Consider the following 545,884-nt stretch of genomic DNA (forward strand, 5'->3'; position numbering starts at 1 on the left):
TGTTGGAAGTTTTTGTTACTCTTACTTACCAAGTATTTGTTGTTACTTGGCATATAAATATATATTGTTGTAAAATAGATAGAATACGCGAATACCACTGAATATTAAAGTGAAATTGTATTTGCTCTTGTGGTATTACACCGATGGAACTTTTTCTTCAAAAATGAAGAAGTTAATGTTTGCGGAAGAAATAGAGATGACCCACAAAATTACTATTACACTTACATCTAAAATATTTTAAAATAAACAAAGGACCTAGTAGTATAGTGGTTTGTGCTAAAATATGAAATCTAATATGAGAATATTTGTTTGTGGGAATTTTATGTGTATTATTCTTCTTGTAGTATGTCATATTTATAATACAACGAAACCTAAATGGACAAATAAATAATAAATTCCTAAATATATTTACAGTAGGAAATTAAGAATTAAAGTAAATCAAATATAATTATAATGGGAATCTTTGGTATGTAAGGAAAGAAAGTCAATGATCCACAAGTCATGCCAATAATTTGGAGTATTTACTCCATCAGGCAAGGTTCTGGTTCGAGTCCTAGCATCTGTGTAGTGTGTGAGTTTAGTAAACTATCGCCTATCTCAATAGAAAATATCCTAAAAATATAAATAAATAAAACTTTAAAATAAGAGATGTTATTGGAATTCTATGAAAGAGTCTCCGACCCAAGAGAAGCAATACATGTATGCTTGACTCATATATATGTATTTGTTATAAATATGTGGATATCCCACAACTTAGGATGAAGACTTTCTCACTGGTTTTTTTTTTGGACGAATGACTTTCTCACTGGTTGGTCTGGCTCGTGATGTTGAAGCCTGCTTCTTCTGTGCCCGGGCTCCAGACACATCAAATTGACCCAGCTGGTCATTGCTGGTTCACTGGTTCTAGACTTCATGGGATTAATTTTTCTTTTCAGAAATTTTTTAAAGACTAATTGTAAAGTGTCGACATAATTAAAGAGATATAAAATGTCACGCCCTTGGAGGCTGGAGTTGAATCCAAGGGTTTTGGGGTGGTCTGAAAACTCCGACATTTCGATCTGGTTACAGAGAAAGTTCGGGCATATAATTATGAATCAAGATCAAGATGTGTGCGGTTTAATGTAAAAAGGTCCAGCCGATATGACAAAAACTAGTCAATTTTAAATGGTTGTTTTGTTCATACCTTGTTTTTTCCTTTTCTGGTCAATGGTTCATACTTTAATTAATGCTCGAACAATTAGTCTAATCAATCTAGCATTAGACTAATTGAATCGATTGACTATGCAAGGTTAGCATTTGTCCTCTGAAAAGGAAAGGGCGACTTCAGGAGTTGTTGGCTTTGTAATACAATTAAAGACCAACAACTCTCGACTTTGACTGACACCGAATCATCTATTTCTTATCCGAAGATGTCCATATTATAAAGTCATAAAAGCTAATGTCCTAAACGCGAGACGCGTTATGTTGCAAAAGCTCCAATGTGATCTTTCTTCCTATATTTCTTTGACCATAAGATGTTTTTTTTCCATCTCTCCGAAAACTTTTACTCGTTACTTGAGACATTCGAACTTCAAATTGTTGTCATTTTTAAGGCCTCTTTCCTCTGCCCTTGAAGTTTGATTAGTTTGGGCTTTTAATCTGCCTAGTCCAATCAGCAAAACACATCCGGCCCTGTAAAAAGAGATGGGCTTAATTAGCATCTTATTCACAATTGTCAACCTATATCTCTGCATAATATTATATTATAGAGTCATTCTATAGTGCAGGTCTTATATACGGCCTTTAATGGAGGTCGTATCTCTTAATAGTTGGATTAAGATTCTTGAATGACTTCTCAACATTTTCTTTTAGAATTATTCCTTTTTATGCTGGCTATACCTATCCAGTCTCCTCAACCGGATACTACATTCATGTCAATGACAGTATAACATATGTGCAGAAGTTTTTCTTTTTGTTATACTAAATTAAATTATAACTATTGCTTTTCTCCTTTTTCAGTTAAGGGCTGGGCAGGTAAACTGATGAAGACGATGGTGACTGCTTGCAGTGCTCTGGTTTCTTTCTTGTATTGTATCAATGGGGACCATAATAAATTAAGGTTCATTGAAACCAAACCACCATGGCATGGGGATGGGGTTCGTTTTACGTCAGTTGGACTTGATGTGATCGTGCGCCCACATCTAATTAAACATAAATGGGGAGTTAAGATGAATATCGTAACCATTGATGCCTTCCCTGCAGATGTAGGAATTTATATGAAAGCCAGTTTACGAAAAAGAGAAAAAGGAAGATGCAAAACCCTAGCTGTATATTAATTTCATTGCATTAGAAAAGAAAGATTTTATATGCCAACGAGTTATTTAATATTTGATCATAATGGCAACATTCAAAATATTTAGCGAAAGAGAAAAGGAGCATCATTCAAGCTTTCAAATCTACCAATCACTTCAGCTAGCTTTTTCTCAAACCTCCTTATTATTATGTAATTATATCTGTATACAGTAAATTATATAAAGAAATTTTCGGAAATATATAAATATATATACTAAATCGCTTTTGCACGTTGTCTATCTGTTAATTTGATTAGTGTTACTTCTCTTTTCAATGTTATTTCAAATTTGATTATTTTTAAAAAATTGATTTAAAAAATATTAATATTTTATATTATCACATTATAAGCTCTTACATGAATCAACAAATTGTAAGATGCATAACATATTGTACAAGCACCGTTTTCTATCTACATATTGGGTATAATTGAAAAAATTAAGATTTCAAAACATAAAAATAAGGTCAAAAAATTGTACTCAAACTATAATGAAGCTAAATATAATATGAAAGGTAAGAGTTATTAATGAAAGTTGTCCCATGAGATTTTGTACACATACGACAAAAGAGAAGGACACAGTTACTTATTTGGAGCTGGAAATTCTCTTAGCTATAATTTTTATCGATGACGACAAAAATGACAGCTCTCGACTATAGTGAGACTAAATCTAATGAAATTCTTTCTGTAAGATTTTATGCATACATGCGACAAAAGAGAGTTGGTACAAATCGAAAGCTATTTTCACCCTAATTTTTACTAATGGCAACAAAATGACATTTTGTCAAATATAGTGGGGCTAAACCTACTATAAAAGATAAGATCTATTGAAATTTGTATTAACCATAGGATTCCATATATACATATGATAAAAAGAGAATCGACATAATTTTTAGAGTTGAAAATTTGTCTTTATTGTCGTTTTTGTCGTTATCGATACAAAAAATTACAGGATAACAATAAAATTACAATTTCCCAACATTAGTATGGTCAAATCTAATACAAAAGGTAAGACTTATTGAAAATCGTTTCTATGATTCATATTCCACACTTGTGGAATGTATGATACATTAATGAGGCAATACATCTTCCTGTGTGTTTGGAAGGGAAGGAAGTGAAAAAGTTTAGAATGGGATGAGTTTATAGATTTTAGCGAAGTAATAATAGGAAGAAAAAGAAAATCAAATCAAATCATGCTAACTTGATTGTATAATGTGACAATTAATGCGTCAATAACCATTAGGTAACCTAGCTAGAGTCCATAAGTCTAGTCAGTAGTAGTTGTAATGGATTAACATGGGTATGATCATAATTAATACCCAAGTGACCTAAACTAAGCAAGCCCTCAAATGTCATTCGGGCGATGGCAGGGCAGTAGAGGAGGCATGTCAAGATGAGAAATAACCAGAGCCACCTGTTCCCCTGTGGCGCCGGCTTTATTATAAAGAATCTACGTACGGCCTTCTGCAATTTTTTGTTTGTTTTGTATTTTGTATTGGAGAGACACTAAACTGACCGCACAATGGAGCAAGCCCCCACTATCCTTACACGTCATCATCCTCCCAGTACCAACACCTGGAAAAAGCAGGCCTCCTCCTCCCTCCTTTAATCTTTTCTTTGCTTTGCTAGCTGAGCTCCACAATGCAAAGCATTAACCTTCTCTCTCTCTCTCTCTCTCATCAGCTATATAGCTATGTACGTACAAGATATGATGACCTATCTCTTCATCTCTATCTCTATCTTTTTTTTTCTTTCTTGTAATTTAATTCCATGGTTGATCCACTTTGTGTGTGTTTAAAAAAGGCCAAAGTCGCTAACTGCATCAAACCATCTGTTCGTTTATCTCTTCGAGGCTTTTCTTTTAGTAAGCAAACTATCCCTACCATTTTAGAACTGATATAATACGATCCTTTCTTCCCTTGCTTCAAGACCACCCAGCTGGGTTTAACCAGTCTTTACAGTATAATAATAAATACTTACACCCCCCACACCCACACCCCAACCCCCCTTAGAGCTTTCAAAAGTTACCATCCCCTCCTCCATCCATATCTAATTACGTGGTTACTTACCAATGTTCTGAATCTGATATGGTTTATTAAACAAATGGGGTATAATTATTAGATCTTATCTTCTATTTGATCTGATAGTAACATGAGTTTATGTGTAAACAATTGGACTTCCGCATTTGAAAATAATATCTTCATCTGATCACTTTTCTAAATGTACCATCAAATCAAATGTGTTTGATTTACATCTTTTTTCCTATTCTCATCTTATTTTATATCTTATTTTACATGCATAACGGGTGTGATTTCGTTCTCACCTATAATTGGACTAGGCCTTAAAGATTTAAGATTAAGTTACTTGATTCATTATTCTTGATAAGCATGAAAGCAAAAGCAATTAAAGGGTGTTTAACTATCCTAATTCATATGTGTTATATTTTTCTTGTACGTAATTCTTTCCCTTGGTCAAAATTTGCAAAAATGAAAAGTAAAAATAATATCTTGCTAGGTCATAGGATTAATTAACCATCAAAGGCTTGCGAAGGATTTGATAGGGGGTTGGGCCTTATTGCATTTAAGAATATATTTGGTACATCGTATTAGACTTTGGATAAGAGTAAATAGTCCATGTAGAGTGTTTGGTGTCAACTTATATTATTTAATTACCTGGCTATTTTAAATGAATTAAGCTTTTAATACTCTTCTTACCTGACTAACTAATACAACTCATACACGTTCACTTGAAAAATCAGACAATGATGTTTTCATCTTCTTCTCCTTAGGGTTCTTCTCTACTATCTTTTCATCTTCTTCTCCCTAAGGTACTATCTTCTCCACATGTTATTATCTTCACTCTTCTCTAGGTATCCGGAAACAACATCAAATACGGTATAACTTAGTCAGACTATTTATCCAGAACAACACCAAATGCTTTATAATATATGGATAAACAATCAGTATTCTTTGGAATAGATTAATACTATCCAACAAAAATTAGTCAGTATAGTCTGATGTACCAAACGAGCTCTAATCCTCCAATTAAGAGAAACGTGTCTTCCTTTTGGCTTGTAAATATACATGGTAAATAATAATTCCTTGGTACAATTGTAATTATACCTGAGATTAGAGTAAAATAAAATAAACAATTAATAGCTCTAAGTCTAAGATATATATATATGTATATATATAAAATAGGGATAGGTATGCTGAGAAGGCTGCAATATAATGAATATAAAAGGTTGCTAGCAAACTCAATCCTCTCCATCTTTGCAATAATTTATATGTCACGCCCCAGACTCGGGGTCAGTGGAAATCTCGAGCCCGGTGCTTGAGAAAAAAAATAAAAAAGAAATATAAAGAAAAAGAAAGAAACCGTTTAAAATAAACTTCTCTTATAAAAATAGCTCCAAAATCTTACAACTTTACAATAAATAAATAAAGCTTTATCACTCTTATCTAATTCAGTCTCAACTGGTTTAGTCCTTATCTTACCCTCTAATTCATCTGAAAAATTAAATAGAGTTAGAGATGAGCAACTATCGCTTAGTAGGGACATGAGACCTTACCACAGTAGATTGATAAAAATAAATTAAGTGACATACAATCACATAACCAAATATCACATTAATAATATTAATGCATGAATGTTCTTCATCTATTCCTGTTAATTCATATAACTGGACAAGCAAACCACTTAGTCCCAAATGCCAATTTGTATGAACTAACACTCATGTCAACCATCCCATAATTCTCCTTTTGTTAGTCATCCTGTGTAGTTCCATGTCACCAGTCCCGCATCACCCAATAAAAATCATGTGCACTGTGTGATCCCTGAGATCTAATACCTACCAAGAGTTCGACTCAACTACACAAAAGATCATTCCCATTACCCTCTTTTCTATCATTATTTTCTCAACCCAAGAACTCCAAATAATTTCCATGACATGATATAGTTCTTCTTTTCACATATCTCATAAAAGAATAATACTAGTCTTACCACATTTTTATATCACAATTTCATACCATATGATGTGGCAGCTGATGTGTACATATCACATCATGTAAACTAATAGTTTCTGTTTTTCTATTTTTTTTAATTAAAATGCACTTCATTCATTTAATTGATGTGTCATATGATATGAATACCCACATCATGTGGTATAGAAATGTGGGATAAAAATGTGGTAAGTGTAGCATTAATCCTCATAAAAACAATGTAATCATTTAAATATCAACAATGTACATATAATCATGCCAACATTAATTAAATAATTAACAATACGTAAACACCCAATATCAAGAACATTACTATATCATGCATAATATATAGTGCTCACGAAATTTAATTAAATCAATCCCCTCAAGAAACCCCTACCTTGATTCCAAACTATAGCTCCTAAAACACACGCAAAGCCCTCTATCTCCTCTAATATCATCTTTCCTTGCATCTCTCTATTACCTTGCATTTGCCGCATGCAATCTCTAAGTTGTTGTATTGAATTAGTAGTGAAGTAGGCTCCTATTTATAGTACAAATAAGAGTCGGCTAAAGACGAGATAGAAAGGGAATGTCGGCATATCAAGTAGGTGGTGTGAATTGGCATGTGCATATGAATGTAATGCTACTAGCTATAAGAAATTATGGCAGGGGTAAAGCTAAGCAAATTCAAGATATACAGATGACAACTCACAAGGTGATAGTACTCCTAGCTTGGCTGTAATAAAATGTACATGTCTATCACTATGAATCAAAGTTGATCACTACAATCCTTTAAACTTAGCCACCAAGTACTAATAACATGCATGAGGTGCAATGATGTAAGATTTTATTAATGATAAAATTTATGAAAGTATAACATGTACTAAGACAATTATATATATATATATATAAGTTTTAAACTAAATACATAACAAAATATTTAATTTCTGGAAATATAATATATATATATATTTAAAAATATGGGGTTTCACATGATATATATATATATATTTATATATTTCAAGATAGATTTGGAATGCTATGCAGATCAACATAAACAAAGGCAGTCATTCACTTAGAATTACAGCTGCTCCATCCAGGAGTGCTCATCCTCCTCTTTTTTTCCTTTATTTTATGTTGTTGGGGTGGGGATGGAAGCCATAAGTTATCAACCACATCTCTACCATAGGAGAAGCACTTGAGTGCAAATGGGGTATTACTGTCTTCGCTATATATTTTTGGCCAATCACGCTACGCGTGATAATTTTTCCTCTTGATATAATTTGATTGGCTGGGATTAACAAAATAATGTTATTCCCATTTCATATAAGTTTTTCTGCTACCAGAGGCCTCTGTCTAGTAGTTCATTCAAAAACTTCTGAATTATTGGGAAAATGATCTAAATTGTCTTGCCAAATTTCAAAGGAACAAGTGCTATATATCTTTATTCATCTACTAAATCACCATAAATATTGTAGGCTATCAAGGGACATAACGGGATTACAATTGCAAATATCCATCGTAGAACCATCTAGTTATTCATCTTATGATATTTCTCTTCTTAATATTGAAAAACATCTAAACTTGAAATGCTTATCCGAATGATTTTTTTTTTATGTTTAAAAACATTGATTGTGCATAAAACAAAAGCAATGAATGTCCTGTTTATATATTTTAAAGTTGGATTAGGAAGCATTTAGATAGTCTATATAACACTATTGAAGACCTTTTAGGAAAGCAATTAGTAAACCCCACCCTATCTGTTAGTGGGTTCGGATTGGGTTAGAAATTTGTACTTCCATTGGTCAAGAAAAAGGAAAATAAATTGAAAAAAACCCAGGGTGGGTTGAGATAGAACTTTCAAAAGAATGTCCAATCATCCTCACCAACAATGTTTACCATAATCTATTAGGGCATTAATATAGATTAATGAATTAAGTAAACAATAATCTTCCTTTCGTTATGAAAAAAGACAGAAGAAACCAAGAAAGAATTTGTAGAATATAGCACACAAAATTATTAGAAGGTGTGTAATAAACTCAAAGGTTTGTTGTTAGTGTGTTTTGGCAATTAGGCATATAGACAAAAGCAAAGCATGCTTTTCTGTCAGTCTTCAGTTCATGTATAAATCATACAACCCATGCAACCCTCCACAGAATAGAGCAACTGATCACATGACCCATTTCTGGCTTTTGTTCGAATGCGACTGGGTTTTTTTGTTTTTTCGTTTTCACTTCTGACCATAATAATAATAATTATGAGACGAGTTTTATGCAAGCAATCACATTTAAAACGTAAACATAAGCAGACAAAACAAAAACAAAAATAGCCCAAGAGAAAAGAAAAAAAAACCACCAAAAAAAGAATGGACAAAAAAAAAAAAAAGAATTGGGAACTAGAGAAGGGGGTATGTGGCAGTTAACCAGCACAAGGAGTCAAATCAATGGCTACGCTAATCGTCCTTGTTACTGCTCCATAGCTGTTAGGGGACCCACCAATCTCTTGTCTTTCTGCTCTATTTATTTTCCTCAAATTTTTCATCCTCCAGAAGCCTCTCTCCCTTTCTCCCATCACCAAATTTACAGAGAAAGAGGTTCAAAGAGTGTTTTTGTGTGTGTGTGTTGAAGCAGGCACACATAGAGAATGAGATATGGTAGGACTTAGCATAGTATTGGAAGGTCAAAAGGGAAGTGGTGGTGTGGGCAAAAATATCCCACAAGTGATTAACAAAACCACCATGGTTGTCACCAACAAGCCTTCATCTTCTTCTTCTTTTTTGCCTTCTCCTTCAAACCCTTCACAAAGCCACAAAAATCTTCTCTTTTCTCCACAGACACCCTTCTTGGCCCCAACTTTTCTTGACCAATGTTTTTTGTGCAGACAGAAACTCTTGCCTGGCAAAGACATCTACATGTACAAGTAAGTCTGCCCACAACCAAAAATAAATAAATAAATACAAAAAACCACACTTTTTTTGTTAAAATAAGCACAATCCACCTCCGATTTTACCGTTTCTTAAAAAACCCAGATGTTGTTTTTGGTTTTGCATCATTGCATGGCGGTATTGGAGAAAAAAGTGAAGATCTTGATTTGGGTTTTTTTCATTTGGTTTTGAAAATGCAGGGGTGATAGGGGCTTCTGCAGCGTGGAGTGCAGGTACAGACAGATTTTCATGGACGAGGAAGAGAGTCTTCGCCAAGAGAAGCAGTGTTCAATGGCTGCCATGAAACCTACTTCCGCTTCCTCATCATCTTCTTCTTCATCTGCTGCCTCCAATCAAAGGAAAGGAACCAGAAACCGAGGCAGTGGTTTTGCCTACTGAGACTGAGAGAGAACCAGTTGGAAACCAAGAATTGGTTTCTTTGAGTTGTATTTTCAGTTTTACCCTTTGGTTTACTTCGAAATGACTATGATGTTCTTTGTCCTGTCTTTTTGGGTGCTTCCTGCCAAGAGGCCAAAAGGATCCAACCTGTTTTGCCCCCAAACATTTTATCTGTAATAGCCCACGGTTTTGGTTGCTCCGCCATTGTTTAGAGCAGAAACCATTGAGGACAGTGGAGGGATTTTGTGACAGTTAAGAGGGCATTAATGGCATTTTGTTATTGTGCATTGATGATTTTATAAATTTTTTGAGTGTGGTAATACTGCTCATGAGATGGAGCATGAAGGTTAACTTTTTACTTGTGTTCTTTTCTTTGACACGATGACAACAATGGAAAATCTCTGTTGTTTCTTTTTCTGATCCGATGCGCATTTTTAGTGGAATCGTAGAGGGAATGTCTAAATTGCGCACTGAGTGAGGGGACAATAGTATATATTGGTGGACAGCATAGTGCAGAATTAGTACTTGGAGAACAATGTCATGGTCCCAATAAGAAAAAAAGATTACTGCCACCAAGGAAGGAACAATGAGATTGAATATATTTCTTTCAACCCCTTGCAATTATCTGGTTTAATTTATAGGCCCTCCCTTTTTATGCATCTTAAATCTAAGCCCCTCTTGATTTGATTGCAATTTGCAACATTGAATACAATACATTTAGTGCTTGAAATGAGTCTGATTTTGATCCTTTAGCTACCGTTTTAATTTCATGGGTTCCCATTCTTACATTTGACAAAGATAGGCTGTCCAATAATTTGCCAAGGACGGTGGATGGTCTTGGGTTCTTTGATCATTAAAAGAAATGGGGAAGGAAAAGCCAAACAAAGAGAAGGTAAAATGTTTCATCAAGTAGAAAACATCCAAGGATAAATATCACAGCGGTTGCAAATTTTTTGCCAAGGAATGCTGACTGTCACCGTTGATCCATGTCGCATTACGGGAACTGTTTTGAACGCACCGGTTAGACGTAATTTTTCTCTGACGATGCAGAATAAAAAATATATTGTTTTCTTAGTGTCGCATTCGAGAAAAATTTTGTTTGCATCGAATATTAGTAATTTTTCTCTGACAATGTAGAAGAAAATTTTATCATTTATTTATGTCGCATTAGAGGAAGGGTTTGCATGTGTCAATTATAAGTAACTTATCTCCGACGATGTATAAAAAAAGTGGATTGTTGTCGGTATTGTATTAGGGGAAGATTATGTATGTTTCGATTATATGTAACTCTTCTCTGACAATTTAGAAAAAAAGTTGATTGTTACCATTTATCGGTGTTGCATTAAGGAAAAGTTTATTGTAATCAGTTGGCTTAGGTAAAGTTTCGTATGCACTGATTATATGTAACTTTCCTCTAACGACGTAAATGGACAATATTTTATTAGCATTTATCAGTGTCGTATTAAGGAAAATATTTTGTCTTTTATATGTATCAATTATATGTAACTTTCATCGAACAATACACGTGGTACCTACCATACCAAGGCAGATCAGGTCGCATAATAATGAACTTTACGTGCATATTATGGGAGAAAGGATACAATAATTTTTCCTGCACAATCCAATGATATATAGTGCTGCCATGGCTTCATCTGCAAGCACTCGAGTAATTTTTGTATGGTGGTTTAGGTGAGGCAAGCTAGATGCATGCATGATGGGAAGTTGAAACATCATGTCTACACAAATTGACATTGGGAAACAGTTCCATAAAGAAAGATACAAAACAAGGAAAAGGGTTTCTGGTACGAATCAATCATTTGGGTAAAATAGTGGGTGTGAATCTCTTTTTATATTTCTTTTACTTTTCTTCTGTGAATGAACATGGATTAAAAAAAACAAGCACAGGAATTAGGACCTCGGAATGGAATCTGTATGCTTTTTTATCTGCTCATGCAGTCTTGAAAGTAGGAACTTGGAACCCTAGAAAGAGCACTACAAGAAGGAAAGAGAGATTGGAATTTGGGAAATGCTAATTGGAATAAATAGGATTTGCCACTTATTTGTCTTTATGCCCTCCCTCCCTCCTATATATTTTCAATAAGCCCTCCCTGCAAAACGACACTGCAATTTTAGGTCTTTAACCTTGCTGCTGCCAGAGGAAAACCATTTTCAATAGCTTCAAGACCACTGTGAATTCTGATTTTCGCAGACTTGACATTGACAGAGAGAAAATGAAAGGCTTCTGTAGAAGTTTATATAAAATATGACAGAGTAGCCAAACTCAATATATAGAATTCTACAAACTTTTTGTAAAAGAGATTAAATATAATAATCTTCTTGATTCTGTTCCCAAATAAACATTAGACTTGCATCATTCGAGCCGATCAACTTGCCGGCGGCTAGACATGATAAAAATTCTTGGATTAGAATTGCCAAAAAATTATAAAGATTCTTGGGCAGACAGATATAGCCGATTGAAGAGTGAGCTAGCTCTGAGTGGAGTTGCCATGCAAGATTCGTTTCCTTCATTAAAAAAGAATAATTATCAATAGTTGCCCCCCCAAAAGCCTATTGAATTGAAAGTGCTAGTTTATCTATTAGTTGTTTAAAAGAGATTTCAATCTAATCATATTACTCAAAGAAGAGATTCTTAATTTAATCTAATCTAAACTAGATGGAGGGAGATTTAAACTCAGGTGCAAGCGGAGAGCATATCCGCTCTAACCAACTTGACTAAGTCCATGCGTCCGAAAAAAGAGAGGAGATTCTTATGTTGGCTGGGAGTGACTTTATTTAAAGGCAACTGAAATTTTAAACCTATTTGAAACTATTGGACTTTAGCTTAGCCATGGGCTTCATGGCAAAGGTTTGTTGCTTGACTTCAAAGGAATATATGCTATTAACTAGCTAATAAACTATGTGTAATTTACCACCACTAATTCAATCATTCTTAAACCAGTAAGAGTATCTCCCCTTGATTTTGTACGTTCATTGAAATAGTATAGCTTTCCTTGTTCCTTGTTTGTTCAGTAGGAAAATAATCAGTTCACAGCATGAAATTGAATCAATAATTAGAGTTAGATAAACCATTAGGTTTTAAATTCATGTCTACATCCAATCAAGGAAAAGAAAAAGTAGCAACTTTTCTGATGTTTGGTGAGTTCGTAGTAAAAACCATTCTTCTAAACCAGAAGAGAATGGTACAAATTAAGTTACTGTGATGTGAAGTTCAGAAGTCCCCATACAAGTTCCATATTTTCACTTCACCCAACAAAGAAAAATGAGAGCTTTCTGATAAAGAGCCAAGTTTAGAGAAACAATTCATTTGAAAGACTGAAATTCATATCCAAGGTTCACAGCCCGTAGAAGTGATATTAGATATACAAGTTAAGCACACGAAAATGTTAAGCAAGCGGTTTGCAAGCTAGCAGATTTCAACTAATACATACAGGTGCAACTTATGGCATCACAATTTCAGGCTCGTCATTCTTTTCATCTCCATCTTTGCCAACATGACAACCGTGTTCAACCGGATTTAAATAGCAAAACTGCTTTCTGATCCAAGTAGAAGTAAACAAAGTGGTTTGTTTCATGAGTCACATATGAACCTGCACAAAGAAACACGAAATCATAATTGTGAACGATTCTTATTCTATGTTACAAATTTTTTGTAATTTGGTATACAAAGAACAATCTAAAGATTACTACTAAGGAAGAAAGATAAAAACAACTCTATGTTAAATGATATAATCTCTGGATTCAAATTAAGCAAGGAAAACAAAAGGGATTCCGAAAATCCCAAATTACAGACAATTTCTATATATTGCATTCTGAATGGAGCACGAAAAATTAGCAGCAATTGCCCTTGGTAGTCCTTGTTTCAACAGAAGCTGGATGCCATATCAAAGATCATCGAAGGCATTATACACAAGCCTTTGCCTGCTACACAGGCTATTCCATGCATATGTCAGGAATACGTTGAAAAGAAAAGGTCGCAGCTACGTTAGACCCAACAACCAAATGTAAGTGTGAACACTCTGAACTCTGAAGCAGCAATGTCAATGCTTGTGAGATTCATAATTAACCAAAAGGGTACTTGTGGAAGAAAATAGGAGATTCACATGACAATGACGAACCATTCAACCTAGGTGGTGCCTCGTGTTTTTATTACAACTACATGAAGCTGACAACTTGGTTGAATAGAAACTAAACAAAATGACACTCTGGTTCTCCATGGGAATCCCAGAAACTGTTTCCTCTCAATAGAATTGGTACAAACTAATACTACTAAACAGGAAATACGGACACTTTGTTAAAACCGAGGACTGATTTTGAATTCTACACCAATCTCAAACCATTGCATGTGCAAATGTAAACAGAGGAAAACACATAGAATTTACATGAATCAAATATCATGCCATATGCAGAAGTAGAGCAAAACAATATGGCATACACGTACATTCACTGTAAGCAAATCGACGCCTCGATGGGCTGCCTCTTGCCTCGTAATACATCACAAGCACAAACTTTTTTGATGGATGGGCTATGAATAAATTTTTCTCAACCCAAGCTGTGTTAAGTGAACTACTCAAACATCTCTCCTAAACCTTTTTCCAGATAACCACCTACAAAGTACAGAAGCCAAACCCCAAGCACATTTAGTTATGTGCCTCCTCCTAAGGCATCAATAAGACATTGATCTAGCCATAGCATATTAGGCTCAACCTAGAACATCAAGTACACAACCAATGAGCAAGCCAAACCGACAACTTAATTTCAATCATTGACAAACATGATTTAGATTGCATAGAGATTATATACAAGACTGAATCCCCAATTTTCTATTACTTACAAAACCCTTTCAACCATTCAACCGCAGCTGAATATCTAATTTTCTAAAGGTTGAAGAAAGAATAATAACAAAGATCCCTCCAAAATCAGGATCCATTGAAGAATAAACATTGGTCATCAGGTTTTCCACTCTCGAGTTTAAGTACCCTTCCATATCAACAAAAAAAGTAACACATATTATCAAAGTTTTTCAGCCATTCTACTGAGAATTTCTTAATCTGAGAGAGCTACAATGTTTTAAATCTATTTCATTTCAAACAGCACAACCAATCCTGATCAAACTAGAAAAAACCCAATAGCAACTAAAAGCACAAAACCATGCATTAGATTTGTTCATTATCACCCAAAATTCTGAAATGTTAAAACAAAACACCCTAATAAGAATAAAGCAAAAGAATACCCAGAAAAGGGAAGAGAGAAATTGAACGGGTTACCAAAATTACGACCGACGATGCAATGCCAAGTGGGTCCATGCCTCTTATCGAACTCCTTCTTAATATACTCCGCAACGTCCTTCTCGACGCTGTGCTTCTCAAATGCCTGAATAAAACCCAGAAATTCAATACTTTCGTTTTCCCAAAAAAACCCATTTGTAAATTAAACCCAAAGATTCTTAATGAGAAATTTAAAAAATAATAATAATAAAAAAAAAACAAGATATAGAGAGAAAGAGAGGAGCTAACGCCGATGGCGATGTCGACAGCCTCCTTCTGCATATCCTGGAACATGTCGGCGCTCTTGATGATGACACGCTTGCCGGTGGCTGTGGTGACCGCCGGCGAGGGTTTCCGGTCATCGGAATTAGGCTTTGCCGACAGAGCTCCGGGGACACTTCTCTTGGCGTCTTCACTCATTTTGTGCTCTTTTTCTTCTGCGCTTTGCTTTGCTTTCAAAAGTGAGAGAAAGTCTGACTGTGTCTGGTTCTGATTTGGTAATAAATCAGAGGTTTGCTTGCAAAAGCAGGACGAGACTTGTTCTTTTCAGCAGAGAGAAGAAGAACACCCTCCACATCCACCCTTTCTCTGCTCTCTCTCTCTCTCTCTCTCTCTGCGAGCCTGTGACTGACTCTGACTGTAATGAGTGGAATGAAAGTGTGAAATTATGGAGATGCCTTCTTTTACTTTGTTGGGTTAGGGGCTCTTTCTTTTCTTTTTCTTTTTTACTGCGTTTTGAGTTTGGTGGGTTTTTACCGCGTACGGAAACAGGAAAATCGTTCCCCGATCCATGATATGCCTGAAGATCAACGAGTTTTACGGCTAGGTAAGTTGTGTGAATGGGACGTGACGGTGTCGTTTTGCCCCTTTCTGGAATTTAAATCCTTTTGGACGTCCAACCAAATTTAATAATTTCATTTTTTGTGTAATGATGGCTGTGTTTCTACCCTTTTGTACTTTCAGCTCCAACTCATCATTCAAATGGTACATACCATTAGGCCTCTTTTGAGTGAATACATGGATTAGGCGAGTTAGTCATACCAGGAGTCCACTTCTTTGCACTCAAATTCGAATTCTAATTAGACTAATTTAAAGTCACTATTCTTTATACATTTATGAACAGTATGAGAAATTAAAATGAGAGCATAAAGATCACTAATTTGTAACAAGCAAATCACTACTTTTGCTTAAAATTCTATCAAAGTAGTAGGCAAAATATCAAAACTGAGTTGGCCGAAAACATAAGTATCAAAATTGAAAGATGGCCAACTGACAACTATGAATTTCCTGTATAACATAATTACTAATAGTGTATATACCATTTATCAGCTCCATCCATTTTGTTTTAGGCTTCATCATCAGAGTCCTGCACAACTCTGTTGCTTCTCTTCAACCTCTTGGCACTAGGAAGGCCATCTCCATCTTCATTATCAGAGCCAGAGTCCCCTGCAACCAGAGGACTATTGTCTTCTGGTGATAAAATATGCTCTGACCCATCATCATCTCTTTCATTGTCACCAAGATCCTCACCTGACTCATTTTCAACTGCATTGGAATTGTCCTGGTTTGGTTCTTGACCTGGAGGATCTTCTTCCCTGTTAATGTTGTTTGGGATTATTCTGAAATCCCGCGCAGTACTACGCTTCGCGTGCCTTAATAAATTTACTTTGCACACTTTGCTAAGCTGGATGAGATACTTTTCATAATCTTCTATTTGAAATATCAGTTCCGGGATGCATCTGTTCTCCCTCTTTATTTTGTTGATCATTCCCTTTGTATTAGCATTTTCTTGATGTTTCTGCAACACAAGTATGATGAAATGGAACACCATCATCAGGTAAACCTTTACAATTGAGCAAACATTTGATAGTGCAATGAGATAATGGGAAAAAAAGGCCCTGGGAACTATTATCATACCCCTTGCATAATTGCCACAAAGTCATATAGAGGATTCGTGAGCTGCTTGCAGGTTACCTCCACAAGCTTCTGAAACTTAAGGCTAGGAAAAATCTGTTTGCAACCTTTAGGAGCAATCCTAAGCTTTGACATTTGAGCTAAATGCTTGTAAAACCTTGCACAAAATCGCAGCAAAAACTCAGCTTGAGTATCTGCACAATTTCAAAGCAAAAATGCATAAACAGGAGTGACCTACTTTAATTTCATTTCTTAGTACAAACTGCACACGTACCGTTGAGGCTCATTGAAGCAAAGGATGATAGTACTTTCACCACTGCTTCTGCCCTAGTGTAAAGATTTTCCTCAAGTGCCAACACCGGAGATTGCTCGATGTTCTGACTAAGATGAATGCTTTTTTGAGAGACTAAAGAGAATGTCTTCAACTTTTTGATGGCCCAATCCATATCAACTATAACTGCTTCAATTATGTGCAGGATACAAGAATTTATTGTGGGACTTGTCAGATGGTTTACGAGGGGGTACACTTCAGACACCTTCACTGGGACATTTCCCTCTGATCCAATAACCTTTAACAGCGCTCCAGCCATATCTTGACATATTATTAAATCATTTGGAGGTGAGCATAAGCATAAAGCCAGTGTCACAACACTTTTAGCAAACTTTGAGTTTAATATTTCATTGCTCTTGCAAACGCTAATAGCCCAAGCTCCATGGGAGTTACTTAATTTGCTTGGCAATTTGCCCCCAATGATCAATATCATGTCACAAATAGTCTGAAAGAAAAAGTAGTTCTTTTGAGAAATCGAAAAATCTCTTTTAGAAGGAAAATTAAAAAAAAAGGAAGACATAAATCAGCAAGGTCATAGATGCTGGTTACCTCAACTTCACTAAAAAATGAAAGCGCACGAAGCTCAGAAAATAGAGGCTTCAATGTTTTTACAATGAACAGTTCTTTGCTTCTTGTATGTTGATCTTCGATTATGGAGATTGTTTCACTTTCATTATCCGAACCAGCATGCTGAAAAGTGGAGATTGAAACCATATCTTCAAGCAAACCAGTCAAGTGTGAAGTCCGTGAGCAAATCATTATCAATTCCTTCAAGCAAATCAAGGCTAGATGAAGATGTTCCTTTTGTTCTTGAACATCTTTCTTTCCCTTAGCTTCTGTTTTGTTTTGATTTGACACCATCTTTGGCCCTGATGTAAGCAAAAATATCAATTTCAACAAGGGGGGGCCTAACACTTTAATTTCTCCATAGATCAAAGTTCTCAATGGATCGTCATTTTGCAGAACAGAGGAAGATTTTATATGACTAAGGGACGCATTCAAGACAAAACAAATCATCTTAGAGCAGCATTTTGATGTCTTGGAAGTAAGCTGGCTATGGTTTTGGGAAGCTGCAACGTGATTAGGATTATCAGTGTTGAGTAGTTTCAATACTGTTTGCAATATCTGATATATACTCGAAGTTGCAAAGAAAGAAATTCGTCCTTGTGTCACTTTTGAGTGGCCTGACTCCATGTTGTTTGGTACATCATGAGCGGAAGTGCGAGGATTTCCTCTTCTGATAACTGTACTCTGCCTGGAGAAACCTGTATCCTTATCCAATGAATCATGAAGGTCAACAAACTCAATAAGCTCCTTTTCCAGATCCAATTTCTTTCTGTCTGTTGCTTTTTCCAACTCAGTAGCAATAGAATTCAAGACTACTTCAATAATTCCTGATAAAACCAAAGCGCAGCATTTTCTTTTGTCCTCTTCAACAGATGCAGATCCTGGATCCTGAGTTTGACCAAAGATGCCTGATCTGACACAAAAATAAACTAACTGTTAAGGAGGATCTGCCCCTTAAATAGGAATGATCAATTAATGCTTAGTTCACCCCTTCTTAAGGGACTTAAGTAGTTTCCACTCTGACTCAAAATATTATTATTTTTAATTAAAAAAAAAATCAGCCTGGGTGTTGAAGAGAGACCTTATTCTTTCTCCAATACCACATAATCAAATAGAGGTAAACTAATGCTTCAGTTAATCTCCTTTTAATTTTCACTTCAAAACCATCCGGATAAATAAGAGAAAATTTAAAGAACTCAGCTAGGATACAGAATATGTGTCTAACAAAGCACAATAAACTTTTCGTTTCTTTTTGCTTAATGTTTCACCAAGCGCAAATTCCCCAAAAACCAGTCTTTTGAAACATTACAAAGTATGCATACCCCCAAATTTGAAAAAGATAGACTAATGATACTTCACACAACCTCAAGAGAAAACAAGGGAGGGAAGATATGGCATAGGTTAATAAAGTATTTCTGCAAACCTTCCAATTTCTGATTTCTCAGAGACTTCCGTATCTTCAAAAAAGCAGTATGGAAGGAGTCAACAGACGAATTTCTTCCTGCCTGTCAGTGGTTTCATATTGAGATTGTAAGAAAAAATATATAAATTATCTTATTTTTTTACATCAAAACAAGAAATCATATTGTATCAAATAAATAAATAAGAACAAGAAAGAAACCAGAAACCATATGTTATCTATAGCGTCATGAGTTTTGTTCATTACTACGAGCAATCAGATACCTCGTTTTCTTGTGAAAGGGAGAAACCTAAACATGCCCATGACGATTCCAAGGCTTGCTCAGTTTTACCATGAGGTTGTAGAAGTAGCATCCAAGAGATACAAGATAGAAGACAATGTAAAGGCTCTTCAATATAAGCCTTGCCACTCTCTGATTTGACGCAGCAGTTAATTTGTAGTTGAATGTCTTCATCCTGCCAACATAGTGCTTCGATGTTAACCGTGGAATTTAGATTAAGCAAGGTTTCAGTTTCTTCTCATGAAATTTGACATGATAAGCTATGTTGATTCCTAAAAATGGATCAAAACTTGGAATTCAGAAACAACATAAAGCTTCTTAAAACAAGCAATCACAAGCATCTGCATTTACCTCCTTAAAGAACTGGAGGAAGTGAGGCAACAGAAAATCAAAGACAGCCCTCCCACTTGACGGGTCCACCAGCACAAGCTTCACAAGTCCATGATACAGGACTTCCTTGACATTTGCCTAAAACCATGACCCAATTATATTCATAGGCATTCTTCAAACTAAAAGAGAATAACATTATCAAGATGAACACAAAACCTGCTGATAAAGACATCTCTGTAGCAAACCACTAAGCTCTTGAAAGAGGCCTCCCCCCATGCTGTAGCGTATCTCAGATTGCTGGCTGCTACTAGCTTGGCTAGATGACTCTTGAAAAGATAATGGGTCATCTCTCTTGGATTGTTTTTCTGCAACAATCAGATCAATAACAGCAGAAGTTGCTGCCAGACGAACTGCATCTTCTCGTCTAAACATTGCCTTACGCATTACCAAAATTGTGTAATCCTGCATTGAATTAAACAAGAAAATAAATATACTTTGTTTATTAACAACTTCAACAAAAAATTTCACTCCTATAATAACATACTTTGTGCGCAAAACATGACTGTATCAGAGTGATTCGGTACTTCATACCCCAAAATTCAAATTTCCTTTCCTGGCTGTCATACATCATCTCACTTAAAATCCAATGGACACCCATGAATATACATATTGTTTCTAGAACTTTTCAATGTTAAAAAAACTGTGGATTATGTGCACATTCCAGGTAATTATAAATAAATTATAAATAGAAAAAACAGAAGCTTTTCACTAGAGCTTAAGAACATTGTATCACAATTCACAAGTATAAATGTATAATTTTGACATAATAGGCAATGGAACATTGACTACCTGAAGATCACGGCTGAACTTGATGAGAGGCAATAAAACAGAAACAACTTCCGCAGCAACTTTGCCATGCATGAAAGTGAAATAATCTAACAATTCCTTCATACGGGAAACATGTTCTAACATGGGATACGGATAACTCTGAACAAGATTACCAAGCAGTCTGCACATAAACAATAATTAAACCTTAACACAAAACATAGTATAATCATCATTGTTAAGCAGGTCACTTCGATTACCTTATGATTGCCATGCTCTGCTCTGGCTTTAAAGAAAGGATGCGAAATTTGCACCGCTCGATAATCTATAAAACATTGAAATCAATCAACTAATGTTGTAAATTGTGGATGGTTAGAGGACGACGTGAACTGGTTAAACATAATTTGCCCTGCTTTCCAATTACATGGGTTTTTATTGAAATTGATTTTTTTATATGAGAAAAGACACTTGTCAGATACTTTTTCAGACCCACTTTCATACACTGATATGTTTAAAATCATTAAAAATCCTATAACTAAACATGTGTGGCTGTTGCACAACTCTACAACAAAGAAAGGCCAAGTCAACAGATGAAGATATGTCATTGTAAATAACATTCATACACGTATATTATTATTTCCCCCTCTCCAACTACAAAATCATAACTGAGCACTTTCCAAAAGTTAGTAATGTGATTCCATATTCAAACGGCTGTACTGACCTCATTCCTTGCCATATCATGGGCTTCGAATAGAGCTTTCAGCATCTGAATAGCAAGCTCCTCAATGCCTAACAAACCACTTGAAGTGCAGGGCTCTTTATGATTTCCCCCTTCCACTGACTCTAGCAATGAAAAAGAAAACTCCAAAATGCTGGGCACCATATGTTCCTTTCCATAGTTGCTCTCATTAACCTAAATTTCAATGAAAGAGTGAATTGCATAACTAAACTTGAAAGAACAGATGAATTGCATAACTAAACTTGAAAGAACAGATGTCTACATATAAAAGGTAACAGACAAAAGGCAATTACAGCTCTTAACATGGCCTTCTCCACTACTTTGACATTCTGCAGGTATTCTTCCCTCATGTCATCAGGTATCCACTTACAATCTCTGCAAGATAAGAACGACTTTGCAAATTCAGTCCCCAAAGAAGGAAAGAAAAGTTTCCAAATAATTACCTAACTAAGGAGAACAACATTTAAAAATAAAAAAAAATTATATTTATGTTTTCTGTAAGAAGAGAAGGGGACCTATATACATATTGTGCTGAACATGAACGAATGTGACACTTCCTGAGACAATTTATCCATATTACTTATTCATAGTAAGCATTCACAACCACAACTTCAAAGAAAACTAAACAAATAACAAAACTGACAAGGCATCAACTCACTTGACAAACTTGTAATCCCGGTACGTGGTAAGCAGAGCTATTTTCAAAGCCCCCATCGAGCTGTCGCCGAACTTCCGAACCCTGGAAACCGACAACAAAACAGCAACGGTAAAATGATTGAAAGCTCTGAGATCGGATCTCACAAGCCCCATCACCTCTTGTCCCAGTGAAGGGTCCTGCTTCACTGCAAAGTTCACGTGAAGCAACACAGTCCCTTCAACTTGCCTAACTATGGAGCTCGCCTTGGATCCCATTTTCGACCCAAAAAACGTCACAATCCCTTCAATCACCTCCCTCTTAACAAACCCTTTGGACCCCAAAACCAGCAACTGGTACACTAGCGACGGCAAGTCCTGCAAGTCTAAGCTAGACATTCCCATGAACACCTTTTCGACAAACTCTCGAGCCCTCGTTTTATCGAGAACCGGAAAGTCCCGGACAATTGAAACCATCTTGATCACCAACCATTTGGACCAATTGATCCCCAGAATCTTATCAATCACCGAATTGACAAAATGCCCACCACCTTCAATCCCCTCGGCATTGCGAATCAAGTTGAAGCAGCGGGGAAGGAGATCGAGGATCTGGGCATTCTCGGAGTCGACGATTTGGGGCAAAAATGACACAATGGGTTCGAGTATTTGGGGAAGTTCGGTGGTGGGTACGTAGGGTAAGAGGGTGTGGAAGAACTGGATGGTCTTGAGGGAGTTTGGGTCGTGTGGGATTCTGAAGGAGGTGAAGAGGTGGGTGTAGGAGAGGAGGACGGAGGAGAGAAGGGTAGAGAGAGAGTGGGTTTGGGGAGATAGAGAGATGAGGGAGAGGAGAGAGAGAGTGTAATCGGAGACTGGCTTCGACGGCGAAGAGGATTGAGAGCGAGAAGTGAGGTAGGAGAGGAGGGTTTGGTGGGACGAGGTGGTGAGGAGGAAGGAGGGGATTGGTGAGCAGGATTGGGCCAATCGTATGATATCGGCGTCTGATAGAGGTTGCGGCGGTTCCCTTGGGGCTGTGGTTGTAGTTGGGCTCATGGTTGCTCGGGTTTTCTCTGAAATTCTCAGTCTGTTTAATTTCTCAGTCGCCGCAAATTTGATGGTGGTGGTGGCGAGCGGTTGAGGGAAGCTTGCTGTGGACACTACAGTAGGGTCATGTTTCTCTGTTGCGCGGGAAGAGTTTCGTGCGGAATTTTGGCAGGGGTTTTTTAAATTTATTAAGCGCTTATTAACACTCGGTTATCGTACCTTTTTTCTCAAGCGTTTTTAAATTGATATATATATATATATATATTTTTGGTTAGATAATTTATTTATTTATTTATTTTGGTTGGGGAGAATTTAAAAGTTTTAGAAATCATTTTTTTTTACGCTTGGATTCACAAAGTTTTTTGAATACATTGCGAACCAAAGTGAACTCTTGGTGACATGCATTGAAAATAAAATCATAGGGAGTTTCACTAAAACACCCAAAATGAAGGTTGAAATTATAAAAAAACCCAACACCCAAAACACTTTATAAACACACCCAAAACCCATCATTACACACACTCAAAACTCATTTATAAACACACCCAAAAAGTTGACTTTGGGGTTGATTTTGGGTGTGTTTCTATGTTTAAATAGTCTTGGATTTTTTTATAAATACATGTCTAGGATTGGGTTTATTTATAAATTTGTATTTGATCAATTCAATTTTCTTTCTAAGTTTTTAAGTTTACCCTAAAAACATTCAATTTTGCGAACATTAATGATAATTTTGAGCACTGAAAGTATACTAGTATAGAAAGAAAACGACGACACCCAAACACAGTTTTGATTTATTCAGTTGATTGTCGCAAAATTCTTTTACATGCAAAATAGTTATAATTACCAATTCATGACATTATATTCTCTACTTAGACAGTAGTGACATGTAGACTAGCTCAAATGTCATCAATGAAGTATTTCAATTCAGATCAAAAATGCAAGATTAAAATTGAAAATAAAAAAGCCCAAATAACTTTGAGCACGTGTGAGTCACTTGGCCATCTTCACCCTCCTTTTGCTTCTGTATACGACGCGTGTCCCAAACTGGAGTGCAGCTAGCACGAAGGTTGCCGAATTTGATTTGGGCACGCTGTCTTTCTTCTATCTACAAAGTATGAAAACGACGACGACATCGTAATTCGTGAAACTTGGTATGAGTGATCTGATCCGTTTATCTTCCAGGGAATATTACTCCACGCTCCCCCGCGAATGGGTCACCGAAGTAGCAGCCAATCAGGAGACGCCAGCACAATAATCGCGTAATTACGATAATATATGGATTGGGCTTTTAGACGTCTGACGTGGCCTTCTGATACTGAAACCTTCAAGAAAAAGTGTGTACAGACCCCGCCACCACTGCAAGAAATATGCGTGTCACGCAACGACCCGTTCCGGTTGATTACCAACCTTTTTATTATTATTATTTTTTCTATTCATAAACGCGAGTAAAAGTAGAGCGTGGTCACTCCCTCCCCAGAAGTGCGAGTAAAAGTAGAGCGTCGCTTGCTCATCCGTTACACTGCAGATCTTGCCAAATTCAGTTTCCTTACAAACCTTTCCAACGTCACTCTGAAACAATCGGTCACTCACAACAATTAAAACGCCAACCAAACGAACCCATCAAACTTCCATTAAAGAAGGAACAGCGCCTGTTCAAATTGAGAACCAGAGAGAAACAAGCAGAGCAGAGCAAACTAGCAAATGGGTAGCAGAGGAAAGGGTCGTACCGTTTTGGAAGTAGGAGCAGATGGCGTGGCTCTCATCACGATCATCAACCCTCCTGTCAATTCCCTCTCTTTTGATGGTATTTTTCTTTTCTTTTCTTTTTTTTTCTCCAATTTTACCCATCACACCCTTTCAATTATTTGGTGCGTTTTAGACTGATATTTTGTATATGTTTGAATTCTTACTGGGTTTTTTTAGCTGAAATAATTGCTCGTTGATCCATGATTTGATTCAGTTAACTCTATTGGCAATTTGGCAATAACCCAAAACGGCCTCTCTCTCTTTCAGTATTATACAGCTTGAAGGACAATTTTGAAGAGGCTTTGCGCAGAAATGAGGTGAAGGCAATTGTTATTACGGGTAAGTGTGCAATTGGTTCTTAGTTTTTAACAGCTGGGTTGGTTGAGAAATGAAGCTAATTGATGTCTTGTGTTATTGGGGAACAGGTGCAAAAGGCAAATTTTCTGGTGGCTTTGATATTACTGCTTTTGGTGGACTCCAAGGGGGACAGAAGGGTATGTTTGCTTTTCCATGCTTTTCATATTCTAGTAAAAATAATGCATTACTACATATTCAGTGAAGTTGTTCTTATTATTTTTTTACAGACGAGTCAAAGCCTGGTTTTATGTCTGTGGAAGTCATCACTGACATTTTTGAAGGTATATATCTGTTTTGTTTTCTTCTTTTTTTTCTTTCTAATCAAGAGTACGTTGAATTGACCTGTGATGGATTGCTTAATTTCCCAGGTACTAGTAAACCTTCAGTTGCTGCCATTGATGGCCTTGCACTTGGGGGAGGATTGGAGGTTGCAATGGTATGTGTTGATATTGTTTTTGACTGAAGTTTTAATACTGGATTTTGTTTGATGAAATTTTGATGTTCTCGTGTTAGGTGTGCAATTCCCGAATATCAACTCCTAATGCACAATTAGGCCTGCCCGAACTACAGCTTGGACTTATTCCTGGATTCGGAGGTATGGCTAAATTGATTAAGAAATATTATTTATAGTTGGTAGTGGCTGTTATGGTTGAGAAAATGAGGAACTAAAATGCTTAACACTCTTGAGTCTTGAGTAATATTTAACTTTTCGGTTGATGTTCATGCCTACCACATCTTTACTTGACCTAGCTTACCATTTTCTACTCTTAATATCTCCCTAAAATTCTAACATTATGTTTTCACTGCAAATTTGAGTTGAAAATGGCGCTATCAAAATGTGTTGAGATATTATCTTGAAATTCCATCATATTGAAGGCTTCAACTCAAGAACTGTTTAATTTTCAATAAACTTTACTAAGACCTAGTATCAAATACTTCCTTCACCTGGTTTGGCAGTCGAGGCCATCCCCTCTTCTGTAGCTCATCTATTAGCCACGAAAAGAGAAAAAATAGTCCCATGATCATATCAGAATGTATATGGCATATTGGCATTGTTGACTTGATGTTCCTTGCATTTTTTAGATTGCAATCACATGATCCTGAATTTTCTCAGGGACTCAACGGCTTCCACGTCTTGTGGGAATCGCAAAGGCACTTGAGATGATGCTGGTCTGTTGTTTATTTGGTCATTTCTCAACATCTTAATAACTTATATAGTTTTGACATGCTAACTTGATTAATACTGATCACATTACCTCCCCGATTCCCCTTTGTGCATGCCTTATAGACATCAAAACCAGTAAAAGGGCAAGAGGCTTGTGATTTAGGCCTTGTCGATGCTATTGTTTCACCTGATCAGTTGGTTAGCACTGCACGCCAGTGGGCCTTGGATATCTTGGAGCGTAGAAGACCATGGGTTGTTACTCTTCACAAGACTGACAAGTTAGAGCCCCTTGGAGAAGCTAGGGAAATGCTTAAATTTGCAAGAGCTCAAGTCAGGAAGCAGGCTCCAAATCTCAAACACCCATTGGTTTGCATTGATGTTGTTGAAGAGGGTATAGCCTCTGGTGGCCGGTCTGGACTTTGGAAGGTTTTTATCTGTTTCAATATTCTCTTTGGCCTTGCCAAAATTATTGACGTGCAATTATGAGACATTGTTTCTGAATTTTGCAGGAGGCTGAGGCTTTTCAAGTACTTCTGCATTCTGACATTTCCAAAAGCTTGATCCATATCTTCTTTGCTCAACGTGGAACATCAAAGGTTTCACGCATAACTTTTATTTATTCATCTCTAAAATTTAACACGTCTTGCAATAGCATTTTTAAATTAGATCACTGACATTAATTATATTATACTGTTAGTTTAAAATGACATATACTTTATCAATTCAACCAGATTTGATTCCTATTGAAGCAGAATGATTGCATGATACTGAACTGGAGGAACTTTTGTCTATACGTTATCATTTAGTTGCTTTTCAATGGAAGTTTAAAGAAGTTTTGAGCTGTTCTTGTTAAACTGCCATACCCTGGTGACTGAAATTTAACTGGCGTGGGTTGAAAATTCACAAGCATAGGCATGCCTTTAAAATCTGAACTGAGCTTTGGAATCACATTGTTAATAGAACGAACATATTCTGTTTGCACAAAAATCTATTATAATGTATATAAGCTTTTCAGTCCTGTAATTAATCTAAAAATCTTGGTATATTAATAATATAAAAATGGATACTGCTCCATTGCTACAACCGATTATTCTTGGATAAGAGTAACACTATTACACTCTCTAAGTTGCGAACTTAAATTCAGCCTTACCAATATTAACCACCTTTTCTTTAATATTACTTCTTAATACTTGTCCTCTCATAATCATATATAGGTACCTGGGGTGACTGATCGTGGTTTGGTGCCTAGACGAGTAACTAAGGTTGCTGTCATTGGTGGAGGATTAATGGGGTCTGGAATAGCTACAGCATTGATTCTTAGTAGTTATCCAGTGATCCTGAAAGAAGTAAATGATAAGTTCTTGCAGGCTGGGATTGGTAGAGTCAGAGGTGAGGCTTGAAGTCCTTTTTAAGATTAGAGCTTCTACTTTAGTATTTTATGTTCAGTTCATATTTTCTTCTAAAAGCTTTATCCTTCTAATATTTTATAATAAATTATATATACTAGTTGTCTTAGTTCCTGTGTTATAAATTATAATGACGGCTCTTTGTTAAGTTTTTGTAATGCAAGTCTACTATAAGTTGTCAATGTTGTGGTCCAGCCAATCTACAGAGCCGTGTCAAAAAGGAAAAATGACTCAAGAAAAGTTTGAAAAGACCATCTCTCTTCTCAAGGGTGTCCTGGATTATGAAAGCTTTAAAGATGTGGACATTGTCATAGAGGTAGTTCGCAAAGCATGTTGTTTTTGGTTCACCCTTATGTTGCTTGAAAACCAGGGGAAAAGGTCTGAAATATTCATCTTCTATGCTTGGAGCAGGCGGTTATTGAGAAGGTTTCTCTAAAGCAACAAATTTTTGCGGATCTTGAAAAATATTGCCCACAACACTGCATACTTGCAAGTAATACTTCCACAATCGATTTGAACCTCATTGGAGAGAAGACGAAGTCTCATGATCGGATTATTGGCGCCCATTTCTTTAGGTAATATTATAAAGTGTACGTTTTCCCTTGTTTATCTTCCTCAAATTGGTAACTTGATAACTAATTTGTGCTCTCCATGCAGTCCCGCGCATGTCATGCCACTTTTGGAAATTGTTCGTACTAATCAGACGTCTCCCCAAGTTGTTGTTGATTTGCTAGAAGTTGGGAAAAAGATAAAGAAAACCCCAGTTGTTGTCGGAAACTGCACAGGATTTGCTGTAAACAGAATGTTCTTTCCTTATACACAAGCTGGTCTTTTGCTTGTTGAACATGGTGCTGACGTCTATCAGATTGATAGAGTAATCACCAAGTTTGGAATGCCTATGGGCCCATTCAGGTCAATAGTACTTTTATGAAAAATTATGACTTGGTGGTTCCTTTGTTTTTCCCCACCTTTAAACACTGTTGTTTTCCACTGAACTGACTTTTATATTTTATTTATTCATGCAGATTGGCTGATCTGGTTGGCTTTGGTGTCGCTATTGCAACTGGCATGCAATTTATTGAGAATTTTCCTGAGAGGACATATAAATCAATGATTATCCCTCTGATGCAGGAGGATGGAAGAGCAGGTAATAATTTGTCGTTGAAGCATACTTGGCTAGTAAAAATATTTATTTACCAACTTCTGTTAAACTTCAGCACAGATGAGTATGTATTTCTCATTTTCTCTCTTAACAAAAAATAAAAAATAAAGATAAAAAATAATCTCATGATATGGTTTTATACTGTTTTAGGTGAAAGTACTCGAAAAGGGTTCTATACTTATGGTGATAAACGCAAAGCTAGCCCAGATCCTGAATTGAAAAAATATATTGAGAAGTCAAGGAGCATTTCTGGTGTTTCAATAGATTCTAAGGTTCTCTCTCTCTCTCTCTCTCTCTCTCCCTCCCTCTTGTGCTACTTCAAGTTGGATGACAGTATCTGAAGTATAAAAACTATGAATCTGACTCATGTTTGTGCCATCTGAACAATAGCTATTGAAGCTATCAGAAAAGGACATTGTGGAGATGATATTTTTCCCTGTTGTGAATGAGGCCTGTCGAGTGCTTGCTGAAGGTATTGCTGTAAAAGCTGCTGACCTTGACATTGCTGCAGTCATGGGCATGGGTTTCCCACCTTACAGGTTTGTATTTATATATTTTGTTGGGAATTCCTTCATAAACGCCATAAAATGCACCAATAACTTGTTTGGGCATTTCTGATCAGGGGAGGAATCTTGTTCTGGGCTGATTTACTTGGATCCAAATACATATATTCAAGATTGGAGGAATGGTCAAATATTTATGGTGAATTTTTCAAGCCTTGTGCCTATTTGGCTGAAAGAGCTGCAAAGGGGGCTTCTCTGGTGAGAAATTTGAAACTGTGTTATGTTTATCTTGCAGTGTATATCTGAAACTTGGTGTTTCATCATGAAAATTGTTTTAGTATTTCTTGGCTGTTAGTTTCGTCGATTTCCTGTTGAACAATGTTACAAATCTGAAGTTTGTCGCAACTTACAGGCCAGTGAAGGGCTTAGCTCACTCAAAAAGCAAGAGGCTTATATTCCTATACATTTCCTTTTTCCTGTAAACATTCTTGGAATATCATTTCTGCAAAAAGCCTCTTAACACGTGAAAAATTGTACAATTAAATGTTATCTCATGCTTCATGAACTCAGTAACAATCGTGGGTTGTGGGCTAGTATAAATTAAGAGTACCGGTTATTGTATATTTGGTATCTGTTTCTTGTCTAACAGTGCCTTCCACTGCTTCCTTGCAGAGTGCTCCGTCGAAGCAAGCAAATTCTCGGTTATAAGAAAGTTTTCCCATTGCTTTGGAGTTCTTGGTTCTAATTTTCATTAGCCCAAAATACTATTTTCTTTTCCATGTTGAAGATGGCTCAGCAACAAATAAGGTTTAGGTATAAATAAAAATGTACACGAGGAGATAAGAACATATGGGAATGTGAGGATATGTAACAAGTGATAACTTGGATAATAATAATTTTTTTTATAAGAGAAGTTTGGATGATAATACTTCACATTTTCATATATAGTTCATATGGGATTTTTCCTAGAAAGGGTAATTTTCCCTCTGTATGTGTAACAACTGATGGATATATAAATAAATAAATAAATATATATATTTATATACCTCGTTGTTTTAAATTAATTTTAATAATATATTTGCCAGCTGAAGATTATATGGCAGATATACTCTCTTTCTTTTCGTCATCCTACTGTAAAGAGTATATGGCTACAGGTTCCTTGTAATCCATCGGCCTGCTGATTTATGATTTTAGAGCTGTGTCACAGCCCATGCACGTACCCGAATGCTACGGTCAGTCGGCAGTCATTCGAGGCGCGCACGCGAATGTTAGTCAGTTGACAGTCAATCGAGACAATTACCTTATTTGTTTGTGAATGACTTACTGACTATATTTTCGTGTGCGCGGACTAATCATAACGTTGTTCTTATGGTTGACCCCTTAACTTGTTAAACCATAATCGTTAAAATTCTATTGGTCGGATAGTATGATCATCTTCAGACCTTCCAGTAAGCACCTGAACCCTCACATCGTGATGTCCCTATCTTTCTTGTAGGGACATGGGAAATCAGTAACAGGTGATATAATATAAATTGTAAACCCTTTTTTCCGTAAACTTTGGGGAATTAATTAACTTTAATTGATTATCAAAATGCGACACGACATGAGGGTTCATCTACCAGTCAAGACTCAAGAGCCACGTGATTCACAACCTCACCGTTTCATATGCAAGATGCGTCCGCACTTCTATCTTTATTTATTCTGTGGTGAACATTAAATCTCAACCATTCTAAATTTAAGCGAAACTGCACATATCATCATTTGCGCGTTTATATACGGTACTCTACAGTATGATAGAAAAGTAAGATGATTATTGTGGGGCATCTTTTGAGCTTCCTCACACATTCTAAATATCTTGTTTCCCATTTTATTTTATTTTCTACTTTATTTTCTTTTTTAGTACAAGTGATAGTTTAAACTATGAGGAGAATTTCTCACAAACATACACAACTATAATCTATGGAGGTTGGCTCAGACCTCTGCAAGTCAATACGTTTTTTTACTGGACTATACCATGTTGACATCTTCTACTTTTCTTAAAAGACAACCAAAAACCAATTTTTGATGGATAAATTTCTATATTATTAGATAATAATCATCTTGAATGTCTTACTTTAGCAAATGTCATCCAATAAAAGAAAACAAAATTTTATTTTGACAAAAATAATAAATATTTTTTTCCTCTCTCTTTTCGTTTGACAAATTGATACATTGGGATGGGATTGAAATCCCAACCCTTTTGTCTTTCCTTCACTATCTGGGTTAAAACGCTTGCAAACCATGTTCTTTGTATTTTTCCTTCCTTCTGCTTACAGAGAAAGAAGGAAAAAAAAAAAAAAACCCTAGCATGAAGCTTTAGAAACTTGTATATTTCATAATTTATAATTGATAAAATGATGACGTTGATAAAGAAGAAGAATGAAGTGATGAGTGTACGCATGTTAGTACAATATTAAAACACGAAAGTCTTCATAATATATAGTTTGCTCTTTATACTAGTCATTTGTGTTGTCGCTGCTATATTATACTACGAAAATATCAGATCTCCAAATCTTTTGCTTTCGAAGATGTTCCTGTCCATTTTTGTCCGCATTACACCAAACTATTCCCACAATTTGAGGTTCGATAAATTAATTTAAATCAAAATAAATTGCTCATCTAGTATAGGTTTTGAGTTCGAGTCCTAGCATCGGATAGTGTGTTTGAATTTAATATGTTATTTTCTCTCTCAATAAAAAGGTTCTAAAACAATATTCCACCAAAACAACAAAACAACAAAAGAGAAATAAAAAAATGAATTCATAAAGCAATAATGCATGGGAAGGATATGCCCCCATATAATTATTTAAAGGAATCTATCCACCTTCCTTTGTTTTGTTTTCAATGGAAAATAAAGGGCAGTCATTCAGCACGTTGCACACGTTTGAGAAATTGGCCAACTAAAAGGCAAAATCAATTTTATATGTGTGATAAATATTAATAAATTAAAGGCTCCAATATCTGGTTATGTGATGATCTGTTTTTGTAGATTGTAGATTGTAATGAATGAATGGTTGAGTTGGTGAGACGTGGATGGCACATCAAATGCACAGCACACTAGTAACAACCAACTACCAAATACACCACAATATTTCAAATAGAAGAAATTAGTTTTTTTTTTAATATTTATTTATGAGTAATAAGAAATAAGTTAATTACTTGATTTGTGATTTATTTTTAAGTTCTAGACGGGCTTTCTGTAATTGGTCATAGCTAGATTGGCCTAATTGAGTACTTATATATCATTGCTAATTAAAAAATTTGATCAAGCTAAATTGGTTAGGAATTGAGTATTTAATTAGCTCTTGATATAGTGATACGACTTTTTTACAATTGAAATAAAAAATATGAAATATAAATATCACTTTCACTCTTCATGTGAATGTGGTGAGGAGGGTTCCTTTTTCCCTCCCTATTGTCCAAAATCTAATGTATACAATCTCCACCGTACCCTAACAAATATCTGTTCTACCAACAAAAAAAAAAAAAAAAAAAAATTGTCATCCCAGTCAAGTACAAGGCCCCGCCAGTACCAATTATTTGGTCTATCAACAACACTACAGCAATAAATAAGTTATAATTTGGACCATCGAATTAAAGGGAAAGAAAAAAAAAAAAAAAGAGGAGTGAGTAACATCTAAAATAATCACAAACCCTGTAATTAAATATTTGTACTATTAATGAAGCTTTAACTAGGCCCACCATGCACCTTTCTACTTTTTTTTAGAAGATTCATAATATCAACAACGTGAATATAACACGAAATAGTGGTCTCATTAAAATCTTCTTATGAAAATTCAAACAAGAAAAGAGTACCACATATGTTGGGATTAACAAGAGAGTCCAATTCAGGTCACACTGGACAGCTTACAAGAGAAAAAACATAGAGACCAACAGAGAAACAACTCAAAAACACGAGCAGGCTAGAGAAAATAAAAACCCCAGAGAACACACCCAAACTTCTTCCCATTGTCAAAAGAAACCTCCGATGGAAAACATAGTCCATAAGGCAGTCAAAGTCGGCATTGGTATGCTAGGAAAGAAGAATACAAAGGGAGAGCATGCATCAGGAAGACAAAACTGGCCTGGGCCACTTAACTTGAGACAAAAATCAAGCTTCAATGCAATCGTAGGATGCCAGGCCTACAAACGCGGGAAGGCGAAGTCGAGGGCACTGCTGCAGAGAGAATGAGCGAAAGGAAGTGACGAGGGCGATAGGAACGACGACGCTAGAAGGCGTGTGGGTAGAGAGAACGACTGAGGAAGGTAGAAGAAACTGAAAAAAGGTTGTATTAATCAAACCTCAGCGTAAAAGAAGATGATTTCACTTTCTTTATATTAAATCTTAATTTTTGAACCAATTATATAACCAACAACTCTTAATCTAGTTATATTTCTATTTTTTAATGTTAAAAAAATATCTCAAGCACAAACATTAAAGAAAAAAACCAATTATATGAATAAATGGGGAACATGATTATGATGATAAGGATATTGCTTGTTTCCTTTCGTGTAAGGAAGTACTTATCCTTTTTGGGATCACAGTTTGACATATGTAAGAATAATTCATAAAAACACAAAAAGAAAAACTTATGTATACATTTACATTTTACTGACAAGAATATAAGAGCTCTTATTTCCCGGTGGTAATATATTTATTAAATCCCAAATGATCTGGGTTTATTTCTTCCCTGAAGCTTAAAGTTACGTCCAGCTAGCACGTGACTTCACTCAAGTCTTCTTTCTTTAGTTTAATTAATACAGTAAACTAATCAGACATAAGACTTTTTCCCAAACAAGAAAAGAAATAATTCTCACTTGAGTAGACCCACAACTTTTGGGCCAAAGAAAAATATAATTTAAATTCTCAAAAAACATGCGCAAGTATATTACCGTAAATTATTGAACCATGTTGATATTGTTAGATGCTTCAAGTTTTTTTTTTTTTTTGGTCAAATAAATGCTTCAAGTTCAAACCATGTATATGTTAAAATGAAGAAACAAGCTCTCTTTCTCTCTCTCTCTCTCTCTCTCTCTCTCTCTCTCAACCTCCTAGCTAGCTAGCTCTCTCCTGGCGCCCGATCCAAATTGAAGAGGAAAAAGTTTTCTAAACATGGAAGGCTTGATTTTATTTATTGGGGTCATAGGTAAGAAAACCACTAATTAAGTTTTAATTTGCATTAATTATTTAATTAGTATGTAATGTTTTTAGCATAATATTCTTTTCTGATGGCAATTTTCTATAATTTGCAGGCAACATCATCTCAGTGCTAATGTTCCTTGCTCCTGTGTAAGATCTTAATCTCATGCTAATAGTTTCACTAAGCTTCCAAACCCCTCGAAAGAGAAAGAGCTAAGAGTTTTTGAATTATATATAAATGCAGCGGAACGTTCTGGAGAATTGTAAAGCACCGATCGACGGAGGACTTCGAGAGTCTGCCTTATGTTTGCACATTCCTCAACTCCTTCTTGTGGACTTACTATGGAATTATAAGGCCCAACGGAGGATTTCTTGTGGCCACTGTCAATGGTTTTGGTGTCGTTGTTGAGATTATCTACCTTATTTTGTTTCTAGTATATGCCCCAGCAAAGATGAGGGTAATGTTTAACTTTCTTCACTCCTTTCGTTACAGACTGTGAGTTTAGACGATTGATTTTATAGATCTTTTTCTTGAATGTGCGGTCCAGATTCACAGTCTTTTTTGTTTCGTTTGTGGTATATCTCAATTGACGATCTATTTGGTGTCTGCAACAACATTTCAGGCAAAGACGGCCATCTTGATTGGAACCTTGGATGTGGGTTTCCTAGCAGCGGCCATTTTAGCTACCTGGCTGGCATTGCAGGGAAAGACACGTATTGCTGCACTAGGGTTCATTTGTGCAGGCTTAAACATCTTGATGTACGGCTCGCCGCTAGTTGCCATGGTAAGGACACCTAAATTTTGCTCACTACACCCATATTTTGTTTTTCTCATCGAACCCTTGGTTGGTCCAATAATTAAAATCTAGGTCAACTTCTTTTTTATTTTATTTTATTAATTGGTGAGGAGGGATTCAAATCAAGACGTTTTGCAAGAAAAACCCTCCGACCTAATTGCTAGTCGGTAGGCATATGCCAGAGTTTTTTGTTGTTTTTATATGGAAGGGAAAAAAAATGCCTTCTTTAATTTCTGTTTGATCCCAGCCAAAATAAAGACCTTTTGTTTGATCCTTTTCTTTCCGTCCACACCATTCATTTTGTTGAAATCTAGAAACTCAGGTCCCATACCATACGGTAGTTGGAGATAGCTGTTCGAAAAGCTGCGTTCGTAGGGTCCACAGCCCATACAACACAAATGCTCTTGCGAGTTTAGAACTCAATCTTGCATAAAACTGTTATCCATATTTACCACGTACATAAGCATTTGTTTTCACATCAAAAGTTTAGTAAGAGAGTAATTTATTTACGCACATAAGAAAAATGGTTAAATGCTTTTTAGGTCATTGAATTTGACACGAAAATTCAATTTGGTCATGAATTGAAAGATTAAAAAAATTTAAAAAAACTAAATTGGTCATTGTGTTTCCCATAGTTTACAACTAATATAGGCATTATGTTATCTTTTGTTAAGTGTAGTTTTTATTGTTATTTTTTTTAGTCTTCTTTCTCTAACTCAACGAGTTAAGGTATATTAGATATTAGAGTTTAACAAATTGGGAAAATTTTAGGTTGAAATCGAAATTGTGAGATATAAAGAAATCAAAATGTCAAACCAAATTAAAATGAAATCAACAATGTACCAACATATTTTGGTGCTCTATCACTTTGATTGTCATACGAAGTCACAATGTGAGTCTAACTGAATCAATTCATCTTCAATATAGCATCCAATATGTGATCTTATACATCATAATTTTGATTTGAACCCAAAATTTCCCCCAATTTGTTAAACCCTAAATAGCACAATATATCCAAACTGGTTGAGTTAATTAGAGGAAGAAGATTGAATGTGCTTCCTAAAAAAATTTGCGTTTAACGGAAGATGATGGTTTAGGAAACATAGTGACCAATTTGGCTAAATTTTGTTTTGAGTGACCAAATTGAATTTTCGTGTAAAACCCAGTGACCAAAAAAGTATTTAACCCTAAGAAAAATAATAAGTATATGCTTATTTCAAACATAAATAAGCCTTTTTAAAAACGAAAAAAATGTTACATGTAACATCAATGGCGGAACCAGAAATTTTTCATTTGGTGGCTAGCTAAAGTTATTAGCTTAAAAACCAAATAAATCTTTTTTTTTTTTTTTTTTTTTTGTACTTACAAATTTTATAGCTTTTTATTAGAAATAAAAGTATACAATTAAATCATATAAATCACGTTTGTTCATAATTCCATGACTAATTTCCAATAAGTGTTTTTGTGTGTGCTTTATTCTAGGGCCTCGAGTGTATGGCTAAATGCTAATTTTCATTAAGTTTTAGCATAAAATAAATACATATTGCAGACATGGGCTTAGTCAAGTTGGCTAGAGCGAATGTGTTCCACTCTGCACCTGAGTTCAAATCTCCCTCCCCGTATTTTAGATTAGATTAAAGTAGAATAGTGCACTCGTATTATAAAAAAATATATATTAAATGCAACCAAAAAACACATATTATCAAAATGAACATATGTGTACATATTTTAATGTGTATTTTTATTGAGGCCCTGTAACTAAATTAATTTAAATAAATAAATAAACTTTTTTGGACTTTAATAAGTTAATATATACTCAGCTATATTCAAAACAAGTCAAATATATAAGTTTTTAAAAATAAAATAAAAATCCCTAAAACCCTTCCTGGGCTATAACCCACTGTAGCCATTAACGTAGTTCCGCCCTTGTGTTACATATAGATTTTCATTAACTCTCGTGTTTAAGTGGAATCTATTATCTGAATAAGAAGGTATATGGACCAAATTATAACATTTTAAAAACCACCTTTGCTTTGTCCTTATTATTGCTTTATGCACATTTGGAATCTATTATATGAATTATATATGACATATCATCATACATTTTATGTTATTTTCAGAAAACAGTGATAACAACTAAGAGTGTGGAGTACATGCCATTCTTCCTCTCATTTTTCTTTTTCCTCAACGGAGGGGTATGGACTCTCTATGCTTGGCTCATACGAGATGTTTTCCTCGGGGTAATAATTCCTATCCCCCTTTTTTTTAATAGGAAATTCTAAGCTTATTAATGCAAACATTTTTCTTTTTGGAAAAAATAAAATATATATTTCTTTTTATGCATGGTTTAGGTACCAAACGGGATTGGGTTTCTTCTTGGAACAACGCAGCTAGTGCTGTATGCGATTTACAGAAATGCCAAACCAGCCGATAATATTTCAAGTGGGCTGCTGGAAGAAGGAAGGCAACATGAACCTCTTATCTCACCTTCTTCTGCTACTCTATCACACCAAAAAAATGGAGAAATATTGGAGACCACTTAATTAGCTAGCTACACCAACACCTCTAGTGTTCTTAAATCGTCTGTTTTTATGGCTCTTTTTTTTTTTCCTTCTTCTTTTTTCCTTCCTGTGCAAGTGTGTTTGGGGAGTCAATGCATTAGGTGTATAGGTTAGGTGCATGTGATAAAACAGAAAAGAAAAAAGAAAATGAGGGAGAGAGAGCGAGCAGTATTTTGTAAGGCCTGTATACGTACTGGTATGGTATGCATAAATGTTTGTTCATCTTCTTAGGGGGAGGCCCCTTGCTTGCCAATGCCATGATCTAATGAGTAGGCTACGTACTGGGCTCACTTACGGCCTGCTCTTATTCCCATCTCTTTAGTATTGGGTTTATACTAAGAACTCCACCCAATTTCCCCTTATTTATTTAATTTTATTTTTGGTATGTGATATTAGAGGACGGAGAATTGAATATGAACTGAATTCAAAGGTAAACATTATAGAGTGACACAAAAGTGGATTACAATGATTGCATCTATAGTCGTGTTGGATGGAAAAAATGGCTGTAATCTTTAAAATTAGTATTGCTTCGGAATGCTTATCCATAAAACTTAGGCAATAATTGAATTTTTTATAGGACTTTTCTATTGAGAGGGGCGATATTATATTAAATTCACATATATTACGGCACCTCCAGCGCACAAGGCTGGCCGAACAAAAGGCTACCCCAAGCCGAAATCAACCTCCAACATGCAGAATCCAGATCGGGCAAGGCATGAGACCCACCAGCCCGTGCAAGCCCACAGACAAATCTGGACTAGGCTCTTGCCCGAAGCGCTGACATCACTGTTGATACCAGCGACAACCACCAATGGGAAGAAGCCACATGGCGCTTCTGGACGCTTTGATTGAATTTTTAGACATCGACGGCTGTGATTTTTTTGGCTAAAAAATTGTAAAAAAATCAAAAAAATTATTAAAAAAAATACCACAAAATTCTATATTTTTCCCCTATAAGTACTTAACAATTTTATTTACTTTCCACACCAAATCTTCATATAAACTCTTCTCATTCCAATATTTTTTACTTTCCACTCACATTTTTCTTCTACTTTCCATTTGTATCAAAAAATAAATGGCATCTTTCATCAAAGCTAGAGGGTTGGGGAAAAATTTTCAAAGAGGTCAAAATCTTGGATACAAGGTAGAAAAAAATTAATTGTCGTTTTTATTCAATTTAATATATTTTTTAAAAAAAATATATTTCTTTGCATTTTCAATTTAATTTTTTTAATAGAATATTCAAGGTAAAAGAAAAACGAGGAAAACCATTACACATGGCTCCTCAAGTGAACAATGCCCGCAATTGGTTCCAGTGGTCCGTTTCGTGTTGGAAATAATAGCACTATTACGTCCTCAGAAGGAAAGTACTCCCCCACGTCGTGATATGGTGGAACCACCTCTACAATGATTGAGTCGTCCTTATACTCGATTGTGTTAGACTATGAGGACCAGGAGTATTTTAATTGTATGATGAGTGAGATGTGAATTTTATAATAAATATGGACACGTGACAACTGAAAATCTTATAAATATGGATACGTGGCAACCGAAAATCTTATTCGAAAATTTAATTCAAAAATTTTATCCGAAACTGTTATTTGAAATTTTAGGTGAGAATTTTATAATAAATAATGACACATGGTAACCAAAAATGTTATCCGAAAAGCTTATCAAAAAATAATGGTTTAAGTATAAAAAAGTAGAAAATAAATTAAAATGAATAGTAATTGCCCATTGCCTTTGCCTTTTTGGGTGGAACCAAAAAAGGCAAGACTGCCACTATTCACATGAATAGTGACAAACTTTGTCTTGCCTTTTGGGATGGAGGTGCTGCTCTTATACTAAGCTATGACTCAAACTTAGGACTTTTCCTGCATGAACAATTGCTCCAAAATACTATACTAGTGGGACTTTTACATGCGATGATTGATTTAATTATAGGGGAGTTTCACTAAAACACCCAAAATGGGGGTTGAAATTATAAAAAAACCTAAGACTATTTAAACATATAAACACACCCAAAACCCATCATTACACACACTCAAAACCCATTTATAAACACACCCAAAAAGTCCTATCCTCTAAATTTCCTACAATTCGTACATTCAAACCTTTTTTTTTTTTTCCACTCACTTGTTTAGAAGAAGTAAAACCAGGGCCGCTATTGTTTAAGAAAGCAACCCCAGCCCAATTCTACCATTCGTAGGACCTTGAGAGATAGGCCATAATATATGATATTAGGCTTCTTATGGCAAGTACGTTGAAAACCCATTCCGACCAATAAAAAGGAAAAAAAAAATATTCAGCGTCTGAAACTGAAATAGTGGAATAAATTATATCATACATGTCGAAGAAGTTCTCCAAATCAGGACAAGGCCCATGAAAGCAAGCAGCAACAAATTCTTGATGGAATTTTGGGTTATTTATTCAAATAATCCTCAAATTTATAATTGAGTTACATTTTAGTTTCTCAACTCAATTATTGGTTCAAATGATAAACCAATTATATATTAATTATTGGTTCAAATAATTAGCCAACTCTATATTAATAATTAGCCATACTGTTATATTTTCTGTGAATTTTAGTCAAGTCAATGCTACCGATAGAGTATAGGTTGGGTATATGTGTCTTTTTCATACCTCAAAAGGCTTTGACAAAGTTGTCGTCTTTTTCATAACTCAAGAGGGTGATGGATGTGGACATGCTCGCCTGAACGACATCCCAAACCATTGCACCAGACCATCAATGGAATCAAGAAACAAAGCCTCACTTGCATCGTAGCCCTCCAAGTTCTCACTATACCAGAACCCATCCTTTTTCGTTGTCCTGACCACCAATAGCCTCTGGCCTTAGAAGCATCTACTCCTCTGCATCTTCTTTCTCTCATTCGCCTCCATCATCACCTTCATTGCCATGTTCTCCAGGTACCCAATTGCTCGCAAGGGTGTTGGTGTTAAAAGGGTTTCAACGAATATTTTAATTTTTGGTTTTTTGGTTTGTTTTATTTAGTAATTTAGCTCTGTTTGATTGTTGAAAAAAGGAAGGAAGAAAGATTGGTGGGGTGGGGTGGGTTGCAGGGATGGAGGTGGGGGTAGGGTCATGGTGGGCTTTTATTTTTTTATTTTTACTATTGGGCATTTTAGTTTTTAGTTTTCATATAAAATTAATTTTTATAGTATTTTATATAGATTTTAATTAATAAATTAATATAAATTGACGATTTTAACTCTAAAATTAACGGTAATATTGATGGAATGTAATGGTAAAATCAATTAATATAGAGTTGGTAGACTATTTGAACAAATCAATTTAATTGAGAGACTAAAATACAACTCGAGTATAAATTTAAAGGAACCGTTTAAATAAATAACTCATTTAATATTATATAATTGTACACATCCAGTTTGATGCACAAGCAAGCAGTAGCTAATTGAAATTGACGAGACTCAAATGCCAAAGGTAAAATTAAGTTAACCAACTGACATTATGATCCCCAATCAAAGCCTCAAAACGCAAATAGTACCCCGCGATTATTATGCATCGCATAATTGACAATAATTTTGGGTGGACCTTCTTGCGCATCTAATCCAAGTTATTATTAACGAATCTTCAAGTACATATGTCGTAATTAAAATCATTCATTTTTTGAATTGCTATTTGAATATTTAACTCTTAATTTAACGAATCCTTCATATATGTTAAATAAATGAACGGTTTATCGTGAAGATCTTAATTGTTATCAAAACTGTCAATTTGTTTAATAATACGCATTATTAGGAATCTCAATTTTGGTTGATTTTTAGTATGGAGTGTGACATGGGTAAACTAGAATCAATAATAATTGGACTTTTTTGTCCGTCTGAGGCCCTTTCCGGTTACCATCTTATCCAACTTTTTTGCTGTTATAGCAGTCTATTCAGACACAATTTACAAGACCAAAAACCTGGAAATAAAATTATTTCTAAATCCTCCTTCAATAATCAAGCAAAAGCAACGGCCCAGAAGACGACTGCCGAGTGTGGAGTTGCTGCATATGCCGAGCTGAACCACTGCAAAGTAAACAAACCAATTATTCAATAAATAAATAAATAAATAAATGCATTTATTTATATTTTGTAGCATGGCTGGGGTATTAGGCTACTGTCCTTGTCCCCATAGAGTCATTTTAGAACGACAAATATTTTGTCTTATTTGTCACCAAAATATTACTACTTTATAACCACTTTGTCTATAGTTTTTAGTGCTTTTTTAATGAGAGAGATTTTCACGAAATCAACGCGTGTAATTGTATTATTGGTCAGAGTATTATTGGTCAGAGTAGCAAAATAATATTATCTTCGTTACAAATTTTTTCTTTTGTTTTGCAGACTCCCAAAAAAGAAGCAGCAAAATATCACAGAACTAAACAAAATGAAAGGTTATTATTATATCTGATAATAGTTTTATTTTAGTACCGTGGGATTAGGGTGAGCACTACAGAAAGAAAGATTTGGATGTCACTGAGTTGACAGTTGAAGACGCAGTGATGATGGACGGCTGTGATGATTTGGACTGAATGAGTGGGGCAGATCATCTTGATACTGATATAGACTTACTGATAGATGAAGGGTCTTGAGAAATCCAGGTGGATGGGGACGGTTCAGCTGGAGAGAGCCTTCTCTAATCTAATCATGTCACATATTCATTGTCATGTCTCAAAATGCAATCTGTTTGCATTGTAATGTATGGTCTTATCTTATGGTAATCACCGTGGCCTCTCTGTGTGTGTGAGTTTTTGTGTGGACGGTGAGTTGGTTATCAATCAATTAATTAACCAAGAAAAATTCGACCAAATTGAACTTGCACCAGACAATCACAGCAAAGAAGGAACCCTATGCCAGGTTTTGCTGATTGGTTTGTTCTCCATGTCGGTAATAGAAAAAGCTCAATCCAGAATGATCATTTGATCTAGATGTACTCATTTTCAGTTTATCGAATTCGATTTTAACAAAACTCTCGGATCACTATCGTAAAAAATAAATATCAATTTTGTACAAAATCTCAGTTTTGATTACACATAACCGATCTTTTTAACCATACTCGAAATTATAAATTGCTCGAATACATAAAGTGTTATGAATTCATTTTATGAAAAAATATCATATGGGATCATAAGGGTAACATTACACATTAATTAATCTCCATAAATTTGATGTCAACTCAAAACACAAGGGCCTAGTGATTTAGTACGGTAAAATTGTACCTAAGGAACACATTAGAGACCACATCTAGTAAAAGCTCGGAAGCTCATTGTCCGGTGGCCAACATTAATATACACAGTGTATATAGGCATGCATGCACAACCACGTGTGAAGTGTAGTACTGTAGCTGATCCCAACTGCGGAAATTAATTTATATCGATGTGGGATCCATATATTTCGTGGACGACTGACTGTCTTCAGGCCGACTAACATATTTGATAAACTGTCCATGCTCCATCGTTTGATTTGTCTACTTCACAACCCTTGTAGCCATGTACACATTGGGCCCTAAGCATTATGAATCTTCCCCCGGGTAGATGAACACAACAAATCCCATGTTTAATTTAGTCGACAGGTGTTCTTAATTACAACATTATGTTCTAAAGTTTTCCTTTTTAACTGAAAATGAAACAGTACGCTAATTCTGTAAGCCTAATTTATTTCGCATAATGAATTTGTAGCTTAAATGGTTAAAAACAGTTATTCCTGCACTCGAGGTCATGTATTCGAACACTCACTAAACTGGTCTTGTCTTCTATATGGAATTCCCCATTAATTTTGTACAGAACAATGATGCAAATTGAATTTGATACACCCTTTTTCTTTTGCAGACAGAAGAGTTAAAGTGATTCTTTGATTACTTTCTTTAATTTAAGCTGCTGTAAATTAAAGTTAATACTCAACAAATTTAGTTATAGGAGTTGTAAATAGTGAGATATAATAATAGAAAATATTGAATATAGCAACAAGTAGAAGTAAAAGCGCCGCGTGAGGCAGCGGAGGCTAGAGAGGTGGAGAGGGGACATGCAGGACACGTAGTGGCAGCAGCATAGCCTGCGACGCCATAGCATTGGAGGTGGAATCTATATATTTGCAGAAGCTTTTGTTCTTGGAATTAAAATTGTTAAATAAATATAAGAAGGAAAATAAATAGATTAATATAATAGCAGAAAAAGAGAAATGAATCCTTGCGAAGTGCAAACGTAGAGTAGAGAGGGGTTGAGTTTAGTGTACATAGTCTTTTACAGATTCTTCTGCTTGGGCTGTCTGCAAAAATATTTAAGTGTTATGGTTGTCTTTTTACACACTTTTTTAAGCTTATAGGGGGAAGTCAGTCTTCCACGTGCTCCTGGGGACTCTCTCCCTCCCTCTCTCTCTCTGCCTCTCTCTCTCTCCACAAGCTTAGCCCTACTTCAATGCCATCATATAATTATTTTCTTCCACTCAATTACACCCTCTGACCATCTCTGCTTACTCCTTTTCTCTGTTTTGTTTGCTTCCCCCTCTCAAATCCCCTCTCTCCCAAGCACAGAAAACCAGAGGACAAAAAAGAACAAGTACCCATTATTCTCCGGCCAAAATAATGCAAAAATATCAAACACCCCATCTCTATTGAGCTCAAAGATTTGGTTTTGGTTACAAGTTTGATGATGATGATGATGGAAGGCATCAAGGGAGGAGGAGGAGGAGGTAGGGTGAATGGCGTGGTGGGCCATCATGATCAAGTTCAAGTTCAAGTTCAAGATCAAGACATGGGAGATGGGATGCAGTGCAGTGACCATCCATACAGAAATAACCCAGGAGGGATCTGTGCTTTCTGCCTCCAAGAGAAGCTTGGGAAGCTTGTGTCTTCCTCTTTCCCTCTCCCCATTCATGCTTCAGCCTCCTCTTCTTCCTCCCCTTCTTTTAGATCTGACACTCTCAATGTTGGTGTTGTTCATAATGGCAATGGTGTTGCTGCTGGTCCTTCTTCCTCTGCCTCCTCTCTCTCACTCTCCCTCTCAGCCCACCCAGCCTCAGCTTCTGCAAAACCTAGAAGCAATATTGGTAACAATTATCGTCATGAAGATGACTTCTACAACACAAGGAGAGCCAGGATTTCGTTTCTCTTGGCGAAGAAGAAGAAGAAAGTGAGCACTGCTACTTCTAATGCTGCGTCTTCCGATCGAGCGGCGGCTGATGTCGTGTTCAAGAGAAGCAAATCGACCACAACCCCAAGAAGAGCCCACCATTTCCTGGATGGTTCTGAGGACTTTAGCCCCAGAAAGAGAGGTGGGTTTTGGTCGTTTCTCTATCACTCGTCTGCCAAATCATCCTCATCAAACAGTTTGAACAAGAAAACAGTCGACAAGTCCAAGATCTCGTCCTCTTCTTCCTTCTCTTCGTCAGCCGCGCAGAAGGACTCCAAATGCTTGGGGTCGTCCTCTCTGAGGAATAAAAGCGAACACCTTGCGGTTGAGGCAGCAGCTGCAGCAGACGATGACAGCGCTAGCCCCAACAGCAGCCAAGCCACTGCTGCCTCGGCCTCCTCGTTCGAGCGCAAGGTATCGAGATCCAGATCCGTCGGGTGCGGCAGCAGAAGCTTCTCCGGTGATTTCTTCGAGCGGATCTCAACTGGGTTCGGCGACTGCACCTCAGAAGGGTCGAGTCTCAGAGAGAAGGCAAGCCCAAGGCCAGCGTCCACCGTCACGGAGAGCACAACAACAGCCACTGCATGAAAGAGCGAGTGAAATGTGGTGGGATTTTCAGTGGGTTCATGATGACATCATCATCTTCATCTTCATCGTCTTCCTCTTATTGGGTTTCGTCTTCTGCAGAAGGACAGCTCGTCCATGGCCGCAGCAGGAGCTGGGGCTGGGCTTTTGCTAGTCCCATGAGAGCCTTCACCAAGCCTTCTTCGAAAGATGGGAAGAGAGATATAGTTAGGCAAGCTTCAGATAAGAACACCACCCCCAACCTGAATGCCATTCCTTCCTTGCTATCAGTCAGAGGTTGATCTTCATCATCTTCATCACCATTTTCATCATACACATTATTAAACTCTGTTAATTAATTAAATTACTTAAATTACCCACCTGTTTATTATTAATTACTCTACTAGTCCCTGTGTTTATTTATCTTAATTTGCTGGTCTGCAATTCCATTAGTAATGTAACACATTGGGTTTCATCTTAAATCTTAATTAGTCTCTTGGTTTCATGGCTAAAATTTCTTGTGTTCGCACAGTGAGGACTGTTTTTTTAATTTTTTTTTTAAAATTATAGTGAAGTGCACATGTTGACCATCTTTATCTGTTCTTCTGTTGTTTTTGGGATTTGGTGTATTTTTTTAGTCTTTTGATTTTGATTTTGATTTTTGGTAATTTGGACCTTGATGTTAATGTTACGGCAAATAAATATGAGTATTAATTTCTTTCTTCTTAATAAGTATAAATTGCATGTGTGGCTTCTTGTGAGCTTTCAGTTGTCACATGCATACACATGTTTGGTTGGTGTTGGACAAACTGTAAGCTCCAAAATCACAGTGGCCCATGTTAGAGAATCCCCACCACTATTTGGTTTTGGACTACACTGGACTAAGAAAATTTTCTTATGATGATCCCTTTGACAAAATATACTTTAATTAATTCTAGGGGTTCCCCCTTCCACCCTGGTTGTTTAAATGTCCTCAAGATTCAGAGATTGATATGCATTATCAAAGCAATTTGGGAGGGATTTTTGGGAACCTATGGGGAGATGCCAAGTGTTCTTTGACTGGATGGGTACATGGGTTAACTCTTGCTTGATTGGGTGCGGTGGAATTTGTTGGTTTGGTTGGGTAGAATGGGTCATTTGGATGGCATCTAAGTAAATATGGGGTTTTAGGGGGAATTTGAATATGATCTTGGTGTAGCGACGGGTTATAATGATGAGGTACTTATTAGTCGTTCGATCAGGTGTCGAGTTATTATTGAACTGTTGGATTAAATTCTTTTGTTTTAACTCATCAACATAGCACCTCATTTTAAAGCTCCCTAAGTAGACTCGAGAATTGAGTTTTGTGTCTTTCATCAATTTATATTCCTTTGTATGTTACATATAAACCTTGCGTCTCCAAAATGGGTTTAAGCCTCCTCCATGCACACAAGCAATTTGGTCCTTTTTTTTACCACTTCTCTTTGTGCATTGACCTATCACGCCCTATTATAATGAGCTTTGGTAGTGAGATTTGAGTAGAAGTATCATTTTTGGTGTGACGGTTACATAGTCACACGATATTATTACTCTACATATGTTATAATCTGTCTTTATTTATTAAAGTTATATTCTAAATTCAAGACATATCAACCCGGACATCTATTCATATTATAACACGTAAATTATCGTGACACTCAAAAATTTCTCTTTAGAATGTTGTGTTTTACTCGAATTTGGATATTGGCATGATTTTATTTCTGGAGCTTGAAAAGTCTCTTCTCAATCTCAGATCTTTAATAATTATTACATACTTTAACATACAATATGGATATGGAACTCACTTTTTAATCCAAACAATTTTTGAGCAAACATGGACTGTGGGATGTGGAAACCAACAAAGATGTTATTGTTTTTTCCCCCTTTATAGTGAAAAGAATATTGTTTGGAAGTAGGAAAAAAATGTGAAAAAATCATGAGACGGGCAAGAGTTCCAAAATTACAAAAGGACAGCTTTCATGTGGGTCATTGTTTATTGACTCAGAAGTCAGAACGCAGAAAAGAGTAATAATTTGTGGACCCGGGCCATGTACTTGTACTTTTAACCCATGGGTGGGCTTTAGATTTCCTTCTTCTTTTTTACACAGTCCCCGCAAGCCATATATATATGGACATGGATGTGAAATTGTGGACCCGACCCAAGTGCTTGGACTTTTACCCCCCACAGCTGGTGGTGCAATGCATAATTAGGTTACATTTTCACTAGTTTTGCATTGACATTCAATAATGCACAAAACAAATTGTGAAAACAATTATGAATGCTACCAAAAAGAGAAAAAAAAAACTCCAAAGGAAAAAATGCTGGATTAGATTCAAAGGAATAGGTAAAAGGCTACGAATGAATTTATGTCCAAATCAATCACAAATGATTCTTCTAGTTTGTCATGCAAGTCAATATAGGTATCTTTTGAGAGCCATATATGTAATTTTTGTCAATTTTGTGCTGGAGGACATTCGTGTCAAGGTGTAATGCAAGGAGGATATTCAAATACAAGATCTCATATGCAAGAGTAATCGCTCTTAACCACTCGAACACATAACCGCTTAAGAAAATTGAAATCACAGGGCACCATATGTGATATTAAACCATGAAATAATGTTGGCATTTCGGATATGAAATTGAGCTCCATATCAAAGTGGGAAAAAGAATCGGAATTGAAGGCTACTCTACTCCACCTTTATTTTGCGATCAGGATCAAAGCTTTTTCCAGGTTCCAAAGCCTAGTGCTTGTAAATTTCCTCCTCAATTAGCACACTAATTAAATTCATTGTCGGTGTTTGTTTTGTTTTTAGTTGCTGCTTTAGCTACACACAAAGTTCCTCTTTCTTATCCATTCCTATTATTTTATGTAAACACAGATTAGTGTGGTTAAACCAACATGAAGAGGAAGAGTAGAGACAAAACAATATTATTAATTATTATCTTTATTATAATAGGCTAATATTAACCCACAACCGTAACTCTCGGCTTTTTTCCTGAATAGAAGTAGAACTTTATTAGTTCTGAACTATTGTCAGTGACCACATGAAAGTCGGGACACAAGCACATCAATTCATAAGGACTGAAAAAAATAATAATAAAAAACTAGACACGGGTGATACAATTGTAACCTCATTAAAACCTTCCCTTAAAAAACCTCGGGGAAGGAAAATCCGGCAAGGAAAAAGGGTACCACTGCATCACAACCGGCCAAAAAACAACTCCTAAACTACAAGGATTGGTGCTCTGAGCCCACATAATCAGGATTAATAATTAATTAAAAACCCTTAATGCCAAGGACACCACAATGATCTCATAATGATGCATCCAAGTCCTACACATATCTCTTGTTTTGCTAGTTACTGTTGTAGGCTTGGGCTCACTTTGTTCTGTGTTTCAATAGCATTTCTCGGAGCTCCACCGGGTCAATCTCGTCCGAACAATTGGAGGGCCTGTAATATCCAGTTAGGGGATCTGGGGCCCACGCAGATGAAGAGCCAAGCCCAGATTCTTCTTTCACAGCATTCACGACCCGCTCTTCTACCATGGAGCTCCTGGACCCTCCCTCACCCAATGCAGCTGGCAGCGGCCCATGTGACGCAGCTGCGTAACAACGCCTGTTTCACCACAATTAAGAACAGTTATCCCTGCACCCGAGGTCATGTATTTAAATAACTAGTATAAAAAAAGAACAAAACTGATAACGAAAATTGTTATTTAGTTCTAAAGAAAAAGAAAACAAAAACACAAAAACTTGACAGAGTCAAACGCACCGCTGGATAAGGAACTTAGTTTTGGGGAGATAGGAAGCCAGTGGATTTGATTTGGCGTATAACAGAGAAGCCATGAGAACGAAGGAGAAAGGGAAAGTGAGGTGATGTTCCTCTCCCTTCTTCTGTTCGTGGGCTCTCTTTGGGGTGGTGGCGTAGAGAAGGGTTAGGGTTTGTGTTTGCCTTCTTTATATATAGACAGGGTAAATGGGTGAAGGCTGTAAAGTAATTGACACGTGGATGCAACGCTGTTACGTTTCACTGATTTATTTTTTATATATTTTAATGTCTATGGTTAGGAATAAAATCCTCCCTAAAATCTAACCTAAATTTCTCATTTTGGTTCCAGAAGGACATTACGGTGAATGGGTTGGTGGAGGACACTTGTCTTGTGTGTATATCCAAGTTCCAACGCATCTTTTCCTGGGAAAATCTTTTTGAGATGGAATATTTCAAAATAATAGGGCCACCAATGGATATACTATGGTAGGGATAATCAAGAAATTAGGTTATGGGATTTGCCTAAAAATACAAGAAAAAAATTTATTGGCTAAGCCCAACTAACCTGAATATCTTTGGGTCATCTGGTTAGCCTGCTTTTTATATGGGCAGGGTAGGACAGAGTTTTTGTGAGCCCAATCTAGTTTAAGTTTATTATATTAAAGGTTGACCGAGTGCAGGCGCGAGTCAGGCAAGTTAGTTAAGTAATTTAAAATATTTCTTTGCAAAAAAAGAAAAATCGACCAAGACCAGGCTCATTTCATTTGTATGATTTGGAGGAAAATAAACACTATACATGTTTGTTTATTTCCTTGTCTTTAGATGTGACAAAGAGAAATGATTGGAAGTGCTAGAACCACTTTTAGGTAATTAAAAGTTAGCAGTATTTTTAAGTTATAAAGACTTGAATTTTTAATAAAACGTTTATGAGCATAAGTTTTTTTAGAGAAGTATTTCAAAATATGTCGTAGGTATAATTGAAAACAAGTTTTCAAACATCATCTTTATTAATTATTGTTGGAGTCTTTTTGTTGAGAGCTACAATGGGCTTGTTAGACTATTGAAAGTGGATCGAGCTCTCTTGCGCTCTATGTCTGAGTTTTTTTTGGCACCATGCCCCAATTACACCCGTTCCTGCCCTATTTGCCTACTCTTCTTTCTCTTTATTGAAGTATTGTTCGACTCCTGTAGGGGAGTCTCACTTTCTTGCCCCCTATTTGCCTTCATTGTCCTTATGAAATATCGTTCAACTCTTGTAAAGGGAGTCACTTTCTTGCAGGTTATTCTTCAACACACTGAAAGATTTGAAGCCTTAGGGAGTGCCTTGGTCTTCTTCAATTGTTGTAAAGACATTGTTTAACATTGATAGAGTTTGAGCAGACGCTGAAAGAGCTTTGCTTGAGACACAATGGGACAGGTGTTCCAACAGCTACTACTTGTTTGGATGGGCTTTCAGCGACTATGGAAAGAGTTGGAGATTGTGCATTGATGTTGTACAAGCTTGGCATGAGAGGCTTGTGGCTAAGAGCCCATAAATTTAGCAAAAGAGAAAGCAAATTGGAAAGGGAAAAGCTTGGAATTGTAGTCTTCCAGCAGCTCTGGAATTGCTTGCACTAGCTTGAATGAATTTCTTGAAACAGAGAAAGTTAATTATGATGCTTGAATCTTAAGATGGTGATTTGTAGAAATGCTTGGGTGATGTTTAGGGCTTGGCATGGTATTCTAAGACAAAAGGAGTAAAATGGAGGGATTAAAGCTTGCGATTCTGGGTGTTTTTGACAGCTAGAGGATGGGCTTACAATGTTTGCATTTTCTCACCAAGAAGGTGATAACCATGATTTCAGTTTGGCTTGAAAGGATGGGTTGTTTTAGATTTAGAATATTCATTTTTTGAGAGAGAGAGAGAGAGAGAGAGAGAGAGTGAAGATGGAAGAACTATAGCTTGAATCTGGTGCTTCCAGTAATTAGAGAGTATGCATGCTCCTGCTTGGGTTTTTTTAGGATAGAGAAGAAGGAGATGGAAGGGAAGGTGCTTGGGATTGATGTTTCGAGTAGTTGGAGAATAAGCACGCTTGACTACTCTGGTTTAGTTTAGTCCCCTTTCCTGGGTAGGCTATAACCCTTTTTTATATGTGTTAGAACTCCTCTTTACCCCAAAAAACCTAAATGGTTCCTTCTCAATTGGCCAAGTCTTCTCCATTCTTTCCTTTCACTTTCTCCAATATGGCCTTAATAAGTGAAATCTCCTAAAATAAGTTGAATCCATGGCTATTGAGACAAAACATTTTAGGGCCCAAAAACCTTATTGCAGCTGGACCTTGCAGAGGCTTATTTTCCACGCAATGCTCCAACTTGGCTTTCCTTTCTCTTTTCATGCGTGAGCTCATAAGGGTAAAGATGGGTAAAGTGATAGTCAAACAGAAAGGTTGAGGCTTATCTTTTTCATTAGCCTAGATATTTATGTAAACTGGATTTTAAGGGTTTCAGTTTGAAATGGGCAAGATTGGTCCGATGTCAAGGGAAAGGGTGTTGGAACTTCTCTCTTACTTACCTATGCCTTGGGCTCAAGAAAGTGGACTTAGGTTTTCTTGCTCCCAAGCAGCCCAAAACCTCCATCTTTTGAACCTCAATGGGCCTTATGGACCCTTATACTCATCCATACCACAACTCGCTCAGTAGGTATGCATGTGGCTTGGGCTTACTTAAGCTTGTCAGGCAGTTTGACACTAAAGGGAGTCGCTTGGCATGACATGTTATTTGTGTGCTTATGCTTGGACTGTGTTGTATTGCAGTGGCTAGGGGCTGTGCTAGATAATGCTTGACGAAGTAGTGGGCTAGGTGAGCTCGAGCATGTGACATTGTTCAACTTTACAGGTTTGCATGTGAAATTAGTAAACCCGTATGATGACCTCCCCACGTGCCAAATTATAGTCTTGCTTGATACATCGCGAATATCAAAACTTGTTTAGGCACTTAGTAGTCGTATTTGAAGGGCCTCCGCGTCTCTTTTATAGCACGATAATGAATTGAGCTTAAAAATATGCACGGATCTTCCTTGAGATTTTTTGGGCCTCAACAATTACTTAGAATATATATTTACCATCGCTAGGGAAGGGAGATTTGATTGAAAATAATAAAACATATATAATTTGAAAATAATAGGGCCACCAATGGAAATACAATTCGAATCCCAAAATCTGCGTTATTTCATAACAGATTTACTTCGAAGACAAATTAATAACCCGAAATAACCAACTAGCTATAGGTATAGTCAAAAGGAATTACATCCTGAATTGACCTTATTGATATCAAATACATACAAATAAAGAAGCTATATTATTCTTTTAATTATCCTGAATGACCTTATCGCTGCATGCAGTTGCTATATTATTCTTTTAATTATTACTCTATACGCTATTTAATTGATGAGGTTGAAGCCGCCTGGGATGATGTTGACGATGTTGAGGAGACCGGAAATGGTGATTCCGATAAACTGCAAGGGGGATGCCAGAAGCCCGGTCAATGAAGAGTTGCAGGCGGAGAGCGGTGTCCTCACCATCAGCTTGCAATCCGCCAGTAGTGAAGAGAGGAGAAATTGTAGAGGATCCAACAAGATTGAAAAGATTCCTTGGCTATTGGTTGTTGCAGTTGAAATCACATTACCCACAGTTCCACACAGCAGTTGTAGAGTAGCATCTACAACAAACAAACATAACATATATATGGTGAAATTAGAAAATATTCTCTTGCGAGGCTTATGTGTACATGTCATCACATTATGAATATGAACCACACATTTTGGTAAGAATTATTCTCATAAGTAATTCATATTCATGGGCATTAACAATAAAACATTACTTTGATTGAAATTAAATTGATATCAGAAAAATTAAACATATATATGGTTGATTAATTAGGGTTTGGGGTAGCCAGCTAATCTAATTAGGGTTTGGGGTAGTTAGCTAATTAGTTTACTTGCAAATACGGGGGTAGCGGTAGCACCACCGGTGCCCACATTTCTGGTGGGAGAGCAAAACAGAGTTCCTTGTATGCGGATCAGACCAAGGAGGCCGCTGATGAGCCCAAGATGAGCTTCAGCCATTGGAACTACTATTGCCACTGTGGCAACCAAGAGGCACACAAGGAGAATTGTTTTGGAGGCCATTGGTCCTAAGTGCAACAGTTCAAGTACTCTCTTCTTTGCTAAGTTGCTAATTAACTGGACTTGCAGAATTGCTGTGCAGGAATGACCAATTTATAGGCTAAGCTAAGCAAAGCAAGCCACAAGAGGGACAAGTTGCTGCAGATTTTTCTGACTAAATGAAAAGTTTTCTGTGCTGCAGTTTGTTTAAAAACGACAGTATACATTTTGGATGATCCGGACAATTATGCCAAGGAAAATTATAACATTCTTGTCTTACGTGATTCCATCAAAATCTAAGGTTGTCATGAAGCTCATACACCGTGCACGAGGCCTCAGTGGGTGGGCTTCACCCTAGAAGCCAACTGTTATACCTTCCATAGCTAGCTCTCTGTCTTAGCATGCCCATATGAGAACTTGTCATCAGTTGTTTTCTCTCACTAGAATTAATTGGCGACTGTTTTATTGCTAGCTAGCTACAGATTACCTTGCCAAGATGTAAGTTTGGTTTGACACAAAATAAGTGGTCGGACGTTTACTTCAAAAAGTCCTAAGTAGCTATTGCTAGCTAGCTAGCTCCCCCATGATCCAGCTACTAGTTAAATCAAGTTGCGTCTGGCTGCGGGCACTACGTATATGGAATGTATACATTGGACAATGACACGGGCTGTAAATTATAATTTACATGTATTTCTCCCAAATTTTCCATGGCCTTAGATAATGGAATGTAGGGTAAAACCTATGTGGTCATAGCAAAGTGTCATCATGCAATTCAAATGAAGGAGGAAAAAGTACATTTTATGAATAACTTTGCTCTTCATTTATGCAATTTATCTATTTATTTTGGGAGGTGATTTTCCCACTCTCTTTTTCTCCACTTACACTTCATAACATTGCCTTACATACACATGGGGGTGCGAGCGCGCACGCACATATATTATAAGAAAGAGACTGCAAAAGAAATCTTGGGATGGCTGGTGAAAGGTCGATCCCAACCTCCATTGACATCCCAATCTGAAAGAGTTTATAAGGTTGAGATGTCCAACTCTTGACGCAGATAATTCTCTGTGAGGTAAAAGAATAAATACAATTCTGGGGAAGGTATGCATGATCCAGAAAATTGTGAAGCATATAAGCTCATATATACCATGCATACACATTATCAATTCTATAATATGCTATGTACAATGATTTCAATAAAAGCACGAACGAATCGTCATTGATAAAAGTGAAGTTTCTTACTACAAGTCCAGCGCTTTCCAGTTTCAATGAAGGATTTCTTTTGGTCAACACATCCAGGATGATAAACTTTTGCAGAGTCCCTAAAATGAGTAATCGTGTTAAAATATAGAAGTATAAAACTGTCCAAAGTCTAGGAACAGGAATAATTCATGGCACATGTGTAAATGCTAGAAGAGACCAGAAAGTACAGGTTGAGGATCAACAGAAGATGCAATGCTCTCTTCTGGTATCCGAAATTACAGCCACACACACAGAGTAATGCTATCTTCTTTCTCGATATCTTAACTCAAGTAAAGTAATACATAATTGACTAAATAAACATAATCTAATTGACTAAGTCAAACTGAAAAGTATAAGACTAGTAAGAGTTCTTAAATAATAAAAAACAGTATAGCCGCGGCTATACTTATTTTGACATGTGGTGCCTAATTGCTAAGAAGTTTTTTTAATTAAAAAATAGTACAGCCAGGCAGCTATACTTATTTTGACACATGGCGCCTACTTGTTGGACGGATCCTATTTAATATTAAATAGTATACCCGGGCGGCTATACTCGGTTTTATTAATGTTTCTTAAAAAATCGTATAGCCGAACGGCTATACATTTTTGACACGTGTAGGCGATGTGCGGTTGCTTTGTTCTTTTAAAATAAACAATATACCTTGGCAGCTATACTCGATTTTTAAATTTTTTTTTAAAAATACGTATAGCCGCGACATTACTTTTTTTTTTTGGTTAATAAATAGTATAGCCACGTAGCTATTCTCTTATATATATATTGGGATTTTTTTCTTTTAAATTTTTTCTCTGATTTTTGTTTATCGATAAGAGTAGTTTATAGCATTATCCATTAGTATTAGGCCATTAACCGAGTCTCTATTGTCTCCTTTTAATTTTTTACTTTTCCAAAGTTATTACCCGTATAAAGAATTTAGCACTTTCACGTTTAATACTCTATTATATACTTGCGTACGTATTTTTTAATAATACATCTGTGTTTTGTACACGTCTTAAAGACTCGGTAAAATTCACATTAAAAAAAAAAAAGCAAATATACAGTACTCGTATTGTATATGTACATATGTATTTCTCATGTTTAGGGTTAAAGTATTTCTCATGAAGAAGCGTAAGTTGCTTTCACTATAAGGGCTGGAGATTGCCAAAACACGTCCACTCATCTTATTTCAAAAGTTTTAAAAATAGGTCCACGGCTCAAAGCCCAATCAACCTGGAGTTCCTGAAGACATGGGATTAGCCAATGCTTTGTCTGGGCAAAATCTCTGAGCCTAAAACCCAGCCCATGTTTATGTGTAAGATTTACACCTGCTAAATATGAGAGAATATAACCCTTTTTGAGGGAATTCTTTTCAGCTAAAACACCCCTATAAAGAGATCCGTGATAAAATTAGGCTAATTCATTGTATGATTGGCTGGAGTGGTTAAGTAAACTAGTCCATATATTATAATATAGGTGTAAGATAGGTTTATATTTTAGGCTTAAATGTTAAAATGATCCTTGTGTTTTACACATTTGGCAAATTTAATCATTGTGTTTTTAATTTGGTCAATTTAGTCCCTGTGTTTTACATCGTTAGCTAATGTTGTCCATTATGTTAAATTACCTTTAAAAAAATTCATGAAAAATTAAAAATTAATATAAAAAATTTGTTAAGTTAAGTTTATAATATTAATACAAATAACAAAATAACACAAAAAAAAGAAATTCTGGAAAACCAACAGACTGTGTCCTTCTCTCATCTTGCCACCGAACCCAACACCACAACCATCAGTTGCCTGCCAATACTGATGTTGAATCTTTATTTCACTCATATTTTGTGGGGGTGGGTGGGATGGAAAAAGGAAGAGAGAAAGAGAGATGGAGGAGTTGTGGGGAGGAAGGGAGGGCTCGGGCCAGGTTTCTTTATCCCTCCAAGGGTTTGTTGGTTCGTAAATTGTGCCCCTCACCTAGGCTAGGGCCCGATTCTTTGATGGCTCCAAGAGATAACGCATCAAGGAAACCTCCAATTGTTGTACTCATGATATTGAAAGGTGAGGCACTTTACTACAATGAATGTGGAGCAGAGCAAAAGAATCAGTGAAAAGAAACTGAAGAACTTGGTTGCCATGTTGGGATTCGACAATTGAAAAACAGAGAGAGAGAGAGAGAGAGAGAGAGAATAGGGTGGTGGCTGGGACTCCTCATGGTGGTTGTGGTGGCATGAGAACATAGAGGCTGTCGGGTTTCCAGATTATTTTTTTAACATTTTGTTATTTTAATTCATATTTGTTTGCTTTGTGAATAGAACTTAATAATTTTTAAAATTTTAAATGAATTTTTTAACAGCAATTTAACGAAATGGACAACATTGGCTAACGGAGTAAAACACATGGACTAAATTGGTCAAATTAAAAACACAAGGACTAAATTTGCCAATTAACTAAAACACAAGGACCATTTTAACATTTAAGCTTATATTTTATGGTATGTGATAGTTTTAGTAAATAAAATAATATGGCCCCTTTTGGTTCACGGGAAAGGAGATTTGGGGATGAGAAATCAATTGCTTTCTCATGTTTGGTAAGTCCAGACATGGAAAATCGTTGCTTGCCTATGGGAAAGTAGGGGCAAAAGTGAAGCCTTCCTCCCAACTTGAGGTTTTGTTTTTTCTCATGATGAGAAAGTTTGGGAAAATGAGCCAATATTAAATAAACATTTTTCATGACCATTTTGTCCCCCATTAACAATTTAGAATTACAATATATCATTAAATGCATTCTTTTTTTATTTGATTTAATACAAATTTCGTTTTCCATTCCTACTCAAAACAAACATGGGAAATGAAATAAAGTGATATCTCTCGATTACTTTCCCTGCATTACCAAACGTGGGAAATGACATGAAATGATTTCCCCTCAAATTCGTTTCGTGAACCAAACGGGCCTATGAGTTGATAGTAACACCAACGTGACGATTACAGTTCATACTATCTTTCTTTGTTTTTATTTAATAAAAATATTCTTTTCTAAAGTTCAAAACTAGAGTTGGGCACATGTCGGTTTAACCCAACCAAGCATTCCGACCAACAACTAAATCACCGTTGAAAATCAGTTTGGATCAGATCAGTTGTTGAAAAATCTCACGCTAGAGTCGAACTAAATCAAGATGATCAGTGATGGTTATGTTTCTTCGGTTTGCTCGGTTTTGACATTGGAGCTCCTACCCAAGTAAAGTAAGATTTGACTATATATGGAGTTGTGGAGTGATAAGATCTTATCGGTGATCGAGAACAATGGGAAAAAAAACCAACCGAGTCTAAACCAGCCAGTTCAGTTCGGGTGGCTGGTTTTCTTACCTAGTCTGTCATGACTCATATCCAAAATATCCTCTTCATCAAAGACAAATGATGAATTATAGTTAAGGACACGTAGTACATGACCTTTATATTACTTGGCAGAGAGAAAACTACTGCTTGTGACAATCGCTATGCAATTTGAATCCCTATAACCTTCTGGTTGTGTTACATGGACTTGAAACATAACACAAAAATATAAATCAAATTATCAGAGTAGTTATTCGATATCGTGATTTATTTGTTTCAACAATTATCAGATTCATATAGAAATATGTGTATTCAATCTCTAGAAGAAACAGAGTCATGTCTTCCTGTCTCTGTTGCGTGATAATTAGTGAGTTTAGCAAAACTATTTAAACTGATGTAGACAATGACGGACTCAGAAATTTTTCTAGAGTCAAGCTAAATTATTTATTTTTTTGGAGATCTTTTATAACCAAAATTTTTTGGACTAATTAATATTATATGGTAGGATTATATGTTTTTATATATATAGAAAATATGGTAAGATTTCAGTGGGTAGAAGAAAAAAAATCTGATGTGGGTGGCTAGGATAGACTGAATTATAAAAGATAAGTGAGTTAATATTTAATTGTAATAAATTTTGTTGTACAATTAAGACTAAACTACAAAACTAGCACTGGACTAAAGCCCAAACGAGCCCTTTCGTAGATCCGGCATTTGGATGCAGATCATATGAACCAATATGAGTTTGGCATTTTTTGATGTCCAAATTGGTGCAACGAGATGAAGACAGAGTCACAACAATCAACCAAGGACAAGAATGATTTAACGCATTTTCTTACCAAAATTGACACTGCGTAACTCCCACTAGCCCTCACCACCTCACCTTGATCTCTGCCACAACACCACTCCCTGCTGATCATCGATCTGTCATCACTGCGTAACATCACCCCTGCTTGTTTTATGTTTTTGGTTTTTAAAATTTTATGTTTGACTTGGGTGAGATATTGTGTGGTCCATCCATATGATACGAGAGAGAAAACGAATTAAATCTGAGATAAAACTTTTTTTTGTTCTCTGTTGGTCATGCTGTTATAGGGCAGCAATGGAAATATGAAAATGAATAATGTGAGCAAGCATAGTCATCGGTCGAGGAAATGGAAAATGTGGGCTACGTGGACAATATTGTTTCATTGAGATACAAACATTAATTTGTAAATTTAGAAATTTATATGGAAAAGAAAGAAGTTATTATCTGTATTTTTATTGGCTAATCTGTTATTGTGATCAATTTGTATGCAATACAGAGTTACTCATAAAGTGATTTGCATGGTGTCATTGCAAAAATCGTGGATATGCCTCACCACTATATGTAATGCCATTTTGCTGATGTGACATGTACACTACTGTTTTTATTTCGAACCAAAATGAATGGCATTGGGAAAACCATCGCTAGCTACCACAAGTCAAGTTGAGGAAAGTCACTTGAGAAATGCCTTAAAATTCCAAAACCGGCTCGACTTCTAAGGAGAAAAAGTCCAGGCTCAGAATCATCCGGTGTCGATCTACTTCTCTTTGCTACTTATTTTTGCTACTTTTACTTTTGCAATTACTACTTTTGCAGTACTTACTGTCTGCCGTCTTATTTTTATTTTATTTTTATTTGGTCTGACCTTTCTTATGTACGCTCAGCACTTACAGTCTCTTTTCTTTATGCCACTTTATACTTACAAATTACATACTCCAAGTTTTCTTTTTCCTTTGATCACTGGGAAAAAGCAAAAGGAGGGAGGTTTGTTTCTCTGTTCAGAATACCAAAAGTTTATGCCAGTTTACAATTACAAATTACATACTCGAAGTTTTCTTTTTCCTACGATCTCTGGGAAAAAGCAAAAGGAGGGAGGTTTGTTTCTCTCTTCAGAATACCAATAGGACCAAAGCAGAGATCCACCTAGTTAACTCTATATATTGAGCTTCCCTTCCTCTGCATCTCTCGACTCCATTCCCACCATTAGGATAAAAGCAGATATCCCACCTAGTTAATCCTATTGTTCCAAATATTTTTCTTCCTCAATTATCTCATGGGTTGGGTACAACGGTGTGTTCAACTGGCACTGCAGTTCCGCCATGCAGACATGGGACCAAACTCAGACATTGTGGAAAAAAGAAATATCTTACTCGTGGTCGTGACCTTGGTCTCCGCCACTCTATATTCGGCGGGGATCAATCCTCCCGGGCTCCAACACTGTAAGTGCATTATCAAATATTGCGGTTGTTCGGCCCTGACTCTTTTGTCGGTATTATTTATTTCACTGGCGCTGATGTTATCTGGTATCATGCTTATTATTCTGGTGGGTCGCAACCCTTTTGCACCCTCGGTTTATCTTCTCCTAATGGGTGCTGCCATTCCATACTGGTTTACCCTTGCAACATTCCTCCACCCACTGCTATGGTTTGCTTTCATGGTTGTGAGCTGGCTGCCTTCCTGCTATGCTCTCTTTCTGTTCCGGCGATATGTTAAGGGTGCTGATGCTGCTGTTCCTGCTGCTCCTGCTCCTGCTGGTGGTGGAGGAGAGACAGTGGCCGATGGAGGAGAGATCGTGTGAAGACAGACAGAAGGTCAAATAATGACTTTAAAAAAATGTTTATATATTGTCTAAGGTTGTCATTTCGATTAAATTTCTAGTTTTACTATATTTAAATATAATTATGTACACTTGAGAATTTGGTACTTTGTCAATTCTGTGCGAGCCTCTTTCTCGTCTTTGCATTGTGGGAATCAGAAGAATCAAAATGAAATAAAATATCCATGGGATGGGACCCTTTTAGCTCATATTCCTTAGAAAAATAACCATAACAACTTTGTATCTCAATGAATGGGTTCATTCATTAACCCATAAATCAGTAATTTTAGTGATTGCATTGCATGGCAGTCACCAATTGTAATTGCAATTATATGAAATTCCTTTATAGCTTCTAAATCTTAAGCTATGATACGACGTTTTTTTAACCCCTCTCCCTGGAGTAATTAACCATGCACAGTAAACTCAAGTATTATCGTGGCAATTCTTCTCAATCTTAAGACATGACATATTTTAAGTAAATAATTAAGATTATAAGAATTTTTTTTTAATGCCTATATAGTATATATGATTTAAATATAGGAATCCACTAGCAAAAGCCCGCGCGATGCTGCGGGTTTTAAAATTGTGTGAGATGTATATAAAGAGAAGAAAATAGGCGGGGAACATTGTTCTGTTTATATATACATGAAAAATGTAAATAGTGCCATCACGATTAGTTTCCACAAGTTTTAGTTACAAAAGATAAAATAATAACATGTTTTATATGATGTTTGATATCTTAAAATATTGGGCATATTTTAATAGATTATGTAGCTATAAAAACATCAAAATATGAGAAGTTTTGAGCTGTGCATTGTTCAAAATAGCTTGTATAACTGTTTATCTATATGCTATTGGGTCGTGGAATGAGATTTTTCTTTTTTGATGTATGTTCAAAGGGGATCTAACTGTTGCTAGCTTTGTTGTAGAGCCAACTTATGCACCTTTTCCTCAGCATAGGTTTTAACTCTGTTCTCATAAAGTTAGAAAATGCCACTTGTTAATGTTGATGAATGAAAAAAAATTTAGAGTGAGGACAATAACTAATATGATAGAATTAAGTTAAAAAATCAAACATGACAAAAAATAACGTAGATATATCAAGCATTGTATTAAATCGACGGACAAAAGTAAGTACAATATGTCAAATCAATTGAAAACAAACTAAGTACAATCTGTCAAATCAATTAAAAACAAACTAAAGACAATTGTGACAATTTATTAAAGATCTATAAGAGATTTAAGCGAAAACACTTGAGCTTTAATAGCATTGATGATTAATAAGGGAGAAAGACATTGCAAATTAATTGAGTTGTTTAAGTTTGGATATACATTCAATTGAAAGCAATTAACTTTTTAAATGTAAATTGTAGGCCAAAATTATAAAAATTTGTTAGGGCTTATATTGTACAATTAGCAATGAAAGTTGATCAATAAGACTTATCGATGTTCAAAATATATAAAAGGTCTTCTATTCATGGCCATGAAGAAAATAATGGTTCTTTTTTTGTTTGTGGCATACACATAATTTCAGATGCATTTTATATATTAAATTGTAGGGGTTATGATTCATGACCATACGTGTAGATATCCAACAAATTGACTACATAGTATATGCTTGTTTTTAATCACTTGTAAAAGCCATGTTTTACCTATTGACTACAATCCAAAATAATATCACAGATATTACAAATTCCAATCAATTTTAATCGAAAATCATATAAAGAAATGATTAATCTGATAAACTAAAATGACACAATTAATGAAGCGAAAAAAAAAATCAAATGAATTGTGCTTTTTAAACCATAAATATACATTTAATTGAATGCGTTAATAGCCAAAAATATGATTGCATAATCAAAATGAATCAAAAGGCCAAAAATATGACAAATGGTAGGGGTAAGCCACCTCTATAGCAAAGTCATCAAGAGAAAGATTCCCTTCCAACAGACATAAGGCAGAAAATCCCCTTCCAACACCCAGTAGCATATATATAAAGAACTGTCCAAACTCTTTTGAACATTGAACATCTCAAAACTGCTGATATTTTGATTGCTGCTTGGTTTATTAAAATATGGTCAATATTTTAACATGACAAACAATATATAAAACATGTTGTTAGTCTATTTTTTTGTAATTTGCTAAACAAAGTATGATGCCACTATTTAGATCTCCATGTCTATATAAATAGTACCATCTTTTCATACATATTTTCAGGTTTTTGTATACATTTCACACGGTTTTAAAACATGCAGCATCACGCGGGCACCTTTGCTAGTTACATATAAAACTGTACCGGTAATGTTATTTGTCATCTCCAGCAAAAAAAGATAAATGTTATTTCCTATCACAAACACAAAGTATCATTATTTTTACATATATTATTAATACACAAACAATGGTTTCATTGAATCACACTCTTTTTTCAGTTTGGTCTGAAAATCACACTCTTTTGTTAGTTTCATTCAATCACCGGATGCTTTGGTTAATATCTGGAATGTAAGTAATCACCGGATGCTTTGGTTAATATCTGGAATGTAAGTTCACAAACTTCTCTCTCTCTCTCTCTCTCTCTCTCATAACTACTACATATCACACTATTGACGTGATGAAGTGATTGTAAGATGGAGGCATATATATACCCTACCTCAGAATTTCTAGTATCCTCGTCCAAAGCATCAATTCTTTATAGTCAACAGTGACATGTACCGTTAATTTTTCCGTTTTCTATTTTTATTTTTTGTTTCTCCAGGTGGTGATAGAGGATTTATAAAATCCCATGTTACAGTTCAATAAATTACAGATCAATAGTTGAATTGTAGGGTGAAGATGAGCTTCATGGCAACCTTAGGCTGCGAAAGGAATAACTGACGACCACAAAATTGCTTTTTGGTTTTTTGATCTTTAACTGAGAGCATTCCATTTTGATCAGGATTAAACTTATGCAGGAACTTTGCAAGTCAGTCTGCAATTTGGCAACAAGAACTAATATTACTTGAATAAGTTGAGCTAGTACACTCGTTGCTATATCCAATTTAGCACCAATGGCCTTCAAAATAGTTCTCTTTGTGCCTCTATTGGTTGCTGCCATGGCACTTCCACTAGCCGATGCCCAACTTGGGAATCTCCTGCCCCCTCTTCTCGGTCTGTTTCGGATACAAGGCACTGTATTTTGCACTGCCAATGGCACTGTGAGTGTCGGTGGCATTGCTGCTACCCCAGTATTCCCAAGTAAGTTAAATCAATTGGCCCAAGTTTCACTCGCTTCATGTGCAAGTCATCACTCTCACTCTGATCAGTATTTTTTATTAGCCTTTTTTAGCCTTATGACCATGGTTTTAATTTGTTATTATTCTTGTTTATTTTGTTTGTAGATGCCACTGTCCAACTGCAGTGTGGAGCTGGAAATGGGGTCTCTACTGTCACAGCCAATGCGTCAGGAGTGTTTTCAATCTTGTTGGATCCTCTACACTTTCTTCTCTCTTCACTTTTGACTGGTTGCAGGCTTGTTGTCACCACACCACTCGCCACCTGCAACGCTAGTTTGCCACCTTCAGGAGTTCTCATATCTGCCTTGCAGTTCTTTGGAACCACCCTCGTCGGTGCCCTCAGCGTCATCAATGTCACCCCAGTCGGGTTCACCCTCCAAGTCTAAACTTAATAACACAGCCTTAAAAAGAATAAAATGGTCACCACTACTGCCTCTCACTTTATACACTAGTGTTGCCATTTGTATCATGTCAACTGACCATAATGTTCTACCATCTCTATAGTAGAGGTATTGCAATAAATTGCTCCACTGAAACGCAGAACAATCTTATTGTTGACAGCATATCGAATCGAACGAGTACTCTTTCAATATCGGGATTTCAATGTTTTACAAATATCAGGTTCTTAATCAATCTCTAAATGAAACAGAGGCATGTGTCAGTGTTGTTTCATCCCCTAGAACAGAGCCATGGTGTTTGTTTCTCAAGGGCAAGTTTGCAGATAAATGAGTTTAGCAATCTCCATCACAAATGTGTAAAATTTACTAGCAAATGTTAATTATATTAAACTTATACCAGCCCAGAATAGAAATTTTTGATGTGTTAGCCAAGAACAGCCGTCACTTTTTCTTTGGAAAACAGGATTGGGATGATTTCAAGTTTGTTAAGATACACTTCAGTTATCGTCAAATAGCTAAAGAACGCGACAATGCAAAGAAAACCTATGCGTATAAAATAGGTTCAAAGACCTGCATATATCTCCACGTTTCCACCTTCCTATTACTTCTTCCACAAGCTTTTCCATCTGCTTAAATATATGTGCCATATATGAATGAAGACATATCATAAAAATCCACCCAAGACAAAATCAAAGAGACCTGTTCCAGTTTTCTCCCTTCATTCATGGCTAGGATCCAAGAATACATTCTCTTTTACGCTGAGCTCATCATCTCCACCGCTATATGTTCTACTATGGCTGCGGCAATTGCAGTCCTTATTCTCATGTATCTGATCCACAAGAGAAAACCCAAAGTTTATTTATTGGACTTCAGCTGCTACCGGCCACCAAACTCTTGTAGGTTGCCCATGTCAATGTTCCTGGAGAATGTCCTTCTGGATGGCACAGACCCTGACAGCATAGCTTTTCAAGTCAAGATCCTAGAGAAATCTGGGTTCAGTGAGGAGACTTGTATTCCTCCATCTCTCACTTGCTTACCTATAAGAAAGTCACTCTCATTTGCTTTGGAAGAGGTCACAACAATAATGTTTTCTGCAGTTTCGGATTTGTTTGAGAAACACAACATCAACCCGAGAGCGGTCGATGTACTGATTTCTAACAGCAGCTTGTTTTGTCCCACACCATCTCTCAGCACTCTGATAATTAACAAGTTCAGAATGAGGAGCAACATAAAGAATTTCAACTTATCTGGTATGGGATGCAGTGCTGGACTTATAGCAGTTAGTCTAGCTAAGGACTTACTGAGAGTTCACAGCAACTCATTGGCTTTAATTGTCAGCACAGAGGCCTTGGTTTTAAATTGGTACAAAGGAAAAGTACCATCCATGTTGCTGACCAATTGTTTGTTCCGAATGGGAGGAGCGGCTGTGTTAATGTCAAGTCGAAAACAAGACAAGGGCAGGGCAAAGTATGAGCTGCAACACCTTGTTAGAACAAACAAAGCACAAGATGATCAGTCTCATGCCTGTGTGTTTCAAGAGATGGACCCTGAGAACAAACAGGGGATTTCAATATCCAAAGACATACTACATGTTGCTGGAGATGCATTGAAGGCAAACATTGGTGCTCTGGGGCCGATGGTTTTGCCAATTTCAGAGCAGATTCGATATGGGATTTCGATACTCATCCGAAAGATATGGAGCCAAAGGAGGAGGAAGACTCGCATACCGAATTTCAAGAAAGCTTTTGAGCATTTCTGCATACATGCTGGAGGGAGGGCAGTAATACAAGGAATTGAGAGAAACCTGGAGTTAAGAAAAGAAGATGTTGAGGCCTCAAAGATGACTCTGTACAGATTCGGAAATACGTCTTCTTCTTCGTTATGGTACGAGCTGAGTTATATAGAAGCAAAAGGAAAGATGAAGAAGGGAGATAGGGTCTGGCAAATTGCATTTGGGAGCGGCTTCAAGTGTAACAGTGCGGTTTGGAAGTGTGTTGCCAATGTGGGTGCTGAGAAAGAAAATGTGTGGAGAGACATAATCCATTCATATCCTGTAGAGATTCCAAACTAGAGAGACTATTTGATGTAACTTGTTATGGCATGATTTAGATTTAATACTTTTATGCAGCAGAGTTGATGTTTGTCAACGAGAGTATTTCTGAATCTGAGATATTTATGTGTTATATTCGTATTTGTATTGGTCGTATTGTTGATCAGTTGGGATTGGAATTGTGGTCCAATTGCATTTTGCAGTTTACAAATGTTGATTAGGTGGGGAAGTTTTAAAATTAGGATAAATGTTGTTTTCAATCACTTTGGATTTGAATCTTGTTTCTTGAAAAATTAAGGGCTCGTCTAGTAACGTTTTTAGAGAATGTTTTCAGAAAATTAAATTTTGTTGAGCATCTGTCTTGCATATCTATAATAAGGCCAGCTCCATTGATAAACTGTCTGATTACCATACTCAACTGATTATAAACTCTTGAAAACTCTATATTTTTGTGAGTGAGAAACCTTGAACTTTGTTGGTCATATCAAGGGAAAATATGTATTTTTTGGTCAATTGAACTTTGTTGGTTGTATTAAGGGAAAACTGTCCTAGCTAATCCTTGTGATTTGTCCTGTCTTAGCCAGTCCCTGTAACAAACAAGGCCCTAAGGTCCAAATCAAACTCAAACTTCATAGAATTAAGAACGCAATATTTTCTGGAATAGATAACATAACCATTTATCGTTATCTCATCTGTTGGGATGAGTCGGATCTAAAACTCGAAGAATAAGAATGCAGATGAAAGTATGATTTTATAAAAAACCGAAGAAACAAAACAGAATGGATAATTATCCCAACAATGTTATCTCCTCCATCTGACAAAAATGGTTCCCAATAATTGTCAGCCTTCCCACATCTTCCCTGCTCTCTAGCTATCTCAGTGGTTTTCTTGCTTTCTGTCTTACTAATTTGTGGAGTGGACTCAGATTGGGCAGGGTGGGATATCAAGGGTAGTTCCTGTTAAAGTTGGCTCACCATAGATGCAAAAGGAGGAAGAAGAAACGGCAGAAAAAAGTGTTGAGTTCATAACTTGAGTATCCATGGACATGAGTAGGACTGTTTAGGGTGGATTCCGAAAACCCTAGTGGTTGTCACATATTAATTTCACACTTTGATAATCACGTTGTCTAAACTTATTAAATTAGCATTTGGTTACATTTAAGCTTTAGAATTAGGTCACTTCACTTGAATCAAAACCCCACGTTTTGTGTGTGTGTGTGTGTTGTTTGAAATATTGAATGTTCTTCCCACTGCATTCTTCTCACTTTTCTATCTGTTTTTACATTTGGTTTCCGTTGGGTTCTTCATTTTTTCATGCTGAATCCAACCATATAAAGAACATAAAATTTGGATTAACAGTTTGAAAGTTACAAATTAAAAACGGAACAGAGGTCGAAGCTGGAAAACAGAGAATATTTGTTTATCTCTTATGTGCCAAAAAGCGATTGATCGTTTAGTTTGTTATCCGGAGAATTTCCTTTTTGTCCAAAAGCAAAAGCGATAAAATGGTGATAAAGCAGTGATAAAGTGGTGATATTTTACCTTTGTATTGTGTTAAATAAATATTCTTTATGTACTTAATATCAAGAAAATCCTGGCATGCTACATACATTCATAACGCATATAAGTTTCATTTTATTCCCTCTAAAAAAAAAAAAAAAAAAGGTTTCATTTTAATCATAAATAAATGAAACCCCTCCCTTTTAGTTTAGATTGCTTGTATTATTATTATTATTTTTTAAAGTCCTTACCCGTGAGTGTGTATTGGTAGCCAAAAACCAGCATCGACCTTGACCTTTGAGTGGTCTAGGATTGAATCGGTTTCTCCCTAACATTGCGGCCGGACCAATTACAATATAACTATTTAATTCGGTTTAATTAGTTTGGGCCTAAGTCCAATTTTATTTCCTTTCAAGTTTTTCAACATTCGTTAGCCCAATTACAACTAAAAAATTCACAACTTGCTACATACTTTTTTCAATTTCTAATGTAACAAACCATACTAAAACTCAATATGTCATAAAACTTCAAATTTTAGTAACTAATATAGCTATAATTCAAATATATATAACTTCAATGGTCCATCAAATTTCAAATTCAACATCCATATATAGTTATTATCTAATTAGAGGACTACATGAGTAAAATAAAATATAAATAAATAAATAAGCCAGTTTATAAAAAACTCAAAATCGAACCAAACCAAACTAAACTATAGACGGTCTAATTTGGTTTTTAAACTATTTAACTTTTTAAAAATCTAAATCAAACCACACCGATAATTACAGTTTGAATCAGCCAGATTAATGCCCACCCCTACCCATGAGTGGAAACACATGCTTGCCTGATTTTCCAATGTCCACGCATAAAAAAAAAAAAAATTAAAGAAGGAAAAACCGCAAGCAGCATGAAATGCAAGATGGAATAATCACCTGAACACCAGATATTGCTTTTACAGTTGTTGACTTTCCATGACCCATACGACCTATAGTACCTGAGAGGTAAATAATTGCAAAATTAGACATGCACAAACTAACCGACAAGAAATTTTACCTACTATTTTATTTCTCTACAGAACGTCTCCTCTTTTCCTAGTATTTTGCTCTTCTTTTTTTTCCAATTGTTTTTGCTACCATCTACTTCAATTCTCATCTTTAATTTGTAAATATAAATTTGACTATTTTGATTGTATCATAAACATTATTATATTTGTTTATAGATTGAGAATGAATAATTCAATTGATGCAACGATTATTGGTGAAGATGATTTAGATTATAACCCAAGACTTGGTATGGAAACAAACATCTAACAAAAGCCAGACTCCGGTGGACAAGGTGCATATTTTTGGATCATTCTGCAAGATGTTTGATCCAGAACACGAATGGCTGCAGAGATGTTTAAAACAAGGGAAGAGAGTATTTGATGTAATTTGTCAAGGCATTCTTTAGATTTAATATTTTTATTCAGTAGAGATTTCTACCTAGAGACTATGATTTAACTTCACCGGATCGAGTCCAGTTTCATGTTGGTCAAAAGAGAGAATTTCTGAATCTGAGATATTACAAGAGCTAAAACACTCTAGGGAGAAGCCTAATGTTGAACGGCACTCAAATCAAATCAACCAGCATGAACAGTAATGCCTAATTACCCTCCTAAAGATGCTGGCGATCACTAATTTCTAATAAGGTCCAAATCAAACTCAAAACTTCATCGAATTAAGAACACAATATTTTCTGGAAGAGACAACATAACCATCAATCATTCCCTCACCTGTTGGAATGAGTAGGGTCCAAAACTCGAAGAATACGAATGCAGATGAAAGTATGATTTTATCAAAAGTCAAAGAAACAAAACAGAAAACACAATTATCCAAACAATGTTTTCTCCTCCATCTGACAAAAATGGTTCCCAGTAATTGCCTGCCTTCCCACATCTTCCCTACTCTTTAGCTGTCTTAGTGGTTTTCTTGCTTTCTGTCTTACCAATTTGCGGGGTCTAATCAAATTGGGGAGGGTGGGACATCAAGGGTTGTTCCAGCTTGAATCGTGCCCCACCCAATAAGACGCCAATGCTTCTCAACTCGCCGACTGAGTGCAATTTTCTCTCCTCTGCTGGTGCACACTGGAGAGGTGAGTTGCAGCTTTGCCAAATCATTCCTTACGGCAATAACCTTAGCCCCTGTAGACATGGATCCTATATTCAACATCAGGATCTCACCCTTGGCCAGCTTTGAGACCTTTCCTTGCTTCTCCGATCCCTTTGTCCTGACCCCTAGAAGCCTTCTCAACAGGAAGAAGTTCACCTGCAAAATCATAGAGCACAATCTTCAGAACCAACAACTTCGGCAGCTCATGAAGTTGAAAGTATACCAAATATTTGTTAACATCCATTTCTGATCAACAAGACTTGCCTAGTTTGGGATGCCGAAACATAAAAGAAAAAAGATTCAAAATAATAAATACAATACAAAAACGAAATATTATTTCAAAAGAAGACAACAGTGCCACATCCTGAAAACTAAACCAAAAAGCAGTCAATGAGCTCATGACTGAGGATGCATATAAACACACATTTGCTCAATTTGCTTAGAAACATCATCTACTTAAGTTTCATCAGCTTTCAGAAACTAAGAAATAAAGAGATCATGACTGAGGACGCATATAAACACACATTTGCTCAATTTTCTTAGAAACATCATCCACTGAAGTTTCATCAGCTTTAAGAAACTATGAAAATAAAGAGCCTTGCAGCTGCAGTCATTTACCTCAAGCTCAACAAATACTTCAGGGAGAGATCCAACTTCACCAAGAACTTGACCCACTAGCCTATCAGCACGTGTCAAAGTAGGATCCATGGTCGTTCCAACGCCAATGAGACCTCCTGGAACCGCAAATTGCAACTCATTTTGCTCAGCATACAATGAAACTATTCTAGAATATATTGGCGTGCATTTTATGTTTCCACTCTCGTCCTTAACAACAATCCCAGGACGAACCTCAATATATTGGTTCACTTTCAAGACACCCTGCAAAGACACAATGTCAATTATGGTATTTGAGAACTATAGCATTTATGGACTATGAATCTTTCGAAAAACCCCAAATTATTAGGTCCAAATCAAGAGCAGGTGTGCACATTTCACAACCCAAAACTCCACCAAGAAAGTAGAATGGTATTGGGCAAGCAAAGCAGGTTTCAAAACAAAAACATAAAACAAAGACTCAAATACTGGAACATGATATAGTTTAAGCATTGTTGACACTTTTGAAAAAACTCAACAATAAAAACATACCCTGAGGATGCTTCCACCAGCCACTCCACCTCTTATCTCATCGACCTCAAACCCAGGTTTATTGACATCAAAAGAACGGATAACAATCATATTGGGAGGTGAGATAAAATTCCTTTCTGGAATGGGGATCTTTTTGACGATGTACTCGCAAACAACATCAATATTATACTTCAACTGAGCAGAAATTGGGACCACTGGTGCATTATCAGCTACAGTTCCCTGGTACACAAAATGTTGAATGATATAATTAGCAGACAGAAACTAAAAACCCGAGAAAAAAGGATTCATGGAAACTTACCTGAATAAACTTCCGGATTGCCTCATGCTGATTGATGGCCACATTCTCCTGAATCAGGTCAACTTTATTTTGAAGAATAATAATATGTTGCAGACGCATAATTTCAACAGCAGCCAGATGCTCAGAAGTTTGTGGTTGGGGACAGCTTTCGTTAGCAGCTATGAGAAGTAAGGCTCCATCCATAATGGCGGCACCATTAAGCATAGTAGCCATAAGAATATCGTGACCCTATGAAACATAACAAAATCAAATCTAGATAAACAACCAAAAACCAATTCCGTCACTTGTATGCAACCATCACATTGACAGTCAGCCTAACCAATTTTTTCAGACCAATAGACACAAAACATGAAATTACCACCAAATATGCTTCGTCTACCCCCTCCCCAAAGGAATTCAGATAATTTGGACAGTAGAATCAGAAGGTTGACAATGGTTAATACAGAACATCCCATGCAGCTAATTAATGTTGCAAGAACTCATGGGAAGATTTGATGCACTGCTAACCATAATGTCAAACACGGACAATGGGTACAACAACAAAAAAATGATAAGCTAAGACAATGTATAAATTATCTTGACCAAGATTCAATGTATCAGGCTCAGAACCTCCTGTGACGCAAGTATGACCAGGGATACAAGAACAGTCCTAGTGCAGTTATAAAGATATGTATCTTACCGGGCAATCTACAAAAGATACGTGTCTCAACAGTTTCATCCTGCAGTTCTCAAATCCAGGAACATCACAGAGAGGAGTGTCTTCCTTTCCACTTCCATATGCCCTAATTAGAAAATGAATACATGTTAATAAAATGGCAAAACATAATCTAACACAATTACATTATACAAATTTATAAATAAACCCAATCCTAGACATGTATTTATAAAAAAACCCAAGCACTATTTAAACATAGAAACACACCCAAAATCAACCCCAAAATCAACAATTATATATTTTTTGGGTGTGTTTATAAATGGGTTTTGAGTGTGTAATGATGGGTTTTGGCTGTGTTTATAAAGTGTTTTGGGTGTTGGGTTTTTTTATAATTTCAGCCCCAATTTTGGGTGTTTTAGTGAAACTCCCTACATTAAATGTGTACCCACTTGTAGCTCATAGGTCGAGGGCACCGCTCATCTTCACACATGTATATTTTTGCATTGGCATATCCAAGCTTGATAGTAATGTTGCGCTCCAGCTCATTTTTAAAACGAACAGTCTGCATAACATCAGGATTGTTTGCAATTTAAACAAGACAATACTTAATATCAAGAAAATCCTGGCAAGCTACAGTCATGATGCATATAACTTCATTTTATTGTAATTAGCATGCGAAATGTTGGATTCAATCTGGTTCACTATATTGGGCCCATATCCAATCAGCTTATGCTTTTAGGATATAAAGTAACTTAAGAACAGTGAAATGAAAGAATTTTGAAGCACAATGTGCACTCTAAAGGGAAGTAGAACAGAATCAGGCTAAAACACCTAAGGTCATTAAAGGAACTCCAGCAAAACATACTAAAGCATATCATATCTCCATAATTTAAAATAACCAGATACACTATGCACTTTGTATTAATAGCAGCCAAAATGTAAAACCTATATCGTCAAGATTACAATTATCCCCTTCTTTTGGGTTACAAAATATCAATCCTAAAGAACACTCCATAATACAAGATGGAAACTACTAATCACCTGAACACCAGATATTGCTTTTACAACTGTTGACTTTCCATGAGCCACATGACCTATAGTACCTGAGAGGTAACTCGGATAACCCAAATAATTGCAAAATTAGGCATGTACAAAATAGCCAACAAGAACCTTTACTCAAAATAATTGATGGTTAAATCAATATAATAATGACCTAAATAATCTTTAACGATTTTGAGCATTGGATTTGAGATTACCAATATTGATAGTCGCCTGGCGAGATATAACTTCAGGCGACAGTGGATGTAACTTTGTTACATCCAGTTTACTCAGGTCTTGCTCCATCAAACCCTTCCTCGACATTTTGACAGCTTTTACTGGATCCTCCGGCTCAAATAAGTAATCAGCTAACAACTGGATGGTACCAAGAGTGACAAACTGCACAAATTTATCAGACTGTTAATAAACAGAGCGGCACTTAGTTGAAAACAGACACTCCAAATGGACTAACGAACAATTCTTCCTAAAACTGCAAATCAAGAAACACATAATAGTATTTGCTACAAAAACCTAAAAGCATTTATAGTGCAAAACCACATCAAACTTACGGTGAACAAGAATATGAATCAAATCCAATCAATGGAAACAAAGAAAAATATATGTCAACAGCCAAAAAATACGATAAACATTTTTGTCCGAAGAAATAAGAATGCCATGCCAAAAGCTAAAATATATGAAATAAGAATTTAGGCTATTTTTGGAAATAGCATTTCCAAAAAAATTTGACAACTAAAATAACAAAGAGGAATAGGAAAACCCTAAAGTCCACCAAGATCCATTAACGATAGAAAACTGTGAAAACCACAGTACAGACCGAGATGCGAAAACCCTAAAAGCTTTAAAAGAAATCTGTTAAATGCTCCTTTTTAACAACTAAAAAGAACAACTAATTGAGGTCAACATCATCGGAAAAAATTAATTTCTAAAAAATTTGAACAATAACACACTCGAATCAAACAGACAGAAAATCTAAACAAAAAATTTCAGAAAAAAGAAAAAGAAAAAGTGAAATATCACTAGCAGTAGGCGAGAGAGAGAGAGAGATGGAGAAGTAGGGACCTGGGCAAGATGATGAGAGTGAGCGAGGGTTTTGTCGGGCGATAGAGAAAACGCAGCCGCACAGGTTTAAGAGAAATTCGCTGGTTGATAGTTCTGTCTGTCTGGGCAAAAGGATGAGAGCGCTTTTCTTTAATTTCTTACTCAATCGGGTCACGGGTCCTTTCTTTGGGTGGATCGGGCCCAATATTATATAGGTTATCCAAGCCCGATGAGAAGTATACAAGTAAAATTTAAAACTTCACTTCTTTTTTACCTTCTTTTACCTTGCAGAAAAAAAAAAAAAAAAAAAAGGTTACTTGCAAGCAAAGCAACTTGATTGGCAAGGAAAAAAAAAATATCAGAAAAGTAGGTTGCTTGCGAACAAAGAAAAAGGAGTGACTTGCAAGAAAAAGAAAACCTTAGCTCATTCTCATTGAGTGCCTATAAAAAAGAGCATATGTGACAAGAGAAACCACCAAGAATCGGAGGAGAACTTAGGGAGAGAAAAATTTCAAGGCAAAGGAGAGAACTCGCAGCATTGAAACAAATTTCAAGTCACACACTCAAAAACCTAAGTGGTACAAAATCACTAAAAAAACCTAAGTGGTACAAAAGCACCACCCAATCAAAGGAACTAGGTCGCTTTGATCCTACCCAAGCATAATCTATGGTTTACCCTAACCAAATTCGCCTCCAAATACTTTTCCATATCAAAATGATCCTCAAACACCACATTCCATATCGAAATCTCCACCACCAAAAGTACCAAATCAAATTCAATGAACTATGAGTTGGCTTGATTACCTCAAAAGGATGGGTAGGCAACTTGGTTTTCGTTCTAAGTGCAACTACAAAACCAAACAAACACATTTTTTCGCATTATGTTCCTTTGTAATTTTAACCAAAGGGTGTTCCCTTTTAATTCATTACAAGAGTTGTAATTAAGAGATTATGAGTCGGACTTAAAATAATAAAACTCTATTATTTGAATACGGGTGAAATTGTGTGGGAGATTTTTTTTTTACATTTTCCCTCAACACAAGGAATGTGCATACATGATGCTAGAAGCTTAATATTTTTTTTAATAACAAAAAATCTATAGTATATGGAAAATTTGAAGAAGTACAAAATAAATTATCACTATAATATTCTGAGAATAATCTTCCATTGGCAAATCCCACATGCCAAATTTTATTCCTATAAGGAGTAACCAAGAAACATCACAGATATAAAGCTAACAATCAGAATTTCAATTTTTATTCTAACTTTATTTTTCTCATCTATTTCTCTTTCTTCTTATTTTTTCCTACTTCTCCTCATCAACAGTACGTGAAAATCAAGCGAAGGTTGTAGAGCCTCCTCCATTGTCTTTTGGGTCACCAAATATACGGTGTCTAAAGTCGGCGACCATAAGAGGAAGGCCCTTGCGGAGGGACACATTAGGCTCCCACCCGAGAAGCTCCTTAGCCTTTGAAATGTCTGGCTTCCTTTTATGTGGGTCGTCTTCTGTGTTGGGCCTGAACTCTATCTTTGCATTCGGATCTATAGTGTCTTGTACAACCTGCAGAAACCGGGGTCCAAATACATCACTGCACTTCCACTTGATACCTATTGTAATAATAAACGACTCGTCTTGTCGTGACTTTCTCTTGAATGTTCACAGTTACGTAGCTTCATTCATTTGTGCCTTTTGTATTGTGAAATAGAAGCAAAAAATAGAGGAAAAGGCAAGAATTTGAACAGAAATATGTACCATTTTGAGCATTGTTTGTTTGCAATTTGCACAGTAAATGAGTTTAGTTAATTTACCTGAGCAAGTTCTAGCATGGTGAATTCACCAGGGTTGCCAAGATTGAAGGGGCCCACATGATTTCCTTCCATCAGCCGCATTAGACCCTCAACCTAACACATATGCAATAATGCACAACACAAATTGTTCAAACTCTAAATTTCATGAAAATTGTTTGAACCAATACAAATCATACACTATTATAAGCATTTTGAATGGTTTTGGCCAAATATGCAGAAAGCATCTTCTTTTTTCAGAATGATTTACAATTTAATGCAGAAGAAACTGTTTCACCATAACTTTACTTTGACCATGATCACGACAAAAAGAGGAGAAATGTACCAAGTCAGAAACGTATTGGAAACTTCTGGTTTGCTTGCCATCACCGTAAACTGTCAATGGCTCCTTCCTTAGTGCCTGTGTAGTTCATAGACGCATAAAATTTTGTAGGAAAATCAAAATGAATTCATGTTTCTTTTTTTTTTTGGTTTGACAAAAAGGCACACCTGAGCTACGAAATTGCTAACAACACGACCATCATCGATGCACATACGTGGTCCATAAGTATTGAAAATCCGAGCAATTCTCACCTGCAAGACGTTATGTACATTAGACCCATGAAACCAAGGCAATAAGACACAGAAAAATCAAAACGTTACCTCAATGCCAAGGCCTCTATGGTAATCCATGGTGAGAGTCTCTGCTGTGCGTTTTCCCTCATCGTAACAGCTCCTTACACCTGCCAAATGCCAACAGAACCATGTCAAAAGGGAATTGCAAATTTAAAATCATAGCCTAAAACACTTGTTTTGAAATAATCAAGTTTTGAACCATGTAGAGAGAACATATTTTTCACTAGGCCGCATTGCATTGCTGATTATATGTAAGTCTCCTTTTCACGATGAGAAATGTGATAAAATATTACTCGTCTCACCGTTACGAGACACACAAATTAACAATATAATTAATAAATATGGTGAAATTGATTCTAACTAGAACTGTTATTATAGAAAATTATCTAATTATATTCATATCATTTCGATATGTTGTCGATAGTGTCTATACTTTTACACTATCTCAATTTGCTACTGTAATAGTGTTATTTGAGAACATTGCTACAATAAATAATGAGGAGAGAGAGATAGAGGTTTGGGAGTAACTCACCGATGGGGTTGACATTGCCCCAGTAGGACTCAACCTGAGGGTGCTGCAAGGGGTCACCATACACCTCACTGGTGCTTGTGAGCAAGAAGCGTGCACCCACTCTTTTTGCCAGTCCCAGCATGTTCAATGTGCCCACCACATTGGTCTTGTGAACCCCAAGCTCACACAACAAATCAAGGACCCCAACCCAAAACAAAAATATCACTTTAACCACAACATATATATATATCAAACACGAATTTAACTATTTTGTCTGAGTTTTGTGGAACCTCTCTCTCTCTCTCTCTCTCTCTCTCTCTCTCTCTCTCTCTAACATCCTATCATTCAATATTCAACTGAAAATTTTGATAAATTACGATTTTTCTTATTACATACTTTTGTATGAAATAAATCTTATCTTTACTTGGTAATGAAATTAAATATTTTTTTAATTTTAAACTGAACTTTTTCCTTGTATTTGCGCAAACTAATAAATTTATAATTTGAAGAGTTTCATGCTTGCACATAAAATAATGAGTTATTTTAATTTTGATCTTCATTAAGCCAAAAAAATAAACGAAAATTATAAATACAAATAATTTACTAGAGAATAATAAAAAGGATATGATGGTCTTGACCGGATTGAACTTGTAATGAACAGGAGAGGCAGGGCAAGCGAGGTGGTAGATCTGGTCAACCTCCAACAGAATCGGCTCAACGACGTCGTGTCGAATGAGTTCGAACTTCGGGTTCCCAAAGTGGTGCACCAGGTTCTCTTTCCTCCCCGTGAAGAAATTATCCAGTACGATCACGCTGTCCCCTCTAGCGATCAGACGGTCCACGAGGTGGCTCCCCACGAACCCGGCCCCACCGGTCACCACAATCCTCTGGTTCTTCTTCTTCAGACCTAGCGGCACCTTCCCGCCCGCGCTCATCACAGACCCAAACCCAACACCCCGGGCCTCGTAGAGCACCCGCCGGGTCGGGTTGGCGGGGAGGTCGAGACCCGACTCGGATTCGAAACGCGGGTCGTTTGTCGTCGCCAGTTCCGGGTTTGATAAGGGGAAGCTGCTGAAGAAGAGGGTGGCTATGGCGATGCCAATGAGGACGAAGAGGAGGCGCTGCTCGCGAAGCAAATAGCGAATTGGGTTTGTATGGGGAGGCCTGCAATTGCTTTGAGGATCAAAATCAATGGTGGGTTGTGATGATTGGTCGGGTTGTTCATCTTGCTGATGAGATTGGGTTGTGTGGGTTCTGTGAACTAAAGACTGGTTATCGGAGCTGATCATAATTTCAAGTTGGGTTTTGTGAGTGGTTCAGATTTTGTTGGGAAAGTTTTGGTTTTGATCGAAATGGAGGTAGCTAGCTTGGATTGAAACAGATGGAAAATGGAAAAAGGTGGGCAGCATGGGATGGGGGAGAGAGAGAGAGAGAGAGATAGAGAGGGAGAGATGGAGGTTGGGTGTGTGTTGAGTGATATGTGGGTGGGGGGATCAGTTTTTTGGGTCGAAGTGGTCGGTACATGGGGACTTTCATGCATGAAATTTTGCCATATAATCGTTCTAAGGCGCGTGCATCTCTCTGGGTTTTGGGTTGCTTTTTAGGCAATATGCCGATGAGAGAGAGAGAGAGAGGGAGTTACTTGCCTACTTTTGGCACCAGACTTAAGATGATTACAGTTTTATGGCAAGGTAACTAAAACGTAAATATTGTTTGGTAAGCGCTTAAATTTAATTTGACTGGTTTTTTTGGTTTCCTCCCAAATCCCTATGCTATAGCATTCATGCTCCTACAGACAGACAGCTGTCTTGATTTCTTTTAACTTGGTCAAAATTCACGCAAAATATATAGATGCATCATCATTCATCAAACGACATTCACAGAGCACCACGTGGCAGATGAATGAAGTGCCAACAGTGGCCCTCGGGACTAAATAGTGCGTGTGTATGTCTAACCTCACATCAAGGAAAGAATGTAGCGTTGCCACATGATGTAGGGTTTTTTTTTTTTTTTTTTTTTTTTTTTTGGTTTTAAAAAATGTTATAATAAATTATTATTTTATTTTTTAAATTATATATTTTTTAATAAGGATCTTTTCTATTGATATGGACAATAATATATTAAACTCACATATGCTTATACGGATGTTAGAACTCGAACTCAAAAGCTTGCTTGATGAGTTCCTTGCGTCTATTTAAAGGAAGGAAAGAATGTAAAAGACGAATGTGAAATTGAAACAAGAGCAAAAATGGTAGAAGTTGAGGTTTTAGGCTTTGTGTAGAAAGAAAAAGAACAGATTTGCAAATGAGCTTCTTAAGGCAGATGCCATTTGCTGATTGAACTCTTCCCCAAGATTTATGTAATACAGAGTGCATTGGCTATGGAAACAGAGTTAAACAACACTGCATCGCAAGCGAAGGCAAATCCTGTGTTGGCTGTCACTTAACACGCGGGCAGTCTACAAATTAAAGATTTAATCCCCTCCCTGTTAGTCAAAAAAGCTGAGGATGGACGCAAAAGGGATATTGAATCTTTTTCCCTTGAAAATAAGAAGAAATTTTACTATTTAAATAAATAAATTAAAAAAAATTTCTAGTGCTTGACAAAAATTCTTTCCGAATCAAATCTAATTCAGGCACATGTTCGAAATATATTTAACAAGGAGTAGTAAATAATACATCAAAATTTGTATAGTTCCTATCTCATAGCAATAAGCGGCACGACAACAGTAGAAAGCCTTCACCAAAACAGTAGATAGTGAATCACTTGTGAAATAATATTACACATTTTGATATTACACGTCACAAGAGAGCAACAGCAAAGGAGGATTGACACTAGAACCGTCGTATATCTTTAGGCGGCCTGAAGTTGAGGGGATGAGTTTCTGGAGTGGCATTTTCGTCTTGTTTCCACATTTTGATCGTCTTATCAGCTTCGCAACTAACCAGCCTTGTACCAGTGACATCGTAGGAAAGAGCATATATAGCAGCTTCACTATCCAGTGAGCCTGTAATAAAGCATCTCTAGGTGTTAGCCCCCCTCCATGCTTCAGTAAACCGTAAAAGTAGGGAAGAAAACATAAAATGGTAAAAAGGCACAACACAGGGGACATACCAGGCTGTACAATTGTTTGGGATTGCTGAAAATTATGACCGCTCTTCCAATCCCAAAACCAGACACTCCCATTGTCACCTTCAATAAAACAAATGGGGGAAAGGTTTGAGTTACCAAGTTTTATGAAACAAAAAAAAGGAATCAAAAAGTGTCCTAGCTGATATGTTAAAAATCCATACCTCCAGTGGCCATAACTCCATCCTCATTGACAGCCATTGCGTTAATTATGGTTTTCTGCTGAGAGCTGCTCAAAGACAACAAATAATTTAGGAACATTGTTATTAATGAAACTCACTAGAGAACTAATATAATTTATATGAAAAAACTATACTCAACCTAAATACTGTTGATTTATCAGAAAATTGAAAAAATTAATTTTATTAAAATACTCACAGCATGTTGTGTAAAAATTCGCCTTTTGGAAGGTTGAACTTCTTAATGTTGTCAGCTGACGCAGACGCAAAACAATTTCTGGACAACCAAACACAATTAGAAACGACATCAAATCATACAATTTAAGGGTGTGTAATAATCTACACTAGCAAGATAATTCACTGCACATGAAGTCACAAGTACATGTACTGGTACATACTCTTTAGGATGTTGTGCCATTGCACGCACAGATTTCTTATGGTGTGTGAGGGTTGACATTGTTTTCCCTGCAAGGAATATAAATTGATACTTAAAAATTACTTTTAAAGAGGGATTACCGAATCTGAGTTGCAATTAGTTAAAGAACATAAATTACCATATCGTAGGTCCCAGAACTTGATGGTTGAGTCATGAGAGCCAGTAATAACCTGTGGATCCTGGAAATATGAGGCAACAAAATATAAGAACTATTGCCTATTTTAACCATATAAAGAGCACTGGATGAAAATAAAATAAAAAAACATAAAGATGGCATCCAAAAATAGATATCTAACTTTTGAAAAAAAAACAACAAAAAGATAAATAAAAATTCAGAGCTGTACTTGTAGTTTTAGCATAAAAGTATAAATTCAAAGTACCAGTAAATTCAATTCTCTGCAACTTGTTTATTAGCTGTGCTTTAGGGAAGAAATGAGAGCCAAGGATTACAGGATTCAAAACTTTTATAAAGAATGATGTAACAGTGAAGGCTACCTAACACAACATAATACATTTCTCAGGGCATGGCAAGAAATTGTTAACACTTGCATTTGATGCCAGATGAGGAGAGCAAAAATTCAGCCCAACATTAAATAAGAAAAAACTCTGAATCCCAATCATCTATAGATAACAGCAGCAAAAATATAAGTTACTATTACGATGATGACACCAGCAAGAATAAAGTAATTATTCTGAACTGTATGAATTTATGTATGCATGGATACTCTGCAATACAATCAGAAAACCACAAGGAAAATTGAATGAATAAGGGTTTTTCATACTGTTGGTCGAGTAAAAACTGAGCAAACTGTGTTATCATGTCCCGACAATGCATGAACTTGCATCTTGCTTCGAATATCCCAAACCTGAAATTTTATTGCACCATAACATAGGTATCATTACCACAATGCCACTCTGATACAAATTACAATAATGACTTTGCTCAATCCCTAAGTACTTCATCCTTAAAATATGCAGGAAATGAACTTTACTAATAAGACAAAGTACATACTCTGCATACAGAATCACGTCCCCCAGTAAGTAAAACATCAAGAGTGGGATGAAGAGCCAAGCAGTAAACACCACTTAGATGACCATGATATGAACGGATAACCTACACAAAAAATTATGTTGTAACAATCAGTATTCCTTAGAGAACAGCTAGAATGAAGCTCTGAGAAAAAAGCAGTTGATCTAATAGAAGTTCCAACCTTGTTCTGTTCAAGGTCCCAGCATTTAACTAGTTTGTCATCACCAGCAGAAAACATATAGGTATGCCTGCTGCTAACAGCAAGTCCTGCAAAAAACCAATTATTGTTACCAACACGGTCATTAACCACAGCATGGATAACCAAAAGCAAGCAATCCCACCAGCAATAATTCAAGAGAAACGAACCTCGTATTTGTTCAATATGTCCAGTCAGTGAAAGCTGTAATGTTCCAGTTCCTACATCCCATATCTGACCAACCAAAATCAGAACAAACACAACCCAACATAAATTTACAATAAAAACCCAAAAAATGCTCCTTCAGAAATTTTCGTTTAAGTATCAGAAAAGAAGACCAAAAAAAAAAACCAAATGGCAATTGATTTTAACTTCTAGAAAGGAGAAAACATTGTAGGAAAGGGGGAATAGAAAACTTGAGTTTCTCTGACAGCATAACAATAACACATGAACCAACTCAGATAGGCCAACTTGGACAAATGATGCATAAAGTTCAATACCTTGATTGTACGATCTGCTGAGCCAGTGCAAAACCATTTATTACTTGGATCAAAGGCAATAGATCGTACCCATCCCAAGTGGCCACTAATGACCTACATAATCAAATGGAACAATGGCTTATAAGCAACAGTATGCATAATCTTTTTCTTTCTCCTCATATGCAACATTAGCATAATAGTACGTGAAAACAACTCAAAGAGATGCAGGCCAATCTTATCAACTCGTTAGACACGAAAATGCAGAACCAAGGGCAACAAAAATATAAACTAGCACTCATATAACATGAAGTACTGCATTCCTAATAACATTCATTTAATAAGAATCTCCAAGTTACTCAGACAATAAAAGCCTTAGCACTTTTCTTGCTGCACCTAACTGTGTAAGATTAAGAACACATTGTTCGTACCCTGTAGATCTTCCAAGGAGCATGCCAAACAGGTCGTGGCCATCTGCTAGGAATTCTTTCCATTAAAGCAGATGTTGAATACCTAGAGAAGAGAAAAGTGACAGTTAAAGAAAAAATGGGCTGCATTTTCCATAACAGTATTATCAAGATTAGAGAAAATGAAATGAAAGATGGTATAGAGCATCGGCCAGCTTGTAAGTTTAGGATCTTCAGTTTTCATAAAATATCCCATTAAAAAAAACCCTAATAAAAACTTCAATCTAAAAGACTTTGAAAGCACATAATATGATGCCAACTAATACAATCCTAACCCTGCATAATGCATGCAGATGCTGAAAAATGGCCACGACATGCCTAAATTTCAGGTAGTAGAATAAAAGTAAATTGATGAAAAAAGTATTCAACTGTATCAAAGGGATTCAAACCAATCTAATGCAGATCTACGTTGAAACATCAAAATTACCATAACCATATCTAACTCTTTGAACATTTTGACTGGTATTCTATATTGCCAAGAACATCCCTAGGGTGATTTTTATCTAACATTGCAGATATTTCTCCCTTCACCAACTCCAAGCAGCCCAAGAATTGCATAATACACTGCTTAGGCAAGTACTGAGCTATTAAACATGTACTGCAGTCTGGAATGAAAACAAAAACTGATGGCAAATCACTTGTTTAAGTCATGCGTTCTAACTGCATAAAACAACTCAGAGAAGAACAAAGCTCAAACCTTTCAGATGACCCTGGAGCAGAAACAGCTAGAGTGCCTCTACCCGAAATGCCAACATCATTCCTGGAAATAAACAAGGACATGATTATCACAGTTCACTCCACAATCAAAAGTGTCCTCATTAGAATAAATCATCAAAACCTATTTACATTCCAGCAACATTAGAAACATAGAAACTTTCAAATTCCACAAATCACTCATATAATTCTCATATATGATTTAGATATTTAGCCCAATCACTTTGAACAAGAGAAGTAGAAAACTACAGTACATGAATATGCAAATATCTTGTGAAGGGGGACAAGTCAAAATATCTGAAACATTGAGAGATTAAATAAAGGCATAAGAAACCATTAATACACCAACAAGACTACTTACGGTGCCCTTGGTGCAGATGGACCGACAACCAACGCATTTTGAGCTCCTTCCGTACTTGAGTCCCTAGAATCTTCACGACACACATGATATCAAGCAACTATTTTAGCAAGTTACAATGTCAATATAGAATAGCCAAATAAATGCAATTTCCCCAAAACAATAAGCTGAATAATCCCTACTTGTAGTTACAACTTACAAGCAACTGTTTACAAATAACATTTTGAAATTTTAATCAGAACAAAGAATACCTGGAAGGGCAAGAGCACTGGAAGGCCCATGAGGACCGCGACCCGGTGCACTGGACTCAGGCCGGCGGGGCGGTTTTTGACTAGCCGTGGGTTCAATTCCTCCATACTCCACGCTTATCTAATAATTCAACCAAAAGTTTTGTTCTAATGCAATATTCTTCAACTCAATAATTTCACAGCTTCTAAATCAGAAACGAATTAACAAAATTAAGACACTAACCTTGTGGCTCGTACGAATTCTTTTACTGAAAAAAATAATAAAAAAAGTATGCAAGAATTAACATTACAAATTTGTCAAGAGGCAAATAAGAAGAGATAGAAATCAAAGCAAATGGCGGTACCTTTCGGGGTCAGGAGGGGCGAGTTCACCATGGGCAGGAGAGAAGAGATCGCGAGCTCGCTTGAGGGATTTGAAACTGAGCTTTTTCAGCGACTGTGGCTCCACTGGCTCCATCTCTAAGGTCGGCCCAGGCATCGTCTTCTATATTCAGGCAATGCGTTCTAGGGTTTAAGGCCAGTCGCTTCTCACTCCAAGCCCTAGTTGGAGGAGGGGGAAGCAAGTGAGAGAGAGGAGAAAGTCCTAGTCGAGAGGCTAAGGGCCTGCCTATTTTAGGAGACGGCGCGTTTTGTATATTTGGTCATCCGGCCGGGCTGCCCCGCGAAAGACAAGACGATGTGAGTCGGTTCAATATGCTAGCTTTAGTAGGAATTTTCAATAAATTTTTTTGTTGAAAATAAATTAACATGTAATATATATATATAAAGTAAAAGGTAGATAATGACGAAACATTCAAAATACAAGAAAATTCTCTTAGTTAATTAAAACATTAGGAATTTTTCATATTAAAAAAAATTAAAATTAAAAAACAAAATCAGATAATAAGTCATCTTTTTATGGAACATAACTACCTATGTTATCTTTTCTTAATACTAAAAATAAAAGAAAAAAAAAAAAACCAATTGGCCCAAGGGGCTAGTTTATATATAAAGCGCAAAAGCGGAGAATAGTGAAATATTTAAAATATCAAAAAATACATTTGGATAATTAAAATATTAAGAATTAAAATTATTAATTAAATAAGGATAATATAGTAAATTAATTTTTTTCATATTAAAAAATTCTACAATTAAAAACAAAAGGGATTTCTCCTTTTCTGTTTTTATTAACTTGTTTTTAATTTTATAGATAGATGCTTGGTTTTTTTTTTTTTTTGGGGTGGGTGTGGTGTGGGGTGGTTATAACTTATAAGAAAGGGAAATAAAGCTTCTATTCTAAAGCCCAAAGAGAGTAAAGAAGTAGAAAAGCAAGAAACCAAGAGAACATGAGGAAATCAAAACTTTTAAGGTTTTTTAGGTTTTAGACATAAAAAAAATTTCACTTTTGGAAAAAACCAAAGCTTTTTCAAAAAAGAAACCAAAATCTCAACTTTCAAATCAAAGACAAAATGTATTGGATTCACTTAGGAAATCTAAAAATAAATAAGGGCATTTTTGTCCATTTTTGCTTCTTTTAAAATTTTTCTCTCTCCTTTTGCTTTTTCTAAAATGTCCCAAACTTTTACATTGCATGACTTACCTAGGCAAATAGACGAAGGTAAAAATATAATGAGTTTCAAAAAGGCGAACATGCCATTTTTCTCCTTTTCCGTGGACAATTCTAGAAACCAAAATCTCTAAAAGGCAAATCACAATAAAATGTACCAGTCTTGAAAACACACAAAATATGAACAAATAGATTATACTAGTTTTATATACCTTGAAATATTGCATGATATGTTGCGATAAATAAAAATAGTTCATGCTTGTTGAATATGTAGGAGTTCAACAGAACTTTGAATGCTACCTTTTATTTATTTATTTATTTGGTGATAGGTTCTTGATTTACATATTTGGAACTTACTGGATTGTAAATCAAGTGGTTAAGAACATTTATCCATCTATCCGAGATCTTAAGTTTGATTCTCCTCCCTCAATATCACTTACTAAAAAAAAATGGAATAAAAGATATTGGTAATTTAGGTGAGATAAAGTGTAATAACTATTTATGGAGGTAGTTTTGTTATGAAATACTTTAGAGGAATTCTTTACCAACCGACACATCTAGTGCTAACGTGAGAAGGTAAAATGTCACTTTTTTTCTTCAAAATAGAAACCAAAAGTCAAGTGGGATTTTAATTGATTGTTTTGAAGCTTAAAAGTCAACTAGTATTCAATTAGGATATTTAAGTAATCAATCCAAGTCAAGTGGTATTCAATTAGGATTTTTAAGTAATCAATACAAGTCCAGTGGTATTCAATTAAAAAATTTGAAAGATAAGAAAAAGTACAGTGAGTATTAAAAAAACTTACCAATTTTGAGGTATTTCATTAAATTATGTATTGTATAGACTTCTAAGTGGGTGATATAAATACCAAACCCCATTAAAAAAAGGGAGTTTCACTAAAACACCCAAAATGGGAGCTGAAATTATAAAAAAATCCAACACTCAAAACACTTTATAAACACACCCAAAACCCATCATTACACACACTCAAAACTCATTTATAAACACACCCAAAAAATATACAATTGTTGACTTTGGGGTTGATTTTGGATGTGTTTCTATGTTTAAATAGTATTTGGGTTTTTTTTTATAAATACATGTCTATAATTGGGTTTATTTATAAATTTGTATTAAAAAAAATCTTCACCCTCATGTGCATGATTCTAATGTTTGTTCTATTTCTCTTTTGTGAGAAGATGAAAATTACGGCTCTTCTTCTTCACAAGGGGATTAGGGGTGGGCATCTTAAATTGAAATACCGAAATCGTACCATAACCGCACCGTACCATACCGATTTATTTGGTATGAGAAGATATTCGGTACCATACCGTACCGTACTAATAGAATATGGTATGGTAGCGGTATCAAGATTTTGGTACCGGTCAATACCGTACCATACCGAATAGTATAACTTTATGTTTTTGTCATTTATGTTTGGATTGTGTTTGTATTTTTGTAAGTCATAAGGCATAATATTAACTATTTTGGTTTGTAAGTCATAAGGCATGAGTTTTAACCATTTGAATTTGATGAATCTGTTGATGGATAAATATTGATTTGGTTGATTTGGATATTGAATATGTTGATGGATATTGAATATATTGAATATAGGGATTTGGATATTGAATATGTTGAATATTTGAATTTGTAACTTAGGCATCACTTATTTTGGTGTTGAATATTGAATTGATTCATTTTTTAGTTGTATCATTTTGGTATTGAAATGGTACCGATACTGTACCGATACCGATTTGGCAAACCATAATCTCATACCGTACCATACCGATTTAAACTTCCGGTATCGGTAGCGGTACGGGCTCAATACCATACCATACCGTACTGTGCCCACCCCTAAAGGGGATTGATTGTTGGGTGTGGCAGTTGTCTAGGCTTCTGTGTGTTCTTGTTCAAGATATGACAGAGGAAGAAGAGATAATAGCAACACACCTGTTTGAAATGATGGACAAAGTATGTGTTGAGAAAAAATTCCACAGTGGAGGTGCACTGCCGGATGAGTCAATTGATCTCATCTCCAATATCTATAATTAGGTTATTTCGTTTCTTTTCTATCCTTTGTATCAAAATAAACAAAACCAATATTATATTCGGGATATAGGAAACTATGTGCAATTGCATAGCAAAACAAAATATAATTGCACAAAAGAGAGTCAAACAGCCTATCCTATATAAACATCGGAGGCAGACTCGTTACTAATTTGGGTCATTTTGAGCATTGTGTTTATACTGATTTGTACATTTTATCAATGCTTGTGTTTCATAGTAGCCTAGCTGGTGATTCATTCTTATAGAACCCATGTTTACATGATTTTGTTTCATATGAAATCCTATAGCAAATCTTTTGATTCTTTTAGAGAATACAAAAAAGTCTTAAGTGATTAAAATCCTATTGAAATCCATTACATTAAAATCATGTAATTACAATCTATTAAAATCATTTTACATCTTTGTCAAGAACTACTTTCTTATACTCTCCATCCAATTCCATCATGAATTTTCCACAGAACTCACATGTTTATATTTCAACAATCCAATAGAATCATGTTTGAGTACTAGCAGTCAAATTTTTTTTTTTTTTTCAAGGAGAATGTTGTGGTTGTGGTTGTTCGGTGTTATAAACAAGTGTCAACCCAAATTTCAATTGTCAAAATTTCATTGAAATTGAAAGCCCAAATCAATCCTCAATCATTTTCAAATTTCACAAAACCTACTTCCGTCCTAAGTTCCAACTCAGCACCAGCACTGGAACAACTCCAACAATGGCAAGCTCATTTATCAAGCCTAGAACTCACATCACTCAGTTAGATGTTAAAAATCCGGGTTCATACTTTCATATCCATAAGAAAAATATTATTTTTGTTGACAAAATACAAAGCCTTGTATAGGTTTAATAATTGCAGTCTTGTGTTTGGCTTGAAATACCAACAGTTTGATTTGATTCAAGGTAATAATAATGGCCCCGTTTACCCTTTTGATTTACACATAGAGATGATGAGTTATCTTATTTATCACTATTTATGGGTAAATCAAGCAACATCTTTTATACACAGATTATGAATATAAAATGCAGTGCACAAACAATCACATATTACATGCTTATAGCAACCAATGACACAACTTAGCTCTTTGCATGCTGTACTTGAAAATAAAGCATAAACATGAAGCATCATCCTTCTTTGTTGTCACAGACGTGCCTGCTGGTCGATGAATTTCAAGCTATAGGGGGATCCAACCCTGTTTTAGTTTGAAATTATAGCATAATTAGTATGAAACCCCTTTTAATCCCTATAAAAAAAAAACTTGTTCAATTCTTAACGTGCACACCTTGATCAGACCCATCTCGGTGCCACATAAGATAATGTCATTGGCCGTGAGGAGGCGGGTAATTCTGCTTCCTGCTGAAATTCTGCCCACTTTCAGCTGAGCCCGTGAAGAACTTTTGGAGAACTGATTTCAGCCAAGTGCATGTTATTTGTGCAACGGTCGAAATGCAGTTACTAGAACTTCAATAATCATCAGGGATGCTGTCAGAGGTGTTGGCAGAGATTCTGACCTACCCTTGTAACTGTTTGAATTGCACATGACCCCCGTCAATATCGGTAAAATTTCTAAACTCTTAATTTCTGCAGGAGATGGATTCATCAAGTAAAACAGTATTGCTGCCTCATGCACATCTCTTTTTAGAGCACTTGCCAAATCAGACAGCTGTAGACCTTTCTTCTTGGTGTCTTCTATAGCTGACTTATTTGCTGCAACAATACTGGTTAGTATGGTCACTGATGCCCTTATAACCATTTCCTCCTTTGAAGTTGAAATACCTGCTAGCAGTTGATCCAATATCATGTCTTTCAAGATAGCACATTTTTCTCCATTCTTTTTGCCTAATAGTTCATATATTGTTGTAACTTCTAAAGCACAATCTTCATCCCATTTTCCTAATCCTTCCAAGTACAATAGTTTTGAAATTGCCTTTTCAGTGATACCTAGTAGTTCACTTTTGGAATCTTTTGCAGAATATAAACTTACTAATTGCAAGAAAGCTTTTTGGGGTATGCAAATTCTGTTTTCTCCTTGAATTACTTCTTTGGTGATCCATCTGGTTGATCTTATAGTTCTTCTGAGATGCACTCTCATTCTCTACGTAGCAACTCCGAAGGATGTTTGGCTTTTCATCTCTATGTTCTGAAATAGTTAAAGTTAAATTGATTGGGCATCTGCTGCCAAGTAACATAGAATGATTTACTTCAGGGGCCTCTTTAGGCACTGAATCCTGCAGCTTCCTTTACAGGGTGCTTGGAGATTAGGAAAACATATTAAGCTCTGGCATTGAGTTTTCTATAACGAGGTTTGGGTCTCCAAAAGAGAAAACAGATCAATAAAGGTATAATTGTGAGTATCTATCCATCCATCCGAGACCTTAAGTTTGATTCTCCTCCCTCAATATCACTTATTAAAAAAATGGAATCAAAGATATTGGTAATTTAGGTATTGAAGCGATCTAAATATGTTTTCTATGTGACAACAATGTCAGAAATAAGATTCAGTTCAAATACCAACAGAAATAATGACAACAATGTCAATCAAAAATGTCCCTCAAAATCTCCAAGCAGTTCTGGAATTTGAATTCAGCTTCTTTGAGCAACATGGCTGGTCTCCGAATGGCTAGTTTGAAAGTTAGTATCTTGCTTTCCAAACTCTTGACTACTTTGTCTTGAGTTTCAGCTTGACCCAGATGTTCATTTATTTCTTTGGCCAACTGGGTCCTCCTTTTCTTAGCATGTTGGAGAGCAGTTTCCAACCCCTTGATCTCTGCATCGACCTTTTGAATCTCAGTGGCCTTGCTTTCCCATCCGCAATTGCTTCATCTCTATCAGTGTAGCTTTGTTGGAACCTTAAGACCGTGTACTCTGCATTGGAAGCCAAGTCTAGACTGTCATGATACTGGCTCAAGGCATCTCTCAGTTGCTCTAGCTGGTCCATGGCAAAACACAAGATCTCATAGAGCTTGTGATCAGACTGAGCTAGCACATTGAGGGCCTGATGGACTTCTGACATAACTCCAGAACTTCGGACATCATCAAAAGATCTGGTCATCCATTCCATCATGAATGTTTTCGCCTGGATTACACTACATTGAGTATTCGATGATGAGGACTCAATAGATTGCTTTAATTTAGACAGCCTGGTCAGATTGTTTTGAGCTTGTGAATCAGGATTGAGATCATCATAATCCTTGATCACGTAAGTGACAGGATGGTTAGCTGGTCCATTAGTAGTGGCATTAATGGGAGGAACATCCAAGGCAGGAGCAGACTGCAGCAGTAGAGAAAGTTTAAAGTCACGTTATCAAAAGATTAAAATAAATAAATAAAAATTAAAAGAACCAGAAGAGGGGTGAAATGACTTACTGAAGCACTTCCACAGGTCTCCTGAATGGGAGCAGAGGCGACACAAGGCTCATTTTCTGTGGCTTGTTCATCAGAACCTTCAACATGACTTGGAGAGGGTTGAGTATCAATCGGACCAATCTGCCCAACAGTGCCTTCAGGGACCTTCAGGTTAAGATGAGAAGCATTAGCCATCCATACCATCTCGATGATGGGGTCAAAAGCTTTGGAAGGTTGGACGACAGAGAGTCTGGGTTTGATCAAGTGCTCCACTGCTTCCATCTCTATGTTCTCAGCTTGAAGGGGCAGATTTTCAACACTTGGGAGCTGCAAAGAAAAAAATCAGGCATATCACTTTCTGCTAAGGTAAAAACAGGAAAGTTATCAAGGTTAAGCTTCACCTCTTGCTCGGAGTTGCCCAACTCTTCTTCAGTTCTGACACTTGTCTTTTCTGATATGACTATTTGTTGGGTCATGGTGGAAGAAGAAACCTCCTCCTAGAAAGCAGAACAAGGAGTTAATACAAGTTTAGGGCTAACATAAGGGAATGAATTGAGAAAGGCTGATTGAGTTACCTCTTTTGGGGGGACAGAACCCGTGTCTTCACTCTGATCAGCCATTTCTTCTTCCCTTACCCCCAATTCATCAATGTTGGTTTTCTGGGAGGGATGCATCAGTTGGTTTATACGTTTGAAAAAGATTGATTAGAGTGATTCTCCAATAAGTATTTTATGTTAAGGATTGGTCACATATTTCTAATCTCGACTGTTGGATTGCATGTATGCATTTAAATATACCAAAACATCTAATGAATGCAATCCAACAGCCGATATTAGAATTATCTAACCAATCAGAAAGGCATTATATAGCAAGTTATGGTTAGCATGGAAATAAAACTACAAATACCTCTGAAGTAGAGGCAACTTGTGTCTCAAGAACCTCTGATTGAGGAGTTGTATCTATAACTGTATGAGACTGCAAGCAAGGGATGAGTTTTTAGAAACAAGAAAAGGGCCAATCAATGGTTCAGCAAAAGAGCGAGTTTTGTTACCTCTTTGTCAATCGGACTGGTTGAAATAGTCTCATCGATCACTAGTTTTTGAGAGGAAGATTTGGGGGAGATTGCAACTTGATTTGATGCCTAAAATATGGTAATAAGATCAAGTCAGAAGAGAATCAAGAGACCATTCAGAGAAGTCAAGGTTGAGAGCCAATACCTCAGTGCCTTGAACAGAACTAGCACTTGCATCTGCCTTCTCTGCATTAGGATCTGGTACAGTCTCTTTGGGCTAGAAAATTACAGAAATGCAAGGATTATATATAATTAAGGAAGATGCCAAATAATGGTTTGACAATGAACAATTCCAACTACCTCTGGATTAGAGGGAATTTGAGTATCGGAAGCCTTTGGTTGAGAGGCTGAGCTTAAAATTGGTTGAGGCTGAAAAAGATAATCAAATGGATCAACCAACTAGTGAATTAGCAAGCAAAATAAAGATCTAAAATGACCAAAAGATAGTCATACCTTAGAAGTAGCAGTTGAAGGCATATCTGTGCAATGTTTCTCACCTATAGAGTGACTGGCCACGCCCCCAGCATCACTAGGCTTATCAGATGCATCACCAGTCTCTAATGGTTCCACCACATCTGAGTTCGATGGCAGGATCTTAGAACTATTGGCTCCTGATTCAACAGATGTATCTTGGGAAGCTTGTAGTACATGTGGTTTAGGAAACAATTTCCTCAGTATGTCATCCCTGGAACGGTTGGCCTTCATGTCAACAAATATGGCATCTGAACATAAGAACCTTGAACAATCGGACCCGAAACTTGCAATTACCAAAGTATTACCGATCTTCTGAAAAGCTGCAGCAAGCACACTCACATTTATACTAAAAGATTTGTGTATCCTCCTCCTCTTAAGGGCGTCATAAAATTCCCATGGTAGCTGCTCAGTGATATAGTCCCTCCCCAGCAAATCATAGAGTATATCTTGACCCGTACCAAAATTCACATAAACCAAGCATAACACAACAACAAATCTCAATATGAGCTGCGAATAATAGTTCTTCCAATTTTCATTGGTCTTTTTAATCCAATCAACCATATCCCTCTTATTAAAAACACACTCCCGAACTACATAAAGGATTGCAACCAAAGATGGTTGCACATCAGCAACTATGGAACTTACGTCTGCATCTTCTTCTTGGTATATCAGCCACTCAATAAAGCAAGAACTTGTAGTGATAGCATAACCCTTGAAGCAAGTTGCCCAAATCACAAGGCGCTCCACAAGGTACAAAAAGCAACCAGGTGATATGTAATCATTAAAAACCCTCCAGTTCAGATTATAAGTATCAACCAAAGCATCACAAAACTTCAACATTACAGACACCTCTCTCGGTTCTTGACTGCTGTTTCCAGGGCCAATATTCCCACAGAGATTCTCAATGAACTCCTCCCATGGCTGGTGGCAGTCCAGTTTTTCCACAAGCTTCTCGTATAGTTCACTATTCAGCTTACCGGACCCGAGAATAACCATTACAAGCCTTCCAATTTGCCCAAAAGACAGCTCCGTCTCGGAGCTAGTGTACTCAACTATTACTTGTTCCAGCGCATTCTTTAGAGCATCAGTTCTTCTGAGAGAAATCATATTCTCCTTCAATGAACTCCTCCAATCCATAGGAAATATGTTCGTAACAACACTCTCAGTTGAAAACTTTACAAGTCTCTGTAATCTCTCGGTATCTTGATCCCTTAGCTTCAAACATTTGGATTGCAAAAGATATACTGAGACCTCACAAATATGGGTAAGGCACCTGCTTTGGCAAAACACTGGATCAGCATTCTCCTTTGGAAACTTGTAGTAAAGATTTTCAAGCTTGTCCAAAACTTTCATGCCAACAGAGAGCATTTCTGAACTCCAATATTTACGAGCAGCTGAGACAAGCTGGTGAACATCAACGGAGACCAAATTTCCATGTTTTTTAAAACATCTTTTGTCCAGACCTCGAATCCAATAAGCATCGGATATGAGTAAAACATAGACTGGACTAAGATTATGATACAACCTCCACACTCCTAAGTAATCAAAACAAAGATCCCCGTAGCTTTTGTATTCATTAACATCTTGGGTTTCAAGGCATCCTAGATATTCAATTATTAAAGCAATTTTATCCTTCCAAAAATTCCAGAAGTAAATCAGTGAATCTATAGATACCTGATTTTCAGAGCACTTCATCAGATCATCATCATCAACCAACTTCGTTTCCCACACATACTTATTGGAGCTTGAAGAAATATGAGCATCCAATATTTTTCGAGCCGATAATAATTCACCTCTAATACTCTTATGCCTCTGACAAACACTCATATGATTTTTTATCAAAGCCAAGTCACTCTGCTCATTTAACAAAATGTCAACCTCAGTGCAAACAAGTTCAAAAAAGCTTTCTGTTTTATTCTTAGCAAATGACTTGGCTTTTGATAAAAGCTCCTCCTTTTGTGAAATATGTTGTATGGGCCAGCCCTTTCTGCCATTTGACCAAAGAGAGTTGGCAAGCACATAGAATAGAATATGTAATGACGCTTCTCTGGACTTGCCTGCCTTTTCAAGAAAATCAGCTTCGATTAGAATATCGCCTTTTAGCTTTGCGATTTCGGCTGCTTCAAGATAGTTTCCATGTTCTTCTTCCAACAAAAGAAGCTCATCAAGGATATCTAACTTCTTCAAAAAGTTCCGCATCAAAATTATAGAATCAAAAGCATTAACAAATTTCATCATGGATCTGTTATCTTTCAACTCATAATAGTGAAGTGCGCAGCTCTCCAGAAATTCTTGTTCAATTTTATCTATTCCTTCATCTCGTCTAGCCACAACACAGTCCTCTGTTGCATGCTGTTTCCAATAATTGATGTATTGCAAACCCATTTCAAACAGTTTTCCTTTGGCACAAACAGTGAGACACTCAGAGAAAAAATTGCCCTTAGCATACGCATCTGCAGCATCTTTGTAGCATCCTGCTAGTGAAAAACATTCTGCAGCTCTTTCCAGATCAGACATGCCACCTTTATCCAAATAAATCCGAGCTACACCAATACAAGTTATAAAATGAGAACAAATTTATTACAACCAAAATTTTGCAGGCTTCGTAGCATTATGGAAGATTTTAAATGATGGTGAAATAAAATCTTGTACTTGAGACAAGCAATATAACTGCATTTTATATGTTTCAAATCTATTTAGGCTAAAGATAATAGATGTCAAATAGTTATACCTGCTCTTTCATAATCGCCCAAATCAGAGAAACATCTGGCAGCAGAATCTGCCTTGCCTAAAGCATCAAATATTTCAGCAGCTTCCCTAAGAATGGAATTGGCCTTGTCAGGATTTGAAGTTCGCATACTGTCAGCCATAACTATAAGATTGGCAGCTTTGGAACTTCTTTCCCAATACGTATCACCAGCTCTTTGAAAGCATATTATGGCCATTTCATAGTTATGTTCATGATAAAGCTGCGAGGAACAATATGATGCTTGTAATACAAGGAATACAATGATCATGACAATAAGAATAATATAAATTAACTAATAATCCTACAACAAATGCTTTATAAGGAGAAAATTATGCAAACCTTTATGCCCTGTGATTTCCACTCCTCTGGACTGCTTGCAACTTGCATTGCCTGTGCAAGTGAATCATCCAGTTGCCTAACCTGTACAAGACATTTCTTCTTCCAATAGTCAAACATAGGTTTGGAGAGCTCTTCTACATTCTCACAAATCCACAATCTCTGTCTCGTACGAGTAACAGCTACATATAATTGCTTCAGTTCAGAGCATAAGATGTTGTGCTTGGCTTCATTGAAACTTGGAAACCGCTGAGGTAATGTTGGGTCAAGCAAATCTTCTTCCTTCATGTAATCATATATTACCCTCCATTGATTTTTCAATGGTGATGAGCCAAAAAAGTTATACAAGAGTACGTCCTATAGAAGGCACATGGATGTCATGAATGAACAAAAATAAAAACCTAAAAAACATAGTAAAGATCTAAAGGACTGAATGCATCACAATTCAATAAATATAATCACCATGAACTCGAGGCCCTTGCACTCCACAATGGTCAGGACAAGAGCATGCTTCCCAACAAACATGGAAACTTCTTTCCTAGCAGCATCATCTCGCACCAAAATAACCTGCTCTGCACCGAAGCCAACTATATTTCCACTACCAGTTGCACTATTTCCAAATAATTTTATGATTGCATTTTCATTTTCTCCATATTCAAGCAAAACTGGAGCTTCCCCATATATAAGACTGGTTTCAGGTTTTAAAACATCAATATAGTGGGGGAAAAAACGATAAATTACTTCAACAATGCTCTGTGATAACTTCAGTACACCAGTATGGGTACGAAAATTTTGAGTCAAATGGAACATTTTTGAAATTTGTCCTTTTTCTTTTCTTTCTTCAAGCTTATTGCTTCTTGATTCCAACACAAACTTGTTGTGGAATAGATGTCGTATGTCTTGGAACCTAAAATCAATACCCCTTGCAATTGTCTGTGCTGTATCACCAGAAAAAATGAAACCCTCTTCAACATTACTGCACATATGTTTGAAAAGAGCAATTTGACTGATTGTAAGATCTTGAACCTCGTCTATATAAACAAAGTCCATTTGATCACCCCCATACTTTTCATGCCTCAGACGGCGGTGAAGATCAATTACAAAATCAGCCAGATCAAAATCACCATTTTCCATCTTCATTTTTTCATAAGCCTGAAATATATCATATATTTCTTCTCTCTTTTGTTTGCTTAAATTGGACGTTCGACCCTCTGACAATTGAACATAGTCCTCGCGTTTGAGTTTACCATCACCTGCTTCTATGGATCCCAAACCACCTTTGATATGAGATATTATCTCTGTAAAGACTCTTGAAGCATCCAGCTTCTTTGTTAACTGGATATTAAAATGGGGCCAGTAAGATGAACTGAATCTCTCATACGTAACCTCCTTTGTCCTTATAAAGGTCTCCAATGCAACTGATCTTGAACTTTGCAATTGACCGTGAGTAAGTTTTGTAGCATCAAGGAATCTTTCGAAATATGAGTTTGTTTCCCTCATTTCGGCACTCGGTGTTCCATCAAGCATCATCAAGAACTTATGGAATGTTATGACAAGAGGATAAGAGTTGGGAGGAATATCATGAAAGGAATCCTTAATATCCTTGAATTGGGCTTCATCCTCATCAAAATCAGCCATATCAATCAAACTCCTTTCGGTTGAATCACTGCCACCACCACATGCAAAACTGTCAACGTGCAAAAGTTAGCAACTTAAAATTATGCTCTTCAGGTGGCTGATGCGATGTTGATATTTATTTATACAACAATTCAAGTCAAGACCAAGAAAGAAAATTTTGCTTGAGCAACAGAAATCAACGTTCCTAATAATAAAAATTATGGTACATACGCGCCCTTAAAAGAATAATATTATTGTATCACGATTCACAATATAATAACTTACAATCAAACAAAATAAAATAAAATGCAGTATCTTTTTGTTGAATGATCCACGCACCTTTTTAAGTGTAAAACATGTTTCTTGATGGCAAAACACAGTTTTGGACTCACGGTCACAAAAAGCTGGCGTAGTAGAGTTCTCTCCATAGTAGCTGAAGAACTCTGGTTAATGCTATTTTGACTACTATGGCATCCTTGCACTGCCAATTGGTGACATTGTTCATTCTGAAATAATTTCATTGTTAAAACTGTGGTCTTTCCTGTTCCTGACCGTCCAACTATAAAGCTACTTCTATGATAACGCATAATCTCCATTTCCTGGTCTGTAACTTCAAATGGCAAATCCAACTCTCTACCCTGACGGTCGGACAGCAAGTGGTTTACTACACCAGATGACAAGGAGTAAAATTTCATGAGCAACAAACTCTCGCTGACCTGTGAATTCTCAACATAATTTCTACCATCAGAATCATCATCACCGACTAAATCACTCTGGTTTTCAGTGATGCTAAGATCCTTGAACCGGGGAACATCCAAAGAGAGTGGCCAGCTCTTAGGAACTTCCAAATCACTGGTCTCAAATGACAAAGAGAAACAAAAAATTACTTTAGAATTTCAAAATATGACCAAGTATTTGTATCTTTTTATGATTCCAAAACGGAAGCATTCATTATTATATATTCAAATATGTTCAAAAGAAAAAGCTAGAATGCAAAACAACATACCCCTCAAGGCATTTCTCGTTGCACCGATTGATAAAATCATCTGTATATCTTTTCAAAATACTCTCTAGACGATTTACCAATTTTGGAATATCCTGTAGAGGCAATATGTCCCAGATCTTTAATATTTGAACGTATTTCACATCCTTTTCAATGTCAGTTGTGCAAACAATATATAGACCTTCAAATTTATATTGTCTCAAGATTGGTGGAGAGCTTCCATGAATTATCCCGACATTTTGGTTCTTGGGTCTCCAACCACTAGAAAGCTTCAGTAGAAGATTTAATACAGACTTCTTCAGACGGATTGACTTTAGCATTTTGAATGACTCCAGAAAATTATCACTGAAAAGTACCTAAAGATAATGGATTGGGGGAAGAAAAAAAACTGAGTATGGATGTACTAGATATTCCAATTTCAGAACAAATATTGAGAAGTTGTATACAATCATAAATTACTACCTACATCTTACCTTCCATCTAGAACTTCTAAAAAGTATGCTGTCAGCATTAAGCAGCTCATCAAATTGTTCAAACTCTTTCTTCACCTCTAATATGGCCTTGGCCAAGTTTTTGTCTTCATCAGCATTAAAGAAGCATTGACGACTTTTAGCATCAAGGACCAAGGCCTTCCAAACAGATTCGCTATCGAGTAGAGTTCTTTCATGTCCTAGAATCCAAAGACAATGCCTGAATTCATGAGGCAAGAAGACTAGTTATTTATTTTTAACAAAAAAACATTAATAATGATGCAAAACATACAAGTTTACATAAAAACATACCTAGCCCTTGTAAGAGCGACATTAACTCTTTGTGGTTGTGATATAAAATCAAGGGATTGAACACTATTAGATCGGACAGTGGACATTATAATTACATCCTCTTCCCCACCCTGGAACCCTTCAACCGTCCTCACATTCACTGTAAAGCCATAAATCTTTTCATACTTCTGTCGAAGTTTGTCCTGAACTGCAACTACTTGAGCAGCATAGGGTGATACCACCCCAATACTGAGTTTCTTTTTTGAAACCATCCATTCTGTATTCAAAGAGAAATGTTCAGTGTTATCCAAACCAAAAATATTGAATTGAGAACATGACCATGACTCCCCAGCTAGACATACCTTTGTACAGATTCTGCAGTAGTTCAAGAATAATAGAAACCTCCACCAAATTTTTTGGACTATGTCCATCCTCATTCTTCTCTTCCATTCCACCAATTACATTTATAAAAGAAAAAGGACCAAACATTGACCCTGGAAGATAGTGTTTCTCATGGCTTCTGTTTTTAACGACTGGAGCGTCTAGGATCTGGTGATTATAGAAATTTGAATTTGGGAAGAAACTTATGGAGGGATGCATTCTGTATTGCATATTCAGAAGGTGTTTTGAGTGACCCATTATGCTCAACCTCTCAAACAAGCTTCTAGAAAACCCAGCCTCATTAGAAACCTATGGAAGAAAAGAAGTTAGATATAAACACAAATGAATAAAAAGTTATATATAAACACAAATGAATTAGAAGTGGAATGAAAAATTGCAATAAGAGAAACAAAGGATATATATATATGTATGACCAAGTAGCATTGACGTACATTGCTTTTCACCGTAGCTGGTAACTGACATTCATCACCAACAAGAACAGCATGCTTCACGCCTGGAAGTTGCAGGGTTATTGTTGATTCACATTCTTTCAATTGTGCAGCATCATCAATAACAGCAATTGTCAGTGGCTCCATTTCCACTCTATGCAGCTTATAGGAACTTGACACGGTGCAAAATATTAAGGAAGCTCTTTGAAAACAGAATTCCATTAGAGATTCTTCATTCCTAACATTTGGAAGGTGAAGTCTACTAAGAGAATCCTGTAGAGTACGTAACACTGAAAGGCATTCTCTTATCTTGATGCCCAGCAGAAATGTGTTATCTACAAATGATGACTCAGCCACATTTTCAAATTTTGAACGAGAGCAAAGGAGTTCCAATGCTTCAGAAACAACATTATCTTGGACCAATAAAAATTCAATGGATTCCACTAAGCATATGAGTGAAATCATGTTTTGGAAATTATGTTCCGAAATGTAATTTTTGGCTATATGGGTACATAAAGTAGAAATGCAATATCTTAGTGGTAATGCAGTAGAAACAAATCTGTCTCTGAAAAATTCAAGAAATGATTTGCACTTCCCCTTGATAAGTTCAGTGTCACTTCTGCATTCTTTCTCTTTCAGTTCAGTAACACCATTATGTTCTTTCTCTTCAGTTAACTCATTTTTCAGGAAAACGTGGTAATGAGAAACACAATCTTCAAGAAAATCTATCATGGAAGCAAAGCAACTCCTCCAACCAGTCACTGGCCCCAAGCACTCACCAAGCTTTTTGACACGGTAATTCAAATATATATCTTTAATGTGTGCACCAACTTTAAGTCGCTCCTTATTCCCAAATAGAAGAACTTCTCCCAAAGAACAGAACAAGGACTTGGACTCTGCTTTAGTTACTATCTCTAGAAAACGAGAAGCAACTTCAGTTATTGCAACATTCGTTGGGGCGCAAATAACAGTCCTACATTTCATCTGTAACAGAGTAAAAAGCAAAGTAGCGGTGGTTTTAGTTTTTCCTGTCCCTGGTGGACCCCATATAAGTTGCACAGTAGACTTGGAATCACAATGCAGCATTTCAAGACATGCCAAAACAGCCCCAGTTTGGGACTCATTCAATCCCGATGATGAACTCTCAACAAACCACTTATCCAGGATGCCATCAACTGTTTCGGAACAGAGATAATTGTTTTTCTGAGCCTGTTTACCAAACAAAAGATTTTCAGTCAATTGCAGCAACAAACGCCATTTTTCTTGTTACACTTTAAAGAGGATGATAATGTGTCAAAATTACTAGAGCAGCATTATATTTAGTTATGAAAAAAGTAACACTGATAATTTAGTATGCTGTGTGGTGGTGAGTATTACTATTAAATTACATCTTGGATCATGTACATTTTGGTGAAGTTGGTGAAGGCAATCTTGAAGGTCTTACCATGGAATTGGTGCACAAAACTACTTTGATAATCTTCTGGTTTCCGGACATGCGCAACGCTTTCCATATTCTGCCATTAGGGATTAAATTTACCAGGAAAACCAAAAATAGTGATTTATGGGTGCCATCCTTGACTTCAAACTCTCTGGATGCCTTGACTTTAAAATAAAGAGAAGTAGTATCATCCTCGTTCTCATTTTCTGAGACATTAGTGACTGAAACAAAAGCCCAGGACCTCCCTACCCTTTGTAAATCAGAAACAGTTTTGGGTTTGGCATCTGCTAAGACAAAAAGATCCCCAGGCAAAGTTTTGTATGGTTCCTTGCCGCGATCACTGAACCTGTTTCTCCAGCAATCAACCTTGATATCATATACATTTTTCCTGTAAGCCCCAACCCCATGAGGATTGCATTCTTCAAAACCAACCACTTTAGCAAATGGTGCTCTGTCAATAGTTTCCATACTTGAATGCACCTGTGCTCGAGTTTCTTCCAATAAAGGATGTATATAAGACCCAAAATATTGCCAAACCGAATGAAATGATTCAGGAATCTTTTCCACCTGAGACAGTAATAAAAAAAGGTTCAGAATAAGATGACAAACGATTCAGGAAACTTTACGTGAACGAAGTGCAAGAAAATACCTGGTTCTTGTAAAGATTTTCATTGAAAATGTCTTCAAGCGACCAAGAAAACACGATATCACTGAAACGTTCTGTTTTAGCTTCCTCCATCTCCTCTCACTCACTCAGTCACTCTCTCTCTCTCCCACACTTGGCTTTTTCTTTTCTTATATGCATTCAGTGTAAGTAAAGCATATGATTTTCAACCCAGTTCACAAAAACCCACTTCAATAGAGAGATAAAAGGATATATTGGATCTTTTCTTAGTCACAAAGCTAGGCAGAGAGAGAAAAGATATGCACATGATCAGTGTCAATCAAAAGAGAAAAAGAGAAGTCTAGGAATCTTGATAGTACGAGGAGCACTGTCATGCATTACAAGAAAGATACATACAAAAACATTAGCATTTAGCAATCCTTTCACCCAAAAGAGAAGGCAGCTTCCATTCATCAATAAAAGAAACGCCGAAAGAGAAGTGGTACTACTCGGGGTTTCTACTTAGCGGGGAAGTTCTTTTGAACAATTGGTTGGTCTGTACACCCTCTTGACCATTTGATCTTAAAGGTTTCTCTTTACTTCGACCCAAAAAAAGGTCCTCTCTTTACACTTCGATTATTAAAAAAAAGGCAAAAGTATTCGGACAGTCTTCTGCTTTTCAAAGAAAACTATGAGGACGCTTGGGGGACGTCAAATACAAAATGTTAAATTTGAATTTGATGGTTTATGTGCCAATTTGGCTTATATTTTTAAATCAAATAGGGTCATATAATACATAAAGTTTTAAATGATATTAAATGATAGTAGGGTCCATAACTGAAAAAATATTAAATGACATCAAGCTTTTTGATATGTTATTTTGACATATCTTCTCTGTTGGAGCAACTTTAACATTTAATTTTTGTCATTTTATGTCCACATAGCAATTTGATATATTAGTTGGAGATGCTCTCGAATGCAAAATATTAAATTTGAATTTGATGGCTTATGTGGCAATTTAACCCTTTGAAAAAAAAAATTAACTCCACCTGAAATGTCAAATATCATATTATTTTATTATATTTTTAAAAGCAAATTGGGCTTATATGATGCATAAAGTTTTAAAAGAAAGTAAATGAAAGTAGGATCTATGCCTAAAAAAATATTTAAAAAATTTTGACAACAAGCTTTTTGATATGTTATTTTTGACATATCTCTTCGAACCTTTAAATCTATGTAGGATTTGACTACTCAGTTATAGCAACCTTAACCTTCAATTTTTGCCATTTCATGTCCACGTGACAATTTGACATATCGGTTGGAGACGCTCTAAGCCTCTATCTATTGTATTATTTACAAAATTTCCATCCAAAGTACTATCGTGTATTTTGACACTACAAGTCGGTCTAGGTATTATGACATCTCATTCTCCAACAGTGACATTGACCATGGGTGCATGTCTTTTGTTACAATCATTGATCTCTAATGGAGTTTTTTTTTATTCAAACATAAAATAAAATGAAGTCATGAAACATGGAAAGCCTGCCCAAGAGTGACATGCCACGGATATTATGTTTAAAATCATTTTCTCTTTTTGTTTTTCTTTTTTTAAAAGTGGTTTCATAAACATTAAATAAATAATAACAATAAGGAAGCTCTATCTTCGATAAAGAATGAGAATGTTTCAAGAGGTGATTCAGTAAATCTTTGGCAAAAGTATTTGAGCTTGCTTTAGAATATTGTTTTTAATCATGTCCTTAAAATTACATGTGGTTATAAATCATATTAAGGTTTGACATAGTCAATTTGTACCATAATATTATGGTTTGCAATCAGTGGCAAATCCATGAATTTTTCAAAGCATGTGCATTTTAAAAGTAAAAATTCAAAAGAACAAGCAAGGTCCAAGGTTCAAGTCTAATATCCATGTATTGTTAAAAAAAAAGGCTAAAAATTAATTTAGACAAATCCAGAATTTAAACAATACTAATGATTCATAATTAAAACAAATAAGATTTTATGTATATTACTTTGATTATAGTCTATATGGAATATCAATATTGAACAAAATCCATGTCAACACAATGAGTTTACCAAAATTCATATCAAATATGAATAAAATTCATGTCAATTACATAATTAATCTAACAAAAGTCAACCTTAATCTAACCAAAATTAATATCAATTAATCTAACTAAAAGATATATCACAAGATACTATTATAAGATGTGAATTTTTTGACACACATATGAACTTGGCTCGTCACGAGTCTTTCTTCTTCCTTGAAGAGCCTCTGCTAACTTTAATTCTATAAAAAATTCAAAAATTCATAACTTTGATTGATAGTTTTCTCCTACATGCTCGTGATCAATCTAACATATTCAAATAGGAAGAATAAAAAAAGGGTTTTAATTTCATTTTATTAGAAAGAGTTCTAACGTTTTCCCATTGCCTTGCTAATTAGAACCTAATGGACCATATAAAGGAAGAATAAAAAAAGGGTTTTAATTTCACTTTAAATGATTAACTTTGAGTAATACAAATGAGAATGAAGAAATCAATTTTGATTGAAATTGATGTGATTGATTTACCTTCAAAATAGACTGTTGCGGTGTCAAACAGGTCGTGTTGGGTCGACCCAACTCATTTAATAAACAGACCGAATCGGGCCATGCTCATGTCGGGCCACTAAACGAACTAAAATGGGGGATCGCCAAATTTGATTTATGTATTGCAATTTTTTTTTTTTGTAATTTTTTTTAAAACTTCATTTAAATATTTTTTACAATTATGTATATACAAACAAGATTTATTATTTGTTGAAAAAAGATGCCAATAACTTTATTTAAAGTACATTTAAATAGAAAATGACTAGATTATTGTTTGGATTTTAAAATTGAAAATTGAAAAACAAAATCATTATTATATATATATATATTACAATTTAATATATATTATTAGAGAAAAGAAATAGACTTGAATTTAAGATATAAATATAATAATATTATGTATTATTTTTCTCTAAAATAAATATAATTTAATTTAAAAGGGCTTGCCCGTTGAGTTTCAGGCCTGTACAACCCGCCCAAAGATACGTGACATGCCGAGCCATATTAGGGCCGGGTCGGTCTATTTGACACCTCTACTTATGAGGTGGTTCTTTTTTTCTTTTTCTTTTTTTGGCTTGTGGTAAGTGCTTTGCTAATGTGCATCAATGCATGGCGCGTGTCGAAAGGAGTCTCGGCAGCAAGCCTCAAGCTATCAACACACGTGGGAAGGTATCGTTGATAGACGTCGATGATTTCGTTGGTGGATTGCAAAGCTATCGCTATCGACGGTTCTTTGCTTGTAAAAATTTGCTAATTTCAATTGACCATATCCAAAATTTCCATATATATATATATAATTCTTTAAGTAATTTTAATTTAATTTTACCTTTTAGAGAATTTAATACTGTTAATTTAATTTTATCTTTTAGAGAATTTAACTATTGTTCGTTTTTTTTATAGAGAAAAGTGATAATTATATTCATAAATTAGACACAAAGATCATCAGCCACAAAGACAAATACAAATGGCCACAAAGTGGTAATACAAATATGGAAGCATAGAAATCACATAGGGTTAATCCAGATACAGGCTATAAAAGGCCATAGAAATTTAAGCATAAAAGCCGCATGTTTGAACAAACCAAACATGAATCACACCACCCAAATCTACCAATACAACTACAACTTTTAACTCTCACAAGTACAAAATACAAGTAGAGACTAGAAAACAATCAAACACCCAACTCACAAGGAGTTGATGCAATTATTACAACAACAACAAAAAACAAAAAAAATTAAAAAACTGCAAACAAACAACCAAATACCAACAGAGCCACTACCACCGTTGTCACCTCCTTGAGACAGAGAACACCACCGAGATTACAGCCAGTCACCTTACAACTAAATCACCAACCAACAAAACCACAAATCCAAAGCAGATCTAGACACAAGTAGACCCCCCACAATTAAAACACCAAATCCAGTAGAACACAGGAAAAGAGATTTGAGAGAGAGAAGGGAGGCTAGGGTTTTTTGCTTTCTCTTTCGATGGGTTTTACATTCTTAGCACATCAAATTTGATGACTATTGTTCATCTTATTTATCACTATTTATGGGTAAATCAACCACCATTTTCGGTACACATGTTGAATACAAAATACGATGCACAAACAATGATATCGCATATTACATACTTAGCAACCAATGGCGCAACATAGCTCTTTACATGCAACTGTATTTGAAAAAAAGGCATAAATATGAAGCATCATCCTTCTTTGCTGTCACAGACGTGCTGGCTGATGTACATGCTATAGGGGGATCCAACCCTGTTTTAGTTTGAAATTATAGCAGAATTAGTGTGAAACCCCTTGTAACCCTTATAATTATATTTTTAAAAAAAATTAAAAAAAAAACTGTTCAATGTGTAAATATGATTAATGCAGAAACTTTAGGTCATAGATGCGTTTAATGTTTTGACCAAAAAAAAAAACAAGATGGGTTTAATGTACACACCTTGATCAGACCCGTCTCGGTACCACATAGGATAATGTCATTGGCAGTGAGGAGGCTGGTAATTCTGCTTCCTGCTGAAATTCTGCCCACTTTCTGCTGAGTCCCTCTTAACCATATCTGTTTTCACAAAATGTGTATGCTGAAAATCGCATTTAAAAGAAGGTGTTGTTGTTGTGTGCCCCAACAGTGTCATTTACCTGAATGATGTTTGTTGCTGAGCTGCAGTTGAGGTATATGAAGTCTTCAACTATTCCCATTGCCATTATACATTCTCTTTTGCCAGTTTTTAGCGACATTTGGGGTTTGCTGTGTCTTCTCCATTCCTGCATATATACCCTTTTTAATCAGTGGAAGGCTCTCTCTCTCTCTCACAATGCGAGCTTCTAATTGTGATCCATACCTTCAAATTTGAACCTTCCACAACTGAACTTGCACTGTAAAGCCAATCTTTATATGTGACAATTGCATTAATGGGCTTCTTTTGCAGCTTCCAAAATTTTGTCGCTGCTTTGATCTCTTGGGCCCGGTTGTTCGTAATTGAAAACTCCTAAAAACAGTGAGATGTCACCCAGTGTTGTTGCAATCAAAGCATGATTTCTTTAAACAATACGTTTAAACCAACCTGTATGCTTGAATCCTTGCACCCTGCATAAATCTTCCCCTGAACCACTGCCAGACACTTCACCTTTTTATTCTTGCAATTATCCGTGACCTTTCTTGATGCATCAAACACCTGGAAAAAAGATTAGTCATTTCTAGCTGGACACCTTAGTACTAGGTTGCCATGGATTTTATAGTCATTACCTTAATCCCATGGCCATTAGTAGTTGCAAATATTGTTTGGCCGTAAGTATTTAGGTGCTGAATTGGTCCCTTTGTTGCAATAACTTCAATGCACTCCAATTTCCTGTGAACCACTTGCCATACCTGTAGAAGGAAGTTGCATGTTGCCGTTTAGTTTAGTGTCTGTTAATGTATTACTATTGCAGATCTTCATGATGAAAAGAAAGTGTTTCTTCGGTAAAATTTGACCATACCCTGATGGTTTTGTCCAGTGATCCACTTATAAGGCTGTCTCCTGGTTCGAAAAGTGAAAAGCATGTAACCGCCTTTTTGTGCTCCTTCATGTCCCATACAAGGGTGGCTGATTGCCCCTTGATGTTCCAGACCTATTGAATGCACACACATACATTGATTTAGACTCTTGAGCCACTCAAAAACTAAGCATTTTGGCTGTGCAACAGTTTGTGGCAGAGGTCTCAGAAGATCCTATTAAGTGACCCCACCTCACCCTAATATATGCTTGGCTATAGAATGTTTTATCCAAGTAGATTCTTTACCAAGAAACAAGAATATGCATACATTATTAAAGTGAAATAACCAAATATGGTTACTCTGTGTAGGAATCAGCTGATAGTTAATTCCTCACCTTGATAGAACCATCTGAGTGTCCACTGTAAAGAAATCCCTTGTAATAGATGAGGGCACACACAGCTCCACTGCAAGTGATAAAAACCTCAAGGATTTGTGTGTGAACACACGAGATACGCTGCTTTACCATTATAATGATTCCAACAAAACATTACATAAATCTGTTACTGATGGTAGATATTAAACACATGAATAGACTGATGGCATAATCTACAAGCTCTTGAGTAAATTCTTCAAAGTGAATGTTGAGTACTCACTGATAAGGTTGGTAGAACATAGTCAGCTACTTTATGTAACTCCTCTGCCATCCATGTTACATTTGACAATCGTCTTAGTGATTCTCGCACTCCTTCCGAGAAATGAATTAATTTTTTCATCCCTACATAATGAAACCATTTACATTTGCATGGAATAAATTGAGTCTTTACTGTTGTTTATCAGTCTGAAATTCTGACATAAGTTGCTGAATTTTTCCCTGACTATCTCATGGCTTTTTATAAGCAGTTTGCTATGCTAATGTAGATATTCTAAAAGCTAACTGATGTTCTAAATTTTATTTTATTTTTGCAATTTTTTGTTACAACAAGGGAACTACCTTTGCCAGAAGCATAGTTATATATGCAGAGACATGCGAGAACTCTTTCTTCTAGCTCCATTCCAGGATGCAAAAATTGCTCGACTCCACTAAGTAAGATCTCACAGGCAGAAAATTTAATGCTTTCTGGACTCTTTGCCATTTCAAATCCAAGCCATGCAATGGCTGTTAGACAGTCCCTAGAAACCCTTCTTACCTTGCTCTTTAGACCCTTCTCTAAAGAATGGAAGACAGGATTCCCAATATTAATGAGGCTTCTGGCAATTTTGCTGCACCATGATTCTGTTCCAGCATCCTGCAAATTCATGCAATATTCTCTATTGGTACATTTTCTACTGATAGATTGTAGTTTATATTTCACCACATTTTGATTGAAAGCTCACCTCTAAGCAATCATCCAACCAATAAATGTTTTTGATCATATTACGTTGATATGAGGAAGTCAAACATGCTTTTTTAACCAACCATGCTATTGTGTATGGCTCCCCTGTCCAAGAATATGTTCCACCAAGATTCGATATAATGAATGCGGATAAAAGCTGTGTATCAGAACCTTCTTCAGATGCCACTGACTTGAGGATAACCTGCATTGCTTCGTCTCTGAATACACTCTTACAAGTGGTGTTATCCTGCAGATATTCATTTGATGTCAATCAGAGTGTGTGGTGAGTTGAGTTAGATTCATATGTAATGATTAGATTTGATGGAATCTCCCCTACAAAGAAATATGCATTGCTTGATGATATTCGTTCTATTGCCTAGGCCTCAGAAATTGGGACGTGTATGTAATTACTAGCACATTTGCTGCCAAAAGTTGGCATTGAGGTTGCACATTTGCTTGATGATATTCATTCTACTTACCAGTGTATCTAAATGGAGCAGCAAATTTGCTGCCAAAAGTTGGTATTGAGGTTGCATTTGTTGGACACACAGCATGAGTGAGTTCATAATGTTGGTGCTTCCTTCCTGGTGTAGCCTCTTCAAAAAGATAATAGCCGATGACCTGACAAAAATGAGAATATGATGTTTGAAAGCCTCATAGGACTAGAATTACTGTGTAAGAAAACTAGGTTACTTAACTGTACCATCTAATATTCTCAAACATAAAATAGATGCACCTTAACTTTCTGAAAAAAGAGAACGCAAGATTGTTGCTCAGTCATTAATAAGCTTATAGTTACATGCATTGGTTTGAACGGTTGAACTATGTGTATGTTATACTCTTGTCTTGTGATATATTTTATTGACAATGAAACCTGTGACATTTAAAATTCTCAAGAAAGTATTCAAAATATTATATGAAAATGATACATTTCTTAACTCTCATTTCAACATTTTAAATGACTTGAATTGTTGTAATAAAAAACTATTCAAAATATTGGAATTTGAAGCATTTTTCATACCTTGGCATGCAAAGAACCTCATGGAAAAATTCCAGTGCTATGAACTTGGCATGCTTCTGGTTACTCTCTAGGAGATGGACAAATGGAGCGACAGGAGCTAGTTTTGATATGTATCTTCTGCAATGTCCATCATATTGTATGCATTTTACAAGAACAGTAGCCCAAGAGATCGATTCTTCAATGTTACTAACTCTTGCAACATCTATGAGCCCGTGAAGAACTTTTGGAGAACTGATTTCAGCCAAGTGCATGTTATTTGTGCAACGGTCAAATGCAGTTACTAGAACTTCAATAATCATCAGGGATGCTGTCAGAGGTGTTGGCAGAGATTCTGACCTACCCTTGTAACTGTTTGAATTGCACATGACCCCCGTCAATATCGGTAAAATTTCTAAACTCTTAATTTCTGCAGGAGATGGATTCATCAAGTAAAACAGTATTGCTGCCTCATGCACATCTCTTTTTAGAGCACTTGCCAAATCAGACAGCTGTAGACCTTTCTTCTTGATGTCTTCTATAGCTGACTTATTTGCTGCAACAATACTGGTTAGTATGGACACTGATGCCCTTATAACCATTTCCTCCTTTGAAGTTGAAATACCTGCTAGCAGTTGATCCAATATCATGTCTTTCAAGATAGCACATTTTTCTCCCTTCTTTTTGCCTAATAGTTCATATATTGTTGTAACTTCTAAAGCACAATCTTCATCCCATTTTCCTAATCCTTCCAAGTACAATAGTTTTGAAATTGCCTTTTCAGTGATACCTAGTAGTTCACTTTTGGAATCTTTTGCAGAATATAAACTTACTTCAAGAAAGCTTTTTGGGGTATGCAAATTCTGTTTTCTCCTTGAATTACTTCTTTGGTGATCCATCTGGTTGATCTTATAGTTCTTCTGAGATGCACTCTCATTCTCTACGTAGCAACTCCGAAGGATGTTTGGCTTTTCATCTCTATGTTCTGAAATAGTTAAAGTTAAATTGATTGGGCATCTGCTGCCAAGTAACATAGAATGATTTACTTCAGGGGCCTCTTTAGGCACTGAATCCTGCAGCTTCCTGTAGAGGGTGCTTGGAAATTAGGAAAACATATTAAGCTCTGACATTAAGTTTTCTATAATGAGGTTTGGGTCTCCAAAAGAGAAAACAGATAAATAAAGGTATAATTGTGAGTATGAACCAACCAATCACAAATTTCTGACTTGGGGAGATCTGCACTTATTCTTGTGGTTGCCATTGAACATTCCCCACCATCCATAACCTGATTTACAAAGACATTTGTGAAAATAATGCAACTATAGTTCTTAAAACAATAATTAACTGGTTTTGTTAGAAGATATAATTTCATTCATCAATCAAGTCTGTTTCTACTGAATTACAAAGGATGCATTTATATTTTCAACAGCTAAATCTTTGTTAAAGATAGTAATGTCTTTTGAAAAAAAAATTAAAAAACCTCTGACTCAATGTCATATGCAGAAAATTCAGAGCACGAATCCACTGAAGTTCGCATATCCGATTGGGAGTCATCCAGCATATCTTGGAGTCTTTTGATACTTGAACTGCTTAGGAAATTGTTAACATCAAAATGTGTTGCTTGATCCAAATCTTTTGTGGTTTTCTCATATTCTTCAAATTCTGGGATGTAGATGGAAGTCTTGAGTTCTTCTTCCATGCCACCACCAGTATCTTGTTGAGGATCAAAAGGGTGCACCTTTTGATGCTGCATTGAGTATCATACCAAAAAAATTAAAAGAAATATATGGAAAAGGATTTTGTTGAAACTAATTATTATACCAGTGGATGTAGGAAGACAAGTGATTTTGAAACTCATACAGAAGTGCATGGGAGAAAATCTTCTTTCAAACTTATATCACATGCTGAAATTGCTCACTGATATTGGAGGAGGATATGCATATATAGGCCAAGGCTTACATTCCAGTGAGGGTGCAAGCTATATTGATGCTCCGTTGTATTCGAAGAGCCTGAGCTGCTGGATTTCCCATGCCTGTGCACAAAGAGTGAGATTTTCTGATATTAAATTCAAATCACTCTGCTTCAAAAACTAAATTTTATCTGTGGTTTGTCAATGTAGTGATTAAAGAGTACAGTATGATTGAATAACATGTACAGTATGATTGAATAACATGTCTTTAGAGAAACACTACCCTATGAATATTATGATAGGCAGAACCTGAGAAAAGCTTACATCGAATATTGTGACTCATTATCAGGGGAAAACATTTCTCTGTATCCACAGTGCAACTGAGTTGTCTCTCCATATAACATGACCTGAAAATACATCAGCCAATCCCTATACACCCTTGCCATCTGCCTTATTGCTTCATCTTTGTCAACCTCTATGTAAGCCGCCGAAAAAATTGATCCCAAGCTTCTACTTTCTCTTATTTCTGGTTTTCCAGAGTTGGTGGTGCATGACGCGAAAAGCCTTTCGCAAAGTTCAGGTGCAAATTCTGTTTGTACAAGCCTTGGGAACACCAGAACTGCCTGCAGGAAATGCAGTGCAACCTGCCACTCATCCTCTTGGAGCTTCCTAACCACTGAGAGGTAAAAGTATGAGCAGCACACCAAAGAGCAGTTCTTAAATCCTGCTGTGACTCCATGCTCATCGAGCAGCGCGGGAACCTGCAACATTTGCTCTGCCTTCTTGAGCAGAGAGGCTTTTTGTTCTGGACATTTTGCTCGAATCGCAGCTTCAATGCTGTCAATCCCCCAGCAAAGATTTGATATGACAGATTGCTCCGAAAATTCGAAGAATTCCCCTTTTTGAGCGCTAAACTTGAAGGTGCATCTGAGATGTATAGAATTTCTAGCTTTGGCATTTGATATGAGTTTGTGAATGCAACTATTGACTGAAATGACAACTGCCCAAATGGATTTCAAGTCCAGTCTCTCTTGTTCATGGAATGAGGAAGCCATTGGAGCAAAAGAGGAGGTAGCTTCCATTTCCACCATGACTGGTTATTGATGTTCATATAAGAAGAAAAAGAACTATCTTCAGAGGAGATAAGTATTAATAGTAGTGTCAGGAGAGTCTTTTGGAGGGGGTTTGGATCAAATCCCGTGACTTTCTGCACCAGCCAATTTCCGGGCTTCAATGGACCCCTCTATGTGTTTGTTGCTGCTACAGACAAAAAATTGACCGTTGCACCATCGAGGGAGGGAAAGATGAGAAAGAAAACAACATCCCCAAGTGGTCACCTTCACATGTCCTAATATTATAACACTTGGGTTCTTTCTTACGTTAAGAAATTTCTCACCCTTAACTCAGTCCTTTCCTTCGTCCAGGGCCCCAGCATACCATCATCCTGCACAATAAACATACAGTTTGGTTGTAAATAAATTGGTAACGTTCCTTTGTCAGACCGTAAATCTGAGCCACGCATTAATTCAAAGAAAAAATTCAACATTTATATAATCTAAATTTGCACTTTAACAATATAAACATTTGTTAGACAATAATTTGTCGTTCTTATTAATAACACTATTGTTAATAGTTTTTGGGAGATGCAATGTATTTAGTGCAGACAAATTCTAGTTATTCGTACTTAGGATGACTTGATAATCGCGCAAGCAAACCTGCACTACAGATAGCATGTTGACCTGTCAGAGCAGGGCACGTCGTATGAGCTGGACCCCCATTCTGATTAACAACTTCATCTTTCATTCTTCTTTACCCTAATATCATTTACCAGCACTGTATACATTCTGTAGAATTATTATTTTACGTACTTAGGTTATATTATAAGATTCTTTCTGGAAATTATAGAGCTAAAGAAGGGCCAGAGAAGAATGGAAGACCCACAGAACTTTGTTGAGTTGTTGGATTAACGTGCAGCTGCGTGGTAATCATATTCCAATGTCGCCTCATATCTGGGTGATCAATTTCACCTTCTTTTGTTTGGTGTGATGAAGGCCAGAGATGCTGAGCATTCGTGACGCTGTCACGAAAGTGACATTACTCTAAGCAACTGCAGAAACCCCATTCTATTATTGAGGGAATGTTACATGTATCATATTATAATAACGCATTTTCCACAAAGTTGAAAACATTGCTCGGTTCGGTCTATTCTATGTAAATCTTATAAAGATCTTACGTCTCATACTCGAGATATAATCAACAATATGATAAACAAATTCTTCTGTAGATATATAATTTGTCAAAGTCTTTGCAAAATACTAAGATTGCATATTAAGCCCGTGAATTTTTCTGTAGATAATCCTGATTAATATTAAAATTGCTATCAAGGAGAGGTCCCTATAGTACAGATTGATTGGACTATTGTCTGTCACGGGCACAGAATTTGAGCTTCTAAAAAAGTGTGGTGTTTTCAACGTTGAATTTACATCCCTTCACATGCATATGCCAACTGATAATTTATTTACGGGCTTGGGAAGGAAGGAAAGGAAGGATTGATGTGATTATTGTTAGTTTTCTTTTCTTTTCTTTTGTTTCTCTTTTAGTAATATTTGCTTAAATACACCATGCGCTTCTTCCATCTCTTCATTTAACTTCTGAGAAAGAAAAAAAAAACATGAATAATTGACCCAGAAAAAGTATAAAAGGAGATAACTTTTGCCAAATTTGTGATAATGATAGGCTGGAATGGGCTCTGCCTTCCACTGGACTAAAATGGTATCAGAAGCTTTGATTGTTTAGCCTGGCCCACATGAAAAAGTTGGGTTGGGGCCATTGCCACCCTTATTCTTTTTCTCTCTTTTTTTTTTTTTTTTTTCACGAAAGTTAGGAAGGGGGTTTGAAAATGAGAGAGCACTCTAGTCTATAAGTCAATACATGTTTTCATTAGGCTATTAAACTCCGTTGTTTTAGTTGACAAAATGATATTCTAAACTACTCTTAATATACAGGAAGAGAAATCGAACTTCTCAAAAGAAGATATGCAAACGACTTCAGCTAATTAACCTAACTCACGTATGCTTTCACACCCATAAGGATTCTATTTTCACTTTTTCAATCCCAAATGAAAAGCTACGAGCGAAGGAGCTAAACCAAGGTCATATCAATGGGTCCCGATTGAAAGGGAAACGAATGGGATCTCTCGCTTGAATCCCACTTTCTATAATTGCATTATCTTATTTTTGCTCAATAATGGGTCATAATTAATCAATTTCAGCTAAGAACCGAAATTCATAATGGTTTTTTAATCCAATTTGCTTATGTGATGTAACATGGGCGCATTTGATTTTCCTTCCATTAATGATAATCTTGTCACCAAAATGTGCTTGGGTCGTGAAAAAGAATCCATGTAAGGCGTGGTAGCACATGATGCTCTTCTTAACAGTGCTTTTGTTAATTGTGCAATTAAGGGTTCCATGCACTAAATGATAGGAAGCACTGTGGGGTATGTGATCAGAGAGGGCATGTGATTGTGGGCTTGTCAAGTGTGTACATTCAAAATTATTGGGTGTTTCATTTTTAAAAGTTCCCTGCAAAAAATATTGTTTATCCTAAATCTCTCTAGTTTGAGAAATAGACCAAAAAATTAAATACGCGGGCGTCCCACTATTATCCTCAGAAAATATTTTTTTTACCAAATCTCCCTCTGAATTTCTGATGTTAGAGCATTTTTATCCATGGAAAAAATCTCTCCACTAATGTATTCTAGCCCGGGTAGGACGTGGGCTCCATTAAGATTGGACAAGTCTGAAGGCAAGATCAACCCAAGCTGCTGCCTAAGAGCGTTCAAGTTAGTGAAGAACAAAAAATTAAAAAAATTCTGAAAACTACCAAAAAATTCAGAACTTGTTTTTTTTTAAATTTTTATAAATGCCTAGCAATTTTTTATTTATTAATCTCATACATATAAATAAAATTAATCTCATGTGAATAGTAATTGTCCTAGGATTACCATGAAAATGAGTGAAAAAGCACAAAAAATTTGCTATGACAAACACTATTCATGTGAATATCAACTATCTTTGCCTCCTCTTGCCTTTAACCATGAACAAATGGGTATAAGTGCTCTTACTATAGCTGGTTTGGGACCATTATAGTTAAGGTCAATTAAGTTGAATCCATTACATTTTTCTTGCTGCTTGTATAAGTGTGAAGTCTAACTTAACTTCACACGCATAAGATCCTCACTATCTATTTTGACTGGACTGAGCAAACCCTCTATAGAAAGGTCATAGTAAGTGTAAGGGCCCAATTTTGTGTTTGACAATGGCCATTTCTGGTTTGTTCTCGGGCTTTTTCTTATCTGGGCCTGAAGATCTAGACCTTAAAAAAATTCGAAGTCACACACAGAAACTAGAAAGATTGACTGGCGAAAAAACGAAAACAAGAAGAAAATTGCAATATACTCAAAGTTTTGATGCTTTTCCCACCCATTCACAGCTGCTTCGTCTCAATGTGACTCTCCAAAGAGAAAGTCGTGTGTAAAATGAAACTTCAATTTCCATGCCTCAAAGTCATGGCCCTGACAACAAAGCATCAACTTCGTGTATTAGGTGTGTCTGCATGAGCCAGCCTTCTGGGTAAGTTCACCATTTCCACACACGGACACGGCGCCTTTGGCCATACAAAAACCGCATTTTCAAAATCTCTCTCTCTTATGCTCACTATACGCGTAATAAGTTAACTGGACCCAAAGTCCTGCCCACCATACAGAAAATAGAAGAACATCCAAGAAAAGCTATCATTACTTTAATATCAACTCTCTCTCTCTCTCTCTCTCTCTCTCTCTCTTCAAATAAATGACAAAAAGAAAGTCTCATCCATCATCCCATCAACACAAATATAAAACCCTTTTCTTTTGAATCCTTGAGTCACCCAAGTAGCAAACATTATAATATAAACACCATCCACATCAACTTTTGGCTTCTCCAATCACACACCTTGAAAAAAACACTTCACCCAACCAAACGCGTCCAAAGCAAAACCCTATATATTTTCACCCCCACTATGTCTCTCCAAGTCTCCATCCACCTCCCATTTTTAACCAAAACAAAAGTCATACAAAAAAAAAAACACAGAAACACAAAAATGATAAATCAAGAGAGACAAGCTGGAACTGCGCCCCATGGGATTCTACTGGCAGTTGTGGTTGTGGCAGTGATCGTGGTGCCGTTTTTTCTTGGTGACCAAGGCGAGGCCATAACCGAAGGCATTTCTGAGCTCTTGAGCCCTGTGGGTCTTCTTCTCTTGCCCATTATTCTTCTCCTCACCATCCAGTTTCTGTCTTCGGATCGCGGCTCCTTCGTCTCCTCCATGTTCTCAAACGGGGAGCCTGACACCATTCACAGGGTCAGCGGCTCCCCTGTTGGCGTTGCATTGTTTCTCGTGCTCATCCTCTTCCTTCTTTACAACCGGATATCGATCTTCGGCGGCGGCGACGATGAAGAGTGATGACTAGCAACATGTCAACATGGTAATTAGCATGGATCTGGCTTTGGAGGATTTTATTTATAAATTAATTATACCGTCTAGAAAGGGATACGAGTATTGGGGTACGTACTTGAGCTTTTTTTTCTTATATGAAATGAACATGGGTGGGGATGGTTTGTAATTAGAGCGAATACCAAGCTGAGGAGTGGAATTTCACGGTGATAGTTTGAGGGTATTTTGGTCATTCTGAATAGTTGAGGAGGGCTTTTGACATGTCGGTGCGCGGAGGCGCGGTGTTTTGCCCTCTACTACTTTGCTTTTTGTCGTTTTGTGAGCTTCGTTCCCTTTGCGACTTGCCTGCCTGCCTCCTTCACGCTTGCACGTGGACGCTCCTTTTTATTTCATCTCTTTTACTTTTTAATGCATTCTATTTCGTTTACCAAAATTGATGATGTTATTTTATTTATAATGCACATAATTAACAATTTTCATTAGACTTTAATTATATATTTTTTTTTAAAATACAAGCGATTGGAGGAGAGGATTTTACACAAATATTTATTGGGTGTCTAGATATTTCAAATCTCTGTCTACACGGATGGAGGTAGAACTCAACCAACTGAGATATATTTATTGACTAATTATATTTAATTTAAGTACTGATGAAATGGGTAATGCAAATCTTGTGAATCTCAGATTCTGAAGAAAGTGAACTGCAACGTAACGTTTTGCTTTTTCTTCCTTTTGGAAAAAAGAAACAACTTTTGAAGACAAGGTTGGTTTGTTGAACTGAAATCTGGAATATAGTTTTTCTTTTGGGTAAATACTGAATAGGAAAAGGCGAATATGCATCTAATATATTGGCAGTGGCAGATGCAGTGGACCGACATAACATGTGGAGGAGGGTCTGCTGAAGGGAGATATTTTTGTAATTCTCCATTTTATAAGCACCACTCGTGAACGTGGGTGGGTTCAGAAATCTAAATCTGCTATTGTGAATATATTGGGGATTGTGGTGATGTGAGGAGCTTATAAAAATAAGGAAGCAATTTCATACCAACAAAGAAGATTCACAAACAGATATGAGTGAGATGCATAAATCTGTGAATTTTTTTTGAGAAAAACAATGTTTATCTTCAGATTGTATGAAGTCTAGTTTTGATCAATCAAGTAAAAGTGCTTTCAAGGAAAGTAGGCTGCCCAGGCTCATAAAACTCACGTAGGGAGGTAACTTAAAGATCTGATCAAGTTCAATGAATATGAACAATCCATGTTGTTTCCTTCAGAACTATAAATCAGTGCAGATAAGAGATTCGATATGTTCTTACTCATCACATGACAGTAGTGCCCATTTGCGTTGATGCTGTGAATGCGTCCATGGCGAGCATACGCTTGCAATATACATGTCACATGTATCCTTGGAGGACTCATCTCTCCCGACAACCGGCGTTGCTGCACGGTGAGGATTAAACTGTTCTCTAACAAGTCGCTTGAAAATCAAGATAGCACATAAATGACCAATAATGCCAACCAAGAAAAACAAAGTCTTTCCTCAGATGCTAACAACGTGCATGATTGCTCAGAGATTGGTCAAGGGCAAAGAAATACACTAAACAGTCATTAAGAAACAAAATAACAACTAATGATATCGGCTTGATGTTTAAGTTGCACATAAATATGCTTACTTTCTGAAATAAATACAACCAAATGGTAAACAGAAACTGCATGGTCTGATAAAAAGAATATAAAGAAATTTTAGTGTTTCTTCAGTGAAAAAACTCATTATCACAAACCTATTGCTCAAGTTTCATAATATTTCGTAACTAGTATTGACCTCCCAGGTAATTGCAGAAGCTGTGTACACTATTATTTCTAACCAAATAAATGCCAAACCCTCGCTACCAGCATCCTGAACAACATCTGCACACAGCTGTATGGCCAACAAGTCATGTTGAGGAAAGGCAATCCTTGGTCACTTCCAAAGAACTCGTCCCCAGCATTTGCAATATTAACCAGCTGTACTCTCAAGTCCATGCTCAACATCATAGTGGCACTAAAGCTACATCAACATCAGCCGTATAGCCTCTGCTTGATAAAAACAAAAACAAAAATAAAATACACAATATCTTCAAAATGATTAACAGCAAGACATGCAAGATCAACCAACAAAGAAACGGGCCACATGAATTCAAAACATTTTTTCTTTTTACACACTAAAACAAGAGCTCTCAAAGAGTATACCCAAACACAGAAAATAAATGGTTTAGAGGATGCATAACACATGCCAAGTAAGGATTGGTAAAGGGCCTTCACCTTTTCTTCATAATATATGACAGTTAGCAACATGAAGATGGGTAATGGTATCAGTTTTCCAGTTAAAGTAGAATCTTAATTGACTAAACTAGATAAATTCAAGATTTGAACAACAGAGAGATGCTTAGGAATAAATGTGTTTGAACGGCGGCTTGAATTGATACAGAAATGGAGACAAGTAGGAGACAAATATAACTTCCCACACTATCTTATTTGGTACACTATGGTTAAAAGGAAAACTGATTTAGGGTTTGGAACTGCGATTTAGGTCTACTCGATGAATTATGTTTCAAAGGGCTTAAATTTAGTTGCTGAAAAACATGTAGGGTGCAGTAATTTCTGGACAGCAACTCAGCTTAGGAACCGGGGATTGAATGAAGATGAAGGTGCAACCAAAAAAAAAAAAAAAGATGTTAAACTCCTGTAGAGGATCATGTGATTCACACAAGAGGTCCACATGGTAAAGGTGCTTTAAATAAGACAATCTGTTTAAGTTGATAATTCAACAAGGAGAGCAACTTATTAATTTCTTTTTTTCTTTTTTTGGGTAAAAGCCAAGATTAGGACAGTGGAAGATGATTTATAATCAAGCACACAATGAGCAGGTAAAAACCATAGATTTCTTTCTTTTCGTAACATGAAATATCATATCTTACCTTCACGCTATTCCAAGGTTATTCAACTTATCACAGTGAGGAGTAGGCAGATTCTTACTCCAGTGACGCCTTTGCAGTTCAACCCGACAGTAGTGTAGAAGCACATTCTTGTAATCCTTGATAACATGGTTCTCTATGTTAGATCGAGCAACACTTCCAAGGGGATAATTTTCATCAAATGTTTCTGATTTAACATAAAATTCCACTCCATGTTTCTCTGTTGTCTTGGGAATCTGGTAGTTGTAAGTCTTCTGCAAAGAGTAGTTAGGCTCTGAAAAGGGAAGATATGCCAGCAATACAATTACCAAGAACGGTAATAGTTGAATAAGAACCATGATATTAGGTCCCCCTTCCCTGAACCTCCTCCCTCTGATGGCCAGCAGTTCTACTAGTCCTATAAACATGACTTGTCCGAAACATGTCTGATTGACCAAAGAACGCCCTAAATATCTCATCAGGGTCGAAATCATCATCAAACAAATCATGCCCAGCTCTCCTCCTCCTCCTCCTCACATTGTGTTGCTGGTTGTACTCAAATTCATCAACCAAACCAGTCTGATCATACTGCCTCCTTGAATCTCCATCACTCAAACACTTGAAAGCCTTGCTTACTATCTTAAATGCCTCTTCCGAACCGGGAGCCTTGTTCTTATCAGGATGAACTTTCAATGACAATTTCCTATAAGCCTTCCTAATGTCCTCAACTGAGCAAGTCTTTTCCACGCCAAGAATGGCATAATAGTCTTTGTTTCTCTTAATCTTCCTAATCAACTGAACATGCTCTTCGGTATAACTAACTTCCCCATTCAAACCTTGGCCCAATTTCCCCACACCAGGCTCATTCTTAATCACAGTAGCACCCTTTTCACCAATGGAAGATGCAGGAGACCCGGAATCGATCTTCTCACACGCAGCCAAAAGTTCATTAACTTGCAAACTCTGATTAAGGCGTTGCGCTATTTTGATAAATTTGAGCGCACGCCCTTTGTTACCGGAAGCAATTGCTTCTTCAGCAATGCGAACGCATCTCAAAGCTTCATCCTTGTTACCATCCATAATCAAAGACCTACCTAATAATTCAAACCCAATTCTCAAATTTCGATTACGACAAGAAATGCTAGCATGGACAAACCAATGTTCAAATTGGGCAAGTACCAAACTCAATTCCAAGCTCCAAATGGAGGTTTCAGATTTCAATTATCCCATCCGTGAATTCAATATATGCCCTAATTCAAAGGAAATGCCGATTAGATTTTGATGAATCAGTTCATGTTCATGCATGTATACATATTGTGGAAACAATCACAGAGAAGCATACCTTTTGAAATCGATAGACCTCGAAACAACGCTAGCATGTATATGTGAGAGGAGAGAGAGAGAAGGGTTTGGAAATTGGACTCGGACAGAAAGCACCGGACCAACAGCAGAGGAGTGTGGTGCGTCAAAGGGTTCAAAGCACCCAGCCTAATTTTGATCACCACCATGAATGGTCATCTTCCCAATTAGATCATGCCACGTCGTTCATGGAGCAAAGACTAAAAATGGGTCTTTTTTATTTTATTTTTTAATTTCCAATTTGTTTTAGTTTTTATTTTATCTTTTTGGATCCATGACAAAAAATACCCGGACCAAACTGCCCATGACATTGGTTGTGAACAAAGAACATAGGAAAGTAACAATGAAGTGGAAGCAATTTACAAGAGGGATCAGAGAATGTTTGTTTTCATTAATTTACAATGATTAAGCGTTAAATTACTGATTAGTTGATCTACTCTTTTTTTTTTTTATATTTACATCGAAGTACAAAGGAAAGACCAAACAAGTATACAAAACCAAACTTGCAGGCTTTCATTTCTTGGGTTGGTGTCTTTACTTCTCTTCATCAAAGTCAAAGTTCTGTCTTTTCCTCACAGATTCTAAGACATCAAAGGGAAGATCACTGCGACCGCTGCGTCCTCCTTGGCTTGTCTTGAGTTTAGGCATGCTTAGAGCGCTAAGGGGCGGTGACTGTAACCCTTTGTTCACTTCCTTGAGCACTGACCTTGCTGTGGCTTCAGCAGCTGCATCAGCCATTGCTGAGGCCAATTGTGTGTCACCTTGGAGTTTGCTACCAAACTTGTTTTGGGCATGTCTTACACTCTCAATCTTAGATACAACGGGCGAGTTGAAGCTAATTGTTTTCTTGCTGTTGGCAACAGCCTCAGCAGCTGTTGATTTGGCCTTTGCTGCTTCATACTTCTGCATGTCATATATGAGCTCTTTCTGGAGCTGCTTATCGGCAACCAATATATCTTCAATCTCATTCTTGTAATCCTTGAGGATGATACGGAGGCATTCCATGAGGGAGCCAATGAGGGGGCTGTTTTTGCTTTCCAATAGCCTTTTCAGCTCTATAAAGATGGGTACTGTGTTTTGGATGAGGCCCTTTTTTACTGCTTGAGTTATCCTTCCCTTAGCAGATGCTCCACCATTATCACCACCTTCTTCATCAATGTCTCCAGTGTCAGCTGATGATCCTCGGTTGGATGGAATTCGGATCTCTTTGCAGGCGAGAATTTGGAAAGCATCCTGGTCCAGAAATTAAGAAAGCATATTTCAAATAAAACAGGCAGGTAGCAAATACAAACACATTAATATTAGTCAGGATTAAAAGGAAACTAAATTAGAAAATCTAGAAATATAGCTGCTCTTCAACTCATTAAAAGGACTGAACTGGAAGGCACACATATGTTAAAATAAGTTCTGTTGGGTATGCAAACATGTCAATACATTGAATTGCAATTATGCATATTCCACAGAAATCAGCTACCATATGCAGTAACATGCAACAAGTTTTTGAACACCATGAGGCAAATACCTTGAGAACAGACTGCCCAGTAATATCATCTATATTGAGCATACCATCAGATGCTGCAGCAAGAATCTCTGCACATAACTTTGCAAAGGTAGCCAATAAGTGCTCTGGAGCCATTTGTTTTAGCAAAGTAACATAGATCTGCATTCTTTTAGACCTTGAATTTTCATCATTGCCCCTGAGAACAACAACATAAACTATATATAAAATCTAATCCCATCTGTAAAGCTGCTTTCCTTTCAGTTCATTATAGACACACCTACCTGATGGAAAAAAGCCGGCTCTCTGCGCGTGATCCCTGAGCATTACTGTGTCCATTGTGGACATGGCAGTCATTCAGAACAAAAATTGCTTCTACAAAACTGTTATATCCTAGAAGTGGTGCCTTGACTGAAATAAAAATTAAAATTAAAATTTCATGCAGAACGGTCAAATCTCAATGACAAACATATACATTAATTTTCACAACTGCAAAACAAGAGAAAACCTTGAACCTTTCAGAATATTGTTAAAGAGAAAATTAGCAAGCTGCCTTATCTTCGCTGACTCATCAACAAGGGACAAAAGAAATCTAAGGAACATAACTCCTCTCCACTTCACATAGTCCCTCTGAATTTGACAATATAGTATGAAACATAGAATTAGTAATCTAACCAAATCATCAAAATGGAAATGTTAAGCCATAGGACTAACATATACCTGCAACAATCTCGAGAGAAGTATAAATGTCTGCCTTCTTACAAGTTCGCATGGATCACGGAGACATTTTGTGATCTTTGGTATATAACTGTTGACTTCAAGAAAAACTATTGAGAAACTTATGAAGCAAAACAATAATTCACCTTTAATTCTTCATAGGTAGTTTAAATGCAAAGATATTAGTCGACTCTAGTTCATTTAAGTTACAGTTTTACAGGCTTACCTATCAACTAAAGCAGTGTAGCGAACACAAAAATCTGCCATCATCACTACCAAATTGTTGCGAAGTGCTGCACTATCACTCTTTTCAAGTTCCTACAGAATCTTGTGAGATTTGAAACTCAATTACGTCTTTGGACAAAAGAAAAGGATTTAGTTAAAAGACACAGATAGTTTTGAAACTGCTGAAGCACACACACATATGATAAATATATAATTATCTAATTATATATACGTCACAATCAGTTGATAAGGGTGTAAACCTGACAGGCTACAGAAGAACAAGATTGTTAGCAAAACATTTTCTAGGTTATAGGTTCCATAGAAATCTGGAGCATCTTTGTCAAGGACACAAGTCAATAAGCTGTTTACAAAAAGCATTTAAAGCTGTATAACATAAATGATGCAAAGTCAATGACCAAACCTTCACAAACAGAGGGATATATCTCTTTGCAATTTTTCCATCTGCAAGGCAAATCTTCCCCAAAGTCAGCCATGCTTGGATGTACAAAGAAGGGGCTGTCCGATTTACAGAGCTTTTGGGCCTTGTTAATTTATCAGCTTTTGGATCAGAATTCCCAGAAGTGATGATGGTGTATAGTAGTGGAATAGCAGTGGTCATATCAGCAGATGGACAGATGATAACCAAAGACCCAATGGTGTAAGCTGCTGTGACTGCTTCTGACAATGACCTCGACATGGCCATAGCTCTCTTGCCTTTTCTAGTCCCACTTCTAGGTGGCGTAAAGAAGTCTCCTTTTCTTTTTGCATCTGAATCATCCAAAATAAACTTCTCTAAAATCTGAGAAGCTTTTGAGATAAGCTGGTGTGCCCATTTCATAACAAGGGTATCAGCCTCCTCTGAGTTTGAAGCCTTCCGCTTGCACAATGTTCTGAGTGCTTTTACATGAGCATTAACCTGTCATCAAATAAAGCAAAGCAACTAATTTAAAAAGCACATGTTAAATAATAGAGAAAATGTGGAAATAAAAACCATATGTATTAGCAAGTTGGTGCTGACTATGCATAGGTCTCTACACGTAGCTATTTTTATTGTCATATCCTCACGGCTAATTGCACATCTCCCCACACTCGTACCAAGTAAGCTCATAAAAGCAGCACTCAGTCTAAGCATAGGAAAATTCAATTATCTCAATTATTTGTTCAACATTTCCACCATATTCTTTCACTAGTGACTCCTCTGATACAAATGTAAACATAAGTAGTAGTTTACAATTCAAAAAGTGAAATGAAACTCTGATTAGAGATTATCTAATGGAAGCAATCTACTTGTTATTCACTCTTCAGATTAGTCATGCAAACAGCATGAACAGGACCAACTTTGCCTAGAGTGAAAAACGTTGTTTCTAGCTTCATAAAGAATTCAGTTCATTTAGCCGGAAATCATTCAAAAATATATATGAAACATCATGAGCATGTTCAATCTCTCTATCCAGATAAGTTGAGCTTAACACTGAGTGAGTGCTTGTGTACTTCAACCCGCAAGGCAAGCAGGCAAACTAATGTACTAACCAACGAAGTATTGAACAAATATACTGATACCAACAGATGAGTACCTCTGTTGAATGCATGTTGAAATCTTCAATTCTTTTAAGCATATTATGAGCTAAATCTGCTGCAAGTTCAGGGGGCAGCTCAACAGAAACATTAGAGATTGTCTGTAAGAGAAAAACACGATCCCCAGCCCAAGCAACAGAAGTGGAATCTATACCATCTTCCCCTTCACATGCATATCCTTGTGCAAATGGGCTTTGAATCTCCCGTCCCATGCCATACTTGTCAAAGAGCTCCCAATGATGATGGAGAAACTCCCAGTCAACTGCTTTTGCAAGGTACGCTGACACCTCTGATAGAAGAAACCAAGAGCCAGGTGGGGCTGTCCATTTCTCTATTGGCATGGATTTACTGAGCCACAGAGACTCAGATGTCCTTATGATATTCTGAAGAGAAATAGCAAATTTGTGCTTCATCAATTTCTTCTTTCCCAGGTTTGTGCAAATTTTCTTCACCCAAGGTGTCACCTCTCCATTGCAAATCTCTTTCAAAAGACTCAAAACACCTTCAGGAAACACCGAGTCAACATCCATTTCCAAACCTTTTGCTTTATTTGAATTACGAAACCTGGATTCATCATGAAGAGAACTACCAGACCCTGTAGATACCCGTTCCAATACCAGTTCTAGAAACAAGTTCTCACATTCTTCTTGAATGCTAGACTCGTTATCAGCAATTAAGCGTGGAACAGAGTGTAGCCACTCAGTAGCCACCCTTTCATCCAGGAATGTTCTGAAGGCCTACAAAGTCAATGCAGAGTTCTAACATATAAGATCAGGTATTCCACAAAAAATAAATTCATAACAGGCACAATAAGATCAGGAGAATACATACTTACTCTGACGCAGGCATTAAAATAAAGTAATTTCCACTAAGAGAAGCTTAATGAAGTGTATTTCTGATTATGTATCTCGTTAATTCTCTTTTTCTTTCAGAAATTATGTATCTTGTCGAAACCATTAAAATCCCAAAGTTTAACCTACCCACTAAGAATATTACAACACTTTGATCCAAATTGTCAGCAAATGCAGATGTGCCTCTACAAAGTGTGGTTGACAGAAACGTAATTGAGAATTTTCAATGAAACATAATCAGATTTCTGAAAGTGTCTCATACAAAACAACCATAGTGAGCTAGAATTTGTGTTCCAGGTGGCCGGAAAGAAGTTAACAGGGCAACCCTTTTAGGATCAAAACCAAGATAAGTGCCCAAAAGTATACGTTGTTCAAAAATATAAATGGAATACATGGAACTTTGGAGGCTATACAAAGTATACGACCAATTAGATGCCAATGCCATACTTCCTAACATTAACTACACAAAGTATACAAACCAATCAGAAACAAAAATTATTATCTTTAACTAAAACATCAGCTCAATGAAGAAAGGTTAGATGAAGCACAACATAAAATTTACCGCTGAAAGAGCTGAAATTGCCGTTTTACGTATGCTAACAAGTGGATCAGAACAAGCCATGCCCATTGTCTTGAGCAAGCCTCCATCAAAGTCACTACCTAGAATGGCTATCAACTTGGTAATTAAAAGAAGTGCAGCCTTCCTTACACCTGCCTTCTCATCCATGCACCTTTTCATTAAAATTTCATTCATCCAACCCTTCGGCCTTTGGTCACTTGCATTGCCAAGCCCCATAACTTCTTCCAGCACAGCCTGACCCCTATCATCACCTGACAATAAGCCCACCAGCTGTGACAAGTTTGACAAAGCACGGCCTCGAACTCCAGCAACTACATCTGAACAACGTTGAATCAAAGCCTCTAAGCATTTCAGACCCAATGAATCGTTCACTTCACTTTCTGAATTCAACCCCAATGTATCTCTCAACGATGTCACTAGCACCAGAATAAGGTCAACAGCCAAGAGCCTCAAGCTAGCTTTCCCTTGAGTCATCTTCACTACATAACCCACAAACCCCATTTGGTCCTCAAATTCCAAAAATCTAACAATCTCCATGATAGACTCTACAGCCAAAGCCCGAGGCTCAGACTTCTCCGGTGCCTTTTGAACCAAGTACCTCGGAAAATTCACCACTGCTTTCCTGACACCATCAAGCGTCTTGGCCGCACTCATCATTCGATTCGTCACGAACCCCAATGCAAATGCCCGCACTTGAGATTTATGCTGAAGAATCATCGGAGACAATGACTTCAACACCTCGGCTGCAATGTTAGCTTGGTCCTCATGCTCAGGTATGAATACTTTAAGCAAAATCTGCGAGCACAGATCTGTTAGTCTGCTATAACTGCCTGAATTACCGCATACTTCAAGCGCCATCACTGGAATTTCAGCCACAGTTTGAACCAAAGACTTCAAACTATCCGGAAAGCGGTCCAAATGAATCAACCCCATTACAAGTTCCAACCTTTCAAGAACAGTAAACAAGACCCTCACATCAAAGTCACTCTCTTCCCCATCACAATCTTCATCGTGAGAACTCTGGGCACAATTCTTCAAACCCCGATTTCTGATGCGGCCCTTTCTCTTCTTATTAGATGCAACGTGGGACCCATGGCTGGATTCACCTGAAGGACGATGCTTGAGGGACCGGCGAATGGACTGGAGGAGAGAGAGAAAGTCCATGGGGTTGAAGAGAGTGCAGACAGGGGAATTGGGTGAGAGGAGAAGAGAGAGGTAGACTTTGGAGGCTGAAAGGGCGAGATGGGTACGGCCCAAATCCATGGCGGAGGCGATCGGACGGACGAGATTGGACAAAGAGAGGGACTTGGAGGAGAGCTCGTCGTGGAGGTGGTCCATGAGTTCAGGGTCATCGTCGGCGAGGGCGCTGTCTAAGAGGGTTTGAAGGTCTGAGAGGGTGGAATCGGAGATGGGTAGGGTTTGGCGGTCTGATGGGTTTTCAGAGTGGCGGAGTTCTTCGAGCTCTATGACTATTCGGGTTATGGCTTCCTCCATGGCTATTTGGTTTGAGGTCACTCCCACTGGGAAAATGGATGGCTGCAGGAGGTCCCTTCTCTCTCTGGTTGCCCCTGATTTTCAAATTTTGGGTTTCCCGCTTCTTTTTTCTTCTGTTTTTTTTTTTTTTTGTGTGGAAGAAAATGCAGAGTTTTCAGACGAAAAAAAAATAAAACAAAAATAAAAGTAACGCTATTATGTATTTTAATTTCTGATTTATTTGTCAATTAATTACCAAAACTTGAATTATTAATAAAGTTGAGTAGAAAATGAGATGACTTGTGAAATAAGTATAGCCAAATTAAGTGCGAAGGGAGATGACGAATATGGTGGCAGGGATCCCAATCCTTAGCATTTAGTTTAGCATTTAGTTTCTGCATTTATTTGCATTTTGGTAAATCTAAACCGCTCAACCAATCTAACGACTTAACACACGATATATCATTAAACTTTTAAAACATTTTTTTTTATTTTCAAAAGTGATGTTAACCCTACCTTAACAGCGTTAGAGCATCTACAATGATGTTCTCTATTTCTTAGCTACAAATTTTGGATAAGAATATAATAAAGCTATTTTAGGAGCTCTCTAAAAAAATTTAACTCTAATCCATACTCCCTAATTTGGAGAGTCATAAATGTTATAACTCTTTTTTGAATTGGTCCATCTCTGCTAAAAAATAAAATAAAAAATAGTTAACATTAAATACATGGTTTGAAATACTCATTAAATAAAGCAGCATTAAATTATAGAGAGCCACTATGAGTCATTTCTCTCTCCTTAGAGCATCCACAATGATGCTCTCTATTTCTTGGCTAAAATTTGACTAAGAATATAAGAAAGCTATTTTAGAAGCTCTCTAAAAAAATTTAACTTCAACCATACTCCCTAATTTGGAGAGTCATAAATGTTATAACTCTTTTTTGATTGGTCCATCTATATTAAAAAATAAAATAAAAAAAAGTTAACATTAAATACAGGTTTGAAATGCTCATTAAATAAAACAGCATTAAATTATAGGGAGCCACTAAGAGTCCTTTCTCTCTCCTTAGATTTAGGAGCTCCTAGAGGACTCCCTATTTTAGGAGGTGAATAGAGAGCGTGATTGGAGTTGCATTTTTACGATTTCTCCCTAAAATTTATCTAAAGAGGTGGTTTAGGGAGCCCATTGTGGATGCTCTTAGATTTAGGAGCTTCTAGATGACTCCTTATTTTAGGAGGTGAATAGGGAGCGTGGTTGGAGTTGCATTTTTACGATTCCTCCCTAAAATTTGTTTAAGGAGGTGGTTTAGAGAGCTCCATTGTGGATGCTCTTAATGTTAGACTAAACCTTTCTTCTTCTTTTTTCCTCTCAATCGCGAGCGTCCTTGTTCCTGGATTTTTTTCTCTCTTGAAAGCAAGCATATATTTTTTTCTTCTTCAACTTCTGTCTTCATGGGTTGGGAGTTTTGTACGTCTGATGAACATAGGGTTAACATAAAGACAAAAGTTGAAGAAGAAAAAAATATATATGGTTGCTTGTGAGAGAGAAGAAAACCAGGAACAAAGACGCTTCCGCTCCCGATTCCAAGGGAAAAGAAAAGAAAAAACGCTCGCGTTAGTTTAGGGTTAACAAGTTTAATGACATATTGTATGTTAAGTAGTTAGATTGGTTGAGATGTTTAAATTTACCGAAACGCAAGTAAATGCATAGGCTTAGGATCCGGTTGGCAGTGTGTCTCATAAGAAAAATGTAATTGAAGCTTTGGGGTTCAAGATTTTGAAAGATGTAATGTCTAAAACACACACTATTTGGAACTCTAAAATTGAGTTAAAATAGTTTATGGTGGAGGATGCTCCTAATAAAGTAGCCATATTGAGTTGCACTTGAAAAGTTGTTATTGATTCAAGATCTAGATCCCTTTATCCATGTGGTTTTAATTCTGACAACTTAACCCATGTAGTTTGATATCATTGCAATTTGCAATTCAAGGAGACGTTCAAATTTCATTCGAAGCTTTATCCGGTTCTACCCCCAGACTGATTATGTTGAGTCAACATGCTCGGTATCCTTAAGTGAGTTGGGTAAAGCAAACTCCCTGCTTGGATGAGCACCAGGGAACAGGAGAATTATCACTACCGCTGGCAGTCCAGAATCCAGTCCAGATGTTGATTGACCTAGCCGTGCATTTCCAAGTGTCATTGAATTGCAAGAGATTTAAAACTACATAGACGAAATTGAAACTAACGGGACCAAGTGGTAAACAAACAAACTACATAGACCAAAAATGACTTTACACCTGAAAACAAAACTAAAAAACCCCAAATTCAATAACACATATTAGTTATTGGATTTTCAATGACTTACCCATCTAATCAGCTCCAATGCCAACACCGACTTGTATAGAATCAAAGTCGAACTTGACTTTGGTCGTTTGGATGTGGCAGTAAGTGCTCCACAGTACATCACATTGGCAAGGATGTGAAAGTTAAAAAAAATAGTTTGCACAAAGCAAATTTTTTTTCTTTCGTTCGTTGCATAAATTACAAATTTAGTCCATACCATATGACATCAACTAACCAGCCATACATTTCTAGGCCTGAAACTATCACTTTCATAGCCTCAAGTTTTGCAGTTATGGTTTCTCATCCTTGAAGTTTATGCTTTTCATAGGAAGAACATTTTGCACCTGCGGTAATAATTATTCAAGGCTAGCAACTTAGCTTTTTTTTGCCTCTCACGGACATTTCAGTTCAGCCTGCTATCAAGCTTACTCATTAATGTCCGGGAGCAGTGAACCCGTGTCTTTAGGAAATAGTTGGAGAGGTTCGACCGCATTTCTTTCCTGGACATGGTGATGACCGTGAGTTGCTGCTTCTGACATGTTAGAGTTGAGGTTCACTGACCATGAAAAGGAGTTCCCACTGCTCAACTAGCGAAGGTGCTGTGTACTCTGCTGGAAACCAGCCCCTCAATCCATTTGATATTCTCATGTAAGCGTCCGCAGCAGATGAAGAGGAATTGGTTGGTGTCTGCTGCATCCTTCGTAAGTTGGAATAAACTGGATCATTGCTTCCTTGATAACCCAAACCAAATGGAGATTCAGTAGCAGTTTGAACACACATCCTATAAGGAAAAGGTGCATGTAAGATATTTAAGTCACAGTGTAAAATAGGCAAGGCTAAGAAAAATGAGGGACAATGAACACAATGCAGGTTCAGAGTGACTTGGGATATTTCAATAATATGATGTATCCCTCATGAGCCATGACATTATTCCAACATAACCAAGTCTGGCCCATCGGTTTTTCTCAGGTTTATTTCAAGTAATAAATGTTATCTATGAAGCTAAAAGCATATGCCATTACTCTCATATTTATAAAAGCGTTCATATTAGATGTGATTAGGTGACCTTGGTCGAAATCCGCATTGTTAGTTCAATTAACTCAAGTACGGATAATGAGCGTTGAGTTTATCAAAAGCTTACCCACGCTCAACGATTCGAGGAACAAATGGTTCATTTGGCATAGCATGAAAATCAAGCCCAGCACTCAAGGTTGCATATCTCACTGAAGCCCAATTAGCACCACTGGTATGGTCACCCCTTGAAAACGAATTGATACAGGTATCACATATGAAAGGATCACATCTCCAGTTAACCCGGGAAGCAAATACCCCACTGTGTATAGGAGGGCCATTCAATTGATGACTGGTATTAGGATTACCAGCAAAGACGGCATAGGGGTCAACAAAATTCTCATATGCATCTTCAATATGTGGTTCTAAGTCTGTTGTTAAACAAGTTTTCTATTAACTGGTTATTTAAATTTAAGGTGGGAGCCGAAGAAAATGAACTTACAGCCAGGTGACGATAACCTTGTTTCCCTGCAAGTTTCAAAACATCCATAGGTAAAACAAAGACCCAAAAAAGCACAAACCATAACATCTTTAGTAATTATTATCTCCAATCTCAATAAACTGTCGGGAAATAGAGGTGAATTTCATGATTCTTGAAAACCTAGGACAATTAAACTTTCTGCATACACTATAGGTTTCCTTTCAATTTTTTTATTTTATTTTTTCATTCAAAGATGAACACAGAAATCATCTCTCTTTACGGTCCTAAACCTTGGACCCAAACCTCTAGAATACAATCAGAATCTAAGCAATCTGATTATTTCTATTTTCAGATAACAGCTACTAAATAATCTGCACTAAAAAGCAACAAATATGGTATTTCGGCCAGATGTTAAAAATCACTTAAAAAAACATTACATTTACATTGAATTTGTTTATCTGGGTTATTCATTTTTTCGTAAGTTTGGGATATATGTTTCTGCATGAAAGACTCAACAACTAAACACACGAGAGGAGAAATTTGGCCTCTTGACTAGAAATAATCAAGGACATTAGATAGAGGTATCCTTAAGCTTCAAACTTACTTTTGGTATGGGTATTTAGAAGACTCATAAACAATATCAATTGGCAAAATAAAAACGAGGACTCATGCAGCAAGCAATGGCCAATATGGGATTGGGGGACCAAAGGAAGATGGAACTGAGAATAATTTGGATGAAGGAAGCCTCTTCAATAATTCCAATAATCCCATTCTTTAGAGATGGCCCTTCTCAAGTTCTAACATAGAATCCCCTTGTTTACAATAGACTCGCTTCTAGACATTTCAATGCAACTGCTACCTAGGCAAACTTGTAATTCCATTATAGTAGTTCATCAATAGCATACCCCCACCAAGTAAACAGCATTACCATAGCATAAGGATAACCACACAAGCAACACAAAAATTCATTTTAAATGGGATATATCAGCATCTCAAAAGGAAACAACCTATTAGATGAATACATAAACAACACGCATTAACATAGTACAATTTAACATCTAGAGTTGAAGTTTTTATAGTTAACTAAAAACACAACTTTCACATGCCACTGATTGCCCAAAACTATTCTAGGCTTAACAATTCCCAGTAATTAATGTTTAAGATCAATAAATATTCAAGTGATATTGAAGATAGTATAATGGAAAATTTAACACAAAAATGAAGCAGAAGGAAAGTAAAGACCTTGCACAGGAGAAAAATGCTTACCAAATATAGTGACGTACAAAAGTTCCATTTCCCTGAAACATCCACAAATGTATTTACAAATTAAGACGAACGACTTAGAGAAACTGATGATCATGTCAAGTGATGTACTTATACATGTATATTTATATATAATATGACAATGAATCATGGAAAAAAAAAACATTGAACATCTAGGTATGGCTATAAACCATGAAAACATGTTGCAAAGATTTTATTCCATGTGTGTGTTATGATGAAAAATACAAATTGCTTAGTGAAGTAAAAGAACAAAGTAAGCTAAAATTCTGTATATGAGGCAGAACCAGTCACACATTTGTTGATATTTCGATGCCGAATCAAAAATTGATAGCATAAAATGACATTTTAAGTGTCCTCAATTGGTTTTACAACTAATTTCCTTAACCAGTTCTGCTAACTCAATGCACCCACTAAAGCAAGTCAAAATGAGCGAGAAAAATGAGTGTTCGCAACCTTGAGGAAATTATAAATTGGTACAAAAGTACTTAAATTTATAAGTAGTCTTTGCTTTTACCATGTCAATGAAATCCACAAGCTCCTCATCCATCCCCTCATATAAGTCAGGCTCAGGGCTACCATTCTCAAAACACCTCCATACACCATTCTCAATCTCACGGCAATTCGGGCATTCCATGACACCTTTTACATTGAATGCAAAACCGATGCAATCTAAAGAAAAAGGAAAGCACATGACATCAAAAAAAATAACAAAATTCCACGAACAAACAAAATTAAGTAAATATTTCATGATTTAGGAGGTTAATTTTTTTTCAGCAGCCAAAAGGTGTAAGGTGAAAATCTACCAAACCTAGGAAATGTGACCCTCTACTATCATTCATAAATGCCTTTCTTTTTGTGACTTTATATGATACCGTAATTCTCGCAAGGCGTGTATTAAGCATAATCCAAGACACAAGTCAATGTTTAGACCAAAAGTCATTTTGAACTTCATTAGGATTTAGGAGTTTCCATAGCTCACCCATAAAAGCTAATATGCCTTCGTAAATGTACATGTATACACACACACACACACACACACCATGTTAAACATGTCTACAAATGATAAATCCAATAAATCCTACTTTCAAAACAGCCAATTCGTCGAACAGCTTAGGCACATAGAGTCACAAAACAAATTTTACACAACCCAATTCGTTTTCCTGATCCAAAGTCAAATAGTACAGAGTTTTTTTTTTTTTCTTTCATGAATTACAGGACACTGACTATTGAGCTCATAGTTCCAATACACACACCAGCATACCTTCATCAAATACCCGAAAAAGAAAATCGTAACAGCAATTAAAACACTAATGACATCAACAACAATAATAACAGTGACAGTCATTTCTATGGTACCCTGTAATAATCATTAACAATAATTTTGACAAAAAAATTATACACATATATCATTAAGTAAAGAAAGAACAGAAAATAAAAGAAAAAGATCTAAAAGTTGGCGAAGTCTATGTGATTTACTCATCGAGATTAAACGAGTAAGAGCAGCTAAGCTCGACGACAAGACGATCGAGACGTCGTCCATGCAGATGGAGCACTTGATCGAGGAAGACAAAGCGGGCGACGTCGCGTTGTCCATTTGCGCCCGAGCAAAGAAAACCCCCATAGAGACTGAAAGTGTGTGAGAAGAATAGCAGAGCAGAGGATGAAAAAGAAGAAGCAAAGAAATGGGCGCAGTGGCACAGACATTTATACAGCCAGAGAATCATTGCTCCTCAGGAAGAACCAAACGGGTTGTCACCCGCGTCTATATATGGTAACTTGTCAATGGGAGTAGCAAGTATATCTATTTCAAATCCGGAGATTGGGTTCACCTGCGGTCAAGTCCATGGGAAGTGATCGCATTGGCTACTGTGTGGCAAACGCGTGATGCTGTTTGATGATTGGGTTGTCTATGCTTGGTTTTATTTATTGAAAAGAGAACAAATAATAAACAAAATACACATGGCAAAGTTCATTAATTGACATGGTATGACACATCAATTGTTACATAAAGTAATCAGCTACGATGGTCAAGGTTGTGTCTAAATAGCATTACTCTTAAATTATTAATAAGTATTCTTTGTTATGACAGCTGATGTCAGTGTGTCGTTACTTGAACATTCTACAAGCTTTATCCATATCCTCGTGAAATTGGTGTGAAGGCTAGGGCTATTTGATGTAATTTCCTTGTTTGTCTAGGGCATTTCGTTAGCCAAAAAGAAAATGAAATTGGTTGTGAGGAAACATTTTCTCACTTGAGCTTTCGTGTGGTGGGTCAATAGTTCTTATTAAATGAGGAACTTTCAAATACACAAAAGTGTAATTTAGCATGGCACAACTCAGTATGTTGGAACCAATCTCACAGTGTAATTTCATGAAGTTAAGAGATCCATTGTTCTTTTGTTGTTTCTCATTTAAGATTGGGTTTCAAGTGGTTATGAAAAAAGCCTATAAAAAAAAAATTCAAATATATTCAAGCATACACCAACCCAAAATCAAACCAAATCAATTATTGTAATTGGTTTAGTTTTGGGTTGGTACCAAATCGAATTGTGCCTACTCCAAACGTCTACATGATTTCTCAAGTTTGTACCAATGGAAATCTTGGGTTGGACATAATTTCAGGTCATATTTTGCCCAAATTTAGGTTTAGCACTCTTGGCTGGAGATGGTTTAACGGAGTTAACCAGCCTATGCTACCAAATTAACGAGGCCTAGTTGGCAAGCCCAAATAAGGGTCCATTTGGAAGTGCTTCTGGAACAATTAAAAACGTTTTCTGACAATCAAAAGTGTTTATGATAACATTTGACATAAATGTTTAGAAGCGCTTTCTGAAGAAGCACTTGTCATGTGCTTCTTCAGGAAGCACTCTCAAGTGCTTTTCCAAAAAGTACTTCGGTTTTTTATGAAAATTTTAACGTCTTTATAATAAAAGCATTTTTGATAGCTTATAAATAGAGCTTCCTAGATAAGCAAGCCCAATCGAGCCCTAATTTCTAAACCCAATTAAGAAAATTAGAACTGGACCGACCAGACTACCCAATAAACCTGGTTTTACTATTTTACTAGGACTTGGAACCAAAAACTTGATTTTACAGTTTTATTAGAAAGGGCATAACAGGAATTCAAGAGAAAAGACAAGTCCTTTCCCGTAATTTTCGAGTTGCGTAGCATATTCGTGTTCTCGGCCAAACCCTCGCCTATAAATTCCAGTTGACGAAGGCTCTTGAAACCCTCTCTTGCTCTCTAGTTGCTGCGTCGCTCTCTCCTCTCAAATCCCTAGTATATCTTGTTGGGGCGATCCGAGAGAAAGACTCTGCTGCAAACATGTTGGTTTACCAAGACCTCCTTACCGGTAATTTCCCCCTCTCTGTCTTAAATTAGGGTTTTAGTTGTGTTCAGTATTAGTTTTCAGGGATGATACGAAATTAGATCTCTGTTAAATCTCCAAATTTTAGGTTAGGCTAGGGATCTGATTTTGTTCACTGGCGCCCAATTTTCACTACTGCCGTATTTGTCTTCTTGTTTCACAAATTTCTTGATCTATAGCTGCTGTATTTATTTTGTGTTGATTATGTGCAAGTTTTTTTTATGTAATCAGCTACTGGGCTGCATGTTGTGTATATTTTGTCAAGCCACTGAATTGTTCTGTTCAACTGATTAAAAAAAAACCTAATTTGTTGTTTTAATCAGTATTTCAATGGTTTTCGAACTATTTTTTGTATTTTTGTTGCCATATGCATGTGGTTGGTGGAAGATGTTTGGATTGAATATGGCTTTGTCATCGTGACGCAACTCTAAAACTTTGATGGGTTAACTAAGTACTTTAACTTAGATACTTTTATAAGTTTGTTTGTGATGTTCTTCTTGTTCGATCAGATTTTTTTTATTGACCTCATATATATATATATATATATATCGAAGCTCTCGTTTCAAGTTGTTGACCAATTTTAGTGTATTCATACTAGGTGATGAGCTTCTCTCGGACTCGTTTCCATACAAGGAAGTCCATAATGGAGTGTTGTGGGAAGTTGATGGAAAGGTAGGTTCATCAATTTTGAACTTAACAAGTTTAACAGATGGTTCTCGCAATGATTTTAATTTATTTGCATAACTCAAATTTTCAAGTAGAAAATAAAGTCGGATGATGTATTTAATGTGTGGGTATCAAGGTGGTTGTATTGAGCTCTGCTGTTTTATGTTAACTTCTACTGTTGCACAGTTGATTAAATGTAAGTTTGTATGATTTTTGTCGCCAGTGGGTTGTGCAAGGAGCAGTTGATGTAGACATCGGTGCAAATCCCTCTGCTGAAGGTGGTGGGGAAGATGAGGGTGTTGATGATCAAACCGTGAAGGTGGTTGACATCGTTGACACATTTAGGCTTCAGGTATGTAGTGCCCACTGTTCTGTTGGCCTCCAAACTTTGTCTCGGGTAGAAATTGATTGTTATTGCCTGATGCTTGCAGGAGCAACCTCCTTTCGACAAGAAGCAGTTTGTCACATGGGTGAAGAGGTACATCAAACTGTTGACACCCAAGCTGGAGGGGGAGAAACAAGAGGAATTCAAGAAGAACATTGAGGGAGCAACCAAGTTTCTGCTTTCGAAGCTCAGTGACCTCCAATTGTAAGTTTTGTTGGCCCCTTTAGTGATTTACCATGTTAGTCATCCCGTCGGTAGAATACTTTGGCACTTACTATCATTGTGGAAATTTTACTCGAAAAAAGATACAAGCATTGAATCGCATGTTCTTTTGCAGCTTTGTTGGGGAGAGCATGCATGATGATGGCGGTTTGGTGTTTGCCTACTACAAGGAGGGTGCCACTGACCCAACATTTATCTACTTTGCTCATGGTTTGAGGGAGGTCAAGTGCTAAGTTTGGCACAGCTGGCTTCAAGCAGAATGCTTGTTGTAATCCTAGTCTATATTGTTGCTCTTTTTTTCCTTCTCTAAATTGGGGAATCAGGAGTTGTTTTCTTTAGAATGTTTTGCGTTTGGTGACTCGAGGCTTTATGCCTCCTATCTCGGTTTTTAATGGTATTTTCGAATTTCGACTTGGATTTCTAATTTATTTGGCTCTATGTTTTGATTGAGAAATAAGAATAATATTGTATTCTAGATTTTAGCAGCTCCAAATCTTCGTTCTCATCTATGCACACATCTGTATGTTATATCATCTATATGTTATATATAATTCATAAATCTACCAAGCCGTTAAAAAAAATCATGGTTCATTCATTACCGGGACAAACGCAAATGGAGTGGAATTGTAGAAGCTTGTGCACCTCTACAGAGCTTTGGTACTTGACCTTGGCTAGTTGAATTATCAGTTTAACAACTTCGTAACACTCTCTCTCTTGTAGTTTAAGTGATTAAGAAATAAGTTTGTGTTCAACCGAAAGAAAGAAATGGGTTTGCGACTTAAGCGGTTAAGAGGGGATACTGATCAATTTTTCAGAATTGTGACATAATTATTGTGAAGTTAAAGGAGGTATGATGTCGTTATTTTTGCCAAGAGTAAGATGATTGGGGAAGAAAATCACATTATACAATCCACTAGATGGCTACGAAGTGCAATTCATTCATTCCATTACCCTGAAAATTTATTTTTTGTTTTGTTGTCAAATAAATAATAACTTGCTCAAACCAAGAAAAAAAATTCCCAAATGATATTGGCCCTCCTATTCATAGACCCACAATGCATAATTTTTCTTGAAACGCTTGATGGAAGGCTCAGGGCTTTGTGGGTTTCTTCACAATCATGACGGAGCATTTAACATGATGAGCACAGTAGTCGCTTACACTTCCAAGAACTGCCCTGCAAGAGAATCGAATTTTGTGTCACATATTAGAAGAGCCTGGAGGAAGAATAAATAAATAAAAAGAACTTTGGATTTGCAAAGTTCAAACATGTACCTCTTTACAAGTCCATAACCATGACTGCCAACAACCAAAAGGGAGGCGTGGTGTTTATCAACAGCGTCACACATAACATTTCTGGGATCACCTTCCATTACTTCCACTTCTACATCTTCCACCTGCACTGTCGCTAATTAACCGTATTCGCTTGATAAATCGCATTAATTAGCTGACCACATAATATGCAGAATGATGCGTGAATTACAAAAAAAAAAAAGGCGGAATTTGGAAAAATAGCCTAGTGAGTGTTCATAATAACGTTGCAGACATCACGTATAGGATTTTGTACTTGCCTTTTTGCTGGTGCAAACATCCTTAGCTTTCTGCACGGTCTTACAAGTGGATTTCTTCATATCCGCCTCCAAAGAAGTCATAAAGTCCACAGAACCTGCATTTTACAATAAAATGAATTAACCATGCAATTAATGAAGCAGATAATGAGATTGGTTTAGTTAATTACCAAATCCGGCGACGCCGAGGGCAGAAGAGGCAGAATTCCTAGCATGAATGACGATGAGCTTGAAAGGGTGGTTGGTGCCGTGAGCAAAGAAATGGTCCAACGTCCACTCCAATGCATAAAAGCTATGCTCACTGTCGTCCACTGCAACTAGCATCAGCGGCTTCCCCTTGTTCTCACTACCTTCCGCCATTATCTTAATTAATCGCTAATTAATCCAAGTTAATCACTAATTATCAACAAAAACAACAAGAAGATCCAAATTAATTAGTTCAGTGTGGGATTAATTTAGTTGGAAAGTGTGCTTGTGGGTGGTGACGACTGTATAGGATAGGATAGTAGCTTGCTGTTGCTGAATATGGCGATGCTATGTGTATACATATATATATGCCTAAATTGTTGGTAACTGCATCGAGGTCGTTACGCCCCTCGACTCGGTTTCTAACTGTCCGTGAATCAATGGCCTTGAGATGGCGGGAGTTTCTGTGAGGTCCAATTCATGGCTCATATCAAAGCGGAGTGTTGGGCCAAGTATGATCCCCCTTTATGGGCCTCCAAAACTAAGACATCTCATATTCTGTTTCAAATAGGTCGGAATCGAACCGAATCAAACGAAATAAATTAGTTACAATTTGGTCTGATTTGGCATAGTATTACACTTTTGAGTGTACAAATTGGATTAACACACTCAGAGTAGTTTTAATTTGACCGATTTGAAATCTTCTGAACGCTTAATTTAACTAGAGTTAAATGTAGTGGAATTATGAATCCCGCTAAAAGGTTGAGATTATGGCAAGGGTCTACAGGAGCCCTTCATTACCAAAAGAAAGGATGGTGGTGGGGAGCCAAATTGGGTCTATAAACGTTTAAAAACTTTAATTCAAATTAGAATCCTGGGCTAAGCATCGGTCTCAACCCTCACATGCTTTAAGTTAAAGCAAGGCTTTTCCAAAATAAGTGTACCACACGGATGATAGGGTAGGGAACCGAGCAGAAAAGTGGGGTTTTTATTTATTTATTTTGAAAAAAAAATTTAAAGTTGGGGTCCACTTGGAGATCCACCAGCATTTATCAATGTCGACCCAATTACCAGAACAACAAACAAACCTTATTAAAAAAACCCTTGAAGCAAAATAAAATAAAATATTGACCTTAAGTAAAATTAGAATAAGATTATTAAATGATTTTATGATAAAGTATATTTATGCAACCAAAAGTATGTTTAATGATGCATCCGTCCGTTTCCGTGGCCGTTTTCTCAAGTTTCGATTATGTTATGTTTTTTCAGAATTACATTGCGTACAAATTAATTTTATGTCGATATGAATTATTAATTCTATCTTACTAATATAATTTATATAATAAAAATTTACTCGAAATATCCATAATTATTTAGTAGACAATTTATCAATACTTTTCCTCACCAAAATTTACGTTGAATTGATATATTGTTTGCGTCTCTGTAATAATTGTCACCTTCGGAAAATAGCAAAGGAAACATATAAAAATAAAAGCACAAAGTTAGAAAAGCGAGGTCTTTTAGGAATTTACAAAAATAAAGTCCACCTAGAAAGGTACAGCAGCGCATAAATAATCTTGCTGTCATCAGTCATCATTCTATCACACTGTGTACGTTCCATCACCAAATGGCTGAATCGAGTTTGGGAGGGTATTATTGACAATAACAAAAAGCTTGAGGCAAGGGTATATCCATGTATATATATATATATATATATATATGAGTGGTGATTTCCCCACTCTTTTTTCTCCTATTTATCCACTTACACTCTTTTTTAAAAAAGGAGTAAAAAAATAGGAGTGGGGAAATCATTGTATATATATATATATGCTTATTTGAACTTGAGACCGTAAAGTTTGACTTTTCAGCATTAAAAAAAAAGTTTGAAATCCCCTTTCAATTTAATATTATAGCTTATCTCAATTATTATATGATTTTATAACCTTCTTAGAGCATCTCCAACTGATGTGTCAAAAGTGCCACATAGACATTTAACTGCTAGAAAAAATATCTCACATCACTCCAATCGATGTGTCAAAGCTGATATGGAATGAAGGCTGGAAGTTGAGATGTTATTTTTGACATCCAAAAGCAAGATGTCAAATGAATATTTTATTATTTTCAAAAGATAGTTGGCTATTACTTTCATTTATTTATTTTTTTCTTCTTTATCTTAAATGATTTGACTATTACAATAATTATTTATTTGACATATCGGGTGGAGTGTAAAACTGTGTAAATGTCAAATTGCCACATCAGCCATTAAATTTAAATTTGATGTTTGGTATTTGACAGCTCCCTTGGAGATGCTCTTAGAAGCTTATCTTGAGAGTAATTGGAATATTGTAACATAGCATATCGACACACACAAGTCGGCTAAAAAAATTCATGTAATCAGAGTCACAGATGCATGAAGCTTTCTTGATTAGGGGAAAAAAAAAAGGCTTTCTTAAGTGAGGATAACATCAATAGAATGTTGGACAATTCAAGAGATGGTAAGTAGGGGCAATTGCTTTCATTCATCATAACGTAGATCCACCATTTGATTCAAGAGTGGACGTCTACAATGCAGACACCTGAAAAAATGCATTAGACTTTCGAACATGATGAGCATTCCACGTGTTCGAATGACTAATGCATTTGTTGCATATAAGTTTAAATATATAAAATACAATTGTTTTTTGTTAGAAAAATATATGATAATCTACAAAATAATGAGTAATGCAAACATGTGATGAAAAGTTACAGAGAGCAATGATAATGATGAATATATATATATATATATATTTTTGTTGTTGTTGTTGTTGAAGAACGTATACATGTAATGTAAAATTGTAAATGAAATAAACAACAAGGTACAAACTTTCATGTCTCATTTCGACTGGAAGTGCAAATTTCTAGTTAAACCGACCCGCACTACGACTTATTCTGTTGCCTGCTGCTTAGCCAGCAATTGTATAAAACTGCCGCACGAGCTCAATATATATTAGTAATTTTATTTAGCGCATCTGTACATATTTTTCAGAGCCAGAAGTCGCAGTCCCACCGTCCCTATCCAAGTCTCAAGTTAAGAAAAGATTCCAGCAATATATAAACACACTTACACCTATATAAATTGCATGTATATACTGTTGGAATTTTAAAAGGTTAAAAATTTAACCGTTTTATTTATTTAATTATTTTGGATTTTTTATTTTATTTATTGTGGGGGTTATAAATATGAGAGTTTCACTAAAACACCTAAAATGAGGGTTGAAATTATAAAAAAACCAAAGCACTATTTAAACATATAAACACACCCAAAACCTATCATTACACACACTCAAAACTCATTTATAAACACACCCAAAAAGTTGACTTTGAGTTAATTTTGGGTGTGTTTCTATGTTTAAATAGTGCTTGGGTTTTTTTATAAATACATGTCTAGGATTGAGTTTATTTATAAATTTGTATATAAGTATTTAATATTCAGGCTTATAAATTTTTTGGTTGGTGAAGGTTACATATTTTGGATGCCTATAAAAGGCCACTCCTCCTTCACATTTGATATACACACAAGAAACACAATACACTATTAGAATATCACATACCACAATCACCACCATAAACTAATTCTTTCCTTTTCTACTTTTACATATATTCTTTACTTTATATTATTATTATTTTGGGCAATGGTTATGTGACTTGGATACCTATATCTGTTTATGAACGTGCTCATAGCGGATCTTAAGTTTGTGTATAACGGGTCGTATCTTGGAGTCTTGTAGACCATCAGTACATGCACGTAGGGAGGCTACAAAGGCTTTAGGACAGCGTCTTTGACGTGCTTCACCATACCAAACTCACCTTCTTACCTATTATTTATTTTCCTTTTATTTCCCTATTATTTTGTTTTCTTCAATTTCATTATACCTTCAAAGCTTTTCAATTTGTTTATATGTTATTTATAATATAAATATTTTGTATTTGGCTTTACGGAAAGAGGGAAACTATTATTTTTCACAACAATCTAAAGCCTTTGTATGTTAAAGTTGTTTTCTTCCCGTATTGCTAGCTTTAATATCTTTTAACTCTTTGACTGAAGCTTTTGCATTCGTATTGGATTTTCAAAATGAAAATTACGATTTATTTTGGGTAGATTCAGTTTGAAGCTTTCATGTTGTCTATACAATTTCAACTGCTTTAAATATTGTTGGTACTTTTATATGTTTATAATTTGTTGCTAACGTTTGGGAAATTACTGCTAGTGTTTGAAAATAAAAACCTAGAGACTAATTTATTTGGTATTATTGTTATAGTTCAACGTATTATTATTTTATGTGGTCAGGTGTGTCCGTTTTTAAAATACATTTCAGAATGTTAATAATGTTAATAGCATTCAAAAGCTCATTAATGACCATTGAAATATTTTTTATATATTTAAAATATTGAAGTTCTAAGTTACTGTTTGTTTTAAATAGCTTGTATTGTTTAATTTCTGATTACTTAATTATTACTCATTAATCAATTTACGATGAAACATCCAATGTTGAAGTGTTTGATTTTATTGTGTTGGGCCTTTTTAACATTTGCCTTCATTCATTTTGGTTGCCATCAATCTTCCTTTACTTTTGGAAATCCTTCATATCAACGTGAGAAGCAATTATAATATATTCTTGGCCGTAAAGTTTATTGTTTGCAATTATATTTTTTAATGTTGGGTTTCTATACATTATCTTTATAGTCAGTTAGTTCTGACTATCTGTGTTTCAATTTTATATATAGATATCAATTTTTGCGAAACGTGCAGAGAGTTTATGTGATATTATTGCAACTTTTATTGAGCTTAATTATTCTTTATTTTGCTGGCTGTCATTGCTTTAAATTTGGAAGAAAAACGAAGCATTTTTTTTTATAGTATAAATGCCATTAGCTAGTTGGTTGATACATCAATGTTGAGAATTAGAATTTTTACATTTATGGAGAAATTAATTTTGACTATTCTATTTTGTGCATATGCATATACATATAATGTCATTAACTTTAATTAGAAGCTTTGCGACGGCCATTTCGTTGACATAATTGTTTTGTACCTTGGTATTACTTTCAATCAATATTTTGGTTGCCGTTAATTTCTTTTTATGACTTCATTTCAATTGGTCTTTCAAATAAGGCAATTTCTTATTGTGATGGTTATTTTTAAGGGAGTTTCACTAAAACACCCAAAATAGGGGCTGAAATTATAAAAAAATCCAACACCCAAAACACTTTATAAACACACCCAAAACTCATCATTACACACACTCAAAACCCATTTATAAACACACCCAAAAAATATACAATTATTGATTTTGGGGTTGATTTTGGGTGTGTTTCTATGTTTAAATAGTGTTTGGGTTTTTTTATAAATAAATGTCTAGAATTGGGTTTATTTATAAATTTGTATATTTTAATTGCTGAAGGTTTTATTACAAAATCTTTTTGCTGAAGCAATCAAAGTATTCATTAATATTTTTTTCAAACCGTGTAATCAAATTACATAAAACTATTAGTATCAAACCGTGTTATTACTATTATATTTATTATGCTTATTAAGATGACATTGAATTGGCATTAGAGTACCAGCCGTTAGACTAGCTTTATGTGATATCAAATTTGAAATGGTAAGCATGCAGTTATTATTTTATTTTGACTAATTCGTTTTGTTTGTAATGGAAAATATAATTTGAATTTAGTGGTTTTGGACGTTAGCTCCTTTTGGTTCCGAAATTGGTAAATTGATATTAATTAGAAACTGTTGCATTGCACATTCAATTACGAGATTTTATTTATTTATTATTTTAATTTATGCAGCTTTAGTTTCAAAACTTTAATGTCAATTTCATGACATTTAGAGCTTTTATTTTGGCAGTAAAATTGTTGATTATTGCCTTTAATGTTCTGAACATTTATGCAATTTAATTACATCTTTGTTTTAATGCCTTGGATTCTTTTTAAAGTTGCCAACGCCTATATATTCGATTGTGCAATCCTTCGTATTAGTTACTTGAGTTAATCTTGATACAAATATATTGAGTGAATTAATGTTCTTTTGATTATGTTGGAAAACGGTAGACCCATTTATGTAGTCTAATTGCATTGCTTTAGTATCGTAGGCTTTTCCTCTCACTTATCTTCCCACAATTTGTGTGTGTTTTTAATTTCTTTATGTTCCAATGGGAAAGATTTATTATATTCATTTAGTGACATAATAATTTTTATATTCCCTTGACAAACATGTTGAGTCCGTGTGAAATTTGTTTTCATTATGAAATTTTATTATGAGACTAACTTGTCTTCAATTTTGATATGAAAGTGTGTGCAACTAATGATGATTTTGGCATAAAATTTTGGTAGAGAATTCTTATTGTCTTATAGGTTCATATTGAGAATCGACAAGATACAATTTCAACTTGGATATGTGATCATGATTTCAGCCATTATAGTTAAAATTTATTAAATGAATTAATTGTTATATTGTTGTTCATAAGTGGTAGCAGGTGTACTCAAAGTTTCATGGATTTGAGAGGTACTCTTAATCATAAGATTTAATGTATGATGCTTTTCTATTATACTTAAATGTATACCAATGTGTATTTAATTTCCAATTATACTGAGGTGAAATCCACTAATCATTTGTGTGCAAAGATTGTGTAGGAAATATTTCCAATAATATGCAGGTTTAGAGTGCGCTAAAGTGAAGAACAAAGACATGACCTACATTATATATGCCTTGTGAAGGCTAGTCTTGATATGCATGCCTCGTGGAGGAGGCTATTAATGCAAAATGTCGAGGGGGATGTGCTTAAGCCCATAAGGGAGTCACCTAGGGAGGTAACCCAACTTCTGTGATTGGAGATCCCATGAAGGAAGTTCAATGTGGTAGAAACAATCCATATTGCGTGACTCATATAGCACTCATAAAACTATGGAGATATCCTTGAGATATTCTTCTGCTCATCTTTAAGGCAAAAGTGCTATTTTATGTGACGTCAGGAAGGGATTTATCCCTGAATGAGTTTCGAGGCGGGCAAACTCCCGCATGGTGCAGGTCACATGTACTCTTGGAGAACTCACCTAAGTGAGAGACGTCGTGAGACCATGACTATGAGAATTGGGCTATTCTCTAGTAACTCTCATGAGAATCAAGATTAGCGCATGGCCATAAATAGCGCTACCCCGCATCCAAGTCTCAACTAATACTATGTGTGGGATATGTTGAAGTTTGGTCAAAGGTGCCGAGTTCAATACTGTGTACACTCAGGTTCCTCAAATGGAGACTATCATCACTAAGTGTAGGTTCAAGCCCGGAAGGCACCTACACCTATTACATAGTATTATATTGCCTGTATATATTATATATATTTTTCACTGTTTTTTTGTCACGGGAAAATTTTGAAAACCTTGTGGGGGATTGTTGGAATTTTAAAAGGTTTTAAAAATTTAACCGTTTTATTTATTTAATTATTTTGGCTTTTTTATTTTATTTATTGTGGGGGTTATAAATATTTAATATTCATGCTTATAAATTTTTTGGTTGGTGAACTTTTATGGTTGGTGAAGGTTACATGTTTTGGATGCCTATAAAAGGCCACTCCTCCTTCACATTTGATATACACACAAGAAACACAATACACTATTAGAATATCACATACCACAATCACCACCATAAACTAATTCTTTCCTTTTCTACTTTTACATATATTCTTTACTTTATATTATTATTATTTTGGGCAATGATTATGTGACTTGAATACCTATATCTGTTTATGAACGTGCTCATAGCGGATCTTAAGTTTGTGTACAAGGGGTCGTATCTTGGAGTCTTGTAGACCATCAGTACCTGTATGTAGGGAGGCTACAAAGGCTTTAGGACAGCGTCTTTGACGTGCTTCACCATGCCAAACTCACCTTCTTACCTATTATTTATTTTCCTTTTATTTCCCTATTATTTTGTTTTCTTCAATTTCATTATACCTTTAAAGCTTTTCAATTTGTTTATATGTTATTTATAATATAAATATTTTGTATTTGGCTTTACGGAAAGAGGGAAACTATTATTTTTCACAACATATACTAATCAAATTATTTTAATTTAATCTAAATTATGATGAGAGGGATTCGAATTTGGGTTTGTTGAAAGTATTTTATCATACATTGAAAAGTTAAGGGACTTAGCCTGAGTTTATAAGGAGTTGGGCTACTCCCCCCATTGCCAATTAGTTTTTGAGTGGAATTTCAACTTTGCTTGAAAGTTTGCCACATGCTCTGCCTTTTGCCTATATATAGATAAAAGATTAGCACATTGCCTTTTATTTTATCCGATTCGTTTTCATATTCTATTAAGGGTTTGCTTTGACATTTGATTTGAGGTGGTTGAGTGTATTTCAATAATTTCTTAACTTGAAACATACTATTCTCCTATTAGGATTGTTGTATTAGTTTTTGTTAGTTGAAGGATTTCTATTTTTAATTTTCGGACAAGATCTTATGAATCTCAGTTTGCTTAATTTACAAATAGGCCAAACACGCCCTAAACAATAAAATAATTACATCAAAAAATGAGGGAGGACAAGCCACCTCAATAATGTCCTCAAACACCATTTTCATTCCATAATAGTAATTTTGCAACACCCAAAAATAATTAAAAAAAAGGCAAAATAATGAGAAAAATGAGAAATGAATTGTGTTTTTTTTCCTTGTTTTAGAAATGAGGGCTGAAATTATAAAAAAACCCAACACCCAAAACACTTTATAAACACACTCAAAACCCATTATTACACACACTCAAACTCCATTGATAAACACACCCAAAAAATATACAATTGTTGATTTTGGGTGTGTTTCTATGTTTAAATAGTGTTTGAGTTTTTTTATAAATACATGTCTAGAATTGGGTTTATTTATAAATTTGTAAACTTTTATTGACTTATTTTATTTTTTCCTCTTAATATTCCACTTTTATCCCCATAAATAAATAAAAAAAAGAAGGAGAAAAATACCCATCAACCCTCAATGAGAGAAAAAAGAAAAAAAAAAAAAATTTCATTATTGTTGGTGGTGATGGGAGGGAGTGGACGTTTTGAGTTTCCGCGGCAAGCAAATAAAAAAAAATCCAAGGGTATTTGCGTCAGCTCACATTAAATTTATTCCAGTCTGTCGTCCGAAGGCTCTGAACCGTCCATCCGAGCTCCGAACCGAAAATTAGCAACAACCTGGAGGGGGTATCAGTCTTTTTAAATTAATTCAATTGTGCGAATAGCCGTTTTAATAATTTTGAAAATTATAATCTACCAAATGACAATTATAACGACATCGCTCTCTGAGTCTCTCTCCTGTTGTCGCAGAAAGATTATTTTATAATCTAAGCAAGGCGTACACTTTCTCTCTCTTCTGTGGAGCCCCTTACCATCATCAATTCAACCCCCATTTCTCTGAAACCAAATTCCAACACACCCTTCACTCTTTACAATCGAATTAGGGTTTTGCTTTTCCCAATTCGTTTGCAGATCTGATCCCAATATTGCATTCTTTTGAGATTATTAAGAAGCCACAGATCCTGGTCGCGTAATTGTTTTGGTTCCTTCTGTTCCGGTACGTTTAATCGTAAATGTGAGAAACTGATTGATTTTCTACGTTGCTCGGCGTGGGATTCTGAGATCAGATTCGGTTGAATTGCAGATTCTGAGGACTTGAATCGCATTTCCGTTGGAATTTTACTTTCATGTCCTGCTTTGAATTCAACTTCTCCCAACCTCGTGAGTATATATGATCCCATGCAAATCAATATGCTATAATTTCGTTGAAATTCTTATGCCTTTTGGATTGCACGTATATATAAATGCATTTGTGCGGTTTGTTTTTGTGCAGCGGTTGTTGGAATATAGATCTTGAAAATTGGCTCCTCAAAGACGGTCGCAGCGCCACATGGGTGGCCAGATGCAGCAGAGCAATGCCGCCGCGGCTACTGCTCTGTACGACCACGCCACCGGCGCCCCTGCCGGGCCTCTGCACAATGCGGGGCCTGCCGGCGATGCTGGTGATGCAGTCATGGCCCGGTGGCTCCAGTCCGCTGGGTTACAGCATCTGGCCTCACCATTGGCTTCCACGGGAATCGACAACCGTATGCTCCCCAATCTCCTCATGCAGGTATTATATTCATAGCCATTGCCTATGAGATTGTGCTATCTTATCCGCTTTTTTCATGTAGAATTACATGATGACTAAGCGTTTGATATTGTAATAGGGTTATGGCGCTCAATCTGCTGAAGAGAAACAGAGGCTTTTAAAATTAATGCGAAACCTCAATTTTAATGGGGAGTCTGGTTCTGAGCCATATACACCTACAGCACAAACTTCAGGCGGGGCTGCATCGGATGGTTTGTATTCTCCGGAGTTCAGGGGGGATTTTGGAGCTGGGCTGTTGGACCTTCATGCTATGGATGATACAGAGCTTCTGTCTGAGGTATAGTCATTTAAAAAATTCATAATGTTCTGTGTTTAACTTAGCTGGGAAGTTCTGCATGGATTGGTTTTAAAACATCAATAATGACGAAGTACGAGATTGGCTACTGGGTGCTGTCAAAGGACGAGATTGGTTACTAATCTCTGACATTGAGTCGTTTTGTTTGAAGTTCCTTTACAACATTCCATGTTGTTATTCGGTGATATGTGCTGGAATTCAGACCCGTTATGCACTTGGGAATATCAAGTTGTGACATCAGTATTTTATAATGATAATTTGGTCTGAATTTGTGGCCAAATTTTTATGAGCTGAAGATTTTAATTAAATTGTGAATTCAGGATGGGTTGATGGGGATTCCCTGGAAATTCACTCACTTGTTAGGGTAATTTCTCTTGGATTGCTGGTTTTGTTTCTATATGAATTTTACTTGTGAATAGGTTCTTAAATTTAAATTTGCTTTGTAAAACTTGTAACATCTCTGATTCTAGCCAGTACATTATCATTTTTGTTCCCTTTACCTTTTTGTTATTGGTCCTTGTTTATTTGTGATATATATTTATAGCTGCATAGTGAAAAGAGTTAAATCCTCACCTACTTCTGAAATATTGTGCTTACTTTCTTGGGGTCTGTTCTTTACCTTTTTCTTGAGTTATGATCAATGAGACTGCTTTGTGTCTGCCTAGGATATTTTTTTACTTCCTACTCTGTTGCTTTATTTGTTAATAAAATGCAATATTGTTTTCATGTTCAGCATGTCATCCCTGAACCCTTTGAGCCATCACCATTTATGCCTGGTGGTAAAGCATTTGATGATGAATTCAATTTGACAAGTGGTAGGCAGCAAAGAGTACTACCTGATCCAGATGCATCAGTTCCAGTAGCCCAGAGTGACAAGGAGAGCACAAAGGAAACTAATGTGGCTAAGATTAAAGTTGTGGTATGTGTTTCATTTCGCAGCTGAGTGCTGTGCTTGTGTATTGTTGGATATGTGTGGTTAATATCATGTTGTTGATGACTTGGTATCTAATTTCTATATGAATGCTTTGGGTCTTAACATATATCAATCTTGGCATCTGATCCTGTTGTGTGATTTGAAGGCATATGATGGAATATCATGTGTATTATTTTGTGTGAAACTTTTAAATTTTTTGTGTTCTAATGGGTGTATTAGGTACGCAAAAGACCTTTAAATAAGAAGGAGCTTTCGCGGAAGGAGGAGGATATTGTTTCTGTATATGACAATGCTTATTTGACAGTCCACGAACCCAAACTAAAGGTTTGTTCTCAGCAACCAGATGCCACTTCAAATTTCTGGCCGAATTTTGTTTTGGAAATTGAAGTCTCTTTCTTGCACATATTCTGTTTTGGGTTTTACATTTTTGGTCGTGTAATAGGTGGACTTGACTGCATACGTGGAGAAGCATGAATTTTGTTTTGATGCTGTTCTGAATGAGTATGTTTCAAATGATGAGGTAATACATATCTTTTTGTACGTGGAAGCGTGTAAATCTTGACTTAATATTTCCTTTGATGTTCCTCTATGATTGTTTCTCGGTTGGATAAAAAAGGTTTAACCAGTTGAAATGCTTTATGAAACAGGTATACCGGGCTACTGTAGAACCAATTATTCCCATTATTTTTGAGCGAACAAAGGCTACATGTTTTGCTTATGGTCAAACAGGTAGGTGGTGTATATAATCTGTCCATGTCATACACTACTTGATTATCAGTTTATCCTTGTTGAAACTTTATTCTTTTCATCGTGTAATGACAGTCATCAAAATGCAGTATCATTGGTTGAGTAATGACCTTGTGATATATATTTAAGAGAAATGCTAGCAACGTTCTCTCTAACCTTCTCCATTTTTTGCTTGACATGTGTCATTCTCCTTACACTTAAAACAATGTCATTAATATATTGTACAAGCTAACTTTTGCTTTCCAAGTTTACCCTTATTAAATGTATTCAATTTATCAAAAAAATTTGACAACTTTCTTACCATCTTATTAATTTTTTTTTAATGTCAATTACTTTTTTTAAAGAAAATATTTGCTTTAAAAAAAAAGGAAATGTCCTTTTTTTAATTAAAAAAAGTCTAAACTTGATGTTAAAAAAAGGGGACATTTCCTCTCTTTTTTAAAAGCAGAAATTTTCTTAAATAAAAAAAATTGACGTTAAAAAAAAAAAAAAAGATGGTAAGAAAGTTGTGATTTTTTTTGGGATAAATTGAATACATTTAATAAGGGTAAAATTGGAAAGCAAAAGTTAGCTTGTATAATATATTAATGACATTGTTTTAAGTGTAAGGAGAATGACACATGTCAAGCAAAAAAGGGAGAAGGTCCAAAAGAGAAGGTTAGAGAGAAGGTTGCTAGCATTCCCCTATATTTAAATAATTATAATTCCAAATCATATTCTAGTCTTCCCTAGTTGGAGTTTGACTGCTAAGTTTGTCCTTCCTTTAGCTTTATATACTTTTAGAAAGTTACCAATAGACAAAATTCAGGTTTTCACGCTTGTCAGATCTATTCACTTTGTTTGGTGGGTTCTGAGACTTATGTTTGTGGTTTATTTCTGGTGCCACTTAGTGGTTTTACTTGTTGCTATGTGATCCTTTTCAATCATGCTAAGTGTCTTCTGGACTGAAAATACTAACAAGATTTGAATTATAGGTAGTGGCAAGACATTCACAATGCAACCGTTACCTATCAGGGCTGCAGAAGACCTGGTTAGATTGTTACATCAGCCAGTTTACCGTAACCAGAGATTCAAATTGTGGCTTAGCTACTTTGAGATTTATGGAGGAAAGCTCTTTGATCTTCTCAGTGAGAGGAAGTATATCTCTGTGTTTGACTAGTTCTTTTATTTTAATGTTATGATGATATTTGAAAATTAGTTTCTTTTTTGCCAAAAATACTGTTCTATTTGTTTGTTTCTAATTTTTAACTTTAAATTGCTACGACATTGGAATGGGATATGGACTCATGACATCCTCCTTTAAGGAAAGGTATAGGCTTGTAGATACCCTCAGGGGATGGCTATGTTCTAGAATGATATTTTGGATTGCAGAGGGTAGCTATGTGTGTTAGTGCATAATAATGGTCTAGCTGAGTATAGGACAGGCATAAGACACATAGTTTTGTGTGTGAAGGATTCATTTGTGTAACTACCAATGGTGTTGCAATGGTTTGAAGCATGTCATGTTTCAGTTACTAAGGCATCAGTTGTCCATTTTCACCAAGTATTAAATTTCATGTGAATTTTTTGGGCAATGTTTGTGGAAAGCATCTAATTATTACTAGTTGGGTTATGTGGTATAATTTTAGAATTGGTGTTCTGATTGCGTGCAAGCATTTGTTTCTATTTGCATTATGGATCATCTTATTTTATATGACAGCACATTTATTTGCATTTTTTTAGAGATGCATAATAATGCACATATGCATCTGCGTATGTGAATTTTGGTTCACTTGGTGGTCTACTGCTGTAGTTATGTTATGACATAAATGACTTTATTTCTTTGCAATAGGAAACTTTGTATGAGAGAAGATGGACGGCAACAAGTTTGCATTGTTGGACTGCAAGAATTTGAGGTTTCAGATGTACAAATTGTTAAAGAATTTATTGAGAGAGGGAATGCTGCTAGAAGTACAGGGTCAACTGGTGCTAATGAAGAGTCTTCTAGGTCTCATGCTATTTTACAACTCGTTGTGAAAAAGCACAGTGAGGTAAAAGATTCTAGGCGGAACAATGATGGAAATGAATCTAGAAGTGGGAAGGTTGTGGGGAAGATCTCTTTCATTGATCTTGCTGGTAGTGAAAGGGGTGCTGACACCACTGATAATGACCGACAAACAAGGTAATCTTCCAACTTTTTTAGGCGATCGGCCTTTTTTTATTCTTGTTCCTCTATGATTTTGGCGTTTGGTGATATAATTGTACTTGCAAATCCGTCATTGGGCTAAGTGTGACGCCTGGGCAGGTTTTAAGAAGGCCCATGTTGTCAATTGTACTAAAGAAAATCAGAAATTGTTTTTGGCTGTACCTATTCCATCAGGATAATGCTTCTTTGGCTACCGTTGTTCTTTCTCACATTCATTGTAATGTCAGTACTGTTATGATGATTTACTGACTACTGAATTTGTTGAACCAAAATGGGTCATTGCAGAATTGAGGGAGCAGAAATTAACAAGAGCCTTTTGGCTCTAAAGGAGTGTATTCGTGCTCTGGACAATGACCAGATCCATATACCTTTCCGTGGAAGCAAACTCACAGAAGTGCTCCGTGATTCCTTTGTTGGCAATTCAAGGACTGTTATGATATCTTGCATTTCTCCAAATGCAGGGTCATGCGAGCATACACTTAACACTTTGAGATATGCGGATCGGTATGCTTTATGCTATTGTGAACTTAAACAACTCAAATTACTGTACTAGTGCTTAATGATTAAACTTATATTTCAGACTAAAAGATTAACTTTAAACGAACAGGGTTAAAAGTCTTTCAAAAGGTGGCAATGCTAGAAAGGATCAAGCAGTAAATTCATTACCACCAACTATTAAGGATGTTTCATCGACATCATCTACGCTGGTTTCTGCTGAGGTAGAGGATGTCCGTGAGCAACGTCAAGAAGTTAAAGTAGCTGATACAGGCAGAAGAGCTGTGGAGAAAGAAAGTTTCACATATATTCCGACTGTTGAGTTTGACAAGCAGCCTGCAAAGTTGTCATCAAGTAACCCCATTAGTATTCGGGAAGAAAGCGGGGTGGCTTCTGGTGTAATGGATAGGGAGAGATTTGAAATTAATAATTCTTATGGCGATTCTTACAGCCAGAAGATGCTCTATTATTCCCAAAACTCGGGTGATACAGAAGAGAAAGTACAAAAAGTGTCACCACCTCATAGGAAAGTAACCAAGGATGAAAAATCAGAAAAGTTGGGTAATTGGCTGAAAAAAGGTGGATCTGATCTCTCCACCACAAGTTCTAAGCAGCAAAATACAGGAAATTATAACTCAAGCAATGTTGGATCCAAACAATCTGAGCCTCAACTTCCTGATGGGCATATCAATGCCATTCTCGAGGTTGGTACTCTGGCTTTGGTCATTATATTTGTAGTTTTACGAGTAATCCTGCGCCCCCTGCTAATTTTTTGAGCTCTTTGGACTGTATTAGGAAGAAGAGGCCCTAATTGCTGCCCATAGAAAAGAAATTGAGGATACGATGGAAATTGTTCGTGAAGTAAGTGAAACTTTCTTCTTTTGTTTTTTTTGCAAGATATTTTGATCTCCTCTCCAACAGATCTTGTTAACTGATGGAGTGAGAAACTGGCATTTTTAACTTCTGTCATGTCAACCTGCTATATAGTGTGCATCCTGTATTTTTTGGTAAATAGGTGCTTATCCCATGTTGTTTTGGTTACCAGGAAATGAAACTGTTGGCAGAAGTGGACCAACCAGGGAGCCTAATAGACAACTATGTGACCCAGTTGAGCTTTGTGCTTTCTCGCAAGGCAGCTGGTCTGGTTAGCCTTCAAGCCCGTCTTGCAAGATTCCAGCATAGACTAAAAGAGCAGGAAATACTGAGTCGCAAAAGAGGACCTCGTTAAGGCAGGCACTTTGTTTCGTTGCGCTGTTGGCGGCACTGTTACTTGTATTAATCTGAACTCTCTTGTATATATTTTTCATTTTCATCTCATCTGGTGGAAAACATTGATACTAAACATCCCTTTTAAGTTCTGCTTATTCTGTCTTGTTATGGTCCCAGCAGTTACAAAGCAGGATCTGCGGGAGGGGGATTTGAGGCATTGCAGACTCTGGGCAGTTCACATCCAGACTTCTGGCTAAGGGCGGCAATGAGGATTCAATTCACGTCTTTTGCTGGTGATTGCGTTCTCATTTGTAATTCTTAAGATCAGTTGATGTGTTCTTGCCGAGTCTTTTATGGGTTGTGGACTTTGGCTGTTGTGTAAGTGGTGACTGGAAATTTGATTTGACAATGTATTTTCTAGTAAAGAAAAAAGAAAAAGAAATAGAATGTTTATTACTCTGTCATCCGGACTATTATCTTATTTCATTCCTTTCTTTTGCACTGCCCCTTGAGTACCATACAATTCCAATATTGATCACAGAATTATTCCGAGGATTTGGCTACTTTTCAGGTTAAACAAAACCAAATAATCATGAACCAAAATATTATTTTATCGGATAGAGTAAATGCTGGCAAGTAACCATCACTTAATTCAGGGGCACAAATGAATCTTCAACGAACTGGCCAAAACAAATGTAACTTTCTTTTATAGAACAGAATTCACCAGAAATCTTGTGTTACAATTGTTGGATCAACTCAATTACTAATATATAGGCAAATGGCCAAAAAGATACAAGGACCAAAAAGAAACTAGCAAGAAGGACTCAGTTAGCGCATAACCTGAAAGCTTATGGAACTTTTTGAACATATATGTGACAAATCAAAGGTTCGCACTTGTATAGTATATACAAGTTACTATTTCTGCCTTGTGCTCTGCTAACCTTTCCTCACAGGACTCACCTCACCAAGACAAATCTTAAATTATTTCAAAATTTTTGAAGCTGGCATGCGACTCACACCTGCAAGCACACCCAATTCATCGTCTGTTACTCTAATTCCTAATTCTTGATTGGTACTACCGCATGCCAAAGCTATATTGCTCAATCAGTCTGCTCTCAATTTTAGGATCTCCTTGGCTGTTCTCAATCGAAAATATGGCATGTGTTCCTGCAAGGACAACAAACACAGAGTTGAATCATACTAATTAACAGTTGAGTTAACCGAGAGCAGGATATACAAGAACATTTCATTCTATAGCATACTACTACCCAATAAATTGTTAGAAGTAAAAGCAAGAAACAGAAGAAACCAGTGCCAAGTATTTTCCCCCTAGAATTACGTTGTTGGGAAGTGGACAACAAATAACTTTCCATTATTAATGGTTTGAATGCAGGTCCGAGAAAATAAAAATGAAAACAACCAAAAGATACTTTAGCTTGGGAGACAAAATATACACTTCCGTGTGGCAAAGCAACAGAAGCATCTCCAAGCGCCTTACCTGTTTGAAACAGAGATCCAAGCCCCTGCTATAAAAGTCAGCATATTTGATCATGAACACACCACAGTCAAACCTGTTAAGAAAAATTAATTCAAAAATACATTTCAATTAGCAGAAGTCTCTTTGCTTACTGTAAAGAGTTTGGGAAAAAGATAAAAGAAAACATATAACATTAGACATGTAATGCCTACCCATTCTCCTGCTCAGGAAGGTCTTCAACGTATTCTAATTTCCAAGAACTCAAATTGATGTCTTTTCCACACTTATCCTTCACTTCATCAACATAGTATTTCGCCTGTCAAACATAAACAGTCAAAGTTAGCTGCAACTTAATCGGTTTAATGAATTTATTCATTTTCCCACCATTTTGAAAAACATCCGTACCAAGGTATTGCCATAAGTATCCAAAAAGAAAAAGAAACACAAAGATGAAGAGTTAATTGATGGCTGATGATCGATGAAATATTTGTCCACACAGCAAACTTTTTACGTGCCTATGCGCATATTTCATACCACATCAAGAATGGAGGAAGGGCAATTGTTATCAAGTTCTGCAGGCAAGACTGATAAGATGATTTTCTTCATTTTAAAATTCATTAACCCAGTCAATTCCAGACCAAACAAACAAAGAACCCAATCAATTCAAACAGATGTTGTAGTCCGAGTAACAGGAAATTACACGAACCGCTAATGGCAAGATTTTATTTTTTCTAAGCATCACTGCCCGCCACCCCCTTCCCACAAGAAAAAGTGAAAGGGTATTTGTCAAGGACCGACATTTTGTGTAACAGACTTTTTGACTTTATTGCATGCATCATCAATAAATTATATCAACAGCCGAACAGAATATGACTACAAAGCATACCAATCTGTTCATCACTTGGGTATCTCTTCCTTTGAGTGAATCAAGATACTGTAACTTCTCCTCTGCCTTGTTAATAACTGCCAAACACCAATGTATTTCTTTGTGGATGGGAACAAATATCTGAGAAGAAAACAACTTATGAAATAAATGTAATTTCACTTAAACTGTGTATATGTACAATGAAGAAGGTTTGAATGAAGTTACTTTGTCACAATCGATGAGGCTGTATCCCAGCTTCTTTTGGGTAGTCCACCTTCTGACGGATTTATAATCATAGTTACTTTTCCCACCTATCAACTGCACATACAATTTCAGTAAAATAAGAGTAGCTAATATAGAAATCAATATCCTAAATCCAACAGCAAAGATGGTTACCCAATCTAGGCAAATAATTACTAGGAGTGTGAATTGCACGGGCTGAGCTGACAGACTTTGCCTGAGGTTAGCCCAATAAGCACATGGCTGAGCTCTCAGCCCAGCCCAATCTTCGGGCCTAATGAAATGTAATATATGTATACAAATGAGAAAGAAACAAATGGGTACAATTTGGGTTGGTGTTATATCATGCTGATTCATCCTGAACTTCAAATCAGGTCTAAAAACTCAGCCAAAACTCAAATGAGACTCATCCTAATAAAAAATTCAGGCCAAATTGATCAAAGCTTTTGACAAATCCAACTCAACAAACAGTCCTAATAATTAAATGATGAAATAGAAGTATGAGACTATTTGACAATGAACATGCATTAGAGCTTTATAGTTTTTTCAGTGACAAGAACTCACGTATTCATACCAGTGCACTTATCTAGACAACAAATTAATGAAATCAATAAATATTCTTCTGACAGTAAAAACAAAAAGGAAAACTAAACAGCTTATGCATATACAACCACTGCCCGGAACAAAGTGTAAAAGAATGAACAAGAAAGAAAGCAAATTACAAACCTTTTTGTAGAAAAATGTGTTGAAGAAATGACATTTTAAGAACTTCTGTGGCTCTCTCTTTTCCCTCTCTTTCAGCAACTCAAAGTAGACATTTATGACCTGGACGGAAAAGAATGCACATGTATCAATCACATTACCAGCTAGGCTAGCCTGGAAAAACCCACATGAACCATACAAAAACAAAATGCAATGAAAACTTTTTTTTTGTTATTGCAATTTAACAAAAAAGTACAAATGTAACCTAGAAAATACCTCGTCATTCAACCATGCACGTGGTCTAAGGCACTGCAGCATTTCACCTGTGATCTCTATGTTTGAGTTCTCATGAGTTACCAAGACTCTCCTCCTGTATGAACCCCAACACTGTTATACTTTCAAGTTTCAACTAAACCAATTCAAAGATGAAACAGAATACGTATCAAACCATACCGATTGGCAGAGGAAAATGCTTGCTCAACCTCAGCCATTTCCTCCTTTCGAAGAGCAACAAAGGGTTCATCGGGTACAACCTAAAAAGAAAAGGATTTAACTATTAAGAGAAGACTGTTGATAAATTCATCATCAATTTTTACTTACCACAGGCTGTAAACTTTAGTATACTAACACTGCAAATGATACTTCAAAACAGGTGGCAAGTTAACGAAAAGAAATTCACCTTCACTGGTTTCTTTTGTGGACGCAGCGATTCAAACAGAGACAGTTTGCTCACATTGAACTCAATTTGGGAATGCAAATGTTCAAGTTTCGGAGTCCGCCTCTCTACACTCTCAAGCAACTGCTTGTACACTACCACACTCGGCACCTCCACCTCTCGATTTAGCGATAATGAGTCCAACATCTTTCCTGCACTGTCCACTTTGAAAGGGCCATTCGTCAGTGTGGTCAAGTCTGAAACCACCGAAGAAGCCGATGGCTGAGTACCCTGAGGTCCACAGCCCAGCATCTTCGTATCCAATTCCTGCACATAATCCACCACAGAAGGCCTTTCTCGGTCATCTTCCTCTATAGCCAGAACTTCTTCTATGCTCGAATCCTCAGAAACTCGGTCAGTTTCAACCTCTTCATCCAATTCAATCACCTCCTTGCCCTTGTTCAAATAACGGAATGTATCTAACGCCCTGCTCTTCGCCTTTTCCAAATGGAAAGACAATACACTGCCCATTATGACACCCGACCGCTCCTTCTCATGAACCCCTCTGGTTTTTGGGCTCGAATCTTCTCTGTTCGAGAAGAACCCGAATTTGCCTGTTCTACAAGGGGCGTGAACTCTCGTCAGTGGCGGCTTTATATCTGGGTACCGAGAGACCCTCGAAGCGACGCTATTGGAAGATAATATGGGCCGGTCCGGGATTTGCTTCATATAAGAGAATCTGGGTCGCTTTGAAATTTGAAAATTCTGCGAATACGGAGATGGGTGTGCAGAATTCAAGCTCAAACACTCGTCCCCTCGCTTACGATTGCTGGTTAGTGCTCCCATTGATAAACCCAGAGCACAAAAAGACCTAGAAATTCACATCTCATCCAAAGAGTGCCATCTTAGAGCAAACACAACCAATTTGAAATTTTTGGTGGGCGGATTGAATGAGTAATCAGATGGCGACACTTAAACCCTAAATGCGAGGCAATTGGAACCAAAAGTTAGGGTTTTGCTTAAGGTCCAAAGAAAAGGTACAAAAATTAGAGGAAGAGAATGGTTCGATTTCAAAATCACAGAGATTTGAAGGGAGGGAACAAAACCCTATAAACGCTTAGGAAGAGGGGGTCGATTTCAAATAAGCACGCACCAGAAAATCTGTCTAGACAAATATCAAGTGTTCCCGCTACAAAATAAAAAAAGGGGGCTGAGGAGAGAGAGAGAGAGAGCGGAGGAGGAGCTTGTTTTCCTTAAATATTTGTTATTAACGTTGAAGAGGATTTTCAATTTTGATGCACCAGAGCTTGAGTTGGGATCTGTAACCCGATTTGCTGTAGGAGGCGTTTCGGCTTTCCCGGTTCTGTGTAGGAAACTATATGGTATTTTCTATTATTATTTTTTAAATAGTTGCACGTAACACTTGTATGAATCAGGAAATTAACCCCAACAAAACAAAAAAAAGAATCAGGAAATTAACCCAACACAAAAAAAAAAGAATCAGGAAATTAACCCCAACCCAAAAAAAAAAAAAAATCAGGAAATTAAGAATATGGGAAAGAATTAATGAATATCATATCAAATCATTTCAAATTAATCTGTTTCCTAAGTCTTGTAGGGTTTAATTACTTATATGTTAAACGTATGAAAATCAAGAATTGAAATATTTTAATAGCCGTATGTTAGTAAATTTAAGAGAAGTGAGACATACCAATTCTAAATAAGCCAGTATGCCACAAGGAAAAAATTGTCCACGTAGGCATGGTTACTTCTCAATGCACACACTTCTTGGTCAAGCAGGAAAAATTGTGCGTGACTATCACATTAAAATATTATGTTATAAATTGGGAAATGACCCTCAGTGCCACCCCTTTAATAATTTTAATTAAAAATGCCATTTTTTCCCAATTTTTTTATAACTATCAACTATAAATAGAAAATTATTGTACCCTTATTGCTCTCCTAACACATTTTCTGAAATTGACTTCCCGCCCATCAGCTCTCCGTCGCTCAATCTCTTCATCTTCACTCTCTGGTCACTCTGCTCTCACTCTCTCGTCTCTCACTCTAACTCTCTCATCTCTCGTCCGCTCACCGTCACTCGCTCGCCTTCCTGTCCCAAATAAATCTGCATCGAAGAACAACGCCATCATTCACAAAGCAAATGTGCATCGTTCATCGGAATTCTTTTACGGCTTAGGGTTTATGGGTTTGTTTGAAATTGGTTGACGGGGTTGTTTGAAATTGGTTTAGGGTTTGGGGGTTTCTCTGAAATTGGTTTAGTGGGTTTTCTGAAATGGGTATAGGGTTTAGGGGTTTCACTAAAATTGGTTTTGCTTTAACTCTGTTTGCTAACTTAAGGGCTTGCATATTGGATATGGATAAGTTCTCTATGTTTTTCATATTCTCTTGTGATTATTTGGAATTTCAGTTTGGGGATGAATATTCAATGTCTAAACAAAGGGCAAGGAACCATATGTGGTGTAATATGAGTTCTTTAAAAGTTTGCTGTTTTGTGCTTGATCATTGTATGCTTAAAACAAAGCGGGAAATGAGTGAAGATGGGAACATGCCACCAGCAGGTGTGGTTTAGAGAAATGGGGCCATGGATTTTGCTATAAGCTAACTCTTTAAGCTTTTGCTTGTCTTTTTTGTCTATGGATAGTTAGACAACTCTGTTTATGAGGTGAACTTTTAATTTTTTAATTGTACATGTGTAAGAAACATTTTTTACAGTTTTGATGGTTTATTTATTCATTTATCTTTCATATTGATAACACATACAATACATACAAACCTCTGATTTTGTTAACGAAAAAATGAAGGGATGGTGCCAATGTCATTAATTTCCTTACATTTGAAAGGAGGGCATATTGGAGTCATGATTGTGGTTGCCACTAATTGATAGGATGTTCTATGACATTATACGTTGAAGTCAATAAATTGTTTCCTGCTGTCTTCTTGTTGAATTGTTCAATTAGGCTTCACACTGCACATTCCTATTGTAGCTTAAGCTGTCATGATTATCTGGTGTTTGGAGATGTGTCTGTAGATATTTAGTTAATTGTCAATGATCATGGAAGGTAAAGACTTAAATCCTTGTGAGACAGAAATTGGAGTGAGTGACCAGTAATTTGAAGGACACATGAAAAACAGAGTGAGAGACAAGTAGTTTAATGGCATTTTGTTAGGAAGCCTTGTGAAGAGAAAATATAAAAGAAGGAAGTGGGAAAATATAATGGCACTCTCTCTTTCTCTCTTTGCAGTCAATGTTAGGGTTTGTTGAGGGGGTTCTTGAAGGTGAAAGAGAGGGTTGCTTCGTTAAATGCTCTCTCCCTTCAACAATCTCTCGCCGTCTCTTTTCATGTTTTCAATGGACGTCTTTCTCTTCTTCTCTGCTCTTTCAGGGCCTCAAAAAACCCAAATTCTTGGTTTCGGTTCCGACTTTTTTCACATACTTCCTCCTCATTCTCAATCCTCGCACAGACAGAATTCGAGCTTTTGTTTAGGTGTTTCTGCGATTTCCAATTCGGGTCTGTCTGCAAAACGAGTGATTCTAAGGTAGGTTTTGTATTTGTTATTGACTAGTTTGTCTTTTTGTACGGTTTTCATTTGAAAAGGATCATTTCACTAACCTATGACTGATTTTGTGAAGTTTAGTAATTAGAGAGATTGCAAATTTCTGTATTTTAACTGTGAATGACTTCATGCTTGGATGAAACTTCTATTGGTCTGATTGATTTTCATGCTATGGAGGGGGTCAGGGGTAGAAGGGAATTCAAGAATAGAAAATGGACAGAAGGTTTTATTTTATTTAATTAGTAATATTATTCTGTTTTTGCTGAATATTATATCATTAATATTGATGATGAGCCCCGTGTTTTTCTATCAACAACCCTAAGTTAACACTAATTACCTCATTATAGAAATAAGTTGTCAGAAAAACAAGTTTACATTTTCACTCCTTTATGTAAGTGGGGGATATTGGATATTAGGAAATAATCTTTTTTCCTGATTTGTGTTGAATGCTCTTAGTGTTGAAATATAATCCTGCTGATTTCTGAAATATAATCCTGCTGATTTATTGAAATATAATCCTGCTGCCTGATTTCTTAGAGCAGAAGTCATTTTCTATTTTCTGTTCTGTCTATTTTAAATGATGTAATGAGAACCATTAGATCATAGTCTAGGTGGATTTTAGGTTAGATTTGGTATGACACGTGTAAGCACCTAATAGGGTGACAGTTGTAATTCTGTTAGAAGAGAATCACATTTCTCTCTCTGTCAGACACACTATGTAAGCTGCAGATTGTAAGAATTCAATAGAACAGTGCCTTCCTCATTTCTCTTCACTCTCTCTAGCTAAAATCTCCAGAAAATACATCTCTTCCTAATCTGAAAATACATATACAAACTGAGAATTATGGTATTCAAGGAATCAGAAGAAATGGCCAAGTTGAAGCAACAAGAAGTGGAAAGCGGATTCGAACTATTTCGTAAGTTTGCAAAAATAGTGGATCCGGCAGGAAACTGGGACAACATGACTGTGGCCGGGGTCATGAATTTCATGGGTCGTGGTCGCCGCAGTTGAAGAGTATGCAACTTCGAATTTGTCAATAGCAGGGAAATGGAACTATGAGGTCGCCTCTTTTTGTATTATGTAACGATGGGGTGGCCTGTTGTTGTATTATGTTTTTTTTTGGTCGAATGTTGTTGTATTATGTAAGTTTGGAAATAGGATTTTATGGAATGATGATGCCTCTTTTTGTTTTTGTGCGTATACAGTTTATCGGTGTCCAGTTGAGTGGCGATATAGCAGCAATAACTATACAATAAACATGCGTATAATGGCAATATTATGTCAATAAGAGTGCAATAGAGTAGTGATAGGGTTACAATATGATCATATTACAGTACGTAGTCATCAGAATGTATTTAAAATTATTTGGTCCAAAAAAATACAAAAATACAAAAAATAAAAGTAATTACAACCTGGAAAAAGGATGAATTATACATCCCTTAAAAGATATATGACCTACATTACAGACCTTCAAAATGAACTCTATATATATAATGCATGCCTTGTAGCACCATCACATCCCCTAAATTACAGAAACATGACACCCCAAAACCTCATGCTCCTTCCTCTTTCAACCCCTAAATTATCCATTGGACATGAGCAATGTATTGGGGTTAACATTCGTAATGCTCCTTCAACAACGATATGTAGTCAAACACATAGGACATTTCACCTTGTATTTGGCCCACATGTGGCCTATGCATTGGCCGAATTTGTAATCACAACAGAAGGTATAGTCGGAGTATCACGGTAACTGTGTCATAAAGGAATTAAAACAACTTGAATGTTTTGGATCCATTTGGAATTACATTCCAGGCCTTTTAATTTCGCACTCAAATTATAATAGCAATATGGAAGCAATACCAGTGCAATATATGTACAATAGAATGGCAATCTGACGCAATACAAGATGTCAGAGTAATGCAACCCACATTATGCAAATGTAAAAGAATTCCCATTGAACATAACACGAAACCCACCACAAATAAAAGTAAAGTTGACATGACCTACCAAAGCAACAGAAATCATATTGTCTAAGATACATTGCGCACTGGAATAGTGTTTTTACAGGTGCTTTTATTGTGGCCTGCGGAACCACACCTTGAGCACTTTCTTCTAATGGTGCCCTCTCCTTGCGAGGGAATTCTTATCTTCTTTCGTCTGCCTGGCATGACCCTTGCAATGGGAGGCAACACAACTCGACTTCGAACATCTTCAGGAATATCCCACATTCCGTGAGGTGTATCGGGTAGATGCTATCCGAATAAGCATCCATCCAGGTTTTCCGAGTGTAATACCGAGAAGCCTTTGAGTATACATTTACTTTCAAGAAGCGGCAAACTACAACTACATGCTTGCAAGCTACAGCATGCTGTATTTGCACATCTTCTTCGAGGTGACCCATTTTCCATTGTAGCACACGAGAATAACAATTGTCTCCATGTCTGACCATGACAAAACAACAGTTCATTAACACAATATAACCACAATAACCATGCAATATAACAGCAATATAACCACAATAACCATACAATATAACAGCAATATAACCACAATAACCATACAATATAACAGCAATATAACAGCAATAGAACAGCAATACGACAGTAAAATAAGAGGAACACTGGTGTAACACATCAGAATCACACTATACAGATCTACTACATCAAATGGAAAATCCCAAGTTTCAAGATTCACATATCCACACCAATCTAAGTGCAATTGGTACAAACCCAGATGAATGAGCATGGATATTCAACAAAACCTAACCCAAAGCAATTAAAGCCAAAACCAATTTCACACAGACCCAAACAATCAAAATGTAACCCATTTCACATAATCCCACTGATATTAAAAGAAAATAACCATCAACCCTACCTTTTCGAGGTCGGCAATCCACTACTGCTTCACGGTTGCAACCAGCTATTCAGAAGACATACCTAAAGGGAGGGGTTCGCGATTCCAAACAGAGAGCAAGACCGAATATGGGGAGAAAGAGACATAACGAAGCTAGAGAGAGAAAGAGCTGCGGTATGAGAAAGAGAGCAAAGACAAAGACAGAGAGTTGTGCTACAGAGAGAGAGAGCCAAGAGAGAGAGAGCTGCGATAGACCTATAGCAAAGAGAAACAGAGCTGTGCCACAGAGAGAGAGAGAGAGCGAGAGAGAGAGAGAGAGAGAGACAGAGCTGAGAGAGACCAAAAGTTATGAACTTGTGATAAATCAGCAATAAGTGGCCAATAATGTTATATTTATAGGTGATAGTTTTACAAAAATTGGGAATGAGTGGTATTTTTAGTTAATATTAACAAAGGGGTGGTAGTGAAGGTCATTTCCCTTATAAATTTACATGTTATAATATGGATGTATCATCGATGTATATTTCATAATAATATTAATAAATAAAATATATATTATAATATAAGTGAATTTATAACACCACGTAAATGTTGACCTGTCACATTCAAAAATTCCTCGTCAAGGAGCTATTGCTACCCTTCTGACCATCCCGCCTCTTTTACTAACTCCCAATCTATATAAAACTACATTCGGAGACAATATTCCAAAAGTATAAAATAAAAGTTATGCATGTCATGGTAAATCTTGGACATGACATGCCATGCTCTAAGGTCCCTATATGGGCACTGCTATTCTATGACTTTAAATATGTTTTTTTAAAATATAAGCGATATTCTACTTTAATATGATTTAAACTACTATAATGGAGATTCAAACTGCAGAATAATATGATTTAAACTACTAGAATGAAGATTCAAACTGCAAAATGGGAAACACATTCACTCTAGCCAACTTACTTATGACTTTAATCACTGAACAAAGAAAGAGCTTGAGTTTGTTGGATTGGGAGTAATTTAAATAAGAATAATGATGGGGTCAATTTTTATTTCAAGTATTTATGAATTTGGGGAAAGTAGGTGGGTAAGAAATTGGAGACGATTAGGTAAATCTTTGAGTTTTTAAGCAAGAAGCATACAATTAGGGGAGGAAGCTTAACCAAATCCAGTACATCCATTGTTTACTCAAAGACTTGAAAAATAATACATTTCCCTAAATACATGTTACTTTGCAAATTGCAAGACCTAAAGGGCACTGGAGTAAATAACAGTTATTTGACGGTCGCTAATATGTACATATAACAGGTTATGGATACAAGGTCCTCCGTATATCGAAGCCAAATTATTCAGCTGGGTTAAATATCTGAAACATAAGAAAATATTTGTATCAGAAAATTGAATTTGCAGGGACGATAGTTATTATCACATTAATCCAGAAAAATTTACAACTTACCTTGTTCAATTCATACAAGCTGCACAACAGCAGCCACTCTTAAGGCCCCATTTTGGAGAAGATCAGCAAGCTCATCAAATAACAGAGCTGTTCGCCAGCCCCAGCCCTTTGGAGCTTTCGGTAAAAGTGTTCCTGTTTGCTTGAAACTTCCAAACACCATGACTTCCCTCTTTGATGGACAGATTAACTACATCATAAACGTACATGAACTACAAAATCAATATGCCAGATTCTGGTGTAACAAACACTGATTACACGAGAATTGGTGAAACTGAGAACATTTTGTTCACTTTGGATCTTACCTGATACCGGGCAGTAACCTTTTCACGAGAATCGACATACATCTGCACCTGTGTCGGGCACACCGTAATGTATCAACTAACAACTTCTACTAGGGATTATAAATGCAAATAAACATACTAGACAGAAACAAGGTGAAACTGAAAGGGTGATCATTGAAATGTGAAGATAAGAAGAAACATTATTCTCCACAACTAAAATAACCCATCTCATGCTCAAACAATCAAGAGCAGGCTAACCTTTCTAAATGAATCAGTAATCTCTGCCTTACGCCGGTGAAGAAATAATCCTGAAATAATAAACATATGATATACGTTCAGCTTAAGGAAACATATTTCAAATAAAACTTGGGAAAGCAAAATAACATGTTTCCGAGGTATATCATTGAACAGCTAAGAACAGTACCAAGTGTTCGACGTCCTTGAGGGTCTTCATCATTAAAAGCCTGAACGCTAACCTATAAATTTGAACAACAAAATCCAATCTGTATGAGAGCATGGAAAATGGAGATCAAAAAGCATCGTCACAAATCTAAATCTTATATTGAAAAGAACAATAAGTTTATACTGAAACACCTTCCATAAAGAACCAGCATAAAAGACTTCTGGAGAGTGCTTCACTTGGCCATCACTGAGCCTGTGCACATCCTCAAATTGCACCCTGTAGAACCAGGATCGAGAACTTAAGAGAAAAGGTAAACTAGAGACCAAAAAAAAAACCTTGACTTGTAAATAGTAGGATGGAGAATTGAACAAAATGACCAATCATTAGATCCATGACACTCGGACAAATTATCCAGTCCCACGAAAAAAGGCTTAGTATAAATAGATTTTCAAAGGCACTTGTAAGCAACTTGTAAAGGAGACTTCTGAGCTAGGATATCATAGGACAGCATCCTAAAAAAATTTATGGATTCTTATTTTTCAAAAGAGAGCTCAAAATCTGAAGCAAAGCTGTAAAGGATTAATGGAAAGAGCTCACGTACCCAAAGCGGAAAGGAGGGAAGTGGCTTAAAGGTGTTTTCAAATCCAATGATATGGAAGAACTGTTTGGATTATCCCACTCAATCCCAATTGCACGGTCTGACGACTCTACCATCTGCACAGGTATGCCACTCGTACTTGGCACTGCCATGGAAGTTCCAGGCATTCGGCTTTGCACATCCATCTCATAGGCTCTCTCTGTTTGCTCCCCATGAGCATTAGCTACATTGTTCCCTCCTTGGCTTAGCCCAACCAAAGCAGTCAATCCATCTCCAGACAGGTCCCCACTATGGTCAGCTCTAGCCTCTGAATCATCATTTGCAAGAGACTGCTGGCAATTTCTGTTGCCCATGCCAAATGGCACACGGGAAAAGACAAACCGAGTTGGAGGCCAGGCAGTTGCTGGGACAAATGTAGTTCCGCGTCCAATACCAGCAAGCCCATCAATAGGACCCCTAACATGCACACGTACAGGCCTAAAGAGGCCATTTCCTTCACCTGGAGCAGACTCAGCAACATACACGCCAGGAGAATTATTCTGATTGTGCTCTTGCATGTAATATCCAGTGGTAACTCCATGTGAGAATGAAAATTGCTGTCTGCAAGTACATGCTAAACTTGTAAGACAGCAACTTTTGCATGTATCAGCACCAGTTTCTTGAACTCTCTGGCTTAACAGCATCTATATGATCACATTCCAAACAAACAAGTTATTGAATAAACAGATAGATTTTTCTTTGGTAAGTAATAAATAAATGAAAATTAAAAATACAACAATCTCTTCAAAAGCATAACCGCAAGGCAACACTTTGTGTATGAATGTGGTAGAAAGAGCTTTCCAAATTTCTCATGGTGGGAGTGGGCGGAGAGCCCTTGCAGTCAGTCTGCAAGGGCCTATAATTGATTTATCAGCAGTATGGTTTATAAGAGATAGAATAGTAAAAGCAAGAAAAACTTAAAAAGAAAACAGTAAACAGAAAGAGACCTGCAACCAAAGACCATCATTTACAGCTTTGCAGGGGAATCCCAATTCCTCGAGTTGCTTTCTTACACTAAGAAGTGCCTCAAAAGACATGTTGCAGTATAAAAGAGAACCCCCTTCAAATATATTAACAAATGCATCATATTCCTCACCACCAACCCCAAAGTTCCCTTTAGCATAACCTTTAAGCTGTCTTCTGCCTACAGTTCTGCCACCCCATGAAAGAGGAGGCATGCCACATCTTCCCCAATCATTTGGCATTAGCTCACTAGTGGAAGAGTTCATTGAAGAGCATTGCCTTGACTGATCCCTGGCAAGCCAACTATTGTTGTTTAAGTGATAGCATGATCCTTCATCAGATGGCCCTTCCATAGCAACTCCATTTGCCCCCAATCTACTTGCTCCAACACCAACTGGCATTTCAGTATAACATGAAGTTCTAATTACATCCATTTCTGAAAATGAATTACTCAATGATGAAGGACCACCCATGCTGCAGTTGCATCCTGGCTCCAAATTGGACTGAGGGTATGCAACTTGTTGTACTTGCTGTTTGGAATTTGAAACTCCTGTTTGGAAGTCAACCACACAGTCTGCAAGCTCTATCAGAAGATTACGAGCGGTATTATGGCCCTCTAAATCATCTTTTAGAGTTAAGCGCCCCAGTTCAGACTCCAACCGTTTATTAGTGAAACTACCCATCAGATTCTTTCCCTTTGCATTAGATGAATCAGATTGAGTATCTGTTCCTGCCTCAGAACTGGAACTTCCATGATCATAATCTTCTTGTTTGCATTGAGCACCTTTTGCAAGGAATGTATACAATGCCAGTTCAAACCTTTTCATAGAAGAAGAAAAAAAAAATTAATAGGAACTAAGCTCTGGACAATAAAACCTAGTCAGAGGCTGTCGATACTCCTTACCGTTTCTCTTCACTGGGTACCCAGAGCTCATCAGAGGTCAGCAATGCAAGCAAGGTTTGGGCAGAAAGTTTTGGAAGCACCTGTCCATGACCAGGAAATTAAAAAAAATGTAGACAGTAGGTTTGCACGAACAAAATTGAAAAACTAAAAGTATACTTAATCCTCATAAAAATCAAATATACTGACAACACAGATGCCAAGAGAAAAAAAAAATTGAACTACACAGTCGTTATTAAATTTAAAGATTGAGCTTAAACCATGTTTTTTTCAAAGGCTGTGGGCAAGGATAAATATGTCTATATTAAAAAGTGCGAAAAATAGGTATGTATCCTCGGTCCACTGCTCTGTCCTTCCCTCTAATATTTTCTTATGTTATCATATTATGTGTCCCAAAGGAACAGAGAATATGTGAGAAACCGACAAAACCCACAAGGCATAACTATGAAGTAAGCTCACCATCCATTACCTCTTTCAACTCCATGGAACCACTTTGACAAAGGTAGCCCCAGCAAGCATTTCTTACTCGTTCTCCATGTATGCCATAATCTTGGCTCTCTGCAAACACCTGAAAGCACAGGTAGACACCGTCAATAACATAAGAAATCGGTAGCATGTCAACCAAACACAAAGAGGCAGCACAAGAATTTCGAACCTGATAGGCTAAGAAGTTTGAAGTCCATAATTCAGATATAATGAAGTCTGTGCATATTGCACATAAATCCTGCATTAAAAGAATAGCAAGATGTAATCCAAATGCACACATGGGGAATGCATTCCAAGAGCAGAAAAATTAAGGTCCCATAAAATTAAAAAAGCACAAGAAACATAAAAATATGAACTTCAGGTCTACAATGAGAATATGATACCTGAAGGTCAAGAAAAGAAGCGGCAGCCAAAACACGAAATGCATTGTTATCATTAAGCTTGGGGTGGTGGCCGTATAGATATGCCAAAGCCATTGCAATTGCTTCTCCGTTAACATTCTTATCGTCAATATGTAAGGTTAAAACCGGCTCATTGGCTTCTTTCCAAGGTCCATGAAGCATGTTCCTGCCAGGCACACAGAGGGTAGCACATGAAAACCCACGATTTTACTCGTAAGCACCCAATCAATACATAATAACGCGTGTATTATTAAAAAAACTAAAATTAATTCCCCAGAAATAGCATCAACAAATATACTTAAACTATTTTTATCAACAAATAAACCCCAAATTTTCTGCTTTCAGCGTCATCAAACAACGCCCAAGCAAAGCTGAGAGCGTGAATTCAAGGGTATTTTGGTAAATTGACAAGGAAACGGACCTGAAGTAGGGGCTGCGTGAGAGAATGAGGCGGTGGAGGTGGTAGGTGGAGCCCATGGCGTGGACGACCATATCGGAGAAGGCGCCGGAGTTGAAGCCCTCCAATTGAATGTGGTCGCAGAGCGCCGTGAGGTTGCAATCCAGTGCGCGCAGCTCGCCGCTGCTCCGGTCGTTGTCGGAGTGCTGAGAGGGCTGGATCGTCATCTTCATTTGCGGCCCGTACGACCTGGCGGGATTGCTAGGATACTGAGGGTCCATATGAACAACACCCGCACTTGCACTTGGTTGGTTTTTCGATTATCAAGTGCACGAGAGTGGCGATGTTGATTTGATTTGCTGTTGTTACTTGCTGAACAGCTTGGGAAATGCGAAGGGGATGGGCGCGGGTCGAACCCGACTGACTTGACCCGTTTGGCCCGCCCAGCCCATTAGTTATATGTTTTTCTCTATGCGTCGAGACGACGTCGTATTAAGTACCAGTTTAGTATCAGTTTCAGTGTCATCGTCTTTGTTGGTGTTAAGCTCAACTCTCTCTTGACCAAAAAAAAAAAAAAAAACTCAACTCTCTCTCTCTTTCTGGCGATTGGTTTAAACTTTAAACCCTAAACCCTGCGCTTCAAGATTTTCCGGTATGTGAATTTACAAGCGCATAAATTTTGTCAAGCGTTTCTTCTTTTTGTTTCTAGGGTACAGTTTAGGAGTCGAAATGCGTAGCAATTCGTGTCCCTGCAATCGAAGCTCAGTCCTCAACCATGAACTGTTTCCCATTTTCTCTCACTTTCTCATCATATATGAAAAATGCTTGCAAAAGCTTCAGTTTTGCACCACAAACTTAGGCCAAATTCTTATGAGTTTGTGCGTAAAAATTGAATGAAGTGTTAAAGTTTTTCCTTAATTAAACATTGTGCTGCGCCCCTCTTGATATGCATTGTTTGTATTTGCTTAATGATTCCCGCCCCTCTGCCTCTTCTTCTTCTGTTTGTTTTAGTGTTTTACTTTTCATGTCTAATTTTCTAAATGTTTAGCTTACTGAGTGTGATTAGAGTACCTTTTGTCCTGAAATGACTTGTGTGTTGAACTTCTCTATATATTTGGAAGGTGAAGGGCAGACACAGTGTTAGATTGGGCATGCTTTTGTGAAGATGCTCCTAAGAAAACAAGGTAATTTTGGCATGTATACAGATTCTTTCCTCTCTATTGAGTAAAGTATGTTGGTAAACACGGATCAGAAAAATAAAATGTTAACAAATGTCTTTGGCTTCCATGATGTTTGTCATTTAATACTTCTGATGGCATGTACAGGAATCACTTCTTACCATCTGCTTTATTTTTCCTTTCTGCAGGAATACGCCGTTTTCATTTGAACTGCTGTAACATTTACACTTTTTCAAAAAGGTTTTCATCCTTGCCAAACGGGCCTTCTTCTGAACATGATAGGAAAGTTGTTTCCTCCATGGATGGGGTTAGTTGCGATAATTCGAGAAAAGTTGAGGGTGTGAGACAAGTGGTTGATGATGTGTGCCAAGTCTTGGAGGGTCGTCCTTGGGGACTTACCCTTGAGAATGCTCTATCAATGCTTGACAACAAACCTCAATCAGAATCAGTTATTGGAGTCTTAAGGAGACTGAAAGATGTAGGTCTAGCAATTAATTATTTTCGGTGGTGTGAGAGACAAACTGACCAAGCACATTGTCCTGAAGCATACAATTCACTTCTCATGGTCATGGCTAGGAGTAGAAATTTTAAGTTCTTGGAACAGGTCCTGGAAGAAATGAGTATTGCAGGAATTGGCCCGTTTAATAACGTATGTATTGAGTTAGTTGTGAGCTGTATCAAGTCACAGAAGCTGAGAGAAGCTTTCAATCTATTGCAAACCATGAGGAAGTTCAAATTCCGCCCAGCATTTTCAGCCTATACAACTCTAATTGGAGCTTTGTCTACAGTTCCTGAATCTGATCTCATGCTGACTCTCTTTCATCAAATGCAGGAGATAGGTTATGAAGTTACTGTGCATTTATTTACAACTATTATTCGTGTATTTGCCAAGGAAGGCCGAGTTGATGCTGCTCTCTCCTTGTTGGATGAGATGAAGAGCAACTCTTTTAATGCGGATGTTGTTCTTTATAACGTCTGTATAGACTGCTTTGGTAAAGTCGGTAAGGTGGATATGGCCTGGAAATTCTTTCATGAAATGAGAATGCATGGCATGGTGCCTGATGATGTGACATATACTAGCATGATAGGAGTTCTCTGCAAAGCTGAGAGACTAGGTGAAGCGGTGGAGTTATTTGAGGAGATGGATGTGAATAGGAAAGTACCTTGTGTGTATGCGTATAACACCATGATCATGGGCTATGGTTCTGCTGGAAGGTTTGAGGAAGCATACAGCTTATTTGAGAGGCAAAAAAGAAAGGGATGCATTCCGAGTGTGATTGCATATAATTGTGTTCTCACTTGCCTAGGGAAGAAGGGAAGAATAGAAGAAGCGTTAAGGATTTTTGATGAGATGAAGAAAGATGCAGCTCCCAATCTTCCAACTTATAACATTCTAATAGACATGCTTTGCAAGGCAGGTAACCTCGAGGCTGCTCTGCGTGTTCGGGATGCCATGAAAGAAGCTGGTTTATATCCTAATGTTATGACTGTAAACATAATGATTGATCGACTCTGTAAAGCTCAGAAACTTGATGATGCTTGTTCTATCTTTGAAGGAATGGATCACAAAGTTTGCACACCAGATGCAGTTACGTTTTGTTCTCTTATAGATGGCTTGGGTAAACAAGGAAAGGTAGATAATGCCTACAGGCTTTATGAGAAGATGCTGGATTCTGATCAGATTCCAAATGCTATTGTATATACATCCCTCATCAGGAACTTCTTCAGGTGTGGCAGAAAGGAGGACGGTCACAAAGTATACAAAGAAATGGTGCGTAGGGGCTGTTCTCCTGATCTGATGCTTCTTAACACCTATATGGATTGTGTTTTCAAGGCTGGTGAAATTGACAAAGGTAGATTTTTGTTTGAGGAGATAAAGGCTCAAGGATTCATCCCGGACGTGCGGAGCTATTCAATCTTAATTCATGGCCTTGTAAAAGCAGGTTTGGCACATGAAACCTATGAATTATTTCATGCGATGAAGGATCAAGGCTGTGTCTTGGACACCCGTGCTTTCAATGCCATCATTGATGGATTCTGCAAATGTGGAAAGGTGAATAAAGCATACCAGCTGCTGGAGGAAATGAAAACTAAGGGTCACCAGCCCACAGTTGTTACTTATGGTTCTGTCATTGACGGGCTTGCCAAGATTGACAGACTTGATGAAGCATACATGCTTTTTGAAGAAGCAAAGTCAAAAGGAGTAGAATTGAATGTAATTATTTATAGTAGTCTTGTTGATGGGTTTGGGAAGGTGGGTAGAATTGATGAAGCATATCTAATCATGGAAGAGCTAATGCAGAAAGGTTTGGCACCTAATGTTTACACATATAATTGCTTGCTTGATGCACTTGTGAAAGCCGGTGAAATTGATGAAGCCATTGTCTGCTTTCAATCCATGAAAGACTTGCAATGTATACCCAACCATGTAACTTATAGCATTCTCATAAATGGTCTTTGTAGAGTTAGAAAATTCAATAAGGCTTTTGTGTACTGGCAAGAGATGAAGAAACAAGGGTTACAGCCCAACACAATCACCTACACCACCATGATATCCGGACTTGCAAAGGCTGGGAACATAAGAGATGCTAGTGGGCTTTTTGAGAGGTTTAAAGCCAGTGGTGGCATTCTCGATTCTGCTAGTTATAATGCTATGATAGAAGGATTAAGTAGTGGAAATAGGGCAATGGAAGCATATGCACTTTTTGAGGAAACTCGGCAGAAAGGTTGTCATATTCATACCAAGACATGTGTTGTTCTGTTGGATGCCTTGCACAAGGCTGAATGCCTTGAGCAGGCAGCAATTGTCGGTGCTGTGCTTAGGGAAACTGCAAAGTCTCAACATGCTTCAAGATCATGGTAAAATTGCATATCGTGCAATTTACTGGAGGGATTAGTAGATGTGTTTTGCTCAGTGAGTGGTGATGACACAAGGTGCCTTCTCGTGCATTCATGCTGATGGAGCAAATATTGGGGGATGGGAGATCTTTTTTTTTCTTTTCCTGAAAAGTCTTCGTTCCATCAATTCCTTAACATGATTGAAGTCGCTCACTATAGAGGTAACTCCTTTACGATTACAATTGTAGTTACTGAAATTGGATGCATGTATCTGGAATAGAAATCCTGAGTCTCATGACTTTTGGGACTATGCCAACATGTTATTCCTCCTGATTCACATTTGAATAAAATGTTCTGATGAATTGAATATTCAGGGTTGTAACTTTTAAAATCTAGAATTCTATGGTGTTTTAGTGCATGTGCGCTCAATATTGTCTTTTGCTTTTTGGCGCATGCATAATATACAAAATACAGAGTTTGGTAGAGGAAAGCTGTGTGAATGATGTGTAATTCTTCTGGCAGCTGTTGGCCTTTTCTCTCTCCCTTTTCCTTTTGTGCTGATGTGGTTCTGGCAGATTTTCAAATTTCCATGATTCTAAATTCTCAAAACAAATGATTCAGTTTTCGACCATTTTTATGTATTGATGTTGTGGCAAGAGTTCTATTGATGCAACCCTTGCATTGACTAAATACTTATGGTTGCAGGTATAGAGTGTTTCGAATTTGTCTCGGTTGTGGGATGTCAAGGAAACTGAGTTTGAAGAGAATGAACCTTCCTTCCAAGATGTATTTCGTCTGGCCCAACCTCGGACTCTTTCTTCCCGACCTATTTTACTCTTTGCAACGCTAACTTCAGTCGCAGTTATTCAGTGGCATGAGTTTGTTTTGAGAACCAATGGTTCTTGATTGAATACGGTGCCTTGCCAATTATTCCGGATACTCGGTTCAATTGAGTTAATGGGCCTCTTGGAGCAGCCCCCCCCCCCCCTACAAAGAGGGCAAAATTTTGGGTTGTATGGCAGATGGCCTATGTTGGATACAGTCGTTGGGCAGGTCATCTTTTTCTGTAAATTTTTCTCTTTCCTCCTAAGCATAGGTAAATTTTATATGTGACACCCAATAGCTAGTTCTATAATGTTATACCCAACTACTTTATGTTTTTGGAGAAATTAAATATATATATTTATATATAGCAAAAGGCAGAGAATGGTAAAATATTTAAAATACCAGAAAATATTCTTGATTAATACAAATATTAATAATTGAAATTATTAACTAAATGAGGATAATATGGTAAATTCATATTTTTTTATATTTAAAAAATTAAAATTAAAAGGAAATTAGATAATAGATTATATTTTTATGGAATACAACTACCCATTGGTCAACGATTATAATGGGTAATTGTTTTCTGGTATTTTATTTTAGAATTAAAAAAAATAATGGGTAATTGTTTTTCAAAAAATAAGATTTATTATCTGAATTTTCTTTTAATTTTAATTTTTTTTATATGAAAAAGTGTGAATTTACCATATTATTCTCATTTAATTAATAATTTTAATTCTTAATGTTTGCATTAATTAAGGACATTTTCTGATATTTTGAATGTTATATCATTCTTTGCCTTTTGCTTTATATATATATATACATTATTTTTTTAATTCTAAAATAAATATAAATTTTTTGAAAAAAACCCTCTGGCTGAAGCGGAAGCAAAGCCATCATATTCATGACACGTGTCTTAACGGTATGGAAATTTGAAATATAGCCACGGTGCACCAGAGTGTAGCGTATGATGCGCTTCGTTAATGCAACCGTTAACACAGGAGGGTCCAACGGATCTTTTTACAGCTTTTCAAATTTCAAATTTTTCAAAAGAAAGGTAAACAATATTTTACTTTCTTTATCTGTATCATCAAACCCCTCCACCAAACCTTCATTCTCCTCGTTCTCAAAACCCCAAAGATTTCCAGTCCCATCTCTCTCTATCTCTTCCTCTTCTTTGTTCCTTCTCTGCGTTTTTCTGCGATTTCAATGGCTATGGCTCTCAGGCCCATCGATAATGCTCTTCCAACCACACCAGAAAGGCCCAAAAAGCAAACAAAAGTCCCTGTTTCAATCCAAAAGCAACCCGAGTTTGGGGTCAATGATGAAAACCAGGCTCCACTTCCTGCAGCAACCATTGATGCCACCATTGATTATATCTCTTCTGAGAATCTCAAACCCATCTCAGACCCTGATTTCAAGATTCTGGTAATTTTCCAAATTTCTTTTATTTCTTTCTGTAATTTAGAACAAACCCAACTGGAATTTGGCACTAAATTCTTCAATTTTTGGAATTTCAGAGCTTGAATGAGGGATTAGATTCAAAGGATTGGGTGAAGGTGTGCGAGTCTCTGAACAATGTTAGGCGTTTTGCACACTATCACTCTGCTCTTTTGGTTCCTACTCTGTAAGTGCCTTTTCTTCTCTTTAATCTATTGTTTGCTGTAATTAGTGAACAAATCAACGTCTTTTTGTCAGTGATGGCTTTGTTAACATGTATATTGTGGTATGAACAGAGAGAAAGTTATGGTGGTGATGGTTAAGGCAATGAAGAATCCCAGAAGTGCTTTATGCAAGACATCCATTATGGCGTCGTTTGATATCTTTAAGGCCTTTGGTGACAGTTTATTTGACTCTGCCACCTCTGCTGCATTTGATCAATTGGTGTGCACCCAATACTATTTTTGATTTTCTTAATTTCCTTTTCCATGATCATATTTTGATCATCATTTTGTTATATTCTGATGAACGGCTTGGATTGTTTGATTGGTTCACAGCTGCTGCAACTGCTGCTGAAAGCGTCTCAAGACAAACGGTTTGTGTGCGAAGAAGCAGATAGGACCCTGAACACGATGGTGCAGTCTTTGACTCCTCTGCCTTTGCTTCAAAAGCTTCGAGCCTATGCTTCCCATGCCAACCCCAGAGTCAGAGCCAAAGCTGCCGTTTCCGTCTCAGCTTGTGTCTCTAAGATGGTAAATACTTTAAAAAAAATGAAGTGTTCTCTTGTCTTCTAAGCATACCATTTTTTCTTAAGCAAAATGGGGGTTTTCTACCAATTTCAGGGGCTTGAAGGAATGAAGGATTATGGGCTGGTCTCTTTGGTTAAAATGGCTGCAGATTTGTTGAATGATAGGCTGCCAGAAGCAAGGGAAGCGGCACGGGGTATTGTGCTTTCGGTGTACAATGCCTATACAGAGAATGAAGAAGAGAAGCAGGAGATATGGCTAAACTTTTGCCAGTCTAATTTGACACCAATTCAAGCTCAGTCCATGGTCAAAATTACTTCTTCTCAGTAGAGCTTAGAAGATAGTGATTAGTGATTTTGCTGGTAGAAGCAGCTATAGTCTGAGTGCTACTTTGGCCAGTGATTCTGCTGGTAGAAGCAGCCTGGTAGCAGCTACTATATTAGGAGTGTTACTGGTCAAATGAAAGGGAAGATGAGTTTACATACATCTTCCAGTTTCATATAAATTTCTTCTTAATGAAATTTCATTGTTAATTACAAGCCAACCAAGAGACCAAAAAAGTGATGACAGCGATCTATAATCTCTTTGTGCATAAATTATCAGTAATTTATTTGTCTACAATATTTTTAGTGCACCTAGTCTTCTACAGCCAGCAACAAATTATGAGTAATTTCTGGTGTGTGCAACTACAACATGCCACAATTGCAAGCCAGCCATTCATTTCACAAACAGATTGAAATCATCTGCTCAATATCTCAAAAACAGATTAAATTCATTTCACAAACAGATTAAAATCATCTGCTCAATATCCCAAAAACAGATTAAATTCATTTCACCAGCAGATTAAAATCAGCTGCTCAATATATGTACAAGTGAGAAAGTCAAACATAACTCATCTAAGCTATATGAATCCTACGTTTGAAAGATTTTCCATTGAAATCATTTGATTGAAAAGAAAGAAATAAAAAGACATCCCTATGAGTAAAAACTGCACCCTTCGCTATATTTTGTGACAACTGGGTCATTCATATCTGCTCTTGCATATTCCACAACCACAAACATATTCACAGTTTACCCTAACAAACCTTCAGTTGAGATTAGGGAGACCCAAGCCATCTTAACATCAGAAATTATAGAACCCTAAAACCAAAAGCCACCCTGATTGGAGGCAGCACTTGAAACAGGAAAAAAACCAAAATTTCAATCATGTTCAACCAAAGAGCGCAAAGCCATCTCAACTTCTTCAAAAGGTTGCCCGGCATACAGCAGAAGCTGCCCCTTTTTCACAAATATTACCTTCATGTTATCTGATTTTATTGCTTCACGAAGTTCCTATGAAAAATAAAGCCCCTTTCTCAGCTTAGCACAGATGACAAGAATGAAAGAAAAAAGGCATGTCCAATGGGAAGCTGTCTTTGAGACAATTTTAAAAGGTGTCACAGTATGTTGGACAATACAATAGCGACTCAAACATAAAGATTTGATATGGGTAAGTTTAAACTTTTCTAAAATCAAATTATAATTCTTACTTTGTTTGGCAAAGGAGCAATATCAGCACTGAAATCACCCAGATCTTCAAAAAGAGATTCCAATAGGAAACAGAAGTTATTGGCATCAGCACGGTCCTCGAAAGCAACAGTATATGAAGAATCTCTCTGGTTTTGGGGCTGAGAACTGAACTTTAAGGTATAAAGTCCACCTTGCCCCTCACTACCAGAACCTCTCCGCATCAGAATAACCTGGCATGGGATAAATACTATTTCGATTGTCGGTTGGAGACAAAAATGCTTACCCGAACACAAAAATAAGATACCAAAACACAGAGTTTATTGGTTTGATGAGTAAAACTTGTAAATGAAATTCATAACGGGGCATAAAAGGGAAAAGAAATACAGCTAAAATGGCACTATAGAATGACTAACAAAATCATAAAGCATAAGCTAGAATTGTAAGCATCCATGAAAATTTTATGGTAGCACCAATGAGTAAGTAATGTTAAATGGTTACCTAAGATGGCTTGGTCAAATGCAACAAAGTCCAATTGCTAAACAGGCAGCACAATTTTAAAAATATATAGTAAATATAGAAAAGTTTCACGACGTACCAAAACATAAGGAAGATCCAACCACCATGGATCAATCTCATTCTTCGAACTATTGCCACTGACTTTGTTAGGCACTGGTTCCTTTCCAGCTTCTTTGTGTCTTGAACTGCCATTTACATGATCACCAGATTTTATGGTAAGTTTCTTGGACTTCTCTCTTCAAGCGAGACTTTTTCTTCCCCAACTCTCTTGATTTTTTTGACTTTAGTCCTTCAGATGACCTCCCTCGTCTTGTCCTCTGGACGGTACCTAAAATTTAGCAAATCAATAAAACAGCCAGACTAACAACAAACCGGTCTTTGTGCAATTTAAAAACTTTACCATTCTTTGGTTCAATAGTTCCAACTCCTATGTCCTTTCCACTATCCATTTTTCCAGTTCCTTTGTCCAAATGGTTCCCATCATCTTGCAACAATTTGGGTTCTTCCTCCAAAGTCTCAGAAACACTTTGTTCGAAATCCGTCTCTCGCCGGTTTTCATCTTGCTCTTCCAAACCTCCAAATCCCTTGGGACTTCTTTTCGCCTCAGCCTTAAATTTAAGCTTTTTCTTAAACATCAATCCCCCTTCCCCCTCTTTCAAATTCTCATCTTCACTATTCTCATGCTTCCCAAAGTCTTTCACATATGGACCCTGTAACTTCTCCCTTTTAGAATTCAACCTATTCTGCAACTTAAGCAACCGCTCCTCGACTTCTTTTTCAATGCCGATTCTATTCCTTGGCATCGAACTTTCATCAATAACATCATCTTCGTCACCAACACTTCCCTTCCCTTCCTTTTTCTCTTGCTTTCGTGCTTCTCTTGCCATTGCTCTAATTTCTTCTATTTTCTCATCCAACTGGAGCTCATCCAAATAAACCACATTGCTCAATCCAGACCCAACATTTGTATTTAAAACTTTCCCTTTGGATAAACTTAAACCTGAACTCTTGGATTTCCTATTTTCCTCATCAGGATTGTCATTTCCCAGTAGCCAAACAGTAAAAAACGCCTGAAACAAATAAGCCCCAACCAAATACGCCCCAAATTTAAGGACAGACTTCGCAGATAATTTACCAACAATGCCATTATACTCTGGGGTCGTCTCAGATACGCTGAATTCCTCGACCATATTGCCTTCTCCGGCAACGACGTCGCCTTGGTCGGAGCTACGCTCGAGATTAGAGTCGTTTTCATATTGGGTCACGGGGGACTCAATGGGAATTACGGGGCTTGTTAGGGGTTGTTCGGGAAGGAGAGGGGTTCTGGGTGGCGGGTCGGGTTCAGCTAGGGTTTTGAGGATTTTCGGGCGCAGATAGTTTTTCCGTCGTGTGGGCTTTGATGGTACGGCAATAGAGGCTGATAGGATGGGTTTGGTTGGTTTGGCGGCGGAGCAGATTGGAGGCGTGAGGAAAGGGAAGGTGGCGCAATGGGCACCCGCCATTGCTGGTTAAGGAAAGGAAGGTGCTTCGGTTTGAATTTTCAGCTAGATTGTATTTGAAGGACTGGCCCGAGCTAAATGTGAATGTAGCGAAATTGGTTACAAGCCCGTTGAGTTGAGGCCCTTCTTTTGTAGCCCATTTTAGAACAACAAAAAAAGAATAAATTTAATTTGAAGAAAGAAGAAATTTTAAAAAAATGTAAAGAAAAATTCATGGATAAACCACAGTAAACCCCTCAACCTATAGGGTCATTTACGAGTTCATACCTGATTTTGGGGACATTTATGAGTACATACTCAACATCGCAGACAGATTGCCTCCTCTGTTAACGAATTTGTCGGAAATCTATTATTTACCTACGTGGCATCTAGCTGGACGATTTTTTAAGGGCATTTTCGGCAGCTCAAGTCCCTGGGTTTCGCGCCCAAAATAACACGTGGTTAATTCACAAAAGAAAAAAAAAAAACCCCCAAATCAAGTTCCATATCTAAGCCCCCACTCAAACCTAGCCCCCAAATCGATAGAAATGGATGCCCAGGTTCCAATTCGAAGAAGACAACGACGACGATGTCGACGAGGTCGATGATGTCTGCAAATCAAAGATGCTAAGTGGGCCAGCCCATTTGTCATTGCAGCAATCAATGTCGTATGACGACGTCGTGGACTGACAACAACCAGGGAGAAGATTTTGGGGCTGCGCCGATTATGGGGTAAGAAGAGGTTGTGCATTCTTTGAATGGTATGATCCACAGGTATGCGAAAGGTCTAAGATTGTGATATCTGGACTATTGAAACGATTGTGTAAGGAAGAAGAGGAAAATCGAAAATTGAAAAAAGAGGTTGGAGCTGCCTTGAAAGCACAAAGATTTCTATGAGCAAGTGTTCTGGGTTCTTGGATTTTTTTGATTGTGTTGTTGGGAATGCTAGTACTGGAATGGAGAGACTCTGGATCTTCCAAGAATGTGAAAATAGCACTTACATTTTAGGGTCTAGATCTTAGAAGAGTTGGGCGATGTTTTTTGTGGCCATTTGTGGGACATTTTGGAAAATCAAAGTGCTTTGTGTATGAAAGGTCTGTTTCTTATAATTTCCCATGCGAAGTTGTATGAAAGATGTTTATGTATGAACAATTGTGAGGCAATTTGGAAATGCAGACTGTTTATGTATGCACAATTGTTAGGGAATTTCCAATTGAACAATTGCTTGAAGGCAAATTCCATTATATTTTGAGTTCAAAATACATACATACTTTTTCAACCTTTGCAGCTCAAATTTACAAAATGAACATGAGCACCTAATCTGGAATACATAAAACAGCTACCAAAAGTAAACTTATCAGGCCACATCACAAAACCTGAAGTTGTACTAGTTCAAAATAAAATGGAATTTGCATAAACTAAGAACTAAGAGCCTATGTTCTCTATCTCTTGGATGCTCTCAATCCTATTCCAGCAGTTTCAGCTGCATTTGGCTGGGAAGCATTTAGTGCAGCCTTCTTTGCAGCAGAACAGCCTTTGCCCTTGTATATGCAAGCTTTCTCCTAACTTTTGCAGCTGCTTTTGCTTTATCCTACAAATAAAAAACACTTTCAGCTTCAAACAATAAAATAATAAAATAGCTTTTCCATTTTAAGGAAGAAACAACATAACATTTCATCAATAGCCTAGCAATAATTATAGGCACTCATAGCAGCAACTGCAGGGTCTTGGTTAGATATTTTTCTTGGTCATCCTTTACCCATTGATAGGGTTTTTCCTTTTGAGGTAGATTCCGATGGTGAGTGGTTTTGTTATAGCCAGTTGAGCCACAAATACTACACCTCATTTGCATTCCTTGTCTTCCCAACCATTTTTTCCCAGTCTTATCTATTCTCTCTTCAGCTCCTTTTATCCTCACCTTTCTAGGTCTTTCAGGTTGTCTAGTGTAGGCTGGTGGCTTTATTGTTGTCTGGTTGGTCTTCTCCCATAACTGTGATCCATTAATTGGCATAATGAGATTGTTATAGAGGGCCATGTAACAGTCCTTGTTGTAATATGAATGCACATAATCCTCCACAGTTTTACCTCCTTTATAATGTATGGCAGCAATTCCATGAGCACAAGGAATGCCTGACAAGTCCCACTTTCTGCAAGAACAAGTGTGATTATCCAAATCCACCACATATTAGTCACCTCTTCTTGCATCCACTTGATATTTAGGGTCACCAGACCACTGCACAGTACAATTACATGCTTCTAACTTTTTCTGTTGCACATGGTCAAAAATGTTTTTGCATATTTGATGAGGCTAACTGCTCATCTTGTCCCTCCTCCACTGAATCCTTCTTATCAACAAGCACCTGATCATATCTATCATTGTGATAATTGGTCTGTCCCTTGCTATCTTGATACTATTGTTGAAGCTTTCACACAAGTTATTCTACAGCATATCACACTTAATATGTGTTTTGAAATGAGACTTACTCCATTGTGTTAGTGGCTTCTCAGCAAGCCACTCTCCATGCATTGCTATCTAAGGTCTTTATTACTTCTATTTGATACTTAAAACAAGGCACATTGGTAGCTCTAGTACATGTCCATAACTGATCCCTCAATACTTTACCTTTATACATTTTGTTGAAGTTATCCCAAAGGTGCCTCACACAGAATCTTGTCTCAGCATTAGGCACAATGTCTTCAAATGCACCAGGCAGTTCTTTTTGCTTGTCAGATATAAAGGCCCATCCATGGGAATTAACAATGTCCACATCCTTGGCCAATAGATCAATGAACCATGTTATGACTCCCTTGTTTCCATCTCAACCACATCATATGCTAGCACTTAAGTCTTGTTATTGGGATCGATCCCAACTGCTGTAAGTAGCTGTCCACCATAAACCCCTTTTAAATGGCAGGCATCTAACCCAATAAAAGGCCTACAGTTCATCTTAAACCCTCTCTTTAATGGTTCTAAACAAATGTACAAACGCTTGAAAACAGTTTCACCATCAACAAACTCACACTGCATCTTTGTTGTGGAGCCAGGGTTTTTGTTTTCAGCTCATGTTAATAATCCCAAAGCATGGCATATTGCTCAGCAACTGATCCTTCAATCATTCGAAGCACCTCTGCCTTTGCCCTGTAAGCTTTCATCCTAGATATACCTACTTTAAACTCAGAAGAGGCTGTGTTCATTATAGACTGTGGAGGCATCGTGGGATTTGACTGAATCCTAAGCAGGAACTTCTCTGTCAACCATTTACTTGAGGCTTGTGTGTTTTCAAATACTTTGACACAATTGTGATTGAGATTATAGTATTCCACCTCTAAGCTTCGATTCCGTAGGGTTTTCCAAGCCACATAAATCTGCCATGGACAACTCATTGCTTTACAAACTGCCTTCAGCTCATACTTTTCATTCCTGGTGATAGTGACCTCTTTCCCACTCAACAAGCAATATTCACAAATAGTTGCTCTGAAAACCTTGCAGTCATTGAATATCATTCCAGTATCAAATATAGGGTTTTGTTTGTCTGTTTCATGGTTATAGTGTTTGAATTTTTTTCCCCCTTGCAACTGTTTCATTATCTTCATCTGAATGAACACTTTTTTAACTCATCCTCTAATGTTTGATCCCCCTCTTCCAATCTGGTGTCTTCAAGATCTGTGTGGTGAAAATCAGTAGTCTAAGAAGGCTGCTCCCTATTTTGACCAGTCTGTGAAGGTTGGTCTTCATTTTGACATTCTGGGAATGATGGTCCACACTTGGACATGTTGTGAAGGGTGGTCCTCACTTGAATCCAGCATGTAAAGGTTGGTCCCCACTTGGACCTTCACCTTCATTAAAAACACCACCTTCATTAACAGCACCATTTTCACCCTCATTTATTTCTTCATCTTCAACAGGTTGAAAAGTATCTTCAACTAGGGCATGGCCTATAATCCACTGTTGCAAAAATATGGTTTCCTCAGCTATCTCTTCAATGTTATCTCCCCCATACTCACTGTCAACAAAACTAAATGCATCTGATAAGGATGCATCGCCATCTTCCCCTTCTATTGCACTTGCCATTGCCACACCTTTACTTTTTGAAGACCTTGTAGCCCTTATAGCCCTTGCCCTCTTTGGTGCCTCAAGTTTAGCCACTTCTTTACCTTTTGAAAACCTTGTAGGCCTTACACTCTTTGGTGGCTCAGGTTCAGCCACTTCCTTATCCTTTGAAGACCTTGCAGCCTTTCCCTTCTTTGGTGCCTCAACCACTATTTTACCCTTTCCTTTCTTTGCTATCTCAGCCACTGTTTTACCCTTTGCATTCTTTGGTGCCTTAGGTTTTGAAAAATCCTCAACATCCTCCACTGGTTCTTGCTCCACTATCTTCACTGTTTTACCCTTTGGCTGCTCAACATTGCTCTTTGTCTTATAAGGAACAAGAGGAATAGAATTAGCACATCTTATATCCTCAATCACGATTGACCTCTATTTTTGTACCCCAGAACTTTCCACCCTTTGCAGCTCGATCTCTTTATGTTTGTTTAAAAAGATATAAGGGTCATCAGCCAACTGTGCCAAAAATATATCTATCTCCCTTACTCCTGGCACACATTCACACATATTCGAACATCTTCATCAGACATAAGCTTCTCTACAGAAGCAGAGTTGGGAAGCTCATAGTGATATAACACTATACCATCATAGCATAACTCCTTAACCATCAGACCAATTTCAAACATAGACATTTGGTCCTTATCGCAAAAATCAATGAAATCCAGAGTCCCATTTACATACAGGTTGTCACATAAAGAACCCCCATAGTTCATTCGAATAGTAAACTTATCATCTTCACCTACAAAGCCACAAAACAGTCAAACCTATCAATACACAATTGTTCAATATATAACTGGTGACTAAACAAAGACATAAACAAATGCAAAGGTTTTGGACCACTAAGAATTGTCTGGAATCGAAAGCAGTTTGGTTTGAAAAAAAAAGTGCTTTTTTTAAAAAATGCTTTCCAATAACACAACGACAAAAATAAACCTTTTTATGCTTTTCCAACAACACGACAGAAATGGACCATGGACCACAAATATCACTATCAAGCACACTTCAAAGCAACTAAAAGGTTCATACAAAATCAAACCGCACACATCTTAACCCTTTACGAGGAAACCAAAAAGCAAGAGAAGTTAAAACTGCTTTCAACTTACAATAACGAGGAGCACGACAACCACGAGGACGAATACCCCACGACATCTCGAATTATAGCAACCCAGCCTTCTTTGCACTTTCGATCGATGAAAAATGGGGATTAGGTTTCAATTTGTGCAATCGGTTTCCATTTGGGGGGGAAATCGATTTCGGTGAGGGGGGTTATGGACGACGAGTTTCTGGAACATGATTCGGGGGTTTTTTTTTGTTTTTTGTTTTAATTACATAAGGCCACGTGTTGTTTTGGGCATGAAACCCAGGGACATGAGATACCAAAAATGCCCTTAACAGATTTCCTGAATTACTGAAGGCTAGACGCCACGTAGGCAAATAATGATTTCCTGACGGACTCGCTAACGAAGGGGGCAATCTGTAGGTTTTCCTCGACGTTGAGTATGTGCTCATAAATGTCCCCAAAATCGGGTATGAACTCGTAAATGACCTTATAAGTTAGGGGGTTTACTGTAGTTTACCCAAAATTCATTGACACAAAAAAGCATAAAATTGTATCTCATGTTCTTCAAGAGGTTTTCGAACGTGAAAACTCATTTTGTAAAACGATAACAAATGTCGTCTTAAATTATTTTGTTACGAAGATAATGAAATTATTTACCTATTATAATCTTAACTCATTTTCTCACTCAGTTTCATTACTTGAACTAACATCAATGGCTTGGAAAGATTAAACTTGAGAATTTAGAAGAATTATATGATAGATTGATAAATAACCCACTCCTTGAAGCTTGTATCATTGTGTGATGAAAAGTGCCAATTGGGTTTTGTTGACCATTGTGCTAATGGGGTTTGTTCAAGAACACCAATAAATAAAAAAGTGTTTTAACTTGTGTTATCGTCTAATTAGAGCATGAGTGCGATTAACTTCTTCTACACAAACCACAAATAGTTAGCACAGATACCAAACTTTGGCCATACCATTTTCCCAAATCGCAAGCAGCCTTTGCTTCTCCTATATGAGAACTTGTATGTAATTGAATATCTTCGTTTTGTCGCCAACATTTTACTTTTGTTAACAGATGTATGTATGCATGTATAAACCAAATCAGTTTTGCTTTCTGTTAGTTCGAGTCACAGACTCACAGGTACAGCCCTTACCACTCAGCCTTATAACAATCCCACATCGGCTGAACCAGAGAAGCATTGATGAGAATGGGCGTATAAAAGTAGAAACAAGACATGGAAATAAGCATACCTTTCTCGGCCTTTTGGCTAAGATCAAGTGTAGTATCTGTTCTTATCAGTTTAATATCTGATACGTGGACCAATGGTCCACACGATATTAAATTAATTTCTTTAGGGGGAGGGTCTACCACAGTAGCTTGCTACTGGGGCTCTTGCGCGTCGCCCAAGCGTTGCACTACTGCAGGGGCCTGGCGCACCCCACCAAATCTAGTTCAAACTTAAAATTATCCTCTCAATTGCAAGCCAATCATTGTGTATTTTGTAATGAGAAAGAGAAAAATATATGCTGTAAATTTGCAGACCTTCAAACTCCGTTCTGGACACATGATATGTGTGGCCTTCAAAAAAATATATACCTCTTTTTGTATGTACATGCTTAAAATTCAATGTGTACATTTAATTGCTGGAATTTTTAACATTTCATCAATAGATGTATATGGAATGGAACCCAAATTATTTACGCTGGCTGAAATTCTTTTGTTATAATGAACGAGAAGTGGACCTTTCGTTTATCATAATCCTAACTTATTTTTGGACTCGCCCTCATCAATTGAACTAATGTCGGAGTTTAAGAAGATGAAATTTATGAATTTGGAAGAATAATACGATAGATTATTAAAGAAATCTTATGTATTATGTTAAGATAAGACAAATTGGTGAAGTAATTAACGTGGGTAGTGGGTGATGTTCTATAGGATAGTTTGTTCCTACTTAGTAGTTAAATGTTATTGATAGTGGATGAAGCTTTTTCTCTTGTGTAGACCAACTATCATCCATGTTTTATCTATCTATATATAAGATACACTTCTATAAAGGTGTATAATTTATGGAATAAATATGAAGAGAATTATTAACTAAATAACTTGGTTATTTAGAGGTTAAAATTCCTTTATAAACCCCGCTTAAAAGAGGTTAAGGTTCCTCCATAATGCCCAATTCCATACTTTCATTGTTTCTCCTAGTCTTTTACTTCAATCCATATCAATAAGCCACTCCTTGAAACATCATTGTGTGATGAAAAGTGCTAATTGGGTTTATACGATGAATAGTGAAAACTAAGAAAAGAGTGTAATGTTCTAAGCAATTGGGAACCGTCCATAGTAAGTACACATGCCAAACCTTTATTTTATTTTTTTGATCAAACACACACCAAACCTTGGCTATACCTTTTTCCCAAATTGCAAAGCCGCTTTTGCTTCTCTTATATGAGAAATACAGTCCTTTGTAGCCAACATTATAGCCCTTACCACTCAGCCTTATAAGCACGCTTTAGCTGTTTGTACCAATCCCACATCGGCTCGACCAAAGAAGCATGGAAGCGAATGGACCTATAAGAAGGGAAACAAGATGCGAGATGAAGCATACCTTTCTCGGCCTTTTGGCTAAGATCAAGTGTAGTATCTGTTCTTATCAGTTTAATATCTGATATGGGCCAATGGCTCACATGATATTAAATTAATTTCTTTAAGAGGAGGGTCCACCATAATAGCTTGCTATTGGGACACTCGAGTGTCGCCCAAGTGTTGCAGTAATGCATGGGCCTGGCTCACTCCACCAAATCTAGTTTAAATGTGTCCATTTATATTATTTTTATTTTGGTGTTTAAGGGAGGGGAAGCTACCCCATTCTAATTAATGACATATTAAGGCCTTTTTGAGGACTTATAGAGGGAGTCTCAAGTTTTTTTTTGGGGTTTTTACAGATTAAAGAAGAGACCGATTCTTATGAGCTCAACCAACTCTTGATGATGTCTATTTGTATTATTTGTAACCTGACAAAAATTTTGAAAAAGAAATAAACTGTCTATTTGTATTATTTGTAATTTGAAGAACATTCTGGAAAAAAAAAAAACTATCTTAAGATAACAAATCACAAATTGTATTTCCATATTTATAACACTACATGTACTTGAATAATGCCACAAACCTTATTGAGTAAGATTGTTCTTCTAAATTTGCAGACCAAGCCTTCAAACTGCATGGCTCTGGGTCAGTATGTGAGCCCAAATTTATTTTAATGGCTGAAAAGTCATTTTATAAAGCAATTAGAAGTATCAGTTTAAATTCTTTTGTTACAATGAAATAGAAGCGAACTCTTCACTTATCATAATTCTAATTAATTTTTTGCCTCGTCCTCCTCACTTGAACTAATGTTAATGGCTTGAGGATTAAATTTGTGAATTTGAAAGCTGAGTGTTTCTTAGATTAATTAAGCTTGTCAAATCGCATGCGTCTTTGGCACTTTTTTCAGCATTTTTTAGCCAGTGACTATGTCTAGCCTAAAGTACCACATCGGAAATGCACAAGAAGTTGAGAGCGAGACTAATGTATTAAAAAGGAACGAGAGGCACTTCAAAACATACTTACCTGGACGGGGTCTATGAGCGATCAAGAAGGCTCATGGCCTAGGTTGGTGACCTCCATTGCACTTAGGAGGGGTGCCCGCCTATGGTCTCCCCAACGTAGGAGAGCCAACATCATAATTTATTGTAGTGGGGGCCTGCGTTCGCGCAGCCCTTGCCTTAATTCAATATCAACTTTATGCAACTAGATAGCAAATAGGCTCATTCCTCGTTTTTCTCAAGTTTATTTTACCTTTTTGTCTAGTATAATTGTTTAATATATCCAGTTATGACATGCAAAAATAATTATTAATTTGTCCTCTGCAGTGACATGCAAAAATAATTTTTAGTAAAATTCAACTAGACCTTTTCTGTCACACCATCCATAAATTGCTTCGTCAATATCAATCCTTGCATATTATAAATTTATAAATAAGTGTAACATATTATATTTTTATTTTATTAATATTTCATAGATTTGCATGACCCTGGCACACCCCACTAAACCTAGTTCAAACTTGCAATTCTTTAATTGTAGAGAAAACCTACATGCCCATTGTTTATTGGCTTATTTATGTACATGCCCCTTGTACTTTCAAACTTGTTTCAGATTACCACATGTGTTTGCAAACGTCTCAAAGTACCCCCCCAACCTTTTAAAAACCGTCTCACGTTAACCGTTTCGTCAGTTTTTTAGCCTTTCCTTTACTAGCGTTAGGCTTTACTTCGTTTTAACCTCTTCGAATAAGGGTTTCTTAGTTCTAAGAAAGGGGAAAATTGGGTGAGAAGGGGAAATTGGAGAAGAGGGCTTAGGGTTTGTGAAAATTTGAGGTTGGCCTCCAGATTCTCTAAGCATCTTTGAGAGCATTGCATTCAAGCACATTCCTTTGCTAGGTGCACTTGTTCTTCTCTCTGGGTTTTGGTTTTCCAAACCCTCACTTTCATTTCATCTCTTTGTCCATTTCTAGAGGCTTAACAAAGATCTATGCTTGAATTCCTTGGGCAGCCAAAGACTTTTTTACCTTTTCTGGTGAGTGCTTGGGGTTTTCTGGAATTGTATGAGTTTTGATTGTGAAGTCGGTAGTGCGAGCTATTTTTTAGCTCTTTGTTTACTTCTTCATGAAGCTCCAGCTGCCTTCAATGGCTTCTAATGATAAATTAGCCGTGAATTGAGCTTAGGCTCTGTGAATTTCATGCTTGAACTTTGATTAAAATCCTGAAGCTCATGTTTTATTCTGTTAGTCAGTTTCATATGATTGTTCTTCTCCAGCTTCTCCCAAAATCGAAGCTACCCTCAGATTTTCACAAACCCTAAGCCCTCTTCTCCAATTTCCCCCTTTCTTAGAACTGAGAACCCTTATTCGAAGAGGTTAAAGGTTAAAACGAAGTGGGGCCCAACGTTCTTAACGGAACGGCTAAAAAATTGACGGAACGGGAAACGTAATAAGGTTTTTAAAAGGTTGGAGGGTACTTTGAGATGTTTGCAAATACAGGTAGTAATCTAAGACAAGTTTGAAAGCACATAGGGCATGTACATAAATAAGCCTTGTCTATTTGATGATTTCCATCGCAATTATACAATAGAAAAAAAATTACCGCCCTCAAGCAAAATGCCCCAGCAAGGTTAACGGTCGAGTGTAATTCTTAAACCTTTTGTTTATAAAAGGTTTAATTACTGTTAAAGTAAGACCGAGCGCCTATTTTAGAGGTAAAAGAAGCGAACTCTTTATCTATCGTAGGCCTAACTCATTTCCAGACTTACCCTCATCACTTGAACTAATATCGAAGGCTTAAGATGATTAAATTTGTGAATTTGAAAAAGTTATATGGTAGATTGATAATTAAGCGTTACGAATTATATTTTGTGTTTTTATTTTATTTTATTAATATTTCATAAGTTAGTTTAATAATTAGTCTGCATGATGAGATTCCCTTAATCCCTCATCCAACGTGAGTAGTGGGCGCTGTTCTGTGGGATAGTTTGTTCCTTTGTAGTTAGATGTTATAGTGGATGAAACTTGATAATTATTAACTAACTTTTAGTTAGAGGTCAGGTTCCTCCACAAACCCCACCTAAAAGACGTCAAGGGTTCCTACATGAACCCCACTTAAAAGAGGTCAAGGGTTTCTCTATAATCCCCAATTCCATACTTTCATTGTTTCTCCTAGTTTAATCCACTCCTTTAAGCATCATTGTGATTGCATGATGAAAAATGCTAATTATGGGCTGTTTGATAACCATTTTAATTTTAGTTTTTAGTTTTTCTTTTTTGTGCTAGAGTATAGAGGAAAATGAGAGTGAGTATGAGATTGAAAGAGAGGATGAGAGGGAAGGATGGAAGAGAGAAGTAACAAAAGTAAACACAATTTCAAATAGATTTCAGTTTCTAGTTTTTGTTTTCACATTTGTTACTCCTCCCTCCCATCCTCTCCTCTCATCTTCCTTCTTAATCTCATCTCACTCTCATTCTCACTTCTATTCTCCCTCTTTTTCCTTTATACTCTAGCACAAAAAATGAAAACTAAAAACTAAAATTTTAATGGTTATCAAACGGACCCTAGGTTTGTTGAACATTAATATTTTGGTGCTAATGGGGTTTGTCAAAATTGGATATTCTATGAAGATTTTGTATGATGAATAGTGAAAACTAAGAAAAGAGTGAAGTTCTAAGCAATTTGGAATCGCACATAGTAGAGTACACATACCGAACCTTGGCCATACCTTTTTCCCAAATTGCAAGCAGCCTTTTGCTTCTCTTATATGAGAAATACAATCCTTTTTTAGAACGTGTATGTAATTGAATATCTTCGTTTTGTCGCCAATATTTTAGCTTTGTGAACACATGTATGCATGTATAACCAAAATCAATTATGCTCTCAACCTTTGTAGCCCCCTTTTGCTGTTTGGAAATGTTGAACAGTCCCACATCGACTGGACCAATAACAATGGAAGTGAATGGCCCTATAAAAAGAGAAACAAGAGACATGAAAAAGCATACCTTTCTCGGCCTTTTGGCTAAGATCAAGTGTAGTATCTGTTCTTATCAGTTTAATATCTGATATGTGGGTCAATGACCCACACGATATTAAATTAATTTCTTTAGGGGGAGGGTCCACTACAATAGCTTGCTATTGGGGCTCTCAAGTGTCGCCCAAGTGTTGCACTATTGCATGGGCCTGGCGCACCCCACTAAATTAGTCTAAAATTTTCGTTTACGATTATTGATCGAAATGGTTCTTTAACTATTGCTCGAGTTTTATTTTGGTCGACTAATTAAAATTGAATAATACTAGTCTTACCACATTTTTTATACCACAATTTTATACCACATGATGTGGCGGCTGATGTGTACATACCACATCATGTAAAATACTAGTTTCTGTTTTTCTATTTTATTTATTAAAATTCACTTCATTCATTTAATTGATATGTCATATGATATGGACATGCCACATCATGTGGTATAGAAATGTGGGATAATAATGTGGTAAGTCCTTCAATTCTCTGTTCAGTATCAAAATTGTCTTACTGTTAAAGTCTGTCAAATATTTTGATTTCAATAGTCCTTTAATTCTTCTTTTAGTATCAAAATTATCTTACAACACTCATTTCACTGCTGCGTACGGATAGCCTGATCAAAAGAAGATATAGGTTGTGTCGTCAACAGAAGCCACATTTCTGGTAATGATCGATCTGTGATGAGGTTGGTGGATATGGTGGGATGAAGAAGAAGAGACGAAGGAATGGCTCGGGTAAGAGAATGGGGATTTAATGATATAGAGTGAAATGGGGTTGTTTGAACAAGAAGACTACTCTCATCGTTTGCTCCACTAACATTGTTGTTGCTTATATGTTCGTTCTCTCTACGCTTCTCTGTACATATACTCCATTAACATTGTTGTTGGATTGAATTAGTAGAGTGATTTGTTATAACTTTTATAATTTAACGGATTATGCTTAAAAGGTAAAGGCACTAGGAGCTTTCCAGAGATGCAGTGGTGGAATACCTTTGAAACTGAAGTTACCAATGAGATAGTTGAGAGGTTGAAAACCTTGAGGCCCAAAGCAAATTTTACTGAGCAGAGAGGAAGGTGGAAGACAGTGAACAAGTGTTTGTGGATACAATTGGAAGATCGAAGAAGCCTTTGGCTCTGGTAGCTGGGTCCAGCAAAACTAGGGTTCTAATTTTGGGGAGCTTCTAACATATGGACAGTTTTACCCCTCAATTTAATGGTAAAATTGACAGACTTTGACAGTAAGACCATTTTGATACTAAATGGAGAGTTGGAAGACTATTGAAATGAAAATTTTAGTTGGTGGGCCAACATGAAACTCGAGCAATAGTTAGGGGACCATTTCGGTCAATAACCCTTTCTTTTATTTGTTACTACAAGAACATTCTGAAAAAGAAATAAACTGTATCGAACATAACAAATAACAAATTGTATTTCTTTATTTTAACACTTCCTGTACTTAACAATGCCCTAGTATTGGGGATGGGGATGGAGATAGGAATGACATACCCACCCCCAATTCGACCCATTGTCATTCCTAATATTGAGGATCATTGTTCTTCCATGAATTTGCAGACTAAGCCTTCAAAGTGCATGTCTTTGGGTCAGTATGTGAACCTAAATGTCATTTTATAAAGCAATTACAAATGTCGGCTTAAATTCTTTTGTTACAATGAAAGAGAAGTGAACTCTTTACTTATCATAATTCTTACTAATTTTTTGACTAACCCTCATCACTTGAACTAATGTTAATGGCTTGAGGATTAAATTTGTGAATTTAGAAGTTAAGTGTTTATGTAGATTCATTAAGCTTGTCAAATTGTATGTGCCTTTGGCACTTTTTCCAAGTGATTTTGTTTAACTTAAAGTACCACATCAGAAATGCACAAGAAGTAGAGAGCGAGACTGATGTATTTAAAAGGAACAAGAGGCACTTCAAAAATACTTACCTGGATGGAGTCTATGAGCGATCAAGAAGGCTCATGGCCTAGGTTGGTGACCTCCATTGCACTTAGGAGGGTTGCCTGCCTATGGTCTCCTCAACGTAGGAGAGCCAATGTCATAATTTGTTGTAGTGGGGGCCTGCGTTCATGCGGCCCCTTCCTCAATTCAATATCAACCTTATGTTGTTGGCTATCAAAATAGGCTCATCCCTCGTTTTCCTCAAGTTGATTTTTTCTTTTTGTCTAATATAATTGTTTGATATATCCAGCTGTGACAGAGTTTATTCTTAGCCCAAAAACATATATCAGAATTTATTCTAAATCAACATGTTCTTCTGCTAAAAAAAATCAGCATGTTTCTAGCCATTACTTTGCTTGCTCAAGTTGATTTTACTTTTGTTGGTTTAAGGTGTAATTCTTCAACCGTTCGTTTATAAAGGTTTAATTACTGTTAATGTGAGACTGATCGCCCATTTTAAAGGTAAAATAGTAATTAAATCTTTATAAAATATATGTATGTAGTTATATACCTATTATTAACACTAGTGATATAGATAAACCATATGCTATTTAATTTCTATAAACAAACCCAAAAGAAACCCAAAAAATTACAATTGGTCCGATTGAATTTAATTTTGATTATTAAATTATTTTGATGCTCTGTTGAGTGTTTTGAGTTTTTTTTAAACGAGATTTTGGGGTTGAGCTTGTTTGAAGAAACCGATGATAGTTTTGTAAGTTATAGGAAGTTCGAAGCCTCTTTGTTATGTTGTAAATGGTGTATTTCTAAAGTCAATTTCATGTATGATTTTTTTAAAATATATATATATATAATTTGGGCCCCTATATTGAGTATAATAGTGAAACTCCCTATAAAATATCATCATATATTTGGAAATTTGCTTAAGAACAAGCTTCTATAGGGGAAGCTATCCCATTCTAACTAATGACATACTAAGGTCTTTTTCAGGACTTATAGAGAGAGTCTTAAGTCTTTTTTTGGGTTTTTACAAATTAAAGAAGAGACTGATTCTTACGAGCTCAACCAACTCTTGATGATGTCTATTTGTATTATTTGTAACATAAAGAAAATTATGAAAAAGAAATAAACTGTCAATTTGTATTATTTGTAATTTGAAGAACATTCTGATAAAAAAAAAAAACTGTCTCGAACATAACAAATCACAAATTGTATTTCTATATTTATAACACTACATGTACTTGAATAATGCCACAAACCTTATTGAGTAAGATTGTTCTTCTAAATTTGCAGACCAAGCCTTCAAATTGCATGGCTCTGGGTCAGTATGTGAACCCAAATTATTTTTTAAGGCTGAAAAGTCATTTTATAAAGCAATTAGAAGTATCGGTTTAAATTCTTTTGTTACAATGAAATAGAAGCGAACTCTTTACTTATCATAATTCTAATTAATTTTTTGACTCGTCCTCCTCACTTGAACTAATGTTAATGGCTTGAGGATTAAATTTGTGAATTTGGAAGTTGAGTGTTTCTCTAGATTAATTAAGCTTGTCAAATCGCATGCGTCTTTGGCACTTTTTTCAGCATTTTTTAGCCAGTGATTATGTCTAGCCTAAAGTACCACATCGGAAATGCACAAGAAGTTGAGAGCGAGACTAATGTATTAAAAAGGAACGAGAGGCACTTCAAAACATACTTACCTGGACGGGGTCTATGAGCGATCAAGAAGGCTCATGGCCTAGGTTGGTGACCTCCATTGCACTTAGGAGGGGTGCTCGCCTATGGTCTCCATAATGTAGGAGAGCCAACGTCATAATTTATTGTAGTGGGGGCCTGCGTTCGCGCAGCCCCTGCCTTAATTCAATATCAACTTTATGCAACTAGCTAGCAAAATAGGCTCATTCCACGTCTTTCTCAAGTTGATTTTACCTTTTTGTCTTGTATAATTGTTTAATATATCTAGTTGTAACATGCAAAAATAATTATTAATTTGTCCCTTCAATTCTGCAGTGACATGCAAAAATAATTTTTAGTAAAATTCAACTAGACCTTTTCTGTCAAACCATCCATAAATTGCTTCGTCAATATCAATCCTTGCATATTATAAATTTATAAATAAGTGTTACATATTATGTTTTTATTTTATTAATATTTCATAAGTTAGTTTAATAATTAGAAAAAGAACTAGCGTCATCGAGCAAAATGCCCTAGCAAGCTGTTAACGGGTCGAGGTGTAATTCTTAAACCGTTTGTTTATAAAAGGTTTAATTACTGTTAAAGTAAGACCGAGCGCCTATTTTAGAGGTAAAAGAAGCGAACTCTTTATCTATCGTAGGTCTGACTCATTTCTAGACTTATCCTCATCACTTGAACTAATATCAAAGGCTTAAGATGATTAATTTTGTGAATTTGAAAAAGTTATATGATAGATTGATAATTAAGCGTTACGAATTATATTTTATGTTTCTATTTTATTTTATTAATATTTCATAAATTAGTTTAATAATTAGTCTGTATGATGAGATTCCCTTAATCCCTCATCCAACGTGAGTAGTGGGCGCTGTTCTGTGGGATAGTTTGTTCCTCTGTAGTTATAGATTATAGTGGATGAAACTTGATAATTATTAACTAACTTTTAGTTAGAGGTCAGGTTCCTCCACAAACCCCACCTAAAAGACGTCAAGGGTTCCTACATAAACCCCACTTAAAAGAGGTCAAGGGTTTCTCCATAATCCCCAATTCCATACTTTCATTGTTTCTCCTAGTTTAATCCACTCCTTTAAGCATCATTGTGATTGCATGATGAAAAATGCTAATTAGGGGCTGTTTGATAACCATTTTAATTTTAGTTTTTAGTCTTTCTTTTTTGTGCTAGAGTATAGAGGAAAATGAGAGTGAGTATGAGATTGAAAGAGAGGATGAGAGGGAAGGATGGAAGAGTGAAGTTATAAAAGTGAAAACAATTTCGAATAGATTTCTGTTTCTAGTTTTTGTTTTCACTTTTGTTACTCCTCCCTCCCTTCCTCTCCTCTCATCTTTCTTCCTAATCTCATCTCCACTCTCATTCCCACTTCTATTCTCCCTCTTTTTCCTCCATACTCTAGCACAAAAAATGAAAACTAAAAACTAAAATTTGAAATGGTTATCAAACGGACCCTAGGTTTGTTCAACATTAATATTGTGGTGCTAATGGGGTTTGTTCAAAATTAGATATTCTATGAAGATTTTGTATGATGAATAGTGAAAACTAAGAAAAGAGTGAAGTTCTAAGCAATTTGGAATCGCACATAGTACAGTACACATACCAAACCTTGGCCATACCTTTTTCCCAAATTGCAAGCAGCCTTTTGCTTCTCTTATATGAGAAATACAATCCTTTTTTAGAACGTGTATGTAATTGAATATCTTCATTTTGTCGCCAATATTTTAGCTTTGTGAACACATGTATGCATGTATAACCAAAATCAATTATGCTCTCAACCTTCGTAGCCCCCTTTTGCTGTTTGTAAATGTTGAACAGTCCCACATCGACTGGACCAATAACAATGGAAGTGAATGGCCCGATAAAAAGAGAAACAAGAGGCGTGAAAAAGCATACATTTCTCGGCCTTTTGGCTAAGATTAAGTGTAGTATCTGTTCTTATCAGTTTAATATCTGATATGTGAGTCAATGACCCACATGATATTAAATTAATTTCTTTAGGGGGGAGGGTCCACTACAATAGCTTGCTATTGGGTCTCTCAATTGTTGCCCAAGCGTTGCACTATTGCATGGGCCTGGTGCACCCCACTAAATTTAGTCTAAATTTTTTTTTTACAATTATTGACCGAAATGGTTCTTCAATTATTGTTCAAGTTTTATTTTGGTCGACTAATTAACATTTTCATTTCAATAGTCCTTCAATTCTCTGTTTACTATCAAAATTGTCTTACTGTCAAAGTCTGTCAAATATTTTGATTTCAATAGTCCTTCAATTCTCCGTTTAGTGTCAAAAATAGGCCTTCAATTCTCCGTTTAGTATCAAAATTTCTTACAACACTCATTTCACTGCTGCGTACAAATAGCATGATCAAAAGAAGATACGGGTTTTGTCGTCAACAGAAGCCACATTTCTAGTAATGATCGATCTGTGAAGAGGTTGGTAGTGAAAACTAAGAAAAGAGTGTAATGTTCTAAGCAATTGGGAACCGTCCATAGCAAGTACACATGTCAGACCTTTGTTTTATTTTTTTGGTCAAACACACACCAAACCTTGGCTGTACCTTTTTCCCAAATTGCATAGCCACTTTTGCTTCTCTTATATGAGAAATACAGTCCTTTGTAGCCAACATTTTAGCCCTTACCACTCAGCCTTATAAGCACGCTTTAGCTGTTTGTACCAATCCCACATCGGCTTGACCAAAGAAGCATGGAAGCGAATGGACCTATAAGAAGGGAAACAAGACACGAGATGAAGCATACCTTTCTCGGCCTTTTGGCTAAGATCAAGTGTAGTATCTGTTCTTCTCAGTTTAATATCTGATACGTGGGCCAATGGCTCACATGATATTAAAATAATTTCTTCAGGAGGACGGTCCACCATAATAGCTTGCTATTGGGACTCTCGAGTGTTGCCCAAGCGTTGCAGTATTGCATGGGCCTGGCACACTCCACCAAATCTAGTTTAAATGTGTCCATTTATATTATTTTTATTGGCTTAAATGCTACAATGCCCCCTGGAACATTTGTCAATTCTCACTTTATCCCCTCAAAGTTGAAGTGACCCACTTTGCCCCCAATCTGAGGGTGTGATGTGTACATGTGGACTCCACCTCTAACATCTGATATAGCTCAAACGTTCCAATTGATCTGAGCTGCCTATCGAACCAAAAAACCCCAAATTGGCTTCCTCTCAAACCCTAGAAATCAGAGGTTGGGTTTCCACGAAAATTGAAGATGCAGATTGAAATAGTTGACAGAGGGGAAGAGTTGGATACGGCGGCACCGCGTTACTTTTGTGGGAAGATAGCTTGCTTACAAACTTCATGGACTGAGGCGAACCCACTTCGAAGATTCCATGTTTGTCCAAACTCATCAGGGGTAAGTTATGTTGTTGAAAGTTTGTGAATCCGGTTAAATTTTTTTTATTAATTGGTATTAATGGTTGATGCAGAGGAGGAAAAAAGGGTGTGAGTTTTTTGTTTGGGTGGATGTTGAATTTCGACTTAGAGAGAAGGCTCTGGTGAGTTGGCTACTTAGAAGATTGAAGGAACTTGAAAAGGACGTTGGGCATCGTCAAGCAAGAGAAAGAAAGTTAATGGGTTGGCTTATTCTTTCATGGGGTTTAGTAATGGTGTTGTTGTTTTGGCAATTTATGTAACAACTTGGCACAAAATGTGGCCAATGCAATGGAGGAATTAGGCAGATTGTAAAAGTCTGTATTTTGCAACTGTATGTAAAATACCATGTATTGGTAGCTATGTAATGATGGAAGAACATGGTTTGAATTTGCAACTGGATGTAACAATGTATTGGTACTTATGTAATGAATGTGGTTGTTGAACACAATGTGGGAGTTACTTATTGGATTTTGACCTTATATGTAATGGTATGAAAAGTGTTACCAAATCAACAGTACCACAAACACTTGCAACAGTTCATAACAGACAATCATGGGTTCTATAACACTGATCAAATCCTCACCTTTTATAACATTACTAATAAAGTTCTTAATAGTTGGACTTGCAAAATAATAGTTCAATCAAAAGCCCCATTTGAATAGGGTTGTCCTTAACACTTGTCCTTAACAGTTGTACATGCAAAATAAAAGTGGAATGAAAAGGTCTTCATAAGAGGCATTTTAACAAAACCGAGAACACTTGCACATGATCAGAATGTCCAAGGCTGATAACCATCCAACAAATCCTTCCGATTGGTAAATTTCTTCCTTTTAGCAGGAGATTTGAACCTCTTTTTGCTTGTACCACTAGCAAAGAAGTGTGATAAGCTTGCACTTGGTTGAGATTCTTGCACAGTTTGAGAAATTTGGGCGTTTGGGCAGGTTGAGAAACTGGACAAGCTTGCACATATTTAGTTCCTTGCACAGCTTGAGAGCCTTGCACAGTTTGAGAGCCATCCTTCTTTTTGGGAAATTTAATCCTTTTTGCAGGAGACTTAAACCTTTTTTTTTTTGGAGTATCCAAGCTTGGGCGTTTAAGCTAGGCCAGTTTGAGATGCTTGTGTAGTTTCTGAAGGTAGGGCGGTTTGAGATGCTGGGGGGGCAATTTGGGAAGCTTGGGCTGTTTCAGAACCACGTGGAGTTTGAGAACACTGGCCAGTTTCCAACCTTCTTCTCACCTAAAAATTGAAAAGGATTCCAATTTACATCAACTACATCTCATACCTCTTCCTCTTAATATCAATAAAGATAAAGTCACTTACAAGTTGCTTGGCTCTTTATTGTCTTGTAAACCTTTTGGTTGATGTCGTATCTTGGGCAGATTCCTTCACCTTTCGTTTACATGAGACTTAACATAAGAAGAGAATCACTTGAAAATAAATAAATAATAAAGATCCAAAACAAAAATGCATTGCCAATGTCTTTTTGGAAGAGACAAACCTGACTGCTGCTGCCTTCTTTTGCCTTAGGGAAACTCCTTCTATTATGGCATTCTTGTCTACAAAGTGAACACTTGGTTTCCAAGTTATACCTCTGCAACTTAGTGGCTGTATGATTAGATTTGCTTGGTTGTTCACCTGCTGACCTCATCCTCTTCTTCTTTTGTCTCCCAGGTTGTTTGTGATAAAGTGGTGGCATCAAAGGAGGCCTATGACACTTAGGCCACAAGTCTTCACTTGTCATTGGATGAACCATTGGACTATAAACTCTCATAAATGCCTTCTTCTTGTAACAAGCATCAACATAAGCAATAAGATCCCTATTTAATTGGCCAATGGCAGCACAAGCATGCTTGCATAGGATCCCAGTAATATCCCATCTCCTACATGAACAACAATGCCTCGCCAAATCAACCACAACCTGACTTCCATCATGGTTTTTGACCTCATATAAACTATCCCCAACAAGCTTTAGAATGCACCAAGCTGATTCTTTCTTCATTTTCTCCAAAATCCCAAAATCCTTGGACTAATGGCATGTTTCCATTTCTCACAAAATGCTCTTCTAGTTGCCATCAACAACATAATATAGTATCTAATTCTCTCTAGCATAGTTAAAATAGGTTTGTCTCGTACCTCTACAAGGACACCGTTAAAAAGCCTCACACATATTATTCAAAAGGATGTCACACTTGAAATGAGTTTTAAAGTGAGCTCTGCACCATTGTGATGGATCTAAGGCCGCCACCCAATCAAATGCAACTTGGTTCAGCTGTCTCATCTTTTTCATCTCAGCATCCCACCATGGGATGGTTGTGCTCCTTGCGATTTTCTCCATTTGTAATTTCAACACCAATCCTTTGTGACTAGCAAGCAAAAAATTTGCTTCTAAGTGTTTGAGGTAGTGTCTATGCTCAGCGTTTGGAAAATGATCATGTACTGCATCAATTAAGCCTTTTTGCTTGTCTGTGATAAAGACATATCCTCTGCTGTTTTCAATTCCAAGGTCCTCTGCCAACAATTGACAAAACCATGACCATGTTTCATAATTCTCCACCTCAGCCATTGCATACGCAATAGGATACATGTCATTATTAGGATCCACACCAACCACAGATAACAATTATCCAAGGTGATGACCTTTTATATGACAAGCATCAAATCCTATAACTGGCCTACATCTATGCAAAAACTCTTGTTTAACTACAGCCAAGCAAATGTAAATCCTCTAAAACCTTGACCTTTCACTTTCCAACTCACATTTGATAATGACTGTGCTACCCACATTTGTCTTTCTTAGTTCAGTAGCATAATCCCATAATAATTCATATTGTTTTTCATAAGTCCCCTCATATATGGATGTTGCCTTTTGCCTTGCCCTATATATTTGGGATTTAGAAGCTATCACAGACAAATCTTCTTATACCTACTGTTTAAAAGTTCTCATATCCCAATTATGCTTTCTAGACAGTTGAGTAGCATATCTCTGAGCTAACCATGTTTAGTTAGCATGAAAGTTGTGATTAACTGTCCCACAATCATGCTCATCAACCAATTTCTTTGCTTGAACCCATTCACTACCATTCACTGCTGAAGCAAAACAAACACAGTTACAATTTCCTGCACACACTGCTCTCACCCTATCATGATCATTGCATTTGAATTTAATCATCCTCCTGTTCACAATTGAATAGTTCCTAATTGCTTTCCTAGATAGGTTAGTGGTTGCAAACCTTAAACCCAGCTTAAACACAGGGTTGCACATGTCTGTTTTAGGCCTAAATTCTTGAAATTTAGGCAATTTCTTCTTCCTTTTCTTTTGGTTCCCATCATCTTCATCATGTGAGCTACTATCCAAGCTCTCAACATCACTTTTAGCTACATCAGTTGACTCCCGATCTTCATCTACAGGGGCATTTGGGTCTTCAACTACTTTTGGCTGGTCTACATAACTTTCAAATGCTTTATCGTCCTTTTTCAACAACTCACATTCATTTTCACTCTGCTCATAAGCACTATCAACAAAATCAGGGTCCTCTTCCTTGTCTTCTTTTTCACTGTCTTCCACATCAGTCTCACCTATATCAGCCCTACTACCCTCATTGTTCAGGGGCCCATCATCATCACTTGAAACCCAATCTTCAACTATGCAAGCAAGCCCATGATCCTCAGTAAAAGGCCGGCCCTCTTTATCATTGTTCAGTGGCCCACTGCCTTAGTAAAAGCCTCATTTTCATCACTAACAGGCCCAATATTCTCACTATCCTCATTCAATGCCACATCTACCTCTTCACAATCCTCATTCACTGCAACATCTTCCTCTTCAATGTGTTGTACATAAATCAGCACCACTCCCTCATAAGAAAGTGGTACCTTATCACTCAAACTTAACAGCTCACCATCCCTGTCTATATTCAGTAACTCATCATTTACTACTCCTTTAAGAGATATTTTCCCCATGTGCCCAAGCAGTTGCACTTGCTCCCACATCTCTAACATATTTATATACTATACAGTACAGTAATCCAAATATCCTACAGACCCACCAGTATAACACCACTTATTCTATTTTTCACAATTCTGCCACCATGATGCACATCAAAGGTGACCAATTCTTTGTCCTCTACACAGAAACAAAAAGGGTTTATTTTTAACAAAAGCAAAATAGTATTCTAAGCCACTTATTAAAAGCAAGACAACAACCATGGTTCGATTAACATATTCAAAGCCAACTAGAAGAAAATAAAAATGGACCCCATCAAAAAAGGTATACTGCTTTAGAACCCTCTCTGCCGACAACACATAACACAAAAAGACCTAAACCCTATCAATTTCTACACAATGCACACCAATATTATGTCAAGATTCTTTTCCAAGACACAGGACAAGATTCCTTTTCAGAAAACAGGTCCCTTTTCGAAGAATCACTTACCGTACAAAAGTTGCCATGTTCCTGCTTCTTGCCAAACGGGCATCGTCATCGAGTCGAGTCGCGTCGCGTCGCTTCTTCTTGCCTTCAAGTTGTCAAAACCAATTGAGAGCGCTCTCCCTCTCTCGATCCTTATTCTCAAACCCTAGCTCAAAAATCCCTGAATCTCAATTTTCCCTCCCAACCTGATTGTCTGTTTCCCTTTTTGAGTTCTCAGAGATTATCGTGGCTGTTTTGTTAGAGATGGGTCCCAAATTCCACATCAGCAAGCAATCAAGCCGTTTGAGCTATATCAGATGTTAGGGGTGGAGTCCACATGTACACGTCACACCTCAGATTGGGAGGGAAAATCCCAGCTCAGTTGAATTGACCAAACTACTCCTGCCACGTTATTAGTTTAACGGAATTTGAAAAGGCGTTGACGGAAAGTGGTTAAGTGAAACATGAAACATTGGTCAATGGGGCAAAGTAGGTCACTTTAACTTTGAGGGAGTAAAGTGAGAATTGACCAATGTTCCAGGGGGCACTGTAGCATTTAAGCCATTTTTATTTCGGTGTTTAAGGGAGGGGAAGCTACCCCATTCTAACTAATGACATACTAAGGCCTTTTGAGGACTTATAGAGGGAGTCTTAAGTCTTTTTTAGGGTTTTTACAGATTAAAGAAGAGACCGATTCTTACGAGCTCAACCAACTCTTGATGATGTTTATTTGTATTATTTGTAACCTGGAAAAAATTTTGACAAAGAAATAAACTGTCTATTTGCATTATTTGTAATTTGAAGAACATTCTGAAGAAAAAAAAAATTGTCTGGGAGATAACAAATCACAAATTGTATTTCTATATTTATAACACTACGTGTACTTGAATAATGCCACAAGCCTTATTAAGATTGTTCTTCTAAATTTGCAGACCAAGCCTTCAAACTGCATGACTCTGGCTCAGTATATAAACCCAAATTATTTTTTATGGCTGAAAAGTCATTTTATAAAGCAATTAGAAGTATCGGTTTGAAATTCTTTTTTACAATGAAATAGAAGCGAACTCTTTACTTATCATAATTCTAATTAATTTTTGACTCGTCCTCCTCACTTGAACTAATGTTAATGGCTTGAGGATTAAATTTGTGAATTTGAAAGTTGAGTGTTTCTCTAGATTAATTAAGCTTGTCAAATCACATGCATCTTTGGCACTTTTTTCAGCATTTTTTAGCCAGTGATTATGTCTAGCCTAAAGTACCACATCGGAAATGCATAAGAAGTTGAGAGCGAGACTAAGGTATTAAAAAGGAACGAGAGGCACTTCAAAACATACTTACCTGGACGGGGTCAATGAGCGATCAAGAAGGCTCATGGCCTAGGTTGGTGACCTCCATTGCACTTAGGAGGGGTGCCCGCCTATGGTCTCCTCAACGTAGGAGAGCCAACATCATAATTTATTGTAGTGGGGGCCTGCGTTCGCGCGGCCCCTGCCTTAATTCAATATCAACTTTATGCAACTAGCTAGCAAAATAGGCTCATTCCACGTCTTTCTCAAGTTGATTTTACCTTTTTGTCTTGTATAATTGTTTAATATATCCAGTTGTAACATGCAAAAATAATTATTAATTTGTCCCTTCAATTCTGCAGTGACATGCAAAAATAATTTTTAGTAAAATTCAACTGGACCTTTTCTGTCAAACCATCCATAAATTGCTTCATCAATATCAATCCTTGCATATTATAAATTTATAAATAAGTGTTACATATTATGTTTTTATTTTATTAATATTTCATAAGTTAGTTTAATAATTAGAAAAAGAACTAGCTCCGTCGAGCAAAATGCCCTAGCAAGCTGTTAACGGGTCGAGGTGTAATTCTTAAACCGTTTGTTTATAAAAGGTTTAATTATTGTTTAAGTAAGACCGAGCGCCTATTTTAGAGGTAAAAGAAGCGAACTCTTTATCTATCGTAGGCCTAACTCATTTCTAGACTTATCCTCATCACTTGAACTAATATCAAAGGCTTAAGATGATTAAATTTGTGAATTTGAAAAAGTTATATGATAGATTGATAATTAAGCCTTACGAATTATATTTTAAGTTATATGATAGATTGATAATTAAGCCTTACCAATTATATTTTATGTTTCTATTTTATTTTATTAATATTTCATAAGTTAGTTTAAAATTAGTCTGTATGATGAGATTCCCTTAATCCCTCATCCAACGTGAGTCGTGGGCCCTGTTCTGTAGGATACGTTTTTCCTTTGTAGTTAGATTATAGTGGATGAAACTTGATAATTATTAACTGACTTTTAGTTAGAGGTTAGGTTCCTCCACAAACCCCACCTAAAAGACGTCAGGGGTTCCAACATAAACCCCACTTAAAAGAGGTCAAGGGTTTCTCCATAATCCCCAATTCCATACTTTCATTGTTTCTCCTAGTTTAATCCACTCCTTTAAGCATCATTGTGATTGCATGATGAAAAATGCTAATTAGGGGCCTGTTTGATAACCATTTTAATTTTAGTTTTTAGTTTTTCTTTTTTATGCTAGAGTATAGAGGAAAATAGGCCTCATCATTTGGCCCGCGGGCTCATGGGCCGATGGAGCCCCGCCCAGCCCATAAAAAAAAAAGCCCGGCCTAGCCTGTTATTGGCTTTGAGATGGCCCGGCCCGTCTTGGGCCGGGCTAAGCTTGAGCTTGGATGTCTAAAACCCGGCCCGGCCCATAAGCCTGACCCAATTAAGCCCAAGAAAGCCCCGCCCGTTAGGCCCGCATACATATATAATTATGTATAAATAAGAGTTTAGGTTTAGGATTTTATCACTTAAATCACATATATAATTTGTTTCATTTCATTTACTTTTCTTTACTCATTCCTAGTTTATAATTGGATGATTAGCACATTAATTTGTGTCAATTATTAATTCAACAATTATATATATATAAGATGAACAACATATCACATCACCAAATATAATCATATCACGAAACATAATCGCACCACCAAATATAATCATGCTTTTTTTGAACACATCACCAAATATTTGCATATTTATGCATACCATCCTTTAAAAAAATATTTGTTTGATACTTATTATTTTTTTAAATTATTTTTAAAACGTATTACGGTCTAATTATATAATAACCTCAAAAATAATACTTGGTTTTATTATTTTTGTGAAAAATCTTATTAAGTTGTATGACTTTATTGGGTGTTTTATGAATTTGGTTTGATGTGAAAATATTGGAATTAAGTGAGTTTAATTTCAAATTTGGACTAAAATGCCCTTATGATTAAGTTTATGTTTTTTTTAATGAAGTAGGCCCGTTTAGGCCCGGCCTGGCCCGATGGGCTTTCTCAAGCCCAGCTCATGGGTTGGCTTGGGCTTTGAATTTTCTAAATAAATCGGGCCCGGCCTGGCCCGATATTTTCTTTCTCCTCTTTAAAGCCTAGCCCACTTGACCCAAGCCCATTGAATTTGGGCGGGCAGTCCGCCCGCCCACCCATTGACGAGCCCTAGAGGAAAATGAGAGTGAGTATGAGATTGAAAGAGAGGATGAGAGGGAATGATGGAAGAGTGAAGTAATAAAAGTGAAAATAATTTCAAATAGATTTCAGTTTCTAGTTTTTGTTTTCACTTTTGTTACTCCTCCCTCCCATCATCTCCTCTCCCTTCTTCTTAATCTCATCTTCACTCTCATTCTCACTTCTATTCTCCATCTTTTTCCTCTAACTCTAGCACAAAAAAATGAAAACTAAAAACTAAAATTGAAATGGCTATCAAACGGGCCCTAGATTTGTTCAACATTAATATTTTGGTGCTAATGGGGTTTGTTCAAAATTAGATATTCTATGAAGATTTTGTATGATGAATAGTGAAAACTATGAAAAGAGTGAAGTTCTAAGTAATTTGGAATCGCACATAGTACAGTACACATACCAAACCTTGGCCATACCTTTTTCCCAAATTGCAAGCAGCCTTTTGCTTCTCTTATATGAGAAATACAATCCTTTTTAAGAACGTGTATGTAATTCAATATCTTCGTTTTTTAGCCAATATTTTAGCTTAGTCAACACATGTATGCATGTATAACCAAATTCAATTATGCTCTCAACCTTCGTAGCCCCCTTTTGCTGTTTGTAAATGTTGAACAGTCCCACATCGACTGGACCAATAACAAGGGAAGTGAATGGCCCGATAAAAAGAGAAACAAGAGATGTGAAAAACCATACCTTTCTCTGCCTTTTGGCGGAAAGGCTATAATGAGAGCTTAAAGTGAGGAGGTTATTTGAGGAGGTCAAATCTCACCATCAACAAATGTAAAGAAATCATGGGACTTAAATATTTTAAATGTTTTGACGGTCAGATCGGTCTCCTCAAATAACCTCCTCACTTTAACTCCTTATTGTAGAAGCTCCCGCCTTTTGGCTAAGATCAAGTGTAGTATCTGTTCTTATCAGTTTAATATCTGATATGTGGGTCAATGATTCACACGATATTAAATTAATTTCTTTAGGGTGAGGCAATAGCTTGCTATTGGGGCTCTCAAGTGTCGCCCAAGCATTGCACTATTGCATGGGCTTGGCGCACCCCCCCTAAATTTAGTCTAAAATTTTCTTTTACAATTATTGACCGAAATGGTTTTTCAACTATTGCTCGAGTTTTATTTTGGTCGACCAATTAAAATTTTCATTTCAATAGTCCTTCAATTCTCTGTTTACTATCAAAATTGTCTTACTGTCAAAGTCTGTCAAATATTTTGAATTCAATAGTCCTTCAATTCTCCGTTTAGTATCAAAAATAGTCATTCAATTCTCTGATTAGTATCAAAATTGTCTTACAACAATCATTTCACTGCTGCGTACAAATAGCTTGATCAAAAGAAGATACGGGTTGTGTCGTCAACAGAAGCCACGTTTCTGGTAATGATCGATATGTGAAGAGGTTGGTGGATATGGTGAGATGAAGGAGAAGAGACAAAGGAATGGCTCGGGTAAGAGAATGGGGATTTAATGATAGAGCGAAATGGGGTTGTTCGAACAAGAAGACTACTCTCATCGTTTGCTCCACTAACATTGTTGTTGCTTATATGTTCGTTCTCTCTACGCTTCTCTGTACATATACTCCATCAACATTGTTGTTGGATTGAATTAGTAGAGCGATTTGCTATAACTTTTATGATTTAACGGAGAACCTTTGTTATGCTTAAAAGGTAAAGGCACTAGGAGCTTTCCAGAGATATGCAGTGATGGAATACCTTCGAAACTGAAGTTACCAATGAGATAGTTGAGAGGTTGAAAACCTTGAGGCCCAAAGCAAATTTTACTGAGCAGAGAGGAAGGTGGAAGACAGTGAACAAGTGTTTGTGGATACAATTGAAAGAGAGAAGAAGCCTTTGGCTCTGGTAGCTGGGTCCAGCAAAACTAGGGTTCTAATTTCAGGGAGCTTCTAACATATGGACGGTTTTACCCCTCAATTTAACAGTAAAATTGACAAACTTTGATGGTAGGACCATTTAGATACTAAATGAAGAGTTTGAGGACTATTGAAATGAAAATTTTAGTTTGTGGACCAACATGAAACTCGAGCAACAGTTGGGGGACTATTTCGGTCAATAACCCTTTCATTTATTTGTTACTACAAGAACATTCTGAAAAAGAAATAAACTGTATCGAACATAACAAATAACAAATTGTATTTCCTTATTTTAACACTTCATGTACTTAATAATGCCATAGTATTGGGGATGGGGATTGGGAATGACATACCCACCCCCAATTCGACCCATTGTCATTCCTAATATTGAGGATCATTGTTCTTCCATGAATTTGCAGACCAAGCCTTCAAAGTGCGTGTCTTTGGGTCAGTATGTGAACCTTAATGTCATTTTATAAAGCAATTACAAATGTCGGCTTAAATTATTTTGTTACAATGAAAGAGAAGTGAACTCTTTACTTATCATAATTCTTACTAATTTTTTGACTCACCCTCATCACTTGAACTAATGTTAATGGCTTAAGGATTAAATTTGTGAATTTGGAAGTTAAGTGTTTATGTAGATTAATTAAGCTTGTCAAATTGTATGTGCCTCTGACACTTTTTCTAAGTGATTATGTTTAGCTTAAAGTACCACATCGGAAATGTACAAGAAGTAGAGAGCAAAACTAATGTATGTAAAAGGAACAAGAGGTGCTTCAAAACATACTTACCTGGACTGAGTCTATGGGCGATCAAGAAGGCTCATGGCCTAGGTTGGTGACCTCCATTGCACTTAGGAGGGGTGCTCGCCTATGGTCTCCTCAACATAGGAGAGCCAACGTCATAATTTGTTGTAGTGGGGGCCTGCGTTCGCGCGGCCCCTTCCTCAATTCAATATCAACCTTATGCTGCTGGCTATCAAAATAGGCTCATCCATCGTTTTCCTCAAGTTGATTTTTTCTTTCTGTCTAATATAATTGTTTGGTATATCCAGCTGTAACAGAGTTTATTCTTAGCCCAAAAAGATATATAAGAATTTATTCTAAATCAACATGTTCTTCTGCTAAAAAAATCAGCATGTTTCTAGCCATTACTTTGCATCCTAAAGTTGATTTTACTTTTGTCGGTTTGAGGTGTAATTCTTCAACCGTTCGTTTATAAAAGGTTTAATTACTGTTAAAGTGAGACTGAGCACCCATTTTAAAGGTAAAATAGTAATTAAATCTTTATAAAATAGGTTTATGTAGTTATATACCTATTATTAACACTAGTGATATAGATAAACCCTATACCATTTAATTTCTATAAATAAACCTAAAAGAAACCCAAAAAAGGATAACTGGTCTTGTTGAATTTAATTTTGATTATTAAATTATTTTGATGCTCTGTTGAGTGTTTTGAGTTTTTTTTTTAATGAGGTTTTGGGGTTGGGCTTGTTTTAAGAAATTGATGGTAGTTTTGTATGTTATAGGAAGTTCGAAGCTTTTTTGTTATGTTGTAAATGGGTTTTTTAGTGTATTTCTAAAGTCCATTTCATGTATGATTTTTTATTTATTTAAAAATAATAATTTGGGGCCCTATATTGAGTATAATAGTGAAACTCCCTATAAAATATCATCATATATTTTGAAAATTTGCTTAAGAATAAGCTACTCTCTAGTTTGCTTTAAAATAAAATAAATATAAAAAAAAAAGTACGGTCCTGTTTGGTATCCTACTAAAAAAATTAACTCAAAAATCATAATTCTTTTTAAAAAGATGAGTTTTCAAATAGTAATTTTAAGATCTAAAAATTTGTTTGGTATCAAACTCCAAATTATTTTTAAGATCTAAACAAAATTGAAATTAAAATCAGAAACTCTAGATTCCGAAATTGAAATTAACAAAAGAAAAGAAAAACCTATGAGCTTTCAATTGAAACCCTAAAACCCAAAGCGTGAAAAAAGATTAATCAATTTGGGGTCAGGTAGTGGACGAAGGAGACCTTGACAAAGCTGTAAACGACGATTTCGACTTAGAACCACGAACCGAGGAGTGAGAAAGAGAGACAAATGAGAGAGGGAGGAGAGAGGGAGAGCGACGAGAGACGGAGAGAGATAGAGATAAACTGTATTGAACATAACAAATAACAAATTGTATTTCTTTATTTTAACACTTCCTATACTTAATAATGCCGCAGTATTGGGCATGGGGGAAAATTGCTTAAAGCTTAGTGCAAGTCAACCCATTGTCATCCCTAGTATTGAGGATCATTGTTCTTCCATGAATTTGCAGACCAAGCCTTCAAAGTGCGTGTCTTTGGGTCAATATGAGAACCCAAATGTCTTTTTAAAAAGCAGTTACAAATGTCGGATTAAATTCTTTTGTTACAATGAAAGAGAAGCGAACTCTTTACTTATTATAATTCTTACTAATTTTTTGACTCACCCTCATCACTTGAACTAATGTTAATGGCTTGAGGATTAAATTTGTGAATTTAGAAGTTAAGTGTTTATGTAGATTAATTAAGCTTGTCAAATTGTATGTGCCTCTGACACTTTTTCTAAGTGATTATGTTTAGCTTAAAGTACCACATCGGAAATGCACAAGAAGTAGAGAGCGAGACTGATGTATTTAAAAGGAACAAGAGGTGCTTCAAAACATACTTACCTGGACGGAGTCTATAGGCGATCAAGAAGGCTCATGGCCTAGGTTGGTGACCTCCATTGCACTTAGGAGGGGTGCTCGCTATGGTCTCCTCAACGTAGGAGAGCCAACGTCATAATTTGTTGTAGTGGGGGCCTGTGTTCGTGCGGCCCCTTCCTCAATTCAATATCAACCTTATGCTGTTGGCTATCAAAATGGGCTCATCCCTCGTTTTCCTCAAGTTGATTTTTTCTTTTTGTCTGGTATAATTGTTTGATATATCCAGTTGTGACATGGAATATTATAAATATGAAGGGAATTATTAACTAAATAGTTTGTTCCTCCATCAACCCCACTACTGCATGAAGGCATCCCACTAAACTTAGTTCAAACTTGCAATCCTTTAGTTGTAGAGAGGAGCCACATGCCCTGGAGTAAAATGGCCCAGCAAGCTGTTAACTGGTCGTGGTGTAATTCTTCAACCGTTTATAAAAGGTTTAATTACTGTTAAAGTCAGATTGAGTGCCCATTCTAGAGGTAAAACAATAATTAAATATTTATAAAATTGAGGTATTTAGTTATGTACCCATTTTGGCACTAGTGATCTTAATAAACCCTACACCATTTAAATTCTATAAACAAACCCAAAAAAGGACAACTGACCCTTTTGTATTTAATTTTGATTATTAAATTACTTTGATGCCCTGTTGAGTGTTTTGAGTTTTTTTTTTAATGAGATTTTGGGGTTTGGCTTATTTTAAGAAATCGATGGCAATTTTGTAATTTATAGGAAATTCGAAGCCTTTTTGTTATGTTGTAAATGGGCTTTGGATGTATTTCTAAAGTCCATTTCATGTATAGTTTTTTTATAATTTGGGCCCCTATATTGGGTATAATAGTGAAACTCCATATAAAATATCATCGTATATATTGGAAATTTGCTTAAGAATAAGTTTACTTCCAGTTTGCTTTTAAAATAAATAATAAAAAGAATAAAAAGTACAGCCCTATTTGGTATCCTACTAAAAAAATTAATTCATAAATTATAATTATTTTAAAAAAGATGAGTTTTCAAATAGTAATTTTAAGATCTAAAAACTTGTTTGGTATCGAACTCCAAACTATTTTTAAGATCTAAACAAAATTGAAATTAAAATCAGAAACCCTAGATTCCCAAATTGAAATTAACAAAAGAAAAGAAAAACATATGAGTTTCAATTGAAACCCTAAAACCCAAAACATGAAAAAAGATTAATCCATTGGGGGTCGGATAGTGGATGAAGGAGACCTTGACGGAAATGCAAACAACGGTTTCGACTCAGAACAATCAACCGACAAGAGAGAAAGAGACAAACAGACGAGAAAGGGAGGAAAGACAAGTGACGAGCGACGAGAGACGGAGAGAGGAAAAAAATAAAAAACTTCACTTTTTTTTTTTTTTCAATAATAGGGTTGTTTTTTAGTTTGTTTTGGGTTTGGGTTTTTAAAAATGAGCCTTCCAAAAGGGTTTTTTAAGCTTTGAACTTAAAATATGTTTTTGAGTTTATAAAATTAGATCCAAATAGGATACCAAATGAGCCCCACATATTCTGCGAAATTTTGAGACAACAACCTTCAATATTTTAAGGATAAAAGCAAAATAAGAACCAAAAAAATTGATCAAGGATAGTCATCCTCATCATAAAATAAAATAATTTAAAAATCCTACAACTAATGAAATTGCACATGTACTTCATATTAAAAAGTGGAGTAATCACTTTCTTGATGCACTACTCTTAAAGTCATTTGAGAGTGATTCTGGAGAGGCCAAAAAGTACTTCAATGGAAAATCACTTCTTCAAATAATCATTTAAGTAGTTTAAAATTTTAAATGACTTTATGAAGAAACACATGCGAAGTACTTCTGCTCAGAATCACTTAAACTCACTTATATAGAAAAGCGTTCCCAAACGACTCGTCTATTATTCAAAACGACTTATTCGTATTAGACCTTAAAACACATAGCCAATTATCAAGAAAAAAAAAAAAACAAACCAAGATACATAGAAGTCGTCGAGAAAAAGAAGAGAGAGAACAAATAATCCTACATGCCCTCTGTGCTTACAAACTTGTCTCAGATTACCACATGTGTTTGCAAACGGCTCAAAGTAACCCTCAACCTTTTAAAAACCGTCTCGCGTTACCCTTCCGTTTTTTGACGCCATAATGTTACCGTTCATCCCCCTCAAAATTCCGCAAAGAGCCCCTCCCTTTGTCACTGCTTCATCCGACCAGTTTTGGGCTGCCATCACCTCCTTCGGCCACCCTGCGATGACATGGGTATCAAAAGAACCAGCACCTTGTCCTCTACTAGTCTCACATCTCACCATCGCCAACCGCCGTCTGAATCTCGGAAAAGCAAGAAATTGGCGGTTTTACCTAAATCTCCATCGCTGCTCGAGCGATTCGAAATACCATTTGCTTCGATCCGGTATGGTTTTTCAACCTCTAGAGCTGTTCTTGCTACTAGTTGTGTTGGTTAGGAGAAATTTATGAGTTTTGAAGGGTAAATAAGCGATGAACAGTAATAAATGGGAGAGGCTGCTGTTTTGGAATTTTGGGGGATGAACAATAACGTTAGTAATGGAACGTCAAAAAGCTAACTAACGTGAGACGGTTTTTATACGCTGGGGGTACTTTGAGACGTTTGCAAATATAAGTGGTAATCTGAAATAAGTTTGGAAGCAGAGGGCATGTATATAATTAAGCCAATTTTAAGATCCAACAAGCAAAACCCTTCATTAATAAAAAAAAGTCCAAAAAAACAAAAACAAAAACAAGCAAAACCCTTTTTTTCCCTTTGGCAGCTGCAGGTTCTCGCTTTTGCTTTTAGAAGTACAGGAGCTCGAGTCTATGGATTCAAAACCTTATGCCCGTCTTTCTGCAACACAAGGGACACCAGGTAAGCTCGCTCTTTTGAGCTCATCTTCACTCGCAGGTTCTCTTCCTATCCGAGCTCCTCCTACTCCTGATTCTGATTCTGACTCTGATTCTGAATTCAACGGTCATGATTTGGGTTATAGCAGTAGTTGTAATATTAGCAGTATTGGTTGTGAGAGTGGGTCTGAATCTGAGGCCTTTGTGACTGGGGAGGAGTTTGAAACGGCGTCGGAGAGGCCATTGGTGGCAGACCCCGAGGAGGAAGCTCTTGAACAGAGTGACTCTGTTGAAAAATATGAGCTTTCTTGGCCTTCTGTGGCCTACCCAGATGAGTTTGAACCTGTTTTCGAGAAAGTTATGGTGGATGATGCAATTTCACAGAGGGTTATGCCCGTTGCACAGTTGTCATGGGAGAGTGATGATAATGATGTGGTAGGTAGTGAAGAGGTTTTGAGTGAAGTGGAAAATGGTGATTTTTTGGGTCAGGTTAAGGCTCCTGGTAATGGGTTTGTGGAGAAGCTTAGTATTGCGCCGAGAGTTAAGGTTTCTGAGGTTGAAGAAGGAGAAGAAGATGAGACAGTGAAGTGGGAAGAGCCTTTGGTAGTTGAACAATCTGAACCTGCCATAGAGGTAAAGAATGTTGAAGGTGTTGAGGGTGATTTGAGTAATATTGGCAAAGGTCAAAATGGAGATTCCGTTCAAGCTGAATGGATTGAAGATAATGGTCTTGCTATGACAGAGACAAATGAAGCAAATGCTGGGGAGTTGAACATTAATGTATTTGAAGAAGAGAAGAAAGCAAAGTATGTGGCAGAAGAATCCTTTGTGCATTGCCCAAATAGCGAAAGGAATGGCGTTGATTTAGGCATCGAGTGGAGCGAAAATCAGACTTTGTGTTTGGAAAATTGTGATTTATCTGAGCTTACTAAGGATGAGGAATTTGAAAATGCACTATGTATTGATTTGCTTAAATCAATCACGCTGAACTCACTATCTGTTACTCTCTTATGCGAAAATGTGGCAGAAAATGCTGGTGCTGTGAAATTTCAAGGCGATACAGTATATGGAGCCAAAGTGGAAGTATCTCTCAAGGAGAAGGATATCCCTGCAGAGAAAGAACAAACCAGCTTGGTTCTGCTTGGGGAAAATATTAGTATCACACCTGGAGTTATGGTAGTTGAAGAAGGAGAAGAATACAGGCCAGTGCTGCGGAAAGAGTCCTTGGTCATTAAACAGTCTGAACCTTCCATAGAGTTAAACTGTGTAGAGTGTTCAGACTTTAAAGGCCAAAATGGGGATTCTATTCAAGCTGAAATGATTGAAGATAATGATCTTGCTGCTGCAGAGATCAATGACAACTTTAATGTATGGGAAGGAGGGGAGAAAGCCGAGTATGTGGCAGAAGAATCCTTTGTGCATTGTCCAAATAACAAAAGGGATGGTGTTGATACTAGCAGAAGTTTTGAGGCACTGGAAAAAGGAATGCATTCGGGAACTGATTTTGGTGTTGAGAAGAATGAAAATCAAATTCAGGAAATCATGTATTTGGGTAATGGTGATTTGTCTGAAGCTACTGACCTTGATAGATTTGAATATGCACTGTGTTGTGATTTCCTTAAATTGATCACACCAAGTTCCAATGCGACACACAAACACATTTTTAGGGGTCAAACCGAAGTAAGAAATTTCAATATAGATGGAACAGCTGCTAGTTTAACTGTAACCCTTTCAGATGAGAATGTGGTCACCGGACTAAAGATTGCGGATCAAATGGCTATTGGGAAGCACTTGGTTTTGGCTGGAAGTGCTGGAGCTCTGCAGTTTGAAGGTGAAACAGCACATGGAGCCAAATTGGAAGTGCGTGTCAAGAATAAGGATTGCCCTAAAAGGCAGGAGCAAACTGCCTTGGGTTTGTCTCTGATGAAGTGGGGAGGTGGTCTTGTTCTAACAGCCGATATACTATCTCTGTTCTCTGTTGGAGGTTCTAAAATGGCTGTTCATGTTGTATTGAACAACAAGCAAAGGGGTCAGATTGCCATAAGGACAAGCAACTCGGACAAATTCCAAAGTGCACTTGTCGGTATTCTTTCATTTGCAGCTTCAATCTTTGGGATTTTCCGTCCTAGATTTGGTGTTCAAAACTCGACATAATAGGTGCAATTTTCCTTTTGATGTTGGTTGATAGTCAAGTTTTGATGGTGTAAAGCTTAGTGCACATAAGCCTATCCCTGTTGGTTTGTTAGTCCAGTTTTAATATGCAAGACTTTGAATCCCTCTCCCTCGTTGATTTTTATTTTTTTATTTTTAAAGAAATATTTATGAAACAGAACCTACATATTGAAGTTTCTTAATGAGTTTGTACATCGTGCCCTCATGGATCCGGATCCTCTCCTAAGCTTGTTTCCACAGTTATCTACTGTGGGCAAGAAAACTGTGTATTAAGTTTGTTGACTAATTTGTCTGACATTGTTTGTTGCAGCCTTGGCCGCCAAGTCTCGTGGAGTCTTGGCCTCCAAGTTTCAATTTGTGTTTCCTCTTTTCTTTTATTTCTGTTCTGTCTGGATGGCAACTTCATGTGTGTCACTTTCCTAATTAAAATGAACAATCTCTCTCTCTATAAATACCAACGTTTGTTGCGCTCTCACTCATTGAACAAAAACTGTATGAGCGTGCAATTGATCCAATCCCAACTCCCGACTCATCAAAAGAGCGTAAGGATTCTTGTTCTTAATTCTTGAAAATTCTCTTCTTTACTGGTTAAGGAAACAAATTTGCTTATCAAATAATGTGTTATAGAACACATATTAGTATCTTATTATCATTGCCAAAAATAAATTACGTACAAGTTCTTCAATTAGGATTCTTTTCCTTAACAGGCGGTTTTGTATTCTATAAATTTTGCTTATCAAATAATGTGTTTGCAAACTTGGGTTTGGCCAGTTAATTAGGATTGTATGCGTGCCGCTTTTGCAACCTAGTTTGAATCTCCTTATTGTAGAAAATAAAATTTGTACAAGTTGTTGAATAAGGTACATTTTTCTTTACAAATGATTTTTTTATCCTAAGAAGCAAATTATTACCATAAACTCGATTATATGGTATAGAGTAGGTTTTATTGTGCAATTTGGCTCAATTTTATACCTTTAAGAAACATGTTTACACAGATTTGGATATTGAAATCCTACTATAAAAATTTATTATAGAGCTAGGGGGAAAGGCGAAAAGTAAAAAGTAAAAAATAAAAATATAACAAAACAAAAACACCTTCGTACAGAAAATCTTTTTAAAAACGGGTTGAGCCTCTACCCGACCCGTTTCTTTGACGAGTCGGAACATGAATAAACAAACGGCTCAAAGGATTTGGTCGTTTTGGACCAAATGGTTCGTTTTATCCGCATGGAGTTTCCCTCTTTTAGCTAACAGTCCCCGTCCCCAAATGGCGAAGCTCTTCCAATGAACTTTAAATCCTTCGCCACACACTCCTTTTCGTTCAAACCCAGGGAGGCCACAATGGCTGTGATTCAAACCTCTCCTTACAGGGTATATATTTACACACACGAGACATATATTTGTATATTTGTATCTATATGCACGCACATAGACATACACACAAATGCTTAACTTTAGCTCACATTTGAGTGTTCATGCTCTGTTTGGTTCCCGAGAAAGTGTTAGGAAACACTAGAAACACTTTGACAGTTTCGACTGTGTTATAGTAGTTCCGGGTTCTGTTTGAGATTTCAAGCTTTGTCTTCTTCCTACATTTCTCCTATGGTTTCTGGGAAAACGAGCCTACTTTAAACTACTTGAACAGATTTTTGTGATTGGGATAAAATGAAGAGCGTTTTGCGACGCGTTTTAAAGTTGTGATGCTTTTTGTGATTGCAATTCTTGCTCGTTATGGAATTGTTGACCAGTTCTGGTGATGAAGTGAAAATGTTTTTGAATTCAGGTTTTTAATTAGATTTGTATAGGGAAATGCATTACAATTTGATTTGTGTGTGACTGTATGTGCATAAAATTAAAACGGTTATCAGCAAATGAGTTTATGTGGCGTTGGTAGGCTTCTGTTTTTGGTGCACCACTTGCTTGATGAAATGCCATAGAGGGACGTCGACTTCTATGGTTAGAATTTTGACTGTTTCTATTCTTTTTTTCTTGTTCAAATTGGTAGAAGATGCAGAGAGAGAAAAAAAAAATACATTTTCAAATTTTTGTGGTCTCTTGTTTATTGTAAATGGAATTCAAAAGTGCGAGCACACAGAATTGATTTTTCAAGTTCTGGAAAAAGGGAAATTTTTTTTTTTTTCTGTTTTAAAAAAATGTATTTAAATTTATTATAAAAATAAAAATTAAAAAAAAACTCTGTAAAATGACTCTGCCTTAACTTCTACTGGAATTTGATGTCCAAGCCGAATTACAATGGTGGTAATATAACCGTGGACTAAATAACTCGTTCTTGTAACTGACTATTAACATATAGATTAAGATTTCTTTCCACAAGTTTGTACATGACCTTCAGTCTTAGTTTTTTTCTTTTCTTATTCTTCTGAACTTATTTCAACAGTATTTTACTTGAAATAAATGGTTCAATTCATGATTGAGTTCAATTTTTCATTTAAAGATTGGATTTGTATCTCATTTTACTCCATCTTAAATTTAATATTTTTAATAAACAAAACTGATAGATTGTGTTGTACATGATCAGGTTCTGTCACAAAGAACTTGCTCATCCTTTAGGAGCACAGCTTCTGTCGGCCTCTTTTATTTCCAGAGATAGGTCATCAGTTAAAGTATTCTCCCTCTTTCATATGGCACACCATTCCAGTTATTCCAATGATGAGTTTGCTTCTTCCTCAAAGCGAAGATCTCGAGGACCTGTTATGGCCGCAAAGAAAGCAGCTGAAGGTGTTTTTCTGTGTTATTATTCTTTCTTGAAAGATGGTGCTTGTAGTGTTGATCCATCACATGATTTTTAGAGAGTTCCTTTTAAACTATTTGTAATTTTTGTCTGAAACCTGAACATGATAGTCCTCTTTTCTAATTGTTTGAGTTGATCCTTGTTGATAAGGGGCAAAGCAAGAAGATGGGAAATACAAGCACACAGTTGATCTGCCAAAGACATCATTTGGCATGAGAGCGAACTCTTTGATACGAGAGCCTGAAATTCAAAAAATATGGGATGACAATCAAGTGTTCAAGAGAGTTGTTGGTAAAAACACAGGGGTAAGTTTCGTACCTTGCCTTAGGTATTTGTTACCTGACTTGACTTATTGGCTGACTTTTACTTGGTCAGGAAAATTTCATTCTTCACGATGGTCCTCCGTATGCCAATGGTGATCTTCACATAGGCCATGCTTTAAATAAGATTTTAAAGGATTTTATTAATCGTTATAAGGTATATATCCTTCCCTTGCTTATCCATTCAGTATGATACTATTATATTTAAAAGAAATGTAATTATATAACAAAAAAGCTTTAGTCACACAAACCCAGCTCCTATCCTCTTCATATATGCAAACTAAGCTACATTTCATTGACTGTCAAAGCTCAATGGTCCTTTCACAAAATTAAATAAAGTTCATTCCTGTTTTTTTTTCCTCTGTGGGCAGCTTCTTCAAAATTATAAAGTTCATTATGTGCCTGGTTGGGATTGTCATGGCTTACCAATTGAGTTGAAAGGCAAGTATTGTTTCAATCATACTCATTTGTTTTATCATGAAAAACTTGTTCAGATGGAAACCAAGTTGAAGGGGCAATGTATAATCATTTGCAACCTTATATTTTGAATAAATCATATGTACACATCTGAAATCAAGAAACTGCTAGGACTTGTCGAGCGGGATTACCACAGTGGTTATGGCCCGCCCCCTTCCCCACTGCTTGGCACCCAGGATTGAAACCCCAGGGTTTCTTTCCTCCCAATGTAACCACACCCAAAAAAAAAAAAAAAAAAACTGCTAGGACTTCTGTAATATCCTTTCTGTTTGCCCTAAAGTGCCCTTAATTTGTAAAAGTCAAGTTTAGGTGCACATTATTTTCCTGGGTGAATGTGCTGATTAACTTCAGCATCATTTCATTTATTTCAGTTCTGCAATCACTTGATCAAGCTGCTCGAAAGGATCTAACACCAATAAAGTTGAGACAAAAGGCAGCTAAGTTTGCCAAGCAAACAGTTAAAACTCAGATGGAATCATTTAAGGTAAATACCCTTTTCTCCTCTCACATCAATGTTTGTTTCTTGGCTGCTCTATAAGCATGATACTTTGCAGATGCTTTTCTTGACCTTTCAGGTATAATTTGGAAATTATTTAAGTTGTTAGGATGTTGATTTTTCTATTTGAAAAAAAAAAAAAAAAAAAAAAAGAATTTAGTTTTTAACAGGTTGGAAACCTCTGCTTTGGAATATTCCTGAACATTAATTGTGTCATCTGATTGCAGCGTTATGGAGTGTGGGCAGACTGGAATAATCCCTACCTAACTCTTGATCCAGAATATGAAGCTGCTCAGGTTAGTTACAATTTTGCTCATGCTTTCTTTGTAGACAATTTGAATTGAATGTAACTTCTAGAAGATGGTCAACAATCCTATACTATGGTAAAAATATGTGTACTAAGGGTTTTCATATAGAATTCTTTTTGCCAAACAGACATTAAAAAGAGAAATGAAATCTGTGAAAAGGGACCAAACCTTCTCATCTTTCTGGTTAAGGATGTTGATCTTATATGTGGTTATATGTAATTGAGTCAGTACACATTTGTCTTATTTGCATCGTACCATTTTCTAGATAGAAGTGTTTGGCCAGATGGTCATTCAAGGTTTTATATTCAGAGGCAGGAAACCAGTTCACTGGAGTCCCTCATCACGAACGGCTCTTGCAGAGGCTGAATTAGAGGTAAATATTCTTTTCATGATGTAGATTTTTATCTGCTTAACATTAATAAAGAAAATGTCTCCGCTGTGACATGTGTAAGAATGGGACATTGAGGAGCTTCTGAATAGTTCCAAATTCTGATCAGGCTTAGACTGTGCTCTAGTTCATCTTCATATCTTCATGAAACTCTGTCGCATCCTCAAGAGTACCTTGTCTAAGTACAAATGTGTTTTATTTATCCAAAGGAAAGGGTTCAAATGTGTTTCAAGATTTTCTAGTTAGTTAGTGTTATAGATCTGTTATAGAAGCATAGATTCCTTCATGTATTCCTTCCATAAATTTCTTCCCACTAGTTTGTAGGCCAAGCTCAAACGTTCTTCTCATTTTGCTTTCTTATCTTGTATTAGTTTAGCTCCCATGCACCTGACTGAAATTTTTATTTGCAGTATCCGGAGGGGCATGTGTCGAGAAGCATATATGCCATTTTCAAATTAGTCAGTGCCTCTCCGACTTCAGGTGGCTTATTAAACGAGTATTTCCCCAATGTGTGCTTGGCCATTTGGACAACTACTCCCTGGACTATTCCAGCCAATGCTGGTGAGAGTTTCTTTGCTGATTTTTCTAAATTGCTAAAATATGGGTAGCAGCATATACTTTAGCATTTTTATACTATTTTCATTCGTTACATTAGTTCCCCTTTCATTCTGTGTATCTCATGGTGGTAACATCATAATAAAGTGTAGTAGTGGTTAAAAGTCATCAGAAAAGTACCACGACTGTGGTATATCATTGTGTGTGAATGAGGCAATTCGCTAGGTATCCATCTCTACAAGTCGGTTGTTTTCTGAAGCTGCCTTTAGTTCTTTTTCTAAAATTTCTTTGGCCTAGATTTTGTATAAGTACTTCTTAATCTTAAAATTAGCTTGATTTGGAAGATAGGACGAACTGACTTTGAAGAAAATCTATCGATCAAGAAACCATATAAAATCCTTGCCTCTTCTCCTTTATAACATCACTTGCTACACAATTAAGGATTCTCATCTTGCTGGTAATTGGTATTAGTTAATATATGTTTTCCTTCTAATTCTTCTTATTCTTTCACCGGAGCTAAAATTTTCTCATTTGAAGATATGGGCAACTTCCTTGAATGATTGAAGTAATAATTTTACTCTCTCTCATTTTCACAGCGGTTGCAGTGAATGCCAAGCTTATATATGCCATTGTTGAAGTACAGTCAGACCCAGAAGATGTTTCTTTATCTGATGGAAACAAAAAACGAAGGCCCGGAAATGTTCTAAAGGAAGAAAATAAGCCTTTCCTTATTGTTGCTTCAGATCTTGTGCCAGCATTAGAAGCAAAATGGGGAGTGAAGCTTGTTGTTAGGAAAAGGGTGTCGGGTTCAGATCTCGAAAACTGCAGGTTACAGATTTAAAAAGAAACATATGAATGAAACTGAAAACTATCTCCTTTCCATAAAAGGTGAAACTGAAAACTATTGACTAAGGTATTGTTTCTAATTTTGGTGTCAGGTATGTCCATCCGGTATTTAATAGGGAATGCCCTGTTGTCATTGGAGGAGATTATATTACAACGGAGTCAGGAACGGGGCTGGTCCATACAGCTCCTGGACATGGTCAAGAGGATTATGTCACTGGCCTGAAGTATGGACTGCCTATGCTTTCTCCTGTGGACGATGAGGGAAAGTTCACTGAAGAAGCTGGAAAGTTTTGCGGGCTTGATGTACTTGCAGATGGTAATAGTGCTGTTGTGAAATACTTGGATGAACATTTATCAATTATCATGGAAGAATCCTACCGTAAGTTTTCTCCCCTCTCCTTAAGCATATCAGGGAATATGCTGTTCCCTTTTCCTTTCAGTTATAGCAAGTTGTGTCAGTGACAAATCTCTTCCTTCTATTATGCAGAACATAAGTATCCATATGATTGGAGAACAAAAAAACCCACAATATTTAGGGCGACCGAGCAATGGTTTGCATCAGTGGAAGGGTTTCGTGAGGCTGTTATGGATGCTATTGGTCATGTAAAATGGATTCCACCTAAGGTATTGGTCTGGTCTGCATTATGGACTAGTATTGCAAGACTTGTTATTGTATGAATGATAAGGTCGTATTAGTTATCTGGCATAAATTAAATGCGCCCTGTACAAATATAATTCATATTAAAGTGTGCCCTTTGAAAGCTTATTCTTTCTATTCAACAATATTGCTTCATCGTGCTGCTATGATGACATCTTCAAATGCATTTACTCAACTTAATCTAACCTAATAATTATTTTCCTCATTTTTACGACAAGTAACCCAAGTTGTCTCCATTAAACTTAATACTCAGTCCACTTCTGCTTGCCCAGATGGAGAATATGCGCTTGGAATTGTGAAGCTTCTAGATATGTCTTCCTAGTAGTTTTGGGAAAAATATAATGATTTAAGCATTTGTAGAACTAATCATTATTTATATGTCTGGATTTACAGTAGTTTGCATTGCCATTGTTTGTGCAGGCAGAAAACAGAATATCTGCAATGACTTCTAGCCGCTCTGATTGGTGTATATCACGGCAGAGGACATGGGGTGTTCCAATTCCAGTCTTTTATCATGTGCAGTCCAAGGAACCTCTAATGAATGAAGAGACTATTGAGCATATCAAGTGTAAGATCCATTTGGTTATTTCCAAAAGCACTGTGTCTAATTAAGATTTGAATAAGTTAATCTTTTATTTAAGTCTGAGCATCAATTGGGGATATTTCTGACTGCATACAATATGAGGGTTTTCTCACTTTTGCCAGTATGCATGTCTGCCAGTCTGTATACACACGGGTCCATATTTGTGTGCTTTCAATATCCATATATGCAAAGACTGCTCAATTTATTAGCCTACTTTTAAATTCTTTGAAAGATGAATGCTTTATTTTATAGATTAAAGCTTGATTCTCCCAGTCATCTATTTTCTCAGCTATAATATCCGAGAAGGGTAGTGATGCATGGTGGTACATGAAGGTGGAGGATCTTCTCCCTGATAAATATCGCGATAAAGCATCTGAATATGAAAAGGGGACTGACACAATGGATGTATGGTTTGATTCAGGTATTAATAATATAGTATTAGAATTATTTAACCTTTGTCAACATTACCTGACACTTCTATATAATAAGTATTTTCATATCCTCTATAGCTTGATAATAACATGAATATAGTTAGATATTTTCATTAGTGATGATTGTATTTTCCCCACAAAAGGCAATCTTGAAATATCTCATATTTTATATGACTTGATTTGGATCTCCATGGTCATTTTTTATGATTTATGAAGTTGCGCCAGTTTGCTTGAAACATAATTGATTGTCTTGTTGATATGTGTTACATATATAGTGGTTACTTGTCAATTCTGTTGTATAATTGTCTTGCCAATTTCTTACATTATTGACTTTTGTCTTTGGCCGAAAGTCACTTTTGGTCCCTGTAGTTTGGCACTTCAACCACTTTTGACCCTGTAGTTTCAATTCCGTCAATTTTGACCCTGTAGTTTCATATTTGTCGCAATTTAAGGACAAATTAGTATTCTTGTCAATTTCTTTAACGATGCAAGCGGCAATTTCGTCAACCCAAAGCCCTTGAGCGTAAAAGCTTATTTGAAATTCTCCCATTTCATATTAGGGCTCGAAATTCATCCACTAATCCCAATTTTTGAAGAACCCTAAACCCAAATGACCAATTTCAAGCCCTAATATGAAATTAGGGAGATTCAGAAGAGAATTTATGCTCAAGGATTTTGGGTTGATGAAATTGCCCCTTGCATCGTCAAAGAAATTGAAAGGAATACTAACTTGTCTTTGAATTGCTACAAATATGAAACTATGGGTCAAAATTGACGAAATTGAAACTACAGGGTCAAGAGTGATTGAAGTGCCAAACTACAGGGACCAAAAGTGACTTTTAGCCTTTGTCTTTTCACTTGCCATATTATTTATTTGATCAGTAAGTGTTTTACTACTTTGGATGCATGTTCATAACTGCATCTGGCTTTTCGGTTCTATAACTGCATCTGGCTTTTCGGTTCTGTAACTGCAATTCGACTCCATGATTTTTATCTCCTGTATTTATTTACATGCATTTAAATAAATGGTTACATTATGTTTCAGGTTCTTCTTGGGCTGCTGTATTGGGAAAAAGAAATAGCCATAGTCTTCCTGCAGACTTGTACCTTGAAGGTATGGATCAGCATCGGGGGTGGTTCCAGAGTTCTTTGCTGACAAGTGTTGCTACCAAAGGTAATGACAATCCGGACATGTTCATGTATGGTATTTTGCGGAATTCTTCACTGTGCAAATTTGAATGTGGTTTTCTTTGTATAAATAGCACATTTTGGATTACTCCTAGTGTTTGCAGTGATAAATTTTAGGTAAGAGTGCTTTCCACATTTTCATTGGAGGCCCAGTGGTTTATTTATGACAGTTACACTTCCTGTGGTTCCCTTTATTACCACCCATCCCTGATGTGGTTTGTTCTGTTATGCAAAGCAGTTGGTTTTAAGCCTTTTGACAGAAAAAAGAATCACAAATGTTACGGCTGTTTTTTTCCCCCAACACGATTTATGTAGAAAAATTATGGTCAAAAGGCCATGTCGATCCTTCCATTGCATTATCTTCATATCCCTTGCACTTTGAGTTTTGACATCATAGGTGAATAAGAATGGTACTTTGGGAATACAAACCAAGGTTATATGGAAGATGGGTTGCTACGTTAGATCTTTGGAATTAAATATCTTGACTGCTGCATTGTAGTCTTTAGTCTCTTACTACAGTAGTTGAACTTGGAGGGAGTGTGATTTAAAGTTTCTGCAATGCTAGTATAATTTTGTTTCTGTGCAGGTGTTCATTCTTCTGCATGGATTCTAAGCCAATGAGGGTGATTTTATTTTACAAGAAAAATATTTGTTTAGATACATGACATGAATCTGTCACTTTTCTTTGATACAGGAAAGGCTCCATATTCCAGTGTTATAACACATGGATTTGTATTGGATGAGAAGGGTTCAAAAATGAGCAAATCTTTGGGTAACGTTGTAGATCCACGAACCGTGATTGAAGGAGGGAAGAACCAAAAGGTCAGTAATTGTTGTAAAGGGAATTTGAACCTACTCATTTAACCCCTGAAGCAATCTCCAACAGTATCTGCATACTCAAGTCTTGTTTCCCTGCTGGCAGGATGGCTATGGAGCCGATGTCCTGCGTCTCTGGGTTTCGAGTGTAGATTATACAGGCGATGTAACGATCGGCCCTCAAATTCTCCGTCAAATGTCAGATATATATAGGAAGCTGCGAGGAACACTGAGATACCTTTTGGGAAATCTGCATGATTGGCATGTATGTTCTACATATTTGCTCATCTTAAGACTTCCCATCTTTACTACCTCGTGAATATATTACATGGAAATATTATAATTGCTCTCTCTCTCTCTCTCTCTCCCGCATACACAGATTGATGAGCATGCACACAACTCGTTTAAAGCAAATTAACTTCTTCTTTGTTACACTGCAAGTGACAATGCTGTTTCATGCACTTCTCTTAGTCTGTTGTTTTTACTTATTATAACTACATCCTGTTGGCAGGCTGATACCACTATTTCATACCACGATCTACCCATGATTGACCAGCATGCACTGTTTCAGCTTGAAAATTTTGTAAAGAACAGTAGAGAATGCTATGAAAACTATCAGTTCTTTAAGATATTTCAGGTGAACTTCTTAATCTTGTTGATTTTATTTTGTTATGTTTCTGTTTATAATTTTCAATCTTGTGCTCAATGAGATGATAGCATTGTTCAAAAGGCTCTTTTTCTCCAATGGCTCCTAGATTTATATGGTCACAGATGTATCAACTTTACATTTTTTTCTTTGTCTGAAAATTGGGAGTTGAATAAGACAGGAAAATCACATAGACTCACAAAAACTGAGATTTGTAATGCAATTTAAAGGGAGGGAGGGGGTATAGAGGGTAAATATGTGCTTTGATGTGTGCCAATTTATAGAAGCAATGTACAAATGCCATTATGGCAGACGGAAGTTTGTGTATTTGGTCCATAAACCAAATAATAAATATGTTGAAGAAAAGAGTGTAAATGTATGGTGGGTTTATCCTCTTTAGAAGAAAGCATAGAAAATAAATTTTCCATTCTTGGTAAATCTGAGGCATTGGGAAAATCATTTTAAAAAGCATGGCATTAAATCTCTCAAGGGTTGTGGCTGCTGAAGCTTGTTCATGTGTCCATTTAGCCCTTAGTTTAGCTGGAAAACATTACCATGCAACTATTTGATTGGCTTCTTATTTTCAGATCATACAGCGGTTTGTCATTGTTGACCTGTCGAATTTCTATTTTGATGTCGCCAAAGATCGCCTTTACGTTGGGTAATTCTTCCCCTGCTCTATCTATCAGTTTCTAAGCAAGTGCATAACTCTTTTACTTTAATTCTATCACCCTAACAATGCGCATATGTTTTTACAATTCAAGTTTTCATTTTCTATAGACTTGCTTGTCTCCTTCAATTCTCGTTTGGGAGGGGAGTTAATTTTTGGTTGTGTGAATATATTTCCTCAATGTGGTGGAATATTAAAATGAAATGAATTTCTTTGACAAAAATGACTTTGATACAAAAATACACATGATTGGGCACATTATATTGCAAAGGTCAGCTTCATGTCCACTTTCGAGGTTGAAGTGTTCATATTGAACTTCTGTGTATTTATAATCCTTCATCAGATTCATCATTAAATTAAACTTGGCTTGTGATCTTGTATTCTTTTCCCCACAAGTAGTGATGAAGCATAGTTTATCATTTTCAGGGGCACGACAAGTTTTACTAGGAGAAGTTGTCAAACAGTTCTCGCGGAACTTCTCCTTTCTATTGTGAGAGTGATTGCTCCAATATTGCCCCATTTGGCTGAGGATGTATGGCAAAACCTTCCGTTCCAGTACACCGACGAAGATGGCTCTGCTGCTGAATTTGTTTTTGAGTCAAGATGGCCAGCTTTGAACAAAACACGGCTCTCTCTTCCAAAGGAGGAAACTGATTTCTGGGAAAAAGTTCTTGAGGTAATTACCATTTTCATCTAATGGTTACACACTAGTCCAATTTTGGGTTTGTGGTTGTTGTTTAAGGGGAATCTTCTTGGAATTTTTGAACTGTATTTGTTTTTTGTTTTCTGCCAAAAAAATAATTGATATCATAAACTTAATGCTCTTGAACTTAATTGTCTATGTTTCCCCTCTAAGCCAGAAATATACTGTGAGCATTCAGATAAAAAAGGAGACAGCTAGTTCCAATATGTCTATGTTATCTTATCACTACGTTTTGGAGAGCATAAGATGTTCTTTAGCATGTAAAAAAATTTGATGTTTTAAGTGTTTGGCATTTCCATTGCTAGAGATTGTATAGCGTGAAAATTAACTGAAATTTTGGGGTCTGATTTCGTGCATTTTTGTGTGTTTATTTCCTTTTTGGCAATACTTTATTGATGAGCATGTATTCACCTGTGAAATAATGTAGATATCTGATTGCTTATGCTAGAAGAATGCTCTTATAACATTGAAAAAGTATGTCAGGCTGACATCTGTCTCAATGTATTTCACTTGTTTCTAATACTTATGCACTTGTGACCAGTTGAGAACCGAGGTGAATAGAGTCCTGGAGGTTGCCCGTACAGAAAAGTTAATTGGCTCCAGTTTAGATGCCAAGGTCTACCTCTATACTTCTGATTCCAGTCTGGCCTCTAGGTTAGTTGAAATGTCTGCAGCCAACAACGACGCAGACACATTGCATCGTATATTCATAACATCTCAGGTAAGTTCAAATTTCTAACCTTGACACCAGAAACAAGCTATATAACTGCAATTGTTGTCTTGAACTTGGAGATTTTAACATTATATTGATGCTGTTTACATTTGTTTATATGCAGGCAGAGGTTCTTCCTTCCTTGGAGAATAAGCTGATTGAAGATATACCCTATAAAGGAGAATACGTCATCGAAGGAAATATCAGAGTCTGGATCGGAGTGTCTCGTGCCGAGGGCTTAAAGTGCGAAAGATGCTGGAATTATTCGCCTCAAGTTGGTTCCTTTCCAGAGCACAGCACCCTTTGCCGCCGCTGTTATAATGTGGTTGATATTCAACAATCTCCAGCTGTAGCTGTGGTCAGTTGAGATTAAAGTGTAAGAGCTGTAGACAGCATAACTCAGATTCAAGATTTGTTCTCCATATAGTATTCCGGTACGATTTTACTTCAAATCCATTCCCTTTTGGGTTGAGCAGACGAGTGGCTTTTGTACAGTATATTATTGCCTAGAGCATTCATTTGTACAGCATCCGTTGGAGATTTTGTCAAAAATTACAACCAATAATACAATAATCCAAGTTTTAATCTACATGGAATGTCCTCTAATGTGTCCCTACTTTTTTAGAAATAAGGCATGTGGTTAATTTCCAATTGCAGAGCGTACATTCTTCTTTTTACTGTGTTACGTAGATTTTTGGGCAATTCCATGGTCTTCAGAGTTATTTATGATTTATCAAGATCCAATCTAATCCGACCTAAATCGACCGATTCAATTCAATTATTTTACCATTTTCAATAATCTGGTTGGTTTCATACTTCTTTTTTTTCTTTTACAAGCATTTGCAATGGAATGATAAATTATGATGAACAATTTTATACTCCAGTATATTATAGAACCAAAACACCTTTTTAACGTCTCAATTTTCAGATACGTCCACACAAAAATATATATATATATATATATATATTTTTATGTCTCAATATGTATTTTTCCATTATTAAAACCGATAGTGCAATCCAATATACATTAGATCCGCTCCTAAGCTCTAATCAGATTGGATTGAACTGAAAAATCCGCAATCCAATTTTACATTATGCAAATTTGATTTCAAACCATGCACACCCCAGTTTTTTTAAATGTGTGCAACAGGTTATCATACAAACACAACAATCTGCATACTGTTTAGAAATTAGCCTTACCAATAGAGAAGATCAAGCTCATCATTTGCTTGTCCTTCAATACCGCACTCCAAGGAATAGAGCACGTCCAATCGGGAGGGTACATAGCAAAAGGACATCAAATGCCCATGACCTAACTTTGCATGGCATTACTGGTGTCTTCTCATTTCAAAATTTTCCTTTGTAAATCAGTTGGGAAGCATATTGCAGAATGCCCATGACCCCAAGCCTAGAAAATATTTTGCAACAGACCGAGTTTTATTGATAAGCTGGAGATCACGATAAAAATTGCACAAATCTGCTGCACAAGCACTCAAATGAATATCTAATTTACAGGGTTAAGCCCTAACATGTAAATGCAGGAGAGACCAATTAACTGGGGAAGTGGCGGGGACTAACGGGGAACCATAGCAGCACTTGCTAAAGCAGAGCGGTTTCTATGTTACAAACAGAGATGCCCATATCATAAAGTGTCTTTCAACGAACCAGTGGATCTAGCAAAATCTGCCAATGTCATCTTTACGCCAGAACTTGGTGATGGTTGTGGAATAAATTCTGAATCTTCGAAATCCTGAGAGTGAATTGGTATATCCTATAACAACACAAACCAAGTTAGTACACTACGATGGCCAGAAGAACGGCATGGAAATTGCAAACAAATGCAGGACACAACCTGGTACGAATACAAATTTTTTGCTCCTAGAGATCCTGGCGATTTAGTTAAATCATTATTCTTTAACTCAAAAACGTCAATTCAAATAAATCAGAACAGAGTCCAGTTTACGGTGTTAGCCTATACCTGTGCCTGTATTTGCTGATGTGGTTGCTGATCTTGGGTTATTGTATAGGCTTGTGGTTGGGACATTCTATAGTATGGCTCTTTAAGATCAAGTTTACAAGAGGATTCCTGAATTATTCCTCCCTGCTCAGCACCAGGCCCCCACATTTTAGCTGAAGAGTGAAACCGTAACTAGTTAGTAAACCAGCAAAAGAAATCCATAGCCAAAACAAGTAGATAAAAACTGACCTGCCAATGTAAGATATATTGTGTAACTTTGCGCATTGTGGGCAATCATGTGAAGTCGGCCAGTTATTTCTTGTCCTGCCATTACATAAATGGGCTGAGAGAGAACGCAGCGTAATTGGTACCAGTGAGTTGTTGGTGCACCAGGCGCAGTGGTAAGCCACCTTTGTACAGTACTGTCCATATGCGGTGTGAAAGTAGTCAGGAGGCGCACAAATTTGAATCGGAAAGAATATGCAAAAGCAATCAAGCCCACTGAAAATGCACAATACTATTCATTAAAATCAGATGATTACCTCCCGTCAAATAAGACATCAAACCAGCATGCTAACCCATGCACTCTAGTGCCTACAGCAGCAACAAACCGTAATGGTATATCGAATTCATACAAGTCCTCTTCATTTATTTTGGTAAAGTCAATCACATGAGACATTGAAGGAGCCACCAATAATCTTGGATCAAAAGCATCTACCACAGGCTGTATGAAAATAAAACAAGATTAATTCAGCACATCATCAATTCTTAGCAACCAAAACAACAGCCAAAAAAAAATTTAAGCACACAAATCTAGAACCTGGAAGCGTTTAACGATCACTCACCAAGGCAATTCAGCCAAAGAAATCTAGGGATTTGGAAAATCCTCGGCAAGACAAATATTGATGCCACATATGTCCAGGGCTCTTTTTTTATTTTTTTTATTTAAGAGATGCCTCAAACTTTTTCTACAGATATTAAACTTGTAGAACGGAACCCTAGATAAAAGGCTGGGGTAAATCAATAAAAGTAGTTTGGTATCTTACAAAACCATACGATCAACTAAAAGGGAATTGGGCTTTAAATTATGATGGCAGAGGGTATCTAGCTACCCCTTATTTCACAATACCATGAATAGTGAAGAGCATGCCATGAGTTTAACCAGATCAGGAAGAATTGGAGATGCACTAGGTGACATGTCAAGTTTTATTTGGTTTGTCCTCTAGTACATTTTGTATCTCAGAAAACAGTGAAAGCAGAATGTTCATTTCAAGTTCCTCTTTGCTTCAAACGCCTAATTCTCATGGGAATATGATTAAGAAGATACCAGGAAATACTACAAGGAATTACTCTAAATAAATAGAAGCTTTTATTACTAAAGTTCTTACTTAACCTAGGCATGGGAATCATAGTTACAAAAAGAGAACAATATCTCAAAGTTCATCGGTTGAAGACAATTAAGCTAGTTCAACAAAATAATGGATGGCACACTAAATTCCAATAAATTTTAGAGATGCGTAAGAAATAATATAGACCTGTGAAAAATATCCCTGGAATGCAGATGCATACAACGGCTGCAAATCAACACCATAATAATTTTGTTGCTGCCAGAAGAGGGCCTGTATATATAGAAAACAAAAACAATAATGTACATTTCTTCTAAAGAACAAAGGTAGGAAACTGATTACACTAAAAGTTTATAACAGCAATCTAGTAAACTGCACTAGACATGGCTGGTAGGATAGAACTTCCTGAATGGTCATCCATTATGTTATTCTATATATAAATAAACAGGACATGATGATGGCATACACACCTTATTTGCAATTTCAACAAACAAATATTCATCACTGAAAGGTGCCATGTGTATCCTGCAGAAGTAATCAATTTGAACTGATGAGAAAAAAATTAATAGACAACCTTTTTAAATAGGTAATAATACTAATTGATATGAAACTTTTACATTAAATTTGAGTGCAAATACACTACGACCACAAGCAAATGAAATGAAAGAATCTAACATTGCATCATCCAACCACTCAAGGGTAAAATAACATGACCAGGCAACATAAATTTGTTTAATAACAGTATATTTTATCAAAATTTATATATTTTATTTTCAGCTACACCAAGGTTGATATTTTAATGTAGGTGGGTGAGTCCGAATAACAGACCATGTAAATGTATATACATATAAACAACTCTAATTAAGGCAGGACCAGTCAATTTTACTGGCTCACGGTGGCATTAGAATCTAGTATATAAGTTGTTCAAAAGTACAGGTCATATATGAGAATCAAGAAGCAAAAAAATTTCAAGGAGTGTCCAGGATACAGGTAGAATAATGTCAGCAAGAGCTACTAGAAAACAAAATGCAGGAGGAAATGAAAAATCGTTTTACCTTCCTAGTGTAGGGAACATTTTTCCATTTGGCTGAAGAAATCGATCTCTTGCAATGACATAGGTCTCCAACATTCTTTCATTAATTAACAAGGTGCCTAAAGCCATACCAAAGAAAATCTTGTATTAGATTTACCTCAATAATGAAAATTTAAAAATAAAAAATAAGGATCACAGAACATGCTATTCTGATCTTCCAAATATGTTTCGAATTTCTGCCAAGGCTGATGTTGCACAAATAGAGTAATTATAGAGATGAAAAAATACGTGTTTAACATCAAGAAGAGCAAGGAAACATGCTCTTGAATTGGCTAAAGCAAATATATAAACACTTACCCATTGGCTCAGAGATAAGAATATCTGCTTTCTCAGGCAATTCAACCTCCTCAACTTTACCTTTGATTACCTATAATGTAGATGACATACAGTCCCATATGAGGACAAGAATAATGAGAGGAAAGGACAAAAAAGTTAAGAAATGACATAAAGAAGTCTCACTGTTATCCTTTGACCCAGTGAAGGGTTCCCTGCAATTAGCTTGCGAGCATATTCTGCCATTTCAGATGCTTCCACAGCATAAACATGCTTAGCACCAGCCTATATGAAGCATAAAAGAAATAAATGATCATTAGAAGAAACAAAAATAAAGAAGTATGCCAGAACCAGAAATGCAAGATTATGAAACATAAACTTAATTGATCAAAGAGCAGAGTATACCTGAGCAGCAAATAATGACAAAATACCACTACCAGCACCAACATCAACCACCACACGACCCGTAAAATCCACACGATTTTCTATTACTGCAGCATAATAGGTTCCTGAGGAAGGATAAATAGATCATCATTAACACCTGTAAGAGCTACTCATAACATTTTTTACTGGAAACTAATAAAAGCTTGGTATAAATTTATGATGCCCCTGAACCCTATAGATTGAAATAACTGCCTTGTGATCCCTAGGTTTGAATTTTGAAGCTCAAGCAAACTAAATATTTCCAAAATCAAAGAAACATAAGATGGAAAATGAGCACGGAAATTTTAGCTAGGTGGACTAACCTGTCCTAACATAATCTTGCAACATGTTCTGTTGATGTAGCAATTGTCCATAGTAGTGGAAATACATTTTAGCAGAAGATGGCTCTATTTTATCATCAAACTTGCTTTTGGAAGATGATATTTCTCCATTTGGTAGTTTCTCTCCTGAAAGGGTAAACAAAGGAGTCGTCATTGACAGGCATGTAATACTGTAAAAGAGCAATAGAAAACAACTTCTAGGAACAGGACAAAAATAACTCCGTCAAAGTACAGAATAACTAGTGAGACAAATTTAAACCAAATTACAAAAGAGTAACCACAGTTCTGCATCTGCGATGAGCATTCATCTAGTACTTCTTGGGTCAATCTATAAACAAAGAATTATGTTAAAGCACAGATAAGTAAACTTCAAAAAACAGCACCTTGAACAATAAAGTCCTTCTTCCACTGGTCAAATGCATTATGGAAGGCTCCGCTCTCCTCCTCATTTTTAAAATGGATAGTGACTCCCCTTGAAAACAATTTCTGGTTCAAAAGGAGTAACGTCAAAAGATATAAACTTCTGGCAGGACTTTAACAAATCATATGGTAATGCCGCACACAAAAATATAATCAACATGCAAAACAGAAAATTTGCTAATAATTAAGTAGATAGATGCTGGGTACAAAATGTCGAGTAAAATATTCAAAATGCAAATGCACATAGATAAAGTATTCTGTTACCTCTGTGCCCGTATCAGAACCTTCAGATATGCAAACTGACTGCACGGGGCCTAACTTGAATAGCTGAGGAGCACAAAAACGTACACCAAAATCAAATAAAAATACTTAGTTTTCTCCAGAATGAATAATTTAACCGATCATTGAAATAGATGCCTACATTGCGTTCATGGTCACTAAGAAACAAAAAAGTAAGAAAAATGAATAATTTAACCGATCATTGAAATAGATGTCTACATTGCGTTCATGGTCACTAAGAAACAAAAAAGTAAGAAAAATGAAATATCTATATCTATATATACATATATGAATCTTCGAAGGCACACACCACATACAGAGTAAACCGTTCCCTTCGATCAACTATATTGCTCCACTTACGTGATGCTCGAGATACATTTTTTTTTCCCTCTGTTTTTATTTTCCTTCACTTTCTCAGCAACCAAACGAACAAAGAAACCAAATATTTTCTAAACTTACAATGCTAAACTAAAAGGTTCACTCTCTGTTCTTTTATCAGCTTCCTTAGCAGCCAACCGAACAATAGTTAGAAAAAAAAGCATACTCGAAATAACAGAAGCAAACCTGAGCAGTTTGAAGATCGACATTGACGCGAGCATCGGACTCAGCCTCCTGCTGAAATCGAAGCTCTCCAACTCCGTCTTCCGAGCTAAACCGAGCAACCGCAGGCGTCAAAGAAGAAGAAGAAGACGACGACGCAAGCTCAGAAATGGAAGCCAAAACAAACTCCTGCTGTTTCTGCGCTTCTTCTCCTTTCGAGCCCTCCATTATCGCCTCCTCCAAACTCAATCCGAAAATTTATTTATCAATTTTATTCCAAAAAAAAAAAAGGAAAAAAAGCACTGACTTCTTATATAAAAACAGTGTTTGCGAGAGAAAATTAGGGTTTCTTAGAGCAGCTGGAGGGTGGAGAATTTAGAGAGCCGCCAAAGGTAAGAGATAAAACCCCATCGGACAATAGCTTTGGGCTTTTATAGTGTGCGCGGCTGCGAGCTTTGAGTCTTTGAGTGTGCGTTTTAAATGCTTCAGTGAGCTTTGTGAGACTTCACTCTCTTCTCTTGAATGAAGGGAGGGGAACACGTGCTGACGTGGTCGTGAGGTCTTGCTGTTGTTGTTGTTGATGTTGGTGACGTGGTGAGTTTGTGAGTGTTGGATTCGGCGGTGGGACCGGGGGAACGGGTTCCTTGCTTGTTTTGGGACTTCGAAGTGGGGTTTTGGAATTATTCGGAGTTTTGTGGCAGGCCAGAGTAGCTGCGTGCTTTACCTTTTGCTTGGCCCAAATTTAACAGACTCCCCTTTCGCTTTTTTACTAGTGGGGCTGCCCATGGACTGGACCCACCCCCCACTAACTTATACAATACGATGTGTCAGGCTGATAAATCGGAGCCCAAGCACTCATGTCGACCTCGTCTTCGTAAGACACCTGTGTTGTGCCGATTAAACTTTAGTGCAAGTGACAATTTGTTAGAATTACTGACCGAGTCAATAATGCTGGACGATTATGACAAATCTTCCTCCAAATAGTCTCTTGTACACATTATTCTAAATAGACAAATCAATTAAGAGTAGTTTTTGTTCTGTAGAATGGATTACTGGCAATGTTTTTAAAATGCTAAAAGGGCTTTTAAATATTTATGAAAATTCCAAACATTAAGACCCGTTTGATAATTATTTCAATTTTAGTTTTCAGTTTTCGTTTTTTGTGTTAAAATATAGAAGAAAATGAGAGTAAAAATGGGGGTGAGGATGAGATTGAGAGAGGATAGGAGGGAGAGGTAACAAAAGTGAAAACAAAAACTTGAAAGTCAAACAATTTCAAATAGATTTCACTTTTTAGTTTTTGTTTTCACTTTTGTCACTCTTTCCTCCCAAACGGATCCTAAGCGTTTAAATTGTGAAACAACCAAAACTTGATTTGATAAATTTTTATATTCATCAATTATTTAGTGGTCATATTAATGAATCATGTAGGAGGGAATGGAAGGCCTTATAATTTGCAAGCATTTAGTTGTATTCCACAAATGGTGTTGATTTTGATTTGAACCCTGTGGTTGGTGTTGTCACCTCAGTCAAAAACTCAAAGTAGACAAATACAATCTGCCCCAAAAGGATTCAACAAAACAAAACAAAAAATCTTCTTCACCACTCCAAAGTGTAAGGAGCTCCTCCTATACATATATATATATATATATATATATATATTTCCAATCCTCCTATACATATATGGCATATGCATTTCTTCCAAAAAGCCAAGAATTGTATCTGAAGTTTAAAGTCATTTCTAACACAAAAATACATAAAAACAACAAATCAGAATTGACATGTATTATTAAATTAAATTAAATAAATAAAAAAGAGAAGGAAAAAAAAGTGGGAAAAAAAAGCATCAAGAAGATGATGATGATGGCTTGAAATCTTTGTAAGCAGGGTGAAGCAAGCCAAGTTCATACTTCACTTAAGTAGGTTGTGTTCATCCGTTTTGTGTTTACTCCTGAGATGGAATGGCAAAGTTCCCCACTGCCCTGAAAACCATTGGTGGTCAACAAGTCGATTTCTTTGGTGTATGAGCGTCTGCTAGCAATAAAAATTCTAGCATACTTCTTCTAAAAAGATAACTTGCGCCCCAAGTTACTGATTTCTAAGCAAAGCGATTGTGAATTTGGGTGAGGAATATCTCAAGTAAGTTCTTTTCTTGCCTCAGACTTGTGAGGACTTTCACAATTTATCTCAAGATAAAACGGTTGTTCGAATAGTTGATAGAAATTAGACTGCTTTTAGGTAGAATCGCTTTTTACAAAATCGTAAATATATATATATCAACACTTAGAAAGACAAATAGACAATGGAACTCTATTTCCTTTGGATAGAAGACTCGATCCGGCCGACTGATATATGTCCGGATGGAATGGATCATTAACAACTTCAATCGCTAAGCTTCACTGCAAATCAATACCAAAGTTCAATTTTGGCGAGAACTTTAATCTATTTCAAGCTTTTTGGGAAGCTTTTGAGAGGGCATAATTGCAACTTCTTCATCTGAAGGGCGAAGTGGGTGGTCTTGGGGACTTAATGAGTTGAAACTGCACTGTAGAAATTTGTTAAAGTTTTCATATTTGTGAAAAAACTCAAACTCTGCTTGTCTTGGCTTTTGCTGAACCAAATTTGTAACGAGAGAGATGTCGTTTTGAATGATTTATTCTCTAAGTCTGAACTTTGGGAATTCTTGATCTAAAGCTGGTTTCTCTTGGAGTTCAAGTGAGCTTTTGGTTGATTTTGAGTTATTTTTTTGATTGATGAATTGATTGTCTTTTGCCCTGTTCACTCCCTCTTATATTTATAAGAAATGTTTAGGAGTAGGGTTTCTTTCTTAAAATAATGGGCGGCAAATCCTTGTAAAAAGATCTAGAAAGAAAAACAAGAGAGGAAAGGGTTCTAATTAATTCTGTCAAATAGGCTTTCATCAATCAGTTCTTTAAAATCACTTCTCTGTTTTTAACATAATCCCTTTTCTCAATTGTGAGATTTCAACCGTGATGGTTAGTTTGATTTCTTTAGTTTGAACAACTCCCTGCTTTCCTGCTTATCTCTCTCTGAGATTGAAATTTGTTTGTCTCTCAAAAAAATCACCTTCTTTGAATAGAAGAAATATCTCTGAATATATATATATGTTAAGAGGGATTTGATCTTCTGATTTTCAGAGATGTCCCTTCCCACTTGCCAGCTACCGACCCCCTCTAATCAACTCTGTGATAGTTGATTTTATTGACTTTTCAAAGTCTGAGAAGAAAGGTGTCACGTGGGTTTCACGTGGATTCTGAAAACGAGTCTCTTCCTTTTCTTTTAATCATGCTGGGCCCATTCTGTTTTGTCTGGAGCCTAAAGGCAACTGCTTTTCTATTGGGGCCCAAGTTTGCCTACCACGTTTTGATGAGTCTTGAGCTGGGCTCTCTGGTTTTTGGGTTTTGCCTTCCGTTTTATAAAAACCCAAACTGCTTGAGTCCTGTAACTTTTATTCTGGGCCCAATCCGTGTTGGTCTGGGCGAGTTTAATTTAGGCCCAAACAGGTTGCTACTCTCATTCCTAACCCTCTTCACTCTCCTACTGCCCACAGACTTATGGGTGAACCCATACATCTGCAACACCTAATTATCCCCAAAATTGTAAGCCCGATCCATCTGCTTCAGGAACCGCTCCATTGGATAATCCCCGAACTTCCCGCACGGCTTGCAACCCACTAAATGGGTCACCAGCGGCCACCGATGGTCTCTGAAACCAGGATGGTAGCTCTTGATCATCTCCTCGTATCGATCCACCAAAATGCCCCAATACCCGTGCAAATAATACACGCTCTCTAAGTACACCTTCTCCCCCCAAGTCTCTCTCCTTTTTACTAAGATGTAAACCATGGCGGACTGGTCGTCGGCTTCAAAAACGGGTTGGCCTTTGAGTTCCCGGGTCAAAACCTTACCCACCTCGTCTCAAATCTTCCCATTCGGACCCATCGGCGCCCAGATGTCGAGAATGTCAAGAGACCACTGGCAATTTCTCAGCAAGAAGCTTCCGATGTTCAACCCAATCCAATTCTTCTGATCGTACACCATCTCGTTCTAGCCATGCATAACGAAGTTGTGGTCCTTGTAGCGTTCCCATGGGACCTCAAATGCCATGTCGGTGAACATGGCGTCGATGTCCATCCACCATAGAAACTCCACTTCCGAATGGGAAAGCAGGAGCTTTCGGATCGATGGAAGCTTGGCCCAAAACCCAACCATTTCTGTGTCCATAAGCGTGAAGTTGTAGAAGATCTCAATCTCGTGGATCCTACAGTAGTCGATTTTGTTCTTGATCGATTTCAAGAGGTAGTGATCGCCGACCGGGTTTTCACAAAAGTTTGGGCGACGACCCGATTACCAGCAACACTCGGGGCTTATTGGGTCCGAGAAAGTTGGGGAAGCTCGGGTTCTTTTTCAACCAATTGGATCTCTGCTCGTCCCAATCAGATATTTTTGGCCCGAGACTGTACAAAGTGTTCGAGTCCTGCTTTTCGTCGTCGGATCTTGGTTCATCGACGAGGATTTTGGATATGTCGAATGTGGCATAGTTGTTGGACTGGGCTGGGTCGGCTTCCTTTTTTTCGGGTTGGGTGATGGCTTCTTGAAGGACCCGGTGGGGCTCCACGCGCTGGTTGTGGGAGTAGAAGTGCTCGCGATTTCGTTGTAGTCTTGTTCCGGGGTTTCGAATTTGCCAGCATCGATTGTGCCACGCAGGACGACGACGGTTAAGAATAGACAGAGAAACATCGTCGTTCCGTGGCGGAGCATCCTCTGGACTTGGCGGGCCCGGCGACCCTAAGCACCGGTCCAACATTCTAACTCGACTGAGTTGAACCAGAGAGAACTGGAGTGTGAGGTGGTGTTCAGGATGAGGCTGTGGAGCGCAATGCTTTGAATTGTATTTGGTTAGGTTAGGGTGGTAAATATGGTGAGGTTTGTGGGTGTCTATGAAGGAGATGAGGTTTAGAGAAGTGAGAATGGGAAGCGTCGATGGAGCTGAAGAAAGAAGAGATCATAAATATGTTGGGCTTCCTACAAGTTTCTTGTTTTTTTTAAATTATTTTATTAAATTAAAATTTTAAGTTCCTCTCGCACGTCATCACATTGGAGGGAAAGATCCTCTATGGTCGAATCAGTACGTAGACTCGTGGATCCCGCCTCACTTAATTGCTAGAAAGTCCGTTTTATGTCAATCCCGCCAATTTTTCATTTACAGTATCTATTTATATCATCTTCAAAAATATATTTATATATATATATATATTAAATACAAGGGTTATTTACTGTAGACGTCTCTGAACTATGGCCCCAGTTGCAATTGGGTCTGAACTTTTTTTGTAGGCAATTACATCCTTTAATTAGATAATCAGTTGCAATTAGGTCCTGCCGTAACAGAATCCGTCGAGATTGACCATGTGAGTGTCACGTGATCTTCTTGTTCGGGGTATATTCGACTTTTCGTCGTTTTGAACGAAACACAATCCAATTCAGCCTTGGAGATAGGGGGAATTAAAACCCATCAAGTTGAAGATGAAAACCCAGATGCTATTTCTACACTAGAAAAAACTCAAATTCTTCTTCTCAACCACTTGCAAAGACCCTGGTCTCTTCTGGTTCCTTTCCTTTTACAAAAGTCTTCCTCGTGTTTTTCATGTTCTTCCAAAGAAAAAAGGAACATATTCTTATTGGCTTCTAATAATGCAATCTGCACGCAAAGGTGGCTTCCCCATTCCAATCTCAAATGGTTTCTCTAAATTGTAAATCTCTGTCTCTCCTAGACCTCCACACTGTCTGAAACCAAATTTCCCTTGTTCATCTCTCTCTCTCTCCCTCTCCACAGTGGAGAGTCATCAGTACCATATATGCTTGCAATTGCAAGATTTCAAGTACGTTTGCTTCACATACAAGAAAGTTTATGTTCATTTCTAAATTCTAGTTGTGAAGACAAACATCAGGTCCAAATATAAGTCAATTTTCACTTCCTTTACATCGACAGATTGAAATTCTGAGATTGCATTCATAATTTAGCCAAAAAAGTTACTAGCCACAAATGTTAAACTTGTGTAATGCTCTTGTTGTAATTCTCTCTCTCTCTCTCTCTCTCTCTCTCTCTCTCTCTCTCTCAGAGTGAACATTCACACTCACCATTTCATATACTACACTGTGGAGAGCAGGTGCAATACACCTATGCAAAAAGATTTTAGTGTTTGCTTTTTTGGTTTTTTCTTGAGGTAGGCATCTTCCAAAGGTTTGCACAGCCATGCATATTCATTTGTTCTTGATGCGTATATGTTTTCATTGCTTTTTTTGTTGTTGGCTAATATGCATTTCGTTTTGCAAGAGAAGAGGGAACTACTTTAATTAGTTTGTGAGGACTGCAGATTTTGCTTTCAAAAGCAGAACACCCTCCCTCACTTCCTTTACATCGACTGAAGATTATCTGCACTCCCCTCCTCAATAATGGGTTTGGGAGCACTCATTCACTTTGTGAGAGAGTGCATCCATAAGTACCTCTACTTTTCCAAGGCTACAGTATGCATCCAGGGTATTTATCTCAGAGATGCTTTAAAATGAAAGTGTAATGATATATTTTAAAGAGTGTGATTCAAACTAATTTCTAATCAATTTTCTTCTTATTTCTGCATATATATATAATGCAGGTTTGGTTTTCAGCCATAGCTTCGTCAACCATGCGATAATTTCTATCTTGATAACGTACCTCCAAATCAATTGGTCTCATCCACATTTTCAAATAGCTGCCGTAGTTACCAATGTGCAAGAAGGGGTAGCAGACATATTGGTGATTTTCCTCGCTCATTTCTCACACACATTCAATGGTGGTCTCAAAATAATTGCCACCACAAATGCTGCCTATATTCTTGTAAGTACCTGTTTTAACCACAAGTCTTGTTTTAAAATATATATATATTTATTTATTTATTTACAAAGCCATATTATATTCTAAACTATTCTAACATACTGGGAGGGGGGTTGAACTCGAGTGCAAGAGGGCGAGCACAGTGCCTTAACCAACTGGCCTAACCCACTCTGCTACCCATAAGTCCTTATTGTGAAGAGAATTAACATTTAATTAATTGTTCAAGACTTGTTGACAACTATTAATAGAACATATCAATGAGTTCATATTTTGATATCTATATGCTTGTTTTGATTGCTATTCTTGTAAAATAATACAGGGGCTATCTCTGTTATGGCTTCCTAATGAATATAAGAGCGAGGACAACGCAGCAATATTGGCCAGGATATTCTATGGAGCTGTGGTACTATTAACATTAGGCGAATCTGGGCGATCCGCTGCTTTGGAAAAATTTCTTAACAAGCAATGTTTAAGCAAACACGAAGAAACAGGACGCACAGATGACAAACGACCGGAAGGATGGGAAGAAGCTAGCGAACAGAAAGAAATAACAGCAGAAAAGCATACAGAAGCTGGTGGTGATCAACAGGTGACGAAAGAAAGAGCAGAAAGGGATAAGAAGGACTTATGGGGTGTTCCATGGTTTTTAGGTGCTGTGGTACCTCTTTTCCTTTTAAAAACAACTTGGACTCAGATCTTCATGATTTCAACAATTGCAATGGCAGTTTCTTATTTATTGTTCTGGTTTGGTTTTAACGATTATTTGAAAAACAATAAAGAAGCACAAGCAGGGGAGCATCCCCAAGTCACGGAAAGAGAGAACCTTTGGACACTGAACAAAAAGGTGAGGAAGAAAAAACGTTTGCGCAAAGAAATTGTAGCTTCATGGTTAGCCTTCTTTGTATACAGTATGGTAAAGGCAGCGGGAAGCACCTTCTTTTTCGAACAAATGAGTAACTTGAAAAATCCCATCACCAATTATGACCCTGCAGTTTATTTCAATGTGCTTAGCTCCTTTTCGAGGTACATAATCTCATTTCTCTTCCCCAAACTAATTCCAAAGCGAACGCGGGTGAGAATTGGCTGTGGAATGGCTTCTACTGTGTTATGTTGCGTTGCTGCTTGGGTGGTTGAGATCCACAGGATGAGGAAAGTTACGAGGGCAGGGCTTAAAGATGACACTGTTGATATTTCTATGAGCATATTTTGGTTGGTTCCACAGTTCTTCCTGTTAGGACTTATGGAAGGGTTAGCCGTAGATGGATTGATTGATCTTTTGGCTGATAGAGTGGACGAGAAGGATAAAGAAATGGCTAAGCATTATGGATCCCACACCAGCGACTTTGTCGTGGGGATTGGAAAGTTATTAACCGCTTTTATTATCTTGGCATCCAGGCAAAGATGGTTCAATGACAGCATAAATCTGAGTCGTCTGGACAAGTATTACAAACTGCTAACGTTTCTAAGTCTCGTAAGCTTCGTCTACTACTTGTGTGTTGGCTTTTATTTTTACAGCAAGGATGACACACAAAACTCCGCCATTGAAGAACATGTACAAGGCCATAATGGAAGTGGAAATATGGAAATGGCAACTGTTTAGATCTCCTTGTTAAAAGTATAATTAAGGAATCGTCTACATTTAAATTTAGAAAATAAAATTATTAGTTGTATCTGTTCCTACAGGTTTCTTATGAAGAGTTGTATCTCTTGACTATATGAGAAGTTGTATCTTATATATCAAAAGTTGCATTTGTATCTCTTGGAATTAATTCAAGAGTTGTGTCTTATTATGTAAAGGTGCAAATGTAATTATAAATAGCCAATGTTATAGGCTGCTGTTGTATCAAAGAAGTTAATAAAATTATCAGTTTGTATAATTCATTGTTTTACAAACATCCTGTCTTATTTTATATTTCCATCCTATTCTTTAGTTTTGTGATCATTCCCCCAACAAATTTGGTATCAAAGCAATATTTGATCTTATCGCTACCGCTGTGATTAGCAATGGCATCAAGTTCAAATTCCTCTACCAATGGGAATATCCAGAATCTAATGCCTATTTTTGATGGTGAGAACTATGAGTATTGGAGCGTTCAAATGAAGACTTTGTTTATCTCCAAGGATATTTGGGATATTGTAGAAGATGGGTATGAGGAACAAGAAACTTCAAAAGCAAGAAAGGAAACACAAGAAAAACAATAGATACAAGGAAAATAAGAAAAAAGATGCCAAGGTGTTGTTCCTAATTCAACATGGAGTAAGCAAAAATCTCTTTCCAAGATTACTTTCAACAACAACATCAAAGAAGGCTTGGGAAATTCTCAAAATTGACTTCAAAGGTTCAGAAAAAGTGATCTCCATCAAACTGCAATCTTTATGGCGGGAATTTGATAATTTACTTGTGAAAGAGAATGAATCCATTCAAGCATTCTTCACAAAGGTTTATGGGATTGTGAACCAAATTAGATCTTATGGGGATACAATTTCAGACAAGAAAATCGTATGGAAAACTTTACGCAGTTTACCACCAAAATATGATCATGTCACTACAGCAATAGAAGAATCAAAAGATTTATCTACACTTTCTTTACATGAACTAATTGGTTCATTGGAAGCACATGAAAAAAGAATCAACAAATCCACAGAACAATCGGTGGAGCAAGTTTTCCAATCAAAGGTGAATTCGAAGGAGAAAGAAGATAGACAAAAAAGAGGACAATGCCAGAAATCTCAAAATGGGAGAAACAAAAATTTTGGGCTTATAAATTCCAACAAAGGAGGCAATAGTCTCAATAATCAACAAGGAAGCAGTAGTCCCAATTATCAACAAGGAAGTAGCAGTTCCAATAATCAACAAGGAAGCAGCAATTAAAATAATCAAAATGGAAGATCATCCCTTCAATGCTATGTTTGCAACAAATATGGGCATAAAAGTGCAGATTGCCGATACAAATGTACCCGATGCAAATGTGGAAGGTTTTGAGGGCCTCCTCCAATTCAACACCATTACCTTATTCATATCATTATTAACATGTTATTGACATGTTATTGACTTTGTTTTCATTCGTTTTTTAACATATACCCAAGCAAAAATTAACATGCAAGTGAAGCACAAAGAAGAAATGCCAAATCTAACAACATTCATGGTACAAATTGGGGAAAACGGGTACTCTAACCCTAAACTCAAATTCCATAAATTACTCACCAAATGCTGGTTATTGAACAATCACAAGGTGTCTGTGTTGGGTCTTTGTGCGGCTTTGCTCCACAAATGGAACCTATCACTTCCAACGAATACGGCTTCTCTCCTTCCCCTTCCACTGCTTCGTCTTTTCACTGTTTCAGAATCCACGCCTTTGCTCATTCCACTCAAAATAAATACTTTTTCACGGTTTAGATAGTGGAGTTGCGTTCAACCGTCGTTAACCTTTGCCTTCAACCATCGTTGCGTTGCCTTCAACCGTTTCTCAGAGCTTAGCGGTTTCTCTGAGCTATGAGTTTGAGATCAATGGGTTTTTTCTGTTCAAACTTCGAACTTGCCTCTTTTTTTTTTTTTTTTGTTGGGACCAACTTCATTGCTGGATATTAAATTCGGGTTTGGGTTCCTCACCTACCCGATTGTACAACTTTATCCCAATTCTCCCCAGCCCTTGGATTGATCCAATGACTATAAAATGAACCCCTTATAACTCACCCCTCATTATAGTCTGAGCCGTCGGGATGCGCTGGTGTTGGTGGGTAGGTAGGGATGGGCCATAAGTAATCAAATTGAAACCACATAAACCTTAATTGTAAAAGTAATAAATCATATGGATCAAAAGTAACATTTTGCCTTTATTTCACTCAAAATTACAAGTTATCTTTATATTTAACGAAAAATGTAATGAAATTCACAAAACTTAACCGCAAGGACTAAATTGACTATTTTAATTAATTTGAATGTTAAATTGACTGATTTTATAATTCAGAAAGTTAAGTTTGATTGGGGTTTGGGGGGTGTATGGCAAGTTACTCTTTGATCAATGGTCCTTGTAACGCCGAACGCATCAAGCAACACGCTTTTCTACAGTACATGAACAGTACATTCATTCATGTCCTGAGTACAAACAAACACTTTAAAATATATTTCCGTTGACGGGCTATATATATTCAAACGATGCAAAAATTAAAATATTCAAAAGCGAAATAAGCACCTTTTGAATATCGGACCATCTGTGTGAGATTTCAAACTTTAATTGCCGTTTTCAAACTTGAGTGATCATTTATATTTGGATGTACAAACTTAGCTGTCATCAGACAACTAAGGACGTACAAGTTGAGAAGGTGCACTCTAGTTATTAGAAAAAGGGAGTTTCACTAAAACACCCAAAATGGAGGTTGAAATTATAAAAAAACCCAACACCCAAAACACTTTATAAACACACCCAAAACCCATCATTATACACACTCAAAACCCATTTATAAACACACCCTAAAAGTTGACTTTGGGGTTGATTTTGGGTGTGTTTCTATGTTTAAATCGTGCTTGGGTTTTTTTATAAATACATGTCTAGGATTGAGTTTATTTATAAATTTGTAATAAGTCTTCGTCTTCTCTTTCGTCCAAAAAAAAAAATAAAAGTCTTCGTCTTCTAGTCATTCTCTTCTTGGTTGCTATTACAATGGTGGCTTACTATATATATAATTCTCTCTCACTTGCCTCTTCCACAATGCCTAAACAGACTTCCTTTGCATTAGTTTTTCTCACAGAGTGCACCTTCTCCTCACCTCTCTCTCTCTCTCTCTCTCTCTCTCTCAGAGTAAACATTCACGCTCACATAGTGCATCTTCCTTCGCATTATATGTTTTCATTGCTATTATTTTTGGCTAACACGCATTTCGTTTTGTAAGAGAAGAGGGAACTAATTTAATTAGTTTGTGAAGACTGCAGATTTTGCTTTCAAAAGCAGAACACCCTCCCTCACTTCCTTTACATCGACTGAAGATTATCTGCACTCCCCTCCTCAATAATGGGTTTGGGAGCACTCATTCACTTTGTGAGAGAGTGCATCCATAAGTACCTCTACTTTTCCAAGGCTACAGTATGCATCCAGGGTATTTATCTCAGAGATGCTTTAAAATGAAAGTGTAATGATATATTTTAAAGAGTGTGATTCAAACTAATTTCTAATCAATTTTCTTCTTATTTCTGCATATATATATAATGCAGGTTTGGTTTTCAGCCATAGCTTCGTCAACCATGCGATAATTTCTATCTTGATAACGTACCTCCAAATCAATTGGTCTCATCCACATTTTCAAATAGCTGCCGTAGTTACCAATGTGCAAGAAGGGGTAGCAGACATATTGGTGATTTTCCTCGCTCATTTCTCACACACATTCAATGGTGGTCTCAAAGTAATTGCCACCACAAATGCTGCCTATATTCTTGTAAGTACATGTTTTAACCACAAGTCTTGTTTTTTTTTTTCCGCTTTTTTTTTTATTTTTTTTTATTTTTACAAAGCCATATTATATTCTAAACTATTCTAATATATTGGGAGGGGGATCAAACTCAAGTGCAAGAGGGCGAGCACAGTGCCTTAACCAAATGGCCTAACCCACTCTGCTACCCATAACCAATTATGACCCTGCAGTTTATTTCAATGTGCTTAGCTCCTTTTCGAGGTACATAATCTCATTTCTCTTCCCCAAACTAATTCCAAAGCGAACGCGAGTGACAATTGGCTGTGGAATGGCTTCTACTGTGTTATGTTGCGTTGCTGCTTGGGTGGTTGAGATCCACAGGATGAGGAAAGTTACGAGGGCAGGGCTTAAAGATGACACTGTTGATATTTCTATGAGCATATTTTGGTTGGTTCCACAGTTCTTCCTGTTAGGACTTATGGAAGGGTTAGCCGTAGATGGATTGATTGATCTTTTGGCTGATAGAGTGGACGAGAAGGATAAAGAAATGGCTAAGCATTATGGATCCCACACCAGCGACTTTGTCGTGGGGATTGGAAAGTTATTAACCGCTTTTATTATCTTGGCATCCAGGCAAAGATGGTTCAATGACAGCATAAATCTGAGTCGTCTGGACAAGTATTACAAACTGCTAATGTTTCTAAGTCTCGTAAGCTTCGTCTACTACTTGTGTGTTGGCTTTTATTTTTACAGCAAGGATGACACACAAAACTCCGCCATTGAAGAACATGTACAAGGCCATAATGGAAGTGGAAATATGGAAATGGCAACTGTTTAGATCTCCTTGTTAAAAGTATAATTAAGGAATCGTCTACATTTAAATTTAGAAAATAAAATTATTAGTTGTATCTGTTCCTACAGGTTTCTTATGAAGAGTTGTATCTCTTGACTATATGCGAAGTTGTATCTTATATATCAAAAGTTGCATTTGTATCTCTTGGAATTAATTCAAGAGTTGTGTCTTATTATGTAAAGGTGTAAATGTAATTATAAATAGCCAATGTTATAGGCTGCTGTTGTATCGAAGAAGTTAATAAAATTATCAGTTTGTATAATTCATTGTTTTACAAACACCCTTTCTTATTTTATATTTCCATCCTTTTCTTTAGTTTTGTGATCATTCCCCCAACAAATTTGGTATCAAAGCAATATTTGATCTTATCGCTACCGCTGTGATTAGCAATGGCATCAAGTTCAAATTCCTCTACCAATGGGAATATCCAGAATCTAATGCCTATTTTTGATGGTGAGAACTATGAGTGTTGGAGCGTTCAAATGAAGACTTTGTTTATCTCCAAGGATATTTGGGATATTGTAGAAGATGGGTATGACGAACAAGAAACTTCAAAAGCAGGAAAGGAAACACAAGAAAAACAATAGCCTTACAAGGAAAATAAGAAAAAAGATGCCAAGGTGTTGTTCCTAATTCAACATGGAGTAAGCAAAAATCTCTTTCCAAGATTACTTTCAGCAACAACATCAAAGAAGGCTTGGGAAATTCTCAAAATTGATTTCAAAGGTTCAGAAAAAGTGATCTCCATCAAACTGCAATCTTTATGGCGGGAATTTGATAATTTACTTGTGAAAGACAATGAATCCATTCAAGCATTCTTCACAAAGGTTTATGGGATTGTGAACCTAATTAGATCTTATGGGGATACAATTTCAGACAAGAAAATCGTATGGAAAACTTTACGAAGTTTACCACCAAAATATGATCATGTCACTGCAGCAATAGAAGAATCAAAAGATTTATCTACACTTTCTTTACATGAACTAATTGGTTCATTGGAAGCACATGAAAAAAGAATCAACAAATCCACAGAACAATCGGTGGAGCAAGTTTTCCAATCAAAGGTGAATTCGAAGGAGAAGATAGACAAAAAAGAGGACAATGCCAGAAATCTCAAAATGGGAGAAACAAAAATTTTGGGCTTATAAATTCCAACAAAGGAGGCAATAGTCTCAATAATCAACAAGGAAGCAGTAGTCCCAATTATCAACAAGGAAGTAGCAGTTCCAATAATCAACAAGGAAGCAGCAATTAAAATAATCAAAATGGAAGATCATCCCTTCAATGCTATGTTTGCAACAAATATGGGCATAAAAGTGCAGATTGCCGATACAAATGTACCCGATGCAAGATACCCAACCATTCACAAAGAGACTAGAGATATCAGAAAAACAATGAGGCAAATTTTACAGAGAACAATGACGCTCAAGAACAATTATGTTATACATATGTTTCAGTTCTAATCAAGATTCATAAGATGTTTGGTACGTGGATAACGGATGCAGTAATCATATGACAAGAAATAAGCAATGCTTTGTCAAGTTAGAAGAAAAAGTGAACTCACAAGTCAAGCTTGGTGATTGAAAACTACACAATGTGGAAGGCAAGGGTATCATTTCAGTGCAAAAAAAGGGAGGTACTCCAAAACTTATCTATGATACGCTATATGTTACTGATTTGGCTCAAAATTTACTAAGTGTGGGACAACTTTTGCAAAGAGGATTCTTGGTGAAATTTGAAGATGATTGTTGTGTTATTTTGGATAAATAACACTCTGATGGCAAAGATAAAAATGACAACAAATAAAGTTTTTCCGTTGTTCATGACATAAAAAAAAAACTATACTTAAGAAGCAGAGAAAGTTGATGGTTCGATGTTATGGCATCTAAGATATGAGTACGAAGGAAAACATGCCATCCAACATGTCCACAAACTCTTCCCCGTGTTCTTCATAGTGCCAAAGATAAACGTTAATGTGATGCAGAACAACAAGAACATAAGGGAAGAAAAACGAGATCCAGACTCAGACTAGCTTTTGGCATTGCACCAAAGGTGTCCAGTAGAGAAACAAGAAAGACTCTACTAAAATTTGAAGTTTTCTCATGCATCATCATGGCAAACTATAATAAGAATATACAGAACAATATGAACATGAATATACCTTTTTTCTTTCACTAACTCTAGTTTTAAAAGCTTACAAAGTGGCCCCACTTATAGGTGTGGGGTGCGACGAAAAACCCAAATTTTGGGGTAAGGGAAATGCTTCACTGATAGATGAAATCAATCACAATTGTCGACTTAAGAATCGTTTAGGGTGCATAGGTGTATAAAATCAAACTTGAAAACTTAGAATGCCAATGTCAACCCACTAATTATTTCATGTCATTTCTTTGAGAACGCCAACATATAGAGGATCTTATCCAACTTTCCCACCTAGTGTCTCAACATTATCAACAATTTGAAGACACATTGTAAAATTCCTAGAAAACAACTAAGAAGCTAGAGAATTTCATATGTGAATTTGCAAACAAGGAGAGAGAGAGAGAGACTCTCGTGCTTTTACAAAATGATGTTTTTGAAGTGCAAATAACGAGTCTCTTTTTTCAACAAATAATATGATATTTACAAAATTATTTTTAACAACACAATGTACTTAATAATCAGTACGGAGGGGAAATTCAAATATTAAACGACTCATAATATTAGCAAAGAGAAGTGTTAGAGTCGAGTGAATAAATCAAAATCTCTATACCAAAATGAGAGGAAAACAAACAATTAAAAGGAATTGAACCATCTTTTGAGCATATGAAAGCTTTCAATCGTAGTGAGATCATGACAAGAAAAGGAAGCAAGGCAAATGCAATCCAACTCCAACTCCAAGTGAAGAAAAACCAAAGCAAGTGTAACGTGTTGGGTGGGCACTTGACGCGAGCTGCGTATGAGATAGAGATAGATTTGATGGTTTGCATTTATTCAAATCACATGCATCTGTCCGTGTTCGTGTGTGACGTTGTATATAAGTTAACAACAGCTAATATGTATCAATTTTAGCTGCTACGAGTTAACAGCTAATAATAATGTGATATTTTTCATGTGATTTGAGAAAAGAACGAGCCGCAGACGCCGATTTGGAACCAAGACAAAAGGATAGAGTTTGACCGTCCGCAGCATATAGCTACACGTGGCAAACATTAAGCGGCCCCAGTCACTTTTCTGGTATCTTCACCTTAGATTATTAAATTATAATCGAATCTTCTTATTGCTACTTAATTAACAACTTAGTGCAAGTTGGCACATAATTATTCAAATCAATCGAGTACAAATCACTATTTATTTTATTGGATTTTTTTTTAGGGCAATGATTTCTCCACTCCTATTTTATCCACTTACACTTTTTTTTTTAGTTATAAAAAAGGAGTGTAAGTGAATAAAATAGGAGAAAAATGAGTAGGGAAATCACCACTCTTTTTTTAAAGTCAAATTTAAGTAAGAGGTCCCCAAAAAAAAAAACAACATGCCATCATCTGTCAAGTAAAAAAGTCGAACATGATTCAAAACATATTTATAGAAAATTAGTTAAATACCCATTTCTAGACATAAAACTATAAAAAAAAATCCTATACTATTTAATGTATATAAACACACCCAAAATAAACCCAAAAATCAACAGCTGTATATTTTTTAATTTAATTATTAAGATGAAATACCTTTATTACCCTTTTAACATGAAATTGGATTTCCTAATAAACACCAGATCAGACTCACGACCTGCAATCTCTCATCTTCATCTTCAACCCCAATTTTCAGTTTTTGTTCTTCCACCTCAGTTTTGACGATGAAATCCTAAGCTCTGTTCTCAAGTAACTATCTCTCTTCAGCTTTTGTTCTTCCACCTCAGTTTTGACGATGAAATCCTAAGCTCTGTTATCAAGTAACTCTCTCTCTCTCTCTAAAAGAATAAGAATGATGAAGTCAAGGATTCTGATTGTGTAAGGTAACTATTTCTTCTAATTCTAATTAATTCGTCTTTTATATGTTGGGATCTGTGAAAAATTTGGAGGATTTGCAACATGAGCAAATGGACAATGACTTGGCGGATTTAGAGGATGAAATGGCTCATGGTGCATTGGTGACTTGGCTCAATATAAAATCCTATTCGATCTGTGATCTTCGATTTTGAGGTATTTGATTTTTTTTTTAATTTGAATTCATATTCGATTTTATTGTAGTCTAATTTGGGTGATTTCATATTCGATTAATTAAGTTGCTGGTTAAGTTTTCATAATTTTTGCAGTTTTGGAGTTTAAATTTGAAATGTAGATCCAATTCTTCTTGATTTTATATGTTTACTTTTGTTGTTGTCAATTTGGAGATAAGCTATTGGATTTTCTGATTTCATTCTATTTGTATTTAGATATTCGTTTGAGTTTTAAATTGTGATTTTAATTTCTTTTTGTTTATAATTTGGATTGATTTCAGATTCGGTTTGGTTGTGTTTTGGTTTGAGCTGTGGTTACAAATCTGTGATATTTGATTCAGTTATCATATTAATTGAGGTATGTTTTTTCAATTGAATCTGAGTATATTCGAGTTTTTTCTGTTTATGCACTATTGGTTTTTGAGTCGACTATAATTTGTTATTAGGTAGCAGTGTTATTACCTTATATTGGAACTTTACAGACATGCATTAGAAAGTATTATTACCTTATACTAGAACTTTACAATGGTAGGCATGCATTAGAAATAGGATTTTATATGAAACTAGCAGTGTTATTACCCTATATTGGAACTTTACAATGGGTAAACATGCATTAGAAATAGGATTTCAGAGGAATCTAGCAATGTTATTACCATATACTGAAACTTTACAAGGGGTAGACATGCATTAGAAATAGAATTTCATAGGAATCTAGCAGTGTTATTACCCTATATTGGAACTTTACAAGGGGGTAAACATGCATTAAAAATAGTATTTCAGAGGAATCTAGCAGTGTTATTACCCTATAATGGAACTTTACAAGGGGAAGACATGCATCAGAAATAGGATTTCAGAAGAATCTAGCAGTGTTATTACCCTATACTTGAACTTTACAATGAGTAGACATGCATTAGAAATAGGATTTCAGAGGAATTTAGCAGTGTTATTACCCTATACTGGAACTTTACAATAGGTAAACATGCATTAGAAATAGAATTTCAGAGGAATCTAGCAATGTTATTACCCTATACTGAAACTTTACAAGGGATAGACATGCATTAGAAATAAAATTTTAGAGGAATCTAGCAGTGTTATTACCCTATACTTGAACTTTACAAGGGGTAAACATGTATTAGAAATAGTATTTCAGAGGAATCTAGCAGTATTATTACCCTATACTGGAACTTTACAAGGGGTAGACATGCATTATAAATTGGATTTCAAAAGAATTTAGTAGTGTTATTACCCTATACTGGAACTTTACAATGGTAGATATGCATTAGAAATAGGATTTCAAAAGAATCGAGCATTTTATGTTTAGCTCTTAAGCTTGTACATCATGTTGGTATTGTTTATTTTAAAGTCTAAATTTGGTTGGATAAATGTTACTGTTAGTTAGTAATGGGGTTGTGTATCAAAATTATGCAAGAGTACTATTGGAATGTTTATTATCTTCTACGTGTATATATGAAAATAGTGGCAGTGATCTTTGCAGTAACATTTAGTGTATTTTTGTGGTTGTTTTCCAGAACAATATCGTAGTTTTCTGTCCAGGCTTAACAGGATGGCTCACTGGGAGACATGTTTTACTTTCATTCTTTCCGCAGTCTAGGTCTGATCGTTGATGTAGTGCAAGGTATGCTGCTCGTTACTTTTTCATTGCAGCTGATAATTAACTTGGGAAAATGTAATCACATGATAGCATGCCTTGGAATAGATATTAGGGCCATGAACGGCGAAGCTGTCCATGCAAATCCAAGGAAGACTGGAATGATCATTCTCGAAGGGGGCCTGCCCAAACACCACATTTGCAATGCCAACATGATGCGTAATGGTGCGGATTATGCTGTCTTCATCAATACTGCACCAAAGTTTGATGGGAGTGATTCTGGAGCTCATCCGGATGAGGCTGTATCATGGGGGAAAATACGGGGTTCTGCTAAAACTGAGGTATTACATAACCTATGTCATATCTTCACTATGCCCATTCCCTTTTAGCTCTCATTTTTGTTTGCATTATAATATATACTTCTATCCACCAAATGCTAACCCTTCCAGCGTTTTATCCATCTGTTTAATTTCCCTCCTTTTGATTGGTTGAACCAGGTACATTGCAATGCAACAATTGCTTTCCCTTTTCTGGTTGTTGAAACATTTGCTAAGAAAGCTGTCGAGACCATGACTTAATATATAGTTTCATTGTGAAGATTGATTTATGATATAGAGTTTCAAGTAGTCGTGATGAAGCTGATAACTGCTTGATGGGGCTCAGCAGACATGATAATTACCACATTGTATTCAAGGGTTTGCAAGATCCTATGTAGGATTAAGAATACATAAATTCACATTTTTCCCCTTGTGTTAGATTTTTGGTCTATCGTAGGGGTTGAGATGACATACTAGGGGAATTTACTTGTTATTTCTGATCATTTTATTCAAATTCAAGTTCGAACTCCTATATGAATGCTAAGTCCATTTACTTAAGAGGTATATATCCCTATTCTCTAGTTAGGCTAAAATTCTTGTCAAATTGTTATGTTCACCAAATTACGCCACTTTTAAGCCATTCCTGATACCTCCATGAAAATTAAAAAAATGTTTGGGCTTTTTTATAAAATTGGGCTGGGCTTGTTTTGGTGTTTTTTGAGTTTTTTTTTTGTTTTTTTTTTTCTGATGGCCATCAGTGGCAGTCCTGTAATTTATAGGAACTTCACCACCAATTTCTTATATGATAAATGGATTTTGGGTGTGTTTCTAAAGTGCATTCCATGTGGGGTTTTTTTATAATTTCAGCTCCTATTTTGGGTATATTAGTGAAGCTCCCTTTAAAAAAAGAAGAAGAAGAAAATTTCAACAAAATTGAACCGCTAATTTGGTTTGCCCGGTTCGACTATTTTTGCTCTAAATGCCAACTCTAGTTATAATGTGTTAAAAAAATATATATAAAAAGTTTGAGACATACAAGTAGATGTAACACCTAACACCTTCTAATCTTTGTCCAACATTAATCATACATTGATAATTCCATGGAAATACAAAGTTAAAAGTCTGCATACACGTTTTAACTTAAAAACCTAAATTATAATAATAATAAAAATTATATCTATTTGTTCTACACCTATTAACGGACAAAAATTCTAACATGCAACTGTTGTAGACAACTTATCTTAACATAATTTAATCCCATAACTAGTATGCAAAGAATTATAAATGTGAAAGATAAGTTGTACATAGCACGCTTATAGACAAGATTTCTTCCTCAGGGTGATTGCTAGTTCATGCCTCTCTAGTGCTAAAAGCTAACCATAAATTTAAATTGTGTGGCGTACAATCAAAATCCAAGACACAGAAGCTTACAATTTACAATGGCAAGACAAGCCGCCCATGCCAAATAAGGTTTTACAAGATCCTTGGCAAATGGATTCACACATCGAAAACACTTATAGCAGGCAAACAGAGCTCCAAAATTCATCAAACAAATGGCCAATCCAAGCCAAGCTGCCCCAGCCGCAAGCAGAACAGGACCCCACAAAATGCTCAATGAAACTTGGGCAATGTAGAGGACAAATGCATTGGATTGGGCATGAAATCCACCGTCAGCCCAAACAAGCCAAGCTGAGAGACCCATGAGGAAGGAAGAGAAGAATGTGGCAAAGTTTATGAGCCAGAGAGGAGGGAGCCAAAAGGGTTTGGTTAGGGTCCGGTACTTGGGGCCCCAGCCGAAGAAGAAAATTGTGGTTGTGGTCAAGGTGAGAGGAAGTGCAATGCCTATGGCTAGGGACCTTAGAGCTCTCTTGGCCTTTTCTTGTTTGGTCAACGTCGTGGTGCTGGGTTTGGTGGAAATGGGTTGGTCATTGTTGAGCCGGTGATGGAGGGTGTTGGAAGCCATGTCAAGAAAATTGTGGAGGGAGAGGTGGAGTTCATGACAAAAATATTAGTGGGAGATGTTATAGGACAAAAATGAACGTTATGGAGCAAATTTAGGGGTTTCTTAGAATGTGAGTGATTCAAATTTTCAAAAAAGAAAAATCAATTGACACAAGCAAATTGACCAACAAAAGCAAAATACACACAACACAATACTCTTCTTTGACGAACTATACTACTATACCAAATTTAAAAGGCCAAAATTGCAATATAATTAATAGAACACATTCAAGTTTGAATGACCCTCCTCCGAGTCCTCGTGAATTAGATTAATTTGAAATTACAAGGAAAATATTATCACAATTGACACCAAAAAGAAGTGATTTTCAAGCATATGAAAATATGGTAATAGACCCTTTAACACCAAAAAGGAAAAAGAAAAAGAAAGAAAAACTAATAATAATAGTAAAAATAGGTCCCAATAATAATTCGCCCAGCAAGCAAATAGGGACAAACCGGTAATTGTGTATCTTTGCAACGCTTTATACCATTCCCTTCCTCTTACAACCAAATACAGGAGCAACACCACCTTTCTCCGCTCTGTACTGACTGCACTGCGTGACCGATAGTCTCCAAAACCTTCCCAGCAGAGGCTTCGAACATGGTAATTTTCCTTTTTCACTCATGAAACTTTATCCCAGGCCTTTTTTAGTTTTCACTGATATTGATCATATGTAGATTGAACCCCTTAGGGTTTTGAAATTTCGCTCTCTTTCATCAGAAAATGCGTTGCATTAGCGTCCGATCTGTTATTTCAATAAGCTTATGTTGTTGTACTGCTTTGAAACTTTGACTTCTATCGCTTTTGTGAGTGATTTTCGCTTCGTGTTCAGTTTTCTGTTTGGTTGCTGAGAAAATAAGTGAACATAATATATACTAATATAGTTGCATTTTTCTGAAACTTTTAATTTGACAGTCCATGTTGTATAGCAAGTCCATTCCTAGAAGGAGGGTCTGGGAAGTGGCAGTGGTGCTATGCTTCTGATTATTTTTAGCTTGTTGATGGACTTGGGGAGTTACAATTCCTTCATTTTTTTTCCTTCCCTCTTTTGTTATGGCCCAATCCGTACATCATTTTCTCTAGTATATTTATAGCTGTATGTGATGGAATTGGAGTACTTTCAGCTTCCCTCTAACAGTTCATCAAACATAAAGTTGGCATTCGTTTGTGGTGTGCTATTTTATTGCTGTATTAGAACATTCTCGTAATGCTTAGTTTTAGGAACCCAATAGGTCTTCTGGCTGGAATATTTAGGGTTTGTGTTAATCTCATTAGCTTGTCGGATTTGCACTCAATTGTAATTGCATGAATACTTGTAAAATGGTGGAAAAAGTAAAGAGAGAAACTTGGTAGTTTCTTGAATACATTTCTTCGACTACTTTAAGAAGGAGAACCTGGTAAAGGCTGGATGAACTAGAGGGGTGTGAAATACGTGATGATCATCCTGAAAAAGTCAATACATATTTCACCAACTTATGTACAATGCATATATTTGTATGGGGAAACTAATGCACGTTTTTTATGGAAACTTGACATGTAATGTAAGGACTGGAAAACTGTGAAGCAAGTACTTGACCATGTTGTGATTAAAAACAATCATATATGTATGACAGTATTTGTGGGAGTTTCAATACACGAATGTTGTATGCTTGTTGGTTGATGGAGTTTTTTGAACATGCGTCTTTGGTACTTTTGGAATACACACTGGTGGAGTTAGGCTTATCTTCTTTTTGTTACATGAGAAGTCAAGGGCACATTCATAACTTGTCGGATGAACGATGAATAATATTACATAACATGAACTGAGTGCTTGGGACAAGACATAGGCTAGTTTCTTCTTCTTTTTTTAAAATCAATAACATAACATGCCAGTGACATGTCCGGAGATTTCCCTGGAGATGTCTTCTTAAGGTAGGTAGTGGGGCAAGGGTTGGCTACAAGCTAGAGCCCGAATTGTGCAGCCCTTTGTTGCCTTTGGGGGTCCAAAAATAAGTCAGTTAAGCTACACCCCCTTCACATTATCAACTGAGAATGGTTTCTTTCTGTTAACTTTCCTTTCATATGAACCGACTATATATTTAGCCTAATTCAGCACTGTAGCATGTACTGATAGTGATACTGTTGATGACATTTTGGTGAAGTATCTCATCATTTTTTTGGCAGGATGGACATGATGCAGATGACCCGAAACAGAGCACTGCTGATATGACAGCTTTTGTGAGTTCTAGTTCAACTATCTTTCTTTTTTTGTTCATTATAAATTAATTGTATTACTTCTACATGGGCATATGGATGAGTGTTATGCATGTAAAGATTAATGACTGTGTGGCCCTATTTGTGTCTAGTAGTCTGGAGAAAACAATTTTATATATAACCATATTGGGCAATGAAACCGTTCAAAATGAGGGTGAAAATATATTTAGAACTGAACGATGAAGAGGTTATCAATTAGTTAATGTTGATGAATTCGTTGGCTTGCCACTATTCCCAAATTGAAGGTATTTTATTGGTTAGTCAATAATTGACGTTTACTTTATTCAGGGATATACTAGGTAGTTTGATTTAAATGTGTATGTCATAATTTGTCACTCCATTTTCCTTTGCTCAATCTCTGTTTTGGTTTTTGCAGGTACAAAATCTTCTTCAACAGATGGTGAGTATGTTATGTGTTTTTAAGGTTTTGTAATTGTGATGACTGACTCTGTTCAATGGATTGTATGGCTTATGTTTTTTAATTTTGCAGCAATCCAGGTTCCAGACAATGTCTGACTCCATCATCACAAAGAATATCCTTCGTTGTTTTGCTTGCCAATTACAAATTGATATACATATTTATTTTGCATTAGTTTTAGGATTTATCTTTAGCTAGTTTTATTATAACATTAGAAAACAAATTTTTTGAATTGGTCCGTGCTAACAGTTGTTCTTTCAGTAGTGAAGCATGTTCATTTGACATGTCTTTTTTTCTTTCTTTAATCACATTTGACTTGTTCTATGTTGGAGATTTGGAATTTCTTTTCAAAGGGCTGCAATGGAGATGGATATAAAACTATTATTATTAGGTGTTGCTCAAATATAGAAACTTCATTGATCTCATTGATTTGAATTATGTTGGTACTTGTTTCCTTGACCACCATGATGCACTTGATGAGATGGGAAATAGGATCGATGAGTTGGAGCAGAGCATCAATGATCTCAGAACTGAGATGGGAGTGGAGGGCTCACCATCTCCTTCAGCCCCTTCGAAGTCGAATATCGAACCCAAGTCAGCTGATGATTCAACCAACGAGTAGCCACGGCATGCTGTGTTGCTTTAATCAAATAGTGTGTCTACTGGCCGGCTTTTGAGTGTTTATTTTTACTCTCTTTCATTTGAAATGGAAATCATACTATACGCAGTATCTTGGATCGGATCAATGCTCCTTGGATTTGTAAAACAAGGCCAAGTTTTAATTCTCATTTTGTAACAGAAATGTAGGAAGCCCTTGATGGATTATCTGTCTTCAAATATGCTGAATTCCTGGTTCATTTTCGGAGATAGAATTGCTCTCCCGCATTCATATTTTCGTAATGCATCTTTACAGGTGTGTGTGATTGCCTGACAGCTCATTTTCTACATTATAATTATTAAGGAAGTTTCTTATTTTATAGCGCATAACTAGTAAAAACCGAATAAAATAATTTGCTAGGAAAAAAATTAAAGAAAGCTTGCAAATTTGTGGCCGTCCAGAACTATTGATTGTGGTCCTGTGAATGCAAATGTTGATTTTTAAGATTCATATGGGTGGGTTTATAGATGGCTAATACGACAGAGACATATGAGGTGTTGATTAGATTCGTCTCTCACAAAAGGCCTAAAAGATGCCCATAACATAATGATGCGAGAGAGAGAGAGAGAGAGAGAGGGAGAGAGCGCTCACACACGAGAGAGAGAGAGAGAGAGAGAGAGCGCGCTCACACATTCACTCATTTCTCGACCGCCGACGAGTGCTTTACTGCATGTGGGGGGAATTTGCTTTTAATTGTGGATGGCAATATAAGATTCCATAATTTCAGTACTTCTTTTCATATTTTGAAAATGCCAATGAGAACGCGCTGGAATTGACCGTTGGCCAACATCAAGTTTCATTTTTATTTTCTTTGCGCGTGCGTGTGTGTTTGGCTATTTCCATTGCTTTCAGAGGAATGATACAACCACCATATGCATGGTTCTTTTGAAAATAACAATTTTGATTTGAAACACGCAAGCGTCAGTTGCGTGTGGGCACGTGAAACTAGCACAACCGTGTACACGGTACAAATTAATAGTATGCGAATCCGGCTGTATAAATTAACAAAATAAACGTTTACATATCAAATTGTTTGTTAAGAAACATTTATCTTGATAACTAACCACATTAAATAAATGAAGTATATTTTTTTTAGAGTAATGCTACACTTACCATTTATATCACATTTTATAGCATGTGGCGGATGAAGTGACAATCACATCAATTAAAAAGTGTCAATAAATCATAAAAGTTAAGAAAACTTTAAATTAATTCTAATTGATGTGTTGTCCACTCATCCGCCACATAAATGAGAATGTATATAAATGTGGTAAAAGATTATTCTTTTTATATGAACAAATAAAGCATTGAATTGATGCATTAATCGGCATCTAGGCCCGTTTGGTTCACGGAACAAATTTGAGGAAATTTATCATGTTATTTCCCAATAGATGGGAAATGGAAGATTTTTTTCCCACGTTTGGTCATGCTAAGAAAGTAACAGGGAGATGACACTTTATTTCCTTTCCATATTTGTTTTGAGTAGGAATGGAAAACAAAATTTGTATAAATTTTCAATTATACCCATATTAAATTAAATAAAAAAAAGAATGTATTTAATAATATATTGTAATTCTAAATTGTTAATGGAGACAAAATAATCATGAAAAATGTGTATTTAATATTGATTCATTTCCCCAAAATTTCCCATGATGAGGGAAAACAAAACTCAAGTTGAGAGGATGACTTCTTTCCCTCACTTTCCATAGGCCAGCAACGATTTCTTATGCCTAGACTTACCAAATATGGGAAAGTAATTGATTTCTCATCCCCAAATCTCCTTTTCCATAAACCAAACGGACCCTAAGGTAATATTTATTTTGGTAAGGTTTGCCTTATTTTTCATCATAACATTTTCCTGAAAATAAAAATTTGTTTAATAAATATCCAGCCAAAGGTGGCAATTTCTCATGATTTCAATCTCGTAGCCGACACCCCCCCAAAAATAGGAAAAAAAAACATAGCCAAAACAGAAATCATCCACATCTACGTGGTGTTGTCCTTGTTTGCACTATAGCAAGACAGTTGTATACTGCAAGGATACAGATGCTTCGAAATCAAATCTCCGGCATTATTGGCTCATTTCCTCAAAAGCTCACAGCTTGCAAAGCACCTTTACAACCCACTACACACGCGGTTTCTGGAATTTAGCTCAGCCCCCCATATATATTTTTTTTATTTATCAACGGCCCACAAATATTATTTTCTCTAATTTTCGTAATCACTAGTCATTTAATTACTAATTAAGTGATATTTTTCTTTTCAATGTTGAAAAAACTCGTAAATTCGAATTCCGTTAATAAAAATTAAATAACATAAAATGAAAAAGACATCATTCCCCAAACTATACATGACAATAACGCTAATATTACAAGCACATCCATCCACAATTCAACCAAACAACAAAACATAAAAAGAAAAAGAGAATGGCAAATTTGGTATTTTAACATTACAATATGACACATCAATTATTTTGTCTAACCATTATTAAAATCTCATCAAGTATATAACACACAATAACCACATAAATAATATAAACTTTTTTTCTTTTTTTTTAATAATAACAAAAAAAGGGAAGGTAAAAATTAAACAAATAAAAGAAAATAAAAACAAATTAGTGCCTGCAGCGAGTTATGGCGCTACAGCCGCGAGAGTAGGGATTTGCCTGAGCTCCAGGTCGGCAGTTGTAGTAGGACGCGCCACGTCGCGAGCAGGGGACAGTGTTCCTCCTCAGCGCACCGTAGCTGATGTACCGGTTCGTGGCTAAGATGCGCCGGCTGATCTCGGACTCCATCGGCAGCTCCAGATCCTCGTCCTCAGCTATCAGCCCTCCCGCTGATCTCGTGGAGACCCAGCTCAGCTGGCCCAGCTGGTGGCCTCCACTGAAATCGACGGCTGCAGATGAAGCATGTACTAAATGAGCGGCCAAGATTGCGCAGACGAAGATGAAGGCAAAGAGTGGCGGTGTTCTTGAGCTTGAGCTTCCCATTTTTGGGGGTTTCCAATCTGAATTTTGTTTTTGAGAGGAGGAGGTTTGTGGGTGTGGGTTTGGGATTATAAGTGACCATTGGTTTGGAAATGCCACTGGTTTGGGGAAGTATTTACGGGAACATGCCACTTGACCTTCACATGACTGATTTTGCTTCAAATTTAAGAATGTCAATGACTTTATGGACATCCACTAATCACGCTCTTTGACTTCATTTTGTAAATTTAAATTGAATTTGGGACTTTTGTCGTGATTTATTAAAATAAAAAATAAAAAGTTAAATACAAAAAACCACAAACAAGAGCATCGCAATCGTGATGGGATTCAAACAATAAAAGCCAGTTAGTGGCCAACCAATGTGACAATGAAGGAATGAGAAGGTGGCAGTTGATAATGCCATTTGGTAAGAGATAAAAGCTCCATCTTTCGTCTTCAATATGAAGTAACTTAATGCTTTTGATTTGGTTTAGTGGGAGTAGTCTCCACTTGATTGGATATACTCTCAAGTTAAACTCACGTGGTTGCGAAGATAATATGCATATTTATGTGAATTTGATATCTAATTGTGGCTAGTCTCGTTAAGATAGCGGAGTTTTATTATGCGTGGATTATTCCATCATAAAAGCATATGTATAAATATAGGAATCACATAGTTTAAAGCTTGAACTTGTAAATGCGACCTCTCTCTCTCTCTCACCCACTTGAGTTAGTGTATTAGGGTTGTTGGAGAACTTACAAATCTAAATGCTTGAGCTTGATTTGAGCAATCTAGAAGAAGGGAGAATATTTAATCCCACAACCATACAATTTTGAAACCAAACGACTCAAACTCAACAAACTAACAAACCAAAATTTATGGTTTTTTTTTTTAGTAATGGTCCCTCAATTATACTCGGAGTTACATTTTGGTCACTCAACTTCAAAAATAGTTACAGAGGTTACTCAATTAGGTGTTGTGTTGCACCATTAGTCTCTACCATGCAACACAACACATAATTGAGTGACCTTTGTAACTATTTTTTGAAGTTGAGTGACCAAAATGTAACTCCGAGTATAGTTGAGGGACCATTGCTACAAATAACCCTTATTTTTTGTTATTTCGTTTTTATAAATATTTGGAATAAATTTCCAAGTTTACCCATGGATTTAACTGAAAAATAAACAGACTTGACGAAAGGGACTAGTAATGCAACACCATACATAATTGGGGGACCTATGCAACTATTTTTGGAGTTAAGTGATCAAAATATAACTATGGATATAGTTTAAGGACCATTGCTACAAAAAAAAAAAAAAAAAAAAACCCCAAAATTTAATAGCTTGGAATCTCCAACACAATCTAAGTAAGCAACTACAACAACCGCAAACTACATGCGAAGCTTAAAAATGAGTCCTGAATTGCAACTCTTCCTAACAGGGCCTGGGCCCATGATACCTGTGCATTTGGGAGTTGGGCTGGCGCGACAAGTTCGATATCCATAACAAGTGTGGATCCTTGTTTATTAATGTTCTAAATCCCAGTATCTTGAATGTGAAAAACATAACCCTTTTTTTTTAAAAAAAAAAAAATTTCTGAAATCCAAAAAAAAAAATTACACATAAGATTCCCTAGGGATCATAGTTCCAAACATATCGATACAATATAATTAACATCTACCGGAAAATGACTAAACCAAATACAGGAGTGCTGATAATGATGTCCTTTAAAGTATCTACCACCATATTAGATTCACGAAAAATGTGAGTGAAGGAAATCTGAGAGAACTTCAGGAAAAAAAATAAAATTATATTACCGTGCTTTACTTTCAGCTTTTCAACGAAATTAAAAATAAGTTGTAATTCACTAGTTATTCTAGATGCTCGCCAAATCTGAAAAAACTCAGAAATTATTTGTATTTCTCGGAAACCCCCATCGACATCACCATTCAATATTTCTTGACACACTATTGGCTCACTATTGGCCAAACCACCTGGTCACTAGGTCCAACGTGAGTAGGATCACATAATAATAATAATGGAGCGAAAAAGTCATTTGAACCATTGGGTGCTCTAGTTGCCAACTTTGAACAAAAGCTAGATCTTTTCTGTGGGCTGTTGACCGTCTAGCTAGCTCTTTCCTATGGGCCTTTTAAAACCATCTTTTTCTGCTTGAACTTCCTCTGTAGGTCGGCTTAGCAATTGGTTGGAACTAATGATGTGTTTACTAATCAAGAATTGGAATTGAATTATAATTAGGGAGCTTCACTAATATACTCAAAATAGGGGTTGAAATTATATTTAAAAAAACCCCACATGGAATACACTTTAGAAACACACGTAAAACTCATTTACTAAGCCCAGCAAGACATATGATATTCTTTGCAAAAACCACCTCCAATTAAACATAGTTTCACAAGAAGCAATACCAAAGGCCCTCTACAAGAAGAAAAAAAAAGTATATTGTTAATACTATGTCATAGAACTATCTTCGTAGTAAAAATCACATTATGAATATCATAAACTTCAAGTGCATAGCTATATGAGCAAAATATAGAGTATGTTTTGTTACTGAAAATCTTTTAATAATATGTCATAGAAGTACACTGTTAATACTACGTCATAGAAATCAATTCAACTGCATGGTATGAACAGTATAACAACTGTTCATACCACATACTGAAAGCTAACAACTACATTTCATTTGCATAATAGGTACGATAAAAATATACAACTGCAAAACCTCATGTTCATAAACCAACAACCTTGAAAAACATAATGGAAAACACAACCCTTTGGAACAAACCTAGGAACCCAGAGCAAAAACCCCATCTTCGTAAACCAGCAACCTTGTAATACAACTGAAATTGAAAAACAAGTGTTGCAGGTGAACTGGTTTGGCAACAAGTTGCTACCAAAACTGCCATGATAGAAACAAACACTATGAGCTGCAGCAGCCAATGCCTTGATTTTCTTTTCATTTTTTGCCACGGGTAAAAAATATTAAATGTTTTCTTCCTTGCTAACTAATGGCAACAAACCTTATGCCACTAGAAGACATACTCCAAGCATGGTAGCCATATTGGGGTGGATCATCCTGGAACCTTTTGCCATTCCCTTAATTCTTATATATGTCCCTCCAACCTGAAAATTCACCAGTTTTTTTTAAGGACCAGCCTGATTTCTATTTTACTGCCTACAGGTTTCAAAAATAAAAACATGATATTGCCAAAGTTTTGTACAGCTAATCAGCAATTAACATAATCCAAAAAGTAGCAGATATTGCATTCACTACAGATATAAATACATGAAACTAGATCTTGCACACCTGAAACTGAATTGCCACACTCTTGCTAACAGGGTCGGTTGTTGTGATTGCCACTGCTGTATCATCGCCTGCAGACCAAGGCGAAATGACTTCTCATGGAGATGATTTAAAAATTTTAAGCCCAAGGTTTCACAGAAAAAGAAAAACACGAATTGAAATTCGATGCTGAAAATAAATTAAGTTCAAAACCATTAACATTTACTCCTCATTTGATGCTGATAGTGAATTAACCAGTTTTGGAAGAGATTTTAGAAGTGCTTCCTACATATGAAAATTAAAAAATGAATCGTTTGTACAACACTTAGATAAAAATCATCATGCAACATTTATAAGCCGATTTGTTAATATTTCAAGAAATCATGTGCAAATCAGTATGATTAAAATTTGAGCATAACATGGAAACATGAATATGATGGTTATATAGTACCTTTCTTATCCTTTGGCCAATCACACCAGTGGATTCAATCAGCACTTCCGCAGGCTTCATTTGAAGTAGCTGCAGTACAAAGTAACCAGGACTTGATCGTCGGCCTGGTGGTTCTTTTCGACCGCTCTCACCATCGGTGTGGCAAGCACCAAGATCGGCTTGGTTTCCACGAAGGGAGAGAGAGAGAGAGAGAGAGAGAGAGAGAGAGAGAGAGAGAGAGAGAGAGAGAGAGAGAGAGAGAGAGAGAGAGAGCCCATAATTTTTTTTTTTAAAGTAAAAAACTAATTTAATACTAAATGGGTAATAAAGGTATTTCATTTAACTAATTAAATTAAAAAATGTAACAGCTGTCAGTTTTGGGTTTATTTTTTGTGTGTTTCTATGTTTTAAATAGTGTAGGGTATATTTATAGTTTCATGTCTAGGAATGAGTGTTTCACTAATTTTGTATTATAATTATGGAAGATTTATGCGTTTATTATTTCACATCAAAGAATTAAAATGTAAGTGGGGTCCACATAAAATCAGGAATTCAATTCCTAATTTTTTAGGAATTCAATTTTTGGGTGGGAGGTCGTATTATTATTTTGGTGAACTGGGGGTGAAAACCCCAAACAAGCAAAACAAACTAACCAAACACAAATCAAGCGGGGCCTAGACACCCCTAACAAATCATCCACTAAAGAAGTCCCAATCCAACTTGGAGCCTCATAAAAAACGCAGATACCAAGATCTAAGTTATAACTCCAAGCAGCCAGACAATCTACAACACTGTTTTTTCTCAAGCTGCTGCATTAGCTGCCAACAACTAGAGACCAAAGATGCAAGAGGGTGCAAAGTAAGAGAATCATGCTGCTGAACAGTATGAATGGCAACAGCCGAATCCATCTCAACGATAAGGTTATTAAACCCTTTCGCAACAGTCATCCTTAGACCAAAGAACAAGCCCCATAATTCAGCCTCTAGAATATGCCCTTTACCCAAATTAACTGCAAACCCACTACACTCATTAGGAATTCATCATTTTTATGTATTATATCCTCACACAATTTATAAAAAAAATCTAAATTTGCCATCTACTTTAACCCAACAACGAGGATATTTTAGTAATTAGAACCACTCATATTTCAATTCTATATAGTTTAGTAAATAACTTCAATAAGAATCCATAATGTAATTCTCCTCAATTCAATTCATCCTATCAAATTAATAAACATGCCATCATAGCAGTATGGAAATTGTACCACCCAAAAAACATATAAAAGATGCATAAATGATAATTTTCATACAATTAATATTTGGGGAGAATGGAATATTGAAAATTCGACTCGGGATAAATATCCTTAACTAGTTGAACCACAAACACATACACAATTATGATGTTATAGGGATTCGAACTTGAGACATTTGTTATAGAGAATAAACATAGATTGAAAAAAAAAATCCCAAAATTTTAAGCATGTGGCCCCACAAACATCACTCTCTACCTTCACTGCTAAGTATAGAGTCTTCGATTAATTTGATGGTTTTAATTATTATTTTGATTATAATTATAATTATAAGAAACTTAATTATTTTTTATTCATAATTGTGGTTTAAGATATTTGAAGTCACGAATTCCTTAAAAAAAAAGAAAAAAAAGAAAACTATGTGCCACTAAAGCAAATAATCATGAATGACACAAATGAACTCGGATGAATGAAAAAATAACACCATCTTATAACAAGTAGATAGTATCTAAAATAGGGAAAAGCCGTGGCATTGCTAGGTCATAAGATTCATGTTTTCACATTTGTCCATCTAGTCATGGTTCGAAGTTTATGTAAAGTAGTAGTGTGTGGGAAGCACACGCCTCTCAATTGTTTATTTGCATGTTGTGACTTGTTTACTATAATTTTCAGTCTTGCTCATTGCAATTACTGCCTGGTTTAAAATATCAATCCAATGGGTTATTTTCTAAGTTTTTTTCCCTCACAGTTGCTTCTATAAATAGCACTACGCGCACGCCTCAAATGCTCAATCAGATCAAAATGGCAAGCTTATTGTTTACTTCCTTAGCTTTGTTGCTGATCATCATGGCAGAGGTTTTAGTCACACCAGCGATCTCTGTGCCTCTGAAGATTGGTTTCTACCAGACTGCATGCCCCTCGGCTGAGACCATGGTCAGAAATACAGTCACTAAGGCACTTGCCGCAGATCCTGCCATAGCTGCTGCCCTCATCAGACTCCATTTCCACGACTGCTTCGTAAGGGTATGAAATAATAATATAACTTCTGATAATTTTCTTATTATATGCAAAATATTTTATTAAATTTTCATTCGTACAAAAATGCTTTCTTTACCAGACTGATTGCCTAGATTATGACCATTGGTTCAGTTGTTATTGATATATATTTGTTTTTTGGAATGTGTAGGTTCATGTATAATACTCATATTATATATTATATATTAGCCTCTTCGCACGAGTTTCTGTGCTTGTAAAAGGTTTTTTTTTTTAAAAATTTAAATTTATTTTAGAATTAAAAAAGATAATGAGTAGTTGTGTTCCATAAAAATAAGATTAATTATCTGATTTTTCTTTTAATTTTAATTTTTTTAAATATGAAAAAGTGTGAATTTACCATATTATCCTCATTTAATTAATAATTTCAATTCTTAATGTTTACATTAACCAAAGACATTTTCTGGTATTTTGAATGTTTAACAATTCTCTGTATTTTGCTTTATATATACTAGTCTCTCAGCACGCGCTTCCGCCCCTATGAGAAGCTTTTTTTAAAAAAAAAAAAATTAGAATTAAAAAAGATAATGGATAGTTGTGTTTCATAAAAATGAGATCAATTATCTGATTTTTCTTTTAATTTTAATTTCTGTAATATGAAAAAGTGTGAATTTACTATATTATCCTCATTTAATTAATCATTTCAATTCTTAATATTTGCATTAACCAAGGGCATATTCGGAGTTTTTGAATGTTTTACCATTCTCTGCCCTTTGCTTTATATATATAGATATATATATATATATATATGCGTTTGTTTCCTGTACATTTTTAAAAAATACAGTAAAATACACTTCTTTTTTATATAGAAATCAAAAGTACAATACACGCGTGAATACACATTTTGTTACCAATTTTTGAAAAATACAGATAAAAGTCACATATTATATAAATAAAAATACTATACATAAAAATTATAAATAAATAATATTAAAACACCATATAGTGGCTGAATTTTTATCAGAGTTTTTAAAATATTAGATATTTTTATTTTTATTTTTATTTTTCTCTTTTCGTAATTTTTATTATTATTTATGACTATAGTACCAGTTTAGAGTACGTATGACAGATTTGATCGTGTATAATATTATTCAGGGTTGTGATGCTTCAATTCTGCTTGATTCTAAGCCGGGAATGCCAGCAGAGAAAGAAAGCACGATGAACAAAGGCGTCCAAGGGTTTGAGGTGATAGACGAAGCCAAGGCGGCAATAGAAGCCCAATGCCCAAACACAGTTTCCTGCGCAGACATCATCGCCTTCGCCGCCAGAGACAGCGTTTTCCGTGCCGGCGGCCTCCGCTATGCTGTCCCTGGCGGAAGGCGCGACGGCTTGGCTTCGTTGATCGATGAAGCGGCCGAAAATCTTCCCGGTGCATTTTTCAATTCGACAGAGTTGAGGGGCAACTTTGCAAGAAAAGGGCTGTCGATGGAGGAAATGGTGACGCTCTCTGGAGCTCACTCCATTGGAGATTCTCATTGCTCTGCCTTCTCCAAAAGGCTTTACTCTTTCAGTGCAAGATTTCCACAAGACCCTTCGATGGATGGGGCTTATGCTGAAACTTTGAAATCTAAATGCCCAAGGCCTCGGAATTTGACAGATTCTGTTGACCCAGTTGTGGCTTTTGATCCCTCAACGCCTGCTCTGCTTGACAACAAGTACTACAAGAACTTGGTGAGCCACAGAGGGCTTTTGGCTTCTGATCAGGAGCTTTGGAGCAGTGGGTTGACGAGGAAGATGGTGAAGTACAACAGGAACCATCCGGGTGCATGGGCCTCTAAGTTTGCTGCTGCAATGGTGAAGATGGGTTCCATTGGTGTGATGGTGGGGAGAAATGGAGAAATCAGGAACAACTGCAGGGCTGTGAATTAGGAAGCTCTTGTTGTGTGTGCCTGCCTGGCTACATAGTGCTCACTCAAAATCTTCTTTCGAACTATAATTTTATATTTTAAGAGCCATGTAATTTAATTTGAGTTTTTCCAATTTTGGGCATGTTCCCCTTGTTTTGGGAAGTTCATTTTGATTTGAGATTGTGGACGTGTACGTTATAGTTTGTTTGATATAATAGTTACATGTTTGTGAGGTTTAATCAAGAGTTCATCTTACTTGTCATATTATAATTATATATTCGTAAAGAGTGACCCTATTTGTACTGCATTTACTTACATTCTTGTGACCACCTCTCTAATATAGTTAATAAATATGGTACAAATAACATTATTGATTCGTAAATATGGGTTATACCAATTGGCTAAGGTAGTGTGTCTGCCCATTGCATCTGAGTTGAATCTCCTTCCCCATAGAAGTTAAGTCAGTTGGCCAAAACAATGTGTCCACCCCTTTGCACTTAAGTTGAATTCTCATTCGTGCGGAGTATAATATCACTTTGTCAAACAAAAACTATAATTAAATATTCTAGTTTGGGTTTCTCATTTAACAGTCCGCTAACATAAAATTGACTGATTTAAAATCAGAAATTTAAATAAATAATTTGATGTTTGAATTTTAAAAATATTTAATTTTGAATTTTTTATATTCTTAAATTCATGGTAAAGTTGGAAGCACCTCCTACACAAGCAGCCCATTCAAGATGGGCTTTTAACTGGAGAAGCCCGACCCTTTTTTTAAGTTCTCTGGTAGGCCCAGTTTATAGTTAGCGCAGCACCAGTTCTCGCTTCTCATTCATATAAAACCAAAAACCCCTTCAGAGTTAGAAAACCCTAACGAACGCAGAGCACTACAGTTCAGCAGCTGCCGCCACCACTTCTCAATCTCATATCTGTTCAAAGGTAGATTCTTCCTCTTCCTTACATTCTGAATCTTTCAAAAATATTATCAGCGATCCATCATCCTACCAATCCACCGATTTGAGAAAATTGAGATTTGTTTCTGTGTTTGTTGGATTTGGATTTTTAGGGTTTCAACTCAATCGACAATATGCAGAACGAGGAGGGACAAATCACTGAGCTTTACATTCCCAGGAAATGGTATTTAAATCTTATTTCAATTGAAATTTTTGTATCATTGTTTTGTTTGTGTGGTTATGATTTTTAGGGTTTGGGCTAAAATTTTGTGGTGTTTGGATGCAGCTCGGCCACAAACAGGCTGATCACTTCAAAGGACCACGCATCCGTTCAGATTAACATTGGGCATCTGGATGAGAATGGCATCTACACTGGCCAGTTCTCCACTTTCGCTCTCTGTGGCTATGTCCGCGCTCAGGTTCATCTTCTTTCTGTCATTTCAATACTATTATGATAAATATTTGTGTTTTTTTGGACATGTTGTAAGTGTATATGCCAATAGGAATGTAGAATGATTGTGGGTATATATCTTGTTGTCTTTTCGTTAAGATTAATCTCGTAGAATGATTGTAGACTGCACTTCTCAACCTGAATTTGAGGAAAATAACGTACAAATCATTCAAGTTTGATGCGTATATGTGCGCGCAATATCCAAAAGTTCCTATGCTAAAAAATCACCAATTTTGTTTCAGCAATCAGTTTCTTCATTACATTTTGCAATTACATCGTCAGAATTTGTTCAACCACTCTGGATTCACCTCTAATTCGAGGATGCCATTTACCAAATCGAATATCAGAAGAGCCAAGTAAACACAAACATATGCTGGGATCCCATAATCCAACCGAAAATCCCAAATAGTACACACAAGCATCTAAACTTTTGTAAACTTAGTTGTCTTAAGATTTTCCATGCTTCTATAAAGTTTAGATTACGAGGGGTCGGTTATTTAGGTTTTTGAATCATTCTTTAATGACTTATGTGATGCTCTCTTTTTTGAGTTCTTAAATTTGCACTTTGGGAGCCCATTGATTCCAGTTCTGATTCTTTGCATTCTTTCTTTTATTTTTCAGGGAGAGGCTGACAGTGGTCTGGACCGTCTCTGGCAGAAGAAGAAATCTGAAGTTAAACAACAGTAGAAAGAGATGATTTTTCTTATGTGGTTTCTTTTCTGGACGTATGTTATTGACAATGGAAGTGTTGTTTTAGTGAACTAAAATATATGTTGAGCGTTTTTCTTTTCCAAGTAGTAGTGAATGTTGCAACTAGCTCCCAACCTTTTGGTGTTCTTGAATTGGGCTGTTCTTTTGACGGCGAAGTAGTGAAACTTTTACTCCTTGGAGTATTTTAAATATATTTCCCTGCTTTACGGCACTTTTTACACTGGTAATGCATGATGATTGAAATCCAGGGCAGTGTATGTTTTGAGAGCTTGTGACTAAAGATTTGTAGTTGACCATTCATATCTATTGCTTGTGCCTGCTTAAGCTACCACCCTCTGCCTTTGCTTATTATCTCTTGTGGGCTGTTAATTGCTTGTAAAGATTCATGTGTTGACATAAAAAACTGGTTGTCACTTATACGTTAACGTTGGCTTAGGAAATCATATAGAAATTGGGAGAATCTTACAGTCAAACGTTGGTGAGTTTTAAATTGATCGAATAGCTTGCAGATGAGCTAACCGATTATCTTAAGTTTACAATATATCCCCAATAATTTAGAATGCCATGTGGGCAAATGTTGCCCTTACAAAAAACATTAGCTTGCAAAAGAGAAACTCGTGTGGATACACATCAAATGTTGCCCTTACGCATCCTATCTATACGCATCAATCCATTCAATACAGAGGGGTACAACTGTCGTTTAATATATCACGGAAAATATTTACTTCTTGATGCCACCTGCAGGTATTGCAGCTGCTGAAATTTTCATGATCAAGAGGATCCCATCCTCGCTCGACTGTGAAAATCTCCTGTCTATTTCCACAGTCGCTGCATGTTTTCACAATGGCAGTCTCATGGCGGGCTTGTACAATTTTACCCACCACCTTCCTGTCAGCCCACATGTTCCGAACAAGTCCTTTAACCCTCTCCCTGCATTCTCTTACGCTGAATCCTTTCGGTTTGTAATGATTGAGAGAATACAGAAGCTCCAGGCCTTCCTGCTTTGACTCTCCCCCGAAACACACCAATATGGCGCCGTAAACATACGTCGCTTCTACATGACCCTTCGAGGCTGCTTTCTTCAGACACGTGATTCCTTGTTGCACCCTCTTGCCTCTGAAAATATCGCGAAGCCCTTGTCGGTACAAGGCCTCCTCGTTGCCGCACTTTTTGCAGTGTTTCAGAAACTTGGAGAATTTGTCGTCAAACCTCCAAGAAACCAATGGGAATTTGCTCATGTCAACGCGTTGGAATATGTTGTCTTCTTTAGCCATTTTGTTGAAGTCCTTGCAGCTTAACTTTGCCGAGTAGAGATCGTTGAAAGAATTCGAAGCCACCTTTGCAAGAACTTCTACCAAAAGCTCATTCGGAAGAGATTGCATGATGCGACTCTTGCTGTTTGCTGCTTTCTTCTTCATTGACCTTGTGAGAGGCGCCATTGATGCCTGATGACAAGAACATTCTAGTTATCCAATAGAACAAATTAAAGCCTCCCTATGTTTGTAAAAAGGCAAAAAAAAAACCTTAATTTTGGCAAACTCAAGAATATATTAAACTAAAAAGAAAGCCAAAAACAGGGAGGTAGAGAGAAACCTCAAATTATTGCGGTGGAAATAAGCTTAAATAAGCTTCCTGAACAGAGCTGGACAGCCTGATGAGGTGCTCTGCTTCCTAACGCGACGTCGTTTTTGCTTTCCAATTCGCCTTTTGCTGGTAGTCCTTTCAAGTTGGATACTGGTTTTCTCGTAAGTTTGGAGTGTTATTTGCGCTCTGGTTTTATGAATTCCAGTTCTTCACAACCCAAAAAAAGAAAAAGAAAAACTGAAACCAGAAGACTTCCCCAAAGACTTGGAACAGCCGACACCAGCATGCAAAATAAAAGAGGAATGTACGTACGTGTGATTATATATCAGACACAAACACAAACCCTTGTAGGGTTAGGACAAGAAACACCGAAGTCATATGCAAATTGGATTTCCTAAAACAAAATTAAAGCGGTGGTTAACTTGGCTAAATTGTTTTCTTACATACTAATCATACTAGATTCTTATCTAATTAGGAATGTATACCGTGACATGTCTTCGTTGGGCAGCCTGATTACAAATAATATTAAATACTAAGTCTAAACAAAAGAAAATCTCTCTTTTTCTTTTCTCCCAAATTTTTGTGTTATTGTTTTCGATGAGAAAAGAAAATGCAATCTCAATTAATATGGAATTTCTACTGAAATTCACATTCATCAACGACTGATATTAATTTACGCCCATGCATCCATTACTTGTCAATAACCCCAGCACTTTCTGTGTCAGTGATGAATTTTGATAGAATTGTGCTAATATCGATCGCAACGCAAGTCATAGCGTGAAACATTTTCCTCTTTTAAATTTCTAGGTCAGATTAGAACTCAAAAATATGTGCGCAGCAGGTTGACAGGTCTCACCAATTGGGTTGCTTCAGCTCATTCAATCATCTGACATTATAACAATATTATATTTATGGAACACACAATTTTCTTACCATATGAATCGAAAGAAAATATTATTTTAAATATTTTTAACACAACACAAATGATATTTTATTTTAATTTAATCTAAATTAGGGCGAGAGGAATTTGAATATGAATGAAAAGTGGGGATCATCACATCAACGTTAGTCAAATTGTACAACAAACCAATTACGTAAGTAATGGTGAGAAGTTCAAACATGGCCTTCTGTCGAGAGCCATCATTGCCAGGGGCGGAGCCACACTGGGAACAGTGTGGTCCCGGCCCCCACTCAATTTTTTTTATATTTTAAAAATAATTTACTATTATATATTTCTATATGTATATTATTTCACATATTTTACATTTTAATATATATCCATATGTGTTGTGGTGGACTTATTAAGGCACAAGAAAGTACTTCAAATTACCTATTTGTTCAGCTGGTGGTAATGCACTCTAGGTGTATAAATTGCCTTATTTCTATCTTCAACATTTAAGTAAATATTAATAAATAAAAGTAAAAAAACAAAGACATTTACTGAAGTTTACAATGTAAATAAGAAAGTACCATATATTTGGATTTAAATAAAAATACTAGAAAATCAAATTCTCACGAAATCAAAATATAAAAAATTGGTTTTAGTGCAAAATTAGGCTAAAAATGATGGCTCATTAAGTCAATATATACTTCATACTAAAATCCCATAAAACCAAGTTTTCTTATTTGATTTGTAAGAAATAAAAGTCGCTAAAAATTATCTTGAGAAAATGATTATTCCGAAAAACTATTTTTCATACTTACTCAATATTTTTACATAAAATATTTTTTCATGTATGATATGAATGTATAAAGAGACGTAAGGTTTTTTTTAGTTCGTGAAATTTTGATTTTTTCTTTCTATTGGGTTTAATGGAGGAAAAAAACTTTAAAGATATTTGTTAAATCGCTACTCTTTGTCCATTCTTTTAATTTTTCTTATTTAGAATGTATTTGTTTATCCATTTGTCAAGAATAATTGTAATTGCAACTAATAATGAATATAATTCTTCACATATGTGATATATATTTTTCATATGTATTGTGAGTTTTGATTCTTTATAATTTATAAGAGCCCACACAAATGAAATCCCGAATTCGTCGCTGATCATTTCTACGCAACGATTTATGAGTTCTGAACGCGGTAGTGACTCAGTTTTGAAATCGGTGTTCTGTGAAAGCCATGGCTTCGAGCAGCTTGAGCCCCACGAAGCTCGATTATTTCGACGACATGTGGAAGCTCCAGTCCAGAGCCATATTGCTATCTTTATCCAAAGTTAGTTCCTTTTCTTCACTTCAGTCTCACATACTTCTTCTTTTTCAGCTTGACTTTCTCTCTGATAAAATCTTAGGGTTTTAATTCCGTTCTGTTTGTTTTCCGAGAAAGTTCAGAGAAAAATTAGTGCCATTCGTTAAACGAAAATCGAAAATCACTAATTGAATTGTGGTGTGTGCTTTGTGGTTTTGAAGGGTGAAGATGGACGAACAGCTTTGGTATTGGACCGTACGATTTTCCATCCACAAGGTGGTGGTCAACCTGCCGACACAGGCTTCATCGCCGTCGAAGATTCCGGTCTCAAATTCGTAGCAGAAGATGTACGGTCCAAAGACGGCATAGTAAGCAATCAACATTTTAATATTTTCTTTCTTTGATCTTCAAATTTTTGTTTAAAAAAAGAAAAAAAAAAGTTATCTTTAGATTGGTGCTTCACTCAATTTTTGTTAGGTTTACCACTACGGTTTTGTTGAAAATTCTGTTGAGGAAATGGAATCAAAATTTGAGAAAGGGAAAGAGGTGTTCTTGCGTGTTGATGAGGCTAGGCGCAAGCTAAATTCTAGGTACCCATATACACAAAGAAATAGTCTCATTTGATTAGTTAAATTTAGGATTTTTATTTTTATTTTTTTTGGTGTGGAGAAACTTGGAAGTTGCTTATGTTGTGCTGATCATAGGCCATGTTAAGTTTTTGAGCAAGTTTGATTGCTTACTTGCTGATTCATTTTTCATATTTGAATCATTATGTGCAATTGGTTTGTGCAGGCTTCACTCAGCTGGGCATTTGCTGGATGCATGTATGAGAAATGCGGGATTGGGTGATTTAGAGCCAACCAAAGGCTACCATTTCCCTCAGGGGTATGATTTTGTTCTGCTTTATTGTTTAAATCCTGTATTAAAAAGTGCGGGTATATATTCCTTCTTTAGTTCTGCTTCTGCAATAGGATTTCTTCATTTTGCTATCTAATAGGGAAGCTACCCTCTACAATTCCTCTTTATTTCCTCCTCCCACTCCAAGTTGCTTCCTTGCCTCCCCTTATACTCTCTGTGTGTTTGTATCAAATTCACTGTTGACGACGACGTTCATGAAATTCTTTTTACATTCCATAGGCGGCAGCTTTTGAGCACAGTCTATGACGGCCACAACCCTTTTAAGAAGTTATGAGCTGTTTTTTTAAGACACAATTCTTCTCAATCCAAATATGGGAAATGTGAGGTCCAAATTTTTTTCCACCTAACAGAACAATGGTCCTTCCTCTTAAGCCTAGCAACAGCCCCTAAGCCTTAAGCAGCACAATGATCCTGAATATGTGAACAACTTCTGTTATTTGAGACACAATGTTGATGTTGTTTGCAAATCCTTTGTAATTTGGTTGAAATTAGTACTTATAATGTACTTCTTGCCAGGCCATATGTGGAATACAAAGGCACTGTTCCACAAAAAGATATGGAAATTAAGCAAAAGGAGTTGGAGCTAGAAGCTAATGCATTAATATCGAGAGGAGGGAAAGTGAGTTGCAAACTTGCAATATTTATTTAAAGTTGCTTGGTTGGTTGGTAGTATGGGATTTGGCTCTAATGCTTTACTATATTTCTCTTAGGTTTCTGCTGCCTTGTTACCATATGAAGAAGCGTGTAAACTGTGTGGTGATTTCCTTCCCGATTACATTCCCAAGGTTATTCCTTATACTAGGCCTGTTTTATATACATGAACATGCAGGAGCTTTCAAATTTTAGTGCTGCAAATCGTTGAGGGCTAACTAATAACTGCAATTTTACTTTTTGGCATCTCCAATCTCTTCCAGGACAGCACTCCTCGCATTGTGAAGCTAGGGGACAGTCCTGGCTGTCCGTGTGGTGGTACCCATGTTTCTGATATTTCAGAGATCAAGAGTCTTACGGTAAGATCCATTCGCTTCAACATTTTTATAAATCGATGTTCACAATTTTTCTCAATGATGAGCATGAAATGAGTGTATAAAGTAAGAATCTGTTGGTCTGCTCGTATTTCTGTCTTTGAAGTGAGGTGTTTTGTTGCTTGTTCAGATTTCTCAAATACGAACAAAGAAAGGATCCACAAAGGTGTTCTACAATGTTGGGTCCTAATTCTTGGTATAACAATTTACACCCTCATTATTGATACAATGGTCTGGAACTTCTAAAATGAACTTTCAAGATTACATATTTTTGGATAAGCTAGCTGTTGTGTGCTGATAGGCAATTGACAATATCACTTCTGATAAGGTGAAGCAGTGCTTGTATTTTGTTTGTGTTGTCCACGTGTACTCGGTATTTGTAATGATGATAAATATACATAAAACTCATCGTTTATTTTATGTGGATATGAATGTGGAAGCCTCAAATGGATAATAAGATTTAAGGTACATGATTTGTAAAGTTGAAACCTTTGAGGCTTGGAATTGTTCGAATTGTTCGATGGTGGGGTAGGATCGACTTTTTTAAAAAGCGACGTGAAGGTCTTTGTTATAAGCAGTCGGCAGAGAGGATGATGAAATAGAAGAGGTAGGCCCAAGCAAAGCATGAGCAAAGCCATGTTAGCTGTGGGGATTTTTTATTTTATTTTGGTTGGTATTTTGGTATTTTTGGATAGTTAGAGTGCCATCGAAGACTTGTTTTTTTAATACAAATTTATAAAAAAACTCAATCCTAGGCATGTATTTATAAAAAAATTCAAACACTATTTAAATATAGAAACACACCCAAAATCAATTCCAAAGTCAACTAAAGACGACGGTTTCTTATTGAGATAGACGATAGTATATTAAATCAATATATACTACACGGATGTTAGAACACAAATTTAAGACTTTTTTTGAAAGAACAATTACTTCAAGTGTATTCCGTGGATAGCCTGTTATTCTTCAACATCAGAATAATTAATGGGGCTCTGGACCAGGTATCGACAGAGCCATAGGCAAAGACATGGAGTATACTTTGTCTCATACATTCCGAGTCCAAAAGCATCGCCATCTTAAACTTGGATTTGATAGTTTGACCTCTGGCCTCAAGTTTCGATCAACACTTGGAAATTTTATTCGGCTGCTGGAAGTTTCAAGGCACATGCTGGTCTACCAGGAGATTTACTGGTGTGGTCCACAATCCGCATCTGGAAAAAATGCATGAAAAATAAAATATTTTTATTTGAGGTCCATATTCTTTAGGTATTTTTGGTAAATTTGCATACGACGAAATCATTGGAAAGGTATAAGAAAAACAATTTGGTACACACTCGTGGTTTTGTTTTCTTTCCATTCAAACACTTTCTTTTGGCTATTTTTCTAGGGGTGGTTCAGCTTTCTTTGCGGTTGAAATCTGCTCTTCCTCAGCGGTGTTTGGCCAAGTCAAATCCACTTAAAACACAGAAAGTTTGATTGGGGAAGGTAAAGCCATTTTCTTTCATTCATATGGACCTTTGGTCGACAGTAGCGGCCACTCTGACATCTGATGAACTATTAGCAAACCCAAATAGATCATCTGATTGAGACGTTGGTTGACCTTAAACACTTAACCCGAAGTTTAAATTTACCCAAATGAGAAAATAAGGAAAAAAAATTATGCAAATGACTGCTAATAAGAAATTATCTTCAAATTAAGAGCTTTCTTTTTTATGCATAATTTTTGTTTATGAGCTCATCAGCCCAATTGAATTATTTAATTGGAAAAAATATAATAACAAAATCCAGTGGGTATAAAAACACAATTGTAGTCTGGCTGTGATCCTTAAAAGAAGGAAAAACTATAATAATTAAATATCTAAGTGCAAATTATGATGTCAATGTTAACAAACCAAAATTGACCTTATTCAAAACTAGATTTGGGGTGTAGATTTTGGGAGGGTGTGCTTGAAGGGTTTGGACATTATCTACTGAAAGATTTGAGTGGGGTTGTTAGACCCAGAAATTTGTTTATGTAGTTTTATTTCAGGGCTTCAACTCCCTTAGAACCACACAAAAAATTTAAATAAAAAAAACCTGATTTAATTTCCTGACCTTGTATGGAAATATAACTCCAAAAAATCTGTAACCATAAATCCACTAAAACTTTAATGAAACCTAGCTTCTCACGCGTTTCACATTTTTTTTTTATAAAAAAGAATTAAAAATTTATTTTAGAATGAAAAAAGATAATGAGTAGTTGTGTTCCATAAAAATAGGATCCATTATCTAATTTGTCTTTAATATGAAAAAGTGTGAATTTACCATATTATCCTCATTTAATTAATAATTTCATTTTTTAATGTTTGCATTAATCAATTGCATTTTCTGGTATTTTGAATGTTTAATCATTCTCTTTCTTTTGCTTTATATATATAGATAAAAGGAAAAAAAAAATTTGGGAAAAAATAAAAGGCAATCTTAATTACAATAATATTCGGAGGCCACACTTGTTGCATCACCGACACCCAGTTTTTTTTCACTTGTATTCTGAATTGTGTCGTTTCAATGAAATGTTTTTTTTTTTTTTCTGAAAAAAAAAAACAACAATATTATCTGGAGGAGATATTTCAGTTTATTTTCTTATTTATTTTCCTTTTTTTTTTTTGGTTTCTTTTGGGAAGGGAAAGATTGGAGAAAGAGAGTTAAGAAAGGAATAATAGCAGGAAGGAAGCAAAATATCGAAAGAGTTCAAATAGAACTGGGAAAACGGCATTACCGGTAGGAGCGAATAGACAAAAAGCCAAAACGCCAGCCAAAGAAATTCCGCTAAATTCAGCAAAGACCCTTCCTCACCATCCATTCCCTTCGTCTTTTATGTACCACCCAGATACAGATTCTCCACTACCTCTTTCTATCTCTTTCTCGGTTTCCCTCATTCTCAGATCTGCTCTTGCTTGTGCTTTTCTGCTTTTTCTTTCCAAAGTCTTAACCTTTAACACTCCCTCTTACTATTCAGCAACAACCCATCACTCTTTGTATATATAAGTTTCATAGCACAAGTCACATTCTGGGTTTGTTTCCATTGCTCCTGTGGGCGCCTCTTTGTTGAAGACAAATAAGGTGAGGTGGGTTTCGAATCATAACTTTGTTTGTTTTGATTTTGTATGATAATGCATGATTACGTTGTTTGTTTTGTCACTGTTGGATTGTTTCTCTTTTGTTTCTTTGTTTTTTGATTCATTTTTAGCTTACTGTTTTGGTTCTTAAGAGACGGTGGTTGTGTCTGGTTTAAACTATCTTTGCTCTGTTTCTGAACCTTGTATTTGATTGAATTTGCTTATTCTTTCACCCTGTTGGTTTTGTTGCGTTGGAAAGAATCACGAATCACTTTTGAACCTTACATATATAGCCAAGTATCGATCTTTTGGTGTAGTAAAAGGTGCATCCTCATACAGGATTGCCTTTTGTTTTTGAATTGTAATTATTTTCTTATCCAAGGGAGCCCAAAGGGGATTGCTCTAAGTTTAGTTCTCTTTCCCTTTGGAGGCCAAAGAGCGGGGCGTTTCAAACTCTGGCCTTGGTGTAAATGCTCTTGACCACTAGAGCTGCAAGGGCCCCCATAAGCTCCACGTTTGATCAGATAAAATTTAATTCCTTTTCTTTGTGTGTGTTATTCTTTTGGTTTTGAACACGCATCTATCGTATTCTTGTGGCTTACAGCACACAAAATTTCCCTATTCTTTTTGTTTTGATTTTGAACACGCATCTATCGTATTCTTGTGGCTTATAGCACACAAAATTTCCCTTTCAGTGTTTCACTCTCTCACACCCAACACAATGAACACACTTTTTACATCATCATCACCAATCTGTTTAGTTGATATTACTCTAAAAATGGACTTTGGAAAAAGATTGGATTCAATTACAAGTTCATGATATTTGAAGAAAATTTGGTATTTGTGTAATAAAATATGATCAGGTCAATTCCAAGTTTCTTACAAATGTTTGAGGTAATGAATAACCAAAGCGTTTGTCTTTTTCAGCTATAGACCATGCGAGGAGGAATTATGATTAAACCTGAAGGAGAACTAAAAGTAAGCTTTGGCTATCAATGCAATAGCAACAAAGACAGTTCTTGTGAGGATTCTGATGAATATGAAACCCTGCCTGAACTCCGAAGGAACAGTAGTTTCTCTTGCTTGTCTGGTGCTGCCTTAAGTGCTAATGCTACTCTAGCAAACACAAATATCTGTAATGGTTTGATAGGGGCAGAAATACTTCCCAGTTGGGACTCCCCTAATTCATTTCGTAGGGTTCCCTCTTCACCAACTCTTTCAAGGTTGGACATACTATCATCTTCTCTTCAGAGTAGTTTGTCAAACTTAAGTTGCAGTCCATCTACACCTGATTCTGATTCTTACTTATTGAAATCCATGAGTCCTCCTTCCAGAAGTGAAGGTTTTCTTAATGCCATGGAAGTGCAAGTGGCAGGCGGAGCTGCTGGTGAAGACAGGGTTCAAGCTGTCTGTTCTGAAGAAAATGGGTGGCTCTTTTGTGCAATATATGATGGATTTAATGGAAGAGACGCAGCTGATTTTCTGGCTGGGACACTGTATGAAACCATCGTATTTTACTTTAATTTATTAGACTGGGAATCAAGTCAGGAATCCATCAAAGCTTCTAGTGGTCTAGATTTAGATGGGTCCCTTCCATACATAGAAGATGACAGCAATACTATTAACGAAGAAAGATTTCTACCCCAAATTTACAGAGACAGGGATTCAAGTGTTGACAATGTCTCCAAGAATGCTCCATGTGCTAAACCAAAAATATGCAGTGATTCATTTAGGCATGGGGTGCTTGACAGCCTCCAACGTGCTCTTAGTCAGGCTGAGAATGACTTTCTATACATGGTTGAGCAGGAAATGGAGGATCGGCCAGATTTGGTTTCTGTTGGGTCTTGTGTTTTAGTTGTACTTCTACATGGGAAGGATTTGTATACACTTAATTTAGGTGACAGCCGAGCTGTTTTGGCAACATATGGTGATGGTGATTTCATGAATGGGAGTGAGAGGCTAAAAGCTATTCAGCTCACAGATAGTCATACAGTTGATGACGAAGGTGAAAGGATGCGAGTTTTGTGTGATCATCCTGATGATCCCATGACCATTGTGGCTGGAAGAGTAAAAGGGAAATTGAAGGTCACTCGAGCTTTTGGGGTTGGTTACTTGAAAAAGGTGACTACTCTTACCGTTTAACAATTATGTACCAACACCAAATTGGATAATTTTTTTAGATTAACTCAGACATTATCTGGCTAGTTACTGATTCTGTTTTCCTACAGAAAAAACTGAATGATGCATTGATGGGAATTCTTCAAGTTCGCAACCTTTTGAGCCCACCATATGTTTCCACTCAACCATCGTTGAATGTGCATAGAATATCAAAATCTGATTGTTTTGTTGTAGTTGGGAGTGATGGTTTGTTTGACTTTTTTACCAATGACGAGGCGGTAAAGCTTGTCTATTCCTATATCTTGAGCAACCCCTCTGGTGATCCAGCTAAGTTTCTGCTGGAGCAGCTTGTAGTAAGAGCAGCCAATTGTGCAGGTAGACCTTCTGACATTTCATATGAAGATTTTGTTGTCATTCCGGTCAAATTACTTATAATCAGTATAAATGTTGTTTGTTAAATTTCCGCATAATTTCTTCTTCTGAACTGTTTGAAGAGAACACTTTTGGGGATGGCTCAACAAAACTCCAGCTTTGATACAAATCTCTTCCTGACAACATTACTGATTGAAACATTTTAGACCAAATTTAACTAATATGTTATTAGACACTGATCATACAGCCCACACACCACACCGCACCACACCCTAAGGCATGCATGCACATTTGATCCCAGAATTTGGTATACCGTCTTCAAAAATGTAAATACCAGTACAGAGGTTGGTTAAAATTTATTTTAATTGAAAAACTAAGTAGTCTATGTAGCCAATAAACTAGTCTATTATTTTTCACTGCCCAGGTTTTTAAGCACTATATTTTTGTTTCAGGTTTCAGTATGGAAGAATTAATGAATATTCCAGCAGGAAGGAGGAGAAAGTATCATGATGATGTAACTGTAATTGTGATTATTCTGGGTACAAATCAGCGTACTACAAAGGCATCAACGTGCGTGTAAGATTTTTTGCGGTGTAATATTTTTTATTTTTGGCATTCTAGTTTTAGGTTTCAAATTGTATATATTGGATATCAGATATGTCCTTCCTCCTGCTCTATAATGATCTTTATCATTATCCATTTTTGTTTGACAAAACTGCTTGATTGCATTGATCTGCAAATTGCTGATCTTTATGATCCTTTGAGAGGCTTGTCAAAGAAGGGCACAGAATTGTCTGAATCTTTATTATTGTTCACAAAACTTGCAAGCATATATGTATCCCATATGAAGCAATTGCTCTTAATAAATTAAAATTAGTGTGAAATGCTTTTTAAGATTATAAAAATCTGTTCCCTCCTTGTGATTATGTCAATGTGATCGCAGTCTCTCTCTTGAAATCTGTTCTTTGGCTTATCAGCCTCTCACAATTCTGAAAGTGGAACTAGTGTTGATACATTGCTCACTCTTTATTTTTATTTTATTTCGTTGCTTTATCTGCTACCTAATTGATTTCTTCCTACAAGAAGTTTAGGTCCACAAGAAAATGATGCACTGATGATCAAGTGTCTGCTTCAGATTTCTGATACTTGTCAATGATCAATAGAACTGTGGAATTGGAGATGATCATGGATGCCTCTTTTTTATGATAGACAGGACAAGTCCTTCAGATAATTAAAAAAATTAAGTTTTAGACCTCAAATAGAAATGGGTGGCATGAACTTCTGTGCCAAAATGGGTGGCCTTCATTCAAAATGAGAATCACAAGCACGAAGTTGTCTTTCATGTGCTCTCATCAATCATATCATATTATTGTTGTTTATTAATCGTCCAGTTCATGTTTCATTTCCAGCCAAAGGCCCAAAGTCAAAGCATTTCCCTTTTCCTACTACTTCAAAAGAATATGTTAATGAACTTAGTTGTGATGCTGTTTTTTGTTTTAAAACCTAAGCTTTATTAGAATCTCAAATGGCAATCCAAGGGAATCAATATATTCTGTATTTTCCAAATTTCACAATTAGGAACCTGCAGTGAATATTCTACACTGGAAAAAGCTGAAGCAAAGAGAAAAATGTTGTCGATGTTAGAGGGGACATAAGACCCTACTACTATTCTTCACTGCTGGAATTTTTAGTGAACTGTGTAAATAAGATGGAAGATTGAACTTTCTCGAACTTACGACATCTTTCAATATTAAGAAAAAGAAAGTACTACTAGACTAAGAGCACGAGAAGCATAAAATTAACTAATCAAGGACTAGTGCTTACATGTTTTGTCAAGTCTTAACCATTCTAATTACTCCCATTACCTTACCTACTAAGTCCCTCTCTTGTGTTACATGTTACAAAATCATCTACCTTCCATTCCCCACGGCTGCTTCTATTATTAACATTGACTTGCACTAATTTTCAACAAAGCCCAAAGGCAAGCCGAAAATCACATGATAAAACACCCATTAGGATTTTCATCACTGAAAATCTGCAAAATGTCCAGACATGTTGCCTTCTTCATCACCCCATCAATCTCTTGATGACTAGTTGTTGCCCACGTGTACGGTGGTGATGGAACATGATAAAAATTAGGAGCCAAGCTCATGCTAGCAGCTGCACTGCCACTCGCAAGATACACCCGAGGAGAGTTGTAATCCATCGGATACAGGTATGCCATCTGACGTGTATGGCTGCGATCATCTGGATGATCCAGAGGCTGAGATCCTCTGCTTGCAGGTGCACCGGAGCCTACTGTAGGACCCAAATTACACCCCCTGCTGTTCTCATAATCTTTTGGCTCTAAGTTTTTCTTCTTTTTGCTGACACGTCTTTTCTCACTTTCACTGCTCTGAAGGTTCATGGCCGGAGATTCCTTGCCGCCGGTAGTCATTTCCGGCGAAATATCGCCGGACACCTTAAGTGGGTCGGCCTGAGTAGCAGTACTTGCTCTGTTTTTAGCAGAGCTAAGCTTGAGTGCTCCAACTTTCTCACATGGGTTCTGCTCATCACTGTGATTTGGGCCTTTCTGTTTGTCCTTGTTCTTGGCTTTCAAGGAGTGTTGGTCTTTCCCAGTGAGATTTGCAGGCCATAACTCTGCTTTCTTACCTGCTTTCATGATCAGCTTCTTGATGAGGGTCTGAACGTCGACGTTTCCAGTGACTGTAACTCTGTTTTGCTGTGAGTCAATAGCTGTGGTGTAAACACCTGCAGATATTATTAGTCAAAGAAATATAGTCCAAATCTTATGTTAAGTGTGTCTAGGATAAACAATTATATGTGTACTCTTTTTTTATTTGTTGATTTTGAAAAAAAAAAAAACAAACAAACAAAAAAGAAAGTTCTTTTCTTTTTCATCCAAATGTGTACCATCAATATTTTGTAGAACTTTCTTGACTTTCCTCTTGCAACCTTCACAGTGGATAGAAACTCTCAAGATCCAAGTCTGGAAAAACCAAAGATAAGTAAAAGTTAAGGACTAAAATGGTAAATATCAAGCTAGAGAAAGAAGAACAGTAAAAACTCATGCATCATTAAACAGAAAAACGGCAGAACAAGAAAGAAGGAAAGATGAAGAGGAGAAATGGGCTTGTTTTGTGCATGTAACAGAGAAATGTACCTGATATTTGAGTGATTCTGAGAGTTGTTGAGCTGAAACTAGGGAAGCCATTGGAAGAAGAGAGCTAGAGCTAGCAGTAACGTTTACCAGCGCTTAGAAGGAGAGCTAAAGACACTAAAGAAGAAGCTTTCATGCTGGAAGAGGAAATTAAAAGGTGAGTTTTGAGTGAGACAATTAGAGTGTAGTGGCAGAGAGCATGGACGATGTGGTCCGCAATGTGTACACCTATGTAACATCTAAAGCTGCAAGGAGCTCAGCTATCAAAGTTTTTTTTTTGGGGAAAAAAGGGTTTTTTGCAGTTTTGTCCCCATTTAGCCCTTTAACAAATTTTTAAGTAAATTAAGATATCCAATTCGCCAATTAAGGACCTACCGTTAATTTTTTTCAAATTCCATCTAAGGAGGGTGTATTCAATTTATATTTTGAAAGAGTTATAAAGTCGATGGAGTTTAATTGAATTCTACAAACTCCACATAGATTTTAACTGAATTCGTGTATAAATTTTAACTGAGTTCCTTATAATTTTATTATTGATTTTAATAGAGTTTATAGCCACGGCGGTGGTGGTGATAAGGATGGTAGTGGCGATGATGGTTTGTGGGGGAGGAGGTGGGGGTGGTAGTGGTGGTGGCGGTGGGAGTGAGGTGGTGGAGAAGGTGGGGGTGCTAGTGATGGTGGTGGTGGTGCCGGTGCCGATGGCAGTGATGGTGCTGATATTGGCAGTGGCTGTGGTGGTGGTGATGGTGAGGTTGATGGTGGGGGTGGTAGTGGTAGTGGAGATGGGCATAAGGGTGGTGGCGGTGGTGGTGGTGACAGGTGGGTGTGATGGTGGTGATGGTGTTGGGGGTGGTGGTGATGGCTGTGGTGGTGGTGGGGACAATGATGACTTTGGTGGTGGTGGTGGTGGTAGTGGCGGCAATGACGATGGTGATAGTCATGATAAGATGGTGGTAGTAGAAGTGGTGAAATCATATCTTGAGAATTTTCTATTTAAACCCCACACTTCTCTTAGTTCATCCCATGTTCTAAGTTCACCCCAACTTTTTAATTTAAATTTTCATAATTTCTAAGAAAACTCCACTATCTTCCCAAACTACCCATAAATACACCCCAAGCTAAAAAAAAAAAAGAAATAAAAGAGATTTTCTATATAAACTCCACAATTTTCTTTATTTACCCAAATACTTAAATCATTAAACAATATTTGTAGTATACATGAGATTTTGTTGTTTTCACAAGCTGTTTTTATCATGTGATTATATCATATGGGAAATTGTAGTTTGTTATGGAGGTCTAAATAGAGAAACATATATAAATCAAATACTGTCGAAGGGAGTGCCAAAAAAAAAAATCAAATAGCAATTGAAAAACCTGCTGAAAAATTTATCTCCATCCTAAATGCCCCAACTTATAAACGGATAAAGGTAATGTGGGGGCAATATCTTGATGAGCGTCAACAAATCTTAGCCATGGGTATTAACAGCTTCCTAGGCCAAGTTCTTCATGATTGGAAGATCCATGTCCCAAGCCAGAAGGGCAGCAGACCTTAGAAGCCTAATAGTGGTTACATTGGCATCCCAGAAGGACAAACGCTTGGAAGGCAAATTGTGTTTCTTGCATAGGTCACTCTAAAACTTAATATGAAAAGTGGTGGGGTGTGTGTATAGATGTAATAGGTATGGTTAAGTATTAGGTTGGATAACCTTTTTTGTCTTTTTACACAATAATAAAACTTACAGCTTAATGATACAAGTATTGGGGTGAACAAAGAGAAGTGCGGGGTTTAAATAAAAAATCTCTAAAAATAATATTGTAAACACGAATTTCCTGCTACAAATGAGATAAGAACACGTGTACAAAATAATCTTTGTATTTATGAAATTTAAGGTTACAATCTCTATATTGAATCCTCTTATTCGATCTTCAAAGTGTTTAAAGCAAATTTGTGTTTGATACAAGGGTCGTAGAGACTTGATCTTGATTAAACGGGTAGCACAAGGCTTGTTTGGTGTTTGGATTTTTCTAGGGTGGAGGAACCGGCACGTATTTGTTGTGCTTAGTGGTTCTTCCAAAGTGAGGTGAAGAATGTAGAAAGTTTTCTGTTTCTTCTGAATGCTATGTTTTTTCTGAACCCTTTCTTTTGTCTTGAGGCCTTCTATTATAGGCTCCTGCAGGATGCTTGACCTAAATAACTTTCGCTCTTTAAAACCTTCCTTTGTGGAATTCTGATTTGATTTCAAATCAATTCCAATAATTTGGCAATTTAACCAAATTATCTTCCCTTGATTGACTTGATTAATATTTGATTTAAATCAAAGTCAATCACAAAAGATTCCTTCCTTTAATTTTGTCTTCACTTTGAACCGTTTGATGCACTCCATCGGATGTCGCCATGTGTTACTTTTTGACAACTAATCCGATTTTGATGAGTCATACGCCACATGGGCGAATTATGGGGCCCACAATTTAATCCACCAAACCCTGATTGTTTTCTTATTTAGTGGAATCTAATTCGCCAAAATTTCTTTGTCTACAAATATATCTATCAAAATATCTGGGGGAAAGTAAAGATTTGTCATTACTTAAAATTAGTATAATATCTAGGGATGGCAAAAATCCCATGGTCCCCGACCTTAACGAGGAGATTTCGGGGCTAAACGGGTATCGGGTACGTCGATCCCCAAACTTGAAAAATCCCCTACGGGTATGGGGAGGGGATGGTATTGACGTCCCTATCCCCGAACCCGACCCAAAAATATATATGTTTATATTTAAATAAATAAATATATAATTATAATATTTTTGTTTAACCCTAAGTTAACCTCCCTCTCCTAATTTTTCCTAATCTTCTTTGGAATTTCATATTGATGTGATTTTGAATAGTTGAGTTGAACTTTATAATTAATTTGGAAGTGTTGAATAATAGTTTAATATGAAACTTAATGTTAAAATGTATGATAAATATTTTTTATGCAAAAAAAAATCGGGGATTCTGGCCGGGTATGGGGAATAGTCCCCCGATGAGAACGGGATGGGTTCGGAGGCGGGCGGGGATGGAGAGCCGGAACGGGAATGGTATTGTCATATCCGGCCCCTACCCGACCCGTTGCCATCCATACTAATATCAAACGAAATCCACTACTTTTTGTATTTCCTTTAAAATCAATGAGTTTTTTTAATTGAATACACTCATAATTGAATAGACTTATATAAAATCGTGATTGAATACACCGGAACTTTTAAACTTCCTTAAAATCTAAATTGAATACATCCAAATTTCCGTCTAAATTAAGGGTAAATTCGTAATTTAATGATTTTTGTTTTTTATAAATAAAATGAAAATCCTCACCTACCCTCGATGCGCCTCTGCGCTCCCCGCCCCTCTGTGTCTTTCTCGCCCCTCCCATCTAAATTCTAAACCCACCCACATCCACCACATCCAACCCCATCACCATTTTCAACTTAAAGCACACACAAAACACTCTTCCCCATAACCACAAGCTCTCTCTCTCTGTCTCTCTGTCTCTCTCTCTCTCTTATTTGTATATAGAAGATTGTTCAAGGTTTGAAACTATTACCATATTGTGCATATCAGGCCCATCATCATCAATTCCTACAAGAACACCACCTGTTGGTGCTCCAGTGGACACGATTTCTACCTTTCCCCCAGTATGCATATGCAATAATGCACTCTCAATTAAATTGCTCAGAGCCTGTCGCAAAGCAGGTTCTTCTATAGCAACCTGCAAATTGATAGAGGGGGAAGAGAGAGAGAGAGAGAGAGAGAGAGAAAGAGGAGGGGATGGGCGGCGACGCAAGGGTGGGGGTGGGTGGCGGTGAGGAGATGGTGGGGTGCTAGGGTTTGGGGATGAAGATGAGGGATGGGTCATAAATTTTTTTTCCTTTCCATTTTTCATATTATTTTTAAACAACTATTTAATACTATTATTTTGATAGTTTAAGAGGGTATAATTTTATTTTATTTTTGCAAAATTACAAAATTATCCTTAATTTAACGGAAAAGTGGATGGCGTCTTTAAGAATCTTATTGTAGGCTCTCAATTGGCGATTTTTAAACAATTAGAGTCTTTAATTTATTGAAAAAATTATTAAGGAGCTAAATTGGCAATATACAAATAGTTAAGAAGGAAAAACTGCAGAAAATCCTTGGGAAAATGATATAAAGATACCCCTTTGTTTTCTCGATCTTTACTTCTTGCTCTCAAGAAAAATGATGTATATTATAATTTCTAAGGGAAGCAGGGTAGTAATTTAGATGTTTTACTTATGCAAAACCAATGTCTTTGTTTATATAGAGACAAAAATGTACTCATATTAAAGGAAATATTTTTTCTCACAATTTTTAACTTAATGTGTACTTTCATCATTATTCTCAACACTTGACGCGAGTCCAGGGGCCTAACTATAGTTAATTCTTTGTTTTGTGCTTATACCCATGAATACGTGTCAAGTGTTGAGAATGATGATGATAATACACATTGAGTTAAAGTGGTGAGCAAAAATGCTCTCTATATTAAATAGTTTAATATCTTATATTATGAAATCGTTGAGATAACTCGGTACATTAAGATTGTTTAATGTGAAACTTTACGCCAAACTAATATAGCTTAGATATGTTTCCATATTTTGCCCCAAACTACAAAGCTTTGTGGATCACGTTCACACGCACTAATGTCAGGCTCCATGGTGCAAACATGACAACAGTTTGAATAAGAAAATTAACTAGCTTTTTTTTTTTCTTTTTTTCCTGCAACGCCTGTAAATGGAAAGCTAGTTTGGTCTTGGTCCTTTTTGTGACAGCACCTAATCTGTTGCTTCCCAAGGACATTGAATTCAAGTTCAGACCTATCCGCTCAGTTGTCCACCAACAACTGCAGCCTCTCAAAAAACAAAGAAAGATAATGCTAATAAGAGGAAAGTGGCTCGCAATAACTTGTAACTCAAGTGATTAAGAGAATTTATCCATGCATTTTTGATATTCTATATCCGATTCTCAAGAGGCAATACAACAAATTTAGATTAAAAAAATAACGCAACTCAAAAGCAATAAATGGACTTTGGACATAGACAATTCGTATTCAATCAACAGAAGAAAAGGAAACAAAAAAAACTACATTCAATTTAATTTCCTCCTTTGGATTTTGGATATAAATATTCCAACAACCCCAATTCTTTTTCATTATTAAGTTTCAGGGAAGCTAAAATCAAAATGCTTGAATGTACCAGTGCTGATGAATGGGGCTCATCAACCACCCTATTGAGTATTGACTAGAAAAACTGTCCGGCAACTGGGTGTATGTATCCTTCCTCTTATATCACTCGTCGCGTGATATGTAAGTTTTTCTTTCTATTGACTTGAGTATATCACTCGTCAAGTGACTACTCAGTCACGTGACTCCGGTGTATGTAAGTTTTTTTCTCTATCAATCCATCGCAAGAGTCAAAGCCACATGTGATAACTTCACAAGTTACAACCCCAATTTCATAATGGCGTCACTACTTCTCCCTATCAGCATGCAAAAAACATTAACAACCGTTGACCTAACCCAATTGCTTTTTCACAAGTTGATACAAATTTTGTGGACAAACAACTGACCAAAGATGCTACGAGGGCGAAAAAAGAAGATATATTCTTGAGGGATTACCCGTTAAGTAAACATGCTATGTTTTGCATAACACTAATTAGTTAATGCGTTCTCTATCTTTAACATTACTCAAAAGAAAAAACCGAAATCTAGTAAGGACCGAAGGAAAATTGATGCTTTGCATTTTGCACCCAATTGTAACACTGATCGCCCAACAATGCATCTATTTTTCTTGTAGAAAGCCAAATTGAAAAGGATTTGTGAACCATGAAATGGTAGCATGGATGCAAGTTCTAATGGAACCCCATGATCCCATTGATTACCGATGCACCTCTCCCGCCCTTTATCAAGAGAAATTTGGTTCGCATGGTTGGTTTTTTAAAATTTAAAATTTTATCATACAAGACATCTTGTTTAGCATATGATTATTTGCTCATACAGAAGTCATACACATCCCCTCAACAACCGGCCTACACATGAAATCCAACCAATACAATGATTTTTCTTTTAAAAAAAATAACATTGTATATTGTTCTAACTATACGTAGTGAGAACCTTTCTCTAATGTGAGATAAAGGAACCAATTTATGATTGTGTTAGTGTTTTTTGTTGTTGAAAAATTTGCTTTATTCAAAACAATATAAGCATCTTTAGAATATACAACGGATAGCAAAAGAAAAAACCCAAACGTAAGAGACAAGAACAAAACGTAATCATAAAAAAATATTCGCGGCCCTAAACCGTGATTGGGTTGAAGTTGGGCTGAAGTTGGGCTGCACATACTTCCAATATCCTCCTTACAAATGATCCAATTACTTCGAGCCTTCATGGGATTGCATAGGAAGTTGTCAAAGCCCAATGCTACTCTAAAGTTTGTTGTTGTTGTTTCGCCCCCTTTAGTTGCTAGACTTAAATCTCTATAAATAATAAACAATTACAGTCTTTTATAGACGCATAAAAACAACCATAATAATAATCGAACGGCTATAAAATTTTGAAAGGTGAGATAAAAGCAGAAAGGCGCTAGTGCATTGCACGGCTGCCCCGCTGCCGCTGCCGGCTTTTTATAATTTAGTAAATCAATTGTGTTTTCATTTTATTTATTTTCCCATAATACCCTCCTCTGGAAGCATCGATCGCCAATTGTGTTACATTCCACTTTTAGCCCAACCAGGGGCATTGTCGCGATTCCACTATAAACCAGTCAATGCCGAGACAACAACAGCACAACATAATTACAGGTCCTTTACGACTTAGGTCCACCCAAAATTAATCTCTTTATAATTTTTTTTTTCTCTAAACACCGGCGCCGAAACAAAATCCCTGTCCCTTTTTTTTATATGTTTTTTTCTGAGTCAAATAAAGTAAAACCAAAGGCTAAATTCTTACTTCATTGGAAAGAAACAAAACCAACCAGAGCCTACAATTTGTCTGCTTCCATCTTCCTCCTTTCTGATCTCCCCCTCCCGACCAGCTGAGAGCGAGCTGACTCAGTGCGGGGAAATGAGTCAGGAATCGTTCATATACAGCTTTGTGGCCAGGGGCACAATGATCCTGGCCGAGTACACTGAGTTCACCGGCAACTTCCCGGCGATTGCGACTCAGTGCCTTCAGAAACTGCCGTCCTCTAACAACAAGTTTACCTACAGCTGCGATCACCACACCTTCAATTTTCTCGTCGAGGATGGCTATGGTGCGTAATTCAATTCTCACCCTTTAGCTAGCTGATCTCTATCTCTCTGTATCATTTTCATTTTACTTTCTCTCGGTTCCCAAGAACGAAACACTCTGGAAGCTTGAATTGCATGTGGAAGTAGTTGGATCTAGTGCTAAACAGTACAATTTTAGTATGTATGATCTGGTTGTGCTTGGTTTGTTGCTGAAACTTGAAAAGCAGTGAACTTTTTTAACTGAGTTTGAGCTTCTCATAAATTTTGGTTTTTTAGCTGTTTGATCGCTGAGAAATGGAAAAAAAAAAGATTAAAAATTCGAATTTTTAGTTTACTTTTTGAGTTGTTTTGCTTTCCGACACTTCAAAAGAGTTTGTGTTTCAGCTCAGTTTAGTAGGATTAGAAATCAGTTGAGTTCTGGCATGTGGCGTTAGTTAAATTGTTGAAAAGAATGGAATTCTATGCAAGTAATTGTAGAAGTTTAAGGATGGAAGAAGTACTGATTTAAAGAACACCATCTGATTAATAAAGAATGCGAATAAGCTCGTCCTTGTTTAGATTCTGGAAATTCAACTCCTATTGTGAATTATTATTAATTCACTTTTAACAGAAGAAAAACAAATATGATATTCTCCAGGATTCGTATCACAGTCCGTTACTTTATGTTCGTTTAGTACTAGAACCTATATATCACATTACACCATGCATCCCATTAGTATGCAGCCTTGAATATAAATGAATCCTCCACAGAGTTTTGAACCCCTCACCTCTCTATAATTAAGTATCTATTAAGGCTTATGAAAATGAGTATCAGTTTGTGGGGGATAAACAGCTTAGTTGATAAGACATATTACCCCACATCTATGGTGGGAGTTCAAATCTCGACTCTAGACTTTTGGCCTCCTTCAAACGAAAAAGGAAAAGTAGTTTCAGTTCTAGCATTGTGCGGTTGTGTTAGTTGGCAATTGAGATTACCTGTGAATTCATTTAAACATAGCACAAGCACATCAGTTTTGTCATACAGGTCCTGGGGTTGAACCATTTCAATAGCGAGATGTTTGTTTTTATGATGTTTTATGCCATTACTCTTTGCATACAAATCTTTCATAGAATAAAAGCTTTATGTTATTTCTGAAGCAACCGTTAGTGCTAGTTCTTAGTTTCTAGTTGAAGTGGTATTTAACGAATCAGTACTGCAATCTGTTATTCTCTTTTGTTTTCTGTATGCGTCTATGTGTGTGTCCAAGTCAATGCACTTTCAATCAGTAAGTTTTAGTGGGCAATGTATGTGGCATCAAACCTTATATACAGTGTTTTATTGAATTTGCAGCGTACTGTGTGGTTGCCAAAGACTCTGTTGGCAAACAGATATCTATTGCATTTTTGGAACGAATGAAAGCTGACTTTAGAAAAAGATATGGGGGTGGTAAAGCAGATACGGCTATTGCCAAAAGTCTTAACAAGGAATTCGGGTATGTTCATTCAAGATAGACTTTATGTAATATATGCAAGTATCTCTATGCTTTTGAGGGCAATTTTCTGTCCAGGTGGTCAACTAAGATGGATTTGTAAATTACAGACCAATAATGAAAGAGCACATGAAGTATATTATTGATCATGCAGAAGAGATTGAAAAGCTATTGAAAGTGAAGGCGCAGGTTTCAGAAGTTAAAAGTATAATGTTAGAGAATATTGACAAGGTAAATAAACCTCGATGAGTTAAACGTGGTTTCTGTTCTCAATTATAGTGCATATTTTCATTTTTCTTTTAGTTAGTAATTTTCCATCTGCATCTACACTACACACTTTTTTTTTTATCTGCTAACATACACATAGGTCTAATTAGTGATGTTGCCACAACAAACTTTTCTTTTCTTTAGTAGAAACTTTCTTTTAGCATGCACTGGCCTCTCCCCTGTTTCTAAAATTTGGCCTCCCTCAACATTTGTACTCAGAAGACACACTGGTCCTCACTAAAATGGAGACAAACAATTAAGAGTAATGCCGTTATCAAAGAACTAAATTGTCTTTATTATCCCAAACACCTACACTTTGGAAGAGCCACCAAGCACAACAAATACGTGCCGGTTCCTCCACCCTAGAAAATCCCAAACACCAAACAAGCCTTGTGCTACCTGTTTGATCAAGATCAAGTCTCTACGACCCTTGCATCAAACACAAATTTTCTTTACACATTTTGGAAATCGAATCAGAGGATTCAATACAGAGATTGTAACCCTAAATTTCATAAATACAAATATTATTTTGTACACGTGTTCTTGTCTCATTTGTCGCAGGAAATTCGTGTTTACAATTATCTTTAATCAAGTAAGTTGAGGAATTTAGCCTTTTCAAAATCTATGAAATATTGTATAAACCAGACTTATATTAGACTTCTGAGGTCACAATGGATCAAAATCTTCCGGTTAACATTTATTTGTAAAAGAAAAGTACTTGAGAGAGATGTGACCCACTAGTTGTGGTGTCAAATGGCTTCATCATGAATGTATGTGATCTATTCATGGTGGTGGTGTGGTACTGTTGGTGTTGGGGTTTTCTGAGGCTGGTGGAAGTCATCGCAATTCGCAATAAAAAAACACGGAGTATCTTTTGTAGATTAACTTTTCCAATTATTCTTTTGGCAAGGGAGTGATCTGCGTTTCAACCCATACATGCCAAGCTTTTACTTAAAGGCAAGTTAAGAAGTCTTTTTATTTTCTGGCAAAAAACAAAAGAAGTCTTTTTATATTTAGTTCACAACCTCTTAAACAGAGGAATCTCAAACTAAGAAGGAACATAAAGATATAGTGAGACAAGGAGATCTTGCTGGTTTGTTAGTCTATTCTTTGAGTGTGGTTTTGTAGTTCACAGGTTCCATTGATTGTTGGAGAGGGGCTACTGGGGCTTCTGTGATGCTGTAAATGTTGCTGTGCTGTATGCGTTGTCATTTGATATTCAGTTAACTATTTAAAATTCACTTTGAGTATAATTCTTAGAAACAAATGGGAGGTCCCTGTATTTGTACTATATTGCAGTAGAGTTTGGAGTGATTTACTTGTTTAGACCAAACCATTTAATCCAAGGACCAGAGCATCTGGTGCTGTAACTGGAAGATGCTCTCTCTGCTTGGAGGTAAATTTGCAAACTGAGTGTTTAGTTAAAGAGGAGGGATAAACTAAGTTGCCTTATGCTACTAGCATTAAATTTTAATTCATTTTTCCTTTAACTAGGCCTGGTGATGCTGTATGCGTCTCTTCTTTTTCGGCATTCAACATCTTGCATGTATCAACCTTGTTTTATTAACTTCATTTCATCATTTTAAAAGTTCCTTTCATCTGTATCGGTTTATTTATTATATCCTACAAACTAGGCAATAGATGTTGCATTTCATGTTAATTCCTCCCGTATATGTTTTTCAGGCTATTGATAGAGGGGAAAACCTGACTGTTCTTGTTGACAAGACTGAAACCCTCCGTTCTCAGGTAAGTTGAGTCAAGAGAGCAACCCTGCCCGTTTATCTGCCATATACATCTTAGTTGAGTACTGAACACCCTTGTTTGTTGCACTTTTCAGGCCCAAGACTACAGAAGTAAGGGGACACAAATCAGAAGGAAAATGTGGTATCAAAACATGAAGATAAAGTTGGTCGTTTTCGGAATCCTGTTACTTCTGGTCTTGGTAATCTGGGTTTCTATTTGTCATGGATTTGACTGCACAAACTAGTAATAATTAGGCACAAAGCATTGCGTTCAAATTATACCATACATGGGCTTCAACAATGCACAGAGATTTCTTACATTCTGGTCTTTATCAAATTGTTCGTTATGTTTCTAGATTTTATTTTAATACAGCAACAATGCGAACGCGGTTTTGGTTTTATTTTTATTTTCAAAATTTCAGTTGACCGATTAGATCAGAAGATCCCTCGTGTGTTCCAAAAGAAATTTTTGTGTAAATGTTATACAATTCAATTCACACTTGAATTTTTCCTTCCCGATTCTTTAATATACATCGGGTGACTTTTACATAAGGGTTCTACAAAGAGTTGGGGAAAACAATCTAGTTTGGTAAACCAAATAAATGTGGTTGATGAAAAACGTTTGGTTCGTTTGGTTTGTTTGAGACATCCGTTAAAATTGGAACGATACATAGAAGTTTAGCATAGTGGAACGATACATAGAAAATTAGCGTGGCGAATGATACATAAAAGATTAGCATGGCTCATGCGCAAGAATAATCGGAAATGGTCCGAAGTTTTTTATCAGAAAAAAAGACAACAAAATGACAATCTAGTGAGAGACTAATTAAAAGCGGGCAAATATTAATTAGAGTATTCAGACAAATATTAATTAGAGTATTCAACTGAAACGGACTGATTAAAAGCGAACAAATATTAATTAGAGTATTCAACTCAACTGAAACATCCGATTCCTTTCATCATCATCATCTTGAGAAAATTTAAGCTTGAAAGAATGGCAGCACAAAACGTCCGAAGGTATAAAGACAAATAGGTAGAGCTATAGGTTATGATTTAGAAGCACCATAAGTCATGGCCTGCCAACCAAACCACTAAACTCTTTATCTAATCATTTTCTTCTGTAATGTACCGACCTTAAAGTAGTGAGTGAGAGTCCCATGAAATTAAGGCAGGCGCAGCAGAAGAATATACTGAAGCAAAAGTTTGAAAAACAGGACACTCGACCTCGAAAATTCAAACTCTGGAACACAACTTTTTTGAAACAAAAATTAAAATAAACTAAACTATAATATTAGTACGAAAGGCGTGCCGAGACTGAACTCAAGTCTACATCTCGCCCTCATACTACATCCTAATCAATTGGAAATTTGGCACAGAAAGGTGATTTTAGAGCTAGGTTTCCCTTTTGGTGAGTAGGGTTTGATTGGGGGAGAGACTTAACGAGCCCCTTAAAAAACCATGGAACTTATATATATATATATATATATATAATTATATATGTGTATATTATAAACGACTTAGTCAGATGTGGGTTATGTCAGTTGACCAATATATGTAGTGTGTTTGTCGTTTTGCATTTGAGTTCGATCGAGCTTGATAATGAGTTAATTATTTCTCTTTTTCTTTGTTCTTTATAAAAATAAAATAAAATTGGTGAGAGTAATTGTTGAGGCAAAATTCAAACTGTCGGTTTGTTGATATTAGTTAATACAAATATGTAATGCATATGCTTCCATTTTTCAACATTCCTTTTATTGCCATAAGGATAATATATCCAATGTGTGTAGTCCAGTTGGCTCTCAGATATATATATATATATATATATATATATATATATATATATATCTTCTATTGAGGATCCTCAAATAATTTTATTTGAGGGCGCCTTTAAGTACCATACAGTTTTTTTCCAATGATTCAAACCATCTATTTTTTAGGTCTTCATTCATAGATCATCCTTACAAAAAATTAGACAAATCGAAAACCGTTTGACATCTAATTGGGTCCTACAAAATCAATGAACACGGTCTTCAAGAAAGTCTAACATTTTCAATAACTCAATTGAATGGTCAAATGATATCGGATTCAAATGATTTTTTGTAGAGATGATCTTTGAATGTGTGTATATATATATATATATATCTTCTTCCAAACTGTTTGACAAGTATTGCATGGCATTGATATGACACAAGCTTTGACATTGCCGTCAAAATCGAACTCACATAAGAAGACAGAAAGGATCCCTCTCCCCATCTTTTGTGGATAGGAATCGGATGATATAAAGAAGAAAACAAAGAGCTCCCTTCCCTTGCTAGCTATCATTGATCCTTTTCTCAGTTGGCGTTCGATCAATTCATTCATTCATACTTAAACTTTGTTTTGTTGCCCTTTGGAATCAGAAGAAGACCATATCATTATTAATTTGAAGGAACTGACCACTCAATGAAAAGTCAATTCTAGCCCATTCAAACAAGGGATGGGGGATGGGGCCTTTTTGCCATACGAATGAGAAAAGAGATGAGCTCTAATTTGTCCTCTCTCATGACCCTTCATGCATCATGGGCTCTCGGCCGTACGATCTTTTTGTCACATGTTGATAAGCCTCTTATCCACACTAGTTTTTGGTGCCTCTCTCTTACTTTAGTTTTAGGGTTTGGATAGTAGAAGATCTCTCCTCCATAACGTTCTTTAAAGCAAATGTTGCTTGGAGGACATGCATGGCAAATTGGCAATGGCATGATATATGGCTCCAAAAACTCTGGATTAATTCATGCATGGCCACCATATATCTCGGAAATGTATAGGAGAATGTTAGTAGGAAGAAGTAAATTGCGTTAGAGTTTGCGAAGAACGATATTAATAGCCTATTAGGGTACGTAGGGCTCGAGGTCCTCCTCCTCAGGAGGATATATTCCACCACTTTTTGGTGTCCCCTAATATCTTTGTCCCTACTTTTTTCAGTAAGGGACCCATGTGTCGTATCGAACTATCATAAATAATGTCAGGTTTATCAAATTTGTTTATTTAATTTATCTATCAGATGATTTTATCAAATTTGTTTATTTAATTTATCTATCAGATGATTTTCCCGTATTTAATTATCGCATTATTTGGTGAGCAAAATTAATGAGTGTGTAGCAACTCTAACTGTCTTGCATCCTTAAATTCGGCTCTAACTACTTGAATTCAACTTTCTAAACTTAAAAACAGAATTTGAGTCCAAAACTCAAAAAAAAAATCTGTTTGGTAGACTTAGTTTTGAAAACCTAAACTAAAAGATAACTCAAAATCACCAAAATACTTGAATTTCTAGAATTTTTTTCTTTGAGAAACTAATTTCAAATTGCGTACCAAACAAATTTTTGAATCTTAAAACATGAATTTTATAACTCCTTATTTTTAAAGTTTTTGAGTTCCTACTTAGATTACCAAACTCCACCTAACACACTTCATGTTGGATTATATATATGCTTAGGTCAAAACGATGCTTGCTTTATAGGATGATCCAGAGCTTTCAAGAGTCGTGTTAGAGTTGGCACAGGCAAAATTATCACTCTCTTCGTTTTAACATTTTCTCCTGAAGGATCGGATGACCTATATATTCTTTGCTCCTTGAGTTGGACAAATTTCTATTCCATTTCTGGCAAAATTTTCCGTTTCGAGTAAAAGAATATTTCAATTTCCCTAAACCCCAGATAAAGTTTCGATATTTCAAGAAAATACTTATTTTTGTCTCCCCCAAATTAGCTACTTGCTGACTTGCATGTCCATGGCTTTGTATTTTTCCACTTTTGGGCTCGGAAAAACTCAATAATTGCCTCTCACTTGTTTGATTTGCGTAGGGTAATTTGGGGATTTCAATTAATTTTCTCTGGGCGGATAGAACTGGCCAGTTGTCACACACGTGGTGGCACCACGTTGGTGGTAAGCAAAGCAAATGGTTGGCCTAAACGTGATCCACTTTATCGCATTCCCATTTTTAATTTTTAATTTTTAATTTTTAATGATCTAGTTTTTCGTATATTGCCCAATTGATTTGCCTTTAATTTTATTTTTTTTCTTTCTTATATTGGTGTTGATTCAACCTACAAATTTCCTAGAAGGGATGTGCTCCGCACTAATTCTTATTTTCTTCTATGTAGTTTAGTATTGTATACTATCAAAAAACGTATAATAATATATAAACAAATTAGGCGGCATATTATTACCCCCTCATCCCCTCTCTTGTCCATGCTAATCAACATGCATTTCTCCAAGCAAAAGGTCTGGCTCCTTAAAATTGAGGAGGAATTCATTCTTATAACTAATGTGTTTTTGACATGTGTATTTTTTTTTAAAATATATATTTATAATTTTCTTTTTTCCTTTTTGTTGATGAATTTCTCAATTGTCAAAACCCCATTGGTTTTCAGGAGAAGCTCATCCTTAATTTTAAGGATCCAAGCTAGGAAAAAATTTGGCTCCTTAAAACTGAGGAGGAACTCCTCAAAACAAATGGAGTTTTGACACTTGTCAAATAATTCCTTTTTTTTTTCTTTCGAATTCCTTTAACCTTTTTTCTTTTGAAATTTAATAAATGTCAAAATCCCATATGTTGTGAGGATGTGCTCCTCCTCAATTTACATGTGATGCACATGGAACATATAAAAATTTCTCCAATTTTAAGGAGCCAAACCATCCTCCAACATAAATTCTATAGAAAGATAGAATTCGTGTATCTTACCTATTATGTTTTCAAATTGTCTATAGAAAGGAAAGAACATCACCAACATAATTTTCATTTAGTTTAAATTTCTTTCTCTTCTAGTTAAAATTTTATCATTAAGGGGCATGGAAATTGCTGGCTCTTCTGATTCTTTCCAAGGAAACAATAGGGCATTTAAAATAAATAAATAAATAAATAAATAAAACCCATCAAGAATCGAGACCCAATTTCATTTCACAATGATCCTTGATTAATTATAAAATTCAATTTGTACATAACCAGAGCACCTAGTAAGCACCCTAAACTAAACCCAATTAAATTTCACCTACAAACCAAACCGAATCAAACCAAACCAAACCAAACTAAACCAAACTGAAAACTCAAAAGTGAACCCCAAATAAAATTTTAAAAAAAAAAAAAAAAAACCATACATAAATTATATATTGACACACAATTAAGTCATCACCAAGCACATGCAGCAGGGTGGCTATATGTAACAAGTACCAAGGAAGGACTACATGTCCCTCACTTCAAACACATTGCGGTTTTTAACAACGATGTCGAACATGTGCATGGACTTGAACTTGCTGAAATCCTTGGGGAGAGAGATGAGATGGACGGTGGATCTTTTGTGGAACTGGAGAAGGTCTGGGTCGTCGTAGTACCGCTCCCAACCCAGCGACAACAGCTTGCGCTCGAGCACGGCGTAGGAGCTGATCACTTCCTCACTTGGGGTGTGGACCAGCACCTTGCGCCTGGCGTTGGAGCCCTGCATGGAATCCGCCCCGTCCACGAGTCTAACGACGCCGTTCTTGAAAACCCAAACCCCAGACATGTTTGATAATCAAGAGCTTAATTAAGTAAGAAGGCAAAAAGCTGGTAGTGAGTGAGAGAGAGAGAGAGAGAGAGCTGAGAAGGAGAGAGAGAGAGTTGTTATGAGCCATTGAGCCTGGAGATGTAGTGTATATATATAGGAGAGAGATGAGATGGAAAATGTGATGTGGTTAATTTATTATTTTTATAATTGAGGAGAAATAAAATTATGGGCATGTTTGGATGTGGTTATAGTGGGGTAAGGTGGGGCCCACTTGATTGGGGTGGTCTTAGCCAGGATACAATAGGGGTCATGGTGTTTGGGACATGCAGCCATGGACCAGTATCAATCACCTATCTAAGTGTGTGTGGGCATATCTCATATATCCGCTAGGAGAGAATCCTTGGTTTTTTTTTTCCCCTTCTTCTTTTTGTTTTTGTTTTTTTAAAGGCTTTAACCCCACATTGGGAATCTTTGTTTTGTTTGTGGAAAAAATATTAGGATGGAGACTAGTTATTCTCGAGAAAGCTGGCTAGCAGACTAATAGAAAATGATCTTGACTTTCATTTTTTTTGTGGATTAAATTGTGGGCATGAAAAAACACATATAGCTATCACTATTTGTAAGCTGCCGACGGATTATCTCTGCGGATGTTTGTACTCGGGCATCGGTTAAAGGCAGTTTGATGTTGATGGTTTTGAGTTTTGAGTGAGAGGGTCTCATATGCATGCATGATGTAATTCAATTAGCCAATGCCACATCATATACCTTGGAAGGTGGAATAGTTTGAATTGGGGATGATGAAATTTACTTTGTGACACATATATTCCATCTTCAAAAACAAAGCGAATAACGGAATTTATTATCCATTTTAAAAAAACACAGCGAATAACGGAATTTATTATTTTATGATGTAGGTCGAATTATATATGTATAGTAGGAGTAATGTTCTCTTGTATTACGTATCTTTCCGAACAAATATTGCTTCTGTTTTTCAAAAGTGGACTTAGATTACAAGTTTTGAAAACTATATATCAACTTTGAACAATGATCTAATTCCCATGCGATATAAGATCTTGTAGATGAAAGGTTTTTGCTTTACTCATTTGAAGTATCACTTTGAATAAAAGAAAAGAGGGAATTAGTGTGGATTTTAATTAATATATATATATATAGGAGAATTGGACGGTCATGGAATAAAATTTCTGTAAGAGGGAAATTTGAGATGCTCAAGGCATTGTAGAGTTATAAAAGTTTAATGTCTTTTTCCAGAGTATGTGAATGGTTGTGGCAAAGAGAGATGACTGATGAGCTGTGAAGGGTGGGACCAAAAAGAAAAGGATTCTCAACTCTAGTTGTTGGGAGGTATATTTGGGGGTTCAGTATAATTCACTTTCTGTAGAGATGACCAATGTGAATCCCCCACAGGCCCCCCAGTGCAGTTATCTGCCTAACTGTTGACTAGCTACTTGCCTCACCAGTTACACATGCGCTATAAAATAATTTTCGGGAATGTCAATGTGTCGGTATCTCAAGTTAATTATGTCTTATAATTTTTTATTATATGATAGTGTGTAATTGATTGGGATACAACTACAGTGACATTCCCGTGTATGTAAGTTTTCTCTCCCGGTCTCTTCCCCAAATTTTTGTTTTATCTATTAGATAATCAGGTAATGTCATCATCATGATCTTAATTTGTATTATATGAAGAGACCTCTATAATTTGCATTTTCTATTTTGGCTAGCTACTTAGAGCTAGGAAATTATGGTATGTGTCTGAGGGGGAGTAACCAACAACAACTAGGAGCTAGGAAACTATGGTATGTGTCTGAGGGGGAGTAACCAACAACAATTAGGAGCTAGGAAATTCAAAAAAAGCAGTTATATGGATTCCAGCAGAATCTAATCCAACCCAGCCAAACCAAACCAATGGATAGATGGTGTGATATATGCATGGAGTTTGTTGCCCTTTAGGACACACATTCTCTTTTCAACAGCGCCATGATCATTCCCTTCTTAGCTTTTGCTTCTTCCTCCTCCAGCCACCTGGCCCTGTGACACAGACCCCAGCCAGACCAAACCCAGCATTTCCCTTCTCATGACAATGAGCTCTGCTTAATTGGGTTTCCAATTTTGTCACATCTTCCTTCATATTCCTCTCAATCTCATAGTTTGGACCACCCCAATTTTTTTAAGTACTTTTTTTCCTTCAAATTCCTTACCCAAGTACTATTCAATGTCTTCTAGAAAATTTCAAAATATTAATCACCTTTATTATTTCTAGATCATTGATGTAGCAATGTCTTCTAGAAATTTCTCTTTACCATTGTCAACGTAATATGTTTATGTCGTAATTTTGTATCTACAAATCATTGATCATTTTTGCCATAATATATGTAGTTCAAATTCATTAACAAATTCATTAACAACGTAAGTCTGACAAGAGAATATTATGGATATAACTTACGAGAATGTTATTCCTACTTGTGTTTCATCAAGCCTAACCTAGAAACTTTCAATTCACCCACGAAAGAATAAACCAAAGGGAATGCATCAAGATCAGGAAATTTCCCAATTCCCACCTTATGATTCTCTCAAATCTAAGGCCTCGTTTGGTAACGTTTTAAGGGGTTGTTTTCATTTTCAAAGAACAAAAATAAGACAAAAACACGTTTGGTAGCCCAAAACAGAAAACACTGAGAATGTCAAGTTATCTGAATTGAATATTTTTTCTTCAAACTTTTTTCTGGGAATTCCAAGTTATCTGAGGGAACATCTCTATAGCCCGACCAGCTTTTTTCATCATGCATAGTTGCTTGGCTTTAACCCTCTATATATCATCACAGTATCAGTAAGTTTATATATATATATATATATATATATATATATATAGTCTCCATAAAGTATGGAAAGCTCTATTTCTTGTAACACATATACAACATATCAACATGCCCATGTGATTGTCCTCCACAAAAGCCAATTTTCCTTTTTTCCTTCTTCTTTCAGGTCCTCCATTTAACTAAGCAAGATATTTGTATATCACCTTTTAAAGAAAAGCAACGACCTCTCTTAATCACCAAATAAAGGCAGTTTGTTGGTTTTCTCCTATAAAGAGTAATCAATTTGGAGCAAGCACCATGTTTATGTGTTCTCTCCTTGTTCACGTAAGTGCATATAACTATGACTATGTATACATCATGATTCGAATTTAAGGCACAACATTTGAATAAGTGGAGATTTTAGGACATAATTCCTTTGGAATTCGATTATAGATGACCGTCTAATGAGGTCGGTGATATGTCAAGAAGATGTATATTCTTCCTTCTTCGTAATTAAGCAATTAAACGAGATTTGAGTTTTATAACGAGAAATACGCAGTACTATACGAAGAGCAACATGCCTTTGATTTCTCCTAATGAGAGGCAAGTGGATACCATGTATAGTGTAAAGGAAAATGGAGCGCCTAGTAATCTTTGTTTACACTTTTTTCCCCTTAAAGTGAGTAATTCCAAATGATTATCCCACTTAATTTAATTAGTAGTATCTTCAATATAAATTACCAATGGCTTTTCATGCTTGTGTAGTGAACCTATTCTCCATTATATTTATATAATAATACAATAAAAACTCATTGGGTATTTGGGTTTTTAAAAGGGTGAATGATTTGCGAAGATATCAATGGGAATTTGTCTTCTATTGAGATATATAGAGAGAGAACTTTGCTAGAAAGAGAATAAAATAAAGCAATTACAGAAGGATTTGCTTATCTAGTATTAGTCTATGCCTAACTTTGAATTAGAAAGATGGATTTAGGCCAATTACACTGATTTTGAGAATAAAGTAATAAACATTTGGAATGTAGGATCAATTCCCTCATAAGAACAAAAATTCAGGGGAGCTAATTCTTTTAATCATATTCCAAATTCACTAAAAATGACAAGATCGATCATTTTATTCTAATTCTACTATCATTGGAAAACTAATACTAAGTATGGAACCTGACGTTATCTTTGGTGGTATTCCCTTCTTATAATTGTAAATTATTTGGTGCACATTCAGTGGACTAATGAATTCATAAAAGTAAATTGGGCTTCATACTTCAAAAGAACATGCAATGGACACTCCTGCCTCGTTTGTTAGGGAGGATTAGACTACTGGGGGAGTCAATGCATGCCCAAGGTGGGCACTGCCCCTTCTTAAATATATATATATAAAGCAAAAAGTAGGGAATGGTGAAAACATTTAAAATACCAGAAAATTCTCTTGGTTAATTCAAACATTAAGAATTGAAATTATAAATTAAATGAGAATAATATGATAAATTCACATTTTTTTTCTTATTAATTTTTTTTTAAAATCAGATAATAAGTTCTATTTTTATGGAACATAACTACCCATGTTATCTTTTCTTAATTCTAAAAAAGAAAAAAGAAAACCACGCATGTGCCAATGGGCTAGTATTGTATAGACAATTATATGTTAGTAATATTGTAAAAATATTATAAAATTCCTCACAAATTCTTAAATGTCCACTATTTTCTTTATTTCTCTTTCATTCTCATGTCTAAATTTCTTTTGAATTGCAAGTATTTTGTTATCATAAAAGAGTGATAGGTTATTCATACAAAAAATAAAGAAAAAAAATAGAGAAAAGTGATAAAATTACGGATTTCTTAAAAACTAGGTTGATTTGTCATAAAAGAACGGTGTCCCTCTAACTTAAATTCCTAGCTCCACCATTGGATTAGACTAAACTAGATTAAATGGGAGTTTTTATAATGAGGGGTAAAAGTGATGGGTTATAATGAGGGGATTTAATCTAGTAGTCGAATAATAATTATGCACTAGATCGGATAGCTATTAAGAAACCTCTCATTATAAGCACTCAATTTTACCTCTCATTATAGCCTTATGTGGACTAGACTAGCAAAGTGGCTATATTTTATTTGCAATTAAGGTATAATATGGATATTATTGTCTAAACTTGGAGAATAAAGGATGACTATTCATAAGAGGTGATGACTAAAACTTATCCCTTATAATCCCACCATTTTCAAAGGAATTATGGAGGATAAGTTATAGTCATCAACCTCTTATAGATAGTCTCTATTCATAGGCAATATATTTATATTATGTCTTGAATGCACAAGAAATGTATGTGTTTTTCTAGTCTAGTTTAGTCCAATCTAGTCCTCCCTATTAAATAAGCTCTCAATAGTAAAAGAAGTTATTTATTCACATACGTAATACACGTGACGAGAGAGATAAAAGAAAGGAGGACGTGAAACTAAAATATACATAAATTCTTCCCTGAATTAATGAACTTATAAATTAGTAAACTGTTTTAAACATAAAATTGAGAAATGAAAAAACATGTCATTGGGCTTGCGTAAGAAGATGGACAGAGGAGTTGGAGGATCAACTCCTGTTAGACGAAATCCACAAATGTTGGAGGGATCTAGTACAATGAGAAGCAAAGGCCCAAACTCCAAAAAGGTAGCCGAGAATGCTTCTGTGCCTCATGCCCGTCTCTCCTCCCTCAAGACTGTATCTTGGATTGAAGGAGATCAGTCAGCTCTCACGTCGTTGTATTTGAAGACTTACCAAAGAGACTCAGATTTCCATCTTCTAAAGAAAACGTGGAACACATTCGCGTCTTTAACATGAGATTGGGCCATGCTACTTCTTATTTACTATAAGCAAATAATAAATAAATAAACGAAAATGAAAATAATAAAATATATAATGGACCGGTATTGGCAGACGGGAAGGATTCTGTGAAGTGAAAATACAAAGGCGCGGTTGCCCACCTGATTATCTACCTGGCCCACCAACGTATAATATCTCCCTCCCTCTTCTTTTTTACAGGTCGCCGCTGTCTATTTTCTCTCTACCCCCTCTCTCTCTCTCAAACGGTCAAATCGTCTTTGACATCTCCAAAACTTCAAAATTCAAAATTTAACTTCTCTCTCTCTCTCTGCTGTTACTCCCCCCCATCCCACTGAATCTCACACTGAAACTCCAAAACCCCAAAATTCAAACTCAAGAAATCGTTGCTGATCTCAAATGGCCGTCAACTCGTCCGATTTCTCAACCCCGCCTCTCCCTGCCGCTCCTCTTCCACTCTCATCCGTACGCTCCTCTTCCCCTCTTTCTATTCTTTCAAAATTTTCTTTATTTTGTGTTGCTTTTATGAATGCTTTAACTTGAAATTTGTGTGGTTGCAGACGAAGGAGAATCTGACCCCCACTGGCTCCAAAATTGCGGTAACTTGTTTTGCTCCATTTTTTACAACTATTTTCTAAATTATGCTGGATATATTCTGTTTGGGCGCTGAGAATGTTTACAGAGGGAATTAGAAAACTGATTTTAACTTTGGGTTCAACATTATCAAGGAACTGGAAACAGATGTTTGGTATTCATTTTAATTTTGCCCACAATGTTGTGTTTGTTGCTAGGAATTGAATGAATCGAGGTCTGAGCTGCTTGGCAGAATTCAAGGGTTGAAGCAGGTGAAACTCAGCAATACTTTCTCTCTTCATTCTTTCCTTTTTTTCATTAGTTTGTTATAAAAAAAAGGAAAAAAAAGGGGTCTGAGTTTAAATTTGTGGCTAACTGCTTACTTGTTTATCTGTTTGTTTGGGTGTAATTAGGATTTGCAAAGTTGGAGGTCAAAATTGGACACTCAAGTTAAGGTCTACCGTGATGTAAGTGTTTATATACTGTGTTTGTTCACGCTTGAAAAGCACGCATTTGGGTTTCTGGGTTCCTTTTTCTATGCCACACGGCATTGTCATTAATAGTTCATCTTGGTGGGATGATTTGTTCTTGCTTATAGGAGTGGTTAATGTAGATTTGGTTGCTTGTTCGTCGGCATTTCCAATGATCTGTGTAGTTCTTAGTTATGGGATCGTAATATGATTAGTTGTAGGGTTAATTCATCGAAGTCTTTATTGGAACATTAAATCAAATCAAAGTGTTGTTGACTGAAGGATTCTTTAAGAGATAGAATTTGAAGATAGGTTATTGATTGTCTACAGGTCCACAATGAATGTTAAGTTGTTTGGTATGGATTTGACTAATTAGCATTTCTAATCACTTTCTGCCTCCATATCTTACCTAATGATGTTGATGTTGATTGTGTGTGTGGGTGTGCGCATGAGAGTAAGAGCGAGAGGGAGAGAGAAGGGATGCTTGAACTTCTCAACTGTTAACAACACCCGTCAATAAACCAATGCCTTCTTTCCTATTTTGAAACTTGGAAAAGCCACAGCGGTTGGTTTCTCTTTCTATTAGTTTAGGGTTATATTTTGAATTATCTCTTCTGCTTGGACCTGAAAATTCCTTTTTCATAAGTATATGGCTTTCTTGTTGCAATTGTTGAAGATGTGCAACTCTTGATGCAATTTTCTCTTCCTTAATGCAGGAGCTTTTGGAACTTAAGAAATCACTCAACACTGAAGTGGATCAGCTTCGATCAGTAAGTATTGCTCCAGCAAAATTTGTCCAAGTTTAATTTTCATATGTGAATGTTGTGTTAAATTGATTTATTGAAATGAAACTAGGAATTCCAAGAACTGAGGACCACTCTTCAGCAGCAGCAAGAAGATGTTACTACTAGTCTTAGAAACTTGGGGGTATGTTTTCATACCTATTGCTGTGTCTTTGGAGTCAAAAAAACTACTACAAGAGCTGAATAACTTTTTATTAATTGCCGCAGCTGCAGGATGTCTCAGGAGATAAAAAAGAAGGCCAAGAGACCCAAGATACTGTGGTTGAAGAAAATGGTGACAACAAATCAAATGTTTCAACTAAGGAGGTTGGGACTAAAGAAGCTGAAAGCTAGATAGGCTTTACCTGGAGCACGGCTTATGTTTATTCCTGAAGGGAAAATTAATCTATGGGGTTGATATGTTGGTTTAGTTAGAACTTGCCACAACCTTGTTGTTGTCTTGCAATAGTGATGAACTCTCTTCTGAATCAAATTATGTGGAATTTTGCCCAGTATTCTCAATTTAAGCAGCTCTCTCTCTATGCAGCTTTTCTTCTACTCTCATTTCTGGATTTCCATTGTCAATACACATTGAATATGAGATGAATTACTTTTTCTTGTTTTAGGAATGCTTAATCAATTAATACTCATTATCGGTGTTATCAGTAATCAATGGGATCATGGGGTTCCATTAGAACTTGCATCCATGCTACCATTTCATGGTTCACAAATGCGTTTTAATTTGGCTTTCTATAAGAAAAATAGATGCATTGTTGGGCGATCAGTGTTACATTTGGGTGCAAAATGCAAAGCATCAACTTTCCTTCGGTCCTTGATTATGGGTTGGGTTAATGATCTAAATGGTCACCCAACTATTGCTCAAATATCATTTTGGTCCACCAACTAAAATTTTCAATTCAAACGTCCTTAAACTTTTTATTTTGTACCAAGATGGTTCATCCGTCAAAGTCTGTATTATTCCATGAAATCGAGGGACAACCGTATTTTTAGGTGAGTATCTTCCTGTAAAACGACCACTGCATGTACACTCCTCACATACCTATTCCTCCAAATTCACAGCTTGGCGGCAGCGCGTTCCGGGGCAGGTGAGGTGAAAGTCGCGCTCGCAGCCATCATAGCCAACCACTTGGTTGTGAACCTCACGCTTGCCGTAGAAGGAGCAATCGAAGCCGCGAGTTGAGTCGGGAACACCAAAATAGAGAGACCGGTTTTGCTTGGATCCGACGGCTAGGGGAGATTGCTTGGATAAGGGCATATGACGTTGTAGGAATTAGAGGGGGCTGGAGGCAATGGCGGACCCCATGGCAGCCATGGAAATGGGCTTGAAGGTCCTTGTTTGCTGGTGGTGCAACTTTGAGTTCCCACCAGCTGTTCGACGGAAGTCCAGAGGAAGAGAATGGTTTTTGTTGGGATCTAATGAACCAAAATCTTTGGAATTCAGCCTCTTTGTGAGGTCATCAAGTCATTAAGGATCTGTGCTGGGTAAGGAAAGGGGAGGGGTTGCGTTTTGGATGGTCGAGGAAGACTAGATTTGGGTGGGGTGGGTTGTTTTTCTTTTTCTTTTTAGTTTTTGTTATTTTATTTTTGTATTTATCTGATTTTATAAACTAATTTAAATAATTGAAATTTTTTATATTAATTTTTAAGTCAATCTCAACATTTATAAAAAATAAAAAAATAAAGAAGAAGAAGAAGAAGAAGAAGAAGAAGCCATGTGGCTGGTGAGTGGACTATAGTTGGTGAGATTCAAAATTTTCAATTTTCTAAGTTTTATAATAGGTTTCTAATTTTTAATTATTCAGGCAATATTTTAATTTATATAGACAATTTTACCTCTCAATTTAACAGTAATATTAATAGTGGGACTGTTTTGGTACCAAATAAAAAGTTTAAGGACGTTTGAATTGAAAATTTTAATTGGTGGACCAAAATGATATTTGAGCAATAGTTAGGGGACTATTTAGGTCATTAACCCTTATGATTTTTTCTTTTGAGTAATGTTAAAGATAGAGAACACATTAGCTAGTTAGTGTTTTGCAAAACATAGTGTGTTTACTTAACAGTTTAATCCCTCAAGGTTGTTTGTCCACAAAATTTGTATCAACTTGTGAAAAAGCAATTGGATTAGGTCAACAGTTAATGTTTTTTGCATGCAGATAGGGAGAAGTAGTGACACCATTATGAAACTAGGGTTGTAACTTGTGAAGTTACCACATGTGGATTTGACTCTAGGGTTGGGTCAATAGAGTGAAAAATTTACATATACTAGAGTTACGTGACTAAGTAGTCACTTGACAAGTGATATACTTGAGTCGATAAAAAGAAAAACTTGCATACACTAGAGTCATGTGACGAGTGATATAGAAAGAGGGATATATACACCCGACTGCAGGATAGTTTTTCTAGTCAATATGGTGGTTGGTGAGCCACATTCATCAGCACTGGTACATTCAAGCATTTTGATTTTAGCTTCCCTAAACCTTAATAATGAAAAGGAATTGGGGTCGTTGGAATATTTATATCCAAAATCCAGAGGAAATTAAATTGAATGTAGCTTTTTTTTTTTTTTTTTTTGTTTTCTGTTGGTTGAATACGAATTGTCTATGTCCTAGGTCTTTTTATTGCTTTTGAGTTGCGTTATTTTCTAGATCTAAATTTGTTGTATTGTCTCTTGGAAATCGGATATAGAACCTCAAAAATATATAAATAAATGTTTTTAATCACTTGAGTTACAACTTCCTTGCGAACTACTTTCTTCTTATTTGTATGTTTTTTGAGAGGTTGTGGTTGTTGGTAGACAACTGAGGGGGTAGGTCTGAACTTGAATTCAACGTCCTTGGGAAGCAACAGATTAGGTGCTGTCACAAAAAGGACTAAGACCAAACTAGCTTTCCATTTACAGGCGTTGCAGGGAAAAAAAAATAATAATTAATTAATTTTCTTATTCAAACTATTGTGGAGCCTGACATAAGTGCACGCGATCCACAAATTATTGTCATGTTTGAATGATTTTCTATGTTTATGGTTTTATTTATATTTTCTTAAAGAATAATACACTACTCTAATCACATTTGTATACCATTTTATGTAGGCAGATGAGTGGGCAGCTACATTAATTAAAATTATTTAAGAATAATACTAGTCTTACCACATTTTTTATGCCACAATTTTATAACACATGATGTGGCGGCTGATGTGTACATACCACATTATGTAAAATATTAGTTTCTATTTTTCTAATTTTATTTATTAAAATACACTTCATTCATTTAAGAATAATGCTACTCTTACCACATTTGTATACCACATCCCTATACCATTTTATGTGGTAGCTGAGGTGGACAGCCACGTCAATTAAAATTATTTAATATTTTCTTTTCTTTTATGATTTATTCCAATATTTGTTTTTCTAATTGTCTTAATTAAAATAAACTTTATTGATTTAATTGATGTGACATATAATATGGACATGCCACATCATATGGTACAGAAATATGAGATAAAAATGTGGTAAATATAACATTAATCTTCATTTAATTGATATATCATATAGACATGCCACATCATGTGGTATAGAAATGTGAAATAATAATGTAGTAAGTGTAGCATTACTCTTTATTTAATATTTTCTTTTCTTTTATGATTTATTCTAATATTTGTTTTTGTAATTATTTTAATTAAAATACACTTCATTGATTTAATTGATGTGGCAAATAATATGGACATGTCACATCATGTGGTATATAAATGTGAGATAAAAATGTGGTAAGTGTAACATTACTCATTTTTAAATTAGTATTAAATTACTGAAATACCCTTGGATGTAGAGAAAATATGCATGACACATGACAAATTTTAACAAAATTTCGGATGAAGTTAGTCCCATATGGCAAGTCATGAATTATTAAAAATTAAAATGATATCTCTCTTAAATTATTTGTAATAAGTATTATTAAGAATAAAGGTTGTTTAGTGTTCGAAAATTCAAAATCTAATTGGAATTATTATGACTTTAATTACTGATGAGTTGAGCGGGAGCTTCTTGCTTTTCTATCTAGGAATCAATCCTCATTAGAAGGGGCCATAAAATTGGCGGGCTTCAACTTGCATCCAAGTGTCTACAATGGGGCAACGACTTATGGCGGGGTCGCGTTAGAAATGGCATCCAAGTGTCGGCATTTTTCCTTCTAGAAAAAAGGTATTTTGCTTTTGGTTTGGTATACAAAGCTATGTGCTAAAATAATGCCAAAATTCCAAGTTGACGTTGTCTTCCATACACCTCTCCCTCAGATGAAAGCAACAAAATAATCAGCCAATTAGAGGTTGATATTCTAATAATACACCATAGTGAGGGGTTATAATGAGAGGGTTCAATCCAGCAGTCCAAAATAACTACGCACTAGATCAGACAACTATTAAGGAACCCCTCATTACCAGCCTTCACTTTTACCCCTCATTATAGCCTCCATGAATACAGAATTTCATATGTGTGGGGGCCTCTCACAAAATATAAACAATAAAAAATTTGAACTCACAAAACATACCAAGACATCAAAAGTCATATTATGTATTCATTATAATCATCATTGTTCTTGACGAGTTTTCATATTTTGAAATCATTGCATAACAATCTCGTCATCTATACTATTGAAAATGTCTCTCTCAATATATGCAACGAAGCAATCATTTATACATAAATTGAAGATCTATTAAAATCAATAAAAAGAAAAAATAATCAAAATTTTATGAACTAAAAATAAATAAAGAAAGAAAAAAATAAAAAAGAGAACTGCTAAAAAAACTTTAATTGAATAAATTAACCTAATTAAAACTTGATAGTTTAATATGGAGTTTGAGAGAAGAACTCACAGGCAGTGCATTGAGAAAGTCTGCTTTGTTGCTTGTGTATCTCCAAGAAAGGAGAAAAATGGGTTAGGATTTTATCAATTTTTTTAGAAGAGTAAATATATAATAATAAGAGCCATAAACCTTTGGAAAAAGGAAAGAAAGTGGCTTACGCTTGGTGGAAAGGAAAACAGGGTTTGGCTGCTGGCCCACGTGATAAAATAAATATATTAATTAATATAGATTATTCAATAACAGCAATACATATTACATTTTAAAAGAAAGAAAAAAAGTTGAGTGGGGGCCAGTGACTGCACTGGTCCCTACGTGCCTCCGCTCCTGCCTGTATACAAGACTAACAAAGTGGGTACATTTCATGTGCAATCATGGTATATATAATATGGATATTATTGTCTAAACTTGGAGATGAAGGAGGACTATTCATAAGAAGTGATGACTAAAACATATCCCTCATAATCCCACAATTTTCAAAGGGATTATGAGAATAAGTTTTAATCATTAACCTCTTATAGATAATCCCTATTCTTAGGCAACATATCCATATTATGCAACTTATTTATTCACATAAGTAATACACGTGACAAGAAAGATATAAGAAAGGAGGACGTGAAACTAAAATAAATAAATTCTTCCCTGAATTAATGAACTCATAAATTAGTAAACTGTTTTAAACATAAAGTTGATATATCAAAAAACATGTAATTGGGCTTGCGTAAGAACATGGACAAAGGAGTTCGAGGATCTCCTCCTGTTACACCAAGTCCATAAATCTTTGAGGGATCCTAGTGCAATGAGAAGCAAAGGCCCAAACTCCAAAAAGCTAGCCCAGAGTGCTTCTGTGCCTCATGACCGTATCTCCTCCCTCAAGACCGTATCTTGGATTGAAGAAGGTCAACTCCCATGTCGTTGTATTTGAAGGCATATGAGCCCAAATGGCTGTTGAACAACATAATTCACAATTTTCTTACTGTTGCAAACATATATTTAAGAAGCAATTAATCCCTTGGAGAATTGAGGCATTATCTGTTCACATTGTTTCTGAAGTTTTATATTACCTATTGTTTTTGAAGTACTTATTTATATTTTCTTGAGTTGTGTTACTGTCAGTCGTGCGTAGACGCATGATATAATCTGAGTCATTATAATAGCATTTATCATGCAACCATGTCGATCAATTGACGATAACACTTACAAAGACGCCTGAATAGAAAACCAGCCTAGATTAAAGAAATAAGTAACAAATAAACATATAATTAATTAAAGAGAGGGAAAGGTTATAATATTGATGGGCAAAACACAGCTCTTGCATTCAAAGATAGATAGGGCTGCTGTTTTGTTAGCACCAACAGCCACGTCATTGATTGCCACCATGAACTTTGATTGCCACACCCACAGATTGTTGAACCAGAATTTGATGGCGTCTTGGAGATTAGCTTATTATTTTATTTCTATTCAACTTCTGCCGGCCTCACATAGTTTATTCAAATTGGAACGATCTATATGGATGGATCAACTTCGAGCCAACTGAGGAATGTAGTTGTAGAGTAGATTCAAGTCACAATCTATTGACGAATATTATCAGATTCAGATTTATAAAAGTTAAAATCCAACTTTTCCCATCAAACAAACAAAAGACAACTACTCCAAGCCCTTCCCCATTTTATACTCAAGTTTGACGATGGATTTGAGTAAAGAACAAAATTTGGAGACGAGCACTGCGTATGCAAGCTTAAAATTTGACACCAAATCCTTGTAAAAAATATAATCTGATTCTCATATCTTAAAAATACCATTTAATTATGTGTTCCCTCCAAAACTCAATTCCCTTCAAAATTTAGCACAATTTGGGGATCTCCCAACATTCAACTTAATATGATAAATTATTTTAGGGATTTCTTAAATTTGAGGAAAGTATGAGGATGGATTGGAGCTATACATGTCAATGGATCGGATTTTGATCCGAATCTGGTGTAATTACTAAGAGATGGATTGAACTTCTGAATCCGATAATATGATTACAATCCGAATATGATAATCCGATTACAATAATATGATAATCCAATTATAAATGATTCATATATGGATTATAGTTTATCCGATCCGACTTAATATGAAGTATAATTTATTTAGTTTATACTTTATATTAAGATTTTATATGTGTAAATGAGTAATTTTAGTTTTATATGCACTAAGATTACACTCAAAACTAATTTTTATGATAAAATATCAAATTTTGATATGAAAAGTATGTAAATACAATATGAAAAGTAGCCCCTAAAAAACGAGGCTACTAATGAAATTTTGATATTTTGAACATCTCAAAAAAATTCGATAATGATCCGATTCGATGAATCTAGTGCGTAACGGATATGGATTGATAAGTGCAATCCGAAACCGATAGTACGATCCGAATATAATAATCCAATTATAAATTAATTCAAATTTAGATTGAAGTATATCTGATTCGAATCCAACCCGTTTACAAGTCTAATTGGAACACACCTTACGTAATTGGAGATGCTTACTAAAAAATGACATTCAAATTAAGAACTACAACTATGCCACCATAACCACCGCCACCACAACCACCACTGCAACAACAACCAATACTAGCAACACAGCCGCCACGAGTAAATAGTTTCATATTTCTGAAGTACCAATATAAACCATTTTGTGAGCACCATATCAATACAAGCTCCTTCTGTGCATATCAATACCCAATTCTCATTGATCTTTTTAGTAATTCCATTAATCTATCGGGCTCGAGATTGGGTATCCCTATTCCGGTGGTGCCGAAGGGTGTAATCATATCCATGTGGCGGCGGAGCAATCGGAGGCAGAGGAGGATCATATGGTGGTGGAGCATATGGCGGCTGAGCATATGTCCGCTGCACATACGGCGACTGAGCATACATCAGCAGAGGATGCGGCGGTGGTGCATAAAGCAGTGGAGCGTACGGGGGCGCAGCCGGTGAAACGGTGACTTTATCGCTGAACTTGTAAGAGAAGTGGAGTTCACCTTTGGGCTTTCCTGATGGTTTTCTGACAACTTGGTAAGCCGCAAACGTCATGGTGCACTTACTGGGGTCAGCCATGGCGTCGAAAAGCTCCTTAATGGGAGCAACGACTTGGCCTATGTCCTTGTCGCCGAGGAGGCGGCGCTTGCAGACGAGCCTGAAGAGGAGGGCGAGGCGGTTCTGCTGGGCCAGGTACTCGTCGATGGTGAAGTTCATGGGAAAGTTGTTCCACTTGGGATGAGTGCCGCAGTTTCTGACCGCCAAGGTTTTGGTTTTCTGCTGGCTGCGGTGGTCGCAGCCGAGGACTGAAACGACGGCGTATACGGACATCTTGGTAAAGAAATTGACATCATCTTTGAGGTCTTTGGCTGAGATGAGTTCCAGTTGTACCGTCCTCTGCTCCATCATTTTCACATAGAGAGAGAGAGAGAGAGAGAGATTAATTCAAGTATATACGTACTCAAAGCGGCTAAAATAATAATTCGAGTATTTTGGTTAAAGTTAAACATGATTCTTTCAGTAATGGCTTTTTGTGTGGCTGATTTGTTTAAAAACGGATTCATTATTAGAATCGTAATAAGAATGTAATTAGTATTCTCTTAGTAGTAATTTATTATCATACACGAGTCTATGTTGTTACAAAAATCTATAAAAAAAAAATTTGGTTGACTAGTCTTTGTTTTGAGCATAAGGAGGGTAATACAACAACAAAAAAGAAAAAAAAAAAGAAGAAGAAGAAAAGGATCATGTGCATCCAAATTATCCTTTTTATTTTTATTTTTGCTTTTGTTTTTGTTTTTATATATTGAGAAATGGCCAATCGAACACACAACTTTGGATACATGGATACATATGCTCTTAATCACTTGAGCTACAAGTTATTTTCAACCTTTTCTTGTTAGTTACTTATAATATTTATCTTTCTAAAGAATAATACAGTAATAGTAATTTCAGTATAAATTTGATTCAACTAATAAGTTAAAGAAACATGAGATTTCAATGCCGATTGTTGAGAATGAAAGTCACAAAATACTCTTGATCCATTTTTTCAATCATAGATAGAGGGGTTCAAATTTACATATAGAATTTTATGATTAACTTGTAGATATATCAAGAGATTTGTAGCTCAAGCAGTTAAGAGCATCCAATAAGAAACGTTGGATCGTAAAGTACATTTAATATGAATCGTTGTTTTCTCATCACGTTTTTGCACACAATTCAAAATCCGACATAATAGGATGTGATATCATCTTAAACCGTTGAATCATATTCTTGTATCTTCATCTCAACTCCATTATCGATATCTCAGATATCATCGATTTTTCTATAAATATCAAAGACATGTTTACCATTACACTAAAAACATTCATCTCATATGAATATCTCTCTCCTCCTCCACAATACAATGAGCCAACAAAACTTGTTTGACACCGATTCTGAAGAGGAAACGATGGAGGAGAGATGATTGTCAAATGACAGATATCACATAAAAAGAAGAATATTCGGTGAAGGCAACACACGCTGGTTAAATTTAGTGAGCTAATAAGCCCTTAAAGCCGCATTATCATCATCATCAAGACGAATAGTTTGGAAGCAGTACCACTGTTCCTTCATCAGGGTCAAGACATATGTATCAGAATTAGGACAACATATGGGCCGCAGGATTGCATTGCCGCCTTTGCATCAGCCTCTAAGAACTAAGATAGACACACATGCAGTCAAGCGAAGCTCAGCACCAAGTCTGTATATTCCTTCAAGCACAAGCATGCAGCATATGCAGCCTCTAAGTTCATGCCAATTGGAATAACTTAATTACGATAAATTCTCCTATGCGCTCAACATATTGCACTGAATGCTACCCAATATGGGGGGATAAATGAAAGTTACGAAACAAAATCGATGACTAGGAAATTTTCGATACACTAACTTGGACCTTTTTTTTGGGAGCAAACCCTTCTAGCTCTCCAAATCACATAACATTCGAAATTTGACTTCACTGGATTGGAGCACACTTCATAGGTTAAGTATAGAGAATAATTTACTAGAGAGGAACATACAATCTAAAAATTAACAACGGCCGCCGCAACCACCACAAACACCAATACTAAATACGAACAGAGTTATCCTCAGCAGCAGACCAAGACGCCGGTGGGCTCGGAGTTGCCCGCGTTGCCCCACGGCCAGGGAAGGGTATTCTGTCGCACTGTACCGGGTACTTGTAAATGTATCCCCGCGGCAGTGCAACGGTCACTTTTTCCCTGATTATAAGCTCCCCACAAATGCTAATGGAGTACAGGACCCTAGAAGTGGAACTCAACTCAGCCATTAGCCATAGAGCTGAAAGACATGAAATTCTTTACCAAGATGTCCGTATATACAGTGTCGTTTCCATCTGGGGCGGCGACTCCACGGGGAGCAGAGACTCACAAACTCCGTGGTCCGAAACTGCGGCACTCATCCCATCGTGGATTAACATGCCCATGCAGTTCACCATGGACGAATGTCTGGTCCAGGGGAGTTACCTCGTCTGCCTGCGTGATGTCGAAAAGTTTCAGGGGAGCAACCGCTTGGCCTATGTACTACGGGGCTAAATTTGTGGCTAATTTCTTTCAAACGCAAGCTATTAAAATCATGTACGAAGTAAAAATGCAAATGACTGAATGTTGTTAAAAGATTACAAATTTTAACAAAAAAGAAAAAAAAAGTTCAGGTTAACTTGTCTTTTCTGAGCATAGAGGAAGGTTGAACGCTTGATAGTATGATACACATGGCATAATTCATTGGGTTAATCGTTTTATTAGTCCTTGGTATTTGAGTACCTCAATTTCTAAAATGGTTTCCGTGGTCCTTTAACTTTAGTTTCGTTTGGACAAATAGTCTTGCCTCAATTTTGTTAACTTTTTCTGTTAAATGCATGGGCAAATGGGTATTTTTATATTAAAACAAAAAAATTGAATAAAAAATCATATCTTTAAAATAACAATAAAATCAAATCAAATAAAAAACCAACAAAAAAGGAAAAAAGAAAAATCAAGTTTTTGGGGAGTAGAAATCGGGATAGAGGGGGAGAGAGAGTTTAATTTTAATTTTTTATTCATATTTTAATCAATTTTGATACAAAAATACTATTTTGCCCCTATATTTAACAGAAAATTTATTAAAATTGATGGCAGTACCATTTGTCCTAACGAAACTGAAATTAAAGGACCACTGGAACCATTTTGGAAATTGAGGAATTCAAATGCAAATTGAATCTAAATTCAGGGACTAATAAAACGATTAACCATAATTCATTTACAGTGTTATAAATGGATGAACAGTAGGGTTTATATTTCCTACTTTTTAGAGTAAATTAACATATCCGTGAACAAGTTATGTAATTAAACTCTAGAACTATCCATACTAGCATTGAAATTATAAAATATAATTCATCGTCACCGACTCACCGTCAAGGCAACTCATGAGTCAAAATCCAAGTCAAATTGATAGATTTTGTTACTTAATTAATTGTAATTTTTACCCTTGGAAAAGAATATTGATGAAGTTAGACTTTCAAAAGGTCTCTTTGGTTGGCCCTTACATATGAGGAGAATGACTCCTTCCATATAAATCGTATTTGATATGCAAAAATAACTCGCTGAGATTGCCTTACAGAGAATGAATTCTTCGCTTTAGATTACAGTTTTTGAAAACTGAAAACAACTTTCGTCCTCTTCAAAAACTATAATGTCATTTTTCTTTTAGAAAAATAAAAAATAAAAAGGTACTTTGCCTTTGGTTTGATGTAGAAGCTATGTACTAAATAATGCCATAATCTCAAGTTAACCTTGTCTTCCATTCACTTCACCCTCAGATAAGCAACAAATCAGCCAATTAGATGTCGATCGATATTCTAATAATACTATTCTTGAGCTGATGATCGATATTCCAATTAGCATTCTCAATTATATATATATAATATTAATCACTAAGAATGTTTATTTACAAGGAATATAGGAAGTCATGAATTAGGGAGTTATGTCTACTTCAATTAGATCAACTACTTTCCCTAGTTGATCTAATTCCTAGTTTTTAGGATATTTGATTACGAATTTTACCATGAAACTCCCATAATGTTTTACTCCGTATGTGTAAGTAAACGCAGAAGGAAGTAATTGGCTCCACGCTTGACATAATGTTTGGATTGAAACTGATTTGTTGTTAGTTACTCAATTCTTTCGCTCTCCTCATTTGGTTCCTTGGTGCCTACAGGTTGATTGACAAAATTGCTTGCATTGTCTCCAGCACATGTCATTTAAGATTTCTCATATCTTTCGTGAGGGTAATCATGCAATTGTTGCTTTGGAAAATCACGATGCTTTTGGGCTCTGGTTTCACATGGTGGGACACTGCACCTTCTTTTATTTTGTCTTTTATTCATCGAGATTGGTTGGGAGTGCCCAATTACTGTTTTATTTAGTCTCTCTTTTTGTTTACTCTTTCAGAGTTTTGGTCTCTTAGGTTAGTATGTTGTTGTGCCTTTCTGTCATTGTCTTTCTTTTATGCTGGGTTTTGGTTGGTTCCCCCCTGATGTTCTTGTATTTATTTATGTTTCTTATCAACCTGCGTGGCGTCGAAAAGATCTTTCAAGGGAACAACTACTTGGCCTATGCGTTTGTCGTCTAGGCTGCGCCGGCAGACGAGGTCAAAGACAAGGTGGAGGTAGCTCTTTTGGACCAGACACTCATCCATGGTGAACTGCGCATGTATGGGCTTGCTATTCCACGTGGGATGAGTGTCGTAGTTTCGGACTACGGAGGTTTTGGTTCTTTGCTCGCTGTGGGAATCGCCACCCAGGACAGAAATGACGGTGTATACGGACATCCTAACAAAGAAGTTCACATCTTTCAGGCATTTGGCTTAGTTGAGTTCCACTTCTACTATCTTGTAGCTGTACTCCTTTTTTTTTTTTTTCACACGATAAGGGAGAGCCATAAAATAGGATTTAAGTTCACTTAGTTGAACATTATTTTTCAATAATGGCTATTTTTTTCGATGTGGTTAAATTTGGGCTAATTTATTTATAAACTCGCATGTTATTATTATTATTATTTTTAATACAACTCGTCTGTTATTAAAATCATCTGAAGTAATAACAACATAATTTTATTTTTAATACAAGTGAGACAATATTTGATGTTGGGGTATAGGAGAATCGAACCTAGTTAATAATAGAAAAATTGACCAATTGCCACAACATTTTTTTTAGTACAAGTGATAGTCTAAACTACACGGGGGATGAAGATTTCACACACACACACACACAACAATGATGCCGTGGGAATTTGAATATGAGACCTCTAGTTTGCAAGTCAAAGTCCTTTTCTACTAATGTAGACCCCATTGGCATTAGGGGTGGCATTTTAGACCGAAAAACCTAAAAATCGCAAAAATCAACCGACAATTTACCGGCAATGGAACCGCATTGCGGGAAACCGAACCGTAAAGGTATGAAGAACCGAACAGCATTTGCGGTTGCGGTATTTGATTTTCAAAACTTGCAGTTACCGCAAATCGCGACTATATTAAATTTTTTATATATTTTTTACATTTTGTAGATAGCATTGGTGCTCAAACAACACAATGGGTCCTTCAAATCCACTCACCACCACCAATACTTGAGTTTGTAATATTGGTGCATTGCATTTTCCTTTTAGTTTATAACTTTAATTAACTTTGAATTGGATTTTTCCTTTGGGTTGTAACTTTAATTCATTTTGCATTGCATTTTCCTTTTGGTTTGTAACTTTAAAGGATTTGGAATTGAATGCTTGAGAAGTTAAGGTTGTGAATGCTTGAGAAGTTTAACTTTAATTGGAATACTTGGAATTGTAACTTTAATTTTCTTTAGGCTGTGAATGCTTGAGAAGTTGAGGAGATTGTGAATTTATATATGATTGAGAAGTTGAGGTTGTGAATTTATATTTTTGGGTTAAAGTATGCTTGAACTCAAAATGCTTCAAAAGAAGAATCAAAATTAGGTCTAAAATGTGAAAGATTGAATTTTTATGACACAAAAATAACTTGCGGTTTTAAACCGCTAATTCACAGTAACTGACAGCTTTTTGCGGTTTCAAAAATCATCATACCGCAAATAGTCGGTCGGTTTACAGTTTGGGCAAAAATTCACGGTTACCAAACCGTAACCACCCCTAGTTGGCACAACTATAATCCTAGTTCCAAAACTTCTGTGCAATTGGATTCTTGTTATTTACTTATAATATTCACCTTCCAAAAAAACATTATTAAAGTAAGACTTTAAATATCCTTTTGTTTGCATAACCTGTTTTTGATACTCGTTTATATGAGAGTGAAAGATTCATATTAATGACATTAATGATATGTTTGCTTACCTAGAAAGGGAGTATTAGGCCAATGGGGTCTAGCTTGATGAAAAAGGACCATGATATTGCATACTAGTGATCTCAAGTTCGAACTCTCATGGCACCGTGGTAGTGTGTGAGAAAACCCCCTCCTTTTGTAGTTTAGACTATAACTTTTACTCAAAAAAAGAAAAGGAATATTAGAATTTGTATAATTGGGTTTTTAACTGTAGACGTCCCTGAACTTTGCCCCCATTTGCAATTTAGTCCGTGAATTATTATTATTATTATTATTTTTTATAAAGGCAATTACATCCTTTAACTTGATAGTATTTCCTGCCATGTGTTTGAGTTTGACGACACGTGCTCTTGTTGTGAGGGGTATATTGGAATTTTCACGATAGCCAGACTTTGTGTGGGGGCTGGAGGGCGGAGGACTTGGAGATTTCGTCGAGAACCCTGGCGCTTCTTGTTGAGGTTGATGATGAGATTGATAAAGAAGTCGAAGACCAACGACTCGCCGAAGAATGAAGACCGACGGCTAGCCGAAGAACTTCTCAAACTTCTCTCTCTCGCTCTTGCTCTCTGTAAGCCTCGATGCTATTAACTCCGTTTGGTGGCCGAGAAACCCAAGGAAAAGAAAAGAAAATGAAGAATTAGGGCTCGATTTTCTTTTTCTTTTCTTGTCTTTCTCTCGGACTCCAATTGGAGCTCTAGATTCACTGTCTTTCTCTCCGAATCTAATGGTAGACGTTACTGAGATATTCAATATGCTTCACAAAGAAAAGAAGATCTGGCTTTTCAAACTCTTCTATCTTGTTTTCCTCTTGTTTCTCTCGATATTTTGGTATGTGGCTCAGAAAGTTGCACTTCTTCTTTCAACTGTTCTTTTTCTGTATGTTCAATACTGCTTAGTTGCATTATCTTATTCGCAACTTGTTATTGTTAATACTAATTAATTCTTTAAAACTGGAATATTACTTTTGGTATAGTAATATTGAAGGTGCCAGTTGAGATCTTTTTTTAAATGTAAATTGGTGTGACCTCTAATTTGTGCAACTCTGAATGTGGAGGAGAAGAGGAGAAGGTGGAGGTTCACACGTGGGATTATCCAGCGAAGGAGGCTCTTGGAACTTGAAAGGACTCTTTTACCCCTCATTTTGACAGATAAATTGACAAAGTTGGATAGCATGACCAAATTGGAACTACTTGTCAAGTTAAAGGATGTAATTGCCTAAAAAAAAAGTTTACATACCCAATTGCAACTGGGGGCAAAGTACAAGGGAGCAAAATGTTATGAAATGATTAGCATTATTTTATGTTTGGAAGCAAAACTTGGGGAGTATTTTCCCCTAATGTTTGGAAAATGCTATGAAATGATTAGCATGATTTTATGTTATTTGTTGTGAAAAGATGAAACAAAACTAAGGGAAAATATTAGAAACATTACCTGAACTGATACACCATTTTAATTTTGTCACATTAACAAACAATTTAAGAGAGAGACGTCATCTCCACTTTTGAAAATCCATGATTTGGCACGTAGCACTAACTCCATGATTTGAATGATTTTATGTGTTTATGGTTTTACTTATTTATTTTAAAATTAGTATTAAATTACTGAAATACCCTCGGATGTAGAGAAAATGTGCATGGCACATGACAAATTTTAACAGAATTTCGGATGAAATTAGGCCCACATAACAAGTCATGAATTATAAAAAATAAAATGACATCTCACTTAAATTATTGGTAGTATTATTAAGAATAAAGGGTGTTTACTGTACAAAAATTCAAAATCTAATTGGAATTATTATGACTTTTTAATTCCTGATGAGTTGAGCGGGAGCTTATAGCTTTTCTATCTAGGAATCAATCCTCATCATTAGAAGCTCTATATATTAGAATGGGCTAGAGCCAAAAATTTGGCGGGTGTCAACTTGCATCCAAGCGTCTACAACGGGGCAATGACTTATGGCGGTGTCGTGTCAGAAATGGCATCCAAGAGTCGTCATTTTTCCTTCTAGAAAAAACACATTTTGCTTTTGGTTTGGTATACAAGCTATGTGCTTCTTCGACCGGAAAGAAAAAAGCTATGTGCTAAAATAATGCCAAAATTCCAAGTTGACGTTGTCTTCCATACACTTCACCCTCAGATGAAAGCAACAAAACAATCAGCCAATTAGAGGTTGATATTCTAATAATACCATTCTTGATTACTTGCTCCAATCACCATTTATAACTCTTTATTTCCGGCACAAGATATTCTTGACCATATATAGATACTTTGTGTGTGGATATTATCGTGCGAATGTCATTGTAATTCGAGAGGAAAGCAGGGAGAGGTAATAAGAAATACATTGACGTCCACATAATAATAACATCCAAACATCCGCACAAGAAAAATTATGTATATATATAATATAATAATATGGATGAGGACAAAGTCCTACTAATTTTAGAATAATAGGCCAAGATATTTGATTAATGGCTTGACCTTGAGTTGGTTCCAAAAGGAAAAGGAAAAAAATATACTTGACCTGAAAAATGCTTGTCCTTGAGTGTGCAACCATACATAATATATGTAAACTGAAAAAAAAAAACAACACACATAATATGTCATGTACATTATTTTAAAAGTCTTCATTTTCATAGTTACCAATAAGATGGGTACAAAATAATTGCTACTTGAGTGCAATTATAATGGGGCTTTCCCCAAATTAAGCATTTAAAATGGGAATTGGAATTTTAAATTGAGAGGCTAGCCGTTGTATTTGTAATTTTTTATTCAGGATGCCTTGTTGATCGGGGTCAGGTTCTTTTCCTCCCAGTTTACAGTACTACTTAAGCTTTCAATAAATTACCTTCTAAGTTTTGGGAATTATTTTTGTTTATCATTTTAACTCAAAGTATATGCTTATATTCCTTCTTAATTCTTTAAATGTATCCATAAATACATAAACATGATTAATTTTTACTTTAGTTATATAACCATAGTTATACTTATGAACACGTATTAAGTGTTGAGAATAATAGTGAGTATACGCTTTAAATTAAAGTAGTGAACAAATATGTTCATGAAGTTTCGAGGTTTATTTAAAAAAACAAAACTACAAATATATAGCATTGATGATGTCATGTCACATTATTTATTTATTTATTTCTTAAAGATAAAAGTTATTATTACATTCCCATTGACAAAAAGTCAAAATCCAATTTTACCATCAAATACAAACAAAACAATCCAAAAACAAAACTTAAACTCTAAACAAAAAGTTAAAAAACATACCACACCCGAAAATTAAAAACCGCCACCGCAGCCACCGCCACCGCAGCCACCGCCACCACATCCACCACCGCCATCAGATACTATATCTCCGATCAACATCCCACCAAGCATCCCTCCTAACAATCCAGCCCCCAGCCCCATCCCAAACTTATTCTTCTTCTTCTCTTGGACCGGGGGTTGCTGCACCGGAGGGTATCCATACCCCGGCGGCGGAGGCGGGTACCCGTACCCGGGTGGAGGCGGGTAGCCGTATCCTGGAGGCGGTGGTGGGTACCCGTATTCAGGTGCTGGCGGCGGTCCCGTTGAGCTGCCAGCTGGAGGCGGGTAAGCGCTGTATCCCGTCACTGTCGGCGCCGATGGCCCGACCATCGGATACGCCGTCACGGGCTCATAACCCTTCGGCGGCGCTGCTGTTACGGACTCATAACCCTTCAGGGGCGCCGCCATCACTGGGGCGGCGACTTTGTCGCCAAATCTGTAGGAGAAATGAAGTTCGCCTTTTGGTTTTCCGGATGGTTTTCTGACCTGGTAAGCAACGAACTTCATGGAGTTGGGGTCAGCTGCTGCCGCCGCCACGGAGTCGAAGAGCTCTTTAACGGGGACGACGACTTGGCCTATGTCTTTGTCGCCGAGGCTGCGATCGCAGACGAGCTTGAACTCGAGGCTAAGGCGGTTGAGAAGAAGCTCGTCGAGGGTGAATTTCATGGGGAAGTTCCAGGTGGGGTGGGTCCCGCAGTCTTTCGCCACCTTGGTTTTGGTTTTCTGCTTGCCGTGCGAGTCGTCTCCCTGGAGTGAAACGACGGCGTATACGTCCATCTTGGAGACGAAGTTGACGTCTTTGAGGTCCTTGGCTGAGATGAGTTCGAGTTCTAGGGTTCTCTGCTCCATCTTTGAGAGAGCGAGTTGGGCTTGGAATTTGGAGGTGAGGTTGGGATTTGGGAGAGAGAGAAGCTGGTAGAATAGAAATGTTTATATTGTGAAAGTCTGAAAGATTAGGTCAACTCTTCGGAATGGTGATTTAGGTTCGTTGGCTTAGGTCAAGGCTTCCTTTTGTATAAAGAAAGAAAAGTAGAGGCATGGCTCATTGCTGGGAACATGGGATGAGAGATACCGTAATTAACAATATGCTTAATAATAATAATAATATATGTACATGATTAATCACTATAATACTAGAAGTATTAGGGATAGAGACAGGGAAAGTGAGGTATATTTGATGAGAGGGAATAGGTTTAGTGATGCGGTTGAATCCCAAAAAAGAAAAAGAACAAAGAAGTTCAAAATATGGCAAAAAAAAGTTTGATGTTAGCTAGTAGTACTTATTAGTAGATAAAGTGGGGTTTGAGTTTGTTAAAAAGGGATTCAACTATATATTATCACAAGTTCTTTTTTAACACAACCAATTGCATATAATTATGTGTCAATTCACGTGACGAGACAGATAAATATATTGTTAGATACAACTCATATTGTTAGTAAGAAAAATGCATATGTGAATCCGCGTTGTGAAAAGTAGTGAACTACACATGAAAAATGCTTCAGGTTTGGTTGACTAGTCTTTGTTTTGAGCACCATACACACGATGCCATAAGAAGGGAGAAGGATACAGCAGGGCAGAGCACAGTAGAGACAAGAAGGGGTAGTTGCATCCAAAGTTGAACATACTTTGGGCATCGCTATCAACTACGGAGAAGTCAAAGTCCATCTCAAATTGATTCCTTCTTCTTAGTTGCTTGCTTGTAATACTTTACCTTCGGAGAGAATAGTTAGTATTAAAGTAATAAGACTTTGAAATGTAAATGCTCGGAAAAATAAAAGTTAATAGACGGATATTGCTTGTCTCTTTCTAGGTAAGGAGATACTCATCCTTTATGTGATTCACAGTTTGACACATATGCAAAAACAAATCATCAAAAACACAAAAAGATAAAATTCTGCACACATGTCACACTGCTATTGACAGGAATGTAAGCTTCTACTTATATGGAAAATATGAAAATATTTTCCATAAAGAGGGTCTTTGGAAAGCGAACGAATATCAGAGGGAGGCTAACAAGGCCCCGGGAACTTGCGGGCCCATCTTCCCGCCAATACCCAGTGGGGTTAAGGCTTCTCATGGGCTCTTTCTTATATTGGGCTTCTCTGGTCTTTATGAAATCTGGGTTTGTTGGGCCTGCTTCTGTATTGTTTTGCCTCCACTGTCTTCCATGAAACTCCTATCCTAAGCTCTAGTTTTATTTTTGTCCATATATGATTATACTCAACATGACACAAAGGCAAATTTGAAGTGGTATATGAAGGGAAACTCTTGTTTTGTCAATTATAATGTATAAAATGTTAATTATATATACGACTCATCGAACTCGTACCTAATATTGTTATTGTGACTTTTATATTCTTGATAAGTTAACTTATGAAATAACCTAATTGTGAATTTCTACTACGCAATTAGAAAGTGATTGCATTAGTAAGATATTCTTAAAAAACCAATAAATGTATCCGATACACCACGTGACATAAAATCTATCAAATTTTACTGTCATGACTCATGTTTATAGTAAGACTTTGATTCTTGCATTTCTCATCTTCGAACAGAACAAATAATTGCAAACGACCGCTCTAAAGAAAACGTGGAACACTTTCGCGTCTTTAACAATAGTGGCATAACATGAGATTGGGCCATGCTAATTATTATTTACTATAAGGAAATAAAAAAAAAATTTAAAAAACGAAAATGAAAAAAATCGAAACAAATATCTGGTCAGGAAAATAATAAAATATGGTGTGGTTGGGGGGGAGGGTGCTAAAATGGACCACTATATGTCGGACGGGAAGGATTCTGTGAAGTGAAAATAGAAAGGCAGGGCTTCCGTTGCCCACCCGACTATCTAGCTGGCCCACAAAAACACCGCCCACCAAAATATAATATCTCCCTCCCTCTTCTTTCTTACAGGTCGCCGCTGGCTATTTTCTCTCTTTGCCCCCTCTCTCTCTGCTCTCTCAATCCAATAAGGCGGCAAAAGGCAATTCAATGTTGCCCCCACTCTCTTCATTGCCGCTTGTGCCCTCTCCAGGTTACTCTCTTTCTCTCTTCAACTTTACCTTTTTTTTTTGCGTATTATTTCCTCATTGGAACCCTAATCATCTAGCAGGTTCTTGGATTTTGTTAATGTGCTCGTCGATTTTGCTTTTGGAATTGGATTTTTGGTGTTTCAACTGAATTGCATTTGAACGGTATTGATTTCTTAGGTGATTAAGCTTAGATTTTTTTACCTGAGGGAGGTTTTGTTGGCAATGGAAGAGACAGGGCAGCTCAAGCGAGCCTTCATTGATGCTACGGCGGGTTTAATCGCGGGTGGTATATCGCGAACAGTTACGTCACCGCTCGACGTTATTAAGATTAGATTCCAGGTCCGTGAAACTTAGCAGTTAGTAATTTTGCAGGTTCTGAGCTTTGCCTTGTTTTTTACTGTAGCAAATCCATATTTTTGTTTTTGTATTTGTAAGTTATGCATAAGTTGACTTGGTAAAATGAAAGTGAGAAAAAGGGGATATGTTGAGCAACATGTAGTGGATTTTGGGAATGTTTATTTATCAATTTGGAGTTTGGGGTATGCTTATTTCCGATCTATATTTTAAAGGTTGGTGGTGAATTGAAGAAATTGTTCTTTGTTTTGGTTGATAGGTTCAACTGGAGCCCACCACTTCATGGGCTTTGCTTCATAAAAATTTGTCTCAACCGTCAAAATATACTGGGATGTTGCAGGCAACAAGGGATATTTTCAGAGAGGAAGGCTTACCGGTACAGTGAATCAATTTCTAATCATGGAACTTGCAATGTAATCGTTATCCACTTGCTCCTTGGGGCATTCTATAGAAGGAGATTTCATTCAGTTTTGCAAGGAAATTTATGTTTTCTCAAAATTTTATTCTGAGAATTTCTTATGACAGGGCTTTTGGCGTGGCAATGTCCCAGCTCTACTTATGGTTATGCCGTATACGGCTATACAATTTGCTGTGTTACACCAATTGAAAACATTTGCTGCTGGTTCCTCCAAGACAGGTACTTTGAGAATAGTCAATATCTTTTCCTTCGATGTTATCTTATGTGAACTCTTCACTTCACTGGAATACTAATTTCAATAGTACATGATTCTAGCATGGGTATGGTAACTGGGACTCAAAATTTGTTTCAAACCCTTGGACTCAACTTTGGATGTGGTTATATCTGATGTTCCCCCATTTTCTTATATGTCGTGATTGTTTGTTCTGATGCAGAGGATCACATATATTTGAGTCCTTATTTGTCTTACATCAGTGGAGCATTAGCAGGTTGTGCAGCCACTGTCGGATCATATCCATTTGATCTTCTAAGAACCTTATTAGCTTCACAGGGCGAACCTAAGGTATAGAACTCCAGCTAATGCATTGAATTATTACTATGTGCATGCCTGTATGTTTGTACATTAACTTTCAAACTGGTTTTCACTATCTATGACTGTAACCGCAAATCTGAGAGCATAGGAGTTAGTGTTAGAATCTTAGATCCGTGTTATTCTTTTTAATTTCTTACAAAGTTCTGCCTCTTACTGTAAATGAGCTGTCCTTTATGCAATCACAAGCTTTGAAAAGTGCTTAATATCAAGTGTTCTAAATTGCTTTCTTGTCTACCATGGGTAATTCTACTGCTTTTCATATATTAATGGCCAAAGTTTCAAACTTGATGCTGTAGCTTATTTATGGATTGGACTTAGTTCTTGGCATGGTGGTCTTGAGAGTTTGCTGTGGGCACGCTTGGTTGGTTTGACCAAGCTTGGGTTGAGACCCTGGTGCATGATTGTATATTAATTGCAAAAAGAATTGGTTGACCGAGACATTTGACACACTTTTGGGATATAGGCAGGCCTGGTGGGCCTCTTTTTTGCAGGCCTATGATGACTTTCAGAGGATTTGGTTTGCATACAGCTTTTAGACTACACAGCCTTTAGCTGGCCATTTTTGTTTTTCACTATGAGGTTTCTTTGGGGTTTCGTGTAATTGTGAAGTAATTAAAGCTATATTACCAATAAATATTAGGTACCCTAACTCAAGCCATCTTTAAAATTGGTTTCTGCAAAAACACCAATGTGAACAGTTCTTTGGCATAATAGGACAGTACTAATATTTACCTTGATTTAGGTGTATCCAACTATGAGGACTGCATTGGTGGAAATAGTTAAAACTCGTGGATTTCGAGGATTGTATGCTGGATTGTCGCCAACACTGGTTGAGATTATTCCTTATGCAGGCTTGCAATTTGGTACATATGACACGTTTAAGCGCTGGACCATGGTAAGGTTCTGGTTCTGCTGTATCATTTTCCTTTTTGTGGGTATGAAGTAGATAACTTTATGTCCCCATTGCCTTGATGGGATGGGACTATATCTTTTAGACTAGGTAATCAGATTTGTAAATGTTTTGGTTGAAATCAGCTTTGTATGTATATGCTGTGTGCACGTGCTTTCAAACTCACCATGACTTGAAGTTCAATAGCTAGTTGTAAAACATGACAGTTTTAATACTTGAATTCAAATAGTGTCAGTAATTGGAATAAAATTGTCCATCACTTCCAATATGTATTTGTGTTGTGAGGATGGGTTCTTAGAATAAGGAACATATTTTGCAGCATGTTTCTTTCTGCTTAATGCACAACCTATTTGACAACAGTAGCCAGTCATAGTAAGATTTCACGTATTTTGTTGTGTTCATTGTAGACATGGAACCTGTATAGATCCTCCAATACAAACTTACACAGTAGAGAAGATGGTCTCTCAAGCTTTCAGCTTTTCCTCTGTGGTCTAGCAGCTGGGACATGTGCCAAACTTGTCTGTCATCCGCTTGATGTGGTCAAGAAAAGATTCCAGGTAGATATTTAGACTGAGCTCTGTCTCTACTTCTAGAACTTTCAGTTAATCGGGATTTTCATGCTGTTTAGCAATCATCCCCGAAGAATGCATCGGAAGGCAAATGTAGATCAAAATGCTTTCATGTTAATGCAATGAGGTTGGTTATATGGATCTTCTTGTTCTATCCCTGCAGATTGAAGGACTACAGAGGCACCCAAGATACGGGGCTCGGGTAGAGCATCGTGCTTACCGAAACATGTTTGATGCCTTGCGAAGAATATTGCAGAGGGAGGGCTGGGCTGGTCTTTATAAGGGAATAGTTCCATCGACGGTCAAGGCCGCTCCTGCTGGCGCTGTAACATTTGTGGCTTATGAATATACATCAGACTGGTTAGAGTCTGCATTGACTTGATCGAACTGTTCACTTGTAGTTTCAGATATTATTTTTGGATTATGCGATTCTTTTGTCCTTCGAGACCTTACAAAGCCCTCCTCAAAGGAAAGGAAGTGGGCACATTATTTTTGTCACGACCATAAGATTGTAATTAGACAGCAAAATGTTTGAAGATGAAAGTTGAGATTTGGAGCACCAAGATTTTTGCATCAGCATTTTGAGTCATGATTGAATTGTTTCTTTTTCCTTTTCTCTTAAATTAGCTGGTTACTTACTACCTCAAAATGAACTTATAAAACAACATATAACTTTCCCATAACATGAAACAGATTCTCAATTTGTGTTCAAATCAAATACCTCAACAAAAGTTATAAGTTTGGTAATTGCCTTTCTCAGAACCCAAACGCTAGTTACAAAATTTCCTACATGTTACAGATGCTGCCAAAGTATAGATTCTCTGATATTTTCAAATTTGTATGCGAGCCAGTTTTATTCAACAGAAAACCCAACCAGTAGTGCCAGTGTTGAAAGGAGAATGGTAGACACCAAAGTTATCTGCCCGTGTCTTCTTCAAGGATTGTTCTTCTGTTTGCTGCTGTCCTCTGGGGGCAGTGACACAAACTGCAAGATCCTCCGAACCTCCGCGACATCAACCCGGAACTTGTCGGCGATTTGGTCCGCCTCCATGGGGCCATTGTGATCCTCAGCCTTGCCCTGATGGAGGAGGATTATGTGGCGCAGCTGCGCCACATTCAGAGTTCCTGGAGCAGCCGGCCTCTCCTCGTACCTGCCTGAATCTGGCTTTGTATCTCTCAGCTTTGGTAGAGGCCTCTTATACTTTTCCACCACAAATGCCTGCAGCACCACAATTACATCAATTACATGGCCAAAAGATATAAAATGCACCAATCAAATAACGAAACTAAAATTCAAAGACCCAATTGGAACTACTTAGTTTGAATTTTAACTATTTACATAACTTCAAATGAGAAATTAAGAGAGAGAAACTGACCTCACCCATCTCCAGTTTTCCTCCGGGCTTTGATTTAATTCTACCCACCATTTGATTAAGCATGGCGTCGTAGCTTGGATCTCGTTCTTCAAGCACATTCTCAACGTTGGCTGCTCCTGCTCCTGCTTCTGCTTCTGTTGCTGCACTACCATCTTCAGACAAAAACCAACGAAAACGACGCCGTAAATGTAATGAAATTGAGCTGAGAAAAAATGCGCGTAAAGAGGGAAGGGACAAATTAAAGGCGACAACTTTTTATACCAAAATTAAGAGCGTCGCTGGCCTTGGAGATCTCCGCCGTTTCGGTGGGGCCCAGAGGAGGAGGCCGCTTATCGACGACGACGGTCTTTGGCTTCGCCGACGTCGTTTCAATGCTGGAAGAGGGTCGGATTCTTCCAGCAGCTCGGCGAAGTGCCTGACCCATTGCCGATTTCTCCTAAAAATCTTGATTAAATAGAAAATCCCTCTTTAGTTTTTTAATGAATAGAATATAGGGTTTGGAAAATTGGAAAAGGAGGTGGGAGAGCAGAAGACGAAGATGAAGAGCAATGGAGATGGAGCAGTCAGTAGTAAACACTGGAGTGGCGCGTGGTGGTCCCTTATGGACACACGTCTCGCTTCTGCTACTTGGCCTATTGTCCTACACAAGATACCAAAACTTGCCATGGCATGCCCCGTTTCTTTTATTTTTCGCATTTTCGCTCCCTCCTTCCTCAAAATATTTCCATCTATTTATTTAAGTGCACATCTTATTATTATTATTTTATTTTTATTGAGCACATCTTCTCATTTGGAAAACTCAATTTTGAGTTGTTTTATTTGTTCTTGTTTAAATAACGTTTAGACTATCGTTTGTATTAAATAAATAAAGTTGGGGTTCACAAAAAAGCATTATTTTTGAATTTTAAATTTATTTTCAGTTTTAATTTTCATGTTCATATGATAGAGCGTTGTGCTTCAGAAGTTTCTTAGGGTTAAATGTTGAAAGTTTGAGAATATTTAGATTAGGTTTAAAAATCAAATTCAGTTTATCAATCATTCACATTTTTATACTATTTGAAAGCTATTGTTACAAATTACAATTATCAGAACACCTCTAGTTTTGGATATTGAAATATAGTTTTTACGAATCGAAACTAAGCTTGAAGATCATGGGTTTGACATGAAAGCCCCAGTTTTTTGCAACTTGGAAACCATTGCCTCCATTGCCTCTTTGAAGGATTAGACTAATGGTGCTAAGGGAATGAAAATGCAACAAACAAACAAACAAACAAAAAAAAACACACACACACACTATGTCTATAGGGGTGAAAGCGAAAATTCTAATAAACCACATAAAACATCTGCAATTTGACCCAAGAAGAAACTATAACAAACAACAGACTAGAAAATTGATTTCTGAGGCATGTCCATTTGCTATTTGGTCCCTCCTCCTGTCAATTTTTTTACTTTTTTGTTATAATGTCAAAAAAGAAAACCAAAATTAAACTGCTAGATAGCTAAATCAAGAACATGATGATGACCCATCCAGTACATAACAATCTGCAGAATAGTTGGTTTCACACAAAACAAGCTTGATCTTAAAAATAAGGCTTATTTATGTACATGCCCCATGTGCTTTCAAACTTGTCTCGATTCACCTTATGTTTGCAAACGTCTCAAAGTATCAACATTTTAAAACCGTCTCACGCTACCCCTTCCGTCAGTTTTTGACGTTCCGTTACAAAGATGGACCCACTTCTTTTTCTCCTCTTTCCCCTCCCCATTCCGAACAGCCCCTCCCATTTGTTATTATTCATCCGACCAGTTTTTGGGTCGCCATCTCCTCCTCTGGCCACCCTAAGTGACGAAATTGGTATCAAAAGAACCAGTACGTTATCCTATACTAGCCTCACATCTCAGCCTACCAAACGCCGTCTGGATCTCTGGAAAAAGCAAGAAATTGGCGATTTTTCCCAAAATCTCCATCGCTCGTTCGGGCGATTCTGAGCACCATTTGCTTCGATCCAGGTATGGTTTTTCAACCTCTCAAACTGTTCTTGCTGCTAGTTGTGTTGGTTAGGAGAAATTTCTGAGTTTTGGAGGGTAAATAAGCGATGAACAGTAACAAAGGGAGGGGCTGTTCTAGAATGGGAGGGGGGAAGGAGGAGAAAAAAAGAAGAAAAAAGGAAGTGGGGCCCAACATTCATAACGAAACGTCAAAACAACTGCGGAAGGGGTAACGTGAGATGGTTTTTAAAATGTTGGGGGTACTTTGAAACGTTTGCAAACCTAAAAATAAAACCAAAAAAATAAAAATAGAATTGCATATACAGTTCACCATGTAACATGAGTGATTAAATGGACCAACTCTTCTATCAATTTGAAGATATGTTTTAAGGAAGAAAAAAAATAACTTCAGTTTGCATCCCAAAATGTGGGTAGAATGAATTTTCAATGAAATTGTTTAATAATGCAGAGATTCAGCCAACATTATTGATATTATTATTTGTAATTTTGATAAATCAATGAAACTGTAAATGAGGCTTTCACATGTGAACACCAGTAGCCGAGTTCGTTTCTACTAGCATTTTTCTACAAATGACAAGGACATTCATAAACTCCATGCATTCTGTCTGACACTGTAATTTGCAAGGCACTAAACTGTAATAGGGAAACTTAAACGCTCCATTTATCTTCTGCATAACACAAAACTCTACTCATTATGGACAACTTCACATGTAAAACGATACGAAACTGTTGTCATCAATCTAAATTCAACCAGAATGTTTGCTACACTACTATTATCAATTGGCAAGCATGTGTGCAGACATTTGATCAGAATGCAAGCAATGCATCAGTCACCTGACTTTCGTTGACATTATGGGTTGGTATTGCAACTAAAAAAATAAAAATAAAAAGAAGACAAACCACTTTAAAGCAAATTGTACATGAGATACAGTATTGATTTATCAAATGCTGTTGAACTAGGAGTTGAAGGGAAGGCAACTTTTAACTCTCATCTTGGCTTTCCGATTCTTGGTGCCGCTTTGTCTGATGTAATGGCTCTTGCAAAGACATTACTAATCCGACTCCCCTATGTGAAATTTGTATGTAACACCATATACAGTGCAGAAGAAAGAAGAGATTGTTAGCTTTGCTGTATATCATAACGGTTATGATAGCAGCCAAAACCAGCAGTCTCTGTTGTATCCAGAAGCTCCATGCTCAATTTGTAAGTTGGATTTTCAGCAACTTATGAAACCATGTCAACCTGGCTGAACCCATCTGCAGTACTATTATGGATAGCGGCTGTGGTTTCCTGCATATTGAAATCTGCGAGACTAGCATCAAAACTGTCAGGAACCCTCTTCCTAGTACGAGCACGACGAGATGGCTTGGAGCTGTCCCCAGGAAATGCATCAGTACTCTTCCGCTTCTGCTTTGTGTCTAAAAATCCACAAGCAAAAGCTTCCAGTACCTTAGTGGTCAGTGGTCGATTTCTTGTGCTTTGTCTCCGGGAGTTAATTGTAGGCTGCTGTTCAGAAGTACCCCTACATTCGGAGGATTTCACTGAATGGGGTTCATCCAGTTCCTGGCTTGTTTGATCATCTTGTCTTTCTATCATTGTGAAAGGTTCATCAGTTTCAGCATCTAGAGAAATGGGGATGTTCAAGTCAATCAGTGTACGGGGCTGAGGAATCTCATGAGGTTGTTCCACATGCAAATTGTTGCGGCCAGGAATGCCTTCACCACTAAAGACTGGGCTGCCACCTCTAGATGAAGTACTGGTGGATGATAACTTCTCTTCAGATGGGTCCATTTGAGACGGAGTTTTCTCACTAAGTTCAAGATGGCCTCCAGAGCTGCATGCATCTTGTTGTAATAAGCGACCTTGCAAAACGTGGTCCATGCTGCGTGTGGTCTCTGCTCGACTACAAGCAGCTAATCGACGTCGTTTTGAAACAGGGGCAACATGATTTTTATTTTGAGACACCATTTTCCGGCTCTTTTGGCACTTCATAGCTTTTCTGGGCTGCATGTCATTGCACATACCTACGTTATCATCCTTGGGAATATCTGCACCTTGGACAAAAACTTGATGCTCCCACTTTGAAGTATCATATTCAAAATATTTGTCATCTTTTCTACCCAAGCGGATCTTTATGGCCTTGGGAACATTGACTTCATCCCTATGCGAACACAAGTTATCAGCAGAAATGGATTTATCTGTTGACTCAGAAGCATCCCCATCATCATCTTCAGAATCACTACTGGAGGTGGGAGTGTTCAATTCAAATGGTAAGCTTCGCAATTCCCTCACCTTAGATGTCTTCCCATTAGACAGACTTGTATCCACAACGGTAAACTTCACAACATCTCCATTACGTTTTGGAGTACGAGGCTTCAGATAACAGTGGCGTTGCTGATTAGGGAAATCTTCTTCGTCCAGCTTTGTTTCATCTGTCCACCCATTTTCATCCTTGCTTCCGGAACCTTTATTTGCTCCCATATCAAGCTCTAGAAGCTCGGGGTCTGAAGCAACTTTACTCAGGACGTCGGTTACAGAATCAAAATAGTGGCTTCCCTTCACCAGTTTCCTTCTTGAGAACTTCTTAATCCCAGGGATTAGAAAGACCAAAGAATGCTTGGAACCAGTGGAAAAACCATGGCTAGGCTGCTCAGAGTGCCACCCTCTGGCAAGCAAGCGAGGCCAGACAGCTTCCCAAAATAGATCACTTGATCGGGCTTTGCTTAGCCGGAAGTCCCCTGTTAGAAAGTTGACTATTTCCAATGGTGTAAGTGTGGAGCATGCTTTGCCAATTGGTATTTCTGGGCGAACAGGAACAGCCTGATTGGACTTTAAAGTCTCTGTGGCAATGCCTGTGAGATCTCGCTTCCCTTTACCGATTCCCACTGCCTCTACAAGAGCATTCAATCCAAATCTAGCCTTTAAAATGAATACATACTCTTCTAGTAAAATTTTTCCTTCCCCAAATGTCTTCGATACCTGGCAATTGGTCAAACAAAATTAGAAGGAACCATACCCTGACATGAACAAATAAAGAGCAAACAGTCATATCAGCAAAATCCAGGGCATGTCCCCGCTGCCCAATATCTGATTATCTGCATTATAGGATTTCATTTTGAGCAATCAATGTTATATGTTACTGTTAGTGAATCACATGTTACTTCCACATTGGGTAATTAGAGGTATCGTGTGTCACATCAGAAAACATCTGAAGGACGCAAGTGGCAGATATGGATCCACATGCATCGCAGGCATTTGCTTCTCTTTCTTCATCAGAAAATATAAAGTTCTCTGCTACATTATGCATTTTCTTATAGAACTTTTTTATATATAACTTATGAATTTTCAAAGGTTTGCAAATACAAGCAAAACAACTAGTTTAGCATACTTCTGTTTGTTTACATATTAATGTGTATGTGCAGACAGGTTGATATAAATCAATCCACATACCATAGGTCAACCTTATTATAAAGTTCTGGTCAGATGTAATTACCTCAAGCAAAGTATTTTGGCATTCTACTGACACATCAGGAAGCAAACGAGATAACAGCTCCTGTTGCCTTGACCCTGTAAATATTCTTTGTCCAAATATACATTTTCTACTCTTTCTTTTCTGGCATTCTGACCATCTCCTGTATCTGTCAGACCTGTAAAATTTCCCATAGTAGAACGATAATATATCACCCATCTTTTTACTCCCAACAAAGTTCTTCACCAGAATGAGGTTCTTTCCAAAGATATATAAACCAAGAAGAAAGCTGGCTTCTTCTATGTCACTCCAGTTGTCACCAGCGGAACCAGGAACCGGACACCCTCTTCCAGTATCATTCTGATGCATTTCAGTTATCACTTCTTGCTTCAAAGCAAACTTTGCTGACTCGCCTGATATTACCCCATGATCGAACTTAACATCCATTGGCTCAACTTTGCATTTGATGTTGTCACTTGCTGAAACAATCAGGGTCTCTCTGACATGTTCAGATTTCAGCGACTCATTTTTATTGGATACGTAAACTGCATCATGAAAAGCAGTCTCTGGTTTATGCTTTTTGCCATCAACTCCCTCATTGATCCACATTACTGGTATGGGCAACCCCGCTATTAAACCATAGGAACCACCAGCAGCAATTTCTGCAACAGTTGGGTTCTTTAAAAGCCAGAGATAGTCTGAAACGGCTATTAGAGAGGGAACTTCAACCTGGTACTCATCTCCAACTCTAGGAGGTATCTCAGGGTCACCAAGAACACCAGATCTATCAGAAGCTTCTGGAGAAAATGAATTCTCAGCAAATTCATCCTCATTGAAATCCCCGTGGTGGTTTCCTTCAACTAAATCCATCTGCCATATGAGATTGAGGGGAAGAGGGGGGTTGAAATGGTATTGTTAAAGTGGCTTTCTGAGACAACAAGAGAATTAATTTTTTTCCTTTCTTTTCAACAAACAATATATAAGGCATGAAGTTCATAAGAATTGTGAAAATTAATTTGCCAATATATCCTGATCATATTTTGATACCATATTAAATGATGGCCAACTGGAAAATATAGAAAATAATATGAAGAACATAGCATGCTAAACCATGAAGGAACATCTCCTCTTTCATTACACAATAAAAAGAATAATATAGCTTTCTTACTAAAATCCCTCAGGATAAAAAAAACCGATGACAATATTTTACACTTTTCTGATACCTTTCAAAATTTGCCAGACTCAATTTTTCATCCTGATCAACGTGGCCAATCTAAAGGCTTCTGTTTCTAGGATAAAGAACAAGCTAGACAAGGTGGTTTGGTCATCCCTATTTTACAGTCTATCGAAAACGAAGCAGTCCAAAAGCATTTGAACTATTACTGTTGCAGGCTCGTCAAACATGCCAGGTAAAGCATTGATTCTAATCCTAGCAATACACATTGAAGTACTCATGCAACTGACAGCAATCAATCCTAATCGTAGTAAACCATTATTCACAGATAGAAAGAGATGGGGGTTTTCTACAAAAGAAACTGACAAGTACCAATGTCAAAATTTCAAGAAGACTAGATGCGAAGTACCAAAAATATAATGCTGTGTACCACCAAATAGAGGAACACACGTTCAAAATAAGCAACAGTTTTTCGTGGATAGAAAATAAACAACAAAACAAAAATTATTTTCCTGCATTTATTTTTTAATTTTAAAAGTTTATTCATACACCACGAATTATCGTAATTTTTTTGTTGGTAATAAAATGATCGTAAATTTTCAAAAGAAATAAAAATCCACTAACATGTCTTTTTAAGCATCACCCAGAAGAAATACAAGCAAATAGAGCATGACGCAGCAAACTCATAAACAAATAATCAACCCCAGATCCATTTTCGAATCCAGTCTAAAACCGACGCAACCCCACAAGGAAAAACAAAAACTTTCATACAAAAATCACAAAACCCATTAAGCACATTTATCACAAATAACAAAACTAAACATAATCACAACCAAAACCAACAAAACATCCAAAGCTTTAAACTTGAACAAAAATAAATAAAACCAACATAGAAAATAAATGACAATAAGCATAGCAAGCACACTTAGACAAACAAAAACCACTGTCCCAGTGAGAATTCCAATACGATCCCATAAAATTCCACTTATTTACTGAACAATGACCCTTAACAAACACAAAAAGAACTGCATTGAATCGTACAAATAAGAAAAAACAGCAGCCCAGAAAAGAAAAGATTTGGTTTTCATTACTATACCTCCATGGACAAAGAAACGAAATTTGAAGCTGAAACTCACGTGAAAGAGCAGGCCTGAGAAAATGGGTCTTCAAGTTTGAGCACCAATTTGCAAGTTATAGATTAAAAATAAACAAAGCGTGAAGCGCACACACGCAGAGACACACAGAGACACAGAGTCTCTGTTTAGAAAGAGAGAAAGAGAGAGAGAAGAAGACACACATACACACTTGTACATGAAAATAGAGAGAGGAGAGAGAGAGTTGTACCTGGGTTTTATAGAAGCTAAGCCTTCATGACCACGAAGGCTGATTTCGAAGAGGCCTTAAGAGAGAGAATAAATATGTATGAGAAAGCAAAGTCGTTGTGTCCTTGGAGAGAGAGAGAGAGAGAGAGGGAGAGTCTGAGTGTTTTCTCTTTTAGTGAGAGAAAGAGGGGGCTCTGGACCGTTTAAAGAGGTACGAAAGTGATCTCTCCACGCGCCCCACGGCGCGTAATAATGAGTAGCTTGGAGTATTTGACACGTGGCACTAAAGATTCCTACTGCGATCGACCGGCCCAAATTTGCTACATAATGGCCTGCGTAGCCCTGGGCCCAGGCAATAATCTTCTGCCACGTATGTGGGTGATAGGAGGTTGGGTTAAACGACAGGTCGTTGTGATTGTGATTAGAAGCTAGAATTGCAGCCATGGTGATTGTTGCATATTGTGGACCTACGCACTCTATGGCGCGTATTGATAACTAATAGTTGTTTGGATTGCATTTAATTGTAAGTTTTTTATTTTTCCAAAATAATCATTTGGAGGGATTTCTTAAATATTGTTTGCGGAATTTCTTAATAAGGAAAGGCTCAACGTTCAATTCACGTGAGGTTTGGCTATTAACTGAGTCAAGCTGTGGCTAACTCGGAGGACAGAGCCTCTTAAACATTAAACATGGAGTTAGGTAAAGGGTTAACTTGGGCTTAGCTTCGTAACTCATACCAAAATACCACACAATGTTGCCAATTAACAAAGGAGGAGGTGATTAGCAGCAAAATAATATAACATATCAGTAACGGACAGCGTGAGTAATGACTATCCGAGCAGATAACGTTACGTATGCGTCTGGTTTTATTCTCTTTAACTTTCTCTTTTTCCTTTGCATGTACTGACATTGGATAGAGAAATTTTGTCGTGTACCATTAATGGCATTTGAATACGTAATCTGGTTTGTAGATTCGGTTTTATGACACTGGATAGTGCTCACTAACGCGCATACTGCCAACAAAAGATAAACTTGTATTAGTGTGTGCGAGGTAATGCTTTCTTACCAAATGCTTTGATATATTGGGTTACAAACTACCAATTATGCATGGAGTAGTGTATGAGATATGAGGCAATGTTATGTTATGAAATTATCAATCCATATAAATGGTAAGATGGAACATATTTGAATGTATGCAATTGACATTCTTGAGATATGGTGTAATAAATTGTCTTTGTAAGAGATACTCTTTTGTTCTCCATGTTCTTTTTGCTACATTCAATTATTTTAAGTAAGTAATATCGTATATAATTTATGACAAAATCTCACAGAAGTAGCTAAAATCACTTCAATTATTTGCTGCAAATAGCATCCACCGTTAGATCAAATAAACGGCTGTGATCTACCCATTTGCAAAGATGTAGTTTTACTCAGTTTTAAAAAGAAAAATCCCTTCATGCTTGCCTGAAGGCAAAACGCCCCTCAAACCTTTCATGTCTAGTTTCATTTAAAAAAAAACCATAATTACATGCTTAGTTGCTTTGAGAGAGTTGTTTCTATTTTTGGAGATCATTTCATAATGTTGACCTATCTTCTTTGGGGAGGAAAGACAGCAGCAGCCGAGCCAACTCTCTTCTCCTTCTAATTTAAGTAATCGCCTGTGAAACTTGTTGCCTACTCAATTTATTTCATTAGACAAGAAAAATATAACAATAGAGGAATTAAACCCTAAAAAAAAAAAAAAAAACCTAATTCACAAACTATCATAACAATAGAAGAATTAATACTAGACACACCAACTTATTACACAGACTTTGGGACATTAACTGACGTGACAATAGTTTCTTTTGTTTTCATTACAGCCTCATTCTGGATTTTCCACATCAGTTGGTATCCACGATCAAAAGTTTTTTTTTTTTGGGGACGGAATCCACGATCAAAAGTTGGTGTAATAAATGTGTTGTTTTTTTGATACAAGTGATTGGAGAGGGGGTTGACTCAAATATTCGAGTGTTAAGGGGGTTTTAAACTTTTGCCCACATAAGAGCATCCGTAATAGTGAGGGTTATTTCAATTTTATTTCGATAAATTGAACTTTTGACTTGCAGTGGTAAAATTCAGTTAATTTCAGAGATTAATATTTTTCATTTCAGGGATCAGTAGTTCATTTTAGAGGTCAATAAAATGAACTCTGAAATAAAATTCATTTCAATAAGCTAACCCACCATAATAACTCTACAACCTCTTTCTTATTGACACATGGACAACATTAATTTTTAATTTATAAGCTATTTGAACTACACCACTGCAAATGAAATTACAGTTCAGTTCAATAAATTGAACTACTAAATTGAACTGAAATGAACTATTGAGTAACCATCACGAATGCTGTAAGTAGAAATGAAAGAGTTCAACCAATTGATCTACTCTTCACTGGCACATATGTGCGTGTTTAGTATTATTGAACGGATTGAATGACATGCCAAGCTTGCGACACTAATCCTCCATGTATTTGATGACGTTTGCATTACTGTCGGTCAGTTTTCATTGATCAACTGTCATTTAATTAGTGATAGTTGTAGTTGTACATGATCAATTATTATATCATAAGGATAGGATAACTCTTTTTTTTTTTTTTTTTAATATTTTTTTAAATTTGAAAAAACTTTACGTTAGTGAGGAAATAAAAAAAAAGGGCTGCAAATATCTTCCAAGAAAAGAAGAAAAAAGAAAAAGTAGGTGTGGGTGTCTAAGTGTCTTTAGTCAATGAAGCCACTCATTCACTTCTTCCATTATGCTCGTCTCCCTGCATTTTTCTTTCTCCCTCCATAGCAGGTCACACCACGTATCTGCGAAGGAACAAAAAGAACTTCGTGTAGAAAAATTATATTGAATTGTTCTTTTATTTTTATCAAGAAGGATTTCATTAAAATTGGAGAAGAAACAGTGGGATTAACAAACGAAATAAAAGAAAATTGGGACGTTAAAATATGATTTACAAACTAACACAACGATAACATGGATCCATGCATCCACGCATTACATGCATCATGTAGCCGCGCTTCTTGCCTCTACTTTGAGTTCAAGATTGCGTGGATGTGCTCCTACTCTTCTGTGCCTCTACTTTGAGTTGCTTCTACTCATCTCAACCGCTGCCCGCTCTCCCTCCCTGAGCATGATCCAGCTCTGAGCTGAACCTGGTGAACTTGGCTTTCGCCTCAACAAGATCCTTGCGTTATGGCCAGTTGTTCTTGGATGAGACGGAGCTGTGTCTTGGCTGCAGTAGCCTTGTGCCTATCCTGTCCAGCTTGGTCAAGCTCAATAACAAGGCTGGCCTCCAACTCCATCTTTGTCACTTGGTCATGTTTTTCCTTCAGGATCTTGATGGTCTCTCTTGATGAGCTTGGAAGAAGTGAACAAAGCCTAAAAAACAGCGAACATGACATATTAGCACAAGCAAGTACAAGCAGCTGAGTAGTAACAACACTTAAGGTCAGCACAGACCTGTGCACTCTGATTGAATGATTTCTTCAGCAGCTCTTTAGCTTTAAGGTCCTTGGACTTAGATTGCCCGACTTTTGGGTCCTTGACTGCCATCCCGACCCAATTCGTAAATAATTGGGCACATGACGATAATGACAAAATTACAACACCAAAAATTCAAAATCCAGGGCACATCTTCTGCCCATTACCTGATTAGCTGCATAAAATGGCTTCATCGTGAGCAACCAATTTCTATGTTGTTTCTCTTTTGCCAATAATAAGTTGCTCACATAGTGGCAAATTAAAGCTATCTCATCTGCCAACATAAAAAATCTGATGGACGCAACTGGCAGATGAAATGATGGATCCACAAGCATCACATATTTGCACATACTTCCCTTTTGTCATCAGAAAATGAAAAGTTCTATGTTGGATTAGTTCATTTTCTCATATGGTCCTTTTATACAATACAGATAAGGATTTTTGCTAGGATTTACATAACATGTACAGTACAAGCAACCAAAGATATCTATAAATTCAATTTGAGTAAGCAAGAATCGATAGCAGAAGTTATCGGTTAAAATATAAGTAATGCCCAGGCTTTGTATTGCTACTTCCATCCTTGAATATACTTAAAACTAAATCTTTGTACAGACCAATATCCAAAGTCCTGTAATGCAAAATCAGATGAAAAGAGCTTCAAGTTTTACTAGAGAAAATTCATGAGCAAAATAGTCATCACACGAATAAAACTCTCTTGCTCAAGCTAAGAAACGCATAATTCAAGACCAATCACTTACACATAATTTGACTCTACAAAAAAAAAAAAAAGACAGGCCAGCAGAAGTGTATTAAATTCAGACATTAGAACAAGAACTTTTTAAAAGGAAAGAAAACTTAGGAAAGTACTAGTACAGATATTGTCCCAATATCTGACTTACTATTCTTGGCTCAGAATTGGGTTTTAAGTTGTCAGTTATAGACAACCAGAGTTTTTCTGACATGTTCAGATTTTAGAGACTCATCTTTATTTGATACATTAACTACAACATCAAAAGCCTCTGATTCATGCTCTTTGCTCTCAACTTCCTGATTGATCCACATTACTGGTATGGGCAACCCATTAGAAAATTATAGGGACCATGGCCAGCCATTTTTGCATAACTTAGGTTGTTTATAAAGTAAGATATAGCTTCTAGTGGAGGAACTTCAACCTGGTACTCATCTCCAACTCTAGGAAGTACCACAGAATCACCAAAGAAATCACATATATCAGAAGCTTCTGGAGGAAATGAATGCTCACCAGATTCAACTTCATTGAAATCGCCATGGTGATGTTCTTCAACGGAACCCATCTGCCAAATGAGGAGAAAAAAGAAATGGTACTATTAAGTTGCTTTCTGAGACAACATAAAAAAGCTAGCTTTTCCTCTTCCCCCTTCTGTTCAATGAACAATAAATTAGGCATGAAAGTCAAAAAAATAAATGAAAATTATAGAATGACATATCCCAATTTGAAATTTATAGTGTCATCCGCACGATGTTCTAACACCACTATACCAAGACAGTAGCCAAACAAAAAGGACAAATAAAACATGAGAATGCATGCTAAAGTGAAAAAAAACCATGAACACTTTCTCTTCCATCTTACTATGAAAAGTGTTAGTTCTTCATTAATCAAGCACCAAGAAAAAATCAAAGACAATTCTACAATTTTCTGATACCTTTCCTTTCAATGGTTCAGTCACACCCACCTAGTTTCAGTCTATCGAAAATGAAGCAATCCAAATGCCTTTGAGCTACTACTATTACGGGCTCATCTAAAACATACCAGGCAAAGTATTGATTCTTATCCTAGCAAATAGTAATACACATTGAAACCCTGCAACTGACAACAATCAATCCTAGTCAACCACTAATCACAGAGAGGAAGAGGATGAAGTTTCTACAAAAGCAACTGGAAGTACCAATTAACTAAGTTTCATGCGTATTAAATGCAAAACAAAAAGTATAGCACTACGTACCCCATCTATAAAGCAAGCAACACCCCAGAAGATACATATGCAAATAGCACGAGGCAGCAAATTCATAACAAAATAATCAACCCCTGAATTTGTTTTCGAACCCAGACTAAACTCTAAGCAGCATCACTGTCAAAACCAATACTTTCAGACAAACATCTCAAAATACATTAAGCACATTGATCTCAGATAGCAAAACCAACATAATCTCAACTAATTACACCAACATCATTCCGAGTTTCAAACTTCATGATAAATGAATTAACTCAACAGAGAACAAAATAATGCAAAACAACAACTTACACACAAAAAAAACCTTCGACTTCCCTCTGAGAACTCCAACACGATCCCATCATTCTCAAGGAACAGTTCAGAACACGCAAAGAACATTGAGTGGTAGAATAAGCCGAAACAGCTTACATACATCCATGGACAAAGAAACAAAACTTGACACCAAATCCCACCTCAAAAGGAGCAAACCTGAAACTGAGAATGGGCTTCAAGTTTTAGTACGAAGAAGTGTTTAAGTTTAGACTCGTTAATAAGCTATACAGACTAGTGGTTTGGCCCAACTTTTAAAGTGCTAATTATGAAAAGGTGCGTTATAAAAATGCAGGATAAATTTCACTTTATCACCTGTAAGTTTCACGAGATTTAGATTTTGTTACATTAAGTTATTTCGTGTCAACTTTGTATCTAAAATTTTATATTCTTATCACTTTTATACCTTTGTTAGTATATCCAGCGAATCCTCCATTAATGGGCCCGTAAAGATTCACTCGTATTGCGCCATGTGGATCAATAAATATAAAAGATAAATAAATTAAATGAATTAATAAACCTCAAATGTTTTGTGGATTTCTAATTTCTTTCTTTTTAGTATTTTTTTTTTAAGATTCATATAGATGTCACCAACTCATTGGTGGTGGGGATGGTTTGACAAAATTGCAACCTAAAAGCAACGCAAAGTTTGACAGAATTAGACAACATGAACACTATTGGTGTTGGGGACAAAATAAAATATAGAAAACGACATTGATCCATTTTGAAAATAGATGACCAAAATGATGACTTTTGAAAACGTAGAGACAATTATGCCTTGAATTAATATTCCAACTAGCTTTTCACTTCAATGTGAATATTTACTATTGAACTACAAAATGTGGAGAATATTCTCAGTACATCTTCAATTCAAGGAGAAAGGACACCATCAAAGGATGTATTCTTAAGATTCTCAGTACATCTTCAATTCATCCTAGGATTTTTGTTTTTTTGTTTTTGTTGTTGTTGTTGTTCTTTCTGTTGAACATCCTATGATTAATTTAATTTAGAGTATTTGCAGTCTGTGAGGTCTTACTTTGTTTAATTAAGGTTATTTCCACCTAACACTCAAGTTGTCATCGTATAAATTGATTTAAGTGCCACTTAAAGAACATATTAATTAATAATATGAAGTGTGGCAATAGAGTTAAACATGCCTACGATAGCAAAGGACTTATTACTGTAGTAGTTTGGAGTAATTGTTTTATCAGAAAAGATTCTCGGTTCACGAATGTGTAGTATATTATCCACCTTATCAATAAAAAAACAGTCAAAGATATATTAGTACAAAAGAGGATGTAGTTTAAAAATCTCAATCAGTGGATAAAAAGGGTTTTGGGTTGGCAATGTTTATCCGCATAATCATCCTCATCACCTTAAAAACAGGACAAGTGAAAATGTCACCAAGATTAGTCGGTTTCACAAAAGGACAACCTTTTTTCTTTATTCACATTTAAATAATAATAAGAAAAACTTGTAACTTGCAGTTACCCAATAAACCGAAATTGAGTTTGAGACAAGCTTTTAGACAATAATATTTGGATATATATTGATTGCTTCTTTTCCTGTAAGGAGATACTTATTCTTTTTGCAAATCACAGTTTGATATATGCAAAAATAATTCATCAAAAACTCAAAAAGAAAAACTTGTGCACATATATCACATTGTTATTAACAGAAACGTATAAACTCGTACTTACATGATAAGGAGCCATAAAGGGAGCCATAAAACCAGGGAGCATATAAAGCTGACTGGATCTTAAGTAAAATACTTACTTCCCCACTCATCAGCCGATGAGGAATCTGAGTGTATCTTCTTTATTATGAAATGGAGCCATTGTTATAAAATACTGTAAATATATACATATGCAACTCCAATTATACCCAAAAGATTGCTTGTCGATTCGAGTGCATCTCCTTTTCATCATATTTACGAGGAAGGGAAAGCAGATGCGATTACAGATTTAAGCCATTCTAACTATTTTTTGTTTCTACGTTAAGGACAGACTGGGCAGCTTCTCTCCTCTTTATCTGCGTCTACATCTACTTCTCTTCTTCTGTTTTTCTCCGCAGTTATTTTATTCTTCTTCCTATTTTCTTGTTTTTCTCTCCCCTTGTCAACAATTTTCTTCTCATTATCTCCTTTCTACTTATCTTATGCATCTTTAATTTGAAATTGAGTATTCTAGGTTTAATTAAGAATAAATTATAATTAGGGGATTTTGTTGAAAGTAATTAGGACTTTGATTTTAGGAATTTTGTTGAGATCTCCTTTGATTTGTTGTTGGTATTGTTGAGATGTTTGGTTAAATACATTGATGATATTATCAGAATTAGTTTTTTTTTTTAGCGTGATCCATAATTACGTTGTCTAGTTTTAGTTTTTGTATTTGTTAAACTTTTATTTATAAATAGAAATGCATTTGAGAATAAAGCGCATAACGTACCATAACTAGGTGTATCTTTTTATGTTTATTAATGAAATTCACTCGTATTGTCAAGTTTAGTATGTAAGTTTTACCCAGTTGGCATTCAAGTCCTGGAACTGCCACTGTATCGATATTTTGTTGCCATTGGGACTTATAATCATTTTAGTAATTTTTATTATTATAAAAACTACCAACTAATTCTAAGTAGCTACACTGTCCATTTCTACATTACATCCCATTGCCAAGTTTGCCTTTGGCTTTGTATGCGTCTCCCATCAACATGAAAAATAAAACAAATATGAAAAGTAGTAATTAAAGCCATAAATATGCTGTCGCATGGGATGATGTAAACTTCAGTAAAACCTATGTTGCATGATCATTAATTAATTCAATTTCCGTACATAATACAACTTTTCAAAAGATTAGGTGCTTAAAGATTTGGTTTGAATATTATCCACGCAATCCACATGAATTATTATTACTATGCATTGACATTATAAATAAATAAAATTATGCATCCACATTCCGCATTCCACAAACTTATAATTATTATTTAAACGTACATGCTCCTGAGCTTATTGGTGAAGCACGTATAAAGTGCTCTAAATATTAATGCGGAGGGAGGCTGGTATATTTGCAAACATTGATCCGACGAGACGTACACCTTGTTTTAAATTAATTAACTTTTGTAACGGAGTTTAGCTCAATGAAAAATGATATTGACTTACATACTAGAGGTCTTAAGTTTGAATCTCTATGTCGTCATAGTCGTGTATGTGTGAGAAATTTCTCACCCCTCTAGTTTAGACTATCCTCTCAACATCCATTAATTGTTTGAATGTAAAGGAATCTTATTATAAGGCTTCGTTTGATTCACGGAACGGATTTGAGGGGAAATTACTTCCCATGTAATTTTCCAAGGGTTGAGAAATGAAAGATTCATTTCTCACGTTTGGTGATGTTGGAAAAGTAGCTGAGAGATATCACTTTATTTCCTTTCCCAGGTTTGTTTTGAGTAGGAATGGAAAACAAAGTTTGTATAAATTTTCAATTATATCCATATAAAATAAAATAAAATACATTTAATGATATATTGTAATTCTAAATTGTACAAAATGGTCATAAAAAATATGTATTTAATGTTGGTTCATTTTCCCAAACTTTCTCATAAGGAGGGAAAACAAAACCCACGTTGGGAGAAGGGCTTCACTTTCTTACTTTCTTATGGGCTAGACAACGAAATCCCATGCCTCTAGATAAATATGAGAAAACAATTGATTTTTCATCCCCAAGTCTTCTGTCCTATGAACCAAACGGACCTAAAATTAAAAAAAAAAAACCCCAGAGATTAATCTACATCATCAGGAAGGTATGTTGACATGGTCCATAAACACATAATTAATTTTGCAGAGAACATCAAACTATATACATGTGTTAATCATAAATTAATTATACGATCCAATTAGATTGAGCTCGATCAAGCGTGGCCCCAACACTAATGCCGACCAGGTCGGCATCAATATCACATTCACATACCCTATTAATCCAAGAAGCGATCCCACTTTGAACTTATTTCATCTACAACATTGAAACTTATTTATTGGTTGAAGGTTTAGAGCTTAAAGTTTAAGGTTTAGTCGCCACAGTCAACAAAGTCGTAGTTGACAGTAAGGTGGCCTTGGGCATTGCCTTGTCCATTTGTGTCTATCTGGTTAAACACATTCACGTCCAAATCTAACCCTCCATTGCTGCACTGATCCACAATCCTCACTGTCACTTTCGCTCCTGTGGCCGTGTTCGTCACCTGCATATAATATCAATTTTACATATATAAATATACCTCGATTAACAAATATAAATTGCAGAAATTAATGTATGTACTAATTAATTATGTTTACTGAAAGATAATTAGAAGATGATCAACAAAACTAATTAGTACTAATGATTAATTACCAGTAAGCACTTCCCACAAGAATCTTGTCCGGTAGGGCCAACGGGTCCGCAGAAGGCAGTCCATCCATATTTGCTGCGCCATGACAATGGCTTATCAGCATCCCATGTTGCGCAGTAGACACTCGCAGTACGCAAGTCCCAGTTGATATTCTGAGGATTGTACAGGTTGTACGTGGCTCTCACGTTAGAAGCACTTTGCGCAGAAGCGCTGCCCACCACACAGACGATCATCATCGTCAGAAGCACTTTGCCCACAAGCACTTTCTCCATTTTGTGATGATCTGCGATAGTTAACAATTAAAGTCGTCAATGGAGGTGTTGGAGAAGTGGTGGTGCTTGAATGTATATATATAGGGCGGAGGTTGGTGTTGGAATTACGTTTTTTTTTTTTTAAGTCATCCATTTTTTGAATCTCAAGTCTGAAGGCCATGCTCTAATTTGAAGCTTGTGTCTTCTGTCGCTCTCATCATTGAACCAAATTTCTTTTCATCAACTAGAGTTCTTATCTTTTCAATTTCCACATGTAAAAGTTTTGCTCTTTTGGTTAACCACTCGAAAGTTTGATCAATCAACTAGTTGTGGTTGTATATATGTAGAATAACTCATTTTGTTATTCTTGTTTTATAAATTTGGAGAAAATTGAATCTGGATATTGATTGGGTTTATGAGTTTGGCTCTTCACTTGCAATTTCTAAAATTGGGTTTCTTCTTTGCTATTTTCTGTATTCTTTTCTTTTCTTCTCTTTTTTGGGTTGTTTCAATTTTGAATGATTTCTTTGTCAAGATACTCATTTTGTTTTTGTTTGGACAATGATTTGTTGAGTAGGATAACGTTAGATGAGTTAAAATTTGTATGAGCATTTGTAGTTTAAGAAGCTTTCATGGGTTAGTGTGTTTATGTTCTACATTTTAGCAAATGAAAGGTATTGAGGTTACAAACGATTTGTTTACTATAGTTGTGTATTGAGGTTGCAAACGATTTGCAACAAGAAATTACGTCTATCCCTTCACTCTATGGTTCAAGATTATTTTCAAGAAGATATATCAAATGAACTAGAGGTGCAACATAACATTGATCTTGAACTCATCAAGAAGAACATTAAGGATGATGAGTCGGATTTTGCAACTCTCCCACCTTTTTTAATACAAGAAAAATAAGTATATGTTGAGGTGTCCATTCTTCTCGATGAAGATTGAATCTTTTTATAAAAAAACAATCAACTATGCCGTTCATTCCTTCCAAAAAAAAAAACTTCAAGTCCAATATGCCTACTAGAAGTAAGAGTTACACGGTCTTTAAGCATCACTTAGGCTGTAGGTTGCTAACCAAACATGATACAAGACGTTTCTCCTCTGGTACAAATTCAGATATATGTATGTCTACCCTTTTCTTTTTGTTGACCATCTATTACAAATGCTTCATTGGTAAACAAAGATATATAAAGGACTGTGAAATTTATTATATTGATACTAACCAATTTAAGAGTGAGTACGATACATATGGAGTACTTGATGACGTATGTTGCATGCTGAGCTCCATAAGGCCTAGTCTTAGGGTCATTTCCGACTTAACATGTAAGGTTATTGGTCCATTTAACTTCGCGTGCGATGATACTCCTCATGATTGTTTTACGAGTGCCCAGGAGATCCCATCTTGTCATTGTATAGTCTGTACTAATTGTAACAACTATGAGACATCATTCATCTTATTGGTTGAGAAGAATACAGTGTTTCATAAGAATGCTAAAGGCATTATGGTGTCTGACAAAGGATGTAGTGACAGAGCTACCAAGGTATTCTTGAAAAAACTTTATTATGACTTAAGACCTCCAGTATTAGCCATTGTCGATTGCAATCCATATGGGCTTCAATTAATTTTTTACTACAAATTTGGTTCGGCTCACAAATCATTTGACAATGTTAATATAGCCACCCCTGTACATTAGATGGTTGGGAGTGAGCGCGCGACCTATATCGGGTAGTCGGGGCAAGTGCCAATCCCGGATGAGTAAGAGGGCGTGGCGGTTGTTGCAAAAAATGGGGTGCTAGCCTGGGTGGAGCGGCCGTCGGTGTAGATCTTGGTGGTAGTAGCAAATATTTAAATGAGAACTTTGAAGGCCGAAGAGAGGAAAGGTTCAATGTGAACGGCACTTGCACATGGGTTAGTAGATCCTAAGAGACGAAGGAAGCCCATCTAATAGCGTGTCTCATACGAACTTCGAAAGAAAATCGGGTTAAAATTCTTAAACCGGGACATGATGGTTGACAACAACGTTAAGGAGTTCGGAGACGTCGACCGAGTACCATTCACGCTCGGTCGTATTCATAATCACATCAGGTCTCCAAGGTAAATAGCCTCTGTCGATTGAACAATGTAGGTAAGGGAAGTCGGCAAAATGGATCTGTAACCTAGGAAAAGTTTTGGCTCTGTGGGCTAGGCACGAAGGTTCTAGTCCTGAATCCATGGGCTATCGGTGGACTACTCAAGCTGCTTATGCGGGCTATCGCGTGCTTGCCAGGGGACAAACCGAGAGCATTCCTTTGGGGCCTTTCCAGGCGTTGAACAGCCGCCTCAAAACTACTACAAATGATGCTAAAACAATGTGATTTCAGTCCAGCACTCTGAATGTCAAAGTGAAGAAACTCAACCAAGCGCGGGTAAACGACATGAGTAACTATGACTCTCTTAAGGTAGCCAAATGCCTCGTCATCTAATTAGTGACACTTATGAATGGATTAACGAGATTCCTACTGTCCCTGTCTACTATCCAGCCTTTATATTTAGAAAAATACAAAATTAATGTGGAAGGTAAAGATTTGGGAAAGAATATTGTCTCTACAACAAAAAAAAAAATATTGGAATAAGATTTTGTGAAGATGGATGACAATTGGGTTAGTGATATAAAAAAGAAGTTGGAGATCAGAAAGAGCATAGATATTGATAGTTTGTGTGGCAAAAGGAGTCGGTATTTTTCAATGGAATTATTGCTAGAGAAACTAGATTCAAAGGATTGATGTAGAGGAATAATATATATGCAAAGGTGTTTAGCGAGTGTGTTGGCTCTGCTAGAATAGCTATATATTATTGTTACTTAAGAATGGTTCAAGCTGCGAACTAGCTGCTTGATATCAATATTATGGACTTATTGTTTACTATGAGCGTTGTTAATTCTAGATAGGTAGAAAAGTTAGATGTATTTGATTAGTACTATGGGGGCATAATCTAAAGTTGAGGTTAAAGTTTGCCAGTATTAGGCCGTTGGCTCGTCTATCTGAAACTTAACAAGGTATGAGAGTGGGTTGATTGACTCGGCCTAGATTATTTGGCCTTTACCTTTACTTCTTACCCAACATGTGGTGTTCGCATGCTGGCCCTTACTCAATATGTGGTGTTCATGTATTGGGGTTAAATGATTGACTCTGATGTTGACTTGGCTCCACTTGTGGCCTACTATGTAGTGGTGTCTCGTGAAGGGGCGTGTTGAAGAATATAAAGTCCCACATCGAAGCCTTGACTAAATAAATAATTAAATACCCTGAATGCATATTGTAGTCGTGGAAAAATGAAGGTAGTTTTTGCACCCCTAGCCACTTTACCAAACCACTTAGAGCCAATTCTCACATGTTTTGCTGAACATAAATCTTCCATTTCAAGTGCTTGGAAGTTTTCATTTGGAGGCTTTGTTTTTATTGGCGATAGTGATGTTGATTGAGCACCTAGAGAAAATGAGGACATTTTTATGTTTATTATGTCACCTCGACTTGGAGTATTTGTGCACTTGTGTTATATTTTATTTTTATTTTTATTTTTATTTATTTTTATTTTATGCTCTATCAAACTAAGTTTTAAGTAATCTTATCTTGATGGAAACTCGAGCTTGAGCCATTTTAATAGATTTAGGGCCCGTTTGATAACCATTTCAGTTTTAGTTTCATTTTCATTTTTTGTGCTAAAGTATAGAAAAAAAAAGAGGGAGAATGGAAGTGAGAATGAGAGTGGAGATGGGATTGAGAGAGAACATGATAGGAGAGGATGAGAGAGAGAAGTAACAAAAGTTAAAACAAAAAATTGAAATCTATTTGAAATTGTTTTCACTTTCAAGTTTTTGTTTTCACTTTTCTTACTCCTCTCTCTCATCCTCTCTCTCAATCTCATCCTCACTTCCATTCTCACTCTTATTTTCCTCTATACTCTAGCATAAAAAATGAAAACTAAAAACTAAAATTGAAATAGTTATCAAACGAGCCCTTAATTTTTGTGTTTGATTTGGGCAATTTTCTTTAGTATATTTCTTCTCTTTGAGTTTGGATACTTGGGCTAGAGTTTCGTGTGCTCCTAGTTTGGGATGGAAATAAGTTCTTCTCATTTATTTCTTATTTTAACAGAGTGATTTTTAGTTTTTACTGGTTTTATCCATTTTCTTCTTGTCGAAATTTTCACCCCAAAAAATAGATGATGAGCCACCAAACTTTATCACGATCCCCTTATCCTACTGCCACAAACAATAAGTCTGAGAGGAGCCCGAAAGAAAAAAAAAACATTTATTAAAAAAGGCAAAGAAGAACTGGCAAAACCAAAAAAAAAACAAACAAACAAAAAAAGGAAAAGAAGAAAAAGCGAATTTAAAACAAAAAAAAAAAAAAACGCGATTGCAGAAGTAGAGGCAGTGGATCCGAAACCGAAAGAGCTCCGCATCTGAGATCACTTTACACCGCTAATTACCCAAACTCTTTTGTCACCCATTTTCCCCTTTTCTCATCAATGCTCTATCGGACTTCGTCGTCTTCGTTCACCCTCCTCTTCTAGCCCTCTGCTCCCGCTCTCTGTCTCCTCCGATTAGAGTTTCTTCGCTTCCTAACTCAGGTGAATCCGTCTACATACTTGTGTATATCGTGATTCTTGATATTTATTCTGATCATGAATTCATTTATATGATTTCCTTCAACTTACTGTTAATTGTGAACTTGAGCTTGTCAGCATTGATTGGGGCTGTTTTTTTTAATTTATCAATTTTGATTTTGGAGTTCGATTCGGGAGGTTTAGAGTCTTGAGCTTTGTTTGATTGTTGAGAAATCGTGGGAAATCACTGTTTTTGAAATCTCTCCTGTGTTTTATTGGCTGCCAAACAGAGCATTTAGGGTTTATGGTTCTCCAGCTTCAAATTAGAGGGGAAGTTGATTGAACTAGTCGATTTAGGGATTATTGTATGTCTTTGATTTATGTATTGGGAAAGTTGACTTTGTCTCAGTCTCTGACAATTCGGTGATTGAGTCTTGCAGATTTTCGTATTGCGGTTGAGAATTCGAGTGTGGGAAAATGACGATGAACGAGCGTAAGACAATCGATTTAGAACAAGGATGGGAGTTTATGCAGAAGGGGATCACAAAGCTGAAGAACATTTTAGAAGGATTGCCTGAGCCGCAGTTCAGCTCAGAGGACTACATGATGCTCTACACGTAATCTTTTATCGATTTTGTTGTTTTTGTTGTGGTACTCATTGTCATTTTTGTTGGTTCTGTATGCTTCAAAGATTAATATTGCTGATTGTGTTTTTGTTGTCTTTATTTTATTTGCAGAACCATATACAATATGTGCACTCAAAAGCCACCACATGACTATTCACAACAGCTCTATGACAAGTATAAGGAGTCTTTTGAAGAGTACATTACTTCGACAGTGAGGAAGCTTTTAGCTATTTTTGTTTTGTTCAATTCCCAACTCTTCCTACTGTGTAATATAGGTTGCATTGTTTACACTGTCACGAGCTCTGTTTTCTTAGGGTTTAGGCCTCAGATTGCATTTTTGTTTTGTTCAATTCCCAACTCTTAACCCTTTTTAAGCCTCAGATTGAGATTCTGTAATCTCCTGTCCTAGAACTTTTAGAATTAAATTTATATTGATATGATATTCAATGTGATATGTGTAGTAAGGGCTAATGTCTGCCTTCCCCAACCCCTAGTGTTTGAGATATTGGACAATAGTTTTTTTCCTTCTTTTCACTTACGGATGCTCGTCGTGATGCCTATTTCTAATATAATTTAATGTTATATGCTTAGGTGTTGCCATCTTTGAGAGAGAAGCATGATGAGTTCATGTTGAGAGAGCTTGTGAAGAGGTGGACAAACCATAAAATCATGGTTAGGTGGCTCTCTCGTTTCTTTCATTATCTTGATCGCTACTTTATAGCTCGAAGGTCGCTTCCTCCCCTAAATGAAGTTGGACTTACTTGCTTCCGAGATCTGGTAAGTCATGTTGGAACCCTTACTCATCTTAAATCATGTTCTTTGTTGTATTCTTTGGATTGCCTCTTGAACCATAGCCCAAACTGACTTCCATATACCCATTTTGATACTCCCATGTTGATACTTTCTTTTCTCTACTATCTGTTCTCCTCCCTCATCCCTAACCTAATTTTAGTAAAATTTGAATGAAAGATGTCCTCCAATCTGATCCTTTCACAGCTTGATGAGGTTTTGTTGTGTATTTGATTGTAATATGATGGACATATGATTGTGGTTTTCAGGTCTACCAAGAATTAAATGCGAAAGTAAGAGATGCTGTAATATCTCTGGTACGGTTTCAGTTTTACCAGAGCTGCATGTCCTACTAGTGAAGTTGTGGAATAAATATAATTGACCATATTTTTTCAAATCAGATTGATCAAGAACGTGAAGGAGAGCAGATTGATCGAGCTCTATTGAAGAATGTTCTGGATATATTTGTTGAGATTGGAATGGGACATATGGATCACTATGAAAATGACTTCGAAGCAGACATGCTTAAAGACACTGCTGCTTATTATTCGCGGAAAGCTTCCAACTGGATCCTAGAAGATTCTTGTCCAGATTATATGCTGAAAGTAAACTTCATTATGCTTGTTTTATCAGGTTAAAATGTATATGCGTCTATATGAAATTATCACCAATGGACTTTGTTCTTTCGAAATTTCAGGCCGAAGAATGTTTAAGGCGGGAGAAAGATAGAGTTGCTCATTACTTGCATTCTAGTAGTGAGCCGAAGCTGCTTGAGGTTTGTACTTTATTATTTCTTTAAATTCACCTTGTACGTATATCTAGTCTTTTGGAAATTGTAATTCTAGGTGAGTTGGAATACAGTTATCTGTAGAATATGAATACTGGCTGTTAATATTGTTATTATTTTCTTAATGTAGAAAGTTCAACATGAGCTGTTGTCTGTGTATGCAACCCAACTACTTGAGAAAGAGCACTCTGGATGCCATGCATTGCTGCGAGATGACAAGGTACTCTCTGAGTCTGTTAATTTTACGCATTTGTTGATTAGATCGAAGAAAATCAGAAAAAACAGACAAATGTTGCTTTCTTCTTATCATTTTTCTTATGTCCGTTTTAGGTGGATGATTTGTCTAGAATGTTCAGGCTATTTTCTAAGATACCTCGAGGCTTGGATCCAGTTTCAAGTATATTTAAGCAGGTTAGCACTTTCCTTTGTTTTTTTCTGGGTTATCTGGTGTGATATATATATATATATATATATATATTTCATTTTCTAAACATTACATGGCGTGCCATGATGCAGCATGTTACTGCTGAAGGAACAGCCTTAGTCAAACAGGCGGAAGATGCAGCAAGCAACAAGAAGGTTTGTGCCCTAAGCTTCATTTGGTACAGATTATTTGCGTATGTCACGGTAATCGACAGTTAAGTGTACTTGAATGCTGACTTCTTGTTCCCCCCACAGGCGGAGAAAAAGGACGTGGTTGGTTTGCAGGAACAGGTAATTTCATGAACATTGCACATCTAGAACTTTTGATTTGCTTGAGTGAAAGCTAACATGTTTGTACTTTTCAGGTTTTCGTTAGAAAAGTGATTGAGCTTCATGACAAGTATCTAGCATATGTCAATGATTGTTTCCAAAACCATACTCTTTTCCACAAGGTTTGTATTTTAACAAGGTATTAATGTTCTTATTGTCTCTACTGACTACTTGTGCATATCTGACGGTATTTTTTTTTTTTTTTGTCAATCTGTAGGCCCTCAAGGAGGCTTTTGAGATCTTTTGCAACAAGGGTGTTGCTGGAAGCTCAAGTGCGGAACTACTTGCCACTTTTTGTGATAACATCCTTAAGAAAGGCGGGAGTGAGAAATTGAGTGATGAAGCCATTGAGGAGACACTTGAGAAGGTCTGGACTCTTGATGTGCCATTACATTTATTTATGTTACGTAGAAATATTATTTTATTATTTTATTTTGGATAAACAATATTCATTAATAAATGCCAATCAAACTACAGGTAGTGAAGCTGCTGGCGTATATTAGTGACAAAGACCTATTCGCTGAATTCTATAGGTATCACTTCTATTTTTCAAATTGCTTCATTTCAATCAAATATATTTTGGGGAGGTCTTAGATGGTTACATTAAGTTTGAAACTAGAAAACATTAGATTAACTTTAGATGTTTAATTGATGGCAGGAAAAAGCTTGCTCGGCGTCTTCTGTTTGACAAGAGTGCTAATGATGACCATGAGAGATGTATCTTGACAAAACTGAAGCAACAATGTGGCGGTCAATTTACCTCAAAGATGGAGGGGATGGTCAGTTGCATTTACTAATCCTTCGAGAAATGTTGTTTTGAATGTTCTGTTCATGTATTTCTGGGTTGCTACTGGGGATCTGACCAAAGAAAGAAAAATTGGTTGTTTTGTTTGCAGGTTACAGATTTGACATTGGCTAAGGAGAATCAAGCCAGCTTTGAGGATTATCTGAACAGTAATCCACAGGCTAATCCTGGTATTGATTTGACAGTTACTGTGTTGACCACTGGCTTCTGGCCAAGCTACAAGTCTTTTGACCTCAACCTTCCCGCAGAGATGGTACACAGATTCTACTGAGAAAATTTGAATATTTTTTCCTAATAAAATTTATATCTGCTGGGTTAAGTATCTGATGATGTTGCTACTTCTCATGGATCATCCTTGCTTTAGGTTAAGTGCGTTGAAGTTTTCAGGGAATTCTATCAAACAAAGACAAAGCACAGAAAGCTTACATGGATGTATTCACTGGGTACTTGTAACATCAGTGGAAAATTTGAACCCAAAACCATAGAGCTTATTGTGACAACTTATCAGGTGATGTGTTCAACATTTTATTCCAACTTTCCTAATCCATAGATCTATTTTTCATGTTTTTTTTTCGGGTTCTGAGATACAGTTTCTAGTAGAGATTTCTATATTTTCTAAGACTGATTTCTCTTAATCTTACTTTAGGCATCAGCCCTGCTGCTATTCAATACCTCAGATAGATTGAGTTATTCAGAGATCATGACTCAATTAAACTTGACTGATGACGATGTTGTTAGACTGCTCCATTCCTTGTCATGTGCCAAGTATAAGATCCTTAACAAGGAACCAAATACAAAAACTCTCTCTCCTACTGATTACTTTGAGTTCAACTCTAAGTTTACTGACAAAATGAGGAGGATCAAGGTACTTGGATCTTTTCACTGTCTTGTGTTCTTTTCTTGTCTTCTAATTTTGTGGTTTATGTGAGTGATGAGTTATCACTGTGTTCACCATGCAGATTCCCCTCCCACCTGTGGACGAGAAGAAGAAAGTAATTGAAGATGTTGACAAGGACAGGCGGTATGCCATTGATGCCTCAATTGTGCGTATCATGAAGAGCCGTAAAGTTTTGGGTCATCAGCAGTTGGTTATGGAGTGTGTAGAGCAGCTTGGTCGCATGTTCAAGGTTTGTGTAGTACTTATTTTTCTGCTCTTATAAGATATTGAGATCTTTTTTCTTGGTTCTAAACCAGTGGTGTTTATTTCACTCTCCCTCTCCTTCTTTCAGCCTGACTTCAAAGCAATAAAAAAGCGGATTGAAGATCTAATCACAAGAGACTACTTAGAAAGGGACAAAGATAACCCCAATTTGTTTAGGTACTTGGCATGATGTGGTCTAGTTGATTATCCTTGAAAGGAAGCGGTACCTTTTTCTGCTATAGTTTGCCCAAGAAGTGGGTCAGGCGGTGGAAGAAGTGGCACAATCACATGTAAATGCCGGTGCACCAGTGACTAATAGTGATTGCTTAAAGCAGGAGCTGAGACTGGGTGATTGCTTAAAGCAGGAGCTGAGACTGCTTTGTACATTTTGCCCTTGGAGCAAGGTATGGCTGGCTACTATAGATAGTGCACCCTTGCTGGAGAAATTTGTAATTGACTTCATAATACGGTCCAGTGTACCACAGGACTGTCTGGTATCTTTGTTTAATTACCGCGATCTTGGTCGTCCCATGACTACATTTTCCGTTAATTGTTTCTTCACCCCCACTGGAAGGAAAAGTGTACTTTCGTTCCCAGTATGTCCACTTGAGTTGTGCAATCTGACGATGGAATATAAAATTGATCAGGTGGATGCGTTCTTTGATTGCGAAACGCATGGCTGGTAAACTCTGAATTTGTCTATAATCATCAGATGCTTATGCACTTGTGCTTCACGAGTTGTTTGGTCTGAGTCCTGTATATTAGTTCAGGTGATGCTCTTTTTTCTTTTCTGAAGTTGATGAATTTGAATAAGAATTTTCTCAGGAATGTTTTCGTTTTTTATTCAGAAAAGTTAAGACTGGGAAGAGAATATTCGGTAGGGATAACCCGTTTGGACTCTTCCTCGGATAATCCCAAAATTAAAAACCACTCATAATCTCAATCTGCAATTGGTTCCTCAAGGCTTAATGCTTGTGAGAGTTGAGTTAGAAAAATATAAGCAGTGGGGTTAAAAATGATTGCTAAAGCAGTTGATGTCATAATATTTGGTATCATTTCAACCCCGACATTGGGAGAGGTGGAAGCACCTTTCTCTTAGAGATTTGCATTGTTGGTCCATAATATTTAAAACATGAGTGCTGTTTTGACCAAGTCGACACGCAATCAAATCTTAATATTATATAAGCACTGGTGGGAAGCCGAACAATTAGGTTACGCAATAAATCAATATGGAACTTTTGTAGGCTTTTTCTAGGAGGTTCAGTGAATTCCCACACCAACAACATGCCAAAGTGCAGAATGGTAATGGAAGTGGAGCTAAGCAAAATTAGCGGTTCTCTTTCACAAAGGGAAAACCAGAAGTTTTTCTCATGAATGCCAATTTGGGTCCCCATCCCTACACTAGTTCTGAGCCTCCTTTTCCTCTTCCTCTCATCCCATTGGTGCTTACTTTTTCTAAAGCGTGCTCATTCTCGGTACAAAATCACTTGTTTATTCATGTTCGGCATTTGCAACTTATTAAGTTCGCCAAACTTGGATTTTGGGACCCATTTGCTGAGATCACCCGCCTACAATTATGCCAACCAAACAAAGGGTTCCTTGAAAAGGATGCATAATTGCCTTCGGGGGAAAGAGGGGGTGAAGTTTGCACAATTGCTGATGCTAATGGCCAAGTTAGAAAGAACCAGAACAAAACTTGCGTGAGCACCTTTTTTTTTGGGTTTTGTAGAGAATGTGGTACCAACCTTCGAATCCAAGACCACTAGGAGTTAGTGCAAGCGCACTTTGGTTATTAGTACTTAGTGCTTAGTGGGTTTCATTTTGTCAAAAGTCATAAAATGTGGTTAAGCTTTGCTTTTCTTTTGCTCCTCATGCACGAGTCTAGGCATAAGGTCACAAACTCAGAGATTTTGTGTAAACTTACGGCTCTTGTCAATCTTTTTCTCTATAATTTATTTCATGGTTTTCTGATCAATGTGGAAGGGAGAATTGAACTGAAGACCTCTTCTAACACTAAAAATAGAAATATCATGAGATTAAGAGTTAGTCGGACTTTCAGGTCTCTATTTTTGAGCATTTTCTTAGGATATGAATGATATTGGGGGAGGGGGAAATCGAAACTAGGAGCTCAGATGCAGGAGTATATGCTCTGAATCACTTGAGTTACAAGCCTCTTAATGTCTTAAATAGCTTGTTACCAAATGGTACTTCCTCACTCATTGACTATTCATCGATAAGAAATGTTAATAAAAGATCTATAAAGGGTTTGATGAAACTCAGAATAAGAACACATATTGGCAGTTTTAAAAAAAAAAATCATCATGCTTTCGTCCAATATTTATTATTGTAAATAAACTACACTTAAATGACTGCATGATGACTTTTTTGAAGTGTCAATAATAGTTCGTTTCTGAATTCTCGAAAAATTACATACAACCATTAAATTGTATATAGAAGCAAATGGGAACAGATTCTTGAATGTGTACAAATTTCATTAAACCATGTCTTGGTTAGTTAATTAATTTATTCCACTAAACAAATTGCATCATCAATTTGCTTTTCTTAGTGACATTGTTCAAGTTGCATAGGTCATGCTTGATTTATTGGTCTGAATTTTCTTACGCAGGTACTTCCTTTGCCAAGTAGGTCTCCAGCTTTGTTTTCACTTTAGCATTATTTTATTAACACAAAGAACTTTGTAGTGGGCACAGAGCAATTACAAGCAGGCAGCAAACAAACATTGTTTCCTCTGTTTACCTCACCTCTCATGTCATGAATGTTTGAGCTTAGCTTTGTGCTCTACTTGTTGTTAGCACTCACTTGTCATTTCAGCTTTGAATCAACCAACAAAAAAACAAAAAAACCCATCACGCCACAACTTGCTCAGTGCTTCTTCCTTCACCCCAATAATGTGAACAGCAAAATTTTCCAGACATTTCCCACCATTGAGAAAAAGCTCACCCTCTTTTCCCTTCGACAATGGAAGACCGGATTATTGTTGTCCATTTTCTTTTGGTGTTTGGTCTTTGATTCCTCCATATGATTGCATTGCATGCTTCTTTCTTTGTATATTAAGAATCTTATATAGAAAACAGTAAAAAGTGACATTTTTTCTGTTTGATTCTTGTTTCCTTGTGCTTACAAGTACTGCTAGTTCAATGAGGCCATCAAAGACAGACAAATTGACAAGAAAAGCTTGTAAACACAAAAGACCCCACAAGGCTTCAATTGATTGGTAGGCTTGTACAAATTGTGTTGCACATGAACAGTGCAGCTCAATAATTTGCACTTGTTTGACATACATAAGCACCAACTAGCTTTTTCTTTTTGGGCCTGAAATTTACAAGATTTGGTGAACTGGGAACATATTACAATGAAACAGTGTGTACAGAGTTTAATGATCGGGTGGGGGACTAAATGGGGCCTTCTTTAACTAGTTTGAGTTTTTGGTTTTAAATCTTGGCAAACTCCAAGGTTTTCTTGCCTTGCAACTTGTTGGTTACATAGTGTTTACTGTATTCTCCATGATTGTATCTTCTGTACTTGCATGGGTTGTTTTCATCCACCAATTCTTCCATAGGTCCAAGCTCTATCTCATAGCTAGGAGCATAAAATGTCACAATTGAAAGGCGGTCTTTCTCCTTATGAGTCACTGCTCTGTGCTCCACACTCTTATATTTCCCATTTGTAAGAACCTGCATTTATTTTGATATTAGAAACTAATATATCCCAGATACGCCAACAGGGTCTAGCCCAGTGAAAAAGGTCAAACTTGCAGACCAATTGTTTCAAGTTTAAACCTCCATGACACCTTATAGTGTGTGTGTGTAACCCTTGTAGTTTAGACTATCGCTTGTATAAAAAAACAAAAATGATAGATACCAAAATTTGAAAAAGAAACTATAACAAGATCAAATTGAAGATATTTTCTCACTTCTGTGGTGTCACCAATGTTGATTATGAGTGCATTAGGGATGGGCTTAACAGGAACCCATCTGTCTTCTTTGAGAATTTGAAGTCCTACTGACGTGTCCTTCCCCTGCTGCAGCACTGTGAGGGCGCTTCCGTCTGAATGTGGGCTTAGACCTAAAACGAGGTCAGGTCTTGAACATGGAGGGTAATAGTTCATCCTTATGGCTTGCACAGTCTCCCCAAACATCTTTTCAAACACATCACCTTTCAAGCCAAGGCCTATGGCTATGTATTTCAGCAGATTCTGGCACAGTTTCCTTACTTCTTTCGAGTAAACCTCTACAGTTCCACTTTAGTGGAAGAAAAAGGTTTAGACTTTACACTTTAGACTTAATTAAGAACAAGAGACTAATAAACTTCGAAGCATAGCAAAACTTTTTACCTGAACTTTTCTGGTTCTGTTGGCCATAACATGGGGTTCCTTATAAAGTTGGGTTCAACCCCAAGAGCAAACATGTTGCACCAATCCAGCTTTTGGTCCTCTGATAGCACAAAAGCCTGCCCATATCCCTGAACAGTCCCAGGAGCCATTGCATACTTCTTTTTCTCTTCCAAAGGTAGCATGAAGAAGTCCTTAGCCACTTTCTCTATGCTCTCAAGCAGACTCAGATCAATCCCATGATTTATCACCTGTCATGTACAGTCACCACAGATCATTATCCTCCATTTGACCATGTTTTTCAAAGCCAGTAACATAAAAAACTTTAATGTAAATTTGTACCTGGAAAAATCCCCAGTTCTCACAGGCAGCTGCAAGCTGAGAAATTTCACTTTCGAGTTCATCTTTGCTTCCTTTTGAAAGCTTTGAGAAGTTGATTGTGGGAATGTCACTAGAGCATGGCATGGCAGGGGCCAGAGTTGGCCTCTCAGCCATGTCCCTTACAAATCTGTCAGGAATTATGGTGGGCTTAGTCTTTCTCAGTTCTTGGACATCATCAATGTGGCCAACCTTGATGGAGGAGATGGGTATTGGGGCCATGGAAGCACAAAATTTGGAGGCAACAAAGTTAATCAAATCCTATTGATTGCTAGTTCTACTTGGTAGCTCAAGTGCTGTGGAAGCCTGTATTTATAGGGAGAGAAAAAGCATACATGTAGGCAACTTTGTTTAAGTGGCTTCTATTTAATATTGGTATTGTTGTTGCATCAGAAATTGGTTGTGTTTTTGGGGACCTACATTATGCACTTTACAAATTAAGTCATACATGTATCCCATTAGACCAGAGGCTCAACCAAATGAGTAATGACAGGCAGGGTATTGGTTAATATCAAAGTTTAGGTATGAAGATTTGATGGACATAGTAATGGAGGTATGAAAGTTGTAAGAATATTAAATTTTAGGTATAAAGTAGACACGAAAAAAAATTCATGTAGCAAAGTTTGAATCTCGTAAACTTATGAGTAGGATAATGAAATTTATCCTATTTATTTATTTATTTATTTATCTTTGTTATGAAACATGTGATGTGATGATGTGATGCAGTAGAATTTTCTTCTGAGAGAAAGGAATCTAACAGTGGCGGTAGTACACTCAATTGTCTGTTGTGGCGGACTTATATGGGTGATATTAGTAGGGGCCTGTCTCAATTGCTATTCAGATGCCTTCATTTTTGGCAGACCAAAAAAACAGTCTTATCATCATTTCTTTCTCCACCTAAACTTATGAATCATAATTTAACGCATATATAAAAATAATTTATTAAAAACGGATAAAAAAAAGTTGTTGCAATAATTTGCGGAAAAGGAGGAATGTCTCCTTCTACATGAAGGAGACAAATACTTTCCCATTTATTTTATTTTGCTAATTTGGGTTACTTGGGGCATTGTAGTTTATAGAAGGCAGGAACATACAAGAGGTCTTTGTGTTAGTTTTCGTTTTTGATATGTTTTTTATTTATTGGTCCATGACATATGTGGTATTCTTTTCTCCTCTAGGGTTTGTCCCATGAGGTTGTCCTAGGAACCATTTGGACTCAAAAACTTAATTAGGAACTAGATTTCGGTTTTAGACATTTTCAAATTCTGAATGTGCCCAAGGTGAAGTCCAAAAACATAATGAACTAAAAATTGCCCTAACAAAATTTTAGGAAAGGATAGTGGATGAGGAATTGAGGAAAACGTATAGGGGAGAAATTCCAAAGCATACATAAATAGAGATGTAGCTATTATAAGGGTGGTTGCGGTTCGGTAACCGCGAATTTTTGCCTAAACCGCAAACCGACCGCAAAAAGTGATCGGTTACCGTGAATTAGCGGTTTAAAATCTCAAGTTCTTTTTGTGTCATAAAAATCCAATCTTCCACATTTTAAGCCTAATTTTGATGCTTCTTTTGAAGCCTTTTGATTTCAAGCACACTTTAACCCAAAAATATAAATTCACAACCTAAATAAATAAATTCACAACCTCCTCAACTTCTCAAGCATATATAAATTCACAACCTCCTCAACTTTTCAACCATTCACAACCTAAAGAAAATTAAAGTTACAATTCCAAGCATTCCAATTAAAGTTAAACTTCTCAAGCATTCACAATCTCAACTTCTCAAGCATTCCAATTCCAAATCCTTTAAAATTACAAACCAAAAGAAAAATGCAATGCAAATGAATTAAAGTTACAACCCAAAGGAAAAATCCAATTCAAAATTAATTAAAGTTACAAACTAAAAGGAAAATGCAATGCACTAATGTTACAAATTAAAGTTACTAACTCAAGTGTTGGTGGTGGTGAGTGGATTTGAAGGACCCCGTTGTGTTATTTGAGCACCAATGCTATCTACAAAATGCAATTATTTTTTTAAAATATAGTCACAGTTTGCGGTAACCGCAAGTTTTGAAAATCAAATAGTGTATCCACAACCACAAATGTTGTTCGGTTTCCCACAAGTGCGGTTCTATTGCGGTAAATTATCAGTTAATTTTTACAATTTTTCGATCTAAAATGCCACCTCTAAGCTATTATACTATGCATTGCTGACTCTAGTGGGTTGCTTTTTTTTTTGAGTTACGGACGGCAACCTACCTTTGGATGATTGTGCACTCTTCTTTTTTCTGAAAAGATAGAAGACTTGGGCACTATCAATCAACCTCCAATTAAATGATTAATCTTGTTGTTTGCGCAAGCATTGTGAGCCGGATATGTCAAAAGCTAAAGGCAAGGTAAGGTTTCACGTGCTTCCAACTCGGAATTTACTTTTTCTTTTTTGTCGTTGGAATAGATATTTTATTAAAAAATAATAAGCACTATAAAAATGTATAGAAGATGGCACAACTCGAATTTAGATGTTTATGCCTTAATTGTATTTTTTACTCGACATTTACTTGTTTACGCATTAATTGTGTTATTTAACTTTATTTAATAAAATTTCTTTAAACAATAATTGAATTACGATCCCATAAATTAAAACTTTTCTCTTTCAAAGGCAAGGACAATATAACAGCTACGACCAATCCGTCGTCGTTTAGCTGTAAGACGATAACATAACCCCGAAAGAGCTTCCATTGCGAGAGCGCGCGAGACAGATGAGAAAGCCGTTAAACCAAAATCTCATTTCTGCCCTCACCGCCTCCAACCTTTCCCGCCAAAATCAATTGTCACCTTCTCATCTCATACAACAGCTCCGGAGCTGCAAAGATTCCGATTCTGCAAAGTCGTTACATTCCAACGGTATAAAGTCTGGGTCTTTATACGACACATTCACCACCAACCATCTCATCAATTGCTATGTCAGACTCCATAGAATTGACCTTGCAAGCCAGTTGTTTGATGAAATGCCTGAACCAAACGTCGTGTCATGGACTTCGCTCATGGTCGGTTACGTCGATACGGGTCAGCCCAGAATGGCTCTGTGGCTCTTTGGGAAAATGCCCGAGTGTTCTGTTCTGCCCAATGAGTTCACTTTTGCCACTGTGATTAATGCGTGTTCGATTCTTGCTCAACTTAGAACTGGCAAAAAAATTCATGCGCTTGTTGAACTTTTGGGATTTCAATCCAACCTTGTTGTCTGCTCTTCGCTGGTTGATATGTACGGGAAGTGCAATGATGTCGACCATGCCCAGCGGGTTTTCGACTTGATGGGTTGTAGGAATGTTGTTTCTTGGACTTCAATTATTGCTGCTTATGCCCAAAATGCACAGGGTGATGAAGCGCTCCAACTTTTCAGAGAATTTAATCGTTTGATGTTGGAGCGTCCGAATCATTTTATGTTAGCTAGTGTTGTCAATGCTTGTGCAAGCTTGGGTAGGTTGGTTTCTGGGAAAGTTGCACATGGAGCGGTAATTCGTGGTGGCTATGATTCGAATGCTGTGATTGCCAGTGCACTGCTGGACATGTATGCTAAATGTGGGTGCGTTGAGTATTCTGACAAGGTTTTCAGGAGAATCCAAAATCCCTCTGTAATACCCTACACTTCAATGATTGTGGCTGCTGCAAAGTATGGACTCGGGAGAATGTCTCTTCAACTCTTTCAAGAAATGATCGATAGAAGAATAAAACCCAACGATGTCACCTTCGTTGGGGTCTTGCATGCTTGTAGCCATTCAGGGCTTGTTGATGAAGGTCTCCAGCAGTTGGAATCTATGCATGAGAAACATGGAATAACCCCAACTGCAAAGCACTACACATGCATTGTTGATATGCTTGGTAGAACAGGCCGGCTTAACGAGGCTTACGAACTAGCCAAATCTATCCAAGCAGAGGCCAACCAAGAGGCCTTGTTGTGGGGCACACTTCTTTCAGCAAGTAGGCTTCATGGAAGGGTAGATATTGCAGTTGAAGCTAGTCGACGACTAATAGATTCTAATCAACAAGTAGTAGGTGCATATGTTACATTATCAAATGCTTATGCCTTGAATGGGGAGTGGGAAACTGCTCATGATCTTCGATCAGAAATGAGGCGTACCGGGGTGCAAAAAGAACCCGGTTGCAGTTGGGTTGAGGTGAAGGATTCAAGTTATGTGTTCTATGCCGGAGATGTGTCATCGTGCGCACAGGGGAGCGAGGTTGTGACTTTGTTGAGGGAGTTGGAGGGCAAAATGAAACAAAGAGGCTATGTAGGAGGGAGTAGGGGATTGGTATTTGTTGACGTGGAGGAGGAAGCCAAGGAGGCAATCGTAGGTCTGCACAGTGAGAGATTGGCATTGGGTTTTGCGTTGGTAAGCATACCAAAAGGAGTCACCATTAGAATAATGAAGAACCTGAGAATGTGTAGGGACTGTCATGAGGCTTTCAAGCTCATTAGTGACATTGTTGAGAGGGAATTCATTGTTAGAGATGTAAACAGATTTCATCACTTTAAAAGTGGTTCTTGCACTTGTAGGGATTTTTGGTGATGAACATCCGATTTCTGTGTATATCCTTAACAATCTCAATGGAAGTAGGAATATTTACTGTTTAATTAATTCCACAAAGGACATGAAAATTTGAAAACCCATGAACAGATTTGAAAATGCAACAAAAAAGCACCATTTTTTTCTTCTCAAGTTATCATTTTTCGTAAAAGACAATGCGGGTACATAATTAAATGAACAATGATAAGAACAAATAACTCGAAGGTTAAAGAAAGCCTGATAGCTCTATTATTACTTTAATCATTATTGTTCATGAATGATACATATTGCACAGAATTCTGGCGGCAACTCAGCATATGCTTTTTATTTAGCCCGCACTGAAAAGAACATTGAATATTGGAATAAAAACAAAAAAGCAAAAGTGTACAGAAAATACGTTATGTCAATAACAAGCAAATGCTGCTGCCTGCAACGAAGCCAAAGCACCCATATCCTTCTTCCTAAACCAACCAAGATACCGCTTTCCTTGATCAAAATCATCACAATAACACCGCTTCAATACCTGTATGATCCATTGGAAAATATCCTGCTTCCCCATGATAAAAGAACAAATTTAACAACAATAATAATCTTCTTAAAAAGGATGTCTTATCATTTCAAAGCAAAACAGAAATCAACAAACTGTTTGCCTGTCTGGTAAAACCTACAGAGCAAAATAAAAATGGGCATTTTCAAATGACACGAAAGTAAACAACACCCACAACCCACCCTCCTCTCCCACAAAAAAACAACAAAAAAAACTTACTTAAAGGACTTGCTACTTTTAACATAACTTAACGAACTGGCTGTATATAATCGGACACAAAATCAGAGAGAGAGAGAGAGAGAGAGCACCACCATGGAATTACGGGCGAGTGATTAGTGAAAGCAGTGTATATGATCACCCTCCTCGAGGCAAGCTGCCTTAAAACCTAGTGTTAAATAAATCATAACCGGACTCCAAAACTGTTGTGCACTGAAATTCAATAAAGCAGCCATATGAGTTACCAACATACATAAGATCTACAACATCATGAAACATATTCGCCAGAACCTCATTCCCTCATTATAAATATAACATTGATAACTCAAACAATCAAATGGCATATGTTAGCACAATACAAGCTTCTAAAATTAACGAATGACACTGCATGAAATATAAGTGAAAACAGTAGGAAAACCGATCACTAGAGTGCCTGGAAAACAATGAGCATTTGCACTCAGTTACTGCACGTATAACTAAACTGTCCAAAATACTGCCACCCAATAAGCAAACAAGTCTGACCAACACTAGGACCAAATAAGTGAATTACAGTTATGGTTTATGAACACAGCATATAAATCTTCTTACTGAAAATTAAATAGCAAATATATACTTGAACTCACATGCAATGATGGTCCTAGAGTGCGTACTCCATGTAGGTCACAAGTCTGAACTTCTCAGCAACTGCTCAGAGCCCAAGTGAAACAACCAAAGCTCTTTAATTATCACGGTCACCTACACTAACATAAAAATTCCCACGGTAAACTCAACATACTGAAAAGTTTATTATGGGAAAGAGATTTCCTCCATTATTGCCTAATATAGTGAAGTAAAAGATTACGTACCTGAAGATTAAATTTCATATCCTTGGAAAGCTGGCACAATCTATACACGAAAGCTTAAGCTTGATGATTTTCCTACAAATATAAAGGCAACCTTGTCCAAGAATTTGGTTTCCATTCCATCAAAATTTTAATAAATAGTAACAAAACAGAAAATGCTTGATAGAGCTTTGACCAGTCACCACTATATCAGTAGTCAACCTCCTCAAAATGGTTGCCTAAGAGTATCATCCAATCTCTATAGATATTTTTTTACCCTCAAGCTCCAAATCACAGGAGCCAAAAAACAAAAATAACTTAAACTATTACATAATCTCTGAGCTGCGCTGGAGAACAATTAATTCATTTCCTCTTTTCCCAATCCATGAAAACTATGGGTGAGCATGCTGTGCCCTTATCCACGTCAAGAATAGACTAGACTTGCAAAAAAAATACATTACAAAATTTGCTAATCAATCTCACTTTGTACACATGTACAGAAGGCTAATAAACTGTCAGTGACTCGCCTCCTTGCAGATTTCAAGTGACGGTCCACGTAGGCATCCTGCCTGGTTAGGAGAGAAACCATAAAAATGCCCAATATATACAGGGTTGACTTAGTCTCTAGCACCACCAAATTTGGATCGACTTATGGCCTCCATTGCAAGCTTAACCAGACGGATGAGTTCCTCTAAATCTTGGAAGCTGAAATCAATGACCCTCTTAATAGAACAAATACAATCATTCTTATGTGCATCTTCCAGGGTTGTGCACGCAGCTGCAAAAGCAATCTGGGACTTTCTTGTGGCTTCCATTGCAAAATTTACATCCTGTGTCTGCAAAATAATACATACTAATCTTACCCTCTTGTAACACCCTGGTAAAACCATGCCATACAATCATCTGTGCGTCGGTATCTTACTGGTCCTACATGATGCCTATGACTTCATAATCCAACTAACCATGTAAAAAATGGAAGCAAAGAAATCCAGTATGAGCATCAAAAGCCAACCAACTAAAAGTCATAGACATGCATTAAATTGGCTGTCCAGAAAGAAAGTTCATATACCTGAAAATAATTTTCATGATAATTGCAAGTCACTCAAGATGCTTGTATGTTTTTTTTTTTAAAAAGAAAAAAAAAAGGGTCAACTTGGAGGCTTTCATTCATTAAAAGGTCTTTTGTCCGCTGAAACTCCAATAACAAACAATTGGCTAATCTAGGACAACATGCACTAGCCAGTAGCTGGCAATTCTCATTCAGATTTCTTGACACTGACACTTTTATCCAGTATATATCCATGATTCATAGTACTGACTCCTTAGTCCTGAATAAATGAATTTAATACCTTGAAAGAACAATTCTTTAGGAAGTAAACAATATTCATATAGAGACTGAGTGCAAGATCAAATCAACTTACAAAGTCAAGCAGCCTGGCAAAATTCGGGCGGTTTCGAGCAACAACAACATGGTTTCCAGAAACATGAGAACCAGTACCCTTGGACAATACAGCCTTTTCTGCTATCACTTGGTTGTTCAAGTTATCCACATCTGATGCAGAAGACGATGGAGACTCACCTAAACAGTAAAGGGTTTTAAAAGAGAAAAAGTGTGAGTTGCTTGGTATTCCATTCTCAGTGAAAAGCAAGAGGAACTACATGATTGTTTGGAAATATCGATGTTTAAACTAGAACAGATGATTTACAACTTCAAATCGCAAGCATCTCCTAAGGAAAGAACAGAAATGAAATTTGGAAACAAAATCAAAAGATCATCACATAAATCAGCCAGGAATCCTGAATATATTCATAACCTGCTCCATTACCTGGAGGAGCTATATTGAGAGTAGCTTGCAACTCATGCCGATCTCTGTTTGTACTAGAATGTTTACAGTAAACCACCCTCATGTATGCCACCTCCATGCATTTATAGGCCAGGGCAGCGGAAGCCACTTCGTTGAGGGTTTCATATTCATGGGCACATAATCTGTGAATTCAAAAGGTTCAGCACAGAGCCAGGCACGGGTATAGCAATGAAGAAATGAAAACTTCAAAACAGTATAGTAAGTTACATATTAAGTAAAGTTATTACATATTACACAAAGTTAAAAGTAACCATATCCAAATTAAATGATAGCTAATTGGGCTATTGACAAGTCAAATAAATAATGAAGAACTAATATGAAACTCATAAAAATAAGCCGAATGTATCTATCATATATTAGAAATACACATATCCTTATGCACATGGTGAAATTTAATAAGGGCTTGCATCTCAACTATTAGATCACATATAAGCAGCCAAGTGTAATGGCTGAGACATAAGTCCCAGTCCTCGTTAGACCGCATCCATGTATGTGTGTGCTCAATCGTTAGATCAGATATGGATAATTGAGAGGCTTGTTGCATGCAATACATCTCAAAAGTCCATTTTTGCTTTAAAAGCTAATAAGCAAGACCTCGTTTAAGAACTTTATTTAAGCACCCTAAGAGATATATATACTTCAAAGCATTTTATGGCGCTTCACCACGTTGGGGCATAAGCCTTTCATGCTTAGAAATATTATAATAAATATAAATATATATTATATAATGAAAAACAAATAATTCAACCACTAAGGTTTGTCATTTAACCAAAATTCTATACCAATCAAGCAAAAAACATATATTTCAACAAGATCCACCAAACTTAAATTTAGGGGTGATATGGAACTGGTGCAAAATTCCCTTGAATATGCCGAAATCTATAACTATATGGGTGATACAAAAATTTTAGGGGTTTTAGGGTTAATTTAAGGGGGAGAAGTCGCACACAGCAAAGAGGGGAGAGAAATTAGTCCTTGGGTCTGCAAGAGGAGAGTTTTTAAAAATTGAAAAACAGGTCAAAATGACGTGGTTTGGCCCTGGGAACCTTTTTCTAAAATAAAAAAGGGGAACAAAACCCTAAAACACAGTGCCATGCGCCTCCGGCGTGCCTCAAGTGTGCCTCCGCCACGCCTCAATTGCACCGCACCCTGGTTTGGATGCTTCGCTGCATTTTTCGAACGCCTCGGACTGAGGCACGCCTCAACACAGGCCATTTAAAACATTTTAGCTCTAGTAAGGATCTAAGGACGCAATCCTTAGCTGTTAGATCTCTTTTATAAACAAGATTAAAACACTGAAAATAGGGACAAAAATGAGCCGATGCAAGAAAAGCCATATACAAGTTGCTTGGGTTTGGCTTAGAAATTGGAGTACCAAACAAGGCCAAGCATGGATTAACAAAGGTCGCTTGAGCTCTGATCAAAAGAAAAAACTCCAACAATGGAGTAAGCATGCTTTGTGTACCTCACAGAACATTAGAAGAGGCATTTACTAGAGTCAAACTTATGAGTAAATGGACCCTCTTCAGTGTTAATATTTTCTTAAAACTCAAAACCCAAGAAGTTAGTATTAAAGTCAACTCAATCAAGGAGAAGAGTTTCAACAATCTAATTATAGTATTAGAATGAGAAACAACTATGTTTCTTAAACTTAGGGCATTTAACTTACTCGCAAAGTTTAGCTGTAGTACTGTACACTTGCAACTGAGTCATATCCCCATGTTTGCCATTCTCACTACTGCAACTTTCTAAAAGCACAGCTCCTTGGAGAAACTTCAGAGCAGCTTGGAAGTAAGCCTCACTACTTTCGAAATCAAACCCAGAGTTCTACAAAACCAAAGCATGGATTAAGAGAACAGAAAAACAACATCGTATTAATCCTGTAAAGATAAGCTAAAAGCCAAATAAGAACAAGAAGAAACCTTAAGATAATCAGCATAGTCTCTGAGCCTTTTAGCTTCTTTTAGGGAATTACTAGCAGTCTGGCCAGAGGAGCTTCTCACAGGACTTGGCGAACTGACATCCATTGCTCTCTGTTGATCAGGCATGAAGTGTACCAAATTGCTATTAATTCCATTCTTGTTAGCCGAAGTCCCAGACTGTTTTACTGACTTCGATTCATCACCATTGACAGTGGCATTGACTGGAAGCCCCTGAAACACCACTTCTCTCTCGGACCCTGCAACAGGTCGGGAGCCAAGAGATGGTGTTTCTTCTTTCCTTTCACCTTGGCAATGTGAAAACAATTGTGGTTTCCCGCTTCTTGGGTCATTTTGAATCTGACTGTCCCCATGATTCTGAATCAAGTTCTGTTGCAGGGCACAGGCACCCTTCCTATTAGGGCTCTGTGTAGCGCTAAACTTCACATCTGACACATCATATTCTTTTCGCCCCAGTTGAGTTTCCACTCCACTGTCACTTGACCCATTTCCGGCATTATCTCCCCGACTAACATGATAGTTATCATCCTTGACCTTGTCCGACTTAGTGCTACACTTTTTAGGAAGATTGTGTCTAACATTATTCCCTTTTTCAAGAACAAATGCCTGATGATTGCGTTCAATCTCAGGCTCATATCTTTGACTCTTCTTCGAGTGATCATTCACTGGATCAGAAACTTTCACCTTGTTCCTATCTAAATCAGAAGTGCAGCTTCTAACATTGTCCTTTGACTGCAAACAGGAACCCTTGCCAGATTTCTGCACACAAACTGCAACTTCAGTTTGCTTCTTGTTCTCTCTATCATCATCGTGGCAACGATCCATGCCATGCTGATTACTGAGGCACTGACCATGTGGTTCCAAACTATCATTACCACTAAGCAAATTGCTACTCCAAACTTCAGAAGAAGGTTTGGCTTTGACACTGAATTCACCATTAGCATCTATATCATGGCAGCCTACTAATGAAAATTTATGAGATTCAGGACGAGTACTGCAGGAAATCTTATTCTCCCGGGCAGTCACAAATTTATCAATATTACTAGTTTCATCCCCATCCCAAAATCTTTTGGGAATATTTGATGGAGGGAAATCACCATAAACAGCATCATCTTTCCCAAAAGCATCTCCCCTAGATGAAGTAAGCCTGTCTGAATGGGAGGTCCTCAACGGAGATGATGAAACTGATTCCACAGGGTGAGCCTTTTACTTCTTCAAAGTTAACTCTAGTTTTATGGGAACCTGAAACCTTTGAAGAGCTTGAAGTGGCAGCCAAGGAAACAAACCCCAAATCCCTTTTTAATGAATTTACACCATCCAATGTTTGTTGAGATGCATTCTGTTTACTATGTTTCCCAGGTTGCTGGTCTTTCACAATACTCCTATCCTTTTCCATAGCATCAACTGAATGAACTTTTGTGCCTGACATAACAATTTGGGTCACTCTGCTTTTTCTGTTTGATTTATCATCTCCATTACTAGTACTGGACTCTTTACCATCAGTCTTTAAAATCTTCGACTTCTTTTCCTTCCGATATCCACTTTCACTACTTTCCTCCTTGCTATATACCTTCCCTTCATGCGCAAAATTTTGAAATGTCTCCACATTATTCTGAGTATCCTGCCAGTCTCTCATTTTCCTTTTCTTCATGGAACTATCGCCTCTACTGCATTTTCTCACATCCAAAGACCCACCAGGGCATGACACCTGAGTTTGGTCTCGCAGTTTCTTTGCAGGAACTTGTGCTATGTCCTTCACTACATCCTTTGTATCTTCAGAATAACAGAGGTTATTGTATTTGACGTCTTGACCACGTGCCTGAGTCAGCAAACCAGTACTTGAACCAACACCAACCTTCCCAAGGTCAATATGAGCATTCCAATTTTTATCACCATGCCACGTCTCTTCTCTCTTGAGTTTCTTTGAAGCTCCACAAGTATATTGATCGGCCCCATTGTATTTCAATCTTACTTTCTTGGTGTCACCTGCAGATATATAACAACCCAAATAAATAAATACCGGCACAAGTTACCTAATTTTACACAGATGTGTTATGGCGTTAGGAAATGGAAACCTCATAATGAATTACATACCTCCACTTGTGCGCTTCTCCTTCTGCTTAGTTGTGCTTTTTTCCATTCCCAAGTTTTGCAGCTTGCTCATTTGTCGAGAACCAGATTTCTTCATCGGATTTGATTCTAAAGGAGGCCGGTTTATGTCCTTTGAGCTTATACTTTTCACAGCTTCTTGAAGGTGGTTCTTTGTAGCGTTCAAGAGACCACTACCACTACCTGTATTGGGTATTTCCTTTAAACCATGTTTCTTTTTCCCTTGATTAGACATGGCATGAGAACTGAGCTTCTGGTGATTCTGATCAAAATTTAAGACATCGACTGCAGGTACTGCAGATGCTGTTCCATTAGCATGAGCCTGCAGCTTATTTAGACTTTCTGAAGATGGTTGGTACAATGCATTGAGTGCTTTTGTAGTTTCCTCTTCACTGATGTCACATCGGTTCATCCCAGGCCTACAGGACAGTGTCAATACTCTCAATACCACAGTGAAAAGGCACCAATACACATGCACACGTATGTAAATGTTATTATTTGATTATTTACACATAAACCCAAAGACTTAAATGTGTGTGTGTATGTGTGTAAGAGAGAGAGAGAGAGAGAGAGAGAGAGAGAGAGATGAGATGAGAGAGAAAAGGCAAGCAATACATTATTAAATATTCAAGTTAGGGTCTGGCCGCAACCATAAATCAATAAATGCAATAGAGCAGTTGTATAATGCTCAAACCCAAGAATGAGAAGGAAGCTTACAGCCAATTTAGCATGCTACACAACCATTTCTCAGGGAGTTGCTCTGGCTTGGTACCAAAGGGTAGAAGCCGCCACTTCTGACACTTATCACAACATACCCAATTTTCTTCTATAACAATAGGAGCTGCAGCTGCAGCTGCACGTACGACCTCTGAAGCAAGTCCATTTTCCATTGGAGGTTGGCACGAATGAGGAGCATCTTTTGAAACTAACCTATTATCAATCTTTTTACCACTCAATTTTTCCTTTGGTTTATCCAAACATGCCTTCCATTTTACTTCAATATCATCAGCAGGTCTTTCTGCTAGATCCATTTTATTCCTTTGTTCCAAACTTTTGCCCCCAAATGAATCTCTTTGATTATCTATGACCTTATCCTTCTGTGACTTTAACTTACGAATTTTTCTCCCAGAAGGAGGAACACCATGACCGCCACTCAATTCATCTTTTGGTACTACACCCATTTCAAACCCCAAGCTTTCCTTTGTTGAGACAGTAGGTGGCTTTTCATTGCTTTGATTTTCCTTTGACTTAATCCTGCCCTCTAATGATAGCTTTGCCCTCTTAACAGGAACATTATTTTTTTCTTGCTCATGTGATGTACATTTCTTCCCAGCATTGTGTCTGTGCAGGTCTGGCTCTTCCTTGACTTTGGATACATCAGTATCATGTTGTGGGGCTGAAGTTTTGTAACCCTTGCACTTGCCATCATCCCTGAGATGAACTGAAACATCCTTCTGTTCCCAAACCTTTTCCACTGAACCATACCTAGAATTTTGCTTCTCATTCTTGACACATCCCTGACTAGATATCGACTCCAATGATTCTTCCTTCACTAATTCAGAGGAAGAAAATCTTCCTTTCACTTCATTCTCATTGGCTTCCCTCGAAGCTTCAGATGTCCTACCAATCCCTTTCAGAGGGTCACCAACATCACATACTAAGTTAGACAAAGGTGTTGCTCCCAAGTCATTGGGCAGAAGCTCCTTGCCTTCTAGGGTCTCAGTTTCTGATTTCTTTTTCATAAGAATTCTTGTGCTATTCTTGATACCATTCTCAAGCTTCAACTTAACCAAACTTTCACCTTTCCCTGCTACTTTAATTTTCGTCTCCTTTGACACTTTCCTATTGCCCCGTGTGGAAACTGACTCCTCCACAGACAAAGAAGAATGTTCTTGATGACCCTTAGATGAAGGCACCTTTCTCTTTCTTAAGCAAAGAAGACTGTCATGAAGTGGTGATATCAACGCATCTCCAGGAACAGGGAAAGAAGTCATAACCTGTTACAACCACCAAAAAAAAAGACAAACAAAAAAATGCCCATGAATGGAACCAGATCATAGTCCATCTACAGAAAGAGGAACTGCACTAAAACATCTGACCTTACCTGAATAATGTTAGTGGGAGACTCGTCCACAGTCACTTGAGATGGAGGTGGCATATCTCCACTTTCCTCAGGGCTGTTCTCCAAGGATGAAGATGGGGAGTTAAGCCCAAGACCACTATAAATTGCTACATTCTTCCGAGCTGTGGTATCAGAGTTCATTTTGATTCGAACCTTCAGTGTCCTTAGATCAGTTGGATTGCCAGGTTTGTTTAAAGTTTCATCTTTCAAGGAACACCTCTCAGCTACTTGAGTAGATGGCACACATGAATCCTGTTTAACTGACATGTCCCGAGGGGGGACCCTTGAATTATGTGACAACTGAGCACTGTTAGCAGTACCAAGCCTCGCAGTTGGGGGTGCACTTGATGAAGCTTTCAAATTCTGAGTAGCACCCTGTATGGTCACATAACCCACAGTGCTCAACTAAAATATAATTTTCCAATCTGACAAGATCTCAGCCGCATATATATATATCTCCTTCCTACCAAAAAACAAATACGAATAAATTTTTTTCAATGTACCTCCATTAAACTTTTAGGAGATCTTGATGTGTTGTAGCTTTTCTGCGGTGTCTTTGGATGAGACCAAACGGCAGAAGACCTTTCATAGGATGGTAAAAATGAGCCATATCCACCATATTTTGGCCCTGACAGAACAATAAAGTCAATATACCTGATGAGCTATTAACAACTAAATTTTCAAGTACAAAGATGAACTTAGCTTCACTCTGTGATCTATTACTTTCATGTATGTCACTTACCCAGACTCTCAGCAAAAGCCCCGCCCTCAAAATCCTTCTGGAAATGGCCCAGAGCATGTTGAAGTCTCTCATCCTTGCAAAAATCAGAAGGTAGTGTCATTACATACATGAGATCAGAAATATGAACAATAACCAAAATTTCTGTAATTGACAGCAACAACAGGTTTTGCTAGGCACACATAGCGTAAAAGAAGAAAATCCCATTTCAACTTTCTTTTTCTTTTCTTTTTTTTAAAGAAGCCAATGATGTGAACTTGTTTTGGGATACTAATATCAATTTCCTGCTTATCTTATCAACATAATTGGCAACCAATAAGGTTGAGTCTTGAGACTGTCCTGGAATTTTTATTTTATTTTCGTGAATGGTAAAATTGATAGCCAAGAAAACAAAAATGAGGAAATAAAAACAGAAAGTTATTAACTTTCATTGTTCAGAGACTACATTTGGCACACTGAACTCAATTCAGCTGCTCAGGATTTGGAAATTTATAGGGGGGGGGGGGGTTAAATACTTTGTTCTATCAGACACTGAACAAAACAAGTATTGAGTTCAAATTCACTTTTGTTTTCCTTGGATCAACAACCAGATAATCATCAATAATCTATGAAGTATCAAAAAAGAAAAGACAAAAAATGAACTTAAAAACTCTGAATACTAGAATTTATAGTACATAAATGATAGCTACAGAACGCCTCCAGAAGTTTACTACAACAATGTTGTTGCATAATCAATTATTCAACATTCGGCCAGGAATGTGCACTTTTCCTATACTTAGGGTAAGCCAGCAAAATATCCAGAAACTTCACTGGTAGTTTCCGAAGCTTTTTGCATATCACGCCCCATTGGAATACAGCACAAACTAAAGCAAGAGTTTTAAGAATCTTAATTATTGCGTTTCGTATTTGTTTACTTTCCAAGTGATCAAAAATTCTACTTCACCAAGCCAAACAGTTGTCTGCAAGTCTAAGATTCCTGTTTTAACTCAATTTCTTTGTTATTCTTATATGTTCTTGAAAATGAAAACAAGAAGTCACAATCCACCATTGTATTTAATTTACAGATATATCAAACAAAATAGAAACTCAGTCTTAAGAACATTGTTAAGATGACCATTGTTAATTAACTCCAAAGCTGTTAAGCAAAATTCCGACGAAAAATTCAAACTTAATTGAATCAATGACACAAAGATGCCCTTACAATGTAAGAGAGATCGTTGTCTGGGTCAACGTTTTCCTCGTCATCCTTGTAATAGCAAGAAGCCTCGCCTTCTTCAAGCTCAGTATTATTCTCCTCCATCTCCAACCCCATCAAACCCTAACCCTACCCCTCCCTAACCCTAAAACCCTAACCCTAACTCCTTCCACAACAGCCTTCCCTAAAGTCCAGCATCAGTCCAATTCCCAGAAAACGCTCGCCGACCCACCAAAGCTTTCACAAAACCCAGAAACCAAATCTCCGATAACCGACTCTTACAGTGGAAATTTCACAGGCCCTCTATGAAATAAATCCCCAAAAATATCAAATAAAAATTAACTGAATTCATTTATGTTAAAACTCTTTCCCTTGAACACGACGATCAGGTTCTGAGATCGACGGTGGGATTGGGCGGACCGATCAGTGCTGAGTATTGATTGCCTGCAACGGGTTTAGACGGCGAGTAATCGTATTGATTCGATTTTACGCACACTGCCTCTCTTCTCTTGTTGCTCTATAATTTCTTTTGTATTTTATTTCTGTGCAGCACAAGGAAGCCCAACACCAAGAGCCTTTGCTTTCCTTGTCTTTCCCCTTCTGTCTATTTTTATTTTTCTTTACCTTTTCTTTTTACCTTAAATTTATTTATCTCTAGGGCTCTGTCTATCAAGAAGAACTTACATGTACCGAGAGATGCTATCGTAGCGGTATTTTAAGCCTATTATACATTACCATGTCGGAAAATAGCGTTATCCATATCAAAAAGTTAAAACACATAACAATAAGTTATTGGCTCAGGATAATGCTACCATGTATCTAGTACAGGTAAGTTTTAGCCCAGAAATTGAAAATTGAAAATTGAAAATAAAAACTTTTTTTTTCTTTAATGATCAAGTACATAATTTTGGTGCGTGAAAAAGTGAGGGTGCGTGCCAATACATGATTGCTTAGCGACATTGTAATCAAAACTCTCGGAAGTCGGAGGGAGGAGACAGGTTTCTGAAGGAAACGGCGCCGTTTGCCACGTGTTTGCTGCGACTCTTTGCAAATACCGCCGCAAACCTGTGTGTTGTGGACCTTGGTTTGGGACCTTTGGATTGGGACATGTTATGTGTGCTACATAAGTATCATGCATCTATACAATTATAAAGTCAAAGATAACTTACCTTTTTCTTTTTCTTTTGTTGGACGCATAATTTAGCATTATATATTACGTTAAAACAAATTTCTAATTACTAGAATGCTAGCTATTTTCTCTTTGCAACTTATTTTCTTATATTTTCTATTTTTTTTCTTTATTTTGCAATGTTATATTATAATCATTCGTATTAAGGTCATTCTTCAACAAGTATTCATAAAAACGATTGACTGAATTGAACATCGTTTGGCCATTTTGATTAATAGCGTTTCATCAAAACACAAAGTTATTTGGTCTAATCATAAATGATTATATCAAATTCCATATCAACATGGATAGAATTTCAAGCGGTTAATGTCACTTTCTCCAACCTTTTCTATCTATCTTCATCAATACTAAATCTAGCGACCTTTTTTTTTTTTTTGGTTAATTATAATTACTAATTTGATGAAACATGTGTTTTTGATTTTATGTTCCTTGTTGAATAATTTGTTTGATAATCCTTTATAATATTTAAAAAATATATATTGATGAGTAGTTTTAAATCTGCTATCAATATATATGGTCCAATTCTTTTTATATATTTTTGTTCAATAATTTGTTTTAGGAGGCCTTATTACTAATTTTTTTAAAGGGCCCTTAAAATCTCATAGCTGCTCCTGGTTCAAACTTGAGACTACTATTCTGCAAGTCAAGACCCTTTTTTATTTGGCTAAACCCCATTGACTTTTCATTATTATTTTAAGTTGAAAGGAAATTTGGGATTGAATTGTTTATTGTGTTTATTCCATTATCCAAAATGAGGTATTTATAGTACAATGGTGTAAACAAACCCTAATAGAGTAAAACAAGGAAAGTAACTATTTCAAATTATAAGATATCTGTACAAAAGGGATATCAATCACCTTTTGTTGGTGCATAGATATCTCTTATGCCCAACTTGTCAAGTGAGTCATGAAACATCTGTATTGATACTGCTGCGTTAATACATATGTCAGTTGTTCTTCAAATTTCACAAACGGGATATTAATCAACTTCCCAACAAGCTTTTCCTTGATAAAGTTTCGGTCCACTTCAACATGTTTAGTTCTGTCATGTTGATTTGGGTTGTTTGCAATTTCTCTAGTTGCCTAATTATCACAGTATAGGTCCATAGTTTCTTGCGGTGGAAAGCCAATTTCAATGTGTAGACTTCTCAACCAGAGAAGTTCACACACTCCCTAGGCGACACCCTTAGATTCAGCCTCAGCTGCCGATCGTGCCACTACATTTTGTTTCTTATTACGCCATGTAACCAAGTTACCTCCTACAAAGGTGAAGTAGCTTGATGTAGATTTTGTCATTAGAATGTGTAACCTCAATTCCCAAAAAATATTTCAAGCTTCCTAAGTCTTTCATCTCAAATAGACGCCAAAAATTTCTGGAGTTTCTCAATTACATCTTAATCATCACTTATAACAACCATATCATCAACATAAATAACCAACAAAGTAACCTTACCACCCGTGCATTTGATAAATAAGGTATGATCATAGTTTCCTTGTTAAAACCCAAACTTCTTCATGGCTTCAGTGAATCTCCCAAACCATGCTCGAGGAGACTGTTTCAAACCGTGAAGAGTCTTTTACAATCTGCACACTTTTTCAATGCTATTGGTCAATCCATAACTAGATGGGAACTCCATGTAAACTTCTTTTTCTAAATCTCCATAAAGAAATGCATTATTCACATCAAATACTTCAAAGACCAATTTAGATTTGCAACTAGAGACAACAATACCCGAATATTGTTCATTTCGGTTATAGAGCAGAAGTCTCTTGATAATCAACACCATATGTCTGTGTATATCCCTTTCTCACCAACCTTGCCTTATATCGATCAATTGTCCCATCTGCCTTATGTTTAATTGTGAATATCCATTTGCATTCCACTTGGTTTCTTTCCTTTGGGCAATAAGACTATATCCCAAATCCTATTTTCCTTTAACGCTTCCATCTTCACTTTTATGGCATCAGTCCACTTGGGATCTCTAAGAGCTTCTTCTACTTTGTTTGGTATTACAACTGCTTTCATTTGATTCACAAAAGCTTGACATTATGTAAACAATCTATGTGTGGACACATAGTCAGCTATTGCATATCACACTTTGCCTTCTAGCGAATATTTGTCCAGTGGTTTTCCGATGTTTGCTTTGTGAGGCAACTAGTAAGATTATCCAACAATATCAATAGGATTATTTGAACGAGGTCATGAATTACTTACCTCAGGAACATTCAGAGGAGACTAAGCGACTACTATTGTAGTATGAAAGGGGATGCATCTGTCGGCATTAACATTGGTTGTGTATCCGACTGGGATGGGATGTTAATTTCAGTCGGCTCATCTTGGCTACTTTGTGGCTCGGCTGGGATGCTGATTTCAGATCTTGATTTGCACTGCATTGGTTGTGTATGGGGCTAGGCTGGGAAGCTGACTTCAATACCGATTTCATCATTGGTTGTTGTAGTTCCTTCTCCCATGTTGATCTCAAACCAAATGTGTTCTTCCAATTGATTACTATTCGCCTCCTCCTGAAGAACATATTGGGTAAACTCAATGGGAAAAAAAACTGTTCACTCTCTAGGAATGTAACATTCATAGTAGTACACCACTGACGAGAAGACGGATGATAACACCAATATCTTTTTTGTCATGGAGAGAAACCTATAAACACACAACAAGTAGCACATGGATCTAATTCATTCCTTTTATTTTTGTGGAGATGCACATAAGCTACACCCAAAAATATGGGGAGTAAGATTGATGGAGAAGGTGATAGAAACATGAGAAGCTAAGACTTCCAGTGACGTTTGAAAATCTAGGACTTGAGATGGCGTTCTATTCAACAAATACACAGCATAGGTGACAACATTAACCCAATAACATTATGGTACAAAGCCACCTAGAAGAAGTGCACGGGTAGTCTCAAGGATATGTCAATTTTTCCTCTCAGCTAACCCATTTTGTGCGGGAGTATGAGAAGCATGTGGTTTCATGTAGAATTCCATGATACCGGAAAAATTGTGAAAGAGTCATATTTACAAATTCACCATTATTGTCTGAATGAACCACTTCGATGCAGTGGGCGAATTGCTTTTGAATCATGTGATAAAAAAAGCTTGAAAAATGGAGCTGACGTCACTTTTAATTCCAGATGGTGTGGTAATAGGGGATGGACCCCAAACATCCGAATGAACTAAAGCAAAAGGAGTTGTTCTTTCATTCAAACTCGGTGGATAAAAAACTCAATAACTTTTGCCAAAATACAAGTCTCATACTTCAAGTCTAAGATTTTTATGCCACTAAATAACGAAGGAATTAAAGATTGCAGATAACCAAAAGATGCATGCCCCAACCATTGATGCCATAACCAAATATATTTTTACAAATTTATAAATAAACCCAATCCTAGATATGTATTTATAAAAAAACCCAAACACTATTTAAACATAGAAACACACCCAAAATCAACCCTAAAATCAACAATTGTATATTTTTTGGGTGTGTTTATAAATGGGTTTTGAGTGTGTAATGATGGATTTTGGGTGTGTTTATAAAGTGTTTTGGGTGTTGGGTTTTTTTATAATTTCAGCCCCCATTTTGGGTGTTTTAGTGAAACTCCCATATATTTTTCTACCTTGTTTTTAGTGCTAGAACCTGATGAACCCTTCTTGGTGCAACATCATCAATATAATATAATCCACCCCTTTTAGTACCATGCCAAATGATCTCCCTTGTCTGAATGTCCTGAAGCAAACAAAACAGCAGAAACATTAGTACAAGACAATCCAGTTGTTTCGTAACTTGGCTAACTGATAGCAAATTGTTAGACAAGGCAAGAACAAGCAAGATATTATGTAAGGACAAGGTCGAAGAGAGAGCAATGGAACTAGCTCATGTTACGGGGTTTGATGCACCATTTGCGGTGACCACACTTGTTTTGTTAGAATAAGTCATAAATTGAAACAAATTTTTAGGCGTTATAAGTTAACGGATGCGATAATACCAACTCAAATGCACCAGATCCCATCAGAACTCCGAAGTTAAGTAAGCTTGGGTGAGAGTAGTACTAGGATGGGTGACCTCTTGGGTAGTCATCGTGTTTCAATTATCGTGGGTGTTTATTTTCCGTCGTCTTTATATGGATTTTTTTTAATGACCTTGTGGAGCTTGTCTCTAATTAACTAGGTACTAAAAAGGAACGAAAACGAAAAAACAGTAGAAACCGACTCACTGCCAAAAATTTTGGGGTTCTTTTTGTTTTTTTGTTCAATTATCGTTGGGTAGGTTCCACATTCAATTGGAACCAGCAAATCAGCAGGCCTACACGTGGTGCAAGGTAGGGGTGGTGATGGCAAGGTCTGACAACCTATGCCATGTCACATGGGGGTATTGGATAAGCAACCCATGGTCATATGGCATAGCTCAAACAAGGCTTATATACTTTTAGGCATTATAAGCCAACGAATGCGATCATACCAACTCACATGCATCAGATCCCATCAAAACTCTGAAGTTAAGCGAGTTTGGGCGAGAGTAGGGCCTAGTTTGGGATTGTTGCCAATTTAAAAAGAAACTGCTCACATTGTGCTTTAAAAGAATCACTGTAAAGTAAAGCAGTTAAACGTTTTGTAAACTGTAATTTTAAAAGTGTTGTGAGTATGAAAAGTATTGTCAGAGCGTTTGGTAAATTTTACCGTAAAAGTGCTGTAACTATTTATAATGACTAAAATGGACATGATGCTGAAAGTACTTTTTACTAATCTGTTTGGTAAAAAATAAAACTGTAAAATGCTTTTATACTTTCTTCCCTAAAAATTATATTAATCTTTGCTTAAAGAAAAGTAAAAATTCAATTTCAAATTTCAAAAACAATATATCATTTTTTTTCTAGGACCAAATATAACCTACTTTCTTTTAGCCTCAAATACCATAATACACAATCACTTCATATTCTACTAGAACAACCTTGGGTATGTACAAATTTAAACTCTCAAGGTCTGGGATAAGCAAACATAATTATGTAGTGTTTAAAGCACAACTAGTAAAAAAAAACAGAAGCAACACGTCTACAAAAAGTTTGAGAGATTGAAGAATAAATATATCTCAGAAAATTATAATAAATAACTTTGAAAAGATTGATAATCTACCTTGTGAAAGAGATTGAGCAAATGGTTGTCTCCAAACTTGGGTGGCTATGTGAAGATGAACTTTAGTGTCTGCAGATTTGAAAAAAATACGTGAGGATAAATTTCTAACCTAATAAGGGTATTTGTGAAATTGCAAAAATTTTATTAAAGGGAGCACGCTTCAATTATGTCAAAAGACCATTGCTTTTAAAATAAGCAGGATATTTTATTTTTACCAAACACCTTAAACTGCTTAACTTTAAAGTTAAGCAGGTTTTTGGCCAAAAAAAAGTAATCCCAAACAAGGCATAGGACTAGGATGAGTGACCTCCTGAGAAGTCCTCGTATTGCATCCCCTTCTTTTTGCGTAAAGCTTGATGTTACGAGTTCATAGACATACGGTGTGCTCTATTCCAACTTAAAACGTAATACCGCGTGGCTATACTATTTAAATATTCGAATTTATTATATTGAAGGAGTATAGTCGTGTGGCGTTACTCTTTAAATATTCGAATTTATTATATTTAGAAAGTATAGCAGCGCATGTATATTATTTAAATATTTAAATATATTATATTTAAAGAGTATAGCCATTTTCTTTATATATATATATATATATATAATTCCTTCCTTAAGTATTTGAGTGTGACTATACTTCCATAGAAAATTTTCATGGAGATCTACAATACCTGATCATAACCATGTATAGCTTTGTCAAAGCGACGTCGGGATTCCATCAAAATTAAGAGAAAAGCCTGTAAGAAAAAGAAAGCAAAAGTTTTATGAACTTTATCACAATTTATGCTTAGTCATCTATCTTAATATCACAATGCCTGTATGAATTTCCATTAGCGTAATTATTCTATGAGCTAAAAAAGAAACAAAGAATTACCTTTGCATCTTGCAGATCAACTGCCATAAATTTTATCACATGTGCTCTACGTGTAATCCATAATTTTCCCACCCAAATATTTAGAAAAGAGATAAATAAAAATAAAAACACTCTTAAATCTATATTTTGTATTTCGTTTCTCTGGGAATTATTGAACTTCATATGTAAATATTCAAATTTATTATATTTAAGGAGTATTTTAATTGGGCGGATATACTCTTTAAATAATCGAATTTATTATATTTAAAGGGTATAGCCGTGGGGCTAGACTATTTAAATATTCAAATTTATTAATCGAAATTTAGCGAAAAACCCAAAGGAAACAAGCAGCTTTCAAAAATACCCAAAATATTTTCAAAATGGCACGAAAACCCTTTATCTTGGAAAACAAAGACATGCAAGCCCTAGGTCTCTCTTCTCCACAAAAGACGAGAGCAACATGTGAAGTCCTTGTCTTTTTCAGCAGAAGATATGATCAGCAGCAGCAGCAATGATAGCAGTCCATAATTTTAAACTTTGTTTGCTTGTACAATCGTCATGTGAATCCTTTGGCTTGTATAGTGTGTGCATGTGAAGTTCATATGAAACTTCAGAGAGTGAGAGATAGAAAGTTTCAGATAGAGAAGAACTCTTCTTCTCATCCTTAGCTTCTTCTTTTCTTTTCATCCTTAGCCATGGTAGAGGTCGGTGTAATTTGTGTATATAGTTTGTAACTCCGAAGAACGAAGTACAGAACACCAGAGAAGAAAAAATCTCAGACTTCCTCCTTCAATCAATAAAACTCCTTTGTTCATATACTTTCTCTTTCCATTTATTGTACTTACATACTCGACCACTTTAATACCGCTATCACTTGTCAATATCTCCGACTACTGCTTATACCCGGTGATAACAGTGAGTTCCAGCAACATAAGCAATTAAGTAAGTCATTTTTCTCTTTTATTTTTGGTTTTCTTAGTAGACTTCTTGTCCAAAATAGGGAAACGCTGTTTATAATTATGTTATTATCTTGCTAAACTGACGATCAATACTGTGTTTGAGCACTTGGTCATGTTTGATATTTGCATAAAAATAATTGGATGTGTGTCAGGGAACCTCTGAGTTCTGCTCCATAGCCCTTAAGTTGGCGTCTTTGCAGTTCCATGTTCTAGGCATGGTGTCTGGTTGTTATTTTGGCCTTTAGAAAACCTTGACCGAGCCCTTGTTCAAGAATGATATCAGAGCTTTAGTTTAGCACCTTAATAATATAGTTATACCAGTAAAGTACCTTGAGGACAGAAGTCAACCAACACAACTGATAAAAACCAACGTTTTATAACCTGTTAAAATTTTGTTAATTACCAGAATCACTAGTTAAAAACAGTAAACCGTTTGCATGTTTGGCCCTTGGTGGACACCTATTAGAATAAAAGAAAGGTTACAGGAATTAAAGAAACGTAAAGTAGAATACCAAAAAGAAATTAGGAATCTAGAAGAATTAATAAGATTACCAGAAGTAGATAATTATCCTAGAAGAAAGTTAGAAGTCCAGAACAGCATAACAAGACACCAATACCATTTAGAAGTCTGTAAAGAATCAATAGAAGCTTTTCAAGACCATTTAGGCATCTTAAAAGAAAAAGGTAGACTTAGATAAATTTTATGATAGAATACCTCAATTTAGAAATCAGTGAACAACAAAAGAAAAAATTAATTCTAGATAATAATACGTTAGTTTGTTATTTTCCACAAAAAGAACACAAACATCTTTTACATAGTAGTAGTAATCCCTTAGAAAATAGTATTATTGACCTTTTGATTAGTCAAGCAGAAAGTGTAAAATTTGAACATAACAAAAATAATAGAATAATTCAACAGTTACTAGAATATTTTCAGAAAAATTCCTTAAAAACAATTAGACAAAACTTAGACTGTATAACATCCCAGTTAGAAGATAATAATAGGAATATCCAAAGATTTCCTAGTAAGAAAGAAATAAAAGACCTCATAGATCTTATAGATAGTAAGCCAAAACAAATAGAACTCCAGTCATTAGAAATCATTGAACAGTTAAAATTAGAAGTGCAAAAAATACAGTTAGTACAAAAAACATTAACTAAACAAGTAGAAAGGTTACATAGTAAAATAGATAGACTTTTAGTTTAATGACATATTCTAAAATTAATAATAAATATATCAAAGCATTAAAAGAAGTTGGTCAACTAGATAAGGAACCAGTAGGTCTTACAGAATTTACAACATCTGTAGCAAGTAGTAATATCCCTATAAGACAAAATAATTTACTTATCCAATTAATTTTAAATTTAGCCGAAAAAGTAGATCAATTAGAAGAACAAATAACAAAAATTAATCAAGTAGTACACAATACCACTTCTATACTACCCAAAGACTTAGTTGATAAATTAGAAAATTTAACCTTAGGAAATAATCCTCATAGAAGAAAAAGTAGAATAAATCCATTTGATAATAGTAAATGGAACTCTTTAGAAGAAAAGGAAAAGAAATAGTTAGAACAGAAGATATATACCCTAGTGAACAAGAAGCACAAGAATTTCTTAGAAAAGGCTTTGAAAAATCACAGAAAAATAAATATAATTTATATCAATTAGGAAGATTTGAAAATAAGGCATCGTATTGTAAGTAGTATCAGTCAACATGAAGTTAGTTGTATAGATAAAGAAGTAACTCTTAATTTACTTAGTAACACAGCAATAGAACACCTTAAAAAATCACACTATCAACAAATCCATATAGGAACAATTATGATAGGAATAGCTGGACTCACTAGAGCACAAGTAGGAAACCAAAGCACTAGTATACATATATGATGACAGATGGGATAACCATCAACAAGCAGCTATAGCTACAGCAGAAGTAGATCTTAGCACAAACTTAGCAGTCATAGGATGTATTCCTAATTATGTCATGAATATTAGAGAATTTAGTAAACATATTAAAATTAGCATAAGGACAAAAAATTATAATATGAAAGGTGAGTACAAAAATTTAAGCATCAGTCTTATGTATGTAGGAAAATTTTCAGATACTTATAATTACAAATTTAATGTAGAATTCTAAAATTTAGTACAAACTTTTGGTAGTAAACACGTTAATATGATAGAAGCAAAACCAGTAGATAATAGTTTTTTAGAAGGAACAGAATGGATTTTACCTAATTTACAAATATCAAAAAATAAACAACCTGATAAGGCACAAATCTTTGAAAATCATATAGGTGAAGCAGTAGTAAGATTTACTAATTATAAACAAATAAATGATATAGAAGACTTAGAAAGTGAATTAGATGAAGGAATACATATGGCATTTGATAACTTAGAAATAAACATGATTGAGCATAATTTTGATAATATAGTTGATAAACTCATAGATGACATAGATAATTTAGATGAATAAGAGTATATAGAAAAATATAAAACTTATGAGTTAGGATTACATAGATTATCAGATAAAGAAATGAAAGATTTAATTTTAAATATAGGATTAGAACATATTTTAGGAGAAAAAGAATATCAAAATATGTTAATTGAAGTAGAATGCATGCCAGAGAAGACCAATATAGTTCATCTGGACCATCTGTAACCCCTGCAAGTAGAACAGATCAACAAAATCTTAGACAAACCAATGAACCATATAGAGAAAATAATGAAGAAACCGGTAGAAATGCTTTTCAACAAGAAGCATTTGGAATAAGAAAAAATAGAATCCCTTATAAAGGAATTGAACAAATTAGTTTAGCAGGAAATATATTAAATTTAGATCATGTAGACCCACAGGATTGGGAAAAAACTATAGAAAGATGGGAAAAAGGATGTGTACATGCAGCATTAATGTTAGATTTTAGTAATAATAAAAAGATATGTTAGATTACTTTGAGCATACTTTAGATGGAATGGTTTTTGATTATTTTCAAGCATGGAAAACTAAAAATCCAATAGAACATCAAGCAGCAAAAGAAATGTTTAATATAGATGCTTTTGTTAAATTAATTAAATATGAATTTTTAGACCATAATAGATTAGATGGTAGAAATGAACAAGAACAAATTAGAGCCATAAGAAATTTAGAACAATTACAAATTTGTGATTTGCAATATATTAGTGAATATACTTCAGACTTTTTCAAGTATTTAGGTAGAACAGGTAGGATTGATGACCTTAATTTATTAGATACTTATATGACAAAAATTAAAGGACCAATAGGAGAAAGAATTTGGAATGAATGGCAAAAACACCCTAGGAAATTAGATGTATCCATAGGTGCAAGAATACAACATGTATATGATATATTATGATCCGAATGTAGTCAAATAAAAGCAAAAAGACAAATTAGAAAACAGTTTTACATGAGTTGTAAAAATATAGATTTACCAAAACAATATGAATGTCATAGGAAATTTAGGCAAAAGAAGCCATATAGAAAAAGCTATAGAAAATATAAACCTTATAAACAACAAAATAAAAATTTTAGAATACAACCTTCCAAAACTTTTAGAAGAAGAAAATATATCCCTAAGCAATTTAGGAAAAGAACAAATAAACCATGGATTAGAGAGTATAAATTACCTAATAAAAGTACATGTAAATGTTATCTTTGTGGTGAAGTAGGACATATTAGACCTAAGTGTCCCAAATTAGGAAAACAACCTAAAGAAAAATTACAATTAATTGAACAATTTCAATTAGAAGACGACGAGGACTTAGAATCAATCTATAGTATAGATGACAATTTAAGTGATAATGAAAGTATTTATAGTGTTAATGCCTTATACTCAGAATCAGAACTAGATTACTCTAGTAATTCCGATAGTGAATTAGATGAACATATGTGTATGTTTGAAGAACAAACAGAGCATGAAGAATTTAAATATGTTAATTTAGGATGGCCTCAAGAATGTAATCAATGTAAGAAAGTAGTGGTAGAAAAATATTACACTAAGACAATAGTTTATTGTAAACCTTGTTTCAATAATAGATCAATAAAAATAAATACAGTTGAAATAGATAGCCAAAAGAATAATTGCCCTAGTATAGAAAAACAGAAGACTAGTTCATTAATAACAATTAATTGTGAGTTAGAATTATCAAAAGAAAATAAAATTCAAACAACAGCCATGATAGATACAGGAAGCACAAAAAATGTAATAAAAGAAGAGTTAGTGCCAGAACAATATAGGCAAAAATTAGCTAGACCAGTAAGAATCATACAGTTTGATACAAGACCTGTATACTTAACACATTGTATTAATAATATACCAATTAGGATAGAAAGACAACAGTTTAATTTACCCTTAACCTTTATATCCCCAGTAGGATCATATCCCTTTATCTTAGGATTAAATTTCTTAAAAAGTTTACAAGGAGGATTTTTATATACACCTCCAGACATTACATTTTTTAAGAAAAGTATAACCACAACTGATCAAAGTAATATATTAGAGTCTTACAATAGTATTAACATAGAAGAACAAAATTTTAAATATAATACGGAAGAATTAGAAGAAATAAGTAAAGAAAAAATAGATGAACAATATAATCTAGAATATGATGACATAATATTTGATCATGAGTATCCACTTATAGGAAACCTAGAACCTTTAGAAATTATGCAAATAGATAGACCAAAAAATTTAGAAGAATTGTTACAATTAGCTGAACAAACTAGAATTATAGGAGAAGATCCCCAATTACATTGGAATAAGAATAAGATATTAGCAAAATTAGACATTATCAATCTAGACTTAACAATTAAAATAGCAGACATGCCTTGTAACTTGTTAGATAAGCAAGAATTTGAACAACAAATAAAAGAACTTTTAAACTTAAAAGTAATTAGACCTTCAAAATCTAGACATAGATCAGCAGCCTTTGTAGTTAGAAAACATTCAGAACTTAAGAGAGGTAAAACTAGAATAGTATATAATTATAGGAGATTAAATGATAATACTTATGAAGATAGTTATAAATTACCAAATAAAGATGAGCTTATGAATAAAATTCAAGAAAGTAAATATTTTAGTAAGTTTGATTGTAAATCAGGATTTTGGCAAATTAGATTAGCAGAAGAATCAATCCATTGGACAACATTTACCTGTCCAGAAGGACATTTTGAATGGCTTGTAATGCCATTTGGATTAAAAAATGCACCATCGATCTTTCAAAGAAAGATGGATCAAATCTTTAAGAAGTATGATAATTTTTGTAGTGTATATGTAGATGATATATTAGTTCATAGTAAAAATAAAAATGAACATAGAAAACACTTAGAAATTATTTTGAAAGAATTTATTGATAATGGTATAGTTATAAGTAGAAATAAAGTAGAGCTTGAAAAACAAGATATAGAATTCTTAGGTATGTATATTAAGTCAGGAACCATACAATTATAAGAACATATAGCTAAAAAAGTGTTAGAATTTCCAGATAAGTTAGAGGATAAAAAGCAATTACAAGCATTCTTAGGTTTATTAAATTATGCTAGAAGTTTTATCCTTGATTTAGGAAGGAAAATTGCAGCTTTGCATAGCAAAACTAGTAAAACAGGACAAAAATATTTTAATAGTAAAGATATTAAGTTAGTTCAAAGCATAAAACAAGATATAACTCAACTTAAGCCGTTAGCATTACCATTAGATAATAATTACAAAATAGTTGAAACAGACGCATCATCGATAGGATGGGCAGGAATTTTATATCAAAAGAAACATAAAGAAGAACCAAAATCAGAAGAAAAAGTTTGTAGATATGCATCAGGAAAATTTAATGATATACAGGCTAGACTTCCAGCTACTGACTTAGAAATATTAGGAGTCATTAATTCTCTTGAAGCATTTTCATTATTTTTACATAATGAAATATTTACTATTCGATCAGATTGTCAAAATATTGTTTCTCACTATAACAAAATTACTACTAATAAACAAGCAGCCCGAAGATGGGTGAATTTTGTTGATTCTATTACAGGAAATGGATTTAGACCGATATTTGAGCATATTAAAGGTATGGATAATACTTTAGCAGATATCTTATCTCGTATTATTCATTAAACAGGTATGCAGTATTTTGGACCATCATCATCTGGCAGCAAAAATAATGGTATACCATCACCTGGTGGTAATCCATTAAGCATAAGTAATCAAGCACGATCAGTAGTAAATACTTATTTTTATAATGGAATATCAGTACAAGAAGTTAGAAATCCTTCTTTAAAGTATTGTACTCAAGCATCATTAGCAGAAAAACAAAAAGTTCTTTTAGATAACTTTTGGAATATTAGAATAAATACTGAAAGCATGAGAAAAGGGCATGAAAAGCTTATTAGAGCCCTTGAGCAAGAGTTTTTCGCATATAATTACGATTATAAAATAGCAAAACAACATCTTTCTTTTTTGCAGGAAAAATATACAGAGCAAAAAGGGGAATATGATACAATAGTTAGGCATTTTAGAACTATTAATTTAAGATGTCAAATTCTACAAGAAGAGGCTAATAAGCCCACCGTAATTGAGCATAATTTACAAGAAAAAGAGGCTAATAAGCCCAACTTACTTGAGCATAATAGTGAATTTTTACTTGAGCAAAAATCTAAAAATCCTTATTTTCTTCAAACTCTAGCTAGAGAAAGGTATAAGTTTTTAACCGGTAGATGTTAAGAGTCACATAATTGAATTAGAATATGAGCAAAATACATCTCTTCAACTGTACATTCAATCTTTTCTTTTCAATTTAAAAAGTAATCCACATCCTGGCATCACCATTATTACCAAAACATGTTCCCATTACACTATTTACTTAGCAAGGATTAACATGATTGAATATAGAGAATTGCATTTATAGCATAAACAAAAAAACAATCATGATTACTCCAGCATTTTTAGCAAAATTTGGTTATCTAGATCAACTTTATGTTGAAAGTAGTAAGCATTTAGATTCATTCCCCGAAAAATTTAGAGAAATTATAAGTTTTTATCTACCTCTCTGGAAAAATGTAAAATTAGATTTCACTAGTATACCCCCAGAGTGGTTTAAAGATAGCATTTACCCAGATTTAGCACAACATAGGATTATTATTTCTTTTGATGAATTACTTAATCCGGGAGAATCAGCACAAACAGGAATGCCTACTAAGCAAGACATCCAACAATACAGAGGAGCAATAATAGCCGAGCAACAGTTATTTAATGATGATCGTCTGACCCTCCTATACCAGTCTAAATTTATCAAGGTGTATTCAGAATCCACATCCAGGAGACCAGATGATATATATGAATACAAGATCAGCACTACAGGAGCAAAAGTTTTTGATGAAATCTACAATCAGATAGCAGAACAGATTACAACAGAAGATAATAACAACTCATACTGGAATAGCTTAGGAGAAGAAGAGCTACACAACATAGATAACATGATGGATGCATGAAGACCACGTGAAGAATCCATCCAGCAGAATAGTCGCCAAATTGTTTGGCTCCATATGGCCAGTACAAAGCAACATATGAAAAGAAGAAACATTTTGGTTTCATCCAGCTAGCAGAAGCAGAAGGATTCCCTAGGAAATCTAGATATGAATAAGGGCATTATTGTCCAACCACTTTAATTTTGTCCTTCTTTATAAATACTGTACCCATTTTGGGTTTATTTATAAGTCTCCCATTTATCAACTGATCTTATGAACCAATCTATGTTGGCCAAGGTAGGATGGAGATTATTGCATCACAAGGAGAGCCTCTGGTCAAATGCTCTAATTCAGAAATACCTACAAGGTAATGTTTCTAATATTTTTTGCAATGAAAGGGCAAAGCACCCGCATCCTTTTCCTGCATAGCATGCTATTGAACATGGTGCAAATATTTTGAAAAAGGGGATAAAAATTAGAGTGGGAGAGGGGCTGCACACTTCCTTTTGGATAGATAATTGGGTTGGTGATGGGCCATTGATAAGTCGGTTAGGGAGGGTGCCTCAAGATAAATTACAATTGAAAGTTTATGACTATCTGTCTCATGGCACTTGGGACCTGGAAAAGCTAAATGAAGATATACCACTTGAGATGGTAGGTCATATTACGTGTGTACCTGCTGGATTAAGTTGTAAACCGGATATTCCTATTTAGAAGCATATTACCAATAGCTCTTTCAGTGTTAAATCAGCATATATGGCTAATTGTCGGGAGTCGTTGAGTATGGATGTTAGCTGGGCTTTTATATGGAACATTAAGGCTCTCCCAAAAATTAAATATTTCCTTTGGTTGCTACACCAAGATAAACTCTTAACAAATGATCAAAGAGTTAAAAGGAAGATGACCATGACTGCCAATTGTGATATTTGTGGTGCCCCAATGGAGAATGCAACTCATATTGTACGGAATTGCCCAGTGGCAATTTCAGTTTGGCATCAGTCCCTTATGCATATGAATTTGAGTTTGCTGCAGGCTGCTGATCTTCATACTTGGGTTGCAAAAAATTTACACAACTCTACAATTTTGGCTTATGGAGTGAAGTGGTCAACCATGTTTGCTTTCACTTGCTGGTTTCTTTGGAAATGGAGGAACAAAAATATTTTTGATCATGGGTTTGTGTTCCCCAACAACCCCAGACATGTCATTCTTACGGTTGCTGCAGATTGGACACAAGCCAATATTGAAAAAACTAGAAAACCCACCTACTCTCTCATTGCGCTATCTTGGCAATATCCGAATGAAGGAGTGATTAAAATCAATATCGACGGGTGCAAAAAAGGTGAGGATGGATGCATTGCTGCTGGGGGTGTACTCAGAGATAGTTCTGGGCAGTGGATGAGAGGCTTTGCTGTCAATCTTGGTGTAGGACAAGTCTTGGAAGCCGAGTTATAGGGCATCTATCTTGGACTGAAAATTGCTTGGGATATAGGTTGCAGTGCAGTTGTGCTTGAGTCTGACTCAGCGACCGCGGTACACCTGCTTAACAAAAATGTGGAAGACTTTCATCCTCTTGCTATTATGTTGTGGGGATGCCAGGACTATATAAACAAAAAATGGGTTTGTTCTATTCATCATGTATATCGTGAGTGCAACATGGTAGCGAATAAACTAGCTGAATTGGATTCATGTCTTGAGTTGGGTCTGTCAACTTTCCAGGACCCTCCTGACAGTATTAGCACTACTACAAAAATTGAAATAGACGACGGGAAAACACCGTCGTCTTTTTGTTCTTCAAACCGTCGTTAAATCGACCGTCATCTTTTTTAATGTCAAATTACCGTCTATTATATGTAAAAACGACGATTTTTTAAAGAACCGTCGTCTATTAGATGTAAAAACGACGGTTTTTTAAAAGAACCGTCATCTATTATATGTAAAGACGACCGTTTTTTAAAGAACCGTCGTCTATTAGATGTAAAGACGACGGTTTTGAAAAGAACCGTCGTCTATTATGTCTAAAGACGACGGTTTTTACAAAAAAAAAAACCCTCGTGTATTATCTGTAAAACTGACATAGTGATTTTACATTTTTTTTTTCATAACATTGTTTCTTTCATAAATTCAAGTCCAAATCTACCATTACCCACACCATACATGTATATAACATTGTTTCTTTCATAAAACTTGAATATTCAATAGTAATTACATAGTTTACCAATCTTGATTCCTACTATATCCATACAAAATACCATATCCATAGCATTTAACCTATACTTATAAAGAGGAAGTACATGTGGTTGCTCATAAATGTTGCCCATTCGATGCGAACTTCTGCTGGACCTTCAATGTCCACACCATGGCTGCCATTATGGTACAGCTCTACCAATCCTACATTTACATGACAATAAACAATTAATTCAGGAAAAAATACAAAAACAATAACTAGAGCAGAAGTGTTGAAGTTTTTTTTTTGTCTAACTAAAGCACTCAAAGCATAATAAAGAAGGAGAAGAAAGCTGAAGGGAAAAAAAACACTGGAGCCATTTCTTGAACTCTCTGTTTTGTTCCTTCTCTCAATATAGGAGGAGACTATTATTCTCCTTAACTTCTCTTCCTACACAGTAGTGCAATTAAGGCCTCTATAGTCTTGTTCTCTTACAAACTGAAAAAGAGCTAATCTAATTAGGATAAGAACATCAAACAGAAAGCTTTATCAGATAGAAGAGCAAGCTTATTCAAAGAGCAAACAGCTAGTCAATCCTAAATTGCATAACTAACAAAAATTCTTTATGAAAAGGCTTAAACTATAAACCACCAGCGTAACAAAAGTCAGATATCAACATACACTTCACAAAAGGCAGCAAAAAAAAACAAATCCTATGAAAAGGATCACACAGAATTGCAACATCTGGAAAAGGAGACTTCAACTTATTAAACAAACATAGAAATCAGATAGTAACATAATACATAAAGCCAAACGAGAGAATACCTTCTCACTAACAACACTTCCATTTACACCAGCATTCTTGGCAACTAAGAGCTCTTTTAACTATATCTTCTCCAACCTGTAAATTACCATATGAACCGCATCAACAATCGGTTTCCATGCTTCCACTTGCTCCTTAGTCCATATACCAGGAGTATCTGGGTACCTTCGCATATGAAAGAAACAAAAGAGACATCAAACATTAAATAAAGAAAGCACCCTCAAATGAAGCTTAGTTACTTAAACTAAAACATCAAAACTAGAAAGCTGCTCTTCTTCAAATTACCCTTGAGCTGTGTCAGAAACTCCAGTGGCTTCAGCTATAAGAAGACCTCCATTAGATGTTCTCTGAGAGTAATATAAGATGGCATGTGGCTGAGGAACATTTCCGTATGATCCTTCTCTAGTCAATGGTGCTAATACAACTCTACAGAAGACAACCAAAACATAAATCATAAATACAAGCATCACAAGTTTCCTAGCAAAATAGGCAGTATATATTATCAGAAGAACTACACCTACTACATGACCTGTGAATTCTCCAAAGTTGGTCATTGTTCACTAACAACTAAACATAGGAGACAAATGCATGGTAGAAGAAGATGCTAATCCGGGATTTCGCATTGGCAAAACTACATTTGACAAACACAAAAACTGCCCAGTAAACTAAATTTGACCGAACACAAGCAGTAATTTCATTGTTCTTACAAGCAAACTGGGACTTTAACCAACCCTGTTTCCAAATTCTACAAAACCCAATAGCCCAAACCTCAACTTAAGCAGAACAAGGCCAGGCTATAGCTAATCTGTGCACCAACAAAATGACCCAACTTACAAATTTACAAAAATATACAAATACAAACCAAAATTCACAAACAAATTTACAAAAAATGAATAAATACAAACCCAAATAACACTCATGTGATGCTTCTAGAACTTATATGAATGACATGTTGATCCAATCGGTTCATGCTAAAGTTGATGCGGTTCATGCATAATCTTAAAACCAAAGCAACTTTCCAGGCCCTGCAACTCAACAACAAAGCACTAAAAGGTACAAAAAAACATATGAACTAGAATTTTTGAACAAAATAAAAGCAAAAAGGTTTTAAAAATGCAACTGCTGAACTATATATAGCTTAAATCAAGTCAGATCTAACCACAAACAAATCGTATATATGTCAATACGCACCGAAATTAAAGAACAAACAAATCGTAACCCTATATCTCAGACAAACAACCATAATAAACAAGAAAAAATAAAAATTGAAATCAAATCAGAAGAATCAAGTAGCTTCGTACCTTTCTGGTCTACGAGGAAGAAGATCTAATCTAAAGCTCGTAAAATGGAAGATGGGAATCCATTTGGGGGCTTAAAAATGGTCGCGACGAGGAAGGGAGATGGCGAACGCTGGCACGACGGAGATGGCGATCTCATTGAACTCGATGTCCACGGAGATGGAGATATGGGCTAGTTCGGTGGATGATGAGAGGGAGATGTGCTTCATCGATGTGAGAGAGAGGGTTTTGAGCGAGCGAGGGTTTTCTGAAATGGTCCGCGCTCGCGAACTTAAAATGAATTTTTGTTTAGCGCCTCCTAAAAGCACGACGGTCCTAATAAGGTATCATCGTAATTTTAAAAATAAACCCAACACATTGGTGTATTAGGTACCTTATCACGACGGTTTTATAACATTCGTCGTCTTTTAAAATACCACGACAGTTTTTATATAAAGGGTCGTCTATAGAGTGTCGTAGTTTAACAAAATTGTAGTAGTGTAGGTCCTTTTTTAGTGAAGATTTACTTGGAGTCTGTAAGCCTCGAGCCATTATTTAATTTCTTTGTTGGGCATTAGCCCCGTTTCTTCACCAAAAAAAAAATTTATTTATATATTCAAATTTATTATATTTAAATAGTATAGCCGCCCGGCTATACTCTTCAAATAATCGAATTTATTATAATTAAAAAGTATTGCAAGGCAGCTATGCTATTTAATATTTTAATTTATTATATTTAAAAAGTAATACCGCATATCTATAATATTTAAATATTCGAATTTAATAACTATAAGGAGTATAGTCAGGCGACTATACTATTTCAGTGTTCGAATTTATTATATTTAAGGAGTATAGCCGAGCAGCTATCCTATTTAATTATAATTTATTATATTCAAAGTGTATGGCCGGACGGCTATCCTATTTACATACTTGAATTTATTATATTTAAAAACTATTTAAATATTTGAATTATATTTAAATAGTATAGCCGCACGACACCCCTTCTATTTAGTGGTCCCTCAAATAACACCAGTTAGGGTCCCATAAGAAATTTAACAAATTAGAAACCATTTTGACATCCAATTGTGTCCTACAAAATTAATTAACATAGTGCTTCAAGAAAGTACTAAAATTTCAATATTTCAATTGAGTGGTCTAATTATATCGAATTCAAGTGATTTTTTGTAGAGATGATCTTTGAATGAATATCTACAAAATAGACTGTTTGGATTAGAAAAATATAGTACAAAATGGGTCCTACAAGGTTGTCCCTCAAATAAGCTTATTTGAGGATCCCTCAATGAAGCTCCTAATATATATATATATATATATATATATATATATATATATATATCTCTTATTGAGGATCCTCAAATAATTTTATTTGAGGACTCCCTAGGTACCCTACAATTTTTTTTCCAATGATCAAAACCATCTATTTTTTAGGTCTTCATTCATAGATCATCCTTACAAAAAATTAGACAAATCGAAAACCGTTTCGACATCCAATTGTGTCCTACAAAATCAATGAACACGGTGCTTCAAGAAAGTACTAAAATTTCAATAACTCAATTGAATGGTCAAATGATATCGGATTCAAGTGATTTTTTGTAGAGATGATCTTTGAATGTGTATCTACAAAATAGACGGTTTGGATTAGTGAAATACAATCCAGAGTGGGCCCTACAAGGGGTGTCCCTGAAATAAGCTTATTTGAGGGATCCCTCAATGGAAGCTCTCTGTATATATATATATATATATATATAATTGATTCCTTAAGTATTTGAGTGTGACTATACTCCCTTAGAAAATTGTCATGGAGATCTATAATACCTTGTCATAACCATGTATACCTTTGTCAAAGCGACGTGTTGATTCTTATAAAATTAACATAAAAGTTTGTAAGAAAAAGTAAGCAAAAGTTTTCTGAACTTTATCACAATTTATGCTTAGTAATCGATTTTACTACAATAATGTCTGCACGAATTTCCATTAGCGTAATTATCATATGAGCTAAAAACACGTGCGGCTATATTATTTAAATATTCGAATTTATTAAATTTAAGGAGTATAGTCATGTGGCTTTACTCTTTAAAGCCGATTGGAACTGGCAAATCGACACGCCTACACATGGCAAAAGGTAGGGGTGGCAACAGCAATGTCGACAACCCATGCCATACCACGCGGGGGGGTATTGGATAGGCAACCCATGGTCATATGGCATGAATCAAACATGGCCTATATACATTTAGGCGTTATAAGCTAACAAATGTCATCATACTAACTTACATGCACCGGATCCCATCAAAACTGCAAAGTTAAGTGAGTTTAGGCGAGAGTAGTACTAGGATGGGTGACCTCATGGGAAGTCTTCGTGTTGCATCCCTTTTTTTTGCGTTTTTGACGTTTCAATTGTCGTGGGTGTTTGCTTTTCGTTGTCTTCGTTGAATTTTTTTTTTTTTTTGTGTTTTTTTGATTTTTTTTGTTCAATTATCATTGGGTAAGCCCCATAGCTGATTGGAATCAACGGATCGGCATGCCTACACATGGCGCAAGGTGGGGGTGGCGACGACAAGTCCTGAAAGCCCATGCCATTACATGCGACGACATGCCATGTCATGCGGGGGGTGTTGGATAGGCAACCCATGGTCATGTGGCATGGCTACAACATGGCTTATATACTTTTAGTCGTTATAAGGTAACATATGAGATCATACCAACTCACATGCATCGGATCCCATCAAAACTCTTTAGTTAAGAGGGTTTGGGAGAGAGTAGTACTAGAATAGGTGACCTCTTGCGAAGTCCTAATTTTGCATCCCTTTTTTTTCTTTTTGCGTTTTTGAAGTTTCAATTGTCATGGGCGATTGCCTTCCGTCGTCTTCATATGGCTATTGTTTTTTCTTTCATGACCCCTTGAAGCTAGTCTCTAATTAACTAGGCACCAGAAAAGAACAAAACGAAAAAAACTGTGGGACCGGCCTATTGTTGAAATTTTTTGGGTTGTTTTAGTTTTTTTTGTTCAATTATCATTGGGTAAGCCCCACAACAGATTGGAACCGGCGGATCTGCATGCCTCTACGTGGCACAAGGTAGGGTTGGCGAAGGAAAGGCCTGAAATCCCATGTCGTGTCACGAGGAGGGTGGTGGATAGACAACCTATAATCATATTTCATGGCTACAACATGGCTTATATATACTTTTAGGCGTTATATAGGTCATATGCAAGGTTTTAAATATCGTTGGTATCGTAAATATCGGTAGTTCAAAAACATAGACATTTCGATGAAAATATCGGGATATTATCGATATTGATAAAAATTGAATAAAAACCACGAAAATTGTAAGAAAAACTTGGAATTTTTTTTTGAAACTTTGGAGGATGTTTATTTAATCAATTATCTATTAGTTTATCACAAAAAATTGGAAAGAAATGCATTGCATGATGGGTTTAACTGATTTAAGTTGATTATATAGCGAGCTGACAAATACTGTGAGTGTAGAAAATATGGAGTAATTAATGAAAGAAGATTAAACACACCATAATCATTTATATATATGATTTACTACAAAATTTTACACTTTATACATTGCATGGTAAGATACATTAGTGACTTAGTACCATATAAAGTTCCTATGAGGTTCAAATTTTTCACTATCTTCATCATCTCTATGTGTAGAGTAAGTGTATTGTGAAGAGTAGTCATCAAATGATAAATCCCCAAAATAATTTTGCCATATAATTGTTAACATGCCACTCATATGGATCCGAGATTGGTTGACGTTGTCCATAAGCAAAATCATTTGAAGATTGGGTCTTGAATTCTTTCCATGAGCCGCTCAATTGCATCCCAAAAGGAAAGGTCAAAGAGTCACATTCTCATGTGAAAATTTGATTCTTGCAAGGAAACAATATAAATATACATGTTTTAGCATACTATCATAAAAACATAAGCAACATGGTGGTTAAGGCGTTGGAGGAGTGAAATGGCAGGGGGTTTGAATCCCCTTTGTGTGTGTGCTTTTTGAGGGGGTTTTTTGTTTTTTTTTTTTCATTACATAGATATTTTTGATATTATAGCTATATTTTTCCCATTACATCGATATTTTCTGATATTATCGATATTTATACGATATGTGCATAGATACGTTCCGAAATATCCATGACTCAAAAAAACAATAATATCCTCGATATTTCATCGATATTATCGATATTTTAGACTGTGGTCATATGAGAATTTGGGTCCTAAGTTTTGTTTATATTACAAAAAGATTTATCCTCTCGAATTCTTTGAGCGACTGCACATCAAGGTTCTTTGTTTAAGATTTCTTTCAAATCAAGTTCATGTGCAAAAGATTAGCAAATTTCTCTCTTTAAGATTTCTCTCTTTAATAATTTTATATTGTTGACTTTGTTCTCTTTAATCAACACCACAAAACATATGCATGCATGTCATGTGGCGGGCCTTCAAGTGAAGTTCTTTTCGTTTTGAGAGAATAAAAAGCACATCTCTATTGCTTTGTTCTGATATATTCAATATCAACATGTTCATATTGATATTTTTTTATCATCTATAACTAATTCCTTCCTTGTTGTTTAATCCAATTGCATATAAATAAAATACATTGATTGTAGTAAGTTAGATCATTATATAGTTTTCGTCCAAAAACAAAAGATCATTATATAGTAAAAAACATTGTACCTTCCAATTGCTTTATCAATCTATATGTTTTTAACGTATATGTATTTTTTTTCCTAGATGGGTGACAGCAATGAAGAGACTTAAGTTCCTGAAACCCAAATTGAGGAGGATAACAATCCTACACCAACTGGAAATGATAGCAATCCTATAGTAATTGAAAATAACAACACATAAGCCACCAGTTCAACTCAAGCTGTTGTGAATAAAAGGAAAGGTAGGTCTCCTGCTTAAGAATATTTTGAAAAGAAAGAAATTCGAGGTCAAATGAAAGCTGTGTGCATTCATTGTGAGAATAGCTTAGGCGCAAATAGGAACAATGAGACTAGACATTTACTTGATCATGTAAAGTCTTGTCTTTATAAAAGACAAAGAACCATAGATCAATCAATGTTGAATCCTACAAAGTCGAGTGATGGGACTGTCAAGCTTGGTACTTATAATTTTGACTATTACCATGCTAGGAGGGCACTTGCAAATATGATTATTTTTCATAAATATCCATTATCCATGGTTGATCATATTGGATTCAAGATGTATCCCAATGCTTTGCAACCATTATTTAAAATGTGTTCTCGAATCACAATCAAGAAAGATATATTTAAGATTTTTGAAGTTGAGAGGGAGAAAACAACGGAGTTGTTAGACACCAATAGAAGTAGAATTGCCATTACAATGGATATGTGGACATCGAATAATCAAAAGAAAGGATTCATGACTATCACATCAAATTTCATTGATGATGCATGAAATTTACAAAGCCGACTAATAAGGTAAATTTATTATATTGTTCTTATTTGAACTAGTAATACTTTTTTTTTTTTTTGCTTTTTTTTATATTTATAAATAATTAGATTGTAACTTATTTGGTTTTTATTGTAGGTTTATATATGTTCCATGTCCACACACAACAGATGTACTTGGTGATGCTTTATTGGAATGCATGTTCAAATGGAATCTTGACCGTAAGTTGTCTACCTTAACTGTAGATAATTGTTTTATAAATGATTCCATGATTGCTATAGTGTTAGATAAGATTTGCTTCAATTCACTTATGTTAGATTGACATTTATTCCACATGCGGTGTTGTGCTCATATTCCAAACTTGGTGGTGAGAGATGGCTTAGAGATGATTAAAAAGAGTATTAAGAAAATTAGATACAGTGTTGCATTTTGGCTAGGAACCCAAAAAGAAAGGAGAAAATTCTTGAAGCAGCAAGACAGTTGAAAGTTCCAACCTCTAAAATGTTATAACTTGATTGTAAGACTAGATGGAACTCTACATATTCCATGCTTAAGACTGCAATGATATATAAAGAAATTTTTCCTCATTTGAAGTATCGTGAGCCGTTGTACAAAGAAGTGCCTAGTGAAAGTGATTGGGCAAAAACAAAGGAGCTTGTTGATAAGTTGGCCATGTTTTATGATGTGACTACGCTTTTTTTTTTTTAAGGACCAAGTATCCTACCACCAATCTTTATTTTAAGAATATTTGTGCTATTAGATTAGCAATTTTTGATTGGCTTAATTCTGAACAAGAAGAGGTGCAAGTAACGACATTACATATGCAAACAAAGTTTGAGAAGTATTGGGATACAATGCATGGTTTGATGAGAGTTGCAAGTATTTTGGATCCAAGGTATAATATGAAACAAATTGAATTTTTATGCCCTCTAATATATCCAAACAATGCATCTCAAGAGATTAAGAAATATAAAGATATTCTTTATGACTTGGTCCAGGAGTATCAGTCAAAATCTCAACAAAGTCAGTAGGTGCAATCTAAATCTTTGATTCCTACTTCTTCATCTAAGCCATCTATGCCTAAACTTGATTTGGTAAAGCAATTGGATGTGTTTGTTTCTCACTCCACTACCTATGGACATGTTAAATCCGAGTTGGATTGTTATCCAGAAGAGTCTTTTTTACCTTGAAATGATGATGATAATTTTGATATATTGTGTTTGTCGAAATCAAATGGGATCAAATATCCTACTTTACATGATATTGCTAGAGATATTTTGGTCATTTATTTATCCACAGTTGCTTCAGAGTCTTGCTCTAGTACTAATGAAAGATTATAAGCCCTCATCGTAGCCGGCTTCAGTAAAAAATAGTAGAGACATTGATGTGCGCTTGTGATTGGTTATAGAGTGAGATAAGAGGTATTGAAATATTTTTGTGGTTATATTTTTCATATTAAGTAAAACATTTTATTATTGTTTTCCGGTTTTTTTTGTTTTTTTAAATGATTAGCTTCAAGCTCTAATAAGAACGAAGCTAGAAGAGTCACTGTTCAAGATGAGGAAGTTGATAATAATGAGGAAGAGGCAACATTCTTATATTTAATAGCTCTCTTTATTTTTTTAAGGGGTTCTTAGATCTAGGTCCAAAATGATTAGCTGTCATTAGGTTTAGTCCACGCGTTTTTGGTTTTAAATGTAGGTCCTTTTACTTTTATTTCTCTTTTTATTGTGTTGATTATACCCTTTGAGGTAAATAAGGAAAACATTGAAAATCTAAATTTATTGAATTATTTACTTGTAATTAAATTTTAGAATTTAAATTTGGAATTCTTTCATTGATAATATTTACCTAATATATGGGTAAAATACAAATTAATCAATGAAAGTAAAGGCCCACATATTATACTAATCAATTAGGCAAGCACCTACATTAAATTATGTAACTAACATACAGGTAAATAATGTTCTTATTGGCAACGAAAAAAACTTAGTTATAAATTGTGTTACCTATAAGTCATGAACATAAATTAGAATACTACCTATAAGTTAGGAACATAAATTAGAAGACTACCTATAAGTCAGATATAAAAATAGACAAATAAAATTGTATGTTACCTATAAAACAATGTACATAAAATACTATTATTCATTGTCTAAAATATGAAATATATATATATATATATATATATATATATATATATATACCTTTGCAATAGGCAATATGACAATATACCTACACCATAGGATAATTTATGTACAAGAGTATATACTATACCTCTACCATAGGGTGAACAAAAATAAAAATAATTACCTACAACTTTTTGAAGAAAACGAAAGGGGAAAGGAATCTTGTAATATGGAATGCCATGATCTTGGGTCACATTCAAAATCATCAGCATGAGGAGGCTTTAGAATTATATGTGGCAATGTGCAGATTGTCAATTGACCGTACAAGATCAACATTCCCTACCATAAGGTATATATAAATGAAGAAAAGAAGAAGATAGAGATGAAGAACAAGAAAGAAAAGCATGCATTTGGTTAATAAGCTAAATTCAAGGAAAAAAGAAGAAGATGGTTTGACATTTACATTCAAAATGTAATTATTCCTTTAATTGTACATGATCAAATCTAATCATTAATGGCATATAAATTCTCACCTTACTCATTTTAGACAATTGGGACATAATAGGAACAAAAAATTTAAATACAAATCAATTAAATACAAAAGTTTGAATAAACATGTCAAAAATAGAATGTAATCTACGTGGCAAACTAGTCAAAAGACTTGTATCAATAAACAATAATTTGAGGACTAGACCCAACTATTTGTTGGATTTTTGGACCTCTATCAACTTTTCTATTTTTTTAAAATGGATTTTTCTTATATAATGGCCAGTTTCTCATTTTCTTTTAAATAATTGTATTGTCTTTATCTTTTTTTTTTTTTTTTTGTAGGAGTCTACCATTGAAACAGAGAACATCTCTTTGTTTTTTGATTAAAGCTATGAATGATGAAGCACAAGAGAGTTAATTGAAATTGTGAAGTTTTATTTGATGATAGAATATTGTTAATGTTTATTTGGGATTGGTTTTCTAATTTAAGACTAGATGGATTTGTTGTACTTATTGAAAAAGTTTCTAAAGATTTAGATTGAGAAATTATTTCAAGTTTTGTGTCCTCCTTTTTTGCCTTGCTGAGAAATTATTTTAACACTACATAGGATGCTTTTGATAAGAAACAAGAAATATCTTATTAAAAACCGGGGATTGGGGTGGGTATGGGACGCACCTCCGGGACGGGGATGGGGACGAGGATCCCCGAAAAGCCTAAATAGGGGATTGGGGCGGGAACAGGGATGGTATTGTCATACTCAACCCCTAACGGACCCATTGCCATCCCTACACCCATGCATTATTTTGATCTTTGGCTAAGTCTTTGTCGAATCATATGTTATTGTTGACAAGGTGATGTATATATTTATATTTTTTGTCAGAAACTGAATCCATCAGTGCATTAACATCTATGATCTTCTCATTACTATATATATATATATATATATATTGGTGTTGATTTCCTTATTTCCCTTTTGTCCACTTACACTGCTTTTTGTTTTTTAATATTTTTTACCATAACATACAAGGGAGTGTAAGTGAACAAAAGAAAAGTGGAAAAATCATCTTTTTATTTTATTTTTATACAATCGATATTGAGAAAGGGGATTTTCTCACACACATTGCCAAGATACTATCGGATTTGAACTTAAGACCACTAGTCTGCAAGTCAATGCACCTTTTTGCTAGGGTAGACCACGTTGGCTTATCATTACTATTTTATGTAATTTACAAGAAGCACAAACCATATGCATTTTGCACCAAACCTCCACTTCATAGAGTTACTATACTTTTTCTCACTAAAATCTAAAAATAGAGTTATTTAAAAAAAAAAAAAAAAGCAAAACATGAAGTTTCCAATATTATCACATATTTTTGTAGCCTAATAAAATGTGACATTTCTTGTTCGGTTGGATTCATCCCACATTATTAATAGTAAGAAATGACTACATTGTTTGCACCAAAAAAATACATACATACATACATATATATATATCTATTTATATATATAATCTATATATATAAAGCAAAATGCAGAGAATGATGAAACATTCAAAATACCAGAAAATACCTTTGGTTAATTCAAACATTAAGAATTAAAATTATTAATTAAATGAGGATAATATGATAAATTCACTTTTTTTCATATTAAAAAAATTAAAATTAAAAACAAAATCAGATAATATGTCATACTTTTATGGAACATAACTACATACATTATCTTTTCTTAATTCCAAAAATAAAATAAAAAAAGAAAAAAGAAAATCAATTGACACATGCGTGAGCATGTACTAAGGGGCTGGTATATATAAAGCAAAAGGTGGAGCATGATGAAACATTCAAAATACCAAAAAATGTCCTTAGTTAATGCAAACATTAAGAATTGAAATTATTAATTAAATGAGGATAATATGGTAAATTCACACTTTTTATATTTAAAAAATTAAAATTAAAAGAAAAATCAGATAATGGATTCTATTTTTATGGAACACAACTACCCATTATCTTTTTAAATTTTAAAATAAATTTTTTTTAAAAAAAAATCCTCTCATAGACATAAAAGTGCGTGCGGAGGAGAAATTATAGAGTGATACGGTATCACCACATAAGCGGGTGATACTCCCACTCAAAATCTAACACGTGTCAAATTTTAAAAAATAATTATATTTTTTTTCATAGTTGTACTTTGTCTTCCAACTTTACCCTGAATAAATTTTATTTAATTTTTTTATAAAAAACATGAAAAAGAAAACAAGATTGTAGCAGTGTCCCACCCAGATCCCATTGGCAATCTGCCTCCCACGCACTGCCGCCCCTTCGATGCAATTCCCCTCCATGAATACCAACATCAAACAACACCACCCAAAAAGTGGTTGATAAAATTAACAGAAAAAAGAAAAAAATAACTGATTTACTTGGTTGCCCATAACATCCATTATTACCTTTCTTTCAGCAGTGGGTTGTCAACTTATTATCATAGGAGATGCTTTTGAAAATTTCTGATTTGCACTTATATACATTCAAGATTTTTGGCTTTTTCTTAATGCATTTAACTTTTTTACTGAGATTGAGAGGGAGGGAAAGAGGGGTTGGAGATGTTGGATGAGAAGGGAGAGGAAGGCTGGGGTGGGTGGCGAGGGAAAAGAGAAGATAGCTTGGTGGTGAGGGAGAAGCGAAGCACAGGGAAGACGGTGGGAGAGGGGTTAGGTCTAATTATTGTTGAAGGGTATACTTGGAAGATAAAATCCAGGTGTAATTTTTTTTAAATTTACTTTTAAAATTGATACGTGTTAGATTTTGAGTGGGAGTATCACCAACTGACGTGGTGATACCGTATCACTCTATAATTTCTCCGTGCGGAGAGGCTAGTATATGATAATTGATTGGATAAGATGGAATTTCACAAATTTTATTTATTAAAAAAAAATGAAATGTTACAGTTTAAACTAAAATTTCATTTTGGTAAAATTTTAAAAACAATGAAAAGAAAATTGGCCTACATATTTTTCTATTACCGTAAAGCCGTGCCACGTGTTCGTAGCACAAAAAAACTTCAACGATATCTCACGCCGTCCGAAATCTTTCAACAGTTTTTACCAGTTACCTCAACAGAGTCGCGGTAAATTCCCGAGCTCTTTGCTGTCGTAATTTTTTAAAACAAAAAAGAAAAAGAAAAAGAAAAAAGAAAGAAAGAGAAAAACACATCGTTTTATGATTTTTTAACATCACTATCGGAGTTTCTGTCTTTTAGGGTTCGAAATTAGATTCGATCGTGTCGCAAGCCTTCTCGATTTTCTCACCCATTTTTAAATTTATCCTAATTATTTCCGCTAGGGTTTCGTTTTCGCTTGCCATTTTCGTCGATTTATTGAAATGGAAGGCCTTTCGCTGCTCTAATTGGTAGGTTTCTGCCCCCAATCTTAACGTCGGTAGGGCTTTTCCTGTCCAATTTTAGCTTCTGCAAGTAAAATCGCTAAAACATTTTGAAACATTTTGTTGTGTTTCTTATTAGAGTGAGTTAAATTAGCTGAAATTTTGTTTCATTTGGTCTGACTTTGGTACCATTTGCATGATTTTTAGCGTAATTTGGTTGAATTTGTTTTTACAGTAAATAAAATGAGCGGGCATGTCGTAGGGAGTTTAGATTGCTTGGAGGGTTAATTATTTTTGAGAAATATTTATATAAAATTTGGGGGCAAATGTTTGCTACCAACATGGATTCGGCGCGGGATGTAGGTGGAGCTCCAAGCACGGTGTTGATCCCAATGCGGTTTGTGTGGCCTTATGGAGGCAGAAGTGTATTTCTCAGTGGTTCATTTGCACGGTAAGACTCGGGAGTTTTTGGTCCCAAATATTATTACTATTTGGAATTTGATTTCATATGATTTGCTAGGCTGCTTTTATTTAGTTAAATTAAGTCATTTGTTTCTGAGTGTTTCTAAATGGGATGTTCTTCAGCAGGTGGTCTGAACTTATTCCTATGACGCCGGTTGAGGGTTGCCCCACTGTGTTTCAGGCTATTTACAGCGTAATGCCTGGATATCACCAGGCAAGTTTTTCCTATTTGAATTAAAGCATTTGAGTTTTTATTGTTGCATGAAATGATGTGCTTTCACCTTTGAGGCGAATATGAGTAATAGTGTTAATACTGACATTTTTAAGTCTACGAGATGTGGTAGTTGATATGAATTCTGGGCAATTGGCACACAGATGTATACATGAATAGATAGGATTAGTATATCAATATGACACAATTCAGAATGGAGCATTTCTTATTCTTTTGTAGGCATGCTTATGTTAAGTGGATCACCATTTTGGGATTCTACGGGTTGGAGTAGTGATTGAATGCGTGAAATTTTACTAAGCCTAACGGATGCCTGTCATTTGATTTTAGAATGCTAATACTAGGATGTTCTACATTCACATTGATAAGACTTTTAAACTATTTTCATCAGTCTTACTAACTTGCACATGTTTCTTTTACAACAGTACAAGTTTTTCGTTGATGGAGAATGGCGACATGATGAGCACCAACCTTATGTGAGTGGTGAATATGGGTTAGTGAACACCGTTCTCTTGGCTACGGATCCTAATTTCTTTCATCCAAATGTAACCCCAGAGATAACTTCTGGATCTAATATGGAAGAGGATACTGAGGCCTTTCGGCGTTTGGTAAGACTCATTCATTCCTTATCATTTAAGATTACAGTTACCTGGAAAAGTTTAACCTCTTTCTGTTATCCTGTATTTCCTTAAGAATATGGTGAACTCAGAGGTTCTTTAGCATTATTCCATCCATGGCTGATTGTGATTTGAGAAACTAGGATGCTCAAATATCTATGCATTGCTAAGTTTTGCACATTTTGAACCTTGCAGAGAGTCCTAGGGGCTACTTGGGCATAGTCTGAGTCACCTTTTTTTCCCCAATAAAGAAAATTATGTTTTAACCTAGGAAAAATCGTGGGTGTGGTGTTTCTTTGGTCGTTCTTGTATTTTAGCATTCATTTATGCTCCTTTAAGCTGTGTTTATTTATCTATTTATTTTCAGTTCTTTCTTCTTCCGTGAGTTATTATCAATAGTGGACTGGGATTCTGAATTATAATGCAGGTCCGGATTACAGATGGTAATTTAACTGATGTAGTACCGAGGATAACAGAGGGTGATCTGCAGGGCTCTCGTCATCGTATTTCTGTTTTCTTGTCTGCACATACCACTTATGAACTACTCCCCGAGTCAGGCAAGGTTTGGATGTCTTTTCATTGACCCTCCTTTATGCATTCTGCATTTGGTTGTCTGTATGAATTTGATTCACTATGAATTAGTTCCGCTCTTCACTTTTTTAATCACATCAATTTCACAGGTTGTCGCCTTGGATGTTGATTTGCCTGTAAAGCAAGCATTTCATATATTGCATGAGCAGGTATATACAAAGGAAAATACTTTCTCATTTTTTTATTGATCCATGCTCTGTATTTTTATTTTTGAAGAGGAAATTGATGCATTGTAGTTGATTGTCATTTTATATAATGGGCGTTGTGGTAGTTTAAAGTAACTTATATTAAGTTATAAGTTATAACTGGAGGATCCCTCAAGGTATCTTTATAGGTCCTTGGGCATTGATGCCGTAATAATGGAAAAGCTCCAAAATGTAGTAATTGGTGTTTTTTCTTTAAGGCCCTTTGTTCACATGATTCCACCCTTTATATATAATTGTTAGTGTTGATCTTTTATTTGATATTCTCATGTCATTTTTGTAAAACAATTTCAACTAGGAAATTCACCCAAGCTCTCCTAGTTTGCTGCCAGTTGCATGCTACCTTGCTTATTATTTTTGACATGCTTCCTTGATGCTGGTATAAAGCTTGCATATGCATAGTTCTGAACCAAGCCTTTTTTTTTTTTTTCCCCAGGGAATCCCTTTGGCGCCTCTTTGGGACTTCAGCAAGGGACAGTTTGTTGGAGTTCTAACTGCATCGGATTTTATATTGATATTAAGGGAGGTATGTTTGCATCTGAAATGGTGATTTTTTTCCCCTACTGGCGAGTTCTCCAAGATGCAAATTTCTCATTGTTGTTATTTTGAATTCTCATCCAATTCAGATGTATTAATATATGAGCCTGCCAGTCTCCTATACTTTCATTTTTTGTAATGTATATTCTTAGAAAATTGTGAATCAGACTGTTGTTAAACTTTGCCGAACTATTGATATCTTTATTTTATTGGCTAAATACTGGTTAAGTAGGACTTTACTATTTGATAGTTTTATGTAAAATTCATTTTTCACACATTATGTGCAGATATGCACATTTTGAGTGATGTATGATACTACTTAAAGTGGCTAACTTACCTTTTATCTTTTAGCTTGGGAACCATGGGTCTAATTTGACAGAGGAAGAGCTTGAAACACATACTATAGCTGCATGGAAAGAAGGAAAAGCATATCTAAACGGACAAATTGATGGGCATGGGAGAGCATTGCCAAGGCGTTTCATCCATGTGAGTGTTTTACGTGACATGTTTCGAATCTCTGGCTTAAAAATGCAATGTGGACCAGTAACCTTAAAGGATACTTTTATAGTGTGTGCATTTGTGCTTTGATGTAAACATTCTCATAGTCATATATATACTCTCGTTTGAGAGTTTGACTTGCTATTTTAATGTGTGGTGATGCATAGTTTGACAACAGAACATACCAGATATCTTGCAAGAGAACATTACCCTATATATAATTTATGCATTTCATATTGCACACAATATTTGTAATCTTTTATCTTAGGCATTCATGCATTAATAATGTCTATATGTGTCCGTGCATATGTGAAATTATTAGTTCAAGATCTTCTTTAAAACATACATGAAGAAAGCCTTACAGTATCGCTTCTTGAGCACAGAAGCAGTCTACCTTCATCAGTTGCACAATGGAAACTTGTGTATGACCATAACGAGAAAAACCAATGTCAATGCTAAAATTTGAAACGATATGGTAGTGCCAGAGACACATGAATGGGCTATTTTACCTTCTTAATCTATACTGACTTGTGAGCCCATATGGTAGTTAGTTCCACTTGTGTTGATAAAATTTGCTTTGATGGTTCATTTATGAATTTGTCTCTAGGTTTTTCTTACTGTTCATGTAGTTCTTTTTTTCATTGGAATAATGATCATTCTTTGTTCCTTGGCCACACTATTTATTTATTTTGCAGGCTGGGCCTTATGATAATATGAAAGATGTTGTTTTGAAACTTTTGCAAAATGAGGTTGCTACGGTTCCAATTATTCATTCATCTTCAGAAGATGGCACATTTCCACAGCTATTACATCTTGCTTCGCTGTCTGGTATTTTAAAATGTAAGCTTTCCAGAATGTTGTTATGTAAGACCATATGTTTGGTTCTTAATTGGTGCTGATGAATCTTAATTTTCAGGTATTTGCAGGTACTTTAGGCATTCTTCTAGCTCATTGCCCATACTTCAAGCACCAATATGTGAACTTCATGTGGGTACTTGGGTTCCAGAAATTGGAGAGTCAAATTGTCGGCCATTAGCAATGTTGAGACCAAGTGCTTCACTTAGTGCAGCATTAAACTTGTTAGTGCAAGGTAAGCTTTGTGTTTTGATCTATAGCTTGGATGTTTTAAAGTCATGATGCAGCAATCGCATATACATAGGCTGCCTTGTCCAATGGATAGTGCACAATATCCATGCATTGCATTGTCATGCACGGCTTGCTCTTGTCAAAGTGGAATCAAGTTATCCTAACAGGTCTTGGATTTAAGGATTTTCTGTGTTCAATTTTTTGGTCATAAATGCATAGGATGGATGACTTTATATGTAATTGGATTTGGGTGGAGGTGTGAGTTTAAGTAGCATCCAAATTTGAGAGAGAGAGAGAGAGAGAGAGAGTCATTTAGACTTATATTCCCACATCATGCTAACTCATACTTTTTTGGGTTTGCCTTGCAGCTCAAGTAAGTTCAATTCCTATTGTTGATGACAATGACTCTTTACTGGATATATATTGTCGGAGGTTAGTTGTACTCTATTTGTATTTGATTACTGATTTTTGTCTTCATTCATTGTATTTAAAAATTAGCAGGCTTTTAATGAACCATTAGTGATATTTCTCCATTCACATCTTCTTTACAGTGACATAACGGCTTTGGCTAAAGATAGAGCATATGCACATATTAATCTCAATGAAATGACTATTCATCAGGTAATTGCTGCAATTTTCTTCCCCCATCCCTGAACATATTTATTTCCTAGTGTCCATACATTCTTGTGTGCGTCATGAATGTCTTGTGGAGTGGGAGTTCTTCAGATGCGCCAGATTTCTGATCAATTATTTATTTTGGGGATGGGGAGATTTAAGATCATTATTTTGAGAATTATAAGTTGTGGTTTAGTAAGGGGGATTTTAATATTTGAGGTGGCTTTCAGTTTGAAGGATTTTTTTTTCTCTTTGGCATTTTCTCTACGTGTTTATATATTTTGGTGGAAGAGTTGGTCTGAGGTGTTTTGGCTTCAGAGCAAGCTTCAAGGGATGTCATCTTAGTTCTACTATGTTTTTCTTTTCAGGCATTGCAGTTGGGACAAGACTCTTATTCTCCCTTTGAACCAAGAAGTCAAAGATGTCAGATGTGTTTGCGCTCTGATTCGCTGCATAAAGTGATGGAGCGATTGGCCAATCCAGGTATATTCTTATTTCTTCCATTTTTATTTGGAATCATCTCCTTTTCTTTCAGGTAAAGACAGTAGTGTTGTGATGTTGAGTAAAGGTGTAGTATCCTGATCATATAGAGCACCATTTGGCCAGCTGATCTTTCCAGAATTTTTCTTTTGAACTCTTTGAGTCCAATCAGTAGCTGTGTGCTCTTGTTCAATCTTTGGGTGGCTCCCTTGATAACTTAAAAGATCTCCACCCGCTGAACTTCCCTCATAATTTGGATTTCAGGTGTCAGACGACTTGTCATTGTGGAAGCTGGCAGTAAGCGGGTTGAAGGCATTGTTTCACTAAGTGACATTTTCAAGTTCTTGCTTGGTTAGCTCCTCAAAGCTGTAGTTGAAAAAGGCAGAGGGGGTTTGTTCAGTGGTTCTCAACGCCACCCATGTCTTCCCAACTGTTCATTAGAGGATCCAGTACCTTACATGGTGACTTGGTCTGGTTTCATTCAAACATACAATTGGATTGGCCTCATTGCTTCGCCTAGTTTTTTAGAATTTTAGGCTGAAAAGAGGCCTGTAAATTGCGAGGAATTCGTTTCCTCTGAAATTTGTTGGTCATCCCCCTCCCTTTATTATTTATACATTGTGCTGCTGATGTAGATGCGATGTTACTGAATAGCAGGTTCCTGTATTAGTTTTCTGTTGAAATTAGGGGAAAAAATGCAGAAAATGATGCAGTGGGGGAGGAACGGAATGAACAATTGAAGTTATTGGGTTCTATGCTTACTTGTTGTCATGTAATTGGTTTTTAGGTTCATCCATATCTTCTTGTGGTTTGATCTTCTTCAGACGTATTGTAAGTAGCAGGCAAATGGAGAACTCAATAAAGTGAACCATATCATGCTGTGTATATGCAAGTGTAATGTTGATGAGATTGTGGTATCTGGGATTGCATCTGATCATTTATTTGTAAAATAAAAATTGGATCCCCCTAAATTCTCACAAATCTAGCTGGGATTTGATACCTTATAAAAGAAGTTTGTGTTTGTTATTGTTATTTTTGCCACTCATTGTAATATTTTCTTTGGCTGGAACTCGTGTATTGATACAAAGAAAATCTTTTAAAAAAATCAATGAGGTATGAGAGAGTAACTCTTTATTTTTATTTTTTCTGAGAACTAATTTAAAAAAAATTGCAGAACGTCCTTATATACAATTAATAATTTTCTTTTTTATCGATTGAGTAGAAAAGATTCAAATTTGGAATTTCTTAACGTTGGAAAAAGAACCTGAGCAGGTGAGTTTCTCATACACGTGAGACTTATTTATATTAGAGAGGTGATCAATAATGTGGTCGATAAAATATAGTCTAAATAACAACACCCTATGCTTAATAAAAACTAGTGTCTCTGCACGCACTTTTGCACTTGTAAGAGGCTTTTTTTCAAAAAAATTTAAATTTATTTTAGAATTAAAAATGATAATGGGTAGTTGTGTTCCATAAAAATATGATTCATTATCTGATTTTTCTTTTAATTTTTTAAAAAAATTTAATTATGAAAATGTGTGAATTTACTATATTATCCTTATTTAATTAATAATTTCAATTCTTAATATTTGCATCAACTAAGAGCATTTTCTGATATTTTGAATAATTTATCATTATCTGCCTTTTGTTTTATATATATAGATTTTCCTTTTTTTTTTTGGGTCAGAAAAATAATGGGCCTTATTTCCGCGCACAATTAGAATATGAATATCAAAAGTCATTTTTAAAAAGTTTTATTTTTCTTTATTATTTAAGAAATGGGAATTTGAAAGCTCTGATTAGGAGTGACCCAAAGGGGCCAAAAAATCAAAATTTAAAGGTTTGATTTGTGTTCTTTTTTATCTGAATCGGAGTTGTGATTAATCACCGGCCGGCACAGAGAGAGAGAGAGAGAGAGAGAGAGAGAGAGAGAGAAATGGTGAAAGAAAGAGGCGAAGAGTTAAGCGAAGAAGAAAAGAGAGCTTTAAGAGGCAGCAAATTCGCACCTCTCCCATCGTTGCCTCCTCGTTCCCAACCCCAACCCAGGTTTGTTTCCTTCATCTTCTTCATCTCTTCTGCTAGGGTTTTTATTTATTTAATTATATATTTATCTATAGGTTGGCTCATCCTGGGGGTCCATTGACGACGAATAAAGCAGCGGCCTTGGCGAAATTTCTAGAAAGAAAACTGCAGGATCCCAATGGATTGGACAACATCAACCCGCATCTTGTGGAACGAGCTGTCCAGAACGCCAAACGCACCGTTTTCGCCAGTAAACTCCACTCTCCTCTTCAATTTATCATCTTATTAACTACCTACATTTGCTTTAATCACATTTGATTAATTTAAACTTGGTTTTTTTTTTTGGGGGGGGTTAATCAGGTGGGGTATCTAATTCTGGAATAACCATACGACATGTTGACTCCTTTGGTGATTCTGATTTTGAGGTGATTTTTTTTTTCTTCTTCCCCAAGTTGTGCTTCCATTTTGATAAGAATATCAAGATTGTCTTACCTCTTTGATTGTTTTTATGAAATTTGGTGTAAAATATGCAGGACTCTCTGCAACAAGAAGAAAATGTGGAAAATTCTAAGCCCAAGAAGCTGAAGAAAAAAATTAAGAAGAAAAAGAGACGAAAGGTTAGTAACTCATCAGAGGGAAATGTGCCATTATCATTGATGTTTTTTATTTTATTTCATGATTTGTTTTGTTCTTTTGTTGCCTCTTTTGCAACTAACTTGTGTTGAGCTGCAGATAATGGAGGACTCTGGTTGTGCTGTGGTAAAAAAGCCCAAGAAGAAGAAGTTAGGATTGTGATTACATGAGATTATGGGTTTATTTAGGTTCCTGGAATTAGACACAGGCTTCAAATTCAAGGCTAGTTGGAAGATTTGAGTTGTACAATTTTGTACCAAATGTTGAGGGTCAGTGCAAAGCCATACAAAGAACGTTTGGATTTGTTGTTCTTCATTGCATTGATTGTTTGTTATTGTCAGATTGAACAATTTCAGCTTTGTACACTTTGAATTCGGGAATATGAGGGGGATCCATTTTTCTGATTCATGCATGGATTTTCCTTTCTTTTTTCTTCTCCTTTTAAATGATAATGTTCTTGTGATGTGTGTGCTTGTAGAACTTCATACTTGTTTTGAGCAATGAAATCAATTGATCTTTGAGCATTTGTATTTTGGCTAAAAGTCACTTTTGGTCCCTGTAGTTTGGCACTTCAACCACTTTTGACATTGTAGTTTCAATTCCGTCAATTTTGAGCCCTGATATGAAATGATGAGAGTTTCAAACAAGAATTTTTGCTCAAGAGTTTTGGGTTGATGAAATTGCACTTGCACCGTCAAAGAAATTGACAAGAATACAAACTTTTATTTGAACTATTACAAATACGAAACTACAATGGCAAAATTGATGGAATTAAACCTACAAAGTCAAAAATGATTGAAGTGCTTGACTACAGAGACCAAGAAGGATTTTTGGTCTTTGTATTTTCTATCTGTTCTGTCTCATCCGAAGCGGATAATTACTCACTTTCAGTTTAGCTTCATTGATCTTAATACCGTGTCTAGGAGTTGGAAAGAGAAGAGAATGGAAAGGAAGGATAATATTTTGTTGCAAACTATGCCGTTCAATTGGTAATTTGGACTACAATTTCAAATGGAAAATTTCCCCACCAAAAATAAAAAATACATTATAGCTGAAAATAGAAGAAAAAAAAAGGCATGAATATACTCCATCAGTAGTTAAGAATAAGATTGACAAATGTTAAATTATTTGGTACAAAATGCTTTTATTTTAAAGATTTTAAATGTAAAACAGATCACGTGAAATGATATGGATTACACTCATCAATTCCTTTGGATGGCAGAAAGGAAATACGAAAAATAAAATTGCAATTACCATTATTGTTTTTTTTTTTAATAACAGAAACTCTCTTTCACAACATTTATATTTTATACTATATACCACCTCGTCACAAAAAACAGCATGTGAACTTCATGTGCTGATAATGTTTATACATACAAAATGCTCAAGATACCTCTATACATGTATTGATTCTAGTGATAAACCAAACATTGAACATTACATATTTAGGCAGAGTGACTATGTAGGAACGAGCGCCATTATCTGATTCCTAATAATGCCCATGCACTTCTGTATTTCTCCGTAAACCGAAAGGTTCTGGGGACAAAATGGCTGCAAACTAGTAACGGCATGATCTAATACCTGGGCGACATCAGCTGGCGGAAACTGTCGTGCTGTACATGTCTGCAATTCATGTGGTAAACAGATATAAGCTTCCTATCAGCATAACAGCGAGGGACAAAATGACCATTGAAACAGGTAATGTCTTGATAACAACAAACAAGTCATAAAACAAGTGGAAAACACTTGCATACTTTTGTGCCAAAGAGGAATAACCATGGGAGGAGATTTACCACAGCAAAATAATGCAACATATATTTAATTACCTGAATCATCATAAAAGCTGCTACACAATTTACAATAAGGTCTGAAAGGAGTTTTTCTTCACTTTGGTTGGATAGATTATTTGACTTTGGAGGATCATGTGCACACCCAGTTGCCAATGGTTTTGATGTACAGGAAGTTAACTGATCCTGGGAAAACGGAATTGGATCTGCAGGGGTAGTGGAAGATCCCATTGCTAGCATGCCAGCATCATCTGAGAGCCGGTTACTTACAAAGTCTATAACCTCCTCAATTTTGTCAAAGTTATTTTCCTTCCTCAAGGATGAAAACGCCTGAAATAGTAATTGAGATGACATTGTTGTCAGAGTACAAAAAGTAATTAGCGTTCAAGCAGTATAGTTGTCATGATAGATTTGGTCATAGCAACAACTTCCTAGAAGGCCCCCAGGACATAGAATAACAGAGCACAAAATGCCCTTTCCATACCTGCATAGCTGCATCAACCATTTTGTGAGCTTTTGCTCTTGAACTTTCAACAATTTCACGCATATGAGATGCCGATTCTTGAACATCACAAGAATACCCATAGGAGTTTGAGTGGCTACCAGGGCCACTTAAATTGTCCACGGGCGTCACAACTGTATGCGGGGAGCTCCCTCTATACGTATTGCGTTGTCTCAAGCATAAAAGAGCAGAAGAAACCTGCACATGAAAGGAAATCAGCTTCCTTCTCTTTCCTCCCTCTCTCTCTCACTCACTCTCAAATAGTCACTTGATTGCTGCATAGTTGTAACCAAGATGCCACATGATCGAAGGAAAGGGAATGAAGCAACAGATGGGACGATGGATACCTGGTCATTGACTTGACTCAACTGTAAGAGTACTGCAGCATATTCCTTTTTAAAGGGCTCAGAATCCCTGATAGAGTTGTCTTCATCGGTTTGGTTCTCAAACACCTCATCATTCATGCGCCTCAACTCAGACACCACGGCTTCCTACAAGTTTCAACATGATCTGTCAACTCAGTTCCCAAATACCCACATCGACAGGAGTTGAATAGGTACAATCACTCGTTTCCCTTCAAATACAAGAAAATTTTCCAATCGCTAACACCTAAAATTGATATAGAATTATGTATTAAGAACTTCACCTTTTTGTCAAGTGCACGAGTCAACTCATATATAGCTTGCACATCAGCTTCTTTTGCTTGGGTCTGTGCAGGAATTGAAGGCTGATAATTTGCGACTTGTGTACTAGCAGTTTCACCAGGCCCAACTTTAGCTTGCACATTAAAACTTGATGACTTCACCTAACCAAAACATTTCCTACTTAGATAATAGCATATAATTATTCTGCATTTTAATGTTTTCTATTAAAGATACAGCAGCAATGTAAGGTCAATGGTTCAAGTAGTCAGCAAAAACAAATGACCAACAGAAACAATGAGTCCTAAAAACATGAAGTGAAAAGCATGCGGGGAATAGCAATACAGTTCAAGTAACATAAACACAATTAGAACCAAATAAATGGCAGATGTTCAGTATCAGTCTGAACCAAATCACAAATTTTAGCAGTTCTCTTTATTTCTTTCTTCTTCTTTTTTTGAGGAAAAAAGTGAACTTCTTGTTGTGTCATCAAGACATTGATATGCTTGGAAGAATGCTCCTCTTATAAATGGGGGCAGTTTCATGGTCAGATACTACAAGACGATGCTTAAACATTTAATATTGCCAAATAGAGGACAGACAGGCACCTATTATAAGATTACAAGCCATCTTGCACGTGAATATAAAAGTAACCACAATATGTTTTGGCAGCTGGAAATCACAACTAACCCCTGTCTGCTTTGATGATTTATTGATACGATGATTTGATGGCAGAATATAACCGGGAACAGCAGTGCTCACCAGCTTGTCATTAGAGGAAATCTTCATATATCCTTTAGTCGTCCCTCCTTTCAGTTGTTCATTAATCTTGAGCTCCTTAAGGTTCTCAATATATTTGTTGACAGTGACATTGTGCTTTCTGAAAGAAGCAGGTAAATTTTCTGCTGGATGTAAAGGCATGCAATCAACATCCTGTGATGAAAGTCAATACACCATGCCATTAAAAAAGAACAACAGGAACTACAAACAGATCCTATATCTGCTAAAAGCGTTCAAACAAGGGTAACAATTGTAAGCTCTCATGGAAATGAAAATAAAGAAAGAAAACACAAACAGGCTGTGAGAATTAGATTTAGTGCTAAATGAAACAAAGAAAAGGATGCAGCACGGTTTTTTTGGCCATTGATGCAACATGGTTCAAAGGCATAAAAACTTACAGTTTCTTGATTTTTTTAATAGAGAAAAAGAAAATATATCCAATATAAGAACAATTTCTAAACGTTGACAAAAGAGGGGACTATCCAAGTGGTGCCAACAGAAAATTTCATCCATAAAACTTCCAAATTATTACTTCAGTTGAATGCTTACAAATACTTATGGCAGTTATCCCAACCGCTCTTCAAAGGTATCAAATTTCAGAGATATCAGAACCTCCTTCCCTATTTCCCCTCCCGCCTCTATTGGCCACCAAAGAAAGTTCCTCCCATGAAGGTTTTAACAAAATGAAATATTCTCCTTAACAAAAATACATAATTACGTCATAAAATTCAATGAGGGAAACTAATTACCATGATATATTCAACCCCTAGTTCAGACTGGTCAAACTGCACAGAACACCTACTATGGTCCACGGTTAGTACAATTCCATTGTGGATCTCTCTTGCCCTGGGATGAAAAGCAATGACATGCTGTCCAACTGATAAGGGCCGAGCTAAGTCAGTCGGAAGTCCATCCCTTGTACCAGCATTAAGTTCAGCATAATGCGTTCTAACAGATTCCCGGTACTGATTAAGCTTCTCTTTTTCTTCCTTCAAAAACTGTTCAGAAAATCTCCGTGGTCTGCCAAGGGAGCTGCATCAACAAGTACCAACAACAAAATTTGCAGAGATTATCAATCTGAAAGGCAAGTCAAAACTGGCCAAACAAAAAGTTCCAGTCAAAGAAGCAGATCAGGGACATCTACCTCCTTATTACACCCCATTCAACACGAGTTAATCTTGGAACATGACCCAATCCAACATGATCCAAGTATTCCACAAACTCCCTTTTAGCAAACCATGGGTAATCAATTGCACTGTAAAACCATTCAAAAGCACACCATCTCCGCACTTGATACCGAGATAAGCAATTAGAAAGCTTTTCCTGTAAATGTAGATGCACACTTATAAATGAAACATAATCAAATATTCAAAAAATTCAGATGGCAATATAAATGATGACACGTTTACCTTAATATTTAGTTCTCTGTTACGAAATGAAGGAACCAGTTTATCAGGTTGGTCATCTAAAACACTCTCAGGAGACTTTGTATCCTTCTGCATTGATGATTTCTGCATGTCCATCTCCCATTTACCCCTGTTTTTCGTAGGTAAGTTGGCTAGGTTTGCAGATGGAACTTGTACAGTTGATAAACCTGAATTGTTTTCTTCCCTTTTACGATCAGTAGCAGAAGATGCATTCCATAGAGTCTTCTTCACCAATTTCCCTTGCTTTGGGTGTGTCGTATAATGTGAAGATCGTTTACCTTTACTCGCGGACTTCTTCACCTCAACTGTAGCCTGAAACCAATTATAAATACCTAAAGTCAAAAGTGATTGTAGGCACATGAAAATTATAAAGAAATCAAATTGTGATTTGTGACTACCATAAGAAATGACATGAAACTTTTGAATAATTTCGATCTAAAGACTACTGAACTTCCAAAACAGCAACATATAAAGAAAGTTTCACCATCTGCTCTGTACAAAAAACATTTTTTAAAGGATCAAAAGAATGTGCCATTACCCTCTGAAGGTAAGTATGCTAAGCCTTATTTCTTGGTAGCAAAAAAAGCAAAAAGAAAAAAGAAAAAAAGGGAACACCTTCTAGACTTATAATTTAAAACATCCAGACTTTTTTAAAACAACCACAGAGTAATCAGTAAAGTGAAAACACTGCGAAAAAGTTAGGGTGAAAGGACCCCATACCTCAATCTTTTCATTGTCACTCGCATAGCAGTCAGTTTGAGCTTCATTAAATATCTGCAAATAAATAACGTCATACATGGTCATCAATTCCTGCCATAACCAGACGGACCATATGGGGTAACGCAAGTAAAGCAAAACTAAAGGACTTTGTAGGAAAAGTGTTATCTGTCCTTGCCTTAAATGACAATGACTTTTGCTTTCCTTTTTGCAGCCCACTATTAGACTGATGAACTCCCTCTCCGAGTTTGCCCAGTTTAGATGTTTTAAAAGCAGCATGTTCAACCCCAGGAATTGGACGACTTCCTTTCAGTTTAGACTTGTTAGCAATATTGAAATTGTCTTCCTTGACATGTGCAGATGACTCTAAAAACAGAACCAACAAGAAATCAAAGGTTGAGTCAAATACATCAGTTAGCAGTTAAAGAGGATCTATTAAGTAAACCATAATACCGTTAACATCACCCCATGTTTAACTGATTTGCAATCCTCAAGAGAAAAAATACATATTGCAGGAACAAATTGACACAAAAGACCCCTAGAACTATTGATGAGCACTAAACAGTACAGCTAAAAAAAGACAAACACAGCTTTATTCAAGCATGCAAAATGTAATTCAAGTTAAAATCTTCATGACACATACAGAGGCTTTGTTTCTTATAAGAGAAAGATAAAGAAAGACTGATGAGAAATTAATTATTCAAATAAAGCCACTGTATTTGATCAGAACCCCTTGATAAGGTACCAGGTAAGCTAGCTCTAACATGACAAGAATAAGAATGTTTCTGAATTTTGAAACTGAATACTAGAGATATAAGGAAAAAAAGAAAGACATAAACTGAACATTAATGAATTATATAAACCTTAAAAGAAGGACATGACAAGAGATAAAACCCAGTGTTCCTAGCAAAACAGTGGTAGAAAATTGTACTTGTCAAAACACATGTTTTACCTGTATCAGCAGCTTCAGGCATCATCAAGGATAGATCTGCCAGAGTTTGTAGTGCATCAAAGGGAGAGCCTTCATCTGCATGGAGAGAAAAGTTAGAATGAGTAATGTCTGGACATGCTTTAACAGATAGGAAGACAGAGCAGTCAAATTTAAGATCATATCAAAAATCAAAGTGGAAAAGCATTGCAACCCGATCATCAATACTACAATTTTCAAACGTGTTGGCTTGCATACAATCTAGATAATCTTCTAAATGGTTGGATATGCACAGAAAAACAGAAGCTAAAAATAACCCAGATGATTGTCTCAAAAAGAAATACAAGAAAACAGCAACACAAAATAAAACTACCTCAACTGTATCTGTACTACAAACCAAAAGTACCAAACTGGAAATTGCGAAGGAAACAAGTTGTGCAAAAGCATATCTAAATATCAGTTATAGAGGGAAAGCAAGGTATGAAGGGGGGAGGGAGCTTGTCTTAAATATTTGAAAACATACCTCCTCCAATCGGAGCTTTTTTACTTTTCTTTCTTGTATCCTTGTAGAAGGACCTAGCACTTTTCGCAACTTTAGTATCAAGTTTTCCTTTGATAGCACCTAATTTCTGTCCTTCCTCTGTTCCACTACAAGCTTCTTTTATGTCCTCAACATGTTTGTTTTTACTTTCGTCATCTTCTTTCTTCTTTACAAAGTATCTCTTCCTTCTCTGCTGAACTTCCAGAGTACCAGTCCCTTCTCTACCCATTGCATACTTTTCATTTCTGTCATAGTAATCATTGTCAGCTTCAGTGCTACCTAAGCTTAATTCACAACCGCCCTCATCCATTTCACAACCATGGAGCCTGGCATTAATCATTTCTGATTCTGCACACTAAATGTCAGAAACAATAATGAACGATTAAATTATCATCTTGAAATAACTCTAGAAAAGCAATGAAGCTTTTTAAAAAAAATAATAATCTTACCATCCTTTCACCATTCCGAACAGGTGATGGTGTAGTGCCTTTGGCCTTTCTCTTAGGCGTCCAAGAAACTAAGGGAGAACCACCTCTATGCGAGGCCTCAGTCAATGCCAATGCTATCTCATGAGCAACATCATTATTGTTAGCATCTGCATTGAGTTTTAAACCTTGCCTGGCAGGTGAAGAATACTTTCTACCATTATCTTGATCATTAGAATATGCAACAGGGACTCGAGGAGTCCTTTTTTTAACAGCATGAGGCCTTATTCCTGAAACAAATTCAAAACATATTAATGGCAGCACCATTAAAAAAAACATATAATGTAAAATAGACCCAAGGGGTGCCGATAGAATTTTTGAAGTAGAACCAAGAAGAAAATAGAAAAGTGAAAAAACGAGAGAGAGAGAGAGAGAGAAGTGAGGAGTACAATAAGAGCAAGAAAAGTTAATCTCATTATAATAAAACTCTTGAATTCCATTACAATAGACCCTATTTATAGAGGTAATCCTGCAATATTAAAATACGTTAATAAATAACTTAATCCCTAAATTCTAATTTTTATAAATAAAAATTAATTAAAATAAACCCGTTTCCCACTTTTGCTCCTACACCAATTTCTTGCATCCACTACCAATTTCTCTTTTCCAAAGACAAGGGGCAAACATACATAAACAAGAAGAAACAATTGACATTTCCCCACCAAGTTGCACTATATTTTCCTATGAAGTATAGAAGCTTTGCTTTTAAATAATAGTGAGAAAATATGACTCGAGCAGCATAAAAAGGCAGCAGCAAAACTGCTTCGGTTCCAAGCCACAAATGAGTAAAAGATAACCACTAAGTAAAACACAAATGAAAAAAAGAAACGCAAATTATACATGTGCTGACCCAGACACACACAGATCATAAAAATTTCCCACCTGAGCGCCTATTCTTCAGCAGTGACAAGCAGTCACTAGTTGATGCCATTGGATGGGACTCTGAAAAATCTGGAATATGTCCTTCTAATCCTTTTGAGGACTCACTCCGAAGTTTTGACCTTGCATGCTTTTGGGGTATCCTAGAGGTTTCTGCATCCTCATTGTTTTCTTGTTCACTGTCACTTCCTCCCTGTAAGGCCAGAGTCCTCTATGTGAGTTCCATGTGGGTCATTTCCAATACATAGCCCAATTGATATCAACAGAAGAGTATTACTAGATCTAACACATATGCACATGCTCACCATAAATGGATATTTCTTAAAGAAGGAACTTCATTACAGTTTCCTTTAGCAATATAACCAATGCCAGGTTTTCATTTCTCCTTAGAAAAAAAGTTGTATTAACAGCCAGGAAACCCTTCAGTGAATAGAAACAATGATGAAATTCAGACCAGTGAATTTCAACTATTCCTTAGGTTGAAAAACATGTTTAACCAGCATACCAGAAAACAAAATAATATATATATATATAATCTGTATCCCTTGTCATTCCTTTCTTTTTCATTTTTAAAAGAAATGGAAGCTTTATTGCAATGAAGGATGCAATTATAAAGCAGGGGACATGAAATCCTCTCTAATAGAACAATACAAACATATCCTCATTTAGCTACAAAATTAACTAAAGAAAAGGCACTCCAATTTGAAAAGCAAACTACGGGTTGGGGAACAAGGAGTATAAGTTACAGCCTACAGGAGACAATCCAAACCTCTGGTCAAAGATATAGCAAGGGCCTGCACTATTGCCAAAGAAACCTTCTTCTTCTTTTTTGTTATAAAAGCCTCCTTTTTTCCCCCCTTCAGTCAGCTACTTTTTGTTTTCATGTTCTTAAAGATTTCATGGCAAAAGGTACAGTTTCCCTTCCCCATGCAGTGTTTGCAGAAGTACCAAAACAACTAAACATGGATTTGCACAGAACAAATGAAAACCATTTTGAAGTACCAAAATATTACCCACAAGAATAGTTCCTAGAAGGTAAGTGCACAGATTGATCTACAAAACCACAAACGTTCAATCTTACCAGTATACAGTAGTGGTCAGTCATCATTGCTATTAGGCCAACCACAGAAGCAACGCCCTCAGGAAGAGATAAATAGGCCTGAAAATATAGAACAATCCTGAGTCACCACATGGTACAAATAGGTTATGATTAAAACATAGAAAACACAGGCATTTATTAATTAAGGGAGTTTCACTAAAACACCCAAAATGGGGGTTGAAATTATAAAAAAACCCAAGCACTATTTAAACATATAAACACACCCAAAACCCATCATTACACACACTCAAAACTCATTTATAAACACACCCCAAAAGTTGACTTTGGGGTTGATTTTGGGTGTGTTTCTATGTTTAAATAGTGCTTGGGTTTTTTTATAAATACATGTCTAGGATTGGGTTTATTTATAAATTTGTATTTATTAATCTCTTGGGGAAATGTAGATAATTCAAGATTATGGCATCAACAAAATTTGACAAATTCTAAACACAACTTAATGACTTTACTGATTCTATTACAATTCAAACGTTATTTTACTTTCATATTAGCTTGGAAAAAACTCAAAGAACGAGACTTCATCCAGCATTGACTGAACTCCATTGAACTGATTATTATGTAGTTCAGATTTTCAGGGAAAATATCTAATTTACAGAGCTCAACAAACTAAAATGGTGCCCAATCTTATACATTGATGAAGATTAAGATCAGATCATTCACTTTTTCTATAAATAAAAAAAACTTAAACCCCATGCAATGGTGGACTCGCCACAACTTGGAAACAGCAGAGTTATGTGAGTGGAGGCAAAAGCATTCCACTATGCATAGAATTGCACACACTGGGGATAGAAGGAATTAACCATGACCATACCAAATTTTTTAGACATAAAGTTTTATGCATATGGACAAGATAATGTCCGGTAGTGTTACAAGATAAAATTACAGTATATCCCACACATACCTTATTCATAGAGTAAAGGGCCTCCACCATTTCCACAGACCGGTGACGAACTACAGAAGCCACCTAAAATGAAAAATTATAAGTAAATTAGTAAGCTTACGGCTGGCCCAAACATGTTAATCAAGTGAAGAGTATCATAAAATTTGTACTAACCTTCTTCCAATCTTTCCCATACTTACGATATGCTTCATAGAAATTCTCTAGCTCTTCCTTTGTCCATTGAGGTCCTAACATGTCAGACAACTTTCTCTTCTGCACATGAGAGGACAGGGGGAAAATGCATACAGAACTGGTTAACAATTACTAATTTTAAGCAGTTCTAATACTTCAGAAGAAACTCGAGGTTTTCTATTTGAGATCTGCAAATACATAACGATACGTAAACCAACACTGATCACATAGTAACTTCCTAATCCTAGAATGGCAATGCAAAGTTGTTGCTTCAGGAGAAGGAGGAAGAAAATCAAGATTTCAAATTTAGTTTTTGTTGACTAAATCTAGAACAATTCAGATGATAAACATCCTCAAAACAAAGTCAGGACTCACTTTCTGCCCAGTTTTGTTAGCATTCTCTCCATACTTGTTAGAAGCAGCCTCATTCATATAAGAAAACCGCTTATTTACACTCCTTGATTTTCTTGATGGGGCCATGGCTAACTTCCTTAGTTACCTGAAACAAAACAAGTAGAAAAGCACCAGTCCACAAAGTCATATTCAAAATGAAGAGCAAGGTCATATAGTAATTAATGCCGATAACAGCAACAGACTATGCAAATAATATGTGGGTTGCATCAGATTGTCCTACAAAAGTTTAAGATTGCCTTATCGTCCAAACTTTTCCTACCATCTTTGTGACTTTGACAAAAAATTACAGGGAAACTCGGGTGCTAGCGCAGGATGAGCAGGGAACTTTGGAGAACACAAGCCTTTTAGAAATCTACCACAAAGTTCTGATTCATAGTGGGTATAATAACTGACACTTTCCATAGCAAGATCAGTAAATGTATTTTTCACGTATCACGACCAACATTCTCATTATTGAAAAAGAAAAAGCATATCAAGGCCAACAAGGCAAAAGGAAAGAGACTAATAATCCTTCATAAGAAACAAAACGAAAATTCAGAATTCCAAGCTTTTATACTTCTGTTACTTTTTTCTTTTTCTTTTTTTTTGGAAAAAGGGAAAAAAAATTTCTTCACCGTAAATCAATTTTCCCGCCAATTTTATGTATAACCTAGTGGAAAAGGAAAATCTTAGATCTGAACCATCCAGCTTAAAACTAAGCCTACCTCAACCAGATAACTTGGCAGTAGCCTTTGGGCTTCAAGAGTTACACAGAAAATCCACTTTCGAACACAAAACTTCTCATAATCCGAGGCTCCCTTACTTAAAAAAAGTTCGAAAAGATTCTTAAACAACAAAATCGACCCCCAAAAAAATACACAGAGCCCAAATGTAACAATTTCGTCCGAGCCGAGGAAAATTTTCCACTAAAAACCAAAAATAAAAGTTAATAATGGACAAAATTGCGATTTCCGTACTGTTCACAGTTTTCTCAGCAACCAAAGATCGAACGAAACCCAAAAATGTAAAGCGTTACCAATACACGGCTTGCAATTCGAAAAGCTGATAACCCTAACATAGAGAAAATTCGAAAAGAAAAAGGGAAATTCACCTCTGGAGGAGTGTTTGCACGCCGATTAGAGCTAGTCCAGGTTCTGAGCGATGGAGTGAGAGCGCATTTGAGCAGCACTGGAACTGAAAGATAGTGGCAGTGGTTGAGAAAAAAGAAGACGACGACGAAGTTGAAGAAGAAGAATGAGAAATTGGGGGCAGATAGCCGCGAAACTTTAAAACACTGTTAATCGGAGTTGAGAATTTTGTTCTTTTGCCTGGATTTTTCAAATTTGTGCACGTGTCAAAATTGTAAATATGTAACAAAACAAAATAATTCATTATGCTAAAACTATTTTCTTTATATTTTATGCTAATAAAATTTAATTTGTAATGTATTGAAACTCATAAAATTCAATTAACGTTTTTCGAGTGGTTAGTCAAACTACTAGTTTTTTCTCTGTTCCTCGTTATCTTCCTTGTTTGTCTCCTTTTTTCGAGAAATTTTAATTGTGATTGCAATACTCTCTTTCTTATTTGCCCCCTCACTTGTGAGAAATTTTATTTGTGATTGTAACACCATGATGTGGTATTATTAATTTACGTGGTTACGTCACACATATTTTCCATGTCTGAACATTAATTGTCAACAACTTTACACAATGATTGGCCATCACAAGGTCATACAACCATGTCATACTCTTGCCGACTAGGAAAAATGATAGGGCAAGATGTATGAGGCATCCCCCTTACTAAGGACGCATTGCAATGCATGAAGAAATGATGGTTTTAAAATTGTGAAGAATAGCGGTGTTTTGAATTAAGATAGTTAAAACAATGAAAGTTGAAATATTAGTAAGGATGAAATAGAGAGAAAATTACTCAATTATGGTTTTGATAGTAAAAACACAGAATTACACTTACACCATGCATGCATCACTCACGCTATATGTGCTCTTTTATTACGCCATCTTAAACTTGAGTGCGGGAATATTTGATAGCCGATCCGCAAGAGTTTGCCTAACTTTTAGATATCGATTTGAATACTTGAATTGAAAACACATTCTAAATTGGTGGGATAAATAAAAGACATGAATCAATTTAGTATTTAACCCTTGTTTTTTTTCTTTTTCTTCTTCTAATTTTATTTAGCATCACTCGCACTACAAGCACTTCTAGCAAAAACCATTGTAGGCGCTTCAAATTGCCCCTTGCTCAACTGATTACCTTATTTTCATTTTCCATATTTAAGTAAATGTCTTTGTCCTTTTACTTTTATTTATTTGTATATTATTCTATTTACTTAAGTTTACAATGTAAATAAGGAAGTACCCCCCATTTGGATTCAAATAAAAATACTAGAAAATAAAATTTCCACCAAATCAAAATATGAAAATTCGGTTTTAGTGCAAAATACGATTTAGGCTAAAAATGATGGCTCATCAATATATACTTCATACTAAAATCCCATAAAATCAAGTTTTCTTATTTGATGTGTAAGGAATAAAAGCCGCCAAAAATTATCTTGAGAAAATTATTATTCCGAAAACCATTTTTCATACTTAGTCAATATTGTACTCGCTAAAAAATTTCTGGTCCGCCAGTGACTACAAGTTTCTAGTTTCACTCTTTTTTCCATCTAACCCCGTCTCACTCTTGCTCTCTCCCTCAGGCCTTATCAAACCAACACCGTGATATATGTTTGATTAGTTCTTATACGTATTTCGAAATTATAAAAGTTTTCGAAAGAAGATAAGAATACATTTTTTGTCGTTATCGTGACGTTGTGTTTGGCGCATGAATATTTGATATGTTTATAGACTGCAATATAGTTACAGGCATCTCTGGTAAATCATTGATTCTACAACTTTGAATTTCTTGGGCTAGCTTAATCTGCTAAGTCGAGCTGAAAAGGCACAACCAACACATCATCTTTTAGGTCCGCAATTACATACTTTTTGATACCAAAACCCTACAGACCTGCTTGAGTTGAGTTCCCTCATGCTGCTTGACGAGCTTAATACATGCCAACCCTTAATGTTCAGAGCAGACAGAAAAGAAGATGAGCCTGAAATAACAGCTACCTCAATTATCAGACCACAGTCTCAACATGCAAGTGTAGAATAATCATGCTCATCACAAAATCTTACAATACAAATAAACATATATAAGTACGGAGTCGTACCTTGTTCAATCGTTGCCGGGCAAGAGAAGTCTTTTGCTCCCTTCAACTTACATTGTCTGGTACAATCAAGGATTCGATGTAATGTCTGTGATTCATAATCTGAACCAAAACATGTTTGTGTTTGAGTCTCTTCCTATTTGAGAAGAGAAGGATGCTTTGATTTTCCTTCATTTCTCTGCAGATCACAAGACCAAACAAGAGAACGGCAGCGAAATAATCAAGCCAAGCTTTCTGAAGGACGATAGGGTTTTGCATATGACGGCCACACCTCTAGCATCACAAGCAATTTATAGTGGGTGTCTAGGTCAGGCAGATTGCCCACGTCTGAACATTTCCAACAACCACGTTACACATGGCAACCTTTGATTGGGCAATTAATGTCTCAAACACACAATGATTGGTACAGCAATGTCATACTGGCTGATTAGGGAAATGATGATATACAGGGCAAAAATTATGATTCTATATGTGTGTGTGTGTGCGAGGCCCCAAATTGGTAGTACGAGACCCCAAATTGGATGTATGAAGAAATTTGAAAGAAAAAAAAGTATGGTTAAGAAAAGAGGTGTTTCAAATTGAAGTAATGAGCAAAAAAGGGATGGAAGTTGAAATATAGTCCTAAAATGGAGAAAAAAGACATCATGTTTTGATATTTAATAAAGTTTATCATTACAATTACAGCATAAAAGACAGTTAGTAAATATCTAATTTCACGTACACGTATGGACAAAGTGCATGCATGCATCACTTTTATAGAACACACTATACGTACTTTTTCATTATCCCTATTGCACTCCAACGTGCTCTAGTGCGGGAATGAGTTTGTTATCTAGACTTCAATTTCCCCGTAAAAGACATATATATAACAATACTTTTTTTAAAAATTGTACGGAACAATACTTTAATTATTAACTTTGTTGTAGTTGTTTATCTTATGTGTATATTGAAACCCAAAAATCTCATTTAGGTAACGATAACAAGGATATACCTTTTGCATATAATGTTGATACTTCAATTCCTGATGAACTTACTCAACTCGGATCTCAAGTAGTTGAACAATGTGTTTGATTTGATATTTATTTATATTTTGTACTTCTTTGTGTTATATTTGCTCGTAATGTGGCCTTGTTTGATTTATAAAATTTTCTTTGTTTCAAGAGAAAAAAGGCATATAATATATCTCTTATAAAAATAAAAATAAAAATAAAAATATATCATAGTCCTATAAAAATTCCTGAGTCTGCCATTGGTCTCTTCCTATTTCAAAACCAAAGGATGCTATAATTATCCTTCATTTCTTTGAAGAACGATCATCACTTTGAGGTCTCTGTAGAATAAGGCCACCTCTACCATCATAACCAATTTATAGTATGTGGAAAGTGAATGATGTAAGTGGAAAGTAAAAAATATTGGAAGGAGAGAGTTTGTATAAAGATTAGCGCCTTTGGGCTTGAGCCCAGGCAGATTTATCCGTGGGCTTGCCCGGGCTGGTTTTGTCGCGCTAGAGTGGGATTTAGGTTGGCGGGGGGCCTGTTGCCCTGGCAAGGCCTAGAATTTATGGCTCCGCCACTGTTCTCAGGCACTTTTAATTTATTCCCTTGTAATATGAAATTTAAGAGAGAGAAAAGAATGTCTGGACTATGATTGAAATGATAAATTGAAGACGACAAAACTAATAACAAACGAGTGAAAAAGAGAAGCGTAACAAAGAAGACCCTATATGCTAGGTAGACCTAGCTACAATTTGATGATGAAGCAAGAATAGGACTGTAAATATAGGTCCCTCTTATAGCATTAGGCTGAATACCCTTGATACATTGGCATCGCCCAGATTCAAATACCCAAACAAATTTAGCTTATAATTTCTATACATGAGATTCAATATATATCGTAAGTGGTAAAGCCACAATCCACGAAAAATTCGTTGAAACCTGTTTGGAAAAATAGTTAGTAATTAATGTAACTACGATTAAAGAAAACATTTAAGTTCAAAAAAATTGAGCAATATTACTTCTTTGGTTTTATTAAACTCGAACTTAATTGACAAAGGAAGAAGTATTACTAGTTCAAAAAACCTTTGACCCCTCCTCCCTGCATCTCTCCTCGCCAAATCCTTTCAAATCCCGCTTCAAATTTGATGTATCAAAATACACAACGATTGGTTACTTAGGTCATATAACCCTGTCATATTTGCTGACTATAGGAAATTAGCAAGAATTATGCTTTTATTTGTGTGTGTTTGTAGGGAGGTTCAAGTGAGGCATCCCCTTTGCTAAGGATGTATGAAGACATTATCCTTTAAAATAGTTAAAAATAGCGGTGTAATTTAAAAATGGAAAAATATTGGTAAGTTTTAAAAAAATATATTATCATTTTGAAAGTTAATAAATTTGGCGATAATAATTTAAATGTATGAGAGTTAGAAAGACGGCAAATACATATCGTTTTATGTGCCATATAACTTATAAGTATAGAGAAAATATAAATTTATGCATGCATCATTTTCACAGGATTTGCTACGATTAAAGGACGATAAGGAATATAGACAGTGCTCTAGGGGCTAGGATTTTTGTGAATACCTAAGTTTGTCATAGCATAACGGCATTGTACTTATTTATTATATCGCCAACAAATTTTACCTAACACTTTCCATATTTTCAATATAAATTTAGAAGGGAACAATTATTTCCATAACTATTCACAAAATCTTCTTCTCTTATATATATGCTCATTAGAAACATAAATCTATTATATATATATATATATATATATACATATACAGTCCATTTTCATTGAGGAATCTTCTCAAACAATTTTATTTGAGGGACGCCATTTAGGGTACCTTACGAATTATTTTTCAACGTTCTAAACTATGTATTTTTTAGGTCTTCGTTCGTGTAGATTATCCTTGCAAAAAAAATTTAAACAAATCGAAAACCGTTTAGACATCTAATTGTGTCCTATAAAATAAATGAATATAGTGTTTCAAGAAAGTACTAAAATTTCAATAATTTAATTAAGTGGCCAAATGTTATCGAATTCAAGTATTTTTTGTAGAAATAATCTTTGAATGAATATCTTCAAATAATTGTCAACAAGGTCTAACCAATGGAAAAGAGTCTTGACTTGCAGATTAGTTGTTTCAGATTCTAATCGCCACAACATCTTGATAGTGTGTGTGTCTGTGTGTGTGTGTGTGACAAATCTCCCTTCCCTATTATAATTTAGACTATCACTTGTGTTAAAAAAATATAGTTAAAAATAGCGGTAGTTCCAATTAACTTGTTATAAATAAATATACGATGTGAGTTTATATATTGGTAAGTCTTAAAAAGGGGAAAAACCAAGAAAAAAGAGAAAAATTGTTTTGATAGTTAATAAAGTCGGTCTCGGTCACAATGATTCCAATAAACCAAAAAAATTGCCACAACATATCACGTATCATATAAGTATAGAGAAATATACCATGCATGCATCACTCAGCACGCTCTTGGGGAATATATTTTTCTCTCCTAGACTAAAATTTGCACTCCGCAATTTTGCTTAACATTTAGGTGCAATTTTTTTCCCTTTTATATGAAAGATAAATATGACAATACTTTAATTATTAACTTATCTTAGTTGCCTTTTTATGTTTAATAAAGTTTGTCATTATAATTACAACATAAAAGACGGTTAATAAATATCTCATTGCACGTACACGTATGGACAAAGTGCATGCATGCATCACTTTTATATAACACACTACGCGTACTTTTTCATTACCCCTCTTGCCCTCCAACGTGCTCTAGCGCGGGAATGCCTTTATCTTCTAGGCTGCAATTTCCCGTATGCAATTTTGCTTAACTTTTATGTAGTGATTTATATGAAAGATAAACATGACAATACTTTAATTATTAACTTATCTTATTTGCCTTTTTATGTTTATAATTTTTTTTTTTGTTACATTCAAAGGAATCAAAACTAAAGAAACTCAACGTTTATTTTTGAGTGGATAGTAACACAAGAAGTTTTTTCTCTAGTCCTCATTCATTTCCTCTCTTCTTCTTTTTTCTGTTTTTTTTTGGGTCTCAGCTCTTCCTCCTCCCCAGGCCATATATCAAACCAACATCATGATATACGGGGGCTTAATGATCTTATACTTAATTTTGAAAAATATATCAATTTCAAAAAACGACAACAATTTCTATCAGTTGCCGGTTTGGCAAAATCACAAAGTCAAAAAAAAACTCTGGTTATAGCGATTTTGCTTGGCACCTATATACAAAACATGTATAGTGCACTTTGGATAGACTCCTTTTGCTCTGGATTCGTAATTGATTCATGAATATTATAGTTAATAAAGAACTAATACATGTGATTCAAATAAATGCTCGCAACATGACTCAGCCTAGCGAAACAAATTGATATGTTTACAAATTACAAAAGTTATAAGCATCTGGTAAATCATTGATTCGACAACATCACATCTACAGGTTCTGATGATCTTTTAGATGGCACAACTACAGGTTTTTTGACATCGAAACCTCTAGATGTGCTTGAGTTGAAAACTTCCCTGCCGCACAACTTGACGAGCCAAACGTGACCAGCAAACTGTGGAGGGGAGACAAGAAAAGATCAATCTTAGGCCTTTATACAAGATGCAAAATTAATTGAAACAAAACAAAAAATACAAACTGGAGGCCAGCCATGGATGGATCTGCCTAACGGGTGGGCTAACTAAAGTTATTAGCTTTAAAATTTAGTGATTATTATTTTTTTTTTATACTTACAATTTCTATAGTCTTTCTAGAAATAAAAGTAAACATTAAATCATAAACCAAGCTAGTTCATAGCTCCATAGACTAATTTTCAATAAGTTTTAACATAAACCAAATAGGGTTTAACACCATAGTGGATTGAACATCTAAGATTTTTTTACCTAGATTGATCTTAGGTTCTTTCATGCATTCATATTATAGATGAAAAGTTATTTTATGTAAAAATATTGACTAAGTATGAAAAGGGTAAATAATCATTTTCTTAAGATAATTTTTGCATTCCTTACACATCAAATAAGAAAACTTGATTTTATGAGATTTTAGTATGAAGTATATATTGACAATGAGCATTATTTTTAGCCTAAATCGTATTTTGCACTGATTTTTCATATTTTGATTTAGTGAATTTGATTTTCTAGTATTTTTATTTGAATCCAAATGGGGGGTATTCTCATTGTAAACTTAAGTCAAAGACATTTACTTAATATAAAAATAAATAAAAGGACAAAGACATCTTAAATGCAAAATCTGCACACAACAGAATTATCAGACCAGTAGTCAAATCAACATGAAGACAAGATGGAAAGAGTAGGGTCGCAAAATAATTATCAGACCACAGTGCAAGTGTAGAATAATCATGCTCATCACAAAATCTTACAAATACAAATAAACATATATAAGTACGGAGTCGTACCTTGTTCAATCGTTGCCGGGCAAGAGAAGTCTTTTGCTCCCTTCAACTTACATTGTCTGGTAAATCAAGGATTTGATGTAATGTCTGTGATTCATAATCTGAACCAAAACATGTTTGTGTTTGAGTCTCTTCCTATTTGAGAAGAGAAGGATGCTTTGATTTTCCTTCATTTCTCTGCAGATCACAAGATCAAACAAGAGAACGGCAGCGAAATAATCAAGCCAAGCTTTCTGAAGGACGATAGGGTTTTGCATATGACGGCCACCTCGTTGCATCACAAGCAATTTATAGTGGGTGTCTAGGTCAGGCAGATTGCCCACGTCTGAACATTTCCAACAACCACGTTACACATGGCAACCTTTGATTGGGCACTTAATGTCTCAAACACATAATGATTGGTACAGCAATGTCATACTGGCTGATTAGGGAAATGATGATATACAGGGCAAAAATTATGCTTCTATATATGTGTGTGTGTTTTGGTAGCTAAGAAACACATTGCTAGTGCGAGGCCCCAAATTGGATGTATGAAGAAAATTGGAAAAAAAACAAAAAACAAAAAAAAACAAGTATGGTTAAGAAAAGCGGTGTTTCAAATTGAATTAGTGAGCAAAAAAAGGATGGAAGTTGAAATATAGTCCTAAAATGGAGAAAAAAGACATTGTTTCGATATTTAATAAAGTTTATCATTACAATTACAGCATAAAAGACAGTTAGTAAATATCTAATTTCACATACATGTATGGACAAAATGCATGCATGCATCACTTTTATAGAACACACTATACGTACTTTTTCATTATCCCTCTTGCACTCCAATGTGCTCTAGTGCGGGAATGAGTTTATTTTCTAGACTTCAATTTCCCGTATGCAGTTTTGCTTAACTTTTACAAAGCGATTTTTTTTTTCCCTTCCATAAAAGACATATATATATATATATATACAATACTTTTTTAAAAAATTGTACGGAACAATACTTTAATTATTAACTTTGTTTTAGTTGTTTATCTTATGTGTATATTGAAACCCAAAAATCTCATTTAGGTAACGATAACAAGGATACACCTTCTGCATATAATGTTGATACTTCAATTCCTGATGAACTTACTCAACTCGGATCTCAAGTAGTTGAACAATGTGTTTGATTTGGTATTTATTTATATTTTGTACTTCTTTGTGTTATATTTTCTCGTAATGTGGCCTTGTTTGATTTATAAAATTTTATTTACATTTTTGTTTCAAGAGAAAAAAGGCATATAATATATCTCTTATAAAAATAAAAATAAAAATACCATAGTCCTATAAAAATTCCTGGGTCCGCTATTGGTCTCTTCCTATTTCAAAACCAAAGGATGCTATAATTATCCTTCATTTCTTTGAAGAACGATCATCACTTTGAGGTCTCCATAGAATAAGGCCGCCTCTACCATCATAACCAATTTATAGTATGTGGAAAGTGAATGATGTAAATCTCTGGTGATTTCCAAACCATCAAGACCAGCCTTTCAGAGCTGCTGCTTCCACAGCTACCTCATCATCCAGCTCTTACATGAAGAGAAGATGAATCCTGATATAAAAATTGGAGGAAAATGGTTTAATTTGTTAGCGAACACAAACAATTAATACAACACAGAAGGTGTTCCTCTTTTTTCACAATGGATTCACAGCAAAAAAACAAGAAAAAACAAAGGAAAAAAAAACAGAAGAATAGAAAAGCTCATACCATCAAAAAGTTCAATCTGGGAGATGTAGTTTTTCTTCTCATTCAGTATAGGCGTGGTATAAATGTAAAATTTACTACTAAGTTCAGCATATAGTTCTTGCCCTGAAAATGCATTTGACACGGATTTAGAAGGTTTGTTCAGATGTGGAGCATAGATGGCTTCTACATTTTTCCTCATAAACTCATCTAGTTTGCAAGTGCCATATTTCCACCAGGAAGGAAATCCATCTTCAGATTGAAGAATAGATTTCCTGTCACATCTTTCTGCAGCCAAATAGCTGTTAAGAGAAAGATCCAGCCCTTGATATCCATTGTTGCACTCGTCATTGGGTTGCAAAGAGTGCAACTATTTCCACCCACCTGTGCTATTTCCTCACCCATCTTATTTTCAAAATTTTAAAGACAAATTTATCTCCTTGTAAAATGACTTATAAGGACAAATGCCCCTTCTCCCTCTCCACGCTCTCGTCCTCACTCTCTCTCTCTGAGCTTTTTCCCAGTCTCCTCCTACCTCTCAAGGTGTTCCTTCTCTCTCTCTCTCTCTCTCTCTCTCTCTCTCTCTGTATATGCTTGCCTGTTTTTGAACTTTGAAGTGGAACTTCAGTTTGCACAGTGTTCTTGTGGTTGATTTAGTTTGTGGGTTTTAATCTTTGTACAACTTGATGAAGATGGTTGGTTTGTTTTTGTTGTCTTTGTGCAGCAAATGCAATATTCCAGAATGTGGTGATAATTGTTTGTGTTTTTTCTGTTAGCTTTCTCACTGGGAGTCATAGGTTCAACTATGAATTTTCCAGTTTCAAGGGTGGCCTTCAATGGAGGATTATTTTGAGGCAAATATATCCGACGTTGATGGCCAGATGGTTTCATTTTTTGGTGTTTTTGATGGTACAGTAAAATTCAAGTTGTTCATTCGGGAATTTGTAGGACTTGAATAATTAATAATTACAGTGTATTTTAGGAATAATGATGGATAAAGAAAAAAATTGTGTTTTTTCAAATGTACATGGTGGGTGGGAAGATAAGATGGGTGAGAAAATAGGATTAGGGGTGGAAATAGTAGCACTCGGTTGCAAAAGCTGCACACAAAAATCATATCCACAATTAGACCTCAGTCCAACATCCAATAGTGTAGAATCATTTTCTCATCAAGACAGATAAACATATACGATTATAGAATCTTACCTATTACACGTCTGGTAAATCATAGAGAATTCTCTTTTCCAGCCTATTACACTGTCTGGTAAATCATCGATTCGATGTAAATTTTCTGATTCATAATTTGAACCATAAACATCTTTGTGTTCTTCCTTCATTTCTCTTCAGATCAAGGCCAAACACACGAGAACCCCAACACAATATAAGCTTTGGGAAGAACGATGCTCTCTGTGAGGGCTTGCATGACAGCCACCACTGCCATCATAACCAAATTTGTAGTGGTGTCTAGGTCAGGCCAGATTTCCCACGGCCGAACATTAAATTACACCTGGAAGCCTTTGATTGGTCACTTCAGGTCTCAAAACACACAATGGTTGGTCAGAGGTCATATAACCATGTCATACTCTTGCTGACTAGGAAAATTAGTAAGAATTATGCTTTTATTTTGTGTTGTATAGAGAGGTTCAAGTAGGGCATCCCCTTTGCTAAGGATGTAAGAAGAAATATCGCTGTAATCAAATACGAAAGTTAAATTATTCGTAAGTCTAAAATATTTTTAACAATAAGAGTTATTGTTTTGATAAAGTTGGCGAAAATAATTACAATAATTTGTACGATAGTTTGAAAAGGTCGCAAGTACATATCGCTTTATATGCCACGCAAGTATAGATAAAATATAACATTGTGCATGTGTCATTTTCATAGCAAGTACTTATCGCGAGGATGTGTTTTATTTCCTAAATTGTAATTTCGCTTAACTTTTATATACAAATTTTATTTCCTTCTATATGAAAAGTATTTATGACAATACTTTAACTAATAAATTCGTCATCTTTTTTTTTTTACAAGAAACATAAATTTTAGTAAATAAGCTACACATGGGAACTAAGTTAGGATTTTTGTGAAGGACGATGTGGACAATAGCCCTCCCTAGGTGCCTATTTATTGTATGGTGTTGGGACGAATGCCTTCGGATCGAGAAAAAAAAAAACTATATCCAGCCCTTGAACAAATTACAAAGGACCGTTTGGGAGTCCTTTCGGAAGGGTTAAAGGCGCTTCTGATAACGTTTGGCAAAAAAGTTTAGAAGTGCTTATAGTCCATAGAAGCGCTTTTTGGAGAAGCACTTGCCAAGCACTCCAAAGTGCTTTTCCAAGAAGCACTTTTATTTCTTAAGAAAATTTAAACATCTTTATAATAAAAGCACTTTTACTAAAAGTGCTTATGAGTAGAAGCGCGCCCTAAAAAAGTAGTCTCAAACGAGCACTTTGTGGTTATTGCGAGTATACTTTGGAGGAGCATATAAAATATAAGAAATTAGATTGTAATCCCTTTTTTTAAGAGAAAGATTGTAATCTTTTAGATAAACTTCTTTGTAGATTAATATATAATATCCATGAGGGAAATTGTGAACTGTAATAAATCTGTATAATATATGTACTTACACATGAGCTCAACCAATCTAATTACAACCATCTGGTAAATCATAGATTCGATCAATCTGATAAATCTAAAATTACAAAGTACACCAACACATCATCTTTTAGGCCGCCCAACTACATACTGGTGATTTCCAAACCATCAAGACCAGCCGTTCACCACGTAGTTTTTGCCCAGAAAATGCAAGAAGGTTCAGATTTGCAGCATAGATGGCTTCCACATTTTTCCTTATAAACTCATCTAGTTTGCAAGAGCCATCTTTCCACAGGGAAGGAAATCCTCTTCAGATTGAGGAATAGATTTCCTGTCACATCTTTCTGGAGTCAAATAGCTGTCAAGATAAAGATCCACTGTCTGGTAAATCATTGATTCGATGTAAAGTTTCTGATTCATAAGCAGAACCATAAACATGTTTGTGTTTGAGTCTCTTTCTGTTTGAGAAATGAAGGATGCTTCGTTTTGCCTTCATTTCTCTTCAGAACAAGGCCAAATACACGAGAACCTCAATCCAATACCAGCTTTGGAAAGAACGATGCTCTCTGTGAGGTCTTGCATGACGGCCACCTCTACTATCATAACCAATTTATAGTGGTCGCTAGGTCAGGTCAGATTTGCCACGGGTGAACATTAATTGCCACCAACTACATTACACATGGCAGCCTTTGATTGGCCAATTCATGTCTCAAAACACACAATGATTGGTTACCATAGGTCATATAACCTTGTCATACTCGCTGACTTGGAAATTGGCAAGAATTATGCTTTTATTTATGCTTTTATTTGTGTGTTTAAATTGGCAAGAATTATCCCTTTGCTAAGGATGTATGAGAAATGATCCTTTAAAATAGTTAAAAATAGCGGTGTATCTCAAAAAGGGAAGTTGAAATATTGGTAAATCTATAATTATAATAAAAATTTATCGTTTTGAGGCTCATGGAAAAGTAAAGGGGAAAGTGAAGCCATCCTCTCAACTTGATTTTGTTTTCCCTCCTCATGGGAAAGTTTGGGAAAATGAGCTAACATTAAATACATATTTTTTATTACCATTTTATCCCCATTAACAATTTAGAATTACAATATATCATTAACTACATTATTTTTTATTTGATTTAATATGGGTATAATTGAAAATTTATACAAACTTTGTTTTCCATTCCTACTCAAAATAAATATGGGAAATGAAATAAAATGATATTTCCCGGTTACTTTCCCAGCATTACCAAACTTGAGAAATGAATCTTCCATTCTCATTCTTTGGAGAATGATATGGGAAATTATTTCCCTCAATTTCATTCCATGAACCAAACAGGGCTTGATAGGTAATAGAGTTGGCGATAATAATTAAAATAACAGGGCTTGATAGGTAATAGAGTTGGCGATAATAATTAAAATAAATGTCCGATAGTTTAAAAAAAAGGACAAATACATATCATTGTCTTACTTGCTATGCAAGTATAACTAAAGTATAAAACTGTGCATGCATCATTTTTATAGGGCGTACTATGTACTCTTTCATTACCCCTTTTACACGCCACCACGCTCTAGCACGGGAATGTGTTTTATTTCCTAGATTGCAATTTACAATTCACAATTTTACTTCACTTTTAGGTGTGAATTTTATTTCCTTTTTTATGTAAGATATTTCTTACAAGATGATGCGCCCCTTAAACTCCACATGAGAGAGGGAAAGAATAATCTATTGTGGGCGTGAAACAACAGTTATTTTTGTAAATCAAGGATTAGATATGAGCTCAAAAAAAATTTAGGCACCACTAATTCTTTTAATTCTCTTTTTAGTGGAAAACCTAAGGCCCCATTCGTTTAAGTTTTGAGAGCCCATTTTCATTTTGAGAAAATAAAAATAATTTCACGTGTACTTATAGAAAACAGAAAAAAGCTGTTTTCATTCTCACAGGAAACAAACACTGAAAACACGCTGCTTCTCTCGCTCAATCTTCTCTCCCCATCTAACCAAAACCATTGTCAAACGTTGCTAGCATTGAACCACCACCATCACCCAATCAAAATCACCACCACCCCATCGAACTAGATTGACATCACCGCCACTCAATCGAACCCAACATAATCTCTATGCAATTGAATTGAACCACCATTATTGAACAACTAATTGCCGAAACAATTTTCAATCCAAAAAAAGGAAAAGGAGTTGGGAAGCTATTGGAAGGTGAGGTTGCAGTGAGAGAGAGACAGAGAGAGGGTGCATCGGCATGAAGAGAAAGTGAAATGAGGGGGTGGGTTTGGTCTGATTCTTCAATCTTTGAGAGAGAGAGAGAGAGAGAGAGAGAGAGAGAGAGAGAGAAGAGCGATATAATTGGGGTGGGTTTACAGAGAGTGAAAGAGAAGGTTGGGTTAAGGTTTCATTTTAATTTGTTTTAAAGGTAATTATAGTTTTATACTTTCGAATTTTATTCTATTTTTAAAATGATATTCTTTTACATGATTAAAAAATACTCTTGAAAAATAATATACATACTTTTTTTTTTGGAAACTCACATATTGATTACATAATGTCGTATTAAAAAAACATAATGCATTTTAATTAAAGTTATAGATTCTTTGTTTTTGTTATTATCAAATTGTTCTACCAGACACATTTCCACTATTTTTATTTTCTGAAAATGTTTTCCAATTAATCTAATATTGAAAATGCAAATTCATTTTCTTATTTTCACTCTTAGCAAATATTCTCAGAAAACATTCTTCGTAAATGTTACCGAGCAGAAATATCGATGTTTTCCTGCATTATAAATATAGCTTCTCAGGCATTGCAGAGCCAATTAAGGCCCATAAGGAAAAAAAACTGCGGTTTTAGCGATTTTGCTTGGCACCTATATACAAAACATGTATAGTGCACTTTGGATAGACTCCTTTTGCTCTTGATTCATAATTGATTCATGAATATTATAGTTAACTAGCCTCTTCGCACGCGCTTCCACGCCCGAGAGAGAATTTTTTTATAAAAAATTAAATTTATTTTAGAATTAAAAAAGATAATGGGTAATTGTGTTCCATAAAAATAAGATTCATTATCTGATTTTTCTTTTAATATTAATTTTTTTAATATGAAAAAGTGTGAATTTACTATATTATTCTCGTTTAATTAATAATTTTAATTCTTAATATTTGAACTAACCAATGGCATTTTCTGGTATTTTGAATGTTTCACCGTTCTTTGTCTTTTGCTTTATATATATATATAAAGAACTAATACGTGTGATTCAAATAAATACTCGCAACATGACCGAACAAATTGATATGTTTACAAATTACATAAGTTATAAGCATCTAGTAAATCATTGATTCGACAACATCACATCTGTATTTCGTGAGAATCATATTTAGATGGCACAACTACAGGTTCTGATGATCTTTTAGATGGCAGAACCACAGGTTTTTTGACATCAAAACCTCTAGATGTGCTTGAGTTGAATACTTCCCTGCCGCACAACTTGACGATCCAAACGTGACCAGCAAACTGTGGAGGGGAGACAAGAAAAGATCAATCTTAGGCCTTTATACAAGATGCAAAATTAATTGTAACAAAACAAAAAATACAAACTGGAGGCCAGCCATGGATGGATCTGCCTACTCATATATAAAGCAGATCCATATCCAAACAACATATGTATGTTAAAGGCAAATTAAATAAAGGTAAGGAAAGAGTAACGGCACCAGGCAAACACATACATGAAAACAGCATGATCTCTGGTCACCGGGTCGCAAAATCTGCACACAACAGAATTATCAGACCACAGTGTCAATATGCAAGTGTAGAATAATCATGCTCATCACAAAATCTTACAATACAAATAAACATATGTAAGTACGGAGTCGTACCTTGTTCAATCGTTGCCGGGCAAGAGAAGTCTTTTGCTCCCTTCAAGTTACATTGTCTGGTAAATCAAGGATTCGATGTAATGTCTGTGATTCATAATCTGAACCAAAACATGTTTGTGTTTGAGTCTCTTCCTATTTGAGAAGAGAAGGATGCTTTGATTTTCCTTCATTTCTCTGCAGATCACAAGACCAAACAAGAGAACGGCAGCGAAATAATCAAGCCAAGCTTTCTGAAGGACGATAGGGTTTTGCATATGACGGCCACACCTCTAGCATCACAAGCTATTTATAGTGGGTGTCTAGGTCAGGCAGATTGCCCACGTCTGAACATTTCCAACAACCACGTTACACATGGCAACCTTTGATTGGGCACTTCATGTCTCAAACACACAACGATTGGTACAGCAATGTCATACTGGCTGGTTAGGGAAATGATGATATACAGGGCAAAATTTATGCTTCTATATATGTGTGTGTTTTGGTAGCTAAGAAACACATTGCTAGTGCGAGGCCCCAAATTGGATGTATGAAGAAAATTGGAAAAATAAAAAATAAAAAATAAGAATGGTTAAGAAAACCGGTGTTTCAAATTGAATTAGTGAGCAAAAAAAGGATGGAAGTTGAAACATAGTCCTAAAATGGAGAAAAATGACATCGTTTCGAATATTTAATAAAGTTTGTCGTCATTACAATTACAACATAAAAGACGGTTAGTAAATATCTCATTTCACGCACACGTATAGACAAAGTGCATGCATGCATCACTTTTATAGAACACACTATACGAACTTTTTCATTACCCCTCTTGCACTCCAACGTGCTCTAGCGTGAGAATGCTTTTATTTTCCCGACTTCAATTTCCCATATGCAGTTTTGCTTAACATAGCGATTTTTTTTTCCTTCTATAAAAGACATATATAACAATACTTTAAAAAAAAAATTGTACGGGACAATACTGTAATTATTAACTTTGTTTTAGTTGTTTATCTTATGTGTATTGAAACTTAAAAATCTCATTTAAGTAACAATAACAAGGATACACCTTCTGCATATAATGTTGATACTTTAATTCCTGATGAACTTACTCAACTCGGATCTCAAGTAGTTGAACAATGTGTTTGATTTGGTATTTATTTATATTTTGTACTTCTTTGTGTTATATTTGCTCGTAATGTGGCCTTGTTTGATTTATAAAATTTTATTTATATTTTTGTTTCAAGAGAAAAAAAAAGGCTTATAATATATCTCTTGTAAAAATAAAAATAAAAATTTAGCATCGCACTATAAAAATTTCTGGGTCCGCCATTGGTCTCTTCCTATTTCAAAACCAAAGGATGCTATAATTATCCTTCATTTCTTTGAAAAACGATCATCTCTTTGAGGTCTCTGCTGAATAAGGCCGCCTCTACCATCATAACCAATTTATAGTATACAAATTTATAAATAAACTCAATCCTAGACATGTATTTATAAAATAACCCAAACACTATTTAAACATAGAAACATACCCAAAATCAACCTCAAAATCAACAATTGTATATTTTTTGGGTGTGTTTATAAATGGGTTTTGAGTGTGTGTAATGATGGGTTTTGGGTGTGTTTATAAAGTGTTTTGAGTGTTGGGTTTTTTTATAATTTCAGCCCCTATTTTAGGTGTTTTAGTGAAACTCCCTAAACCCTTTATAGTATGTGTCTAGATAGGTCAGGCAGATTTTCAACAACTACATTCACATGGGGGCCTTTGATTTGTCACTTCATGTCTCAAGCCCAAAATGATTGGTCCCGAAGTCGTACTTAGGAAAATGATAGGGCAGTAGTTACAAGCACTGCTTGAGTTGAGTACCTCCCTGCTGCTGCCTGTTCGACGAGTCTAACATCACCAGTCATAGAAAGAAAGATAAACCTGATATAAATTGGAAAAATTGACATAAGAATTAACAGCCTTACAATTAGGCCGATATACAAGATGCAAACTAATTGTAGCAAAATCCAAATACAAATTTGAGGCCAGCCATGGATGGATCTACCTCCTCGTATAACGCAGATCTATATTGAAACAACCTCCGGAAAGTTAAAGGAAAGTAAATAAGAAAATGAGAAGGTTCTTCTTTTTCACTATAGATCTAAAATTACAAAGTACACCAACACATTATCTTTTAGGCGGCCCAACTACATACTGGTGATTTCCAAACCATCAAGACCAGCCGTTCACCGTGTAGTTTTCGCCCTGAAAATGCAAGAAGGTTCAGATTTGCAGCATAGATGGCTTCCACATTTTTCCTTATAAACTCATCTAGTTTGCAAGTGCCATCTTTCCACAGGGAAGGAAATCCATCTTCAGGTTGAGGAATAGATTTCCTGTCACATCTTTCTGGAGCCAAATAGCTGTTAAGAGAAAGATCCAGCCTTTGATCTCCATTGTTGCACTCGTCGTTGGGTTGCAAAACCTGCACACAAAAGTCATATCCACAATCAGACGTCAGTCCAAACATCCAATAGTGTAGAATAATTTTCTCATCAGATAAACATATATGATTATGGAATCTTACCAGATCAATCCCTTTGTCACAAACTAGAAGGCTTTTCCTCGCTCACAGCCTAATAATACATTGTCTGGTAAATCATCGATTCGATGTAAAGTTTCTGATTCATAACCTAAACCGTAAACAAGTTTGTGTTTGAGTCTCTTTCTGTTTGAGAAATGAAGGATTCTTTTTTTTACCTTCATTTCTCTTCAGAACAAGGCCAAATACACGAGAAACCTAATACCAGCTTTGGAAAGAACGATGCTCTCTGTGAGGTTGCATGACGGCCACCTCTACCATCATAACCAATTTATAGTGGGTGTCTAGGTCAGGTCAGATTCGCCACGGGCGAACATTAATTGCCACCAACTACATTACACATGGCAGTCTTTGATTGGTCACTTCATGTCTCAAAACACACAATGATTGGTTACCATAGGTCATATAACCCTGTCATACTTGCTGACTAGGAAATTAGCAAGAATTATGGTTTTATTTGTGTGTGTTTATAGGGAGTTCAAGTGATGCATCCCCTTTGCTAAGGATGCAAGTATAGAGAAAGTATAAAACTGTTCATGCATCATTTTCACAGGACGTGCTACAAGTTATTTTTGTAAATCAAGGATACGATATGAGCTCAAAAAATTTCTAGGCACCACTAATTCTTTTGATTCTCTTTTTATTGGAAAATTTAAGAATGTCGGTGTTTTCCTGCATTATAGATATAGCTTCTCAGGCACTTTTCATTTATTCCCCTATAATATGAAATTCAGAAGAGGAAAAAGAGTGCCTTGACTATAATTGAAATTATAAATTGAAGACGACAAAACTAATAACACACATGAAAAAGAGAACCCTAAAAAAGAAGACCCTATATGCTGGGTAGACCTTGCTACAATTTGATGGTGAAGGACGAATAGGACTGTAAATATAGGTCCCTATTATAGCATTAGGCCGAATACCCTTTGATACATTGGCATCGCCCAGATTCAAATAACCAACAAATTTTAGCTTATAATTTCTATACATGAGATTCAGTATAGATGGTAAGTGGTAAAGCCACAATCCACCAAAAATTTATTGAAACTTTTTTGGAAAAATAGTTATTACGATGAAAGAAAGAAAACATTAAGTTCAAAAAAATTGAGCAATATTACAACTTTGGTTTTATTAAACTCGAACTTAATTTACAAAGGAAGAGAAGTATTACTAGTTCAAAAAACCATTGACGTCATAATTATTATTTCAAAAAACGGTTGACCGCTCCTCCCCTCATCTCTCCTCACCAAATCTTTTCAAACCACGCTTCAAATTTGTGTTTTTGCGGGAACACTTCTCCATAGGCGACCAATAGAAATAATTTAGGCGACGAATGAAAATTGTCACTCAAAGGGTTTAGCAACGGAAATTACTTTTCGTCGCCTAATACATTCAGCCACGAGCTTTCAGCAACCAACATTTTTAGTCGCCAATTACTTTTGGGCTCCCAAATTAACTTTATGGTCAAAAAAAGAATTTTTCGTTATAGTGCGTTAAACATTACTTATGTACTAGAATTGTTCGTTCAATGTTAAGTGGCTTGGGACCATAAAGTTAAAATAAGATCGATTTTCCTTTGTGTACAATAACCCCTTTTCCTTTTTTCAATGCAGGCCTTGAAGTTTTAGAAATTACACTAACAATCCTTGAGGTTTCACATTGTTTTCACAAATTGTTGTTGTCTTCAAAATAATTTCTCTAAATGACAATGTTGATGTTTGAAATTGGTATTTAGATGTGGAAGGGGTAAATCTAAAACTCTAAAGGTCAACTGGATAAATCTGTGAATGTAATGATCAATTTGAAAATCTCATTTTGGAAACCTTGACCTCACACATCTTGAAAATGCAGAGCAATAATAAGTTCTAAAAAATTCTCAATGCGTGAAGTAGATTTCAAAAACCAGAGCGTATTTCAAAAAACGATTCAAAATCTCATTTCAAAAGTCATGAACACTCACGCAGAAAAATGGCAGAGCCCCCAAAAGATGCCTCTCAATAATGCAATATTAGAAGTGTTGGCTGCCAAGATTCATCCCCAATATTTTTTTTTATAAGATTTGGCAAGTCAAGGGGACACTTGGTAGTCAAAGATTTGTGTAGGAATAGGACAAAACGTTAGGTGACATACCACAACTGGATTAGAAGATAAGCTCATGTGACTTTTAAAAATTGACAATTCTTTGATTAAAAATCTCGTGCTGGAAACATTTGGTCTATGTGACTAGTCATTTTGACAAATTATTCTGATGCAGAAATTGGTTTCCCAAATGATGCCTATTACACAATGCACATATTGCCTTGATTTTGTAGCCTCATAAACTCTTCAATATACTTCAACTTTTTAGCAAATATCCAAGTCCTAATTTCTAAAGATGAGAAGTGGAACTACGTGAACGTATACATTTGGCAAGGAAAACCAAATCTAACAATCCGAAGTCTAATGGTTGAGGTTAAATTCACCATTTGAATAAGTTTTTTTTTAATTAAATCATCAAATGTCTAACAAAAAATGAAATAAAAGGTTTTGTGAATAAATATGATTTTAGCACTGCATTTATCACTACAATCACTATTATCCACGTCATTCTCCTACAATTATTTAGAATATTCAATTTGAATATGAAAATTTTATTGTAAAATCAAATTAAATTTTTTTTATTTTAAAGATTTATGACTTTCCAAATTATGGAGTTGGTTGGAGTTTAAACTTTTTAAGAGCTCTTGAAATATTTTTTATTTTTTATTTTTTTATAGATATATTTTAGAAAAAAAAGATGAAGCATTTGTGAATGCTTTATGACTTAAACACGCTTAAAAATAGAAGGTTAGGTAGATTGGCTACTTCAGATTGGTTTTAAAGATTTCTTTCAATCATTTAATTACAATAGTCACATACATAATTTTCAATATGATTGGTAATCCTTTGGTTATACGTGTTATTGCCATCACTATTACACACGTGAGACTTAGCCAGCTATGAAGCTTTGCATATCATACACATACTCATTCTAGAATCAAAATCAGGTTTCTTTAAGAAGATGATTTCTTGAAGAATTGGTCAAGTGTTTTTTAATCTACAATATCACATTCGAAAATAATTATCTAAAGCTGCCATTTCAATTAAGACCATCTGTGAGTTCCTGCTGAGCTGAGCTTGAAGATTACATAGGGATAGAGCTGCTTCCTTAACCATATCTCAAAATTCTTGAGCTTGTTAGGGTTGTTCCTCAGTTTTTCATAGTAATGGGGTTTCTAGGTAAACATTTCCTTATATTAAATGTGCTTGATTTGTTCTTCATTCTCAGTTTACTTTGTGTTATTTGAATGGATGCACACACACCATGCTCACTATAACTGTTGTTAGCACTGTGGAGCCCTAATAAATTGACTGATCCTTCTGAGTGTCTAAGTTATCACTTAGAATTCTTCTAGGCTTGCAAGATAATTTAATTGATTATGTCCATATCTGATTATTTGTCACAATCCAATTCGAGAATAAGAAATATTCCCAAATCAAGGTGTGAGTCATACCATAGTCATAAAAATAAAATCCTACAAACCTGATATGATGAGAAATGGTGCCATAAATAATACAAAGTTACTTAATAATATAGAATCAGAGTCACAGTAGCTCGTAGTTAAATACATACTAAGATCTTTATCAAACGGTTGACTACTTACAAATATTAACTATGTAAATCAACAATAAAAGCCTAGTAGCTGGGTTGAAACCAGCCTCCTCAAACTTCGCCTTGAATCCTGCACAATTTATTAGGGTATGAGCATTCTAATGCCCAGTAGAGTACCGCCAAACCCCTCAAGGTCAGCCTCACAGTTAATCAAAGTGTCATGCATCAAACAACACAATATACATAAATTATGCAACAAGACCAGATAAATAAATTTGCATATGCGGTGATGCCATGAACCCCCTCCCTTCAAATCTCACTAATTCATACATTATGACAAAAAGCTTGCATGTCCCATATCATGCGTTTACCACTGTGGCTTTGAATACCCTAAAATATGAATTATCGCCCATCTGTCCCTTAACACCTATTTTTTATTTAAGCATTTCTCAACTTTCACTTTTCATAAAAGGCCCTGCATTCATCACCTAACTATATTCAGGCCCTTCCCCCGTCACCTGAATATATTCCACATTTTTACTCATATATATCTAAGGCATTCTCCCACCCCTTAGATATACCTCGACCCAAACACAAATCCAAAACATAACCGTATTTATGATGCATATGTAATATAACTCAAACATCATTTATCTCTGTGAAATAATAATACATATAATAACACTAATATTTCAAGTTTAATCACATGAATAATAATATTCACTCAACATCAAATAATATCTAAGGAGAAACATCAATAATAATATTCACATAACATCAAATAGTATTTCATCGATAATCAAATAATATTCACCGAGTAAATCAACAATAATATTTATAATTATAGTATTATATATAAGCACCAAGATTAAAGATTAAAAGTGACATAGCCCAATTATCGGGAAATCAGAAAATCCTACCTCATGTCCAGCTAGCTAAAGTACCAATTTACCCTTCGGAAGTTCTTGGATTCGTCGAATCTACATTTTTTATCCAATTCCTGAACAAATTCAAATCCAAATTATTATTGAGCAGTTTTTGCTCTATTTCACCTAAGACCAGTAAACCTTAACTTAACACCTCAACCTTACGCCTCAAAGATTTTGCATGAAAATGATGAAAATGCCCCTAAGACCAACCCGGGTTCCAAAGCGGTCAAATCTCATCCAAAATAATCTAAAATTATGTCCTATGCGCTGTCGATATTGAAACAAGGCAACCAACACATGCTGTCTAAAAGTCACCATTTGGGTCCCGTAGGCCCCTCAACCTATACTTCAAACAAAAATCTTTATCGACACACAACCTTGGATTGACTCAAAACATATATCATCGGACTTGGATCGAGGAATCGAGTCGAATGGACTAAAAATATAGCATTGGAGGCTATCGAAACAGCTGCCACGCGCCGCCATTCGCCGAAGATGCGAGTGGGCTTGGTTGCTGTTACTGTTCATCATCTTCTAAAAAAAATCTGAAAATTTTCCCTTGTTTTTTTTTGACTGAAACCCAAACTTTATGAGACATTTTGACTAACCAAAAGTGAACGAAATTGGGCCAACTTGTAGTGGTTTTGAAGCTTATTCCCTCTAGTTTCTAATCCAATAAACCACACTCAAAACGGAGCTAAAACGAAGGAGAAAACCAGCTCCAAAGTTAGGCTTGTGGATGGTTTTCTGCAGAAAACATATCTTGTTTCAAACTTTTGTAGCCGCGTTTAGCATAATTAACTTAACCAAATTTGACGAAACTAATTGTGTTTTGTTTCTTGCCAAGTCTAGTTTAAAACCCAATAAATGGCTTTCTCAAATACTCAAAGGATTGGGAGAAAAAGAGAGCCAAAGTGAGGCTCAAGGGTTGAAAATTTACAGAAAAATGCAATTTTCTAGATTTGGTTATAAGTATTTTCAACAATTCTATCACCCCTTAAGTTGTTTCTAAGGATTCTAAAACTCTTTTAAAGTTCATACCTATCATTGGAACTCATCGAAAACTCAAAATGGAACCAAAATCATAAACACCCATACTTGAAAAATTGTTCTATCCACCCAACCCGAAAATGAAAATTTCAAAACTCTTCTAATTCAATTCCCTATCACTCAAGTGACTCAAAAAGCTCTTCAAGGGACTAGAATCAATTTAAACAGGGTAAAAAAAATCATAACTCTGTAGCTCACTCACCTTTGAAGATTTTTTCTTTCTTCCCCTGCACCAAAGCCCAGTATATAAAGATTGAGAATCTCCAATGGCTTTCTGGTCTATCCCTATGCTTACTCACCTTATTATATTTGGTTTTCTCACCTTATTATTGGCCAGTATATAAAGATTGAGAATCTCCAATGACCAAGATAGCCCCTCTAAGGGGCTATCCCTATGCTTCCTTCTCTTCCTCACCTAGCTTCCATCTCCTTCCCCCCCTCCCCTTAAAATAATATCCTAGAGTAATCATCATTATCTTTAGCTATGACTAGGTGATTCACTCCTAATAGGTGGACAACTTACCCCTAATTGAGATCAAAATATGATTTTGAAGGGAATGTATAAAGGAAAGGGGAGGAATGAAGGGAAAAGCATGGGTTTTGCCTACACGTTGCAATTTTTTATTTTATTTTTATTTTTATAATCTCATAATTAAGGTAATATATATATATATATATATATTATTCCTAGATGTTACATTATTGTTGTAGTTGTGTTCTTGAGTCTATGACTAGTCATATTATAGCTTAGTTCATTTCATTGTATTATCTTAAATATGTCTATTTGGTCTTAGTTTATCTCTTATTCACCTAAATACCAATTTCATAGTTATCACACAGAAGGGCTTAGTGGTGAAAATTGTGTGGCAATATTTGTTATTTTTATTTTATTAAAATGCTAATTACTTATTAACCCTTATTATATTTGGTTTTCTTTTTCTTTTAATAAGGGTAATGCTGGTAAGCAAATGTGGGTTAGACCAGTTAGTCAGGACAGTGAGCCTATTCCCTTGCACCCAAGTTTAAATCAGTATCAACCCTGAGATAGGGCTGAAAGGGTGATCGCCCTAGGCCCTGCCTCAAGGAGGGCCCCAATTTCTTTTTATTTTTTTTTCTTAATTGTGGTTATATTAGTTATGTAGATAACAAGCCAACATCAAAATTTCTTAAAGTTGATCTTGCCGTTTTAGTTTGCCTTTGACTTTACTCAAACCATATCAAAATTGGAGTCCTAAAAAATTTAGCCATTCAAATCAAGGTCTAAAATATCGGGAGTTTCGGAAATATCGGTGGTCCAAAAACACGGATATATCGATGGAAATATCGATATCGATAAAAATTGAATAAAAATCACGGAAATTATGAGAAAAACTTGGAAATTTTTATTGAACCTTTAGAGGATGTTTACTTAGTCATTTGTCTATTATTTTATCACAAAAATTGGAAGGAAATGCATGGCATGGTGGGTTTGAGTGATTTAAGTTGATTATGCAACCACCTGTGACTTTAGAAAATATGTAGTAATTAGTGAAAGAAAATTAAACACACCATAATTTTTTAGTTATAATAATTTACTTCAATATATTACACTTGATACATATGATAAAATATATGAGCTTAATCGAAAAAACAAAGATAAAATGTATGAGTAACTTAGTACCACATAGAAAGAATTCCTATTAAAATTCAAACTTAGTATCACATATAATGAACAATATTAAAACTCGAAGTGAATAATAATAAAACTCCATAATATGTAACAACAACAAAATACTAATCCATTATAAAATAATAAATAACATTAAATATATGCTTAAATTTATTCTTAGGGAATTTTTTTAATATGGAAATTTATCTTAGATAATATTAGCTTGAGACATTTTTAAAGACCTTATAAATATTACAAGCTGAAGATATGAACACAAACTCTGCGGCAGCGAGTTGGATAAGGCGATGTGGTTGATTGAGAAAGGGAGGGGTTCGAATCCCTCTATGCGCAAGAGCAAGAGCGAGACTTTTCAACAATTTTCATGTTTTGGGTATGTATGTTTGTATGCTACGACTCTTCTGAGTTTTCAAGTGTCACTGCACCCTTAGACAATGAATTTCACAGTAATTTTGATAATCTCTCTCTCTCTCTCTTTCATTTCCTTCTTGTATATTTTCATTTTGATATGCAGTTTATTTTGTAGGCCTGATTAATTGGTTTATACTTCCGCAGTGAAATATATGCTAATTGAGGTGGATGGGCTCTGTGACAATTGTTGTGGTGTGTACTTTCTGAAGACTGATGAAAAATGTTCAAAACGACGTTGCATTGAACTTTGCCAAGGTTGTAATGGCGATTGGGCTATTGTCAAGAGAGTCAAGTCAAGTGCAAAAAGGAATCCGGTCAAGACGGAATGCCATACTGGTGTTGTCTCATGAACAATACTGGAAATTATGGTTTTCTTTTTCCAACTGCTTACACGGCCGGCCTGAAAGAATATTTCATAACTTTTCATTGGAATTGCGGGTTGTTTTAATTAATTAATTAATTAATTTTATAACTAAATTGATATTGTTTAATCAAATCTTAGCAATATAAAAGAAGTGTGTATTTTCATTGTAATTTTAAATTCTGTGTAATGCATTCATGTTCTAAATAGTATTTGTATGGTTCTTCCTACAAATGTAACTTACTGTCCAAGTTTTGGCAAACAAAAAAATATATTATCAGAGAATTGCAATTTGAATATGATAGTCCCTAACAAATCGTTGCGGATGCTCTTAGAATATGCTATCATCATATTATATTTCTAAAGAAGTGATCATGCCCTACTTGTTTTATCACAGTAATGTTATGTTTGTCTATACCATATTTGACCGGTCAATAATAAGACGACACATGGAATAAAGGACCCACGAGGAGGACTTGCTAAAACCGGGAATCAGTCGCACCCCATGAAGGACCATTGGTAGGATGGGAGCCTTCGGCACCATAGACTGCCGATCATAGCAAAAGACGCACTTCATTAGGAATTTCTCACAGTTACACCTGGCACCTCTTCAAGCAATGCTCACAGTCCCATATCGAAATTTTACTCAAAATGCATGTTTCCCAAAGTCTATAAATAAGGGCACAAGTCCCCAAAACGAGGTAATTGCGACATTCGGCAATTCAGACACTATTATGTCTAGAGCACTATTCACTCTGTACTTATTTACTAAGTTGAGCCCAAAAGTGTCTTATCAGTTTTTAGCATCAACAATGTTAAATAATTTAACCAAAACTACGATAATCTATAGCTTATGTGTGCATTTTTAAAATTTAAAGACCAGAGGAAAATACAATAAAAATTTCAACAAAGAAGAAAAATGAGTGTAGAATGTTGGCATTGAATAGAAAGCAACCTGCAATTTACAAGCTGAGGCAACTGCTCTTAAACATGCTTTAATTTGGGCAAACAGGCTGAAGCTATCCAGAATAGACATTGAGGTGATTCCAAGACACTTATCCAAATCATTTCCCCAAAGGCACAATTACCATGGAGTCTGAAGACTGTTGCAGAAGAGGTTAGAAATTGGATTTAGAGTAAACAGAAAATTTGACTTTGAGTCACGTTAATACGTTTTTCTTAAAGTGATATTTGTCCCCTACTCATTAATGAGTTTGCTAACAGTTCTTAGACAACCCACTTTTAGAATACAACAAAGACTGAAATTTTAGTTTAGCAATAACCGAAATTCCCTTAAAACTTCTATTGTGCAAGTTTTAAGAGAGATAACATTTAGAACAGAAGAGATATGTCAATTATTGTGCAAGTTTTCTTAAGTTTCCATTCGTCTCGTTTATAGGGAGGCAAATATAAATAGCGGATCAATTAGCGAAAAGATGACACTTTTTACACCAATTCATGCATTTGGTTTTATAATTTTCCTGTTGGTGTGTATTCGGATATGTATGGCATTAAGGGGATCTAACTTTTGATGTTTTTCTGCATCCAAAAAAGAAAAGAAAAAAGAAAGCAACCCTCACCCTGCCAAAAACCAACCAACCAGCTGTGGCAACAAAAAGAAACCCTTTTTCCATTTTTGGTCCGAAATTGAAACCTATTTATGGATGCTAGAGAATTGTGTCAGCCCAGTATCCATAAAAACAAAAACAAAAAAAGCAAATTCATGGATCAATAAAGCCCACCACAAAATCACAGAAAGCCTTGGGCCCACAAAAATATTTAGAATTTAGGGAAAAAAATATAAAATTAAAAAAAATGAAAAAAGAATATGACACAGAGCTGCTCGCCGACATTTGGTTTGATAAGATACGACTGCTACAGTCCAAATCAGAGCCATTGCACCAAATCTTAAAAAGTGCCACTTGTGGCCAACTCTTGTCCAAGTCAAAACTACCCCACTTTCCACCCTGATCACCGCCCCATCCGGTTCCTTCAGCCCCAATCATCCTTTGCGCCAACCGGGTGCAACCGGTCACAGGTTTTACCTGCTGTACTGAATAATTATGCATTTATGAACCCCGCCCCACCTACTCCGAGCATCACCACTTCAAACACACGCTGACGTCACTCGCATCCCAGCCGTCCACTTCACCGCAACAGATCTCGCCCGTCGATCTCATCCGAGTAACCGCGTCTCACTCACACACAATGCTTTTAACCCGTGTGAAGATTGCAGTGACATGCGTGTCGACTTATGATTGGATCCTACAAAACTTTTGCAATTTTGACGTGCATAATGTTTAGTTCGACAAACAATAAAGAACGATATTTACATGTGAAGATCAAATAATTTGTGGTGTAATCCAAATTATAGGGATTTTTCTTTAATACATTTTCCAAATAAAAAATTAACATGGATATGATGTCAATACGATGAAATTCGAGGAGAATGTTTTAAGTGCACTTAAAAGTTGCTTTTGCTTCTTTTGAAATGAGCGCATTTTACTTTTTTTAAAGAACATATAAACATGAATATGATGTCGATATTATGAAATTTAAGGAGAATATTGACATCGCTCTCTTAAAAAGCTTATTTCACTTCTTTTAAAGGGTGCATATTTCACTCCTTTTAAAGAGATTTTCTTCAACTTATGTTAAAGAGTGTATAAACATGGACATGATGTCAATATGGTAAAATTTAAGAAGAATGTTGTTAGCACTCTCTTAAAAGTTTCTTTGAGTTCTTTTAGAGAGTGTATAAACAAGACATACAAATAGTGTCAATGCTGCTTGTGGTCCACGCTAATGATTTAAGTGGTGTTGCGTAACGAGTTAGGGCATGTTATGTTTCACTTCTTTTGAAAAGTGTATAAACATGAATATGATGTCAATATGGTAAAATCCAAGAAGAATGTTGTCAGCACTCTCTTAAAAGCTTCTTTCATTACTTTTAAAAAAGCATATAAACAAGACAAATGGAGAGTGTCACCGTTGTAAGTGGTTCACGCTAATAATCTGAGTGGTGTTGCGTAACGAGATAAAACGTGTTAAGTTGTAGTACAACGTGCAAAGTTGGATTGTTCATTTTAGGTGGACGTCATAGCAATAAAGCAAATTTGTCGTTTTACCTCATCGTCATTTTTAAGATACCTGATTGATTTGAAATTTTGAAGACAACCACAATGAATGTCCTTAAAATATTGAATTTAGTGTATTACACGGAAATTAAAACTGATTTAAAGTTATATACCACACTAACAAGTTTTGCATAAATGTGAATTGCTATCAGACATATGACATGCCAGATTTTTAATTTGTGAAGGTTTTGTTGCCTTTTTTCTTTGAAAAAAAAAAAAGTAGAAAGAAGAAAGAATTATTGACTTAGAGGAGAGTGGTGGTGGAGGTGGGAACAAAGCCTCAGCTCCCACTCAATTGTACTAGTGTTTGGGCTTTGTAAACTTCCTTTTAGTTTTAACCAAATTTAAGGTTTGGATCCTTCTTACCAGTGCCACGTTGGCCAGACAGCATGAGCATCTGTCCTCCTAACATTAACATTCACAACCTTAATTATTATTATTTTTATTTTGTTACCTTTGCATTGTACTTTGTTTGCAGAGGATTAGTTTAATCACATCATTAACTGTCTGCAGCGTAGACTGTAATAAAATCTTATTGGCAAAAGGACAACTCTGTCTCTCTGTGTCTGCGTCATATTCCCACACTGCATGGACCTATTTTAGTCACATGCTTAAAATGAAGGGGCAATTCCGTCATTTCTCATATCATCGCCACCACCCCCTCTTCTTTCTGGCATGGCTAAACTCACACAGTTTGTTTTGTTTATTTGTTTATTTGTTTGTCTGTTTGTTTTTTTTTTTTGGATTTTTGGTTTATTATATAAGATAAAGATATTTTATTTTATATTTTAAAAAAAGGGAAAAAGAAATAATGGTGGGTAATTTTGTTTTAGGTTTGGCGCGTATATAAACCAACGAACTAAGGGAGACCCATAATAAAATAAATTAAATAATTAAATATAAATAAATAAATAAAAAAGAACCTCTCGAAGTTAAGGAAGAGGAGAAAAGTAAGAGATCAAAACCAAAAAACGCTTTCAAAACTGATAGTAGAGAGAGAAATCCAAAACCAAACCAAAACCAAAACAGAGAGAGGGACATACACAGTGTTTTGTGTGTATGTGTGAGAGAGAAGAGAGAGAGAGAGAGAGGAGCCCTGAAAATCCAAACCCTTTTCATATTTTCCTCTCTTTGATAACCCCATTTGATCACAACCTCTCTCACAATCTCATTCCTTGAAGGAGGAGAGAGAGAGAGAGAGAGAGAGAGATTGTGGAAGCATCAAGATTGTTTAGTGAAGAATCCAAGTGATTCAGTGTGACCGTACAATGGAGCGGTACGGTCGGACCACAGAAGGGTCACAGTCCGATCCGTCGCCCGAGTGGACTGTTCCGGGACCGGAAACAGGCCTGGAAGGTGAGAGCTTTCTCTGTCCAAAACCACTCTGCATTTCAATTTCATTTCAATTTCGATCGAATTTCGGGTTTTGGGGATTGCGATTTGGTGGGTTTGGAGCGAATGTGGCCGGTTTCGCAATTGGGTTTGATCTTTTCGTGTTTGCCAAAATGCAGAGACCATGTGGCAGTTGGGGCTCGGACCCGGGGAATCGTACCCTGAACGACCCAACGAGACCGATTGTAGTTACTACTTGAGGACTGGGATTTGTGGGTACGGCTCCCGGTGTCGGTACAATCATCCTCGTGATCGTAGTGCGGTAATTTTATTGAATTGCCCTTTTTTACTACTTCAATGGGTTGAATTTGGGGCTTATTTGGATGGTTTTGATTGATTGCCACTGTGATCATTTGGTTTTCTGGGTCCAATTTGGTTTGATCTTGTCTTTTAGTATTGGTATTGTGGTTTTGTATGCAGATTTGATGATGAATTTTATGATTTTTAAGCAATTTCGTTGATGGGATTGTTCTGAATTCATTGAATTTAAGTCATTGTGGAGAAAGTTGTAATTTCTCTTTTTCTGGGTATATTTGTTAAGATCTATATGGTTGGTGTTGATATTATTACCTGTTTACTAGTTAAGGTTGAAAGATGTATATCTCTCAGGTTACAGGAGCTGCGAGACCTGGAGGATTGGAGTACCCAGAGCGAGCGGGCCAGCCTGTGTGCCAGGTACTTCACTTGGTTTTTCTAATTGGTTCTGAAAATAGGGGTTTAGCTCAAAATGCTACCATGGAGTGGTATACATCTGCTTAGTTCTGGAAGATCACATATTCAGCTTCCATTCGTATCCATTCTGGACGGAGGACCGTCATCTAAAGATGATTACATGCTTTATCTGTTGGATAATCCTTGAAAGTTTGTGAATCCCCTTTGTTTGATTGTGCTGTGATTCTTTGATGGCAGTACTATATGAGGACAGGGACTTGCAAATTTGGCGCTTCTTGTAAGTACCACCATCCTAAGCAGGGTGGAAGCTCTAGTAGCCCTGTATCTCTAAATTATTATGGATACCCATTACGACAGGTCTGTATTTCTTAAATTTTAACTTCAATTCTTCAATTATTATTTTTTTTGGTCATATTGTAAATCCCATTTCATGACTGTGAGATAAAATATTGCCATCATGTTGCAAATAAAACAGGGTGAAAGAGAGTGTTCCTACTATGTGAAAACTGGACAGTGTAAGTTTGGTGCAACTTGTAAATTCCATCATCCACAGCCAGCTGGCATACCACTTCCAGTGCCATCACCAGCCCCTCAAGTTTCACCTGTACCTGCTGCACCATTGTATCAAACTGTGCAATCTCCATCTGTTTCATCGCAACAATATGGAGTAGTATTTGCAAGGCCTCCTTTGCTACCGGGTTCATATGTTCAAAGCCCCTATGGTCAAGTCCTGCTTTCCCCTGGCACAATTCCTTTTCCAGGTTGGAGTCCATATCAGGTAAGAAACATTTGCTGCTCCATTATCTTTTAAATTGCATGGATTTCCATTAAGCTGTTAGCCATATGATGCAGGCACCTGCAAGCGCATTGCCCTCTCCTACTACTCAACCTGGTGTTGGTTCTGGAACACTTTATGGGATGAGTCAACTATCTCCTTCAGCAGCTGCATATACAGGAATGTATCAGCCTATACCTTTACCTTCTTCTCTTGGTCTTCCAACCACCAGCCAGAAGGAGCACTTATTTCCTGAAAGACCTGGTCAACCAGAATGTCAGTATTACATGAGAACAGGGGATTGTAAATTTGGGTCCTCATGTAGATATCATCACCCACCAGAAGTTGTTGGACCAAAAACAACTGTTGCCCTCAACCCCAGTGGTCTTCCTTCGCGCCCGGTGAGCCGCCCTTACAAATCCCATGTAGGCTTTTACTAGGGCATGAACCATCAATGTGTTCTTACTTAAAACTGTAATTTACTAGTGAATGATCTTTCAAACTCTCTCTCTGCCTCTCTCTCTTATTCAGGAATGTTTTATTCTTCTAGCTTGTTCAGGTTTCGTCATCTTCATGTGCTTCGTGAAAATATATGTGATATATGGACTGTTAGGTTTCTTTGGAAAATTGTAGATGGTTCCAACTTGAAACTAGAGAAACTGTTGGAATTCCCCAAGGAAAACATCTAGATATATTTACCAGTGGAAGAATATTTTTTACACAGCAGCACTTAATATATGTGGGAAATATGCGCTGAAACATAATCTTTGCCGCTTGATAGATGGTTTGTTATTTTGTTGGAAAAATGTGTAAGTTAGGGCTATCTGGATGATGATGATTGTTTGGACCTAGGGTCCACTTTAGGGAGCATCACTTTCTCAGGGTTATTTTTTCCAGTCTTTTGCGTCTTCTTTACTTTTCCTTCCATTTAAGTCACTCTTTTCTTGGTTGCTTCTTGGTGATATTGGCTGTAAAATCTGCTTGTCCTCTGCATTTTTAACTCAATCTGCTGGCCGTCTTTCTTAGCATTATATTTATGTTCAATATTCTTTTTTGTGCTTTCTTGTACTGTGAATGCTTTCTTGGTCATTTATGCACTTCTCTCTCTCTCTCTCTCTGTCTCTCTTACTTGCTCGTTTTTCTGCTGTGAATTTGAAATTCTATGTGATAATCAGGGTGCACCACTTTGCACTCACTATGCACAACGAGGAGTATGCAAGTTTGGGCCTGCATGCAAATTCGACCATCCAATGGGAACACTCAGTTACAGCCCATCAGCGTCTTCTCTTGCTGATATGCCAGTTGCACCGTACCCAGTGGGATCATCAATTGGTACGCTAGCCCCATCATCCTCATCCTCATCCACAGAATTGCGGCCTGAGCTTAATTCAGGCTCTGGAAAGGACTTAGTTTCAGCCAGAATGTCTTCATCACTGAGCACTTCTAGTGGATCAGTTGGTTCAACTGTTTCTAAGGGTGGTATTACCCATTTGGGTGTTCAACAGTCTGCTCAGGGTTCTGGCCCTTCAACTAGCAGTGGCAGCAGTACAGAGTCTCATAGTCCAAGCTAAGCAATGCCAAGCAATTTTTCATTCTTCCTTTTTGATCAACTTTCTCCCAAAGCATCATTTTTTCCTTTTTTCAAGTCCTCCAATAGAGGCTTCATATCTCACTGGCTTAGCATACATCAGTCATGTTCATCTTTGTGTCTATATCATCTTTATATGGCCTCCCCTTTTATCTTGAATAAGCCATGGCCAAGCTCCAAAAGTTTAGCAAACCCCATATAGTCTTCCACTTTTCTCTTCAATAACCGTGAAAGAATTTGCAGTTCCGTTAGGCAAATCTGTGTCCAGCTCTCCAATTTTGGAGTGTGTTATGTTCATTTGCGGCCTTTTCCAGAACGAAAAGATTAGTTCCACGGTGTTCTCGCTTTTAGATTGACCGTGTGTAATTCATGTCTATCCTTTCTGAATTTTCTTTTAAATTGGGGAACAAGCTTTCACTTAAACTTTGAAATTTGAATGCTTGTTCCCCCACTTTTTGTCCAAGGTCTATTTTGAGAAAGAGAAGTAAACTAAAGACCCAAGGAGGCATATCACAATGCTTACTTTTATGTGGGATCAGATACGTAGTTATTTTGTGTCAGTCAATTGAAATGCTTGGCCATGTTATTCATATATTTATTATGAAATACAAAATATATGAAAATACCACTCTCGACTGTGTAATAATCTCTCTCTTCCTTGATATCTCTTACTTTCCTGTAGATTGCTTGTATTGTATACATGCCAAATCATTCCAGTGTGATGATATATGGCACCATGGCTTGAAGATGAACCTTTTTGGGCAATTGGAAATTTTTTTCATCCATTTTATTTATTTTTTCAAAAATATTAAAAACCATTGTATGCAAAACTTGATCCATTGAACGAGAAACACTTGTGTGAAAGCCAATCACGGCATGCCATGCGTGATAAATTTTTCACGTGACAGTCAGTGATTGGCTAAGAATAGTAAAACAATGTTTCACGTGACAGTCAGTGATTGGCTAAGAATAACAAAACAATGTTGACAAAAGTTTTTCTGCCATTGAAGGGTACAACTCCTGCCTTTTAATTTCTTTCCATCCTAAGCATGGAGTGGAATTGAAATTGATGGGATGTGCGGTAGTTTAGGAACTTTATGGCTTTGGTCATATCTTCACCCCTCCCAAAGATTTGCCCAAGTACCATATGTTGGAGAAGAAGATATTCCCAAGGAAAATATATTATAGGGTTTATGCTGGAATTTCCAATAATACCCATTATTTCCAATTTTCTTGTGATGTCTTTTCTCCCTTCCAACAAAATTCACACTATTACATTGCCCATAATAACTTTATTACCTATCAAGTTACGGAAAAGAAACTGAAGTCACAACCTCTTCCCGCCATATATGTGCTATTCAGTCACATTTTCCGTAGTCTGATTTATTTCATGGCATGACCGACAAGAAGACAAGATGAATCCAGGTTTGAAGGCAATGAACTATGTTGGCAAAATTAATGGATCTCATTGCTTTGCAAACTAGTAGTGCTCAAGGCATCCTTAAAAAGAAAGACAAAGGGACAAAAAATAACACTGAAATGAAGTGCTTATCCTACTTTAATCTTCAAGTGTAGAAGAACCTCCAACATGTTCAGAAGCCTTGTGTTCCCCTTTTACTTGCATAAATTTAGGAGCATAACTTCTTTAGTCACCCTGGTCTCCTTAATCTTCCAAAGTTCTTAAATAGTATAAAGTTTTTTTTTAAAATACAAAATGAAATTAGAGTAAAAGGGATCTCGAGTGCAGAAGTACATATTTTTAACTACTCAAACTATAAGACACTTCCTTAACTTTGGTCCTACATATTTTACCCCATCATTAATTGAACCAAAACTATGGACCAAACAGAAAGTAAATAAAGAGAAGCGTTATTGCAAAGCACTAATACTTTTGCAATTAGTGGTCCATCTGTGTTTGTGCATCTAAATTATAAGTTGCATGCATCTATTGTTTTCAGGCTACGTTGTCAGTAAAAGGTGAGGCAAATAGCCGTAAAGGTAGACACATAATGCATCTATTATATATGCCGACCCCATAAAGAGCTAAGCTATAGGCAGTATTATGAAATGGGTGCAAAAGATATATGTGACAAAGACTTCATAAAGTAGTACTAGATTTCTTTCAAACAATTTCCATTAAAACTTGTAAGAGCCATAGTAAACATTGATCTAAATCTCCTCCTCAAATGGCTCCAATGGAGGTTTTTTAGAGTAGTTACAATGAAAGAAAGAGTTGCAAGAAGGGAAAAAAAAACCCAAGACACAAAAAAGAGTGCATGCACATAAATTAAATTCACTTGATAATCCATGGATGCACCGACCAAAAGTTAATCAAAAGAGTGACTGGCCAAACTCAAAGACTACATCACCAAAAGGAGGAACTGATGGAGAGCAAGAGAATGAAGAAGAAGAAGTAGTTGCCTGAGGTATTAAGCCAAAACTAGAATTTTCGACGATCGGATACAAACCTCCTCCTCCCATGCATCCATCTTCAATCATGAATGGATTGTCCACCATGGCTGCAGACAGCTCTCTTGAATGCAACTCCCATATTGGCTGCTGGTTGTCCCAGAATCCATGGCTGAATCCATCAAAGCTAGGAAGCTGATCTCCAGGAGGGTTAGTGTTAGAAGCCATTAATGCAGCTTGCACATTCATAACATCTAGACAATGTGATTTGGTTTCAATGGAGTTAGTGTTTGCAAAGCTACAATCTTGATCAATATTAAAGTCACTGGTTTTGGAGCTTCTGTGATTAGTGGCATGATGATCAGATTCAGAAGGAGGCCTCAAGCAGTTGTCAGGAACTATGCAGGCCAAGTAGCCTGAGTTAGAATTAGAACCATTGGAGAAAAAGAAACCATCATCATCCCCATCATGTGCAGATGAACCATGAGAGGTTTCAGCTCCACATGTGTTAATGTTATTGGACCTGATATTGGGGTTTTGAGTTTGATCATTCTGAAAAATGCCAGACTGACGAGGTGGACTGTTGTGATTGGTGGGTTGTTGTTTGGCAGCTGAGAAAAACTGCGATTGTTGTGGTAAAAGGGTTTGGAGATCAAAGGGTGTTAGGAGAGAGTGAAAAGTGGTGTTGTCAGAATAAATGAAGTTGGTTCTTGCTTGTGAGCCTTTCATGGACAGAGCAGCTCTGTCATAAGCCAGAGCTGCTTCTTGAGCAGTGTCAAATGTGCCAAGCCAGTGCCTTTCTTTAGTGCTAGGGTCTCGAATTTCAGCAGCATATCTTCCCCAAGGCCTTCTCCTCACCCCAAGAAACCTCCCTGGCTCTGCTTGCTTTCTTCGGCCCCTTCTCTCACCAGACTGAGAGGGAGGTGTGCTCCTCTGAAGCACAGAAGCAAAACCCATCTGTGCCTGGCCCTGCTCATAAGCTTTAAAGGGTTTATCTGAGGTTTTGGAGGTGGACATTGGCACGGTAGAGTTACAAGTAGAAAGAAGCACTAGAGAAAATGTGCTACTTCTAGAGAAGCAAAGCCAAAAATGCGGTTGGATGAATGAGCTGGGTTTTGGTTTTGGTTTTTGAATGGTGAAGAAATGTGGAAGTTGTAGGAAGGCTTTTAAAGACTGATATATAATCATGAGAGAGAGAGAGAGAGAGAGAGCAGGCAAGAGCAAGGAAAAGGACATTGCAGATGTCATTCTGTGGAAGACCATTCTTCCCTTTTCCACCTACTATTTTAAAAATCTTTCCTTTTCTCATTTCTATTTAATCCCAGAGCTCTTCAGCTGGAAAATAATAACAGGCTAGCACTTGTACGTGAAAAATGTAGGAGATTCCCAGCAGTACTTGTCAAAACAAAAACTCCAAATGGAGATCTACTAGCTGGTCTGCAGTTTTTTCATTTTCTAGCTACAGTCACTTTCTTCCAATTTCCAACAACACCCTAATAATTTATCATCTACACTAAATTTCAACCCTTCAAAATTGCAGTTTTAAACTAATGAGGTAATTATTGCATCATGTCTATGTAACTATTGGGATTTGGTGAGAGAGAGTTTTGTTGGTTTTGAATCTTAATATGATCCACTCACGTGTGGAGCTAAGGTCTAATCTATGTGAAAAAATTTGACAAGTAGTAAACTTTATGCTTGAAAGCTCCATGAACCATTTAATATTATTAAAAATACTTAAAGTTTCAGAACAACCCAAGTTGAAATTAATGTCAAAGTTTGAGGACCAAGAAGATGACTGGTAGATAAAACCCCCATCAAAACTTGGGGATCAATTCATGTACATATAAAAACAAGAAAAATGATCAAAACAGCTGCGTGGTTTTTTGAGTACCTACTCCTCCTACAGAAAGTCTTTAAAAACAAATTTTGAATTCATGATGTACCAACAAAAATTTATCTCTAATATTCACATGTAAATCCGCATTTTCTGCAACCAAATTCTTGTAACTTCTTGTCTGCTTCACGATTTTCAAACGGAGCAGTTAAGATTTTATCAACTAAAATCAAAATTATCAAAGAGCCAGCATATTCTATTGAGCTTGTTTTTTTGGTCTGCATCACGGAAACAACCCCACATCAGAGTACAAAAACAATAGGCTCCCTCATAAGGGCCCATTGCCTCAAAGTTTTATGCTTGTTTTGTTTTGCTGGTCTATATATGCCTCATATGTAGGATTTATATATATTTTTTAGTAGCAGTAGAAATAGTAACCATATGACATATGCATAATTTAACTTCTGGCATTCTCTGAGGGTATAAGAACTATAAAAATATTCAATTTATATAAATAGAAAATAGTAACCATACGAAAAAGAGACTAAGGCCACGGTTTGCCTAGCCACGACCGGCCGTGGCTGTGTAATGGTAAGCTAGGGATATAAAGTGATGATAAACAGATGCAGACATAAAATGATGGTAAATTTGGAGACAAAGGACTAATATATATATATATATGCAGCAAACAGATAGTGAACATTCCATTTTTACTACAAGTTACTTCACAATGAACCCTCTTAATTAACATATTTTCAAGTATATAGCAAATTTTGATGGAGACATGACCCTCAAAGTAATCAGAAAAGCGACTTTTAGTCAAAAGGAAATCAAAAGCTTAAAACAAAACAAAAAACTCTTGCAAAGCAAAGGGGGGATTAAAACTGCCCAAACAAAAGCTATAAGTGGGGCATGCATAATAATAAACCCATTTGGAGGGAAGCATTATCCATTAATTAATTAGGCACTTCCAATATTGAAAAGCACTATTTAATCCCTTTGATTAAACCTCACATTGCCTAAACAGCATTGGGAATGACATAAACTAATCATAACAGCAAATGGGTCAACCTGCTTTCAAGTTCATTTAGCATTTCCAAAATGTTGCAATGCTTTGCAACTGGTCACTGTCATGGTCTATTTGTGATTGTCTAAATCTAATGGACCTAACAGATATGAACCATGAGGAAAAAAAAAAAGGTATATTTTCAAACAGTTGAACAAAACATAGAGATGGGTTACAACTTACAAGGATAAACAATGAAATGACTAAAATTTATCAAAGTTTTGTTGTTGTTTTGTTTTCCAAAAAAAAATTGTTTCTTTCCAGAATGAGATGGATTCAATTGGAATCTATGACCCTTGACTCCTCCACTAAGAAAACCCAATAAGATAGGATTGTTCCATAATTTCATTAAACCCCATCTGAATAAATTCAATAGAAAGTGAAGGGTTTTTATATTTATTTATGACTTCAACACCAGATGAGAAGAAAGGTTAGTCTTTAGTCAAGCCCCATCTGAGAAAAAGTGTTAAGCTAGTTGGAAAGGATGATGGAGCACAGCAACTTGACAAAGCACTTATTAGATTTTGCTTAAAATGGATGAGCTTGAAGTTGTAATTTTGTATTAATATTGACCAAAAACAATAATATAAGAGATGGGGTAGGGGCCTGACCTGAGGGCCTCCTCCTCTGTCTCACTGTGACAATTTGTCCAATCCCTTGTTCCCAGTTTTTTTCTTTGACATGGGTCTGGTTTTGGGTCAAATGGGAATTTTGCACACTCCCCAAAACAGGCACACACACTTTTTATTTAGTGTTAAAGGTTCGCCCGGGATTTAGGGAAAAAGATGGATGTGTCTTTCCCTTGTTATGACTTAGGACTTAGGACTTTGACACCAGAGAGAGAGAGAGAGAGAGAGAGAGAGAGAGTTTTGAAGTTTTTGGAGATTAGTGGTCTTTATATTGAAGAAAATTTGTGTGCACTTTTGATTCAAAATGTGTCCAAATCCCATGTTAGATTTTAGCCTTTTGTGGTTCAGCTACTTTCTACTTTCTAGTAAAATGCAACACGCTCGTGTCCTTCCACTAAGTAAGCTGCAAATTAATAAACCATATATTTTTCTGAGCAAATTAACATAATGTTTTTGTTTTGGCATTGCGGGATGCGGCTTGTGTGATTGCTTTCTGATATAATCCCAAGGTGGCAGACCACTGCTTTGTTGCTCTAATTGTTTGTTTATCATCAATTCATCATGCAACCAAGACTGGTCTCTCTGTCTGGCAAATCCATACTTTCATGGCCTTGGTGACAGCTGTGTCTTTGGTCCCCATAACTGGAGCTTATTTACACAATGGCATGGCAGAACAAGTATTGAAATTATGGCATGTGTTACAAATCTGTAATTGAATTGAGGAGGAGTTAGAATGAAGAGAATTAGATTTTGGATTCCTATTCAAGTTATTTACTAAACCATATGGATTGATGAGCGTTAGATTCCAAATTCTTATTGAAGTTGTTTACTAAACTATATAGAATTGGGGTAGGAGTAGTACTAATTACTAAAATGTTCTTATAGTTATGTTAAAGTAAATGTCAAATTTTAAAATTTTAAAACAGTGTGGGAATATAATGGGTAAAAAATATGGATTCCTAATAGGTTAATTATACAAGAATTAGAATACCACCTCCCATCCAATAATTGAATTCATCCAATTCCCTAATTTTGTGTGGGCTCCACTTACTTTTTAATTCCTTGATATGAAGTGAACATATGAATCCTCCATATGTGGAATTCAATTTCTCATGAGAATTCCAATTCTTGATTAGTAAATACACAATTATTGTAATTCACGATTTTCTCTATGTTATTAATACATGAATATTTGAATTATTTTGATTACTTATTTCCTCACGTTTACTAACTCATAACATAAGGAATCAATAATTATATTAGTTTTATATTAAAATTTATAGTCTAATACCTGAAAACCCATAAATTAGAATAATTAGGAGGAATGAGTTGATTTCATACTCAGCCCTTCTCTCCTCTATTCCTAATATTTTGATTCATTATTTCTATTGTAAGTAACTAATTAAGCATGCATGCCATTTAAGTAAAAAGAAGATGATAGTCTGAAATCTATTATCTCATCAAAAGTGTGAAAGTATATATAAGATGCACTCAAACTCACTAGGTGATAAATAAAGTTAACAAATTGAATCTAAGTGGTGGCAACTTTGAATACACGCAGCGATAATTTGACTTGAATTGAAAATAACATGACATTACTTGACAAGTCTGAAAATAACATTACACCACTTGACACGTATTCATGTATAACACAAACACTTTAATACAAATTTGAATAAATGACATCACTTGACACGTATTCATATATAACACAAACACTTTAATATGACAAGTTATTAATTTCAAACATAAATACTTTAATTTCGACACAATTAGTTAAACAAGTGAAATTAAAATTAACATGTTCTAAGTGACAGAAAAACACGATCCACTTACCATGTAAATAAGAATTTACACTAACCATAAATTATCTAAAAAGTTGTTGGATAATGATTGCCTAAATTCCCTGCCTTCTATGTCAAATTAAAAATACCAAAGCTAGTCCTAGTATGGTAGTACAAATTACTATTTGAGATGTTAAGGCCAACCACTCCGGGACACGTGGACACTGTTGCCCTCGGACACTGTAAACATGCAATGCAGTAGGACTGTAACACCCACCACCACTATCATCATCATCATCATCAATCATCCATTCAAACAAAGTGCATGCGTGTTGAGCTCTCAGGCATGTCGCTGATGTCACGGTGACGTGGCATAGATGAACAAAGATCTTCGTACACATGTAAAAACTACGTAAATCACGGAAAAAACCCAACAGCCCTCCTTGTAAAGCAAAAATGGGAGAGGGAGATATGAGATACGAGGTTGGTTGGGAATGAAGCAGGTTCAGAAGTTTCTACAGAGAACAGTGAAAGCGAATCTAAAGAGTAAGACCCTACTAGAAGTGGTCAAAGATTCAATCTGGACGGTCTGATCTGATCTGATTGAGATTGGACGGCCAAAAGGCCTCTTGTCTTTGCCTTGGGGTACAAACCACGATAGTTGCTCCACAAGTCCCCAGCCCCCAAACAAACTCAAACTCAAACCAAACTGATACAGTAAAGTTTGTTGTAATTTGGAGAAGAGAAAGATCTGTGAGTGTCCAATACATCACATCAGTTTCAATTGTTATTGTATCTTCATGGAAAGAAAAAAAAATCAGAGATAGAATGATATTAACAGTTGTGACAAGATCATATATGTGGAAATAAAAAACCGATCATTTGGGCACAAACACTTTGGTGTTATACATACATATATACATTCCAAAGACAAACAAATTGTTATATATACAAATTATAAGTTTTTTGTTGATTGCAATATTAATGATGAGGAGATTCCCTATCTTGAAGCACAAGTCAAGTTCACGCCTTGTGATTTTCTCAACAATCCAATCCCAGATGAACTCAGTAAGTTCATCCCATTGGAACTGGATGATGCACGTTGCTAATGAATCTGCTCTAGTCTAGGGGTTCAGCTCAACATATTTTGAATTAATGTGGAGGGTTTGCTATTGGTTATCTCATTTCATGTTCAACAAAACTTGGGCTGCCATGCCACAGCTAGTGGAGATCATCAACCTCTCAAATGCAAGTTTGTTTGAGCCGCACTCTTCCCACCAAAGGAGTTCAACATTGGATTGGACATGATGCATCCAGCCTCCAGGCATTGGCATCACAATAAGAAAAGAGTACCAAAGAGGTTTGTGTTTGATGCCTCTAACTAAGATAGAGAGTCTCGGAGCCAAACACTACAAAGGGGAGAACAATTCAAGTTTTAGCTCTCAAGTTTTGGATAAATTTTTTAATGTTCCGGGTACACCACATGGATGATGTACCTTCCAATACACATGGAACATGTGGAAATATTATCTAATATACATAGAACATGTGAGAATATTGTCCAATACACATAAGACAAAAAAATAAAATAAATCCACATAAAACACGTGGTGTACCCGCAACATGCAAAAATTACTCTAGGCTTTGAGCCCACAAGACCGAAACGCCATTGAATGAGCTTGGTTCATTGGATGGTGTAATGCATCTAGAGCCTTCTTCTATGGTTGCATCCTAGCGATCCCAACCGGGTTTTTTTTAAATTTGCAATCCAATCTTGTCTTTGGGTTAAAAAATCTGGGCTCAATTCATTTTATTCCTCTTCTTAGCCATTAAACTGGCCCAAGTCAATTTTGGCCCTGTCTTGTTTTACATTTGTGAACAATTGGATTGGGCAGCTACTTCTACTTGTGCACGGGGAACAATAAAGCTATATTGGGTCCAGATTTTTCTGCAGCTTCAATTTTCTCCCCAAGAAATATGGATGGGTATTTAGGGGTTTTCATCACCAAGAAGCATGAGATCTCATAACCAAGAGGTTTGTGTTTGATGGATCAAAGGTTGAGGTTTTGAGATGAAGATATGAACAATGCATCAAGTTGTCAAAAACCTAAAAACAAACATAAAAAGTTGAGGCCTTGTCTGCTTTGTTATGGGACATCTTTGTGTTGACAAGACCTAGAGAGTAGCACCTCAAACGTTGTACGCAGTTGGTTATATTATGGATCTGCGTTCAAGCAAGGTTGAAGCCACCTCTGCCTCATAATGCGAAGAAAGAACAAACGGCTTGTGTTGTGTCCATTAATTGAAGAGAAAATATATACATAGGGTTTAATCCGAAGAAGAAAAAACAAAACAAAATGACTAAATAAACATTAAACATTGGAGAACTTGCACCCACTTCTTCTTCTTCTTCTTCTTCGACCCACGAACAACCTTTGAGAATGCCATAAATAAATTTAAAAAACAAATTAAGAAAGAACGGAAAAAAAAATACATACCTAGTTCCTAGTTTCCCCTGAGTTGGTTTCGTTCGCGTGCCAACCGTAGCAGCACAACAGCCACAAGGATGATATAAAAGATATTACAGATTAGACACAACGGAATCATCTCAAGCCACATGGAATATGGAAGTATGGCATGCATTTGAAACCAATAAGTTACCCACATGAAGATTAGTACCAAAACGGTGAAAACTTTTGGAAGACTGTATTGAATAACTAGAAGCGTCCACAATCTAATGCACATCCCTGGCAATGGATTGTTGAAAGGATAATCACTACCATTCACTGCAGAGACACAGCCTAAAGCTAGCCCTAGCACGACTATGACGGTAAGCACGAGGGAGCTCTTCTGTTCTTGGTTGGCGTTGTCCATAGTGACTGAGGAGTGAGAGTTGGACAAGGAAGGGGAAGGAAAGCAAAAAAGGGCGAGGCAGAGAGAGAGTAGCTAGGAAACCTAGAGGAAGAGGAAACAAAATATGAAAATAATGAACAGGAATATTGTGGGTGGATGGGGGCTTGCTTTATATAGAGTGTAGTGTACCTCTCTCTCTCTCTCTCTCTCTCTAAAACCTTTGTGTGAGTCTCGGTTGAGGAACGCACAGAGGATTGGCCGGGAAGGAGAATGGAATGGGTGGTTGTGACATTGATGATAATCAATTAACTTCGAACACAGAAAGGGATTATAAGCTTGTGGGGAGTTACGAGGGGCAACCACCAAGGGTTTAAAAGGCTCAGCGAGTTATTGCGTTCATTATAAAGTTTTCCCTTCATTTATATCAAATTGTCAAATTTTATAATTGTTATGATTTGAAATTTACTTGTTCAAGAGGCAAGACGTGTTCTTGCTCCCTCAAATTCTTGGTCCCTTTGTTTTTGTTAGAATATCTCCAACCGATGTGTCAAAAGTGCTACATAGACATTTAACGACTAGAAATAACATCTCACATCACTCCAACCGATGTGTCAAAGCTGATGTGGAATGAATACTAGAGGTTGAGATGTTATTTTTGACATCTCAAAAGCAAGATGTCAAATGAATATTTTATTAATTTTAAAAGATAGTTGGTTGTTACTTTCATTTTTTTTTTTTTTTCTTCTTCTTTATCTTAAATGATTTGACTGTTACAATAATTATTTATTTGACATATCGGTGGAGTGTAAAACTGTGTAAATGTCAAATTGCCACATCATCCATCAAATTTAAATTTGATGTTTGATATTTGACATCTAGGTACATTATTGAACTTGTATATTTTGGTAACTTAATTTACAACATATAAATATAGGTAAATTAATGTGTAAATTAGTGTAATTTAGAATATTGTTTGTTTAAAAAAAAAAAAAGTAAATTGAGTTTAGACCCATAAAATTCATTTTTAATCACCTACAACCCTTTCCTTTATTTTTCTATTTAAAATACCCATTTTTTTCAAATATAACCCGATGACTAGGATCCAAGTAAGTAAGTTACCTAATCTAGCTTAAAATCTGATTTATTCTATTTTTCAGATTCCAAAACTATCCCTATTTACAAGTTAACGTGTTATGTGGGGAATAACTAATGACACACATTGGATTTGGAAAGATCTTCAAATGGTTGTAATGGATGTAGGAATTAATTTAGAAACTTATTTGAAATTCAAATGGTTGTAATGGATATAGGAATTAATTTAGAAACTTATTTGAAATTAAATATTAAATTCAACATTAACGCATTAGTAATCTACATGTGATTAACGTTCTGGTTTATTTAATATATAATTTTTTTTTTCCTTTTATGAATTATACTACTAGTAATCTATTTTATTATAGTTTTATGAGAGGGAATGACAACCAAAAGAAATTGGGTGATGGATATGCTATTAATAGGGAGTATTAATTACAATTATGGTAGTTAATGAAATGGTTGAAATAAATTATAAATAAAATATGAAGTATGGTGGCAACGATGTAAAAACATAGGAATACTACAACCTTTTATATCCTACTGGCCATTTAAATTTGAAATTGGGTTTTACACAGATTTATAGAGTGATGGGTATATGTCTAAAAATAGAAAATGTAGGAATCTATATTGGACAAGCAAAACACACACAGTTGCCCTGAAACATGTTGTACCACAAAATCATAACTAAGCAATATTTTCAACACACGAACACAATTTTATGCAAATTTGAGTATTTGATTATTAATTGTTTAAATTTCAAATTTATGGGTGAGTTTTTTCCCTTAATTTATTTTCATAATTCTATTGATTTGAAATTAGTTTGTTCAATCCTGCTCCCATCCCTCCCACCAAATTGTTCATCGCATGAGAAGCCATTGACACAATAAGGCTGGAGGAGACTTTGAATGCTAATATATGTCCATGTATATAAATCTTCCCCTGCTATGCTAATATGAATGAAACTGCCTAGACTTTGAACGTTAATCAATACAATACCTTTCTCTTTCATATGTTAGCAGTTAAATAACACATCACCGTCGTCACTTCCACTGAGGCCACTTGGTTGTTTCTGTGGATCCTTTCCTAAAATTTGAAAAACCAGAAGTATCTGCAGCATCATGCCATATCATTTCCATCTGGAGGAAACAAACGAGAAAAGTCGTTGGACGTTAATTATATTAGAAGAAAAGGAAAGAAGAGATGCTGTGAGTTCATGTGTTTAGGATTCAAAATATAACACAAAGAAAGTAACAACAGAGAAAAACATACGTCTCCAACAATCACTGTGTCACCTTCCTTGACACCAAGTTTTATAAGAGACTTGTTCACACCACAAGCCTCCAGAACATGTTGGAATCTTCTCCCAGAATCCACATATCTGTTCGAACACATTCATTATAAATTTGTCAGGAGTATTGGACCAACAGAAAGAAAGATGTCAATTATTCCAAAACAGATACAATGAGGCATTGGCATTGTAATCAATTTGGAGAACTTTCAATGATGTAAGATGTGACTGACTGCAGATTATAGCAGTAAATTGATGAGACAAAATGTGTGGGTGAGATAAAAATAAAACCCAACGATACTAAAACAATGGTGCAATTTAGAGCCATGTTAAAGGCATTGTATGCACAAGATTTTTTAAATAAATAAAAAATTATGAAAAACAAAAATGTATTGAAACAATTAATAAGCTATTCAGGTCCAGGAAAATCCTTTACTTGGAGTACTATATCAACACAAAGCAATTGAAGAGACCAATTAAAGAGACAAGAATTTAACATCATGAATTGAATTGCGCACAGAAAACAACTAAAAACAGGGAATGTCCCACCCAGAAAAGTAAACCCAAAATTGAGAGGAAAAAAAAAAGAAAAGAAGAAAACTCTCAGTGATAGAGTGGCTAAATTGGTCTGCATCAATTCATCAATCCGTATTCATTAGATATTTTCTACCAAACTACATCAAAAGCAGAGGTGGATACTGCTTCACTCTATTTACTAGTGAGATTGTCCGCCTCACACCACTGATCAATCCCTTACCCTACTCTATTCTTTCACTAAGAGAGAGGCAACAAAATGAAAAGACTTTTATCTGTCACGAGAATCAAAAGAATTATATGCATAATAATGCATCTTCATTGCATACTGTCAATGTGCATTTAGAAGCTAAAGCTTTTCTTAATTGTTCAAATGCGATATCATAACAGGTCAGACTTATGAAGTGAAGAAAGCATAAGATGGAAAAACATGGAGGCGACGATAAAGATTTGTTAACCTACCGCCAATTTGTCATCTGAACAAACCGTTGCAACCCAGATCCCACAACATGCCAAGTATTGGTAGTGCTGTCATGAGTGATGTCAAACTCATTAATAGAAGCAGTTTGCTGCTTCTGCACCATCTCAGCTACGTGATTTAAATTGACCGGATCTTCTGTACTTCAAAGGAGACTTGTCAACACAGTGACAAAATAACATATGGAGTTAAAACTTATCTATCCTATAAAACGAAACCAGAAAAAGAATAGATGTATGTCTAAAAATTGTCAGAAATTCTTAGGGGAATGTAGATATAATTTATTTAAAATAAGAAATTTTAAATAAAAAAACTTTGACCTGCTAACTTGTCCTCGGCTATTTTATTTTCTCGTAGAAGCTGGTAAGCAGCAGAGGACACTTCATGAGTTCCCTCTCTTTTCACTGCACTCATGCAAAAAACTTCAATCCCACGAGCTTCTAAACTTTCTTTGAACGATGGCCAGTTTTCATATGCATCTGGAAGGTCCATTTTATTGAAAGCAACAACATAAGGCTTTTCAGCAATTTCAGGACTAAACAGTTCCAACTCTAGACGGACTGCATCAAACTCAAATTCTGGCTGTTGTGATGAGCCATCAACAACATGTATCTGAGATTTCCAGAAAGATGAAGTTCATATCAATATACAACATTGTTAATGAGGCAAATAATAATGATGGTGATGATAAAGAATTAAATAAAACGTAAATAACAAAATCAAAATAAATAACAAAATTTAAAATAGTAATTAGAGAATAAATATGGAGTTCTTTTGTTTTCCCTAGCCAGAGAGAGAAGTAGACTTAAAATTCCAAAATTTAGTCTTCCGAATTTTGTACCTATTGTAAAATAGGAAGGACGGACCCAATATATAATACACGAAATTGACAAAAATGACAAGAAAAAACACCATATATGTTAGTTGAAAGACAATACTTATTGTGTTTCCACGGGCTCGGACATTAAGATAAGGTAAAGACAGTAAGATGATAAAAATAATCAACTTGTTTTCAACCCTGAGCATAAAAAAAATTTGTAACTAAGTTTTCAATAACTTGGGAGATGATGGTCACAGCTTATACCAGGGCAGAACACCTCTCAGTGTGCCGTAGAAACTCATGTCCCAAACCAAAACCCCGGTGTGCTCCTTCAAGTAAACCTGGCAGATCTGCTACTACCATTGTAGAATCATAGTCAAAAGAAACCACACCCAGATTAGGAAGTAAAGTTGTGAAGGGGTAATTTGCTATTGTTGGCTGAGCAGCACTTATCACACTCAAAAGTGTGCTTTTCCCTGCATTTGGGGCGCCCACTATTCCAATATCTGCAACTAGCTTTAGCTCCAGCTCCAACCACCTGATCAATAATACCATCATTTCATTCATACTGTTCAAGTAGTGAAAATGATAACACAAAGATAGCAAGTATCTCTAATTTTGACATGGCTGGGAGCAAGGAGAGGCCAATTATTGTAAGATATCAGACAGCCTCTACCAATTCTAAGACTGAATTTAACTAAGCTAACCCCAACTGTTTGATACCAGCTAATGATTGCCTATTTTTCAAACTCAAAACCTGCAAGTAGAACAAAGAGAAACACTACACGTCTACAAGAGAACCTCCTTTACACTAACATGAGTAGAGATATCCTGGAAATGCACCTAACTTCTACTTACACCAATATTTGGGTCACACTATCAGTTTGTTTAAACGCTTGGTGCATATCAACATTTACTGCCAGAATAATGTCTCAAATAATTCACCAGTTTTTCACCATTGTTCTACTTTTGAATGACTACATGCTAACAGAACAATTCCAACTATCAAAAATCACAATGTAAGAGCCAAACAACATTAATGATAACAACAAGAAGCACAAACTTAAAGCAATGCAATTCGGTTGATTAGAGAACCAAAAGAGCTGAACTCACATTTCAGGACCCTCTGCACCATTCTCAGCAATCCTTGGCACCTTATTCGTCCCCGACTTAAACGAAGCGTTCCCTCTCCCGCCTCTTCCTCCCGGCAACAACAATGCACGCTGCCCGGGATGCAATAACTCCAGAAGCACCTCCTCCTTCCCAGCCTCTCGAACAACAGTCCCAGGAGCTACTTTAATCACGACGTCCTCTCCCTTAGCCCCATTCTGGGACTGCCCTCTTCCATGATCACCTCTCCCTGCCCGAAAATGAACGCTGTTTCGAAATGGCAGAAGTGAATTCATCGAACCATCTACCTCCATATACACATTACCTCCTCGCCCACCGTCACCGCCTGACGGACCTCCCAAAGGCACGAACTTTTCACGCCGCATTGCGACGACGCCGTTCCCTCCATCCCCTGCCTTCGCGAAGATTTTTGCGCGGTCGAAACACCGCATTACTGCTGGTACTCCCTTCTCCTTCACTTCCCCTTCCTCCAATTTGCCCTCATTATCGGATAAGTTCACAGTTTCGCCCTCCTTAAACCCTAGCAATTCACCGTCGTCCTTTTGATAAACACTTTCCAATTCGTCATCACTAAACCCCTCAATATCGCTATCATCATCTTCCTCGTCCAGTTCAGAATCATAAGTCCCCTCAAAGACCTCAAATTGACCATAATTCACCCCCAAATTACCATCTAATCCCTTTTCTTCTTCTTCTTCTTCTTCCTCCTCCTCTTCACTGCTTAAATTATCAATCTCCTTCTCAACTTTAAGCGCAACATTTGATTCGGAGAGCTTGACTTCGGATGAGAACTCAAACGACGACGAATCCAAAGAAGGGGGGGAGAAGTCCTCTCTGGGAGGCAAGCAAGTGTAGGTGGTGGCTTCGACTCCGATGGATGACAACTGTTTGGCGCCAGTTCGAGCCTTCAGCTTATGGCTAGGGTTAGGGTTAGGGCTCCGTACTGTCTGCTTCTTCACCGGAGGTTTGCGAGTTTGTGGGACCCTGGGGCGAGCCATAGCGTACGGACAGAAGCTTATGGATATGGTCGCCATTTTCAGGCGCGGCAAAATGAAACTCCAAGTTTTCTTGAGCTGATAAACTGCTAACGGAGTTTGTCGTTATGCCGCTTATCCCCATCTGGATTACACCCCAAAACGCAGCGTTTCCACCATGGGTTTGTTTATCCTTCTTTTATGGGTTTTTTTTTTTCATCTTTTTCCCTGCTTGGTAACATTTAGGTCCTTTCGCCAACGTAGTTGTTTGGGCCTAAATTATACACGCAGGCCCGATCAAAATTAGCCCATATCAGAAACAGGAGTTTTGGGCTTTGTTTCAGGAGACAAAAATCAGCCCAGGCGGTTTTGGAAGCACAGATCCTTGTAGACCAATTAGCAAGGATTAAATTCACTGACTAAAAATCAATTACCAATAAATGTTGATTTAATCCAAACAAGCCAGTTGCTAAAAATGATTTTTTGGATTAGGCCCAGTTCAGGCAAATTGATCACCACAATTGGTCTCAATTCAAATCAACAGATATTTTTGGAAGATTTTCTTCCCAAGAAAAAGACCCATGTGCCTTTGAAAAGTCAAAAATTTTAACTAAAGACAGAGGAAGTGGCGGGGAGTTAATGATAAACAGGCTAACCAAGACAACACTCTATCCATAAACCATTCAAAAAATGCCAGAAAAGAGAGGCAGCCAAGTTTCCTTTCTAGACTTATAGCATGTTATGTTTTTTGGGATATTTTGGAAAAAGCAAAAGGAGAGAGAAAATTTTTAAAAGAAGCAAAATGGACAAAATGCCTTATTTATTTTTAGATTTCTAAGGAATCCAATACATTTGCATGTCTTTGATTTGAAAGTTGAGTGGTTTTTTTGTCTTTTTTGAAAAAGCATTGGCTTTTTCCAAAAGTGAAATTTTTTTTATGTCTAAAACCTAAAAAACCAATGTTTTTTTAGAAATAAGCAGGAAACAATAGGGTTGTTCACCAAAAGCAAAACAAACTACCAGGTCAAGTTATTCAGGTTATCGTTTTTCAAGAAACAAGCAGAGAGCAAAAGAGTTGGTTTTTGCCTGAAAAGGCAAATGGACCATCATAGAGACTAATTATTGATAGGTTTCTTTTTCGCCAGATTAAATCAATTCCCTCTACATTAGAAAATCTTTTGGAAAAAAGATATGTCCTCAGACATTGAAAACAAAGCCTTATTTAGATTCTCTATAAATATAAGAGGAGGTGAACATGGTTGGAGATAACTAAAAAGTTCAATCAAAACAAAAACTCTCAAAGTCACACTGACAAATTCAAAACAAGAGCTATTTGATCCCAAAAAGCCTTCAGACCCTGGGACAACCAAACTCTTCCATTCACAAAAAAAAAAATAGATCAGCCAAAACTCATGTTTCGACTTCACTCAACTCAGAGAAACAGTTCACAAAGGAAACAAGTTCTCTCTCTCGTCACAAAATTGGTTTAGTACAAGCCACATCAAGTAGGATTATGGTTTTTCATAATATGAAAACCTCAAAAAATTTACAAAAATGTCCTGAGCTCTCGGAATTGCCAGAATAGCTCTTGGATGACTCATAATCAAGCAGAATAGGTGTCGTAATGCAATTCAAGGCTAGTAATCATCAATCCAGCCCTGTCTGCAGACTAAAAAAATCTCATTCTTGCCCATCCAGCAGGCTTCCTTATGGCCAGAACAGATTAAAGCTCTACCAATCTCAAGCATTTGGTATCGATTTCCAGCTAAGCTCCATCGGTTGAAGGTGCCGATGTTTGGATCCAGTATAGTTACACTCAATCCAGCCTGAGTCATAGGCATCATCCAAATCGAAATTGAAGTCCAATGTTCTATTCTCCCTGCAGACGTGGCATTTTCCTTTTGTCTTGAAAGTCATGTAGTAGGCAGTTTTTTCTCAAAAAAGTTTGATCTATTCCCAATTTTCATTTTGGCCAGAACTACCAGTTTACTGTGATAAATTGTGAAGTCCTCGCTAATCTGAGGCAATAAAAGAACTTACTTGGGAGATATTCCTCACCCAAATTCACAATCACTTGTTAAAGTCAATAACTTGTGGCGCAAGTTATCTATTTTTCATAAGTCTATTAGGGTTTTTAACTGCTAATAGTAGCACACTCGCACACCAAAGAAAGTTGACTTGTTGACCACCAATGATTTTCAAGCCAATGGGAAATTTTACCCTACCATCACAGGATTGAACTAAAAACGGGTGAACAGTAGTCCAACTTAGTGAAAAATGTCTCAGGTTAGACGAGCTATGTAGATCCGCTACTGATTATAAGCCTTGTAGAAATTAATCCATTATCTAGTTGATTTTGATTTTGATTTATGGGTTAATGACTGAAATGGTCCCCCAACTATTACTTCAGTATCATTTTGGTCCACCAACTAAAATTTTCATTTGAACCGTCCTTCAACTCTTTATTTTGTATCAAGATGGTCCTACCGTCAAAATATGTCCATTTTATTGTTAAAGTGAGGGGGAAACCGTCCATATACAATTACCAAACTCATTCCCCATCTCACGCCTTCAACCCATATCTCAGCCTCTCTCATGACTCCAACCCACATCTCAACCTCCCCCATCTCAGCCTCTTTCATCTCTTGCATAAAGTAGCAACTTCAAGCCCAAAGAAGCCTCGCAAATCAGACTAACCTGATTCAAATATAAGCCATACCCAACAAAAACAACCCCATATCATATTTGAGTTGGTGTATAGAGACAAGAGGGAGAGAGAGAGAGAGAGAGAGAGGGAGAAACACCCCCATTCATAGGTTTTCATTTTCGTTGCTTTTGGGTGGTAATTATCTTGGATTTTGGAGAGAGAGAGAGAGAGGGTGCCAGTCACGGTGAGAGCGGCTGAGAGTGGTAAGGTGATGGTGGGTAGAGGCTGAGAGGAGGGATGTTGCGAGGTTGGAGATGGGGGTGAGGGGAGGTTACGGGGTTGGAAAGGTGGGGTTGGGTAATGTTGGGTTCGTTTGTTTTGGGGTTACTTTTTTTAATTTTTTGTTATTTATTTTTGTATTTATCTGGTTTTAATTTTTTTTAATTAATTTAAACAACAGAGAAATTTTTTTATTACTTTTTAAGTCCATGTCACCCAAAAAAAGCCATGTTGGTGGTGAGATTCAATTTTTTCAATTTTAAAATTAGGTACAAGTTCCTATAATAGGTTCCTTTACTTTTTAATTATTGTTTACTCTTTTAAAAAAGTTGTTATTTTATTTTTAAATTTATGTGATTTTAATTTTTTTAATTAATTTAAACAATAGAGAATTTTAAAAAATTAATTGTTAGGTCAATCTCAGTAAAAAAAAAAAAAAAAAGCCATGTGGCTGGTGAGATTCAATTTTTAAAAATTTGTTATATTCTATAATAGTTTCCTTTAATTTTTAATTATATATTACTTTTTAATTCATAGAGACATTTTTACCCCTCAATTTAACAATAAAATTGACAGACTTTAACGGAAGGACCGTTTTGATACCAAATGAAGAGTTGAAGGACCATTGAAATGAAAAATTTTGTTGATGGACTAAAATGATACTGGAGCAATAGTTGAGGGACCATTTTAATCAATAACTCTTTGATTTATTTATTTACTTTTTAAAGCTCTTTTGGTTTTTTTTGGTTTGCACACGCCTCAAGATCAGCTAATGATCTCATCATTCCCTCATGATCAGTTTTTATATTAAAAAAAAGTAAAAATTCAACTAAATAGACTCAAATGCCCTTAAACTAAAACGCATATAAACTTAAAAATCAAAATGTTGTTAGATCTTTTTTTTCTTTTTTTTAAACTATGTTAAAATAAAAATTTGAGAGTCTTTAAACGTAGGTTTGAAGAAGTATTGGAGCCCTAGTCAAACTACCTGTGAGTGCAAAGATGTTTTAGAATCCAAGGTATTCTTTTCCCCCCTATTTTTTGGGCCCAATTTAAATATAGGTCTTATTTTAAAATAATAATAATTGGCATATTAGCAGAAAATATGGGATAAAATGGACATCCGAAACTAACTTCATAAGAAAATAAACAACGATAATGGTGGGCTTTAGCCCTCCTATCTACCAATAAAAAAAGCAACGATAATAGATTTACCTTTTCCATTGTCTGAATGATGATCCATTACACTTGATTAATCATGTTTTTCTTTTTAGTTTTGGTCAAAATCTGGTTGCATAAGTCCCTGGTAAGTGCAAATAAAGTTTTGTTAATAACAAAGTCAAATTAGCATGGTAGTCAAGTTTTATAATATGTTTTCTGCACTTATCTTACCCCCATACTAATATGATTTTCACGGAATTATATGCATTATGTGAAATCTTGATGTAAATATAAGTATATACATGCACACATCATCATAATGCCAAGAAACATATTTGTATTTGAGTTGCAGTACTTTAGTGGACCGTAAATGGTCAATTTGCTTCAAAGTATATTTATATTGTTTCACATATGTTCTAAAAATTTAGATACATTTACCTTATTAATTAAAGGAAAACCTTCCTACACTATCATCAATCAAACTCTTACTGAAAATGTTCATTTGTGAAAAAAAAAAAATATATATATATATATGTATGTGCTTACATTGTTTCATCTTTTTTAATTTTATTTTATGAGACCTAGAGAGTCTTTTGGTTGTTTTTTTATTATAGAAATTTTGAGAAATTTTGAAATTACATTCATAATTCAGCCAAAAAAGTCACTAGCAACAAATGACCATTACAATAACGTAGCAATCTAACATTAAAATTTAGACAATCTGGTGCACCTCCATTAACGATCACGCATGATCGAAGAAACTCTGGCATAGGCATCCCAACTAAAATTGCAAACGCAAAACAACCAAAAAGAGATAAACCTTTTGCTTTTAGGTTTAGATGGGTTTTAATTTTGGGTGTATTTGAGTCTATTTATGTGAGTTTTTTTTGCAAAAAATAGGGTAAATTTTGACTATTTTTTATGAATAATGCTACTCTTACCATATTTGTATACCACATCTCTATACCATCTTATATGGGAGCTGAGGTGGACAGCCACATCAATTAAAATTATTTAATATATATTTTTTATGATTTATTCCAATATTTGTTTTTCTAATTGTCTTAATTAAAATACAATTCATTGATTTAATTGATGGAGTAATGCTACACTTACCACAATTATATCCCACATTTTCATACCACCTTATGTGGCAGATGAAGTGGACAATCACATCACTTAAAAAGTGTCAATAAATCATAAAAGTTAAGAAAACTTTAAATTAATTTTAATTGATGTGTTGTCCACCTCATCTGCTACATAAGGTGGTATGAGAATGTGGTATATAAATGTGGTAAGAGTAACATTATTCTAATTGATGTGACATATAATATGGTCATGCCACATCATGTGCTATAAAAATATGGGATAAAAATGTGGTAAATGTAGCATTACTCATTTTTTATTTATTTATAAAAACTCCTCATGTCGTGATCTCCTTGAACAACCAAGCAGGGTTAGCGACAAAACAATCTCGCTTTCCCTTTCCCAAAGTCAAAAATTGCATCAGCAGGTCATGATATGCCAATGAGAGGCTTTGTAGATGACCTTGATTCTTCTTTGGCTCGACATGGAAGCATGGGTTCAGATCTCTCCCTCATCTCACTTGATGCTCTGATTCAATTTAATTGTAAATCCTCCCATATGATTTCAGGTTGTTTCATGGATGGTGATTTGGTTTCATTAGATCTGCCACTAAGCTTTAGTTTTTTATGTTACCCACATATATCAGTCACATAAGGTTTGAAGATTATGGTTTTTCGTTTAATTTTTTGTTTTAATTTTTATTTTTGAATTAGAGTTTAACACTGTTAGATTGGAGTTGAGGTAAAATGACGTCTCTAGGAGAGAGCGGCTGGGTTACAAGTGAAGAGAGGTAAATCCGGAAATATGTTATTAAAGTATTATTTCTCTTTCATCATAATGTTAGGTAGACACTGAGTTAAAGTAGTGTGCAAAAATATTATCCTTAATAATATAGACAAAAATACACAGAATGTGTGATGTATGATGTTATTATTAATTAAATTGGATCGAATCTTAAACACCCTATTTTGTTTGCCTAATCCCGGTTTCGTGGACATTAAGTTACTCTCTGGTTGAAATGATAAAAAGACAGCAAATTTTAGTAGGGCAACCTAGAATCTTTATGGACCCCTTGCCCAAATTATAGAGGGGGCAATGACTTTTGTGGGTCAGATAGCAGCTAGGAATCCATTGTGTTATGTTTGGCTTCATATGAGAGTGTGTCATAGGACAATCACTAATAATTTGATCCATCATACATGTGCCCAACTATTTATGGCATGTTTACTTACCACATGAATGGAGGAAGTCATGAATTGGGAAGTTTAGGAATTGGTATGGATTAACTACTCCTTTAGTTGATTACTAATTTTAATGTGGTTACCACATAATTTTTAGCCGAGTGAAAAATGTTTGGTTTCAAAAAAACAAGTCAGAAATTGACATTATTTTAATACCCATGTGTTAGTAAACACAAGAAAAGATAGAATTGGAATCATTCTGATACTATTTCAGATAAGTAGTCATTTCAGTGGGTTGATGTGAAAATTTGAATGATCCAAAAGGTTATGAGACAATGTTTTGAAAGGGCGGGGTACCAAATGGGGGTCACCAATCAAAGATCATATGTGGTGTCATTTCAAATCAACACTAAAATGTGAGAAGCGGGTATTGTAAAATTGGGTGGAATGGCCCCTACAAATTACAATGCCATTATTGTGGTCTTCCTGCCATGAACAAGAGACCACCAGATTGAGGTTTATATGGTATGAGAGACAGATAGGCATGTCCATAGTACACTATGAGTTAGGTTTGTATGGTAGCAGCTGGTATGCATCACCTTTATTTTGCTGGTATATTCTGTTCGGTAAACAGATTGGCAAGTGCATATTTTAAGGTTCTATTTCTGATGTTTAAACTTGAGACTTGAAACTCGTGACTTTGATGTAATGTGGAGAAAGTGGATCAATAAAACATGGGATGGGACATAAACAGCTCTGGTACACTATGAGTTAGGTTTAACCTAGTGCGAGATATGGCGGAGTTATGATTTTTAGATTGCAAGTGCCAAAATTTAAAATTTAACTGTAAATGACTTTATTATCTTAAATGGGGCAAAGCGGCCACCATTAACTTAGTTGTGAAATTTACTTATAATATTTTTTTCCCCAAGTGTTAGAGGGGATCGTAAAATGGCTAGCCTGTTTTTAGCTCCGTCCCTGTATATTAACCATCACTTATAAACAGGCTTTGTGTAGTTCCGGTTTTATGTTTTTTTTTTTTTTGGTACTTACAAAATGTGATTATGTATATGGATTGATTGAGATGATTGTTTAAATCAAGTATTTGGAGGTTTTACATTTGGTTTGCTACATTTATCCCATTGTTAGATAACTGGTTTGAATTGAATCCTAGAGCCTCATGCATTTATTTTGAATATAAAATGGAAAATCAAATTTACAGCAGTTTAGGTCTTGCATTACAAATAGTTCTAGCCAAGCTATAAGATGATGTTTTTGATGGTGTGGTTAGAGCTTGAGCTTTGCCCAAGCTCATGTTCAAGTGAATAGTACACTCCCGAGAGCGAATGTATCAGTACCCTCCCCCATCACTGTTGTCATTGCCATTTCTTTCTCTTTAATTCTCTCAAGCTCAACCACAACCATCTCCATCTTGGGCCTTCTTCTTCCTGGAAAACTCATGCATTGCAGTGTCAGCCTGATCAAGTCCCTCATTCCCTCTCCAGTGAAGCTTCCGACTAGCCGCCTGTCCACCAGAGTATTTGAACTCAGCCGTGATTCCACCTTCACACAGTCAGAAAAATCGATAGAGAAGACGAAGAATTGATAGCCTCTAACTAGCGCAAAATTATATGACCAAAGGGAGATTCGATCACACCGGTGAGTCTTGTGTTAGCCCCTACTCGTACAAGAGATGTGATCAGTAATGTAGTCGGTAAATGGGGCACAAATACTTTCATTTTATTGATGACTTTTACTTAAAGTTCTCCTTAAACTATCTAGTAATTAATATCCACAATGCATCTTTTAGTAAGGCATTGAAAGAGAAAAGAATATTTTGGTCATACCCATTGAAACAAGCTTTCATTTGATCCCAAGGAGCCAATGTCCAAAGCCTCCTGTCCAGTTAGAAGCTCCAAAAGGAAAACCCCAAAGCTGTACACATCACTCATTTCAGAGGCAACCCCAGATGCTCCAACCCTATAATTCATTGGCATACATGCATGTATTAATAGCTGAATATTATGAAATCTTATGTTTTACCATAACGCATTTAAAACAGAGTTCATGCAGAAGACATTGAATTACTCTGGATCTTGGAAAATATTGACACTAGACGTGCGAGAAGGACCTGCTTCTTCAATCTTTTCAAGTAGTTTTGCAATCCCTGCATCTGCAACGTGGGCAATGAAGTCCTCATCAACCAAGACATTGGCTGTTTTGAAGTTTTTGTGTACCATGGGAGGTTTTAGGCCATGCAAGTGGCACAACCCTGCAAAGTTAGAGACACAAATTTAATCTTCAATATGATCCTTAATTTCTCACTTGTTATCAAGTTTCTCTTGGATCTACCTTTTGCAGCCCCTACAGCTATGGATAGCCTTTGCTTAAACTCAAGTTTAGTTGATGACTCTAGTCTAGTATCTGCCACCAAATGAATAGCATATGTAACATGCATATAAAACCAGTATTATATACTGCCAGTAAAAGGAGGTATACCGTTACCATATAGGTGATTGCACACGCTGCCGTTCGGTATATGTTCAAATACCAATACTTGAAATCCACTTTCCTGGCAGTAACCCAGTATTGTAACTAAATTTCGATGATGAATCTCCGACAAATACGTTACCTGTTGCCACATAATTTGTTACTTCCTCAAGAACTTTGATCAGATTAAGCTCGTAAAAAGTTCCTTTAACCCCATCTTCATTTTAGGCATAGCAAACAGTTCATTAGGTAACTGTACATGTAAGAGCTACAATATGTAATGCATACAAATGCTGAACATTTTTGTTTTTTCAATCAGTTATAACTACGAGCTATGTGTCCCACTTAGCTATACCTCTGAGACAAATTCTTGTCTAGGAGCACCAGGACGCCTTTTGATAGCCACAACCGTCCCATCACGGAGCAAGCCTTTATAAACCAGGCCAAAGCTTCCATATCCCAGGAGGCTGCTTTCATCAAAATGCTTGGTAGCTTGGTCTAGCTCCTCCAATGTGAAGAGCCTTGCTCCCTGCCGTACCCCGGAACTGGGTCCACCCCTACTCCATTCCACTGACAATGTTGGGGAGGAAGGTGAGTGATTAACAACACTACAGACATTTAGCCAATGTGGCATTAAATAGCAGCTCATGTAATTAAAACTCTCCAAGTTCATCAGCATGAAAAAGAACTAATCTTTACCTATTGCAGATGGATCTGAGGAACCTGTCTCTGAATTCTTGTTTGAAAGATTCTTGCAATGTGTCTTGTAGAACCACACGACTCCGATGACTATTGCCACCAAGGCAAGTGCCCCAGCAGCACCTCCAATTATAGCAGCAGATGGCTTTGACATGTGGTTACAGCCTTTGCTTCTCCAGCAACAAACTTAAACATTGAACCTGTGATGCATGAGAACCAAGAGACTGGTCAGTTGAAGAAGCATTTTAGCAAAGTTGGAATCAACTATTCATATCTGTGGCAGCACAACTTAAGAGGCTCCAAGACTAGGAGCCTTTGCCACCAGTAAATGGAAATTGAAGATCAAGAGGTACTCTTGGTTGAGATATATTGCCTCTTGTTTTGAACTGGCATTTGAGCACTTTCTAGTTGGGTTTTGGTGCAGACAAGTGCTCAGAAATGTTAACTGGCTGATCTCAAGTATCTACTTAGGAAACGAGAACTTCTGTAAGCATTAATGCTGTTAAAATCTAAACAAAAGATCAGAAAGACAACTCATTTGCTTTTCACTGTACCCCACTTTGCTGCTGTTAAGTATTCAGCATCTCATCAAAAATGACATTGGAGAAGCCCCATCACTGAAGAACACCTTGTCCTTTCAAAACCTCCCCATCCCCACCCCCTTTCTCTATTTAATTTAATGATGTAAGGGGATGATTTTTGAAGCAAGTGGGAAAAACATAAAGCAGAAATTATTACCCTTTTCTCTTACTGATGTTACACTCCATGTTGGTTTATATTTGGCAGTGCTGATTGCAACAGAAACCTTCATGTTCAGACACTGTAATTTCAACATTGTAATTGTTATCTTAGGCAGATCAGAAAATAGACAAAAATAATAATAATATTATATTATGCACAGCAGACACTTTTGTCAAGTGAAAGAGGTGACAACCTAAGCACACTTTATGCAGATATCAGTGGATGTACAAACAGATCATTGAGCATCTTTATGTGGTTTCTCTCCACTTAAAATTTCAAAAAATCAATCCTTCAAAAATAAAAAATTCAAAAAATCAATGTCTTCATTGGCTTCTTCTTCTTGTTGTTGTTGTTACCAACTGTAAAATACTACGGTTTTTACTATGCAGATGTGGACGGATGTGAGAATGACTTTTATTCGCTGGGCACCGGAAGACATAATTATTGAGGAGGGGATCAAAAGAAAAAGGTAGTTATCACTCACTCTATCAACTCTTTTCCCTGAATTCACTCCATCTCTCTTTTTGCCTTTTTCTGTCATCTGATCTGGAAAGAGAGGGAGGCAATTTCTATTTTTGTATAAATAGGGGGTCTCTTCCTCACATGGGGTCATTGACAGCTGATCCAACAACACATAATACCACAGCAAGTTTCAGCAGGGTGCGCAGTTTCCATGGCTACATGCCCTTGGTTTTATTGTTCTAAGAATGAATATATTCTCTACTTTGGAAAAATGGGCACTTGGAAATTTTCTTTCCCTTTGCCTGCTACTGTATATATTTATATTTTCAGCATTTGGTTGAGCTGTACAAAATATTGGTGGGGATGCCTATTGAGCTGTAAGTCTCTCTCCTCTTATTTAATTCATTTTGTTTGTTTTCCTGAAATTTGTTGTGTTGTTGGTTTGGCTGGAAAAGGAGAAGAGGGATTGGAAAGAGGGTTGTCATGTTGTGCAGGTCGATATACAATGTAGCTGTGTTTTTAAGAGGTCCATATCACACAGACTAAGGCCCTGTAGGGAAGGCTGGATTTTCTCAAATCTCAAATTGGCTGTGGTTTTGGATCTGATATTGTCTCGGACTCTGAGAGACAAGCGGGGATATTTGATATTTCTTTCTGCAAAAAACAATTAACTTCATGCTTATACTTGCTTCTCACTAACAAATTAGCAATGAGCTGTTCTTTTTTACAAATAAATCATAATTTGACACGTGTGTCCATGCGTAGAAGCAGTTTTTGTTTCGTTTTGTTGCTCCCTTCGAGTTATTTCTGTACACGAGCCAAAATGTGATTTACAAGTAAAGAGGAATGACTAGATTTCTTGCTAATTGGTATGAACCTGAATAATTATAATTAGACAATGAAATGGTTACACTCACCCTCTTTGTTTAAAATGGTTTTTGAATCTCTGTACTGAAGCTAATTGGGTCAAGGATGGATCGTCCCAACTGTACCATTCAGCCAGATCATATGCATGCTTGGAATAAAATCGAGAATTGCTGTGTGTAGGGGACCATTTTAATTTGTAGAGGGAATAAAACGTTGCAGTCTATAGCACTTGATTCATGACCACTGAAACTGACTGCTGATGCAATGCAGCACATGGTGAGCAAAGAATCTAATGTACATAAAAAGTATTCTCTTTTTTCTTTCTCTTAAATCAATACATACTTTCTTTGAGAAATTTTCGTTTAAAGACACTCTGCCATGTTACGTTACTTCGTATCATTCATTAAAAGAAACTTTCAATAAATTATTTAAGAATAAAATATACATGATGTTGCCTTGTCTCAAGGGCTTGATTTTTACATCTTTGAAAAATTTAGAACTTTCAAGTCAACAGGATGCAAGAACTAACTGTTACATTACTCGGATGAACTTTTCTTTTTTCTCCCTTGTGAAATTACAAGCAGCAATCACTTTTTTGTATGATTTGGACCAATGTCTTTTGTTTGTGATCTGAACCTATATCTTTGGTTTCTGATTTGAATCTCTCTTGTTTTTTTTTCTGGATCAAGATTTGAATCTATCTCTGGTCTGAAAAAAGTTTGATGCTTGAGGTGTGTCCCTCGGAATAATATAGGACCCACAAACGTTTGTGATTCCATAATCACAATGTGAAACGCGGTCTCGATGTAGACTTTTTGGAGAGAATACAAAACCAATGGCTTTCTCATTTCGTTTCACAAAGGAAATTGTCGGATACATACTGCATGATATGCATAGCAATCGTCTATCCAAAAAAATAAAAAAATAAAAAAATAAAGAATGGGTTTTTATCACCAATGGTTCTTGAATTTTTCAAAAAAATTTATTTGAGTCCTTCAACTTCCAAATCAATCAATTTGGTACTTAATGTTTTGCTCAACACATTAGTTTGGTCTCTCTCATTGCATTCCGTCAAAATATTCGTTAAAATTCGGCATGTAATAAACTTTAAAACAGTATTTTCATCAAAGCACAACATATCTATCCATAACAAGAAGTAAATCTCACGTATTTAGCTCAACAAGGTTATTCGTTCTCTTTGATGGAACCCAAATGTAAATCCCTAAATGGAGAAAAGATGACCTTTTGGAGCAAAAATGTGAGTTTTATGACTAAAACGAGCTATATTTGGATGAAAGTGCTCTTTCAAAATTGGTCATATGATGATATGAGACAAAATTCAACGAATGTTTTGTCAGAATGCAACAATAGAGACCAAATTGATTTGTAGACCAAAAGATGAAGGATCACATTGATTGATTTGAGAGTTTAAGGACTAAAATGAGGACTTTTAAAAAGGTCATGGACCATTTGTGATAAAAAACACATAAAGAATATCAAAAGTATGTGTGTCCAATGCATTTTGCCGGATTTTCTATAGTAATTCAACTGAGATTCATTGTTTATGAGAGTCGGCTATGAGATTTTGAAGGCTTTGTGCAAAATTTAAACTAAAACTCTCACATCATCTAACATGAAAATACTACCCAAAAAATACCCATAAACTGATGCCATAAAACAAAAGTACAGAGAACAACTATCTGGTCATTCCATTAAACAATAAAGGTCATGGATTCAATGCTCCATGGAACAATTTTATGGGAAACTTTTTGTTATTTTGAAAAATAAGTGGAAATGGAACCAACACCCCTAAGAAGAATAGAAGGATAGCAGAATCTCTATTGTTGATGCAAAATCTCACAAGTTATATACAGAGAGTTCGAAGCTTGATAGACGCATGAATCATCATTTAGCTGATAAATTTACAAATTATTGAGTTAAGTTAGATTTGATTTGAACACTAGATTTGAAGGATTGTACTAAAAAACAAAAGAATAAACGTTATTTTTTCTTTTTTGCTACAAACAAAAGAATACAAGTTGAGGCCAATAGGTTCTAATCCAATGACCTTGATTTGTAAATCAGAAGTCTTAGGTTCGATTCCTCACGGCATTATAATTATGTGTGTGTAAGCAATCCCACCCTCCTATTGTTTGTACTAAAAAAAAAAAAAGTTGAGAGTGCTGCACATTTGAATTTATAAGATGTGACTATATAGCCACAATTGGGTTTGTGGAAGGAAAAATAATTGTGTGTGTGCTGCACATTTGAATGTAACGGTAGGACAAATAGAACGATTAATATAGAGTTTATGTATCATTTGGACTAATAATTTAATCGAAGAACCAAAATATAAATCGCATACAAATTTAAGGACCATTTGAGTAATTTACCCCTTCTTTTGATACAAATTTTGGAATGAACACTAAAATTCTATTCATATATTAAACAAAATCAGTTTACCCACCCAAAAAAAAAAAAAAAAAAAAACCTGAAAAATTAAACAAAGGCTTTTCTATGATGTTGCCACATTCCTCGGTAGATCCGGGTTCAAGCTAAGATCTTTTTCACTCTGCAAATCATATATGTCCCTGGCTCCTCCTAGCTAGGGCTTTGTTCAGCGAGTCTAATCGTACGCGAACTCTGAGTTGGCCCGAGTTCAGCAATGTACAGTGGGTCCAGTGATGGCGAAGGCCATGAGGCCGCGCAAAGGAAGATCCCGCCTGCTTCGTCCATGTTGTGGGTCCGGAACCTCCGCCGCTTCATCGGATCCGGTACCGGACTCGGATCCGAAGCCCTCATGGGTATTCTCCCTCACACTTCTCTCTCTCTCTCTCTCTCATTTCCACGCTTTTCATTCCAATTTTCGTTCTTTCTTTTTTGTCAAATATCGTTTTTCTGGGTATGCCGAGCTCAATGTATGTATGTGTATATGTGTGTATAGATATAGATATAGAACCATGTCTTACGCATTTGGGTTCTGTTTTTTGGAGCATTTAACTTTTCTCAATTTTTACTTTGTTCTAGATATAATGAACCATTATTAAGCTGTTTTCATAGTAATTAGGAACCTTGATTAGAACTGATAAATCGAGTGTGATCACACTTGTAAGATAAGATAATTAAAACAACACAAATAAGTGGGAAAACAGCCTTGAAGCTTCAATTTTTATGAGTGTGGGGGCTGATGTCGAGCTATCACAATTGCTCATTTGTGCTAATGGTTGAATTTTGGTATACACTAGACTGAGCCAATGGTTCATTTGTGTGCTAGCCAATTTCAAGAGTTCAGGTTGGTTTTCTCTCTCTGGTCTTTTAATGTGAAGTGTGAGGCACATGTTCATTGACCATTTGAGTCCCTTCCCAAGTTTTTAGTAGATATTTGACCTCTGTAATATGCTTTTATGAGTTCATCTGTGTGTGTGTGTGTCTGCAAGCTCGGATTAGAAACGGATTTTGTAATTTCAGCACGCACTTATGAAGCCAAGACATATGAAATCCACGCATATCCATCTTGATACTTTATTTTCTGCTTACGATTTAACTAAGTGTTTATGTATTTTGTCTTTTTCTTGTGTAGAGCTTGAAACAAAGAGAATCTTGCTTGATATTTTCAAAGAGAAGCAACAAAAAAGTGCTGAAGCTGGCACAATACCAAGTTTCTATAAGAAGGCATGTAGTAGGATTTTTGTTGTATTTTAATGATTCTGTTCATGCCTGGGAATTTGAGTGTGAAGGCATTACTTTTATGTCATAGAAAATTCAAAAAATAAATAAATTTTCATTTTGGTTTCACTCTTGTTATGTGCTCTTTCCTAGGCCCTTTATGACTTTCAAAGCTTTTTCCCTTTTTTCAGAAACCTGAAGATGGATCTATTAGTCACAGGGTCCAGAGGCTGGCAAAATATCGGTTTTTAAAGGTAATCATCTGGATTTCGTCGTTATTGTTGTTTTATTACATTGGCCAAGTATCTAACATTAAGCTTTATTGGTGGCATTTACCCCGTTGTTTCTGCAGAAGCAATCAGATCTTTTGCTAAATGCTGATGATTTAGATGCTATGTGGGTTTGCTTAAGGGAAAATTGTGTGATTGATGATGCAACTGGTGCAGAAAAGGTCTGGTTTTCCATCTTAATCTTGTTTTCGATTTTTTCATATGTTGTAAATATCTCTTATGGGTTTCAAACAAATGGTTATTAATGTTTTATCAAAATCTTTAAAGAAGTTTAACATTGTAGTATTATGGTATCTCATCTACTTCCATTATTTTATCATCTGCGCTTCAGTTTATGGCTTTTGAATCATAATAACTTCTTAATTGAGTTGTTAGGTATCTGAGTGATTCTAATAAGTCCCCATATTTATCATTTTGTAGATGAATTATGAAGACTTTTGCCACATTGCCTCTGTATGTACAGAGCAGATAGGGCCCAAATGCCGTCGCTTTTTCAGCCCTTCCAATTTCATGAAGTTTGAGAAAGACGAACAAGGAAGAATTGCCATTCTGCCCTTTTACCTTTATGTGATGAGAACGGTGGGTCTAATTGATCATTAATTCACGTGGCTTTTTCTTGCAGTCTGAATTATAAAAGTCTGGAATGCTACTTACTATTTTTCACCTTCCAGGTTTCACTTACCCAAGCTAGAATTGACATGAGCGAGCTTGATGAGGATTCTGATGGTTTCCTTCAACCTCAAGTATGAACTTATTGCAAAGTTTGAGCGTCTAAGGGTTATATTAGAATATTGAGCCTTTTTCTGTGGCTACGTTATCTTTCAGTATGATGTTTAACGGAGAAAAAATGTGTTATTTTTCTCCATCCTTGGCTATAACTGTATTGATCTTGTTTTTCTTCAGGAAATGGAGGCCTATATACGAGGTCTTATACCTAATCTGGCTCAATTACGGGACATGCCTGCAAGCTTTGTTCAAATGTATTGCCGCATAGCTGCGCAGAAGTTCTTCTTCTTCTGCGACCCTCATAGACGAGGTTTGACATTAATCAGCGATACTGCATTTGATAATTTTTCCTTTAGTTAAGAAAAATTTACACCTTGTTTTTGCGTACAGGAAAAGCATGCATAAAAAAGGTGTTATTAAGTAATTGTCTCCAGGAACTAATGGAACTGCACCAGGTAGGTTGTGAAAGAATCTGTCAAAACATTCTATGTTACAAATTGTACCATCTTTATGAGGTATATATACTGCAATAAATTCTGCTCTTCTGCTTACTATGTGCTCTGTACTTTGATTCAATAATAGGAAAGTGAGGAAGAAGTCACTGACACTGAGCAAGCTGAAAACTGGTTCTCTATGGCATCTGCCAAGCGCGTATGTGGTGCGTAGTTTTCATGTCTCTGGGTTCCATTTTCGTTCCTCGTTTGCTGTTGTCTAATTGATTAGCTTCTGTATGTGAGTTATTTGTGTTGCTATTCAAGTGTAACACAAGCATTATATTATTTTGATTTATTCTTCATGGTCTTGTGTCTCCAAGTCGTTATTTGTGTTCTAGATATCTTCATCCAAGTCGTTACAAGTCATGAGTTTGCCAATGCTAAAGTCCCATGCTCAATATATGTCTGGCACTCTTGAGCTCGAAATGTGATGGTTATAACTGAAAACTTAAAAAAAAAACTCTAATTCCTATAGCTGATTGCAATCCTGTGCTTTCTGTAGACATCTTCATTTTGCTTGATAAAGATAACAATGGAACATTGAGCAAGCAGGAGCTTCGAGAATATGCGGATGGGGCATTGACTGAAATTATCATTGAAAGAGGTATGCATAAAAACTTAAAACATCCATTATTTGTACAAGGTGCATATTAATTTACTCAAAAATGCTAAGAAATAGTATGGAATCTATATTTGAGGATGCCCGACCTGATTTACCTTACTTCAGGTCGCACATTTCCTCATGGTACCGTAAAGCTATAGCATCATGTATAAATCAATAGCGGTCTAAATGTTATAATGCATCCTGTATTTACTTTTTTAGTTCTGTTTATTCATGCTTTGCATTTGATATGCCCTCAATAGTGTTTGATGAGCATGTTCGACGAGGAAAAGTTGGGGGAGCAAGTTCAAGGGAGATGGACTTTGATAGTTATCTGGACTTTGTTCTGGCCTTAGAAAACAAAGACACTCCAGAAGGGTTAACATATTTGTTTCGATGTCTTGATCTTAACGGGAGGGGTTACCTTACAACAGCTGATATACACTCTCTTTTCAGGTAAGTTTTGTCTTCTGCTTTTAACTTGTTTGTGGGGTGACTTAAAAGAAACCCAAAAGAAAAGAAAATTTTATCTTGTCATTCGTAGGACTTATGTTAGATTTTATTCTATGATTTGCTTGGCTGCCGTTGCAAAATGTGAGGATAGCTTTTCACCATGTTCTGAGCAATCAAGCAGAGCCAAATATGGAAGTAAAGAAGAGGAGCATCCAAAAGTTGGGATGTTACCTGATACAATCTTCCTACAGAAAATCTCTGTAGTATTTTCCTGCTTGCAGTACTTAGCAATATCTGCAAGTCTCAGATTATCAGAGACATGAATACTTAACAACCTATAAGATCTTTAGTGCCATTCAATCAAGTGGCAAAATCAGAGATTTGTCCTTGGAGAGGGGTGAAGCAAAAAATATGATATGTTTTATAGTAGTTCATCCTGGTCCCCAAGTAGTTCATCCAATGCATTAAATAGTATGCAATTCCAGATATGAGTTGGCACTGATCACTTAGCATGTTGTGTCGGCTGAAAGATATTTTTTGGACTTATGAAACAGGGATGTACATCAGAAATGGATCGAGGGTGGAAACTATGAATTGTGTATTGAGGACGTAAGGGACGAAATCTGGGACATGGTTAAGCCAGCTGATCCACTACGGATAACGTTGGCTGATTTACTAGCTTGCAAACAAGGTGGCACTGTAGCCAGTATGCTCATAGATGTGCGTGGTTTCTGGGCGCATGACAATAGAGAAAATCTTCTTCAGGAAGAGGAGGAACCCGAAGAAGAATCGTAAATACACTTGATGACTTGAAAGTTTGTTCCTTTACTAACAAATTTAGGGGGTTTTGTCTTCTTTCGGTTTTTGGTTTTTTAATTGTGTTAACGAGATGAATTGCGTTGAATTGTAGCTATCCTTGTAGTACTGTGTATTGCATCGAATTGTAGCTGTAGCTATCCTTGTAGTACTGCGTAAGTCAATGTGAAATGTAAAATAATAATATAGCTGATTGTTGATTGGAGTGCTCACTCTCTCTCTCTCTCTCTCTCTCCCCAACAATTTAACTGTGATAATTGACAGACTTTTTTAACAACCAAGAAATGGGTGGAATATCCCAAAACATGCCAATCCTGTAACTAGTCCTTTTCAAATTTGCCCATATGCAGAAACAGCATCTCGCTAATCTTCTAACGCATTTGAGGACCAAGTAATGTAACTCGAATACCTCCTTGAGTGATCTTCTCGTTGGTCTTGCACAAGCAGAAGCACTAATCATTGTACCAATAATGACCCACCAAGCAACTCCAGCTAACATGAGATTGTGAGTTAATAAGAAATCAGGCCCTGCTTCTTGAATCCTTCCACTAGCTTTTGGCATAAAGGCAACTTCAAATTTTGTTGCCGTTAAAAATTAAAGCCCTCATTAAGCTTTACTCGTTACCCTCTCTAATGACCCGGCAAATGCATCACATGCCTTACGCAAGCAGTTGGCCGCTCTAACTTCCTCGTTGAGGAGACCACCATATCTTCCTACGTATAGGCAAGTCACAAATTAGTCTGAAGTTTCTTCTCTACATTCGACGGAGCCTTTTATACTCAACCACTGCATCATAGGTTTCCATGTTAAACGAACTCTCGGCAAAACATCTGCAGGGCAATTGTTTCCAGTTAGAAAACATTTACATGCAAAGCAACAAATGGAAAATATAGATTACTTGCTTTCTTCACCTCTACAGAGCCATCTATTTTTAGAGATAAAAAATTTGAGTTGAAGCATAGACTACAGTGCCACTAAGCCATGTCGCATCTTACCTAATTAATTGGTGATAAACATTTACAACGATTCCACACCTAAGGTTGCTTACTTTTTTAATCAAAAACTGTTCACTTACTCTTTTAATCAAAAACTGTTCACATGTAACCCGGGTTCTTTCCTCTCTTTTAATCAAATATGATGGGCAACTACTTTTCTAACCACAAAGTGAATAAAGGCAACATACATTTTCCATTTAGGCAACTGAGTAAACTTCAGTTTATTCACAAGTAAACAAAAGCAACATAAAATTACAACGTCAGCTTAACTGACAAATATTAGATGATGCAAGGAACCAGCGAAAGATGACAGTAAACAGCCGTAAATTAAAGCAGGATAAGCATCAAACACAAATGCATTAAACGAATAAGCATTCTGAGGTCATTAAACTACCTTAGCTCGTGCCAAAACATATCAGTTCGATCAAGCAGAAAAGGGCGCAACCGTGCAAGGAAGTCATCTCGAACATCACACTGTCGTGAAGGGACATGACCCTCGTTTTCAAGGCTTGCAATGAAGAGTGAGGTGGCCACATGAACAATAATAGATGGATCTCGGTCTCTGAGAAGAGCCTGCAGCTCCCTACGAATCCATGGTTCTATTCTTTGCAAAATTCTCTCTTTAACACCGTCATTTATTGGTACACTCTGAAATTTCAAACGCAAAATACAATTCAATCCACCATTTCTTCACTAATCAGTCAACTGGGATATTAAATCAAACAAAGGGAGAGTAATGGCATGCACTAACCACTTGAAGACGACTTCTCGGAGCTGAAGGAACAGCTTGCAAGCGTCTTTCATATAGACTGCTTTTATAAATTAAAAAAGCTAAAAACTAAAAATTCCAATTGCCCAAATTAGCAAACAACAATAAAATCAGGGTGAAAAGTTACCTGACACGCCATTGAAGCTTCCTTTCGGCAATCACATCAGGAGTGACTGATCCTGGCCGTCCAAACGATCGCCGCCATGGCAAAGGCCTTGATCGCCTCCGTTCACTATTTCTCACATGCCTAATTATTTATAAACGAGCAAAATTTGAGCTCAAAATCACAATTTCAACAAAAGCGGAGGACCAAAAACTAAACATCTAGAAAATCTGACCTTGAAGGATGCTCTTCTTGTTGAAGTCTGAAGCTTCTAGAACTAGAAGTGCTATCCAGAGGTGGCAAAATCTCTCTGTGGAAGCTTCGAGAAGATAGGCTGATATGGGAGAACCAAGAATCGAAGTCGGCGTTGCAGAGAGGGCATTTTCGTCTCAACCCGCTCCATTTTCGAATGCATCGGACGCAGTAGGCGTGGTTACACGACGTGAGCACCGCTGCGCTGCGAGGTTCCAGGGCTCCCAAGCATATTGGACAATTTTTCCCTCGGATTGCCGGCCATATTACCCTCCCCACCAGCTTCTCGCGGCTCCTGCTTCTCTCCGATGGTTTTCTTGGAGACCCTTCCATAGAGAGAGAGACGCAGATTCAAGGCCCGAAGTATGCGCGTTTTTACAACCATTTGGGCCGAGGAATTAGATGTGGATCTGAGATGGGTTTGGGGTCAAAGTCCATCTGATGTGGGCTAAAGCTGTTTAGATCTGGATTTGGGTTTACGTTAATTGGCCAAGATAATGAACTTGCTTCCTTGCAGCCATGAATCCTCCTTCCCTAAATTAGATTATTACTTGTAAGTCGTAGTTCAACCACACAAAAAAAACATGCTTTTTTTCTTTCCTTGTTGAAAAAATCATTTTATTTGTGCTTTTTGTTTTTATATACATTTTTTGTGTATGTGCCCAAAACTTATTTATGCTATAATTGATATCATCTTCTTCCTTTTAATTTCATACTTGGTTGACAAAAATAAGAGAAAAACAAGTGAAATACAACACAATAAGATTATGAACCTTTTTGTTTTACTTTTGATTAATGAGAACGTAGAATTTGAACTATCACTAGACCAAATGCTAATTAGTCAAAACATGATATATTAGATGTGCAGATGAGGTTGACTTTTATATATTATTAAGAAGATAAGTTAACAAGTCGTGTTTGAGTTTAACAAAGTTGGCCAAGTTAGCTAGAGTGGATATACTCCCCACTTTGCACTCGAGTTCGAATCTTCCTCCCTTAGTTTAGATCAAATTAAAATAGAATATCACTTGTATAAAAAGAAAAGAAAAGAAAAAAAGTCATGTTTGAGTGTAGGCATTGTTTGGTTTATGAAAAAAGATGCTTGGGGATAGGAAATCAATTGATTTTCCATATTTGAAAAGCCATTGCCTAGCCCATGGGAAAGTAGGGGGAAAGTGAAGCCCTCCTAACTTAAGTTTTGTTTTTCCTGAACATGGGAAAATTTGGGAAAATGAGCCAATATTAAATACACATTTTTCATAACCATTTTATCCCCATTAAAAATTTAGAATTATAATATATCATTAGATGCATTTTTTATTATTTGATTTAATATCGGTATAATTGAAAAATTATATAAACTTTGTTTTCTATTCCTATTCAAAACAAACATATGAAAGGAAATAAATTGATATCTCTCGGTTACTTTCTTAACATTACCAAATGTGGGAAATGAATCTTCCATTTCCAATCCTTTGGGAAATTACGTGGAAAGTGATTTCTCATCAAATTCATTCCATGAACCAAACGGGTTTCATACCAAGTTGCCAAGTGTTGGCCTAATTGCTAGGAAACGACACAATTATCATTGCCGTTTTCTCAAAACATTGATTTAAATTTCGGAGAAATGAAGAATTATTACAAATCTATTTCGATGACCAAACACGCCCTTCATTTATACACCCAACTGACAGAGGAGACGGTGAGCGGGTTTTGGGTTAACTTCCAAACACTGACGCCAATCGGTTCAAAAAATTTCAGTGACAGAAGCAAAGCTTTCACTCAGTCACTCGCAGAAATGGACGTCCCAAAGGATCAAATCGCTACTCTAATGGAGCATGGTCTCTACAACTCAGCTCAGATTCTCGTAATCGTTCTTCTCCCCCCTCCTATTTCAAATTTTCTGCTTCTTTTTTTCCTTCAATTTTCGTGGTGATTGAAATGTTGTTTGTGTTTGGAAATTGGGTAGGGTTGTTTTCTTGTTTCTTCACCAGCTGCTAATGCCGAAGTAAACCCACACCTTAAAGCTGAAAGCTTGGTCAGAATCTTCAACTCCCATCCATGGCCCTCTCTCTCTCTCTCTCTCTATCGTTAAATTGCTCTATTTTTTTTTTTCGTACAGGTGCTTCTTGGAGATTCATTGTTTCGCGAGAGGGAGTATCGCAGAGCAATTGTAAGATAAACACACATTTTTCATTAATTTTATATTGTAATATACAAATTAGTGAACTTGCACAAAGCAAAAGACCCTTTTTATAGAACAAAAAAAAAAGTGGTCTTTTTTTGCAAGTACTGATTCTACTGATGACTAACTGTAAAGTAAGTGAGCTAAAGCCATTAGGTGAAAAAGTCCATTTGGTAGTTATACTCATGTTAAGAACCGTATGCAACCAACTTGGGATTTGTTTCTTTAGCTAATTATGCTGTTACATTATAGATTTTGAAAGATTATATAATTCATTTTTCTTGTTCGCTGACAGCATACGTATAAGCAAGCATTGCAATTTTGCAAGATGATTTCCAAAACAAATGCAACATCTACCAGAAGTTCATTGTCATCAAACAGGTCCTCTTCTCCAAATTTTTTTAACATTTCAGGAATTAATGAGAATGAGGTAGGCTGATTTCATTTGCCAAATAGTTATTTTCTATGTTGAGCTTTTTCAGAGGATAATGGTGTTTCTTTTCTGTTTGGCGCTATTTATACAAAGTCCCCTTCTTACATGACAGGTGAAGTTCAAAATTGCATCCTGTCATTTTTCGCTTGGTGAGAATGGAGCAGCCCTTTCTGAGGTACAGACACACATGCACTAATGTTTATGGGCAAGGCAAATCCTACTATAATTTGTGTAAACTATTCAGGTCTGAGTACGAGAATCTTGATAGTTCCAATGTAAATTTTGTTGGTTTTAATCAGGGATTGCTTCCTTGTCTTTTGTTTTATCTGTTTTCTATTTATTTCTCCTAAATATATAACCTATTAGCATAGTCCCACATTGACGGGGTACCTTTTGGAATATGTCATATATAAACACATGGCTCTTTCCTTGTAAGCTGGTTTTGCAAGGATAAGTTCTACCGATGGTTTATCTATATCTATATGTACTTATATTTCATATGGCACTTTTAGCACATTCACTTTGGGATCTAATGCCCTTTTAAAACTTTGCAGATGGACAACATTCCAAGCAAAGTGAGAAACTTGCAGATGAATCTGTTGATGGGAAAGCTTTATCGGTACTCTAGACAGAACCGTTCTGCTGTTTCTTGTTTCAAAGAATGTCTAAGGTTTGTCAATCAAATTGTGCATATCATCTTTCAACTCAGTTTGTATTTTAAGAAATGTAGATATCTTGAGATTCTCTTTTACTTGTATCTTTTATAAGCTCATGTGATCTTGGCATAAAATTCTAGAAATACTAGCTTCCGAACACGCTTTCCGTGTGATCTCTACGCTGCACTAATACTCCGAATCACAAGAATTACTGAGTTCTATGTTGATCTGGAGTAGGCAGTATTAGATTCTTCCTGAGCATTATTATTTTTAAGACTTGGATACTGTAATTGAAGTAATTACAGGGTGATGGTCAAGGTCACAGATTCAGAATTCACTGTACCCTAACCTCTCTCCCCCCCCCCCCCTCTCTCTCTCTCTCTCTCTCTCTCTCTCTCTCTCTCTCTCTCTCTCCATTGCATGATTTATAGGTGTTCTGTTTTGGTGAATATCTATGGCTTGCACACCCTTTAATTCGCCTCTAATATGCTTGACTTTTTCTGAGAGCGTCCTATGTAATTAAAGAAGGATATCACTGAAAATTACTTTTTAAAAGTTAGATATTACTATTGAATGTAAAAATCTTGGATTTCCTTCCCCTGCTCACTTAAGTATGGCTGGACTATACTCTCACAGAGATTATTGTTGTCATGTGAATTCTAGCTTTCCTGTTGCATCCTTGTTCATCTATGTCTACAATTGTGTTAATGCTTTTTTGGTTTGCTAGCTATCTCTATAGAATTAATATATTATCTTTTATATTCACGCTGCTTCATTTTTGGTGCTTTTGACAGGCATTGCCCTTATGTCATTGAGGCTATTGTAGCTTTAGCAGAACTTGGAGTTGCTGCCAAAGACATTATTTCCTTGATTCCTCAGGTTTTTTCGTGAAGCATGAAGCCATTTAAATTTAGCTGATCAAATCATTTTAGCATGTCTGGTGTCGTGTTAAGTTCTTTATATATTGGATGTCCTGTAAAGCTTGTCATAGTGAAGCTGTATTTGTCTTATGCTATATGTAGAAAAAGGAAAAAAAAGTTGCAGTGTTCATATGCGGCATATAACTTATCAATCTATAGTTCTCTGATTACATGTACAGGTCTCCTCTAAATGTTATTTGGATAAGTTGAATGTTGGAGCTCAAGACTCAATTTTGATTACAAAATATGATTGACTTTTATAATAAAATAGGAAATATTTTAAGAATGTCCAATGCCAATGTTTTTTTCAATTCCGTTTCTTGGCTTTCAATTTCAGACTCCAAATAGAAGCGGGAGGGCTCCATTTGATCACTTTGACTCAAGTCGCTGGCTACATGTAAGTAACCAATGAGGAAGCAGCGGTCATTTATTATAGCTAACACGTTGGACAATTTTTCCTCTTTTATGCTAAGCATGTTTAGATGGATTCATATCCACATGAAGTGCCCCACTCTTCTTGACAAATTTGTTAAGTTTGTTTGGCTGGACATATACTGGAAGGAGCTTTCTTTAGGCATAGTTATCACAGCACTGATTCATGACAAAATTTTGTTGGAGGAGGAAACCCTGTTACTGTTTTTACATTTGTTTTTCTTTGTGCAGCGCTATGTTGAGGCCCAGTGTTGCATTGCTTCGAACGATTACAAAGGTAAAAGGAATATTTCTTCTGTAATGTTGGGGATTTTGCATGGATAAAACTGGGGATTATTACTGTTGATTTCGCGTTGTACGATGTTCCTATATGGAAGTAGAAAGTTTTCATATCCTTTCCCATTCCTAGATTTAGTTTTGTGGAGTATTTATGGGAACTTCTACTTGCATTATTTGTTTGAGTAATAACTGATGATTAATGTCCACAACTTTTTACAGTTTATATTTATTTATTTTTGGTGTTGCAGGTGGTCTGGAACTCTTTACAGATCTTTTACAACGTTTCCCTAATAATTTACACCTGTTACTTGAAGTTGCAAAGGTTAGAACTGATTGTATGTGATCTATTTAGGTTTTTTTCTATGCTAAGAATGGTATTTTGTTGTCTACTGGTTTTGCTTGATAAGCAGAAAATATATGCATGTCACTGATTTCTGAATGAAGTTATCCTGATGGGAGGAGTAGGCTTCTGACAACGTTCTCTCATTTATATGGACCATGAATTTCTAGGTTTTTTGCAACGAGAGTTTCTGGGTTGTGTGTTTGCTTCTTTTAAGTTCTCAATCCTTTGCAGCTACTCTCAATTAGGTATAATTTGACAAAAAACAAAAATGAGTGGGCACTATTACGACCCACCAAAATGCTCAACCCTGAAAATTATAGTTTTATCCTTTATGCAAATTACCTGCGGGCATAACTTACTTTCGGAAATGTAGTTACATCTTTTTTTTAATTATTTCTGAAAATACTGACTTTTGGCCCTATGAAGAATACAACAAATTTCATTGAATGATTGCAAAGGGTACTTTTTATTCTAATTGCTTGGGTTAAATTTTTATATATGAGATCTTAAATTATAATTATACCATGTTGTTTCTAAAGAGATAGCATTTTAATTTCTGCTTTTGTATATATAATTACATGTGAAGGTTGAAGCTATTATTGGGAAAAATGATGAGGCTATAATGAATTTTGAAAAGGTAATTCATTTTTGAGTTATTATGGTAATTCAAGTGTTCATAGACCTCTCTCTCTCTCTCTCTCTCTCTCTCTCTCTCTCTCTCACACACACACACACACACACACACACACACAAAAACTCACTCCCACACACGCAAGCACGGTTGCACATACACTCTATGAATGCATGTCATGTAAATATGAACTCATACTTTCAAGTTTATGTTGTTTGCAGGCGCGATCTATTGATCCATATGTTGTAACATATATGGATGAGTATGCAATGCTTCTAAAAACAAAGTCTGATTTTTCAAAGCTAAACAAATTAGTGCATGATTTGCTGATAACTGATTCTACAAGGCCAGAAGTTTTTGTGGCCTTATCTGTACTTTGGGAAAGGAAAGATGAGAGAGGCTCTTTGTCCTATGCTGAGAAGGTCTGTTAATTAAAATAGTGTAAGCTTGGTGTTTTTTTCAATTATTCATCTCATAAGTTCCTTATTTATTTGCATCAGAGTATACGAATTGATGAGAGACACATAACGGGTTATATAATGAAGGTATTGATATGATCTTATATTTGATAGCCTGGGGCATCTGTGTTTATAAATATCTCAGTATCTTTCTTCTTGCCCTATTCTCAAATGATATAAAAAATTTCTTTCAACCTTTCAGGGTAACCTATTATTATCAATGAAGCGAGCAGAAGCTGCTGTAGTTGCCTTCAGGGCAGCTCAAGAGTTGAGACCTGATATTCGTTCATATCAAGGTGGGACTTGTGAAGGAAAATACTCACTTGCACGACACACATCTTATGTCTGTCACTGACTTATTTTTGTTTCATCCAAGCATTTTGTAAAGAGAGAAATATGTGAAGTAATTGCAGAAGCTAATGATCAGTAACTCAATTATGATTTCAGGTTTGGTTCATTCCTATTTAGCTCTCTCTAAAATCAAAGAGGCTTTATATGCTTCCAGGGAAGCTATGAAGGCTATGCCTCAATCTGCGAAGGCTCTAAAATTAGTAGGGGATGTGCATGCAAGTAACTCTAGTGGTAGGGAGAAGGTAAGCCTGTAATTAGATCATTTCAGCATGAGTTCAGAAATCAAGTTTTCCTCCTTATGAACTCAACTAATCTTGAAATAGGCAAAAAAGTTCTATGAGTCAGCCCTTAGGCTGGAACCTGGTTACCTTGGAGCTGCATTAGCTCTGGCTGAGCTACATGTTATTGAAGGCCGCAACGGGGATGCTGTGTCTCTGCTAGAACGATATCTTAAGGACTGGGCTGATGACTCTCTGCATGTTAAACTAGCTCAAGTATTTGCCGCAACAAATATGCTCCAAGAGGCGTTGTCACATTATGAAGATGCATTGAGGTTAACAGTTATATTTTATGTCCTGAATCACTTTTTCACTGTTAGTGTTAGGAATTAAAGTCTACATTCTCACGGAGCTTTTGCTAGGGTGTGTTTGGGTATGCTGTGGAAATTCAGTTGCTCCATAAATAGCATTTTAAGGTGAACGGCCTGAATATAATTAAGGTCATTAAAGAAGTTAAAAGCCAAGTATGGATGACATGGGATTATAAGTTAGTTTTCTTGAAACAACAGACTTTTGATCATATGCCTGCTGTAAAATATGGTCATTCACTATAGAGTGCTTTAATACACCCTGAATGACGTTGGAATATGCTGCCCTGGTATGATCATAAAATGACTAAAATGTGCGCAAAATTTTATTTCCTGCCATGCATTGCAGGATAAACCGACAGAATGAAGCTGCAAAAAAAGGTTTAGAGCGCTTAGAGAAGCAGATGAAGGTTTGTCCTGTTTATACTGCTTAAAGTGGATGATAGAATGTTTAGTGTAAATTGTTTAATGAAACTTTAGAAGTAATCTTCTTTTTTTTTGGTTGAAAAATCCACAAGTTTCAGTATTTGTGGTGTAGTGGATTCAAATACTTAAGAAAATAATTTCATTTCAAATTCACTCTTTAAATCACTCAACTAAAAAGGTTTTTTCTTTTTTAAAAATAAATTATCTTGTTTTGTATAGAAGAAGAGTACAATTTTTTTTTTCTTTCCAATCTGTTACAATTGACAAAAGTATCAAAATTCTGTTTTATTAATGTACTTTCAACATTAGGTGCAAACAAATTAAACTAAATACATCATTTTAAATCCACAAATCCAATTATTGTATTATATTTTAATGACGTTCTTAATTCCAAAATATTCAATAATGGTGATGCAATTCAGCAAGGTCAATTTTAAAAGTTGTTATTTCTCTAGGGGGTGGATCCCGATGCACCTGAAGAAGATGAAGAAAATGAGGTTGACGATGCTGATGGAGACCAAGAAGAGACTGAGCTTCTGTGAATTAAGCTAGCTAACGGTATTTTGTAAAGCTTTTGTGAAGAGACTGTAGTTGCAAAGAATGCCAGTTGGGGGTTGCTGCTCTGCAATGAAGTTGACACCCCTAAGAAATGCTTTCTTTTCCGATATATTTCTCGGTATCACGTCATGCAACCAACAGAATTTTTTGTATTAATATGGTACAAATGGCCTAAGGTCATGCTGCGTAGATAGGGAGCAAGAAAGAGTATTCACCATTGGCTGCAGAGTTACAATCTTCATGACAGGCAAATCCTTCGCATAGTGGCAAGTTGGCAACCCTGTGTCATTTCCATTTCCTTACAAATTTTGTTACATCATTTAGTGTCATATAGTGTATTTTCTTTGTGATCTCATGTTACAACTTGTATAAAGTGGAGCCCTTCACAACTAATTTAAGTACAATATGAAGAATGATTAGCGCATGTTATCGACATTTTGCATCTGCCTTTTTATTTATGTAGTTTTTATATAATTCTTGTAAGTTTTAGAATTCTTTTTCTCCATTTTATCAGGATGGAAACAACGTTAACGTGATTGAATCATCCAATTCAACCTACAAGAAATATTTTCAGTTTGCAATCCTCTTTTTTTATTTGTCCCTTGCAATATTTGGATTTAAATGTTCCTGCAAATTTGGTAAATATGGCTGCCTTCGGTGCAATGTCGTCTTTACATAAAATTGTGTCGTCTATCAAATAGTTATTGCTAACAGATGAGGATTTATTGGTTAGCAGCCAATGGTAATAAGTATCGCTGCCCAAAAAGGGTACAATGTGCACAGAAATTAGCTTCTCAGTCGCCATTAGACACAGAATCAACGTTTTCCTCATCTGAAAGTGGAAAAAGCTCACAAAATGTAGCATATCTGCTTTCGTTTTAAGCTTTTGACCAAAAAAGAAACATACATGTTTAAGGTGACTGGTTGATACAGTTATGTACATGGTAGAAGAAGTAGGATTCCCCACAACAAGCTCTTGAGGTGAGTGACTGGGCTCGTAACCAAGCAACGATTGAGGCGGCTTGACGTCTGCTATGGGTTGGGGCCTGTGCCATTGGAGTGCAGTTGTGATTTGTTCCAGTCCCCTGCTCGCCTTTCATTAGATATTTAAGTCCCTAAACTCTAAACTCTTTGTTTTCTAGAGACTAGAAAGGTTTCCTTGGGGTAGGTGCTCGGTTCTCCATAGATTGCAATCTTTGTTTGAGATGAAAGACTTCAACCTGCATGGCAACATGAAGGGATGGCGACGGTGGCTTAAAACAAATCAGGGAGGAGAAAACAAGTCTAATTTTAACAAGTGAAGGATAAAAAGGTTTTATAACTTCCATGTATTGGATTCAACTCCTGATATATGTAAAATGAGGTTATTAAAGGGGAAAAACAAAATTAAGAACTAAACGTCTAAACCTATGATATATGGATTTTGGTAAAATGGCACATGCATTGTAAAGTTTCGAGGTAAATTATTTTGAAGAAGAGCTGCCATAAAAGATGCTATAAGAGTTTTAATGTAAAGCAACATTCAGCAGAAATTTCACCCCTATCAAAGCCATACCTGTAGTTGGAATGCCCTTGCTCGTTCACCTGCAAGCACTCCTCTAGTTGAATGGAGCTCCTGCATTTATATTTAATCACCAGAATTCATTTGAATTGGTTAATGTAATAAGTGATAACTTGGATACTAAATGAGAACATTAAAGTGCGATGTTCACAATACCTTCTGAGTATCATCCAAAACTGCCTTGAGGAAAGCCACATCGTGTTCAAGCCTCACATTGTCAGAATGAACAATATTTGAGAGGTTGTTAGCCTCTTCTTGTGCTATCTCTACACCAGCAACTTTTTCCTTGAGCAATTCCATCTCCTTTGCAGTGTCTGCCAATTTTCTCTCCATCTCCTGTCTGCTCTTGAGGGCAGATGATAAATTTTTCTCAGCCGCTTCTCGGCTGGTCAATGCAGCAGCTAACTGCCCTTCTAAAATTCCATTCTTTCTTATTAGTGAAGCCATCTTTGATTCATAATAGTGGTAAATACTTGACGGAGCTGATAGGGCCCCTGGTTTACTATCAGTTTCTAGGAACATTGCATCATTGTTATCAACTGAAAGGTTTCCGATTCCATGATTGTGATGATTTGAATTTTCATACTCATATCCAGAGAGCATTTCCTCCGAATAGAGTCTACTTCCAAGTACGTTAGTCTGGACTCCTGAATCAGATTGACTGTTTTTCTTTTCTGTTGGCTGAAATGAATATAATATTTAAGTCAGTACATCATTGAAGCAGGTTAAATTACAACTCAAAATGACTGGGCACAATGGAACAGATTTGTAAGGCAACCCCCAACAGTCTTTGGGCAATCTAAGGAACGCAAAGCAAAACTGAACTCAAAACTTTCTTCAAACCATATAAGTTTCGTCTTGCAACTTGATTCTTAACTTGTGATAGAGAAGGTAACATAAGTCAGATGGTAGTTAGTTAAGAAAAACTTCTGCAACTTACCTGTGAGAAAGAACTTTCATCTTCAGAACTCTTTACCACCTTAACAGTCGTGTTGTATTCTTCGTCATTATGGAATTGTTTCCTGAGTGAAACATTACCAGAAACAGGATTTGGATCAACAAGCAAGGACTCCGACAAAGATTTTCTTCCAGAACCATGATGTTCAATTGCAGATGCAAGATTTTGTCTTGTAACCGAATTAACTGAGCGCTGAGAAGAACCATTATTTAGTTGACCAACCATGCCAGTGGATAAGCGTTTCTCAGGCAACAGAGTTCCAGGGACTTTGCTGGGAAAAGATCGACGACTCATGGATGATTCATTCTTTTCCATAGTCAGTACTTCAACCTGCAACAAATTTTTTGAGGGAATAAGGCACGTTTAATGAGAAATCAACTAAACTATAAACATGAGTTTCTACAAACCTGATTTGTTGGCTCCTTTCTGCATCCACCAAATGAAACAAGAAAATCTTTTTCTTTGTGTTGCACAAGCTCTAGGCTGAAACCCTGAGAATGCAACATAAGAACAATGCATAAAGTAACAACCAAAGAATTATGTTCATGCTGCCATAAGAATGGAAAATTTTCATAATTGGAACTTGCAGGGATCGACCATAGCCCTTATATGAGGGACAGAGTACCCATCCTAGGACTCTCATCCCCACTCAACCCTTGTAATATTTGTTTTGCTATTACAGTATCTCTGTTCTTATTGTACGTTTACCTTACATATCCCCAAGTATGTAAGGCAGGGATGGGAATCCTAACCTTTAGACAAAGCACAAGCAGGGAACCACCTTTGTCCCTGCCCTGCCTCAGTGTCAATTTTATTCATGCATTCCATAAGCTAGTTTTACTGACATCATGTAGTGTTCGAAAATGACATCTATTTAGACTACATATAAAAAAGAGTATTTGTTTTATAAGTTAAAAAATGTGTTAAACAAGAAGAACATTGCTAAAACTGCGGTATTTTAAAGGAAAATAAAACATCAAAACCTATGAAAATTATGGCAAAGGTAAAAATAGCATTGCACACCTTATTGGCAGTGATTGAAGAAGGAGGTGATGCAATGGCCACTGACCACTCAAATGTCAAGATATCAAAGATCAGAGTCTCCGCATGTCCTGGAAAGATTAGAAAAAAATTGCATTAAGGGATATGCTTGGATATCAAATTCACAAATTTTTTAATTTTTCAAAGCTGACATTAAGGAAGCATAACAATCATGCATATCATATGTAAAAGCTCAACGTTATAGAAACAGGTAAAAAGGTTCAAGCATGTCTTTCAGTTATGAGGCATACGTTTTTTCTTGCTTCCACCCCCAACAATATACCATTTGGTTCCACATAGGACCCCACAGCTACCACCTCTAGGTGATGGATGGAAACCTCGTTTCTTTATTCTTGACCATACCATCTGTGGAAAAAGTCCATCAGCACGTCACAGATAAACATCAAATTCTCATCCATAACGAGTTGAAATGTTTGGCCACAAAATCCAGTATTTTAAAAGATATAAGAATGAGAGAGAATTCACACACAGTTTCAAAGTCAAGTGAATACAGATCACTCAAAGTCCTGGATTTTGATGTGCCTCCAAATACAAAAAGAGTCTTATCATCATAAAGAGCTGCCACATGATTGGACCTTGGAGATGGTCCTGTTCCTCTGCACGCATATCAAGAAATTAAAAAGTTTACAAAGAATCTTAGTTAAAAGGTTCCTGCAACAAGGGTTTCCATAAAAGGAAAGAGGTTAACATTAGAACAATGAATTTCACACAATATAGCAAAACTCACTCACGTGCAATGAAGAGGTAGCCATGTCAAGGACTTCAGATCAAACATATGCAGATCATTCAGCTTCCTCCTTTTAGCATCTTCACCCCCGAATAGGATCAATACAGAGCTTGCCCTGACAACTGTGTGACCAGTGCGAGCAACCTGCCATGCATGAGATGTGGGTGGGACTGCTTAGCATTAAACTATCACACTCCGTTAAATTATCATTAGGTCACTAATTCAAAGTTACTGAGGCAGACAATAAGTTACAGAGACAATGTAGTAATTACTTAATGGTTCAATAAGTGGATGCCATGTCCTTTTAGCATCTTCACCCCTAGCGTTTATGGTGTCTTGGTGTTTTCATGGATTTTTTACTATTATTAACTACATATAACTGAGGTCAAATTTGGCCTTTTAAGAAAATAATTAAACTGAGGTCAGTTTTTTACTCACAGTAGATTAACGGTGGGGTGTACATGCAACATAATTAAAACTCAAGTAGTCGTGATATAAGTGTAAGGCCTAAGTCGAAATTATGCTAAACCCCAAGAATGTTTGTGTAATTAACTCGTTAAAAGAAGTACCGGTACATCGCCCTTAGCTTCCATATGAGACCAGCATTCTGTCTCTGTGTCAAATGCCCAAACTGCAAAATGAAAGAACAATTGGACAACTTCATACAAGCACAAGCCAAAAAAAAGGGTGATGATTTTGTGAGCTTCAAGACAGAACTTTAACCTGAAATTTTTTCGTTCCCAGGTTCAGTTTTTCCTCCAATAAGGAGTGCCTTTTTTCCCCAAGACACCTAGACAAGAGAAAGAACGAACAAAACTTTCAAAAGATCAACCAATCTGATTTACCTAGACATTGTTATTGATTCCAATTTATGATATGGTAACTCTTTTCCTTGGTATTCTTTCAGATTTTAAGTTCATAGCTTTCTAGGAAACCTGCTCCCCAAATTCCTCATCTACACGGGTTTTGATATCCAATGTGTCTCACCAGGCAATATATTCAATTTATCATAGCAAAGTATACGCTGGAGCACCATAACAGATGAAAAGAAAAACAAACATGACACAACATTTGGTACAAATATATGATTGTACCATTCTGTGGCCCTTGCATGCAGGGATCTTTAATGGTAGACTGCTCGGTGACAAGTAAAGCTTTGACGAAGCTGTGGTCCAGGTAAAACTGTCGAAATTAAGCACCTGATGCAATTGGAAACACCAGCTGTTATTGTATATTCAACATAATGATTTGCAACATGAGTCCCCATTGAATTCATTATCATATAAAAGCCAAAGATAGCTTCTCCAAGTTTAAATAATTCCCTTGAGGCATAAGGAACATTATCCTACCTGTACATCATCTAGCAATTCATTCCCAGATTCACCACCAACCACTATCATCTTGTTCCCAATTACAGCTGCGGCATGCTATGCAGGAACATTAAACACAAAGCTTTCAATTTCAGCAACACCATCAAAACAAATCAATTAAATCAATGCACCATGTGAGGCAATTACAGGACCAAGTATCAATAACAATTTACATTGAAGCGGGGCGTTGGCTTGTCCCCAGAAACTGACAACACCATCCAATTCTCGGAGCTCCCCATTGTAGAATTATTAATCTCAGGGGCAGCAGACGAACACTGGTGATCGAGCTCATCAGAATTACTACTTGCAGGCGCATCACATTCACTCTGGAAATTTCAAATAAGCTTAGTGCAGGACTGATTGAGGCCAAATTAACTTATATGCAAAACAAAGCTAAAGGCCTTACATTGGAGTTTTTATTTCGTTTCGGTTGTCTTATGGGGCTTCTAGTTCCCTGAGCAGAGTCTGAGAGCTGGACTTTTAATCTGAGCCCACACAAACACACTGATTTTTTACTTTTATCACAAATTTTATATCAAAGTTTCAATGCCACAACATTCACTGATTAAGAGGTATAAACTGAAGGAAAAATAGCTCAAAATTTTCAACAACAAAAAAAAACAAGAGAGGTCAAAGTGGAGATAAAGCAGAAAATAGAATAAGAAGAAAAGGTCACCGTCCAAGCTTCAAGCGTCTGCGAGAAAAACCGAACATTTTTGTTGGGGAAACAAGAGCTTCAACAGTAGGAAAGAACCTCTTCTTTTCCTAAACAAGCACAAACATCAAAGAAAATTCCTAAATTTCAGAGAGCAAGCTACATTCTTCGAGTATGAGAGAATCTAGCGCCATTCAAGTTCTTAAACCCAGTAAAATCAGAAAAATAAAAAGTATATTTCTTTTAGGGAGATAAGAGCAAGTAAGTACCCTCTGTTTGGTAGCCGAGAAAGTGAAGGAAAACGAACAAGAGAAAAATCACGAATCACGAGCTTGTTTTAGTGTTATCTCTCTTTCTCACTCTCTAGTCTCTCAGTAAGTGAGCTGGAGGTCTGGGGACACTGTAACAAGAAGAGCAGAGGTAAGATGCGTACGTTAGCATCTTCCCGTAGGTTGTCTTGTAGTGGATCATATGATTTTTCTTTCTTTTTATTTTTTTGTCGAAATTATCATAACAAGCAATTTGTATTTAGTATGTTGCAAAAAAGAAATAAATTTTATTTTGGTGGTGTGAAGTGTGAACGACCGTTGGGTGAAGAAGAGCGCGGTTTAAATATTCGAGGTATTTCCTAAACAGGCCTTTATTGTATGCGGCAGTGGGTCCCGCGGGGATGCGTTGGGACTTGGGGGGTTTTCAGCTGATGATCAAATCTCTGTTTTACCTCCACTTTAAAACTAACTGACAATAATGTGAGATATTTTCATATTTAAAAATGTTCAATAATTCTAATAAATAAGATTTGGTGTGTAAAAACATTGGATTTCTACCACTTTTTTCCAAAAAAATTAATTTGTTTTATACTATTAAAAGCAAAGGCAATTGCTATTAATTTCTGTTTAACAACATACTAATTTTCTTATTTTTGTTTATTAGAAAAAAATATATTAATGACAATTTGATAATAAACACATTTTGTGCTTCTAGTTTTGCCCATGAAACAAACAACGAAGTACTCAAACTCGAGGTTTTAGCAATAGAGGAGTATGATACCATGCGTTTCGTAAGGGAAATCTTTTAAATACTTGTACCAACAATCTAAACTTCAGTATTTATTAGAATTATAGATGTTTGGATGAAAAGTTTATAAATATCCTATAAATACTTGTGCCTAGCCTATAAATACTTGTAGGGCAACTCTTTTAAATACTTGTAATTAGGGAAACTCTTTTAAATACTTGTACCTAGCCTATAAATATCATGTTGTCTTATGGAGGTTTGGATGAAAAGTTTGAAGAAACATAGAGAATACAAGAAAAAATTCTCTGTATAATTTTTTATTTCTCTCTTCTGAATGAGTTACAAAGCTAAGCTTCAGTATTTATACTGAGCTTTTACAACTAATAACTATTATAAAAATTATAGTTTTCTTCTTTCCGTAAAATCAAATACAAAAACCTTTATATTATAAATAACATATCATTAAGGTACAGTGAAACGGAAGAAAAACAAATTGATAGGTAAGTAAAAGCAAAATAAATTATAAGTAAGAAAGTGAGCTTAGTACAGTGAAGCATGTCAAAGAAGTTGTCTTAAAGCCTTTGTAGCCTCCGTATGTGCAGGTACTGACTGTTTACAAGACTCCAAAACAAGACCCTAAGCTCAAGATCTGCTATGAGCACATTCATAGACGGATATGTTTCCAAGTTACATAACCATTGCCCAAAAATACTAATAGAAAGCGGAGAATAGATATAAAAGCAGAAAATAAGGGAATCGAATTGTAGTGGTGATTGTGGTATGTGATATTCTGATGGTATTGTAGTTGTTCAAATGCGAAGGAGGAGTGGTCTTTTATAGGCATCCAAGAACAAGTCACCTTCGCCACATTAAACCAGAAAATTAAGTAATTCAATATAGAAATAATACCTTAAAATTAAATATGTATAATCCCCATAATAAATAAAATAAAACATCCAAAATAATTAAATAAATAAAAAATGTTAAATTTTTAAAACCTTTTAAAATTCCAACAACAACAACCAATCACGTGATTAGTTTCCTCCAATATTTTAATTTATTAGTGAAAATTATATATGAAAAATAAAAGTAATTATCTAATAGGATAATTCAATAAACGAGAGAATGCATTTAGACACAACACAAATTTTCCTCTCCCCTCTATATACATCTTTATGAGAACATTTTGAAATGGCATGAAATATTCATTTCCCGTTATTGCGGTATAAGTGTGATTTGTCAGGTAAAATGAAATTTCATATGATAAATCAGAAGAAATTTTTTATTTACGGGCATGCAATATGAATGAGTTCATTATTAGTATCAACATCAGTTGAGTCTCATATAATTAATTACTTATAGGTCTCATTTTTGTTTGATGATTTTTGTAGGTCTCATAGCCGCATTTTTATTTGATATTACGAATCATAATATAAGTAGAAGACATAATTGATATATCATCGGGACAGTACAGTATTGAAATAGCTTGGTTTTTATTTGCATGTGTAAGAAGACTGTACCTAACTTTGGAATTACTCCACAACCAACATGTCTTTGTTTTTTTCTTTCTTTGGTCGAACATATGTCTTTGTTGTATCTAATAAATAGGATAGTGACAATTAATTCCGTATTTTGCGTTTGTTGGCCCATTTCACGGGTTGTTTTTTTTATTCCCTTATTTTTAATATTGTTAGAATTTCAATAATTTTCGAGAAAGCGCTGCTAAAGAAGATGACGTGAGGCTTACAAGCCCAAATTACAGAGTCACCCAGATGAGAGAACCCAAATTACCCATTTGGCCTTTTCATTTCCATTGGTATAAGGGCGGAGTGGAGGTGTCGGCTGCTGGGCTGGGGTTGGGTGCGTTGTGGTGGCTGCTAGGCTGCTTATTTTTATATTTTATGTTCTAGTTTTTATAGAAGTTGTTTGTTCTACTCCGGAAAATTCATCCATGGCGGCCTGGAGTTGGCCACAGGATTGTTTTCGCGTGTTGTTATGTAGGCGTGCAAATAATGGTAGTGAAAACTCCAATAGAAAGTGATTGAAAAATGTAAAATGTGCTCCAAGATCGACTCTAATCAATCGATTGTGAATTGGGTGAGGAACTGACCCAATATAGATTCTTTTCTATGCCTCAATGAAGAGGACTTCAATATTTCTCTAGTGTGAAGATAAGAACAAGTAGAAAATTAAAATAACAAAAGTGAAAATGAGAAATATGATATGGAACTGAAGCTTTCTCCATTCAGTTCATTATCAATGCAAACTCAAAGTAAATGACAGATAATTGCCTTAAACTAAAGATTTCTCTATTCACTTCAGTGCAATTATAGATTTTGAAAGTAAATGACAGCAAACAACTTTGGAGCTGAAGATTTATCTATTCAGTTTATTGCGGTTTGCGTGAAAATAGAAAATAGAAAATATAAATGTAAATGACAAATGTTTATAAGATTTCCTTATTCATATAACATTAAGCAAAAATAGTAAATAAAGTCCGAAGATTTCTCTATTCAGACTTTGTACAGGAAATGTAAAGGATTTGGCTTAGCAACTAGGAATCAATCTCAAATGTTGGCAGATTAATAAACTAAAAAGATAACAATCATGAGTTGTCAAAACTGGTTATCTTGAAGAAAAGGCAAGGTGTTTTAAGCTCGAGGTTTTCAAGTGGTTGAAGCCGTTGAGTCTATTTAAGAGAGTTGAGCATCTTTGTTTTGATGACTTCTCCCTTTATTTATAAAGAAAAAGAGGCATGGTGTTAGGTCCAGCTGCCAATGAGAAGTACCCACTTGCTATTGCCTTTGGTGTGTGGGTTCAGGGGCGGAACCAAGTTAAAGGCTAATCTAGACCAGGGATGCTTTTGGGTGGAAAAAAATATCATACCTATATATTTGACTTGTTTTAAATATAGCCAAGTATATATTAACCTATTAAAATCCCAAAAAGACCAATTCTCTAAGAATTTAGTTGCATGGAAGTAATAAAAATATATAGTAAAATAAATATACTTTCAATTTCGTTGTTAAACACATTTTCATTTAGATAATATTAGTTTTCTTGTTGAATTTAATATGTATTTGTTTTATGTTAAAATTTATTGAAAATTAGTCAATGGAGTTACGAATTAGTGTAGTTTATATGATTTAATATACACTTTTATTTCTAGAAAGACTATAAAAATTGTAAGTACACAAAAAAAAGTTCATTAGCTTTACCCTAAAGACTTTAGCCAGCCCACCGGTTGAAAAATTCATAGTTTCACCCTTGAGTGAGTTGCTGAAAAAGCAAGTAAAACAAAAAAGAAGAAGTTGTTTTGGTGTTGTTCACTAAGTGAAGCTCCTCACGTGATTCAAAATTTCTTCAAAGCAACACTCCATTGTTTCCCTCCATCAGCAAGCATACTTTAATATATATATATATATATATTTTTTTTACTAAGTCCATGTCTCGCTCATGCACCTTCATTGACTTAACAAAAATTAACCAGCATGTCATTTAGCTTCTTCTTCGAATATGCTTTGATGTGTGATAATCCAAGCAAGCCATATTTATCAAAATGCTACAAAATTTGGATATGTTGTTCTACACACACGTAGGAACAACTGTCATGAAGAACGCGAATCAATTTGAGCACTGGAAAATACGATTTGGCATGACCCAATCTGACCGATCGTCACAGACATTTCCTTCGAACAGTCTTAAATATTTAATTCATTGAACACTCTACCCTTGTCTAACTGCTGTCAAATTTGGATACAACATAGTAGACACTCAGATGAACAACTTTCATGAAGAACGAACGTTCACTGGAAATTTTTAAGCTGCTCGTCACACTAGCCTTAGTGACTGCTTCTGCTCTCATCTGGTGTTTGCTTCGCTGAGGATTCAATATTGATTGAAATGCAGCCAATTTTGGATATGTTGTTAGGAAATATCCAGATGAACAACTTTCATGAAAAATTAAATTTCATTTGAGCATTGGAAGGTGCTCATCGGATTGGAAGTTTGACAAATTGAGCTGGAAACTATGTTTCAGTATTTCATGCCCAGAAGATTCAATACTTATCCAAGTGCTGTCAATTTTGGATATGTTGCAGTAGACGTCCAAATGAATTCAAATTCTGTCAATTTTTGATTGAAGTATGTGTAAGACTGCCAAACTTTGGAATTACTCTAGAATCAGCATACGTGTTTTTGTTGTATCTAATAAATTGGATAGTGACAATTAATTCTGTAATTTTCGTTTGTTCCCCATTTCACGGGTTGTCTTTTATTTATTTTAAAATTTAAATAAATTTTTAGAAAGTGGGTTAGGGCTGCAGGAATATAAGGGCGGACCCTGCTAAGAAGAGGAAGATGACATGAGGCCTGCAAGCCCAAATAACATGGGTTCCCAGAAGAGAACCCAATTCACTTGAGCTCAGAGCAATCGACTGGAATTCATCCCGACTCTCTCCTTAAAAAACAACTTGTTAGGATCTTAATTGTTACAAAAATTGTGGATTTGTTTGATACATACGGATGATTAAACTATTTCCAATTTGATTGATTTTTGCAGAAATGATCATTGAATTCCGATTTAAACAATGAGTGATTCTCATGATAATGATACGTTTAAGTATATTAAATTCCGATTTAAACAATGAGTGGTTCTGATGATAATGATACGTGTAAGATAGTGAAGATTTGTTAATCAAAATAAAGTGGATAATGAGTTGCACAATGCAGCTAAATATGCTAAATATGCATGCAGGCATTATCTCAACTAGCTAATGCTACTAATTTTATCTACTAATTCTCATATATATATATATATATATATATATATATATGAATAAAAACAGAGCAGCAATTCTCACCACAAAGTAAGATTTTATTATATCCAGATATAGCATTACAAAAAAGCTGGAGTACATAATAAGTAATCAAGTAATAACCTCTTATTACAAACTCTTACTGGCTCTATATGCTATATATGTTTATTATATATTATATCCGATACTCTCATACTTGTTTTATATATATATATATATATATATATATATCAAACCAGTCATGCATAACCAAGATTCTTAATAGCACCTGTTATATGCAAGTTATAATTAGGTTTAATGATCTGATCATCATCAAACCCACAAGGCTCCAACGCGTTTAAGCATCGGGATTAAGGAGCGCTGAAGATGAAGATTCATGACCTCATTGGCTCCACCCACAAAATCTCCCCCAATGAACACTGCAGGCACAGTAGGGTTGCAGCCAAGCCTGGAAAGAGCTTGCTCTATCTCTCTCCCTCTCTGCATCTCGTCAAGCTCGTACACTGCTGGGTTCACCCCAAAATCAGAAAACAGGGTCTTGATTGAATGGCACATGCAGCATGAGCTCTTGCTGAAGATCACAACTGGTCTCTCTGAAGCCATCTTGGTCACCACCTCCATTGCTAAGCTAGCTAGTAAAATGCAGCACAATGCCCAATTGATCAAAGGTTGACAAGTTTGGTGAGATGATTTTCAACTGGGATTTGAAGTGAAATGCGTGACAGAAATTTAGAGGAAATTATTAAGAAAAGGGTGAGGACTCAAGGAGAGCAATGTGAGCTTTGTGTGTGGTGAGTTTTTGGGTTGCGGTGGGAGTGTATATATAGGGACATGGTGGTGGGCGAGTCAAGTGGATTGGCATTGCTGGCTTTAGATATTTTGCTAGAAATTAAAAGGGGATTTTAATTTGATAGTGCACTGCTTGCCAAATCTTGCTTTGATCTTCACTCGACAGCGATCCAATTTGATCGAATCTTTTTGAATACGGAAATATAGAGACGTGTCCTTTGTACGGCTTCACATTCTTATCTTGTCTTTGATGTGCTTATTGCCTAAATATGCACATTGTTTGTATACTTGTATTCTTTTTCTTTTTCTTCTTTCACATTCTTATCTTGATTTGCTTCCTTTATACATTATTATTCCGTCATGCTTATATTTCCGGAGGGATTTTTCTATGCGACAGTAACACTTTATGGCGTGCGAAAATAATCCACCAAAATTTTCATTTCCAGGTTTATATATTCCTGTTTTGTTTTCCAGAGGAACCCGTTTCTGCACTCTGGTTTCTCTGCCCATAGAACTAGAGAAAGTAGAAAGGGCGATACGATAGTACTCGGAGAATACTTGGTGAGTTGATGATGAACAGCAGCTAGCTATGTGGCTCATTTTGCACACTTGTTTTTTTGATCTGCCATATCTATCATCGAGCATCTGCTGAGTTGGAGAAACTAGTTGGTTTTATCCATTTGGGACCTCCTTTTTGTATTTGGATTCGCATCCAATTCATGAAAACGAAACAGAAAGCCAAGTGAAAGAGAAACCACAATTGTGCATGAATTATACATAACATGAGAACATACACAACACACATCAAAGTTATAATGGATCAAGAAGCCTAATATATATATTTGTATATTTTTTTTATTGCAAAGATATCATCTATATGTCTCTATTAGCTTACCCAAAAATAATTATATTTATTAAAAAAAAGAAAAAAAAAGCTAGAGTAATTATTTAACTAATTTTTTTTGACCTAAAATATGGACTTTCTTATGAAATAATAATTACTAGTTCTAAATCAGTCCCTCTCACTTTCCATCGATGACAAGTCCCAAATCCAGAAAACCTGACGCCGTACGTACAATGATGCTCTGAGGTCCCCAACGTTATCCTGTGTATAGCCTTTTCCATGTCAAATTGATGTAGAGTAAATTGGCTGCCTTTTTATATTCTATATCTGGAAAAACGCCATGTATGAAATTTTCTGTGTCTATTTTCCATGAAATAATATCTACGACTGGACCGCCCACGCATATATAAATAAATATTTTCGAAAGGTCTAGAGAGAGACTATGATCAGTCATCTGTATAAGAATTAGTGATTTCCATCAAATGAAAAGCTCCTTCACTTTCTTTCCGCTTTCCGTCACCATTTCCAATTCGAATATTGGTCATGCAATTGATGGTAACGTCAAAGAATACCTACGTAATATATATATATATATATGGGAATACTAGCAACCTTCTCTTTAACCTTCTCTTTTGGACATGTTCTCCCTTCTCCTAATGACATGTGTCATTTTCTCTACACTTAAAACAATAACATTAATGCATTAGACAATATATCTTTTGTTCCCAAATTTACCCTTATTAAATGCATTGGACAAACTAGCTTTTGTTTCCACTTTGTTAAAAAAATTAAGAGAAAATTTTAACTTCTCCCACAAAATTAACGTTAGTTTTTTTTTTTAAAATAAAAAAAATCTGTTTACTCTTTTTTTGGTGAGTGAAGAGGAGATGGGTTTTTAGGTATGGAATCGAAGGAGGAGAGAGAATGAGAAGCACGATGCGCAGTGGAGTTTTGAATTGGAGAGAAATGGTGATGATTGGGTAAGGATGGGGGCGTTGTTTTGGCCAGGGAGGGGACTGGGTTTTGGGTGAGAGAGAGAGAGAGAGAGAGAGATGGTGTAATGGGTTTGGGTTTTATTTATTTATTTATTTTTTTATAATAGTTTCTTTTTATCTTTTAACTTTTTCATTCAATTAGAATGTTCATTAATTTTAAAAAATATTTATCTGTTTTTTTATTTCCATAAATTTTAACAGTTTTATTGAAAAACTTATTTTTGGAAAAAAGAAAAAAGTTTTGTTTTAGGGAAGTATAATTCGTTTTTATTTTCAAATATTTATTTGATTGAACTTTTAGTGTTTATTTTTAAAATTTGATTGTTTAACTTAAGTTGTAAATTGAAGGAAATATAAAGTTAATACATTTAATAAGGGTAAATTTGGGAACAAAAGATATATTGTCTAATGCATTAATGTCATTGTTTTAAGTGTAGAGAAAATGACACATGTCATTAGGAGAAGGGAGACGGTCCAAAAGAGAAAGTTAAAGAGAAGGTTGCTAGCATTCCCCATATATATATAGTCACTTCCGTCCAAATTTCCGTTAAGGGATCCCTCATAAAGGAAAAGTGAAAAGCTCTCACAAAAGGAGATGTGGAAACTACACAGAGACCCAAAGAGTCTCTGTAACTTATTCCGAATATAAAGAAACCATAAAAAGAATGATGGTGGAGATCCGACATTGAGACGCAGACACCTATGATAGTTGTAGGAAAATCACAACAAAACGAAGACAAATAGAGAAAACGTTTTATTTTTTAAAATGAAGGGAAAAGATAGGGAGGAAGAGAAGAGATTCTTCCTCCCCCTTCAAAGTGAAAATGGCTCTAGGAGGATTTTTGGGAGAGAGGGGGTTAGGGTTTGGGCTAGGTATATGTATGTATATACATACATACATATATGTATATAAATAGTATAAATATGTGTATTAGTTCTTTATGCTATATATCATATATATAAATATGTGATTTCAGGGCTTTAAGGAACAATGGCTCAATTGGGAGGCCAAGGGCCGGTTTGTAGCTAAGGTTCCTTGACAGTACATTACACTGCTCGCTCGCACTTATTAGGTAGAGCATGATGCATACATATACCAACCATCACCGTGCATGCATGGCTTCTTAGTTATCATGTCGTATGTATATATGCACGCATGACTTGCAATATATGAAACTTATTTGAAGACAAAACACCATGTTAAAAACATAATTGATGGGGTGATGAGTAGCATATGCTCTCGATATCTCATTAATTTCGATAGGTTATAGCATACACATCATAAACATCGCTCTACCATCATCACATATATGTACCATGCATGCATGGAACTATGAGAGAGAGAGAGAGAGAGAGAGAGAGAGAGAGAGTGGGGGATGAGGTCCATATATATGCGTGTGTGGGTGGCGTAATAAGTTGAGAAAAGAATGTCAACTTTAAGCACAAAAAAAAACTTATTAAAGATAAAGATGGTATGCGAGGACGGATCGTGGCATCACACAAGTTTGATTTTTATTGTTATTTTAGTACAAGTGGCACCACACAATTTGATTAGGTAGGTGTGTTTTGAGTTGGTGAGGTACATACAATCTCTGTACAGATTCTCTCTTGTCTTTATTCCATCTGAGAAAGAAAAAAAGGGAAGGGATGATTTGATTTAATTTATTTAATTTAATGCATGGCTGGTGATGAGACCCCCCATTTGCCTTTATTATGTTTTGCAATTGCATCATGCTTTTGCGGATATGAAACACACAGAATACTTCTCCGTCCAAAATCTCAAAGCAGAGAAAGAAAGAATCAAAATCTCACTCCAACTTTTATATATATATATATATATATATATCCAATACCTTTTTATTGAGGGATTCTTCAAATAATTTTATTTGAGGGACGCTTTTTAGGGTACTCTACAATTTTTTTTCCAATGATCCAAATTATCCATTTTTTAAGTCTTCATTCATATATTATCCTTACAAAAAAATTAGACAAATTGGAAACTGTTTCGACATCCAATTATATCATACAAAATCAATGAATACAGTACTTCAAGAATTTATTAAAATTTCAATAACTCAATTGAGTGGTCAAATGATATCGGATTCAAGTGATTTTTTTATAAAGATGATCTTTAAATGAGTATCTACAAAATAGACGATTTAGATTAGTAAAATACAATCCGGAGTGGGCCCTACAAAGAGTGTCCCTCAAATAAGCATATTTGAGGGATCCTTCAATAAAAGCTCTCTGTACGCATATATGTCATTTCTAATATCAAACAATATAATTATATGACCACTACTTGGCTAGCTTTGCTAAAAGGGATCATATATTAATCATCAAACCCTTAAATCAATTAATTATTCTGCAAATATATCTTGTATATTAAGATTGGAGGAGAGCATGATTCGTGATGTTCTTGTTGGTGCTGGCATCTTATAGCTAATTTGGTTGGATAGAAGAGGAGGAGGAGGAGGAGGGGGGGGGCTTAATTTGTCAATCCTCTCTATGATTCTTTCTATCAGCATTAAACACGTGCACAAGTTTAGTAATTTTTTATTTATCTCGATGATTTATCGGAACATTTCAAATTATGGAATAAGGGTGGAATATGGTTTTTGTTGGAGTCGAAATTTTCAGGTCCACAAATAAATAATGTTCAATTCATGTTGAGAAGCATAACGCCATTTTTTTGACGATCAAACTTGATTTGTAAAAATTCATTTTTAGAGTACTTATAGAAATCTTGTGACAATCAAACTTGATTTGTAAAAATTCTTTACAAGTTTGGATATATAGAGTTTTGAAGACTTCAGAAGTAAATACATATGTAAATACTGGTTTTAGTAAAGCCAGAAATCTTAGAGTCAATTGCGCGTCAGTTTTTACCAACTTCTCTTGAGGCAAAAGGAGATTTGCAGACTAACCAAGGTCAACCCTTGAGGGTTGTTGACCAGTCAAGTTATAGATAAGGGATAATGAGCATCTCCAACAGTAGTATCAAACCAAACTCTTCAAACTGAAGTTTGTTGATCAAGTGGCAATTTGAAAAGCTTTGTTTGCTATTTTAATAATTTATGCCCCAATCGACTCTTCAATTCAATTAATACAATGTTATGGGAAAAAAAATATATATATATGAAAAATATGAAAACATGTTAAAATTGTCTATGTATTTATTGTTTGAAAAGAAAAAATGCATGTTTTTAACATTTTCAAGATGTAGTTTTTTTTTTGGGAGTTTCACTAAAACACCCAAAATGAGGGTTGAAATTATAAAAAAACCCAAGCACTATTTAAACATATAAACACACCCAAAACCCATCATTACACACACTCAAAACCCATTTATAAACACACCCAAAAAGTTGACTTTGAGGTTGATTTTGGGTGTGTTTCTATGTTTAAATAGTGCTTGGATTTTTTTATAAATACATGTCTAGGATTGGGTTTATTTATAAATTTGTATTTTTTTTTCCAAAGTAAAATTAAATGATTTGAAGAGTCAATGTCAATTTACCAGTCATGAAGAGAGAGAAAGAGGTTATAGCCTTGATGACTGAGTTTGACAAGGCTGTTGGAGAAAGTTTTGATGATGTGGCTCACTTATTTTAGCATTCCAAAGCTGTTGAAGAGAGAAATTATAGAATGGTACTGCTTAAAGATTTAGAATCCACAATCATGAAGGCTAGCATCATAACCTAATAATTCCCATGATACTCATGAAATGAAATAGATTGAGGATCTAAAAGGAGGTGGGTCTATATTGAAGAATCATAGGCTTCAGACGGAGGCCAATCCAATAAGTGTTTGAGGAATTTGGCATATGGGTCAAGGGTAAATTTTAAGTAGGAGTATCACTAGTTTTAAAGATTTATAATATAATCCACAATCATGGGCTAGCCTAACCATGAACCATGAATGAATAAGGGCTTATAATCGTGGATCAGCCTATGGGTCAAGGGTTTGTGAGAACCCAAACTATTTATACATAATCTTCAAAAGTACATATTAGGTTAAAATTATATATGTTAAGCTTACACATAGTTTAAAAGTGTAAATGATGATTAAATTCAAAAAGGAAAATTGTCGCGCCCAGAAAATTGGGCACGTAATAATGCCATGCCTTATTGACAATGCAATGTTACAATGTTAAAACCATACATCATAATACTACACTCTCAATAGAGCGTAAGACATATGGTTAGAAAAACAAAATGTAGCAAATAAAATGTGGAAATGAAACATCTGAAAATTTATAAAATACTTTCTAAGCACCAGAAAATAAGCAGGCCTACTTATTTACCCTAGGGTCTCACAAAATTATGTGTTCAAGTTAAAATGTGATTAGTAGCAATGCGTCTCCAACTTACAAAATTATAGGTTTTACAAGAAGGGTATTTAAGAGCGACTCAATTTAACTTAACGTTTAGCTCGTTACGCTTTGTCAATTAGAAGAGCCTCAAGTTGCTTTGCAGGATGTGGTGGTTGAGGACTTGTGTCCTGTTCAAGTTCGTTCAATAAAATTTTCACATTGCTCTCCAAACCTAATGAAGAGACACTTTTTTTGGGTTTAATATAAGTGATAGTCTAAAGGTCAGTTTGGGAGATTGCTGTCACTTAAAAAAAAAAAGTTGCATCTGCTTTACTTTGAAAATAATTAGTTGTAAAGTAAAGCAGCTTCCATGTTTGGTAAACAATACTTTTAAAGCGGAGGTGGTGGTTGTGGCAATGGCGGTGGTAGTGGATGTGGTGGAGTTGTATGTGGATGTGGATGTGGTGTCATTTTTAAAAATTAATGATGGTTTTAGGAATTAAAAAAAATTCATTAAAATCTCATATGCTTCTTTTGAAAGGCCACTTACTTTTAAAATAATTAGAATATTTTAGTTTTGCCAAACACCTTAAACAACTTTAAAGTGAGGCATGTTTTTGGCCAAAAAAGCAATCCCAAACGGAGCCTAAACCAAATGGTCTACAAGTTAATATCATTTTTCACTTGATTAGACCCTTTGACAAGAGACACCATATTTTTAGGCAATGTGATGTAGTGATTTATGTGTTAGTTAAACATCAATCATAATAGATGATGGAATAAATACACATCAACTTGCGTCTTAAAATTTTTGCATTTTTTGTTACAAAGAAATTCTTGTTCAGTGAACGGAGACAGACAACAGAGAGAAGTGGCAAGCTCTCATCCATCTCTCTCACTACTTTTTAAGTTCTCTCTTGAATTGGGATTTGATATTCTATATATGCAAACATCATCTCATCTCATCTAGAGATTTCCCAACTTTTACGAAGGATGAATTGTACAAAAATGCTCAAAAAGCCATGCGTGCATCACAGCATCACCGTCTTTGTGTGATGCAACTATTCGTGCAAGTCTTCATCCAACACTTACAATATCCTCCTCCTCCCACGTTATCCATCACCAGTTATATCCAAAGTTGACATTCGCCGTCATGCACATACAGTTCCCCTCTCAAAATTGTAACAAGGGTATTTACGTCCATAAAAAAGCCAAAGCCCCATATGTTTTTTTGATTATTATTATTTTATTATTATTTTGATCTCTCTTATTAAACCCACTTTCGGCCACGTTTGGCTTATCTTTATGGTATCTTAGATTCTTGGCACAACTGGAGGTAAATGAGCTAGTGTAGTACGCCACACAAGTTCCTTTCATGTCAAGGGTAGTTTGGGCATCAATCCAAATATCTAAACGAACCTCCCCTTTTCTCCTTTCGATTAAAAAAAAATGCATATAATATATTATGTCATCTCTAGAGCTTTCTCTCATACGGCTTACCCTATATATACATGCTTACAAGAGATCCAATTCCATCAACACCAAACCAATACACTTCTACTAGATCTACATTTGCTCCATTTTCCACAATTTTCCCATATAATTTTCTTGGCTTCCAAACAAAAACCGCATTTGAACCATTAGACCTAAATCCCATCTCAGCCATCCTTAACAACTGCATTTCACTTTTTGGGTACATTTTATTTTCTTCAAATGGATCGCGTAGCAAAGTTGGCGTCACAAAAGGCAGTGGTGATTTTCAGCAAGAGCTCATGCTGCATGTCCCATGCAATCAAGAGACTGTTCTATGAACAAGGGGTGAGCCCTGCAATCTATGAGCTCGATGAAGAATCAAGAGGGAAGGAGATGGAGTGGGCTTTGGTGAGGCTAGGGTGCCAGCCCTCAGTGCCAGCTGTCTTCATCGGAGGCAAATTCGTCGGCTCGGCCAACGCAGTCATGACCCTTCATCTCAATGGCTCTCTAAAGAAGTTGCTAAAAGATGCTGGGGCATTATGGCTTTAGAAACCCTAAATGGAGCATATTATGCAGTAATCTTTGTGTGTCCCAAATAATTAAGGGTAACTCGTCACTTATATTTTCCTTTTATCTTTCTCTTACATCCAGCGGCTTAAACTACATTTTGTATGGAAAATTATATATAGAGAGTATACTAATTTCAGTTGTGGTTACAACTTGTATAACTACATTACTTTCTCAAGTGCAGTACTATTAAATAGAGAGCTATATATTGTATGATTAGTTATCTACTCATTTCCGTTTTCAAGTTTTAAGTATCTCACTAACTAGTTCTCAGTTTTCAAGTTATAAGTACCCTTTAAAGAGGTATATAACTATTAAATGTTAACAATTTTATGCTTTTGAAGTTGTTGATTAATTATTGATGACAGAATATAGTGCTAAGACGTGACGAGGGTTTCCTAAGACCGATATTAAAATCTTCGTAAAAATTTTGTGTGCACTGATTATATGCAGCATTTCTCTCACAACATGAACACATACAAGTAACGATAGATCTTGAAAGAAACTTATCATACAAAAATGCTTCAAATTGATACTCAAGTAGTGATCTTTAATTAATTAACTTAGAAAAGTAGTAAATGGAAAACAAAACAAAAAAAAGATGATTAGCAGGACCACACTATATATAAAGCTAGGATGCTTTCTAAGTAAATTTAACAAAAACATACGCAAGTGCCATATAAAAAGGATTAATCGAATGAGATAGAGCTGAAGATTCTGAGTTGCTTAAATTTGCATCACGTACCCTTTGGAATAAACTCTGAAATTCTGCAACAAATATTACGTGGTGACAATATACACACAAAAAAGGATCGAATTTTGCAATGTCTTTTCAACGAAATGGATATATTCTTTGATGGCTAAATTAGCTAAATTAGAAATTGGATCAAATTTATTGGAGCTATATATATACATATTCTAGTTAGTGTTGTTCCATCACGCATGGCCTTTCGATTCTGGTGTCGTTGGTTGATCCGGACAGCCTCAAAGTTTAAATAAATAAAAACACACCTGCATGCCATGCCATCAAAATATTATTCCAATCATCATCATCATCATTTGGTATTCTTATGGTGTGTTAGAGTAGAATCTATGATTAAGTTAAAGATAGATAATATAGAAGTAAGAAATGAAGGCCCGTTTGACAACTATTTCAATTTTAGTTTTTATTTTTTATTTTTTGTGCTTAAGTATAGAGGAGAAAGAGGGAGAATGGAAGTGAGAATGAAAGTGGAGAAAGGATTGAGAGGGAAGATGAGAGGAGAGGATGGGAGAGGGAAGAGTAACAAAAGTGAAAACAGAAACTTAAATATGAAATCTATTTGAAATTATTTTATGATGTAGAACATATGGCGGAAGCAACTATAGAGGAGTTAGAGCGATGCGAGCAAGGAAAAATCGGGTAAACTGCATATTTGGACTCTAATCTCATAATCGGGCCCATGGACTGGTCAATTCGAAGAGAACGGCATCACGAGTAAAATTCGTTGCTTTGCCATGATGTATGGACTTTTTTGGGCATCTGCTCGAAATCCAATTTTGAAATTTTTACAGTTTGTGGAAACTTTGTTATTTTCCTATTTTAATTCCTTTGTTATTCCTAGAGTTTCTAGGAGTATTTAAACCTATTTTACCCGTGGTTATGGTTATATTTTGTTATTACAATTTTATCAATAGATCTTGAGGTCCCCTCATATCTTCCTAGACTATGTAGCACGGATACTCCATCAGGCCGATGTATTTGGGTGTCGGACACAACTTAGACACGGGTCAACGGTCAAGACACATGTTGGACATGGTCAACTGAAGTCAAAACACAGCATGGACTATTTTGAAAATTACAAAACAAAAATTGGGGCCAAAACATAATTATTGAAAACTATGTGTACATATTTAAAATAGTATTAAAAAGTGGGCTACAAATGTCAACAATATTTTTTTTAGATATGTTTTTTTTTCTTTGTTCCTTCATAGCAGAGCTGATATTTTTGGTTGACTAAGGATATTGATAGCAAGTCGTGAGAGAAGCATCTTTTTGAGTGGGTAATTCATTCACTTTGTTTTTATTTTTTATTTTTATGCAAACTAGATTCTTATTTTATGAAGTGGGATATCGTTTTTCTTATTTTGAAGATGATAGATCATATACGAAAAATGTGTGAAATTTGGTTTATGATGAATCATGAATATGTGAATAAATATGTGTATCATTCTTTATTTTGTTTAGGAGGAAAAGATGAGTAATGCTAAGTTAACTCAAATGAGTATGAATTTGTTTTATGGTATTATGACATTGAAGTATTAAGTATGATTTTTTTTTTTCAAATATATATATATATATATATATATAAGTATACACTATTATAATTTTATTAGGATTTATTATTATTTTAGTTGTCTTGTTCTAGTCGTGTCCATGTGTTTTAGTTTGTTGAGATTTTTCGTATTGTTGTGTCGCGTTTCCCTTGTCCTCGTGTTCATGTCCATGTCCATATCATTTTTGTTACTTCTCCTTCCCATCCTCCCCTCTCATCCTCTCTCAATCTCATCCTCACTCTCATTCTCACTCTCATTTTCCTCTATACTACTAAAAACTAAAATTGAAATGGTTATCAAACGAGCCCGAAAATTATAACAATTTTAAAACAAAGATATCATTTGTGATTAGAAATTTGGAGCTATGATACTATGTTAAATATATACATATAAACTATTAAAGAATGAGCTAGGATTGTCATATTTAATTGTTGTACTTAATAGTCGCCTGGAGCTAGGGCATGACACATTTGCTGAAGTATCCAAATTATTGTACGAGCAGCATATATATATGCTCCCAATCCCAAAACTCCTTCACAATTTTGTGTATATTTCAATTATGGAGCTAGGGCTCATTTGGAGCTACTTCTCTAGGAAGCAATTTTGCTCATAAGCGCTTTTGTTGTAAAGTATTGAAATTTTCATAAGAAATTCAAGTACTTCTTGGAAAAGCACTTGGGAGTGCTTTCTGAAAAGTACATAATAGGTGCTTCTCCAGAATGCGTTTCTATGATTTATAAGCACTTTTAATTTTTTTTTGTCAAATTCTGTTAGAAGTGCTTTTGGTTATCAAAAAACGCTTTTACTCCTCCCATAAGCACTTCCAAGCGGAGCTAGCTTTCATTTCTTGGAGGCCCAATAATATAGATTTATTATTTTTTTAAGGGCCGTCAACAAAGATTTTTCAATATTTTGCAACAATTACATAAATTTAATACACATTTGACATGAAATGTTAGAATTTTCGGAGGGGGGCACGACCTCAGACCGAAGTGTGGCTCCCCCGTGCTTAGTGCTTAGTGTTGTGGTGTATTTATTATGATCATGATCCTCGTAATTTTCATCACTTTCTTAATTTGTTGTCCAAACTCCAGCATGATCGATCTCATCAACCTATTATGTATTATAATCTATTTGATTTAGGGCAAAACTGGATGTAATGCACAGATGATATATACTTCTGATGTTTTAGGTTTATTGATGCTGTAATGAAGATTCATTTGACCACAAACTTGGACGGGGAGGAGGGGAAATGACCTAATTAAGCACAAATAAGTGGCTCAATAATTCAATTCAACCATCAAATGCTAATATGAACTTCTAAGGCTGCAATTAGATGTTTTGCCTACAAAACCACTCAGCCAACCTGAAATTCCAACCTGGGAAAAAAAGATACTTCACCTTTATTATATATGCGGCACTTTGTAGCTCCATTTTGGAAAAGCTAGCTAGATAGGCAATATATTCACCTTGTCTATATTGTGTGTTCGAATTGATTCCACGTTATCTTATAATATGCCAAAAATTAAAAATCACCGAGCATGAAAACAAAAGTACATATAGCAATTAATGGGCTCACCGTCAGCATTTTATGTCAACAAGGTCTAGTCTAATGAAAATAGACCTTAATTTACATACTAAAGATCTCAGGTTCAAACTCCTATGGTATATTAGTTGTGTGTGTGAAGAAACTCCCCATCTTCTATGGTTTAGACTATCATTTGTACCAAAATAAAAATGTTGTGCTTGCAAAACCCAACGATAGTATATAATGTTAAAACTTGTGGCAACTTTTTCAAAAAGAGGCTTGGGCTTACGATAAGGTTCGGGTTCAATATGAGCCCCACAATATATTCAAGAGCTACATCATTGGGCTTTTCCCTCAAGACTTAGTCAATGACAACTAAAGTTCTAATTATGTATATGTAGCTATATAGCTTTATGTTTTTTTTTTCTTTATTCAATGGAAGGGAATGAACTTTTGACCTAGTTTAATCCAGTTAAGATCTTTATAGTCAGAGGAAGTTGAGTTTGGACTGCCCGTTTAAGGAAAAGTTTACTCGTTTAAGTAAAAATTTACTTATTTAAGTTGACAATGAATAACATAACATGTTAGATTATTTGACAAAAAAATATTCTTATATTGTTGTAACTTGTATATAAAGAATCCGTATGAAATTAAAGATGATGTAGGATGTTTTCATTGGTGGCATTGGTTGCTTCGTCCCTAATTCAATGTTAGCTTTATTCAGCGAAAAAAGCTAGAAGGGAAAGGAAAGCTAGCAACCCAACGATCATATTAGGCAGATTCCACCAGACAAAACTTATCTTGCTTTTCATGTCATCCATCTGAAGTTCAATGCATATTCAAGAACTTAAAAAAGGTACTTGATATCATGTAAAAGAAAGTAAAAGATGATTAGAAGGGCCATTAAGATCAATTCTTCATGTGGGCAGGCCAGTGTTAATTTGAAAAGACATACATTCCCAACTTTGAGTGATTCAAAAGCTTTTACCAATCTACTATTAATAATAGATTAGCTGATTTAATCATGCATTAAACCACACACCAGCAAAGACATATGGTAGCTTAATTA

The 545,884-nt window shown here is 36.1% G+C and overlaps 68 protein-coding genes, 5 long non-coding RNA genes, 12 other non-coding genes and 7 pseudogenes across 117 annotated transcripts; 50 read left to right on the top strand and 42 right to left on the bottom strand.

The window, feature by feature from the left end:
* The first annotated feature begins 8,846 nt into the window (after window positions 1-8,846).
* On the top strand, window positions 8,847-9,918 carry LOC103323036 (DUF581 family protein, putative (DUF581)). The gene is made up of 2 exons (XM_008224995.3): window positions 8,847-9,228; window positions 9,433-9,918. The coding sequence occupies exons 1-2, from the start codon at window positions 8,960-8,962 to the stop codon at window positions 9,629-9,631; spliced, it is 468 nt and encodes a 155-aa protein (XP_008223217.1). The 5' UTR covers window positions 8,847-8,959; the 3' UTR covers window positions 9,632-9,918.
* Window positions 9,919-12,938: 3,020 nt separating this feature from the next.
* On the bottom strand, window positions 12,939-15,597 carry LOC103323035 (Dynein light chain type 1 family protein). Its single transcript, XM_008224994.2, has 3 exons — window positions 15,166-15,597; window positions 14,917-15,022; window positions 12,939-13,239 (listed from the first exon to the last, which is right to left on the bottom strand). Exons 1-3 carry the CDS (start codon window positions 15,334-15,336, stop codon window positions 13,157-13,159), a joined length of 360 nt encoding a protein of 119 aa, XP_008223216.1. The 5' UTR covers window positions 15,337-15,597; the 3' UTR covers window positions 12,939-13,156.
* Window positions 15,598-16,043: 446 nt separating this feature from the next.
* Window positions 16,044-23,184, bottom strand: LOC103323052 (fanconi anemia group I-like protein). Of its 2 annotated transcripts, XM_016791963.2 has the most exons (13): window positions 21,981-23,180; window positions 21,616-21,697; window positions 21,305-21,496; window positions 20,844-20,908; window positions 20,608-20,767; window positions 19,975-20,220; window positions 19,780-19,896; window positions 19,412-19,603; window positions 19,152-19,233; window positions 17,711-18,636; window positions 17,105-17,606; window positions 16,834-17,024; window positions 16,044-16,714 (listed from the first exon to the last, which is right to left on the bottom strand). In XM_016791963.2, exons 1-13 carry the CDS (start codon window positions 23,003-23,005, stop codon window positions 16,262-16,264), a joined length of 4,233 nt encoding a protein of 1,410 aa, XP_016647449.2. In that variant the 5' UTR covers window positions 23,006-23,180; the 3' UTR covers window positions 16,044-16,261. The 2 variants fall into 2 exon arrangements, with proteins under 2 accessions (XP_016647449.2, XP_088900441.1); XM_089044315.1 differs by lacking the exon at window positions 16,044-16,714 and having other exon boundaries at window positions 16,835-16,987; window positions 21,981-23,184.
* A 1,241-nt stretch (window positions 23,185-24,425) lies between these two features.
* On the top strand, window positions 24,426-30,380 carry MFP2 (multifunctional protein 2). Its single transcript, XM_008224993.3, is given in 19 exon segments — window positions 24,426-24,800; window positions 25,010-25,081; window positions 25,168-25,236; window positions 25,327-25,380; window positions 25,468-25,535; window positions 25,613-25,694; window positions 26,214-26,269; window positions 26,388-26,690; window positions 26,774-26,860; window positions 27,479-27,653; window positions 27,866-27,883; window positions 27,886-27,986; window positions 28,082-28,245; window positions 28,328-28,582; window positions 28,696-28,817; window positions 28,983-29,104; window positions 29,223-29,371; window positions 29,455-29,593; window positions 30,008-30,380. Coding segments are annotated over 19 exon segments (2,175 nt in total). The 5' UTR covers window positions 24,426-24,697; the 3' UTR covers window positions 30,044-30,380.
* A 3,978-nt stretch (window positions 30,381-34,358) lies between these two features.
* Window positions 34,359-38,094, top strand: SWEET17 (Nodulin MtN3 family protein). The gene is made up of 6 exons (XM_008224992.3): window positions 34,359-34,521; window positions 34,628-34,664; window positions 34,759-34,972; window positions 35,138-35,299; window positions 37,432-37,551; window positions 37,663-38,094. Exons 1-6 carry the CDS (start codon window positions 34,488-34,490, stop codon window positions 37,852-37,854), a joined length of 759 nt encoding a protein of 252 aa, XP_008223214.1. The 5' UTR covers window positions 34,359-34,487; the 3' UTR covers window positions 37,855-38,094.
* Window positions 38,095-44,076: 5,982 nt separating this feature from the next.
* LOC103323032 (uncharacterized) lies at window positions 44,077-46,104 on the top strand. Its single transcript, XM_008224990.3, is given in 2 exon segments — window positions 44,077-45,528; window positions 45,531-46,104. Coding segments are annotated over 2 exon segments (1,347 nt in total). The 5' UTR covers window positions 44,077-44,543; the 3' UTR covers window positions 45,893-46,104.
* A 2,434-nt stretch (window positions 46,105-48,538) lies between these two features.
* DI21 (drought-induced 21) lies at window positions 48,539-49,543 on the bottom strand. Its single transcript, XM_008224989.3, has 2 exons — window positions 49,383-49,543; window positions 48,539-49,226 (listed from the first exon to the last, which is right to left on the bottom strand). Exons 1-2 carry the CDS (start codon window positions 49,454-49,456, stop codon window positions 48,989-48,991), a joined length of 312 nt encoding a protein of 103 aa, XP_008223211.2. The 5' UTR covers window positions 49,457-49,543; the 3' UTR covers window positions 48,539-48,988.
* Window positions 49,544-52,626: 3,083 nt separating this feature from the next.
* LOC103323030 (phylloplanin-like) lies at window positions 52,627-53,544 on the bottom strand. Its single transcript, XM_008224988.2, has 2 exons — window positions 53,355-53,544; window positions 52,627-53,075 (listed from the first exon to the last, which is right to left on the bottom strand). The coding sequence occupies exons 1-2, from the start codon at window positions 53,542-53,544 to the stop codon at window positions 52,798-52,800; spliced, it is 468 nt and encodes a 155-aa protein (XP_008223210.2). The 3' UTR covers window positions 52,627-52,797.
* Window positions 53,545-63,259: 9,715 nt separating this feature from the next.
* On the top strand, window positions 63,260-64,562 carry LOC103323028 (phylloplanin-like). The gene is made up of 2 exons (XM_008224987.2): window positions 63,260-63,934; window positions 64,078-64,562. Exons 1-2 carry the CDS (start codon window positions 63,748-63,750, stop codon window positions 64,356-64,358), a joined length of 468 nt encoding a protein of 155 aa, XP_008223209.2. The 5' UTR covers window positions 63,260-63,747; the 3' UTR covers window positions 64,359-64,562.
* Window positions 64,563-64,983: 421 nt separating this feature from the next.
* KCS21 (3-ketoacyl-CoA synthase 21) lies at window positions 64,984-66,553 on the top strand. Its single transcript, XM_008225010.3, has one exon. It carries the CDS (start codon window positions 65,095-65,097, stop codon window positions 66,439-66,441), a length of 1,347 nt encoding a protein of 448 aa, XP_008223232.3. The 5' UTR covers window positions 64,984-65,094; the 3' UTR covers window positions 66,442-66,553.
* A 3,062-nt stretch (window positions 66,554-69,615) lies between these two features.
* On the bottom strand, window positions 69,616-74,385 carry LOC103323027 (eukaryotic translation initiation factor 2 subunit gamma-like). The gene is made up of 9 exons (XM_008224986.2): window positions 74,284-74,385; window positions 73,422-73,602; window positions 73,207-73,268; window positions 72,615-72,727; window positions 72,190-72,292; window positions 71,511-71,738; window positions 71,213-71,431; window positions 70,685-70,945; window positions 69,616-70,222 (listed from the first exon to the last, which is right to left on the bottom strand). Exons 2-9 carry the CDS (start codon window positions 73,525-73,527, stop codon window positions 69,920-69,922), a joined length of 1,395 nt encoding a protein of 464 aa, XP_008223208.1. The 5' UTR covers window positions 73,528-73,602; window positions 74,284-74,385; the 3' UTR covers window positions 69,616-69,919.
* A 1,000-nt stretch (window positions 74,386-75,385) lies between these two features.
* Window positions 75,386-78,483, bottom strand: LOC103323026 (UDP-glucuronic acid decarboxylase 4-like). Its single transcript, XM_089045298.1, has 7 exons — window positions 77,820-78,483; window positions 77,216-77,362; window positions 76,711-76,790; window positions 76,558-76,641; window positions 76,394-76,468; window positions 76,072-76,164; window positions 75,386-75,823 (listed from the first exon to the last, which is right to left on the bottom strand). Exons 1-7 carry the CDS (start codon window positions 78,481-78,483, stop codon window positions 75,599-75,601), a joined length of 1,368 nt encoding a protein of 455 aa, XP_088901424.1. The 3' UTR covers window positions 75,386-75,598.
* Window positions 78,484-79,793: 1,310 nt separating this feature from the next.
* On the bottom strand, window positions 79,794-85,102 carry PRL1 (pleiotropic regulatory locus 1). The gene is made up of 17 exons (XM_089045299.1): window positions 84,772-85,102; window positions 84,651-84,675; window positions 84,431-84,548; window positions 84,183-84,252; window positions 83,805-83,867; window positions 83,072-83,153; window positions 82,665-82,757; window positions 82,335-82,398; window positions 82,150-82,235; window positions 81,951-82,052; window positions 81,721-81,804; window positions 81,057-81,117; window positions 80,901-80,967; window positions 80,702-80,779; window positions 80,488-80,552; window positions 80,309-80,386; window positions 79,794-80,201 (listed from the first exon to the last, which is right to left on the bottom strand). Exons 1-17 carry the CDS (start codon window positions 84,903-84,905, stop codon window positions 80,029-80,031), a joined length of 1,443 nt encoding a protein of 480 aa, XP_088901425.1. The 5' UTR covers window positions 84,906-85,102; the 3' UTR covers window positions 79,794-80,028.
* Window positions 85,103-90,442: 5,340 nt separating this feature from the next.
* LOC103323024 (uncharacterized) lies at window positions 90,443-102,505 on the bottom strand. The gene is made up of 20 exons (XM_089046866.1): window positions 102,309-102,505; window positions 101,666-102,226; window positions 100,225-101,430; window positions 99,754-100,081; window positions 99,413-99,668; window positions 99,104-99,320; window positions 98,634-98,986; window positions 97,967-98,479; window positions 96,473-97,697; window positions 96,014-96,367; window positions 95,657-95,894; window positions 92,905-95,468; window positions 92,752-92,820; window positions 92,597-92,668; window positions 92,431-92,520; window positions 92,286-92,354; window positions 91,955-92,038; window positions 91,781-91,876; window positions 91,401-91,706; window positions 90,443-91,305 (listed from the first exon to the last, which is right to left on the bottom strand). The coding sequence occupies exons 1-20, from the start codon at window positions 102,396-102,398 to the stop codon at window positions 90,733-90,735; spliced, it is 9,264 nt and encodes a 3,087-aa protein (XP_088902992.1). The 5' UTR covers window positions 102,399-102,505; the 3' UTR covers window positions 90,443-90,732.
* Window positions 102,506-105,979: 3,474 nt separating this feature from the next.
* LOC103323048 (Transducin/WD40 repeat-like superfamily protein) lies at window positions 105,980-113,283 on the bottom strand. Of its 2 annotated transcripts, none has more exons than XM_089044733.1 (17): window positions 112,463-113,283; window positions 112,189-112,261; window positions 111,710-111,976; window positions 111,438-111,514; window positions 110,254-111,312; window positions 109,712-109,853; window positions 109,234-109,479; window positions 108,851-109,145; window positions 108,513-108,634; window positions 108,254-108,376; window positions 107,862-107,993; window positions 107,629-107,751; window positions 107,447-107,557; window positions 107,225-107,371; window positions 107,022-107,147; window positions 106,825-106,941; window positions 105,980-106,637 (listed from the first exon to the last, which is right to left on the bottom strand). In XM_089044733.1, the coding sequence occupies exons 1-17, from the start codon at window positions 113,227-113,229 to the stop codon at window positions 106,620-106,622; spliced, it is 3,945 nt and encodes a 1,314-aa protein (XP_088900859.1). In that variant the 5' UTR covers window positions 113,230-113,283; the 3' UTR covers window positions 105,980-106,619. The 2 variants fall into 2 exon arrangements, with proteins under 2 accessions (XP_088900859.1, XP_088900860.1); XM_089044734.1 differs by having other exon boundaries at window positions 108,254-108,373; window positions 112,463-113,282.
* A 3,926-nt stretch (window positions 113,284-117,209) lies between these two features.
* On the top strand, window positions 117,210-118,071 carry LOC103323023 (uncharacterized). The gene has a single exon (XM_008224982.3). It carries the CDS (start codon window positions 117,281-117,283, stop codon window positions 117,641-117,643), a length of 363 nt encoding a protein of 120 aa, XP_008223204.1. The 5' UTR covers window positions 117,210-117,280; the 3' UTR covers window positions 117,644-118,071.
* A 1,171-nt stretch (window positions 118,072-119,242) lies between these two features.
* Window positions 119,243-122,025, bottom strand: LOC103323022 (DnaJ heat shock amino-terminal domain protein (DUF1977)). The gene is given in 4 exon segments (XM_089044736.1): window positions 119,243-119,707; window positions 120,592-120,944; window positions 120,946-121,661; window positions 121,910-122,025. Coding segments are annotated over 3 exon segments (1,104 nt in total). The 5' UTR covers window positions 121,947-122,025; the 3' UTR covers window positions 119,243-119,707; window positions 120,592-120,593.
* LOC103323021 (binding protein) lies at window positions 119,243-128,974 on the bottom strand. 2 transcript variants are annotated; one of them, XM_008224978.2, is made up of 11 exons: window positions 127,355-128,974; window positions 125,941-126,678; window positions 124,788-125,282; window positions 124,368-124,459; window positions 124,145-124,232; window positions 123,940-124,054; window positions 123,709-123,835; window positions 123,449-123,623; window positions 121,910-123,159; window positions 120,592-121,661; window positions 119,243-119,707 (listed from the first exon to the last, which is right to left on the bottom strand). In XM_008224978.2, exons 1-9 carry the CDS (start codon window positions 128,864-128,866, stop codon window positions 122,461-122,463), a joined length of 4,041 nt encoding a protein of 1,346 aa, XP_008223200.2. In that variant the 5' UTR covers window positions 128,867-128,974; the 3' UTR covers window positions 119,243-119,707; window positions 120,592-121,661; window positions 121,910-122,460. The 2 variants fall into 2 exon arrangements, with proteins under 2 accessions (XP_008223200.2, XP_088900861.1); XM_089044735.1 differs by having other exon boundaries at window positions 120,592-121,817.
* A 2,196-nt stretch (window positions 128,975-131,170) lies between these two features.
* Window positions 131,171-134,629, bottom strand: LOC103323020 (uncharacterized; annotated as a pseudogene). Its single transcript, XR_016123572.1, has 3 exons — window positions 134,480-134,629; window positions 132,331-132,650; window positions 131,171-131,970 (listed from the first exon to the last, which is right to left on the bottom strand). The product of XR_016123572.1 is annotated as an uncharacterized LOC103323020 (transcript).
* A 2,531-nt stretch (window positions 134,630-137,160) lies between these two features.
* On the top strand, window positions 137,161-139,030 carry TCTP (translationally controlled tumor protein). Its single transcript, XM_008224976.3, has 5 exons — window positions 137,161-137,318; window positions 137,932-138,005; window positions 138,223-138,351; window positions 138,431-138,588; window positions 138,722-139,030. Exons 1-5 carry the CDS (start codon window positions 137,291-137,293, stop codon window positions 138,837-138,839), a joined length of 507 nt encoding a protein of 168 aa, XP_008223198.1. The 5' UTR covers window positions 137,161-137,290; the 3' UTR covers window positions 138,840-139,030.
* Window positions 139,031-139,532: 502 nt separating this feature from the next.
* LOC103323017 (universal stress A-like protein) lies at window positions 139,533-140,678 on the bottom strand. The gene is made up of 4 exons (XM_008224975.3): window positions 140,343-140,678; window positions 140,176-140,270; window positions 139,880-140,001; window positions 139,533-139,781 (listed from the first exon to the last, which is right to left on the bottom strand). Exons 1-4 carry the CDS (start codon window positions 140,530-140,532, stop codon window positions 139,697-139,699), a joined length of 492 nt encoding a protein of 163 aa, XP_008223197.1. The 5' UTR covers window positions 140,533-140,678; the 3' UTR covers window positions 139,533-139,696.
* An 8,983-nt stretch (window positions 140,679-149,661) lies between these two features.
* Window positions 149,662-156,893, top strand: LOC103323016 (kinesin motor protein-like protein). Of its 3 annotated transcripts, none has more exons than XM_008224972.3 (15): window positions 149,714-149,970; window positions 150,058-150,134; window positions 150,247-150,525; window positions 150,623-150,841; window positions 151,593-151,778; window positions 152,013-152,117; window positions 152,236-152,313; window positions 152,441-152,522; window positions 153,515-153,677; window positions 154,372-154,701; window positions 155,011-155,229; window positions 155,333-155,924; window positions 156,016-156,081; window positions 156,266-156,492; window positions 156,607-156,893. In XM_008224972.3, exons 3-14 carry the CDS (start codon window positions 150,304-150,306, stop codon window positions 156,446-156,448), a joined length of 2,445 nt encoding a protein of 814 aa, XP_008223194.1. In that variant the 5' UTR covers window positions 149,714-149,970; window positions 150,058-150,134; window positions 150,247-150,303; the 3' UTR covers window positions 156,449-156,492; window positions 156,607-156,893. The 3 variants fall into 3 exon arrangements, with proteins under 3 accessions (XP_088902837.1, XP_008223194.1, XP_008223196.1); XM_008224974.3 differs by having other exon boundaries at window positions 156,610-156,893; XM_089046711.1 differs by having other exon boundaries at window positions 149,662-150,134; window positions 156,610-156,893.
* Window positions 156,894-157,100: 207 nt separating this feature from the next.
* ESD4 (Cysteine proteinases superfamily protein) lies at window positions 157,101-161,791 on the bottom strand. The gene is made up of 9 exons (XM_008224970.2): window positions 160,393-161,791; window positions 160,167-160,246; window positions 159,990-160,083; window positions 159,738-159,836; window positions 158,997-159,089; window positions 158,793-158,912; window positions 158,119-158,222; window positions 157,928-158,000; window positions 157,101-157,596 (listed from the first exon to the last, which is right to left on the bottom strand). The coding sequence occupies exons 1-9, from the start codon at window positions 161,212-161,214 to the stop codon at window positions 157,534-157,536; spliced, it is 1,548 nt and encodes a 515-aa protein (XP_008223192.2). The 5' UTR covers window positions 161,215-161,791; the 3' UTR covers window positions 157,101-157,533.
* Window positions 161,792-167,903: 6,112 nt separating this feature from the next.
* LOC103323014 (BTB/POZ domain-containing protein) lies at window positions 167,904-173,100 on the bottom strand. Its single transcript, XM_008224969.3, has 13 exons — window positions 172,748-173,100; window positions 172,309-172,492; window positions 172,095-172,163; window positions 171,909-172,007; window positions 171,443-171,522; window positions 170,523-171,357; window positions 169,540-170,219; window positions 169,130-169,214; window positions 168,960-169,011; window positions 168,794-168,843; window positions 168,557-168,604; window positions 168,255-168,441; window positions 167,904-168,164 (listed from the first exon to the last, which is right to left on the bottom strand). Exons 1-12 carry the CDS (start codon window positions 173,002-173,004, stop codon window positions 168,265-168,267), a joined length of 2,616 nt encoding a protein of 871 aa, XP_008223191.1. The 5' UTR covers window positions 173,005-173,100; the 3' UTR covers window positions 167,904-168,164; window positions 168,255-168,264.
* A 142-nt stretch (window positions 173,101-173,242) lies between these two features.
* LOC103323012 (Tetratricopeptide repeat (TPR)-like superfamily protein) lies at window positions 173,243-177,584 on the top strand. 2 transcript variants are annotated; one of them, XR_001677242.2, is made up of 4 exons: window positions 173,243-173,375; window positions 173,845-173,907; window positions 174,090-176,960; window positions 177,445-177,584. XR_001677242.2 is itself a non-coding variant. In XM_016791787.2 (3 exons), exons 2-3 carry the CDS (start codon window positions 173,889-173,891, stop codon window positions 176,762-176,764), a joined length of 2,694 nt encoding a protein of 897 aa, XP_016647273.1. In that variant the 5' UTR covers window positions 173,243-173,375; window positions 173,845-173,888; the 3' UTR covers window positions 176,765-177,049. The 2 variants fall into 2 exon arrangements, 1 of the variants encoding a protein (XP_016647273.1); XM_016791787.2 differs by lacking the exon at window positions 177,445-177,584 and having other exon boundaries at window positions 174,090-177,049.
* A 995-nt stretch (window positions 177,585-178,579) lies between these two features.
* On the top strand, window positions 178,580-180,371 carry LOC103323011 (ARM repeat superfamily protein). Its single transcript, XM_008224966.3, has 5 exons — window positions 178,580-178,992; window positions 179,085-179,191; window positions 179,301-179,448; window positions 179,562-179,756; window positions 179,847-180,371. The coding sequence occupies exons 1-5, from the start codon at window positions 178,774-178,776 to the stop codon at window positions 180,078-180,080; spliced, it is 903 nt and encodes a 300-aa protein (XP_008223188.2). The 5' UTR covers window positions 178,580-178,773; the 3' UTR covers window positions 180,081-180,371.
* A 185-nt stretch (window positions 180,372-180,556) lies between these two features.
* On the bottom strand, window positions 180,557-181,480 carry LOC148920164 (ABC subfamily C protein). Its single transcript, XM_089046808.1, has 2 exons — window positions 181,280-181,480; window positions 180,557-181,082 (listed from the first exon to the last, which is right to left on the bottom strand). The coding sequence occupies exons 1-2, from the start codon at window positions 181,478-181,480 to the stop codon at window positions 180,951-180,953; spliced, it is 333 nt and encodes a 110-aa protein (XP_088902934.1). The 3' UTR covers window positions 180,557-180,950.
* Window positions 180,557-183,344, bottom strand: LOC103323010 (uncharacterized). 2 transcript variants are annotated; one of them, XM_008224965.3, is made up of 4 exons: window positions 182,176-183,340; window positions 181,855-182,103; window positions 181,280-181,489; window positions 180,557-181,082 (listed from the first exon to the last, which is right to left on the bottom strand). In XM_008224965.3, exons 1-2 carry the CDS (start codon window positions 183,275-183,277, stop codon window positions 181,976-181,978), a joined length of 1,230 nt encoding a protein of 409 aa, XP_008223187.2. In that variant the 5' UTR covers window positions 183,278-183,340; the 3' UTR covers window positions 180,557-181,082; window positions 181,280-181,489; window positions 181,855-181,975. The 2 variants fall into 2 exon arrangements, with proteins under 2 accessions (XP_008223187.2, XP_088902935.1); XM_089046809.1 differs by lacking the exons at window positions 180,557-181,082; window positions 181,280-181,489 and having other exon boundaries at window positions 181,951-182,092; window positions 182,176-183,344.
* A 1,413-nt stretch (window positions 183,345-184,757) lies between these two features.
* On the bottom strand, window positions 184,758-186,757 carry LOC148920165 (uncharacterized). The gene is made up of 5 exons (XM_089044559.1): window positions 186,380-186,757; window positions 185,872-186,060; window positions 185,567-185,664; window positions 185,172-185,400; window positions 184,758-184,844 (listed from the first exon to the last, which is right to left on the bottom strand). The coding sequence occupies exons 1-5, from the start codon at window positions 186,755-186,757 to the stop codon at window positions 184,758-184,760; spliced, it is 981 nt and encodes a 326-aa protein (XP_088900685.1).
* A 2,911-nt stretch (window positions 186,758-189,668) lies between these two features.
* On the top strand, window positions 189,669-189,864 carry LOC148920166 (U2 spliceosomal RNA). The gene has a single exon (XR_016124881.1). It is a non-coding gene; the product is annotated as a U2 spliceosomal RNA (small nuclear RNA).
* Window positions 189,865-191,023: 1,159 nt separating this feature from the next.
* On the top strand, window positions 191,024-191,217 carry LOC148920167 (U2 spliceosomal RNA). The gene has a single exon (XR_016124885.1). It is a non-coding gene; the product is annotated as a U2 spliceosomal RNA (small nuclear RNA).
* An 803-nt stretch (window positions 191,218-192,020) lies between these two features.
* On the top strand, window positions 192,021-192,181 carry LOC148920168 (U1 spliceosomal RNA). Its single transcript, XR_016124858.1, has one exon. It is a non-coding gene; the product is annotated as a U1 spliceosomal RNA (small nuclear RNA).
* A 2,817-nt stretch (window positions 192,182-194,998) lies between these two features.
* On the top strand, window positions 194,999-195,194 carry LOC148920169 (U2 spliceosomal RNA). Its single transcript, XR_016124878.1, has one exon. It is a non-coding gene; the product is annotated as a U2 spliceosomal RNA (small nuclear RNA).
* A 1,765-nt stretch (window positions 195,195-196,959) lies between these two features.
* LOC148920170 (U1 spliceosomal RNA) lies at window positions 196,960-197,121 on the top strand. Its single transcript, XR_016124861.1, has one exon. It is a non-coding gene; the product is annotated as a U1 spliceosomal RNA (small nuclear RNA).
* Window positions 197,122-198,633: 1,512 nt separating this feature from the next.
* On the top strand, window positions 198,634-198,795 carry LOC148920171 (U1 spliceosomal RNA). The gene has a single exon (XR_016124856.1). It is a non-coding gene; the product is annotated as a U1 spliceosomal RNA (small nuclear RNA).
* A 1,740-nt stretch (window positions 198,796-200,535) lies between these two features.
* LOC148920172 (U2 spliceosomal RNA) lies at window positions 200,536-200,732 on the top strand. Its single transcript, XR_016124887.1, has one exon. It is a non-coding gene; the product is annotated as a U2 spliceosomal RNA (small nuclear RNA).
* A 667-nt stretch (window positions 200,733-201,399) lies between these two features.
* On the top strand, window positions 201,400-201,595 carry LOC148920173 (U2 spliceosomal RNA). The gene has a single exon (XR_016124883.1). It is a non-coding gene; the product is annotated as a U2 spliceosomal RNA (small nuclear RNA).
* A 6,182-nt stretch (window positions 201,596-207,777) lies between these two features.
* Window positions 207,778-207,939, top strand: LOC148920174 (U1 spliceosomal RNA). The gene has a single exon (XR_016124838.1). It is a non-coding gene; the product is annotated as a U1 spliceosomal RNA (small nuclear RNA).
* A 2,925-nt stretch (window positions 207,940-210,864) lies between these two features.
* Window positions 210,865-211,050, top strand: LOC148920175 (U2 spliceosomal RNA; annotated as a pseudogene).
* Window positions 211,051-212,656: 1,606 nt separating this feature from the next.
* Window positions 212,657-212,818, top strand: LOC148920176 (U1 spliceosomal RNA). Its single transcript, XR_016124859.1, has one exon. It is a non-coding gene; the product is annotated as a U1 spliceosomal RNA (small nuclear RNA).
* Window positions 212,819-214,574: 1,756 nt separating this feature from the next.
* LOC148920177 (U1 spliceosomal RNA) lies at window positions 214,575-214,735 on the top strand. The gene has a single exon (XR_016124862.1). It is a non-coding gene; the product is annotated as a U1 spliceosomal RNA (small nuclear RNA).
* A 2,630-nt stretch (window positions 214,736-217,365) lies between these two features.
* Window positions 217,366-219,828, top strand: LOC103323009 (uncharacterized). The gene has a single exon (XM_008224963.3). The coding sequence runs from the start codon at window positions 217,451-217,453 to the stop codon at window positions 219,626-219,628; it is 2,178 nt and encodes a 725-aa protein (XP_008223185.2). The 5' UTR covers window positions 217,366-217,450; the 3' UTR covers window positions 219,629-219,828.
* Window positions 219,829-220,841: 1,013 nt separating this feature from the next.
* Window positions 220,842-232,784, top strand: OVA2 (tRNA synthetase class I (I, L, M and V) family protein). Its single transcript, XM_008224962.2, is given in 23 exon segments — window positions 220,842-221,017; window positions 222,186-222,236; window positions 222,238-222,385; window positions 222,549-222,703; window positions 222,774-222,875; window positions 223,090-223,159; window positions 223,567-223,679; window positions 223,919-223,987; window positions 224,265-224,372; window positions 224,798-224,948; window positions 225,539-225,770; window positions 225,881-226,167; window positions 226,276-226,412; window positions 226,867-227,014; window positions 227,319-227,450; window positions 228,506-228,634; window positions 229,343-229,470; window positions 229,571-229,729; window positions 229,976-230,101; window positions 230,698-230,771; window positions 231,207-231,456; window positions 232,025-232,204; window positions 232,320-232,784. Coding segments are annotated over 23 exon segments (3,279 nt in total). The 5' UTR covers window positions 220,842-220,930; the 3' UTR covers window positions 232,563-232,784.
* Window positions 232,785-233,611: 827 nt separating this feature from the next.
* Window positions 233,612-239,357, bottom strand: LOC103323007 (putative histone-arginine methyltransferase 1.3). 2 transcript variants are annotated; one of them, XM_089044779.1, is made up of 15 exons: window positions 238,892-239,357; window positions 238,313-238,375; window positions 238,012-238,114; window positions 237,611-237,754; window positions 237,270-237,373; window positions 237,051-237,149; window positions 236,889-236,958; window positions 236,554-236,650; window positions 235,969-236,023; window positions 235,688-235,771; window positions 234,695-234,876; window positions 234,402-234,574; window positions 234,174-234,325; window positions 234,048-234,082; window positions 233,612-233,966 (listed from the first exon to the last, which is right to left on the bottom strand). In XM_089044779.1, exons 1-14 carry the CDS (start codon window positions 239,093-239,095, stop codon window positions 234,074-234,076), a joined length of 1,539 nt encoding a protein of 512 aa, XP_088900905.1. In that variant the 5' UTR covers window positions 239,096-239,357; the 3' UTR covers window positions 233,612-233,966; window positions 234,048-234,073. The 2 variants fall into 2 exon arrangements, with proteins under 2 accessions (XP_088900905.1, XP_088900904.1); XM_089044778.1 differs by lacking the exon at window positions 234,048-234,082 and having other exon boundaries at window positions 238,892-239,356.
* Window positions 239,358-240,713: 1,356 nt separating this feature from the next.
* On the bottom strand, window positions 240,714-243,911 carry LOC103323006 (xyloglucan 6-xylosyltransferase 2-like; annotated as a pseudogene).
* A 711-nt stretch (window positions 243,912-244,622) lies between these two features.
* LOC103323005 (protein NRT1/ PTR FAMILY 5.10-like) lies at window positions 244,623-247,635 on the top strand. The gene is made up of 3 exons (XM_089044737.1): window positions 244,623-245,425; window positions 245,541-245,761; window positions 246,078-247,635. Exons 1-3 carry the CDS (start codon window positions 245,341-245,343, stop codon window positions 247,356-247,358), a joined length of 1,587 nt encoding a protein of 528 aa, XP_088900863.1. The 5' UTR covers window positions 244,623-245,340; the 3' UTR covers window positions 247,359-247,635.
* Window positions 247,636-250,373: 2,738 nt separating this feature from the next.
* LOC148920178 (protein NRT1/ PTR FAMILY 5.9-like) lies at window positions 250,374-252,074 on the top strand. The gene is made up of 3 exons (XM_089046457.1): window positions 250,374-250,852; window positions 250,968-251,188; window positions 251,466-252,074. Exons 1-3 carry the CDS (start codon window positions 250,768-250,770, stop codon window positions 252,000-252,002), a joined length of 843 nt encoding a protein of 280 aa, XP_088902583.1. The 5' UTR covers window positions 250,374-250,767; the 3' UTR covers window positions 252,003-252,074.
* A 3,644-nt stretch (window positions 252,075-255,718) lies between these two features.
* Window positions 255,719-258,734, top strand: LOC107881230 (deoxyhypusine synthase-like). Its single transcript, XM_089046776.1, has 6 exons — window positions 255,719-255,948; window positions 256,078-256,198; window positions 256,497-256,573; window positions 257,745-257,851; window positions 257,933-258,165; window positions 258,322-258,734. Exons 4-6 carry the CDS (start codon window positions 257,797-257,799, stop codon window positions 258,400-258,402), a joined length of 369 nt encoding a protein of 122 aa, XP_088902902.1. The 5' UTR covers window positions 255,719-255,948; window positions 256,078-256,198; window positions 256,497-256,573; window positions 257,745-257,796; the 3' UTR covers window positions 258,403-258,734.
* A 642-nt stretch (window positions 258,735-259,376) lies between these two features.
* Window positions 259,377-260,113, bottom strand: LOC148920179 (translocator protein homolog pseudogene; annotated as a pseudogene).
* Window positions 260,114-260,605: 492 nt separating this feature from the next.
* Window positions 260,606-263,709, top strand: HSBP (heat shock factor binding protein). Its single transcript, XM_008224959.3, has 5 exons — window positions 260,606-260,746; window positions 262,307-262,360; window positions 262,773-262,796; window positions 262,887-262,929; window positions 263,288-263,709. Exons 1-5 carry the CDS (start codon window positions 260,744-260,746, stop codon window positions 263,434-263,436), a joined length of 273 nt encoding a protein of 90 aa, XP_008223181.1. The 5' UTR covers window positions 260,606-260,743; the 3' UTR covers window positions 263,437-263,709.
* Window positions 263,710-265,783: 2,074 nt separating this feature from the next.
* On the bottom strand, window positions 265,784-266,519 carry LOC103344292 (rapid alkalinization factor-like). The gene has a single exon (XM_016797292.2). It carries the CDS (start codon window positions 266,459-266,461, stop codon window positions 266,087-266,089), a length of 375 nt encoding a protein of 124 aa, XP_016652778.2. The 5' UTR covers window positions 266,462-266,519; the 3' UTR covers window positions 265,784-266,086.
* Window positions 266,520-272,221: 5,702 nt separating this feature from the next.
* LOC103344037 (peroxidase 5-like) lies at window positions 272,222-274,421 on the top strand. The gene is made up of 2 exons (XM_089046785.1): window positions 272,222-272,443; window positions 273,569-274,421. The coding sequence occupies exons 1-2, from the start codon at window positions 272,222-272,224 to the stop codon at window positions 274,340-274,342; spliced, it is 996 nt and encodes a 331-aa protein (XP_088902911.1). The 3' UTR covers window positions 274,343-274,421.
* Window positions 274,422-275,114: 693 nt separating this feature from the next.
* On the top strand, window positions 275,115-276,646 carry LOC103344036 (small ribosomal subunit protein eS21y). Its single transcript, XM_008247664.2, has 4 exons — window positions 275,115-275,259; window positions 275,387-275,457; window positions 275,560-275,692; window positions 276,346-276,646. The coding sequence occupies exons 2-4, from the start codon at window positions 275,408-275,410 to the stop codon at window positions 276,409-276,411; spliced, it is 249 nt and encodes an 82-aa protein (XP_008245886.1). The 5' UTR covers window positions 275,115-275,259; window positions 275,387-275,407; the 3' UTR covers window positions 276,412-276,646.
* A 311-nt stretch (window positions 276,647-276,957) lies between these two features.
* Window positions 276,958-278,343, bottom strand: LOC103322983 (putative F-box protein At1g67623). Its single transcript, XM_008224939.2, has 2 exons — window positions 278,029-278,343; window positions 276,958-277,880 (listed from the first exon to the last, which is right to left on the bottom strand). The coding sequence occupies exon 2, from the start codon at window positions 277,872-277,874 to the stop codon at window positions 277,110-277,112; it is 765 nt and encodes a 254-aa protein (XP_008223161.2). The 5' UTR covers window positions 277,875-277,880; window positions 278,029-278,343; the 3' UTR covers window positions 276,958-277,109.
* A 1,671-nt stretch (window positions 278,344-280,014) lies between these two features.
* LOC103322984 (threonyl and alanyl tRNA synthetase second additional domain-containing protein) lies at window positions 280,015-282,618 on the top strand. The gene is made up of 8 exons (XM_008224940.2): window positions 280,015-280,234; window positions 280,429-280,575; window positions 280,685-280,797; window positions 281,000-281,092; window positions 281,642-281,744; window positions 281,836-281,910; window positions 282,040-282,135; window positions 282,281-282,618. Exons 1-8 carry the CDS (start codon window positions 280,142-280,144, stop codon window positions 282,338-282,340), a joined length of 780 nt encoding a protein of 259 aa, XP_008223162.2. The 5' UTR covers window positions 280,015-280,141; the 3' UTR covers window positions 282,341-282,618.
* A 2,230-nt stretch (window positions 282,619-284,848) lies between these two features.
* Window positions 284,849-289,121, top strand: LOC103322985 (Protein phosphatase 2C family protein). 6 transcript variants are annotated; one of them, XM_008224943.3, is made up of 6 exons: window positions 284,849-285,252; window positions 286,176-286,471; window positions 286,583-287,369; window positions 287,477-287,741; window positions 288,191-288,314; window positions 288,825-289,121. In XM_008224943.3, the coding sequence occupies exons 2-6, from the start codon at window positions 286,185-286,187 to the stop codon at window positions 288,892-288,894; spliced, it is 1,533 nt and encodes a 510-aa protein (XP_008223165.2). In that variant the 5' UTR covers window positions 284,849-285,252; window positions 286,176-286,184; the 3' UTR covers window positions 288,895-289,121. The 6 variants fall into 6 exon arrangements, with proteins under 6 accessions (XP_008223165.2, XP_016648045.2, XP_008223164.2 ...); XM_016792559.2 differs by having other exon boundaries at window positions 284,849-285,257; window positions 286,176-287,369; XM_008224942.3 differs by having other exon boundaries at window positions 286,176-287,369.
* Window positions 289,122-289,352: 231 nt separating this feature from the next.
* Window positions 289,353-291,087, bottom strand: LOC103322997 (uncharacterized). Of its 2 annotated transcripts, none has more exons than XM_089046449.1 (3): window positions 290,902-291,087; window positions 290,652-290,727; window positions 289,353-290,474 (listed from the first exon to the last, which is right to left on the bottom strand). In XM_089046449.1, the coding sequence occupies exons 1-3, from the start codon at window positions 290,950-290,952 to the stop codon at window positions 289,732-289,734; spliced, it is 870 nt and encodes a 289-aa protein (XP_088902575.1). In that variant the 5' UTR covers window positions 290,953-291,087; the 3' UTR covers window positions 289,353-289,731. The 2 variants fall into 2 exon arrangements, with proteins under 2 accessions (XP_088902575.1, XP_008223175.2); XM_008224953.2 differs by having other exon boundaries at window positions 289,356-290,489.
* Window positions 291,088-297,862: 6,775 nt separating this feature from the next.
* Window positions 297,863-302,168, top strand: VAMP724 (vesicle-associated membrane protein 724). Its single transcript, XM_008224944.3, has 5 exons — window positions 297,863-298,200; window positions 299,508-299,649; window positions 299,757-299,877; window positions 301,597-301,659; window positions 301,751-302,168. Exons 1-5 carry the CDS (start codon window positions 298,011-298,013, stop codon window positions 301,898-301,900), a joined length of 666 nt encoding a protein of 221 aa, XP_008223166.1. The 5' UTR covers window positions 297,863-298,010; the 3' UTR covers window positions 301,901-302,168.
* A 4,419-nt stretch (window positions 302,169-306,587) lies between these two features.
* On the bottom strand, window positions 306,588-307,306 carry LOC103322987 (flowering-promoting factor 1-like protein 3). The gene has a single exon (XM_008224945.3). The coding sequence runs from the start codon at window positions 307,193-307,195 to the stop codon at window positions 306,875-306,877; it is 321 nt and encodes a 106-aa protein (XP_008223167.1). The 5' UTR covers window positions 307,196-307,306; the 3' UTR covers window positions 306,588-306,874.
* Window positions 307,307-313,043: 5,737 nt separating this feature from the next.
* On the top strand, window positions 313,044-315,227 carry LOC103322988 (uveal autoantigen with coiled-coil/ankyrin). The gene is made up of 7 exons (XM_008224946.3): window positions 313,044-313,309; window positions 313,405-313,443; window positions 313,636-313,689; window positions 313,831-313,884; window positions 314,604-314,657; window positions 314,743-314,814; window positions 314,898-315,227. The coding sequence occupies exons 1-7, from the start codon at window positions 313,244-313,246 to the stop codon at window positions 315,021-315,023; spliced, it is 465 nt and encodes a 154-aa protein (XP_008223168.2). The 5' UTR covers window positions 313,044-313,243; the 3' UTR covers window positions 315,024-315,227.
* A 6,804-nt stretch (window positions 315,228-322,031) lies between these two features.
* On the bottom strand, window positions 322,032-323,015 carry LOC103322998 (protein SRC2 homolog). The gene has a single exon (XM_008224954.2). It carries the CDS (start codon window positions 322,979-322,981, stop codon window positions 322,310-322,312), a length of 672 nt encoding a protein of 223 aa, XP_008223176.2. The 5' UTR covers window positions 322,982-323,015; the 3' UTR covers window positions 322,032-322,309.
* An 8,319-nt stretch (window positions 323,016-331,334) lies between these two features.
* Window positions 331,335-333,260, bottom strand: LOC103322999 (protein SRC2-like). The gene is made up of 2 exons (XM_089047594.1): window positions 332,225-333,260; window positions 331,335-331,524 (listed from the first exon to the last, which is right to left on the bottom strand). The coding sequence occupies exon 1, from the start codon at window positions 333,110-333,112 to the stop codon at window positions 332,237-332,239; it is 876 nt and encodes a 291-aa protein (XP_088903720.1). The 5' UTR covers window positions 333,113-333,260; the 3' UTR covers window positions 331,335-331,524; window positions 332,225-332,236.
* Window positions 333,261-335,013: 1,753 nt separating this feature from the next.
* On the top strand, window positions 335,014-338,715 carry LOC103322989 (mitochondrial thiamine diphosphate carrier 2-like). Its single transcript, XM_008224947.3, has 8 exons — window positions 335,014-335,298; window positions 335,474-335,635; window positions 335,910-336,026; window positions 336,176-336,287; window positions 336,503-336,630; window positions 337,403-337,555; window positions 337,978-338,127; window positions 338,303-338,715. The coding sequence occupies exons 2-8, from the start codon at window positions 335,519-335,521 to the stop codon at window positions 338,519-338,521; spliced, it is 996 nt and encodes a 331-aa protein (XP_008223169.2). The 5' UTR covers window positions 335,014-335,298; window positions 335,474-335,518; the 3' UTR covers window positions 338,522-338,715.
* A 78-nt stretch (window positions 338,716-338,793) lies between these two features.
* On the bottom strand, window positions 338,794-340,140 carry LOC103323000 (dynein beta chain, ciliary protein). The gene is made up of 3 exons (XM_089046713.1): window positions 339,777-340,140; window positions 339,516-339,667; window positions 338,794-339,358 (listed from the first exon to the last, which is right to left on the bottom strand). Exons 1-3 carry the CDS (start codon window positions 339,937-339,939, stop codon window positions 339,074-339,076), a joined length of 600 nt encoding a protein of 199 aa, XP_088902839.1. The 5' UTR covers window positions 339,940-340,140; the 3' UTR covers window positions 338,794-339,073.
* Window positions 340,141-342,236: 2,096 nt separating this feature from the next.
* Window positions 342,237-347,665, bottom strand: LOC103323001 (uncharacterized). 4 transcript variants are annotated; one of them, XM_089046343.1, is made up of 4 exons: window positions 347,514-347,665; window positions 347,266-347,319; window positions 345,020-345,865; window positions 342,237-344,505 (listed from the first exon to the last, which is right to left on the bottom strand). In XM_089046343.1, exons 2-4 carry the CDS (start codon window positions 347,269-347,271, stop codon window positions 342,751-342,753), a joined length of 2,607 nt encoding a protein of 868 aa, XP_088902469.1. In that variant the 5' UTR covers window positions 347,272-347,319; window positions 347,514-347,665; the 3' UTR covers window positions 342,237-342,750. The 4 variants fall into 4 exon arrangements, with proteins under 4 accessions (XP_088902469.1, XP_088902470.1, XP_088902472.1 ...); XM_089046344.1 differs by having other exon boundaries at window positions 345,020-345,923; window positions 347,514-347,651; XM_089046346.1 differs by lacking the exon at window positions 347,266-347,319 and having other exon boundaries at window positions 347,514-347,645.
* A 2,696-nt stretch (window positions 347,666-350,361) lies between these two features.
* Window positions 350,362-353,543, bottom strand: LOC103322990 (uncharacterized). 4 transcript variants are annotated; one of them, XR_016124234.1, is made up of 4 exons: window positions 353,299-353,543; window positions 352,278-352,329; window positions 350,996-351,644; window positions 350,362-350,914 (listed from the first exon to the last, which is right to left on the bottom strand). It is a non-coding gene; the product is annotated as an uncharacterized LOC103322990 (long non-coding RNA). The 4 variants fall into 4 exon arrangements; XR_016124235.1 differs by having other exon boundaries at window positions 350,996-351,372; window positions 353,299-353,541; XR_513513.2 differs by having other exon boundaries at window positions 350,996-351,191; window positions 353,299-353,536.
* Window positions 353,544-357,314: 3,771 nt separating this feature from the next.
* LOC148920180 (pathogenesis-related protein PR-4) lies at window positions 357,315-358,029 on the bottom strand. Its single transcript, XM_089046347.1, has 2 exons — window positions 357,699-358,029; window positions 357,315-357,549 (listed from the first exon to the last, which is right to left on the bottom strand). The coding sequence occupies exons 1-2, from the start codon at window positions 357,966-357,968 to the stop codon at window positions 357,379-357,381; spliced, it is 441 nt and encodes a 146-aa protein (XP_088902473.1). The 5' UTR covers window positions 357,969-358,029; the 3' UTR covers window positions 357,315-357,378.
* A 4,182-nt stretch (window positions 358,030-362,211) lies between these two features.
* Window positions 362,212-368,263, top strand: LOC103322993 (cullin-1). The gene is made up of 20 exons (XM_008224949.2): window positions 362,212-362,562; window positions 362,979-363,155; window positions 363,276-363,375; window positions 363,756-363,941; window positions 364,223-364,270; window positions 364,355-364,558; window positions 364,651-364,728; window positions 364,871-364,960; window positions 365,071-365,151; window positions 365,257-365,319; window positions 365,419-365,454; window positions 365,529-365,615; window positions 365,711-365,860; window positions 365,971-366,026; window positions 366,152-366,272; window positions 366,390-366,551; window positions 366,663-366,806; window positions 366,945-367,163; window positions 367,258-367,425; window positions 367,528-368,263. Exons 2-20 carry the CDS (start codon window positions 363,016-363,018, stop codon window positions 367,627-367,629), a joined length of 2,235 nt encoding a protein of 744 aa, XP_008223171.1. The 5' UTR covers window positions 362,212-362,562; window positions 362,979-363,015; the 3' UTR covers window positions 367,630-368,263.
* A 2,445-nt stretch (window positions 368,264-370,708) lies between these two features.
* On the bottom strand, window positions 370,709-372,499 carry LBO1 (2-oxoglutarate (2OG) and Fe(II)-dependent oxygenase superfamily protein). Its single transcript, XM_008224950.2, is given in 5 exon segments — window positions 370,709-370,893; window positions 370,895-371,134; window positions 371,374-371,701; window positions 371,794-372,041; window positions 372,133-372,499. Coding segments are annotated over 5 exon segments (1,095 nt in total). The 5' UTR covers window positions 372,391-372,499; the 3' UTR covers window positions 370,709-370,872.
* A 2,342-nt stretch (window positions 372,500-374,841) lies between these two features.
* LOC103323002 (Tetratricopeptide repeat (TPR)-like superfamily protein) lies at window positions 374,842-376,803 on the top strand. The gene has a single exon (XM_008224958.2). It carries the CDS (start codon window positions 374,930-374,932, stop codon window positions 376,736-376,738), a length of 1,809 nt encoding a protein of 602 aa, XP_008223180.2. The 5' UTR covers window positions 374,842-374,929; the 3' UTR covers window positions 376,739-376,803.
* Window positions 376,804-376,961: 158 nt separating this feature from the next.
* LOC103322995 (cysteine-tryptophan domain-containing zinc finger protein 3) lies at window positions 376,962-388,896 on the bottom strand. Its single transcript, XM_008224952.3, is given in 15 exon segments — window positions 376,962-377,282; window positions 377,594-377,711; window positions 378,122-378,233; window positions 378,344-379,155; window positions 379,741-379,898; window positions 380,146-380,306; window positions 381,854-382,011; window positions 382,107-383,321; window positions 383,323-384,110; window positions 384,219-384,652; window positions 384,951-386,230; window positions 386,338-386,730; window positions 386,859-386,983; window positions 387,098-387,170; window positions 388,296-388,896. Coding segments are annotated over 12 exon segments (5,115 nt in total). The 5' UTR covers window positions 388,407-388,896; the 3' UTR covers window positions 376,962-377,282; window positions 377,594-377,711; window positions 378,122-378,233; window positions 378,344-378,936.
* Window positions 388,897-393,461: 4,565 nt separating this feature from the next.
* LOC148920181 (5S ribosomal RNA) lies at window positions 393,462-393,580 on the top strand (annotated as a pseudogene).
* Window positions 393,581-406,059: 12,479 nt separating this feature from the next.
* LOC148920182 (uncharacterized) lies at window positions 406,060-408,491 on the bottom strand. Its single transcript, XR_016123633.1, has 4 exons — window positions 408,191-408,491; window positions 407,175-407,315; window positions 406,892-407,054; window positions 406,060-406,290 (listed from the first exon to the last, which is right to left on the bottom strand). It is a non-coding gene; the product is annotated as an uncharacterized LOC148920182 (long non-coding RNA).
* A 1,942-nt stretch (window positions 408,492-410,433) lies between these two features.
* Window positions 410,434-410,552, top strand: LOC148920183 (5S ribosomal RNA; annotated as a pseudogene).
* Window positions 410,553-412,926: 2,374 nt separating this feature from the next.
* Window positions 412,927-413,643, top strand: LOC148920184 (zinc finger BED domain-containing protein RICESLEEPER 4-like; annotated as a pseudogene).
* Window positions 413,644-419,440: 5,797 nt separating this feature from the next.
* LOC103322949 (sucrose nonfermenting 4-like protein) lies at window positions 419,441-425,803 on the top strand. Of its 4 annotated transcripts, none has more exons than XM_008224909.2 (14): window positions 419,441-419,627; window positions 419,836-420,051; window positions 420,189-420,276; window positions 420,717-420,899; window positions 421,336-421,470; window positions 421,589-421,648; window positions 422,139-422,228; window positions 422,591-422,725; window positions 423,433-423,577; window positions 423,654-423,827; window positions 424,192-424,255; window positions 424,375-424,444; window positions 424,807-424,921; window positions 425,183-425,803. In XM_008224909.2, exons 2-14 carry the CDS (start codon window positions 419,927-419,929, stop codon window positions 425,272-425,274), a joined length of 1,476 nt encoding a protein of 491 aa, XP_008223131.1. In that variant the 5' UTR covers window positions 419,441-419,627; window positions 419,836-419,926; the 3' UTR covers window positions 425,275-425,803. The 4 variants fall into 4 exon arrangements, with proteins under 4 accessions (XP_008223131.1, XP_088900474.1, XP_008223130.1 ...); XM_089044348.1 differs by having other exon boundaries at window positions 419,451-419,627; window positions 419,964-420,051; XM_008224908.3 differs by having other exon boundaries at window positions 419,452-419,627; window positions 420,186-420,276.
* An 883-nt stretch (window positions 425,804-426,686) lies between these two features.
* On the top strand, window positions 426,687-427,984 carry LOC103322948 (E3 ubiquitin-protein ligase). Its single transcript, XM_008224907.3, has 5 exons — window positions 426,687-426,967; window positions 427,039-427,193; window positions 427,304-427,368; window positions 427,477-427,560; window positions 427,676-427,984. The coding sequence occupies exons 1-5, from the start codon at window positions 426,858-426,860 to the stop codon at window positions 427,736-427,738; spliced, it is 477 nt and encodes a 158-aa protein (XP_008223129.1). The 5' UTR covers window positions 426,687-426,857; the 3' UTR covers window positions 427,739-427,984.
* Window positions 427,985-428,806: 822 nt separating this feature from the next.
* Window positions 428,807-440,119, bottom strand: ALY3 (DNA binding protein). Of its 2 annotated transcripts, none has more exons than XM_016792467.2 (20): window positions 439,957-440,119; window positions 438,828-438,951; window positions 438,435-438,533; window positions 438,282-438,344; window positions 437,345-437,422; window positions 436,267-436,456; window positions 435,349-435,614; window positions 434,882-435,254; window positions 434,383-434,457; window positions 433,609-433,796; window positions 433,434-433,487; window positions 432,696-433,025; window positions 432,431-432,609; window positions 432,036-432,318; window positions 431,269-431,439; window positions 430,512-430,670; window positions 430,213-430,356; window positions 429,848-430,063; window positions 429,403-429,693; window positions 428,807-429,199 (listed from the first exon to the last, which is right to left on the bottom strand). In XM_016792467.2, the coding sequence occupies exons 2-20, from the start codon at window positions 438,930-438,932 to the stop codon at window positions 429,035-429,037; spliced, it is 3,429 nt and encodes a 1,142-aa protein (XP_016647953.2). In that variant the 5' UTR covers window positions 438,933-438,951; window positions 439,957-440,119; the 3' UTR covers window positions 428,807-429,034. The 2 variants fall into 2 exon arrangements, with proteins under 2 accessions (XP_016647953.2, XP_016647952.2); XM_016792466.2 differs by having other exon boundaries at window positions 431,197-431,439.
* A 14,972-nt stretch (window positions 440,120-455,091) lies between these two features.
* On the bottom strand, window positions 455,092-455,938 carry LOC103322947 (uncharacterized). Its single transcript, XR_016123507.1, has 3 exons — window positions 455,711-455,938; window positions 455,561-455,599; window positions 455,092-455,348 (listed from the first exon to the last, which is right to left on the bottom strand). It is a non-coding gene; the product is annotated as an uncharacterized LOC103322947 (long non-coding RNA).
* Window positions 455,939-470,399: 14,461 nt separating this feature from the next.
* On the top strand, window positions 470,400-474,567 carry LOC103322946 (Zinc finger C-x8-C-x5-C-x3-H type family protein). Of its 2 annotated transcripts, none has more exons than XM_008224904.3 (7): window positions 470,400-470,815; window positions 470,971-471,113; window positions 471,461-471,526; window positions 471,761-471,880; window positions 471,999-472,301; window positions 472,376-472,699; window positions 473,474-474,567. In XM_008224904.3, the coding sequence occupies exons 1-7, from the start codon at window positions 470,728-470,730 to the stop codon at window positions 473,867-473,869; spliced, it is 1,440 nt and encodes a 479-aa protein (XP_008223126.2). In that variant the 5' UTR covers window positions 470,400-470,727; the 3' UTR covers window positions 473,870-474,567. The 2 variants fall into 2 exon arrangements, with proteins under 2 accessions (XP_008223126.2, XP_088902048.1); XM_089045922.1 differs by having other exon boundaries at window positions 470,402-470,815; window positions 472,376-472,723.
* Window positions 474,568-476,217: 1,650 nt separating this feature from the next.
* On the bottom strand, window positions 476,218-477,385 carry PUCHI (Integrase-type DNA-binding superfamily protein). The gene has a single exon (XM_008224936.2). The coding sequence runs from the start codon at window positions 477,310-477,312 to the stop codon at window positions 476,218-476,220; it is 1,095 nt and encodes a 364-aa protein (XP_008223158.1). The 5' UTR covers window positions 477,313-477,385.
* A 6,499-nt stretch (window positions 477,386-483,884) lies between these two features.
* On the bottom strand, window positions 483,885-490,891 carry EMB269 (GTP1/OBG family protein). Of its 4 annotated transcripts, XR_016123508.1 has the most exons (8): window positions 489,793-490,891; window positions 488,944-489,217; window positions 488,180-488,471; window positions 487,844-487,997; window positions 486,829-486,937; window positions 486,556-486,695; window positions 484,110-484,126; window positions 483,885-484,044 (listed from the first exon to the last, which is right to left on the bottom strand). XR_016123508.1 is itself a non-coding variant. In XM_089044350.1 (7 exons), exons 1-6 carry the CDS (start codon window positions 490,842-490,844, stop codon window positions 486,600-486,602), a joined length of 1,977 nt encoding a protein of 658 aa, XP_088900476.1. In that variant the 5' UTR covers window positions 490,845-490,891; the 3' UTR covers window positions 483,885-484,044; window positions 486,556-486,599. The 4 variants fall into 4 exon arrangements, 3 of the variants coding, with proteins under 3 accessions (XP_088900476.1, XP_088900477.1, XP_088900475.1); XM_089044350.1 differs by lacking the exon at window positions 484,110-484,126; XM_089044351.1 differs by having other exon boundaries at window positions 483,885-484,126.
* A 7,404-nt stretch (window positions 490,892-498,295) lies between these two features.
* LOC103322943 (proline-rich receptor-like protein kinase PERK3) lies at window positions 498,296-500,481 on the bottom strand. 3 transcript variants are annotated; one of them, XM_016791922.2, is made up of 7 exons: window positions 500,328-500,481; window positions 499,984-500,198; window positions 499,644-499,770; window positions 499,491-499,562; window positions 499,227-499,410; window positions 498,986-499,118; window positions 498,296-498,701 (listed from the first exon to the last, which is right to left on the bottom strand). In XM_016791922.2, exons 1-7 carry the CDS (start codon window positions 500,479-500,481, stop codon window positions 498,456-498,458), a joined length of 1,131 nt encoding a protein of 376 aa, XP_016647408.2. In that variant the 3' UTR covers window positions 498,296-498,455. The 3 variants fall into 3 exon arrangements, with proteins under 3 accessions (XP_016647408.2, XP_008223123.2, XP_088902924.1); XM_008224901.3 differs by having other exon boundaries at window positions 499,638-499,770; XM_089046798.1 differs by having other exon boundaries at window positions 498,296-498,816; window positions 499,638-499,770.
* LOC148920185 (uncharacterized) lies at window positions 500,078-500,871 on the top strand. Its single transcript, XR_016124436.1, has 2 exons — window positions 500,078-500,219; window positions 500,337-500,871. It is a non-coding gene; the product is annotated as an uncharacterized LOC148920185 (long non-coding RNA).
* A 648-nt stretch (window positions 500,872-501,519) lies between these two features.
* On the top strand, window positions 501,520-502,402 carry LOC148920186 (uncharacterized). Its single transcript, XR_016124437.1, has 2 exons — window positions 501,520-501,907; window positions 502,025-502,402. It is a non-coding gene; the product is annotated as an uncharacterized LOC148920186 (long non-coding RNA).
* Window positions 502,403-504,827: 2,425 nt separating this feature from the next.
* On the top strand, window positions 504,828-509,655 carry FASS (tonneau 2 (TON2)). The gene is made up of 12 exons (XM_008224900.3): window positions 504,828-505,201; window positions 505,978-506,069; window positions 506,255-506,317; window positions 506,416-506,514; window positions 506,774-506,932; window positions 507,025-507,096; window positions 507,257-507,389; window positions 507,470-507,534; window positions 507,662-507,737; window positions 508,076-508,177; window positions 508,438-508,630; window positions 509,182-509,655. Exons 1-12 carry the CDS (start codon window positions 505,063-505,065, stop codon window positions 509,420-509,422), a joined length of 1,434 nt encoding a protein of 477 aa, XP_008223122.1. The 5' UTR covers window positions 504,828-505,062; the 3' UTR covers window positions 509,423-509,655.
* LOC148920187 (small nucleolar RNA snoR104) lies at window positions 508,831-508,950 on the top strand. Its single transcript, XR_016124800.1, has one exon. It is a non-coding gene; the product is annotated as a small nucleolar RNA snoR104 (small nucleolar RNA).
* On the bottom strand, window positions 509,608-511,970 carry LOC103322940 (RING/U-box superfamily protein). Of its 2 annotated transcripts, none has more exons than XM_089045140.1 (5): window positions 511,547-511,970; window positions 511,336-511,455; window positions 511,191-511,251; window positions 510,834-511,087; window positions 509,608-510,274 (listed from the first exon to the last, which is right to left on the bottom strand). In XM_089045140.1, exons 1-5 carry the CDS (start codon window positions 511,894-511,896, stop codon window positions 510,199-510,201), a joined length of 861 nt encoding a protein of 286 aa, XP_088901266.1. In that variant the 5' UTR covers window positions 511,897-511,970; the 3' UTR covers window positions 509,608-510,198. The 2 variants fall into 2 exon arrangements, with proteins under 2 accessions (XP_088901266.1, XP_008223121.2); XM_008224899.3 differs by having other exon boundaries at window positions 511,191-511,248; window positions 511,547-511,961.
* Window positions 511,971-513,228: 1,258 nt separating this feature from the next.
* APC7 (tetratricopeptide repeat (TPR)-containing protein) lies at window positions 513,229-520,304 on the top strand. The gene is made up of 18 exons (XM_008224898.2): window positions 513,229-513,430; window positions 513,533-513,601; window positions 513,686-513,736; window positions 514,044-514,178; window positions 514,294-514,356; window positions 514,736-514,851; window positions 515,632-515,716; window positions 516,095-516,154; window positions 516,421-516,466; window positions 516,717-516,790; window positions 517,398-517,448; window positions 517,664-517,864; window positions 517,943-517,987; window positions 518,103-518,196; window positions 518,348-518,493; window positions 518,575-518,804; window positions 519,187-519,247; window positions 519,719-520,304. The coding sequence occupies exons 1-18, from the start codon at window positions 513,362-513,364 to the stop codon at window positions 519,803-519,805; spliced, it is 1,683 nt and encodes a 560-aa protein (XP_008223120.2). The 5' UTR covers window positions 513,229-513,361; the 3' UTR covers window positions 519,806-520,304.
* Window positions 520,305-520,522: 218 nt separating this feature from the next.
* Window positions 520,523-526,564, bottom strand: LOC103322938 (Galactose oxidase/kelch repeat superfamily protein). The gene is made up of 17 exons (XM_008224897.2): window positions 526,424-526,564; window positions 526,176-526,264; window positions 525,906-525,984; window positions 525,673-525,825; window positions 525,479-525,556; window positions 525,224-525,328; window positions 524,853-524,919; window positions 524,699-524,760; window positions 524,134-524,273; window positions 523,872-523,998; window positions 523,633-523,747; window positions 523,364-523,452; window positions 522,748-522,831; window positions 522,323-522,670; window positions 521,539-522,063; window positions 521,377-521,436; window positions 520,523-521,041 (listed from the first exon to the last, which is right to left on the bottom strand). Exons 2-17 carry the CDS (start codon window positions 526,211-526,213, stop codon window positions 520,967-520,969), a joined length of 2,145 nt encoding a protein of 714 aa, XP_008223119.2. The 5' UTR covers window positions 526,214-526,264; window positions 526,424-526,564; the 3' UTR covers window positions 520,523-520,966.
* A 5,462-nt stretch (window positions 526,565-532,026) lies between these two features.
* Window positions 532,027-532,803, bottom strand: LOC103322937 (Thioredoxin superfamily protein). Its single transcript, XM_089047108.1, has one exon. It carries the CDS (start codon window positions 532,607-532,609, stop codon window positions 532,301-532,303), a length of 309 nt encoding a protein of 102 aa, XP_088903234.1. The 5' UTR covers window positions 532,610-532,803; the 3' UTR covers window positions 532,027-532,300.
* Window positions 532,804-540,448: 7,645 nt separating this feature from the next.
* LOC103322936 (Glutaredoxin family protein) lies at window positions 540,449-541,190 on the top strand. The gene has a single exon (XM_008224895.3). It carries the CDS (start codon window positions 540,645-540,647, stop codon window positions 540,951-540,953), a length of 309 nt encoding a protein of 102 aa, XP_008223117.1. The 5' UTR covers window positions 540,449-540,644; the 3' UTR covers window positions 540,954-541,190.
* The last annotated feature ends 4,694 nt before the right edge of the window (window positions 541,191-545,884 follow it).

The sequence above is a fragment of the Prunus mume genome, linkage group LG2 (assembly GCF_029339155.1).
Source record: "Prunus mume cultivar Tortuosa linkage group LG2, ASM2933915v1, whole genome shotgun sequence".
In the NCBI taxonomy this organism is placed as follows: Eukaryota; Viridiplantae; Streptophyta; class Magnoliopsida; order Rosales; family Rosaceae; genus Prunus; species Prunus mume.

Bases quoted from the DNA above. Each gene is read 5' to 3' on its own strand.
- LOC103322983 (XM_008224939.2), bottom strand. From the start codon at position 277,874: ATGGCGCCTCTCACAAGGTCAATGAAGAAGAAAGCAGCAAACAGCAAG.
- LOC148920178 (XM_089046457.1), top strand. From the start codon at position 250,768: ATGGGTTTGGGAGCACTCATTCACTTTGTGAGAGAGTGCATCCATAAG. The intron at 250,853-250,967 runs GTATTTATCTCA...TATATAATGCAG, and splicing joins GGCTACAGTATGCATCCAGG to GTTTGGTTTTCAGCCATAGC. The intron at 251,189-251,465 runs GTAAGTACATGT...CTAATTCCAAAG, and splicing joins CAAATGCTGCCTATATTCTT to CGAACGCGAGTGACAATTGG.
- LOC103323007 (XM_089044778.1), bottom strand. From the start codon at position 239,095: ATGGAGGGCTCGAAAGGAGAAGAAGCGCAGAAACAGCAGGAGTTTGTT. The intron at 236,651-236,888 runs GTAAGTGTTTAT...GTATGGCTTTAG, and splicing joins TCTTATCTCTGAGCCAATGG to GCACCTTGTTAATTAATGAA. The intron at 233,967-234,173 runs GTATAGGCTAAC...GTGTTGTTATAG, and splicing joins ATCAGCAAATACAGGCACAG to GATATACCAATTCACTCTCA.
- EMB269 (XM_089044350.1), bottom strand. From the start codon at position 490,844: ATGGCGACCATATCCATAAGCTTCTGTCCGTACGCTATGGCTCGCCCC. The intron at 488,472-488,943 runs GTATAAGCTGTG...TGGAAATCTCAG, and splicing joins CTGAGAGGTGTTCTGCCCTG to ATACATGTTGTTGATGGCTC. The intron at 486,938-487,843 runs GTAGGTTAACAA...GTGTTCGAACAG, and splicing joins GTTCAGATGACAAATTGGCG to ATATGTGGATTCTGGGAGAA.
- LOC103323026 (XM_089045298.1), bottom strand. From the start codon at position 78,483: ATGATCAGCTCCGATAACCAGTCTTTAGTTCACAGAACCCACACAACC. The intron at 77,363-77,819 runs TATCCTTTTTAT...TTGGGGTTCACA, and splicing joins CAATCCGGTCAAGACCATCA to AGACCAATGTGGTGGGCACA. The intron at 76,165-76,393 runs GTACATTTCTCC...CATATGTGTTAG, and splicing joins TCCAATACGTTTCTGACTTG to GTTGAGGGTCTAATGCGGCT.
- LOC103322937 (XM_089047108.1), bottom strand. From the start codon at position 532,609: ATGGAGGTGGTGACCAAGATGGCTTCAGAGAGACCAGTTGTGATCTTC.
- LOC103323035 (XM_008224994.2), bottom strand. From the start codon at position 15,336: ATGAGTGAAGACGCCAAGAGAAGTGTCCCCGGAGCTCTGTCGGCAAAG. The intron at 15,023-15,165 runs GTTAGCTCCTCT...GGTTTTATTCAG, and splicing joins CTGTCGACATCGCCATCGGC to GCATTTGAGAAGCACAGCGT. The intron at 13,240-14,916 runs GTAACCCGTTCA...TTCTTTGTGCAG, and splicing joins CATCGTCGGTCGTAATTTTG to GTTCATATGTGACTCATGAA.
- LOC103322943 (XM_008224901.3), bottom strand. From the start codon at position 500,481: ATGTCAAAGCCATCTGCTGCTATAATTGGAGGTGCTGCTGGGGCACTT. The intron at 499,563-499,637 runs GTATACCTCCTT...ATTTGGTGGCAG, and splicing joins CAATCACCTATATGGTAACG to ATACTAGACTAGAGTCATCA. The intron at 499,119-499,226 runs GTAATTCAATGT...AATGAATTATAG, and splicing joins AATATTTTCCAAGATCCAGA to GGTTGGAGCATCTGGGGTTG.
- LOC148920164 (XM_089046808.1), bottom strand. From the start codon at position 181,480: ATGCGGAGAGGTTCTGGTAGTGAGGGGCAAGGTGGACTTTATACCTTA. The intron at 181,083-181,279 runs GTAAGAATTATA...TATTTTTCATAG, and splicing joins TTGCTCCTTTGCCAAACAAA to GAACTTCGTGAAGCAATAAA.
- LOC103344036 (XM_008247664.2), top strand. From the start codon at position 275,408: ATGCAGAACGAGGAGGGACAAATCACTGAGCTTTACATTCCCAGGAAA. The intron at 275,458-275,559 runs GTATTTAAATCT...GTTTGGATGCAG, and splicing joins CTTTACATTCCCAGGAAATG to CTCGGCCACAAACAGGCTGA. The intron at 275,693-276,345 runs GTTCATCTTCTT...TTTATTTTTCAG, and splicing joins GTGGCTATGTCCGCGCTCAG to GGAGAGGCTGACAGTGGTCT.
- LOC103323005 (XM_089044737.1), top strand. From the start codon at position 245,341: ATGGGTTTGGGAGCACTCATTCACTTTGTGAGAGAGTGCATCCATAAG. The intron at 245,426-245,540 runs GTATTTATCTCA...TATATAATGCAG, and splicing joins GGCTACAGTATGCATCCAGG to GTTTGGTTTTCAGCCATAGC. The intron at 245,762-246,077 runs GTAAGTACCTGT...AAAATAATACAG, and splicing joins CAAATGCTGCCTATATTCTT to GGGCTATCTCTGTTATGGCT.
- LOC103323023 (XM_008224982.3), top strand. From the start codon at position 117,281: ATGATAAATCAAGAGAGACAAGCTGGAACTGCGCCCCATGGGATTCTA.
- LOC103323000 (XM_089046713.1), bottom strand. From the start codon at position 339,939: ATGGGTCAGGCACTTCGCCGAGCTGCTGGAAGAATCCGACCCTCTTCC. The intron at 339,668-339,776 runs GTATAAAAAGTT...TTTTGTCTGAAG, and splicing joins CAGCGACGCTCTTAATTTTG to ATGGTAGTGCAGCAACAGAA. The intron at 339,359-339,515 runs GTCAGTTTCTCT...GTGGTGCTGCAG, and splicing joins GAAAACTGGAGATGGGTGAG to GCATTTGTGGTGGAAAAGTA.
- KCS21 (XM_008225010.3), top strand. From the start codon at position 65,095: ATGGCTAGGATCCAAGAATACATTCTCTTTTACGCTGAGCTCATCATC.
- LOC103322987 (XM_008224945.3), bottom strand. From the start codon at position 307,195: ATGTCTGGGGTTTGGGTTTTCAAGAACGGCGTCGTTAGACTCGTGGAC.
- LOC103322946 (XM_089045922.1), top strand. From the start codon at position 470,728: ATGGAGCGGTACGGTCGGACCACAGAAGGGTCACAGTCCGATCCGTCG. The intron at 471,114-471,460 runs GTAATTTTATTG...TATATCTCTCAG, and splicing joins ATCCTCGTGATCGTAGTGCG to GTTACAGGAGCTGCGAGACC. The intron at 472,724-473,473 runs GTAGGCTTTTAC...TGTGATAATCAG, and splicing joins GCCGCCCTTACAAATCCCAT to GGTGCACCACTTTGCACTCA.
- LOC148920165 (XM_089044559.1), bottom strand. From the start codon at position 186,757: ATGATATTCAATGACTGCAAGGTTTTCAGAGCAACTATTTGTGAATAT. The intron at 186,061-186,379 runs GTGCTTCGAATG...GATGGAAACAAG, and splicing joins CTTACAGGGCAAAGGCAGAG to GGAGTCATAACATGGTTCAT. The intron at 185,401-185,566 runs GTTAGCCTCATC...TTGTTCTTGCAG, and splicing joins GAGGAGGGACAAGATGAGCA to AAAGTGGGACTTGTCAGGCA.
- LOC103323052 (XM_016791963.2), bottom strand. From the start codon at position 23,005: ATGAGCCCAACTACAACCACAGCCCCAAGGGAACCGCCGCAACCTCTA. The intron at 18,637-19,151 runs GTTTGCAGAAAT...GTGTCAGATCAG, and splicing joins GAGAAATCAGAAATTGGAAG to GCATCTTTGGTCAAACTCAG. The intron at 17,025-17,104 runs GTACGTGTGCAG...GAAATTGTGCAG, and splicing joins TGCTTCAATGAGCCTCAACG to ATACTCAAGCTGAGTTTTTG.
- LOC103322999 (XM_089047594.1), bottom strand. From the start codon at position 333,112: ATGGAGCAGAGAACCCTAGAACTCGAACTCATCTCAGCCAAGGACCTC.
- LOC103322936 (XM_008224895.3), top strand. From the start codon at position 540,645: ATGGATCGCGTAGCAAAGTTGGCGTCACAAAAGGCAGTGGTGATTTTC.
- LOC103323016 (XM_089046711.1), top strand. From the start codon at position 150,304: ATGGGTGGCCAGATGCAGCAGAGCAATGCCGCCGCGGCTACTGCTCTG. The intron at 152,314-152,440 runs GTAATACATATC...TTTATGAAACAG, and splicing joins AGTATGTTTCAAATGATGAG to GTATACCGGGCTACTGTAGA. The intron at 152,523-153,514 runs GTAGGTGGTGTA...TTTGAATTATAG, and splicing joins TTTTGCTTATGGTCAAACAG to GTAGTGGCAAGACATTCACA.
- LOC103323014 (XM_008224969.3), bottom strand. From the start codon at position 173,004: ATGGACCCTCAGTATCCTAGCAATCCCGCCAGGTCGTACGGGCCGCAA. The intron at 171,523-171,908 runs GTAATGGATGGT...GGTCATGGACAG, and splicing joins GTTCCATGGAGTTGAAAGAG to GTGCTTCCAAAACTTTCTGC. The intron at 171,358-171,442 runs GTAAGGAGTATC...TTCTATGAAAAG, and splicing joins GTACCCAGTGAAGAGAAACG to GTTTGAACTGGCATTGTATA.
- ESD4 (XM_008224970.2), bottom strand. From the start codon at position 161,214: ATGGGAGCACTAACCAGCAATCGTAAGCGAGGGGACGAGTGTTTGAGC. The intron at 160,247-160,392 runs GTGAATTTCTTT...TTTTCTTTTTAG, and splicing joins CACAAAAGAAACCAGTGAAG to GTTGTACCCGATGAACCCTT. The intron at 158,001-158,118 runs GTAGGCATTACA...TTTTCTTAACAG, and splicing joins CTTCCTGAGCAGGAGAATGG to GTTTGACTGTGGTGTGTTCA.
- LOC103323036 (XM_008224995.3), top strand. From the start codon at position 8,960: ATGGTAGGACTTAGCATAGTATTGGAAGGTCAAAAGGGAAGTGGTGGT. The intron at 9,229-9,432 runs GTAAGTCTGCCC...TTGAAAATGCAG, and splicing joins AAAGACATCTACATGTACAA to GGGTGATAGGGGCTTCTGCA.
- LOC103322985 (XM_016792559.2), top strand. From the start codon at position 286,185: ATGCGAGGAGGAATTATGATTAAACCTGAAGGAGAACTAAAAGTAAGC. The intron at 287,370-287,476 runs GTGACTACTCTT...GTTTTCCTACAG, and splicing joins GGGTTGGTTACTTGAAAAAG to AAAAAACTGAATGATGCATT. The intron at 287,742-288,190 runs GTAGACCTTCTG...TTTTTGTTTCAG, and splicing joins AAGAGCAGCCAATTGTGCAG to GTTTCAGTATGGAAGAATTA.
- LOC103322938 (XM_008224897.2), bottom strand. From the start codon at position 526,213: ATGTTCGGTTTTTCTCGCAGACGCTTGAAGCTTGGACG. The intron at 522,064-522,322 runs GTAAGTTGCAGA...TATTCATTTCAG, and splicing joins ATGAAAGTTCTTTCTCACAG to CCAACAGAAAAGAAAAACAG. The intron at 521,437-521,538 runs GTATTGTGAACA...ATATAAATGCAG, and splicing joins TTTTGGATGATACTCAGAAG to GAGCTCCATTCAACTAGAGG.
- ALY3 (XM_016792466.2), bottom strand. From the start codon at position 438,932: ATGGCCCCATCAAGAAAATCAAGGAGTGTAAATAAGCGGTTTTCTTAT. The intron at 438,534-438,827 runs GTGAGTCCTGAC...TCTCATGTGCAG, and splicing joins CTAACAAAACTGGGCAGAAA to AAGAGAAAGTTGTCTGACAT. The intron at 432,610-432,695 runs GTAAACGTGTCA...CTACATTTACAG, and splicing joins ACAGAGAACTAAATATTAAG to GAAAAGCTTTCTAATTGCTT.
- LOC103322940 (XM_089045140.1), bottom strand. From the start codon at position 511,896: ATGGAAGGGTCTCCAAGAAAACCATCGGAGAGAAGCAGGAGCCGCGAG. The intron at 511,252-511,335 runs GTAACTTTTCAC...AATTTATAAAAG, and splicing joins AAGCTTCAATGGCGTGTCAG to CAGTCTATATGAAAGACGCT. The intron at 511,088-511,190 runs GTTAGTGCATGC...TTGAAATTTCAG, and splicing joins CGAGAAGTCGTCTTCAAGTG to AGTGTACCAATAAATGACGG.
- LOC103322997 (XM_008224953.2), bottom strand. From the start codon at position 290,952: ATGGCTTCCCTAGTTTCAGCTCAACAACTCTCAGAATCACTCAAATAT. The intron at 290,728-290,901 runs GTACATTTCTCT...TGGTTTTTCCAG, and splicing joins CAGAATCACTCAAATATCAG to ACTTGGATCTTGAGAGTTTC. The intron at 290,490-290,651 runs GTACACATTTGG...TAATATCTGCAG, and splicing joins AGTTCTACAAAATATTGATG to GTGTTTACACCACAGCTATT.
- LOC103322984 (XM_008224940.2), top strand. From the start codon at position 280,142: ATGGCTTCGAGCAGCTTGAGCCCCACGAAGCTCGATTATTTCGACGAC. The intron at 281,745-281,835 runs GTGAGTTGCAAA...TATTTCTCTTAG, and splicing joins TAATATCGAGAGGAGGGAAA to GTTTCTGCTGCCTTGTTACC. The intron at 282,136-282,280 runs GTAAGATCCATT...TTGCTTGTTCAG, and splicing joins CAGAGATCAAGAGTCTTACG to ATTTCTCAAATACGAACAAA.
- VAMP724 (XM_008224944.3), top strand. From the start codon at position 298,011: ATGAGTCAGGAATCGTTCATATACAGCTTTGTGGCCAGGGGCACAATG. The intron at 298,201-299,507 runs GTGCGTAATTCA...TTGAATTTGCAG, and splicing joins TCTCGTCGAGGATGGCTATG to CGTACTGTGTGGTTGCCAAA. The intron at 301,660-301,750 runs GTAAGTTGAGTC...TGCACTTTTCAG, and splicing joins CTGAAACCCTCCGTTCTCAG to GCCCAAGACTACAGAAGTAA.
- LOC103323010 (XM_008224965.3), bottom strand. From the start codon at position 183,277: ATGGCGGGTGCCCATTGCGCCACCTTCCCTTTCCTCACGCCTCCAATC. The intron at 182,104-182,175 runs GTAAAGTTTTTA...GCTAAATTTTAG, and splicing joins AACTATTGAACCAAAGAATG to GTACCGTCCAGAGGACAAGA.
- LOC103323011 (XM_008224966.3), top strand. From the start codon at position 178,774: ATGGCTATGGCTCTCAGGCCCATCGATAATGCTCTTCCAACCACACCA. The intron at 178,993-179,084 runs GTAATTTTCCAA...TTGGAATTTCAG, and splicing joins ACCCTGATTTCAAGATTCTG to AGCTTGAATGAGGGATTAGA. The intron at 179,192-179,300 runs GTAAGTGCCTTT...TGGTATGAACAG, and splicing joins GCTCTTTTGGTTCCTACTCT to AGAGAAAGTTATGGTGGTGA.
- LOC103322989 (XM_008224947.3), top strand. From the start codon at position 335,519: ATGGAAGAGACAGGGCAGCTCAAGCGAGCCTTCATTGATGCTACGGCG. The intron at 336,631-337,402 runs GTATAGAACTCC...ACCTTGATTTAG, and splicing joins CTTCACAGGGCGAACCTAAG to GTGTATCCAACTATGAGGAC. The intron at 337,556-337,977 runs GTAAGGTTCTGG...TGTTCATTGTAG, and splicing joins CGTTTAAGCGCTGGACCATG to ACATGGAACCTGTATAGATC.
- LOC107881230 (XM_089046776.1), top strand. From the start codon at position 257,797: ATGTTTTACTTTCATTCTTTCCGCAGTCTAGGTCTGATCGTTGATGTA. The intron at 257,852-257,932 runs GTATGCTGCTCG...GCCTTGGAATAG, and splicing joins GATCGTTGATGTAGTGCAAG to ATATTAGGGCCATGAACGGC. The intron at 258,166-258,321 runs GTATTACATAAC...TGGTTGAACCAG, and splicing joins GGGGTTCTGCTAAAACTGAG to GTACATTGCAATGCAACAAT.
- LOC103323017 (XM_008224975.3), bottom strand. From the start codon at position 140,532: ATGGCGGAAGGTAGTGAGAACAAGGGGAAGCCGCTGATGCTAGTTGCA. The intron at 140,271-140,342 runs GTAATTAACTAA...TGTAAAATGCAG, and splicing joins CCTCGGCGTCGCCGGATTTG to GTTCTGTGGACTTTATGACT. The intron at 139,782-139,879 runs GTACATGTTTGA...ATTCTCTTGCAG, and splicing joins GGTTATGGACTTGTAAAGAG to GGCAGTTCTTGGAAGTGTAA.
- LOC103322988 (XM_008224946.3), top strand. From the start codon at position 313,244: ATGGCCGTCAACTCGTCCGATTTCTCAACCCCGCCTCTCCCTGCCGCT. The intron at 313,310-313,404 runs GTACGCTCCTCT...GTGTGGTTGCAG, and splicing joins CTCCTCTTCCACTCTCATCC to ACGAAGGAGAATCTGACCCC. The intron at 314,815-314,897 runs GTATGTTTTCAT...TAATTGCCGCAG, and splicing joins CTAGTCTTAGAAACTTGGGG to CTGCAGGATGTCTCAGGAGA.
- LOC103323024 (XM_089046866.1), bottom strand. From the start codon at position 102,398: ATGGAGGAAGCTAAAACAGAACGTTTCAGTGATATCGTGTTTTCTTGG. The intron at 98,480-98,633 runs GTATGTTGTTTT...ATTTGAGACCAG, and splicing joins AACGAGAAATGCCTTGAGGG to TGATTTGGAAGTTCCTAAGA. The intron at 95,469-95,656 runs GTATAACTATTT...GTATTGGTGTAG, and splicing joins GGGCGATTATGAAAGAGCAG to CTCGGATTTATTTGGATAAA.
- LOC103323030 (XM_008224988.2), bottom strand. From the start codon at position 53,544: ATGGCCTCCAAAACAATTCTCCTTGTGTGCCTCTTGGTTGCCACAGTG. The intron at 53,076-53,354 runs GTAAACTAATTA...TGTTTGTTGTAG, and splicing joins CGCTACCCCCGTATTTGCAA to ATGCTACTCTACAACTGCTG.
- SWEET17 (XM_008224992.3), top strand. From the start codon at position 34,488: ATGGAAGGCTTGATTTTATTTATTGGGGTCATAG. The intron at 34,522-34,627 runs GTAAGAAAACCA...TATAATTTGCAG, and splicing joins TTTATTTATTGGGGTCATAG to GCAACATCATCTCAGTGCTA. The intron at 34,973-35,137 runs GTAATGTTTAAC...ACAACATTTCAG, and splicing joins ATGCCCCAGCAAAGATGAGG to GCAAAGACGGCCATCTTGAT.
- FASS (XM_008224900.3), top strand. From the start codon at position 505,063: ATGTACAGTGGGTCCAGTGATGGCGAAGGCCATGAGGCCGCGCAAAGG. The intron at 506,933-507,024 runs GTGGGTCTAATT...TTCACCTTCCAG, and splicing joins ACCTTTATGTGATGAGAACG to GTTTCACTTACCCAAGCTAG. The intron at 507,738-508,075 runs GTGCGTAGTTTT...TGCTTTCTGTAG, and splicing joins ATCTGCCAAGCGCGTATGTG to ACATCTTCATTTTGCTTGAT.
- LOC103323002 (XM_008224958.2), top strand. From the start codon at position 374,930: ATGAGAAAGCCGTTAAACCAAAATCTCATTTCTGCCCTCACCGCCTCC.
- PUCHI (XM_008224936.2), bottom strand. From the start codon at position 477,312: ATGTCCACCTCCAAAACCTCAGATAAACCCTTTAAAGCTTATGAGCAG.
- LOC103323021 (XM_008224978.2), bottom strand. From the start codon at position 128,866: ATGGAGGAAGCCATAACCCGAATAGTCATAGAGCTCGAAGAACTCCGC. The intron at 124,233-124,367 runs GTAAGCCTGTAA...TGAAGTCAACAG, and splicing joins TACACTGCTTTAGTTGATAG to TTATATACCAAAGATCACAA. The intron at 123,836-123,939 runs GTTCAAGGTTTT...TTTTTATTTCAG, and splicing joins CTTTAACAATATTCTGAAAG to TCAAGGCACCACTTCTAGGA.
- APC7 (XM_008224898.2), top strand. From the start codon at position 513,362: ATGGACGTCCCAAAGGATCAAATCGCTACTCTAATGGAGCATGGTCTC. The intron at 516,155-516,420 runs GTAAGTAACCAA...TTCTTTGTGCAG, and splicing joins ACTCAAGTCGCTGGCTACAT to CGCTATGTTGAGGCCCAGTG. The intron at 517,865-517,942 runs GTCTGTTAATTA...TATTTGCATCAG, and splicing joins CTTTGTCCTATGCTGAGAAG to AGTATACGAATTGATGAGAG.
- HSBP (XM_008224959.3), top strand. The intron at 262,361-262,772 runs GTGAGTTCTAGT...TGGTTTTTGCAG, and splicing joins CTGCTGATATGACAGCTTTT to GTACAAAATCTTCTTCAACA. The intron at 262,930-263,287 runs ATATCCTTCGTT...ACCATGATGCAC, and splicing joins TGACTCCATCATCACAAAGA to TTGATGAGATGGGAAATAGG.
- PRL1 (XM_089045299.1), bottom strand. From the start codon at position 84,905: ATGCCTGGGCCGACCTTAGAGATGGAGCCAGTGGAGCCACAGTCGCTG. The intron at 83,868-84,182 runs GTAAGTAGTCTT...GTTTATTTCCAG, and splicing joins CCATCTGCACCAAGGGCACC to GAATGATGTTGGCATTTCGG. The intron at 80,202-80,308 runs GTATGTCCCCTG...GCTTTATTACAG, and splicing joins CCAAACAATTGTACAGCCTG to GCTCACTGGATAGTGAAGCT.
- LOC103323001 (XM_089046343.1), bottom strand. The intron at 344,506-345,019 runs GTAATTACATCT...ACCAATTGCCAG, and splicing joins GCCAAAATACTTTGCTTGAG to GTATCGAAGACATTTGGGGA.
- DI21 (XM_008224989.3), bottom strand. From the start codon at position 49,456: ATGGCTTCTCTGTTATACGCCAAATCAAATCCACTGGCTTCCTATCTC. The intron at 49,227-49,382 runs GTGCGTTTGACT...GTGGTGAAACAG, and splicing joins ACTAAGTTCCTTATCCAGCG to GCGTTGTTACGCAGCTGCGT.
- LOC103344292 (XM_016797292.2), bottom strand. From the start codon at position 266,461: ATGGGAAGCTCAAGCTCAAGAACACCGCCACTCTTTGCCTTCATCTTC.
- LOC103344037 (XM_089046785.1), top strand. From the start codon at position 272,222: ATGGCAAGCTTATTGTTTACTTCCTTAGCTTTGTTGCTGATCATCATG. The intron at 272,444-273,568 runs GTATGAAATAAT...AATATTATTCAG, and splicing joins TCCACGACTGCTTCGTAAGG to GGTTGTGATGCTTCAATTCT.
- LOC103322948 (XM_008224907.3), top strand. From the start codon at position 426,858: ATGGTGAAAGAAAGAGGCGAAGAGTTAAGCGAAGAAGAAAAGAGAGCT. The intron at 426,968-427,038 runs GTTTGTTTCCTT...ATTTATCTATAG, and splicing joins CGTTCCCAACCCCAACCCAG to GTTGGCTCATCCTGGGGGTC. The intron at 427,194-427,303 runs GTAAACTCCACT...GGGGTTAATCAG, and splicing joins CAAACGCACCGTTTTCGCCA to GTGGGGTATCTAATTCTGGA.
- LOC103323028 (XM_008224987.2), top strand. From the start codon at position 63,748: ATGGCCTTCAAAATAGTTCTCTTTGTGCCTCTATTGGTTGCTGCCATG. The intron at 63,935-64,077 runs GTAAGTTAAATC...TTTTGTTTGTAG, and splicing joins TGCTACCCCAGTATTCCCAA to ATGCCACTGTCCAACTGCAG.
- TCTP (XM_008224976.3), top strand. From the start codon at position 137,291: ATGTTGGTTTACCAAGACCTCCTTACCG. The intron at 137,319-137,931 runs GTAATTTCCCCC...TATTCATACTAG, and splicing joins TTACCAAGACCTCCTTACCG to GTGATGAGCTTCTCTCGGAC. The intron at 138,352-138,430 runs GTATGTAGTGCC...TGATGCTTGCAG, and splicing joins TTGACACATTTAGGCTTCAG to GAGCAACCTCCTTTCGACAA.
- LOC103322998 (XM_008224954.2), bottom strand. From the start codon at position 322,981: ATGATGGAGCAGAGGACGGTACAACTGGAACTCATCTCAGCCAAAGAC.
- LOC103322993 (XM_008224949.2), top strand. From the start codon at position 363,016: ATGACGATGAACGAGCGTAAGACAATCGATTTAGAACAAGGATGGGAG. The intron at 365,320-365,418 runs GTTTGTGCCCTA...TTCCCCCCACAG, and splicing joins ATGCAGCAAGCAACAAGAAG to GCGGAGAAAAAGGACGTGGT. The intron at 365,861-365,970 runs GTCTGGACTCTT...ATCAAACTACAG, and splicing joins TTGAGGAGACACTTGAGAAG to GTAGTGAAGCTGCTGGCGTA.
- LOC103323027 (XM_008224986.2), bottom strand. From the start codon at position 73,527: ATGTCGAGGAAGGGTTTGATGGAGCAAGACCTGAGTAAACTGGATGTA. The intron at 72,728-73,206 runs GTGATTAGTAGT...GATGTTATGCAG, and splicing joins AAGCAATATCTGGTGTTCAG to ACTGTTCGTTTTAAAAATGA. The intron at 72,293-72,614 runs GTGGGTACACAT...TTTTCTAATTAG, and splicing joins CCTCGACCTATGAGCTACAA to GGCATATGGAAGTGGAAAGG.
- LOC103323009 (XM_008224963.3), top strand. From the start codon at position 217,451: ATGGATTCAAAACCTTATGCCCGTCTTTCTGCAACACAAGGGACACCA.
- LOC103323048 (XM_089044733.1), bottom strand. From the start codon at position 113,229: ATGGTGGAAATGGAAGCTACCTCCTCTTTTGCTCCAATGGCTTCCTCA. The intron at 109,854-110,253 runs GTATGAAAAATG...CATTTTTGTCAG, and splicing joins GAGGTTCTTTGCATGCCAAG to GTCATCGGCTATTATCTTTT. The intron at 107,148-107,224 runs GTATGGATCACA...GTATATATGCAG, and splicing joins TGGAAGGTTCAAATTTGAAG to GAATGGAGAAGACACAGCAA.
- LOC148920180 (XM_089046347.1), bottom strand. From the start codon at position 357,968: ATGGAGAAAGTGCTTGTGGGCAAAGTGCTTCTGACGATGATGATCGTC. The intron at 357,550-357,698 runs GTAATTAATCAT...TATTATATGCAG, and splicing joins CTTGTGGGAAGTGCTTACTG to GTGACGAACACGGCCACAGG.
- LOC103322949 (XM_008224908.3), top strand. From the start codon at position 419,927: ATGTTTGCTACCAACATGGATTCGGCGCGGGATGTAGGTGGAGCTCCA. The intron at 420,900-421,335 runs GTAAGACTCATT...ATTATAATGCAG, and splicing joins CTGAGGCCTTTCGGCGTTTG to GTCCGGATTACAGATGGTAA. The intron at 424,445-424,806 runs GTAATTGCTGCA...TTTTCTTTTCAG, and splicing joins ATGAAATGACTATTCATCAG to GCATTGCAGTTGGGACAAGA.